This window comes from Alligator mississippiensis, chromosome 3 (genome assembly GCF_030867095.1).
Source record: "Alligator mississippiensis isolate rAllMis1 chromosome 3, rAllMis1, whole genome shotgun sequence".
Taxonomy (NCBI): Eukaryota; Metazoa; Chordata; order Crocodylia; family Alligatoridae; genus Alligator; species Alligator mississippiensis.
The window spans coordinates 229,940,145-230,516,860 of NC_081826.1; the positions used below are offsets into that span (position 1 = coordinate 229,940,145).

At 43.1% G+C, this 576,716-nt stretch overlaps 1 protein-coding gene and 3 long non-coding RNA genes across 9 annotated transcripts; 1 reads left to right on the forward strand and 3 right to left on the reverse strand.

The window, feature by feature from the left end:
• Nucleotides 1–25,203: 25,203 nt before the first annotated feature.
• Nucleotides 25,204–388,609, reverse strand: FER (FER tyrosine kinase). 6 transcript variants are annotated; one of them, XM_059724955.1, is made up of 21 exons: nucleotides 388,535–388,607; nucleotides 369,972–370,092; nucleotides 364,404–364,526; nucleotides 361,496–361,758; nucleotides 353,064–353,237; nucleotides 345,221–345,320; nucleotides 313,379–313,562; nucleotides 310,241–310,378; nucleotides 308,159–308,278; nucleotides 295,794–295,916; nucleotides 290,194–290,383; nucleotides 255,406–255,498; nucleotides 243,548–243,751; nucleotides 237,243–237,365; nucleotides 185,838–185,894; nucleotides 164,316–164,431; nucleotides 162,191–162,285; nucleotides 117,434–117,557; nucleotides 45,682–45,836; nucleotides 40,035–40,157; nucleotides 25,204–36,320 (listed from the first exon to the last, which is right to left on the reverse strand). In XM_059724955.1, the coding sequence occupies exons 4-21, from the start codon at nucleotides 361,700–361,702 to the stop codon at nucleotides 36,178–36,180; spliced, it is 2,469 nt and encodes an 822-aa protein (XP_059580938.1). In that variant the 5' UTR covers nucleotides 361,703–361,758; nucleotides 364,404–364,526; nucleotides 369,972–370,092; nucleotides 388,535–388,607; the 3' UTR covers nucleotides 25,204–36,177. The 6 variants fall into 6 exon arrangements, 5 of the variants coding, with proteins under 5 accessions (XP_059580938.1, XP_019339811.1, XP_059580939.1 ...); XM_019484266.2 differs by lacking the exon at nucleotides 364,404–364,526; XM_059724956.1 differs by lacking the exons at nucleotides 364,404–364,526; nucleotides 369,972–370,092; nucleotides 388,535–388,607 and adding an exon at nucleotides 369,163–369,541.
• Nucleotides 388,610–388,896: 287 nt separating this feature from the next.
• Nucleotides 388,897–389,552, forward strand: LOC132249573 (uncharacterized). Its single transcript, XR_009461069.1, has 2 exons — nucleotides 388,897–389,223; nucleotides 389,320–389,552. It is a non-coding gene; the product is annotated as an uncharacterized LOC132249573 (long non-coding RNA).
• Nucleotides 389,233–390,611, reverse strand: LOC109281836 (uncharacterized). The gene is made up of 2 exons (XR_002088620.2): nucleotides 390,524–390,611; nucleotides 389,233–389,567 (listed from the first exon to the last, which is right to left on the reverse strand). It is a non-coding gene; the product is annotated as an uncharacterized LOC109281836 (long non-coding RNA).
• Nucleotides 390,612–511,007: 120,396 nt separating this feature from the next.
• On the reverse strand, nucleotides 511,008–559,227 carry LOC132249143 (uncharacterized). The gene is made up of 3 exons (XR_009460549.1): nucleotides 559,070–559,227; nucleotides 557,961–558,171; nucleotides 511,008–512,270 (listed from the first exon to the last, which is right to left on the reverse strand). It is a non-coding gene; the product is annotated as an uncharacterized LOC132249143 (long non-coding RNA).
• Between the last annotated feature and the right edge of the window lie 17,489 nt (nucleotides 559,228–576,716).

Below are 576,716 nucleotides of genomic sequence, written 5' to 3' on the forward strand. Positions count from 1 at the left end.
TCTCAAGAAGTCTACAGGCCAACAAGAGGTAAGGCACTTATGGATATGGTAATGGCCAAAGGGGATGATATAGTGCAGCATTTCCCAACTGTTCTGCCGTGCGACACTGGTGTGCCCTCAGGCATGTCCAGGTGTGCCGTGGCATTTTGGGCTGGAGCCACACCTCCTGCCATGCCCCCAGTCAGCCAGATGGGGAGCATGGCTCCAGCCAGTGATTCAAGTGCTGTGCTGCCCGCTCCCCACCTCTCTGTAATTGGTCACTCACCACCCCCACCTCCCACTCTGCATTCATCCGCTTGCCACTCCTCCCTCTCCCCCTGCCCACTCTGCATTTGGCCGGTGTGTTGTGGGTGGGAGAGACCATGTAAGTGTGCCATGTGGTGAAAAAGGTTGGGAAACGCTGATGTAGTGAGTGACCTGAGAATCAAAGGGAACCTGGGAAACAGTGATCATGAGCAAGGCTGGCAAATCAGTCAGCAATGCAGAAATCCTTGATTTTTAGGAAAGCCAACTTTCGTAAGCTCAGGAGGCTGGTTACTGAGAAACCATGATCTGATAGAAAGGGGAGTCCATGATGAGTGGTTGCTCCGGAATGACATGATTCTTGAAGCACAAAGGAAATCCCACAGGAAGGGTAGCAAAAGCCTGGATGACACCTGTGGCTAAATGCGGGACTTGTGGACCTCCTGTATCTGAAAAGACAAGCCTATAAGGGATGGAAGTCTGGTAACATCACCAAGGAGGAGTATTCAGTACTGGCCCACACCTGTAGGGAGCAAACTAAGAAAGCCAAGGCCAAAACTGAATTCTAACTGGCTATAGGAATCAAGGACAACAAAAAATCCTTCTTCAGATGCATGGGTAGTTGGAAGAAAAACAAGGGCAACATTGGACCCTTGCTAAACCAAATGGGGCAGCTAACAACCGACACCCAGGAAAAAGATAATCTCCTTAACAGTTACTGTGCATTGGTCTTCCACCAGCTCAAGGGGATCACCCTGCCAAACAAGATGCAGGATTGCCAGGGTATGGGCGAGCACATGCCCATCATTGTCAAAGAACTCGTGAGAGAACACCTCGAGAGGCTGGACATCCACAAGTCAGCTGGCCGGTATGGATGGAATGCACCCAAGAATGCTGACATCATAGCGTGACCAACGGTGAGGATATTTGAGAACTTGTGGTGCTTGGGAGAAGTTCCTGAAGATTGGAAGAGGGCCAATGTGATGCCTATTTTCAAGAAAGGAAGGAAGGAAGATTCAGGGAACTACATACAGGCCAATCAGTTTGACCTTAATCCCTGGTAAGATACTGGAAAAAAATCATCAAAGAAGCCATTAACAACAGGCTAATGGAATGCAACATTCTGAGAGAGAGCCAACGTGGCTTCATTGCAGGTAGGTCTTGCCTGATCAACCTCCTTTCCTTCTATGACCAGGTGAAGCATTGCCTGGACAAAGGAGAAGAAGTTGATATAATTTATTTGGACATCAAAAAAGCCTTTGACTTGGTCTCCCATGAAGTCTTCATGGTAAAACTTGGGAACTGTGGCCTCAAAAATCTTATAGTCTGATGGCTGGGGAACTGGCTCTGTGGTTGGACCCAGAGAGTAACAGATGATAGAAGAACTATGTCAACATGGCACATGGTGACCAGTGGTGTCCCTTGGAGCACCATAATTGGACCAGTATTCTTTTATATTTATAAATGATCTGGATTCAGGTATCAGAAGTGGACTGGCTAAATTCACTGATGATACCAAATTATGTGGGAGTGTGATCACAATAGAGGATAGGCTGGTGATTCAGGCTGACCTGGGCAGGCTTGCAAGGTGAGCAGATCAAAACCTGATGGCATTCAACATGGAGAAATGCAAGGTGCTCCAGCTCAGGGGTGGGGGGCGGAATCCACATTATGCTTACAGGCTTGGCGGTGCTACACTCTTCAGTGTGGAGAAGCAAAGGCTCAGGGAGGACTTGGTGGCAGCCTATATCAGGGCCATGGTGCAAGCACCTACTCTGGACACTTTTAAGAAACAGTTGGATTCCTATCTTGCTGGGATCATTTGACCCTAGCTGACTTCCTACCCTTTGGGCAGGGGGCTGGACCTGATGATCTTGTGAGGTCCCTTCCAGCCCTAGTGTCTATGAAATCTATTAAATGAATTTTCTAGTCAAGCCTGTAAATAGATCTTGAAGAACAGAAGTGGAATGTGCACCTCAGTTTAAACTCTAATCTTCATGCATAGAGAGGTTCATAAAGAAGAGGCTTTTTTTTTCTTTGCTCTATTTTGTTTCTTCAGTAATATATGAAATAATTTGTAAATGAATGATGAAACGAATTCTGTTTGTTAAATGGAATTTTTTTCCTTCCTGTGACTTGGGACATCTCTTTTTTTCAGTGACTTCTGGCACGTGGTGCTCTTTAGCAGCCTCATTTTATTCTATCTCATATGAGCTAGATGCAGCAGAGAATCTGCCTTTAACATTTCATTAGTACCGGATGAGACAGGCTTATGGGGAGCTGGTTGTGGCTTCCTAGTTTTCTGACCCAGCCAAGATTTAGCAGCAGCCTACTCTAAATTACATTAGCTAATTATGGTTGGCTGGGGACATTTGTCAAACAGGGATAGCAGGCACGCTCTCAAGCAACTACTCTCTCCATCCTAGACAACTGAAGTTTTGAAGGGAGGAAATCTAGGATCCTGTTTTAAACCTCTTTCATCTGGGGGTATTCCCAACGTGGGACTTAAAGGAAGACTTTTGATCCTTTGTATTACCTGACTACCACAAATGGAACCAGTAGTAAGTAGATTCTCATATCGGATTGTCAGAGCAACAGCCCATGTCTTCCTTGAAGTTCAGCCATAGACCACTGGTAAGAGCAATGTTGCTAGTTTGAACCAAGGGACTACTTTGACCTTTCAGTAATCCAGAGGCAAAAAACAGCTACAACTACCCATAATACCCTCCTTCATTTCTGCTATGTCACAGACTATTTTCCCTTACCCAAAGTATGGCTGAAGCATAGTCCAATTGTCTATGTTCTACTTAAGATGTATCCCTCCTTTAATACCTTCCTGTCCAAACCATAGCTGTTTTATTTTTCTCTTTGGTAATTTGCCTGTTTTTTATTTTTCAAATTGGATATAGAGCAGGCTGACAGCAGTGCTCTCTGTAAATGGAATTTCTCCCAAATAGAAGTAATAAACTGTCACGGAACACCAAGCGCTGTAAGGAAAAACTCAAACAGGAACCACAGGAAAAAATATGCTTCTATAACAAAACAACCAATCAGCCCAGCAATTGGAGTGAAATTTCTTTGCGAGTGAGAGGCAGTGTCTGTGTCACGGGAGAGGAACGGTAGACAAGCAGTGTTTTATCTTACACTTTTTGAACAGTACCTTTTTGTTGTGTATGTATATAACGCATCAACGCAAAAAGTGAAAAAATTATAACCAGTTGAAACACGAGCCTGGAGGGGCTATACTAGGCAGGGTTTTGCACCAATGTGGAATTTGGCCCAAATTAATTCCCACTCATTTAAAAAGAAAATTGATCCCATTGAAACTTTAAAGCAGGGAAATTAGAGTCAGGAGAGACTGGTTACTTTCTCTACCTTGCCAGAACTGTTTTGTGACTATAGGTAGGCAACTGCTCTCTGTCTCTGTCTTCTCATGTAAAACTGTACCCTAGAGACCTTCACTTGGAAAGGATCCCATAGTTGCAGGTTATTTTCAAAGACTCAAGTTCATGTCTCCTGTAACTGGCATCCCTACCCTTATGAAGCCCTAAACACCCCAGTTTATACCTTGGATAGTGGCTTTAGAAGTGCAGAGTAGAACCAGGTGGCTCAACCAGTGGTATGGCCACAGGTATATTCATTAGGGGGAAAATGTTTAAAACAAACTCTTGGCTACGTTAGGGCATGTAGTTGGTTCTATGCTGGTGTCGTAAGCATTGCTTGTCTCCCACTGGGGTGTCCTCATTCATCTCTTCTTACAAACCTCCAGAAGAGTTCAGCTTCAGGGGGCACTTTGTTGTTGTGATGACCGCCCTCTATTAAACTTAATTGCTGGCTTTTTTACTCTCCGCTGTTATCAACTTTGGCCAAGAACTAGACATAAAAGGCCTTGAAAATATCTTTTAATAGCTATCAATAATTGCATCCATCAGTCTGCATTAAAAATCATAGGAAATCTTGGAATGAAAAAAAAAATTAGCTGCGAAGTGGGGAGAAAACCCGCCAGCTTTACTAGACAACAGCCTTTCCCTCAGAAGAGATGTGCCTGATTGCACTGTGTTTGGACACGGACACCAACTGTTTGTAAACCCCCCAGGCAGCATAGTTTAGAATGCAATTTGTCAAGTATATCTCTCTTGATTATAGTTCTAACAAGAACTGTACTGGCTTTTTTTATTATCAAGAAAAATTACATTCTCTTGTGCTTGCCCTCTGTTTGAAGACTGATTGCAAAGATTGCATTGAATTGTGGAATAATCTTTGCTAATGCATAATTAATACACACTGATTTAATTTGACAGTCAGCCCTATTTTTTTATTTTTTTGGTGAGCAAAGAATATACATTTATATTAGAAAAGTAAAGACACAAAGAAGAAACTCCTGCAGAATCCAGTTACCTTTCCTTGTTTCATTTCCTTCAACCGCATAGTTTGGTCATTTGTTTATTTTTATTATTTTTAAAGAAACCAACAAACACAAATTGCCATCAGGCAGGTCAAGAAGAGAATTGCTTTTTACAGTTGGTCAGAGCTTTTGCTGATTTGTGTAGAAATTAAGTGAGGAAACAGAGTTGATCATAAATGAGAGCATACATTTGAACTGAGAAGACCTAAATATTGATAGATGCCTTTTGCATCTTATTTTGAAGAACCAAGGTCAGCTGTGTCCAGTCATCATTGCAATACCCTAACTGCGCACTCTCTTCAAACACTGCCAGAATGCATTTTCTCCGTCTTCTAACCTAAGCATTTATTGCATAGCCTTGCTAACTCTTGGTCTATTCTCAGCATACTGCTTATCTCCAGTATTAGAATATAGATAAGTCTATGAAGGCACAGAGGTTTTCAGTGTACTGCATACTTTATATTACACAGGTTTTCCTAGTCTTTGCTGTATTTGTCTAACTGCACCAATCCATGCTCCTTGATCACCCTTATAAAGACACCAACGTTTTCTTTCAGCTGCTGCTGACTCCTAAGTCTGTTTGTGAACCTCTCTTTATGCCATAGTGCTTCTTTCATAAGCAAGTCACTGGTACATTATTAGATTTGCATGGCATGTCACATGAACTTCTCATTATTTTTTCATTTGACATTTATAGCGTGTTGTCTATTTTCAGAAACAACAGCAAAAGAATAAGACTTTCAAATGTGTTTACAGAAATATAAATTGGGCTTCCCTGGAAAATAATCTCACTTCCTTTCAAAAAGAAGGATGCAAATAATTGTCTGCTTGCCGCATATTGAGTGTCAGTGCCATGTAAATAACATAATGCTCTCTTCAAGCCAAGATTATGTAGCCTTTCTTCAGAGGCTCAGCATAAAACATGACAAGATCAGGCTCATTCCCAGTGAGACTGGTATTACTTTTTGGGGAAAAAGAGATTAAGAAGCTAAAAAAAAAAAATCTTAAAGCCTTAGCAGTGAATATAAATTAAAAAAAAAAGCATGGTTGCAGACAAGAATCTATTTTAAGAATGATTGCCCGGTAGGCAAAGAGACAGAGAACTTATTTGAGAATTTGTAAAAGGTACTTTGAGAGGGTTTGACAAATCTTTTTGTGAAACCAAGATATTAATAATTTTTAAGTAATCGGAGAAGTGAAGACAGGCAAGATGAAAAGCAAAAGGTTACAGATGGAGTAGGCGGTAGAGCAAGCTAAACAAAGCAAATACTCTGGTACAAGCTTTCTTACAGTTTTTCAGTGTATTTCAATTACTGCTCCTCTGGGGAAATCTTGGGCTGAGGCTGCTTTCTGTGTTATCCCCTACACACCCACCCATTTTTTTTTTTTTTAAAGCAATAAATAGCATAGTTGCAAATGGATACAAAGACATTTTTATTTCCTGATGTTGAGTATAGGTAAATAGCTAAGCATCTAGAAAATACAGCAAATGTCTAGAGTTGGTCTCTGGAAAGACCACTATCTTGGCTCCCTCAGCCCTAAATTTTTTTTTGGCTTCATGCCTAGGGATGAAACATTCAATCAGCACTCTCAACCTCTAGGCACTAGTGTCTGGCTGATCACCTGAGTTGGTGCTGTTGCTATTTGGTAGGTGTTAGAGCAGTCACAAACTGTTGTTCCTTTCTGCATGTATTGGGGACAGTAGTTCTTAACTGGCTATGAGGACCTAATTGGTGACCTCTCCTGCCTCATACTAGCTCCCATCCTCTTGCTACTATCAGCGGGTCCCAGATCCTGCAGAAAACTTCAGTGGCTGCAGTGGTAAAAGCCACACTGTTGTTACATTTAAAGTATTATCTATCATAAAGGACACATCTCTATTTCCAGCAGCATTTTTCCTGCTTATGCCTTTCCTTACCTGATAACACACAAGTGGCAGGGAGATCTGAAAAGGCTAATGCATTTCTGCTATGTTTTGAGGTCGATGCCCAGTCTCTTCTTGGTGAAAAAAGTCCCTATCTGGATTGGCTCCCTTTTTGACTAACACATGTTGCCCTGTGGGGTCAGGCCAACTCTCAGGATCTCAGTATTGCGGTGTTAGACAGGAGGGTGTGACACAATTGCACATATACAAACACACAAATCAATTAGGTGCATACACACACACTACCAGCTTAGGCACATACACATCCAAACCAGCCTAGGTACATGCATACCTGTCACCAATTCAAGCACATACACTATACACCCCAAAAGTTAGACACCGATCACTAATTTGAATATCATGCACACAATGACATATATACACACACTCACCAGTTCACACACATACAACCCACCTACACATACACACAGGTAAGTTCCTAACTTGGATGGTACAGTGTGTATGTGTGTGCTTGGGGTACCTGGGATACTTGGGGGAAGGTTCAAGTGAGAGAGAGAGAGAGTTAAAGTGTAGAGAGTGAAAGTTGCCAGAACTGGAATTAGAACCAGTAGACTACAGAGAAGCTAGCTGAGGCTTGGGTTTACTTAAAGTAGACTGGGGCTGGAAACTGAGGCAGACAGCTGAGATATTGCTGGGGGGGGGCAGATAAGTGGTGGCAAGGAGGAGACAGCCAGGAAAGAAACTGAGGCAGAAACCTGATTGCTCAGGGGAAAAGGAAAAGGCAGTGGGGATAAGACAGTTGCAAAGAAACAGGGGGTTTGGAGGCAGAGAGGAGCTCAGGACAGGTGTTGGAGATGGCAGTGAGCCAGAAGCAGGGGAGGGAGAAATGAGACAGAAGTTAGAGGGGCAAAGAGCAGAGATTGGAGCAGGGCCAAACCATAGTAAAGCAAAACCCAACTTAGGGGTCCAAATAACAGTTTTATTAAACAGACAACACACTACACAGCCCCATGAAGTTATTGGTTCTCACACACACATGCACGCGTGTGCGCGCACACACACACACACACACACACACACACTGGCAGCAGGAGAAAGAGACTTGGAAGGGCTGGAGTCCAGGTGGGGAAGAGAAGCAGAGTCCAAGTTCTTGGTTGAAGATGGGGTGGGGGGTGATAGCTACCTATCCAGGCTGGAAAGGGGTCCTTGTCCAGTAGGTGTTAGCCAGCGGGGGGTTGCCAACAGGGCCTCTGGGTGGATAGGCAGTGTGGCATGGTGCTGGTCCAGATGGAGAGGGCATCCCACTGAGTCTGTCTTCGCTGCCCCTTTTTATAGGGGCAGACCTTGTGTGACCTAGTGACAGGAGGCATGCCCAGGCAAGGGTCAGCCCCTGGCGTACTGAGCATGTGTGCTCCATGCAGGGATGTGCAGTTTCGGGTGTCTGTAATGGTGGGGTACAATGGTAGAGTTGCTGGTTCTGCAGGGTCTTTTGTCTTTCAAATGCTGGTCTTGTCTCTGTTCCTGGGTAAGGTCCATGGTTCCTGGATGAATCAATGCGAGGTGATGGCCTGGTCATTACAGGCCATTCAGTAGAGGCCTGCTACTATTGTATTTCAGTCATTCCCAATCACTTTCATTCATCTGGGAACCAATTTACATGGGAGGGGTACATGACTCATACAGTTGCAACACAGGGGATGCCCGGGCAGAGGACACAAGATGGAGGCTTGACATACAAAATAGAAACTTGACATGACTTATGCTAACTTACATATATAGGCTTAAAACAGTAATCACACAATATAAAAGTAGTACAAACATAATAATTATCACTTATAAAACAGTGGGTATCGATATCAAAATAGCAGGGAACTTATTTGCAAAGAGTGGAGAGAAAAATAAAACTTACTACCTAAAATAAAATGTTAAAGCTTATCCTACATCTTAGTTTACTTATACTTATCTGTAGGGAATAGAGAGGGAAAGAATTCAGAAATGGTTGGGGAAGGGGAGGGAATGTATTTTAAAAGAAAAAACAAAAAGAAAAATTGGGGGTTTTGCTACATCGGGGGTTTTGCTACACACAGGAACAAGATATACCCAGTCTCTTTACTGGCTTTGCTACATCCCAGGCAGCATGGAAAACTGTGTTTTTCTGTACCATCGTTCATTTGCTAGAGCTATTGGCTGCTGGCTTTAATTTTGGTTCTCTCTAATTTTAGACACGTAATGTTCAGAGACAGATTCTAGGGTTTCAGTTAAGCTTTATGCAAAGAGCTGTTTATTTCATTGTACTCTTAAAAAAAAAATAAAAAAAAAATGAAGTGACCCAGCAGGCCTCCAGTAACATCATTAGGTTTGGGGCTCTGTGCTGGATTTCTGCTCTGTGCCCTGCAGCATGCTGTCTGAGCCTGGAGCCTAATGGTGTTACTGCATACACCCTCCTGAGCACTTCTCATCAGCTAGCTATTTCCAGTCACTGCCGTTGTACACAGCCCATGCAGCACAACCCCTGTCACTACTGCTATGACTAGCTCATAAAAGCATCTGGCACCTATCATAAAAGCAAACATCTCAGTTCTTTTCTCTGTCAGCTCTCCATGGTGCTCCTACTTCACACCCTCCTTAGCCTTCATCTTTTATGCCTATTTTCTAAATATTTTCCCAGTAATAAGGCACTGAGATGTGAATGCCACTGCAATTTGAACAGGATTCCCTAGTTATTTATCAACTGAAAAATGCTTTTTGTGGAGGAGATTTGATAATTATGGTAGCTTCCGAATAATACTAAAAAAACATTACTTCAATGCTCCAGTTCAGACATACGGGGGGAAGTGTGCTATTACCCCCTTTTCCCCACCCCTGTGTTTTTTTTTCTCAGTTCCTCCTTCTGTCCCTTTTAAAGCCACAATAAGAAATATGGTCGTGACGTATACTTTCCCACTTACAGCCCTGCAGTGCCCTTTCTGACCTTGAAAGATCTGTAAAAGAGCAGGTTTCCCTTGAGGATATGTAATTGATGGGTTATTCTCAATGGAAAGATAAAAGTCAAAAATCATTTCCACACAGAAACCTCAGAAATTGTATTATAGACTGAAAGGGCAATGGAAAGTCAACAATATGCTTCTGGGCCTGAGGAGAGTTTTATTCTGGATCACAGAGATCACCGAGTCTGAAAGAAACAAATGGCACTGATACTTGGCTGCTCTCAGCCAGACCAGATGGATTTCTTTGGTGTTGAGCTCAGTATTTTGATACAGGGGCAGGGCAGCAAAGCAGTGGGCCAGAAAAGGACATAACTTCAGCCTGTGATTTATTTGTAACTGTCACCTCTGAAGAGTATGGTAGTGTAAGAGTGATGCTGTAGCTGTGATCCTTATTGATGCTAACTGCACCGGCATAGAAGCACTGATTTCTTCCACATCAGTTGTGGTGGACAGGACATTGTGTGTGAATGCCTGATGTACGCTTACCAAAACAACTGCTATACTCCCAACTTGGCCAAAGACAAAGGACACGTGGGGACCAGAAAAAATGCTTCGAGGACACCCTCAAGGTCAAGTGTGGCATTGACATCACAAATTGGGGGGGAAAAACTAGCTTCCTTTGGTACCTCCAGGTATGTAGAAAAAACATTTAAAGCTTGTCTATGGCCGAATCACTGATTCTCTGAATCAGCATCGAATCTTCGGATTCAGCTGAATTGAACTGGGGACAGTGATCCGAATCAATGAATCAAATCACTGTCCCTCGTTCGGGCCGAATCCAAATTGAATACAGCCCATTTTGCACACCCCTAGTAATTTGGATAAACTTAGACAAGCTTTTGAATGTAAGACATACTTCTTCAGGTCTCATTGAAGAGTGGCAACTAGCTCAAGTTGTTCTGGATTCAGACAGACTTCAGTCCATGACTTGGCTGAATGAATTGTTACTTTTACTGTTTGATGATGTCAGTTCTGGACATCTGCAATATGTTCATATCTCTGCTGCATCTGAAGATTTGGTGCAATTTGAAGTTGAGTATATTGGATAATCATCAGGCTGTGTTTTCTAATAGGGAAAGCCAGAAAACTCATTCATTCCAAATTGATTCTAAGACAAATGTCCAGTTCTTCTTTTCATGTATAGATAGTATATGCATACTCTTATTTTAATGACTTATGTAGTGGAGTGTATCTTATTGTGTGGACCAGATGCCCATTTATAAAATTGATTACCTATTCTATAAAGCCATCTCTAGGGGAACGCATAAATTGGAACTGCTGCGACAAGGAATTTTAACAGCCCTGTTGTCAGGGTACACTAAAGCTAGACAAGAGTTAAATGCATCTTGTAGCATGCCCTAGTTTTGGCACTTGTCAGATTCTGGCTCTATTAGATTGTCCCTGAAAGTTTTAGGGAGGTATCCCTAGGGAAATTTTAGGGATGTATCCACTAATAAAGTTCTGCCAAGTTCTGGAAAGGTCATCCCTTAGAACCATAGTAAGAAGAGTCAAATAATTCTTTCTATTTGTTGGCAATGTATAGGGTGAGGGGGACTGTTCATTGCAAAGTTGATTTATTTTTAAACATAATAAAAATGGTAACAATTTTGCTGCTCTCATAAACCACCTAGTTTGAAGGACAATGCACAATTGCTTGGACGTAGCGCAGAGCTAAGCAGCAGAGCACAACAAAGCAAAATGGAACATTAGCTCTTTCTCTGCTGACACCCACACAGATTAAGGGGTGTCATTGCTGAGTGTTTCAGTGCCTGTTTTACATTCCTTGCTGCTAATCAAAATTGCAACCCTGGAGTTAGGTTCCTAGGCCTCCTCTAAAATGCAAGGGGGACTTAGGTGCATCAGAAGGATCTAGAGAAGTCAACAAGCTAAGGTTGACTGTGGGAAAACATCAATCTTAGAGATGTGTCTTAATCCAGGGATTTAGGTGTAATTTTCGGCATTGTAGGGAGGCAGTTCCCTTCGTTTGGGATTTTCAGCCCTGAACAGTCTCCTTGAGCTAGGTACAGTAAAAGCTGTGTTATCTGGCACTTCATTAACTGACATGCTCTATTAACTGGCATGCCAGTCGACGTGGCAAAAACGAAACCGGAAGTCCCACTTTTGGTTTTACCAAATCCCTCGTTGAGCCACGGCAAATTTATTGATAAATGAATAGTTTATTTGTAATCCAATGTATCCAATATGTACAGGGGAGGGGCCATGTGGTGCCTGTTCCCCAGCACACTGATGCACTGGATGCGGCGGGAGGCAGGCAAAGATGTCTCTTGGGTAACCAGCATATTTGGTTATCTGGCACCCCGCATTCCCCGTGGGTGCTGGATAACAGAGCTTTTGCTGTACTTCTGGTAGCCCCTTCTCACAGATAAGGGGAGCCCTCTCTTGCCAAAACTTCAGTGGTATGGGCACCTTCTCAAGATGTAGGAGACCCAGGTTCAACTTCCTTCTCTGCTCAAGGGAATTTGAATGTGAATGTTCAAAACACCAGCCTATAAAATACATAAACTGGAGCTCAGTCTGTCCTTTTGAAGCTGTTCCACTTTAAATATTCACTAGGAAAGAGTGAGCATGACTCTAGCCTCTGAGGGCACTTCTCTCAAAGACAGGAGACGTGGATTCTGGTCTGTACACTTGAAATTAGGTCATGCAGATGAGATGGGTATGCCTTTTTTGAATACTTGTAAAGGCTTAATAGTGAGGTAGGCCCCTTGTTGCTAAGTAGAGCTGCCTTTGGGCCAGCCAAGAATTCCCTGACCTTCAGGAATCTAGGAAACTTTATTGGTGAAAACAAATATTTGGGCAACTGCAAAATTAATTGGCAGCTGAGCAGGGTTTTGAGGATCTATATTTTGAAGCATGTGGGGTGGGATTCAGAGTTCGTGTCCATTTTTGGAGCTAAGACTAACAACCAAAGGGTGAATTACAACAATGGAACAATGGTCAGAGGCCCTTGGTTAGAGGCCCTAATTCAAAGCCTGGAGAAGTCCGCGGGTCTTTGATTTCATCAGGCTTTAGATTACACTCTTAGAGGCATCTTATTTTCTTGTGGTACAAAAATAATACAACTTCTAACTGAAGAAATTCTGAACAAGCATATAGGAGACCATGGCTTCCTTTTCCTCCTGCCTTCTGAACCAATTAAAATGTACTCTGGATGTTGTTTGGTTTGAAGAAATAACATTTAATTTGAGACTACTTATCCAGTATTTGTATTGATTTTTCCCCCTCCCCCACCCACCCGTCTTACTATCATAACGTGTTTCTGCCCAGCAATCCCTTATATGTTGTTTATAATAGACTATAATAGCAGCAGCTAGGATGTAATCGATGCTTTGTTATTTCTCCCAACCACATCCTTTGCCTAATGTTGTAGTGTTGGGTGTAACTGTGTATATGAGCCTGCACTTTTGGCTTTTCTGCAAAAAAAAAAAAAAAAAGTGTGTGACCTGGGTTTTAATGTGATCCTTGTCCTTATTGAACTCCATATAAAAGTTTCTATAGGCTCTTCTATGTTAATTTCACAGTCAAGGGCACAGATGTAACCTATAAACAGGTTGAGAATATATGTATGTTGCAGAAGTCTAGTTAAATGAAAAATCTCTTGTACCTCACCAGTTTTGCATTGGCTGTGGGTTGCAAGGCTTAACTAATCTTGTAATTAGAAGAGCCCTGACAATGAACCTTGTACTCTTTACATGATTGAGTGACAAACATAAATAATGCATGTTCTTGCTGATGTTTTATGTTGCCTCTGAATTGTAGAGGCTTTCGGAGTACTACTTTCAAGGTTATCCGTCTGTCAATTCAGACCAGAGAGCAGGCCTTATCTGAAAGAGGACATAGACACATTACTCAGTATAGGCACATGTAGAGTGCCCAAGGCATCCCCAAGACTGCCTCCATCTTGGCAGAGCTGAGAAGCTTTGTGGCCATCTTGGGCCTTAACCCAATTTGAATCCTTAAATTAGGTGTTACTCTGTATAGCTCCCCTGAGGGGCCTGATCCAGCAGCCATGCCCATAGTTTACCTAACCTAACCACACAGCTGTACAGAAAGCCAGAACATCTGTCACATCTGTTCAAACTCTCAGGAGGGGAAGGCAGATGCATAACTGGGGGCTTGAGTGCCCTGCGTAGCATCTACACACTGGGGGGACAGAGTTGGTAAGGAGGGCTCCTCTTTCTCAATAGTGTACTGTTTCAAGCAATCCAGTCCAGGGGTGGGGCTTGTGTTCAAGCACATCTCCCTGGAGAGTGACCTAACCCCATGGTTATCAGCTGTTCTGGTGCGGGAATGTTCTCCACCCCTCTGGCTGCAGATCTTCAAATGTGCAGAAAAAAAGCAGATCGATAGGATCATGTGGGGGGAGAGTGCAAAGATGACTATGGCCTGGCAATTGGGGGGCTCCATAGGTTCCATCTTGGTTCCAATTTAGGTTTTCTGCATTTTATCTTAAAGTGGTACAAGATAAAATACCTGAACAGACCTTGGAGCAGGGACCAGGCCCCAGAACGCCCCTTGTAGGGGTAGGTTTCCTCTCTGATCCAGTGAACCTGAAGTTGTTCCACTGCACATAGAAGAATTGCAGCTAAAAGTTCATTGAGCTAAAGAGAGAGAGAAGGAGGCTGTTGTGTATCCCATTCTGTGCTGCCTAATTCATTCCATGTAATTGTAGATGGAGCAAGAGAGCCAAACCCCAGGTTGTGGACTCCATTGGTGGGGTCAAGGCTTCTAGTCTTTAGATGTACATGTTTACCAAGCATCAAAACAACTTTTAATCCCCTGGTGGACTGAGGCAACTGTCTTTTTTTTTTTTTTTTAGAAGACAGCCCCACTCCCTACAGGAATGCTGGTTTAGACTTGCTTAATTTGGGCTTGGTGAGTGATTTACATAAGATGGCAGCTTGCATTGCTGGGTCTAGGTTCCTCTGCGTGTTCTGTGAGGTTCTTTACCAGCACAGATTCTGCATAGTATTATTCTAACTTCTGGGAATGTGAGTTGATGGCTTCAGTACAGTTCTGTGTATCGTTCTGCACAGTAATGCCAGTTCAGGAAACCTGGTAATTGGCTTCCTTGGTATATGGAATGCTTGTCAGAATGCATTTGTTGTCCCTGGAGCCTCATCTAAATAGCTTTATAAAGAGTGAATCTGACTAGATCCAGGGGTGAGGTGCATAGCAGAAGTTCAATGGAATGTATTTTCTCTCCTAGAAAGCAAGCCCGATCTCTTTTCTTTTAAAGGAAAGGTGGAAATGAAACACCTCAGCTTGTACAAATTACAATTCAAACTGATTGTTCAAATCTATTAAAAGCACCTCGTCTGTCTCAAATTCCAGCTATCGTAACCGTGTGAGAAAAGGAAACTATGACTGACAGACTTCAAAGGAGGCCATCTGCTTCTAATAGCATTATTTTCCCATAGAGTTTTCCTTTTCAAGCATGATTGCTGATACAAATTCTCAGCCTGCAAGAACTATGTCTGTTGAGTATGAGGGAGAGTTGGCTGAAGTGAAACTGGGGCAGGAGTCCTGCTGCATGTACTGTAGCATGGCAGCAAAAACAGTTATTTCTTATACCAAGGTAGACATTGTGCCAGAAGAGCCCTGGCACAAGATAGGAAAAGCAGGGAGCTCCCTTCAGAACAAGGGAAGCCCAGATCCCTCCAATTCAACCTCTGCTGCTTGCATTCCCCGGACCAGATGCTGTATCTAATAAGCAGCAACTTTATTTTTCTGCACCCCCAGTAGGGTGGCCACTGGTCCTGTTTTATACCAGACCACCCTGTTTTTAAACATGTTGTCCCCTGTCCATTTCTGAATGAGGAACAGACTGTAAAGAAGTCCTGTTTTTTTCAGTTCATTTGTGGAAACGCATGTCAATCATTTGTCCTTTTGATTCTATTGGCTGTGCCTAGAGGTATGGTGGTGCACAGCCAGATGGGGAGGGGTTCTGAGACAACCAGGTAATGAAGGAGGGAGGTAATGGCCCCACCCCTTGCTGCTGATTGGCCCGGGGGGGGCTGGTGACCCTACCCCTTGCTGCTGATTGGCTGAGGTGGCAGCCCCACCCTTAAGTGCTGATTAGCCAAGAGGGCCTGCCCCTCACCAAGGGGCTGTCGTGTATTCTGGGGATGTCAGTAGCCACCCTAATCCCTGGGTAATTGTGTAAGAGAGCACATGCTGTGCATGTTTGGAAGAGCTTGTGATCTCACAAAAAAAATGTAGTCACATATTTGCAATCGGGGTGACTGCTGCTTCCTGAGTCGGGGGGGGGGGCACAATTTTGTGGGCAGGCCTGGGGGTGGGCCAAAAGCCCCACATCCACTCCTATACTTCTGTGCCATGGCTTAGTGCCCCCCCCCCGGCATCATGCCGCCAGCCTGCGTGGCAAAAAAACTGCCCTGTCCTGAGTGGTGCTGAGTCGGGGACATGTGCACCTCCCCCACCGTGCTCCCCCCTACCAGTTGCCTGTGTTTGTAATGTACCACTGTCAATACCTTTCTATTAAGCTTACCTTTTTAATTTGCTTTTAAATTAACTACTGACTTCCCTTCATGCTAATCTCATTTCTATGTAATGGCCCCATTTTCTAAAAGGAAAAAATTAAATCCAGGGCACATTGAATAACTAATTGTCCTGCGACAGGTGTTTCAGACAAAACCATAACCATTGTAGTGTGCAAGTCAAACAAGATACAGTCATGGTTACCATGTTTCACCCATGGCACCTATTCTGTAGGGAATTAAACAGTTACCCTGATTTTAAATCTGGCTGGAACTCTTGACCATACCCCAAGCTGTCAGGAATGTATTTACTATGGGTGAATGTTACACTTCGACCATACTAAAGGTACTTTAAAATACGATCATCTGCAGGTTAAAGCTCATTAACTCCCGCTAAGTGCCCTCTTAACTTCTCAATCCTTGCCTGATGTGGCATAACTTTAACTCTGGGACATGCTTGCTATCTCATATTTTCCACAGAGATAAACATGAGCAATTTGCAGTCTTCCAGCATTCCCGGATGCAGACCCCCCCCCAGCCCACCCCACCCAGAGCAGGGATAGAGCCCAGATGTCCTGGCTCCTAGCAATGCCCCTGCTCACTAGGCCTCTGGGGGCAAGTCACTTGTGCAGGCAAGAAATGGTATTAATACTTGATGTGCACAGTACGTTGTAACTTTAACACTGCTTAACATTCCACTGACTTAGTATGGTCTAAGAGTAACGTGTAACTTCACCCTAAATTGGTTTCAAACCCTATGGTTTTAGAAGTCTGTGCGATTTTTAGCACATTGCTTAAGTGCCTTCATTAACTGGGGCCGAAGCAGTGGAATAATATTATCATACTCTTTACTTGTAATTTTTTAAGGATGCTATAAATGCCTATTGCTCACACCATTATTGGGAATTATGTAACCTGATAGACAAGACTATACACTTTATGTGTTTTTCCTCTGTTTGAAAAAGAGTGCATAGAAATACAACTTATGCTACATTTTATAAATATTATTGCTACAGGAGCATAAGAGACATTGAAGAGTGTAATCTATTCAGTTGGTAATCTCTAGTGTCAAGGCTACTGGTTTATTGTACACTTTTTCACTGTCAGGTTATTACAAGAAATACACTTTAAAAGAAAAAATCTTTTTGGAACTGGTATCATAATTTGTCACCCAGAAAAGTGTCAGGATTACCATCAAGGTGATGGGTAATTTACTTTAAATATAGTTTTAGAAAGCAACAGAACCTTGAATCTAGGGAAGAAAATTATATTATCTTTTTTCACTGCAAGACAAAACAATCCTGGCCTTTGTTATGTTTTGACTTGAAGTCTAATTCCTGACAGTGACACTTGTCAGTGAAGAAAGGATTACTTTAAGAAAATCAGTAATTCGGGTTCAAAAGAAGATGAGCCTTCTGGCTTCATTGATGGTGAGCTTGGCTTGTCACCACTGTACCCCATGCTCCCTCTGGACTCTGTACTACCCCTGCCTCCAGTGGACCTTGTGCTTTGTCTCCCAGATCCTGCACTACCCCCACTCCTGCTGCCATCAGACCCTGCACCACTCCCACCCTCCATTGGGCCCCATGCTCCTGCTACTGTTGGACCCTGCGGTGTCCCCTTCCCCACCATTGTGGGACCCCACCCCGCTGCCACAGCTGTCTTGGCTATTGTGGCAGCACTTGGCTGGGTTGGATATGGCTTATGGCCCCAAGCAAATTGCACACCCCTTCCCTAAGGAAAAGTCCCGACCACCTGGCCCAAGGAATATTTCATTATTTGGTGACTATCTGTATGTGATTATATCCAGTAGCCCCATGCTTGAGACATTCATGTAAGAGACTGTTTTTAAAGCCCCACTGTACCTTGTAGCGCTGTACCTTGAAACCCCGGAAACATGCCCTAGAGTCAGAATCACAGAATCATCGAAAATTAGGGTTGGAAGGGATGTCAGGAGGTCATCAAGTCCAACCCCCTACTCAAAGCAGGACCATCCCCAACTAGATCATCCCAGCCAAGGCTTTGTCTGGCTTAATGCCTCCCAGGATAAAGATTTTTGTAACCTTTCTGGGTAACCTGTTCCAGTACTTTACTACCCTCCTGGTAGGAGAATTTTTCCCAATATCTAACCTAAACTTCCCTTGCTGGAACTTGAGACCATTGCTCCTTGTTCTGTCGTCTGCCGCCACCAAGAGCAGTCCAACTCCATGCTCTTTGGAACCACCCTTCAGGTAGTTGAATGCTGCTCTCAAATCCTCCCTCAGTCTTCTCTTCTTCGTACTAAACAAACCCAATTCCCTCAGCCTCTCCTCAGAAGTAATGTTCCCAGCCCCCTAACAATGTTCATCTTCCTTGGCTGGACTCTCCAATTTGTCTTCATCCTTTCTGTAGTGGGGGGCCCAAACCAAATACAGTATCTGGAAATGTGGCCTTAGCAGAATAGAGGGGAATAATCACTTCCCTCAGTCTGCTGGTAATGCTCCTATTAATGTAACCCAGTATGCCATTAGCTTTCTTTGCAACAAGAGCACATTTGTAGCTCACATTCAGCTTATTGTCTGCTGTAACCCCCAGAGACAGGGATGAAGGCCCTGGAAGCATAATGTGCAAAGAAAGTGCACTGCGAAGGTGTCTCTCGCCCTTCTCCCATTGCAACAAGCAATCGTGTGGGCAGTGTGTGTCATGGAGTGGAAAATGTTCTGTGAATTGTAGTTTTGTAGAGTGGCAGTGGAGTTCTTTTCTGCTGGTGGGAACTTTCATCCCATTTTTGCCATTGAATCCCATCTCTGGGAGGTAAAAAAAAAAATGCTGATTTTTTTTGGTGCTAAAAAATGGGGTCAGTTTTGCCCTGAACAGCTGTGAACTCCACTGCTGCTCTATAGAACTATGATTCCCAGAATGCCTTGTGTTCTGTGACGCACCGCCTGTGCTGCTGCTTCCTGTAGCTGGAAAGTGCAGACAGGGTTGGGGGTGGGAGGATGAGGCACTCCTTCCTCCCAGCCTTCTGGCATCCCTCCCCTTAGTGCCCAGTGCATGTGCTCCACTTGGCTACCCCAGGTTACACTACTGGAGGTCAGTCATGTATAGTGGTTACAACCTTGACTGGAGTTGGGAGCTATGAGATGAGCCAAAGAACAGGCTGGAATCAGGAGCCAGGGTCTAAAATAGTCCAGGGGTCAGGAGCTGAGAGTCCTAGTCAGGGGCCAGACCTATTGGGAGCCAGAAGGACAGGGGACCTTGAGTAAAGGCAATGAAATGGGATCAGTACAAGCTCCACAACAGAGGAAGCTCACCACTTCTGCTTTGCTGGTCTTAAGGCTGTGTTGGGGCAGAATCAGAATTGGACACAGTTTCTAGAGGCACTGTTTAGTGCACTATTGTCCCTATATATGTCCGGTAGTTCTAAACCTGACATGCAGGTCTTCCACCAACCAGATGGCTCCCCAACCTGTATGCAAGTAGTGTTCAACCTCCAGCCTGTGGGCCAGGTCTGGCCCGTGGAGCCATGTCATCCGACCTGTGGGGACCGTCAGTGGTTCATAAATTTAGCAGCGAGGATCAGTGGCAATTAACATTACCACCACTCCCCCACCATCAAATTTCCAAGCCAGAAGCATGATAGGGCACAGGGCCCAAGCCAGAGTGCAGGGCTGAGGCCATATGCTGGGCCCAATCCAGCATGCCACATGGATCAGGCCCTGGCCTTGCCCCCCTGCTACAGGTCAAGCCCATGGACCAGGTATGGCTCATGGACTCACTCTGCACTTCTCATCTGGCCCAAAAGGTTGGGCACCACTGCTCTAGTCCATGGCCTCGCTCCCTGCATTGTACTGGGAGCCTAGACACCAGATTCAAAGTTCTGGATTCCAGGCAAGGCAAAATTAGGTCATGTAACACTGAATACTGAGAAGGATAGATCCTTTGGTGAATGTGACTGGTAAGCACCTAAAGGGGCTGATGGGGGCTAAGAAATCTTATTGCCAGTCAATTGCTATGTGGATCTCTCTCTATATATGTGCTAATTGAATTACATGGTTTGATTTTTTTTTTTTTTTCCACGCCTCCCTCGTGCTTTAATTTATTTATTTGCAGGTAGCATAATAGGATGGGTATTCTTAGCTGGTGCTTGTACTTCCTAATATTAGCTGTCAGGCTAGCCTTTTTGCCTTCTGTGCATTATCCCTCAAGCTATCAGATATTACCTTCATCTGATAAAATGCAGTATACTTTTTCTTTTCATCTCTCAGAAGTACAGGCAAGCTCATAAATTCTGTAAAACAACAGGAGCTATACTCTAGGCAATTGACAGGAGACCAGTGGATCCTGAGCCCAAAACTGTCCGCACTAGAATATTGTGTCCCTGCAAGAGTACAGAGCCAGCACTTATCTGTTCTTTGAGGTTTCAAGATTGTTGCCAGTCAATATTAGACACTCCCACCATTTTTAGAGAGAAATGTGTTGGCAGAACATGGGCTATTAAACCTGCAGCTGCTTTGCTATTGGGAAAAGTAGCACACAAGCCTGTGATGACTTATTTTTTCAGCATATAATGCCCTCTCTAGTTTAGTCACATTTCAGAGGGAAATAGTTAACAGCCGCACTTCTGGAATAACAAGCTTGCAGAGAACTGAAGGGGGGTGCTAATGGTGAGATAATATATATGAAAACAAGCAGTAGGCTGCAGTTTCCATGGTGTCTGTATGAAACTCAAAGAACTATGCTACCTTGGGGCTGACTGCATTATTTTCTCTGGGACAGGAAATCTACCGTTCCCAGATTAGAGCGCACTGGTGTTGTGTGTACATCTCTTTTATATGTTTAGAAAATGACTGGAAAATAGCAATGTGCTTCTCTGCAGAGGGCTTCCTAATAAGCACATGCAGTGATACCCATACCGTCTTTTTACCTAACAGATCACTGCACCCCTCCCAAGTCTGATTGTATTAAAACTTTAATTAGAACATCAATTTGTTTTAAACTTCCAGTCCCAAATGTCTTCAGGACCTTCTGTCCCCTCTGCATGTTTATAGGCACCCAGTCTCCACGAGGAGGACTGGGTGCTAAAACGTAAGAGTCACAGAGCAAACTGAGCAGGGCCCCACCTCCCTGTAGGTAGTTGGAGATGCTAGTAAACTCCTTATCTGACAGGTAGGTGGGTAAGACTCAAGGGACTTTGGTTGGGATTCTCAGTCCTCTTCTGGAATTAGGCATCTAAGCCAGTCTATCCGTTTCCATGGAAGAACACAGGTACTCTGTTTCCCCCAACCCTTCCCTGGAGGTAGGAGCCCTAGATTCAAGTCCTTTGTTCAGGTCAGGTGCAAAGGATATTTGGACTGAGGTCTCCCATCTCCCAGGCATGTGCCCTTGGCTCTAATGCTTTTAATGGAAAGAAGTGATCTGAGTGAGATGCTCTCCTCCTGGGTTTTTGGGAAGAATAGGAGGGACAGGCACAGACCTAGCCAGCCAGTACCAACAAGTCTTGTTCCCACCACTGTTCTGTGCAAAGTCTGATCTAATAGGTATGTCCGGACAGAGTGAGACTTGCAGGCCAGATAGGCAGAGGGAATCCTGCTAGGACTTGAGCACCTTGGCAGCAGCAGGACTGAGGTAGTTCTGTTGCATCCATTCACAGAAACCTGGGCCCCAGCCAGAACTCGGGTGGTGATTTTACGGTCATATAGAGTTAGGAGCCTGCTGAGTGAAGGTTTATTTTTTTCCTCTCGGTAGTGCTTAAAGGTTCCTTCCTGGACCTGATCCTTGGGATCTCATGAGAGGTTTGTAAATGTAAATCCTTCCTGTAATGTTGTAGTTGTACCAAATAATCCTCCTGCAGTATGTATGAGGTATGGTAAAATTTTGAAGTCCCTGCTTGCTTATCAGTTTCCTTCCTTCCATGGCCTGCCTGCTAATTAGCTGGAGTGGGGCTTCAGATCAGAAGGCAGTGCTGTTAACCCTGTTCTGCTCAGCAGTTTGGCAGTAGCAGATTTTCAAAGAATAGCTCTGTCTTCATTCTTCTGAGGCCTGGCACGACTGCACAGATGAGCAGGACAAGACAGAGCTGGCTGCAGCTGCAGATTCTTTTAAAATTCCCTTTCCGATAATTAGAGAACATCTTAGTGGAATGAACTGTTGGGGATATTTTAGCAGAGCTCTTTGCTGATATACGGGCTCAGACTTCCTTTCCAGTGCAGTCAGTGCCCTGCTCTTAATGGTTAAAGCCCTCATTAGGTCAGGGCATATTTTGTTCAGAGGCCACCTCTCCCATGTGTGACCCTCAGAGACAGTTATGACCCTTCTCTCTCTGCTCAGTTCATTCCTGAGTGCTTTCCTGAAGAAATAGCTACCAGATGGGAGAAGACTGGGGTTAGTCAGTTTTGAAAGGGGACAGGGAGGTCTTAGGTGTCCAAATACTTGGTGGACATTTTGGGTAGCTACATCCAAACCCCTACTCCACTGCTGCCTCACCATGAGGGTGCTTAAACTTTGTAAGCATTTATGTTTTTGACATTAAAAGCCCCTAGATGCTTGAAATTTTGCTTCTCAGCATGCATGGAAGAATCCCCAGTCCTGACAGCACTGATCATCCTGATACTTCCCTTGTAGTTAACACCTCTTGGGATTTACAATGTAGGCTGTCCCCTGCCCCCCTTCCCTGCAGGTCTCAGTGCAGTAGCCATGCTCTGAGAATACTTATCAGATTGGGCTCTGCACGAAGCATGGCCAAGCAGTAGGCAGTGGGGGTGCTCCTGTTTTAGTTGAGATTCCACAGGTTAGATAGCTCCTCCACATGTCCTTTGTTCTACCTGAAGAGACTCTTCTCTCCCAGGAGAGTGCCCCAATCTATCAGCTATAGTCATTATCACCCTTTTGTTGGTCCAATGGCTGTTTAATTTATTCCATGCTAAATAGAATAGCTTCAATAGATGGTCTTGAAAGAGCCATGTCTATAAATAAGTCTGGAAAGGGGAAGTCACACATGCCAAGTGCCAGAGGTGCAGCCTTGGAGCATAGTGTTATGAGGTTAAGGCTGAGATTCACAAGACACTTAGGACCCCCCACTGCACCGCTTTTAACCAGTGGCCTAGCATTGGCGCACACAGGTAGAAGAAAGCATTCCTGGAGGGGTTCTGAAGCTCCATTTCCTGCCTAATCTTTGTAGATGTTTTTTGAGCTTCAGAAGGGATGTGAGACATGACCTCTGTCTCCTGTACAGAGGGTGGTGACTGTGTAAGAGCAAAATGACAGCCCTTGTTGCTTTTCTAAGCAAATGAAATCCGTGGGAACTAGGTCATGCTGTAAAGGGAGGAAGCTGAAGCCTGGAAATGGGAATGGGGGTCTTCAAGGCACCCCAGAAAAGGAAGGCACCATCAAGAGGCTAGAAAGATGTCTAACACCCATCATACCCATCATGCGCTCTCAGGTGAGAGACTATAAACTGTGGCTGTCCATCTGAGAGCACCTAAGGAGTTAATTCACAGCCCTGGGCTCCCAGAATAGGCGCTGCTTGCTCAATTCCTTCTGCTGATGCCACCAGAGGCTCTAGGCTCCCCCTCCCTTCTCCAACATCTGTTTCCTGTTTCCATCTCTGGGAAGACTGGGGACCCAGTGCAGTTCAGCAGAGTCACCTGCCACTGTTCAGTGCAGGTGGGGCTAGAGGGTACATGGCATGGTATAAGGATGCTGGCACAATGCAGTGGGAAGGGGCCAGATGGCCTCAGACCACTGAGTAGGTGTACAGCTGTGCTTTAAATGAAACTTAGCAAGCTTTTCATGCATAATAGCTTAGGGTTGTGGAGAGTTTCGCCTTCACACATTGAAATGACGCTCACATCACCACATAATGGCACTTTTTTGGCACTCATACAGAGTTTGGATTCTATTTGCAACTGTGTTGCAAAAATTTCTGCATATGCATGGCTAGATCCCTTGTGACAGGAGGGGTATGAACCTGCTATCTTGATTCCCGGCAGAGTGCTGTAATGACCAGGTGATGGGCTAGGCATTGCCTAAAGTATTTTCTAGCCCCACCTCATGAAGCTAGCCCATGCATCTTGCACTTGTAGTTATTGTATAAATGGATAAATAACACTGGGATAGTTTCTGCACCATTGAGAACAGGTCCCAGTCCAGAACCTGGGCCCCCTTTCTTCTAGGGCACCGTCTCATCTCACTGAAACACCCCCCATTTGCGGCTTCTGCTTCAGTCATCCCTCTTCAGTTATTCTACTGGGTCCAAACACTTTATTCTAGTGCGCATGTACCATGTTGGGGACTTCCAACACAGAACTATTATCTATTTACTGGGCATTAAAAATCTGATATCCCTTCCCTTAAAAATCGGGGAGTACTTTAGTACATTTACCACATTTTCCCTGTTGCCTGCACATGTGCAGTGAACTGACAGGTTTCTGCTCTTCCGCCCAGAGATGGATACACTCCAAAATCACATGGACGTAACTTTGTAATAAAAGGAGGAAGATGCATGAAGGCAAAAACCTTTAATATGATAAACTGTGTAAAGCAAATGTAACCACCCTTTGGCTTGGCCACTCTTGTGGAAAAAAAAAAAACCTCACTTTGGTGTAATGTAGAGGTAACAAGTTTGAAGGAGGTTACAGGCATGCTGTTTTAGAGGCGAGGATGGGTGCTGGGTATCTCTGTAAATAATAGTGGAAAAATCCTTGTTTTAGGAAGATTATTGATCTGTTGAAAGATGATTAAAATGGACATCAGTTAAGAGAAATATCTCTTCTAACAATTGCTCAAATTTATTCAGGTGCAATATTTCAGCTTCAAAGCCAAACCTTAACTCTGTGCCTGTTTTCGCTGTGTTATATAATATACAAGGTGCTCATAATAAAAAAAATAAATTATGCCTAGATGCCATACAGTAAAATGTGAAACATGGTTGTTAACAGGAAGTGTCCAAGGCAGTGCAGTGGTTATTGGATTTATGGGAAGCAAACTCAGATGTTGCCATAAGAAGTCATATCAACTTAATGACTGAAGTGGATATTATGCATTGTACTATCTCTATGATGGATATTCCTTTAGAGATAATCCTCCCTCATTTTCATTTATATTTATCTAAAAGAGCAAAAGAAGAAATATAAACATTTAGATATCAAACAAGAGAGAGAGAGAGAGACGCACACAACCTGCTACAAATATTCTACATTTATTGGAAGAATACAGTAAAAAAGAGAACTGCAGACTCATTAGTGGTAATTGGTCCATCAGAAAAGACAGGAGACTATTAAAAACCAGCCTGCAGTTTACAAGAGCAGTCAACTCCCATTTTGTAATAGAAAAAAAATTAAAAAACAATGTTAGCTTAAGTCCAAAGGTGTTATTTTCATGTATATTAAAATGGGCAAATAAATAAGAGTTAAAATGCAGACCTATAATAATAAAATTATAAAGGATAGACAATTAAACTGTGTTATGGATCTGCCATTTTCAGACTCGTTAAACAGCCAGAAATACCTACAAAAGGCTTCCCCCCCATTTTTGTTTCTTAACACATGCACTTTTGGGAAGAAGCACCCATTTCCAGTGTTATGCATTATCTATTTTACAAATATATTATTTTTAAAGAACAAAGAGCATAGAAAGTGCTTAACCTGATATTAAACTTGCTGGTACATACTTTGGCACTAAACAAAAAAAGTTCTAAATACATTTAATGGTTGAAAATTACATCAGTACCCTACTCAAGGCTACAGGTGTCAAAAGTCTAGCATACTGCCATATACTGTATGTCAGTGAATCTTCCTTTCCATGTCCCATCCTTCCCTCACCCCCAGCTCCTCACTCAGGTATACAGAAGAAAAATTAGCAAACATAATTGGAAAAATAGTGCTCCCAACAACTGTCAGTTGATGCATCTTTTTTAGATGCCTCTTCTAGACTTTTCTGTGCAATTGCTTTATTAGCAGGGATGGTGACTCACTAACTAAAAGACATAATATGTGTTGTGGCTTTCCTAGATGTTTTTAGAATAAATAAGAATCAGGCTGCTTCTTTTCAGACTCTCTTACTTTCTGGGTTATGCCTTTGTGACAACACAATGTCGAAGCAGAAACCCCCGAGTCCTCCTCTATTAGATTTCTTTACTCCTAAGCCATCTTCCTAGCTGAAGTCCATTATTGTGTGGGGAACGCACTGGAGGATATGGGTTATTTAGCCATTATTACAGCTAATATCATACAGAACAAATTCCCATTGAAGGTATTTTCTCTAGTTGGTGTTTCTCTGGAGGAACCACTGGAGACTGTGGCACAGCAGAGTCCAAGGTAAAGGGAAGGGGCCTTCTGCATCTCATTCCTTGTGTATCTGTATAAGATGCAGGCAAAATGCTGTCACTAATACCCCTGAGCACATGCAGTGGTCTAGCGCTGTAAGCGGGCATGGAATAGGGCCCTGTCCAGGTTCTGTAGTGGGTGGTATGCACATCCCTAGTGGATGCAGGGAATTCAATAGAGGGATCCCACCAGAAACGCTGAGACATCCTGAGCTCCCCACGTCCGAATGTCGCACAGGACCTTGATTTGGCTTCTCTAGCATTCCAGAGGAGCAAGGGTGCTGTTTTACCCAACAAAGAAGCATCAAAGGTTACTCAAATTAATAATATCAGTGACTGTCAAGAAAATCCCACTTACCCGTTAATGCAAATTTGGGTGCAAGAAACAGTGACGTACTTGAAATAAAATCTTGTTAATTAGATTTAATTCCACTTAATCAAATGCTATGTAATGCTTTTAATCAAAACTGTTACAGATCAGTATTTGCCTGCTGGTATTTGGTCCACCTGCTGAGGTAAATCTATAAAGCCTTGTTCCAAGTGTTCAAAAAAAAAAAATCAGTCAGTTAGCGAAGGATGGACTAAAATGCCACACATCTAAGCTTGCAAGCCTTGGAATATGAGAAGAAAACTATAGTGTTGGAAAAGTGAAAGGTTATGCTGTGTGATGTAAGGAAACCTGGCCTCTTAAAATAAAGTGGAGGAAAACAATGATTCAGGAATATTAGGATGTTTTGGAGAGTTCTGAGAAGCATTAACTAAAGAGCAGGTTTTCTCACTGAGGTTCAATAGAAAAATTTGAAAGTTAATCAGCTGGAATTGGTCTGTCGGCTGCGACTGAAGCGAAGTGATTCCCTGGGCGGGCAGGCGCTGGTAGTTACACACTGGTCCCTAAGGATAAAGAATAGACTGATCTATGTTGTAATGACAAACTTGGACAGGCATATTTCATCTACCTAGGACACCTTTTCCACATTAAAGCCAGTTATCTTGAAGCCTTTAGTCAGATCATATAGTAATCACAGAGCCTGGACTATGTGTTCAGTTGGACTGTCTAGTCTCTTTGAGGATGTGATTTATACTTGCAGTGTTATCTTTGGGACTTCTGAATATTTTGGGCCAAATGAAACCAAAGATGAACTCAGCCTTTGTTTTTGAGGAACAGTTCTCCAAGAAGCATACGAGGATTGTGGAGAGAGGTTCTGAAGAAGGTGGAAGGGGCCGAAGTTACTTCTGGAAATCTTACAAACAAATTCTGTTGGCATGTTATAGTGGTCCACCCTGCTGTTGGCCATGGGGCTGCACTACATTAACATAAGAACAGAATTTGCCCCAAATCTTTTTTTTTTTTTTGATGTCCCAAGCATGTAGTTTATATATCCCTAATCTTGAGTTTTGTTCTGCTTCTGCATTTATCTGCATGCATACAGGTAAAATGGTTCCTCCTTCCCTTTGTCTTGACAATTTGAGCAAGACTGAGCTGACATGTCTGAGCTGGCTGTTCTAAGATGGCTCTCTTCCTGTGCTATGGAGAATCCCGCTCTGTATATAGTAATAATCCAACAGCGATCTTTTTCTCTCTTTCTTGTCCATCATCTTTTTTTCCTTTTCACAAGCCTCCTTGGCTTGAACTGCTGGTGGTTTTTAATGTGGAAGCGTGCTTTTCTGTCTCTTCTTGCATGGCTCAAGTTCAGTAAAATGGGACAGCCTGTATATTTTACAGCCACTTCTAAAATTGTATCAGAGCTGTAAACAGCACAATGGCAGTCATTTAAAAATATTGCTCCAAGCACCACATGCCAGCAGCAGTTCATGTTTCATGAAGCCAGGTGAGCTTAATGTGCCTGATGCCCTCCTGCAGGCATTTTCAGAATGGGAACTCATCTCCTGAGCTCAGCTGTATGTAAAGCTGTCCAATTGAGCTTATGATTTGAAATGGTTTGCAAACTGTTTGCTTTTACAGGTGCAATGTGGCACATAGTTTGGGGGGGTGGAGGGGAGGAGTATGTAAAACGATGATCTGAGCCACAAGTTTTTTCCACCTGATCAGTGTACTGGTTTTAGCCTGCTTCCTACCAGTCTTTTTATTCATATTACTAAATTGTTGCATATTTTAGCATGATAGACACTCGCTGATCAAGAGAGAAAAACACAGGGGTAGCAAGAGATCTGCAAATCAAAAGTGAAATACTCTGACAGTGAGCAAAAGCTTCAAAGCAACTGCCTGCATCCCCTCTCTGCTGCCTAGCCAGCATTCTGAATTAGTTCTCCAGTTCCATTTGCAAAACTCTTTTAAAACCACTAACAAAAGTGCTCCCTTTATTAGAAAGTTCCAAAGGCTCTGCCTTAGTGATGTGATACTACATTTGAAGAACAGCCTTCAAAACATGGCCAATAATAAGAAATCTCCAGAAAAAGAAGTGAAAGAAGTCAAAACTGGAGAGGCAATTCTCCAGTCTCTGTCTCTACACACAATTCCTTCCAGAGTATTTCAATGGGATCACAATACACAGAAGGACAACAGGATGTTACCAAGACGACAACTGCTGCATTTACCTGTAAATGGAATTTCCCCTTAATACACAATTTGAAATACTGAGTTGTCCCCAAATGCTCATAATCTCAAATGACAAGTGAACTTAATATACATATAACGATTGTGTTTGTTCCTTTTTAAACAATTGGTTGAACAGAACGTAATCAAAGTTGATTTTTGTAGTATCAGAGCTCCTCAGGGAATTAAAGAACAGACTACCTTGAATTAGACAACAGTTACAGATGAAATCTTGAGCCTTCATTTGCTCTCCCAGCTCCTATAGTAGTTAAAGACTACGTCCTGTGATCTCAAGCATCTTCTAGCCAAGACTTGTTTCTTCACGTCGCGGAAAAAGCACATCTACCTACTGAGCAATACTTAATATTTTACAGAATCTGGAACAATTTAGCAAAGGAGCTCAATGGGATTCTGGAAGTAATGGATCTGGCAGTTTCTGTGAGACTAAAGGGAGCAAAGATAAGTGGAATTTAAACAGAATTGTAGACTCTTATCATGAAAATTTAAAGAATGTGAACTTTCTGCTAAAGTGCACTGATGATCTGAAATCACATCGGCCCTTGAGAGAGATCTCTTAGACTGGTGAGAGGTTCATCATGTGCAGAGAAAGGAGAGCAAAGCTAACTCGAGGGATTCTGCTGCCCCAGACAGGCTGGTAATTATGCACCTCTCTGAGTCCCAGAAGCACTGTGAGACCATGCTACCATGAGCGACCACAAGTTCTGTCCACATGGTATAGCCAATGGGGCAGGGGTGGGTTGGGATGGGGACTTTTCAGTAGCAGGGCACACACTGGGGAAAAAACCATACCCACATTTTTGGGTTTTTTTCCTCCACTATCCATCTTCCTTCCCCCACATGTTTTCAGCACCTAAGTTGATTAGATGCCAGGACAGACAACTATTTTTGTGCAATTCCTGTTTGTTTTTTTAATCTTTATCGTCCTCTTTTTCTCTTTTCAAAAGAAGTGTTGCTACTGCATACAGCACTCTTGTTGTCATGCTTACAAGCTGTTTCTGAGCCATCCCCTGCACAAACATGCTGCCAGCATGAAGGGGAGTGAGAGGACTGTAACGGCATGTGAGCAGAGGGATCTGCAGTGTGACCTTCTGCTGATTTTTCTGCTTCTTTGAGACCACAAGGTGAGAAACCAGGAGAAGAAAATACCACGTGTCTAGCTTCAACCTGGGCAGGCTATGTCCTAGGCTTTTAAAAACCAGGAGATTAGAGACCACACAGGGAAAGGAGTTCAGAACTGAGATGGAGGGGGAATTGGACCACAGTAGCTGTTAGGGCTAAAAGCAAAAACAAAGCAGAAGAGGCAGCTCTTTATGAATGAAACACTGGCAAAACCTAAAATCAAAGACAAAAACAGGGTACTTCAGAGTGCCACACTATTTGGAGGGTTAAAAGTGATAGGTCTGTTTCAGTTGATGCTTAACGCATTGGATTAACGTTGTAGTTCCCAAAAGGCCAATCATGAAATGCCCCACAGGGTGATAAACACAATCAACACAATTATTGAACCTAGCATTTAAATCTGGTTTTGGGTTTCAAGGTAGAGATTAGTATGCTGTGCTGTCTTGTCATTTAAAAAAGAAAAACTGTCCTGCTTTTCTCTCTTTCAAATCAAGGAAGAAAATGATTTTCTTTAATATTGCACTACTTCATTGTACTAAAGAGAGAGCATTCGGCTGGAGACTACATGTCTTGCACTTCCAAAAAAAGATATCTGCACTATTTCAATGGTAGAAAAAGGGCTTCAGAAGACTAGCAGGTAGAGGGACTTTTCTTTTTATTCTTCCTGCTTGCTGGGAAATTCAATCTCCTAGCTCAAAATCCTTAACATGTGACTTCTGAGTTATGCAAATAATAAAAGACTTTATTGAAATGATCATTTTTGACCTATCCAGTGGAAAACTAGGAATAGTTAGCAGAAATGTTTATACCTATATTTATTAGGTTCATATAGCTTAAACTGACAAGACAAAGCAATGAGAAAAAAGGTCATCAAACCTTTATTAGGCAACCAGAGGCTTAGTCACCAGTGTCTCTAATCCTTCTCTCTCAGTACAAATGGCTGGGGAGGTCTAGAGCCAAAAGATTATCAATCCCATTCAAGCCATAGTTGAGCTAGGAGTCGCATGATGCCATTATACTTTAAGAGCTCTTTTTCTAGAGTAGAGATCTGCAAAGGTCTCCTTGTAATGGAAACTCTGGGATTTTTCCTTGTACAGACCTTGAACTTAGGTAAAGGACTTTAATACTGCAGACCTGAAGGATCCTTCCTCACTCCCTCATCTGTAAGGTATGCAAGGACTGCATGAGTATGCAAAGGGAAGGGGCTCTGCTAGGTGGCTGCATGCGACAAGGGGACAGCACACGCTGCATCCTAGATTGCTATACATTTTCTTAAAGACATCCTGGCTAAATCAACAGGACTGCTTCCAAGGAATCTTCCCCACAGAACTGCCCCTCTGCCAGCCGTGGCTTACGCCACAGTGTAGCTCTCAGACTGTGTACTGTAATCACAAAACGGGTTAAACCTGTTTAATAAAAGAGGCCTCCTGTGCTTTATGAAATTGTAATGACTCCGACCTCTTTAAGCATGAACCGCTTGCCTTTAAAATAGCCGAAAGAGTAATAAAAACGTGACAAATCCATTTACATAACTGTTCCAGTACTAATGCATAAGACTGACTAAAAAGGAAGAATCTTCTTTCTATTAAAATAATTTCCTTTTTTCCTGATGCTTTACCCTGTGTGCTGTTACTGCCTGTGACAGCCATCCATTCTCACCAGTTGCCCAGCATGTCACAGAAGATTGTGGCCACTTAACAGCCAGAGGGCTGGTATACCTGACACTTTATTTACACCAGCCTTTCTTCTAAAGCGCTTTCCAGCTACGTATTCCCTACGGACAGTGCTAGCTTTGACCAGTGTGTCAGACAGGCCTGCTCAGAGTACATCCAGGGAATATGGTATATGAATGTTAGCAGACAGCCTGTGTGAACACTGCCACAATTGCTATTACTGCCAACTGCACCAGTGGGAAACATCTCAGAAAAAAGGCCAGAATAAAGAAGGCTAAAATGTCATATAGTGTCAGCCTGAGTATGCTTCCCATGAATCAGCAGACAGACCGAATACCTCTGAGCCTTGGATCCTGCTAGAAATGTGATCAAGGCTTCTCTCTGCACCTCATTTTGAGAACAGACACTCCTATTTACCAATATGTTTGATAGCTCTGCAATAGAAAAAATGCCATCAATTGTAATTTTACAGTAATTTGTTTCCATAATGTATTTGAAGTATCTGATGAATAAGCACAGAAGTTTATCAGAGAGAGAGTCAGAAGGCTGAAAAATGAAGGAAAAATCAGTGAGGTACAGTAATCTAGCATTTCTTTATGACTATTTTCTGTCCAAACAAATGTGAGGTTTATTTTATAAACAGCACCGTTTGCCAAGCAATGTTCTGTTGCTGTACTTCCCGAGGCAGCCTATGAAGTGGTGTTAAAGCATATAAAGCAACACAGATGCAGATTTTGTGAAACGGTTGGAAGATGCACATCAGGTTTTTAAACAAAAATGCTAAATGAGTGCAGTTGCTGAAAAGGAGCCTTTGCTTTTTTATTATGTATTTAAAAACCTGAAAATCAATATTGTGAAATGCAGTTTGTACAGAAAGAGCGCACATCTGCTGAAGGCAGAGGTCTCCATCGTGTTTTCAAACATGCCATTTTTCAGTACTGCACTTGCTAAACAACTCCATACACTTGGGACTTCTTAATATCCAGGATGATCATTTCAAAACTAAGCATTAAGACTCATTGTAAATGCTCAATTGCCATTGTAAACAATTTAAATTTCACATGCGTTGCTGACCTTTGACAGGCTTTTAAAAAAAAAAATCTACTTTTAAAGGCTAGGAATGAAATGTGATACTGGTACCTTTCCTTTATAAGTGCTTGAAAAGGAAGAAAATATTAGTCACGCCTGGATAAACCATTCCACCTCACAGTATTTTTAGAGGATTTGATTTTTTTGGGTTTGCAGTGTTAATTTTGAAAGACTGGAAATATTTGGATTGTTAACCAGGGAATGCCAGTAACCCCACTAGAGTCCCTTAAGTTGGGACCATGCAGATGTGAAAACTTATTATACTATATTTCCAAAGGGGACACTCCTAACTTGGCAGTAACAAAATATAGAAAGAACTATGTACAAAAGTAAAACAATTCAGTATTGGGTTAATTCATTTAAAAGGCGAGATACCAACCCTCTTTTTTCCAAAAAACATCAAGACTACACAGAAAGCAGACAACTGAAGCTTTGGTTCTTGTTCTTCAGTGCTACACCTGCTTTTCCATACATTAAATTGCCATGTTTTCTTTTTTCTGGTGTAAGTTTTTGTAGTCTCTACCACCATAAGTGGACAAAGTATAAACAGAATTTGCAGGCATATATTTGGCATGGATTTCACTTCCTAATAATACATCATTCCAATAATTACACATGACAGACAGGACAAATAAATTAAGCCACAAACACAACTGAATTGATAAGAAAACCATTTACGTAAGCTTTTGTGAAAAATACATGTGCCTACATTAAAAGTTATACCAATGAATTCATCCTGAAAGTTTCCCAAAAGGTTATTCATTTTGAACCAATTACTGTCTGCATTGGAAAAGAATATACAGGTTTCGGGTGTCCCAAGTTGTGAAAAAAAGGCTATTCAATTTCTGCAGAAGTCCAACATGAATTCCAAATTGTTAGCAGTTAGAAAAGTAAAATATGAATACAGTTTTTATCCTTTACATTTGTGCACAAGGATCAGAACTGTGTGCCTTGTTAATTTAATTAAGACAAGATAGCCATTCTATTGCTGAAAGGTTGGGTACAGGTAGAGTTCTTTAAGAAATAATATATTTTCTTTCATAGAAAAAGAATATTAACCTTTAGGAGAAATGTTACAAATGCTGTCTGTAAAAGAGAATACATTCTTGTCCTTACTTGTAGACATGAGTGAGTGCATAGATTGGGTCCTGCAGTTCCGTGAATCACAAATTTGAGTCTTGGATTCCTCCTCAAAGGGGGGTGTTGCACTTTTCTTAATATTTATGCACTTGCATTTGCACAAGCATACCAATGACTTAAGGCACACTGTTCGTATAACATTTAGAAACATGCTAACTGTCCAAAGACTGTTTATTCCTTGTAGTTAGGATGATACCTTTTGGCCAAGTTTGACTGCAGTGCTAATGAAATGTGCCCTGCATTAAAAAAAAAAAATTATAACAATAAATGTGTGCCACTCGTATTTCCTTATTTTTGATCTACTCTTTTTTCCTCTGTGCATTGCTTTCCTTTGCCCCCAGAACAAACCCATTTTAGAAAGGCAGGAAGCATTCCTCATTACCTGAATTAGATTGCTAACAATTCCACCTAAAATGAAGGGAGTGTTGTCTAGCATGCTGATACCCTGTTTTATTTGGACGCTAAATTTAATGCAATAGATATGGACAGAAACTCTCCTAGACTACAAATATTTCAGCCACACAAAGCCCCTTCAAAATTACCACTCAGTACTACCACAAATTCACGCTGAAGAGCAGAAATTGTGCTCTGGCCAACAGAAAAGTCACCATAATAGAAATAAAATATAATGCAGCCACAGACTACATCTTAGTCCCACTGTACAAATGGAATAGGGCTAATGACAGCCCCAAATGAGGTTTCATTTGTTCTGCTAATTGCTTAATTATTAGAGATGGACCTACATCAAAATCTTAGGCATGTCAGATTAGGGCACAGTGGCTTAGGCCCATTTCTGCAGAGGCTCAAAAAAGATTCTCTGTTATCTATAACTTCAGAAGCAAACCATTTGTGCCTTTTCCCTACAGACTTCTTTGTCTTTTGCTGTTATAGGAATGTTATTTTTTTTGTCCTTAATAGTGTGAATATAAAAATCTTCCACTTCCAACATAACAAAGAAAGAGTTCTATAGACTGTTTCTACCTATGTTTTGTTCAGCCTGCCAGAGGCTGAAAAAAGGTGACATTTCCTTGTTTTGGTTTCATTCGGGGAAAAAAAAATTCTGATATTGAGCAGTGGCCTTTTTCTTTGGACAGTATGCATGGAATGTACTTACTTTCCTCTTTTTTTTTTTATACACATCCTTTTACTGACTGCCTGCATACAGAAAAGGAACATCAGTTGTTTGAAATTTCAGAAACACATCAAAAAACCTCTGAAAGCTAATCTGGCAGTTCACTTTCCTTTACTCATTTAAAAAAACCAATGCTACTGGTTACTATCATTATGTGCCACTGTTGTTCTCAAACCTGCTCCTTGCTGACAGCATTTCTACACATGCACATTCAAAAACAACTATGTCTGCTGCTACCTGTATTTCAGAAGGCAGAAGATTTGCCATATTTCCTGACAGATACATATTACTCAGGCTGGTTGTTAGCCTTGTAGAAAAAAGCTGGCCCATTGCAAAGGTGATCTGTGCAGATTGATTCCTGATAAACTGCTGTTTTTTCCATGACAAAATTAAGTAATGTCCAAAGTTAAAAATATTTCCCATGACTTGGAAGCAACAGTAACCTAAATGTAACAGTAATCTAAGGATGCCCTTGTAATTGATGTGAACAGTATACTACACACAGTTTTGGATTTCATTGTTTAAACAGAATATGTGCATATCCAGAATCTTCAGATATTCCCTCTGAAAGCAGTATATCATTTGAAAATACCAGTCGCAGAAAGAATTTTACAAATATAAAGTTCCTAACTGAAATACTACAAAAAAGCTGTGCCTTCAGATTTAAGGCTTTCAGACACATGGCACAGCCACCAAGTTTTTAGCGCCACTGGCGCCGATATCTGTGACAGGGATAGCAGATTGAGACTATAGTGTGAAGTAGAAAAGGTTTGAGAAATGTCACTAGCAGTTAATGACTGTAAAATAGAGGAGCCACAGTCCCATAAATCTATAATATGGGCTTTTCTATTTACACAAATCCTACATGACACTATTAATGTGACTGGATACATAGTGCTTGGCAAAATCATCTACGGCTTTAACGTAGGCTTAAGACATTTTCCAAGATGGCACATTACATATATATAAAACACAGTTAATTTTAAAAAGTAACCCAGAAGAATATTGCAAGTAATGTGGTAGAAACGCAAAGTGTTTATGAGGGAAAAATATTACTTTGCTGGAAAATAAAGTCCTGTAAGTCGAGTTTGGCACTACTTAATCACTATGTCACTTTTTTTTTGATTGCAGACAGCTCTTTCTGAATCTCATTGAATTTTGGTCGGTTTTCGGGTTTGTAGTCCCAGCATCTCTGCATTATTTTATATATTTCCTCTGGGCACTTCTGAGGTGCTGACATTCGATATCCTGACACACAAAGATAAAAGGGAAAAAAACCAGTACTGCAAAAGTAGTATAAATTGAACAAATAAAAAAAAAAGAAATACGGGGATCCATAATTTAAAATGAGGAAGGCGAGTTCCCTAAGGTCACTACATACAGAATTTACATACTGTCTATGAATAAACTGGACACATTATGGAGACATTTCGTACTATGTTTAGTTTCTTGGCCAGCAAACTAAACCGCAGATACCAACAGTGGCTGAATTTCTGTTATAGGCCTCGCACCACCTACAGCTATAATTTATCTGAAGCTTTGCTCCCCCATTTCCTAGGAAAATTCCTGCCAGCTTCTCTTTGTTTGAGTTTCTATTTTGGGAAGTCATTAATAAATTAAAATAAACTTACCATAAAAAAATATGAATTTCCCTGTTGCCCTTTTCTGATGCTTTTAATTTTTTTCCTACCCTTACATCTCCTCCTGTCATTTTTCTCCTTTATTTCCTCTTGACATTCCTCATTTCTTCTTTTTTATTTTGGAGAGAGAAATACCCTTTCAACTGCCTCTTATTTTACTGTAGTCTCTCTCTTACATCTTTACTCTGTTCTTTTTTCACGGCCCTTTCCCGTTTCTACTATTTGCCATCTTCCACTATATTTTCACTATGTTCGCTCATTAGTCAAAGACCGACTGTAGTCTAAGGCATGGACAATATAAGCTATGTGCTGTAGCTCATGGAGAAAGGACAGCTCTTTAACTGCTGATGCTTGTCCTCGCTAATGTATAGTTTTTCAGCATGAGCAGCAGGATGAGCTGCATGGCAAGTTAATTCGAGTGTCTACATGGCAGGTCCAACCCTGTACATCTAGGCATTGCTACCAATTTATTTGTTTTCTTGTTTTAAAACAGAACATAGCTATGTAGGTACAGCAAGTCGGGAATTTGAGGTTTATTTTCCTTTTATTTTATTGTAAAGATGTTGCAGACTGTAGATTAAAACTAGTTGTATAGCTTCTACTCTCCAATACTTACTCAAAAGATATTATATATACTCAAATATAAGATAAGCCCCAGCCCCCCCCCCCCCCATGAGCATGGGTAAAAAAGCCTCCCATCTCATATTCACATATGAAGCAGAGGGGGGAGGTGGCAGTGGCGGCTGCTACTGCAGCTCTGACTCCGACCATGATCCTGGGTCAGAGTCAGACGCACAGCAGCCCCACCTCCCCCCGCAGCTTTAGTGTCAGGCCCAGCTCGGCTCTGGCTTGGGCTCTGGTCTCTCCCAGGCAGGAGCACATGGAAACTCCTTCCTCTGTCTTGCCAATAAGAAGCACTGACACTGTTGCTTGGCTGGACAAGGGCTGTGCTCTGGGACGGAGCAGCCCGAGCAGTGCCTGATGATCACAAGGGGGTGGGAGGGAAGAAGCAGATACTGGAGGGAGTGGAAGGAGGGGCAGAGGCTGTGGAGAGCTGGGGTTGGGGGGTGCAGGTGGGGGGGGGGGAAGAAGGCTGCAGGGAGAAGAAATAGGTGGGGCAGAGGGCAAGGGGGCTGCCCGACTCCTCCCCCTGGCACTACTTTCCTTGCTGTTGCAGTGTGTGCACATGTGTGTGTGTTGGGGGGAGAGAGATTCAAGACAACCCTCCAATACTTAGATTCTATATCTGGAAAATTATAACAAATCTGTAAATTTTTCATATATAGAATCTAATAATGTGGGGTGGGGCACATCCCACATTCAGGTAAATATGGTAATCTCTTTTTGAGTCTGGCAAGCCTATGTTTCAGAGCTTTTGCTGGGGGGACAGGAAGGAATGATTTTTCCGTCATGAATGTTACTCAACAGTTAAGAAAGGGAGCGTGAGGGGTTGACTGAGGTCATTCATTTGCCTGTATTAAAAAAAACTCACTGGCTAGACAGTCTTGCTTTTTGACTAGGGTCACAAATCACCAGAATTTGCATGGAACGGGCGAGGGAGGCTGAGCAGTTACTTTCCACTGTAGCATAGGGACCAGTTCTCTCCCTGGGATCTTCTAGGCATATATTAATCAATGGTTTCTCTGTCCCCACAGTGGCAGTGGATTGGCCGTGTCCTCATCTCCTCTGCTCTTACTTACAGCATGTACAGGGTTTTTGGGGGTATTGTGCTTTATAATTGGGTGTGAAGTTTAAAGCAGTCATGTTGAGGAATCCTTGGGTAAATTTTGCCTGTGAACACAAGGGACTGGATTCAAGAGACCCTTCCAGTCTTATGTTCCTATAATCAAAGGGGCTTAAGAAATAGCTTCAGTAAGGTCTTATCCAGCCCAAAGCAGTTTCCCCAGTTGACAGCCCTTCAAGATTGAGCGCTGTTCCCTGTCTAGAACAACACCTCTCCCCTTAAGAGTAATCATAGATACTTCTGTGGTCACAAGTGTACTTTTCCCAGCTTCTAAAAGCTTTGTTCATGCAATGTAAACTTTTATGGGAGTTAAAAACCTAAAGCAGGCTCCCAGTGGTGGAGCTATAAATGGGGAGAGTCAGCTAGGGACCAAGAAATCTCCCTAGATCTTCCCCCTCACTACTTCCAAAATAAAACCCTGTATCTGGTGGGATGAGGGAAACACCCCTGGTGCAGAGCAGTGACCCTTTTTAAAAAAAGCCCATGAATAGGGTTGTTGAACAGCCAAGAATATTTTACTGCCACAGATAACATCTATATCTTTTCTGCTGGGCCTGTTGTCAGTCACTTCCATATTTCTGGATGTAAACACGGATGAATCTCAAGACTTAGCAGTTATACCTGACAGGAAGCAGGGCTTTTTTTTTTTTATAAGTTCTCTGCTTAAGCAATTTTGTGACACTGATATGCAGCAGTGATATTTTTGGTTTTGCTGTACCTCTAGCCTTTGCCTGTCATAACACAGCATCTCATGTGGCTGTGGATCTTTTTCACTCAATCAGGTCTTCAGTCAGCAATCAACTCACATTCTAGGTCAAATGATAGTTTTAAAAACTTGGAACCATATAAAGTCTATGTTTATGAAAATAACACCCAATTATGTCAATACAGGTCGCATGGTAAAGTACAATGTGATGGAGGAAAATGTTTAACAATGTCACCAGGAAAGAGGAACTCAGGGACCAAATATTCTAGACAAAAGTGTTTATGTTTGTAATAAGAGGCTTTTAATCACTTTATAAAATAAAAAACTAAGGACTCGCTATTTGGGCCAATTTGACTGGAGCGTCTCTGGGCCATTTTTTATATAAAATTTTGGCCAAATGCAAAAGTTTTACTAAAAGAAGATGTGGACAACAGGAGTCTCCACGTTTTGAAACTGACACCAGCTTTTTTGATAAGAGTGTGTTCAACTAACCCCTTTATGTATTCCTTTCATTCTCATCATTTCCCTGATGCTCTGATACTTGGAGCCCCTCCCTGACTAAATCAACCAGGCCTTTACCTTCTCTTCCTAGTACTACTCAATTCACTGTTTTACAAGAAGCCCATAAGCCCCAGGTCTCACCGGAGGTTCCTAATAAATTAGATGGCTAAACATCCAATAATGAAAACAAAATCAGACAACACTATTTTGGAACTAACATGACATTTGCTAATGTTACTTAATCAGTCTGTCACTACTTCCCATTCTCCATTCAGATGTTGTCTATTTGGATTAGAGACATGGTCTTCCTACAGATCTATAAAGTACCCAGCATAAGATGGCATCCTATAAATAACAGCCACAACAATTACCTTTCTCCACTTGTTCTCGTGCTTGCTGATTAGTCATTCCAGGGTATGGACACACTCCTAGACTGAAGGTCTCCCACAGAAGGATCCCAAAGCTCCACACATCACTCTCAGAAGTGTATCTCCCTAAAGGAAGGAAAAATGGGTAATATAAAGAGATTATACATTTCTTGCATGGCTAACATTACCCATTTTGTGAGATTAAGTGTAATAACTGAACTGTAGCTTTTAATGAACACACGTTCTCAGATTTCAAGTGATTAGCAGCCAATTAATTGAAGACCAAATATTTAGAAACCATATACAAGTTCTAGGATTTGATGGACAGCTCTGTTATTAGATATAGAGATTTATGCAGGGCACACGGCTAAGAAAATGCAAATGATTGGATTCCTGCTATTTTGTTTTCCTGATGAATCAAGATCTCCTTTTCCCTAATGTCCAGTAACCTTTGAAAGGAAAGAAGGGAAAAGATTAAACTCTCAGTGTTTCTGAACTCTGTGAATACTTTGTTTTTTTAACCAACTAACCTTTTTCAATTCCCAATGGAACATGACAATCAGTAATTTAATGAGCAATTAAATGGAATGCAGCACATAAATCAAATAAATACATAAAATAAAATTAGTGTTCAGAAAGAAGTTAAAATTGGCATAGCTGTTATTAAGATCTTCTAAATGTGACAAAGCATGCTGTCAGGCCAAAGTGTTTTTTTTTTTTTTTTATGAATCAGCACTACACTAAACAGCTCTTGGAATAGGGTTTTTGTAGTGTCTGAGAGTGGCTTTTTACTGTGACAAAGCCACCAATCCACACATGCCTTCTTTTGGACAGTGGGTACTTTATCATTGAGAAAAATGAAAGCAACCTCTCTTATCACCCTTGAAATTTGAAATTTAAAGATCCATTAAACCATATCAAGTATAGAGAAGCAGTTTTCCCCACAGTTGCCTGTTTATAAAATAAAAAGGCCAACATTTTCAGAAGTGCTTTTGAGTGTCTCTCCTAAAGTAACCTAAAATAAGGGACCTATTTGTCAAAACTGGTAAAAAACCATCCTATGAAAATAGGGCATTTTCCCAGTGTTTGAACTACATTAAACTGAATTAAAACACTCCAAAATCACTAATCATTTTTGAAAATTTTGGCCTACAATTTTTACTAATGAAACTTAAATTGTGCTTTAAATACAATAATAGTTTTGTTCCTGAAGCCCCAGGTTAAAGAAAGGCTGTGGTTAGACTTCTGATGCTCTGTGGAGAAAGAGACAGCTCTTGGGAGCTTAGAGACAGTGTCATTACAGTGGTCAAAGGCTGTAATGCCTCTGTTTTCCCTGTGTGGATTCCCATCTAAAAAGCAAGCTTGAGCAAGGAAGTGAATACAGAAATATGACAATTATGACATCATAAAACAAACAATATATTTACAAGAGTCTCTTAAAAATGCACATATGGGTCTAGTACTAAGAGCACTACTACACAATAAAATGTTTGGGGTCTTTTGCCACAGGAAAATCTGCATATACTTGTGCACTGGTAATCAGCTCTTGACATTTTAACACACCATTTCTTTTTTTTGTGTGCATCTTGCTCCTCACTCCTGCTCTGCCCCATTTTCAGGACTGCTGTGTCTTGCCGATGCATACAGATTATTATTTTAAACCTAGGATATGTTTTTCTTTTTACAGCTCAAATGAAGTACATGTAAATGATAGTGACAGTTGGGGCTGTGTTAACTGTTCTGACGTCAGGAAGTTTGGTTTGCACTTAAACTAAATATCATTTCCAGCTGTGTTAAATTAGCTTGCCTGCCTAGTAGGCAGTAATTATGGACATTCACTGTGCTGCTGGTGGTAAGATTAGTTTTCTTGTCTGTATATCAACTCTCTTCAGAGTTTGGCATCCAGTAATTTAACACTTTTCATTAAAGTCATTCAGTGGATACAAGTTACAAGTAATTAGTTTCTTAAGAAAGTACAAGTTTAGAAGAGTCAATTACTTTCTCAGTATGATGATATCTGGGCAGAGAAAGGGCATGCTGTTTATATATATGATTATTTATTAGCTGTATAAAGAAGTGAAAAGAATTATAGTGGATGATCACATTAAACAAATATATATGGTATGCATTTTTTTTTAAGAGCACCAACATTGTAAGTGTAGAAGGAACACACTTTTGCCTGTGTGTATAATTTTACTGGATGCTTTTCAGAGTATTTCTTTTAAACGCTGAACACTGATTTTAGTCACACAACCCCAGATGAAAACAATGGGGGGAAAATCCTAGTCCTATTGAAGTTAGTGACAACTCTAGCTAAATTCAGTAGTAATGGGGTTTAACTCTAGGAACTTCCTGACTAATCTCGGAATATACAATTTTTAAGCTATTTAAAAAAAAGCTTTTCTCCATTTCCATAGAAACTTTACATGGTATATTATTGCTGCCCCTCTTCCCACAGTAAAAATGTGATAAACATGTTGACTGACACACAAAGATGTGGATCCTTGTTAATTTTTGCTCCATTTTTTCTTCCTGATGCCTAAAAAAACCCCTGCATATACTTGCAGTCATTTAAACACATCTTATATGCAATTTTCAACTAAACAGCAAGCTGTGCACCTTTGTATCGCGTATTTGAACAATGCTGAAAGGAGTGAGAACATCTTTGATAGTTTTGTAATGTTGGATACCTGGCTGATAAGCAACTTTTGTGACTTTATCAAAAGTCTGAAAAGCCAAATATGTTTGGAAACAATCCAAATTACATTTTTAAAATATAAATATTGCTAAGTAAGTAAGTTCACTTCAAACTAATTTGGAATGTATTTACTCACTGTCTTCCAAATACTAATCTGTTAAGTGGAATAAAGCTCTGTGTTCTACTCTACTGAAAGGCAGGGAGAGTAGCAAATGCGAGCAGAAGAGCAACAAAATAATGGAAGTCTCCCATTCATCCTAACACTGAAGAAGCATGTTCAGAAATAGGGTATTACTGGGATAAGCTTGTGATTTCTTTGCAAGATCGCATGCCTTAAACTAATGTATTTTTTGGACTAACCTTAATGCTGTTAAAAAGCTATGCTAGTACATATGCACAAATGGCCTGATAATCAGAGGTGTTGCGCCAATAATTTTTACTGAATACAGTGGAAATTGCAAGCTCATCTGTAAATCAGTCCATATTTCATTCATTTCATATTTCACTGAATACACAAAGACTTGTCAATCATTTCCTTTCTGTATTTCAGCAGTGTTTCACCATAAAATGAGATCAATTGAAGAGACCAAGCTTAGTTCCAGTAACAATATGACATTTGTACTTGTCCAAAATCTATTTATTAGTTGGTAGCAGGTTGTATCCCTATTCTCTACTTTTTATGTACCTGACAAGCTGCCAGGTCTCTCCCTTTTTGCAGCAGCATAGTAATGATTTTATGTTTTACTGTCTACTGAATAAATGTAAATACTTCATAAAATTAAAACAAACAGAAAGACCTACATTTCCACACTGAATGAATGCACAAAACAGTAACAGTTCTGCAACCTGAGCAGCAGCAACAAAAAAGCATCTCTCAGTACATACAATAACCAAGGGTAGATGCCCTTTAAACAGCATGTTAATGATTTTCCAGAGGGAAAACTTCTATCCTCATGCTGCTAAATTCAGTGCTGTACAGGACGTAGTGCAAGGACTGCTTATACCTTACTTGGACCCTATTTTGTGGGTTAAATGGCATTCAAGCATGATGAACAGGTCATAAGATGGCTCTTTACAAATGGGTGAATTTTACTCATAGGAGCCATACTGTGAATCAAAGAATTATGGCTCGCAATACAGCTTATTACTCAAAAACAGTTTATAAATGGCCAAGGATCCAGATTTTCCATTTGCCACAGAAAAAACTCAGTAAAACCCAGATTTTTTTCATTTTAAGGAGAAAAATCTGGATTTTCTCATTTAGAGGAGAAAAACAGGAAATGGTGGGTTTCCCCTTGCAGACTGACAGAGTTTCAGTCTGCAAGGGGCAGGGGGGAGCAGGAGGAGGGCGACCAGGCAGGGGTGCTATAGGCATGCACGTGGCCACCAGGCAGCCTAGACAGTAGCTCCCAACAGGTAAGTCTGGTGGTCAGGGAGGGGGAATTGAGCCCCCCATAGTGTAGTGAGGGATGGAGTTGGCAGGGTTGGGGGTGCTGCCCAGCGAAGGCAGTGCATGGGGCTCCAGGCTTGAGGCCTGGAGCTGGAATGCATGATTGCAGGGCCCCGGCAGGGAGCGGGATGCGGGTGGGGAGTGAAGGGCACCAGCAGGGCCCAGGGGGCTATTTGTGGGAAGTAAGGGGCACCAGTGGGGGGGTGGGGGGGAGAGCTGTGGGTAGGGAGTGAGGGGCACCAGCAGGTCCTAGGCGGCTATGGGTGGGGGGTAAGGGGCATCAGCAGGGGTGTGGGAGTGGGGTGGGGAGTGAGAGGCACCAACAGAAGTGAGGAGGTTGTGGGTCAGGAGTAAGGGGAAATGGCATGGGCAGTGCATCAGCATATTAGGGCTGCTCGGCACGACAAAGCCAGTGCTGTAGCTGGACCTGAGTCCTGGTGAGTGAAGAGGGCAGTGGGAGCTCTGATTTTCCATGATAAAAAACCCAAAATCAAACACCAAAATTTATATGTATTTAGAATGTATTTTATTATAGTGTTTGAGGCACTGGCAGGCTTCCACATTGCTTTAAAATTATAAATATATCAATAAAACATTGTGTTCACCTATTACATACAGAGAGAGAGATTTCATTTTAATCATGGAAAAACATGGATTTTGGCAGCAGGGGGTTGGGGTGGGGGGGGGGAGTTTAATCAGAGAATTTGTGATTTTTGATCAGAGAAAACCAGGATCCCTGTGCATGACACACATACAAGCCAAGCACCAACTTCCAGCTCACATACTACTTAACTGCCTTTTTCCTAATTAGAACATATTTTCTAATTTCACTTAAAAAAGAGCCCAATCTGGCTTTTTCTATTTTTGTTCTCAAGCTATTACCCATCATGTTATGGGCCATTTCCCTCCACCCACAAATAGCACCATTTTATTTATTTTCAAGACAACACCAGAATGATGCATATAATTGCAGGTTAAAACTACAAGTTTTAAAATACATAAAATCAGTTACAAACCTCTTCTTCCAGGATTTATGTAATTGAGTTTTTAGGGTGTTAAAATTATCTCCAGTTTTCTGAATAAAGCTAAAACAATCACCACCATAATTCTGAGGAACCTCATGCTCATGTTGCTAATGATTATTTTTGGATGAAAGACTTGGTAGCCAACTGCAATGATTTAGCTGCTTGCTAAGCATTATTAATTACACAGGCATAATAATTGTTAAATCAGTAGCATTTTAGTACTCTGACTTTTGCTTTGTGGATGGGAAAATGTTTATTGCAAGGAAAAGGAAATCTTACCTCTGGAAGTATAATACATAGCCGTAATTGGACTGACACAACTTTATTTACACTGACAAGTTTTAACTGTTTGTTCCTTTAAATGGGACAAAGAAAAAAACTGCATTTTTATTCAGACCATGGTATGCTCCCTCTATACCTTTTTGTTTTAGGCAGGGCTCATTCGACAATAAATGGTTTAGGATGATATCTGCTTACCATAGTTGAGAGCCTCTGGAGCAGTCCACTTAATGGGAATCTGCTTCAAGCCTGAAGATGAATATACTCCATCATCCTCTTGACGAGACATTCCAAAGTCACTGATTTTCAGGACATTATTTTCACCTACCAGGCAGTTTCTTGCAGCAAGGTCCCTGAGTAAGAATAAGATATAGAAAACATCCTTTTACAACTTGAAAACATTGTGCTATTACATTTGCAATGCATTTATAATAGATGTGAAGAAAGATACTTTAAACATTTCCCATACCTTTTCTGTCACAGCTAACTAACTGTACCCACCAGTAGGTGTGCCTGCTTCACAATACATATACAATTCCTTGGGACCAAGTATATGGACACTGCCCATCCCTACAGACAAACAGATCAGGTTTGATGCAGAATGTAACAAGGGAAATTAAAACTAGAAGGTTTGTTCCTGTAACCACATAAGAAATCAGAGAAGCCAGGGAACTATTTCTACCATGTCTAGGTCAGAACAAGACTTTCCACTGAAAAAGAAAAAACTATTCAGTAGCAGCAACAGGTCTTTGGGTCAGTAATGAAAACAAATCGAGCAAACTCAGTGTTCAGAAAATGACTCGTAACCAGATTATATTTTTAGTCCCAAAGCAACATTTTTAAAGAAAAATATAATTTTAGAAAACTTTGAAATAAATATTTACTTTTGAGACTCCTTTCTATGGCATTGGCAATAACTCCTGAGAAACCAACAGTTGTTTGTTTTCAGCCTGGATAGCTAGTATGCTAACAAACAGGTTGCTATACATAAGTAATCAAGAAAACCTGAAAATAATTAATACTATAAATTATAATTTGCTTTTAAATGTGTAGCTAAGCTATTCATACGCAGCTGGTCAGCCAGTAGGAGGACTGAAACAGCTGTGCATCCCCACATCTGATCCTGCTGAAGTCACACTAATGTATGATGAAGTCAATTAAGTTACTCCACTTTAAGAGAGGCATGAGATCAGAATAAGGCTCCAGCTCAGCAAATATGTAATTCTTTACAAATTATTAAATTAATATGAATGAGAGGCACATTTAGTTGTCTAAGCCCTCTCTACACATGCACATAAATTCAGGAGGTGTGACTGTGGAATTGCACATTAAATCCAATCATACCTTATTACTGGAGTAAGGGGAACTTGCTCCTTGGCTCCCCTTGCATTGGCAAGAAGCAGGCTCCTACAGCTGGGAACCCCTTTTGCTGAGGCAGTTTCCAGCTGTGAGGGCCATGTGCAGCTGGCACAGAGTCCTGTGCCTCATGGGGCTCTTGGTCCTAGCTGTGTGTGTGGTGCAGCAGGGACCAAAAGCCCCATTAGATGCAAGACTCTCAGTCCTGACTGTGCTACATAGGGAGCTGGGACCGAGACCCCTGTCTCAGGTACAGGCCTCAGCCTCTGCAGCCATGTGCAGCCATGTGCAAGCAAATTAAAGCTGGATAGAAACCAGCTATCAAGTTATTACACACTTTCAAGCAATAGCTTTATAGTTGGCTGGACTTTTAAAGTCGTAGTTAATTTGCACACATAGCCCATCTATGTTTATTGCACAGTTACCAAGGTAATTGCACAATAGATGTAACATGGAGAGAGGGCCTGAGTGTGTGTACAACGGTTAGCTGCACCTGGTCTATGTCGACATGGTTTACTTTAAGCTGCATGACAAGACTAGGAGGAGTGTGTACAGCCATTTGCTGGTGTTAGGAGCTGTGCAGGGCATCTGGTGCAAGTAACTCCAGGTGGGGAGAAAGAGGAGGTGGGATGGGGGGTGGAGGCTCTGTGGGAGGTAGGGTGGTAGTGGGTCCACGGGGGAGTTGTCTGTCCAGTCAGGGTTGGGCGGGAAGGATGGGGGAAGGAAGAACAGAGCCCTAGGGCTGCGCTCCAAATGCGTACAGGCATTTTATAGATTCGTGAAGCAGATCCAGACCCTGGGATGGCTGTGATGCCCCCTGGTGACCAAGCAATTCCTCTTCTACTCCAGCTCCTTGGGGACCCTCCCTTCTTACCTTGCCTGTTGTGCCTTGATGAAACTTGTATAATGTCTAGGGAGGCTGCCCCAGGGTCCCAGAGTACACCTCAGTTTTTAGCCGGCTGGTACTTCCCATACCCAGCTGGCCCCAGCCTTGCCCCCTCAGGCATCAAGCTATGGCCCTCTTGGCCCTATCAGCGCATCAAGGCACCAGCTGCTTTATGGGCTATATTCTTGGCCTCTGTCCTCCCCTACAGCCACGCCCATGCCGTACTATATTAATTTGGAGGGGGGCCCATGGCTCCAGTGCAGCTTTTGGCCTTCAGACTGTGTAGCTTTGCCCAGGCTTTAGTTTTCCCAGCCGTGCCCCTTCTATTCTGGCTGAGCCCCTCAGCCCAGGTCCACTGCCCCAGGCCTTGGCTCCTGGGCCTCAGCTCTGTCTCACACTCACAGGCTCCAAGGCCCTGGCCCTGTTCTGCACTCGTGCTGCAGACCTCTGACCCCAAGCCAGGCTCCTTTTACTCTGTATGGCCTTGGCCCTCCCAGCCTTTGTTTAACTCACCTAGCCCTCAGCCCTTGGAGTCCCAGACCCCAGGCTAGGCTACAGAGTGCCCCACTAGGCAACCCTCCATGGTGTCTTTCCTACCCTACAGCCACAAGCCAGACCTCCAGTACCAAACTTAAATGCAATGCAACACAAATACAAGCAGCCACTTCCAAACTAGAAGTCTTCCCCACTTTGGGTCAATGTCACTGTGTAAGCCATATTTCCCATGGAGCCTACTCCTCCCAGCTCTCCTGGGTAGCTTGAATGCCTGGTAGTCAGTTTCCCACAGCTCTCCCAGGAGCAGCATGCAGGGCCAAACTACCTCCCTGGTTTCAGGCACTGGGCTTATGAAGACCCAAATCACTGTCCCTTCCAGTCATATGACCCCATAGCCACACGTACAAGTTTCTTCCCCTTTTGCCTAATGGCCAGCCTGCCCTTCCCTACTGCAGCCTAACTCAGCTGCTTGCAGTGTTCACTCTCCAGCTGCATGGCCACCTGTCCCACAGAACAAGCTTTAGCAGAACTAGCTTTTGCTCAGCTGTCAGCCCATCCAGCAAGGTTGGCCCACTGCACTTTCCCCTTAAGGTAACAAGAGCCTCTAGCTTCCTGTTACAACTGGGTTAACCCATTCCCAATTTAAATTAGATCACCTCCTCAGGTGAACTAACTTAGATCGGGCCTGCCATTTTTTTAAGTCCTCTAAATGCCTTCACATATAGGCAATGAGATGACCTAACTCTAGCTAGCCATTGATGTAACAGTGGAGATACCCTAGGAGTACATTCCTATGACTGAAAGAGGTAAGAGAACTGTAAAATAGAATCAGGAGGTTTTAGTGCCTCTACTCATATAAAAGGTGCCCCAAATGGCTCCAAGGGCTAGGGGTGAAATCAGCTACACTGGAGTCAACAATGGAGTTTTGCCATTGCCTTCAATAGAGCCAGGATTTCACTTCAGGTGTGTACAGGGTCTGAAATAGAAATCAATAGGGCTAGTCTCTAAAACCATGTGAAAAGGCTGATTAAAATCACAGCATTTTTCCTTAGCTGAATCAGACATGAATTTTAAAAATGTTTTTGGTTTCATCTGAAAAAAAAATGTCTATAAAGTGAGCTGATGCTTTTTCCTTGATGCTTAGTCTACTTAGAAACTCATAAAATATATTTGAAATAGGTCCTGATTACAATATTTAATAGTCCCTTACAATCAGGGCACATAATCTGCATGTTTCTATATGCTAATTTTCTTTTAAGTAATGTAATGGAACCAGTGTTTATCTCAACTAAGAGTCCAAAAGTCTATTTTTATGAATATCAAGTTGTTACTGAGTATATTTGAAGAAGTTGAGCACAAATGCTATATTTTTGCTAGAGGCAAGAATTATTGTGTCTTATGTCTTCTAATCTAGTGGACCAACTGCATAGTTGGGAGGGACTTTAAAGCTGTTTACAGTTAGGTCCACTAAAATACTTCACCCACAAAAAAGTCCTAGTCTCTTGCATTTTTCCTGGACCACCATGGCTCATCCCAACACCGCCACATTTTTTAGATGTTTTCCACAGAACCATTATTCTAAAGACCAACCACAAAAAGATTTTACTTTGCAAAAGTAAAATTTTAACCATTAACCAACATAGGCCTGGAACTTGGGAGACCAGGCTCAGTTGCCAGCTCCACCAGAGATTATCCTGGCCAACTTTAGACAAATCATTTGATCCCTTTGGACTTCAGTTCTCCACCTATGAAACAGCAGAAATAATACAACACCCTTGTGAGATAGCGAGGTGAGGAAAGAACCTAGGAAGATTGCGAGGCACTCGGCTAACTATAAATAGTTATAGTTACAAGGCATGGGCAGAAAGGGATGTGTGATTGCAATAGGGTTAAATGCCCCATTAGGGTTAAAAGCAGGTTAAACCAGTGATTCTCAACCAGGGTGCCAGGGAGCCTTAGGGTGCTGCAGGAACCTTAGACAGGTGTCACAGGAAGTGTGAGACGATAAGCAGCTAAGGGCAGGCACAGGCTCTCCTCTCCCTGCACTGCTGCTTCCTGGGCCCCAGTGTCTGGCCCCTTTGCAAAGATAAAAGCACTGTAGCAAAGGAGTTAGTTTTCAAAATGAGGGCTTCTCAGTTCACAAAGGTTACAGAGGTGCCTTGTATCGAAAAAAGGCTGAGAACCACCGGGTTAGGCTATACAAAGTTCTAAGCCTCTTGAAAAGCCTATTTTGTTCTCTTTGAATACAACCTGCTTTTTTTCCATCTCTAAATTGCCTTTTTCCTTGTTTTCTGCATTAGGTATGCCCGTTGTCTGCTCTTTCCTTTGGGCTTTTTTTTGGCAGAACCTCTTGGCCACCCCCTCATTGTTAATTTTAGGCATAGACTTTTCTAATTTGATGTTTTTTAAAGCTGTTTTGTTGAACCTCATTACACTGAAATTTATATCCTCATATTTCCTGAATTGCACAAGTTTTCCTGAGATGAATACCGATTTCTTCACTGTTTCATGCTGACCCTTCTGATCGGCCTGATGGCAAAGGTAACTCAGCAGCTTAATCTTCAGTAGTAAAAACTCTTGTTAAGTCCTGATGCAACATGGCTTGTACTTTGGCCACACTGACTCCTACGCAAATTTAGCATCAGCATCTTACAAAAAAGGGAATTTATAGAAATATTACTTTATTGCTTTTGAAAATGGACACGTGTTTTAATTTTCCTGTAGCTTCCACAGCTTTAAAAAGCATTTTTTTTAAACTTTCACTGCTCTTGTGGAGATAATTCTCTTCCTCTCTGTTGCTGTGGGAAATGGCTTATTTGGTATAGTGATCTTGTTCTGAGCCTGCAGCCTTATTTCACAGTGAAGGTTACTCATTTAGGAATATATTTTTCTCTATGCCCATCTCTTTGGTATTTGCTTAGTTTACATCAGGCTGCTTAGCTGTTCTTTAACATATTCCTGTTCTTCCCAGACAGCAACTTCTGAAGGCTGAGAAATCCAAATATTTCATCTTTCCCTATGCAGGAGTCTCACCACGACTATGACATGTTGTAATGCAGTAGGGGAGCACAAAGGCCAAGGGATGGTGTGGTAGAGAACCAGAACTAAGCCTGTATGGATTAGTAGTAGGTGGCCTCCAGCCCATCATCTCTATACTACTCAGCCATATAAAATCCACTCAGCAAGCTGTAATTCAAATGGAGCCCCCAAAACTTAATATAGTATGATGGCTGCCTTTTAGAAAATCAGCTGTAATGGGGAGGAATGGGTAAAATGCAAAACAGCTGCTTTCAGTATGTAATATTTGGATAAAATGGATGGAACTCACAGTAGATTCTAAGGAGAGAAGATAAGTCTTGTCTTCGCTTATTCTGTGGCCTGAATTTAGCCTAACATTGCACCAGAAGTTTGAAATTCTGCTCCTGCACATTTTAAGAACTGCAACAGGGGTCAGCAACCCCTTGCACATGTGCTACAGCAAGGCACGTGAAGTCATTTTGCTTGGCATGCCACAGCCAGCCTGGGCTATGGGCAACTGCTGTTGGCCATGGAGCCCAGGCTTCTCGCAGCAGGCGGCGGGGAGGCTGCAAGCCCTGCTGTGAGTAGCCCGGCAGGCAGCATCTGGCCAGAGCCTCGGCTGGATGTGGCAGGCAGCCAGGACACTGCAAACACCTGCGCTGGGCTCCGGAGACCTGGCCAGGCTCCATGGCAGCAGCAGCTGCAGGCGCATCTTGTGGTGGACACTGAAGGAGGAGCTGAGGTTGCGCTGCCCCAGGCCCCTTCCCAGCTGTGTGCCCCGAGGCGTGTGTGCAGCTGCCACTGCCATGGAGCCCAGCACAGCTGCTTGCAGCCTCCTGGCTGCCTTCCACAGCCCACCCAGGCTCCAGAGTGGCTGGCAGGCTGCAAACAGCTGCACAAGGATCAGGCCCCTCGCAGCTCCCCTGCCGTCTGCCTCTGGCACACCAAATCAGGTCATGGGTTGCGTTGGGATGTTTTTGGCACTCCAGCCAAAAACACTGCTGATCCCTGTATTATAATCACAGAAACTAAATCACAGATCCCATTTGATGTCTTCAGGTTTCTATTATCTCCTGCATCATGCAACTGATGATTAAATGGAGCTTCTATCTTCATTTATAGCACTATTTCTCAAATAGTGCCATTATTCTCCAATCCCCAACAAAATTAAATATTACAACTTAGACTTTACTGTAGAGTGTAAAATGCCTTGCTTCTGACCACAGGATTATAATTCCACTTCCAAAGCAATCTAAATCAGATCTAGCTGCAAATCTTACAAACATTATCACTGTAAATTGTTAGTGCAGTTTCAATTACTTTTACAAAATACCATTTTAACTCAAATTTAACGAGGTTTTCTTTCCTATTTGGCATGGTGAGGAAAACCCCTTCATCTGAGATTCGAGTACAGGCCAAGCCGCTGTTGTGGCTCCAGATGGGGCAGGGTGGCTCATACAGCAGGTGAGGGGTACATGGAGCGGAAGGAGCACAGGGAGAATGTGAGGCAAGGGAGCACGTGGTGCTGAGGGAAACACAGGGAAGGGGCATATGATGTGGGGCAAGTATGGGAAAGGGATGTGCAAAGCAAGGATAGTGAAGGGAAGGGACATAGCTAAGGGGGCATGCAGTGCAGGAGGAAGTGCTGTGGCCCCAGCCCTGAGCTTGGCCTGGGGTGGAGGCAGGAGCCAGAGCCACTGGCTGAAACAGCTGGGTGTTCCGTACCCCAGTGGAGACGGAGCCAGAGCAGCTTCAAAGATGGGGGAGGGGATGGGGGAGCAGGCATTGAAGCGGGAAAAATGGCAGGAGTGGAGAAACTGGAAGGGTAGGTGGCAAGGGGCAGGCATGGGGTGGAGTAAGTGGTAGGCGGGGGAACAAAGGGCATAGGCAGGGCAGGCTGCCTGGCCCAGGCTCTGCTTCCCCTGTAGCAGTTATGGGGGGGATGTTATAATAGAAATGAGAACAATTAAAATTTTTTTCATGTCTAGAATCAAATAACAGGGGGGTCGTCTTAAATTCAGAGCCATCTTGGACTTGGGGCAATACATGGGATACAACTCAGAGAACACAGAGCAAATGGGGGTCCAGGAGGGTTGGAGGTATCTCAAGGGAGTGATCCTTGGGGCTCAAAAGGAGTCTATCCCATTATGTAGGAAGGGAGGTAAGGGGGCAAAAAAGCCCCCTTGGCTGGACAGGGAACTCCAGGAGAGTCTGGGGGCAAAGAAAGAGATGTATAGGCAATGGAAGCAGGGAGCAGCCACCAAGGAGGAATATATCTCCCTGGCGTGATATTGCAGGGAATCAGTTAGACAGGCCAAGGCGGGGCTTGAGCTCAGACTGGCTTCAACAATCAAGGACAATAAAAAGTCCTTCTTCAGATATATAGCGGGCAAAAGGAAAGCTCAGAACAACATAGGGCCCCTGCAGGACAAATCAGGACAGTTGGTGGTTGACGCGAGGAAAAAAGCAGAGCTCTTCAATGAGTTCTTCACTTCAGTATTTCTATGTACTGACCAAGCCAATTCCCCCACCTTGATCACTGACAGATGTCCACATGGCACCAGTCTGCCTACGGTTAGTTGTGAAATAGTTAAGGAGCTCCTGGAGGAGCTGGATGGGTACAAGTCAGCAGGCCCGGATGACTTCCATCCACGGCTGTTGAAATAATTGGTCAGTGTAATAGCTGAGCCACTGGTACAGCGGTTCGAGCACTTGTGGTGCTCCGGCCAGGTCACTGAGGACTGGAGAAGGGCCAATGGTGCCCATTTTCAAGAAAGGGAGAAGGGATGAGCCAGGTAACTTTAGACCAGGCAGTCTTACCTCTGTTTCTGGGAAAATACTAGAGAAAATAATCAAAGAACACATTTGTGCAGGCCCAGCAGGGGAAACGATGCTGAGGGGAAACCAGCACGGGTTTGTCACAGGTAGATCCTGCCTGACAAACCTTGTAGGTCTTCTATGACCAGGTCACACACTGCCTAGACGCCGAGGCTGATGTCATCTTCCTGGACTTTAGGAAAGCCTTCAACACAGTTTCGTACCCTATCCTCATTGGGAAGCTAGCAGACTGTGGAGTGGATGCCTACATGGTCAGGTGGGTGGCCAACTGGCTTAGGGACTGCACCCAGAGAGTGGTGGTGGATGGTTCCTTCTCAGCCTGGAAGGAGGTGGGCAGTGGGGTCCTGCAGGGTTCGGTCCTCGGACTGATATTATTCAATATCTTCATCAGCGATTTGGATGAGGATGTGGAGAGCACCCTCTCCAAGTTTGCTGATGATACCAAGTTATGGGGCAAAGTTAGTACACCGGAGGGCAGGGAGAAGATTCAGGCCGACTTGGACAGGTTGGATCAATGGGCAGAGAGAAAAAGAATGCAATTTAATAAAGATAAATGTAAGGTACTCCACCTGGGAAGGAGGAACCCCCAGCACACTTATACGTTGGGGAGTGTCCTTCTCGGCAGCTCAGAGGCAGAGAGGGATCTTGGAGTCATAATTGACTCCAAGATGAACATGAGCCGGCAGTGTAACAAGGCCATCAACAAGGCCAATTGCACCTTGTCGTGCATTAGCAAGTGCATGACTAGTAGAACAAAGGAGGTGATGCTCCCCCTCTATGCGGCACCAGTCAGGCCGCAGTTGGAGTACTGTGTCCAGTTTTGGGCGCCGCACTTCAAGACAGACGTGGGGAATCTCGGGAGGGTTCAGAGGAGGGCCGCTCGAATGATTAGTGGCCTTCATGATAGACCCTACGGGGGGAGGTTGAGAGAGCTGAATCTCTTCAGCCTTCACAAGAGACGGCTGAGGGGAGATCTTGTGGCCGCCTATAAATTTATTAGGGGAGGTCAACGGGGAACAGGGGAAACGCTGTTTACTAAGGTGCCCCAGGGAGATACTAGAAATAATGGTGTAAACTAGTTGAGAGTGGATTTAGGTTAGATATTAGGAAGAAATTTTTCGAAGTAAGGGTGGCCAGGATCTGGAATGGGCTTCCAAGAGAGGTGGTGCTATCAGCTAGCTTGGAAGTCTTCAAGAAGAGGCTAGATAGTCACCTGGCTGGGGTCATCTGAACTCGGTCCTCTTTCCTGCCAGGGGCAGGGGGTCAGACACAATAATCCACTGTGGTCCCTTCCGACTTTACAATCTATGAATCTATGTGCTGCAACACGATGTTGCTTTACAACACTATATTAGGAAATTAACCGTTTTTGATATGCTGCATACATGATTACACTATACAGAAAGCATACATATATGTATTATCTCTGTAAGTTACAGTTACTGTATCTGTAAACCAAACACAGATGGATTTTATGATTGCCTGTACTAGCTACATGTTCATTAATTTTTGTTTACCTGTCCATTAGGTCACTTAGAGGCCTAAGACAGTTCTGTGGTCCTACTCTATGACTATTTATGTTCTTAACGGGCACAGTAATGATGTCATCTGAATTCTTTATACCTTACAAGACAGAAGAATATGTATTTTTATTGAAGAGCCTATGAGCACTCCAGAGTGGCAATGGGCTAAACTAATTTGAAATTTTACTCCTAACACTATAGTTCTGGCCTACCAATAATGGTGAATAAGTAGGTGCTCACATATCTCTATTGTTCCTTGAAATGATAACCCTGGATAATCAGAGTGGGAATAAGTAAGAGACAGATAAGATCAATAAACCTCCTTTCCTCTGGGCCCTCCTCTGACTGGAAGCTGTAATTAGATAACATACAATGTTTTGCCATCGATAGTTGACAAATGCACTTTCATAATATGTTAAAAATTCACAAACAGCTCTTTAACGCGTCCTTTAAAATTACTTGTATTCCAAAATTACTTTAGCGGGATTTTTTTTGGCTCAGCAGAAGGAAGATGCTTTTATTTCTGGCAACATACTCTCTCCCAAATGCTTTGGCTAGATGGATGAATGGGTGAATATCTGAAGGTGTAAGTGAAAATATAAAATAAATTATAAATAGACAGCGCTGTCAACAGAAAAGTAAAGTGTGAGCCTCTAAATCATACAAGAACTGAAGAGATGCTTTTGTAAGTGTTTGGAGCATCTCACCATACTTTTAAGTTGATATGCCTAAAAACAAATGCCATTTTGCATCTTCTGTCTTAATTTTCCCCCTGAAATTCTTGCTCTCTTTCTGTATGCTGTTTCTGTATTACTACAAATGCCCTAATGAACCACAGAAACAATTGTCTGGGATTTCTATTACTTGCTGCAATGATCTTATAGTTAGTATTTATCTTTTACACAGAAAAGTAATAAATAATAATTACTTTGCTGCTATGAAAGCTACCTAGGTCAGACATAAATTAGACTGAGCCACAATACAGCAACTGCACTGGGAGGAAAGAAATCATATAATCTTAACTTACATGTTTAAGAAAAATACTCCTCCCACTATCAAGGAGGTGACATGCAAGATTAGGAGGAAATTTTAATTATTTTCACCATACCTTAAAACAGGGTATTGATTTCCCATCATTAACACACAGATTACTGGAGCTCTGATAGGTCTCAGAAAAATCCCTGGCTGAATAAACTGAACAACAGTTTGGGGATATTTCTCTGCTGAAAAAGTTCATTCAGCCTCTGAATTCATCTTTGCTAGGAGGGACTTGAGCTCACAAATGCTAAGTACAGATGCTCAGGGAGATTAGGGGAAGTTAGATTGCGTTAAAAATGGCCAAGGTAATCTAACTTGATTTGCCCAGGAGTGCACCCTCCACTTGGAACCCTAGTTAGGTCGATCTAAGTGTGAATTGTACAGAAATTCCAGGAAGGTTAGATTGGTCTAAAAATGGCTGACTCAATCCAAGTTAACCCTTCTCTGAGACAGGCTCTCTTACATTGAGTTGTCTATTTTTAGACTCATCTAACTTTCCCAAACTTTTCTACAATTCACAGCGTAGCTCCAGGGCTGGGAAAAGCCCAGCTTCTGGCCTCAGTCCCAGGGCTGTGCTTTTCCTACCTGCTCCCTGGATCCTCTCCCCTGCAGCAGTGAGTGCCCCCCTCCCCAACACCCCCCACCCCACAAGTTGCTCATGATGTTGGTTTTATTAGCATATGCCAATGCCAGGAGCTAAGGAAGTAAGTCCCAGTGTGTGGGGGGGAGGTAGGTTTGCAGGGGGGCTGGAAATCAGGGGGCTACAAATAGCCTTTGGTGTCCCCAAGCCCTCCCCCACAGACCCCATGAGCCCCCCTGATCCCACCAAACCCTCCTGGATCCCATCATTCCCCCATGGACCCCACCTGCTCCCCGATCTCCCCGCAGATCCTGTTTGTCTCCCTGATCACTCCTGTAGATCCTGTCTGCCCCCCCCCGCCCAATCCTCCCACGGGCGCTGTCTGCCCCCTGGATCCCTCCCACGGGCTCCACCTTCCCCACTGATCCTCCTGTGGACCCCCCCGGTCCCTACCAAGCTTGTTTACCCCTCTCTCCCAATCCTCTCATTCCGATTTACCTTAGATTGGGTGACTATTTTTAATTTGATCTAACCTCCCCGAATGTCTGTGTACTCAGCCAAAAAACCTGGAAGGATTCCACCCATTAAAATGACACCAACTGAAGAACAACCTACTATTAGTATATGCTGCCTCACTGAGGAAATTAGTCATGGGTTAGAGAACTCCAAAATGCACCAACATTTACTTTCCCTGGAACAAACAATAAAAGTCCAAAACTATTGTACCGAACAAGTAAGCAGTAAACATGAAAGCATATAGGATTATTATACCTCTTGTCTCTGTTTAATTTGAATGAAATGGTCTCTGACCCAGTCATAAAGAAAGGGCCGGAAGGTCATCCAATAAAACTGTTGTGTATAGGGGGATTACTGCTAATAGGGTATGCACATTTTCTCTGTGCAACAGTTATTGGCAATTTCCAAAGCAGTGCTACTTAATGAAATCAAAACACTCCTATACCAGATATCTCCTGCTGTTTGCCTGCTGCTGCTCTATCTGCAGAACTCATCACATGGTAGTTGTTTACTAGGAATAGTTTGGAAAAATTAATATTAGATTCCAAAGTACAGTTTCTTTGCTAGTGGTCTCCTTTCACTCCCTTCCCTTGTATTTTAGGGTTACACCTTCCTTCACAGTTTGAAAGTCACCAGAGAACGGATGCTAATGAGAACATACTGATGACAACTCCTGGTCAGTTCTATTTCTAAGTAATTTAGTAAGGTAACTCTTCACAAAGAGCCATCTGTAGAGCTGGGAATGTCGCTAATCCAGGAGAACAAGGAAGCTCACTGGACTCTGGCCACCATTTTATAAAACCCTTTGCAGCAGTGAGGTATGCATCAGAGCTCAGATAACCCTAGCAGCATTATCTGCATATAAATCTTTCTACTCTCTGACGCTGGTAGACACGGCACACGTGGCATGTGCTTCCTATGTATATCTGAACAGTTGTTTTCATGTTGTTTTGATGAAATTTTCATCAAACCCATTTCAATCTATAACGTAGTTTTCTTCGTTTGTATATACATTCAGTAATATCCCTCTTGACTTTATAATAAATTTTCCTGGGCTTTTATGATTGCTTTCAATATACTGAAACAAAATATGAGACTAAGTTATGAATACAGGTCTTTTTTCCTATAATTCATTTATATCTTGAAACAAGGGCCTGCAATTCAATTTCTTTTCTGTCTCTACCTATTTCCTTTCTTTAGACAGGAAAGCTTGCCTTATCATTGTCCAATTTCAATAATTCAGCAGTGTGTTTGATAAGACTTTATTTCCTACAGTATTATATTAAGACCAGATCTCATATATATAGCTGTTTTTTCTTTCTGCAGTGATGCAAGTTGAAAATTTTTGTTTACTTGATAAGTTCAGCACTAAACTCCCTACATACCAATACTTATCCCTTTCACTGCATCATATAAACCATATCATCCACATTTTGTACCTATAGAAAATCAGTTCATGCATCAAATTATGATTATACATCTAATAAAGTAGTAGTTTTCCATGCATGCCTGAATTTTCAGAGCCCAGTCTCATTAAACAAATAATAAAGCAAACAACCACTCCCCATAACCCCCCCCACCAAAAAACCCAAACCAAAACACAACAAAAACATCCTTTCAGTACTAGCAATAATAAAAAAACTTATTTTTCTCCTTGTATCCTGAAGGAAACATAGAACCATACAACTTGAGTTGAAGCCAGGCCACACAGCCTTCCCCCTACAAAACTACATCCCTTTCCCCCCCAACAGCTAGATTGGGGCCAGGCCATGCCCCCTCCTTGCCCCTATAGGGCTGGATCAAGTCCCTTTCTCCCTTGGGGCCAGGCTACACCTAACTCCCCTCCATACAGCTGGATGGGGCCTGCTATGCCCGCTCTGGGCACCAGATAAGGACCACCGGCTGGATCTAACCCGTGAATAGACTGGGCACTGTCGATCTGGCCTGCTGGGCAAAAAGGCTGAACACCACTGGTCTATACCATTGCCTTCTATGTAAAGAAAGGGATATGTTATATGGAAATTATATTGTTCCATCACATGTTCCTGGTTCATTCTTAGTTTTGGATGAAGCAGTGTGGGCAGCCCTGGGTGCGTATTCATGAGTTGAAGAGGAATTCCACAGAGGCCAGGGCAACTACAAAAAGGGACAGCTGTCACATGGTGGTTCTAAAACCCACCTTTTTTGGCAGCATGACACACTCAGGTACCATCCTGCCACTAGCTTATCCCTTAACTGTCCTCCCAACTCATGGCAGTCAAAGGTACAGAGTGAAGGTCATTGCTAGAACTGTCAACATGCTCGCTCATTGGAATCCTCAAAATTACTTCTATATTTTTGCTACTGAACAGCTCTTCTAGACTTTTTCCCAGCTCTTTCTCCACCCTCTAATCAACCAGACTGGGCTAGATTTTGAGACTTACATCCTCTCTTGTGCCTAGCAATAAATAAAGTGATCTGACTCTCTATAAACTGCTTCATCCAACACTGAAATGCAATCATATCTAGGCATCTAGACTATACTCAAAACAAAAGTACAGAACAGCTTAATGCATGAAGAAGTGTATCATATCCAATGAAATGGGTTTTGGTGATCATGAGTTTGTGTGAAGTCCACAGCTCTACTCTCCATAAACCCTTCCTTCCACCCCCAATATTTGATAATATTACTACAGGAACAGTAACTGGCTACTACAGTCACTGTCTTTGCCCTTTTAGATAACAGACTTATAAACTTTTCATTTCACTTTCCCAAGTGGATGATTTAAGTTTTAATTAGGGTTTTGTGTTCTTTGTTTACTTAGCTCTGCAGCATGCTGAAAGATCTGTCACAGCATCATTGATTTCTGTAAAGATTCATTAAAAACTTGTTTAACATTGTTCACAGACCTGATAACACTTGAACAGGTAGTCTACCTCAATGATAACAAAGACATTCACTCAGCCATTTTAAATTAATGATGCGCAAGCCTGGATGTTGGATTTAAAAGACGATGCTAATGGGGAAAACACATTTTAACGTGCTGACTTTTTACTGGTTATTACAGGATTTTTCCTTTAAAGGTGAATTAAAGCACTTTTATATTCCTGTTTTCATACCAATACAAACCAACAGATTAGGAGATTCAAATCCGCAGGGAAGGTGCGGATGAAGTACACTGGAAAAACTTTAAGAGGAGCTCAAGGTTTTCATAGCATAATCATAATGCCAGTTGGTGTTCTGTCCTTTCTACTCCCACCCAAACCTCAAACATTACATCGAGCAGAGAATGCAAAAAGACTAAAATACTGCAGTTTTCATCTGAAAATGGTGACCTCCCTTCTCTCTCATTAGTAAAAAAAATCGCTTTGTGGCTAGAATGTTTCTAACCCTGTTACAGTAGCTAAGATTTTTGGGGAGGGAAACAGTCTCATTGTTCTCCCCACATCTAATTCTCTGCTGCCCAGAACAATGAGCTCCAAAAGAATTTCTATTCATTTCCCCTCTGCTACAAAGATGATGGTAGGTGTGCAGGCCTTGAGAATGAAATGGATAAATAGCAACAAGCAAACCTCAAGCCAGAATTATGTTATCAGATCAGACCCACAGTTCATGTAGTTCATTCCTGTTTCTGACAAGTCACTGCCAGCTACTTCAGGGATTCAAAAAACCCTTAATGGGCAATTATGGAATAACTAGCCCATAAGGATCACATGCATAAGCATGAAAAGTATTCAAGAAAAACAGTAAATTGAGCTGCTTTGGTAGTACACAAATGCTTGCAGCAGTTCAAGTATGGGGCACGGGTTCAGTCTATTTTTTTCCCCTTGAACTAGGAGGAACAAGGAGAATAATATATTTTGGCATTATTCTACTGTACTCAAGAAACTGCCTACAGACAATACACATTGTGTTTAACCACAGAAATATAACTATTGTCTTTGAACATTTTCACAGAGATACTTTAGCACTGAGGGTGAGGAAGGAAAATAGAAGGCTTATATTAGAGCACTCATTTCAGTGGACTTTGGAGCTTAAGGTAGAGCAAATTTAGATGATTTTCCATGCATGTGACTAGACTGTGAGCTGTACTGCCAAATTACAAACAGGCCCCTATAAATTAGATGGTCTTTAAATAATAAGAGAATCTGTATCTTCCCTGGGGAGGCAAGGGATACTCTTGTCAGGCTTCCAATTAAGCTTATCTTAATTTTCAGACAGGAGCCGAGCAATTACCACCACCAGTACCACACATTATTGAGGAGTCAAGATAGGCAATAAACAATGACAAATCCATGTCCACAGACCATTTTTAGAATTGGAGATTTTGCTTAATTAAAGACACCTGACATAACTAAAGATATCTGAAGCACTTCCAGTTCGGGTAAAAAGATGGAAATACTATAAAACAAGATTCCAAGAAGGAATATTCATTTACTTAAGGCTTATGAATGCATTCAAGAATTTAAGGGCACTATGTATAAAGTATTCTGATATTAAAGAAGGCATGTGGCATGACTGACAGTGTAGCATAATTGCATAACTAAAACCTAGTAGGAGGTGGATCAAATCTACAATTACAACATGAGGGGTAGGAAGGATAGAAAAGTAGGAAGAGGCATTGGGGTGTTACTTTAAAATAAGCCTGGAACAAGCACTGAAGAGTTTGAAATCACAAGAGTTTATGGTTACACTCTGTGGACCCATCAAAGACAGTCCCAAGTGATATGAAGCAGAGGACATCTGTCAAAATAAGGAAGCAGAGAATTCAAAAAGAGGAGAAAATCATTCTAAATGTAGTTCCATTTCTACCAATAAAGAAGTACCAAAAGAATATGAAGGCCATGAGGCAATGATGGTGTTCATGTCTACATATTTGTAAGTAAATAGGTGGTGGATTTCAAGACAGTTTAGTTATGGTAGTTAAGAAAGTTAATAAAATGATAAAAATGGAAGAATCCTGGAGAATCTGTACACGTAAAAGACTTAAATATCTTTCAAGTCACTAAAACAAAAATGCAAAAGACTACAGTTTCAGAGAAAAAGAAAAATCCAAGGAACAAGAAATGGCCTAACAAAGGATTGTTTAATGGTGAAAGGGTATAAAAGTACCAGCACTGAAAATGGAGATGTAGAGAAGAGAGCAAATTAATCATGCTTGTTAACAGCCTACAGGGAAAAGAGAGGGCAGCAAAGAAGCAGAATGAACTAATGCTACCCAGAGGGGTTATGTTCTGACCTTAACTTCAAGAATCTATAAATAAGAAGTACTTAAAAATATTCCAGGGGAAAAAGAAATGGAGAAAAGTAAGTCAGTCCTTAAACAAAGAGGAAGACAGAATCAACAGTAATTTGAAATGCCTGAATTCCTAATTTTCTTTTAATGTGTTATTTAGTCAGACAAATAATGTAAAGGGAATGGATGACTGAGGGGTAAATTAGACCAGGTCAACATAGCTGTCAATGAAACCCAGGTAAGGATGTACAGTATGACTTCAATAATCAACACATCAGATAATTTATAAACAAAATCTGGTCATCTCTACTTTTCATTACAGGCTTATCAGCATGCTCTAGTGAGATTTGGTAAATTAAAATATTATGGTATCTTTGTAATAATTTTGTAAATGTAATTAATTAATATCACTTAAAGCTAACTGCAGCACAGGCAATTAATAACTTACTATTTACTGTGGAAAACTAAATAAGATTTGAAGTTAGATAATCTGAATATAGATTGTACTTCCCCTGGTATGTAGTGCATAGGGAAGAGACACCGTAGAGAGTGTAATGACCATATCTATTTACTTTTAGGGGGGAAACGGCTAATTTACCAGTATCACATTACACTTATTAAACAAAGGACAAGATAGATTTGAAATGCCATATCTCTGGCATTAAAAAAGAAATAAGTCAGTGGTTCTCAAAACTTTTTAGACTCAAGGCACCATCAGAAAAATGCCAGCTCTCAGTTTTTACTCATTTTTTGACTATGGACAAATCATAGAGAAATTATTTTGCAAAGAACTCAAAAAGACCACAACAGGTCAGAATGCTTTTGGCACCATGGATTCCTATTTGAAATCTCTGGGTTTATCTTGTGAATCATGAGTAGGTGTTTGCACAACTAACATCTATTACATGTGACCCCACAGTAACCTTAAAAGGATTCCATGGCACCCATGGTGCTGTGGCACATGCTGAGAATCATAGTTTATATACTTGGTAATTAATACTGGCATAAATGAAATAACTGGATTTCCTAGTAATTAACATGAACTAGCTAAATTATTTCTTCTTGGGGGGAAAAAGGAGATGCCCAGAATATGATTGGTGATTTCTTTTTATTTTGGGTCATAGAGGCGCAAAAGGAAGGCTCAAGGTTTTTGATATTTTCTGTTGGAGTCCTGACCCAAGAAGATATGGAAGAAATGTGGAGTTTGGTATGCAGAATGGTCTCAAAGTAGAGTGATGGGGTGTGTCCACACATGCAGGCACGCGCACTTGCAGCAGTTCAAATAGCAGCAGCATAAATCTGTGCCAGAGATTTGTGCCTCAACACATGTGTCCGAACGTGAGCTTTAGTGTAAGGCAAATTGTACCACCTGGGGCAAACTGATCCTGCCCAGCTCCTCCCAGATCTTCAGTCAGGGGGAGCTAGAGGCTGGGGCCAGCACCTATGCTAGCCTCAGCAGTATAAAAAGCTTCTGAGGCCCAGCCACTTTGTATCTGGGGACACTAGCCCCTTGTGTCAGCTGGACTGTTGAAGCAGCCCGAAATTAGAGTGGCCCCTGGACTCTCTAACCACTGCAGCACTCTGGCAGTGGGTCTGCTGCCTAGCTGTGACCTGTTGCCACCTGTGACAGCATCCACCGCCTTGGACCTGCGGCCCCATGGCTGCATGCCTACCAGACCAAGAGGGAGATTGCACAGACACCTGGGAGTGGTATGGGTACTTCAGCAGAGCCTCCTACACCTCTGGGCCAGCTGCCAATGGGCCACATCTGCACAGGTGGCCTTCGTATGGCACTGCTATAATGTCTTCTGGTGCCCCCGCCCTGCCATCTGGGCAGCTATCATCCAGAAGCTGTGCTCATTGCAGTGGCCCACTTTGAACTGTCAAAGCATATCCTCCTGGCCCCAAATGACCAAGACATCGGCAACCTCATCTGTCCTCCAGCTGGGTCCCTGGTGCTGGCTCTGGGCAGACTCCTCTGTCCAGGTCCCACCACTTGCCTCATTAGCAGGGATCCTGATGTTCCCTGTTTAAAAATGGCAAATTCTCGGATAAAAAAAACCCCAAATTCTTTCATTAAAATACCCAAAATCTGTATTCTTCCACAATTAAAATGAAATGCCACGATACATAGAGAGATGAGTTAGGCAAAGTTTTATTGATATATTTACAATTTTAAAGCAAATTTGGAAGCCTACCAGTGCCTCTATTATCATCATAAAATGAATTCTAAATCTCTATACACTTTGCTGTTTGCTTTTGGTTTTTTTATCATAGAAAAAAAACAGAGCTGCTCTTGCCGCCCCCTTTGTTCACCAGGATGTGAGGTGTTGAGCAGCACTGATATGTCGGTGCCCTGCCCTTTCCCCTCGCTCCCAACCCACAACCCCGCCAGTGCTCCTCACTCCTGATCCACAGCCCCTGCCTGTCCCCTCTAGCTCCCTCCCAGCAGCAGCTCCATCCCAGCACCAGGACATGAGTCCAGCTGCAGCTCTTCCACCTGCTCCTTTGTGGCTCTGAGCAGTGCCAGCCCTTGCTATTCTGCTCCTGCGCCTGTACCCAGAACCCAGTGATCCTCCACCATGCCGTTCCTGGGAAGCCCTAGACTGGGGTTCAGGGATTGGGCTGGGCAAGTCCCTTCCTTTCCAGGCCAGCCTCCTCTGCACAGGCTGCTCTAGGGGAGCAGGGGGGCTCTAAAACCAGCTCTGGCAGGTGCTCCTACCCAGAGCACTCACCAACCCCTGACCCCCATCTCTCTCTCTCTCACACTCCTGCTGCCACCTCCACCTCTCCCCCCAGCACATCACACCCCTCAAGTTTTCGTGGGACCAGGAGCCCCCACAGGCCAGGGCTGCATGTCTCAGCACTGGTGTGGGCATGGGGCAGGGCTGCAGTGTGGCAGTTGCCCCTGCAGCTGCAGCTCCCACCAGCAGGTCCTGTCCTATCTTGTCTGGTGACTGGGCATGCAGGGTTTGAGATTTGTGGGGGGATGTGTGGTTCTCGGGTTTGTGGGTGAGTTGGGAGGGTTTGTGAGTGGGTGTAGGGTAGATGGGGGGGAGGGGGGCTGCTTGGGAGGGGTGGGTTCCTTGCCAGGCCCCACAAACAGTGCACAGCCCCCACTGTAGCAGCGGCGGTGGCCATTGGGTCACTGATGTCCGCTTCTGCTGCCATCAGGTCACTCTGACCCCCAGTGGCGCGGTGCCACCTCAGATTGGTGGCTGCGCATGGTGCTGGCCTGGCCCACGTGCCCTTGGGCAGGACCAGGACAGGACCAAGACAGCTCCTGCAGTAAGAAGCCATGTGTCCTTGGGTTGGGTTGGGTTCTGCCTCCATACGTGGCTGGGTCCTGCAGTGTAGGAAGCCCTGGGTGACAGCAGGAGCCAGCCTGGTTCTACCTGAGGGCATGCCATTGGCAGCTGCTAGTCTGAGGCGGTGCTGCACTGCTGGGGATCTCTGCCAGGAGCAGGCATTAGCACCCTGATGGCTGCTGCTGGTGCGAGGGAGCTGTGCACCATGTGGGGAGTGGGCGGGGGACCCACTCCTCCCAAGCAGTCACTCCCACCGCTACACAGTCCCCACCCCCCCACACACAGTCCCCCCATACCCCTACTTAGCTGCAGCCTTGCCCCACTCCTAACTGCCCCAGCACACTGAGCATGCTGAAGCAGCAGGAACATATGGCAGCCATAAAGATGTTCCGACCACATCTAAAGCATCTCTCTTGAAGGACCCAGTCTCCGGTTGCTTTTTTCCAGCATGTTATTCTTTGCTACCAGAATTTTTTGGTATCAAATTTAGAGTCCACACTGCAAATATTCAGCACGGGGAACATTTTTTCATTCTTAGCGTGCCTCTTGCGGCATCTCACACTGCTTTGAGATGCTGCAACAGGCATGTGCTCGCTTGTCTGGACATGGCTATGGTGAGTATCACACTGTAGTATTTCTTTCTAGCATAACTGATATGATGTGCAACAAATTTTGGATGCTGGGAGGGGTCATGTGTACAGGATGTGTATGTAGAAGGATCTGACAGTTAGGAAGAGTTGAGGAGTGCACATTTATGATCATCTAGGTTATACATTCATCTCTTTCTGACATCTTATTCCCCTTTTTTCCTGACTACAAGAACACTGCACAATTTTTCCCAGCCATTTTGCACTAGGCCCCGTCTCCAGTTACGTGCTACGTAAACATAATCTTTTTTTTTTTTTTTAGTTATATTATAAATGTCTAAACTCCTGTAAAGCATTTCACTATCTCATAAAACCTCTTTCAAGATAAATTAATTCTAACAGGTACTGCCACATTCTTTGAGAAAAGGTTTAGCTCATAAAAAGGGTAATCATAAAGTAAAAGGTACCAAATTGAAGTGGGGCATGCAGGTATTATCTGTTTTGGGCCCATTTTTGTTAAAGAACTTTATTAATTATTTGGAGGAAGATGTAAATAGTGTATTAAATTCACATACTAAATTAGGAGATACTGGGTATCCTATGTCATATCATATGTCATCGTGGCGATGAGCTACAGCACCGCAGCATTGGTGGGCACTAACCTTGATGCTACCACTACTGCCCAGTAGCAACAAGCTACTGCACAATAGGGTCGAAAACGATCCGTGCACCACTGGGACTGTGTAATACCAACTGCATACTCAGAGGCACGTGTAGATGCACCCACTGCAAATACCAGTGAGGGTACAGCAATAATACCAAGTAATCAAAGGGGGCAGGAATGTAGGTATAAAACAACCTGAGATTCAACCTGAAACAATAAAAGCCAATGTGTCTGCAGAAAATAAACCTAAATAAAATGGGAGAAAAGTACTTGAAAAGCAGTCAGGTTGAAAGAAAAGTATTCCAAAGGGAAACAAAAATTAATTAAGGAGCTGAAGGGACTATGTATAAATAGAAATAATGGGATGAAATTGAGCATAGGGAAATAAAGGCTGATTCTCTATTAGGTTTTGAAAGAGTCTTCCTAGAGAAGAGGCAAAACTCTATTTCTTAGGTCATTTAAAAATAAAACTGGGAAAAAAGACTATTTTGTAGGATAAAGTGTTCAGGGGCAGGAAGATGAACAAAATAAGCCTTTCTATCCTTGATTTTCCAAGAACCTTGGTAAAGATCATTCACATTTGTACTGTAGTACCATTGTACTATTTATATACCACGCAGTAAAAGCCATTATTGAAATCAGGTATGCCCCAAGAACCATTTTCATTTTCTGAAGGGTTCATTAATTCATTTTACTCTACATGAGCAGATAAGCTTGTCAGCCAGTCACATATGCATATTCTAAACAGAATCCAGTTGGTATCTCAAATAAAGATCTGAAAGTATAATTATTGTTACTTAGGATAAGAATTCCCAACACTATACAACAAAACAATCCTAACATTTACACACTGATTTCAATTTTAAGTAGAATGTATTAAATGGACTGTCTTGACAAAATTAAATTGCAGTTTGTGTGTGTAAAAAATTATAAAATAAATTGGATTATAATTGGTTCTGTGATACCCAAAACAGAGAAAAATAGTTATTCACCAAACTGTAAACATACGATGCTGCAATTACATTTTTCTAGAAATGTCTTTAAATTGAATACTAACAGTGCAGTTTTATAGAGAAACAACAAATAAGTGTAAATGCCAGTGGAAATTTGCAGATTGTTTTGTTCATTTACAAAAGATAAATTTACACACTACCAACCATATGCAAGGAAGCACCTACAAAATAAGATGTACCTCAATTAAAACTCAAATCTGTATGTATTGTTTTTTAATAAAAGCTGCATCTACTGAACAAGGCCCATGTAAACAGGCAGTACCAACGGAGTCGACCTGCAGACCTTTGGAGATAGGGATGATGAAACTTTCGCTTACAACCTGAAATCAAGTCTGTAGTTGTTGCTTTTGCTTAGTACACTCTGTTGATACATATTATTTGCCATTGAATTCACAGTTTCATAGTTTCATAGTTGGTAGGGTCGGAAGGGACCTGAGCAGATCATCAAGTCTGACCCCCTGCCATGGGCAGGAAAGAGTACTGGGGTCAAATAACCCTGACTAGATGATTATCTAGCCTCCTTTTGAAGACCCCCCAGGGTAGGAGCGAGCACCACTTCCCTTGGAAGTTGGTTCCAGATCCTAGCCGCCCTGACTATGAAGTAGTGCCTCCTGATATCTAGCCTGAATCTACTCTTAGTCAACTTATGACCATTATTCCTTGTTACTCCTGGTAGTGCTCGGGGGAATAGCGACTCTCCCATTGCCTGCTGGTCCCGCTTGGCCAGTTTATAGATGGCCACCAGATCCCCTCTCAGCCTTCTCTTGTGAAGGCTGAACAGGTTCAGGTCCCTTAGCCTCTCCTCATAGGGCCTGCCCTGCTGACCCCTGATCATGCAGGTGGCCCTCCTTTGGACCCTCTCCATGCTGTCCACATCCCTCCTGAAGTGCGGCGCCCAAAACAGGATGCAGTACTCCAACTGCAGCCTGACCAGTGTTGCATAGAGGGGGAGGATCACCTCCTTGGACCTGCTCATGATGCATCTGTGGATGCATGACACGGTGCGGTTAGCTTTACTGACCGCGTCTCCACATTGGCGGCCCATGTTCATCTTGGAATCAATAATGACTCCAAGATCCTTTTCTGCCTCTGTGCTGATGAGAAGGGAGTTCCCCAGCTTGTAGGTATGCTGCTGGTTCTTCCTCCCCAAGTACAGTACCTTGCACTTGTCAGTATTGAATCCAATCCTGTTCTCATCCGCCCACCGCTGTAACCTGTCCAGATCTAGTTGCAGCCTGTCCCTCTCCTCTAGTGTGCCCACTTTCCCCCACATCTTAGTGTCATCCGCGAATTTGAACAAGATGCTTTTCACCCCCTTGTTCAAGTCACTGATGAAGATGTTGAACAGTGCAGGCCCAAGGACCGAGCCCTGGGGGACCCCACTGCCCACATCCCTCCAGGTCAAAAATGACCCGTCCACCACCACTCTCTGGGTGCAGACCTCTAGCCAATTTGCGACCCATCTCACTGTATAGGCATCGATGCCATAGTTGCCTAATTTTTTAATGAGAATGGGGTGAGTGACAGCGTCAAAGACCTTCCTAAAGTCCAGAAAGACTACATCCACCACGACACCTGCGTCCAAGGATTTTGTGACCTGGTCGTAGGATCCACTATTCTGTTCAGACCACCTTTGCTTTTCACCAACAGAGCCACACAGTTTTTAAAAGCTGGATTTTAGTTATACTCAAAGTAAGTATACTTATGCAAATTATACCATTACCATCATTTGCATGCATGCCATTTATGAAGCTATGCACCACAACTTTTTGCGATGTGCTGTCATCAAGTGCACCCACAGAGCATAGTACATGAAGCAGCAGTGTAGCAATGCAGCCAGGTATCCAGGCCACAGGTGACTTCCAGTTGCCCAGTTACTGCTATACTACCAACGCAACTGCTTGGCTGCTGGCAGTAGCTGGGTTTGTTGTCCCCTCCCAAGTGCCCCAAAGTTGGCGACCTCCAGGATCGCATCTGGGCTGGCTACTCCAAGCACTGTGCTCTTCTTATGCATTGACATGAGGGACTAAGTCATCCTGCACAGCTGCTCTATCATCATTCTGGCATGGCTGGAGAGCAAGTAGGTGAAATGGGGACTGGAAAAGATGGGTTGTCACTTGTGATGATGATTTTGGATAGGGTGAACATCTTTATATCTACTTTTTTAAAAGCACTACTATTCTTTCTGGAAGGGCCACATTTGAAAGGTCATTGCTATCACAGAGCATGAAAACTACCCTAACATTCTGTTAACATAGAGACTTGCAGCTGCCCTTCTTTTTTCCCTGTGTCTCAATACAGGTGAATTCACATAAGAGAAGTTAAGCACTAATTCTTTTTTTCCTGTCCCCTAACTTAACCCTCAGGAGTAATCTTTCAACCCATTTTAAGTGACCTCCAATGCTGCATACAAAATAGATTTGGCCTCCTGACACACGCATCACATAATCTGAATGCAACTCTTAGAGGATGAGATTGTGCTTTTATATTTTGTCCTGTTTAAGTGGCATTGTGCTGAGGCAAAAGTGAAAGATAATCTCCAAAACACAATTTCCTGTCAGCTGCTTCTTGTTCCAGGAAGGTAGTAAATTAAATTAGGGTGACCATCCATTCCTAATTGGGCGGGACAGTCCCAAAATGTAAAGCTCAAGTTCCAGTCCTGGGCTGAATGACCCCGGGACAGCATTTGTTCTGCCTTCTCCTTGACACAGTCAAACCATAGCAACTATAATCCCAGTATCAGGTGCAGGGATCTGGGTTTTCCGTTCACTGCTTGGGCTGGGGGTAGCGAGACGGAGGGTGGGGCATGTGCATGTGTGTGTATGCACACATGTATGTTGCCAGCAATACAGCCAGGCAGTGTTGGAGAGCAGTTTTCCCCAGCTGCCTGCAGGTAAGTCTATGGAGGGGAGAGTAGCATAGGTGATTCCAGGGAGGGGCAGGGTTGGCGGCTGGGGCTAGGGGTGCTGCCCAGCTAGGGTGGTGCATGGGGGCTGGGGTGAGAATGCACAGCCACAGGGCCCAGCCAGAGAGTGGGATGGAGTCACGGGTAGCTTGTCCAGGGAGCAGCAGGGAAGGGCAGGGCTGTTTCCCCACTGCTGTGCACACTCTCTTGGAAGGAGGACATGGGGGAGGGGCACGTGCCCTCCCAGTTTGTGCAGAGGGCGGGGATGGGGGTGGGGGTGGACGTGGGCTGCTTGCTGTGGACTTGGGGATCCCTGCCCTGCTGCCCTCCCACTGGGGCCTCTGCGGCCCAGCAGGCAGGACCTGGTACGGGAAGGCGGAGCGGGGAAGCTTTGTGTCCTGCTTTTGCATTTTGAAAAGGTGGTCACCCTATAGTAAATTCTTCCATATTAGTAGCAAATTATTTTCTTTTTTTCTACATTAATTAGTTTACATAGGCCTTTTTCTTCTCCACTGAAAAAAGATACCAGGGATCTACCCCTCTGTTCAAACAAACTATGCTAGAATATAAAGAGGTATTTGTCTTCCCTCATATGTCTACACATACTTACAGTCCAAGCTACACTCTACTTTATAGGTTAGCATCTGACAAAGTAGGCTGTTACCTATGAAAGCTTGTACCTCTCTGAACCAATTAGTCTCTAAGTGCCGCCCAGCCCTACCTTCTGCCTAACACAGCTCTCTGCCCATTGGATGGTGTGATATTGCACACCTGTGATACAGGAATGTAATTTAAAATGAAGTGCTGTTGCCTAAAGTTCTGTGCATCTTGCACAGAGTTTTGGGCATCTCACAACAAAAAAACACTTATAAATTAGAAAAAAAGCACAAAATGTGATAACATGACTGCGGGCTTAGTCCAGAGAGACAGATTAAGGGAAATAAATAAATAAATAAATACAGTTTCATGTCTTTAAAGCCAGGATATGATAATCAGGCAAATATCTGCAAGGCACAGAAAACAAGAGGAGAAAGGACTTATTTAAAATTATTAAGAATTAATGGTGACTACTGGCTAGAATTTAGAAAGAACTAGCAGCCTAAAGTTTTCAATGGTGAAGTCAGCTATGCTATAAGAGCATGCATAAAAAAACAGGTACCCAATCTATGGGCTTAAGAGTAAAGTAGAAGAAAACTAGTTTTAAGGAAGAAATCATATGGTATTAGTGCAGGAGGACAGCATAGATAATCTAGGAGGTATATGCAGCAATCTTGTCATTTATGATTTTTTTCACTGTTTATTTCCTTTGTGGTCTGGAGACTAATGTCAATGTCAGATGACAATGTAAAATGACTTAGTAGGCAAGGCATACTTCTAGAACTACCTCGGGAAGATCATTTTAGTTGGAAAGCATATGACTAAATTTTAATATCTAATTTTTATGTAGTGCATTTTAAGAGTAAATATGAATGACAGATAATGTATAAAAAAGTATAAGCAAAGATAGTCACTGTTAGCAGACATTTTCTGGTCTCATTTGTTTTTTAGAATGTGGAAAAAAATCACACATAGAGCCTTATTTATCATAAAAATCAGTAAAAATAGTTCATTTGGCCATCTATGGAATGCATGGGAAGAGCATAAAGTTACTACAACTGAATATCAGCAAAAGTGCAATGAGAGCCAAAGTTAAGACAGTGATGATAAAACTCTGGGTATAAAATTTGATGAAAACAAGGTAGGTACATAAAGGTGAATAAATATTTCTTGACATTGTTTGTCCTTACACTGGATTTCTATCAAGTTATTAGCAGTACAACAAATATAAGACAAGGCACATGGAGGTAGAAGAGAACTCCTGGAAATAATTCACTTTCCCCTTATCTACCACAAAAAAAAGCTCACTGCCAATGACCTATTCTGTGTACTCTAAAAACAGAAAATAAATGATTAACCAAAATTTTAGTCAAGTCCTACCACATGGAATACAATTTAGAACAAAAAAACCCCAAACTACAGCTTTTTCTTGTTCTAAATATAGTAGTAAACTCTGTATTTTAAAAAGTTTAACATAGATGTTGTTGTAAGAAAATTGCTAGCTTAAATTTCTGGAATTTGCAATAGCTAATAAAGATCATATTAAAACCAACTGCATCTATTTCTTTTTTATAGGCAATGAAAAAAATGGAGAATTTGAGGCACTGGAAATGGGAGATAGCATCACAAGTCACAGCTTGTGTGCCAAATTAAGTCAGGAGTGACCAGGAAAATTACTAGAGTATATAATGCCATTTTAGAGGCCTATGTCAAAATGACTTACAGAGAGGTCAAGTACTGAATGCACTCTGGAGGTGAAGTACTCTCGCAATTAAAAGTTATCCCTTTGGCTTAGAGTTTAGGCTCAGAGAAGGAAAATCTTTCCCGCCTGATTACCTACAAGAAGTCTCTGTGGCTGCACCTATACAAGACATTTACTGTGCAGTACACTAATTAGCTGTGCAGTAAACAATGCACGTCTACATGTGTACCCCTATTAAACTGAAGTAAACTAATTTACTCTGCAGCAGGGTAATACCTGTAAAGTACTGTTCTGCTGTGGAGTTTTTTACTCTGCAGCAGCACATGTGTAAACACTGACCTGGCTGGCTGGTGCACAAGGGTGCTTCAGTGCGGAAGCTGCTTGCCAGCTAGCCCCATGCCGAAGCTCTCTCCTGCCCCAGCCAGCCATTGCACAGAATTCCCTAAGGACTCTGACAGCTGGGGCTGCTCCGACTTGGCTCAACATGCTGTGGTCCCAGGTGCACGTGCAAATGGCACCAAGATTTATTGCTCCACAGCTAAAATATGATATCTGGAAGCACGCACCACGTATTTTAGCTGCTTTTGGAAAAATAAACTTCATTGATAAACAAGAAAGAAATATTTCTGTATCTCCCTGCCTGCTTCTGATATCTGACACCTTCAAGGAAGATCAGCCTTACCTGCACGCCAAAGAGCAACTCACACAAAGAAACTCTCAGGGACCCAGAGCAATATATGTCCAGCCTCAGCTTCCTCTGTGCAAAATGAAGTTTATTTTCTACCTAACAGGATTTTTACAATCTTTGATTTCTCCTCAGCCTGAAGAAGGACGCGTGTGCTTGGAAGACTGCAAAGAATGATTTTAGTTGTTGCTATTTTTAGTTGGTCTAATAAAAGGTATCACCTCTGAACCAAGAGTTTTAGAGTTCTGTATTTCTTAGGTGCAATCAGTAATTTATGTTGAAGTGACTGTACCTTCTGAAACAGAGTTTTTGACTGACTGAAGTTCAAGGCATGAGCAGAAGTGATGTGGGTGGTTTTTAAGAGTGGATTAAAAATATACTGGAAAATAAACCTAAAAACAATCATATTTGGCCGAGTGCTCATTCTTTTATCTCCTATGAAGACTCTGAAGGAAGAGGCTGAAGTACTTCAATATGATCTGTCTGCTTTCTGATAAAACACTACATGTTAAGACTTTTTAAAATATCCTTTGTTGCTTACTGAATAGGCTTTTATTTGAAAAAAAAAACTTTCAGAACTTAAAAATACTTCTAAGAGCTCCCTCTGCCTGCCTCTTTCTGAAATGAACAAAATGCTGTCATGGTGGGAAAGATAATGATTTCATTAGAAAACAAACAATGTGATGAAAGAATCAATTTCAATCACAAACAAAAGTCCAACTCCACTGTAGAGGGGAAGGCAGTGGAGGTCATGGCTGCATACCGGGAGGTTAATCAAAAAAATATAGTAGAATGGTAGAATATAACAGAAGAAGAGTAAGCAACCCAAATCAACAACAATATTTGAACCATGGCAGTGTTATTTCATAACCACAAATTCAACCTGAATCAGGCACTATTAACTGGCAGATTCTACAGTCTTTGTTTTGAAGAGAATTTACTTGCCTGTGGCCCACAGAGCCTGTATGGGCACATGGTATTGGCTGCTCATTTAAGTTATAATATATTACATACTTAATTAAAGTTACTTTTTCATGGAAACAATTATTTTAGCTGTCACCTGAATTTCTGGGGAATGCATACGGGAAATGAGGTGCTATGAACAACAGGAAATAGGAAGAAGGAAGTGGGTTCATGACATCATAAACCTTCTGATGTGGTTACAATTAGAATGAAGGGAGTTCATTCAGGCATCTAGCCATGGGAAAAGGAGATTGGTCTGCACCATCACTAATTGGAAATGAAGAGTGCCCTTCATGACAAGGAACAGGACTGAAGGCTAGTATGACAATAGCAAATAGGAGGAAAAGTTAGATCATCCAAAAGTGAATGTGCGAGGTGTCATGGACACAATCCAGTTATTAAGATGCATAGGCAGCAGAAGGTCTGGGCTAACTGGACTAAGCCCCCGCAAACTGGGCTGGCAACGGTGCCATTGTCGCCGCAGCACTGCACCTAGCACCCCCGGCTGCATGCTCCTCCACCGCCACACGCTCAGCGCTAGTATGCACCAACTCCAAAATGGCTCTGTGGGAGGGAAGGTCAGGGTCAGGTGGGCACGTTCCACACCACCTAGCCCCCTCCCCCCACAAATAATATTTTGTAGGGCTACTTATGTTAAAATGTGATTCAAAATATGGAAAAGTTAAAGAATGTTTGCTTTGGGCATTTCTAAATTGGTTTATGCCGGTCCCCAAGTACATCCCTAAATATTACTTCTATTGAAAAAAAGCCCCATGAGCCTTTGTGGCTAACTATTCCTACTTAGTTTTCAATCTGACTTACTCTATAGTTTTTTCCAGTGGGATTGGCCCTTGCTTTATTTATTGAAAGATTTTAATCCTAGAACCCACAGGGATTCATAGCTTCTGACATCCAGCTTTGCTAGGTAAAAGTTTCTGATCCTGTCAGGCCTAGCTAAACGTAGATCTGTGAACAACAAAATATGTACCAGTGATGCTGCTGTGTACTTTGCCATCTGTATCAATCTCCCATATCAGCTAACATGATAATAAAATAAAGCATTTTCACTGACTGCAGCCTTGCATAAAGGAATCTAAGAACATCTGATACATAATGGGCTGTCTTTCAATCATTACTCAGAAATGATGTAATAAATAATAAACATACCCAACCAAAATCTGAGAAGAGAAGCAGATACTGCCAATGGTTTAATCTCTTTGCCAAGGACAGAAAGAGCAGAGGGATGTGTTGGTTGGGACCACTCCACTTGTATTACTAAGAGGGAGGGCAGAGGGGAGAATGAGGGTGGAGGTGCAAGGACACCCAGATCATAGATATTGCTGACATGTATGTAAGAAGTGTGGACAAGCACATAGAAAATTTCTCTTCTGATTCCACACCTGCTGCCATCTCAAATTAATTGTTTTTTCATTTGCTTATTCCAAATTCATGCCACTACCTATAGCATAAAACCTCTCTAGCACACCTTTAAGTTAAATTAATTTGGAATATGTCTATAAGGGGTTGAGAAGGACTCTAGTTAACCCTTTATACCAGTAGGTTGCAGGGAGTGTGGCCACAGGGAAAGAAGAGGAGAGAGGCAACACAAAATTTAGGATGACCTGTTAAAGTCTAATGCTGCTTTTTCTGTTCTATTTTAATTTTTTCTTTAGTTGTGTCCTACAGTAGTTTGACTTATGCCTTGTGTAATTATACCACTTGGAATATAACTTATTAAGCAAAATTTATAGAATAAATAGGAAATACCTTAAGTGAATTATTTCAGTTTCTAGAGTCTCTTAGAATACATCCTCTCTTTTCTTCCATATAAAGTTCAGTCCCATATTAAAAGTTTCTTCTTTCCCTATCCCTAACCCTGACATATAGCAGACATGAGCTTTGAAGAAGACTAGAATAGTCTAGAATAGTCTATTAGCAAATGACATATCTTTCAGTTATCTGATTTGAAAGTCTGTTCTGTATCCCCCACTAACTACACTGAAATAGTATAGATGACAGAATAAGAAGACTCAATGTCATTATCTGAAGATAATGTGAAAAAGTTCTTATTGGCATTCCTTGTTTTTCTTTTTATTCCCAAGTTTCAGAAGACCTAATGCAGATTTTTCTTAACATGTTAATTGCATTGTAAAAGCACATTTCCCCTTTGCAAAATAAACAATAGGTAAATTAATGGGAGGTGTACAAAATATTGACAGCCTGATACCTTATAAATATCTCCCTCAAACAAAATCCAAGAAAGATTTTTTACTAATTATCACAGACACGCAGTCTTGTTTCACAGTAATTTAACTAGTTTCCTGTCTGATACAGTTAGGGCAGGCTGCTTCATGGACCTTAACAGATCACTATAAGAATACCAATGAAATATAAATCAAACATACGTCTTAGTATTAGATGTATTCTTTTTATGACAAAAAAGAAACTAGAACTTTGTTACAAGAAAAAAAAATCAGATAAAAGGCTCCATTCTAAAGAAGAAAAGGTAATCCAGTATACATAACAGCATGGCTTGGGTTTTTCCTAATGAACACTGACACATTCACTTACTTTCTGGCCTGTTTCCTGTGGTCAGAGTCTTGTCTTTAATTTCTGAGCAGATTTGCTAAGATCTTTGGCAGTTAGCTGATATTTAATTAATTTTAACTGTCGGGCGCTAGTAGGATGCTCCGATTCGGGAGGGGTTGCCCCGCCTCCTGACCAGCCCAGGAGGAAATTGATAACACAGTGCTTTCCACCACTAACTTAAGTGTTTATCAGCCCATTAAGAAAACAACAGAGGGACATTACCAACTACCCACTGTTTCTGGCTTTGTCCTGTCACAGCAAGGACCATAGACAGCATGTGGTCTGCTAGCTAATGCTGAGAGGTATCTGTGTAAGGCAGAGGGGATGGGGGAATAATCCCTGATTAGCAGGGAGTGGGGAAGGGAAGGGGGGAGACCAGGGGGAAGCTAGCAGACACCTGCAGTTTCTGCTGAGCTCCAGCCAGGGTGCAGAGGGGAAGGGACAGCTCTACTGTGGAACAGAAACCACCGCTCAGCCCCAAGAACATGTTGGGATGCTGGGGGAGTCTGGTTTAACTTAAACAAGCAAGGGGTCTGGGACAGACATCGCATCTGTTTGACCCAAATCAGTTAAGTCTGATACTACATTCAACCAGGTTCATCTCAAACCAGTGTCAGCCATTTTCAAAATGGTTTATGTGCACTGAACATCTGTTCTGTTACAGGTTTAAACCAGTTTCTGATCACTTAAGCTGGTTTATGTGTAATGCCTGTCCCTAGCCCTTAAGACCAGCTACACATGCAAAGTAGCTATCATGCCATAAAAAATTCCAACCAGCTATAACATTAGACCTCAAAAATGTGTGCTAACTTTATAGCTGGTTGATATCAACCTTTAAATTCCATTTATAGCAGGGTCACCCCTATGGCTGGGAGCCCCATCTCCTGCCATGCCCTGTGTGGCACAGCAGAAAGCAAAACTGTGTGGATCACACATTAGATCCCATCATACCTTTACCTGCATGTGTAGAGGGGCTATCCAAGATGGACATTGGCTGTCCATCTTCCCCAGTAATACTTACTTCACCCACTGTGATATTGGAAACTTTCAATCAATCCTCACTCCCGGTTCAATTTCTCAAAAACATAGCTAAAGAATCCTTTGAAAGCACTACCAATGCCATAATCAGAAAGAAATCATGCATTCTCACATCCGCATTCCATACCAATTGAACAATTGAGGGTTTATTTTCATATGATGGCGTTTTTACCTTTTACTGTATTGATATAATAGGAAACTTTGAACTGCTGTTTATATTAGGCAAGAACTATTGCCATAAGTTTAATAGAAATATATGTAACAAGTTACACCCTGCTTCCTAGGTTAAGCATAACAGATAACCATACTTCTCCTAACTGGATGTAGGCCTGGGTCCTTAAGTCGCTTACAGTCTATGGACTTCAGTGGTGTCAGAGTCGATTTTAAAACACTGAGCCCATTTTAAAAGACCTCTTGCAACACAATTTTAGATTTTGCTATTTAATTACTTGTTGGAAGAACCTGTCTTCATTAAATTTTTCATTAAAATTTCATGGTTTAAAAATTTCACCACCAGGATGTCAGCAACAGCATTGTGACAGCTTAAGCTATAAAAATATCCAATTTGAAACACAGCTTCATGATCAACTGGTCACAAAAATTTTGTGTTTTTACTACGTATTAAGGTTTCATTTGAGGGCATGCCACTTGGTCAGATGTATGAAGATTTCATTTGAATAATGGCTCTCCTTTTGTAATGTACTATCTGAACTCCTTTAAGATTCACACCTTATCATTTTCCCCAACTTACATCCTTAAAGCTAGAATGCTCTCCAGACCCTGCTTTCATATAAATTAGATCTCTAAGAACAAAGGTTTGGGTAAAACCCCTCCAACCCACCCCCTCAAAAAATAGATTTTTTTTCCAAAATAGATGGTATGGTAGATAATGGAGCTATCCATGAGCAATGAGCAGGGATAGCTATAAAGTGGTTACATTTGTCATCATTAGGGAAAAAAAATCTCTCTATGAAAGAAACTGAAGAACTTGTAAAACAATGGATATCTTTTACCTGGGCAAATCAATCTCTATAATCCAGCAAAGTTTGCAAGGTTAACTTAAAATGACATACTGGAATTGAACATTTTGCCTCATAATGGTAAAACTTACAGTGATTTTTTTAAAACTTACAGTTGAAGTCAATGACCTATGTGGACCCTAAGCATTGCTAAAATGTGCTCCCATTAATTTACTTCAATCTGAATGCTGTTCTCTGTTGTAAATTCTGTAAATACTATGGTTCATAAAGAGCCAAGATTTTATTGGTGTCCATATATAATTTTAACTACAATGTAATTTTCACTGTGGTTTCAGATGCAATTATTATTTACCTCATGACAATGAAAAAAATTTCCTTCAATTCTGTTGTGTGTAGTTTTAGCTTCTTTTCTTGATATATTTATTTTTACTTAAGAATTAGTTTTCTATTTCCCCTAAACTGTGAACAACTTTATTAATTCTTACTTTAGATTTTTCTTCCTTGTTGCAGACTACACTGGCAACCAAAGAGGGTGAAATGAAGAGAGATGAAAAAGTAAGAAGGGGGCATCGATAGCAAGGACAGAAAGGTCTGAATTACAGATAACAAAGCAAGTCTACACCACATATATTTTATACAAAAACTGAAAAGAAAATGCATCTAACATTATATGGTAGCACTTACTTATGAACAGGTACTGTAACATACCTATACCTGTGAATCAGATGTTATTTCTAATATAGGAGAATTAAAAATTCTAAAAAATAATGACTACAGTTGAGTTGGATAAAATCATCCTTTAGAAAAACACATACCATGTGTCAATGAAAGACTCTTTCAGATGGGAATATTATTAGCAGTAACAGCACACTTCTGTTCTTGTTCTAATGTATTGATATTATCAAGACTAGGCTGTATTGCAAAGAAGAAAAAAAAATGAACAGTATTGATTCTGGTGTAAAAAAATGATTATCAGATGAAGCTTTCCCATATCTGGACTTCTAGAATGGCATCTGTATTTAGACAGCTATTGAATTTCAACAGGTAGAAATAATCCATTTTCAGTATAAAATGCATAATTTAGCTCGGAGACAAGGAATGAAAAATGTATTTATGTTTCTGCAGGGAACAAAAGGCACCAGAATATAGACCTATCCTATAACACCCTTCCCTACTACAGTACAAGCCAAGGAAATGGAATGGGGTAGTTCCTCAACCAGGCGAGTTGGGGCTTCAGAAAACTTTCAAACACCGGCATCTCCGCATCATAATACACATTTTTGTTATCTCCTTGTCTTTAGTGGTTAGGTAAATTTAATGGCCTTGTAGAACTGTTTCCATCAGAATGAGAAATCAATTATACACGTCAGAAATATCCTTGGTATAATCCTATTTATTTACAAATATTTCCACATAATGTTCTGTTTCTCTGAGCAAGAAGAAAAAACAAACAAGAAGCACTTTCTTGCTCAGAAATCCCCAAAACTTGGCAGAGCAATTAGTTGTCTCTCACATTCACCGTTCCTCAAAGCTCCTCTCTTTTCAGTTCACCCAGGTTGCAATCATATCTCCTGGCTTTTGTGTTTGTAACCAGGGAAGCCATTCAATCTGCACAGCTTAGCTCTCACTTGTACTGCTGCCCACTCGTTGGGCATGGGCTCCATTGCTTGCAGTTGTCTTCAATACAAAAAGAGGCCTGACTGCTCTTTCTTTTGGGCTGAAAGAGGATGGCTGGCACACTCATTGGGTTTAATGAGGTCTGTGATTGTTTTGGACACAAGATTCCAACCTTGGTTGACAGACATTAGCAAATATCAATAAACAGCTCTAACTGGTGAGTTAGGGGGAAATAAAGTGCCCATAAAGCCAAGTATTTTCTTTTTAAAGAGCAAGTATTTTTTAAAATATACAAAAACGAATTATGTCTGCAAGATATAACTGAATGGAGCAATACAATGCATTTCCCCTTCCAACACTTGCTGGAAACTAGACTAAAAAAATCTTTCTTGACTAGTAACGTCCATTTAGAATTTATTTTATGCCACAAGAAAGTAAGGGGAATTTGAATTGAGAGTGAATGTGGATACTATGTTAATATTTGTTTTATTAATGCATTTTTATAGTTTGCATTTTGATTAACTGACGTTGGCTTTTTCAAAACAAGGTGCACTAAATCCTTGCATTTATTTGCAAACCACAGAGCTGTGCCTAGGAGACTTTCCCTGCTCATTCACACAAAGGGAGATCCCCTAACTGTAAACGTTCCAAAGACATCAAAACTTGGATTAATAACATAATTTTTCCAGGAAACAAGCATCTTAAGATGTAAAATTAGCACTTATTAGGGGACTTCACTGCTATCCATAGTCACTGTAGTGCACCCATTACTAGCCCCTCTAAGTAGGGTTAAAAAGATATATATACCACACTCTAGCAGATATATAATGCTCATCGTAGAAGTTAGGTTTGACACATCTTATTTCCACTTCCTACATGAAAACTCCACACACTGCTTTGAAATCACTGACAACCTCGGCCCAAGAAGCCAAGAAATGCAAAGGGCTGGAGTATCTGAACTATACTTGTAGTCCCTTCCCAAAAAAGACTGAGGCATAATTGCAAGGCAATGTACAGGAGAAGCTCGCCAGGCTACTATCTTGCAGACCAGCGGGGGCCAACCATTTCAGCAGGCATGTCACAAATTAGCCCTCCACCTTCCTGAAGTGCCACTCTGAACCCTTTACCCTGTCCGATTTGCTGCTAGGCTTTTTGCTTTCTGCCCTGGTCTCCCTGTGCTGTCTGCCATTGTCAACATGTCCCCTCCCTGATCTGCCATGCCACATGCAGAGGCTGCCTGTTCCACTTGTGGTACATGTACCATAGGTCGGCTACCCTTGCTGTAGACAAAGGACTTCACCCAAGCTCTCAATCACACACACTAAATCCATGTAATTTTAAGATAGATTTAGGGCTACCTAGAAATGATCTATATACATGCAAAATAACAGTTCCACAAAACCTGGCAGCTATGCCTCTGAAGTAGTGTAGATAAATACCACCATTCTCCTAATTTACAGATGGGCAAGCTGAGGTCAAAAGGTCACATTGCAGAGTTGGTAACAGAACCTAGAATACCTCCCAGTCTCTTGTAAAGCTAGGCCATGCTGTTGGACTGAGGCTTTTGAAGTACTGACAGAGAAGGCAGAAGTAAAATTTGTCATTGACTTCTGACTATTAAGAATACGTATGCAGATAGAAGATTTCTCAGCACTACTTACACCATCAAAACTGCCTGTGTTTTACTGCCCTAGACGTTGAATTCACAGTTCCATGGAACAGGCACAGGCACCACTACAGCAGTGCACTTGAAAAAAATCACTTCTCTGTGAAAGATATTTTTCAAGCAGTAATTCTGATTTACTGGAATAAATAGTACTGGCATCTTAGAGGTCAGAAATAAAGGGTGTGCTCTTTACTTCTGAAACAATCAAACAGTGTTATTTGACACTAAAAAGGCAACATTCAGACATGGATCAACAGCAAGAAAAATGTTTATCATGCTGTAAACATCAAACTAACCCAAACTTGTCTTTTAATAGACTGTTTATAACATGAATGGAAAGGACACACTTTTATCAAACAACCTAATCATATACTGTACACACTGGCTATGTAGAGATGTTCAGTTTCTATTGGGAGAATCCCCATTCTCCTGGTAGAAACCAAACATGTACAGACACTCAAGCTTTTTCTCATGGGACAAAAATGGCTGTTCCAGGAGAAAAATAATCCTGGAACAACCAGGGTTAAATCACTCCCAGATTCATCTCTACACTAGGTCCAGCTTAACCCTTCCTGGGATCCAGATGGAGTAGACCTAGGGGAAAGGCTCCTGTGACTTCCTAAAACTGGGGTTTGCTGGTTTGGAGAAGGCATGGGGGGTGAGGGGCAGCTGTTCCCTACCTCTTCCATAGACCAGGAGGGGAGGGGAGGAGCAGACACCGGCTCCTGATGTGAGAAGTGGGGAGGGGTTTTGCCTCTCTGCTTCCTCTGCTCAGCTCCTAATGCCTGTCAGCAGAGTGCAGGGAGCAGTGCAGCCCCCGCCTGCTTCTCACAGACTGCCCAGAATGAGAGGTGGGCAGGGGGTTTGCCTCACTGCTCCCTCCTCTCCCTCCCACCTCCCAAAGACCAGGAGTAGAGTGGAATAGAGGAGGCAGCTTCCACTGCTTGCCAGACCCCAGTCTGGGGTAGGTGCCGGGAGTCTTTCCCTGCTGCTCTACTACCCCCAGGACCGGCAGTGAATCACTCCAGTCTGGGGAAGGCATGGAGAGTAGGGGGAGAGGGGTTAAGTGTAGACTGAACTTCTGTACTGCTCCCTCTCCCAGAATGATTTTTACCAGTGGAAATTTCTCAGAAATTTCAGAAATGAATATGTGTTTGCAGCCACTGTGCATACATTATGTACTACATAAGACCTATTGGTAGCTTTTACTGAACAGAATGAAGTGGTAGGTATCTGTTTTTAGACAGTGAGCCAAAAACTAGAATAGGAAACTTTAACTTTCTTTCATTTTAGATATGAATTTTCAGTTTGCTGGTCCAGGCTCTTGGATATAACAGAACATCCTATGCTAAACTGGCCTCAGGATGCGTATTCTTGCTAACGCTAGCCTCAGAAAGACTACAGTTCCATTATACTCTGCATTGTCACTTATTGATAGATACCTTGATAATTTATTTAACTAGCAGAGTGGTAAACACCAAAGATGACTGATGCTGGAAAACCCCAACAGCAAACAAGATTATTCCCTGCTCATTATGATCTTGAATAACTGCTAAAGAACACTATGGCATATTTAAAAGAAAGATTAATGCACCTTTAATTCTCCCACCAGTATAACATATTGATGGGCACACAAACTAGTTACTGCAAGGTAAAAGAAGGCAGGAATTGACTGCACATCAGCTGCTTCTTGATAACTGATCACATGCACACTTTTTCCCTGTAGTAAATGGAAGTTGAACTGTGACTACTTGACAAGAAGCAGCTGATGCCTGTTCCCATTTGCTTCACGGTAGCCAGTTTCTTCTACCAGTGAACATACCCATACAACAAAAGAGTTGATATATCATCTATTTAGATAACAATAAGTCCTGGTAAGTCACCAAAAAGGTTTCTACAAATTAATGAAGTAACTGCTAACAATTCTGAGTCTGTTTTATTAATACTGCAATCTCAAGAGCTTCCAATGAGGGTTAGAGCCCCACTTTACTAAGCATTACATAAACAGAGGGGAAAACAGTCCCAATGATTTAAGAAAGATGCAAAAATACGAGAGACAATCAAAATGTATTCATAATTTTTTTTTTTTAAACACAGAACTGTCCCTTCCAAGCCCGTGTGCATGTTATTTTAACCACGGCATTTTCGGGATTGCATCTACCTCTGTGACAAACACTAAATCATCCCTCCTTTACTTTTAATGAAAGGGGTGAAGGGAGGGGGAAAGAAGTTTGAATAAAGCACACAAGGGAAAGCAACAGATCCAAAAAGGAAACAATACGCTTTTCCTCGTTAGACCTTTCATACAATTCAGCTGTGAACAAATTTTAAGACGATCAATAACTTACGGAAACCAACAATATTAGATCTTAAGTAAACATATTTATATTCATAAGTAGTACTTGATTCTAGGTCAAATCCACTTGTACTACATTAAATTCAGACCTGGAAAAGACACTGAGTACTGACATGGAACTCATCGCCGACTATCTCTACAAGTGGTGCTTAAAGTCAAGTATCAATAAATCAGTATCTTCTCTCTGTCACCTGAACAATTGTCGAGCCACGAGCATGCTGAATATCAGAGTAGGCAACCACATCCTTTGCCGTGAACGTACCCCAACCTACCTAGGAGTAACATTAGACTCCTCCCTCACCTACAAACTTCCCATTCAGAAGGTCAGCAGTAAAGTCTCTGCGCAGGTGGCTGCAAGGGCTAGAGACAGAAGTTACACATAGACCAGTTTAATTTATTAGAAACCGGTTTAAACCTATAACAGAACAGAAGCTCAGTGCACATAAACCAGTTTCAAAATGGCTGAAACTGGTTTAAGATAAATCTGGTTGAATGTAGTATCAGACTTAACCGATTTGGGTTAAACCAGTTTATGAAACTTCTGTCCCAGACCCCTTCCTGGTTCAAGTTAAATTACAGTCCCCCATCATCCCAGCAGGCTTTGGGCTGGGTTGGGCTGTCTGCTCCAGAGAGTTGGGCTGGCCTTGCCCCTCTCCCTAGCTGGAGCAGTGAGGGCTGGCTGACAAAGGGGGGGGGGGGCGCAAGCCTGGCTGGGGATGCAGCACAGTCTGCGGGGGGAGACCCTGGCTGGGTTCTGGGGCCAGGGAGGGGGTTAAACACCCCTTCCTCCACTTAAACTTACTGCTGGCTGTGACTGTGGACTAGAAATCCCAGAGGCATCTGGAAGCAGGAAAAAGTAGTGATGAGCAACCCTGCAGAGTCATGCTGCTATAATTCTGGCCTGCAAATCCCAGAGACCTTGGGGGGGCAGCAGGAAGTGAACACACAGCCCATGCTGGCTACATGCCAGAGAGCTGTACTCTAGTGTCCCTCAGCTTCTGGCCTGAGCCACTACAGGCATGTAACTGCATTTCCTGAATCAAAGGTAAATGTCTGTTAGCTTCTGTTTCAATTTAATCTCTGCAGCTTAAACTAACCTACAAAGACTGAATCGATTTAGCCTCGGGCTTTTTGACTGCCTGTACTTAGCCAAGATGTTTAGCCAGCACAACATATGGCACCAACTTAAAAGTTTTCAGAAACATTGCACTTGCAGTGGTATATGCCCCAAGAGAATACTGTGCTCCTGTATGGTCCAGAAATTGTTGCACTAAAAAGCTTGACACTGTACTTAGGGCACTGAGACTCATAATAGGCTGCACAATTTACACACAAACAGATGTACTTCCTGTACTCTCGGGCATTAGATCAAGTGATATAAGAAGACAGACCCTAAAATCATTACTGGCAATAGAGGCAGGAGATGACAAAAATCATCTGCTCCATCAACTGTTAACTGAAGACCCGAACAGATGGAGGCTTAAGAGGCTTAAAAGTCACATACCATTTGTACATGAAGCCCACAAGCTTCTGAAAGAGATTGAGGATGCTAAACCAAACCTATGGGCAGCCATGGAGTGGGCCAACTGCTGGAAAAGGTCAGATCTATTCCTATAGCATTTTATAACAACACCAAATGAGCCCCCCATTGGACATGACTTTGACAGAGAAGCATGGATCAAGCTAAGCAGACTGAGATATGTATACAGATGCTTTAAAACAACACTTCAGAAGATGAACATCTTGGACAGCATCCCTGCAGCATCCCTGCAGCATCCAACAAATAGCACAGCACTTCATTGAAAGTTCCAGACTTTATAAATGCCCAGATGGGGTAGATGGAATCCACAAATTAAGCGATAATACCAGACAGTGGCTCATAGATTTAGAAGTTGATATCTGACACCATATGAAAGAAGAAAGAAGAAGAATTCAGCAACATCTGTCATTTAGTATCTTGGGTGTGTGAGGCATAATTAAGCAACATATATAAAATTCTTTGATTTTAATTTAATTCAGCAGGTTTGTGTGTCCACATCCCACTATGTTACTTTCAGATAGGCATCTTATATACTCACCGGAAGTAAAACATAGAGACAAGAATAATTTATGTTGCTAAACTAAGCTTTCAAACAATCAAGATAGCAATGCAGCTCTGATGTTACTTTAATTGCAAGTGGATGTACACCTTGTTTGCTAATGTGGGAGAGGAGAATGTAGACTACAAAAGGAACACATTAAGATATTTCATTTATTTCTACCTATTTTAGCCTGAATTCAGCTTTAATACTTTGTTGTAGTATACAGCAAAACAAAACACAAAAAATAAAACAACCCAATGCTATATTATGTTATCTTTGAGGGTTTTTAGGGAACCAAGAAGTTTTCAACAACTTATTCTTTTAGTGATTTTTCTTCTTTGAAATGTAGTAAAAATAACTGTTTACATGTTTAAGTAACGGTTCAGAAAATCAGAAAGCCAAGGCAGGTATAGTTGAGATCAGAAACACTACCAGTGTTTCACATTCTCTTGTGACCCAGATGCCTCTGCAGCATATGGCAAAGCAAAAACAATTCTTTAGTGCATTTCACATTGTAATGCTGCTTCTGTAACTTGTACCATATTGTCTCTAATTTGTCATTATGATTAATCTTACAAAAATTCATTCACCAATTTCCTTCTGGCATTATTGAGAAAACAACAGTAATAAAAATAACAACTTGGAATAATAAGACATGTTTCTATTCCACATCCTTTCTGTACTTAAAAGAAATAAATTATAGGACCACAGGATTCTAATTTCTCTTCTTTTGCAACAAGACAAAAATATTAGGTGATATGTTTATTTGTAGAAAGGTTGAATCACTCTGATAAGATGTTCAGCATTCACATAACTTTCATTTTTTTTCTTTTGTTCTTTTAAGAAATAAATATAAGTGTTCATGAAAACTCTTGGACTGAACTGTGGAAATGAACACCAGCATTTCATAAACATAGGATGCAGAATGTACATCCCTCTGCTCATGTGCCTCAATCAGCTATTGAAGAATCGGAGGCTTGTTTAACTAAATTCTTGGCATTTTTTCTGAATAGTTAACAAGGGTGTTAATTAAAAAGAGGCACGATGGTGACTTTTGTATCTATCCACTAGTAAATGAGATCACAAGCCAAAAGTAGCTGGTCATTTTACATATGCAACCCAACAACTCTTACATAGCAATGGCTTTCACTTCTTCACTGGCTGGCCAGATTGTATTAAATTGCAGAGCCACGGACCCATAAATAATACATCTCTTTCCAGATGGACCTCCATATCCCAAAGTTAAAGCAATGTTCTGTTATACATATACATTTAGTGATAAAAAAAATTGTAGTAAGATGGCAAAATCAAGCACTCAAGAGTTAGTGTGCTGGAAAATAAGGTTGTGTGTGTAATCTTAACTTTGCCCTTTTACATATGCTTTATAGTACCATCACCAGATCTATAAGCACATAACATTTTTCCACAGGGGCCCTACTTAACGCAGTGTCCCAAAAGCATGGTGCATGTTTCATGAGACACTATTCAATATTTTACTCACCTCCGTTGTTCATTAAGTGCCCATGTTCTTTTTACTCCATGTTACCCAAACCCTGATTTGGAGAGAGAATATTTCTTTCCTTCATGGACTGGCCCTTAACACTAAAGCATCCAAGTGCTTCATGAACGTTAATTTATCTCCATAGCACCCTTATATTATCCACATTTTAAAAATGGAAAACAGAGCTGCACTTTTGCACATTTCCATTATTTTTAGATGCCCTTTTTGAGAAACCGAAGGCCTGATTTTTCAGACTTCTTATTACATATTGCTTTATGTGTTAAAAGCACATCTCTCATTGACTACAGTTGTAGCTGTGGGCGCTCAGCATTTCTGCAAGTGAAACCCCAGGGTGCCAAGTTAGACACCTAATGAATGGGGAGCATATTAGTAGTGACTATCTATGAAAAATCTGATACAAATGACCTACATGGTATTGCAGAGGAACTCTGTAACAGAGGTTGGGACAGAATCCAATTCTCCAGAACAGTATTCAGCTGCTCTAAACATAAGACTCACTTTTCTCTTCCTGAAGTATCTGGCCTCTTTCATTGCCTACTTTTCAATTTTTGCAAAAAACCCCCAATATCCTACAGAAAACACACTTCTGTCCTACAAAACACTGATTCATCCTCAGAGCAGGTAAATCCAGTGCACTGAATAAGGCAAGGTCCTCTGGAACAATGATAGATGTTCATATAACAGTTGGCGTTAATGCATGTATATAAATTAAGGCTGCATAACCAACCTGAATTCTGGCATCACCTAATTTTTGAGTACTTGATTTTGCAATATTGACAGGTTCTTTTAACAGTGTTTTAATGCAGTTCTGTGCTTGTAATTTCCTAGTTGTTTTAAAGCAAACTGTTCCTCCTCCTGCCCCCCAGAAACATGGCATTATATTGACACCCCCATTAGTTATCAGCAGGTTTTGAAGGTTTAGATCCACTAAACAGAGCTCTGCTACTTGTGCTAATGGACTAAAACAACAGCAGTTGTGTGGAATACAATGGCAAAGGAGGTTTCACAGATATTTGCTGCCAAAAGAAGAACAGTGGGACTCAGGAATCTTGGATTTTATTCCATGCTTTGAGGGCAGAATGCTCTAGAGCAGGGGTTGGCAACCTCTGGCCTGAGGGCTGTGCGGGCCGCGCCCCGATCCCACCTTTGTCGCCATGTGCGGCGGCGATTCCAATCTCATTCCTGTCACCATGTGCGAGCCGGGGGTGAGCCGGCCCATCTTCGTTGCACACGGGCTGTGGTCGGCAGCCCGGGCACGCGGGGCTGGAGAGAACTGCGGGGCGGTTTAGCGCACACGAGTTAGAATTAGTTACGGAGGCGTAATGGTTGATTGAAAAGATTGTTTACTTACACCCAAAGATGGTATTGGTGTAGGCTGGACAGGTTTCCAGGCACAGCACCCGCTTAGATCCTCGCTAGAGGAACACGACAAATTGATTGCTCCCACGGAGTTGTTCAGGCTCCGCGGGTCCAGTTCAGTTAGGTTCGAAAAGTTTCCCTGGAGTTACTTAGGCTCCGCGGGTCCGAAGTTACAGGAAAGGGATACGTCTAGGATTGCGCTTAGCAACGGCGAGAGGCGAGAAGCTAAAGCTCCGTAGACTCGGTTCTATTGCCTCTATTGCCTGCTTAGGGGAGGCGCGTTGGGTCCGCGAGGGTCTGCAGCGCTTGGAGATCTTCACACAGAATCTCTCTCATCCTCCCTCCTCCGGCTTGGGCGGAAACTACCCAAGCCTTTTGTATGGCTAGCAAGCCAATCGCTAGCCGCCACATGTGCCTACATTAGGAATTGGCCAATAATGTGGCGCAAATCGTAATACAAATGGTGGGAACTCCTTTGCAGCGTGTATCACTATGATGCAAAAGAAATGCACCCTGCAAAGAAGCTGTAATTTGGCGGGAAATCCCCGTTGCACCAGAGTTCTCTCTTGCAGCAGAGAACTCTACTGTGCAAAGAAAGCGACAAATAGCAGGAAAATAATTTACCGGTGCCGAAGCACGCACACAAACAAAAAATCACACCTTTGGATTGTGACAAGGGCTAGATCCAGATCATGGAACTACTGGATCTGGCTTGTGGATGTGGGGATTCAATGGTGTTGGTGGTGGGCACTCTCCTCATGCTGCCATGGGGGCAAATGCTGTCTATGGATGCTTTCCCTGAGCCACTGTGGGGAGAAGCAATGGTGGACAGGGGCGAATCCAAGATTTCCCAAAGCAGGATGCAAGAACAACAACACATGCTGCAGGGGTGGCTGCAAACCCTCTGCTCCCAGCTTCCTTCTTCCACCGCCACTGTGGGTAGACCATGCTATGGGAGCATCTGGGGACTTTTAAAAGACCCTAAAGCAGGTGAAAATCCCTGCTCTTTTTCCCTTCTTGCTCAGAGGCACAGCACACCCCTCTCCCCTTGTCCTTTCCTCTGCCTTTTGCTTCCCTCCTCTCCTCCCTCACCTGCCATTACTGCCTTCTCCACTGTTCAAGGTGAGGAAGCTCCAGAGCAAGCTGGACTGAGATGGGGCTGGGATCAGCTGCAGAGGGGACAGCAGCAACAGGGTACCTGGAGAGTAGTTCTCCCCAACCCTGCCATTGCTGGAGCAGGCATACTGCTATTGCTGGTGTCTCCAGCCTAGTCCAGCCCCCATGCAGAGGCAAGGAATGGCTCTGGTGCTTATCTGCTCCAGGGACAGTGAGGAAAGGCAGGCAGAGGGTGTGGGAGTGGGTAGAGGGCATGTCTTTGAGCAGGAAGGGAAAGGGAGGGAGATTTTTTCACCTGCTTTAGGAACTTTAAAAGGTCCTTTGGTGTGTTCCAAAAAAATACAAAAAAAAAGGGTCCACTGCAGCACTGCTGGATCCAGCCCTGGTGGCAGTGGCTTGGTCTTAGCACCTACCCACCCCACTCTGACCTGAAATAGCATGCTTAGTGCTTACTGAATTTTGTTGATATTTCATCTTCTTTATTTGAAGGTGTCTTTACAAATCATGGACATGGGTGGACTCCGATTCTTCAGAGCTGCTAACCTGTTCACATTTGAGTGGATTATCATAGTAAACGGTACAGTCCCGTCCCCCCCCCCCCCCCCCCCAAAAAAAAAGCAGTCCCAGGAAAATAACTCCATGGGCAACATGGGCAAAATATTTTTTCCTAGTTTTGTTCTTGGAAACAACAGAATTCCTTAACTGATTGTTTTTCTTTTTAAATTAGAAGCAGACACATGAGAATTCCAAGCTGAACAGTTAAAGATAAAACCCAACTTAAAACAGTCCCTTAAAATGGTGTTGGGTGAGACCTTAATCAGACAGTGGCACATACATAATTCATTTTTCTTAGGCATGGATCACACACGGATAGCCAAGATATCCAGTACTGCAGAACTTGCTGTTTGGTTCAATCTTATATAAACTCTTTATTTATGATCTAGAAGAAGTAGCAAATTCTATTTTGTTTTAATTTCAAGTAAAGATCAATGACAAAATATGTTCTTTCAGAGGAGAAATATTGACAGTTTTAGCTTGTCTTTTTTCTGTCCAAGGTAAAGAATTTCTGTTGTACACAACAGGAGGAGCTTCAACATGCAACAAAACAGAACAAACATCTGATAGGTATTCCATTTAGAAAGACAATTCATATCTAAACTGCTGCAATTACTAAAATACCTCCAGTGCCCTTTGCATGTTTATAAATAGATCATAGTTCACCATTTCAAAAATAACCTGATAATATAATGTACAAGACCATTTTTGTTTGCAAGATCAGGAAGGAGAAACTTTGTGGAAGAATGAACTTATATATTACTCTACTAAGCCTAATCTACAGTAGGAAATCAAAGTATTGCTGAAAACGTTTCTTCCACACTGAAATCCCTGAACCAGTACTGAAAATGGTTTAGAGGAGGTACCATCAATAATAAAAGCAGTTGTCTGATTTATTTTTTGAACTATTATTAATAGTTACATCTAAAATTTCTATCACTGATAAAAAATTCTCTCTGTTTCTAGTTTGCTTACTTTGTACATTTAACAATTCCTTCTTTGATCAAAAGCTGTTCAAATAACAAAATGGAGGAGAAAACCAGCTAAAAATATGAAAATATTATTTAAAAACAGAAATGTTGGCAGAGGAATTTAAGGGTGGCTGTCGTATGCATACACTGGTTTCAAGATGAGAGTATCCTTCCTTTTAAATACTGGTCGAGAGCAAATAATACTGTGTTCAATATCTATGAATAATGCTTGATTAAGACTTGGAACGAGGGAGATTTTGAACAAACACAAGAAAGGGTGATTATGGGTAGGAGACAGTAATCTACAAGGGGTTCATTTGGGGTGGGGGGTGAAAGGCACTGGTCTGCAAAAAGCAGGGTACAGTTCCTAGAAAGAAGGACTAAATAAAACACTGGTGTTTAATGGAGAACCGTGCATTTTCCCATTTGTCTTCAATGTATTTTTCAACAAAAAAATTCAGAAATTCAGCTTTTAGAATGACTAAATCTATTACATCAATAAAGCAGACAAATAAACAACTGGAACAATTAAAATTATATTCAAGGTAAGAAACAAAAAGTTACTTAAAAGTAAATCAAGTTCTTCAAGACGTGTTATCCATATGCACATTCCACTATAGATTCACATATAATTCAAGCACTCAAGCTCAGACTTCTTGCCCTATCAGAATCCAAAGAGCACACAACCATCCTGTATCTACTTGTACTCTGCTCCGAGGACATAAAGGGTAGATCATGGCTCCTGTTTTGCAGTTTTCTCTCAACCAGGGAATCCAAAAATGCTAGGGACTATGAAGAAGAGGAAGTATAGGTTGCATATCTTCAAGTTACTTTTCCCTTTCTCTTTTGAGGGTTTGTCCATATCCATATTCCATGCCAAAGCAGTGCTCAGATGACCCAGAGGCTAGTCTTGGAGTCCTAGGAAACAGTGATGGCAGGGATGCCTTACCAAACACAGCATCTGCTCTTTGAGGCTTCCTTGATGATAAGAGTTCTTTGTGAGGAGGTAGACGGAATTCAAGATAGCTGTCTTGTAGAAGTCAGGATGAGAAATATTCCACAAGGAAGCCTCTAACATCACTTGAGTCCAGCTCTGACCAAGGCTAGCAGGTTCACCATAGCAATATTGTAGAAAATGTTAGCATATTCTGGGATCTAATTAGATTGTTTCTGGGTCAAAATCATTTTGCCTTTAATTGTTTTGGCTCTGAAAATAATAGCCAAGGGGATTCTTGGAAAGGCTTAGTCCTATGTACGTTAACAGACAAGGCTCTCTTTGCATTGTAGTACACACAGTGACAGTTCAGCTTTCTGAGAGAGGTTTTAGGAGAAATAAAAGGACTGGTGCAATTCTGTGAAAATCCTACGTAGGAACTTCAGGGGCATTCACAAGACCACCTTCCCAAGGTGAAGGGAGCTGCGGCCTGCCCACCTGCCCCACTATCTCAGTGTTCATGAGCTGCGCCTGGTACCTTCAGGTACGTAGAAAAAACATTTAAAGCTGTGTCTATGGCCAAACTGCTGATTCTCTGAATCAGCATCGAATCTTCATATTCGGATTTGGCCGAATTGAATCAGGACAGTGATCCAAATCAACGAATCAAATCACTGTCCCCCGAATTGAACCAAATCCAAATCGAATATGGCCCACTTTGCACACCCCTAGTGCTTATTAATGTGCTTTCTAGGCAACACAGAAGTGGGCTCTTGAGACCTGAGCATTGGTGCCAGGATATTTGTGCTGGGATGCTACTGAGCACGAACAGGATCTGCATGGGCTACAAAGTCTCAGAACAAAAGGAGTGAGGAGGACATGAAGAGGATCTCAGGAGGTGACGAATAGTGCTGGTGTTGATCATGAGGAGGACCTTTTCATTAACGAACATGGTCTTGGGGGTTCTGCACCATGCCAAGTCCTGCACTCTGAGATCAGACCCCATGGATTTATCCAGGAGGTAAACATGAAACCTGATCTCACTCTTCTGGCCTGGGACACAAATAATCTATACAGTATTTGGGGGGGAGTATGACTCTCCCTCCAAACAAGGAAGGTACTTAATGGAACTATGCAGTAGGCATTGTCTCACTGCAGGAAGAACACAGCTTGAATCTGGACAACCTGAAAGATGTCAAAAGGTGAAGAGGAGGCCTTGTCAAAGTGAGGGGAATGTGTGCTTTGTGTGATATACTACGGCAGTCTTGGATCTTACTAGAAAAAAAGGAAGAACCTAGTTTCTGGAAATGTTAGTAGGCCTATTATAATCTAGGCCATAGAGCAGAAACTCTGTTCTGAGCCAAGGCTATTGGAATGGAATTATCAAGCCATATGTCATTTGTTATGGCCTTAATGTGGAGTTCAAGCAGTGGCAGGAAGCAGGAGTAGAGTACGAGTACTGCTAGTGCAAAAAATGTATAGGCTTAATTGCTTGAGGTGCATGTGCACTCACAAATGCATGTAGATAAGCAGTTGAAAGATAAATTTTGTTGCCATCAGAAGTACTGGGCAAACAAGGGGAAAGACCCAAGAACTGAGCAAGAGGTAGGCATAGAATGCCTTCCACTCATCACAATTTTATCGTAAATGAATTTTGGGTTGCATTGGTAAGATTGTGATGGGTTTGATGCACCCTCTTTGGGAATAAACCAAAATACAGTGCCAAGCTAAGTGTCTTAAAATGAAGACAAAGTTTGTATAAAAGATGAGTATAAAATAAAAAGGTATGGACAAACCATCCTATAATAGATTCTGTTCCATGAGCCCTGACATTTATAATGACGCAAGCAAGTAAATCTTTCATCACAAACCTAGGGATTTCATCTATCTTCTGTTCTCTGACCTTTTTTAAAACATGATTATATATAAATGTATTTCTTATTACTCCTTTCAATTTAGTTGGTTCTCTAACTGATGAATATTTTAACAAAAAAAAAGAAATAAAAAATAATAATATCCTCAGATGTACCATTTGTCTCTATTGAAACTATGAGTTTGTCTTTACTCAAAGAAATGATCATCCCAAAGGCAAAATGTAATGCAAATTTGTTCATGTATAAGTAGTCATACTGCATCTGTAACAATTATACTGAAATATGGTGGTACTCTACATTCAAGGACATCAGTCTGAGCAGAGAATATACAATGCCCATTTGTTTTCTTTATATAAGACAAAACATCAACATATTTGATCAAGGAATCAGAAATCAATCCTTAGTCAAATAAACATTCTACTTTATTTATATCTGAAAGATTAAGGTTTTCTTCTGTTCTGAAGATAAAAAAATCTCCTGGATTTGTGTAGTCTGTATCTGATATCCCCTCCCCCCCCACATTATAACAAAATAGCTCTTGAGATAGGTGCGCGCACATTTCCTGAGAATCCCTAATAAGGACTAGCAAAATATCCTCCTTAACCAATGCCATGTCACATGGTTCAGTGGTCAGACAAATAAGACTTGCCAAAAGTACCAAAACAATCATTCTTGTAACTTTCATCCAACATCAAGGATAATAAACTGGGCTCAATGCTTTAAAAGTGCTTCCTTAGCAAATATAAGGGAGGACTCCGTGACTTCAAGGAGTAAAAAAAAAATCAAGATCCATTCTCCTGTTTTTTCCTCGGTAACATTCTAGCATGCATTACGCTTACTCAAGCCAACAAAGAACTTTACTGTAGCTTGCAGATGGCTTTCAGGAATAAAGTTGATATGTTTCTTCAATTTGTAAATTCCTTAGGGAAGAGATCTTATCCTCCTGCTTGTTAACAGAGGGCACATCTACATCATGTCAGGTTGCATGAGGGAGTGTTACAGTAAAACACAATATGTCTAGGAACAATGGATTCAAACTACAGCAGAGGAAATTTAAATTGGAGATTAGGAGGAACTTTCAGATTCTCAAGAGCAGGTTGGACAGACACTTGGCTGGGATGGTTTAGTTGGGCTGATCCTGCCTTAAGCAAGGGGCTGGACTATATGATCTTGTCAGGTCCCTTCCAGTGCTACTTTCCTGTGACTCTTATGTTTGCTCTGCACATGCTAAAACTGGAAATGTAATATAGCTCTTAGAGCTGCTGTGAATGTGCCAATGAACACAGGTGAGACAGAGCGTCCTGTTGCTTGCTCAATGCTAATCTATGTTACAGCCATTTCTGGGTTTAGCATGTGCAGAGTGGGCATGCCATGCTTCATTGTGGCACTCTGTCATGTGGACTAGGGGTTGGATAGATATGCCCAATGCCAGCAGCTCTCTGAATTACATAAAGATATCAATGTAAAGACATCAAAAATAAGTTTAGAGAATGTAAAGGTTGCAGGTCAGGTACTCAAAGGCTATGAAAAGAAAGAATTAAGGGTATATCTGCTCAACCTTAATTCAGCCTTCTTTTACATATGTATGATGAGTCTTTAATTAGACTGAACACTACATTTATCACAAGATCCCCAACTTACTTTGACTAATATTTCAATATTTCTTTTTATCCTCCAATTCAGTGTATTGTTTGACCCCTATTTAATAATGTGCATCAATTAAACACTGAAATAGAAACAAAAATAACCTCCTCAACAGCATTTCTATGATTCTATCAACATATATTTGAGTACTTCACCCAGATTAATAAATTAATCATTACTGTAGTCTGTAGATGGCTTTCAGGAGTCTTTGGCTACTCCCTTGATATGAGGATGATATCTGCTGGGGGAGTGAGTTTTAAGTTGGCTGAAAAGTCCCATCTATGCTCTGCTGGTTTTTCCACAGATATGGCAGGTGGTACCAGTGGGGAGGGTCAGGGGGTACAGAGCTGTTGGCCAGGATGTTGTGTGCTTTCTTTCCTCTTCTGCCATTTCTTGGCTTCCTGAGCAAGGTGGGTCTCTGTAGCGCTTCCTCTGTCCTCTGCGGGTCCTCTTGCCATGAGTGAGTTGAGAGAAGAGGACTTGCTCTGGGAGAAAAGTGTTAGCCATCCGCACACCTTGGCCAGGCCAGTGGAGTTGATGTTTCATGATCTTTGCCTCAATGTGGGTTATGTTAGCTGCACAGAGGATTCTGGCATTGGTGCAGTGGTCTTTCCATCTAATGCAAAGGATCTTCCTAAGGCAACGCTGATGGAACCATTCCAGGTGCTTAAGATGTCTTTGATATGTCACCCATGTCTCACACCCATACAAGAGTGTGGGGATAGCCACTGCATTGTAGACCAGGATCTTATTTTGGTAATTTGTGGGGGGAGGAGGGCAGCTTGTGCTGGGGCAGGTTGATAGGGCACTTTGGTCTTCCCAATATTAAGGGAGAGTCCCAGGCTACGATAGGCACCTGAGAAAAGGAGTAAAGTTGATGTGTTTCTCCAATTTGAGAAACCTGTAAGATTGGATAAGATTATTATCCCCATTTTGCAACTATTAAACCGAAGCACTGAGACACCAAATCCAAAATTCCTATTTTGTGTCACTTAATTTTGGATGTGCAATACCTAGGGCTTTTTTTCTGCCCCCAGAGTACCTGGTATTTTTATAGCACTTTACATTTCACCCAGAGACTTAGGAACACAGTTAGTAGTCAACTGTGAAATCTGTGGGTAGGTGTATTGACAGATAGGAATTCTGTGGCAAAGGCAGAGATAATATCCAGCTTTCCAAGATGACATGCAAAGCCAAGATTGGGGATGACAAAAGTAAAGCACGATCCTGGTCAATTTAGAAACAGAACAAGCAACAAAAGCCTCCTTGCCTTACTACTGTCTAAATCTCCAGAAACACTTGGGATTTGAATAAAATCACTAGACTGTAAAATCTTAATCATATTTACATATAATTAATACTTATATTTTTAAGAACAAGGGAAGAACTTTCAATTCTGAAGTCATTTATCTATATCCAAGCTGGGTGAGCAGTGCTAATGGAAGTTGTTATGACAGACCTGGATGGAAGTTTGATGGATTTTCCTGTTGTTTCTCAATCCACGGCCTATCAGATGAATGTATGTCATGCCTACAATTATTACTCTTGTAGCAGTGACCAAGTTTTCTTGGTATGTGTGCCACAGTTTGACCTCCCCTGCCGTAAGTCAGTACTGTCGAAAAATGAATCAGTGCCATGGAAACTGAAGAACCCAGGATCACTGATATGATACTTGAGGTTATCCAGAACCTGTTCCTGGTTCAGGATAGCATGAGCACTCATGGAATTTCTCCTGAGATTTTAGGTAATTTTTATATTTGAGGGTTGTGAAATTTTATGGGTAGTATATGATGGAATAATGGACGTTGGGAAGAAGAACTTTTATCTTTTCTCTCTTCTGATATCATGTTCTTTCCTACCTCTTGCTAGAATGTTCAATGGAGACATGAGGACCCTTTAGGGTGCACAGGCTGCTCTGACAAGGACTGCTGACCAAAAATCTTCTGCTCACATGCACAACACATGGACATCCAGAATCAATCTATCTATCTATCTATCTATCTATCTATCTATCTATCTATCTATCTATCTATCTATCTATAAAAAAGAAAAGCATTCAAAGAAAAATTCAAGTTTCCATTACTGAAGAATCAAAAGGGTCATGACAGAAATCCACAAACTGAGTTAAAGGGAGACATTTACACAGTACAAAATAGTGGTTTTAGTCAGTGATGTGGAATCAGAAAAAATATATGCCTTAAACTTTGATTATTTTAGTTATAAGATGACATAACCGCTTTGTGTAGAATTGCTGGCTCGGTACAGTAGAACAGATAAGGGCAAGTGTTTGTTCTTTGTAACTCTTCTGCAAATGCTTCGCTCACCACGGCCTTGAAGGTAGAAAAAAAAAGTATGTACAAAGTAGATTTCCAGGTGCAAGAAGGAGGTTTGTGAACTAACCCCACCTCCCCCATAATTCCCATCCTGATAACAGCAAAGAAATAATGAAGTAATATTATAGCCGCTTTTCAGGCTAATTTCACTATATGATCACGTGAGTTGTAAGCGACTGTTAAAAAGTATATAAGCCTCCTGATTTTGCTCTTGGGGGGGGACCCCTTCCAAGTGCTTGGGAAATCCATGTCACTTTGGAACTCCCCCTACAGCTGTAGTTTCTTTTGAATAAAAGCTTCTGCTGACCTGACCCAAAAGTACTCTGTGTGTGTTTCCACGACAGTGATTATGAGTTTTACTTTCATTTGAGCTAATTTAATGTAACATCTAATTAAACAATGCAACTTAGTACTATAATACGGACCCATTTAGTAAACATAACACTTTCTCTTCATTTTATAAGCATTGAATATATTTCAGAGTTTCCAATGCATTTTAAAGATTCATGTCACTACATAATGTATGACACTGGGTAAAATGTTCATAAGATATTTATGTACCAAACACATTTTTATTCAGTCACAGAGCTGCTTTATGGCACTATGCTGCCCAAAGGTTTTTAAATGTTTCAAATGGCAGATATGATAATAGCAATTTTGCTGTTCATATAATTTATAGAAGAAACAAGTCTCCATATTCTAGGCAACATTTAGAGCTGAAAGGGCAAAAATTTTACATGAGGAGATTGAAATAATTAATGATCAAGAATTATCCTATTTACTTGGTATCTTAAATGATGAAGAACTAAATACCCAAGAATTGTATTAATAGAAGCACAATTCAATTGTATATTGTTTACATAACTGAAGGAGAGCAAAAAGACAAGGGCATTGGAGAGAAGGAGGGGGTGGGAAAGAGAGAGACACTAAATGAAATGTTTAGTTTATTGAGGAGTTCTCTAAGCAGTAAAACAAATGTTTACCACCAAAGTTATTTTTAACCACCTTAAAAATTAATCATTTCTGGCAAGTTATTATAAGTACAGCTATTTTTTTAAGGCTTGAAGCATAGTCTGTGATATGCCAATGTCAGTGTAACAAATAACTACTGTTATATGACAAATTGAATGAAACAAGATAACATTCACCTGTCTGTGACCCTTACTGGATGACAGCAGTCTGAGCAGAGCACCACGTTAGTCATTTCTGTGCCAGTAATATCACAGTTTAAGGAACAGGTGGCAGCCTGAAAACTAACAATTAAAAAAAAAATTCCTTGCAGCATTAACAAAGGACTGCCACACTCGCACAGGCTAGTTCTGCTTGAAACACATGCTAAGGGCCAGACGGTGGCTTTTACCAGCCACTGCTCCATTAAGAATGTATGCAGAGAGACACTACATCAGCTGCAATGGCTGGAGGCATTCTGCCTTCAGAGAACACAGGCAGGGTGCGGGAGGCACTCAGGGGTAGCAGAAGCAGAAATATGTTCCTCTCTCAGCACTAGTATCAGACTACCACCTGGTGTGGAAAGCTAAGAAGTGTCAACTCTTCATTGGTTTGTTCAGTGTCACTAGCAGTGCAAACAGCTGCTTGAGAGACCCTTTCACTAAGGGAGGGTAAGAAGAAAGATCCCATACTGATAGGAAAAGAAAGGATCCCAAAGCCCTGTACCCCACTGCAAAGCAATTTTGTGTCTTTTCTTTATTTACAGACTGTATGTGTGTCTCGGGTAGTTCTATATACATAAGCCAATTACATTAAAATCAATAACCAATATCCTCTATTAAAACCTGCAAGGCTTTAATTATACTATATCTGATCATCTTAAAAAGAATCCATGGAAAGCCTTTTTGAACCCAAGCAAAACAAATTTTAGAAAGGAGAATATGTGTGTTAAGAAATAAATGCTCACACACACATTGTACTCTAGTTTTAAAAAAAAATCAGGCTCAATATTGTATTCAAGAAGGCAATTTTAAGAACATGACCGTGCAGGAATATTTCTTCTTTTTACAACAAAAGTGCTAAGTAAGTATCAAAAAAAGAGCAGTTCTCTAATTAAGCTATTTTAATAGAAGGGAAATTATTTTAATATTCTGAAAAGAAAGGCTATTGTGCTTTAAAATATATCACTTTATTTTAGAAACATACTTCATCTTATTAAAAAATAAAGTTTAAAATGTATGACAATTCATCCTTTTCCTTTGATATTTCAGTTCTATTGATAACAATTCTTCAAAGAGAGACCCTGTTTACTGATATAAGATCAGCTGGTACAAAACAACAGGACAGAACTATTTGCTTTAGTAAACTATTAAAATATTTTCTATCCATGGAGTAAGAGGCCACAAGAAAAGAATTATGCAAACTCAAAATTTTACACAAATAGATTTGAACCTGCTGGAAGAAGTTAGTTAGCAGCTGAACTGTATACTGAAGTACCAAAAGCAAAGAAAGAGAAAAATTTTCTAAATAGATATGCATAAGTTAATGGAAGTAATACATCTCCAAATGAAGTAACAAAAAATAAAAAGTAAATAAATGAGGCCCTAAGATTGATATTCATTCCAGGGTCAAAAGAGTGCAATGCTTTCTTTTCTTTTCTAACAGAAATAAGAGTCCCCGTAGATTTTCTTGGGAATTTTTGCAAATCATAGGGCACGTCTACATGTGCCAATTTAAGGTGCATTAGTCATTTTTAAGGTGCATTAAAGGCACGGGTCTACATGTTCATGGCCTTAATGTGCCTTCAAAATGGTGATTTTAGGCTATTCGCACCTAAATTTGCTACATGCAAAAGCAGGTATCAAATTTATGCACGAATAGCTAAAGCGCCTTAACACACATGTAAATTTGCTAAGGTGCATTAATGTTATGTATGTTGACTGACTTGGGACTAACTTTGGTCCCAAGGTAGTCTGTACACCATATTAATGTGCCTTAGCACATGCACGTGTAAACGCATGCCTAAATTGCCTTAATGCGCATTAGCCAAATTTGCATTGCATTTAGACATGTGTAAAAGCATGTGTAGACACGCCCATATTGTCCAAAGTGCTAAAAATGGAGAACAGCATGTAAACAAAGCCAAAATGTAATTTAAGAAACCAGAAAAAGCAGTTTAAATTCTTTTAAAGATATTCTACTGAGGAAGAAGAGAAAGCAAGCAATGAGAGTTATATCCATGTTATTAAATTTCTTAGAATGAATAAAAAGGAGCTTATTATTTGTAAATTAACAGGATAAGGAGGCTAAGACATCTGCTGTCATCATCTAATGAATGGCAGATGATCTGTAATGGTCATACCTTACTATTCATTTTTATATAAATGAAAACTGGTTTAACTAAATAGACTATATATATGATCCATTATATTGTAAATCATTTTGGAGTGTTTATTTACGCAGAATATTTGACTAATTAGTAAGTCCAGAATGTAAGTTACTAAACAGTTCCAAAATAATTACAAGTAGATTTATTGTAGTGGGCAGGGCCATCCCTGGGGGAGTCGAATCAGGATGACCGCTCCAGACCCCATGCTTTGGGGGCCCCTCAGGGCTGGGTACAGCGGCCGCGGCAATACTGCACTGCCACCGGCTTCATGTCCAGCTGCTTGGCACCCCCGCCCCACCACCAAATCTGGTGCGGCCGGCTGCTCGGCACACCCCCACTGCCCCCTGCCGCTGGCTTCCTCCTGTCCAGGAATCTTGTATTCCTTTCAGCACAGTGGCACAGCTTCAAGAAGAGAGAGGGAGACTGCTTCTGCTAACTTGGCATAACCTATAGTTCGATGATCACAACACTCTCTGAGGACATGGGAGGTGTTAGTTTGTACGCCTTCAATCTGAGGAGTGCTATAATCATTAGGCTATCATATAAAAGGTGACTCCTCTCCTGGTCTCACTTGAAAAATAAGTAACACTACATTTTGTGAGGGGCTTATACAGTATCATAGTATCATAGTAGCTAGGGTCAGGAGGGACCTGAACAGACCATCTAGCCTGACCCCCTTCCACAGGCAGGAATTAATGCTGGGTTCACAAGACCCCAGACAAGTGATCATCCAACCTCCTCTTGAATATGCCCAAGGTAGGGGCGAGGACCACCTCCCTGGGAAGTTGGTTCCAGATTTTGGCCACCTTAACTGTAAAATATTGCCTTCTGATCTCTAACCTAAACCTGTTCTCCATCAGCTTATGACCATTGTTCCTTGTCACCCCAGGTGGTGCTGGGGAGAAAAGGGCTCTGCCTATTTGCTGTTGATCCCCCCTGATGAGCTTGTAGACAGCCACCAGGTCCCCCCTCAGCCTCCTCTTGCTGAGGCCGAACAGGTTCAGGTCCTTCAGTCTCTCCTCATAGGGCCTGTCCTGCTGCCCTCTCACCAAGCGGGTGGCTCTCCTCTGCACCCTCTCCAGGCTGGCCACATCCCTTTTGAAGTGTGGCGCCCAGTACTGGACGCAGTACTCCAACTGTGGCCTGACCAAAGTCACATAGAGGGGGAGTATCACCTCTCTAGACCAACTTGAGATGCACCTTTGGATGCATGACAAGGTATGGCTGGCCTTGCTGGCTACGGTCTGGCATTGGCGGCTCATGTTCATCTTGGAGTCAATAATGACTCCAAGATCCCTTTCCGCCTCTGTGCTTTCAAGAAGGGAACTCCCCAGCTTGTATGTATGCTGTGGATTCCTTCTCCCAAGGTGCAAGTTAAGTATGCTTTGAACCTGAGTTGGGGGACTTTGGTACTGCTCTACCTCAATCTTGGATCCCAGTTGGGCTTAAAAGGGAAACATACACTTACCTACTCAGTTCCAGATATGCACAAAAAATAGACTCCAAGCAACCGCTGAACTTTGAGCTCAAAAAGGGAGTAGCTCAGTGAGTTCTGATACTTCTATGCTTCGACGGCTGTTGCATGGCAATTTTCAGATCACAACTGTGGACTTAAGTCACTAAAACAAGACTAAGGCAAACTTCTGACCCCTTATTTTTCTGGCACATTAGGTAGGCCAAAAATATTCAAAATATGCCAAATGTCATTCAGCTACATGTTATACGAGTGTCAATCTTGCAAATTATACCTTTAAGGGTTAGTTTAATATGTCCTCTGATTTCAGAGGTGATGCTTCTTTGTCTCAGTGTGGCTACTTTTCCCTTAATCTTGTTTGACTTGCCTTTTACCACACTAGGGCCACAGGGGTTTACTTCTCCCTAAATTGAAGTGGTGGGTTTTTAAAAATACCGCTTCAATCTATGGTGAAATAAACCCCTGTGGTGTATATACAAGGATTGGGCCCGATCCTTACTTGCCTCTCCAGTGGCAGGGCGGGGCGGGGGGGGGCAGAGGGCAAGTTGCCCAGGCCAAGTGGTCCCTGAGCTTTTGGGGGGGGGGCAGTGCTTCCCTCCACAGCGGTGGTGACACCCCCCAGGTAGCACCTGACCGCAGGCACCTGGCCCGAGTGGTCTCAGGGGGCACCGCAGCCGCAGAGGGAAGTACCAGCCCCCCACAGCTGTGGAGGGAAGTACTGGCCACCTCGCAGCTGTGGAGGGAAGCACTGGGCCCCTGTACAGCTTAGGCAGGCAGGCAGGCTCCAGGGAGGGGAAAAAAAATCAGGCTCACAGCTTTTTTATTTTTCCTTCAGTGGAGCCTGCCTGCATGGGCTGCCACTGGGCTGCCTGCACAGGCCCTGAGCTGCATGGGGCCCGGTGCTTCCCTCCACAGCTGTAAGGTAGCAAACTAAAACACTTCAGACATGTTTTATTTTGCTGCATCCCAAAGTCATCTAATGCGCAATGTGCCACTGACAGTGTACACAGCCGCACCATTAAAGTGCATTACACAACCGACAATGTAAACAGTCACACCATTAAAGCAGTGGAAAAGGGCATTTAAGCCACTTAAAAGACAACTTTTGTGGCATGTACAAAGGCCCTAGGAAACTTTCTTGCTGGATGTCAACATCATGAACACACACAATAAAGGGGGGGAGGTCGGCAGGCAAGGTTGTTTGAGTGATATCTTTTAAGAGACCAACTGAGTAATTGGAAAAAATGTTTTAGGCAAGCTTTTGGGCACAGTCACCTTTCTTCAGGCATAGGGAACTGCTGCTGGTCTGGGACTCCAAGGAATGAGAAAAGCTAAAAGTGTAACAGGAAGTCAGTGAAAGTGCAAATAGATAGAAATTAGAAAGACAAAAGGTAACACAGGTTATGGAGGGGGAAGCAGACAGGAGAAAAAAAGGCCAAAGGGAGGTTAGCATTTTAAATTAATTTATACAAAACAAATACATATGTTTATTTTTTAGTTATGTTGTCTCAAAACATATGCTCACATGCTATGTAGGAAAATCCAAGTTCCTCTGAAATCAATAGGAGTTTTGCTGTTGATTTCTAAGAGGCCAGAGTTTCATACAGTGGCCTTAGGTCAGGCACTTTTGAACTTTAGAGTGTGGACAAGTGTTTGGGTGAGATTAAACATTACAATTAGACCATGTTAAGAGCGCTTAAAACTTGAATGATCACACATTAAGGCTCATTAACAAATGCTAAGTGCCCTCTAGTTCGTCTAGTTGGTTTAATAAAATATATCATTTCTGCCATACAGCTACAACCTATATATCTGAAAGATGGCAAATATTGAATGTTAGTCAGTTTTTAAAATGAAAACATCATAATTTTACAAGAAGGAAGTAAAATTTACCACCTGGAAACCTGAAAGCTGACACCCTGCTCCTGCCTGTTGTTCAAGTTAATTTACATTCTCACAGATCTCAGAGGCACCTTAACACGAAAGAAATTCCTGCCCAGAATAGCATTCCATATTCCTACTCTTCTGTGAAATATGAAACATCATAACCAGAAGGAAACACGATTCTACATCCTGGTTGCCACCAGACAACTCTGATGTAAAAATACTGTTCCAACTTTTATCTGAGCCTAATTTGCACAAAATGACCTATTCCAACCAGGAGATTTTACAACACATTCAGCTCTCATGTGAAATATGAATTTTCATTTCCACCTAGGAGAAATTTTCCAGTCTTTGCATTCTCCTATGCCTGAGAAAGGGTGAGCATGACTGAAGGTTTGCAAATAAAGACATTTTTTTCTGCAAATAACTAGTTGGTCTAATAAAAGATATCACCTCTGCCACAAGCTCTGATTCCAGATGCCCTCTAGGCATTTTACAGTTGTACTGCTTTGGGTGAGAGCCGTCTTTGAGCTGGGCTACCCAGCTTGACTAGGTTAACTTCTGGGTGTTCACCTGAGATAAAACAACCAATTTGCCATCCCCCCTAGTATCCCAGGAGGCCCTATACCCAGGTGAACTAGCTTTCATCCAGGACTCTACAGCCCTTGACTGCCAGCTAGGAACAGCTGGGCAACCAGTATTCAGGATGGGATGGGTAGAGATGGATAGAAAAGGGGTGAAAGAGGACAGGGGACTCAGGGGAAGAAGATGCAGGACTGGAGAGAGGGGAAGAGGGAGAGGTGAGGAGGAGCAGGTGTGTGGAGAGCTGCTGGGCTGCTGCCTGTCTGCCCTACAAACTGCTCCTCCAACCTCCATATCATCCCCTCTGCCCTCAGAGTGGTCCCCTGGCACTCCTATTGCCCTCTTGGCCCCCCCAACATCCTCTCCGCCCCCAGATCACTGCCCTGCTGCCCTGATCAGCCCAAGAGCAGTAGAGACACCAGTGGGGGGAGGGGTTCCCCCTCCCTGCCTGCTCCTGGGGTCCCTGAAGCCCACACCAATCCTTTTTGCCCAAATCCAGCCCTACTGAACCTACAAATGAAAGAGGAGCAAGAGGAAGAGGGCAAGGAGCTGCTGGAATGCTGCAAGTCCCAGTAGGGGCTGGATGTAGGTGCATGGGGGTGATATGGGCTGTAGGGATCCTGGGAGCAGCCAGAGGGGGAAATCCCCATTCCCACCCCACTGCTACTGCTGCTCTCAGGATGACTGGGGTGGCAGGGCAGAGATCTGGAGGGGGGGGTGATTTGGGGTAGAGGGACCAATTGGGGAGGGGTGCATGGAGGGCAGAGGGGTGATTTGGTAGGCAATTCAAACACCCTTTACCCCCTTCATACTCAACTTATACTCTCGCTAGGGAGCTGGTGAACTGGAAAGACATGGAGTAGACTTGCAGCCCCTGGCCACATCCCTGCTCACTAGCCCTCTAGTGGCAGGTCTGAGCAGTGGACATTAGAGAGGGTATTAACCTCAAACATGTGACTGATCACTAGCATGTGTTAAATTGAACAAAGACTGACATTACTTAGAATTAGTATTTGCTAACTCAGATGGGTAATCTCACCCTTTGTACAAGCTGAAAGGATAGCATTTACACACACAGTATTTGCACTTAAAGCCCAAAAGAGCCCCCAAAGATAACCTAGGTTTGACACACATTTTATACTAAATATCATAGATGCACAGTTCAAGGTTTATATGATAATTTTAAGGAATACTGCTATCTGAATTAATTAAAAAAAAATGCTAGCTTCTGACATAGCACACTCCAAATACAACACAGATTCATATATTGTAAGGGCTGGAAGAGACTTCAAAAGATCGTCAGGTCTAGTCCCCCTCCAATAGGCAGGAAAGACAACTGGGGTAAAGTGAAACCAGCAAGATGACTGTCCAGTTTCCTCTTGAAGATTTTCAGGGTAGGTGACTGCAACACCTCTGGAGGAAGCTTATTCCACAGTCTGGACACCCTGACTGTGAAGAAGTTTTTCCTAATGGTGCACCTGAAATGGTCTTGCAGGAGTTTGTGGCCATTACTCCAGGTTTTCCCCAAGGGTGCCTTGGTGAACAGTTGTTCGTTGAGCTTTTGATGTATTCCCCTGATGTAGTGCTAAGCTACTACCAAGCCCCCTCTCAGGTTTCTGAAGAGGCTCAAGTCCCTCAGCCTTTCCTCATATGGCTTGCCTTGCAAGTCTCTGATCATATGGGTGGCTCTTTTCTGAACTCTCTCAAGGTTTTCCACTTCCTTGTTGAAGTGCAGCTCCCAGAACTGGACACAGTACTCCAGCTGCGGTCTCACCAATGCTGAGTGAAGTGGAAGAATCACTTCCTTAGTTTTGCATGAGATACATCGGTTGATCCATGCCAGAGTGTTGTTTGCCCTGCCCTGCTGGCTACAGCATCGCACTGACAGTTTCTGTTCATACTATGGTCTATTACTACCCCTAAGTCCCTTTCAGTCATGGTGTTAGTCAGCTAGGCGCCACTAAGCCTGTAAGTATGTTGGGGATTGTTTGTCCCAAGATGGAGAACTCTGCACTTCTCAATGTTGAACCTTATCTAGTTCCGATCTGCCCAACTTGCTAGCCTGTCTAGGTCCACCTGTATCTGCAGCCTATCTTCAGGCATCACCACGCTCCCCCATAACTTGGTGTTATCCACACACTTGACTAGTGAGATCTTAAAGCTTTTAAAATTCCTTTAAAAATATTTCTATTCCTATGCTGTTGGTAAAGGTCAAGGGAGAAGCCAATTTATCAGACAGAACATTGAAATCCATACTGACAAAATTCTGTCAAATAAACAATGTAAAAGAGAGAGAGAGAGACAGAGAGACAGAAAAGTCTTCTATGTAGTCTTATTATGTATTGTTTGTAGCAATAATTGGTACACAAATTTCAGATAGATATATGATTTTTAAGTTCAAAATAGATAAAGGTTATACTACACCATCAGTGATGAGCAAGAAGGAAGAAATCCAAAGGATATTAGTTTAAATCAATGTTGAAATTTAATTTATCTAAGTCAAGTTCTACTAATCATAGCTCCTGTTATCCATCACTGGAAGAAAAGGAGTAGAGGAAGTGGAGAGGGAGACAGCACAAAAATACATACAATAGAGGCAAATTCTCTGAACCATATACTGGCACATCTCTCTTGTACTGCAGCAAGACTGGTTTGGAAGCTAAAAATAAAATTACAGCTAAATGTATTCAACAAATGCAATCAAATATTGGAAAAGAAAATCAGTCAGAAATGCTTATCCAACCAACTGAGATTATCACATCTCTATGCTAATCTTGTGTTTCTAATTAACAGATAAAATGGAAAAATCTAAACAATAGCATGTGGTAAAAACTGAAAAGCAAGAAACAATTCTTCAAGCTCAATTTAATTAAATGGATATGCAGTGGCTTTGTACTGCTGTATTCATGCAACCACTATTCATATTTTTATTTAACAACAGCTCTTCATGCAAAAATGTTTTTTATATTTCAAGCCACTGACTTCTGCTCTATCTTTAGTTCCAGTACCAGATTAAAGAACTAGAATCTTTGGAATTTAGATGAGAACATGGATTAAAAGATCTTCACATACTAAGATGAAGCATTAATCACTTCAAACCTACTATAGTTGAAGTACTTACATACACCTGCCTCAAGAGATACTAGAGCATAATATGAACACATGAAACAATGGAAAACATTGCTGCTACCTTGGCCCAACTGTTGAAAGTCTCAGCAAAAGTGAGACTCAAGGAGTGAGTTTAAAACAAGATGACAGGTTGACTTTGACTTTAAATGTAAGATACCAAAGGCCAAATTCCAAACCAAGGTAATACAGCTACTACTAAAAAGTAGTTTGATACATGGGAGTAGAATTAGATGATAAACAATCTTCAGTATCTTGATAAAGGAAAGTCAAATGCATGCACTCTTAAATAATGGAAAAAGAAGTAACTTAAAATGTACACTGTGACTTTGAATGGATCCTTAGCATAATAAACAGAGAAAAACAGTACTGCAGAAAAAGTACAGTATGGGAAAAGAAAATGTTCCTTTTATTTTTGGCAACCTACATAAAAGAAACAATTTCTAATGATACATTATTTAGGATATGATATTTTTTCTTGCATGGCTAAAGTCTACGTCGGGGTAGGCAACGTTTTTTGGTCGGAGTGCTGAAAACCCCCATAATGCCTACCTTGGAAGGTGCCGGAGTGCTGGCATGCCAGAAAAACAAAATGAGGGCAGGATGCCCTGCGTGTGCTCCTTTCCCCCACCCAAAGCCCCTTCCCACCAGCCCTGCTGCCCCTTGCCCCCACCCAAAGCCCCTGCCTCCCAGCCCTGCTGCCCTGTGCCCCACACCCAAAGCCCCTGCCCCCAGCCCTGCTGCCCTGTGCCTCCCAGCCTGGGCTCTGTGGCTGGCAGCAGCTAACCAGAGCTGGGGCTGGCTGCAGCTGGGAGGCTCCAAACAGCTGTGCCAGGCTCCAGAGCCCAGACATCAGCTCTGTACTGGAGTGTGCACCCGTGTATTGGAGCAGGCGGTGGGGGAGGGGCCTGAGGTAGAGCAGCCCTGGTCTCTCCCCAGCTCCCAGCACAGTGCAGCCTGCCCCAAGGTGCCTGTGCAGTCGTCACCAGCATGGACCTGATGCCGGATCTGTGGAGCCTGGCACAGCTGTTTTCAGCCTGCCCGCTGCTTGCTGCAGGTGCCCAGAGCCCAGGCTGGCCACAAACAGCTGTGCTGGGCTCCAGAGCCCAGTCACCAGCTTTGTGCCGGGAGCTGAGATGCTGCAAGCCCTGCTGGGAGCAGCCCGGGCTCCGTTGCTCGCAGCTGCTACCCAGAACCGAGGCTGGCCATGGCATGCTGAGCAAAATGGCCTCATGTGCCATGCTCGGCAAGCGTGCTGGGGGCTGCTGACCCTTGGTCTACATAGTATTTTAAAATATTCTGTTGCCAAGTCAGTTTTTATCTCCAGTTAATTATTTCCCCAATTTTTAAATAAATATTTTCTTAACATGGAAGATTAATTTTCAAACCCAGGTATTTTCTCAACTGTTTGTTATTTTTCATAATAGTAAAGCCCATTGTTTCATTTAATGTAGTTGCTCTATCATCATAGAAATCTCTTCAACATCAAGTTATCATAGGGCATGTTTACACATGCAAATAATATGCCTGAATTTTCTGCACAGAAAATTCAGGCTCATTAAAGCACTCCCTGGCGCACATCTACAGATGCGCCTGCATTGGGAGCAAATTATGCCTGACAGGAGCAACCCAGCCCAGGGCTGCTCCTGCCCTGCTCTGCCCCATGCAGCAGAGAGGGGGAGCTCCAGGGCCAGCTCCCTCCTAGCCACAGAGAGACTGGGGCTGGCCCTGAACCCTGGGGGGCAGGGAGAGCTGTCCTGGCTCTGGGAGCCACCCCCTTCCAGCTTCAGCGAGATTACAGCTGGTCTCCTGGGGCTCAAGCCCAGTCATGCTCTTCCCACAGCTGGAAGGGTGTGGCCCTTGGAGCCAGGACAGCTCCCCCTGCCCTCTGGAGCTTAAGGCTTAGTCAGGCAGCAGTTGTGGCAATTTGGCAATTTGCTCCTGTTCAGCATCTATGTGTACTACTGTGCATTAGTTAATGCACTATTTTTCTGGTACCCATAAGTATTGGTACTAGCAAACGGTGCATTCAATTAATTTAATGTGTAGTAATTGCAATGCACATACAGACGGTGATGCTTTACTGTGTGTTAATTAGTCTAATGAGCAGTAAAGTGTCTCGTTTCATGTAGATGCACCCATAGAGTAGTGGAAGACACTTCAGGAAGTCATTAAGCACAACTCCCTTCTCATTTAGCTATTCAAAAATTAAGCCCATCTTATTTCCCCATTTCATAAGAATGTGGACACCCACAATCCTTGCACAACCCATATAAAAGCATTACTGCATCCCCTGTGTTCCAGAGAATCATAAGAATGGGAGCCCTGGGAGTCACTGTCTACATGTCTAGAGAGCTGACAGCTGGCAAGGATGAATGTATATATTTATACATATATGCGCATGTTCATTCACTGTTATGATGTACCCTCACAAATAGTGTTGCAAATCATTCCACTGTAACTGCAGCTCAACTAGGGATTGCTCTACATCTTCCAATATAACAACATACTACTAAACCACCCTATATCTGAATGACATTTAGTCACTTAATCTTTGGTACAAAATTCTGATTAGCTGACTTTCAATCAGAGTAAGCCATAATCAGCTACTTTAACATGGAGAAAAACAGGAGGTACACAATGCTTATAAACCTACATTAAAACCATTAAACATAGCTATTTTAGGACTCATCCGCAACTAATTACCTGTCAACTTACAGACTTTATAAATGTATATTATATGCTACCATTTAATTATCAAAATCTCAAAGAACACAAAAGGTATAGCATAAAGCAGTCCAACTGGCAACCAGTCCCTGAGGAGGCTCCTCGGCTCCTGGTCTGGGTGTTGCTCCCCCTGAACACGCATTGCTTTTTTGCTGCTGCTGCTGCCACCACTGAAGTCTCAGGACAGGATGGCCTGGAAGGCCAAGGGAGCTCAGGGGACCTGGGAAGCTCAGCATGGTACAGTGAGACAAGGCTCACTGCATGGTGCAGTAAAGAATGGATAAGCCCATGTGGGATTGTGATGTGCAGGGCATAGCACCACTGGTGCAGTGTCGTGGGGCACCTGCTACATGGCATGGGGCCCAGGGGGCCTGCAGCTCCTGGCCACTCAGAAATAAGACAGCCCTGGCATAAACTACAATGATAACTAAAATAGAGATTTTGATATACTAACCTACATGTTTAATAACACTATGTATTATTGCTGAATATCTAATTTAGGTCCTTGATTAAATTTTAAAACTAGTTATTTTCTTCAACAAGACACTATTTCCTTTATTAAACATTGTCTTTGTCACAGTCAATCATCATTACAGGAATTCTTAAGGTTAAAAAGGGAGCAATAAAAAATAGGAAGTGCATGCATTAACCCTCTTAAGTATACCACCTGCTGTATTTGGTTATAAGCAGGACAGATTCCTACATTTCACAAACTACCCTAATTATTGTCTAAATTGCCTTTATTTTGAACTTGTGGATATTATAAAGCTCCACTAATGCTAACAAATCATTGTTTCCATAGTTACTCAAGTGGAAAAAGCAAAGAGAAACTATAAATAGTGCAAGGTCTGACGAGTCTATGGCATCAACAAAATGTGAGTTATGCAATACGTTAAAGTGTTGAAAAGAACTACTTAACTCATTTTCAACTTTGCCATCCTTGATTAATATACTCTTCTCTCAAGCACAGCAATTAGAATCTTTGTACCATCTCAAACAATTGGGCATTTTTTCTATACATAATGTATATCTTATACCAAAATATACATTTTATACCTTTCAAAAAACTCACTAAAATATAGGATGGAAAAAACAAAACAATAACCCTCCCCTCGTTCCACAAGAACAACAAAAACCCATGACAAACTTACTATATGTTGCAAATCTTCATATTAAGACCAACCAAAATCAACCATAAAACCATTTGGCTGAAATTTTTGGAAGATAACTGAGCCTACAGGCTTTAGAACCTTATTGAGGCGAAATTACTGCAAAAATACTATTTCCAATTTACATTATGATTGTTAGAAAAGTCCAGAGTCTCCTTTACAGATACAGAAGGGCAACCCTCAAGTGTTCAGTAAACACAGCAGTACCTCCAATTAAGCTGAAGAACTGAGGAATTTTTCTTCCAGAGTTTGAAGAAAAGCACTGAGTAGCTCTCCAAAAGGAAATCATGCTTATATCTGCAGCTGTCATATTTTTATGTAATGAAAACTTCCCATGCTCTTTTTGTTCCCAGTAATTACAATGACAAGACTAAACAAAATGCTACAGATCCCAATATATCAAATATACTCCAAATATTAAATTATTTCTTTTTGCTTTTAGTGTCCCTTCAGCTCCATACCTCCTCTTCCAGAAATTGCTGAAAAGCTGAACAGGCATTTTTGATCTACCTTTCAGTCTAGTTAGGGACCAAATTAAATGTCAAAAAATTATAAGGACATTTGAAAGCAAGTTATGTTTGTATTTCTCCCCTCATTTATTTTGTGGTAATATTTTCTCCCATTCTAACATTGCAGAAAGAACCTACCATTCTACCATTACAGAACTGTAATTCTGGGTTTTGAATCCTATTTTCATATTATTTGTGATACTTTGCTAGAATTTTCAAAACTGTACATTTTACATTCTTCATTTAGCATGTAATCCTTTTTGGTTTCTGTTTATTTTATAACACAAAACTGTTTTGTTAGTTTGTAAACCAGCCTTATTGATAATGTCTTGGGTACAGAATCTGAGAGCTCATTTATTTGTACTTTTCTGAGATGAATGCATAACAAAGCTCAAAACAACATAAACCATGTCTACAAAAAATATGAAGAATGCCTTACATTCAAAAGCTTGTCTAACTCCAGTCCCACTATGCAGCTGGTGTAATAAAAGCAAGAATCCTCAGGCTAGGCTTGGGGAGGTTGGGGAAGGTTAGATCATGTGAAAAATGGCCACCCAAACTAAATCAGATCACCCAGGTGAAGATCTTACACTTAGATCCCTACTTAGGTTGATCTAAGTGTGAACTGTACAAAAATTCAGGAAGTTTAAATTGGTCTAAAAATGGCCAACCTGATCCAAGTTAATTCAACACTGGATTAAGTCTAACTTAGACTGGATCCTGTGAGACTGATTTAATCTGTACATTTCCTAGTGTAGCCCTAGGACTGGAAAAGCCCAATTGCTGGCCCCAGCCCTGGGTTCTTCCTACCTTACCACCACAGACTGGCTGTTTTTAGCCCCCTTGTCCCTTGGCCCTGCTCCTACACAGACAACCCACACAACCAATGGACCACCCACCTTCTCCCCGGAGCCCATCAAACCCCTCCATCCTGCAAGCTGCTCCCAGAGCTGGTTTTACCAGCATTTGCCAATGCTGGGAACTGACAGAACTTGGGGGAAGGAAGGGGTGGGCAGCTCAAGGGGCTTAATTCACTAGGGGGTGCTTGTTCATCTGGGGGTGGTGGGTATCAGGAGGCTACAATAGCTCCTGGCCCTGGAGGGGGGCAGGGAAGAGAGAGGCCCCCCCCCCCAACTCCCCTGCAGAGCCACCAGCTTCCCCCCACCCCAACTTACTTCCATCAGGCTCTCAGGGCAAGTGAACACTGATAAAACCATCCCTGGGAGCAGTTTGTGGAATTGCGGGAAATTTAGCAGCACTGGGGAGGCTGGAGGGGTCCAGGGTTGGGAGGGGCCTTTGGCAGAATCGTAGAGCCTCTCTGACTGCCAATCCCCCTATCCCCCCCAACCTCTCTGCAGACCCTGCCACCCCCTGGATCACTCCCCCAATTTCCTGAAGACCTGCTTGCTCCCCTGATTTCCCAACCTCCTCACAGACCCTGTCAACACTCTGATCCTCCCCATGTACCCTGCTTGCTCCCTGATCCTCTCCAAGTTCCCTGTGGATTCTGCTTGGCCACCTGATCTCCCCACCCTGACATGGACTCCAATTGCCCCCTTAGAATTCTCTGCCAATTCCCCCATCCTGACTTACCTTAGATTGGGTGGCCATGTTTAACACAATCTAACATCCCCCTAACCTCCCTGAATGTTTTCCCCTAACCTCACCAACTATTGTAATGTTTTCTAAATTCTATTCAGAACTTGTAGAACCCTCCCTGGACCAGATAAATATAAATCCTTTACTTGATCTATCTGATACACAAGAAATTCATGCCTGGCTAAGTACATGAAATATTTCCAGTCTACTTAAGTGGAGTTACAATAGGTATGAAATTAGTTGATGGCCCAGAACATAGGTACAAATTTTTTATATTACAGTTAAGAGCCTGGTCATATTTGTAAATGACACTTTCCCCATAAAGGAATCATCATCATGCTTTTGATGTTTTGCCCCCTAGAAGTGAGTCATATGTGCCATGGTAGAAAGTTAAACATTTAGGATGAAAAAGTGGGTGCAGATCTTTTATTGCCTTACAGATACTGATTACAGGAAGCTCTAGAGGGTTGGAAAAAAAGCAAGTGTATTGCTATAAAGTGAAAGGCTGCCTATCTGAAATACTGTGGGGAAAGCTGTCAACAGTAAATAGTTGATATACTAAAGTACAGGATTCCTGATTCTATCCTATTATCATGTTTTTACATATCAGTGAGTTTCCCCTAAGACAGAAAATGCAAACATACTAGAAATTCTTTTTAGGTTATGCATGTATATTCATTTAAGAGATTAATCTAAGTGGCTAGTTAGTTTCTTTAATTGTGACATGAACTCTTGTCACCATAAAAACCAAGTTCATAATTTAAAAACATTTTTCAGAGAGCAATTCTTATTGGCAATGAAATAGGCAAACTGAAAGCAGTAGTTACCGTTACTCAACTGAATAACAGAAAAGCCTGAAACTAAAGTTAGTAATTATTACCTTCACAACACAGAATTACTGTTATTAAAAAATGTAGCTTCTCTTCTAGTTTCCCATAAGCACTTGAATATATTTAATGTTTTAGCTAGGCCTTCAAGTAGGCAGAATAGCAGCACAGAAAATAAATATTTTCCTTACCTGTGTATACAGTTATTAGATTCGAGATATGCCATACCAGAAGCAGCATCTAATGAAAATTTCACTAACTGTTTGATTTTTAGCTCATCTTTCTTCTTTCTTAAAAAGGAAAGGAAATCACCTCCTAGAAAAATAGACAGATGGACAATAAGACATGACAGCAATGATACCCACATCTCTCTCATTAGGAATGCTTCACTGAACAAAAAGTATTACACTATCAGCTATACTTTTCAACTAATTTGTCTAAGGCTAGGATAAAAAAAAATAGAATACATTCCCATCAGTGTGAGGTCTCCTTTAGCTACCCTAAATACTGATCGAAGTGCCCCTAAGTGAAAACTGCACAAAGCATGACAAGATTTAATCAAGACCATATTTTTATTACACGGTACATCAGATTTTCCTCTGTTTGTATTCAATATATACTTGAACAACAGTGAATTATGGACTAAAACAGCTTATTTGAACAGGATGAGATAAGAAGAAGCTTTAAGTTCTTCATGTTAGCTGCAATGGTTTATTGAAAACTGTAAATATGCAAAAGGTGATTTGAAGATTTAAGATCCTTAAGAAATTATTCTTACTGGTGATTTAGAATAAAGTAACCAAGAGGAAATCCAAGTCCTAACAGACTTCTATAGGCTGCATTAGAACTTGAATTAAAGATCCCTTTCTAGAGGGAGACTCACTGAGACAGACAATGTCAGCAATTACAATACTGTATTTACTCAAATATAAGAGGACCCTGAATACAAGATCCCCCCAATAATTATAATCTATACATGAAAAATGTATACTTTTGTTATAATTTTCCAGGTATAGAAGCTAATTATTGGAGGTTTGCCTTCAATTTGCTCTCCTCCCACTGCTACAGCAGGGAAAATAAATTGGGAGGGAGGGGGTCAGGTAGTCCCCCTGTCCTTCACTTGTTCCCCCTGCAGCCCTTTCCCCTGTTCCTTGCTGCCAGAACCTGCTTTCTCTGAGCATATGGAAGTGAAGGGCAAATTTGAAAACAATGACCTTGAAATACATATGCCTGTTGTAATTTGCATAAAATTACTACAGGTACACACAGACTTGGTTCATCCAGAATTCATGCAATTTGCCTTTTTTGACACTGCTGCCAGTTTTAGAACAGGTATTCCTTAAGCAGTACTTTTGTCCCTACTTTTATATAATACAGACTAGGGTTGTGTGAAATAGCTGTGTTTCGATTTGATTTCAGATTCAGCCGTTTTGAAGGACAGCAATTCATTTTTGTGTTTTGGATCACTGTCCTGTTTCATTTTGGATAAATCTGTTTTGGAGACTTGGCTCCACCGTATCTCCTATGAATCTGTTTCAAATGGACTGCAAGGCAAGCTTCGCACACGCCTACCCAACAAGGTGGGGCTTGGGGTCCTAGCGGGAAGCAGGACAGAGCCATGGGTGGCTCATCCGGGGGGGAGGGCTGCTGCCCTCCACAGGTGAGGAGACCCCTGCGCAGATCTCTAATCCCTGTCACATTGGGTCGCAGGCCAGAGAAGCAGCACAGAGTGGCGAGCAAACCTGCTGGTCTCTGCTGCGTGACTAAGCTCCGCAGGGAGCAGAGATCCACACCACGGGTCTCCTTGCTGCCATTGCCTGCCCTGTGCTGTCTTTGATCTCTGCTCCCTAAGGAGCCAAGTCATGCGGCAGGGACCAGCATTACCCTGCCACATGATCTGGCTCCGCACAGATCCACACCAGGATATCCTCACTGCCACTGCCCTGGATCTCTGCTCCCTGTAGAGCCAGGTCACGTAGCAGGGACCAGCACTGCCCTGCCACATGCTTTGACTCCACAGGAAGCAGAGATCTGCACTGGCGGCGGGGGGGGGGGGTGTCTCCTTACTGCTGCTGCCCACCCCATGCAGCCCCACGCTGCAAGGGGCAGCGTGGGGTGGGAAGCAGCAGCAAGGAGACCCCCGGCATAGATCTCTGCTCCCTGTGGAGTCAAGTCACACGGCAGGGCAGCAGCATACAGCTGTTCCCCTGCAAGCCCGGCTCTGGAACTCCAAAATTTTTCAAAACACTTCCGAAATGTTTCAGATGCCTCGTTTCATTTCTGAGTATGTGTGTATACTCTTCACACTCCTGCAAAGGGTCCATGTGCTATTTAGCTCCCCAACTCAGTGTTCTTGTCATGAGTCTTGGGATGCTGCAAAAACGTATATGCAGATGAAGTGCAGGACAACCCAGCGTGCTCCAACTCATGGTGAGCAAGGCCACACTAACCATATGAAACAGGCTGAGAGATGGGGTGACAGAGCAACTCTGGGTGAACTGCTTGGGGCCCTGTGAAGTGATGTTTGCCAGATATTTAAGGCTAGTGAAGAATCAGGAATCACTGGAAATGGGAAAGGCAGGCACAGGTCAGATATGGGAGTGAAGAGGAACTCAAAACGTATTCAATGTAGTGGGTCACCATTACTCAAAAAAAATCAGTACTGAAGGGGACCAAGTACAATGGGCACTACCATATATCTTACTCAGATAGCCTGCACTAACCTATCCTTGTGGTAGGTTCCCATCAATGTTTCCCCAATATGGGCCTGGCAGGGGAAATACCATGACTAGCAAGGTGGTTTTCCTAATGGCAGGGGAAAACCCCAAATGTGGCAGAGGGTAATACCCTGACTGAGGTAATGCATAGTTAGCCTCCCACTTTCACTTCCAGTGGGAAGATCTCAGCTACATGCTGACTTTATGGAAATGAGAGACTCCTCCCTAGCTTGCTCCTGAGAGCATACGGCTGAGGGCAAGCAAAACTCGGGGGCATCTGCATCCTAAGCCTTTGGGTTTGGGCCTGCATGTAGGATGCCAGCCAAAGGATTTGGAAGTATTTTAAGCCCCAGGTGGGGGTGGAGAATGTTTGCCCATAGCAGGGCCACGTACGGTTCTTGAAGGACTCACACAGATTTGGAATCGATTTGGCTGATCTGACTTGGGACACAACATTTTTTCCTAAAAAGGTTCCCATCAATATGTTTATCCATTATGGCCATGGGTTTTATAGTCACACTTAAGTTGGCTGCATTTAATCAGCTTCATAGTTGGTTTTCATTGCTGAGCACATGCTGCTTTTGGCATCAGTTTAATGATGGATAATGTATTTAGTGAGGTTTTTGTGGATGCAAATGTAAGATGAGGAGCTTTTTTTTTCCATGCTGACTTGGAGGAAAAACCTTATATTTGGGTAAATACAGTATGTTTTTTCATAAGATTTATATGCTGTTGTATGAAGAACTTCCAGCCTTTGTTTGCTTTTATTCAGAATGTAACTGATTCAAGTGATCCTTTTTCTTAAGTAAAACATAATCTCTCTTAGCAAAGGAAAGAGACATTAGCATATGCTAAATGTTTCAGCTGGGATTTTCTTAGCAGGATATATCCATTTATTTCACATTATAAGAGGTAAAGAGGTTATTAGAGAAAGGCCTTATTAACTGCAGACTCTCTCGCCTACTAGCTTGAAGTCCTCAAATAGTAAGATAGAGTGTTTGTGAGAGGGATTAGGGACTTAATTGCAAACTGCTACACTTTTCTCTCACTTTGCCAAGGATCTGGGCTTCTTTTGACACAAAGATGCTGGAGGTGAAGGCTTAATGGGTTGTTCCTAAATGAAAACTCCCAGAAGGTAAATACCTGCTTAACCGCCAATAAAGGTCTGATGTCCCCCCCCCCCCTTTTCTTGTTTGCCCTTAGCATTGTAACAGCTCAGGCACTTCAGAAACAAATGTACTGACCTAGTGCTTTAAATTCTGACTGACTTTTGCATATCAGGTAAACATATTGGGATCAGGTAAATAATTTCACTAATGTGCCCTTTATCAGTGACAAGCCCCAGATGAATAATTTTTTATTTTATTTTATTTGTTTACAGTAAGATACCCAATAAACACATAGATATATACACTTCTGAGGGGGGAGGGGAGGGTGTTCTTGTGTATACATATGTACAAATGTAATATGGAATACTGACATTTTTTACATGATACATAAATATATGCTTTACATAGATTACATACCAATCTACATATATGTTATATGTTTGCGTGTGCATGTTTATAGTACATAGTAGAGATGCATATATTTCCATAAAGGTTACAGGGAGGAAAGTTCTTTTGCAGTGTTCAGTAACTGATTTCTCCTCTCAGGCTAGTCCAGTGATTCTCAACCAAGGTGCCATGGCACCCTGGGGTGCCTTGAGATCCTTTCAAGGGTGCTGCAAGTGCCATACAATATTAGCGCCCTAAGATGTTCAATACAATTCACAAGATAAACCCAGAGACTTACTCTAGGATTCCCAAGTGTTAAAAGCATCTTACAATCTTAACGAAGATAACCAGAGTTAAAGTTCAAAACACAAAAATGGTTCAAGAATTTATTTTATATAGGCAAAATGGAACAAGCCTAGAAAAAAAACTTTTGGCTCAACATTAGCAAAATTCTGACAATAAACTCCAAGGTGATATGAAATAGTCTCCCAAGTAAAATGGTTCAAGCCTCCTTTTTTGGCTACATTGGAAGACAATAATCTTCTACATGAAAAATAGAGAACAATCCTGCTTTTGCACAAAGCAAAATGGTCAGCGCCCCTGGCAAATGCTAAAGCAATGCTGCAACTGGAATCAAAGGAATTTTATGCCCTGTCCCAAACCCTCGCACCTTCTGTCATGCCAGATGTGCATAGCAGGAGGTATTATGTTTTGGATGGGGCATAAAATTTCCCTATCATGCCACTGTAGAGCTTCCCCCAGTCTGGGGGAATCAAGCAAGGGATGGATCAGGCAAGGGGTAGCTCTGTTCCAGACCAAAGGCTGCCCCCAGTCCTGAGCTAACCATTCCTCAATACAGTCCATCTTTCCCATATTTCAACATATTCTTTCTAGTTATAGTATACTTGTAAATCATTTTCAAAGAATAAAAATAGCAGCATAATTACAATGTAACCTAAACATTTGTTATATACCAAACATTCATTGCTCAAGCATAAAGAGGCATTTAAAAATATATAAGAATGTAAACTTACGGAATGTACTTATACTTATGGAAACCATGGGCTCCCTTTAGCTGCTGATATATTTATGGAACTATCTGCACATAGTAATTCAAAGCACTACACAAGACAGACAAAAATGCAATAAAACTTTGAAGTAAATGCCAAGTGAAAAGTTATCTTCAGTCTACAAGATTTAGCATGCCGAATAACCAACTGCAGAAAGTAAAGGAAAACAAAGGAACTGAGTTTCTGGAAGAGAAAGAAGTCTCTGCTCTAAGGGAGATATTGAAAATGAAGGAACAAGCCCAAAATAAAAAGGATCTACCCACATGGATACCCTAAAGCTATTAGCAGGAATGTAAAATCAGTCAAAGACATTACAGAAAACCAGCTTAGAGTCTATAAAATAACAGTGTCATCTGGACTGATGTGAAACCTCAGCTGCTGAACTTCACAAGAAGATAGCAGCCACTCACAGTTCAAAAGGAAGTCCCAAAACAGCCTCCTAGCCTTCAAAATTAAGACTAGCAGCTCTTGGAATTAAATTTATTCAAAAAAAGGAGAAAAGATCATACTCTGGTAATATTCCTAAAATGGTCAAAAAGGTAATATTTTTATCCTGATTCAACACAGTTACCAGAGAATTCATGCAGTTGGAGAAAGAAACATACAGAGTGAACCAGTCAAGATGCAAAATTATGAACGGTAGGAAGTGTAGCACTGATACGGGGAATTTCAGTTTTATCTGTTTCATTTTTTGCGGGTCCTTTGACCCTTATAAATTCAAAAGTGGAAGACACCAGAAGATGTTCTGCTAATGAAAGCAAAGACTCAAATGTGTTTCATGTAACAACATTAAGATGCAATTAAACCTTGAGACCATGTCAGCCAGAGTGTAAACAGGAGAAAAGGAGCAGTAAACCTTTGAGAGCACTGAATCTCAGTATGACCTATTATTGATTCAACGAAATAAATTCTAGTTAGAATAAGAGAATGTAAACTTTTCAAAAACAGTGCCTAATAGTTCCACGTAGAGGAGCTCTTCTACCAAAGCAACAAAATTCTTTAAAATATTTATAGAACTGGCTACACAAAGATTTCAAAGTATAATAAATGTGAATAATGAGAAAAATTTACAACAAGATGACAAATATTACAGACTTTGGTCACAGTTGGTATTTCAATTCTAATAATTATCTCATTTTTATAATTTCCGTCATCTCTTTTCCTCTATTCTCCCCCCTACTGCTGGCTGCTCTTATTCATTGAACCATCTCTAAAATTACATTGTAAACCTTTCAAGCAGTGATTGTGACTCTTGTTGGTTCTGTAAAATGTCAGTTACACATGTGGGTACTGTTCATAGACAAAATAATAAAAATCAACGGTGCTTTAGAGCTCCTTGGAGAATTCTGTAGATCTGAAACCGGTTTACAGAAATACAAATTTTCCATTCCTGACTTCAGTAGAGGAGAAAATTTCATCCACCAGTACGCCAGAGTTCCTAGCCAAATTCTTGAGTATGAATGCATATCACTGAACTTTATAGTTATACATAAATTATTATATTGATAATAGAGGTGATATTTTATAGTCATTATTACATATTGTTTCCTTTGTAAAGATGGAATAACTTCAACCTTCTGGAATTCCTTTGTATCCCTCCTTGTTTCTATAGCTGTCTAAATACATAAGATTTTCAGAAAGAAATTGGTTTATAATCAACAAAATTATGTGGAGGGAACTTTTTAGAAAACTTGCACATTTCTGAAATTGTCTCAAAAAGAAACAAGATAACCAAGAAATCAGTTCAGAGTTTTGGTAATATGAACAACAAAAACTGGTAAACACGAGCAAATGAGTTATGCAGGCCAAGAACAAAACATTTAAGAGAAAATCTAAAACAGGCATGGAAGGAAGACTTGTTCTCAGGTTAGAGAATGTGGCTAAAAGCTTTGAACAGTCTTCCCAATTGGAGTCAAAAGAGGAAGCTGTAATCATATGTTGCTTCATTACTGATGTAGAATGAAGTTTAAGAAAGTGAGAGTAAGTCACCACTGCTTTGCAAGAGAATTGAAAACCTGTTCCTTCAAAGTATGCGTATTTTCTTGCTATGAAAAATTAACTCAAGATAAAGTAGAAAACACATCACAATCGGGTTCTTTTATATTGCTCAAAATGAATTTTCAAGCTCAAATTTGTTTTTAATGGGACCCCCTTGTATATGCCTGTCCAAAGAATCTTGTTAAGAAACAACATGCCTTTATCTATTTGAAGTGAAGAACTCAGTGTCTGCTACTTTAACCATCACTCTGACTGGGTCTAATAAACAGCAGGGCCTTAACTTGATTATGGCACAGATCATGCAAAAAGACAAAGCAACATGAGAAAAAAGAAACAAAGTCCAATAAAAGAAAGATTTAATAAGAGAAGTTTTGAAAATGACAATACCAAAGGAGAAGGAAAAGATTTCTTAGGGTGATATTTTTTTATTGGAGCAACTGCAGAGATGGGATAGAACTAGACAAGCGTTCAAATGCAAAACATTTTTCAAGTCTGAGGAGTAAAAGCCAACACAGGATAGTAAAAAACAGTTAAAACAGTGGAGAGAGAAATTCCCTGGGGTAGAAGATCAAGGCCTATCAAAAGGGAGGAGGATCATTATCACCTTTTATGTGTGGGAAGAATTCAGGAATCAGGTAGGTTATATTATGTCATAAAGCCAACATCAGTGTTAAGTCTTTGATTCCTACTATCCAGTAGGCCTATGCAAATAGAGAAGTATTCAATTCGGATTTGGATTCAGGTGATTCGGAGGACAGTGATTCCATTTGGAGATTTGGATCACAGTCTTGAATCGATTTGGCCAAATCAGCTTCGGAAGATTCGGCGCTGATTTGCAGAGATTTCACGATTCAGATCAGCAGGGGAGAGGCAGGCACAGCCAGGTGGCTGCAGATTCTCTCGCAGCTCCTCCAGCAGTGCCTGCCTCTCCCTGGGCGAGGGGAGCCATGGGAGAAGCCTCCATGGCTGCCCTGCCTGGCCACAGCCAACTCCTGACACTTATAAAAAAAACAAACAAAAAAACAAAAAACCACCTAAAAAACAAACAAACCCCACACCCACCAGCTGCAGCAGCGGTGATTGGGGTCTCTGGGCGCTCATGGCAGAGCCCCCCACACAGTGTGGGGCAGCAGGAGGCAGCAGGGATTGCCCCCCCCACCTGGCACCTGCACGGTAGTTGCCCCATGGCCCAGGTGCAGCACGGCTCTGCAGAGTGCTGTGCGCCGCCTGGGAGCTGGGGCTGAGGCTGTGGGGTGCTGGGCTCTGGCTGACACATGGAGCTACACCAGCTCCCAGGTGAATCAAACTGCCGCTCGCTGGGGGGCATGGGATGCAGATGTGACAGTGCTCGGAGTGGGGGCTATGACCTGCTGCAACTTGCCCCTTTCTACCTGTAGTGAGCCATGCCTGCATCCCACCCCCCTGCCTTCCCCGGTCCCAGCTGGGCAAGAGGTAGCAGGGCAGAGCCCCTGCTCCCAGTGCTGCCATGCCCACATGCTGCACCCCTGCCCTGGCTGGGCAGCTTGTCCCAGCCCCAATACCTCCCCCTCCCCTGCCCTCTTTCCCTCCCCCAACCCCAACAGACTTACCAGCTGGAGGCAGCTGTCAGCTACCTGTTTAATCTATGGCCGAATCTCTGAATCGGATGAATTTTTTCTGAATCAATTTGGAGCTTTTACTTGGTCTCCGGATTCGAATCAGACATTCGGTCCTCAAATTGGCCGAATCTCCTCCGAATTGAATCAGTTACCGAAACTTCACACAGCCCTACTATCCAGCCAGCTTATGAATGTTTGTTCCCATGTTCTCCATTTAAAAGTGTTAGGTAGATTTCCCTTCAGCATGAGGATAGTGAGGTCAGAAAGGGAGTGGTTGTTCTACAAAAAATGTACTACTGATGGTGTAAGTGCATGTCTGTCCTTTATATTTTTCCTTTGAGAGTTCATTTTGGTGCATAGTTGCTGTTTAGTTTCACCCACATATTTGTCATGAGGACAATTGGTGCATTGGATCAGATACATCATGTTTTGAGAACTGCATGGATTCTGATGGTTTTATTATGTTTGGGGTTGTTAATTGTAGTAGCAGTGGAGATGTGCTGACAGGTTAAATATTTCTTGCCAAGGCAAGAAAATATCCCACTTGATATCTGCTGGGTAGTGGGGACTAGGCTCCTGATGATAAGTTGGACAAGGTTCAGGGTTTGCTTGAAACCCAGGACCAGAGAGGGGTTGGGAATATTTCTCTCAAGGCATGATCTTTGTTGAGTACACAATGTCATTGTTTGATGATTCTACTGATAGGTTCCAGTGTGGAGTGGCAGGTGATCACCAGAAGTGTACATTCAGTCACAGGGAGGTTTTTTTTTTTTTATATTCTAGGAAGTGTCCAAGGTATTGGACAACTTTTTCAAATGTATGGTTTATTTCTCTGCTGGAATGGCCCACTTAGCCAATCTAAAATCTTCCTTTACACAACAAGGATACTCCAGCAGTGAAATAGACCATACATTTGAAAACACTACCCAAATACTTATACTGTGCATCTCAGGTTCACCTTCAGCTCCCTGGCTGGTACACTGACCTTTCCCTTGAGGTAGAAGCAAGAAGAGCCAGCTGTAGGAGGGAGCTGGTGCCTGGATCCTCCAATTACTTTTGCAGCCAGAGGGCTGTGAGAAGTGGTGGCTAAGCAGGAGCCTGGAGACTATAATTAAATTCCTCACAGGCTGCATGCAGCCCCTGGACTGTCAGTTGGACTGCTGTGCTTTACAAATAAGAATTAAAAAAGTCTTCTCCCTCCAGGAACAAGTTATGAGGTCTTAAAGGTCTTAAATAGAAATTTTTCCTGGGTGTTAGGAAGAGCTCTCACTATGAGGTAGTTATACACTGAAACAGATTATGTAGATCCACCCATGGATGTTTTTAAGTGTGGGCTAGACAAACACTTATCTAAGATGGTTTACATCATGGTGATCCTGCACTAAGCAGAAGGTCAAACTAGATGACCTTCTGAGGTTCTTTTCAGCTTTATTTTTTGAGTCTACGATTCCAGTGTTAGATATAAAAGATGTCAACAGCAACAAGATGTGCATGTAAAGTAAAAGAAAACATAGCCATAACTATACAAAAACTAGAAAGAATGGTTCAAAGCTTCAGCCTCTCTCTTTCCAAACCAGCTACTGGGCCTAAACATTAAGTTACATTTTACTACACAACTGCCCCAAACATTGCTAACAATGTAAATAAGATACAACGTCATTGTTTCAGGATGCTGCTTATTTTACAGATCTGAAAAACCCTGCCTCAGTGCCAGAGCTTCCTGGATTAGGTAAAGCAATGCCAGAGCTCTTTACTTTTTCTGATGTCCACTCTCACAGCTGATCAGTGATTAGTGACAACCATTCTCAATGTCCAGAGGGTACAGTATAGAATATGAATATGAATATATGATAGTAACTGCAGTGGGCAGCACCAGAACTGGACTAAATTGAAACTATGTTTCTAAGATTTTTTCATTCAGGGCAAAGAAATCTGACTGGCCTGGCAGCAACTGTCCTGACTTAATTCATGATGGAGACAATCTGATCTTAAAAACTGGCAATTCACCACAACAATCCCAGGAAAAGCAAACCAAAAGAAATCTGAAATATTTAAAAAGAAAACTAAATAAGTAAAAAAGTCTATGCTCATTTTTGCTCCAGGTAAAATGAATTGATGCTATTACAGACCAAAGTTGCACTTGAACCAGCTCTTTGTCATGCAAAAAATCAATATTAAAACATGCATTTGAAAATAAAAATTAAGTATAAAAAATGAAGAGCAAGAGCTCTTGATCAGTAAGGGCCCATTAACGGCAACTAACTCCCCAACGTCCTGCTTTTTTAACAGAAAGACAATGCATTTCTGTAATGTTTAAGCAGTGTTTTTTGTACTGTTTCAGGATGTAAAGTTTTGACATGACACAATTTCTATTTGATGAGAAAAATCCTAGTGGTGGCTAAACTTAGTAATGTCAGTGACACTATAGCTAGGGACAGACATTCAAAAAGCCTGAGCCTAAACTGATTCAAAATTTGCAGGTTACTCTAACCTGCAAAGCTTGGATCGATTTGGAGGTTGATAATCATTCCCTTTTCATTCTAGAACTGCAGGCACATGCCTGCACTGGCTCAGGCTAGAAGCTGGGGGGTGCTAGAGCAGCCCTCCCTTTCCTTGCACAGAGCTGAGCTGAGGCGGACATGGCCAGGTCCTAGCAGGATGCTAAAATTTCCTCTCCCCATCAATCAAAGTAAAATTTATTTTTAAATTCTGCAAGAAAATGGGTTAATCCTCCACACTTAGCATGACACTCAAGAAATCTCAGAATTACAAGTGAATTAAACATCATACAGTTGAAATTATACAATAATCTTTGTCTTAACTTTTGCCTACATATCTACATTTGAAAAAATGTGAAACAAAGTTTCTTATATGAACTGAACAGTTTTAGTAATCTATAAATGTTGAGTTTTAATATATAATATGTTGGGTTTATAAACATTTTGACTTCTTTCAAAATAATAAATGTTGGTACACAAAACAAACTAAATAATTTAAAATCTCATTCTTTTTTTAGTATATCTAGGCAGCCAGACCAAGATAACCATTTTCATTAATTCATATTTAAACAGAATGTAAATTTGTTTAGTCTCTTACATTATTCTCACATGCTGCCAGTTTCACACATTCTGTTACATTTCAGCAAAAAAGAATATGAGGCTTAAAACTGGAGGCTTAAAATTGCCAATACATTTTCAGTGCTTGGCTTGAACTGCTTATGATTATATGAACTTTCAGGTGCCTGAGTGAAAGGGACCTGGTGTCCATTTCATAGCTATTATTAACAATATATAAAAGCTATATTTATACCTTAAAAGTCAAGACAGAACAAAGATATCTCTTACTTTTTCTGGGATATATTTTTTTAATCAAGGCTTTGGGAAATGTTTGTTACTTATTCCATTCAGCCTTGATTGGGAAGCATTATCTCCTGCACAAGAGGAAAAAACCCCACCTAGAGCAATTTACATCTGTAAAGCATTCTGTACAAAATACTGTATGCCATTTCATATTAGATCCTGATTATTTTCATCACTGTGACATGAATACGGGCTTAATTGTCTATCCTTTAACAAACAGAGGATTATTCTACTGGCAAATACAGAGTTTTACAATCCATTGTAGTAAATGTTCTAGCTATTCATCTCCACAAGAAACAGCCTGTATGAATATCATCAAAGCTTAGTTAAGAGGATTTTATTGCAGTTCTTTCAATTTAGAACTCTAGTTGTGTGATTTCTTTACTTATTTCTTTAAAAAGTTTTAATATAAAAGATAATAATATAGTATTTGGGCTACATGTTGTGAAAACATCATCTACAAAATATAAGTTGGTAGAAATGAAATAAAGAGACCACATAGGTAGGATATGAAACTACAGTATAACTGAAATAAAATTAAATAATTTGATTGCAGGAAAATAATACAATCTCTTATATAAGTAATGTCATGGTTTGTATTTTACATGGCTAACTGTTATTTCAGTTAATGGGACACAACACAACAAAAAGATGAGTTCTGCTCCAACTACTGTAAGTGCTACAGAAATAATTGAACGATTATACTGCCATTACCAAAAAGAAATTAATTACTTGGTTTCTGTTTCCAAACATGGAGAAATAATAGGGCTATCGGGACTGCACAAAACAGTACAACTATTTTATTAACAAGTAGTTGCCAACTTGCAATACAACTATCAGGAACTCCATTACAGAAGTCCTTGTTATAATCTAAAACTCTATCTAAAACTATCCTTTTATATATTCCTCTGTGATATATGCTCTTTTTATATTATAGATATGGAGATATTAACAGAGCAATAACAGCACAATGCCTCAACACTTAATAGGATGCGAGTAAAATTATAAGGCTATGAAACACTATGCTTTTGCCAAATAAAAGGAAATCATGGTCTTTAAAAATAGCAACCACAATTCTGCGAAAGAGAAGAAATAGTAACAAGTAGCAGTTAAATATGGTAAAGCAGTTGCAGTCTAGTTTTATAAACTATATCAATACACTGATCTCTGGAGGAATTCAGCTATTTAATCTATGAAAAGGACACTGTTAGTGATACCTTTTTCATAAAAGTAATAGAATCTGTCTCCCTTTTGTCAGGCAATGGGAGCTAACTTCTTCCTGGTTTGCAATTTTTTTGTTGAGTCTTGGCAGCATGTTGCCAAATGCTCAAAGGCTCCAAGTTTCAAGCTTATAACATTTCCATTTCCATATAGAACATAAAAGGAGAAAAATATTTACTATTTGCAATTATACACGTTCTTAAGGCATTGATTCAGCAAAACAATTTGTAAGTAGTTTACTAGAAGCATGCAATTAAGTCCTATCAACTTTAACAAGACTTACAGTATGGATAATAGTACATTTGTAGTGCCTTCAAAAGAGGAGGGAGAACTGATGTTCCAGACAAAAGTATATACTGGTAGCTCAGACACAGTACCAGGATACTTTTGTTACTGCCCCTAAAGTGGGCACCAAGCACTGAGATAATTTTTGGTCCAACATTTCTTATGTGATACGTAAAACACACATGCCAGAAATACTACAAAAATGCTCACATTAAATGTTCACGGCATGAGCACCATTATAATTTAAAGGGTTATAGTGGCCGAGTTTTTACTGTCTAAAGGAAGCCTAATACATTATATCACATTCTATTCTTCATTGCTTCCCACAAGCCCTATATTCATTACTGATCCATAGTGTAGGTTTATCAGTTATCTTAAAGTCTATACTTATTTAAAAACTTTTTTACAATGTTGAAAATGCATGTTGTAATGCTAGGAAAATATAATTTTTAAGATACTTAGAATCAAACAGCTATCTGGCAAATAATACTCAAAAATCCAAGGTTGAGAGGTCAAGAGATGGTTTTCTTCAAAGCAGCATATTGATTTATTGAGTAGTGTATAGCAGGTTGTAATGCAATACTACATCCACTAATATTATGTTTGTTTAAGTATAAAGAAGTAAAAAGTCAACTCTGTCAACTGGAATTGCTCAGGTTTCTCTTATACCTATGAAGATAACAAACAACAGTACTGCTGTTGGAATACCCAGTTTCTAGAAGTTTTTTCCTACGAAGAAAATCAAAGAAAAAAGTACTGTAATTAGATTATATTAAGACTAACAAAACAAAGAGATTTTGGATAAAACTGTACAAGACTATCCATGCAGAAAGACAGCTTATGGACTTTTCACTCACCTTGTCTATATGACAACAATGAAATTGTTTCCTTAAATAGCAACAGTTATTAAGAAATCAGAAATAATTTTTTAGTTTAGAAAAGGTTCTGAATGAATTATACAAAACAAAATCCAATAATATGAAGGCTAGCACGGCAGAGAATGAAAATAAACATAACATATACAAAAGTATTTCAGAAGCCAGATGGCTTCTTCTGAAGGAATAATTTAGCGGAGATATTTTGTCTGTACCATTTTATTCATCTGGTTCCATATAGATGGAAGTGCTTTTTTCTGTTTACAATTGACTGATTATAGCTGATGGATGAAGCATACAGTAAATTTTGTACAGCCTTGATAGAAAATGAAATATCATCAATGCATAGAATATTTTGAGAGAGAAAAACTACATTCGAATCTTAAGATTAACAATAATAGAAAAGATTTGTGCCACCTATGGAACTTTATAATCTTTCTCCTGTCCCCACATGGTGAAACAGTACATCTAACAAACTCAAGAGAAAACTGGCTGCTAAACTATATTTGCAGTTCTTTGAGATACATATCTACACTCCTGAGTTTGTAGTTACATTTCGTGTCTATGCAAGTCATATCTCTCTAGAAAGCTAGGGCCACATACCACCTTTCTTGCAGTAACAAATGTTTCGATCCAAAGTGTTAGAAGGAGCTATGCACATATCCCACATTTTAATTTTTTCCACTTCCTCAAAGTCTAGGATACACTATAAAGAAGTGAGTTGTGAGGGCGGGGGGTTGGTAGTATGGATGCAGGCAGTTATCTCAAAACGTACCAGTTTGGGGTAAATAACCTGCTTTTCTTCCTTGAGTTTTTTAGACCCACAATCCTTGGATGAGAACTGTCCTTCAGTGACATATGGAACATCTGTTTCTAGCTTTCAGGCATGTCAAGTCAGTCTGATATTCAAGACAGAAAAGAATTGTGATCTCTCACTTCTGCATTTAGCTCGGGTGATGATTCCTGGTGCTAAACTAATACGTGATGGAACTTTTGTCATTTTGGGCTAGAGACATTTCTAGATCTGGTCTCTAATGGCTTTGTCACAGGTCACCTGGTTAATGTCAGAAATTTGTGGAATGTTGTGATGTCATAAAATTATGGCACTTTTAGAGCAGTTTCAAGTGAAGGCTTCATGTTGTTTCAGACCTGCATGAGTCAGACTTGCCACTAGAGGGCTAGTGAGCAGGAGCGTGGACAGGATCTAGGATTCTTCCTCTCTTGGGGGGTGGGGTGGGGTGGGGTGGGGGGGCATGTAGCTTAGAGGTCAAGAAACCAGCATGGGGGCTGTGGCTTCCTTCCCTTCACTGTCAACAGGAGGAGTCCAGCCAGAACAGAGGGTGAGAGGGGAGAAATATTGAAAAACTGTGTGAGGTGAGGTGAGGTGAGGTGAGGGGGAGTAAAGAGAAATGAGTGAAAAAAGGTTTTTAAAAAAAATTAAAGGACTAAAATCTTGCATGTTGCTTAGTGAACTGGGATTGGGTTGGAGGGGAGGGAGTTGGGTCAGGGCAGCAGGGGTTATACTGGCTGGCATGGGGGAGCTGTCCTGGCCTGGGAAACTGGGGGAGGGGAGGAATAGCCAGGGCACAAGGCTGAGAACCAACAGGCTCCTTCCGTGGCACACAACATACATCAGGGCAGAACTGAGAACCAGCATGCTTGCTGCATGGCACAGAACACACATCACAGCAGAACTGGGAAACAGAGGGTTTGAAACCAGGGAAACTGAGGCACAATGAAGCTTTCCCTGCCATGTGGCTTCCAGTTAATTGAGGCCCCACAGCTCCCTGTGAAGCCCTAGGGAAGGAGACCATGAGTTTTGGACAAGCAAGCTTTCCTCCGCTGCACCATCTCCCTTGATGAGAACACTAATGGCTCCATGCTGAGCACTGTTGTCCCCAGGCAGTGAGACCATGCAACTGGGTTACATGACCTTTCTGCAATTAAAAGCTGAGGGGGCTGTTCTGAGCATGGAAGTGGCAAGTGCAGGGAGATCACTAGAGATTTGATGGGTGGGAAGAGGTAGAGTGGTTGGAACCTGTCCATCCTGGGGTGCTGGAGGAATGAAGGAAGAAGTTTTATTTTCTCAGAGCATAGATTCATAGATTGTAGAGTCGGAAGGGACCCCAAAGGATCATCGTGTCCGACCCCCTGCCCCAAGCAGGAAAAGGACCGAGGTCAGACGACCCCAGTCAGGTGCCTATCTAGCCTCCTCTTGAATACCTCCAAGTTAGGTGATAGTACCACCTCTCTTGGCAGCCTGTTCCAGATTCTGGCCAGCCTTACTGTGAAAAATTTCTTCCTAATGTCTAACCTGAATCTACTCTCCACTAGTTTCTACCCATTATTCCTAGTTATTCCTAGGGGCTCCCTAGTAAATAGCACATCTCCAACTCTCTTTTGTCCTCCCTTGATAAACTTATAGGCTGCTATAAGGTCTCCCCTCAGATGTCTCTTGTGAAGGCTGAAGAGATCCAGATCTCTCAACCTCCCCTCGTAGGGTTTTGTACGGAGGCCACTAATCATATGAGTGGCCCTCCTCTGGACCCTCTCGAGATTCTCCGTGTCCCTCTTGAAGTGTGGTGCCCAGAACTGGACATAGTACTCTAACAGCAGCCTGACTAGTGCTGCGTAGAGGGGGAGCATCACCTCCCTCTATCTGTTGGTCATGCATCTGCTAATGCACGATAAGGTATGATTGGCTTTATTGATGGCTTCGTTACACTGTTGGCTCACGTTCATCTTGGAGTCAGCTATGACTCTAAGATCCCTCTTGGCCCCTGAGCTGCTGAGGAGGTCATCCCTTAACCTATAGGTGTGCTGTGGATTCCTCCTCCCTACGTGGAGTACCTTGCATTTGTATTTGTTGAATTGCATCCTGTTTCGTTTTGCCCATTGACCCAACCTGTCCAGATTGGCCCGAATCTACTCCCTGCCCTCCAGTGTGTTAACTTTGCCCCATAACTTGGTGTCATCTGCAAACTTGGACAGGGTGCTCTCCACGCCCACCTCTTTCCAGGTCGAAAATGATCCATCCACCACCACTCTCTGGGTGCAGTCCCTAAGCCGGTTTGCCACTCATCTGACTGTGTAAGCATCCACTCCACAGCCTGCTAGCTTCCTTATGAGAATAGGAAACAAAACAGTATCGAAGGCCTTCTTAAGTCCAAGTAGATGACATGTGCTTCAGCTCTAGTGTGAAGACAGTGTGTTACCTGGTCGTAAAAGGCTATAAGGTTTGTCAGGCAGGATCTACCTGTGACAAACCCATGCTGGTTACCTTTCAGCATCATTTCCCCTGCTGGGCCTTCACAAATGTGCTCTTTAATGATTTTTTCCAGTGTTTTCCCAAGGATAGAGGTAAGACTGACTGGCCTAAAGTTACCCGGCTCATCCATCCCTTCTCCCCTTCTTAAAAATGGACACCACATTGGCACTTTTACAGTCCTCAGGGACCTGGCCGGAGCACCATGAGTGCTCAAACAGCCATACCAGTGGCTCAGCTATGACACTGGCCAATTCCTTCAGCACCCATGGATGGAGGTCATCCAGGCCTGCTGACTTGTACCCACTTAGCCCCCCCTTAACTAAGTCAGCACTAACCATTGGTGGTCTAGTGCTTCCATACAATATCCTGGAATGTTCCGGGCAAAACTAAATCAAAGATAAACTTCATCAGCTGTCATGGCATAAACTTTGGAACATTTAGAGGGTACTTATGATGGTTTAACACCTTGTCACCAATTATTGCTCTTGTTTTAAGTGCCTTAATGACATTTTGAACTGTGGCAAGGCCCTAACTTTGCCTTTACCAAATAAGAAAGACCTGGGGCCAGGTTTTGTGTGAATTCATTCCAAGATGCTCTAAAAGCCTGTTTCTTGAATAACTAAAAGAATTTGGATTCCTCCTTCTCTTCTGAAAGCATGTCTACAAGGTGGCAGCAGAATTAATCAAAGGTATGAATGTAAGAAGTATCAGTAAGAGAATTAAGTCCCTATTTAGAACTTGTATCCAGAAGCAAATGTGCTTTAGTGTCATAGATCACAGCCCCTTCAGGGGAAGCTCCCCCATAGAAGAAACCTTGTCTGGTGTCCCTTTGTAGGACACCCTGAAGCCAACCCTGCTGTGGCTTCATAAGGGGCAAGCCTCAGACTCAAGACCCAGGCTCTTTTTTGTCTCTGGCTTCCCCACTGAACCACAGCACCCTCACTTAAGAGAGCAACTTGTCTACTCAACTCTTGAGAGAAGCAGTGTTTTCTTCTTCAAAAGGGAGGAAGGGAGGGAGGGAGTTCACAGTGCCAGCACCCTAGACCACTCTGCTCCAAACAGTCTTTATTGTGCCATTGCAGTTCCCTCTGCCCTTCTTCAGACTCCACTCTGTCCTTCCTGGGACTACTTTTTTTCTCTGCTCTGTCCTCCCTGGTCCACCCTTGCTCTCCCCAGCTCTCTTGGAACTTTACACTTTTTATTCCCTGGCCCAGGCAGCCACACTTGCAATAAAACTGTTATAAAACTATAGTTTACCCCAGAGACTAATATTACAGGAAATCAATCAGGGAAAAGCTTTTGCAGGCTGCAGGCTGCTGCCAGTTTTTGCAGCCTGCTGTCCTCCTTATGAAACTATTTACAGCCAAGTGTGCTCACATTGTTCCCTACAAAATGCTCCCCACAGTAACTGCAGGCCAGAATGCAGCTCACTTGGTTTCTCTGATGTTTAGATTAAAATTGTATATATACAATTATGCTGGGAGATAGAAAGAATGCTCCACCGTGACATGGACCAAACAATATATGGGGTTTATCATGAGTTGTTCAGTATTACATCATCTGAAGTTGGGTTAGTTACCTTTTGGCCATTGTCTACTGTATATTCTTTCAAACTGCATGCCCCCAAATAAAACATGTACCTTGACTTTGGAAGGCAAACTCTAGGAAAAAAGAAGTTATGGCTGTGTGACAGAGTCAGTCTTATTGGATACACAAAGTGTCCAAGACGTGTGACATCCCAGGTAACAGTTGGGGTGAGGCAGCATAAACAGTAGGACAGCAATAAGACTAGACTCTGAATCCTGTTACTTATTTACTTCAATTAGTTCTTTATATCAGTTTCTGTCAATTAAAGCATTGCTTCCATACTCCAAGGCTCATCAAGATACTACAAAATGCATGCAGCAGCTCACTTGCCCTCAGCCAGCTGAGTGCCTCTTCAAGCCAAAGTGGCTGTGAGAGGGTTAACACTGGATGTCACCCATGATGTTTGCAGCCCTAGGGAGAAATGGCAGCCATTTTGACAGCCATCAGTCACAATTTTTGGTTGCTCTATTCTACCCTTTTTCTAATCCAGTGAAGAAAAATCAGCTTCCCCATGTAAGATACACATCAGAACCTTGGCAGGCTGATTTTGGGAAAAAAAAGGTATGCATGGCATGTGAGTAAATATGGTAGTACCAAGGGGAAGCATCTGTGGCTTCATGAACAATCAACAATAAAAATGTGTTAAAAAGGGTGGACAATCTTCATAAACTTATGATGATGATAAAATGTGTCACCACATTCATATGTTGGAAGCATGAGGGCCAGAAAGCCAGCAACAGGTAGAATGGTAAATGTCAATATGACCTTGGGCGCCCAAAGAAGCGCCGTAGGGGCATTTGTAGATTATGTGGTTGGCCATCTGAGCTTGAGAACCACAGCTGCAGCCAGCATCACTAGAGAGGCCCCAAGAGTGCATGCTTGCCTTAAACCCCCCAACACCCTTTCTGAGATGTTAAGAGCAGTCCAGGTCTGGTGGGGCAGCTGCCATCCTGAGGGGCACAAGCTGGTGTTGGGGATGAAGTTTTTTAACTGCGGTTCTTGTGCAGCATGTTTTCTGCTCCACTGATGGGAGGGCCATGCTGTAGATGACATGCCATCTGCAGATTTGATGAGCTTACTGGCCTGAGTTGGGAACAGGTTCCGAGACTTCAAGCGATAGTTAGTTTTCTGGCTTGCAGCTACTAGGCTGGGGTGCAAAGAATGGTCTGGATCTTGGGCTTTGAGGTCTAGGGCCAGGGTAGCAGCTTGTCTCTGGACGTCAGGGGTGGGGAGGAGGGAATGCCTGAGAGAACTGGTAAGCAGTCAACTAGGGTTGGCGTAAGGCAGCTTGCAATGCTCTACATGACACTGTTAAGGCTGGAATCCACTAACTTAGTGTGCAGGCTCCGGCCCCATACTGGTGCACAGTACTCAGCAAGAGCATATGTAAGTGCCAAAGCGGAGGTGCAAAGTGTTTGAAAACTTGCACGCCAGGTGGTGCCATCAAGGTGATGGATAAGAGCTATTAACCTAACTTTGAACCCCTCCAGCATATTTCTAAGATATAGCTACACTACTGTAGTCCAAGCTGGTTGCACCACTTATGATTAAAAATTTCCTAACACTTCTCATTATATGACCCTGCTTTTTGCTATTAATAGTTTAGCCAAAATTCGACATTTGGGGCTGAAATTTCCCATGTTGGATGCCTGCCTGTCTCTGGCTGAATTTTTTTTTTTTTTGGGGGGGGGGGGGGACGGGGGACCTCAGGTAACACACTTCAAGTGTTTCCAGGAAGATGATTAAGAAAAAAAATATACACCTTATATGTATTTTGTAGAGAAGCTCTAGCCCTCTGGGTGATTGCAGATGTAGAAAGAAACCCGCCCCCCCCAGCATTTTACTTTAAATTGGGTGTGCTCCTGAGCTCAGCCCAGTGCATACCCAGAAGAGCCATCGTGTTCATTCTGCTTGGCAATGTCTGTACAGATTTGGTGCTTCAGTGGGGCTTTTTGTTGCTTCTATCTAACAGCAGATTGAATCAGCTTGAGGTAAAAGTGCCAAAAAGTGCTGCTGAAATGAAATTGGGAGAGAAGAGTGATCTGGTGACAGGGACATACCTTTTGCTTACTGTGGGAAAACCTGGCCAAATTTAGCCAAGTTATAAGCCACTAAAACTGCTCAGCTGCAGCTGTTGAATATAAACTTATTACTGTATGTCAGACACATTTGCTGAATACTACACCTAAGCATGAATTAAACCCAAGGGTGCAGTGATTGGACAGGGATTTCTCAGCAACTGCTGCTCCTCACTACTGCAAGCCTCTGTGGTGCCGTATACCAGGAGCTTGGATGGGGCCACAAAAAGGGGACAGGTGTATTAACTGGAACTGGTAGCTGTAGGGATGGGAAGAAGCAAAGGGAAAGGAGTTGTGATGTGGGAGGTTAGACAGGAAGAAATAGGGGAGGGAAACAGAAAATTGGGTAGGAGTGAGGTTGAAGCATTCAGAGGCATGCAAAAAGTTGCATAAAACCAAAGTGCATGTAGTGAAAAGAGCTTGGGTGAGGGCAGAAGGGGCAAAGATGTATTCAGTCTTGACTGAACCATGGTTAAAATCATCCTGTTAAAATTTTGCATCTCATTTCTAATTTGAATTTGTCTGGCCTTAGGTTCCATTCACTGGTTCTTGTTACACTGACTCTTGATTGCATGTACTTTCCATGGAACAAAGTAATGAGATGTAACTGGATGGGGTTCTAAATTTTCTAGAAAATCTGTACTGGGAATGATACACACTGGGACCAATGCCACAGATAAAGAGAAAGTATGCCAGGATTATTAAGGGATATCAAAAAAGACTTGACAAAAAACAAAGTCCAAGTGATCAACAGAGATCTTTCTGATCACCCAAGTGAGAGAGGGAAGAGACAAAAAAAGAAATGAACTACTGGATATATGATTGGTAGGAAGCCAAAAAGTTGGATTTTCTGGAACACTGAGCCACACTCCAGTGGCATGAATGGGATGGCTTGCATTTCAGAAGTAACTAGGATATGTCTATAATGCAATCACAGCAGTGACTGAAATGTAGAACAGAGATAACTGAGCTAGCTGCAAATGTAATTGGTTTGGTTACCATATCAATTTAACCCTGGCACACTAAGTTCAATACAGATTCATTTATCCCACTTCTCAGGTAGATTTTGCAGCACTTGCAGAGATCTGAGTTTAAAACTAGATGAGATCTCAGTAACCACGACGTAGACATGCCCTTTGAGCTGTTTCCTTTTCCTTGGTGTCAGTAAAACCTGCTGACACCAAGTTCACAAGATCCTATCATAAGTCTACTTAGCATTTTTATAGCACTTTATATATTCAAAGCACAGTTCACATTGACTGAAGTTGAAGTTCTGAGTGCTTGGCAAGTCTTCAAAACTGGCCCCAGGTATCTCATGATGAGCACTCAGAAAATGAGGAACACAAAATTAGTGGCCAACTGTGAACATTTTGTTTTGAAAGCTTTGTTTAGCATCACACAGAAACTAATTCTGTGGCAACAGCAGAGATAGAATCCAGTTCTCCAAAACAATGTTTGTGAAGTACTCGGATACTATGGTGACAGCATGATAGAAATACCATGATGAAATCAATGCTTTTTGTATTTACTGTAGGATTTGGACAGTATGAATTAAATAAGATCTGGGGCCACAAAATCACTGTAGAAAGAAATAAAGATTGAATAACAACTCTTCACTGAATGAAGCAGGGATCCCATGGGGAAGAAATAACCAAGTAATTAAAGGTTGTATCATAATCTGGCAACCTTAATTCTGATATTGCCCATTTTTTGCATTCATTATTTTAAAAACTAGCCTTTTAACAGTTTTTGGGGTATAATTCTTCCTATAATAATAATAATAATAATAATAATAAACCCTATAAAAGCACTTGGCTACAAGAAAACTCTAAGCAACAGAAAAAGCTTGCAGAGAAATTTAATTGTGCTTAGAAACTGGCAGCTATAAGAAAATAAGGGGTAGGAGTATAGCTTCTACACTCTTGGACCTGAACCTTTGGTGTCACAAGTGAATATACATACAAGTCCTTCTACAGGGAAGAGATAAATTGTTGAAGCCTAAATATACACACCTCTGCAGGCAATACTTGTAAAAGAATATGCAATTCCTCCAATAATTTTACAGCCACTTGTACCGGAGCTTCCAGAAGACTGCATAGCTAACTGATCAAAAGAAGCGTTTGTATAATATATAATTTAGTGGAACATAACAGTTTCCAAGTATATATTCTTACTGCTACCAAAGACTCAGTTTCACCAAAGACCAAAGACATTTCAGTTTCCTCAGTGAATAAATGTGAGTAGTGCCCTAGTAAACAAAAGTGATTTATAGTAGTTTGGTTTTTTTCTAGCTACCACATATAACCTTCTATTTGAAACAAAGAATAACATCCTACAAAATGATCTGAAGTCATGTCTTCATGTACTTCCTGACCAATATCTTGTTCTGTGTTTTTCAAAGATGTTCTGTGTTTCTCAAAGATGTCACTCAGATGGATTACACATTTGTCTTCAGATAGAAATATGCTGCTTGGTACTCCATAGGTGGTTAATTGAAATTTAATTATATACTTAACAGGTAAAACAATGAAAGCATTTTGTCTCTTTTGTCTTATTTTGCTGGCAGTGTTGATTTTTAAATGATTACCTGACATTTGAAAAATGTTTAAGTCAAGTGATTTATGATCACGACACTCAATACTGCCATTTTATGGCAATTTTATTAGAGTTGGTCTAAAAAGATCAGATCTGGTCTAAAAGATATCAGATTTAACCAAAGAACCTTGTCTGCCTACATCCTTAGACCAACATGGCTACAAACTACACCCCTGAATCAATACTGCAAATGAACCAGGGCAAAATTTCCAAAGCTTGGTGTTTTGTTATCTTCTGCTGCCTGAAAAATATAAGTAGATTCTCTTTGATAAATATACATACAGAGATACACAGATAACAGTGGCGATGCGTAGGGGGTACACAACAGTGCACATTTACCCCCTGACAGGCTGTGCTCACTGCTTAGGCAACAGGCAGGGGGGTGTAGCAGGGCATTAAGGTGCCTGCTACTGGAAGAGCTGGGATAACCCCTCAGGTGCTGGTTGCTGAGGCAACTAGTGGGAAATAATGACCCACACCTGCCTAGCCAGCTGAAGGAAGGGGCAGGGCCTGGCATCTATATAAAGCACAGGCAGGAGGCCAGAGGGAGTTCCCTACCAGCAGCCAAGGAGGAGGGAGCTCTCAGCCATGTTACAGAGGAGAAGCCTGATGCAGGAATAATGTTTTACTCTGCTGCAGGATGAAGAAACCCTGGTAGGCTTGAGCGTGATTATAGCCAGGCGACTTCTGTTTGTATTATAGCCCAGGGGCTTGTGCTTGCTATTTGTTACACCGGTGGTTTGGGTGAGGCTATCAGGGGATGGAGGAAGCCTCATAGGGGACTCACAGCAGTGTGGGGACCCCAGCACCAGTGAGGGCGCAGCATTTGGGGTACACAGACCCCAGCCCCCAGAGAGGGGGCATTGCTGATAAGCCCCAGTGCGAGCGTGGTGAGCTGTGGAGAAGGGGGCGGCATTACTGAGGAGGCCCTGGAGAGAGGGCACTGAGAGAGAGACAGGGTTGCTGAGAGCCCGAGTGCCAGAGAGGGAGTGGAGATGGAGAGAGACAGAACAAAGTCCATTACATTTGCGAGGCTTGGGGAGTGGTATGGGGGTGGTAAGAGCCACGCATAGCCCATAAGGCTAGAGTGCAGAGGAACTGGGGATAATCGGATAACTGCGGAACAGAAGACGAAAGCCAGCCTCCCTATAATATATCTATATAAGATCAAAGTTGTAATGGGTGAGAATTGGAGGGTGCCAGTCGGCAACGTGACACGGTAAAGGAGGCGGCAGGGGAGTACACAGCAACCCTGACCGCCCTCCTGTTACAGGGGGGTAGGCGGGAGCACCAGTGCCCCTGCTGCAAGTACCGGCCAGACAGTGGGAGCGCCCCCACCGGTGAGGTTGGTCACACAGGGACCCCCACCCCAGTTGCTGACTGGTCTCTGGTGGGGCACATGCCCCCCTGACTAAGGTGGCACCAGTTGCCCATGACAGATAAGACTATTGTCTACAAATGTCAATGTGTCTATAGTTTGGATGATGTAATTTTTTGGAGAAACAAAGATTCAGGCCCAAGTTACTATCAGACTCCAGTATCACTTCAAGGTAGATGACATTCAATGATACAGCTCTACTGACTTGCTCTACGACTCTCTATCTTAATTCAGCCAGCTCTGGGATGCTTCATTATTTACTTCAACTGAAGGCTTTAAAGACTGAAGTCTTCCTTGTGAGGAAACAGTTGTCTTTGTTCAAAACTTCTACATATACCACCATTCTTCCTAAATCATATATTCATTTTGCTCACAAAGTTGCCTGTCTTTAATCCCATTTTTTTTCTTTCAATGCAGGAAGCCAATAAGATTATCTTGTTAGAGCCTGAATCCAATATGTCTGTTTGTCTGCATTTAAGAAAAATATAAAGCCTAACACCATTAACTTCTGTGGCTGCCTAAGTGTTACTCACTATCATTGGCTGCTCTGATGTATATAAACAGCCTTTAGGTATATCTTCTAATTAACATTTATATTCCAGCAGGCCTCTTTCTTCTTGCAGTTGGCCTATAGTAGCTGAGCCAATTGTTTAGTTTATCATATGTACTCTGGAGAACAACAGCCTCTCTGCTGACAGAACTTTTAGTGGGATTTGCTGTGCTTCAGACCCTAGAGGTTTCTGTACAGTTGTCAGCAAGCAACATTTGGTCCTGCAGCATATTAGCTGTAACTAGCAAGGGAGGAAAACAACAAAATCAGAAAATGAAGGCTTCTGAGGCAGTTCCAGTTGTGCTCTTAAAAGAAAGACAGGAGAACTATCTGAACATGTTCCCTGCTGATTCCAGATGTTAAAGTCCCTGTAGAGGTGAGCTGCAAGCATCAGAATGAGAAGACAGAAAGCCAGGAATACAGGCTTCTTTAAAAGTTTGCTTGATTAACTGCACATACTTCCTGCTGCTTCTACTGCTGGCTCTTCTTGCCTGGCAACAAGTAGAAAACTTACAGAAAATAAACATGCTAATATAATTTGGGTAAAACATCTAATGTAGCTGTAACTCTTCTTCTATTTATTTCTAAAATTACAATGGAGAATTTCTAAGCAGGGCAGGATGTTTCTGAACAGCAAGGAATGGGACTAAGGAGGTTCTTCTGAGCCTGGTGTGGTTGGGCACATCCACACATGCAGGCACGTGTGCTTGCTGGAGCTCAAATAGCAGCAGCACAAATTTGTGCCTTGGCACACGTGCCTGAACATGCAGTTTGGTATGGGGCAAATTGGGCCACTTGGGGCAAACTGACCTAGCACAGCTTCTCTTGGATATTCAGCCAGGTGGAGCTAGGGGCTGGGGCCAGCACCTGTGCTGGCTACACCAGCATAAAGAGCTGTCAGAGCTATTTCCCCTCAGGAGCTTCTGAGGCCCAGCCAGTTGGTATCTGGAGACACTAGCCCCTTGTGCCAGCTAGACTGCTGAAGCAGCCCTAACCTAAAGTGGCCCCTGTACCCTCTACCAATTGCAGCAATCTGGTAGTGGGGGTTGCTGCCTGGCTGTGACCTGCTGCCACCTGCAACCGCATCTGCCCTCTTTTACCTGTGCCCCCATGGCTCTGCACCTACCAGGTCTAGACGGGGAACACACAGCTGCCTGGGCTGTAATACAGGCACTGCAGCAGAGCATCCTGCACCTCTGGGCCAGCTGCTACCGGGCCATGGCTGCACAGTTGGCCTTCAGATGGCACTGCTGTCATGCCTTCTCGTGGTTCCTCTCTGCCATCTGGGCAGGTATTGCCCAGATGTGCTCCTTGTAGTAGCCCACTTTGAACTGTCGAAGTAAGTCCTCCTGGCCCCAAAGGACAGGGAGGTCAGCAACCTTGTCTGTCCTTTAGCTGAATCCCCTGGGCAGGCTCCTCCCTCCGAGTCCCACCACTTGCCTCACTAGCAGAGATTCTTGTGTTCCCTGTTTAAAAGTGCAAATTCTCTGATAACCACCCCCCGCCCCAAATTCTCATTAAAAAACCTAGAATCCATGTTCCTCCACAATTAAAATGAAAGGCCACTATATATATACAAAGGTAAGTTGGGCAATGTTTTATGGTATATTTACAATTTTGGAAGCCTGCCAGTACTTCTATCATCATCATAAAACAAATCCTAAATATCTATGCACTTTAGCATTTGCTCTTTTTTTTTTTTTATCATAAAAAAACATCAAAGCTGCTTCTGCCCCTTCACTCACCAGGATGTGGGGCACTGAGCAGCACTCATATGCCAGTACCCTGCCCCTGGCCTTGCCCCTTACTCCCAGCCCACAGCACCCCTCGCCTGCAACCCCTACCTGCCTCCACTAGCACCAGGACATGAGCCCAGCTGCAATTGTTCCATCCACTGCTTTGTGGCTCTGAGCAGTGCTGGCCCTTGCTGTTTTGCTTCCTGTGCCCAGGCCCCAGTGACTCCCCCACCATGCCATTCCTGGGAAGCCCTTGATTGGGGCTCAAGGACTGGACTGGGTCAGCCCCTTCCCTTCCAAACTGCCCTCCCCCTGTAGGGCTGCTCAAGAGGAGGCGGGGGGGGGGGCGCTCTAAACCCAATTCTGGCAGACACTCCTACCTGGAGCACTCTCCCATCCCTGCCCCCCATCTCTGTCTGTCTGTCACACACTCCTGCTGCCATCTCCACCCCTTCCCCCCCAGCCCACTGCACACCCAAGTGTTTCCTGGGACCAGGAGCTGCCCCCTGCTGGTCAGGACCCAGCACCAGTGTGGGCATGGGGCAGGGCTGCAGAATGGCAGTTGCCCCTGCAGCTGTGGCTCCCACAAACAGGTCTTGTCCCATCCCATCTGGGCACATAGGGTGTGAGATTTGTGGGGGAATGTGGGGTTGTGAGGGGGGGAAGGGTTATAGAGCAGGTGTTCCCAACCCCTGGGGCTGTGAAGGGTTGGCTGTCAGTCTGCAGAAGGGCTGGCTACCAGACCAGAAGGGAGTGCAAACTGGAAAACCATGGACCAGGAAACCACAGACTAGAAATGACCAGTGTACTGTGGACTGGCAGTTGGCTACCTGCCTGCAGTATTATGGTCATTGCTGGCCCACGGCTTGCTGGTCCTCAGCATAAAAAGGTTGGGAAACCCTAGTGTACACAGTAGGAGTGGGGTTTGGCAGGGTTTGTTTAGGGTTTGTGGGAATGAGGTTTGTGGGGACAGTGTGGGGTTTGTGGGTGGACTGTAGGGGAGTTTGAGTGGGGAGGGGGACTGCTCTGGCAGGGCAGATCCCCTTCCCACCACCCTGCATGGCACATAGGCCCCCTCTGCAGCAACAGCGGCCCTCAGGGCACTCTTGGCCTGCTCCTGGCAGAGACCCCGGGTGGTGTGGTGCCACCTCAGACTCAGGATGCCTGTACATGCCTCACAGCGCCAGCCCAGCCCCCTGGCTAGTGCTTTTTGGCAGAACTGGGTCAGCTTTTGCTGTCACCCAGAGTTCTGGCACCACACACACAAGTCACATATCCTCGGGCCAGGCCAGGTCCTACCTCCATGTGCCCTCAGGCTGGGCTAGCTCCATGGACGCAGGACCCAGCCCAGCCCAAGGGCATGTGGCCCCTGCATGTGGTGCTGGCAGGCTGGGTGACAGCAAAAGCAGCCTAGTTGTGTTTGTGGGCTCATGCCTGCAGACCTGGCCTGCACCATGTGCAGCCCCCAGGTCTGAGGTGGCCTGCAGCAGGCCATGAGCACCCTGATGGCCACTGCTGGCTGCTATGGGTAGGAGATGTGCCAGGTGTGGGGGCGGGCAGGCAAGTGGGGGGGGAACCCACCCCATAGGCAGTGTGCTGGAGGAGCAGGGGCATGGGGCAGTCAGAGACACAGGCACATGCTCACCCATCTGGATGTAGGCATTGAATGCAAGCAAAAGTTGAATCAAAGGGTCATGAAGCTTTGGGAAAAGAGCATCTCAGTAAAATGGGCAGCCTGGTGTAGGGCTAAGAACAAGGTTGATAGGGTTCTCTCCTTTCTTAGCTTTTATTGTGAAGTATCCAGTTTCCTTCTGAAATAAGAAGAGGCTGAGTAAAGGAAGAAGGTGCTGTGTTTTCTCTCCTACTTTCCCAGCAATTCTTCATGTCCTCCAACAAAACATTTCCCAGTAACCCTATCCCATTTATCACTTTGAAAGTGTGCTCTTCCTATGAAAAATTGCTGGTAGGGCATTCATACTTGTGTTTCTGTCACTGCTATCTTGAACCTCAATGAAAATTCCCTACTGAGTTGACTTTAAGGTGAATGGCATGTCATCAGAAATAGAAAACTCTCGAAAAAAAGAAAGGACAAAAATGAGTGGAAAAGGTATGCTAGAAAATGGGGGGAAATGGCTACTGTTCCAGCTGTATGTGGCATCTTAGCAAAAAATTAAGTTACACTGTACTTATAGGTATATTTATGTATTAGAATGTTTGTATAGTAATAATAGTTTTACTGTACGCTGAAGTTTCATTATTTTCCCCACTTTTATCCAGTCTGCAAAATAAACTCATAGTGAAATTGCCACACTGTGTTATGATACGAATTTATAGTGCACTAGCTACTCTGCATGAGCCCCTCATGTGGATACTCTTAAAGTGTAATAAAAGTACCTTTCTGGAGATAGCATACACTCCACTTTGAAAATGGAATATATCCAAAAAATTGTTCACATGAAGAGGTTGGTCACAGCAGCTAATGCATTGCAAATTCATACTCTTTCACACTATGCATTCACCATGTAGAAAAGCTTCCCTGATCCCACAGCTTGGAAAGCACGCCACGGAGAAAAGTGCATCACTTCCCTGACCCCTCTAACCTGCCTCCAAGATTCAGAAGTCTCATGCCTGAAGTAACAGTCACTAGCACAGCTGATACCAGGAGATCAAGAACAATGCTTATAACAGGAGCCTCTACTCTGTGGCAGGTATGAATGCTGCAGCATCTGGAAAAGTGAGTCTCAAGCAAATAAACAATGTATTCCTTCTATATTGGTAAGTGGATGCAATTAGCCCAACTTTCCCATAGCTGGTGGAAATTAATAAAACATGATTTTAATTGTATTCAAGCAAGCCAAACAACTAGGCTGTTACTGGGTAAGACGGGAATGGCATAAATTTGAAAGATCTTCTGTCACTAAATTAATATATAGCATATTACGCAAACCTCTCTCATTACTGGTGTTCCAAGGACAGAGGAAACTATGTTTTTAAGCATTTATTCACAATGGGCTAAACCAGGGGGTTCTCAAACTTTGTGATACTGCAACCCCAAGAGCTGGATGGTGGTGGCAGGGGACAGGGAGCTCTCGCACAGCGGCAGTCAGCACCGCCATGCAACAATTGGCACTGCTGCCGTGTGCTGCTTCCTCACGCTGCTGAGCATACCCTCTAGGAAGTTTGTGGCCCCCTTTTAAGTTTCTGCAGGAACTGCGATTTCGGGTGTGCTCCGCAAAAAAACACAGGCTCTGTGCTTTTGGTGACCTTGGTAAAAAAAACCAACCAACAAACCAAACAACTTACCAAAAATAAAATGCTGGCTCCCTCTGGGGAGCCTGCATCCTGGCTGCATAGCCCACTAGGAGAGGGAGGGAAGGGGGGCCTGTCAACACAGGTAAGATGCCTGCACCTCTGCCCCTTGCCACTGATATACAGACAGCCTTTGCAGCCATACAGCAAGGGGCAGGGCTGCACAATGGACAGCCTTTGCAGTCAATCAGCAGCAAGGGTACAGAGCCATTGGGGCCCTCGGCCAATCAAGTGTGGGGGGGAGGGTCGCCATGCTTGGCCCACAACAATAGCTGCTAGCTCAGGGATCTATCCATGAAATCTGCCAGCTGCTGCCTTGAGTCCAGTAAACCCCTACTCATAGCATACCTTCACAAATGGGGAAGCCCTCAAGCAGGCACTCTTGGGGTTTTGGGGGTCCCTAAATGCAGAGGCATAGATTCCCTGGTTGCATGCATCACACTGCCATGGCCTGACAGAGGCTGGGAGTCTCCAGGGTTCCCCCATTTGCAGAGGTGTGCCACACATCTGCTTGCAGCTGTCCCACAAAATAAGGCCCTGAAAGTGGTAGGGGTCAAATCTTGTGGGACAACAGGTGATGTTTGCTGCCCAGTGAAGTAGATCACCTAGGCTAGGACACATCCTGGCACAGCTGATTGTGCTCCAAGGACATCTGTTTATAGCCAGTGATGACAAGTTATGAGAGACTGGAAAGCCTAAGGACTAAGGGTCTTGGGTACTGGGGTGAAAGCTTAGAATAAGGAAGCGAGCTGAAGGCTAGGAGCTGAAGTCGGGGATCCAGAGAAGCCAAGGAACTTGGAACAGCAGTTTATGTTGCCCAAGTGCTGTGGTTAGGTGTTACTTTATATACCTGGGAGTTGCTAGTACCTTAGTAGCTTCTAAGACTTTAGAATGATGAATTCTATAATTATCCCAAGCACAACTACAAAGACTAGTTCATCTAACTAATGTTTCATTTGCTCCAGCTGGGGCAGACCTCGTTAGCTGTCTGCTAAGCCTTGAGACCTGACAGTTACTTTATGATCCAGAATTTTTTAAAAGCACAAGAATTTGATAAATCTATATATTAACTGAAATTGTGTTCTATGCTGTTAATGAATAAGCTTTATAAGTATTTGAGTATTAGCAATGATCAAGATATTTTTAAAAAGGGGGCATCACAAAAGAGGAGGAGCTTGGAATAGAGAAGCCAATAGATACTGTTTAAAAAATAAGGGATTGTCAAGTTTTAGAGTGGTCCCACAACTCTGCCTTTAAAAAATGTGTGAAGATTTATACCTGATGTCTAATTTCTCAAACAAATGATTTTATTTTCTTTATATCAGTAAGTGAGATCTATTTTTAAGAGATTTGTTTTCTGGATGTGCTAAAAGTTGTCTTTTATCATCAATCATCTCAATAAACTGTATTTATTTTAGAAGTTTTTATCAGATGAATATGTGAGACTGAAATTTCCCTAGAAACCAAGCCATGCAGTGTACCAGAGGACAAACAATAATGCATCTGGAAATAGGGCTAACCTAAACATCTTTTAGAGAAGACTTCATACGGCTTCCAATTAAGTCAGCTCATTAAATTTACAGCAGTTTCTCCTTATGAGTACGTGAACCTTGAAACAATACAGAACTCCTTTTTTTACTATGGACTGAGAAGCTGTTAATTTCTTACATCAAATATTTTTAGCCAGTAAGTTTTAAGGTGTGTATTTGCTTTCCTTAGAAAAGCGGACATTATTTTAATTATTTGATTTTTTTTTTCAGTTTTATATCTTCAAAGATCCACCAAATAAATGTATTTACAATTTTCATGTAGTAATGTTGAATTTCTAGAAGAAATTAGAGCTCAGACTATGCCAGAATGATTTATACAAAACAGTATGTGAAAGAAGTAATGATACCTAGCAAATATAAACCTGGAAGAATATGGGAAAGGAAGTGATGGAAGGATCCTCAAAAGTATTGTGTTAATCATTTCAAGGGAAAGGCGCAAGCTTCTACTCTAAAACTTTTTTTTTTTAAATTCTGAAGAGAAAATATCTGCATGGTTCCCATCTGGGAGATGCTCCAAAATCATTTCATTAAGAGACGGAAGGAAAAGCAGATATTCTTCCACTGAGTACAATTTGATGTTTACTATGCTATAAGTCTACCTCAAGTATGTCATTGTTCCCAGTCAAGAGTTGCTTCTATACAAATTTTGATTAATTTTTGTTTCATCTTATAGCTGTGCCTGATTCCCAACCTATGACCTAAGGAATTTATCCTTCAACATCTTTAAAAAAAAAAAAATGCAACAAAACAAAATGTGCATATTATCCTTTGATAATGAATTATGGGGTCTGGGCACAGACTATCCAATCTTTACTGTCACGTACAAAAGTGCTATAAGAACATCATTAATGCAAATATTTTAATCAATGAAATCGCAATATCTTTTTTCTATGCCCTCCTGTTTCTAGCTCCTAAATTTTAACACAGTACATTATTTGGGTGCTTAAAACTTTGCTTATATTTTTTAACCTGATGGTAATAGTTTCCCTTATTGCAACAGCACATGGTCAAACACTTGCTTAATTTCCAACTCTGGTTACCTAATCAATAGGCTTCTAAATCAACATGTATGTACCTAAATAAATAAAAAGATTCAGGTTTTCAGAGATGCAGAATAATCACTAATCCCAAAGAAGAAACAGGAGTTGCAGTTGCTCAGTATCTTTGGAAATCAGTAAACATTTAAGGGTTAAACTATTTAAGAGCATGATTTTGGGGTCCTAGGTTTGAAAGTTTTGACTACATGATTTACATCCATTTTTGGTTTGTTTGTTTTTTTCAGGAGGAGATAGTCAAGAAGTAGATACCAATATTATCCCCTACTCTAAGTTAAGTTTGCAGCATATTATTTGCAAATGAAGATAAAGATGAGTTGTAGTAATCACTCTTCCTGCTAAGAGATTATCTTTCAGAGAAATATTAGTATCTGAGGGGAAAACACACCTTATATTTTCCTTCAGGTTGTAGTATACAGTTACCTCTCTCTTTCTGGCACTCATTTTAAGATGGAGAATTCCATCATCCATCTCTCTTAAGGTGTAAACAGATGTTACATTTCTCCTACAAGAAAGTCTTTTGTCCTGGGATCCTACAGAGGAATCAGGCCTGTTTTACATATCTGTAAAGTATTACAAATAAAGTGTACTAATGCTTTCTCTCCAAGGACTCTATTGTGTTCATGTGTAAGGCCCCTGATAGACATTACACTTAACTTTGTGGCTTATTCCTCATTTTATCATGACATTAATTATTACACAAAGTATGTGTAATAACCTTGTGACCATTTCCTATCAGACCTTTAAGTGAACATGCAGCCACTGCTCTCAGCCTCTGAAGCACACTGGAGCTCTTCAAGACTCGTGTGTGCTCCAGAGGGAGGGAGCACCCTTCAACGTATTATGGCTCAATGTAAAGGAGGCACACCATGCCTTTGGCTCACGTGCACTCCCCAGCTGGGGGTCCCCACCTAATGACAGGCACTCCTAGTTAGAGAATCACATCAGAGCCAAGGGCTCCCTTGCACCCCACCCTGGCCAGGGGCCCAGGTCACCTGACCAGGGCTCCCAGCCAAGGGAGGTGAGAGTCAGTCTTGCTACTTGCTGGTACAGGGGGAGCCTGGGAGCATGATAATTGGCATAGATCTTATTGGGGAGCACCTACAGAGGCTAAATATCTACAAGTCAGCAGGACCAGATGAACTACACCCAAGGGTGCTAAAAAACTGGCCGATGTCATCGTGCAACCGATGGCAAAGTTCTTTGAAGACCCATGATGCTTCTGTGAGGTCCCAGAAGGTTGGAAGAAGGCCAGTGTGGTGCCTATCTTTAAGAAAGGGTGAAAGGAGGACTTAGGAAATTACAGGCCAATTAGTTTGACTTCAATTCCTGGTAAAATCCTGGGGAAAAGTGTCAAAGAATCCATTACAGACACATTAGCAGAAGGCAGTATTCTGAAGGATAGTCAACACGACTTCATCACAGGCAGGTCATGCCAGGCAAAACTCATTTCCTTCTATGATCAGGTTACTCACCACCTGGATGGGGAAAGTGAGGTGGATGTCACATATGTAGACTTAACCTGGTCTCCCACTGAGTTCTGATGAAAAAATTGGGAAAATGCAGCCTCGACTACTTTATGGTCTGGTGGCTATGTAACTGGCTCCATGGTAGCACCCAGAGAGTACTGATTGACAGAAATGAATCATCATGGTGGAGGGTAACCAGTAGCATCCCTTGGGATTTAGTGCTTGGACCAGTGCTTTTCAACATGTTCACCAATTATTTGGATTTGGGTATTAAAGCAAACTATGGTGGAGTGTGGTCACACTCAAAGACAGGCTGACAGTATAGGCCGACCTGGACAGGCTTGAAAGGTGGGCGGACCTCAACCTGATGTTGTTTAATATGGAGAAATGTAAAGGGCTCCATCTGGGGAGAAATAATCCACAACACACTTACAGGCTCAGCAGTGATACGCTTGTTAGCACCACATCGGAACAAGACCTGGGTGTTGTAATAGACAACAAAATGAACTTGAACTACCAAGGTGATGCTGTAGCTGGAAGAGGGGAGCCCGGGAGCATAATCGATTAAACACTGGCATGCATCTACCAAGGCATTTCAAGCAAGGCTAAGGATGTCAACCTCCCTCTACTCAGCCTTGGTTAGACCACAGCTGGAGTTCTGCATCTAGTTCTGGGCACCGCATTTCAGGAAGGATGTGGAGAAGCTTGAGAGAGTCCAAAGGAGGGCCACACACAGGATTAGGGGTCTAGAGACTAGGTCATATGAGGAGAGGCTGAAAGACTTGGGACTGTTCAGCCTGGAAAAGAGAAGACTCAGAGGGGACTTGGTGGCAGCCTATATATGTATTAGGGGCATATATCAGAGCCTGGGGGAGCATTTGTTCACCAAGAAATAATGGGCACAAGCTGATTGAGGATTGCTTCAAGCTAGATGCAAGGAAAAATTTCTTTATAAGTCCAGTACCAAGGGTTTGGAACAGGCTCCCTTGAGAAGGTGGTACAGTCATCCACCCTGGCAATCTTCAAAAGATGTCTTGATGCCTATCTTGCTGCGGTCATCTGATCCCAGCAGTCCTTCCTGCCCAAGTGTAGTGGGGGCTGGACCCAATAATCTGTAAGACCCTTTCCAGGCTCCCCCTGCACTGGCAATATGATGCTAAGGGATTAAATGCTTGATCCCACACTCATGGCTCCTACCATACATAGTAGGAACACCATGGCATAGTAGGAAGCATGACTGTTGGGATCACACATCAGATCCCATCATAACTTTAATTTAATGTCTGTCAGGTACCTAAATTAATCACAGGCCATTCAAATTAACACTCAATCATTCCAAGAACAAGCCTGACAGGTTGTGTGCTCTCCCCAGCCACCTACTGGCACAAGAGCAGCTGTGTAACTTGGAATGGTACATGTATAAAAGCCTTTGACTTGAATCAATCAGAACCATCTCAAATGAGTGGGCTCACAGCTGAGGGTACTTTTACAGTTCCCATTACCCATAATATCTGAGGTGCTATAACAAAAGTCACTAGTAAAATCCAATTATTTGTAGAGGTTCCCTATAGCTGTAAACATTAAAGCTGGGCCAGGAACAGTTTACCTATGGAAAAGGTAAAACACGCAGAAATCAACTTACTATAACCTAAGTCTAGGACTTGCTTATTTTACAGTGGGGCAAATAAAATTAAACAATTAAAACAGTGACCACAAGACTTGTGCCCAGCTGTGTTAACATGCTACCAAACTGTGCACATTGATTGAACTTGATGAACCTTGAGGTTGGTAAAATATACATGAAAAATATACCAATGGTTTATGAACACAGCAGATAATGGTTCACTGCTCATTAAGGTTTCATATAAAATACTTGTTTCATATAAAAACTGTTGATTTGTTTTGGGATATTAGGCATCTAATGAAACAGTAGAGTGACCAAAAAGAGCAACCTGCTGTATTATAAAATATCACTTTAAAGTAGTGGTTTTCAACCTGCAGTCTGTGGACCCCTGGGGGACCACAGCTTATGTCAAAGGGGTCCGTGAAAGATGACTATTATCAATCAAAAGTATACAAATACCCACACTTATAAGTCAAAGGGGTCTGTGCCTCCATTCCAAATTTTTTAAGGGTCCAAAAATGAAAAAGGTTGAAAACCACTACTTTAAAGCATTCACGACTACCAAATGTTGCTTCAGAACTATTTTCTTGGATAAAATCAAGACAGCAAATGTTAATATATTACAGGAATAAATATTCTAACCAGCATGATTTCAGTAGCTTAGGATTTACTGGTTAGCACCAAAAAACAAGTAATCATAAATTAGCTTGGAATTTAATCCATCAATGTATATGAGAAACAGGTATGTTTAATAGCAGCAGCTAACTGAGAGTTAGACTCTGCTTACCCTAGGCTGAGGAATATTATACAGTTCTACTTTCCAAGGAGCAATATCAGAAGACAAACACATTTCTTCTGTATTACCTTCTCTGAGGAAGGAAGTATTATATGAATCCACTGAAAAGTAGCTTCTTATTGTCACGTGCCTAGTCACCTTTGCTGGATGAAATAAAAATGAGGCTTTTCTCTGCTCATTTCCTCTCTTAGGACAGCATACAGAATACAGCTCCTACAGGACACACAAATTTGGATCCAAGATCTAGTAGTTCTAATGTGATCATCTTAGAGCTAGTCATAACAGTCTAGTCCTAAATAGTGAGATAAACATTGCTTGGAAGTACATTTAATTCAAAATGATTTCTAACAAACAGTTTAGATGATATGGATTTCTATTAATTTATAATAAAATAAATACCAACAAAATAGATACAATGAAGCTGCATAACTAGAAGTCAGCTTTTTTTTTATACAGTCAAACTAATACGTAAAATTATATAATGATGTAATGGTAGACATGAAAAATTGTGTCTTATCCTTGTCTTCCCCCTTTCTCTACTTTTCGCTTATAAGCTGAGCCAAGGCACGTTACATGTAATATTCATTAGGTAAAATGAATGGTAAACAGTGCAGCAGAGTAGTTTCTGTCCCACTGGACACAAGCATCCAGGCTGGAGCCCAGGGCCCCTTCCCATCCATGGAAACATTCATCTCACTGATTCTTTAGCTTGTTCTTTTCCTCCTTGCCCCTATCTCCCCTTCTTGGCTGCGTGTATGCATGTACAGACCCACCCACGTACCAGACCAGCCAGAGCACAGCCTACTGAGTAGATTAAACAACATTGTAATATTTCTATTTTATTTTTCTCATATTAAAATATTTTTTATATTTCAAGTTACTAAAAAATAGAGTTGACACAGGGATGGAAAAGATTTGGGAATAGCAGATAAGAAAATGAAATGAGCCATGAGAAGACTCCATTTTAACAGTTGGTTCACAACCTAAAAGGCTTTGAGAACTACAGATATATCTTTCTTTTTCAAATTGTTCTGTATTTTTATTCTCAGCTCTTCATTTTACTCTTGGAAAGACATTACATGCTAGCTACTGTTATGGTACAATTGTAGTATTTATTACAGAAAAAATTAGGAAAATCTGATTCAGGCCCTTGCTGCAAAGCTATTACTGACACCTTGAAAGAATCTGCAGGGCACTTTCCTATCAACTTATTTGCTTTTACCGTTTATCTAGTTGTGACATTATTGTTCCATTGCAGTTTAAGCAGTACAAGACAAATTCAGTCTTTGTGATACTACTTTAAGGGTTCTTTACTTTAGGCATTATACGAGTGAAAATCTTTTAAACCTTCTACTTCACTTAATCTCTCTTTCACAGCAAGTAAACTAGCAGGAACATATAATTCAAATGAGAGTATTTCAAACTTTCTATAATACTCTGTTCACTTATCTACAACACAATGTGCATACAGTCAAGAGATTATGGAAAAGTGGCTTGTTTCTTGGGGAGATGATTTCCTGGGTTTTTTCAACATCTTGAATTTTTCATTCTCACTTTATATTTGTGAATGGATTGCATAATTTCTGATCTCTTTTATATGTAAAATTCTTTTGTATATCTAAAGGATATAGTTTATACAGTGTTCTTCTTAAATTTTGTTTAGAAATGTCATACATTTGGCAACTACTGGATTTGGGTTTTTTTCATTAATAGTTTATGAATCTTGATTTAGAAGAAAAAACTGACGTAGTAACATGATCAAATATAAATCGTTTTACTATAAATAATAACATGAACTAAATAAATTGCTAAACATGTTACTTTACAAATAGAAACCTATGCTTCTAAAAATAATGCTCAACTGAACCATACTTTTTTTTGAGACATTTATTTATGTCTGGTTAATATAAGAAATACGAAGCAGCTGCCAGAATCTTTTGGTTTTTTTTTTTATTTTAAGACCTAATTACTACTGCTGCTTCATTATGGAATGCTGCTAATAGCTTGACTGGAAAGTAACAGAACACACCTTTTCTTAAAAAGTGACTTCAGAGACCTTTATTATGCTAAGTTAAAACTTTATTTTTAGAGGCATATGGCTGCATTGTAGGTGCTTTTCAAAAATGCAATGGAGAAATAGGCTTGCTTTTGAAATGTATGTGTCTTTTACTAAAATGATTCTGTTCACAAATTAAATTATAGTTTGGATACTAGAAATCAGCTTTAACCTGTTAGACAAATACAGAAAATACTAAAATACTATAACTATATGAAGCTCTTGCTGTGAGTTATTCCAAAGGTACTTTTAAAAAAACTGTAAACATTTTATTTGGTTTGGATTTAAAAAAAGTAAAATACCATTTCTCTTGAAATTGTCAATCCCTCAAACAACAACAATAACAACAAAAAGTTAATCATTAAAAAGTATGTAGATATACATGATTATTTTAAAATATTTTAGCAATTAAACCAATTTATCTAGTCATGGGCCAGTTGGATTCTTTAGGATATTTCAGTTCTTCGTATCATATCTTCCTTAGTTGATTCACTAGATTGTCACTCTGCTTGTTATGGAGTAAGAATCTTCTATAACCTATATTTTAAATTTATATCTCTTCCTTAAGGGGTTAGGGTGAGCAAGCCCCCAAGCCTCTCTCTCTCTCTCTCTCTCTCTGTATATCTATCTCTGTCCTAATATTATTAAAGCTTTAGTCTGTTTGTCTGTCAGTCTGTAACGCTTTATGTGCACTCTGATCGGTTGTCTGAAACAACCAATCAGAATGTTCTAAGAGCATTCTGGACAGGAGGCAGCAGAGGCATGCCAACATGACAGCAGGGTTGGAGCAGTCAGAGTGGGGGTTGGTGAGGCCAGCGCCATTGGCCTCACCCCTGCTCCCTGTCAGCAGTGGCAACACAGGATGCTGGCAAAGGGGACAGAGGGGACAGTGGGACACAAGGTTCCCCGCTACCCCTGCTCCTGGGACATGGCAGCGGTGTGGGGTGGTGGGTGGTAGCGCTCCGTCCTCGCCCGCCCTCCCCCTGTCATTCCTGGTGAGCAATTGGCTAGTCTATCTATAGTGTTTAAGTCTCCTCCTCAGTGACCCTCTCCTTTCTCTAGCTATTTTCAGACAGATATCCCCCTGCATTATCTAAGAACAAAGTGGACAGTAGAAGTGCTTCAAATAGCACTTAACTGTGGGAAACCAGGGAAGCTGTATACTCTCTCCCCTTGAAAAAAAAGTGGCATTTTGGGAATGATCGTTCCTTTTTTCTCTTATAACAGGAATGACAGCGGGAAGTACCTATGCTGCCTTTACTTCCAGTGAGCTTGGACACTTTAGCAAGTGAATTGTCCTCTCATGAAAACTTTTAAAATGGCAATAAGACTGCTAAAGTGGCAATAAGAAATTGGAACAATTAGTAAAGGATGGTCTGAAATATTCATACCATCATAGGAAGAGAGGGAAGAATAAACTGTGCTTGTAAGATTTCCTCACTGTGCTTCCCCGCAAAAGATCCAGCCCAGGGAAACCATTAAACCAAAAGAAGGAAGCCGTAGGCAGCAGTGGCTGGGCAATAATTGTTTTTTTTAACCACGGGATCTCTAAGCAAATATAGAATGTATGCACCTAACCCTTCTCCCTACACAAAAATAGATTTAGATTTCTCATTGCTGTATAGGTTTTCTCGAAATTCCTTTTCATTGTGACCCTCTCTGAGGGAGGAGTGTCACTTGTCATCTTGTTTAAAAAAAGGGGTTCCACCTCAAAGATGTTTGTCTTTTAAATATGCTATATCCTGTGACTGTTTGTTCAGCAACATGTAGTTTGTTTCTGAAGCAATGATTGCATGGTTGCTTAACCAAGTCTGACATCTTTCTTTTGATTCTTATCATGGACTACTCAGTCTTGAGATTTATTTCTTTTCCAGCTTCCTAAATATATATGGGGAAAAAAGCACCTGATTCTGCGAGCAATAAGATAGACCAGTGCCTGGGAGTGACAATTACCATTGAAAAAATAAAGATGCTTCACCAGCCTGCTCCATGACAATCAGCTCCCCACGCAAAGATCCTCATTGGTGGACAGGAGCTGGAGAATGTTGAATACTTTGCATACCTTGGCAGCCATCTGTCAAAGAAGACTGATATTGATGAGGAGATCCAGTACAGGATCTGATGTGCCAGCTCTGCCTTCAGAAGACTGATTCATCACATCAGGCCTCAAACAAAGCTTCTACTGTATATAACTGTGGTAATCCCAACTCTTCTCTACAGCTGTGAAGCTTGGGTGGCCTAAAGGGACCACCTGAAATGCCTGGAACACCATTACCAGTACTACCTCCTGAAGATCCTTAGCATAAAGTGGGAGGATCAACGCACAAACGAGTGCCCTCACAGATGTTAATACCATCACTATGGAAGCATTAATTATTTAATATCAGTTGCACTGGACAGGGCATTGTGTGTGCATGCCTGATGCATGTATACCAAAAGAACTACTATACTCCCACCTCAGCCTAGGACAAAGGAGATGCAGAGGCCAAAGGAAATGCTTCAAGGACACCCTCAAGGCAAACACTGACGTCACAAATTGGTAAAGTAGCCTGGGACAGGGCTACATGGTGACACCTTATGAGAGAAAGCATAGCTTTGAAGAAAACTTGCCCTGGAGGCAGAAAAAGGACAGAACGGAAGGAAAGGAAACAAGACCGAGAAATGCCCTGTTAGACCCTCCCTTTAACCACCACCTGTGGCATTTGCCAGAGAATCTGTGGCTTGAGGAGTGGCCTTCTTAGCCATCAACAGACTCATCTACAACCCTTTACTTGACCCGTGTGAGTGATCATCCTCAACCGTGAGGGATTGCTGCCGCTGCCAAAGAGCACTTCTCATGATCAGGCCCAAAGTTCTCGAAGAGAATGGAGAAAGATTTCAACAACTGAAAATTCAGTAAAACTAACTGAATCTAAAACAGCAACTAGAGAGCCATAAATAAAAGCAATGAAATTCATATCAAAGCAACCTCAAAAGAAAAAATAAATATCATAGTCCACAAATGGCACATATAAAGGGAATAAAAAAAATATAAAGAATAAGGTTCTCTAGCAAAGGGCAAACTATATGCAGAAACTCAGCAAATATACCTATGATATTATACTACAATCTGAGGCCAACTGGTATTGCTATATACCTGAAGAGACTATAATATAGTTACAAGCCACAGACTTTTACAGTTGTGCATTTTATAGGATGATGCAATTTCACGACAACATTTTCCATATCCAGCTATTTTTTTTAAACTGAATTTCAGGGTAACATAACTTCAAGCATATCCACATTTACTATGTTATTTGAAGATAAACTGTATAAAAAGATAAAAAAAAAAAAAAAAAAAGAAAACACCCTGGTCAACATGCTGCAGTCAGTGATTGTACTAGTACTTTATCCCAAGATCAAAGCTCAAATAAGATCACAGGTGCATGGGAAGCAGTACTTGGGGGTGGGGAGAGGAGCAGCGGGAAAGACTCCCAAGGCTTTACCCAGACTAGGGTCTGGAGAACAGGTGGGAAGCAGTCTCCTCCACTCTGCTGATCATCTCCAGGAGCAGAGTAGAGTGACCAGTGAGGCAAAGTCTCCAGCTGCTTACAAAGCTGGGCAGTGCCCAGGTAGAGGAAGAGGCAGGGAGCAGAGAGCAGCTGCTCCTCCATTCTGTTCTAGGCCTCAAGCAGCAGAATAGAGAAAGCAACAGAGCAAAGTCCCTTGCCTGCTTTTCTCTTTGGGGACTCTGGACTGAGAAGCCGGCAGGGCGAAGCTCAGGTCTCAGGCAGGGGAAGGACCAGCTGCCCTCCTATGCCTTCTCCAGATCAGGTTCATCCTGGTTTCTGGAAGGCATGGGGGTTTTTCTTTGTGGATCTACTCCTTATGGTACCAAGGAGGAGTTAAGCCACAGGAAAGCATGCAGAAATTCATTCTCTTGGCAGAAACTGTCATGGGGGGAATTTTATCTGTTTGTAGCCAAGTTATTTTTTTCCCCAAATTGGCCTTTTGTCATCCGAGAGAAAAAGTGGGAATATCTGTACACTTCCAGTTTCTACCAGGAAAGCAGCAAGTCTCCTGGTGGACACTTAATGCGTGTACATAATATGTAAGGGCACAAGGCAGATCAGGGCTAGTATTAGGAAGTTTTTAGAGGAGGAAACTTTTGGGAGGGATCAGGAATAGAATCTATGTAGAATGGGGTCCCATTTGCTAACACTCTACAGATCGTTCTATCAGATACCTTCCTTCAACCGCTTGCTCTAAGCCCTGTAAATCCTGGACCAGAATGGTAGAGATTTTAGAAATTAGGATTTAGGTTCTCTGGCAGAGATAATTAAAGCTTGCATAAAACATGCCCATAATATTGCAATTACACCCAGACTACATTTTCCTAAACAACAGAAGTAGCTAGAAAGAGAAAAAATAATCTGTTTGGAAAAACTCAGTCACAAAACGATGAACATACTAACATTTCACTGTGAAATGTGTGCATCTCTTAGTACTCAATAATGATACAAAATAAACTGTATAAAAACATTCTATACACATATGGTCTGGTTCTTTCTGAACAGGATGTTTCTTGTTACAGATAAGAATATAATGTTGAAGAATTTTCACTTTATCACTTGTACTAACTTTTTGCATACTAATGAGCACCAGTGGTTACAGATGCCTGCTGCAGACAGATTCAAAGTGGAATTAAAGCATGCAAATGATTATCATCTTAATGTAGAACGGTGTCTCCCTGCTGACAAAATATATGAGCCTACCAGCCCAAGAGTGGTACAAAGATTTTATAGAAACTGTACAATGTTCTTAACATATTTTCATACTACTTTAATTGAAAATACACACATAAATGACAGAAATTATTCAGTGAATAGGGCAACCTATAATTACTGCTCCTAGATACCAAAGATGTTATATCAACTGAATAACTAAATTTAAATTCAATTAACTCATCAGTCATTAATTTTTTAAAATATGCATGAGTCACTGAATCACAATAAAGCCAACTCATTGAAACTGCACTGGCATAAGGAGAAACAATAAACTTGTTCTTCCATTAAACAAATGGAAGTGGCATTTTCTTATAGTTTTTGATGTCTTGATTGGCTGTATGGAAACTCACAATAGACTTATTCAGCTCATTTCATCAAGGCTACTATTAACAAAGCTCTTTGCATGGTTTGCAACATATAGAGTTAAGGTCAGTCAAAACACAAAAAATTAAGAAAATGAAAAGGTAACATATTTTCACACAAACAGGTTATAAAAATGAAAAGAACATTACCTGGAACAAGTTCCATAACTATATAAATAGGCTGCCTTTGAGTGCAAACTCCTATAAGCTTCACAATATTGGGATGATCATATTGCTTGAGTATTCTGGATATGGTGCAAAAAAGGTGGATTAATGTTACTATGCAAACTGATTAAAATAAATTAAAATATCAACAGATAATATCTTAAACTCTTAACATTGTTTCCAAATAGCCAGTGCCACTGCAATATCATCCAAAATAAAACAAGATGTCTTTCAATCTATCAAATGACCCCCCTTTGCAGAACTGTAGCCATACGACACTGTTGAGAAAATTAAAAACTAGTGCATAGATTAACTAATTTTCAAGTCAAGTACTATGGCTATATATTTTCATAGTAATCCCACCATTTGCCCATATCACAGAAATATATAATTTGGCGTATCGATGCAGTCATAGCTCAAGAGGCTAAACAGCACATCAGAAGTGAGGATCCAGACAAAAAGCTTTCAGAGCAAATGCTTCTGTCTGCATTTTGCTTCTGTATAGATTAAGTCCAAATTCAGCTTCTCAGACACAATATCTATTAAAGAATATTAAATTAGCAAAAGAAAAAAAACTATTCTAAACTGAACTTGCATCTTGTATAAAACTTGCATCTGCTGAAGCAAGATTATGATGAGTCTGAGTAATATGCACCATGATTTATAAATGAAAACAAGGATTGGGGTGAATTGTTGAGGGACATTATAGTTGTAGAAAGTTGCAGCCTTGCCCGTCATTAACTTGAAGTGCCTCTTGTAAAAGAAAAAGGAAACTTGTAGGGTGCTTAAATATAATTTCAGTAAAGAACAATGTGTTCCACTGTCCTTTCAATGTAAAACCATTTCTTGAGTTGGAGGCTGCTTAGCAAATCAAGTTACTCCCTGGTAGCCAACTAAGCTACTAACATAACTTTTTATAGGGATTTATATAGGTGTAATGTTCTACAAAAGATTTCGGTATAAAGTTAATGTTTCTTTATTCCTCTTCAAAATCTGTTATTTACCTAAACAAGAAACTATGTCCAACTGTAAAAAAAACAGGGCAGTAACTTTTTTTTCAAATATTTTTTTTACATTCCCTTAGCTGGAGAACTAAAAGGACAAATACTATTATATATACGTATCAGTTACTTCTTAGGCTTTCCATCACCATTTCGTAATTGTTGCCTGACATGGCACAAGAGAGCCCTTCCAGAGAGGATATGTTCCTTCCCAACAAATGATCAATTAATGGGGTCTAACTTCCACATGAGTTTGGTGAGGTCTGTACTGGTTCAGGTATGTCAGTCAAGAGTATGAAAACATGTTATTCCTGACTGGGATAAGCATAACTTCTCCAGAGGCCTTTTATTAACACAGGTATGTCAGGCAACCGTGTCAGCAGAAGTTCACAATGTAGACTGCTGTGTGGCCAAGAATGTGCTTTTACTGGTATCGCTTATTTTGCTTGTAGGCAATGGTTTCCCTTTTACCAGTGCTAAATCCAATTGTGCCCACAGAGCTTCATTCGAAGTAGGAGTCTTTTTCCAGTACAGTATACCAATAATCCTAAAATGGTAGATTGCTCTTAATATAGGCACAATTTCAATACTAATGTTTAGCCATCAGCGATTGATCTAATTTATTTGTTTGAGCCTGTGATAAAATCACCCACTCAAACAAAATACTGGGATGACTAAGAGTATTAGGCCCCTAGCACAAATGCATGGTAGGAGGCATGATTTTGGGATCAGATCACAATTAGACTCTTTCTACTTGCTAATACAGAGGGAGCCTGAAATAAGCTGAAAGCAGGATGACCACAGGTCCAGGGCTGGGAATGAAGATCAGTTGACTGGTGAACCTATATGCAGAATATTTTTATGGCTGGCTTGCCATTTTATTGCACTTTAAATTGCGTACATGGGTAGCACACTTGCTAATTATGCCATGATTAACATGTTAATTGTGGCAAAATATAATGTGTAGAGGAAGCCTTAGGTGAACCGTTTTTTGTGATTAGTTCACCTACCATGTATAGTACAGATAGCTTTAAAAGCCATGTAATAATCAAACCTGAAAAAAATACATGTCATGCAATCACATATGGTAACTGTTCACAAGAACTCACCTGGCTTCTGATAAAAATTTTATTTTCAGTTCCTGAGGAAGATCTTCTTTGCAAGTTTTTACAGCAATAGGAGTTTTATCTTTTAACATTCCCTTATACACTTCACCAAAATTACCCTGAAAATACAAATATACATTCATTGCTCAGAACAGATGACATGGCTTACAAGGAAAGCACAAGACATACAAGGAAAGGTTAGAAGAACTGGAGAAGAGAAGACTGGTGGGGAGGGCAGAAGATATTCACTAAAAGTCTTCAAATATAACAAAGCTGTTATAAACAGAATGGTGATCAATTATTGTCTGTACCTGCAGTGGACAGGCCAAAAAATAAGAGACTTAAATTGCAACAAGGGAGATTTAAGTTGGATATCAGAAAGAATTTTCTAAGTTTGAGGGTGGTTAAATACTGAAACAGACAACTTTGTGGAATCTCCATCAGTGAAAGTTTTAAGATCAGGGTAAACAAATACTTAGCTGGGATGCAGTGGCATAACCAGGAGAGGGAGTGCCCAATAGGGGCAACTTCCCCAGACACTAACATGAGGAGGGGCAGGGGGGGAGGGCTAAAGAAAGTGGTTGCTGTTGGCAGCTGCATGTTCATGTTTATGATCGTGAATAGGAAATTGCAGTTTCCACTTCGCCCTGGGTGCTCAGCTGCATCCCTACATTACTGCTGGGATGGTTTAGACAGGACATTATTCTGAAAAGCCTTTACAAAAGTAAAGAGCTAATCATTCAGAAGAAACAGATAATTAATGTCAGAAAGTATTAACTGCATCAATTTAAAGATGCTCTAATTAAAGAAGAAATGCTTTGCTCTAATGCACTTTTAGTAGAAAGTATGCTTATAGTTTATTATAACTTAAATAGAGAATATGATGAAGAAATTCTACTTTAACTTTCCTGAAAACATTCTCTAAATGTACTAATTAGATTTTTCTTTAAATACACTGTTATTCTTCTAAAAACTAAGAGACACGTTGAAAACAACGTTTCCCTATTTTCTCTTCACTAACCCACAGGCGGTAGCGGCAGCGTGGAGGCAGGGAGCTCCTGCAGGCGGCCATGGCGGTGTCGGCTGCAAGGGAGAGTGGCGAGCACCAACTGGAGATCAGCAACTACCTGTAAACGCTGCCGGCAGTGTTGGTGGTGAAGCGGAAGGGGGGGGGGTGGCGAGTGGCAACCACCCAATGTTGCCGCAGCGTCGGTGACACTTCTCTTAGGGGGTGCACCACCAATCTCAGGGGGTGCATGTGTACCCCCTGTGTGTCACCAATGATTTATGATATAAGCAACTCTTGGTATGGATATTGTAATCTGTTTTGTTAAATATTCTCTCTCTGTCTTGATACACATGCACACAATTATGAATAAAATTAGAGTGAAAAGAGAGTGCAAAGTTTCTCTATCTATGCAAGGTTTTCACAGATTTTCAGAATGTACAAAGAGGAGGGTATGAGGCCACGTTTTACCAAGAACTGGTTTTAAAAGCAATTCTTTCTATATACAGATTCCAAGCAAGAACTTTGCAGTGATGATACTTTTATTAGTCTTTATAGCAGGATAACATGAAAAAATTAGGCAGGAGAGTAGAATGAACTCAACTTAAAGGGAATTTAAGCATGACAAAATTCTCAGTTACTTATGCAATGGCAAAGATCAAGATACAGAAATCAATTACGACAAAGACCAAAGGAGCAGCAAATCAAGAAAAGCTTGGCAGGCTCAAGCATGTTGTTCTGATTTCTGCTCTTTTACTACTTCACCTTAAGAAGCTATAAAATGTTGTACCAGTGCAAAGCATATAAAGGAGAGCAAAATTGGAGATCATATTTCTGTTTCAAGCTTCTCTTTTCTGTAAAAGTACATACGGCTAAACTTAAAAATTCTCTCTGGTTATCTTCCCACAGATCTCTCTCTCTGTCTGCCTCTATCTGGAAGTATAGGTAAATTCACTAAACAGTTGGAATCTCCAGGAAGTGCTTTCTGTTTTTCAGAAAGGGCAATGTTTCTTAAATCAGTATTAGCATGTGTATCTGAATAAAGCTACACATACTACTGGAAGAAGCAGAAAAGATAGGAGAGGTAGAAAAGGTAAAAAAAAAGAGATACAACTTATAGAAGGATGACAGCAATATTATTTACAATTACCAAGCGCTTCTATTTTAAACCTCTGTTTACAAACAGATAGTGAACAATGGATAAGTTAAAAATACAGGAGTATAAAAATAAAATCTCTTAACAAATACCAATTATACGTGTTTATAATATTTATATAATATTTACCCTTTTGAAACACTGCACTGAGAGAGAAAGGATTTCATATTGATAGCATCATGTACATAAATATACACAGAAAAAGTCTGGTTCAGAGTTGAGAATGATCTTTCCTTTTTTCCCTAGATTTTCCACCCTCATTTATCTCAGGTCTCTTCTATGTGTTAGTCTAAATTAGGCTAATATGAGTAATTTAAAAACTTGTTTGCTAACATATCCAACATACTTAAAAACTTTCTAAAATACTAATTAAGGGAAGGCAAGTAAATTTAACACTTACTATTTGGTTGAGGAAAAGCAGGGTTCATTAAACAAAACACACTTCTTACCATAGTCTAGACAAGCTTGCTCTTGGGGCCAACTGTAAAACCCTTTGAAGTTAATTGGCAGACAAGGTTCTTTGGGCATCGATGCCTACATAGTCAGATGGGTCACAAATTGGTTGGAGGGCCGCACCCAGAGAGTGGTGGAGAATGGGTCACTTTCAATCTGAAGGGATGTGGGCAGTGGGGTTCAGCAGGGCTCGGTCCTCGGGCCTGCACCATTTAACATCTTCATCAGCGACTTGGACGAGGGGGTGAAAAGCACCTTGTTCAAGTTCGCGGATGACACTAAGATGTGGGGAGAAGTGGGCACGTTAGAAGGGAGGGACAGACTACAACTAGATCTGGACAGGTTACAAGGGTGGGAAGATGAGAATAGGATGGGTTTCGATACTAACAAGTGCAAGGCACTGCACCTGGGGAGGAAGAATCAGCAGCATACCTACAGGCTGGGGAACTCCCTTCTCATCAGCACAGAGGCAGAAAAGGATCTTGGAGTCATTATTAATTCCAAGATGAACATGGGCCGCCAATGTGAGGACGCGGTCAGTAAAGCTAACCGAACTTTGTCATGCATCCACAGATGCATCACGAGCAGGTCCAAGGAGGTGATCCTCCCCCTCTATGTGACATTGGTCAGGCCGCAGTTGGAGCACTGCATCCAGTTCTGGGCACCGCACTTCAGGAGGGATGTGGAAAGCACTGAGAGGGTTCAGAGGAAGGCCACTCGAATGATCAGGGGGCAGAAGGGCAGGCCCTACGAGGAGAGGCTACAGGACCTGAACCAGTTCAGCTTCCACAAGAGAAGGCTGAGAGGTGATCTGGTGGCTGTCTATAAACTTTCCAAGGGGTACCAGCGGGGAATGGGAGAGACCCTGTTCCCCCGAGCACTACCAGGAGTAACTAGGAATAACGGCCATAAGTTGACTCAGAGTAGGTTCAGGCTAGATGTCAGGAAGCACTACTTAACAGTCAGGGCAGCTTGGATCTGGAACCAATTTCCAAGGGAAGTGGTAATCGCTCCTACCCTGAGGGTCTTCAAAAGGAGGCTAGATAAGCACCTTGCCAGGGTCATTTGACCCCAGCGTTCTTTCCTGCCCATGGCAAGGGGTCAGACTTGATGATCTGTTCAGGTTCCTTCTGACCCTACCAACTATTAAACTATGAATTAGCACCATAATTATGTCAGCAAGCAAGAGGGCAGAGTGACTAGGTTCTCTTTGCGACTGGTTCTCAAAGTTTTAGTAGAAACCCCCCACTACAATCCACGCAGGAAGTTTTCTAAGCCAGTCTGACAGTCCTTTCAGCAACAGCTAGCTTACACAGGTAGGGATATCAGTTAAGCCTAGGTTCCATTTTCACTTGGGTTGCAACCCTGTTTCATTTGCTCTAAGGATTCACAAAATCTCTCTCTAAATGTTGACCGACTTTCAATGTTATTCCCTTAATTCCTCTGAAGTCCTTCCATAATTAGAATGCCATGATAAAGAACTTACGATCCATCCTCAGATATATGTATGCACTTTTCCCCAAGGGGAAAAATGAAAGCAACGGCTACTAAAGTCTTCTGTCACCAAATGACCCACAAGATGTAGGTTGCTGACCTCTGCCCTAGATTAACTGGAAGTGAAGTCATAACCTACAAGCTAAGCATGCTGGTTCTACACTGCTCACTAACATCAGTCAAGGAAAAAAGTGAATGTCATCACCTTAGAGCTACTGGTACACCCTATATATGGATCACTCCAGCTCACAGCCTAAAAGGTTGCTGACTTCTAATTTATGTGTGCGTATGCGCGTGTATGTATGTATATAGATTAGATATCTATAGATATACATAGAAAGCCTTTATACTGAAAAAAATATGAGAGGGGAAGATAAATCAAGGAAAAATCAGAGTACAGTAGACCCCCATTTTATCCGTATTCGACTTACCCGAGTCTCGCATTTACGCGAATATTAACACCCTAGCAGAAAAATACACCCCGAGATGCACATTCGTGTATATAAGTGAATGCCTTGCGAGATGTGCAGACTGAGTCAAATGGAGTTATGCGCAGTCTGGGTTCCCAAGCAGGATTCTGGAAGTTCGCTCAGTTTCAGTGTTGCCATTGTGGTAGCAGCATATGTTTACAATATGTTTTTGTGAAACATAATAAATAAAGTATTGGTTGAAAAAGGTTTTATTTTGGTACCTTTCGTGTAATAAATGTGAGGTCTAAGGAATGCTACCCCTCACTTCATTATTATTTCCTATGGGAAAATTCACCTCGAGTTGTGTGAATTCGACACATGCAAGGTTTCTCAGGAACGCAATATACGCTTAAGTCGGGGTTCTACTGTAGATCACTTTAATTAAAGTGTTTTAAGTAAGGCACTGAAAAACTTAAATCATGATTTATTTTAAAACAAGCAAAAAATTATTTTAATAAATATTTCATTTTTTGCACTTCTGTACTTTTTAGTTATTGTTACTATTATTACTAAATTTAGTTTTACCTTTTAGTTATTCTCCTGTAGAAAAGAAATATTATCTCGATAGTCAGCATCATTTGCTGCTATTTTTGGTTAGCCAGGAGGTTACACTACATACAACGTTACACTTATTTAGGCAGTTACAGAGCTTCAAAAAAAATATGTTTATTCAGGTTTTTCTTTTTTATATTTTTAAATTAACGTTGGTGAATGAGGCACTGAAACTCCCTAACCTCATTACCAGAAGCAAACTTCCTACGGCCCAGAACATACTGAATAGATCCAGACCATGCTGGGACAAGAAATGTAAAACCTGCCAACACATCTCCACCACTCCCAAAATTACTACACCCCACAACAGAACCATCAACATTCCTAGATCTTATACCTGCACCCCAAGAAATGTAATACATCTCATCCAGTGCACCAAATACCCTGATGGAAAATACATAGGAGAAACCAAACAACAACTGTGCACTGGAATGAATGCACACCAGAATTCTATCAAAAACAAGAATACACAATTACTGTGGGGGCACATTTCTCACAAGAAAACCACTTTCTCTTCTCTCTCAGTTCTATTACAAAATACCTTCCACAGACAAGCCTATGAACTTCACTTCATTAATCTCCTGGATACAAAAAATCATGGACTAAATACAGACATTGGATTTATGACACATTATAACCTGCCTAACATCCAACTCCCCAGGTAAACTGTCCACTTGTTGCCAGTTATTCTCATTCCTCCCCCCCGCCCTCCCCCTCCCCCCCCCCCGGTCCCTCATCCTTTAAATACAGCTACATTCATTCCCCCTTCCCCACCCGTCTCTCACCTAGTGACCACCTCAATTTACATTTTAACCAGCTGGTTTCTTGCAAAGGTCTCTGGTTGCTTGACCACTCCACCCAGCAAGAACGCAGACCATTTGTAGATGTTTCCTCAGCCTGACGAAGGGTGTTTGTACCTGAAAACTTGCTAGGAAGAATTTTCACAACTATCTGAGTTGGTCTAATAGAAGATATCGCATTTACCCAAAGAACCTTGTCTGCCTACATCCTTAGACCAACACAGCTACAACTTACACACCTGAAACACTGGTGAATGATACATTTATTTGCTACCTAAGTAATTTGGGGTTTTTTTGTGATCTATGATCCAAGATGCATTTGGATGAAAATTTGGAATTCAATTAAAAAGGAAATAATTTGGCATTTTTACATTGTCCTTTAAATAAATAATTACGCTGAATGCACTGGACATATGAAAAATGTAAGTTTACCAAAATATGATTTGCACTCAAAAAACTGATTTATAATACAAAAGAAACACCTATAATGAATTTTAGGGATTGTTTCTGGCCATTTCGGTTTCCACTGAGATGGTCAGAAAGAATCTTTAAGAATTCCTCAGTATAAACTGAAGTAAGACTATGAGCTGAACTAAGCACTCTGGCAGGGCAACAAGACTGGGAACCAGCAGGGTGAAAGGAAGGAAGAAGAGGACTGTGAGAAAAGAAACATTCAACAAAGTTTGGACTGGGACTGGTGGGCAAATAAGACAGGACAAGGAGCTGGAGAAGGTGAAGATACTGACACTGAATGACAAGTTCCAGGAGGGAGAGGCAGGGAGTATAGGTGGGCAGATGACTGCTGGGAGGGAGAGTGGCCAATTTAACACAGCAGGTACTGGGAATGGCTGGGGAAACAAGCTGGAACCCTAGTTTAGAGAAGTGAATTAAGTAACCAGTGGGCACCGAGATCAGAAATCTTAAAAAAAGGAGACAAACTGGAAAGGCAAGAAGAACAAGATAAGGTTAAGATGCAGACATGGGAACAGAGAACAAGACCTGAAGGGAGTAGATGGGTCAATCTTGGGATAGGGGATTGAGCGTAAGGCTTTGTGCCCATTACAGCAAACTCCCATTCAGAGTCTACACAGAGGTGAGCAATTATTTTGGCTGGATGGCCACTTAATGAATTCTGGTGTCAAGGGCCACACTTTGCCCTCCCTACATCTGCATGCTGGCCAGAGCTGCAGCAAGCCCCTATTCCCACCCTGCCTGGAGCACACCCTAATGCCCACCCTACCCAGAACCTGCCAGCTGCATCCACAGCTTATACCAACACATGCCCAGAGTGGCAGAAACAGCCCCGGGCAAGTACAGGTACTCCTCACTTAACGACCTACCTGTTTAACGACTGCACGGACTTATGACCAGCGAGAACTGGTCGTAAGTACGAGAACTTTGGTCGTGGAAACGGCAGCGTGGCGTCTCAAGCCAAGGCACGCAGTATCAAGGGGCAGCTCCTCGCTTATCGACCAATTCGCTTAACGACCTAGTCACAGGAACGGAACCTGGTCGTTAAGTGAGGAGTGCCTGTAATAGCATCAGCTGTGAACACAGCCAGCAGATTTGGGGGGGACATCTGCCCGGGTCCACAGCTGATGCTGCAGTGTAAGCAATGGGTGGAAGCAGTCCTGCCTGCCCAACCAGTGCAGCAGAAAAAGCCCCACCCACCCAGCACCACACAGCAGCTGAAGCCACAGGCTGGATCCCATGAGTTCACAGCCACCCATCCATGAGCCAGATACAATCATTTGGCAGAGCAGATCTGGCTTGAGGGCCATATTTTGTCCATTCTGGTCTACAAGGAAATTCAAGATCCTTGTCTCTCAATGTGCCTGAGAAGTCCGTAAATATCTCTGAAAGGCACTGGCAAAGTGACCCATTATACTTGACTGTTCTTCCCTCTGTTACTCCTACTGGTTCCCCTACTGCTTGGCTAAAAAGTTTGAGAAGTTAATCTTCTAAATCAGTATGAGGTCATATGTTGAAATTACTGGTTTATTTCCTTTTGTATTTTTCAAATCTTAAGAAATGAAATAAACAAATGTTAGAAGACAGACCATTTTCAATCAAAAGTTAAGAAATGTTAAAATTAAGATGGTCTATTCAACTTTAATTTTGCCCTCTTGTACACACATTCGGCCTTTAAAAAAAAAATCATTTAGTTAACAGAACCCCTCCTGTATTCAGTTCATGGGATGGATCTGATCTACAATTAATCAGGGCTATGCAGTAAAAGTGGCAGTTGTCTATAGGAACTTTGCTTCATTGTTGAAAGTGCCAAGAATAAGAAGGAGTTGTAAATCCTGTCAAGGAGAATTAGATTCTATTCTTGTTGCTACCTCTCTGTTCCTCTTCGATGCTAGTCAAGTTGCACCTAATTTTTCCTAGGCAGTCACGAACTGAGTGTTCCTCATTTTGTGCTGCCTGATTTCAGACTTTGGGTCTGACTGCAGAAGTCCTGAACTGTTGCTCCTGCCCAATAGGAGCTGTGCTTTAAACATATAAAAATGTTTTCTTGCATACCACACCCCCCAAATAAGATGCACCTTGCCTTGGGAAGGAAAAATGAAGAAAAAACAGGTTTTCCAGAGCCATGTCTGAATTCTAGCTTCAGCCATGCAGCATTCAGCTACACATCCTACCCAGCACTGCTCAGGCAAGAGCTATAGTTTTAACACTCTTTACAGCTCTGCCAAATTGGTAGTAGCTTTTGGCTGCTCAGCCAAAAGTCACTGCCAATTTGGCAGCATCTGTGAATGGCTTAAAGCTAATGGTGACATGCACTCTGCCCCTCCCTCTCCAGCTGGAAAAGGGTAATTTCAGTAGCCATTACAGTTTGCTTTGCAGCCACTGCATACTTCAATTCTGGGGCAGAAAATCAGCTTCCCTGCTAAAGACATATGTGCTGATTTTGGAAGGATTTTTCTTGGGGAACAGGTATGTGTAGTATGCAAGTACATATAGGATATAATGTCAATTATTTTAAGAACTCTGTTCCAAGGTGTCTCAAATGGGGCACCTAAAACAGTGGATATTTTCTACTTTAATACGCCTAAGCCTCAGTTTACCATGCAATAATAATGTCTCGTTGCACACTGGTGTCTTGTGCAAATAAATTCATTATTGTTTGTGATCAGTACACTGCAGAGCACTGTAGAAAAGCTCAGCCGACAGAGAAGGATTTTAAAAGTATACAGTAAATAATGTATAGGACCAGATATTGAAAAATAACCTGTTTAGCGAGTGCTGTCTGTCCTGGGCACTGAAAGAGACAAGTTCTGTAGAAGATGCAGTATACAATCATGTTGTCACTAGCAGTCCCTTGATATAAAGATGACAGCCTTCCATTATATAGGGAAGCCATTGGTGAGTCTATAGAGGACATTAAAGGCCAATCCAAGATCTGCACATTCAATTGCAGATGTGTCAAATAGTTACAGGGGAAGGAGTAGATCCTGGTGATGTTGAGTCACAGCTCTTTCCCTTTGTCACTCTTGCCTATCAGCCTCCATAGTAAGGTTAGTTTGCTCAAAAAGATTGATGCCTTGTACATGATGGCACCAATGGACCACAATTCGGGCCCTACTGAATTTACAGAAGAAGTGGGCTGCACGGTAGCTGCTTTAATTTTAAGGTTCCCTCCTGCACCCCTCTCCCCCCCACCGCTTGCTCCTGGCAGGAAGGCAAAAACCAGGGCTTTAAAAGTGACACCATTTTTGCCTCCTGGCCAGTCAGCAGCAAGCAGCAGGGCCACCAGGGACTACCAGCCAATCAGCAATGGGAGAGGGGGAGCACATGGGAAAACCAGCAAGATTAAAAGAGCTGTTGCACAGCCCACTTCTGCTGTGAATTCAGTAGGGCCCTAGCCATGTTACGTCACGTACTGCAGTGCATCCTTTGCAATGATGGCACTGTAATGGCATGCTCATGTACTAAAAGACCATTATCATGCTAGATATGTAAAGTAAGACCTAAGAAGATTGCCCATTCTAACATTTCCTAACTTTAGAATGTTACATTTTATGACACTCTCAAACACTTTTATCCAATGTTGTTTACAGTAACTTCTGTGTTTGTTTTTTTAAAAAAACAAACTTAAAACACATGCATTATAACACATATGGCAATTTACTAACATCAGTGTGACTAAGCAACAGATTTGAACCTTTAGGTCCACTGCACAGACCTCTAGCCCCCTGAGCTAATGAAATAATTATAATAGTAACAACTTATCATTCTCTATGTAGACATGCACTAGAGCTGGATGAGACGCACTTGATAGTGGATTTTCACAGATATTCCCTTATGACAGGGAAATGCTGATTTTCCTAGCTTCTTGCAGAAACTCTGTCAGAAGTAGGGACAGAAACTTTTTCTTCAAGGCAACATTCATCTGCCTCTTTTCTCTTCCTGAAATCTCCTGTTTCATTCATGTCACACTTTCCACTTCTGAAGCAAGTGAGGCAGGGGTCCTATAGAAAACAAGCTCCTTTGCTCTCAAGTTAACATCAGAGCAAGGTCATCCCGACATGGAGTGAAGAAGAGGCAATATGTTCACATAATGAAACACACTCATTTTTATTTACCCACACCCACACAGGGAGACCAAAAAAGGTTGGACAAATTAGTTTTGATATTTCTTAACGTCCAAGTGATTGGCATCTTACAATTCTTTAACTTTTTGTGCAATGTATAAATGCATACAGTAGGTGTTTTTCCAGTCAGAACCATTCCTTTTAGATATTTGTGCAGAAATTCTAACAGCGTCAATGGTAGTTCTACATAGGCTTGGCAAGTCGGTCAACTGATCGGTCAAATATTGTCAACTGACAGGTCAATTGACTGTATATTTTTTGACTGGTCAAACTTTATAACAATTTTACAAAAAACTATATTTTTGTAGTTTTCTTGACACGAATATGATTTTTTATTTGTTTTTGGACATTTCTTAAAGAAAAAAAAATCTATGCTTTTTCCGTGTATTATTTGGATCTACTGGCAACTTTTTTTTAACCAATATTTGACCAATTAATTGACCAAACTTTATTTGACTGGTCAAACAACCAACCCTAGTTTCACATGAAAAATAAGGGTAGATTCTAACTAAGACTATTTTCAGTTACATATTTTTCAGAAATATTTTGATTTTAAAACCATTTTAATGCTTCTTCTGAAGTTTGAAATTCATATTTAATTTTGCAACAAATTTATCTCCACAACTCCACCTAGAATTTCTAATTTGATAAAAGAGGCAGAAGTGGAACCACAGAGCAGCAGCTTTCTCCTGAAGTTTAACAGGCATTTTACTTCTAGCAGAGTCCTAAAACCATCTCACTTTGTATCTTTCCAGGCCCACACAGTGGTAAACATGCAGTGTGGGCTCTTCACAGCATCACTTTTATGGAGCACCAGAAACTTCTGCACTTATTTACAATTATCTGGAATTGCCAAGATTCATATTAATGCAATTACATTTAAAAGCATCTGGGTAACGTATAACATTGCAGATCTAAACAACCTAACAATATACTTGGTGACTGCATATTTTAGTCAGGTTATTATTATGGAACCTTTTGGTTCTTTAGCCATAGATTTTTTTCCCTCTTAAAGCAGTAGCTTGTATTTTGAAATCCATCTCTGATCCATAAAATAATTCCCAAAGAGCAGGTGCAGCTGATGCTCCTATGTTCTTGACACAGGAAATGGGGCACAGAAATATTTAATTTGACTATACACTATTGCTCAGCAAAAGGGCCTTAAGTAATTGAAGAAGGGCAACACCTACCTATTCGAAGGGGGTCAGGGGCAGACATCACCTGCCTAATTATTTGCCATCTATCAAACAACCTGTAGGTAAGCTTTATATATCTGGATCTATTGGGATGGAAGCTGTATTGTCTACGTGAGTGGGTTGGTGGTTGAATTGCTCTATTCATCATTAAGAAGAAAATTCTAAACAGCATTCAATTCTGAACAACCAGCACCTTTCACCTTCTCTTCATTAATTTTAGACTAATCACAGCACACTTTTAAAGTACCTTGCCAAGGTAAATTATAGCAACTGGTTAATAGACTCAGACTAGAAAACCATTAAACCATCCAGTCTGACCATCTCTTCATCACAGGCCGTTACATTTCAACCAGTTACTCTTGCATAGAAACCAATAATTCTGCCTAAACAATATTTTTCAAAATGGTATCTAGCCTCGAGGTGACAATTCCAAGATAAGAAGATCTACTGCTTCCCACTATGGTGTATTTCAATGGTTGATCAATCTCATTGTAAAATTGGATACCTAACATTTAATTTGAAATTGTATGGCTTTAACATCCAGTCATTGATTCCTGTTCTACCTTTCTCTGCTTGATCAACAGCCCTTATTCCCTTATTTTCTCTTATGTGTCATAACCCAGTGATTTTGGTGCCTCGGCACTATGGAATTTTCTTGTCACATGAGAGCCTCTTGCACAGCGAGGGTTTTTGCTGCATGAAGAACCCGCGTGCAGGAGAGAGTTCCCGCCAATTTGCAGCTGTCTTTGCAGGATGCATTTTCCCTTTGCAGCACAGAAATGCAGGGTGCAAAGAGTTCCCGCTATTCGAATGCAAATTTGTGTCCCGCTATTGGCTAGTGCTAAATTATTCACACGCGGCGGCCGGTAATTGGCTTGCTGGCCATTTAAAAATTAGCGCGACTTCTGTCCAAGTCAAAGAGCTTTGAGCACGCTGCAGAGTGCCTCTAAAGAGATCCAACTTGCGGCTAGCTGGTCGATAGACTGATCACCTATCGATCCTTCTTCCCATCGCTGAGTGCAATCCCAGACATACCCTTTTCACGCCGGCTTGAGTTACGAACGGATTTGCTGGCTTTGGCCTCGCCAGCTGGAGCAACTTGCATTGTTGTTCAGACGACCAGACCATTTCTGTCGCAACCACCCGCGACATAAGTAAAGTTTTTTACAACCATTAAACCTCGTCTGCCTCTCCATTCACCAGCCCGCCCTGACGAACGAGCAATTTCTAAATCACCTCGAGTCGGCTCTGGCCGTCCGAGACATGGCGACAAGGATGGGATCAAAGGGCACGGTGATGGAGAAGAACCTGATCGGGTGCTGCCCCTGGCGCACCGGGAACCGCCACATAGAGAATGCTAACGATCTATGGGCGCATATCGCTTACCACCAGGCGGTAGAAGGGGAGGAAAGAAGTATTGATGGTTACTTCTCCGTAAAAAGAGAAGAAGCCGTAGTGAAAGAATGGAGAACAAAGCTATCCCTTGGGGAGTTCGGATGCATAATGGGGAGTGACTGGGTTTATTCTCGGCCCCTGGAGGAAACATCAACCATATCCCTAGCCGGGGTGAAGGTGCAGAAAGCAGAAAAGCTAAGCCCCGCTCAGGAGTTCGCCCAATGCACCCGGTACTTAAAGGAGGGGGGGAACCCACCCCCGCGGACTGGTTCAACTGTCCGGATTTGGTGCCTGAGTCGCAGGGCCATGAGCTCCTCGTTCAGCTATGGGAGGATTTGGAAACTAAGGGCCGTCACAAGCTGAAGTGGTGTCTAATTAAATGGAAAAAGGGAAAGATGATAAATGTGCTGTTCCGTGCAGTAACGGGCCTACTTTGCGAATACGCGAATTTGGAGGCTCAGATGCATACTGCGGGTAAGGAGTCGCTGGAGCGGACAGCAAAGGGCTCCGGAGCAGCGTTTATTAACAGTGCTAGCTGCATGATGCTGTTAGTAGAAAATGACGGCGAAAGAAGCGCGAGCCATCTGGGGAACCCGGAAAAGAGGGGCCGAGTTTCAGAAGACCCGGCGGGGATCCGCCTAGTGACTCCACCCCCTGAGGTGACGTCATTCCCAACGGCCACGCCTCCTTACCACGGGGAGGGGGCAATGGGAGGAGGGATATACCCAACGCTCCCTGTTACAGAATTTAACCCTCTCTCTGCCGCAGCTCACCCGATAGCTGTGACGAAGCATGTTGAGGATGAAGATGGTGCTACACATACCACTATTATCTCACACACAAGCACCAGACCAGAGATTCAAGAGCTTTGCGAAGAATCTAAAATAAGGCCGGGAGAAACCTTGGCCATGTGGTTAGGAAGACTGATAGTGGAATTTGGGTCCGACACTCTGGATAAGGAAGAAGCGAGTGCCCTGACACGACAAGCAGCGTGGATCGGAGGGCGCGCTACTGATTTGAATGTGGTCATGGACAGTGCCCACTGGGCCCATCCCACTCCCGGCGCTTGTGGTAGGACAGGTAACCCACAAATTTCACACCTGGCACGAGGGTTGCCCGCAGAAGGCTACTGCAGAACAACTTCTCCTGGCTATAGTTGGAGTGTCGTATCTCTCATGGAACCCAAGAACAAATCCAATGGGACTAACAGCAGTCCAGCGTAAGGAGAGATGGGCTCATCGTCACCTATCGGACCCCGGGGCAATTCCAATGCCCTTGGAAGCTACGGATGCCTGCGTGGAGGTATACGGAGGAGCAAATGCTATTACACTCCGACTCTTCTTGAACCCGATGGCAGGTCAACCAGTGGGAAATCTTTTAGGCCATCTCCCACGATTGCAGGCACTCATGAAGCAAGGTGAGGAAGCTTCTAATGACATAGGGGATTGACCTTCAGCGTACCTAGCTGCAACATTGAGGCCTAGGCGTCAAGGGTATACCCCTTGGCGAGAGCCATGGGGGTCACCTCCAAGGACCCCAAAAGAAAGAACCTCAAAAGGAAAGAACTCTGAAGGAAAGAACTATGTTCAGATTTCTTCTCACTTACTCCAGACTAACAAAGGCTCAATTGAGACTTTTGGGAGACAAGGCCCAGGCCAGTATGGCTGAAGCATTGGGATTTAATTTCGAGGACTCGCCAAAAAACGAGTAACGGCCGTCGGCTCCGCTGGCGGCCTTCACCAATTCAAACCCGATCCTACTGATTCTCGTCCATACACTGAACTCACTGTTTACAACCCTACCGATCCGGATGACCAACAACAGGTATTCTTCCTTCTCAATACTGGCGCTCAGACCAATGTGATTACCTCAATGATACCTCATCAAAAGACCACCAAGACGATCAAGGTACAAGGGCTTAACACTATCGCCGTCACAATGAAGGTCAAGTTTTGGGTTCAGGATCACCGATATCCCCTAGAGGCTGTTCTAGGGGGCATCAACATTTTAGGAATCCCGGGGATAAAAGCGCTTGACCTTAAAGAACAAGTGCTATGGGCATTACCCATCATTATCCCAGAACAGGACTGGCATCGACCAACGCTTCATAACACTTCCACCTGGTGATATCAGCCAATCCCAACTAAGGATTCTCTAAAACAGTCCCTTACTGACCTTCTGCAGCGACTCGAGCGACGAGGCTGTATTAAGACCGTAACAGCCAGTACCTACCTATCATCAGGATGGGGAGTTGCGAAACCTGGGAAGCCTAATGAAGCCCGGTTGGTTGTGGACTATAGAGAAGTCAACAAAAGGTGTCAGGTACTTCAACAACCTAATCCATCTACGCTGCCACAGTGTATGTTTGAGATGGCACAGTTGCAGCAAAGTCAGTGGGTCGGAGTCACATTGGATCTGAAAAATATGTTCTTTTCCATCCCAATAACTGACCCGGAAGGAATACTAAATATGTGTATTGATGGCATCATGTACAGGTGGACAGTTTGTCCGCAAGGATATCGCAACGCTCCATCATTAGCCACTGGTGCCATGAATAACACCCTGAAGAATTTTCGAGCATTGCACTCTCTTCCCCCAGAAAAAGAATTAAAAATTTGGAGTTATGTTGATGATATTGCCATCATGGGTCGTGATAGTTCTGTGGTTGCCAGTGTAGTAAACCAACTAGTTGCTCACCTTCAAAGTGAGGGATGGACAATCAACAAGGAAAAGTCAAACCTACATCCTGTAGATGACATTATGTTCCTTGGCACTCGATACACCGGTTCCATCCGCCACGGAGTCTCGCATGAGGGTCCTAACATCGATCCACTAAAAGCATTCCACCCTGTCACTAAAAGGCATTTTCAACAGCTTTTGGGTCACTTAAATTGGTATCGACATTATGTTGAACCCAGCGATTTGGCACTCCTCACTAAATTACAGCAACAAATTCGTGACAAGTCCCGAAAGTCCACGCCTTGGACGGAAAAGGATCAGCAGAGTCTGCTTCGCCTGCTAAACACGGTTAAAGGTACACAACTCCATGCCATCGATCTAGGTGAGTCACTAACCATAACCCTTGGATTCACCACCAACCATGTGTGGGCTGTCGTGCACAATCCCCGCGATGAGCTAGTATATACGGCCCATAAGACGCTTCAAGCAGCACAACATCAATATGGAGCTGTAGGAAAGATTCTCCTAGCCAAACAACTGGTGGAGTGGTTAGCAAGGGGGCATGGGACGTTATGCGCTCCTGGTGCCACACTGTTACCCTTGCTGGACGCGGGAAGAATCAACCCACATTTTCAAGGGGAGTCTAAGACCTGGAATACACTAGTACTTACCCACCATTATAATTGGCATTGTTGGAGGTTGGAAGACACGGTACCTGATCCAAGCCCAGAAGATGAGGAAAAGGTTCCTACATCGTATAGAACTTCAGCCCCAGCATGGATGGCCTCGGATGGAACCTCCCGACATGAAGGAGGCTATGGGTACTACTGTAAAGCTTGTCACAATGGGGAAATATTCCAAGCCGACCCAGATGATAATTTGTCCCAAAAATGTGAATTATTAGGATTCCTAAAGGTACTAGAGCATTGTCTGACACATCATGATGATACACTCCCCGTTCCAATTATAGCCATTGATTCGCAGTATATCTATAAAATTCTTACTGTTATAGCTTTTCCCACCGAAAACTTGGATGATTGGCAAAACATCTGGAGGACGTTAACTAGATTTGTACGCCTTCCGTTAGTTAGGCACACTAAGTCTCACCGTCTGGATACTGATCCAGTACATGAGGTTATTGATAAGCTCTTGGAAGATCCACTCCGAACCGACGTGGTTTTGCCTGTCACATCTACTTCCGGTCCTGAAGTAAATCCATTCCTCACATGGCTTCACAAAAATTGGGGTCACCCAGGACCACGGGCTTGTCATCAATGTTGGTGCCGAACCATTACAAAGCCGGCCTCATATGGAGCCCGGCGGGATTGGGAAAAGGTAGCTCAGGCCTGTGAGACATGTGCTAAAGAGAAGTGTCATAAAACCAAACATCAGATCGGAGCTTTCGACTCTTCACAGTTTCAGGCAGGAAAAGTTCGGCAGGTAGACCTGCTGGGACCCCTCCCAGGGTCTAAACCGCCAAATAAAGGATTATTATATATATATTGGTTGTGAAGGCTTTGCCAAGTCAGTGAATACTCTAATAAAGATGCCGTATGATGTGCTCATGTGTCGAAAATTCCAGTTGTGCCGTCGGCAAGGGGGCATGTCATAACCCAGTGATTTTGGTGCCTCAGCACTATGGAATTTTCTTGTCACATGAGAGCCTCTTGCACAGCGAGGGTTTTTGCTGCATAAAGAACCCGCGTGCAGGAGAGAGTTCCCGCCAATTTGCAGCTGTCTCTGCAGGATGCATTTTCCCTTTGCAGCACAGAAATGCAGGGTGCAAAGAGTTCCCGCTATTCGAATGCAAATTTGTGTCCCGCTATTGGCTAGTGCTAAATTATTCACACGTGGCGGCCGGTAATTGGCTTGCTGGTCGTTTAAAAATTAGCGCGACTTCTGCCCAAGTTGAAGAGCTTTGAGCACGCTGCAGAGTGCCTCTAAAGAGATCTGACTTGCGGTTAGCTGGTCGATAGACTGATCGCCTATCGATCTTTCTTCCCGTCGCTGAGTGCAATCCCAGACAAACCCTTTTCATGCCGGCTTGAGTTACGAACGGATTTGCTGGCTTTGGCCTCGCCAGCTGGAGCAACTTGCATTGTTGTTCAGACGACCGGACCGTTTCTGTCGCAACCACCCGCGACATAAGTAAAGTTTTTTACAACCATTAAACCTCTTCTGCCTCTCCATTCACCAGCCTGCCCTGACGAACGAGCAATTTCTAAATCACCTCAAGTCGGCTCCGGCCGTCCGAGACATTATGAAGATACTTGTATATCACAACCAAGACTCCTTTTGATTCAGATTGAGGTATTTTTGTAAGACATTCTTCCAGTCTTCACAATTTGGGGCCGGGGGAGGAGGGGGGGGGGATACGAAGAGAGTTTTCTCAGCACCTTTGCCAACTTTCCATCATTCTTAAAATGTAAAAAGCCAGAAAAGGATGCAGTATTTCAGGTTCACCAATGCCACTTACAGAAGTAAAAAATCCACTTTACTCCTATTCATTTCTCCTTTAGTAATACATTCAAAGTATAAATTAGCTCTCTTTTGCTATAGCATTACATTAGGAAGTCATGATGAAACTTCCATTTCCTCCATCCCCAAGATCTATGGCAGTGTCCCTGTTTTAAAGAATAATATCCCCACGCTGCAGATCTGGTCCACACTCATTGTTTTCAGAGGTATGACCTTGCATTTGGCTGCATTAAAATACAATTTTGTGTGAGCCCACCAGGAATATAGATTCCTTTTTATAACTGCCTTACCCTCATCACTATGTATCACTATATGGCATATGCATATTTTATCAACAATAATTTTGTACTTATTTCCAGAGAATTGAAAAAAGTGGCAAAACAGTTGGCCCCAGAAACAATGAATACAATACCCACATTCAAGAGGTTGGATAGTTCTCAGTCCATTTAATGTGTGCTTCCACTGATACTACATGGTGCTTTGTACAATTATGTTATGGGATACAAGTTAAGTTAAAATTCCTTACGAATATCTAAATGTATTGCATCTATGAAATTAGTTTTACCAAATAAGTTTATAATCTCACAAAAAAGATTTGTTTGACAAGATCTAGTTTCCATAAAACTATGTTGACTGACGTACTTCTTTATTGACTGAATCCCATTATCACCTCTTCCATTAAGTTTCACGCAGGACTGATATCAGGCTAACCAACTTCTAACTGCTCAGACCCTCTCAGTTGACCCCTTGGAAATTTGACAGAACATAGTATTTTCTTAGTCTTCTAAAATTTCTCCCATAATTCAAGAGAGATTAAAAATGTACATCAGGAGATCAGAGACTTTTGCAGTCAATCCTGTAAGTCTTTTGGGTTTAAGCTATCAAGGACTGCAAATTCAAAAATGTTCACCCCAGGCAGACGTTATTTAACATATTTCTTAGTAAATAATGTGTTTGAAAGCAGTTCACCATTCTTACATACAGAAATGAATCGCCTTGTATTCCAAATGCAGGAATATGCACCTTTTCAGTATGAGGACAGTCTTGGACTCTCTCTCATATAGAACAAGAACATCCACATACAACTGAGACAACTTTATTTCACAAATAGTAATTTGACTAGTTACTGAATATTCTCTATACCTTTACGTCTAAAACAGGTCACAAAATAGTCATAATTCATTTTTTCAAAATCAGTTTCTTACACAGCCACTTAACACTTACTCAGTTTTCTGATATTGCTATTATTCAGTCATTTGTTTTGTTAGTCTCTACAAGAGTCAGTTAATGTGCTTGCTTATTTTTAAGGTGAAAAACCTTATTTCATGTGACCAGTGTACTGACTTTTTCCATCTGGCTTTTTCTATCAAAGAATATAAAGCCAGAATTACATCTGCATGGTATCTTAAGTGGACATAATTATCTGTACATCTAATAGCAGTTTGTGGTTTTGTTTCCTTCGGCTATCAGAGATTTTATCCCAAGAAGCTGAATGCTTTGATAGTATTTCCTTCTCTGGTTCTTTGAAGTTAGTTAACTCTTGCAGCAAACGAATATTTCCAATAAACACTAAACCCAGCTGCTTGATTTTGTTTGGGTACTTTTGTTTTAAATCCACTTTTCAGGTTTTGATGCATATTTTAGAGAATTGAAGGCAGTATAGTCTAGTGAATTAAACACAGGTCTGAGAGTTAGGGAATCTTTTAATATTCATTTCAGTGCTTGCACTATCTGCATGCAGTCTAAGTTACACGAAATATAGAATAAGGTGCAGAGATAATTACTTACCTAGCTCATTGGTGTGTTGTATAGTTTCATGTTTGTAAAAGACTGATATTAGAAGCCACTGTACAAGTGCTCAGGTATTATTTTGAGTATTATTGTGAGATTATTGTATGTTATTTTGAGGTTATCTGGATATTAGTGTTTGCTTTCTAACACTGAGCAAGTCATTCAGGCTAGTCACAGAAGTTATACATAAGCCAGTATAAGTAATCAGAAACCAGTTTAAACCCATAGCTGACCAGAAATATAATGAACATAAACCAGTTTCAAAATGGCCAAACCCAGTTTAAGATAAACCTGGATAGATATAGTATCAGACTTAACTGATTTAGGTTAAACCAGTTCATGGAACTTCTGTCCCAGATGCCCTCCTGACTCAAGTTATGTCCCAGTCCCACAGCATCCTAGGAGACATTGGGACCCCCCCTCCAGCCAACTCCCCTCACAGGGCAGGTGGCCTAGCCTCAGCTCTGTTGTCTGCTCCAGCTGAGCTTGGCCAGCCCCACCCCACAGCTATTACAGAGTTAAAGCAGCAATGCCTTTGCTCCCCAGCCTAGCCCTGCCTTCACCTGTCAGCCCTGCAGGGCAGGGGGAGAGGGGGACACGGGTGAATAAACCCTCAAAACCCAGCCCCGATCTGTGAGGGTTGCCCCCCTCCCCCCCGCCCCCGATAGCCCGGCATGAGTCACTGACCAGCTGGGGGGGGGGCAGGAAGGGGGGAAAGGACTCCCCTCTCCTGGCCAGCCCCTGAGCCCAGCACCACCTCTGGGGATTCCCCTATCCAGCTAAGAATCCTTCCAGCTCTGGTATTCCCAGCTGTGGGGGGTATTTCCCTCCCCCCGAGTCAGGAGGAGTCACTGATGTGCAGCAGGTGGGGTGAGGGGGGAATGAAACCCTCCCCCCATCCCAGCATAAACCAAGTGTCTGAGACAGAAGCAATCGGTAGAGGGCACAATTGGGTCATGCCACCTGGCACAAGCCCCCTGAGCTGTCAACCATATCTTGACAGCTGCTGGGCTCTGATGGGAAACACCGGGCAGCCCGAGGGGTTTGTGCTAGGTGGCAGGGATGGAATTTCTCCACAGAGGGAAAGATCAGACCCTGCCACTCAGTGCAAGCCCCCCTGAGCCGCCTGGCATACCCCGTCAGAGCCCAGCACCAGCAGCAACTGGGAACATGAGCTAGGCAGCCCCAGGGGCTTTTGCCAGACATTGGGGCCCTATCCTTCTTTCTATGGAGTTGGCCCGGCTGGGCAGGAAGGAAGGAAATCCACCCAGGGCCCAGCTCCCCCACCTGGGAAGGTCCCAGCTTGGAGGCTGAGACCAGGCCAGGGGGGTTCATTCATGCCCACCCACATCAGTGACTCGTGCCAGCTTAGCCATGCAGGGTGACTTCACAATTTATACATAGTCTGAACTCATACACTCAGATTCTTTTTTTTTTTAGCTCAGTTGATCACTTACTTTGCCAAGCAATTCTCCCAGTGTGACATCTTCATGATTGAGAACCCATTTCTTATCCTACAGCAAGAAAAAAAAAGCTGCTTAGTCTATGCAAGAGTACATTTCCCATAAGATGCATTTCAGCCAGCAGACATAGACCTAAAGGGATATTTCATTCAGACCATTCAATCAACAACATGCTAAGTTATAACTTCAAAAGGCAGTAAAAGCAGTTTTAAGAAATATTGCTACACAATAAGATACTGAAATCTATAAATCTATATTATAACAAATTTATATTGGAAGATTAAGCCTTCTGCATAATACTATACCTATAAATAGAACACAGTGTGCATTTTTTCATAAAGCTCAGGTCATAATTTCTGCTATTGCTCATTTCAAAAACGAGTTTAGTCAAAATCAGATAAGAAAACTTAATTTTACAATACAAACACTACTGCTAATTCTGACTCGATCCAATAATATATTTTTTCCCTAGAACACTGGAATAAGAATCATTTTTCTACAGATGATCTGGCCTTGTGTTAGCAGTTGTTAAACCTATCATATGTAGTTTCATATCTTTCACAAATAATATCGTGCAGTGTAATAAAACAAGAAACATCAATTATACTGTCAGTACAATACTGAAGACCAGTTATGGAACCATTCTATTAAAGAACATCACGTGTATGAAATGTGTTCAGCAAATTTCTGGCTGCACTAGGACTTATTCTCTCTAATATAAATATATTTTGTTAAAAGATTTTAAGAACTGTGTTTAAATCTAATGATACAAACAAGCATAAGCATTATTTTTTTCTATTTACACCTCTAGATTCTTCCAGCACTTGATATTCCAGGCTTCTCAAAAACACTATTGCCAATTATAAATTATACATTATTATATATTAAGATCATTATCTTACATAAATCTATAATTATTAAACAAAACAAAATCTAAAGCAATCTGTTTTCATCCCTCTGTGAAAGAGTTTGTGACTTCTGTTCTACAAACATAATGGGCTGTGTTGAAGACCAACTGAAATTTTTGGATAGAGTACCCCCATCTTTATGTATGGTTACACACACACACACACACCCCTCCTGATAGTCTGTTACACAGAACACTAATTCATGAATGACTTTTGGTATTCTAGCTCATTAGACCTACTTTGCAACATAAATGTGACCCCTTTTGTGAAAGGAGGAAAGATCCTACTACATATTAAAGAAATCAAGCACAAATTCATGCTCAAGAATGGTTAATTGTAAGATATAACCATAGCTTTGTTGACAACAATCTGTCTTCTCTAAAGGCCGGTGAAATATTTTGTATTCCATGCTATTTGTTCCCTCACTCATCTAGTTTCACCTGGAGCTGCTGTCACTAAGAACTGGCTACTCTAAAAAAATAGAAGACTGAATAGGAGATAAAGGTACCCTATTCACTTTCGCTACAACCTTGGACAAGTGAAAAAAAAAATCTCTACCTATTTCTAATTGCCAAAAGCAAATGTATGCTGGTACAGGTATTGCCCTAAAGTCTTGGTGTTTATGAAAAAGAAAAGGCTCCTACAGAACGTGTCTGATACAGAGATACAGACAAGTAGTGTGACTGCTTTTACAAGCGATCCATTTTTTGTGGTGAACGTGTTTTGTGCTATTATTCCAGAATCATGTATTACTTGTGATTCATGCATTACCATGTGCTTATTTTTACAGCACTCTTTAGAAGAACAGAAGTAAGGTCAGTTTTTACCTGAATAAAGCTAATTTTGGTAAAGTTGAAACTTTTCATATTAAAGTGAATTTTAGACAATACATATACAGCTACTTTAGCAAACAATAAGAAATGACATCCAAGTTTTGCATAAACATGCATCCCCTTTTTCCTCTCCTCCACCTCAAGATTTTCATATCACCAACTGCTAGAATACACTGAACAGCAACTAGGATAAATAATCAAGTAATAAACATGCAATGACAGTGAAAGGCAGTGAATGAGGAAATATCTTTAATTAGCTAGTCCAGCAGTTAAATACAGAAATTTCTTGAGAAGAGTAGGAAGTACTGCACACACATTAGACAAGTGACATGGAGAAATATCTAAACATACATACAATGTGCTTTTGCTGTTATAATCATAATTATTTTATCTAGGGGACAAAATAAAAAGCATGAATCTCAGAACACAAGACCTAAATTCTCTTATGGGGCTATGACCTACAGATGCCCTGCAAAGACTTCCTAGGAGCTGGTGTCAGCATTGCCTCTATGCTAGCACTGCTAAATGTTGAACCCTGGTGCACGTGTGGGAGAGAATAAATATTGCTTCCAACTATATTCTTATTCATATACAATGCCAATATAACAACAGCAATAATCATACACTGTCAAAAATGTATTATTAATCCCACAAATACATTTCATGAAACATGAAAATCTGAGCACTTCTGTAGATTATCAAAATAACATAAACAGAAAATGAAAATATAAAAAGATGGGGGAAAGAGACAGACTAACACTGTAATTAGGCCACTTTTCACTGTGTCAGGTTTCAGGCCAAACCATTTAATACAAGGACACAAGCAGTGAAGAGTACTGTCATACAAGGGTCTTTGCATAAAAAAGACAATTCCTGAAGGAGAGCTAATAAAATTAAAAACAACTAAGAAGGCTGAAACTGAATATTTATTCACTCTACCAATGCTTATTTTCTAAACCTACTTTACAATCTTTGAAATATAATACACATGCAGGTGCAAACTCTTAGTATATGAAAAGTCCTACTCCTTCTGATAGTAAAAAACAAAATCACAAATGACATGTTGGTAGTTCATAAGGGCTAGGGACAGAAGTTACACATGAACTGGTATAAGTGATCAGAAGCTGTTTTAAATCCGTAACAGAAGTTCAGTGCACAAAATGGCTGAAACTCATTTAAGATAAACCTGGTTGAATATAGTATCAGACTTAACTGATTTGGGTCAAACTGTTTATGAAACTTCTGTCCCAGACACCTTCCTGGTTCAAGTTAAATCAGAGTGCACCAGCATCCCAGCATGTTTGTAGACCTGAGCTGTGTTTGCTGTGCTGTCTGCTCTAGAGAGCCAGGCTGGCCCCACCCCTCTGCTCCCTAACTGGACCAGTAAGGGCTGGCTCACTGGCCGGCTCACTGCCCAACTAGGTAAACCCTGGCTGGAGTCTGGGGCCAGGAATGGGGGTTAAACTCACCTTTTCCTGAGTACAGAGCTGCCCTGCCCTGCCCTGCTGGTTTAATGCTGGCTGTGACTGTGGACTATAAATCTCAGAGACACCAGGAAGAGGAAGTGATGCGCAACCCTGCACAGTCCTGCTGCTCTGATTCTGGACTGCAAATCCCAGAGACCTCGGGGGCAGGAGGAAGAGTAAGCAAACACACAGCTCATGCTGCATTTATAGTTCCTCAGTTAATAGTTTTTCACAGAAAAAAAACTATTCTTATTCAAGCTTTTATGAATCCAATGCCATTACCTTCCCCCACCCTCCACCTCCACCCCCCTGTCCAGGCAGAGCATGGACTAGGGCCTGGCCATCCCCCCTCCAATCCAGCAGGGTGGGGGGAAAAGTCGCATAGGGCTTCTGTCTTCCCTCCCTTTTGGCAGTGGCTGGCAGGAGTGCTCTAGCACCGCGCCCCCACTCCTCCTCCTGCCCCTCCCACCCGGCTTCTGGTTTGAGCCACTGCAGGCATGTGTCTGCATTTCCTGAATCAAAAGTGAAAGTGTATTCATTTGATTATTAGTTCAACTTCTGTAGCTTAGACTAATCCGCAGAAACTAAATCAATTCAGTCTCAGGCTAAGTACAGATGGTCAAAAAACCCATGTCACCCACCACCTTTAGTCTGTTGGGCTTAGTGTTCTATACATGATGAGTTCAAACTTCAAAATATTCTGTAGAGCAGGGCTATCCAACTTCCAAGTGGCAAGGAGCCACAATATCAGGGATCACACAATGCATGGGCCACAGCCCCCATGGGCCGCATGACATATGAGCACCCCTTCCACTGAACTGTGCCATATGGGCAACCTGGCCTCTACCACAAGCTTTTGTCATGGGCTTTTCTGCTGCACTATACTCCACTGGTGACCCTGGCTCTCATCACACTCCTGGGGTGGAGACAGAAAGCATAAGTTGGGTGTGTGGGGGGACTGGGGAATGAGCCTGGAGACCCTAGTTGCTGTTGCAGCCAGAGCAACGGGGATCAGCAGCTGAGTGGTAACTTGCAGGTTGCAAGTTGGACACCTCTGCTATACAGACTATTACAGATTTCAGCTGTAAATTTCTACAAAAATGGAATTTCAACATAAAATGGAAGCAACTCACATTTTTCACCCTTTTGCTTCTAGGCATCATTAAGATATGGTATATATTTATAAAGCCCATAGAATAAATTAAGAACCCATGAAATAAATAAAAAATAAATGACTATTATTAACTATAAAATGATCATTTTCAAAGTGTAATGGTACCTCTGATGTATAGGAAATTGTCAGATCTGGGAAAAATACACAATACTCAAATTCTGTGCCTGTGTAAACCTAACACCTTAACTTCTGTGATATGAAATTAATGTTGTTAAGATTTTCCCACTAAACTGAAGCAAGTTACGTTGAAGCCTGCAAATAGCCTTGGAAAATCATAAATTAAATAAATCAGTTATAACCTGTCAAAATGTCCTTGTATAATTGCTTGGTGTCCCATCTCCCCAACAGATGATTTAAGGAAAAAAGGGAGGAGGGTATTATTGGGGGTGGGGTTCATCTTTTGCCCAACTCTGGTTATATTTCACTACTAAGTATATGTTTGGAAAAATTACTTCTAGGAGTTGATGTCAAACACTGTATGCCATGCATAATAGAAGCTGGCATATACAGTATGTACTTGACTTATGCTGTAGCTTCAGTATTCACAAAGTAGATCTGGATGACCATTAGGTATAAGGAAGTACATACGACAAGGTAATGAAAAGTGGTATCAAAGAACGTCTGTGACAGTGCATTCATTTTTTTCACATCTGAATAAAAGTTCAAGCAAATTTGTACAAAAATAAAATAAGATTACCAATTTAAAAATAGCCATTGAATTATGCACACATTTATTCCACTTACGCACAGTATTTTTACTGGACCTGTTACAATTTTACAGTGTTTCCTGGAAAAAAATCAGGGTTTAAATCACAAGATCAGAAAAGAGATTCTCTCCATCTGAATATCACCACATTGAAAGTTACAGTAAGTTTTTGAAAAACTAAATAACCAACATAGCTTGCATCTTCTGTCAAAGAATACATTTGATTCGCATCACATTGCTTCATTTTATCAAATTAAAAAAAACAACAACCCTTTTTTTGCTTGTTTCATCAAACAAAATGTCCATAATTGGAAACTAAGCTCTTAGACACTGGCACTGTATCAGTTTTGATAATTGCAACAAGTATTGATCAATACTACTCTCTTCAAAACTAGTCATTATATAAGGTTTATAAAAATATAAATATATGCAAGAGAAAAAGAATATAAGTGTATTTCTCAGTTACGGTAATACTCTACTCAATATGCTGACTGTGCCTTCAGGTAAAGGAAATGGATGATTACTTTAGTTGAAATAAGAAACTCAGGAGTTTATGTTATGTGAGAAATACACAGGGAAATACCCATTAAAAATTAAACATTAAAGAAAACAGCACTAAAAAATCCCCTCTGGATGCATCTACATGTGTGCTTTATTGCATGGTAGACTTAATTTACTGCACCATACAGCGTCACTATCTACATGTACATGGCAACTAGGCCTGTGTAGACTAATTTATTGTGCCATCCGATAGTCCTGTCAGATACAAGTTCTATCTGAGGGCATGTGTAGATGGTGTTGGGGACGGCTGGGGCACAAACGTGCTTCAGTGTGGGGGGCTAGCCAGCAGGCTGACCATGTGCTGAACACCCTCACGCCCCAGTCAGCCATTCCACAGTACACGGAGTCCCATCAGAGCAGGACCTCAGCCAGCCCCTCTGCAGCACATGGAGCCCCCACAGCCTTGGGGCTACACATGCTGTGGAATGGCTAGCTGGGGCATGAGGATGCTTCAGTGCAGGGGCTGCCTGCTGGCTAACCCCATACTGAAACACCCTTGTGCCCCAGCCAGTCCCTCTGCAGCACATGGAGTCCAATCAGAGTAGCTTTGGGCTAGCAGGCTGATCCCCTGGGTCACCTCCCAACCCAGGCTGCTCCCACTGGGGCCCATGTGCTACACATGAATAAATTCCAGAGCTAATTATTCTGGAGTATTTTGCTCCCAGGTGTAAATTCAAATGGTGCACCCAGAGGCAAAAACTCCAGAGTACTAATTGCATGCATAGACACCCTCCGTTGAGTTTACCTTCAGTCATTGACATTTTGGGGGGAAGATTTTGCTATTGTGGCAAAATAACAACTGAATTTGATGATCCTACCAGCTATCCCTGAACCTGTAATAAAATGTCAGTGGACATAGGCAGATTCCTTTAAGTCCTTGTAGCAGCACATCCTCTCCCTCCCTCCACTCCTCTGCCCATCATTGTCCCCGCTATCCTTGGCAAATCTGGGGGTGGAAAGGGCTCCAGAGTTGCTCCTAGGCCACTGTAGTTGGGATGCACAGAGAGCCAGGCTCAGCCAAGGATATCATCATCAGCAGGAGGTGGGTTCCATTTCCCTGAGCCAGTTTCTAGGCTGACATGTGGAGGAGTCAAGCAGGGAGGAGAACCTGCTTGCTGTCATCCCTGTCACTGTCCTGGGTTGATCCTGGCTCCCGGTGCTGTCAGCCAGAGCAGAGCAGAAGCAGCTCTGGAGCACTCTCTTCTCCCAGCTGACCCCGGGGGCAGCAGCAGGCATAAAAGGGGTAGGGATGGGAAGGGAGGGCATGTGATGCTGAGCACAGGGGGAAGCGGGTGCAGGGAATTAGGTAAGAATACGTAATTCACGGATTTAAAAAAAGTTGCTGGCTGGTGCTCCCATGGTGTGGTCCAAAAGGAGAGGCATGCCCATGCCACTGTATCCCTTTTAGTGGACTATTTCCCATTCTGGGGACAGTTGAGAAGTTCATCCAACTCCCTAAAGGAAAAAAGGGCTTGACCAGCTTTCTTATAAATAGATATAAAATCCAGGGGCCTATCCTCTACTTGACTGAGAAGACAACCATTGTTTGCTGCCAGATAATGCAGTTCTTTGGTTTGACTAATAGAAATTTGTTCAGCAACTAAACAATTCAGGGAGCTTCAGTGGGGGTTAGATACCTACACAGTTGCCTAGGCACCATACAGAACTGGGCCAAAATGCAAAAGTTTTTTGGGGGGGGTTTTGCACTAAAAATGAAACAACTAGAATTATAAAAAAAACCCAAAATGGAATGTTCAAATGTATGAACTGATCTAATACAAAAATATTAGTTTTTCCTTCCACAAGTATGAAAGAATTTGATTTACTGTTATTCATGTATGCATGCATGTGGGATAGGGCATGCTATTTATTGTTTCAGATATTTACGTGGTTTCTGGAAACCATGAAATGCTTATGATCCTGTAAATTTTTGTAATTTTAGAAGACCTGATTACTTCCTGAAAAGTTGTATTCATTACACTGACAGAGCTGTGCCATGCATACAATTGTATTACGTTCATGCTGTGACTGATTGTAATCAGTTACACTAGTGATGCTTTCATGATCATGCATTTTTCTGAAACCTAGAGTTCTTAACTATTTTATGGATTAGTTTAGAGGCAAAGATTTCTTAGGGCGATATCTTTTATTGGACCAACTGTTTAGTTGGAATAGAATTAGACTAGCTTTCAAAGTCAAAAAATTCTTAGGCACTTACAAATTGATATGTTCTCAAACAGTTCTGTTTGCTACAAAATAACCTAATTTTCATCCAGGATTGTGCCCCAATTACAGATAAACAACAAGTGCTTGTTTAATATTTGTTCAAACCTATAGCAAAGTAAAATAATTTTGCTAAAACTTTAACATGCCTTTAGAACTCAAATATTAGGATTAGTTAAAATACTACAGGAGTTTTAATCTTCAAAGTCAATCCTAGATGATGATTATTTTTATGAAAAAAATGACCTTTACAAGGAATTAGACACTCCATCCCTCACAGTTTAAATACATTGTTCTAATCAAATGCATTTCATGCAGACCAATTATATAACCTACTACTACACTATGGAGTAATCGATTTCCTCTGTTATTTCAATTACTTTATGGAGAAATCTATTCTCTGTGCAATACCAGCCTCTGTACAAGGCATGGGTTCATTGCTCAGCTCCTGAAGAAAAATAGCTGTTTAGATTTTTTTAAATATGAATTTCCATTATGTTCTAAATAAAAAGCCAGAAGTCTCATCAAAGATAGAACACTCAAAACTAGCTTTTTTAGGAATGTGTTACAGATTTATTGAGACAAAACTTGAGAACGCTCTTGCAATTTCCATTAAATCCTGTAATTCAGGGGTTGGCAACCTATGACCCATAGGCTGGATCCACCCTGCAAAGAGGTCTGATCTGGCCTGTGGAGGTGTGAACTGGCATAGGGGATTGGTTTCACAGAGAGGTGCTGTGTGTCCCTGCTGCATCCCAGAGCTCCCCTTCACTGCAAAGCCCGTTACTCTGCAGCATCTGAGCTTAACCTGTTGCAAAGGGGCTGGGAATCTAGCAGCCAGCTGCTCAGGAAGGGAAGGATGGAAACTTCTAGCCTGCAGTAACGACTGGGGCATTTTGTAACAGCAACTATCATCTTCATCACTGATATTATTACTTATAATAATAAAAATATTATATATAATTTATAACAATATAACATATAACATTAATATTTTGCATAGAGTATAATGATAACAGTAACAACAACACTACTACTAATAATAATGATAATTATGTTTTTCATATAGAGGGTGCTCAGTAACATCTATGATTTGGACCTTAATCAACACTGAAAACAGCAATGTAGCTCACTTGTTACAAATACAATGTGAATGGACTCTTTCAAATCGTCATAAGTTTTAATCTTTTTTTTCTACATAAAACTCCTATAGGAAGTATGGTTATTTATGTCATTAATTTTGGAGTCCCACAAGGCCCATTCACATAAGATTTCACAGCTTTCAATAATACTTGAACCTAATTAATCTGAAAGTTTAAAAGCGATAATTGCTCCTCCTGTAAAGGGGAAAATTCTTCGCTTACGAGAATGACACAGGTAACAGATAAACGGGATAGGTTCTCCTGGAGTCAAGACGATGAAAAAAAATGTTCTAGCCATCTCAGCTGAATCTTGGATAACTACTGATAGATCAGCTAGATGGGGAGCTAGACCCCAAACCTTCCAGAAATAAAAAAGCTGCAGATCATTTCCAGTGAAGAGACCCTACAAATTATTTCTTCTATAATACGTTTTTCCCTCTCTTCAAATGTCGGGGCTGAAATACTGGCTGTCTATCACCCAGAGAATCTGAGTCTGAGTGCTCTCTTCCTTCCGTTGCCATGTAGCCAGAGAGTTCTATTGTCAAGCACAAGAGGCCTGGTTCTAGCTATATTTTATCCCTTTTCTGGCAGGTTGCTTGTCAGAGTGGGGGTTGAAATCAACAGTAGACTCCAGCAATCTCCTGGATAACCATTAAAACTAGAAAGAATGCAGGCTGTATATGCTGTGATGGACAGGAAGGAAAAGAGGGAGAGGGGGAAGGGAGAAAACGGAGGCCTCCTTACTTTCTCCTTTCCTGCCACCTGGCCACAAAAGTACTGAGTTTGCAGAGGCCTTCTCTACAAGCTGTCATTTGTCCCTCAAACCATAGCCTCTCATTCTTCCTACTATATTCTTCCAATAATGTCAGCCCTGCATTTTAAACTGATCCCATATTTTCCGAGTCAATTTTGGGAAACGCAGCTTTCCCCCTGAATATAAGTTAATAACTACAGAAAAGATCCTGAAAATGGAATGCCGCTCATAGGAAATGCCAAAGGAAAATCCACCATGGAAAAAGACCTAAAGGGCTAAGTGCATTAAAAATTCTAAAATTAATAAACATTATCTGTACCAAAGGTAAGGTTACTCAACTTGCCACATGGCTTTCAATTCAAAATTCTACATCAATACATATCATGACAAATATATTTAGTTAAAATCTAACCCCCCTCACAGATTTAAACAAAGACAGGACCTTACAAAAAGGGCAAATTCAAATTTCCAATACATAAAAACCCAAAACCATGGATCCAAATAATCCTAGGTTTAGAAATTTGAAATTCAAATGTTCTTAGTATCTGAGAGGCATGGAGAAAGAGAAAGCAGTTGTGTATCCACCATTGTTATGTTCAAGTGTCAGTTCAGATTTGGCCTCTCCCAAAATGTGCAAGGAAAGCACATGCAGCTAATTTGGGTTTTTTGGAAGAATGAAATATATTGATACTTTTACATATTTTAAACATATTTTTAGTTCAGGGCTCAAATTTTCAGGCTCACTGGTCTTTTCCAAATAATATACATGCTCCACTGTAAAACAAAAAACAACCAAACAACCCCCCCCCCCCCGCCCTCCCCATAATAATCAAAACCTGTTTTAATAATTTAAATGTGAACATTTCTGGAGAGTATTCACTTCGTCACGATTTCCTACCATTCACTGCCTGGACTGTTTCCTGGTTTTGTGGCTCCAGGGCTGACCTGCAACATGAACTACCCCAGAGCTGAGGACTCAAGTCTTCCCAGTTCCATCCTCCCTGAAGTACAGCACTGGGTGTAGAAGCCTCAACTTATCACAAGGCTCTCAGGGCTTCTAGGCAACTACCTTCATGATAGAGAGTTAATGCATCCCTTCTCACACTGGAGGAGTAGACCCAGGAGATCACAGGAATTGTAGGGTGCTCCCCATCTGGGTCACAAAATGACTTTGATCTTTCCCCTTGAGCTGAACCTGCCACTCCACTGCTATCATACCAGCAGAGATGACCTTATGCAGAGCTCTGAAGGGCCAGCCAGTGTTGGGTCATCTGCAAAGCTGCCTTTAAGAATGCTGTACAAAGCTTTTTCACTCCAGTAAGGTGGTGGTGAGACAGACTCTGTACAACAGCTTAAGAGCAGCAGACCAGATGATCCCACAACAATTAGTTCTGAAGATCTCAATCACTGAGCTCCAGCATGCTGATGATATTGTAGTCTGGGCACATTCAGAAGCAGATCTCGCTGCAATTGTTGACATTTTTATTGAGGCATACAAGAAAATGGGACTGAGGCTTATCATTCAGAAGACTAAGGTCCTTCATCAACAAGCTCTTAATGAGCAGTCCCCAGCTCTGGTAATTGAGATTCAGAGTGAGAGTCTGGAGAACGTTGAGTATTTCCCATACCTCGAAGCCATCTCTCGCAGAAGCCTAACATTGATGAAGAAATCCAACATCACCTCAGAAATGCAAGTGAAGCCTTCAGATGCCTCAGGAAATGGGTGTTCAAAGATCGCAACACCAGATACAAAACCAAGCTCACGATTTATCAAGCAGCTGTGATCTCCACCTTACTGTATGGAGCTGAGACATGGACAACATATGGGACACATATCAAGTCGTTGGAGAAGTACCATCAACAGTGCCTGCAGAAGATCCTTCGAATCCAATGGGAAGATAGCCGCATCAACATTAGTGTCCTCTCACAAGCAAAACCATGAGCATCAAGGGGATAATCATCCAACATCAACTTTGCTGGGCCAGCCACAACATCCGGATGTCTGACTCCAGACTCTCAAAGCAAGTTTTATTCTCCCAGCTCAGTCAAGTGTGGGCAGAGAAAGGACTTCAAAGATATCCTTGAGGCCAACTTGAAAAAAGTGCAATATTGACATCAACTTGTGGGAGACTATTGCTCAGGACCATCCCAAATGGAGGAAGAGTCTGTTGAAAGGACCTCAATACTTTGAAACCTTACAATGACAACAGGAGACAGAAAAGTGGGAGTGGCAGAAACAGCACATTGCAGATCGAATCAAGAATCTGGAGCCACCCGCCCCACATGGAAACATGTGCCCAAATTGCAACAGAATCTGTCAGTTCTGGATCAGCCTCATCAGCTGTTTTCAAACCCATAGATAAGACAATCATGGAACGCAATAATCCTTGCCTGAGGGATTGCCAAAGAAGAGTCCTCAAGGGGGTAGAGTGATACCATATTAACCCTAATAAAGGATGACTGTGATTTTTATAGTATTTTTTGAAGGGAAAAAAGGGCTAAATGTTCAGAACAATACGGCATCACTCCCTTTTCATTCAGGGTGTATTGACCTTATTTGATGGAAAAAGCATAACTAAGATGGAGAGGTGGGATGTTGGAAAAATGTTAATGGCTACCATCAATTAATTCATTTAGACAAAAGAAGAGGTTGGAACTGTTGGCTCTACTAATCATAAGTCCTACAATTCCCTCTTTTATTTTTCTTATTTTCAGGGAATTGATTACGTTTTTTGTTCTTTAAGACCTAAAACATACCTAGAAATTTTGAAAATGATCAGATGCAGTGTTCTAAAGTTACAAATTAAATACAGATAATAGGGGGATGCCATTAAGTTGACTGTAGGGTTTTGCTTTGCTCAGTCAGCAAATCTAAACCAGAAAAGGAAGACAGGATAGTTTCTTCATTGTGAGGAACATTTTTAAATTGATTTCATAAACTATGGGCAGATCCAGGATTTTGTAAAAAGGGTGCAGGAGAAGTGACCAGTGCTTCGAGAGCGGCTGCACATCTGGTTCCATCTCTCTTCAGAATGGGCCGATCATGCTCTGGGACATTTTTAAGTCCCTGCATCAGCCACAGCCAGTAGCAGCAGCAATGGATGGGTTCCCTCTCTATGAGTCTGCTCCCAGACTGGCAAAAACACCTGCGGGGGATTGGGCAGGGAGGAAAAACCCACCCACTGCCACCACTGCTGCTGTCTCAGACTGAACTCCACTCCTACATGGCCTGGCTGAAGCAGAGGAAGAGAGGCTCTAGAACCATCCCCTGCCCATGGGTAGGTCAGGGACAGGAGCAGTGGCAGATGGGAGAGAAGTAAAATGAGTGGGGAGGGGACATGCTGCTGAACACCGAGGGGACGGGGAGGTGGAATTCTTACCTGATTTGAGGACTCAAAGTCCCTAGCTACTGCTCCTGCAGCACAGTCTGAAAGGGAAGTGGCTATGCCATTGCACCCCCTCTCAAACCACCCCTGTCATGAACTATATAACCTTGATGATATTCTACATTAAAATAAACATTATAAAGGCAAAAAAGATACTAAAATTAAAGTTAATAGATCTTTTTACCTCTTATATTCCCAAGACTCAGTCCTTCAATGAATGACTTTTTCAAAATATTGACAACATGACATTTCAAAGGCTTGTTTATGAAGAACAAATCTGATGTATAATCCTTCAAAGGAATAATTAAACAAAATGGCACTATAAACTGCAATCAAATGATCTGTCAGAGGATGTATTACACTATTTATGTTACAGCATTAATCACTACCTGTAGTTTTCTTTTTTTATGCAAGCCTTCAATCATTCCTGCTTTATTATAACAGCTTAACACATTCATTCCACTCAAAATCTCAGTTCTAGCAGATTTTCAGAGCCAAAGGATTATTCAAAATTCGATCAGCTTTGTCAGTGAAGTTCTCATGTAGCTTCAGGAAAAAATCTTTATTGACAAGTATATGCAAATTGTCATGCCTTGTTAGTATTTGTTTCACAAACCATGAGTAACTGAACACTTGTTTAAATGGTTTACAAATTAATCCTAGAGTTATCTTGAATAAGATGATGCTTATTTATGAAGGACCTGGTTTACTGGCACAGGTATATTTCATTACAAGTACATAAACTATTATTTAGTCTTATGATGCCTTCTACAGAAAACATTGTCTGTATTCTTTACTGCAAGTCCTGCTCTACACAATTTTGTAATAATTTCCTTTCCTTGTCTATAACGACAATCAATTTAGGGAAAAGGTCTTCAAAAATAACTGATCACTTATGTACAAAAAGAAGGCTTGAGGGTACTTATCTGTTAACAGTTTCACTCCTTCTTCTCTGTTAAATCATGACTGGGGGTGTTATTTTAATTATAAGCAAACTAGACTAACCCAGTTCCAAAAAAGGAAATCTATGACAGCTTCTTATTTTAAGAAAAAGTTACCATGGGGCAGTTGTCAGGTTATGACAGTTCACGCATTTTGCAAGATTCCAACATTGCCTCCTCCCAGTGGCACTTTCATAGATATATGACAACTGGTGGCACATACATGTCATAAATATGGGGCAATATGGCTATGAAATAAAGGCATAAATGAAAGGACCTAGCTTAGGATGTTTTTTTTTTAAATTTTCATCTACATATTCAAGTACAAAGTCCTAGTGGATGGGGATTCTGTTTTACTAGGATTTAAAATTCAAAAGAGGATTAGTAATTTAACTCCATGAGAAGGGGCTTCATTCCCTATTATTAATTTTATTACTTAAAATGCTCAGCTACTATAGAAAAAAATGCTAATTACTAAAAGAAATTATGGCTATACCCAAACTGCATCTAATGAGTATTAAAAAGATGTAAATTCCAATTAAAATGTCACAGAATTATTGGGCTCCTATAGATGTGCAGCAAGGCTGCTCCAATGTGCTGTAAATCCAGTGCATTGGAGCAGACTCAATTAATCAAGTTTGCTCCAGCAACCTCCAGCACCACATGTATCAGTGTCCCACCCTGAAGAATGATGGCAGGGAGCTTTAAACTAAAGCTTGGTCAATGAGTTTTAGTTCAAAGAGCCCTGCCGCCATTTTTCAGTGCAGGAATGCTGATACTCATGACACTCGGGTGCTTTTAATTAGCACGGCTCATGAATTAAAGGGATCCCCCTACTCCATCATGTTTATAAACAGCCATTGTATTTGTACATCATAATCAGAAATACGGAGTTGGGAAGAAGAACAATACCTTAAGTGTATCCCCTCAAATTAAGGAAGGAATGAACCCATGTCCCTCAAAGCCTGGGTGCGAGTGTGTGTGGATTTAAAAAAAACCAAAAAACTAACAAAAAAAAAACCAAAATAAAAACTTAATAGTACTAGGACCTATACCTACATTAAAAAAGAAAGACCAGATCCTTCCTAGGTTTTTTTGGCAGAAAGAGCTTAGGCTTCTAATGCCAGGACAGGGTTCAGGACTGTGACTTCCAAATGGATGAAGGCACCACAGCACAGAATAATGCACCTGAACACTGGAGAGAAGTGAGATATAAGAACAGCCTTTTTCTTCAGCATTTCTTTTTGGCTGCCCTAAGCTTTGTCCCTGTCACATTCTACTGTCAAGGTCAAATACATTTTTTTCCTGTGATGCTCAAAATTCACTTTAAAAACGTATTTGTCTGAGGAAGACAGCTTTGTACCCCTATAATGAAATTGTCTTAAGTGCCCTTTGAATAATGTTCAAGAATTACTAAGAATTACTCTACTGGGAATCCACCATTCTATAGCTACAGAGCCAAAATCAAAACATTATGCTTGCCTGCCTACTTAGCATTCCCTGCAACGTATGGCAGACAAAGAGGCTAACACATGAAGGAACACATATACTTATATACTATAACTCTGGCATGAAAGAACTTGAAGTTCAATTTTCTAAATTATGTTAAAAAAATTCCACTGCTATATTTTGAAACGTAAGTTCACACTGGAGCATCTCTGGTATAAATAGTCACCTTTAGAGTATATACTATAATACAAACTGAATTCAAGATGAACAGCAACATGGGTCAGTCCATTTATGCTTCCATTGCAAGTACCCTCACTATTATTCAATTCACAGTAATTTGAATCAAGTATGTGATTGGTTATACCTTTATTCTGACAACATTCCTGCACACCTGCCAACAATTAGATACATTTATTAAACCCACGAAGGCATTAGCATAAAATGAATGTAAGATAGAAACAAACCATTTGTCTTTTCTTGTATTTGATCATGAATTGCATAATTTTGTATGTGTGCACACTTATGATTATGAACAGAATACAAAAGAAGTTATTTATATTCGATAAATAATTCCATTCTATGTATAATAAATGTACCACATACAAAAGGTAACACATTAAAACAAAATGACAATAAAGTTACAAAATAAGAGCCTTGGCCTTATTGGCTAGGGACAGAAATTACACAAACTGGTATAGGTGATCAGAAACCGGTTCAAATCTGTAACACAACAGAAGCTCAGCAAACGTAAAACATTTCCAAAATGGCCAAAACTGGTTGACTATAAACCTGGATGGATGTATCATCAGACTTAATTGATTTAGGGTAAATCACTTTATTGAACTTCTGTGCCACATCCCCTCCAGATTTAACTAACAGTCCCCCAGCATCCCAGGATGCTTTGCACCTCCCCCACAAACCTCCTTTTGCGGGCAGGCTAGCCTTGGACCAAGCTGTCTACTCCAGATGAGCAGGGAGGCGTGCTCTAACACCTGCTGACTTCTGGCCTAAGCCAATCCAGGCACCTGTCTGTATTTCCGGAGTCAAAAGCGAATGTCTGTTCACTTGCTTATCATTTCAATCTACACAGTTTAGACCAACCTGCAAAAACTGAACTGATTCAGCCTCTGGCTTTTGGACCGTCTGTACGTATCAACTATAGTTAAATAAATAACAATTCCCCTCATTCTAACTAGTCAAAAAATTATCATTTTGTCACAATTGCTCCTAAATCAAACAGAACAAACTCCGTGTGTCCCAATATCTAATTATACCTTAATCAAAACTGGAAAGGTCAGGTATCTTGAGATCTTCAAGTCTTATGATCTGCCCCAGGAAAACAAAACCAAACCAAACCCATAGCTGCAGGATGACTCTTTGCTCGACAACATTACAATAAATCTCTTCTAAGCTTCTTTATCTTGTACCCATTTCAAATTTTTGATTGCATGTACAGAAATCGCATAGACAAAGCTAAATACAGAAACTGACATCAGGATGCAAGTGATGGTTATCACATGATATATCATTCCCACCCATTCAAGCCACATGTCTGAAAGAAAGATATCCATAAGCCTATTTAAATAACCCAGACACTTAATCATGTGCTGAACATTATCTCCCGAGGTGGACACAGTCAACAAGTTAAGTAGTATTTGAAGGGAGTCAAAATTGAGTTACATGAATGATCTGTTTTCCACTACTGCTTTAACAAACTTATTTGACTGACACCTTATCACATATTTCAGCCCTTCCCTACAGAATACTGCTATGGAGCAGAAATGCTCCATACTTTGCAAATACTGAAAGTAAAACTAAAGGCTTGCATTTGATTTTGGGAATTTTATTTGGACTTCGAGTCTCAGACTTTGTAATTGTGTGCGTCATGTAACCACATGACACACACTCAGAATAATTTGACTTTAGGGTAAAACTGAGTAGACAAAAATACAGCCTTATACCAAAATAAAAGCCTCTACAGTACAGGGCAGATACTCTTCACCTTTTATGAAGGGTAACTCTTATGTCAGCATAAGTTCCACCACTTCATTGTATATACACACTCAAGGTCTATAACCATTTCATCCCAGGGCAGTAAATGCAGTGTGACTGGTTTTCCCATCACCTAATGGCAGTGGCCCATAATCACTCTTACTATAGACAGTTAACATACTATAGAAAACTGATTGTATGTCTCCTTCTAGACACTGGTAGAATTTAGCATAGAATCCATGTAAAATTTCCCCTGGGGTGAACATGCTCTGTATCTATATCCTATGAACAAAAGTGAATATAATGCTTCTTTATAAGATCAACTGGGTTTCTATTCTTCATATCAGCTCTTAGTAATTTATAGCCTAAACTGATAAAACATCGGATGTGTGCAATTTGTTGTCCCCCAGCATCCTGGCGTGCTCTCTGGGCTGGGTGGGGCGCTCTGCTCCAGAGAGCTAGGCTGGTCCCTCCTCTCTGCTCCCTGGCTGCAGCTATGGCAGAGGCTGCAGGCATCTGCCTGGCTTCCCCCTGCTCCCCTCACCTCGCCTCTAAGCAGGGATTCTGTTGTCCCCTCCACCTTACACAGATACAGTGTAGGACTGTGCCTGTTTACAGTCCTACAGTAGATACAGATCTATAGTCCATGCTGTGGCAGACAGGACAAAGGCAGAATAAACAGGCAGATGGTAAAGTCCCTCTGTTGTCTTCTTAATGGGGTGATAAACTTTGTATTCTCAATTCCCTACTGGGCTGGTTGGGGGTGAGCTCTCTAATCAGAGCATCCTGCCAAAGCCTGGCCACACCCGCCTCAACTCAGCAGTATGGAAGGGAATGGAGGGCTGATCTAGCATCCCCTGGCTTCTAGCCTTAGCCAGTGCAGGCATGTGCCACCATTTTTTCAGTCCAGAAGAGATGGCTGTATGGTTACAAAACAGTTCAGCCTACCCAAGTTAGATTAACCTGCAAAGAGTGAATCAAATCATGCTCAGGCTTTCTGAATGTCTGTCCCTAGTCCAAGGAGCCATCCTGCCTTGACTTCTGACTGAAGTCAATAGGATTTTCTACAGATTTACAGTAAGATTCCAATGCAAATTCTGTACAGTGTTTGTCATCCTATTGTGACGGCCCCAATTCTAATCATATTCTACTGGGTATAAATAATTCTATATTTCTGTGGCTGTTTATTCAATCATCTCGCATCTTTCATGTGCCTAATTATTTTCCCTAATTCAGGGATGTCAAAATCATTTGGCCCTCAAGGTCCAGATGAGGAGTGTGGAACTGGTCTGCTGGCCAGATCAGGACTACAGACTAGCCCCATGTCCTAGATCCAGCAAGCTGGGCTGGTCCAGTGCAAGTGCCACACGCAGTGTGTGCCCTGGACCAGCCCACATTCTGCTGCTGCTTGGCAGAGCAGCCCTGCATGCTGGATCACTAGTCTATAGGCCCAATCTGGACTGGTCCCAGATCCATCATACAGGAGCAGCATGGCACAGGTGCCACAGGCAGAGCACACCCCAGACTGGCCCTGTGTGCAGCATGCATGCTAACTCCAGGCCCTGCACCATGTGCAGCCAGCACTAGACAGGCACCACACACCATGTGCAGCATGTGGGGCCAGGGCCAGCTTGTACTGCACACAGTATGGTGGTCTACAACCTGCAGTCCTCACCATGGGCCAGTTAAGGCCCTGTAGGTAGGATACAGCCCACAGGTCATATTTTTCACACCCTTGCCCAAGTTACATCACAACAAAGCAGATCTATGGATCTTAACACAGAAACTGCATTATATTTAGGATCCAGACCTAAACTTTGATTTTGGCCCTTATCTTGAAGATAAGCCAAACCAAAGACCCACTGCAAAAAAACCTCCAAATCTAGAAAAGTTAAGATGACTCAGCAAGTAAAACAAAAACCAGAACTTTTCAATTGAAGAGCATGCAAGTTCAGCATAAACAAAATAACTCATCATAAATAAATTAAACAAAACAAAAACATTCTCCCACCCAGAGATTCTTCTGAATTTAACACTTGGACATTTACCATAGACCTTTATCTCCTGCTTTCCCCAGCAACATTTTGGATTGTGCTCTTCCCTAAATCACCTTAACTATTAGAAAGGAAATTGAAGCGAGAATTAACCTTTTCAGCACTAGGTGTCATATAATGTTTCAGCATCCCATCATTAGAAAGTACAAGCCTATATGAAGTACCTTTTCTAATTATCTTTTGCAAATTGCTCCTTCTTCTTCTTCAAGTGCTAATGCAAAAAAAGCCTCAGAGGAATACTTCTAAAACAGGAGTCAGCAACTTTTTGCTACTGTGGGCTGCTACTACCAGCTGCTGCTACAGGCCACAAATCTCTGCACCTGCCAGCAGTGATCACCAGATGCTGTGAAGGAATCTGATGGAAAAAGGCAAATGGCAGGACCCTGGGGATGCCTCCCTCTAATGCACCAGAGGAAATGAACTGAACACAGCAGGCAATAGGACTCCGGAGATATGTTTCCTCTGCTGTTCTGGCTTAAGTGTCCTCCGCCTGGATTATGCAAGCTGCCACCGGCTGTACTGAATCACTTAATGGGCAGGATCCAGCCTGCAGGCCGTAGGTCAGTGGTCACCAACCAGTGGATCTCGATCCACTGGTAGATCTCTGAGCCTCTTGCAATAGATCTTGGAGTCTCTTGGAGTTGATCTGAGGCTGAGGTGGGGGACTGAGTCCCCACGTGCATGCATGCACGCACATGCCCTAGCCCAGCAGGTCAGTCTGTGGGGAAAGGAAGGGGGGGGGGACTAGATTGAGGCCCCTGCGGTGAGGGACAGTGTCGCAGAGGCAGGAGCAGGGGGTAAGTTGAGTGGGGCCCCGGCCACATGGGACTTACCTGATAGAGAGAATAATTTTTTTCTCCCTCTGCCTTGATCTGCACCCCTCTTCCCTCTGCTGGGAAAGGGTGGGCGGGAGGTGATGCACAGTAGATCTTGGGTTGTTTTTAAATGCCAAAGGTGATCTCCTACTTAAAAAGGTTGGAAACCACTGCTGTAGGTTGTCAACCACTGTTCTCTTTCCTCCCCCAAAATGGAAAAAAAAGCAATAGTATAAACTACTTCAAGACAAAAGCAATTTTTTTTATAAATACAGAAAAGAAAGGTCAATCTTTGATTTTCAGTATTAGAGACAATTACAGCTAAATTCATTTTTATTGGTATCAAAATCATCATTGCACACCATTTTTCATCAAAAGTGGGTATTCAAATATCATTTGTCAAAAATTGCTGAAGCAGAGAAAGAAACGAAGGTGCATAACAGATGTGTACCTGTTGATAGTCTGCCACTGTAGAAATGAGAAATTATCTTATTAGGGGAACTATTTTTTTAAGCTACCTACAGTAGTACATCTAATGTGCATATGAATTTCATGAATCATAAACTGCATCTCAGGTCCTTCAGATGAAGTGCAGAAATAAAGGTAGCTAGTGGAAAAGATTTTTCATGAAAATGGGTCTGCTTATGAGGAGGGTTTAAAAAATATCTGACTTTTCCTGAAAAAGTGGTTTCAGAATAAAGATTCATGAACTGAATAAACTGTTGTAGAAGCAGTTTTGTATTATTACCACCATCAAGCCAATTTAGAATATATTCGTGAGACCAGTAACAAATCTGAGCATGAGAAAATAAGAATGGAAAGAATATACACATTACGGATGGGCAAGTTGTTTTGTTGTTTTTTTTCAAATTGTTACTGATCTGTAAAAACTACTATGAACTGCTATGATCTCAAACATTTTCCTGAATCAATTGAAATGGTAAGTGCACCATTTCTACAAAACTGGATTAGAAGATTCACAGAGACTTACAAGAACTACAACTTCATATTCACAATAACAATGGCAGCTTGTAGTAATAGCTATAGAGCTTGTTCCTTCCTCAACCAGCACAGAGGTCACTAAAGAAAATCTGTCTTCTTGAACTTTTTTGGATGATGTGGATCCAAAACTGAATTTTAAGACTTCAACAAAATCTTTTATTTTCTAATATCAGTCTAATGACAAAGAGAATCCTGAAAAGGACAGGGATACTCCCTGCTCAACATATTCTGGCTCAACTACAGTGAAAGGAGGAACTCTTGATTGCATTCATCAATTTATGATCATGCTCCAAGGTTGACAGAAGATTCAGACATGGTACCTTTTCAAACCACATAGCTGAAGAACAGGCATATTAAAACATAAGAACCTAATTTTTAATACAGGAAGAAAGGGTCAACAACACTATATATTTCAATACATATGGTGACTACCTTCTAATACATCCTTTTCTACTGGATTATTTGTTTTTCATTAGGTTTGTCATCCAAAAGTGGACTCTCATTCAAGTAGCAAAGAGAATCATTTAAAAGAATGGTGTGGGGAAAACAGTGTTAATTGTTATAATTTTAGTATTCAACTAATGGGCCAAACTACTCATGCCCTGGTCCCTTGCAGTTGGAGTAGCCCACTATACTGACAACAGTGTCCACTTAACAGGGACCTCGTGGCATCAAGCAAGCCAAAGGATAGCAGAGGACAACCTATAATATCACTGAAGTGGTACCAGTGATTGATAAGGCTAGGTACAGACATTCAAAAAGCCTGAGGTGGAATCAATCTAAGTTATGTGGCTTTCTGCATGTGGCATAATTTAGATCAGTAGTGAACAGAATATACATTCACCCTTTGGTGGGGGGAAAGGGGGACAAATCTTAGACTGGGTTCCACCATTTTTTAACCAGTCTGTGTGTGCTGAACTTCTGTTTTGTTATGGGTATAGACTGGTTTCCGATCACTTATACCAGTAAAAGTATAATGTCTGTACCAGGCCTAAATGTCAAATGAAGGATCTGTTGCTGGAAACAGATGTCAAGATACAAAAAACTAAAGTATTGAGGAAGAATGCTGATAAACAAATATCTATATAGGCAACCATGGTCCTGACGCCATTTAAACCAAAAAACAAGCTGCCACAAGGCAGCAGTCTGGTGAATAATGATGCAGATCTAAAGAGGATGATGAACTAGAAAATTATCTTATGGTCTCCTGAGTCTGATAAATCTACACATCCTGGTTCCCTTCTATCTGGGCACACAGTAGAGGCAGAATCCATCCATCCTCATTTCCACCACTGCAGCCCTACAGTATTCAACAGTCTAAGCCCTCCAGGAACAAAGTACCGATAGGCAACCCTCAGCCAACAACTGGGTCAGAAGCCTATGGTCCCACTGCTGGTCAAGTTCAGAGGCAACTGTCAATAGGTTTGAAGGCTTCTGAATTAGTGTTATAGACTATTCTTACTGATACTCAACTATAGGCTAACAGATAAAAGTCAATCTAGTTATCAGCCTGTTAACTGGGAGCCATACCCCAACTACTTGGGAACCACAATCTTCTACTAAACCTATTATATAGATAATATTGGTCATCTCCAAAAAACATATTTACTTACATATAAGTTGACCCTGATTATACAATGACATCTCCAATAATTAGATTCAGTATATGGAAACATTATAAATTTGTAATAATTTTCCAGGTACAGAATCTAATTATTCTAGGTTTCCCTTGAACGTGTCCCCTTCTCACTGCTACAAGGAAACTAAATTGGGGGGGGGGGGGGGGGGGGGGAGGATCATCTAGCCCTCTTACCCTCTACTTTCCTTCAATTTCTTTGCCCTGCATCTCTTTCCCCCTCTCCTTACTGTCTGACCCTGCTCTCTGCGTGCATGAAGGTGAAGAGGAAATTTGAAAATAATGACTTTGAAATTAAACATACCTGTAGTAATTTGCATCTGGTACCCATAGACTTAATTCATCCAGAATTGATGGATGTTACCTTTTTTCTGAAACTACTCTAAGTTTTATCTTAGGTACTCAATAAATACACTTTTAAGCAGCACTTTGGCATCTACTTATATGTAGTATATATATGTACTATGCGTGATATTAGTCCAAGGCCAAAAAGCTTGTGATTTACCATACAATTCATTGGGCTGGGCCCCATGAAAATCAACATTATTTAAAGCTATGGTGACCAACTCAGCGCCGCTCAGTACCCCTCTCAAAGGATCCGTGTGATAATTGGGTTAATTACCTTGATTAAAACCAGGGAAGCCATTAATCTATGCATTATTAAGCATGGATTAATGGTTTCCCTGGACTTAATCAGGGCAGGTCAGTCACAGTGTCAGGCCATCCCCAAGTGGAGAAGCTACACAAGCAGTTGCACCAGGGTCCCAGGTCACCTGTGGCCATCTGCTGGGAGGCTGCACTGGGGTCTATGGAGCCCTGGCCCAGCCAGCCTGGGACCCCGGTGCAGCTGCTTATGTAGCATCTCAACCTCCTGCTGTGAGCAGCCTCCCACTGCGCCTTGTGCTCGCAGCAAGCCTGCCAAAATGGAGGAGCCCACCATTTTTCATGGAACTGGCCCAATTTTGCATTTTCCACAAAAATTGTGCAATCACAAATTTGCTAGGTCCCTATAGATCAGAACCCACTGATCCAACCTGGGAAACCCTGTCGGAACCCACTCCAACAGAAACCTAAGGAAAGGTTACATCCCATCACATAAGGAAGCCTAGGGCTTCCCATGGCAGACTCAACTGCCTGCACACAAATGCCAGCTGGCCCTTCTCCTGACCGATAATGCTTATGACCTCATAAGGATAATCCCACCTGGTGGGACTCCTCTTCTGACTGGTCGGTAGGTATAGAAGGCTATACCTTTACAGGATAGATCGTGTTGGGAAGAGAGGTGGGGGTGTAGCTCTCTGTCAAAGAGCAGTACACTTCCCTTCAAACTGAATTCATTAACCATGAAGAGCGTCTTGAGACCCTCTGGGTTAAAATACAGAGGGAACATGGGGAAGGGGATGTACGCATAGGAGTCTATTACAGACCTCCTAACCAAGAAGGACTGGATCTTGAATTCAATAAGGAACTGGCCGAGGCTGCATGTTCCCGATGTGCGATTGTCATGGGAGACTTCAACCTCCCTGACATCTTGTGGGATGAGCACATGGCCAGGTCTGACCAGTTCCATAACTTCCTTGCCTGCATTGATGACCTGTACCTAACTCAAGAGGTCTATGAGCCAACTAGGGGAGAGGTACTGCTGGATCTTGTTCTGGCCAAAGGGGATGATCTGGTGAGCAATCTGAGGATCGAGGGCAAGCTTGCTGACAGCAACCATGATCTGATTACTTTCTCTGTCCAACACAGGGTGGGCAAATCCCTCAATAAAAGAGAAATCCTCAACTTTGAGAAGACGGATTTCTACAAACTCAAGATACTGGTCAGTCAGGCACTAAGGGACCATGGCCCCTGTCGCAGGGAGAAACAAAAGGGAGGACCCCAAAGGGCAAGGGGGGAACCCCGGGAACAGGAATCTGGGAAAAACAGGGAGGAAAAAGCAAAAGTAAAAGGGATCACTCACCTGCAGCGGGACCCGCGGCAAAGCCAGAACACTGGGAGAAGCCCGTGCGAATCATCAGCCGCGCCTTCATACAGCTGCAGCCGGCCGGTGACATCAGCAATGATCACTGGTTGGTGGAAACAAAGCGGGCTGCCAGCAAAGAGGCAGGGGGACGGACACTGGAAGAAGCCCCAGCAGGAGGGGTCTCCCTCAAACTCTTAATGGAGCAAAGGGGGCTGGAAGAGGTGTTCCCAGGAGGAGGAGGATCTGGCTGCGCTTGCTGCAAGCCAGAGGCTGCCGGCTGCGGCAAAGACGACACTGAACGGGGAGCAGGGGCTCCCATTTGAAGACCAGAAGGACAGGACAAGAAAGCCCAGAAGGACTCTGATTCCAGCAGCCACTGTGGAGGAGGGGAGGTGCTGACCCACTACCCAGCACCCGACCAGGTGGGACGGTGGAGGGCCCTGGGGCAGCCGGAGAGATGCGCCTAGCAGAAGATGTGAGGGCAGGGCAGCACAAAACGCTGTGGAGCACAGACTGTGGTGGTGTATCATCGATACCATGGGTAACTGGTGGACTCAGGTTCACCGGAGGGTTTCAGGAGGCCCGAAGATATAGGAGCCAGAGTGGCGAGGGAGAGGAAGTCTGTCGAAGGCCACAGGATCCCATGACCGTGTGGAGAGCCTAGGATCACCCCATAAAAGTCCAGGGGAGCAGGTTGGGTGCGATTTGGCCTTGGGGGTCAGACGGGGGTATGGAGGGGTCCCTCAGGGTGTGTCAGGAAGGTTCTTTTCTTTTGAGTTTTCTTTTTTGTGATCCAGTTTGCATTTCCCGCTTTTTGGAGGGGTTGAGCATCAGGGCACAGGGCGGGCCTGATTGCTGTGCGAGTCTCAGGATCGGGGTTAGCATTAAGGAAAGTCAGCGGGCACGATAACCAGGGAGGAAACAGAGGCCCGGCGTTCAGGAGTTGGCCACAAGAACAGCAGTGACCCACCACGGCTTGGTATAAGGGCGAGGTAGAGGGGAGGTGGAGCCTCGCAGAAGACTGTCAAAGAGACGTCTTGCCCTTGAGGGAATCCGAGTGGTACCACCCCCCACTGTATTAGATTCAAAGTTGTGGCAGGTGAGATTGGGGAGTACCACGCCGGGAGCGAACATCTACTCGAAGGGCCACCCGGAGTAACTAGGCAGACACAATTGTATATCCAGACCAAAGCCACCCGGGACAGGATGTTCGAGGCCAGGAGGGCACAGCCCCCTAGGAAGGGGAGTCCATGAGGAATGGTTGTTCCTAAAGAACTAAATCCTCAAAGTGCAAGGGATATCCATCCTGTCCCACAGGAAATGCGGTCAGAGGGAAAGGAAACCCCCTTGGCTCAACAGGGAACTTCTGGGTCTCCTGAAACAAAGAAGAGAAGCCTACACCAGATGGAAAAATGGAATCATCACCAAGGAAGACTACTCAGCACTAGCCCGTACCTGGGAGCGGTTCAGAAAAGACAAGGCAGCAACCAAACTCAGGCTAGCCACTGGAATCAAGGATAACAAAAAGTCATTCTTTAGACATGTGGGAAGTCAGAGGAAGAACAAAAGCAACACTGGCCCCCTGCGAGATCAAATGGGACAGCTGATGTCTGACAACCAAGAGCAGGCCAATCTCCTAAACGATTACTTTGCGTCAGTTTTCCACCCACCCAAGGGGGTCACGCTGTCAGATAGGACGCAAAGAAACCAGAGCTCAAGAGATGGGCCCACCATTGATGTAGATCAAATGAGAGAACACCTTGAGAGGCTTGACATCTATAAGTCCGTGGGCCCAGGCAATTACACCCAAGAGTCTTAAAAGAGCTGGCTGACATCATAGCATGCCCTATGGCTAAGATATCTGAAAGCTCATGGCACTTGGGGGATGTACCAGAAGACTGGAAAAGAGCCAATGTGGTCCCAATCTTCAAGAAAGTGAACAAAGAAGATCCAGGGAATTACAGACCTATTAGTCTGACATCCATCCCTGGAAAGATCTTGGAGAAAATTATCAAGGGATTAATCTGCAATGGGCTAACGGAAGGCAACCTACTGAATGTCAACCAACATGGTTTTATTACTGGAAGGTCGTGCCTAACCAACCTCATCTTCTATGACCAGGTGACGTGTTGCCTGGTCAAGGGAGACGAAGTTGCTCAGGCCAGTACTCTTCAATATCTTCATTAATGGCCTTGATTTGGGCATCAACTGCGGGCTGGCAAAGTTCGAGGACTACGCTAAACTATGGGGGAAGGCGGTCACGCTGGAGGACAGGCTTGGGATACAGGCTGACCTAGACATGTTTGCAAAGTGGGCAGACCTAAATCTGATGGCATTCAACATAGAGAAATGAAGGGTACTCCACCTTGGGAGAAAAAAACAGCATCATACTTATAGGCTCGACAGCGCTACGCTCACTAGCACTTACTGAAAGGGACTTGTGGGTCTTGATTGACCACAAGATGAACAGGAGCCCCCATTGTGATGCCGTGGCTGGCAGAGCAAACCAAACTCTGGCATGCAGTCAACCAATGCATCTCAAGCAAAACCATGGACGTCATTCTCCCACTTTACTTAGCCTTAGAGAGGCCGCAGCTGGAGTATTGTGTTCAGTTTTGGGCCCTCCACTTCAGCAAGGATATGGATAAGCTCAAGACTCCAGAGGAGAGCCATCAAAGGCCAAGAGAGCAAGCTTTATGAGGAGAGGCTGATGGACATGGGACTCTTCAGCCTGAAGAAGAGAAGGCTCAGGGGGGACTTGGTGGCTGCCTATAAGTATATAAGTGGGGTGCATCAGGATCTGGGAGAAAAGTCAATAAAAGTTAATTTAACAGTTATTCACCAGGGCTCCCCAAGGGATAACTAGGTCTAACAGCCACAAACTTCCAGAAGGCCAATTCAGACTCGATATAAGGCAAAACTTCTTTACAGTCCAAGTGGGCAAGGTCTGGAACAAGTTCCCCCCAAAGGTGGTACAAGCACCTACTCTGAATTCATTCAAAAAGCGTTTTGACGTTAATCTTCCTGGGATCATCTGACCCCTGCAGACTTCCTGCCTCTGGCAGGGGGGCTAGACTCAATCTCACAAGGTCCCTTCCAGCCCCTAATGTCTATGAAATCTATGAAAATACAGCCCATGGGCTGATACAGCTAATTTATGAATATATATATTTTTAAAGCAAATAAAAAGTAGCTATTGTATTTTGGAAAACAGCTAATGTGCATTTCCTTTAAACTATGTTAGTTTGAAGGAAATGCACATTAGCTGTTTTCCAGAACGAAATAGCTACTTCAAAAAAAAGATTTGCTTTAAAAAAAATGCAACTGGAGAAAATGTCTGTGTTATTATCTAAGAGCAAAATCCTCCACCCCACTTTACAGGAGGGCTGTGCAGTGCAACTTGGGAAAAGAAAACTTTCTTCCTAACAAGCCCTTTGCAAAAACAGACCTTTTTCTCTACATCTTAAATGGAGTCACACAGATTACTATAACCCTACAGCTGCTGGAAGAGCCTGCATTGCATCTTCCAAAAGACTAGTGATGAAGAAGAGTGAGTAGAGATAAAGGCTATGAACCAATTAATTATAACAAAACAAAAAAAAAATGTTGCTCTATTATTACCATTTGGGGCTGAGCATTTTCCAAGATGTAATATGGGGGAAAGACGTATGTCGATTTCTACCCTCCAAACCGTTCCATGATTCCATAAAATCTATGCTACCTCACAAACAAGTGAGGTATAGTGACCTTGACACAGAACTGCAGGGAAGTTAATTAGAGAGGAAGAGCTGATTAGGTTGCCAGAGCACAACAGTAAGGTGGTGTGCACAAAGCACTCTCAGGGATTTCTACACAGTGCTACCTTGTGTTAATACAGGCAGCACTGTGCAGTTACCTAAGACTGCTCTCTGTGCATTCTGCCTTTCAAATGGGAAGCAGTAGAGCAATATGCAAAGAAGGTAAGATTTGGTCTACACAACAGATGCAGTACATGACTTGGGAATGGGAATGTAACTCCCAATAATGTTTAGAGAACACAGTATATGATGCATGTGCATATGAGCAATCACACTTTAACTTCTTAAAATGAAACAACTTGACTCTACTTTAAAACGTTGCAATCTCCTAAAACTGGGGTTATAACAGAAATAAGCAAATTATCTTTCTTGATAAGCAAACTACAATGTTATCATTATAACCACCACTGTGCATCTCACTGCTATTCTTCAGTCACTAAACATTGAAAATAGCAACAATAAATGCTAAAATTCTAATATAGGACATTCAAAAGTACAAGTCTCATTTGACTGTAATATTCATCTTTACTCTTCTGGTTCTAGTTACTACCTTAAGGAGTTTGTGTGATGGTGCGATAAGTGACATCTTTTCATTTAAGTTAGTTGTTTTGGAATTGTTAAATGATAATATTTTAACCAGGGAGGAGCCTCATTTTCTTTTCTACATATGTGTACACACTTACAACTCTAACCCGCTTATTTCTCCCATCCATTTCTCTCATATTTCCGAAAGTAAAGAAAACTTCTAAAACCATATTTCAATAATCTGTTTCATCTCCTATTATTATTGGCTAGTGTGATTTACAGAAGAAAAAAAAAACATATTTCCAAAAAAATCAAATACATCAGTCTTAAACTGAGTTATAGATTGATACATTTATGAATTTTTAAATCTAGACATTTACCAATTTTTTTTTAAGTTACATTATCACAAACATATTGGTAAACATCTTTAATAAAAAGGCATATAGGCAACTTAAACAGGAAATAGTAACAGATCTTTCTGGTATTCTGGAACATAAAAATACCAGTGAACTAAGAGCTACATTTTCAGAATGAAAGGGAAACAGAAACAGATTCTGTTGTATATGGAAAGAGAAGTAGCACATACCCAAATACAGTGTCAGAAGTGTCCGAATTGTATTCACTACATGGGATACTGACAGTTCTAACAGAATCTACCTACTGTAAATGTCCATTCAGGAATTTATATATTATGTTACAGACTCTATTTAACAAGGGAAGAGTCAGATACAAGTTAGAAGAGGGGTCACAAAAATCACTAGATACCAGAGTAGTTTTGGAAGTCTACCACATAAACAATAATATTGGCAATTTCTTGTATTCGGGGAAATCTCGGCCTAAATTTTAGGAAATATAACAACATAAAATAAGAATTAGAAACACAGTGACAGCAAAAAGCTAACAAACCCATGTCTTTTGGTTTTAGATAAATGCTGATAAAACCCTACAGGCCAAGACTAGGCTTTTCATTTAACTGCAAAAAAACAAAACAAAAAAATACCCAAGAATTATCCTGTTTAAAAATTCTTCCAAGTTTTAAAGTTTTTGCTTGCTCATGCTGCATTCATTATCTAAAGAAAGGAAAATTCTCAAGAGATTAATTTTTTAACAGAGGGGGCAATTTTTTTTTAAGTTTGAAAGACAAAACAAAATTTCTACTGCTAACATTAATCTGATTTGCTTAAACACATCACAAATGATAAACCTAAATCTTATAAATAAAGGTGGAACAGAACACTTAATTATTTTTCCCCCTCAACAAATGAAGTTTTTTCTCTTCATTAGGTTATCTGAGCCTTTTCTCATTCAGTCTCCAATGACAAGGCATCATCACAATTCTTGGAAGGATATTCCACAAGTTAGATAGAATTCATTTTTTGGAAATAGTTTCTGACTGCAAAAGATCAAGGGCTCTAACTTAGCAATTCTACTGAATACTAAAACTGATAAAGGATATTGCTTTACTAGTCTCTATTAAAAGCTTTTAGAGCAGGGAAAAATCAGTTTAAAAAATGCACAAACCAGATTAGAATTATTAGAAAATAATTACAACAAAAATACTTGCATTTTCTAGAGTTTTCCAATGGAATTACTAGGAAGTTTTACACCAGTTAATGCCATTAAGCCTTAGAATAACCTCCAGGAAGTTTTCAACAGAAGCATCTTATCCTAAAATACTTGATATACTGCAAACAGATTAAATGACCAATTCTGTATCATGCATGAAATATGCAGTGAAGTTTGCCATAGCACTCCCTCCTTTAATTAGAAAATGAGTCCTTCTCCTCCTATGATCCATCTAGTTCTTTTAAGCAAGTTATATAAATAAACTGATGTTCCACTTCAAATTTTATAGCAAAATAAAACCCCAAATTAAAACAGATTATTGTCAAAATGGCATACAAAGAATACTGTACACATCACTCAGTATTTTTATGTTTATACAGTATTTTTATACAACTAGGTTTTTATAGACTGATGTTTTCCATGGTTAACCATCACCATATCTCAGTCCCTACTTCTGAAATGATTAAATAATGGTCATGTCATGTTTATGACACTTGCTTCCAATACAGAAACAATTAGCCCTGTCCATTTATTGCATTCTCATGTACCAAAGCTCAGAAACTTAGGCAATATAAAGAGCTTGGCTAAAGAGCCTTGAGCATGATTGGATTTGATACACCAGACAGGAAATGAGTGGGTAGGGCTTATTTTCTTAGTAGAAGTCCTAGTGTCAGCAGGGAAACAGTAGGGATATGACCTACAGGGCTTCACTGGTCTTCTTCAAGAAGAACCTGCAATGATAAAACCCACTAAACCAATTTTATATACAGAGAGAGAGAGAGAGAGAGAATGTGGAACAAAAAATGTCTTATTTCAGTGATAATCTGCATGCTCTAAAATTTACAGACTTGATTACCCATCTCATTATTTTACTTTGAATGATTCCAAATAATAATGGTCATTAAATTCATCTGGCTTTGCCTACAGGTTTGGGAGTGGGGGACGGTGGATTAAAGGTAGCATTAGATTAATCAAAATATTAGGGATGCAAAAGTAGAAGAAGAATAAGGAATCTGAATATGTAGGAAGTCAGGAAAGGGCAATCAGAGAAAGATGGAGAAAGGACATGACCAACTATTCCTCTCCTCTTCTACTCTCAGCCCCAAGAGGAAATAAAAAGGCATGTAAGGTAGAATAAAACACATACACATAGAAAGTTGCTAGTATTAGAAGCAACCCAGGAAATTTGCCAGAGGAGTACAAGCAATCCAGAACTAAAAGGGTTAAGTAAAGAAATAAGTTCTAATAGCCAAATGTTTAAAAGAACAGCATCTAGAGAACTGCTCTGTAATGTGAACATGTTCTGTTCAATTACTTCCAACAGCCACCTCTGGAAAAAAAAAAAAAAAATCAAAGAAAATGAAAAGGTATCTTCAAATAAGCACTCCTGCTTATGGCTTAATGATGCTCAAAAACAAACTGCACTTGAAAGTGCTTCCTCACAACAAAATAAAGATTATGTCAATTTAAATAAAATTAATCTGTGAACACACGAAATTGTATTGATCAGATTAATAGAACTATATGTGTTTACACAAAGATTTAACATGTCTTGGAAGATCATACTGACTTTTCTTGAAATCTATATTTTTCTCAAGGTATTCCAATTTATGATAGAAAAGCCAACGTATCTCATTGTTCAGCCTTGTTGCAAAATCAATTTGAGTGTAACAGGCTAATAATGGTGATCCCAGAAAAGATTAGGAAAGAAAAAGAGGACAACTTTCAATGAAAAATCAAAAGCTCACACTACAGTTGTTTGCCTCCATTTTTTTCTGCACAATATCGATTACCTGTATATAAGCTATACAAGGTAGGATTTGCCCAGAACTTTTTACAAAAATATTTTACTTGCTTAAATTCTGAAAGTACCATACTTAGTCAAATCCCAAGGAGGGAACTCTGATCAGCTGATGAGTCTCCCAGCCACAGAGGCCCCTGGCTACACATTCAATTAATGGCATGATAGGAAGCAGCTACAAAGTTATAACACATACTTTGTGAAATAACTTTGTAGTTTATTCCTCTTTTTATCATGCCATTGATTGAATGCGTAGCTGGGTGATCACTTGAACTGTGACTAATTGGTTAATCACATCTTAAGCGTAACATGTAGATGGGGCTGTAGAAGCAAAGCCCCCAAATCAAGAAAAATACAAAAATGTGCTACAAAGTCACTCCCTTTATCATAATCAGTTCCTTTTTCTTGTAATGTTCTTTTTGGGGAAAAATTCCAAATAAAAAATTAGCTTAAAATAAATTGCTCAGTTTACTTTTAAATCAGCTATTTCAATAATTTCTGTCCTTCATAGTAATCTTATCTTCACTGTGAGCACATCTACATGTCACACTACAGCAACGTAGCAATGCGCTACGTTGCTGTACGGCACACAGCATGGAGGCAGGGAACCCTTCTGGGCTCCTTGGCCAAGTGCCTAGCCAACCCTTTCCAGGCTTTCAGAGAGCTGAGACAGCCAAGCCTCTGCTCCCCAGCCCTGTGTCCTGCCTGTCCCTGCCAGCGGCAGCACCATCAGGGGCGTGGGGGAGCAGAGACCCCATGCCATGCTGCTCTCCCCCCATTTGTGTTTGCTCAGGTCTGAGAGGACAAAGGCCAGGCTGTGGGGTGGGGATCTGCACTCTCCCCTATGCTCCGGGCGCTGCCTGGTTTGGCCGACAACCTCCCCCCAGCTCTCAGCCCTGCGTAGTGACAGGGGATTCATAGATTCTACGGTCGGAAGGGACCTCAATAGATCATCAAGTCTGACCCCCTGCATAGGCAGGAAAGAGTGCTGGGTCTAGATGACCCCAGCTAGATGCCTATCTAACCTCCACTTGAAGACCCCCAGGGTAGGGGAGAGCACCACCTCCCTTGGGAGCCCGTTTCAGACCCTGGCCACTCGAACTGTGAAGAAGTTCTTCCTAATGTCCAATCTAAATCTGCTCTCTGCTAGCTTGTGGCCATTATTTCTTGAAACCCCCGGGGACGACTTGGTGAATAAAACCTCACCAATTCCCTTCTGTGCCCCCGTGACGAACTTATAGGAAGCCACCAGGTTGCCTCTCAACCTTCTCTTGTGGAGGCTGAAGAGGTCCAGGTGCCCCAGTCTCTCCTCATAGGGCTTGGCCTGCAAGCCCCTAACCATATGAGTGGTCCTTCTCTGGACCCTCTCCAGGTTATCCACATCTCTCTTGAAGTGTGGCGCCCAAAATTGAACACAGTATTCCAACTGCAGCCTGACCAGCACCCGATAGAGGGGAAGCATCACCTCCTTGGATCTATTCGTCATGCATCTGCTGATGCACGATAAAGTGCCATTAGCTTTTCTGATAACTTCATCACACTGACGACTCATGTTCCTCTTGGAGTCCACTAGGACTCCAAGATCCCTTTCCGCTTCTGTGCCACCAAGCAGGTCATTTCCTAGGCTGTAGGTATGCTGGACATTTTTCCTCCCTAGGTGCAGCACTTTGCATTTCTCCTTGTTGAATTGCATTCTGTTGTTTTCTACCCATTTGTCCAACCTGTCCAGGTCTGCTTGTAGTTGTTCCCTGCCCTCCGGCGTGTCTACTTCTCCCCACATTTTTGTGTCATCCGCAAACCTGGACAGAGTACACTTCACTCCCTCATCCAAGTCGCTGATGAAGACATTGAAGAGTATCGGTCCTAGGACCAAGCCCTGCGGGACTCCACTGCCCACACCCTTCCAGGTCGATACCGACCCATCCACTACGACTCTCTGGGTGCAACCCTCTAGCCAATTCGCCACCCACCGGACTGTGTAGTCATCCAAGTCACAGCCTCTTAACTTGTTCACCAGTATGGGGTGGGATACCGTATCGAAGGCCTTCCTGAAGTCTAAGTATACGACATCAACCCCTACTTCTGCGTCCAAGCGTTTTGTAACCTGGTCATAAAAAGAGACTAGATTAGTCAGGCATGATCTACCTGCTATGAACCCGTGCTGGTTTCCCCTCAGCATAATTTTTCCTGCCGGGCTCTCGCAAATGCGAGCCTTGATAATTTTTTCAAAGACTTTGCCAAGGATGGATGCGAGACTGACTGGCCTATAGTTGCCTGGGTCCTCCTTCCTCCCCTTCTTGAAAATAGGAACCACATTGGCCCTTTTCCAGTCCTCCGGGACCTGGCCTGTGCGCCACGAGTGTTTAAATATTCCCGCCAAAGGCTGTGCAATGATGTCAGCCAGTGCCTTCAGTACCCTCGGATGGAGCTCATCCGGGCCTGCCGACTTAAATGCATCCAGTTCCTCCAACGGACTCTGCACCATCTCAGGGTCTACGCGTGGTAGTCTGGCGCCCTGCTGCTGCCTCTCCACAATCCCAGTGAGAGACTTGTCGTGCCCCTCGCTTAGGAACACTGAGGCAAAGAACTCATTGAGGAGTTCAGCTTTGTCCCCCCTGTCCGTCACCAATTGCTTATGCCCATCTAGTAGGGGTCCTATTCCTCCCTGGGCCTTCCTTTTACTCCCTATATATCTAAAAAACAATTTCTTGTTATCCTTAACTTGGGATGCCATCCTCAGCTCCATGATAGCTTTGGCCCGTCTAACTGCCTCCCTACAAGCACGAGCAGAGGAGGTATACTCCTCTTTGGTAATCTCTCCCTGTTTCCACTTTTTATATGCTCTCCTTTTGGCCCGTAGGCTGCTCTGGATTTCTCTGGTCAGCCAGGGAAGCTTCCTGGCCCCTTTCCCTCTTTTTCCTCACATTGGGATCGTCTCCCTCTGTGCCCGAAGGATCATTTCCTTAAGGTACATCCACCCTTCCTGAGCTCCCATCTCTTCAAAACTCCTACTCTGCAGTGCGTCCTTGACTAATCGCCTGAGTTCATTGAAATCAGCTTTCCTAAAGTCTAGCACTTTCATCCTACTAGTTACCTTACCCACTCGATGTCTTATGATGAATTCTATTATTTGGTGATCACTGTCCCCCAGGTGATCACCGATCTGTAGGTCCCCTACCATGTTATCCCCCATTGCCAATACCAGGTCCAGTAAGGCATTCCCCCTAGTGGCACCATGTACCTCCTGCGTCAGGTAGAGGTCCTGTACACAGGATAGGAACCTGCGTGAATGGTGGGACTTTGCTGTCTGCGTCTCCCAGCAGATGTCTGGGTAGTTTAGGTCCCCCATGACTACCGCCGCCTCAGTTTTATGGTCTCTGAGAGCTGCCTCTAAAATCTAGCTCTTCCCCTTGGTGTGGGGGTCTGTAGCAGACCCCTACCACCAAATTCCTTTCTCCTTGACCCCTAATGTAACCTAATGGCAGGGTGGGAACTGTGGGAGAACAGAAGCCCCACTCTAGACCTAGCCTGAGCCCCCCCCAGAGGTGAGCAAACAGTTCAGTGGGGCTTTGCTCCCACTCCTACCCCCAGCTACTGCATGGTTTCAATAATACATACAGCCAGGAGTTAGCACTGAGAGCAAACACAGCCTGTCCTCCCCCCTGCTGCCACTGACAACTGCTGCTGGCTGGGGTGGAGGGCTGGGGAGAGAGGTCATGCTAGGTGTGCAGGAGTGCCTCCACCTTATGAACTGAGCCTATGCAGGTACTTGCATGCCCCCCTCTACCCAAGAGCGAACGTGCATTCTGTTCACTCCTGACCCAATCTACATAGCTTAGAGAAACCTGCGTAGGTTGGATTGAATCTACCTCGGGCTTTTTGAATGTCTGCACCCAGCCAGAGACATAGGCTTGGACTTCCAGTTGAAAACCTAGCTAGGCTGCTTGCTTTCATGTTAAAGGTCTGGGAGAGGCATCACAGAAAATGTTGATTGATCAGTCTTGAAAGCAAGTGTGTAAGATGACAACAATGGAAAGGACAATGGAAAAGGTAGAGAACCTTGTTCTAAAGGCACGTACTACATACAAGGCTTAGCAAGTAAGGAAGAAAAAGATCAACTTAGTAGATCAATTGGGGGGGTGGTTTGAAGGGTTTTGCAAGGTCTTCAAAACAGAACAGAAACAACCACTTGCATTGGTCAGCATTCACAGATAAACGTCCTAAGAAGAATCTTACAATGGGTGAAGGGCTTTCTTAGGAACCAGGAAATAATAGTGTTGAACTGAGAGCACTCCCAGGAATAGGCCAGTTGTTAAAATAACTTGCTGCACACAAGCGGTAAAAAGCAGTTAAAGAAGTTGCTGGGTAGAAAGACTACTTAAATATTTCTATATCAAAATTACTTAATTTTTAAAAAGTAATAATAAATAGCCATTAATAAAAGTAATGGAATATTTCTAATGATCTGAAATACAACCATTCTACTCCTTGCTCTGCTAAAATATAAACATGATGATCAACATTACTGTTTTACAAGGTGCTTACTTTCCGCTTATTGTGATAGTAACTTTAAAACTGGTTAACATAAGTATCTGCAAATTTATATTACAAAATTATATCAAATATAATTCCTGCCAAAACAAACTAAACCACCCCCACATTCCAAATGTGGACCTACTTCAAAGGAGATTATATTTTCCTAAATTTATGTACTTATGTATTGTTAAATACTAAGATGAAGCAATCTATCTGACAAAACATTTTGTAAGGACAGCAAGTACTAAGTGTTATGACTGTCTGCCAAGTAACAGAGGAATTATAAAAGACACATGTACCATTCTATAACAGCTTTTTGACAATATCCCCTTTAGAGATGTTAACTTTTCCTTATAACTGCATGTCCATTTTAAACAGAAAAAAAGAAAAGAATTTTGAACTTGCTTAACATGTTTTATGTCATCAACTGACTTATAGAAAGAGTGTATACATGTTTTGATGTTTAGGATGTAAAACCTTTTCTACCCTCCTACCAATACTCCTCCTATTTTATTTATTTTTTAAATAACAAATGGCTTCTTCCCTTCCATACTTGGAAAAAAAAAAAAATCTATACAGTGGTCTGCGTCAAAAAAATGCTTCCAATTCACTATGCCTAACTGTGCATCATGACAACATGTTCAATTATATAACAATCCAAAATAAAGGTCAATATAAAAATAATAATGATGAATATGTATGTCCTACATAAATCCTAGATAACTAATCAGGCAATCATGGTTAAGTATGAAATATTTTAAATTTTAGCTATTTTTATTCCCTCTAAATCTTTCTACCATGAAATGTTTTGACAGAGTTCTAAAAGATTTATTTGTCATTACTATAAAACATATGGTAGGTTCAACTTTGCTTCTTGAGTTGTAACTGATGGCCAACATATGTTTCTTCTCTCAGGCTCTCTGTTATATCATTCCACTCCCTAATTATAAGAAAATACTGGCCAAACCTATTCACTAGAGGAGCGCTGCAGAATACTTCATAATCAGTCATGATTTATAGCTGCAATGCTACAAAATAATCTGGGAACACCGCCTCTTATTTCTATTTTATTTCTGCATTTGTGGATCACTGAGACTCTACTTGGGCACTGGGGTCCACAGTTAAGGATAATAAGCAATGACTAAAAATAAACATGAAATATTCCAAGTTACATCATTTGTATCCCATAAATTGCATGGGTTAGTATAGCAAGAACAAGAATAAAGGACATAGTGAGCTGGTTTCGAGGAATATCACTGAGGACAGGAAACTTGCAATGCAGGATCTGATTTTTCAAATGATTACAGATAATGAGGATGCTAACGCTAGGGAGAGATGGAGTCTGTAAAGAATTAGAGCAACAACAGAAAAACAAGAAGTTTTACTTGTAAAAACCCACTTGTATATTCTGTATATTCCAGCTCTGGATAATCATACATATACAGTCTGCACTAAAATTACTCAGAGCCCCACATGCAGAACATTTATTAGAATAGCTATGCCACTGTTGTCATCTGAAGGGCTGGACTGATAGACATTCAGAGTGGAAGCTCCAATTCTATACTTCACCAGGTTCAGCCCTTTCATCTTTATGTATATACAGGACATATTGTACTTAAAATCATGTGGCAGATTTAACTGCTCTTTGCTGAAGGCTATTTTTTTCATTGCAAAAAAGTTATTTTGCTTTAAGTTTTTCATTCATGATTTTCTCCATACTGGTATATTTTTTTTTTTTTTTATCTTTGATTTAGCAGTTTTTCACTTTTATTTAATAGTTTTATTGAATAGTTTAGTTAACAGTTTATCACTTAATGATTTTCCTTCTAACTAAAAAAGTCTGAATTTCATATCTCTTCAGAAACTTACCTCATCTCTCCTACATTCAACATTATTTTTAAAAGAAGAAGATCAATTAGAACATATGTAACGTTATTTTCTATTTTCAGGTTGAAGATACTTTATTCATTTTTAACATACATCAATGTGGCATCCCTCCTGTGTTTATGACCCAGTTTCTGAACATTCACTATATATAATTCATAGGTGCCTTTCTAATATTTCTAAAGCAAACATTCTTCATTGACAGGTCCCTCAAGAACAATATAAAATTTGTTTTCTACAATGAAAAATACCTAGTTCTACTTGTTCATAATATTCCATAATGCTTGAAAGTTGATTTTGAAACCCTCTAAGAATGATACCTTAACTTTCATTATAAAAGTGATAGAAATCTATAACGGTAAAGATGGGATAACAAAGTCCAATGTAGGGACACTCAAGTCCTGGGCTGCAGGCCAGATCTGGCCAGCAGGCTCTCCAAGGGTCTGGAAATTTGGTGGCAGTGCAGCAGTGAAAGTTTTAATTGGTGCTTCCCTGCTGTCAAATTTCAGGACTTGAGGGAGGCACTGTGAGCCAGATAATATGGCCCTATGTGGCAGATTGTGTCAGCCTATGGCCAGATTCAGACGCGGATGACTAAACTGGTAAAGGATCATGGGAGCACAAGGCAGGATTGGGGCAGCGTGAGGTCGAAAATGTGCACAGATATAATATCATGCTAATATGTATAAAAATCCCTGGCCACAAAGTAATCGATGTAATACTTTGTTGTTCATTATTAACATTTTAAACTGTCCTTATTACTACTGCTGCATTTCCAAGGACTCAGAAGAGAAATCTCCATATTTTTTTTTAAATAAGACAGAAGCTAAAGGTGTCTGAATTTCATGCAACTTAATAGTGCATGGTATTGTTGTTGTATATGGCCAAAACACAGCTGTTCTTTCCCTTTACTCTATTAAAACACAATAAATTAAAAAAACTCTCTGACCCATCATCATTTAGGGAAATTTATCTTACTACCTAAAGACACTGCTACAATTAATCACTGTTATATCTCCTGATCAAGAAAAACTAGAACCTGAATACTGTCTGGGTGCGTGAAAATTGGGATCCTGATATGCAGTTCAAACACATCTCTATCTAAGAGCACTGTTGCTCATGAAAGTTTATCCATCTCTGATTCAGTTAGTTTTTAAAGTAAAACTCTGCTGTACCTTGCATCTGACTTCAGACTAGCATGGCTAAATTACCCTTCTACCAAGAAAACAAATAGTATATTCTATTTTAATTTCCTTAGTGATTTTATTTTCTGTATGTCAAATTTAAAACATATCCAGAATGTCATGCAGATCTATTATTTGTCCACAAAATTTATCCTAGCAAATTAAAAAAAAAAAAATCAATATGAAGTCAAAGATTTTAAAAACCTAAAACACATTAAGTATGGTTAAAAAATATTTTCATTATAAACCCCTTAGGTACATATTTTCTGAAGATATTCTGAAGCCTTTTACATACTTCAGTTGCTGCATCAATAATAAATTGAAGAACAAAGTGCAGTTTTCTCAAAGATTATAAATAAATATAAATGAGAAGGTTTTCCATTTTTAAAAAATCATTTGCAGATATCTTTTTAATGCCCTTGGTCTTCCTAATTTAAATTCTATTATTTCTATGTCATTAAAATTCCTAGCATGCAGATTTAGACTACATAAATGGGAAGTGGGACAGGCCTTTTGTGGCACAATTAAAATTGTTCCCTTCAAGGACAATCTAACAGAAGGTGAACACTAATTTAGCTAATATGGTAAAGGAGGAAAAATGATTGCATGTTTTATATATATAAAATAAAATAAAATATATTATAAAATTTTATTTTGTGATGTTTTTACCTTGTATTCAACTTTTACTTTCTCAATGGGTTATTACAGGGCCATCATTTGCATAAAAAGATTAAAGATTACATGAATGTCAAAGACTGCTTTGCTGCTCTCAGGGGAAGATGGGAGAGGAATCCTGTGAAAATGTCAAATTAAATGATCAAAAGTAGTTTTCAGAGGGTGCATAATGAAGAGTATATTCTCCAACCTTATGAGTCAGAGTATTCAAAGTGTTTCCAAAAATAAGAATGCTTGAACTTCTGCACTACTATATAATGGCATGGAAGCCAGGTCACAACTCCAAAATTATTCAACAGGAAGGCAGAGTACACAAAAGCTGCTTTGCAGCAACTTTATTTTCCTTTATAATTTTTTTTTTTTAACATAACAGGTTTTGATCTTGCAACTACACTTTTATTAGACTCAAGAAACAAAAAAGCTAACACAAGCCAATAAGTCTGCAATGATTTTTAAAAAGTTAATTAAATTGTTTGAATAAATATTACTGATAATTAACCATTTTAAAGGAGAAATCAAATTTAGAACCCATCTGATGGCTTGTAGAGCCACAATTTTTTACGTAACCCTTATTTTCCTAAAATGTTCTTCCAACTATGAACTGTTAAATCCTGGAAAAAGGCCTTCTGATCTTATCCCTCTCATTAGGGATTAGGGAGGATCAAATGAAATCCTGACTGGTATTCTGCCTTTTGTTTTCTACAAATTACTAGACAATGAAAATAGGAGAGAATTAAAGATGGTTTAGAACTATTCAGAAGAGCTTACATGTTCTTCTCTCTATTTAGGATATAATCCACTGATAATTTTACTGGCTTTATCCAAGTGTCATACACTTTGAGGACACCAAAAAAAACATTAAAATGATACCTAAGAATTCTGTGACAGTTAGCTAGCCACATTAGTCTGAAGTAAGAGATATTGGTTCTTTAGGACATAAATAAATGTCCCATTTCTTCTGGGAGAAAGCCTTTGCATGTCCCGGGATCCCACAGAGCTACCAGCCCATTGATACACCTTAAGTACCTATGAAATACCAGAGACAAATTGTCCTAACATTTTTTCCAGGGGACAGCTGTAAGATAATCCTGAGAGTGTGAACAGATGTGACACTTGGAACATTCTAAATACTCTTTAAACCACAAGATGAATCGAGTCTGCTCCAACATGCCGGATCTCTGGCACATCCACCTCAAAGGAGGAGTATTCTGCACTGGTCCAGACCTGTAGAGAACGAACCAGGAAAGCCAAGGCTGCGACTGAACTCCAACTGGCTACATGTATCAAGGACAATAAAACATCCTTTTTTAGTTATGTGGGGAGCCAGAGGAAAAGCAAAGGTAACGTTGGACTCCTGCTAAACCATATGGGACAACTGACAACCAACACCCAAGAAAAAGCCAACCTGCTTAATGGGTATTTTGCGTCGGTTTTTCAGCAGCCCCAAGGGACGGCCCTGATCAATACAGCACAGGATGGCCAGGACAAAGGAGAATTGATCAACAATGATGAAGGGTGGCATGTGTAGGAACACCTTGAGAGGCTGGACACCGTCAAGTCAGCCAGCCTAGACAGTTTATACCCTAGGGTATTCAAGGAGCTGGCAAGCATCATACCTCACTGGTACTGGCATGGATCTTAGAGAACTCATGGCGCTCAGGCGAAGTACCCAAAGATTGGAAGAAGGCCAATGTGGTGCCTATCTTTAAGAAAAGGAGGAAAGTACATCTGGGGAACTACAGGCCCATCAGCCTGACCTCTATCCCAGAGAAGATCTTGGAAAAAATTCTCAAAGAGACCATTCTCGACAAACTGGCTGATGGTAACATCCTGAGGGACAGCCAGCATGGGTTTGTTGCAGGTAGGGTCTTGCCTGACCAATCTCATCTCCTTCTATGACCAAGTGACATATCACCTGGATAAGGGAGAAGAGATTGACGTCATATATCTTGATTTTAAAAAAGCCTTCGATCTGGTATCTCACGAGTACCTCATAGAAAAACTGACCAACTGTGGCCTGGACTACATCACAGTCTGCTGGCTGGGGAACTGGCTCCGAGGTCGGACCCAGAGAATGGTAGTTGATGTAAGTCAATCATCATGGTTCGCCATGACCAGTGGGGTCCCCCAAGGTTCCATCCTTGGGCCTATACTCTTTTACATCATCATTGATGATGTAGACATAGGTATCAGAAGCAGACTGGCCAAGTTTGCCAATGACACCAAACTTTGGGGTAAAGCGTCCACACCTGAGGAGGGGATGGTGATCCAGGCTGACCTTGACAGGCTCAGAAAATGGGTGAATGAAAACCTGATGGCGCTCAACACCGAAAAATGCAAGGTACTCCACCTTAGAAAGAAAAACCTGCAGCATGCTTACAGGCTCGGCAGTGCTACACTTCCTAGCACCACAGCCAAAAGGGACTTGGGGGTCATAATTGAGAACAAGATGAATATGAGCCACCAATGTGATGTTGCAGCTGGGAAAGCAAGCAAAACTCTGGCTTGCCTCCACAGATGCTTTTCAAGCAAATCCCAGGATGTCATCCTCTCACTGTACTTGGCCTTGGTGAGGCTGTAGCTGGAGCACTGCATCCAATACTGGGCTCCACAATTTAAAAAGGATATGGACAAGCTTGAGAGAGTCCACAGGAGAGCCACACGCATGATCAGAGGGCAGGAAAATAGATCTTATGATGAGAGGGTGAGAGCTATGGGACTCTTCAGCCTGGAAAAACCCAGGCTCAGGGGGACCTGGTGGCTGCCCATAAGTATATGTACATCAGGATCTGGGGGAATGCCTGTTCACCCAAGCACCCCAAGGCAAGACAAAGTCTAATAGTCACAAACTCCTCCAAGACTGTTTCAGGCTAGACATAAGGAAGGACTTCTTTACTGTTCAAGCCCGCAAGGCCTGGAACTGACTGCCGCCAGAGGTGGTGCAGGCACCTACTCTGGACTCATTTAAGAGACATTTGGACGTTTATCTTGCTTCGATCCTTTGACCTCAGCTGACTTCCTGCCCCGGGGGCAGGGGGCTGGACTTGATGATCTCCTGAGGTCCCTTCCAGCCCTAATGTCTATGAAATCTATGAAACATCCAAACAGACAAACATACGTGTATAAATGCCCATCATGTACAGGCCACTTTAGACTGGTTTAAACTTCCTGGAACATTTCAAACACACACCAGGAAAAATCAACTACTATTTCAAGCCAGTCCCCCTTAAATGGGTTCAATGTTATGTGTGGACACAGAGCACTCAATGCCTGGTACCTGGTCAGTCTTCCAGACAGCTCAAACTGCACTGCTCCTCACCCCTGTAAACACATGCAGGTCAGTGGGCCTGCTCTGGGATGAAGGCAAGACTCTACTGCCCAAAGATTTACTGACTACACAGGGGTGTCAAATATATAGCCTGTAGGCTGGATTTGCCCTACTAAGTCTTATAATCCAAGCTTAATGTCCCTTTACCTGAATTTTTCCTTTGTACTTAAATTCCTCTCTATTTTAAACCCTTTTTTCTCTAAGTCTATTCATAACATTTGAGCACACAGGCTATCACATGTGAAAGCTCATGCATCTCTGAACCAGTTAGATTCTACATGGTTGCACCCTCCCCTACCTTCTGCCAGGGAGTCATGAACACACTTTTGAACAAGTATGGTTTACCAAATGTCCACAAATCTTTTCTCCACAATGAAAGCTTTGGCCTAGCATGATCCAAAGCTAGCACTGACTGGACTTCAGAAAATATTTTTTCCTAGTTTATTCATGGACAGAAGGACTAAAACAACCTGAATGTTTTTGTTTTTAATTTCTTCAGAAACTTAGCTTGTGTAATTCCTAATGAATTTTCTAGCTTTCGGTATATATGGGCCCAGATCCTAAGCTACATTTAAGATGTTTAAAACTTTGGGGCAGGTAGCTCAAAAAATATACATCTTATCTTGGAAGTATGATCCTATTTCACAAAAGAAGGCACACAGTCTTCCCTCTCCCCCATCATGCTACCTTCACAGACGCCAAATATATTCTGCCTTGTGAAGCCACATAGTTTTCTCCCATTCTTTCAATAGACATACTTATGCATTTCTACCACATCAGGTTTTAGCTGGCGCAGAGGGAAGCAAACTGACAGCAAAACTGACTACAGCATAAAGTAAAACAAAGAATGAGGAACCTTTGGACCAATGGCCTACTGGTTAGAGCAGTTGCCCAAAAAATGGGAGACCTAGGTTCTAGGTCCCTGCAGTTCCAGCTTCCAGGAAAGCACCCTAAACAACAGGGCAGTTTCCTGGCAGCATGAAGCAGGCAGCACTTTTTGATTCCTTTCCATCTGACTTAAACAGGATGTCATGAGTAATGGGGTGAGGAGGAGAGCATGTTAAAAAAAAATATTTAATATATTTAAAATGTATCAACTGCATTTGGAGCAGAGACCATAACCTAGGTTTTCTGTCTCGCACTGGGCTCCTGAGACTCCATTTTGTAAGCTCTCATGGGTGACTGGTGCGGCCTTAGTTGGGGGGGCACATGCCTCCCCTGTGACCAGTCCCGTCGATCAGAGGAGGTCCCCCTGCAGCCAATCCCATTGACCAGGGGGACCCTGCAATGGGGAGCAGCTGCAGCAATTGGCTGACGCTTGCAGGGGGTGCACCAGCACTCTCAGGGGGTGCACATGTACCCTCCATGTACCTTCTACGCATCGCCACTGTACACTCTCCTTCTGCCCCACAACTTTGACATTCCTTTCTATCAAGAACCCCAATTTCATGAGGAAGGAGGAAAATGCTTTAAGTCTTGCCTAGCCCATAGGCTGATGATTAAGGTATTTTCCTGGGAAGCAGAATCTGTGTTCAACCTCTCTCTGATAGAGAGGAAGAACCCAGACTTCTCATTTCCTGGGTGAGTTCTCTAATCGCTAGGCTGTTGGACAAAAGATGCATAGATCCTTCTCTTCCTACATTATCAAGCTCCACACAGGATCCCAACTTCAATGAGTTCAGTAGGATTTTACAAGTGAATCAGGGGCTCATGCAGAGTGAATGTGCTTCCCAGATAGAACTGGCTTACAGCAGAACTCATGTGGCGTTAAACATGTAGGGGGTTGCTCTGGATCATTTCTGAGTTTGCTGAGAGCCCAAGTTTAGTCAAAAGCGATCTTTCCAGGCCAAAATGAAGGTACATAAGGAACTTAGATACCTTAATTATTTTGTGACTGACACCTAAAAGCCATGCGTGTGCCACTTAAATATCTTACAGGCGGAACAGGATTTCAGTCAGTCTCCAACATCTAAGATAGGTAATTGCTAGTTTCTAACACTTGAGGAATATGGTCAGTGCTGTAGAGAAGGTAGAGAGGAAGGACTTTATATAGGTAGTGCCTGTCACTGGTACAAAACCAAAGATACCGCCAGTTAGTTTGTTATTGTTGAGTACTGCAGAGTAGACTAGTGCTGGCTGACCTTAGTCTTCTCAGTAGCCTCATTAAACCATCAAAAAAGTTGGACGTAATAGATGTACAAAGAAGCAATGATATCCATGATGAAGTTTCCTGTTTCTGCCTTCCTGGTGACAACAGGTACATATGCTTAGGTCAGACGCATCTTTCTATCAGGGCAAAACAGGGTTTAGTAAGATTACTGTTACCTCTTTGATCCCCAACTACCAAGAGATAGAATGTCTTTTCCTGAACTGTGGCAGTCACTGGATTCTGCTATCTTGAAACCATGTGTTATAGTAACATGCTGATGTCACAGCAGAAGACAGTGTATCTTCCCCAACAGTAGCAGCACAATGATTGACATTGCCCTATGCCTCATCCCCACCTATCTCAGACAAACTATCCGGATGTTATTCAAAAGTGAAGGAAGATGAACAATTCAAGATTTAGTGAGAAACTGGCAAGAATTAGCAAAGAACTAAACTGAAGGAAATGTGCAGAGAACTTGAATTGTCTTCAAAGTAAAGAGAGCCTTAAAGAATCCTATGCATTAGGATTAATCAAAGTACTAGGAATACTGCTACAACCAAGTAATGCATAGTCATGACAATTAACCATTGTCAAACAAATACCAGGATAAAGACCTCTGTTTGTTAATCTATCATAGCTGGGGAAGTTACATATTACACTTAGACCATACTAAATCTGTGGAATGTTAAATGATGTTAAAGTCAGAACGTACTGTGAGCAGTCACACATTAAGGGTTAATACCATTTCTTGCTTGCAATGCTTTTACTTCCCACTGGAGAGCTGGTGAGCAGGGTCATGGCTAGGAGCCAGGACAGCTGGACTCTATTCCTAATCTGGATTGGCAGGAGGAGGGGTGGGGTGGAAGAGGGCTCTAGGAGCAGTGCAACCTGGGAATCTGGAGAGCTATGAATTGTTAATTTTATCTCTGTGGATCAAACTGAAATTTAGGCTAACAAGCTAGGTCATGCTGACCAAAATTAACCCTCGCCTGAAATGACATAACTTTGAGCTGCTCAGAAGGCACCTAGCATGGGTTAATAAGCTTCAACATATGGACACTTGCCTTTCAAGCACCCTTAGTACAAATTAAGTGTATGTGTAACTTCACCCTGTTGAGTAAAACCATCAATATGAGTGAGGCAAATGTGATCTCCCTGGATATATCAGGTAAGGTAAGGGATTATTAATACCTTTGCTCAAGGTATTATTGGTAGGACCTTATCTAGATACTATTGACAATTCTGGTGACCCCTATTCAAGAGAGATGACTTCCTGCTGGAACAGGTTAAGAAAATAGCTATTAGGATGACAGCAGAATAGGATAGCATAGTTCCATTTTTAAGAGAAAACTAAAAAAGCATAGTTTGTTTGCCTTCACAAAAAATGGGTGATAAGGGACACAACTGCTCTTCAAATACATGGCAGATAAAAAAAAAAAAAAGTAGGCATGGAAAAAACTATTTAAGCTCAGGATAATCTTTGAAATAAGAACAAATGGGTTTTAAGCTGATCATGAATACATTTATGATGGAAATTAGAAGAAAGCTGCTAAGCATCAAAGCAGTAAGGTCCTGGAACAGCATACACAGATGAATATAAAGTAGTGGAGGCAAACAGTTTATGCAGTATTACAATGAAGCGTGATCAGTTTCTGAGGGGGATTATGAAATATGTTTCTCGGAGCCAGCATGGGACTAGATTTCATGATCCAAAAGGTCTCTTCCAGTCCTGTGTTCCAAAGTGTAAATGTTTATTTGGGCCTCAGGTATAACATGTTCAACATGCTGAATAATGATTTGAAGAATGGCTACTGCCAAGCTACATTAAACAATATATATGTGCATTCACCTCCAGGAAGGCTGAAGGGCATAAGATATACTGTTTAAATTGTTTCTCCCCACACTAATCTTTTGAGATCCAGATCAGATGTGACAACTCAAAAATTAGTAGGAACTGATTTGGGGATGCAACTGGGTACAAGTGTGGAAACTAGGCAAAACTACCAGCAATGGATTAATCTCACCAAACACCAATAATGCTAGCACTACTAAAAACTAATACTAAATTGGTTAAAAAACAATCCTAGATTTCAGGTACTGAAAGAAGTCCCTTATGCACACAGCTAGCCCCAAGAAAAGGAAACACTGAGTTAGTGTGGACTACACAGCCCTTTATCACATCAAAGAATACCTTAAATTAGCTTTCAGTATGCACTCATACACTGTAACAAAAGCCTGTCCCAGGGGTGGCCATGACACCTCTGGGGCATGTTTAGATAAGCATACAAGTCTGTGTCTCCAGGAACAAATAGTAGTGACACACAGTTGTGACACAGCTACTTGTTCCTGGGGAGTGCACCTGCACGCTTACCTGGGGCCCTGGGGAAATTAAGTTTTTGGAAGAGGCAGTGATCTGGGTGTGCAGAGCCTGGCCAGTAGCCAAGGTGTGGCTCTCACCAGTCAAGCTCTGGTTTCAGGTGGTACATACTGAAACCACATGCACTGCCCCTATTTGTTTTTGGAGCTTCCCCTACGGTATCTAGTTTTGGCTCTGCACTGTAAATATGAAGCGCGGAGAATCGTATGACATGTGCTGCATGCGTTTTACAGCACCTCCAAAGACTCTGAGGTGCCACAAAGCACACGTGTGCACTTGTCTGGACATGCCCCTAGTAGCTACTTAGCCTTTGCTTTACCTTGATCCTCCCATTCTGTTCTCCTGCCATGCCTTGATGTACTTCTACCTTTAAGAAAAGGGAGGCTGCCCCAGGGATTCCTGAGCAAGCTCTCATCCATTCCTGTCCTACTCCCAGGTCTGAGTTTGTTCTGGTTCTGTCCCTGAGCCCACCCTGACTCGCATCTTCACATTATTCCCGGGTACCTATTTTCTCCTGGGCATAAGAACTTTGTGGTCCCGCTCAGGCACCAGACCTGCTCTGGTCCTATCTCTGTTCCAATTCAAAACACCCAGACTCACCGTGGTCTTTTCCCCACCCTTCACCCATGCTCTAGCCCTGCTCCCTGCCCTACAGGTCCTCCACCTCCTCTTAGTCCCTCCCAAACCTCCAGATGTTACCACAGGCTGTAATCTCCTTGGTATTATTTAGGAGCTGCAGCCATTCTGCCCAGATGATGTTGTCCCAGCAGTCTCCAGGGCCAGACTGCCTGCCTAGCCTTTGTCTAGGTCGTGAGTTTATATACTCTAAGCCCAACCTTCTTCTAGGTTGTGTGGTTCCTGTCTCCTGCCACCTGTTTCACATGCAGCCTCCCTGCTCTTACAGTAGCAGGAGCACCAGGCCTTCTGCTACAAATACTACAATGGGTTTTTTAATGTAGATTATTAAAGATGATTCGAACTGCTGGCTTAGCCTTTTAAAAATTCAAATCCTCTTAGACACTGAAATAAAGAATATTGTAGAAAGTCAGAGAAAGATAAAAACTTGGTACAGCATTAGACATTTAAAACAAATACATACGGAAAACAGGGACTTCCCAAACAGTTGAATAATTTAAATTTAGGACTCTTCAACCTTGAAAATGTTCCCTTAAACCAGACTGTTTATCTCAGAACACATTTATTTATTTACACGTCTAAAAAAAATAGAAAAATCCTAAACTCTGTCATGTTCTATTTGGATACCAGTACTTTATGTACAACATATAAGATGCCTCAATTTTGTAAATGTTACAAAGAATAACCTAGAACATTTGGTAGTGTTCGCTTTCTACTTACATCAGCATCTTCCAAAACTTTTATTCCTAAATTTCAAGAACTATATAAAGCAGGGCAAAGAAGTATGTCAACTAGAGGTGGAAGGGTTGTCCATCTAGATATCAAGTTCAATAAATGTTAAAATTATTTACAGACTAAGCAGAACAAACACAGTTTAATTCAAATGTACAACTGAGTTCTAGTATAATTTTAACCACACAGTTAAAGGAGAGGACAACTTACAGTAATATAAGCTTCTGTCTTGAACTGTGCCTTTTCTTTTATGTCATTCAAAATGTAAAAGTTTGTGTAGATGGCTATCTTTTATTTATGATATGACCTAGGTCTGTCATATTAATTTATAATTGCTTAAAGGCATCACGCCTTCATAACAAAAAATAAAAAAGTCAAGTGTTCCAGACAGGATATATATAGCAATCTGTATTAAGACAGCAAGCTATGATAGGGCATCTCAGCCACAAAACTGAATCCCTCCCTCTCTTTTTTCACTACACCAAGACAATACATCCCTATTCTACATATTAGTATGGAAAAAGATCTAGGATTATAGTAAAGAAGGGTGACTACTGTTCTGCTTGCTTACATTTTGTAAAATGACTTCAAAGTTACTTTAGAAATATCTGAAGGCTTTTCTGACTAAATACACATGGAAAAAGAAAGATTTAGTTCTGAATTATGCAGGGCTGGTTGACACATGAGATACTGTCAAAAAAGGTACCAATGTCTGAAGACTTAACTACTGGAAGAAAATTGAGAAACATTAAGCTCTTCCAAATCATGATGCTTCTGAAAATTTAGATAAAGCATTGTATAAGGTTTCTTGTATACTTTTGTTCAATATCAGTTTCAAGCTCCCAGTTTCACTTCTATGTGCTCATGTAAACCTTTAAAAGTAAGAAGGGATTTTTGAAGAGAATTTTCAGAACTCAAAAAGGAATTAAAAACCAGAAAAGGAAATTGCAGAACAAACAACAAAAAAACAACATATGAAGGACTTTGAGAGCAAAAATAATGTTATAATGTAATAATGTTAATAGAACTGAACTGTCTGAAGAAATCAGCGACTGACTAGTTCTGATTAAATTATTGCACCGAAACACATTCCACAAACTGCTTATTATTTTCACTTTTAATTTCAAGAGCCATATAGTTTATATCATGAGATGAAACACAGAAAACATTCCACTGAATAAAACACTTGACACACACGTACCTTAACAACAGGATTGAGGAGAACTACCCCTGATTTCTTTGTAATGACTTGTTTTGTTGTGTAATGATGGTCTATAAGTTGAGGAATAGTGGGAAATCCAGTTCCTTCAAATCTATACTGATTCTGTAAGGGGAAAAAAAAATTCAGTCTGAGAAAAGAGAAAGTTTCACAGAAAAAAACATAAAACAAAGAATTAGCAATCATCACCCTTTAATAACTAGAGAAAAAACAGTTTAATCTCACAGGAAAAAATCCTGGTCTCACTCAAATCAGTAGTAAAGTGTCTACTGACGTCAATGGAACCCTAATCTGAAGCATAATAATCTATAAAAACATCTTATAAAATTGGCATAATTAAATAATCATAGACATTAACTCTTTAAAGAAAGCTAAACTCTGATGGGATAAGACATGAATCTGAGTATATGACACTTTGAATATGATAAAAAGGATATGCAACAAATATACTACTTATTTAAAAAAATGGACAGTATTTATTTTCAGATAACATTTTATCATAAAACTACATAAAATAGACTTGAACTGGGGAAAAAAGTCCTCTGCAGATTCCTAAAATGGGTAAATAAAACTTTTCTCACTTGGAAAGAAAGATCAAAACTGATTAGATGAAATCATAGTTCACTATGTAATACAATCTCTACATAAGTCGTTGACACCCAGAGAATAAAATCTATATAGAGTCTTTAATAAAAGTGAAATCAACATAGTCCCCAAGAGCATCTAGGGCAGGAGCGAGCAAAATATGGCCCACAAGCTGTATCCAGCCCACTAGCCTGAGGAGGGAGGTCTGTGGCCTGCTCCACTCTGCTCTGCTGCAGCACGGCCGGACAGGGCCACGCAGTGCACTGACTCCTCCAACCCACTGCATCCATCCCCTATCCCTTCATGGGCTTCCTGTTGGCACTGTGGCCACCAGCAGCCAGACCCACGAAGGACAGGGCCTGTGGAGGCAGGACCTGGCCCGGCATGACACGCAGTCCCTGCGAGTTGCACCAGGCCCCGGGTGACAGGCCAAGCGGCCCAGGGCTGCCTGAAGGCATACAACCCCGGGCCGAGCTGGGCTGGACCCATGACGAGCAGCACAGGTGGTGCCGGGTCTGAGGCAACTGGAGCCACGCCACACTGCAGGGGGCTCTGGCAGCAGCGGGCCCTGAGAGTCCAATGGCTGCTGCTGCTGACGAGGGGGGTGGGGGTAGTCTGTGAGCAAAGGGGATAGGGGCAGCTCTGATTTTTCTATGACAAAAAACCCCAAAAGCAAATGCCAAAGTGTACAGATATTTAAAATTTGGTTTATTATGATGAGAGGCACTGGTATGCTTCCAAATTGCTTTAAACTTGTAAATATATCAATAAAACATTTCCCAACTGATCCCTCTCTATTTAGTAATGTTTCATTTTAATAGCAGAAGAACACTCTTTGGGGTATTTTAATGAGAGAATTTGGGTTTCTTATCGGAGAATTTGCAATTTTTAAGCAGGGAACACCAGGATCTCTGCTTGCAAGACAACTGACAAGACTTGGGTAGAGGAGACTATCCAGAGCCAGCACTAGTGACCCAGCTGGAGGGCAGACAAGGTAGCTGACCTCTTGCCATCTGCGGCCAAGAGAATATGCTCTGACAGTTCAAAGCAGGCAACCTCAAGGAGCACATCTTCTGGGTGACAGCTACCCAGACAGCAGAGCAGGGGCACCCCATCCTGGTCTGGCAGGCATGCAGCCATGGAGCCGCAGGTCCAATGGGACGGTGCTGTTGCAGGTAGCAGCAGGTCACAGCCAGGCAGCAGCTCCCACTGCCAGAGTGCTGCAGTGGGTAGAGAGTGCAGGGGCCACTCCAGGTTAGGGCAGCTTCAGCAGTCCAGCTGGTACAATAGTGTCCCCACATACCAACTGGCTGGGCCTCAGAAGCCCCCCAAGCTGCTTGCCAGGGCAGCTCTTTATACTGCTGGGGCTACCACCTGTGCTGGCCGCAAGCTCTAGCTCCTCCTGGCTGCAAATAAGGGAGAAGTTGGGAAGGGGCATTTTGCCCCAAGTGGTACAACTTGCCCCACACCAGAGTGCACATCCAGGCACATGTGCTGAGGCAAAAACCTCTGGCACAAATTTGTACCGCTCGTATTTGAGCTGCTGCGAGCATACGTGCCTGTATGTGTGGACGTGCCCAGTCTGGCCTTTGAATTCTGTCTCAGAGGCCTAAGGAGGTGGAAGGTCTGGACAGCCTCCACTCCTCCAAAGACTCCTGTCTAGGCATATGTATCGAAGGTCTGGGTGACCTTTTACACATACGCCATGATCTGGTAGGATCAATGTTTGCCAAAATACATGTTAAGAAAAATACTGCTATTGCTAGAGCAGCTTTCGTGTCATCACACTGAATCATAAAGTGTTTTAGGATCCATACTTGCTATCACAGACTGTCATGAAAAGTTGTGTGTACAGGTGCTGAGAAAAAAAATGCAAGTGACATATGGTGGTAGTGATAAGAGATTCAGAAAAATTCTTTCAGGGGAAAAAATCGTGCTGCTCAATTCAGATCCTGAAAGTGATCAATTATGTCAGGGGTTTCAATGACAGAGAGAGAACAAGTTACTAAGCCCCTGTAATAAGAACCCATTTCACCTATTTTATTGTTAAATCTAACACTTTGTGAAGTGTGTTATATTAGAGCTTTAATGGAATAACAGAAGTATAAACAGTATTAGTGAGGCTTAGGATAATCATTACCAGTCATGACTTCTTGACTATGCTGCCCTTCTCTTTGTTTACCTCCACTGGCTTCCCTTTCTCTATTGCATCAACTATAAGCTGCTTGTCTTCACTTTTAAGGACCTTTTCATGGTCATCTCCCTCCCCAACTGCCCCTCACACACAGTTAACAACTCTGAGTCACTAATGAGAAGCCCAGTATTGCTTCCAATTGGCTAATACCAGTAACAACCAATTTCACGCGAGCATCTTTGTGCTTTCCCCCATGCTGCCTGTCATACTTAGGAAGAGCTCAAAATTAATATCAATTGAGCTACCTTATTATTTTCTTTCAAGGCCTTCCTTTGTTCTAATGCCCATAAAACCAAAATTAGGCTACTAATAACTACCAAATATGTTGACTAATACTGTCTCACTGTTTCTTGCACCTTTGCCTCCCATCAGTCTCTAACCATGTGTAACTCATTGCGGCAGGGACTATGTTTTTGAATAGTGGTCTGCACAGTGGGTTCCTGGTCCATGATTAAGGCCACTAGGCATATAGTATCATAAATAAGAATTTGAAAATAAAGTAGCATTGAATGAAAGCAATGAACTCAGATTATTAAGCATGGTAATTCTTATACACACTCAATTAAACTTACTTAACAGTAAAGAAGGAATTATTTATTAAGATTTAACAGAAAAAAAGCTTTGATTTCCTTTTTGCTTATCCTATGAACAAGCAAAAATATCCTATAAAATCTGTTACAACAGGGTGTCACATATAGGTTTAATTCATTTCTTATAAATAATTAATAAAGTAGTACTCCCAGCACCTTCCAGAATCAGGAAACTTCATTATTTATTATTTTTATATTAGTAGCTTCTAGGAGCTTTTTCATGGACTGATATCCCTGTAAAAGCACAATGAAAAAGGTTGCTACCCCAAAGGCTAAGTACAAACAGTAAAAAAGCTCCAGGCTGAATCGATTCAATCTTTGCAGGTTGAATCTACACTGCACTGACTGAACCGATAAGCAAGTGAACAGACATTCACTTTTGATTCCAAAAAAATGCAGCCACATGCCTGCAGTGGCCCGGGCCAGAAGCCAGAGGAGGACGATAGAGAACACCTCCCTGCTCAGTTGAAGCAGGCAGCTTGGGCCAAGGCTAGCCTACCCACCCTGCAGAGGGAGGAGTGGGAAAGTTTGCAGGAGAGATGCAAAGCATCCTGGGATCCTGGGAGACCAAGTTAACTTGAGCCTGGAGGGAATCTAGGACAGAAATTCAATAAACTGATTTAAATCAGTTAAGTCTTGATACTACATCCATCCAGGTTTATCCTAAACTGGTTTCAGCCATTTTGAAAGCAGCTTGTGTACACTAAACTTCAGTTGTGTTATAGGTTTGAACCAGTTTCTGATGAATTATACTGGCTACTGTTTATGTGTAATTTCTGTTCCTAGACACAGCTGTTATAACTTTTGTTAGTTTCTTTAGTGGAATAAGAGTGATAACTTTCAGACACCCAAGCTAAAATTTGAGCCATAAGATAATACCATGAAAGAAAGGGGTTCCTTTTCAAAAGAGGTGATGCCACACAAATAAACTGATTTCAAACATGGTACACATTCACTCAACTGAGAAGACTACATTGATTTTCTAGTGAGATTTTCTAGTGATTTTCTCTTTATTCTATACATTTTAAATATATACATATATTTTTGGAATATTTCCTTAGAGGCCTTAGAAAAAAAATCAATTTATTAAAAATAACCTGAACTTTTAGGAAATGTGTAAGTTAAAAATAAATAATTTGTAATTCTGATATGGATTTTCTGGCAAACTGTTTTAAAATGTTGGTCATATTAGAAAGTTAGAAAGAACAGTTAAAGCAGTATTAACTGGATCACTGGGAACAGCCATATACTATACTTTTGCATGTTATACTGCTACTCTTGAGTCTTAGATTCAGAGACAAATTCAGAATAGTGGAGACCAGGCTTGCTACTGATGCAGGGCTATAGTGGAATTGGTTACAATGTAGAATGCACTTTTATTCATGTGCACTCCCAGTTGAGGGAGCATATAGATCAAAACTGACAACTGTCCCTAAAAAAGATGCACGTTATCCCTTTTCAATGCAGGGAAGACACTACACAAAAATGACTATTCTAGCTGAGAATGGAAGGTGAAATTGGAGTTAAACTGTAAGAATAAACCAATCCACAAATAAAGGAGTAGGTAATAGCTTAGATCTCTGGGGACTGCACACACAAAACTGCAAGAGGCATGTAGTATATTGAATTGGTACCGTGCTGAAAATGTCTTGCACTTATTCTTTGATCTATTATGTTATAGGCAAATTACAAGAGCAGCACAAAAACACTGTTATGCTCATTTGTAGGTCTGTTTTTCACAAAAAAGTATAAGAATTGACATAAAAGTATAACACACACTAATACACAAATACATCTCTTCCCATTAGTCTTAAGCATTTGAGAAAACTTGCCAGGGACCAATACAAGTGTCCAGGGAAAAGCGATATTGTAAAAGTGGCAATGCCAAGATTTTGATCACAAATCAAAAGAAACAATGTTTTTCTCATTTATGTCACCATCAGTAATTCCTTCCTCTATTCTGTAATATACTAAAACTTGCTTCTGTCATTTGGGTGTTATTCTGTGGTCAAGAATAGGTTGGTGGGGAGAGAATGAGAAATTAAAGACAGTTCTACACCAGAAAGTTATCCTAGGAAAACTTCTTGGCAGCATGCCACTCCTGACATTGCTGTGTTGGTACAGCATATATGCACATGGCTACTTTTGTCACTGATGTGGTGCTTTACCATAACAGACCCTGGGTAAAATCACAGAGTGTGTCAGGGTTAGGCATCTCAGTAGCCCTCATACCATCCTGTGTATACTGCTCTGTGGGGCACTCTGAAGTGCACCATGACATAAGGATCTCTGCACTCAGGGAATTATAAGAATTCAAGGTCAAGTGCCAGACTTCCTACCGGGTGTATGTTCATACCTCTAAAACTAACATAAAAAGAGAACAGGATTCAGGTGGATTTCTGGATCTCAATTCACAACAGCATAGAGAAGACAGCACAAACTCTTGCTGTGTAAGCTTTCCCATTTTGGGTGGGAAGGAAGCACTAGAAACGGCCAACAGTACGAAATCTCAAGAATGCTGTCAAACCTCTACTATAAGAGGGTGAAATATAAGAGAAAGGTACATGCATTAAACATTAAAATTATTAGCAACAACTGTGATAAATGCAATAAATTGCAAATTGTTTTGTCTTCTACTAGGGAAAACAATTCAAAGAACGTCAACCATAAACAGCTTTTTCTTAGAAATATCTGACCAACTTTTCTTTTTTTTTAATTTGAACACCCAACTCTATACGGGACAACAAAAATTGCCAATCTTCCCAATTACTTCATATGAAGATAAGAAAACTGAAAATGTACTGTAGACTAAATCCTCCCACACAGTTATCCATGATAAAACTATTCTTATTGTGAATTACTTATCTGAAATAATTGCCTGTTTGATATTAAAAAAATTAATACTGCATCAGACGTACATCAGCATATTGTATGATAAAGTGTCTCCGTTGTCCATCTGAAAACACAGAAAGGACATATTCACCAGGTTTTCCATGGCTTTCTCGCACTAAGAAGTCTCCTTGCTGTTTTAATAACTCCTGGGCTTCTATTCTTGGAATTGCACCATGATACCAGTCTTGCTCTGCCAACGGCTTCTCGCTGGTTGATATTACATCGAAGAACTTGAAAAAATATTAAAGAAACAAGTTATCATAATGTAAGCCATTTTCCATTATTTATCTTTTTTCATGAAAACATTACAGATACTGATAAATAATTTCACATTGCTTTTTCTAAATTTGGCACTGCTATTAATTACAGTCCAGGTGATATACAAATTTGTTCAGTAAAGGATTTATTAGTGTATTTAAAGAAAATTATACCATTCTCTCTGATGATCATATTGTCTTCCTCATTACTACTATTTCATTTTCAGAACCAGTTAAATACCACCAAGATTAAAGATAAATTCCACAAGTTAATTTAATTCAAAATGGCTAACTTGCAGTAGAAATGCAAAACTCTAAATTCAGAGATTATACCTTTTATTAGACCAAGAAATCACAACAAAAATATATATTAATAAATAAACTTCATTTTCTATCTACAGGAACTTTTTACCATCTTTAATTTTCCCTGAGCCTGAGGAAGGGTGTGTGTGATTTTTTTTGTTGGTCTAATAAAAGGTATCATCTCTGAACCTAGAGTTCTAGAGGTTTGCATTTCTTTTTGTCTCAGACCAACATGGCTACCAAATACATCCCTGTAACACAAAGTAAGCTTTTCAAATTACTAATAAAAAGAATGGGCTTTTTTAACAGGTTAAAGAAGTTTAATGTTTGATATTAAACTTAATGATAGTCTAGCAGACTGAGCCCATAAATAGCCACTGCATTTTTTCCAGGTAATAAGTATACTTGCATTCAAGTAGTTTGTGGCAGAAGAAAGCTAGTGCTTAGACTGCAAACTGCTAGCTCCTTCTAAGAACAACTTTTCTGTTCCAGAAAGTTTTCTAATACCACATGTAATGTCCCAACACTTACACCCAGGATCCCAAAGTGCCTGGCTCTTCCTCTCCACATCCAAGGTGAAGGGGCGGGTAGTGAGGAAGAGTGGTTGGCTCCCTGTTAGCTCCCCTAGCAGCAACCTGTTGGGGCACCTGACACTGCTGCTCACTTCCTGATCCCAAATCTGGGGACCAGGCAAGAAGTGGCTTGGGAACTGCCCCTTCTCTGCTCCCACTGATCAGCTGATCTGCAAGACTAAGCAGGGGGATGGCTGAGTGAGGACCAAGGGACTGTTCTTTCCTGGTCCTGTTGATCTGCAGAAACAGGCAGGAAAGGTGATGACCCTGCCATGAGACCAGGAGAGTTCCAGAAATTCCTAGAAATTGCAGCTCTGGAACTGAATGCCTATCTCTATCCTGAAATCTCACTACATATTCACAGAACAGCTTTGCAATACTGTCAAGGCAACAAAATCTTTCCCTTATTATCTTGTTTCTACTCTGCAGAGCACCTCTGTAAAGGAAAAATGACAGCTTGGTTTCCAAATATATTAACTCTTGGTCTTTCTACTAAAACCAGTCAGCTGTGATGGTCACTACACTGTGGATATTATCCACTATGAAACAATAAGACAGACTAAGATGCACAATTAATCTTACAGATCACACACACGTTAGCTAACAGACAACACTTGCTCACTTCAAAACTAAATGAAATCTGAACAACTGTCCATGACTGTATCATTATGTCTATGTTTAGACACTGCAAACACTGGTATTGAAAACATAATACCACAGTGAAGTTGGTCTTTTTCTGTTTGTTTGTTTGCTTAATATTTAGATCGGGGTAGGCAGATCAGCCCAGCTTCACAGACCCCTGCGCCCTGCTCTGGGCCCCACTGGTGCTGGCTCTGGGACATTGGTCCCAAGACAGTGGCCAGGAGACGGGGCGTCTGTCAAGGGGTGGGGCTACCCATGTGGCCCTTGATAGCTTGCCAAAACTGGGTAAGTGGCCCTCTGCCCAAAATAATTGCCAGCCCCTGATTTAGATGGAAAAACTCTAGTTAAAGCAGAAACTTATTGGATAGACTTTATTATTATTTCTTTAATGTCACAGTGTGCGTTACTGTACATTTCATAAAAAAAATTATTTGATATATTTTGCGTGCTGACATTTTTAGTAACTGAGTCTTTATAAATTACCTCATTTATTCAAATATAAGACAACCCTAAATATAAGATGACCCCCCAATAATTAAATTATATATATGGAAAATGTATACATTTATTATAATTTTCCAGGTACAGAATATAAGTACTGGAGGACTGTTTTGAATCTCCTTCTGCTCCACTGCTACAGCAGGGAAAGCAGTGGCTGAAGGGGACGAGTGGGGGAAAGAGGTAGGTGGCTACCTTGCTCTCTGCCCTGCCCACTTGGCCCCCCTGCCACCTGAACTCCCCCACCCCCTGCTCCCTGCAGCCTCTGCCCCTCTGTCTTGGTCTCTTCCCTCCCTGCTTCCCCAGTCTCTGCCCCTTCCTGGCCCCCCATATTGCCCCTCACTGTCAGACACTGTTGGGGATGCTCCGTCCAGAAGCACAGCACATGAAAGCCCAGCCCTTGCCTGGCCTTGCGGCAGTGTTGGCAGTGCTAACTGGCTGGACAGGCAATGTAGGAGTGTTGGCACTGCTGATTAGCCAGACAGGGGAAGCAGTTTCCATGTGCTCTGTGCCCACGAGAGACCCCAGCCTGAGCTCCAGCTGAGCTGTGCTTGATAGTAAGTAGAGAGGAACATGACAGGTGGGAGGCAGAAGCTGCAGAGGGAAAGAGGAAGTGGGGTTCAGGAGGCTGTTGTGAGTCTAACTCTTAACCTGACCCAGGCTCAGGGCCAGAGTCAGAGCCACAGCAGCTGCCTATTCCCCCCTCTCCTTCATATGCAGATACAAGACGAAGGACATTTTTCCCCATTGTGTTTGGGGGCGGGGGGAGCTCATCTTATATTTTAATAAATATGGTATTTAAATTGTACTGTTTTCTCCTGAACCACGTTTTTCATTCTTTTAACAGGCTTACTGTACATGTTTATTACGCAGAATACTAATTTAAATATTTTAAAGAACTATTAGATAAATCAGTATGTTCTTCAAAACAGCTATTTAGGGGATCATGGTTACAGCAAAGAAAGTTTGTTGCTTAAGAAGGATTTATAATCATTTTAACATGGATTTCAAAATATTTCTCACTTCAATTAGAAAAAACAGTAATAGTTACTCCTTTTCATAGCTGGAATTAATTCTGGCAGGATTTAATGGAAGCAGTTTTAACACAAAATTGCTTTTTTAATGAATTTTACAATTCTCATGAGTTTTTCTTAAACATTGTTCCATGTAAATATGTTTAAGAAACATTCAACTGCTTAATAAAACAAATTAGATACTATAAAAAGCAAACAATTTTTTCTATTTCTTTTTAATTCAATGTATGCACCTGTTTTGAATTTCCCCTTTCTACCCTTCAAAGATTTCTGTGGTTTTGCATACCTTATCCTAGGATTTTTGGGGGGTGAGCCTCAATTCCCTCATTCTGCACTGGATTTTTACAAAGGTCACCACCTGTCCCTAATTGGGCAGGACAGTTCTGAAATGTGAACATCAAGTCCTAGTCCCAGGCTGAATGACTCCAGGACAGAATTTCTCAGATTCCAAGTATCATGTGTAGGGATCCGGGTTTTCTGTTAACCATGGAAAAAACACAGGAAACGGGAGGGTTTTCCCTTGCAGGTTGGCAGAGTTCCAGCCTGCAAGAGGCTGTTTGCGGCTGGGGGGAACAGGATGCAGGGGGCATGCACACAAATACACAGGGCCAGGAATATAGCCCTAGGCAGCAATGGAGAACAGCTCCCTGCAGGCAATTCTAGGGGGGAGGAGGATGCATAGTAGCAGGCCGGGGGGGGGGGGGAGGGAGAACAGACTGAAGCCTCCCAATGGTGAGGGAAGGAGGGAGAGAGTGGGCAGGACCTTGGGCACTGCCCAGCTGCGACAGTGCATGGGGCCTAGGGGAAACAGCTATAAGTGGCTCGTCGGGGGTGGGGGGGAAGGAGGGGCAGGCTCCCTATCACTATGTGCATTCCCAGAGAGGGGGGCATGAGGGGCACAGGCTGCCAGCCAAGCAGAGGGCATCTTGCTATGGTGGCCAAATCGGTGTGAGGCTCCTGGAGGTAAGACAGTAGGGTGGGGAGCCCCAAGACCATAGCGGATAGCCCATATCCTCCCCCACCCCCACAGGCTCTGCTTGGCTCTGCTCTGGCAGTGCTATAGGAAGGAAGGAGGGGGGGAAGGGGGCAAGAAGGAAGGCAGGCATGTGTCCTGCCTTTCCATTTTGAAAAGGTGGTCACTCTTAAGTCTTGCTTTTGTGCTGCCTCCTTCCCCACCCATTAAGCTTTTCCCTCTCTTCCATTTTTTTACAGGTCTTAACAGAGAACTGAAAGAGCACCTTTATTCAGAAAGCAGTAATTGAATGGGCTCTCAAACAGAAGCCCTCATCAACTTGAAAAAGGTGCATAAGGGATGGCCCAAAAGTTTCTGACTATTTTTTTGGAAGACAGAAATCCTCTACCCAAGTACCCTAAAACAATGCGGTGTCTCTAAAAACACACTGAAAGTTGTGGAGTTTAATATTAACAACAGTTAAAGATGTTCATAAATAAGGGTGCTATAATAAACAGTGCCTCCACCTCCCACTTCACTACCCTGTCCCCATCATTAACCTCTCCTCCTTCCAGCCTCATGCTGCCACCCCACCAATCCAGCTCTCCAAACCCATTCCCAACTAGAGCAGGAATAGAAGCCTGTCCTGGTTCACCAGATCTCTAATGGCAACTCACAGCTGTGCAGGTTGGGGACAGTCAGAGAAGGTTTTTAGCCTGAATGTATAATTACTCTGAACTTGAGCTAACACTAACACTGATCAACACTTGAGAAGCTTAAATAATGTGCAAAAAAGCTTGAGACTCATCTCAGCCTAATTCTTTAGTTCTTATGTGTGTCAGCATACAATATGCAATCAAGAGCAAGTTCAGCATGAGGGAAGCATAACCACAAAGACTGTAGGGGGTGTATATTTAAAAACAATAAAGCAAAAGACCACAAAACCTCAGTCAAGAGTCATCACAAAAAATATTATTCTATTAACCTAAAAGCTGAATTTGGTAAGGATAACCATGGAAGGTTATTGCCAAATTCCTTTAATGGTAGGAACACAAGGAACCACTGAATACAGTGACTGTTATCAAAAGTCTGAGAGACATGTGACAACTGTCTTAGAGGAAAAAAGGAATAGGTTGCATTTGAGGGCAGCAAGGACAATTTCAAGGTTCAATTCATTCACATACTGATCAACACAGGAAGCATCCTACCATCAACAAAAATATAAATTGAAACTATAAGTAAAAGCATCTCCCAATTTGAGGGTGGGATTTGAGTACCTTTATCTCAGGTGATTAGCTTTTTTACTACTAATCTTCCATTTACAGATGCCTGACTTGGATTTTTGTCTGAAAAAAAGATGCTGATAATGGTGGCATATATTTCCTTTATCTACTGTTGAATCACTAACCTCTTTGGTTTTCCATTTTCTCCTACTCTGCTACTCCTCCTCTCTAGTCACCTTTCACCCTCTCTCCACTCTCCCTGCCCCGCCATCTTTTCCGTCTCATAACTAATCTTCCCTCAACCCTTTATTCTCCATTTTCCAAAGGCTCCTATAGCTTTATATCAGACATTGCCAAATTGAACTGCAAACCACTAATCACACAGCCTTGACTTGTCCTGGAAACTGGATGCTTATCTTGCTGGGATCCTATGACCCCAGCTGACTTCCTGCCCTTTGGGCGGGGGGCTGGACTCGATGATCTTCCGAGGTCCCTTCCAGCCCTAATGTCTATGAAATCTATGAATCCTTCCAGCTGCTAAATTCCCTTATAACCAGGGATCTGGGTTTTCTGCTTCCTGCAGAAAAATGCAGATTCTTCCCTTTAAAGGAGAAAAACCTAGATTTTCCCCTTTGAAGTGGGAAACCATGGGTTTCCCCTTGCAGGCCTGCAGAGTTCCAGCCTGCAAGGAGTTGCTTGGGGCTGAGGGGAGAGCAATTGGAGGCAGGGAGTGTCACATGCATATGCATGCACGTAAACACCCCCCCCCCCCCCCCCCCCCCAAGTAATATAGCCAGGCAGGATGTGGGAACATCCCCAGCAGCTGAATACAAGTAAGTCTACAGGACGGGGGAAGGAGGGGAGGGGGAAAGCTGAAGGGTCAGGGCATGCATGTGTGGCAGCGGTGTGTGAAAGGGATGTGAGATGTGTGTGGGGGAGGGTGATGGTGTGTGGGGGGGGCGTCATGGAGGTCTGTACATACATGCTCGTGATGTAGCGTGGGCACCTACTGGCACTGGGGGAAGGTGTCCAGGCACTCAGGCTGTGGTGGGGTAGGGGGTTTGAGGCATGGCTTGGTGCCACCGGCAAGCCTAGCTTGATGGTGTTGCCAGTAGGGCTTGGCCAGAGGAACCTGCCCTTCCAGGAGAGAAGGGGGCAGCAGGATCCTTTGCAGGAGGCAGGGAGATGCATGGCTGGGCTGGTGGTATTACGGGCCAGTGCCTGTGCTCTCAGGGGTGGGATGGGAGGTATGGCCAGGCCACCTGGTACAGCGTGGGCTGCCCAGGGTGGGGCGATGCCACAAGCATCCCCTCCTACTCCCTCTAGCCCATACTGGAGCCAGACTCACTCTATCACTGCCTGCATGAGCCAGAGCCATTGCAGCCACTGCTGCCTCTACTGGGCTGGAAGGGGTGCCTCGCCTTGGCAACCATGACAGCAAAGCTGGTACAGGGCTCCTGGCAGCAGCAGCACTGGTTATCTACACTCCACTCTGCCCTCCCATACCGTGTCCAGCCTGCTGGGCCACAGAGGAGGCTCCTGCCCAATGCCGGTCCAGTCAGACAGCAGCCCCATGTTCCAAACCCCACTATCAGCATAGAAATCTGGGGGGGAGGGGGGGGGCACATACCACCCCACATCTCCCCATTGCCAATGGCTTTGCTTATGCCCACACACCCCCTGCCCCATACACACCCCCTCCCCTCTTCCCCACAAACCAGGGGTCTGGGACCTGGGGGTGGAGAACAGCTGGGGGGCCTTCCAGCAGGTCTGGGGTGGGCAGAGGGAAATGTGGCTTGGGAGTGAGGACAACAGCATGGACAGAGCACCAGCATATCAGGGCTGCTTAGCAAATCAAAGCAGCTGGGGAGACAACCACAGTTGGACCCACATCCTGGTGAGCGAAAGGGGCAGGAGGAGCTCTGATTTTCCATGATGAAAAATACCAAAATCAAATGCCAAAGCTTAAACGTATTTATAATTTATTTTAATAAAATGATTGAGGCACTGGTAGATTTCCATATTGCTTTAAAATTGTAACTATATCAATAAAACTTTGTGTTCAGCTGATACATTTTTATTTATACACACACACACACATTCCATTTATATACACATACATAGATACACAATGTGTGTGTAGTATGCGTGTGTCTGTGTATATAAATACACCCCCCATCCATGTTTTCCCATGATTAAAATAAAAGTGTGTGTGTGTGTGTGTGTGTGTGTGTGTATACACACACACACACACACACACACACACACACACACACACTAGGCCCATGCAAAGAGGCCAGTATTCGCTTTGGATTCAGAATTGGCTGATTCAGGGGACAGTGATTGGATTCAGTGATTTAAATCACTGTCCTGAATCAGCTGAATCTCCAAATCATGCAGGCCCATCCCCCGCCCACTCTCCCAGCCCCAGCAATGGCTGCCCTGCCCACCCCAGCTCCCAGCACTTTGAAAAAAAAGCCCCCACTCCCCCTGTGCAATCCCCGCTGCCCCCCACTGCATGGGAGGCTCTACTCAAGCCCCCTGACCCACCCCCCCCAGCCCCCAGCCCTTTAAAGGAAAGAAAAAACAACACCCCCCCCCCGCATTCACTGGTTCTTGCCCAGTGGGGGGAGATCCCTGGTGCCTCCCACTGCCCCATGCCACATGGGGGCTCTTCCATGAGCCCCCAAAGCCACGAGGCAACTGTGGGAGCCAGTGAACCCAGGGTGGCGGGGGAGGTGGTTAGGGTTGGTTTTTTTTCTTAAAGGGCTGAAGCTGGGGTGGGTGGGGCAGCCAGGGGGGGCAGGCCAGTGGGGTTTGTCAAAGAACCCCCCCATGTAGCGTGGGGCAGTGGGGGGCAGCAGGGATCACCCCCCTGCCAGGTAGCACCCAGTGAGTGGGGGCTTTCTTTTAAAGCACCAGGAGCTGGGGTGGGCAGCTGAGGGAGCAGGCAGGGGATGTGGCCTAGCAGGGGTCCCCCCATGGTCCGATCCCCACCTCTTCCAGTCTCCTCTCCCCCACCCACTACTTACCAGCTCCGAGTCCGGCTCCAGCTCCCTGCTGCAGTGGGCACGGACTGTCCGAATCACTGAAGCTCTCCAAATCTTTTCCGAATCGATTCAGAGAGTACTTCAAATCAATTCAGACCCTTTTATTGGCCCCCTGATTCGATTCGGATTTGGGAATTCGGCCACCAAATTGGGACAAATCTCCTCTAAATCAAATCAGCACCCAAAGCTTTGCACAGCCCTAATACACCCACACCCACTTTTATTTTAATCATGGAGAAACATGGATTTGGGGTTATGTAATCAGCTCATTTTGATTTTTTTTAAGCAGAGAACTTGGAATTTTTCAACAGAGAAAATCATGATCCCTGCTTATAACTGAAACCACTACCTGCTCAATACTGAAGAAACTTATTATTCATGATTTTCAGGGGGGTCAAACTGAACAGATGGCCTATATTATTGTGAAGAGGAAGGGAGTTATATATAGGACAGACAGCAGTCCACACCATGAAAATGTAGGAACCTCTAGTCTAAGCAGACCTAGGACTGAATGTTGAAGTAGCATCCAAAAAGTGATTTATGGCTCCTTTAAACTGGGCCTAACTTTCAACTGTCCTTACATAATTTAGAGAAGCACTCAAGCTGTTCTGAAGTGCAAACTTATGATCGTCTCCAAGAACCTACTCCATTGGCTAAATCTGAAGTAATATGAAATTATCTACAAGAGACTAAAATGACCCCCTCAACACTGTACTGCAAGGCCAAAACAGCTGCGTTAGGAAAGGGTAGCATAAGATGTTAATACCATCTCTAAACTAGCCAAGAATTTCTCTATGCCATGAGAATTGTCAGATGTCTACTTGGCAGTTTTCTGGTTCTTTTGCTGTATACCCATACTGACAATGTATACTGATCTAGTCTCACTTCAGTAATATAATTTAACTGTTGATAACAGAATGAATAGCAATTCCCATTACGTCAGTGTATTAGTGGAGAAAAAAATGCACCTAATCAGATGGGGATTGCACAACTAGATCATACTGGATATTAATATCTTTCCTGATTTTTTTTCCCCAAGACCAGCAACAGTCAATGGAAAAGAGTTTCTTTCATTCACTAAATTATCAGTGGTGAAATTATAAAAAAAAGTCATGTCCTGGCACAAAAGCAACCCAGAATGTCCTAAAGCTTCATGTATGCTGGCTCTGGTCTGGGTAACATAGGAAAGGGGTTTTTTTTAATCTTCTACTGTCTACTTTCTTTGTCTCTTATGGCCAGGCAAATAATATGGATGAAGACCGTAAGAATAATAAGATATCTAAAAATTAACAAATGCATAATAGTTAACCTGAGCTTTACTAAACTCCTGGGTGTTTGAGGAAGTACAAGGTTCCTCTGATACATTCTCCGGAAGGCACTAAAAGAAAATAAAATGTTTCCTTCAGTTATCCATAGAAATAACTATATTTCTCTTGCACTAACTTGGATATTTATTCTTACAATAAGATAGCACTTAAACCAAGATATATTTATACATCACAACTGTGAATATATTGAAAAAATATACTTCAAAAGTGAACAATTAAAATGATTTTTTTATTCAAGTAATAATCTCTTGTAATCAGCACTATTCTTTTTTCTACTTCACTTCTACATTCTATTTTTCAGTTCCAGACTATAATTTGTTACTTGGATAGATTTTTTAAAGTTATTTTTAATGGTATATTGCACTGGTTTTATAAAACAAATATTATAACCTTGTATTGTAAAACAAATCTTGATATATGCCATAAAATACTCTATGGCCGCAAAATCCACCTGGTACTTTGGGCAAAATTTTTATTTGAAGTAACATTCTGTAATCGCCATGGACTTGGGTTTTCTGTTTGTCATGGAAAAAAACACAAATTTTCTCCTTTAAAGGAGAAAAACACAGGAAATGGTGGGCTTCCCCTTGCAGGCTGGCAGTTCCTATTCCCGGTGGCTGCACTCAGGCTGGGTGGGACAGGGCGGGAGGTGGCACTGGGAGAGGGTCTACAGGGGGGGCAACAGCCACCCCAAAATTCTCTGTAGCCTTCTCACAGCCATCCTCTCAATGCCACCGCCACCCACCCTGCCCAAGCACAGCCACCAGAAAGACATTGGTGCTAGCCCTGAGTATGCAACAGGCAACCTGCCCTTGCCTCATGCACAGATCAAGAGGCACATGCCCCACATGCCTTCCCTGGGGATGCAGGCAGTGCACATGCCCCCCAGGCAAGCTGCTGGCTCAGTCCTGCACCCTGTCTCTCCCCAGTTCGGCAGTGCCTGCCCTTGCCCCATCCCTACTCTCTCCTTCACCATAGGGGCCTTGATCTGAACACCCCTGACTTACCAGCAGGATGCTGTTTCCCATGCTCCTGGGCTGCACTCCTGGCTGTGTGCATGCTGCGGCTGTGTGCATGCACACATCATTTATTGGTGACATTATCAGCCACGTCAGCCAAAAAAAGGCAACTGCCGATTATGTCAATTTTCCTTTCATCAATGCCGACATGATATGGACTGATGCATCAGTGCACTTCTAAATACGTCTTATATATACAAAGTTAAAATACAGAAATTTCAGTATTGCTGCTTAATTCAAGCTTGAGTAGGACTTATGCATATCACTTCTTGCTGACGGGCTAGCTCATAATTCAGCATCTCTCAAAACATTCAGCATATTAATATCCCTTCAGGGAAAGGGGGAAAGAAAAAGGGAAGCTGCTTACTAAATTGATTACAAACAATAACAGTTATGCTTAATTGTTCACAGGGTTGCCTCTAAGGTTTTCTGTCAATTGTTACTGAACTGTCAATGACTATAACCTCACCAGTCTTCTGGTTATGCTGAGGTAAAAAAAGATAAAAAGATCTCTTTGCAGGCCACTTACAAATGCTTCAGAAGCTACAGACCACGCTTGGAAACCTGAGACTAAAAATGTCCTGATAGCCAACATATTAAAGGCAAGAGAGTCTTGATGTATCAAATAACTTTAATTGTATCTGGGGAATATAATGAATTGAGGTGCTCTATGAAAAATAAATCAGACCAGCAGATCCACCAAGAAAAGCAAGTAATCCATAGAGATGTCAATCATATAATAATTGAATGCCTGCAGAAAATGAATTTTTCATGCTTACGCACTGTCCCTGGATACATTTATATAATTGTGTAGTGTATAACAGGAGCTCTGACTCAATACTGAGACACAATATTATCATGTCTATGACTAGTCAGAACACAGAATTTCCTCTTACCATTTCAATGCATTTTCCAGCTAGGTAGAAGTTTACGGCCATATGGGAAAGAATTCTAATTTAAAAGATAGAACAACATAGCAGAAAACTGTGTTCTCAGTGTTACTTACCGAAGAAGAGCCCAACATGGATTTTGGAGATCTTATAATCCCAGCTATGGAGTGACGAATAGTATCAAACCTAGATACCTTATCCTTCTTATCCTAAGGAAGAAAAAACAAAAGCTTCACTGAAAATGCACCATACTATGAGGATATGGCTTTAAGAAGTAATTATCTGACATGCACCTTTTCTTTTGTTTTGTTTTGATAAAATGTTTGTCCAGGTCCTCAACTGATATAAACAAGCATGGCTGAACCAATTTCAATAGAGTCATGTCACTGTACACCAGTTGAAGAGCTAGTTCAAATTCTGTAATGCCAAACATACAAGTTATACACAATTATCAAAAATAGAACTGTCATCCAAGAAACAGACCTAAACTCTGCTATGGTAGCCAGGAAGACTTACCTTCTTTATTGTTTTGCATACAAACCTTTTGAAAAGAGCAATTGTTTAAACGATATCCACGAAATATCTAATTCTGCCGCTGCCTCTAACACAAATGGTCTTTATTCTACTTTCTTCTTTCATCATGCCTTTCTGCTCTATTTATAGGCCACTGAGTGCAGCATGATATGCACACAGGTATATGTTAAAGATGGGAAGAATATAGGGGGAAAATTAGGAAGTGGACGAGGACTGTCCATTCTACACCATAAATGAAGCCTATATGCTGCAGGTCAGGTGGAATGCCAACAACAAACGATAACATAATTATAATACATATGCAGAAGAACTGCACTAAGTTTGCATGGAGTATTTTATTCCACTCATCTGTAGCTTTGAGTGAAAAACTTTTCAACCCTAGTAGTCTTTTAACATAGTTTTGTATGAAACGTCCTAGATTTTTAAAAAGAAACCTAAAAAAACCCAAACCTTTTGATACTATATTGCTCACAAGCAATACAAACAGGAACCTGAAATCTCCCAGTCCTCCACCCACCACTTGAGCTAAATAAGTGTTGGGTTCTTTAGCACCACTTGAGCTAAAAAAGTAAAGATAATGAAATTAAGTCATCATCCACTTTATGCACCAGCTAATAGAGATGGATGTGGTGCACACCAGTTAACAACATACACAGCTATTTACTAAACTGGAATCCTGGATTCTATTCCTGGTTCTGGATCTGAGTGGCATCTAGCAGTTACAAAAAGTCTGAAGCTTTGTCTATTTACTCTCAAAGGCAGTACAACCACAGATGAACAATACAGCCACAGATCTGTCACATAGAAACTGGAGTTTAGTTCCTTGTGAAAACTTTCAGTTACTTCGTAGCTGGAGGTTGCTACAAACCAGGATGAAATGATACCTCCTCACCTCCTAAGGTGAGACCTTACTCAATAGTAATTTCTTTAAAGTGTATATAAATATTCACACTTGGGAGTACAGGTGTTGGCATTAGATTTCATTGCCTTCTTCTAGCCCGTTCCATAAGCCAAAGAGGGCAGCTGCAGTTGCTATGTCTTGTCTAGAACTAAAGCTCTGCAGACCCAGGGAGCATGTTCCATGTGGATTAAGCATTCAGCAAGACTTTATAAAGAATTTACAGCATATGAAACTGACTAATTCCACATGTGCTAAATTAGCTAAATCTGAATTAATTTCTACAAGGACCACAGAGAGCACCTTCAAATTACAGAACAAATCTATAGGCCACTTCAAATATTTGGAAACAATATGTATCCTCAAAAATCCAATTTTTTTTTTATATTCAAATTGCAGTTTCCCCACCTATTTGTGCTCTCAGAAACAGCTGAGACATTTTGCTGAATCTTTCTGAAGGAATTCAACCTGAAGCGCAGAGCAAAAATGGAACATTTCATCCCAAGATTATATGTTTGGAAAACTTACAGGCAACTAAGAAGAGGCTTATAATAAAAAAAAGTGCTAGGAATTAACTATGCCACATCTACCAGTTCCAAACGATTGTTGTAATACTTCAAATTTGTTAGCCTTCAAGGTATAGTTCATGATCTGTCATTTTTCCCATTCCGCTTAAGGAAACAGGCTGAATTGAGTAGCAGCATGCATGCAACTCTGATGGCAATTCTTTGGAGGGATTTATATTGAGTTTTACTATAATAATGCTGTTTCTTCAATTTGATCTTGAAGAAACAAAGAATTTTATTAGTGTTTTTGAAAGATTGTCTCAGAACTTTGGATGGACAATCTCACTGCAGACATCTGAAGTTGAAATATTCAATTATTTTGGTTTGTTTAAGTACATAAATATTTATGCAACATCAGCTTTTGCCCAGTCTTCTAAATAGTAAACCAAATAGCAAACTACTGCCTATAAAATATACCCATGGTTGAAATAATATTCTATCACCATGGTTGAAATAATATCCTATCACCATTCAGCCAGGAGGCGATTTCTATTTGCTAGTTAAAATAACCTCTCACTTCTTTAACAACAACATTTCACAGTGCTTCTACAGTTGCTTCATTATGCAAAAATTAAAAGGGGAAAAAAGAAAAAGAACAGGTAATGAACGGTTTAGCTGTTTATACTTGAATAATCACACGGCAGAGAAACAGCTTATACAACACTGGAACTAACAACTGCTCATCATGAGAAGTTACACACAAATAAAATGCTTGACTCTTATAACACCTACATGTGTGCATAATATTTCATGTCAATTTTAAATTATGATCTGTCTGATGATAAAATTGGCTGCTCTGATTCTAATGGCAGGTCGATTTTATATCAATGGATTAAGCAGCTATTTAAAAAGCTTCTCACTGTATTACCATGGATACAGTGCTTAATTTTGCTTGCAATCTTGCCTGGCCTTGGGATGATCAGCTCATTTCACGCACCTCAGGTAATGACAAGATAGAGACTCTTCTCCTGACAAATGACTCATGGAAATTAGCAATGGCTAAAAGACTGCTTCTTATGTCACAGGGAGAAAAACATTACAGAAAACAATGAGTGCATTCTGATTAGCTTCTCCAAAATTCTCTCATATATACTTAATTCTATACAAAAGATTTTTCTAAAGATGATTACAGCTAAAAAATCCCTGGAAACATCGAACAAGTACAGTAATACATCTCATCAGTTGTCTTCTCTTTGCTTCAAGATCTCTCTGACAGGAAGATCGCATGGTGCTTGATATATCTTGTGTCCAGAGAGCATACAAAGACAATGATCATAATACAAAAAAAATCAAAAGGATACAGAAGGCTTAAAGGATTCCTTGTTTATCTCACTCCTGTCAGTGACTCTGCCATTACGACTCCAGCAACTGACATCACTAAAGAACTTAAACAAGAAACACAGACTGGAACAATGCACTTCAGAAAATGACATTTCTAGTACATTAAAAGCTCTGTTATCCGGCTTTCCCCAGGAATGGGGGATGCCGGTTAATCAAAAATTCCGCTTAATCAAATGTGTACCGCCTGGTGCACTCCGCAGAGTCAGTGTACCAGGGGACAGGGAGGGGGACCCCCGCACAGGCTGCTTTGCTCTGGGCCGTGGGCCGAAAAAGTAGCGAAGAAAAACTCAGCGGTACTTCCGGTTTTGCTTTTGCCACATTGCTCAGATGCCAGCTAATAGAGTTTTCCAGCTAATAAAGTGGTGGTTAACACAGCTTTTACTGCACTTAAGACAGGCTTTTTACAATGGAGGTTTAAGTAGTTTGTTTTTGTTCAGCTCAGAAAGTGCCTGCCCTAATGGTAAACCTAATTCAATCCTTTTTACATGGAGAGCAAAATAAATAAATAAATACATAATATGACTTTGTATTTTAATAACACCCCTAATCCAAGAGCCATTTATGAATGAAGTTTCACAATTATCTCTGAAAGGGAGATATTTTTATGCCCATTTTGCCCATGAAGAAGCAGATATAAATGCACCCTGTACTTAGAGTTTATTTGATAATTTTGGAACTTTATTTGCAAGTAATAAAAGGGAATCTCGTGGAGAGTGAGTTGAAGACTTATTAGCTAGTCTTTGTGCAAACCATGCATGATAGTCCATGAGGTTCATCTACAGGAACAAAGTCTTCATCTGTACATAAGGATTTTCTCCAGCCTCTCAAGTAACAGATATAAAACCTGATCTCTCAACTGGCATACAAGCACAATCTAAAAAGGTCATCGAATTCTTCATTTTACTGTAGATACTGTTTATTTTGTTAATTTTTTAAAGAAAAAACGGCATTTATTTGTAGTGTATTTTTCTCACTAGTGTATAGAATAAACCTCCTAAAATACTAAATGATTCCATTTTACAATTATATTACAGATGAAAATAATTCATTTTAAAGATATATACAAGATAGTAACAATTTGTCATTTAGTTTATTAATTTGTATATTTCTATAATAAGTAAGTCTCATTAAAAGAAAAGGTGATTTGGAGAGGCAACTAGGATCAAGAAAATACTTTTTTTCCTGTAAACTGTAAAGAAGATGCTAAAGTAGTAATTTATGGGATGGGGTCCTGAAAGTCAATACATTATGAGACTCTTTTTCTTTTGCATCTGGAAAAAAATGTAAACACCCCACCCTATACTGAATGAATGGGTCAGCCTCATCTTCTGAAGGAAATTAAGTTTTCCCCTTAAAAGTTGCAGTTCTGCAATAAGTATTGTGGGAGAGACTGATAACCTAATCTCAAAAGGAGCCTATCCACTACAAAGGCAAGAGCTCATTAGAATTCCAAGTCCCTATATATATATATATATATTTTTTTTTTATTTTTTTTTTTTTACAGTTTTACAAATTTCAAATTGGATATTAAATCCAAAGCTATGCTTTTAAACAGGCATGGAAGTTCTTTATAAGCAGTTAACACTCAAAGAAAACACACATGTCGAAAAGGTTTGTAATTAGTTGCATTTTCTCACCTTTAGCTGAAAAAAAAATAGAATAATATTTTGAACCCAGGTTTAAAGTCTCTTGATAGAAAAAATCGCAATCTTTCTATTTAATAGCGTTATAAACCACATAGCAACTTAGCATAATATGATATGCTGAATAAAAAAGAATCACAAAGGAAATGCTCAAGACGTAGGTGAAAAAATCCAAAGTCACAAAAAACCCCAAACGGTACTTGATTGATCAATTCCACTGTGTCATGTCCCACACAACTCCACAGAGAAATGAAATCAGGAGAAAAAAATAACACAGTTTCAAAGACATTTTTCTACCCCAATCAATGTAGGACTAGGATGTAACCAGAATCCAAGACAACTTCAACACAACAGCCTTGACACAGCCCAAACTTTCATCACCTCCGTTGTCTCTTGACTTTCCACGTCCCTGGAAGCACAGCTCTGCACCTGACTGAACGTTTCCCCGTCCTTATATGCCTACCTTGAACACTCTCCCTCCTAAACCCTCAAAATCCCCTGTCCACATTGGAGATGACCACATGGGAACATGAATTCAGCTGTTTTTAAAATCAGGTACATGACATCATTCTATAATTCACTGTTCTGACCATCAGCCTGGAGTATGGATAAGCAGTCAGACCTCATACTTTGCACATGCACCATCAAGCTACTAGCTTCTGTTTGCAAATTCTCTGGCATGCCATCTGGAAGAGACGGGGGCTACTCTACCTCATCTAGCAAGGGCTTGGGCACAGCCTTCCCCTTGGCCTCACAGATGTAATGGAGCATGCATGCAAAGACCGGAACATGTTGAGCTTGATGGCTTCTGTGCATGTTCTCAGACACATCCAGTGAACCTTGAAACACCCAAAACACACTCTGCAGCTGCTGAGCTGGTCATTAAAAGTTCATTCCAGGCATCTAGCCACTAAGTGAAAGGATTCATCAACCAGGGTGCAGTGAGGATAGGCAGGGTACCCATTAGTAGCAGAGGCACATCAATCCCTCAACCTGGATGTCAGGCACACCAAAGAGAAAACTCTCTCCACTCCAGCAGTTCAGGCAGGAGGGAACTCCTGAAGATCTTGGCACTGTGCACCCTGCCTGACCAGCCAGCATTTGCATATGTTAAATAGCCATGGTGGTCCACAACTGCCCAAAGAACAATTGTAAAGTAGCCCTTCTGGTTGATGACTTCATGGACACAGGGCACAGGAGAACAGATGGCAATGTGTGTACTGTCAATAGCCTCAATGCAGTTAGGGAACCCCAGGCTGTTAAACCCATCCATAACCTCCTGTGAGTCAGCAAGGGATATGATACACAAGGTCATCACCTTTTGGTTTGCCAGACATACCTCCCATGTTGCCTCTCCAGCTGTCAACTTGCCAACACTGAAATGGTTTGCCCTGAACCAGAGCTGTACAGTGTCATGAGCTTCCACACAGCAGTGCCAACATGTTTCTCCACAGGCAAGAGCACCCACATTGCCACTGTCTGCTGCTATATGTATGGGGCAAGCTCAGCAAAAATCTCTATGGAAGGTGCCCTTGGACAGCTGTAGGTATGGACCATCCATTGTTTGGTAGCCAGCACATGCATCAGCTTTTCTACCCCAAGCACTGCTCCCTCACTGTTGGCACAAATGTAAGCAGTCACGGCAGTCATCAGAGCCTGACAACAGTCTTTTCCACTCAAGCTCACTTAAAAGTTCATGATGCTGGGCCAGCAAGATCTGCAAAGCAATGACCACATAAAAATCCATAACAGTGGTAGAAGATCCAGATCACAGTCAGTAGTAGCAGCATAAATGCAGCAGAAGTACAAGTGGGAGGTCAGGGGCACAAGCTGAGCAGTGAATCACACCAAAATCCCTCCCACGAAAATTTGGCCATTCAATTTGCACATCCAAAAGTGAGTACTTTGCTTGGTGCTGGCAGAGTTGGGGAATCTACGGACACTTGACCAGCAGGAAGGCACACTGGCATGGGTGCTCTCTTTGGCTACCCACTGGCTGAGTTTCTCCATTCAAGGACAAATCACAACATAACCAGCCCTGTGATGAATGCAGCATCTGTTTACAGCCAAAGTAAGCAGGGACAGGGAGCTCTACAGATACTGACCACTGACTCAAATGGAAGGGATGCAGAAGAAACATAGTGGTGCCGAATAAAAACTGAAAAAACTTTTCAGGAATTCATTCCAAATAAATGGCATCATGATTCCTTGCTTGTAGAAGGACAAATATTTTTTCTCCATTACTCCAACCCTGTAGACCATTGAGCTACATGCTTATTTGAAGAGCCTTTTCTGCAGCTTGTATGGCCTACAGGATTGGATTGATGGGGGTAGGTGGGTAGTCTCCTTGCTTCAAACAAGGCATCATAATTATTTTGGATCTAAATCCTGATAAGATTTTACAGTTCCTATTTAGCCAAATTGCTACAGACCATAGCAAAAGTGTGTTCCCAAAATAAAAATCATAATAAAAAGTGAGAGAGGACTTCAGAATTTTACCCCTCACTAAACTTTTTCTAACTGTCATCACCATATCAGTTATAGAGATAATGTACTATATTTGTTATTTTAATTAAAATATCAAAAGGCCAATTTTTCAAGCTGATGTTAAATGTCAACAAAATATCACCTTTAACTTTGAAATGATTATGGAAAAACTCAAGCCAGTCTCCCAAATTAGGGACTGGAATCATTTTCCCCCACTTCTAGATCCCAGCTCCTAATTACTGTTTATATCATCCAATGCCCATTTAATGCAAATGGAATAGAAACCCAGATCATCTTCTTCCTTGAAGAGTGCTTGTCCTTGTTTAAATGTCTCTTACATGCTGCAGATCTTGCATTCTTGGCTGTACAGTGGCATAGCTTCAAAAACAGGGTGTGAAAAGTCCTCCCCACTCCAAGAAGCCTATAGCCATGTTTATGAACGACAGTGACTATAGCTTTCGTACTCTGTGCTGAACCCAGTACCACCAGTGAATACACTCTGGCAGGTTATGAATGGTCTGAGCATGCCTACTAGATTGGTCCCTCAGGGGACATGTTTTTGAGTCCCAAACAGCCTTCATAGGGAAATAGGTGCTGGATGTTCAGCTGTGACAGAATGACACCACCTCTGAGAAGTCACATGGTAAATAACTTTAGTAGAAAAAATTTAGAAGCCTACAGATTCTCAGGCCCTGAAGCAGTTAAGTGACACATTAATGGAGCACTCGCTTGGACTTAGGGACCCAAATTCCATCTAAGTTGACCACTAGGTGCCTAAGGGCTTATCTGGATCTTGCCCTCATGCTTTCCTCTTACCCAGCTGAGAAAACATCTGTTAACTCAGATCCCAGAATGTAATAGGATTAGCAGTTATTTACTTGCAAGCCAATTGAATTTAATAAGGAAACCAGGGAAACTTAAATCAGTATGACCCAGGTAGGCAATTATTTTTAAAGGTCGTTTTTGGGGTAGGATGACACTTTAAGATTATGTAATTGGGCATCCAAAAGTCAAGGTATCTGTAAGAATGAACTCAACATTCAGGATACTCAATAACTGCACTGTTGGGCACAAAGGACAGTATGAGGGTGCTCAACCCCCAGCCCACAGGCCAGAGCTGGCTTGCAGAGCTCTGTTACCTGGCCCACAGGCTCCCTGCAGGTCCAAAGGTTTGGCGGGGGGTACAGGCGGAAGAGGGGGCCAGGCTCCGCACTTCATTGAAGCCAAGCATCCACTGGGTCCTGTAGCCCTGGTAGCCAGGGGCCAGCTACCAGGGTCCAAAGGTTGAGCAACACGGATCTAACACAAGGGCAAAGCTTATTTCAGATACTAAGGTATCTTAAGGCCTGCACTAAGTCCATGGAATCAACATCCATTATAGCTAACATCAGAACCAAACTTCATCTTACATTCTAAGCATGAGTCACTTTTTTATATACTTGTCTTCATTTACATTAAACAGCAAACGTTTAAAAAAAAAAATCAGTAATAATTGTTTTAACATTCTACATGCAAGTTTTCTCTGGGGAAAAGACAGGCAGACAGAAAGAAAGCAAGCATACAACAGCAGACCATCATGTCACAATGTGCCAACGAATCAGAAAGGTTCAAAATTGCAAGGTACTGGACGAACCGCATTATAAGTGGATTGCAGCAGCATAAAGTTCAGATCGCTCAAATGTTCCAAATCCAAATCATTCTAACAAACTAAAGAAAAAGTTTCAAGTTCCTTTGAAAACAATGAACTTATTTTATTCAAACATGCCTTCAGTTTTAAAAGATCAATAAAATATACAAAATAAGCTGATTGTAAAGAAAATAAAAGCTTTGCTTTTAATTTCTATGCAGTAAAATTTATCAGACTACCTCTGAAAACCTTACACTTTGAAGGTACATGAACTAGATCTATTGCACACTTAAATACTTACCTATTGCTTAAGGCAGGTGTGTCAAACTCACTTGGGGCCCTGGGTCAGATCTGGACCATGGGGCTCCTTGCAGGATGCATTGGCACAGGTCATGGGGCAGCAGGTGCAGCCACTGCAGCAGCAGCAGTTGTAGCCACCATGGCAAGAGTGGGGCAAGCAACAAGGCAACCATTTTCTGTGGTAAAGCCGCACAAGTGACAGTGGGCTAAGTGGCTACAGGGCAACTGAGGGCTATGGTGCCAGCCCTTGCTCATACACCTGCTGCCAAGGGCCCCAAATTCCATAGCAAGCCACACCCACTGCTGACCACTTCCAGTGGCCTGCTGGGCCAGATGGAACAGCATTGCAGGTGGGACCCATCCTGCAAGGCATATGTTTGATGCCCCTGGCTTAAGGGTCATCATATGCCTTCTGTGTGATTAATTCTTATAACTCCATCAGCCAATCAGAAATGCCTACCAGGTTTCATGGTTATTTCATCAAAAAAACTTACAAAGGTTTATGAGTTTATCTATATTACCCAGCACTTCCATTAATACATTATGTTAATCAACGTGAAAAAACATTAAAAGAATAGCTTTATTGTTTTACTCTGTACAAACATCCAGGTTTAGTAATTATCATAATTTTAAATTGCCCTGTTTAGCTGGTTGAATGATCTACTTCAATAAGGCATTAAACAACTCCTTTTGTAATCGCCCACAAATGTGGTTGAAAATGCATGACAAGCATATAAAAAAAAGAAAGGTAAATGATTCCATCATAGTTTTAAGAACTAAAATACCTATTACAACACACATCTAAGTTTTATACATGTGTCTATGTGTTCTTTAGCAGTAAATAAAATATATGCTATGTAACATAGAGAATCTGGTGACTGGTTCATCAAATTGTAGATTATGAATTATGTTTAAAATATGAGTATTGTCACTTCCATTGCAAATGCTAAAGGGAAAGGTACTACCACACAGAATAATTTTAAATGTATTTTGTTTGTTGCTTTATATTTATATTTTGCAGTTTTTCTTGCGTTTTATTTCTCCGATTGGGGAATATTCTTTAAAAAAGGCACTAATGCATTATTCTAGCTATAAAATGTCAATAAATACAAGAAAGAGTAGGTAAGGAGAGTAGAAAGATGCATCCATCCGTATGCATGTACAATCCTAGAATCATTGTCAAACCCAGTGGTGTAGTTGTCACTTTAACAGCTGAACTCTTCATTTTGGAATACCATTCAGAATAGACAAATTTTATTCACATTGATCTAGCCCTTTCCCTCTCTCCATCCTCTACTAATCTAGAAATAAAATTCTTGATAATGTACCGGAAGAAATTAAGATGCATGTATGTAAGCCACTCCAGACTCCCTATGCCTGAAGAAGGGCGATTGTGCCTGAAAGCTTGCAAAGAACTTTTTTCCAACTAGTTAGTTGGCCTAATTAATAAAAGATTATCTCACATCTACCCAGAGAACTTTGCCTGCCATAAGCCCAAAAAAGAACCTACAGTAAAAAAAGGCCCATATGTACCAACCTTTTGACATACTGCACTGAATTTCCTACATAGAGCACAAAGGGAGAGTTCCAGAAATGCAGCTTAGACTCCTCTAATTTAGGCATGACAAAACATAAAATTTAGGTGACTAGTACCAAGAAGACAATCTAAAGAAATAGAGCTAAACATGCAGGCTCCTGTACAGTCAATGGGGAGAATCCAGTATCTCTAAATGGTAACCTACATGCTGACTGAGAGCTGCTTTAAGCTAGCCCATAGAAAATCTTGACCACAGAAACGTGCCTAATGACCAACACTCCTTGGAGCTTCGGTACTCAAGTCACCACTGTAAATTCAGTGTCTGAACCTACTTGACTCAGAGCCAGGAGTTCTCTTCAGATACATCCTGCTTTCACCAGGACAGTCCCTTTTTAAACACTTGCCCTACGCACCCCATCAGTTTAATCAAATTATCACTTTTGCGCAATCTGTAGTGGAATGATCAGGAGGTTATTTAAAATGGGACTGCTCTCCAGTGTTTTCCACTGCCTTTGCACTCTTCAGAGTGCTCAACTGAGACTGGAGTTCAAAGCATGCCAGAGAGCCTCCTCTGCAAATATGGCCATTCTGTCTTCTGAGAATAGCTATGTGATTGAATGGAGTTCATTTGTTTTAAAACACAGCTACAGAACAAGATAGTAATGACAATGGTGTATTTAACTGCCTCCTTGTTAGAGCATCTGACCCAGAAATGCAAGTGCCCCCTACCACCCAGCCAGAGGGTAAAGGTAGGGGAGAGGGAGGTCTAATCCATATGGCTCACTTCCTAAAACTTCATAACCACCAGGCTGTAGAATCAACTGGGTGGAGGTTGTGGTGGACCAGTAGGGGACACTCCTGCGCAGTCACCCACCTCACTGCACCCAACCACCTACCAACCTCTGAGTGCCTCCCTGGGTCCTGGCTGACCACCTTCATGGAGCACACCCACAAGCCTGGGGTCACTGCTGTCACCACCCAGGGGTTCTGGTCTGTCTTTGGCCCTGTGCCCCCAGGGTACACAGGCATTGTAGACCTTGCGGGTGCCTGACCCACTGTGAGACCTTGGGGTTCTTCCTTTAGCCTGAAGCACAAGAAGTAGCCTCCCCTTAGTCAGCCGGACCAAGGGGTTGTGGGGGCCTGCCCCTCTCCCTTTCCCAGCCAGGTCACCATGCTTAGTACAATAGAGAGCTTTATTTATTACAGAGAGTAGGCTTGGGGAAGGGTACAGGATAGAGAAATATCAATATCGCAGAATACCTTAGAGCAAACAGTGTGGCTGGATAGATAGCCTTTGATCACACATCTGCATTTCTGCAAGCTATATATCTAGAGAGTTTCTAAGTAGTTTACTCACAAGTATCATCCAGAGGCTGAATGAGCTTTCCTCTGGAGGCAAGCAGTTCATGGTGTGCCCATGAGTTTCAAAAAAGAGACAGAGCCAGAGCCCAAGATGGAAGCCCCTTAAATACCCTGTTTGATCTCACCCTCTACACTCAATCAGGGTAGGTGTTGCTGGCTGCTAGCCAATCAATTTTTAAAACATCATTAGTTACTTGGTGGAGTGACAAGGGCTTCCACTCCTACCCCCATGACATGAGGTCACTGCTTAGGACCACAGAGAGCTCTCCACTCTCATCAGTAATGTAGGCACAGCTGGTTGCTTAGCAACCAGAGTGACAGACACCCGAAATTGAGGGAGGGGGGACACAGACTAGCCCCAGCGTGAGGAGGAGACTGGAATGGGATTTTATCACCCTGCTGTTGAAGCTTGAATACTGCACAGCCAATAATGGAGACGTCATGATGCCTGAAAGAAAACAAGCCAGAGGGAGCCTGACAGGAGTCCTAGTGGTTAGAGCATTCAGCTGAGAGGGATACAGACATGGATCCAAATCCATTCTCCTTTATTTTATTTATACCTTTTCAATAAAACAGTGACTTTCCTACACAGTTGCGACTCTTCTGCACTTAAAGCACCACAATTTTTTTTTTTTAAAAACATGCTCTGGAGGAAGGAGGAACTGGTACATTTGTTAGCACCTGAAGAAACAAATGAAAAACTGCCAGCTTTTCAGGGGTGGAGCTACACTCCCCTGTCATTGACTGACAAGTTTGATCTGCTTCGAAGTCTGTACTGGGAAGTGATCAAAGCTATGTTTACACTGTCCAGGGCCTGCAGTAGGGAGCACTGCAGTGAAGCAGAGCAAAGCCACTCTGTTCAGGCTACAAACAAATATAACTTAGCTGCCATAAAGCAGCCCTGGGCTTGTGTCAGTAAACATAATGCAAAAAGCAAGATTATTTGCATGTGCCCAGGACTAGGAGCAGCTACAATGAACCATTTCAAGATCTAGCACACACTAGAGTAAGTATGCAGTTGACAGGTAGTGTACACATGCCCCACATGTCAGAGCTGTGGTAATCATATTTAAATGAAATTTGGTAATTATCTTTAAATAATCATAGATACAGGGTGGTTTTTTAACATATGGATATTGGACAGCAGTAAACAGCATGTAGTGTTTTAGATGCAATTACTTCTGGATATCTGAGATGTAATTAGTCACCAGATGGATTCCTGAATTCTCAGTGATGTTACTGTATGTACCAAATTGTTCAAGATAAAACACCTAACATACCTAAAATGTTAAAAAAAAACCCAACTAAAAATCACTAAAAAAAACCTTTTGTCCTCTCTTTATATGTAACAACAAATACCAGTAAAGCTTTAAAAAAAAATCTCCTATGCCTGATGAAGAGTGCCTGCATCAAAAGCTTGCAAATATATTTTCAAATATCTGCTTGATCCAGTACAAGAGATCACGTCTGCCACAAGTTTGGATTCCTTTGCCTTTAGACCAATATGGCTACAACCTGGATACCTCCCCCTTTTAACATAACTGAGGCAGCAAAGTATTATTTTTCCTACCAGCAAAAAGAACTCTGTTTGTACACATACTGAAGAATCTCTAAGAGCAGTGAAGAACTGAAAGAATCGATTTGCATGGTGATGAAATTCTCTAGAAAACATTTAAATTAGTATGAGCTGCACAAAGGTCTAGAACCTATAGTTGAGGCTTTAAAATGATGAAACATGTTAACATATGGCTTCTAACATGATGAAATGTAATGATTTTCTTGCTACAGAAGTTATATTTAGTATAAATATAAATATCTACCCCAAGCTATTTTAAAAAAGCACAGATATTGTCCAAAGCTATTTAGCAATTGATTCAAATTTAGAGACATCTCTTTATAAACATAAATTAAGGCAGCTGAGCTACTGCTTGAAATCAGAGAAAGAAAGATTCCCAACCACAGGAACAATCTCATTAGTGTCTTCAGTGCTAGCCTGTATGGTAGCTTCTTTGCTGTAGCAAGATCTTTTCAAGTGCTAATGTTACAGCTAAAATCCTGAGATTGTATAGGGAGCTTTTCAGGGGCTGAAAATAAAGAGAAAGAAAAGTTGGGTCCTGTCCATCTGTTTTCTTTTTAAGAAAACTTGAATAAATGTCATCTAAAACATGTAAAAAATATACACAGTTTAGCTCATTTTTAAGAAAATATTTACAATTATCTTTAAAAAACAAGGATTTTTGTGGGTGATATATTTTATTGGACCCAATGCAGAGTTGGGAGAGGCTTAAACAACTCAAGCTCTTCAGGTCTCAGAATACATTACATTAAAAAGAGCTTGTAGCTGATCCCCTACAAGGTATCATCCACAAAAATCCTTACCTCTTGTATTTTTCTTAGACCATCACAGCTACATTTAATACATGGCTCAAATACTACTTTAAATATCCAAGACATTTTAATACACAGCAGGATGTCGGTGACAGTAATTTTTATCACAAACTCTGAAATAAATACATTTTAATGTTAAAAAAACCCAGCAGCCTAGCAGCCCAAGATGTGAGGTTTCTGGCTCTGCTAAAGCTCTCGAGATTCTTAGTTTCCTTATTAGGCTGAGAGCTACAACTTTCCTGGGATCCTCACAGTTGGAGATTTTTGTGGCCACAATGTGGAGCACACAAATCCTGAGAACCCTGTAAAATTCCAGAATTCCCAAGCAGAAAAGGATTTCATGGATTCTAGACTCTCTTGCAAAACCTGGACATCACAAGGTTTGTAAGCTCCTGGACTAGCCCTGGGAGCCTTAGGCTGTTTACACAGTAAACTTACCATATCCAAAAGCAATGCCACCAAGAACACTGTGCTCTTGGTAGTCTGCCTCCTAAACCAGAAGCAGCATAGCCATAGCTACACAGTACAGCAAACAGGTTGCTAGGTCTAGTTGCTCTGCAGTGTTAATTACTCCATTCAAAATATTACGAAAATACTAATACACTGCATCAGGTTTAGGAAATAACCCATTCAGAGGGCAGCATAATTGAGGGTGCTACTGCCAGAATTAGCAAGGTACAGTATTAACAAGCTACTGCCAGAATTACTATGTAGATAAGACCTTACAGCACTGGAAGTTCTAGGCCCCTGGCTTTTCCAACAGTATAACATGAGAACTGGCAAGAACCGTGTCTGCATTTCTTTGAAACTGTTTTCTACAAAACGTTTTGTTTTTTGATTCACTAGCATTTCCTTGTGAAGATCTGTTTCATCAGAAAATTCCTGACCAGTTGAAATTCTCTGGGAAACTCTTAATCTTTAAGCTACTTAGAATACTATTATAATGACCAGAGAGCTTTTAACTCCTCAACTTTCTTGTTGAACAAGGTTATTAAAAATATTACACATGAACAACTGGCTACTGTACCTTAGAAGCTCATTGGGAGAAACACTGCAGATTCTTTATCACAGTAAAGCAGAAGCCAGATGGCATTAACCCTGATCAACTTTAGTGAGATAGGGGAGAAAATATGTTCTTAACCAGTTTAGCTTTTACATTACTTATATTAAAGGATAAAGCTGGCATTTTCATAAACTGAGACAGAAAGAGATAAGGAATCTGACTAGATTAAAACTTATTGCATATTTGTATCTGACAGGCAGTGAAGTCAGAATTATATATCTGGCTCTGGCTGCAACAGGTCTTTGCTAGTTTATTAACAGTCAAACTATATACAGTATTCATGTAAGATACTGTGATTTCATGGACACTGCAACATATATAGTTCCCTTATCAAAGTATGTGAGCCAATCTTACAGGAAGATCCTGTGTTCAATCCTATTCATAAGCAAATCAATTGTTAATTACCATATTTATTCAAATCCCAGATTAGGGTTTTTTTCCCCCAAACAGCATGGGGGAAAAATCCTCTTCTTACTACTGAGAAAGATCCAGGGAAGGTGGCAGTTCAGCTCTGGCTTCAGCCCTGGGCTCAGAGCTGAAGTTGGAGCTGAGTCACTGCCTACCCCGGGTCAGGTAGTTTGTGTGCCAGAGAAGAGGCATGCAGCTGGGGGAGTGTGGGGGAGACTGCAGAGGAAAAAGAGAGAGACCTGATTGTGCCTTGGGGGAAGACTCTGCTGCCTGCCTTCAATCCAGTGCCTGCACATCCCCACTTCCCCACCAAGCCTGCCTTCACCCCCTTCCCAGTTTCCTTCTGCTCCAGCTCTGGCCCTTGCAGCACCAATAAATAAAAGCTACTGCTACTCCTACCTGGCCTTCTACCTGGTCTGCTACTTGCCCTGGAGCTAGGGTTACTATACGTCTGAATTTTTCCGGACATGTCCTCTTTTTGAGGCCTTCAATCTCTGTCCAGGCAGTTTTCAGAAATCTGAAAAAATGTCCAGGATTTTGCTCTGTTCCACTGGCGGGAGCAACAGGAGGGTGACTGGAGTCAGAGAGCACCACGTGTGCGCACGCACGCATGGTCGGCATGCAGCTGGGAAGGGTGGTAAGAGCAGCTTTGGCAGCTGGATGCAGGTAAATCTATGGGAAGCAGGGTGGAGGACCAGGGCTTGGGGACTGTTCGGGGGGTGTGCATCTGTGCGTGTGCATGTGGAGGGGATGGGTGTGAGGAGGGGGTGTATGCCTGCTGGCACTGGGGGAAGCTGCCAGGGAACTGGGACTGCAGCAGGACAGGGGGAAGCACCTGCACCTCTGGGAGTGGGGGGGCACCTTCGAAGGCAGCAGAGAGCTGCGTGGCCAAGCCAGCAGCACTGGGGCCAGTGCCCATGCTCATGGGAACCGGGCAGGCCCCGGAGATGCTGTCTGGGGGTGGGGACACGGCCAGACCAGGATAGCAGGTGCCACAGGCATCCTTCTCCTCTTCCCTCCAGCCTGTGCTGGGGCTTGACTCATTCTCCAGTCGCCTGCACAAATCAGAGCCACCGTGCTCAGGCCCAGTAGGGATGGGAGCAGTTGGGGGCCCCCTCTGGCAGGGCTTGGGGGAGCAGAGGACAGGGGCTGTGGGTCAGGAGTGAGAGGCACCAGCATGCCCGGAGGGGGGGTGATGCAGGTTGGGACAGAGGGGCACTTACAGAGCCAGACGGCTGTGGGTTGGAAGTGAGGTGGATCCCCCCCGAGAGACATTTTTTTTGGAAATGGAAATATGGTAACCCTACCTGAAGCTGAAGTAGAGCACAGTAGAGCAGAAGGCAGGTGGTGGGTAAAAGGAGGAGGAGGGCCAGGCAGGGGTGGTAGGGGAGAGAAGCAGGCAGCAGGACAGGAAGACAAGGGGTGGGGGTCTGGCCCCTTTCCCTCTGCCACAGCAGTGGGGGGAACAAATTGAGATAATGTAACACTAATTAGATTCTACACATGGAAATACGATTTTTCACAACACAAATTTACTATTTTCAATGTATATAGTCTAATTATTGTTGGGGTTGCCTTCAAAATTTGAAGTCTTTTTGGATATGAGTAAACACTGTAACATTATTTCTGCAGTTGTGTGTTAAGATTAGATTTAAGGTGTTTGAGAGCATACTAATATTTTAATTTTTCCAAATATTAGGAAAAAAGGTAATAATTAATGTGTTATTACAAATTAAGTACTTAATCAAATGAGCTAGTCTTTCCAAAGAAACATAAATTATATACAGCAAAGAGATAATTCATATAGGCATGCAATAAGGAGGTGGATTTTTTAACATGTGTACACACACTGCATGTATAACATTCAATTCACCATACATCTCAGGTTTGTGTTTTACTTTTAAATCAGATTTAAAGCAAAGCAGCCTAAGATTTCTTTCCAAACTTAGAGAGCCAAGGAGACTCCTCAGAAAGGCATGGTAGTACCTGACAGCTTATCCATCTCCCTCTCAGTAATACAATTGGCCCACTAAAACATGTCACTCACAAATACTCTTGCCTCTTGCATTTTTCCTGGACCATCAAAGCTACATCACTCCAACACTTTTCAAATGTAATTGTTCATAAAATAGATTTGTCCATGGGACTGAACTAGAGTGCATAAAAATGACATGCACAACACCTCAAATCCCAGTGAATGAGAACCAAAATTACTTTCTCTAATTTTACAAGCATGAAAGGATGCAAGTCTCTTTATCAGCTCTTCCAAGGGAGCTCCAAAAGAACATCAGTGGAGCCAAGTGGACCCTCTCTGGGAATCTGGTCAATCATAGATGAAGTTTGCACTACTCAGCCATGTGCAGTTTCTCACACCAGTTCAGTACAATGCCTGCAGCAGTTCAGCTGCTATTTGGTCTCTCTTAAGACTCAAGACATTCATGTTTAGGTAGGTCTGCTCCGGCAAAGGTCAAAGACCAGTGTTATACAAAAAGTCTATATTATGGCCTAGAACGGTCCAAATTCTCAGGCCTGCTGGCCGTACACCAGGTAAGCTGCATGCCTCCTGGGCTGCTTGCCATAAGTCGCACACCATACCATGCAGCTTGCCCCCCTCCCGCCCCCTGACTGCTGAGCTGCAGGGCAACTACACCATGCCAATGCCCCCGTGCCCTGCACACTTTGTTGCGTGCCTCCTCCCACATGCACACCTGTGCTACATGAGGTCTCCAGGTCTCCCAAGCCTCATAGTCACAGGCTCCCTCAGCCCGCAGACTAAATTGCCCTGCTTTGTCCTCAGGGGCTGGGGCAAGCAGCAGAAACTGGAGAAAGGAGGAAGAGGCCAAAGAGTCTCATGGCAGCAACAGGAGTGCAGTGAAAGGGCGATGCCCAGACCAGAAGCCCAAGGGACTACAACTTAACCCCTTGGAAGCCCCACATGGCGCATGTGCTGCCAGTTGGACAACCATATAACATATACTGCAGCATCCCTCTTGAAGAGAAATTTGAGATATGATGGCACAATTTAGGAAGCAGATAGACTTTTCTGTGGGTATGACATTAGCCAGTAAGTTTGGGGGCTGATCACTAAACTGTTCTTGTACACATTTTTTGGAGTTTTAATGGTCTTAATCACCTGTGCAAAGCTCCAAAAAATGTGTACAAGAACAGTTTAGTAATAAGCTCCTAATCCCCTGCTGTCCCCCTGCACGGAAGGGAACAGGCCCTTATTCTTGTGCCAGGAGCCTGCCCATGCAGGGGGAACAGACAGCCCCTCAACACTGGGATGAAGACTGTTCCCCGCTTCCATCTGTGGGCATGGAGCTGGCCAAACAGCAGCTGGGCCATGTGGGGAGGAAATCCCCCAGCCTTCTGCAGAAGGGGAGACCACCCTAGGTGGCTGGGGGACAACCCCTAAGGCAGCTCCCTCAATGTGGGCAGCCCCTCTGGAAGCAAACTAGACTGTACAGGGGAGGGGATGGGGAAAATCCCCAAGACTCCCATGGCAGGGAAAACCACTCTGGGCAGCTCAGGAGAAGACCCGTGAGGCAGCTCCCTCCCACGTGGGCAGCCCTCTGGCACCAGGATGAGGCTGCTTCCCACCTCCCACCTGAAGGAGTGGGCCGAGCGCAGGGGAGGGGATGGGCAGAGCAGGGCTTGGGAATGGGCCTGGGAGACTCTGTTCCTCCTCTCCCCCCCGCCCCTCTGCTGGGATAATAAGCACATGCAGGACACAGACTGCAGAGACTTTGCTGCTTCAGCTCTGTGACAGCCTGGAGCAGTGCGCAGCCAAGCCTAACTCGCCTGCCCTGCAACAGACAGAATAGCAAGATATCCTGGTATGCTGGAGGACTGAGACCTAACTTGAATTGGGAGGGGACCTGGGACAGAAGTTTGATAAAGGAGTTCAACCTAAATCAGTTAAGTCTGATACTATATCCGTCCACGTTTATCTTTAAACCAGGTTCAGCCATTTTGAAAATGGTTTTTGTGAACTGAACTTCTGTTCTGTTACAGGTTTAAACCAGTTTCCGATCACTAAAACCAGTTTGTGTGCAACGTCTGTCCCTAGCCTGCATGTGCTAGATCCAGAACTAGAAACAGTATAGCCACACAGCACAGTGCTGTCCCCAAGCTAATTAGCTCCACTAGTATAACTACCCTCTGCTTCCAGTTCTGAAGCTGGTATGAGCAGGGTAGCTTGGGGTATATCTGTATAGTCCTGACTTGCCTCAAACATACATACTCAAAATTTCACCTAGTTACTGCTATGTAGAGCCCAGTACCCTGCAATTGTGATAATTTGTTCAGGCAGTTATCTTCAATAGTAAAACTTTATGCCTCATTACCAATCTTTCCTGGAGTTAACTTTCAAATACAGATTATTATTATTATTTTCTCTGGTAGGTTTAACAAGCCTTTAGTACCCAGTATTTTCTATCTGTGAAGGTAACTATACGCTGTGATCAAAGTAATCTTTCAATCACCTTTCTGATAGGCTAAACAGCTTGAAAGGAGTATGATGGTAGAACAGTTGAGAAAATTTACTACAGATATAAATCACAGTTCACACCTCACTCCAGACTCATGATGAAAGACACTTTCAGTCAAACCAGCTGGTCATTCAAGCTAGGGAATCAAAGGTGCTAAAGAAATTGGTATGCCTTAACCACAAGAAGGGCCAGCTGGACTCAAAGTTCTACTTAAAAATGGTCAAATGTCTGAGTCTGTCACCATATATGGCTGTCCAAGTAGCAGCACGTGGGCCATGTGGGGCTTCCAAGGGGTTAAGTGAGAATATTCTCCAGCCCTTGAATTATTTTTGTGGTTTTCTTCTGCCCCCTTCCCTAATTTCCCCTTTCCCCCTCCCCCACCCTTTTAAAAATATGGATATTTACTATTCTCCACCTTGGGAAAGTAGCAGATTTGCAGTTTAACTAGAAAGGTAAAATACTGACCAAAATGGATCATTTTGTAGTGACCCTAACTCAGTTTATGTATTACTTTTTATACCAGAAGGAATATTTTCAGAGTTGAAACTCACATTTGTTTCCAAGATACTACACAGTAATTTAAAATTCTGATTTTGTGATAAATTAATAAAACATTCATAATCTCTTGTAGTACAAAGGTGTCAATGAGCTCAGTTTAACACCAGTTCAGTCAAATATATCAGAGAACAATATCAGAGCATGGGTTTGTTGCGGGTAGGTCTTGCTTGACCAATCTCATTTCCTTCTACGACCACGTGACCTATCACCTGGACAAGGGAGGAGAGATTGATGTCATATATCTTGACTTCAAAAAAGCCTTTGACCTGGTTTCCCATAATCACCTCTTAGAGAAACTGGCCAATTGTTGCCTTGGGTCCTTCACGATCCACTGGCTGGAAAACTGGCTCCGGGGTCGGACCCAGAGGGTAGTAATTGATGGAAGTCACTCATCGTTGTGTCCTGTGACCAGTGGGGTCCTCCAAGGCTCTGTCCTTGGACCCATACTGTTCAACATCTTCATTAATGATGTGGACACTGGAGTCAGAAGCGGACTGGCCAAGTCTGCTGATGACACCAAACTTTGGGGAAAAGCATCCACACCAGAAGACAGGCGGGTGATCCAGGCTGACCTGGACAGGCTCAGCAAGTGGGCGGATGAGAATCTGATGGTGTTCAATGCCGATAAATGCAAGGTTCTCCACCTTGGGAAGAAAAACCTGCAGCATCCTTATAGGCTCGGCAGTGCTATGTCGGCTAGCACTATGCAAGAAAGAGACTTGGGGGTCATCATTGACCACAAGATGAACATGAGCCTGCAGTGCGATGCTGCGGCTAGTAAAGCGACCAAAATGCTGGCTTGCATCCATAGATGCTTCTCAAGCAAATCCCGGGACATCATTCTCCCCGTGTACTCGGCCTTAGTGAGGCTGCAGCTGGAGTACTGCGTCCAGTTTTGGGCTCCACAATTCAAAAAGGATGTGGAGAAGCCTGAGAGAGTCCAGAGAAGAGCCACGCACATGATCAGAGGTCAGGGAAGCAGACCCTACGATGACAGGCTGAGAGCCCTGGGGCTCTTTAGCCTGGAAAAGCGCAGGCTCAGGGGTGATCTGATGGCCACCTATAAGTTTACCAGGGGTGACCACCAGTATCTGAGGGAACATTTGTTCACCAGAGCGCCCCAAGGGATGACGACTAGGTCGAATGGTCATAAACTACTACAAGACCGTTTCAGGCTGGACATAAGGAAGAATTTCTTTACTGTCCGAGCCCCCAAGGTCTGGAACAGCTTTCCACTGGAGGTGGTTCAAGCGCCTACATTGAACACCTTCAAGAGCAAACTGGATGCTCATCTTGCTGGGATCCTATGAACCCAACTGACTTCCTGCCCTTTGGGCAGGGGGCCGGACTCGATGATCTTCCGAGGTCCCTTCCAGCCCTAACGTCTATGAAATCTATGAAATCCCTCATTATGACTTACTTGCTTCCCATTATACAGTAAAGAGGTTAAACTAGACTAGTTAGCCAGTGGCATAAATGGAAGCTGAAATTAGCAGGATACCAAAAAACATTCTAAGAATATTGGCCCAGACAAACACTAACATCAGATTTTTCAAGGGATCTACCCCGCTAAATAACTAGAAATTAGATCCGGCTAGTAAATGTATATTACCTCCTTCTAAATATATCTACATTCTTAAGAACCTTTTATTTTATCCCTGACTGAAATATTAAACCTAAGTGTCATATGCCTGTGGAGCCCTATGATCTGGCCCGCGGGTCTTGGATTGACCCCATGAGCTGCAGACATGGTACAGAACTAGTCTGGTGTGGGCTGGATCCAGTGCCATGGGCACTGCACCCAGCACAGGAGTTGATCCAAGGCATGCCCTGTACGTGTGGCTGCATGAGTTTGACAGCCCTGGACCAAAGAATAGCTACAGCAGCATCCACTAAAAAGACAGTTCTGAAGAAAGATTCTATTAGTACAGGGGTGTCAAACCCATCCAGCCCTGCAGGCCAGATGAGTCTCTGGGCCAGTCTGCAAGCCATATCTGGCCACACCAGCCATTGGGCAGGGTGCCACATGCAGCACACTTCCAGTGCTGGTCCCCTGTACCACACAGGCAGTTTGCTGACCCTGCTCTGGATTTTGTGCTGCAAGAGGTGCACAGCTTGGACCTGGTGCAACAAGCACTGCCCATGACCTACTGTGAGCTCTAGGGCCAGTCAGGATTCAGCCGCAAGCCATCTGTGCATGCCAAAGCCAGCATGTAGGGCTGCCCCGGGGATTGTCACGAAGTACACCAGCCCAGCCCACATACCATAGGCAGCACAAGCCCCAGAACAGGGCCAGTGCATGGTGCACAAGCTAGACCCAGTGCCATGGGCGCTGCTTCTAGCACACAGGGCCAGCACAGGGCACACACTGCATGTGGTGCCCCGCCAGATAGCCTTGTATGCTGGCTTCGGCACGGCCTAATCCAGACTGGCCTCAGAGTACTGCATGCAGCTTTCACCCTGCCCTTGTGTTTCAAGTGCTGGGTCCAGCCTGGGAACCAGGTCAGTTCTGCATGAGACATGCAGTGTCAGTGTGAGATCCATGGGCCAGATCCTGTAGCTCCATGGACATGCCATTTGCTTGACACTCCTGTCTTTAACTAGAATAGTAGTTAGTACACTTGTCCACTCATATGCTCATCATCATTCCTTCCCACAAATGAGGTGCCAGCACATCCACATAGTAGAAACAGATGAGGAGAAATATGAAGCAAAATAGTTAAGGAGGAAAACAAAGCAACAGGCTTAAGGAAGGGTCAGATAAGCAGGGAATGTGAAGACAAAAGTCGTTGGTGGCAATCCCTCAATTCAAGGATGTTCTCTACTACAGCTCGTTGATGAAAAGACAGATGTAACAGCAGTAGCAAGAAAAGTTGGGGTGGTTTAAGTGAAGGAGGAAACTTTGAAAAAAGACAAAAGCTCAGAGAGGAAGACTGAATAACAAGAGAATACATAAAAAGGGAAAAAAAAGATAAAAATGACAGAATCACAAATAAAAATATAGGAGAAGAGGGATTAAAGGAGACAAGTACTATATTAAGTGTTCTGTACTTCTGCAGCAACACAATTACACTGAAAACCCATGTTTAGATGAGAGCAACCAAAATGTGTACTATAACAACTAAAATCTTTTGGAACAAAGGGATAGAATGCAAATTTAAAATAAAATAAAATGTCCAGGGAACATTTCTGAGAGCTGTCCATGTTCTCTCTATTAGCTGTTATGCATCTCCCAATTCAGACACTGAGGTTGTTTATTTTCACTTTCACCTAAAATTCTGACAAGAATACACACTGCTTCATATCCCTACTTCATAAGCTACAGTGAAAAGCAGAAAGAAATCCACTCAATTATACTGCTACAGTCCTCTATCCCCACAATTAAATCTGCCTGACTATGTTTTGAAGTGTGGAAGATTTGGGTTAGATTGCTGTTGCTGATTCCTCACTAGTTGGAAAGATGGAATCTAGGAGAAATCAACTCAAGTAATCCCAATCTGGCAGGGCAAAACAGAAACCAGAGGACGAGACACAGGAAAGTGCCAGAAATATGGGATTTAATTAATAAAACTACACATTTTTGAGTTTATAAACTAAGATTTTGCCAATTCCATGAGAGGGCTGAAGTAAAAAAAATGCATCAAATTTTATTAATTCTGATATATAATTCAATATGGCATCAAGTGGAAAGGAGTTGTTTTTAAAAAGGCTGCTTCAAAAATCAGATATTTCCCCAAACCATGCTTAAACAATTGCTTGAGAGTAATGTGTTTTTAAATGGTTCTCAGGAATTTTTTTTTTGACTGAAACAGTGGCTTTGTGACAGATTCATAGATTCACAGATGTTAGGATCGGAAGGGACCTCAATAGATCATCGAGTCCGACCCTCTGCATAAGCAGGAAAGAGTGCTGGGTCTAGATGATCCCAGCTAGATGGTTTTGTCTTTTTTTAAAGAGAATTTTTAAAGCTCTTGAAATGCTTTTTGGCAGCGGAGGTAAAAAAAATCCACATTCTTCTCATGAATCTTATATGTTATTTCTAAATTGGAAAATGCTTAAAGTGCTCCTACCTGCTCTGATCTAGTCGCTTCCCAAAGTTACTACACCTGGTATATGATTTGGGTTCAGGCACTGTATTTTTGTTTTTCTATTGATATCCACTGGTTTAATTATGAAGCAACTGGCATTAGGAAGTTCAGAGTATCTCTAACGCTGCATCTATTAAAGTATCTTAAAAAATGCAAGGCCATTTTCACCACTGGAGGAGACTATAGTCTTCTGTGATCCCTTATAAATTCGAAATTTGTTTCATGGAACAACACTTAAGTTAGGGTAAGGCATGATCAGGCGTCTCAGATTCTTACCTTATCATCTTTTGTGGACTCTCTTTCCCTTGATGCAAGTCCAGTAGGCAAGGTGGATTTTGAAGAAGGAGAGACAGAGGCCAGATAATACTCACTCTTACTACAGGCATTGCAGAGCTCATTCTCTGTATTTGCTGGATGCAGCTGACATTTAGAGCATATTTGCTCCATGATGTATGTTTAAGTTCACTGCCAGCAAACAAGTCCCAGCCTTTGAGTACAGAAAGTAGCCCCAAAGCAAGAGATCACTTGCAGGAACTTTTGCTGCCTGGGAATCCCACCGATACAACTGTTCTGTGAATTCTTTGAAATCTTTTAAAAATGGATATGTACAGTGATAACACTGGCACTGTTTTGCCTGCTGGAGCAAAAAAAGGATGGAGGATAAGCCTCCAGTACTGCACAGGCCAGGTCCTTTCTTTGTCCCCCAGTATCAGCAGAGTTTACAATGCAGGCTTAGCTCAAGGAAATCTTATGGGGAGTCCCAGTCATTTGCTTCATATGACTGTGCTACATGCACTCATATAATGAGGATAATATATAGAGTATATAGATCAAGAACCAAAAGTTAGCAGTTTTTTTAAATTCCAGAGACAGAAAAACAAAAGAACCCTTTGATAATATATCATAAAGCACTAAAATGCTTCATTTTTTTCCAAATAACCAAGAAAAGATCACTAGTTATTTTAATCTCTACCCTTACACTTTCAGTTACCCCCGTAACAGAATGTACCAGGAGCTGGCAGTTTCCCTGCGTCTCCCTTCAAATGCGAGAGTTCTAAGCATGCGGCAACGTTGGAAAAGAGAGGGCTTGGGGCACTGCTATGTCTTCTTCTCTAGTGTGATCCACTTTAATGTTTCGAGGGCCATTAAATGGAAAAAAACATGCATAAGATGGAAGGATAAGCCTCCAGCACTGCGCAGGAAGGAAAGTGTTTTTATTGCAGACATCACCAATCTTGTTGTTTTTATGTACTCTAAAAGTTATACACGCACACACATATATATACACATACATACATATACACACACACAAAAATATACATATATATACATACATGCACCAAGTTTTTAAATGTTTCATGAGCCTACATACATGCAAAGTAAACAGCTCAATCAATTTTGTTGAGAACTATGAGAACTTCCAACTTAAAATCTGAGCTACATGGGAAAATGGGAACAGTGACTCAAGAATTAATGGTTTGTTAGTCACACTATTATAAAGAGAAAGCAGTCAAGGAGCTGGAATGAGACTAAACAGCTAAAATGTCAAGGATGAGATAACAGTTTAAAGTAATTTACAGATATGTACAATATCCGTCACATATTTTATGGGTCGGAACTTCAAAATAAAGGAAAGATTAAGAAATCAAAATTGGAATTTTTCCCTACCTAAAGTTATTATTAGTACTTATTGGTACTTTTCTCTCTCCATGGCTGTTGCATACCATTTTTGGTAAAACTTAACATAACAAAACACGAGCCATGAATATTTGACTTACTTAGCCAACTGCTTTTGCAACTGGCTATGTTTCTTCTTCAACCTGTAAATACAGTTGTTTTATAAATTTATACCAATTTGTACTAACTACTTAGTAATTTCTCTTAGAAAAAACAAATGTTTCAGGAATTACAAAGTTTAATATCTAACTTGAAGATATGTTCCCTTACTTCATGCAGTTCAAATAATTCTACTGAATGCAGCCCTTGAGGCCCAGGATCCAGTACTCTCGGCTGTTATCTGGCCTTTCCTCAGGCCTTCATATTATAGCTACTATTTAATGCCACACTTTTTTTGGCATTTGCATGTGATGCCAGAAATCGCTAGATTCACAAAGCAGAGATTCTACTTTTTACAGCCCTGTATCTCAACATATGCAAGCTACACAAGACACCTATTTACGGAGTGAATATAGAATAAACATTGACTTTGTGCTGCTTGTCCCAAATTTAACTCCTGTTGTACACCTCCTATGTACAGCTTACAGGTGTTGACAGGCCTTGTTCTGGTCCCCTTTTTTATATGCAAATTTCATGCTACCCATACACAGCAAAGAAAGCCTCTGGATGTTGAATGCCCTAGATGTTAGAAAATGAGAACATACTGTTCTTCTGAACAGTACATATCTGTACCTTATGATTAGCAATCTTTGCTCTAAAAGCATATGGTGGTAATGAATCTTGATCATTCGGTAATACTGTTTGTCTGACACTGAGCTCCACCTGCTGGCAACTTCTTCAAGTATTACAGATTTCTCTCTACCAAAAGCCAATTTATCAGAGCCTCCACTATAGAAGATAATCCTCCATCAGTCAGGATCTGTGCTGAGATAACTGCACAATGAGTATTCTACAGAGATCTTGTTATTGCTATACATGTCATTAAATATCCTGTTTTGTTTTAAAACATGAAAATATTAAAGTAAATAAGCGTTTTCAAAATAATATTTTTAGGACATGTTTGAATATGATAAAAAAAAGAATCAAAGGCATTTTCAACTCACTTCTGATTTTAATAAAACCTCTATTCAAATTTAATTCTAATCACTGCACTATAATAAGACTTATCACTGGCAAACTAATTTATCAGTTGACATGCTGTTGTAGCACCTGTCAGGTTACTTTTCTTAAACAGCAAGGTTTGTCTAGTTCTTGTAATCCTTTAAGTATTTTTTATAAAATGCAAAATATTAAGCTTTTCCGAGGCTTTAAAAGTTTTTGTTTGTAGGGCAGAATCAGGCTCCCAGACTCTCCCTAAAATGATTCACTTTATAACTAATTATTAGAACCACAGACAACATAGTACAATATAAGAAATGGTTGTTCTAACTTATGCAGACTGGAATTGGCACCAATGGGTCTGAGCTGACATCACATTTGAAGATTTCAAACACCTCTGAAGCACTTCCAAAGAAAGCACTTTTCATCATGTATGGACACTCTATGGCAGAGGTGGGCACAATGGCCAATCCAGCCAGTGTCTGGACTCCTTTTCTTAGAAGCCAGAGCCTGCATCAGTGTGGCCAGTGTCCATGGAGACCCCAACAGTGGCACCACCCTGACAGTGCAGAGCCAGGGTTTCCATGGAGACTGGCCCCAGCAGCACTGGCTGGGTGGAGAACTGCTCTGAGGCTGGGGCTGGGATCTTGTAGTGGTGATAGTGTGGTCCAGAACCAGTCCACTGCCTGCACACCCCTGCTCAAGAGGAATCTCTAGAGAAAAATTCTACTAGAACTTTACCAACTCGTACTGCTCCACCAAACTGACTCTGAAATACTTCACCCAACATGTTACATTCTTGCATACCACTGCAAAAGTCTGCGATGGCTGCATAACCACCACATTTTATCAGAAACTGATAGTTACAGCCACCAGATTTTATCATAAGCACATCACTAAATTCATCATCTACAGCCATGCTCCATATTACATTCATATCTACTCTCATGCCACCAACATGGATGCACACCTTAGGGATCTAGATCAGAGATTCCAGACTTATGACAATCCCCAAATTGTCACCACTCAAATCAACAGAATCCCTTGTGCTGTTTTCATCAACCCCCAGGTTAACACATCGGACACATTATGAATGATCTCCAACTATGAATGACCTCCTGGAAAACACCAAACATCTCAAAGCAGCCTGGGGGAACAGGCTGTCCCCACAATTTCAAACAATGTCTTTCCAGAAACAGACTACCTAACTCCTATTTTCACCATGGCACTGGCCTTGCAAGGGACCCAAGATGTCAGCTGTGTCCACTCATTGAAACAGGCCACATCATCACTAGACCAAACAACAGGGATTATAAACATCTAGGGTTCATTCACTACATGCTCCTCTACCAACCTTATTTACACTATTACCTGCTTAGAGTACTGCTCTGTTGTCTACCCTGGACAGAAAGGGTGGTTCCTATATAAAAGAATAAATGGAGTCAATCTGGCATCAATTCCAAAAAGACACAAAAGCCTGTGGCAGAACACTTGAACCTCCCTTAAAATTACATCTGACCTCAGAGTAGCTGTTCTTAAACAACATAACTTTAAAAACTAACGTGTGTACAAAATTGGAGGACAAGAAATCATCTAGAATAGATGGTTTTAAGTATGTTCTGTATAGAAACTGTAGATTCTCTAGCCTTTATAACCATTATGGTTTTACTTTTTTGTTTATTGCCTTTAAATTTGACACTGAAGGAGAATATAGTAGAAGCAGATATGAATCATCCGCTTTTAATTAGACACCTACATATTTAAAGGTCAGATCAAGCTACTGATTACTCAGATTTCCTTTTCAGTTTTAAAAGATCCCACAGAACTAGATATGGTACATCAACTTTGGATATATATATATTCAAAATAAAGGAAATAGTAAGAAATCAAAATTGGATTTTTTCCCTACCTAAAAAGTTAGTACTTTTCTCTTTTCATGGCTGTTGCGTACCAGTTTTGGTAAAACTTACCATGACAAAACACCAGCCATAAATATTTGGTTTACTTGGACACAACTGCTTATGGTTCTTCTTCAACCTGTAAATACAGTATTAATTCTTAATCCATTCAAAAGGGAATGCCAAATATTGAAGGCTCACTGCATTCATGGCTACAGGAATAGTATTTTTTCTTTAAAAATGCCTAATACCCTCTATATAAATATATATCAAAATATATTGATCTATATATCTATATAGATATCTATATCTAGAGAGAGAGGGAGAGACAGAGAATTAGGGATTTTTTTAAAGAAAAAAATACTACAGGAAACCCTCGCTATTCACAGATTTGCGGTTTCGAATATTCGCGGTGCCTATTATCGATACAGTACAGTATTCATGGACTTCCCCATTAGTGGGGATCTCTAGAACGTGTTCCCCATGAATGGCAAGGGTCTCCTGTATTTCACTAACCATCTCTAAATAATACTTGCTATATTTCAATGATTTTGATTTAATTAATTTGATTTGATTTAAATTAATGAATGCATATTATAAATCTTATGGCTATAAAAGTACAATTTGCCAACTATACAACTATCCTATAAGCAATACTTCTGAATCAATATTTTAATGTTGGAAAATGCTACAATTTCAAACATATATGTAATTTCCTCAATTAATTTTAAAGTAAAATTCAGGAATTAACTCCTAAAAACAGATGAAATACAAAAATTCTCACATTATACCCTAGGAAGAACAAAATGGATTTCAAAAAGTCTATTCAAATTTTATCTTGCCATGAAACCTAGAATGAACTTGATAGAATTATCTAGCAATTTCCTTTTTCTATAAAACACCTGCACTGGAGACAAACAGACAATGACTATTTTATGAGCATTGAAGTAGGCTGGTACAGCTCACAACATCAAAAAGTAAAGACACTTGCAACAATGAAACATGAAGGCATATTAAGAGAACCTTGTAACACTCAATAAAACCACACAGAGATGTAGACAAATTAATAAATTTACACGAAGATGTATAATTAACATAAGCTATACCAGAAAAACATTTCCTAAACTCCACCTTTTAACTAGTAGCTAATGAAATATTCATTCTCATATTACAAATGACAGAAAAAACAAAATCTGCGCTATTTTTAACTGATTGATAGACTTATAGAATGAGGCTCTATGAAGACATTTCAAATAAAAAGCATACAGTTTTATGAAGAAATACATCTGTTTTTCCTATTTTTCAAATCATGCTGAAAGCTACTCTATATGCAAGGATAAATGCTTGCATACAATGCAAGCCAATAAAAATGAGGTTGTTCTTACGACAACTTGTAAAAGAAATGCATACAATTAATTTTACAAGGCATAAATAGCTAAATTAAAAATATTTGGGATAACAACGTGCTTTAAACTGAAGACGACAGACCTAAATGGGTTTATAATTAAAGAAATAATGATTCTCTTTAACGATTAATACAGATGATATGCCAAGGCATTTAAAAATGGCAGGAAGGCCTACAGCAGTGAGAAAATTCCTTTATTGATTATTCAACACCTACATAATTTAAAGGCATTTCATCACAGAAATCCTATAAATATGACAGTTTGTCTATTTATCTAAAATAAACATTCTGTCTAATCTCTTTCCTCCTCTTCCTAGATTGACTAAATTTCGCCCTCTCAATATGCAGGCTAATAACAGTATCTTAGATTAAGTTGGATCACAACAGACAAACTTTTCTACCAACGCCCATTTTAGCAGTTCTATTAGCACAGTCTTTATGACTCAGGTTCAGCAAAACTCAGCTCAGTATGGCTTTAACGCCATCATTATTCAGCAGAATACATCAGCACATTACCCCAAGCACTCAGAGCAGATATCAGGATATTTTAATAACATCTTTAAACATATTCTAACTAGAAGATATATTTTAGTAACCCAGATGGGGAGGGAAGGCGGATGTCTCTCTGCCACACAGTTTCCACCACTCACGTCAGCTACTTTATTAAAAGACTTATTTACTATATTGTTATATTACAAAAGAACTATCAAGACTGATGGTTTCAAAAAGAATACCTCCCATATTTCATTAACGGTACCCTGGTCCTTCTATTTTTGTCCCCCTCATCTCTGGTTGGTATACAATGTTTTAGTATTGTTTTATTTTCTGGTCATTCTTTGCGAAGCTACATCAAGTTCACATGTAAGCTACTTAGGATAGGCAATTATGTTTTATTTTGTCTCCAAAAGTGTCATACAGATTTCTGGTGCCTTACAAATAATAAACAATAGTGACAGAAGCATGAATGGATAATAGAAGGGAAGAGATCTGGTACTGGAAGTGGACTAAGAAAACAGCAGCATACAGAAAAAGTATATTAATGTAATTTTATTGTGCTGTTGCCACCTTCTGTGGGACAACAGAAATTTGGGGTAAACCATTAAAAAACAAAAAAATTAAAATTAAAACAAAAACAAAAGAAACCCTTATATGCATCTTCCCAAATGCAGTATTTTCTTGCATACCCCATGCACCGTTTCCCCCCCTGAAAATCAGATGCTGGAAACAGGGAGGGGGAGGAGGCAAGTTTTGCATGGAAATACAGCCAAGCCTCAACACATCCTCAAGCTGCTACTGAGTCAGAGACTTCTGCTGAGCCAAGAGAAGCTTCTACAGCAACAGCCTCCCCTGGGAAAACGGAAAGTAACCCTCCACATGCTTCAAAGGGGGCAACACAGTGAATATGCAGGGTTCCATAGCTGTTGGCTGTGAATAGAAGGCATGCTCACTGCACCTTCTCCTGTGCAGCATGCACAGGGTTACTTTTCCTCAGGCAAACACACCTGCAACAAAAACTGCTGCTGACTTAAAAGAAGCCACTGCCCCAGCAGCCTGAAGGAGCCCTGGAACTCAGCCCCTTTGTATTTCTTCACTTGTCAGCAGCATAAACATGGACAACTGCAGTAAGAGAGAGCAACAACCTATGGCTGCTTTGATAACCCTGTAGCTGCTGTGGACAATCCCTCCCTTAGCAGCCAGGTTTGCCCCAGCAGCAGCAACAGATGCCCAGGTACACTATGCACACAGTACAAACTATTACTCTTCAGCAGAAGATACTTTGCAATAAGCACAATTTATTAAAAGTCACATTGGGGGTATGCAAACCACTGCAGGTCTTTAGCACCAACTAACAATAACTTCCTGTCACAGTGCTTATGAGTATTACCCAATACAAGGATTCAAAATCAAGAATCAGACCTCAACATTTCAAGAATTTTTTTTAGCCCTTTAAAAAAGGTTACATTCTGTTTTGATGTCTGCCTTGATTTTTTTTGCTTCCTTTGGGCCCAGTACGTATATGCGCAACAGTAAAATATCACCAACTCCACCAAATGTATAAACTAAGACAATTCTCAGCCCTGATGTGAGAGCTTTAACCACTGCACAGGCTAATTCTTCCCATCTTCAGAATCAGTCAAACCCCTCCAATCTCACTTCTGCTCTTCTAGCAGTCCCAAAAGTTCTTTAGTTCCTTTGTCAGGTCTGGGTGGTAATAGAAACTGGTTTGTTGTTTTTTTTCTAGCATGGGAAAGAAGTAGATTCTAACAGTTCTGTTCCTCTCCCTCCTTGCTTCACTTGCTGGGTATTGCAGGAAAGGACAGGGGTTAGAGAAAGGAGCAGAGAAAACCACTATCCACTGCTCAGAGACAGCAGGGAAAAAAACAGTGATGTTTACAGGGTCTTCCCTGATGAAAGAATGGTGTCAGCTTCCATGGGGAACAACAGACAGATTTGCCCTGACTCCTACAATGGCCCTGCAGGTACAGAAGTGGGAAAGAACACCCAATCAGAAGAGGGTTTCCCCCCAAGCAGAAGCGAAAGTTATGGGAGGGTGGAACATTTTGGCCAGGTACAGACATTAAGCTGTTGCCAGTGTAATTGATCAGAAACTGGTCAATAAACAGAAGTTCAGCACACAAAACCAGTCTACACCTGTAAAAAAACAGAAGTCTGGCATACAGACTGGTTTGAAATGGTAGAACCAGTCTAAGACTTGCCCCACCTCCACCCCACCAAAGGGTGAATGTATGTTCTGTTGGCTACCAATCTAAACTATGCCACTTACAAAAAAACTGCAAACAGACTGATTCTGCCTTGGGCTATCTGAATGTCTGTACCCAGCCCTTGTATCATTGCAAAGGTAGCTGCAGCCCCAGCTGAAATCATGCAACTTGCAAACAAAATTGCACAAGTCACCAACACTGGTTTATGGATAGTAACTGCAGCAGGACAAGAAATTGTATTTATAGTCACTAACTTGCTTATGTTCTAACAAAATATTCTGTGAGGCTCAAAAAGTAGGTATTTTAGCATTCCCTGAAAATGTCAGAAGTAGAGAAATGACCAGGCAATCAGAGTGGCAAACAGCATCCCACTCAGGCCATGGGATGGCAAAAACTGATGGGGCTGCCAGCAGCAGTAACTGTTTATTGGATGTGATCAGTGGTGGCCACAACAGGGGCTGATGCCAGCACATAGGCAGCCTCACTGACCGACTGACTCATTAACAGGCTTCTGTGGAGGCAGGGGGAACAAAGGTGAATTCCTGTATCTCCTCTTGGCAAAAGAGCTTGTCTTTGAGGTGACTGTCACTTTCTAGCCATGGGACTTAAAACACCTATAGGTTACCACAGCCCTAAATTTTGGTGCTGAGACACTTTGTAGCGGTAAGAATGAATGCCTGTCCATACCCTCAATTAGCTGTTTCAGTTTCCTACAGTAGAGTATCCTCTGCTGAAGAGTAACATCTGACCTAAAGATGTATAGTGCAACAGCAAGCAGGCTGCATTATCTAGTGAAATAAGAATAGGGCATACCATAGAAGTGACCGATCTGGCATCCTCTTCATAATTTACTACGGGAGGTGGCTCTTTCCCATCGTTCTCTTGCACCTTTTGTTCCAAGAGCTCTTTCTGTGCTGCAAATTTTGCCTCAGTGCATCTTAACTGCTGAACTGTTTGTTTGAGTTCTTCCAGTGCTTGCTTCTGGCTCAGCAAAAGCACAATGCTGAAGAAAAAAAAAAGGACAAACCAAACACTTCAATACAAATTACCTTCTAAAGTTTTTCCTTACTAGTAATGAGAGACTACCTAATGCATTATGAAGGAGTAGTGCCTCCAGCAATCAGAAGTCATATTAAGTCATGGGTCTGACTTATCTCCTGGTTTATCCACTGTTCAATGAATTTAAACAATACTGCTTATGAGCCAGCAATCCCAACACAGCATTATGGGAAGCTAATGATACCTATCTGTGATGAGGTCATTTAAACTGTTATGGAGGATGAAAAGAATGGAAAACAAAACAAGTACAAACATAACTTTATCAACTGTTATAACTTCAGGTTAGAAGTAGATATTAAAAAAGCAATATAATCAAAGATGGAAAGTGACTGATAATTCCATTAATCATGCATAAAAAGTCTAAATATTTTAATGACTATCTTATTCTATTGGTATTATGGCTAGTACCCATTAGTCTCTCGCTTACATTATTTACTGTTTAGTAGTACAATATTGTGTAAAATACTCAGTAAATTACTTCTGAATTCAAAAATGAAAATAAAGCGGCTTGAGTAGAGAACATAACTGGACACAACCTGTAAACCCAGGAGTAGTTCCAGGAGTGTGGCTTAGTAAACCCCTCCATGATGAGATCCATTAAACGGGGGATAGTCTGGACCGAGTTCTGCTGCCCTCCCCTCTAATGACAGTCAGGGGATCCATTCACAGGCTCTCTTAACAGTAAGATATCATCCTTAAAGTGACAAAAGCTGCTCATCGTCTTATTTTTTATTAATATAAAATTTGTTGGCAAACCTTTTTTTTCCAGTTACAGGCAGTCCTTGGACTTACGACACAATTGGTTTCTGAAAACCATGTCTTAAGTCAAAACGTTGCAACTCAAAACTGATTTTCCCATAGGAAAAAATGTTATAAATGGGGGATTGGTTCCTGAACCAAGGCTCAACACCCTATTTTCACCAAAAATAACCCAATTTGGTACAGTACTCAATCAATTATATAAAATAAATCATTGTAGCTATATTACTTGTCTATATGTATTTACATTGTAAATAGCAAACATTTATTTGGAAGGACTTATTTGAGGTGACTTTGCTGGACTTTTTGAAGGGCTCCTGGTTGAACTTCTTGAAGGGGTCTTAGGCAGACAAGGTTCCTTGAGTGAATTAGATATCTTTTATTAGACCAACCCAAATGGTTGGAGAATAGTTATTAAGCAAGCTTTCAGGTTCAAAAATCCTTCGTCAGGCTAAGGAAGCTTCAGTCGTTGGTGTGTGCTCTTCCTGGATGGAATGAAAAGTAAACAAGCCAGGGGCTGGGCTGGGCTCGGCTGGGGAGTCAGTTGCCAGATTATAATGTATCAAAAATCCAATGTCTATGTTTAGTCCATGATTTCTAGTATCCAGCAGGTTGATGAAATGGAGCTCATAGGCTCATCTCTGGGAAGTGTTGTGTAAGTTTCCCTTGAGGATCAGGGCTGAGAGATTGGAGAAAGAGTGGCCCTCCTGTGAGAATTGAGTGTTTCTGTCTTTGATGGATTTCCAGTGTGCATTCATTCTGGTGCACAGTTGTTGTTTGGTCTCTCCTACATATCTTCCATCAGGGCATTTGGTGCATTGGATGAGGTATATTACATTTTTGGAGGTGCAGCTGTAAGATCCAGGCTCTGTTGTGGGGTGTAGTAATAGTGAAGGTGGTGGAGATGTGGGGGCAGGTTTTGCATTTCTTGTCCTGGCACGGTCTGGATCCTTTTGGTGTGTTCTGGGGTTTAGGAAGTTTGCTTCTGGTGATGAGGTTGGCGAGGTTCGGTGCTTGTCTGAAGGTTAGGACGGGTGGCTCTGGGAAGATCTTTTTAAGAATAGGGTCTTTTTCTAATATGGGTTGCAATTTTTTGAGGATTTTCCGTATAGGTTCAAGAGATGGGTGATAGGTCATAACCAGCGGTGTGCGATTTGTGGGTGTTTTTCTTCTGTACTGCAGTTCTTCACATGGTATCCAGGTGGCTCTTTCAAATGTGCGATCTACCTCTCTGGAGGAGTGTCCTTGCTGGGTAAAAGCCTTTTTAAGATTGGTGAGGTGGCAATCCCGGGTGTTCTCTTCAGTACAAATGCAGTGGTATCTGAGGGCTTGACTGTATATCACAGCTTTTTTGGTGTGTTTAGGGTGATTCTTGGTTCTGTGCAGATATGTATGTTGGTCTGTGGGTTTCTTGTATACTGTGGTCTGTATTTTACCCTTCTGGATACTGATCACTGTGTCTAAAAAGGAGATGTTGGTGCTGGAGTATTCTAAAGAAAATCAGATGCAGGGATGGTTACTGTTGAATTTCTGATGGAACTCAATCAGAGATTGCAGGTTCTCAGTCCAAATGACGAAGATATCATCGATGTATCTTAAGTACAGCAAGGGTTTGATGGTGCAGTTCTTAAGGAAGTCTTCTTCCAGGTGGCTCATCAAAAGGTTGGCATACTGTGGGGCCATTTTAGTGCCCATAGCTGTTCCCATCATTTGGAGGAAGTGTTGATTATTAAAAGTGAAATTGTTGTGTGTGAGGATAAAGTGTATAAGCTCAGTAATATCTTTGGGTCTGTATTCTGGGTTGTAATCTTGTTCCTGTAGATATTTAAGGCAGGCTTGGATGCCATCCTGGTGTGGGATATTGGTATATAGGCTGGTAACGTCCACGGTGGCTAGGAGTGTGTTGCTGGGAAGGTGGTCTATGTTTTTAAGTTTCCGTAGAAAGTCTGTAGTGTCTTGGACAAAACTTGCTCTGTGGGTGACAAGCGGTTTTAGGATTGATTCAACAAAACCTGGTATTTCCTCAGTTAGGGTCCCATGGTTGGATATGATAGGTCTGCCAGGGTTCCCTTGTTTGTGGATTTTAGGGAGCATGTAAAAAGTCCCCCGGATAGGTAGCGGGGGGGATCAAGGTCTGTAGTTTTTCTTGTAGTCTTGATAGAAATGATTTGATGGTATTGTTGAGTGTTTTGGTGAAAAGGGGAGTAGGATCTTCTTGTAGTTCTTTGTAGTAGGTGGTGTCAGAGAGCTGTCTCTTGGCTTCCTTTATGTAATCCTCACGGTTTAGGATGACTATGGCTCCTCCTTTATCTGCTGGTTTTATTACTATTTGGTGGTTAGATCTTAGAGATTCTATGGCCTTTTTCTCTGGTACAGAGAGGTTATTATGGTGGCGTGTGTTGCTGATTATTTCATTGTTCATTCTTTCCCTGAAGCAGTCAATGTAGTGGTCAAGGTTAGGGTTTTGTCCACTGCGAAGTGTCCAATCTGATGTTTTTTTGGGCTTTTTGGCACTGATCCTTTCCTGAACATTGTCAGAGGATGAGTTGTTGTTGGGAGTGGGTTCAAGTTTGGTTGTGGAAATATTGAGGCGCAGGCGTCGGAAGAATTCTTCTAGTTCTCCACATTGAAGTATTTTATTAGGGTGTTCTTCTGGACAGAAATTTAGGCCTTTAGAAAGGACAGATTTTTCAGTTTTGGTAAGCGTGTGTGTGGAGAGATCGATAATATTTGTGGGTTGGTTGCTGCTTTCAGTTTCATCGAGTCTGAGGTTGGAAGGTCGTAAGGTGTTGGTGTTGTTCCTCTGATGGTTGTTTTGTGGCTGGGGAGCTTGTTCTTGGAGTAATTTGTTCCATTTCTTCTTTTTATGTAGGATGAATGCTGTAGAAAGTTTTTCGTAGTCTCTTTGTATCCACTGCATATTGTCAGGGAACATGCATGGATTTCTATCTTTTAAGTTGGCGATTTCCTTCCTGAGTTGGTCTCTTTTGGAGTAGAGTAGGTGAAGTAGAAGATTTCTAATTTTCTCTGAAGTTCTTCTGCATAGCCGTGAAGCATATTTGGAGTTGTGTGTAGTAGTCAGGGGATTGTAGATGTTCAGTCCTCGGGGAATGATGTTGCGTTTCTTGCAAAGGCTTAAAAAATGTATGTCGCTGTTGAGTTTGGCTTCTTTCTTTTTCATGTTGTACAGTTTCCATTTCAGACAGCTGAATTCGATATCTTCCATGCTGCAGGGGTTTGGGTTGTAGCCGTGTTGGTCTAAGGACATAGGCAGACAAGGTTCCTTGGGTGAATCTGATATCTTTTATTAGACCAACCAAATGGTTGGAGAATAGTTGAAGGGGTCTTGGCTGAAGTATTCTCAGGAGCCTTGGCTTCAGTTTTTTCTGGAGTCTTGTCTGCTTTTTTAAAGAAAGTGTCCAAGAAGCTTCTTAAAGGAGCTGCCCCACAAATGGCTCCCAAACAGCAGCACCCTGCTGTTCTAGCCATGTATCCGGAAGGGTGGAGGGGGTGCTGTGTGCCCCCAGGTCTGCTTCGACTACAGCCTGCTCCACCCCAATCAGATCCAGGATCACAAGTTCCTCCCGGCCCCATGACAAGCGGTGAGAGCTACCAGATGAGCCGTGGCTTTTTCCACGGCCACCCAGCTCTGCCTGCTTCTCCCCAGAGGGACAGCCTGAGGAACAGCTGGACGAGCTTTGGGAGAAGCCAAGGCTGCTTGACTGCTCCCCCACCTGGTCCTGCCGGAGCAAGGCAGAGCCAGGGGGCCACAGCTTCTCCCAAGGCTCATCCGGCTCTGTCTGCCTCACCCCAGCAGGGGCAGCCGGAGGAGCAGCCAGAGACCTGCAGCTTCTCTCGCAGCCACCCAGCTACGCCTGCTTCTCCCTGGTGGGGGCAGCCAAAAAACAGCTGGACGAGACGCAGGAGAAGCTGTGGCCACCTGGCTGCCCCCGCCAGGGAGAGGCAGGCAGAGCCAGGTGGCCACAACTTCTCCCACGGCTCATCCGGCTGCCCCCACCGGGGCGAGGCAGGCAGAGCCAGGCGGCCACAGCTTCTCCCACAGGTTGTCTGGCTCTGCCTGCCTCGCCTGCATGGGGGCAGCTTGAGGAGCAGCCAGATGAGCTACGGCTTCTCCCACAGCCACCCAGCTCTGCCTGCCTCTCCCTGGTGGGGGAAAACAGGGAAGCAGCCTGACGAGTCATGGCTTCTCCTGTTGCTCACAGCCTCTGGTTGCAGAACACAGCAGCCCCGGCTAGGCAGCATTTGCCCGAGCCCCTCCCTCACCACAGGGGCCCTGATCTGCGCCCCAATGACCCTTCCCTTCCCCCTCCCCTTCCACTGACAAACCTGTCTCTGGCATCTAGCATTGTAAGTTTGAAACCTGGGTGTCAATTTACAAACATCGGAACTGCAGTTCGTTGCAATTCTAACCATCTTAAGTCGAGGACTGCCTGTATAATATACCAATATTTTCCTACTAAAAATAAGCAAATCTATTTTACATAAATTTCATGTGCTAGCTCTTTGGAACCATATTACAATAATTACTTTTTCCTTTAAACTTTTTTACTTCTTGATACCTCTGTCATACTTACTCAGATTTCTTTTCACAGGTCTTAGAAGATTCTTCTAACTTCTTCTCTAATTCCAAGACTTGCTCTTCTTTATTCAGAAGTGTCTGCTGTGTCTGAATCAGTTCTTCTATTACTGTTTTCAGCCTAGAATGCGTTAGTTTAAAAAAATTAACAAAAACATTCATTTGTGACACATGACAGTTTGTGCATATTTGCACATTTTTCTCTATATAATTAAATATGGTAGAAGAGCTAAAACTGGAAGCAGCATTCCTCAAACTGCATTCTAGTTTGTCAGTTTCCCCTTCTTGGCAATATGTTTCTTAATCTGTTTATTTTATTTATATTGTTTCTCTTTGCATCCACTGTAGAATATGTAGTCATACGCAGTAAAACGAATAATCTGAGTTTCTTAAAGGTTCTTTTAGCATAGATACAGAAAACATGGTAAATGGACCTTGGCTTCACTAAGATACTATAAATTAACGTGAAGCTATCCAAAATATAGAAATCTTCCAGACTGTTGAAGGGCACTTTAGAGAAATATTTACAATCAGTAGTAATGACATTCATGCATAAAAGTAATAAAAGCCGAGCCAATAGGTCTTGCACTACAAATTAAAACACTCCATTTGAGCACAGTAGAGGGATCCGTAGTACTCTTCTTTATAATTAATCATATTTTTTTAAAATCTAGTCTTTGGTAACAGTGTTAACCTGACAGCAATAAAAGTAAATTTGTACCATAATACTCTATTAACTGAAGCATTATTGCACATTAAACACATTTATTGTTACTCTGTAAGCATACTTACAAAAGATTCAAGGGTCAGAAGTGTTGCCTAATATAAACCAATTAATACAACGACACTGTACATAGTAGATAAAGGATTCATTCTCTGATACAGGAATATGCATATTTATTTCATACGTGTTTTAATTCATATTAAGATTGAAGCAGTTCTTATACCACAAGAATACCAAGTAATATGCAAGAGAATCTATTCCTTCCCTAAATATATCCAGTTATATTCCACTCTCTCTTTGCCAATCATGTTATTTCTAATATACAGTTATCAATATACATATTCCAGCAACAATGGTACAATTCCAATCTTTTTTTTTTTTTTTTTAAACTGTGCTATTTTCTTTCCACAAATACTACTGCTACACTGTGGGGCAGCCTGTTTCATCTTGAAAAACAGTAGGCTTTAGCTTTCTGGAAACAGTACTCCATATTTCATAACTCAAAAACAGTTTCACTGGATTTGACTATAAATATGATATTCCCTGTTTCCCATTACATTTTATTCAGTTGTGATTTACTTCCCAAAGAATTTAATTTAGGGTTCTGAAATCAGATTTAAGCTTACAAACCTTTAATTACCAAAACACACGTAAATGGGGCTCAGGAGGACATAGTTTCTAGAAATACAAAAATATGTATATGTTTATGTTTAAATAAGGTCTATACTAATCCCTAAACTTCAAACAACTTAAATCTCTATACCTAGTAAAAAAGTATCATATGACAGCCGCATTTTTACCAAACATCTTTATTTGCATTGAAAGTAACTAAATGGATTACTAATGATAATAATGATATGGGTCATAATATTATGATGAAAACACAGCAGTAATCTCTTATATATGCACTATGACAGAAACTTTGTATTGATATTAAATTTGAAATGAATTCAATTATCTTCATTTTAAAACACTGTTTAAAAATATTTAGTTGCTGACCATATATCTGACTTTAAATACAGTTCTTTCAACATTTTTCTTTCGACACAGTACAGTCTTTCAATCTAAAAATCAACTTATGCAAATTCAGCACTCTATCTAATGATCAAGCATTAAAATATGGAAGTTAACCCAAATTAACATTTATTGTCATCTCAAAAATGCATTTTTTCAATGAGTTTCTGAACAGCAAATTGCAATATCACATTGCTGTTGATCTTCCCAACACCTCTGAAATCTGTAAGTAAGTTTGGACTTATCTTTAAAAAAAAATAACTAACTTATTTTCTCTTACTCAATCTTTCTTTTTGTTTTAAATACCCATCTGTAGTTTGGACACCATTTAGGACTGGGTACAGCTGGTATCTCAGACTATCTTGTATCATCACCCTGGTTAATTTGTCACAGGATATTTCACCATGGCCTTGAATCTGTCTTCCAGATGAAACTGGTTCAGAAAAAGACTATTATTACTAACTTGTCAGTCACTTTTATCATTGTTAACTTTAATAAAAACAATTCTAATTCTTCATCTTTAAAATTAACATGGAAATATTAGAAATCTATGAAACATTCTACCTCATGCTGGGTATACAAATTAACGTCCACACAAAACATCTTTCATATTCTTCTGGATCACTGACATCACACAGCATCAAATATTAACAAATATAGATCAAAATGATATAAAACAGCTTTTTGGAAGATTATTTTAGGTCATCTGGGAATGGTTTGATTCATGTTTCCCTTCTGACTTTTACTAGCTCATTAAGCAGTTTTATTATTCTATGGCAGTTTATTACTTGCTCTTTGTATACATACGAAAATCCTCTAATGACAATATTTTATCCTAGTATTATATTTTCAAAGAACTACTATGTTAACCTATGCTAACTATTCCCTGCAGATAATACAGTCTGCCTCTGTGTTGCATTGTACTGCTAATGCACCATTATTTTTTATTCTACAATTTACTTTCCCTTATAAATTCATAAATATAAAACTATTTGAAAATGTGGAACTGAGATAATTTTCTACGTCATTTATTTTGTAAGTGGGGGTAAATGTTCAATTACACTTCGCCCAATAATGCATATATAGGACTGTCATTTTCCTTGAACTCCAAAATACATTTAATTGTTTTTGCTAAGGTTACTGATTTGGGGAATTTATCTTCATTTTCCACTTAGTCTGAAATAACTAAATATAAAAACTTACATCTGTTTGGTTCATTGGGATTCAAATATAACATTTTGTAATCTCCTAGGATATGATCCAGCTTTCATGAATTCAGGCTCATGAAATCATGAATCATGATCCAGCCACATTTTCACTGACTTGAGCAGTGAAGAATCAAACCCCAAAAGGTAATTACCTACACACACAATTAATACAACATATTGATCTTTGTGCAGACTTTCCTATTGATGAATGATAAACTAACCAATGCATCCTGTTCTCTAATTGCATACAACAAGCCTAATTACATTAAAATGTTAAACATCTTAATGTGAATTATCCACAGAGAGGGATATTTTAAAAGTTTAAGAATTTTTTAAATGACCTCTGACACTTATACCTTTAGAATTTTCATCACAACTTAAAATAATTGTCCATGTCCTTGTTGAAGTGTGGTGCCCAGAACTGCATGCAGTACTCTAGCTGCGGTCTCACCAGTGCTAAGTAGAGCAGGAGAATCACCTCCTTGGCTTTGCTGGAGATGCATCGATTAATGCATGCCAGAGTATTATTTGCCCTACTGGCTACAGCATCGCACCGACGTCTCATATTCATACTGTGGCCTATTATTACCCCCACATCCCTTTCATTCATGGTGCTATACTGTATTAACCGGAATTTCCAGCCAGCCAGACACACGGGACTGGGGGGGAAAGGTTGCATACAGCGGCTGCCGCTGCCACCCACCACCCTGTGCTACCACCACTCCACGTCCAGCCAAAACGTCCACCCTGCACTGCCGCCATTCTGTGTCACCCCCATCAACTCTTCCTCCACCCCCACCCCCCACTCTGTGTCCAGCCAAAACCCACCACCCTCAGGTAACCGGAATATTTAGATACCCAGCACCCCATTCCCCACTCGTGCCAGATAACAGGGCTATGCAATTCATAACCCTCCTGGGCAACCATAAGTCAATGGATGGATTGAACTTGCCCATTGAGAACATTTACTTTTCGCCATCTGTCGTCATGTTAATAGTGATCACATTCTTTGATAGAGAAATCCAAGTATGAAAAGTTGTCCATATACTAGTTTAAAATATTCTTTTATCTCAGAACTTCTCCTATTTGCTCTGTTTAGCAACTCAAGCTACTGCTCAGATTGACAGATTATGTTTTAGCTGTACAATAGCTAAATCAATTTCACACCGCTCTACACGTTACAGGTATCACTCAATTAACCGATAAATTCAGCAATTACCTTTAGGCCAGCTACATGTGCAAAGTACTTATCACATGATAAATTCTCCAACCAGCTATGAAGTTAAGACACCAAAAATGTATACTACTTTATAGCTTGTGGATATCAAGCTTTAATTTACACATGTAAATTACTTTGCAACTGGGTGCCCTGTCAGCTGATGGGGATCCCAGCCATAGGGGTGCACCATGCCCAGCTGGGGCTGTGAGTTCTGCAACCAAGGGGACTCTTAGCTCCAGCAGCTGTGGACTCTGGGTCCCAGCAACATGTCTCCTGGTACCAGGACCCAGCTGGGTCCTGGCAAGCACCAGACAACTGTGATCTCTCAGCCCCAAGGGTGCGTGGAGCCCCTGAGGCTGGGAGATCATGGCTGCTGCTCACTCCCAGCCCTGGAGATGTGTGAAACCTTTGAGGGCTGGGAGATCACAGCAGCTGCATCTCCCTGCCCCAGGGCTTCCAAAGACTATGGTGTAGTATTGTAGTGACTATAATTGCTCTGATTGCTTATATTGCTAGTTTTCTTTTTATATAATGAAATATTTAACCATTAAGATAAAGTTAATCTGGTTATGATTTACTTTTTATATTAACTAATCAGTCATCATTAGTATTCTGGAATTAACCATATATTTTAAATTTCCTATTGCTTAGCATAAATGTATTCGACCTATTAGTCTCATGATTTGAAAACTTAAATTTAGTATACAGAAAATGCTTATGCAAGGTTTGTGGCATGTCTAGAGTATGTGGAAAGAGGTAACGAGAGAGTGAATGATGTATGTATGTGACAACGTAAAGGAAAGCAGTCCTCTTGCAGCAGGTGAAAATAGCTTTCTGTGGTTTAATGGTTAAAGGCTGCAGCAACATCTAGTCAGCAGTTAAGGATTACAAAATACTAGATCATGCTTCAGCCTGGAGAATGCAGACCACAAAGCTAGAAAATCATGTCCTACCAATCCCAGCCTGCCAACAGGACAAGGAGGATGACCTTCCTGTCTGACTCAGCAGAATCCATAGTCTTGTATGCACAGCGATCACTATAAAGAATGAACACAAAGACAAGGCTTTGGGTCTTTTCCACCTGCAAGGAGGAGTTTTCAGCATGTCCAACAAAACCTGACTCCATCTCTCGTGGTCAGTCTGGCCGGCCACCAGACTAACCTGAGCAACTTTAGAACTTGGTAACACCTTAACCTTTGCAGGACTGTCTAACTCTGTGTGTGTGTGTGCGTGCGCTTGTTTCTTTGTATGAATGAATGAATGAATGAATACATACACATGGGAATGAGTGAAGCAAATAACCTTACTGTCCTTTATTCTTTTTATGTTTTATATTCCAATAAATGTGGCGTTCTGCCTTATCTCTAGATAAGATTCCTGCTTGTTTTTAATTCACACTGTATGCCCTGTGTGCACAGCAATGGCAGGAGGTACAATTGTGTGGATTGCATATTATACCCCATCACAGATGTACCTACATATGTAGAAGGGCCCTCAGAGCTTTTACTGTGTAAATGGTTATACATTTTGGAGAACTCGTGTAAACTGATGAGGCTCTTCAAGAATTATATTGCAATTCAGTTTGTAAACATTTCCCTTATGTAAAATAAACATTTTCCACTTACGGTGTTTCATATTATTTAACAATTCCAAGACAGCATTTGTCAAAACACCAGAAAATGAAAATCACAAACATAATCTGACAGATTGCAACACTGCACAGTACGTAGCATGTGGCCTCTCAGTCAAAGGTATGTCAAACGGCCCTTGCAGAAATGTCATGTCATTGCCAAATATATTATACATTTCACTTTGCTAATATGCATGCCAAGTACAATCCACAAAGTTATCCTACAAGGTGGGATTTTTTTAGATTAACCTTTTGAAAACATGCATGATCCAAGAAAAGATTAACCTACTATCATATTATTTGGATTTATTGCAAGAGCTATTTTTTTTTTTTATAAACAGAAATATTCTATCACTGGATATGCAAGATATTTCAGAAATATGAGGAAAGTAGTGAAAAAAAATATGAGTACACAATAAAATGAGGATGCAATTTTAAGCTACCTTTATTTTATTGCATATATGTCATACCACACTTCTAATCTATTTGTAATTGTTGAGATAGACAAGGAGTATATGGAGAGAGGAAGGGAAATGGATACACAATGATCCCCAGTTTCTTCATGGCATGAAATGAAACAGATTGTTCTAAAAATGCATCTAACAGGTATTTCAAAAGCAGATTAAGCATCTAACTCCATAGATTTTAAAAAAACCCATCTACCATATGATTTTATTTTAAAAATCTCATTTAGTATCCATCTGGATCTAAATGTCAAAATACTTTTGCAAATCTAACACATAGTGATCAGAAACACTTGGGCAATTCACATGACGATTAGTCTCAATCCCTACTCCTACCCCCTGTCCTTTTTTTTTTCCTTTAAAGAAAGAGTTTTAAAAGTAGCCCATGTTTAGAATATTTCTTTCACATATTCATCACATTTAGAGCAGTTCTATTTAACTCTAAAAAAATACTTTTAATCTGCTACTTTGGTGTATTCTTGATTGAACCTCAATTTTCTCCTAAATCCAGTTTGACAAAAATTCAAAGATACAAATTTTCTAGTATATATAAATGCATCATTTCCCAACATAATAAAAAATAAAAATTAGAATCTGAATATACTAATAAGATATAGAACTATTTAAAATACTTGGAGGTCCATGTAGCACATGCTTCTGATTAGCAAAACAATGCAAATCTACACATTTTAACAGTTATACCAACCAATGAGAATGAACCTTTCTTTAAGAAAATACATTGTGAAGTACAAATGTAAAACAAGATTAAAAATCAATTATTTAATCAAGATGTCCTACCTGCTAATTTAAATAATAATTAAAAACAGTGATTTGAATCACTTTGATTATAATTAGTGATTTCAATCAACTTAAAACAAATGGATTTCAGTACTTTTCCAAGCAGAAGGAGAAAGGAAACCATCATAGAAATATTTGCAAAAGGAGATGAAAGAAAAGATAGCAAGGCTGAGATTCATAATGGATCATAAGATGCTAGTAAGACAAACAAGAAAATGGTAAGGTATGCAGTCAGGAGTTCAGTGAAGAAGGCCTTGTGGGCAAGAAGGAAGTGCAAGCTTAATTCACAGGAACACTGAGGGAGACAGGGTTTCCAAGAGCACAGTGACCAATAGATTTTGACTAGTGAGTTTCGGAGACTTAGCCCTGGCTCTAGACTAGGGGTGGGCAAAATAAAGTCTGCAGGCCACATCCAGCCTGCCAGGCAATTTTATCGGGCCTGCAAGCAGGTCTCCTGCTCACTCCTGCGGGGGTGGCAGGCACTGTGCTCCCACTTTCACCTGCAGGATGGCCCTAGCCCCAGCCCCACAGGTAGAGAAGTGGCAATAGATAAGGGAAGGGTGGTGGTGGGCAAAGGGAAGATAAGGAAGTGTCAGAAGAAGGGCAGCAGTGGTAAAGGAAGTGGTGATGGTGGTAGCAGTGGCGGTGGGGGGTGGGAGTGGTGGTAGCAGTGGCAGTGGGAGGGATGGGTGGATGGGCAAAGGGAGGAGTGGCAGCAGCGGCGTGAGGGAGCAAAGCAGAAGCTGGGCGGGAGTACAGGGGCCACGCCCGTGAGCCAGGGCCAGGGCTGGCAGGGACCCAGGGCAGGCCAGCAGAAGCGTGAGGTCTGCTTGGCTCTATCACACAGGGCTCGCATGCAGTTCCCAGGCTCTAAGCCCAAGCCACGTGCTTCTGGAGGGAGCCACGTGTGATGGAGCAGGCAGCCCAGCTGCACTCACTGCTAGGTGCAGGTCATGGAAAATGGCAGGGAGCTCCGCACTATGGAGCCGAGTCAGCTCCACCCACTTCTCTGCCACAATGGCCCAGATCCGTGACCAGTACTACCAGTTTCATAGAGCAGGGCTCCCCGCAGTGGCACAAAGTCCAGGCATGAGCCTCATGCAATGGAGTTGCTGACCCAGCCACATGGAGTCCTGGGGCTCCCAGGACTGCGCACCATCTGGGAGTTCTGCCTGCCACTACCACTGGCTGCAGGGGCTGTGCGCAATGGGAGGGCATGTTTGTAGGACTGGCCCCCACACACACAGCCCACTATACATACACACACCCATACACCCCCATTCCTTCCCCCCTCAAGACACCCCACAGGCCCCCCACATATCCACAGTTCCCCACAAACCAGATACCCACACCCCACACCTCTATCGCCCCACATCCACACACCCCCAACACCCACAGCCCCCCCCAAACCCCATACCCCCAACACAATATACATTAGTAAGACTATTTTTGTGCTATTATGCAATCACCTCTATCTAATCAGGACAAAAATATTTTTGAAATAGAATTAAAATATATGAAGGCTCAGATCAAGTATATAATTTGTCTGTTTTTTTCTGGCTCCAAGAGGCCAAACCCCACTTCCCAAAAGAAGCACTTGTGGGAACAAGAGGAGGGACTTCCTGTGGCAAATGTCAGGGGCCAGGGGTAGGACTTCCAGTCCCAAGATGGCAGCCAGCAGGCATGGCAACTGTCAAGGGGTGGGGCTACCTTGATAGCTCACCAAAACCCATTAAGTGGGCCTCCAGCTGAAATAATTGCCTACCCATGCTCTAGACAATGCCAATATCTTTAACTCTTCTCAGACTTCAGGCAATGTCATTGTTGATGGATCTTTTCACCAGGCAAGAGTGACATATTCATATTATTGGACTTCAACCAGCACTGGCAACTGCTGATAATGGAATTTTGCTATCAGACCTTAAGAATTAAGCAGGATTATGCCAAGGTAACTTCAGTTATACACCAGCAAACTCCAACTCACTTAGACTGTATCTATAGAGCTCTCCAATTTTGGTGTCCTGTACAAAACTATCCTCTCTCCCCATGTTCTTCAGTAATATACACATGTAGCTACTTGGCTAAACCATGAAACAGGTCAGAGTAAAACATCAGCAAGCCATAAAAAAGTGCCACACAACTGCCTGTCACCATGGCATCAAAGACAAAAGGCACTATTGCTCAGCTATCCAATGGCTTTGGTGAAATCAGTAACTGATTGAAGAGTTGAAACTAAACATTAGAAAGGTGTCTGTAAAAATGGTGAAGAAAACGGAAAAATTCAGTGCCTCTACAGCACAACCTAGAGATTCTCAAGACCAGTGGTCCAAATCATCTAGTCCTTCAGGCCACATGAGTAGTGCAGGACCAATCCACAGGCCAGATCCAGAGGACGGGGTCAGTCCATGGCCTGAATGTGGCATGCAATGCCATTTCATCTGGCCTGCAGGGCTAGAATTTGATGCTGCTGTTCTCAGAGCTGCAACAGCTGCCACTTGTCTCACCATCAAATTTCCAGCTCAGTGGGAAGGCCAGCAGGCTAAATGAAACAGTTCCTCACTCTAGATCTGGCCTATAGAGCTCCCTAGAGGTCTGGAAATTTGACAGACAGACAGCCAGCCAGCAGCCGTCTTAATTGCTCCAGCCCTGGGCAACTGCTAGATTACACATGGTTCTGCGGGCCAGATCCATCCTGTGGGCCATAACGTGATCCCTCCTGGTTAAGACAATCCGTAGTACTACTATTCACATGTCAAAGCTGCTTAACACATGCAAGTAAGTACAGCTGTGAAAGATACCTTTTCCAGCTATAAATGACAAGAAAACTGAACTTGTTATATTGCATGAAGACTTCTGCAATAATATTCTAATATTATAAAAGCCTAAGTCTGTCTGTCTGTCAATCTGTAACGCTTTATTTGCACTCTGATTGGCTGATGGAAACCGAAAATCAGAGTGCTCCAAGCGTAGGGGAGCACTGCCATGATTCTGAAGCCTCACCGAGGACCAGGCAGGGGATGGGGGAGCCAAGGCTAGCAGTGCTCCCTGCAAGAGGCAAAACAGCGGCAGCATGGGGCGTTAGGTGGCGGCACTCCATCCCAGGCCCCGCTCTCCCACCCCATCATTCTTGACAGGTATTTGGCTAGTATATACATAATGTCCAGGCTTGATTGTTATAATTTTCCTACATCTAATAAGACACTTCTCACCTTGTAAATGTATTCATGTTTTCCCAGAGCACAAAGAGCCAGTTCCCTCAGTAACACATGGTGAGAAAAACGCATTAACAGAGTGTATTTCTCTCTTCATCGGCTGTTTTTGGAATTTAAGTCAAAACCATACTTTCATTCTTGGTCTGCAAAGCCTTATATGAGATCAAGCCAAGCAGATGACTCCCCCATTCAGTATAATTCCACTCTATCACAACAGCTATAGATCTCTTTCTGGGATCTTATTTAAAGTCTTTGGTCAGGAGAAATCCAGCAGCATGTTCTTTTCCTTCAGATCCAGAGAGGTGCAGCCACCTCCCCACAACTTCCAAATCCAGAACTCTTGGTCCTGGCTATACGTGGCCCCCATGGCTGGAAGCCCCCTCAGTGAAGGGAGAACCCAGCAACAGAAGCCTGGTTCTTGCCAATGCAGGGGAAACCCAAGATCAGGCTCCCCCTACACCCACAATAAGGCACGATTATATCTAATGCACAATCCCAACAACACATCAACATTTAGTTTCCATAGGTAAAAAAAAAAGTGATAATTCATGTGACTGAATTGCTCTCTGTTAGGTATCACCTATATATATAGTCAGAAAAAAATCAGAACTGAAAAAGGCCTCGAGTATTAAACCATAGTCTTTAAAATATTCCTTACTTTTTTTACTCAATAATATAATTCACACTTAATGTTTCTAATGAAATTGAGGTCCCAGAGATTCCAGGTTCCGAGTCCATTACCTAAATACACTTTACATGAGTTTATGAGAAACTATTTGATCCTCATAACAGTATTTAACAAACAAATTGTTTGTTACAATAAAAGTATTCATGATGCAGTCTTATAACCACTGGGTCTGATTCTAAAATCCTGGTTTGAATTCCGAAATATCAAATTAAGAAACATCTCTCTCAAAAAGCAATTGGGTATTAATCGTTTACACTGTAGTAACATAATGGGGTGAAGAAAAACATCGACTCTCCCATAAGCTCTTTTCTAACAAGCCACTCATTTTTCTTCTTTCTGATAAAAAGCCCATTCTTGTGCAGCTAGAATCTACCTCTCCCACTTCAAATCCTTTTTCAAAAAACAGTTGCAGTTCTTGCTTCCCACTTTTGACTTTGCTTTGCTCCCTACATGTATTATCTTACTCTAAAACTCAGTCTCTCCAAAGTAATCAGATTCCAAACTATTAATGGTTCTGTTTTATATATAGCACAACCCATAAAAGCATTTTTATTATTTTTCCTTTTCATCCCTCCTTTCACTGTAATGTTATTATCTGTTACTTTTATGTTATATAACATTCCAAACTAGATTTTATGCTATTTTGGGATGCCACAGCCGTATTTTAGCAACTAAAAGGTTGTCTCTTTCTTTGTAGTATGACATCGAAAAGCTCACTAAGAATAATTAAAACTATAAGAAATAATTACTCTATCTTTTCAATGACTTATCACTTCCTTCAAATTTTAATTTAAATAAGTTGATGAATTGCATTAAACAAATGAAGGAAGCACAAGCACATAGGGACTTAAGGATGAAGAAAGACTTCTAAACAGTTTATTTTGCTGTTCTTTTTGCTAAATCTCAAGCTTTGTGTTAAGTACATTATGCAATACATGATTCTCTTACAAACTGCATGCTGGAAGCTTTCATGCCTAAGCAAAATAGAAAAAAGAGAATACAATATATCTCCTAACATTTGTAATTAAGAACTATTTTTCTCCTAATCTCCAGTGACTGGACACTTTATTTTTCCATTTTTAGTCTTCTTCTTGATTCTTCTACGTTGGTGGTTGACTACAACAAATTTGTAGGGCCCTGAGAAAAATCACAATTTCGCAGACTGTGTGGATACCATGAAATTAGCCCCACACTGCAATTTTTAAGGGTCATGAGCCTGTGCCAGGAAAAAAAGGAACAATAAAAAAATACCAGTATGTATGAGTTCTGAAGTAAAGCTAAAGTCTTACTTTTTAAATTAGGTCTTATAACATTTGAGAAACTGATGACATGGAATTGTGCAATGAGCTGAGTATGTGAACTCAAACATATGACAGCAATCCAAAAAGATGTTTTTAAGTACTTACATGGCTTGCAAGCTTTCTGCTGTTAAATTATTCCACATAATCTCATTGGCTTGAAGATTTTCATTTTCTTCCAGTAAAGAGGTATCAAATTCTATTTCTTGTTCTACAACCTCTGGTGACCTGTTAAGTAACCAAAATAACCAAGATGTGAAATAGCAGTACCAATAAAAAAAGTTTCTGTTTCAAACAGGAACTTCTCTGTTGCATTACACTGTGTAGTGCACATGCAAGGAGTACACAGTTATATGTAGTACTTACAGGGGTTCTTTCAAACCCCCAGCATCCCAGACAAATCTGCTCTCCCTCCTCCTCTCCAACAGGTGGAGGTTGGGAGAGTGGCTGACTCCTTGACAGCCTGTAACAAGCAAAGATGCAACTACAGAAGCTGTGACAGAGCTGCTACCACCCTGCTCCACCAAAATACTGTTCAGCAAACAGGGTGGCAGCAGCAGCAGCTTTAAGGGAGGGAACAAACACCTTATTTATGCCACGATAATTTTTTTTCATGGTAGCACAAAAATCAGAGGCATGACAAAAGGTGGTAGCAGACTCTGCCACTATATTGCAGCAGATGTCTATCACTTCTGTAGCATTTTCTCTGTGCAGCCAGACCCATGCCTTGCGTCTGGCTGGGCACCAAAAAGCCCTGCTTCCCCCACTCAACCAGACCCAGGTTCCCCTGCTCAGCCAAACCTCCTTCCTCAGGTCTGAATGGGCAGGGGAAAGCCCCACTTTCTCTGCTCTGTCAGCCCTGTGCCTTGGGTCTGGTTGGGCTGGGAATGTGGAGAGACAACATCACCCCTTGTCCCACATGAAGTTTGGGACAAGGGGCAATATGCATTTTGCCCAGTAAAGCAGATTAGCTGTGCCACAACACACTGCAGCAAAGCTAATCTAGTTCATTAAGTGGCATCTATTTCTATCCTAAGTGCTGAGCCATTTTGTAATCCTACAAAAGTAATGCACGTCCAAAACTTTACAAAGTTATGAAGGGTAAAGAAGATTTGAAATTGGATACATTTGCTCGTCTTTGAAATAAGAGTGCAGTCTTAAAAAGCATACTAGAAAACAAAAGCTAAGACAACTCCTTGGATTAAGTTCACTATCTAATTAAGAATCTGAAAGGGTATTCATCTGGGTGTATCAGTTCACACCAAGCGATTCGGTTGCAAGACTGCATATAAATAATTGGACCCAACTAGCTTAGTAAGACTATTTCTCTTAGTGAGACTATTTACCTGAAACAGGAGACTGATCAATCACAGGCAAGTAAAATTAATTCTTAAGACAAAGCTGGCTTGAAAGAGCACAGCATATAGGTAACAGTGGGCATGCCTACACTTCAGTCACAGATAAGTAGCTATAACTAGGGACCTACCTAAATCATGGTGGAATTTGAAGCACAGCAGTGCCTTTAATCATGTTCTTTTCACCATGCGCCCCCCACCGACAGCCACTCAGTGGCCAAGAGGCAATTAATGCTGCAGCTTGGGTCTGTCAGCCACTTAGCAGTGGGGAGGACATGCAGTGAACAGAAACTAAAGGTGCCATTGCACTGTGAACATCCGCCACAATTTACGTAGGTCCCTAGCTCTCTCTCACACTGCCAAGAAGAAAGGTAAATTACTTGGCAGAGCTGTGCTACCATAGTTTAGATCACTACTTGTACTCAAGGTAACTAGTTTAAAACTAGCCAAAGTACTACTAATCTCTACTCTACACTGCACTCACAGATGCACGCCATTTTTTGTGGTAAATTTCTCTAACAAAATTTCTACCTCCAAAAATTGTCTAGTTGCATTTTTTTTTAAACAGATATTACTTGTAATACCTTTTTTTTTTTAAACTGGTAACTTGGTGTCAGATTCCTTTACCTATAAAACAAGTCCTTGCACAGTTTAAATGCGTGGGGACATGCAACTCAGACAATGTAATAAACTATAATAAAATCATGACAGACAAGGAGCAATTTTAGAAAAACCAATTGAAAGAAAATGAAGCATCATTTCTGCAGTGTGAAGAGGCAATACAGAATATGGTTTTCTTTTGTCAGGGAAAATGGATGAAAGTGAAAAAATATACCTATGAGTTTCTATGAAGCCACTGTACTCTGTGTTTGGGTCAATCTGTTCAACGGAAGTCTGAATCTCTTTATGGACATTCACTATTTCTTCTGTTACAAGACTGGTGATTTGACTGTATTCATCAAGGATTCCTTTTCTAAAGAGAAAAAAAATCCACATGTACAACACAGTAGACTTTCATGAATATTTGGAAACCACCTTAATTTACAAACTAAAAGAAAGCATTTAAAGAAGCAGGAAATTACTTAAATTTTAATCTTTTGTGTGAATATTCCTAATGTTTGGTGTTCTATAATATATACAAACACTCAACTTGGTAAGAATTTTGACCCTAAACCTAACAAAACAATATTTTAGTTCTTGTTTTGGTAGCACTGTAGTTAAGTTGCAACCATCATGGGCCCAGAATTACATGAGGCAAGGATTTGTCAGCGACAAAAATATCCTTTATTGGACCATCTGCATTTGGGATGAACTTGGATAAGCTTATGAATGTGAAGCTTTCTTCTTCAGGTCTGAGGAAAGAAGCAGGTACAGTGACAGTTAAAAACCAACCTGGAGGCCTGTCAAACTAGAGAAGGGAGAAGTAAAGGACACAGACACACAAACTCCAGTAGTAGCACACTTTTTACACAACACCCCACCCCCCCGACTTTCTGACCTCACATCATAGATCATAGACAGGTGGCATCAGCAGCAGAATCACAGAGTGCCTATTTGAACTACCTGAAGCTAGGGCTAAGGTTTCAGCATACAAGCAGTTAAAAGGAGGGCTGCAGAACTATTCCACAAAAGGAGGTGTAACCATGGGAAAGGCAAAGAAAGGCCAGGTAATCAGACTCGTTGTAATGAACAGTTGAGCACAGGACCCCAGACTGGCTAGAAAACTGGTGCTAGGATGGCAGCTCAGCCTGCAAGCATGGAAGGACAGTACTGTTGTTGACCACAATGGTTAGAGCAGCCAGCCTTCATCATAATGCTTTCCCACAACTGGAGCAATAGAGCTGAGCAATAGAGATTGATCTTAAGGGAAAGTGAACTACAGCTGGAGGGGCTACAAAAAAAGGTAGAGTATGAAGATTGCCAGCAAAAGAGAGAATTGGAGCTGGAGACAGAGAGACAGAGCAGTTCCAGGACTCCTAAAACAATACGTCCAAGAACTCCAGAGGAACAAAGATCCTAGTCCCAGGTCATACTTGTGGTCACTACAGACTTGGGGGACAAGAAATCAGGGAAGGTCCTCACTAAGTATGTTCAATCCAACTTCAGTCCAAGTTCCTCCAGAGAAAATGGAACATGCTAAGGCAGCTAACAGTGATGGCAAGGTATGTTTGGAGTGAATGTATGCTGAATCCCAGGTCTCTGAGGTCTGGGAAGGGACAGGCAAAGAGGAGGTTTGTGTCTCTGGAAAAAACTAACAGCACTAGCTACTACCTGTAACTAGTGCTTTGCTGGATAGGGAATATACCAAAATCACCTTAGGAGTGGGGATTGACATAGACCAAGCACCTCAGATTAGGGGTGTACAAACCCAGGCCCACAGGCCAGATCCAGCCTCCAGCAAGGATTTTTTAATAACTTTTATTGGACCAACTGTATAAATGGGAAAGCAGTTTGAGGAAGGACACTTGGGACACCTACACGTGTGTCCGACACCTGCTCCAACATATGCTGTGGTAGGTCAGTAAGGGGCGCTCCTGTGTTGAGCCACCTGCCTCACTGTACCCAACCAAAAATCAAGCCTTGAGTGCCTCCCCTGGGGCGTCTACATCTGGCCAACCCCCTTCCTGCAGCACATCCGCAAGCCTGGGGTAACCGCTGCCACCACCCGGGGTCTGGTCTTTGTCCAGGTTCTGTGCCCCCCCGGGTACACAGGCCTTGCAGGCCTTAAGGGTACTTAACCCACCATAAGATCTTAGGATGCTTTCTTTAGCCTGAAGCACAGAAAGTAGCTTCCCTTAGTCAGCCTAGCAAAGGGAGCAAAAAGGCTTGCCCAATCCCTCTCAAATATTTATTGCCAGGCTTGCTATGATAGATAGCTTTACTGATTTGAGAGGGAGGGCATAGGGAAAGAATACAAACCAAAAGGGATTTTGAAATAAAACAGCCTTGAGCAAAACAGTATAAGGGACTTGTTGACTCTTTCAGTATGCATCTAGAACACTTAGGTCTAAGTTGCTGGCTACAATTCAGATAAATTACTCACAGCAGCATCCACAGGATTCTGGAGATACATAGCTTGATTCCGTGACCAGAAGATGTCTCTCTGACCCCCAAGATGGAAGGGACCCTATTTAAAACCTTTCTGATCTCACCACCTGGACCCAACCAACATCAGGTATTTTCTGAGCATCACTGATGCTGACCAGTGAGTTTGAGTAAGGTCAGACCTCACCTTGAGGAAGGACCACTGCCTTAGAGCTGCTATCCTAGGTCAAAGGTGGGAAGCTTAACAATAGCCTGGCCATAGGGAGAGGAAATCCTCCCCTCCCTAGGGGACCCCCTAGGCAACCAGGTGGTTGCCTAGCAACTGGGCTGATAGGCACATGGGTAGAAAGAGAGAGAGAAGGGGAAAACAAACAATCCAAAAAGATGCGGCTGGGATGAAGCTTTTTTTCACACATGCTAATTAGCACATGTCAGAGCAGACCTGGTTAACCGAGTCTGTTGGAGCATGCTAATTAGCATGCTCCAGCAGCCTTGGCATCTCCTATATTCAGCATCCCCAAACTTCAAAATGGTAAAAAATGAGCTTTAGTTAAAACACTCCCACCACCATTTTGAAGCAAAGAATGCTGAATGCACAAGACACTGTGGGTGCTTAAATCAGAGTGGCTCCCAAGAGCCACCCTAACTATAGCACCCCTCCCTCCCCCACACCCCAGAGCACATGTAAAGACACCCTTGATATCCAAAAAGCTTGTCCAACAGCTCTCCTAATTATGCACTGGTACAATAAAAGATACCACAAAAAATCCTTTCCTCTCATACGCTTCCTGGACCATCACAGCCACAACAACACTGTAAACCTACTACATTTGTTTCTAATAATGTTCAACTCGGTATTACCGGGAACATTAAATAAAACTATTAAAAAACAGGATAAATTAAAAGCACAAGAAAAGATAGATCTTACAATGCTTTAATCATTTCTTCTTGCATCTTCTGTAGTGAATCAAGTAGCAGGGGGAGAGTAGTGTCATAATATTGGTGCTGATATAACTGTGCTCCTTTCAGTGCCAGTACATATTGATTATGTAATGTGTGTAGTTTCATGTTGGCTTTATCATAACGGTCTTTGGCTTTATCAGTCTCCTTTCCTAAGGAAAAGAAAAAGGGAATGAGTTTAAAGGGATTAACAAGATTCTTGTGCTTGAATGATACCAGAAATGTGTACTACTTCTATATCAAGTTCACCTCTTTTTGGACCTCTAATGTCTTTTTCAACAATTTGCCATAGATAATCTGAGAATATACAGGTTTTATATACTGGACCAAATTTTGCAGTCATTACTCAAGACTAAACTCTGGTAACAACTCCCAATGTGTTCAGCAAGGTTTGTAATGAATATACCTTTAAGAAGAACTACATTACATATATTTACAAAAAGTGTGTGAAAGTTTAGCACCTACTGTCTTCTCACTGGTGAGAAGAAAGCATAATACTCAGAAGTTATATCACAAACATTGACAAAGATGCCTCCCAAAATACACATACAGTATTTTGTCTGCTTCTGTTTCGTACTATAATATAAATTACTAAATGTTTCTCAAAATACATTTACTCCATAGAATTTTGATACTGCAGAATGACCCACTCCTTTATGCTATGAAGTCCAACTGAAGATTATGTAACTGGAAATTCAGATTCACAACCCTGAACAATTTACTGAAATGTCCCTTTAAGACCCACTTTTTGTAGACTCCTAATATGCAATTTTTTAATGGTTAACTAGGTTAGGCTATATCCTGTACCTTATTAAGTACCTTATTTATTTATATCCTATTCCAGTACCTTACTCATCTTTTAGACTCTGATCATGCTTTAGGCAGGCAGAAAAGTCCACCTGTACAGAGCTGACTGCAAAATCAGAGTCTTGGGCTGTAACCTTCTCAGGTTAGCCACCATTTGACATATGCGACTGTTTCATTATTTTCAACATCTTGTACCAATGAAACCACACTGTCAGCATTCAGATTTAAAAAAAAAAAAAAAAATCTTTCCTTGTTCACTGGACCTTAACCACTAAAGCCACTAAACAGAAAGTATAAAAATGATACAGCAGAAAAGTTTGGATTTCTATTACTGTAAAGTAACAATCGTCTCATTTTTCTGAAACCTATTTTATTAGTTAAAGCTTAATGGTCATTGTTAGTATAATACATGTAAAAACAAAAAAAGTTATCTTATGAATGAATAAAACTTGTAGGCGAACGCTGTCTCCAACGTTTCAAGAAAAAATTTAAACTTTGGAACCATGTACCTGAGCTCCAAAATGATAGCAAGAGACAGCATGATCTACAGAGCTCAACATTCATACAAGCACTTTCAACATCATTTTGTGTAGTATTCTGTGGGTGAATATTTTTAAGTCCAGGGATTACATTTGCAGGTTCAGCATTCGTGGTTTTAAATATGCGCGAATGCCAAACCTGCATCTTAAATACACTTAAAGGAGCTCCTTGGGAGCTCCACACTTGCCGCCACCGCACTCCTGCTGCCACCAAAGCAGCCGTGCCACCCACCCCCCTGGCCGCCGGCAGCACTGCATTTATGAATGCAGAGCCTTATTCACAGATTTCACTATTCGCGGGGGATACGAGAATATATCTCCCGCGAATGGCGAGGGTCTCCTATACTACCATTTCTGCATGCCAAATTTAGATGCACAAATACATACATGCATTAATTAATCAGCATTTCTAATCTGAGTACCTGCTTTTCTAAAAATCTAGCCCTGTAAATTCAAGTAGTAAATGTCCTGTACTTTTACACAAAAAGAAAAACACAAAAAAAAAAAAACTACAAAAAGTAGTTGTACACAAAAAGTACACAAAAAGAAAAACTAGCAAAGCAAATGTTTTCGAAAGGTTTTCAGGGAATATCTTCGTATTTTTGTGCACCAAACAAAAACATACCCATCTCAAGAGCTTCATTAATCAAAACTTCTCATCTTATACACCTACACTAGTAAATCCACCTTTAAGTCAAGATCCACTGACATAATAAACCCCAAAAGATTTAATTTTTCCTGCTACACTGGGTCAATTCCTACTTTGCTGAGTCAACATTATTAACTGAAGATCTCTACAGGACTTTTCTCAGGGGCACAATCCTTTGATGTTATGTTTGCTTGAAGCAACAACATTTCTACTTCACCCAGAGAATGACTGTATTCTATTACCGGAAACATAAAACCAATATGCTTTTCAGTTCGATACTCAATGTGCATTTCTTAGAAAAGTGTAGAGTGAATTCTGCAGATCCTACAAGTTAGAACCAACTTAAATTTCTTCCAAAACATTGCACACACAGAACTACTGCAATCAATATTTTCATTTATATTTTAATTAATAATTTTCATTTGGATAAAGAAAAAAAGTCAGCTTAAATTAAATCATCATCTTGCAAATTAATCTTGACTGCTCTATATTAAAAAGGTCTCTTCACTGACCCCACAAGAAAGCTAAAATAAATATTTATTTTAACAGTATACAACACCACTTTCTAATTACCTACGAAAGCAAACAAGAAATAAAACTTTAAAATAACTTAATTTCTAAAGCTGATGGCCAGCAATTAAAATGAGGCACAAAGAAAAACAATTAAAAGGAAAATATTCATTAGACAGCAAACATAATGTGACCCTGATTAATATGGCATTTGGAGACTATTAGAATCTAAAAGTTGACATCTCACCTGCAAAGATAGTTAAGCGCACACAATTTACCTATCCGCCAAACTGAAAATCTAAGGCTGCAGGATACAGTATGGTATATGCACGTTTAAGTGAGCTCAAGTGCTGGAGGCAAAAAACTAGCTCATTGTGGTTAAAGTGGCCTGCACTCAGCTCTGGGCTATCATGGCAAGTAGCCAAGCTAGCCCATTCAAATTTTAGCTAGTTCTATCATTGTACTGCAAAAAGCAGTGCACACATACCTTAACTAAATTTTCCAGTCCTCTTTGAACGCATATATGACTTCTTTGCTTACCACCCATCTTTTGGGTCCTACAAAATATTCTCTCTCTTTACACATAATTGTTCTCATGTCCTTCTACTACTCACCTTCCTACACTGCTCTGAAAGCTCTAAAACAAAAGAAAAAAACAACATTATTTATCTCCCTTTTCCCACCATGTCTTGTATATTCAGTTAAACTGCCCTTTACTTTGGAAAAAAGCTGCAATCTCTTAACCCTCCTACCTTGCTCTTTTCCCTATTTTTTCCCAAATATAACAATTTGAAATATTCTTTATATTGCCGTTTCAGGTTTTATAAGATGTTTTGACACTATCTGTAAAGCACTGTATACATTTATATTAAATAATAACTACAGTACCCCACTAAATTCTTTTACAGGAAGAAGACAGAGAACAGTAGCAGTCAGTATGCTTTCTAAGTTATGCTTACGGAAAAAGTGCTTCACCTGTGTATGTATACATCTCCATAGGCAGATCCAAGTGGGGAGGCGTTGTGCAGAAGCAGCAACCAGTGCTGCATGTGGTATGCCCCACCCCCAGCTTCACCCACCCCAGCCACTGGAGCAGGCTGACCACCCCAGAGGAGCAGCAGTTGGGGACTTTAAGTCGCTTTATCAGATAAGGATTCCCACCACTCTGCTCTGGGCACCCCTTCCCTTCCACTCTGCTCAGTGGCATGACTCTCCCCTCCCATCTCATTCCCTACCTTGCCCTCTCTATTTACTCCTTTGAGCACAGGCAGACCCACTGGCCACCACCATTGTCCCAGCTTCTCCTGGTCCACAACAGCTGAGGCTGTAGAGAGCAGAAAGGATCCCAGTTTACCTGAAGGCCATAGCAACATGGGTTGGGTTCCTCCTCCCTGCCTACTCCCAGGCTGGCAGGGAACACCCAGGAGAACTGGGCAGGTGAGGAGGAATCCATTTGTCACTGCTGCTGACCCTGTCAGCTGAACCCACAGACTGGCTGGACTGGGCAGAAGTAGCTCTGGCTACCGCCCACCTTCAGGTCAGCAATAGCAGTGGGCAGGAGAGGAGGGGAATGGGAGGAGAAAGGAGGGAAAATGCCTCTGAGCAAGGAGGAAAAAGTAGGAGGTCCTAAGCGAAATGGATTCTTACCTGCTCTGCAGACTTGAAATCATCCCTAGCTGCTACTCCCACAGAGCGGTCCAAAAAGGGGGATGCAACTGCACCACTGCACTCCCACTGGACTCACCCTTGTTCACATGTATGTACCATTATGAACAAATTAACAGTTAAACTAAGCTCAACATATTCATGCTGACTACAAATCACAACTGAAGTGCTGCTATGATTGCTAGTATTGCACCACCCTTTAAAATGGAACAAACAAAAAAATATTTATCGACTTCCAAGATACCCAAGATGCTTTCCACCCCTACCCCCAATTATTTCTTAAATGGAACACCACAAATCATTTAAGAATGAGCTGCACCATTATTATTCACTCTCAACTTTTAAATAACAGCTTTTGGACTTATAATTAAGAAAGAACACATCTAATAGTATTCTATCTGTATTGCAGTTGGCTTTTTTTTTTTAGCAATAGAATGCGGTGAAGCAGGGTACACAGTTGTTTTACTTGTCAATTAACAGGGAGGAAAACATCCAATTTCTCTTTATCTGCATAATGAATTTCATAAGCAGCTCTAATTATAATTCTATTGCCATCATTTGTTGACAAATCTGTTTAATGTTTATAGTGATAGACTGTGCATACAATATGTCATGCCATAAACACTATTATGAAGCTGGCAAAATTCAATTATCTAAGTTTGACATTTGCAAGAAAAGCTAGAATGCTTGCTAAGCTATTCTAGGAAGTCAGAGTATTCTATTTTTAAAATAAACTTTTGCCTATGGACATTTTTACTCCATGCAGCATAATATAGTTGTCTACTAATACTTTAAGTATTTCTTTAAAAACAATAAAACTCAAGTGGTTCTGTTTTACTCTTCAGTCTTTCTACCTGCATAGTTTGAACCCATAATTTCCCCTGGAATGAACTGCAGAAACTCAATTAGTACACTTTGCAGCCATGAATAATTTAAGTTCAAAGAATGAGTTGAATGTCTTACATCATCACTAAACTGCAGAGTAAATAGCTCTAAGAAACTGTTCCAAAAAATAAACTTTGAAAAGTTCCTTTTCCCTGTATTTGCAGAAATATTGCATCAATAAGTGTGGGTCACTATACAAATTTGGGATCACATTCTCTTCTCTTTTGATTTAACTTTTTTAATGCTTCTTCAAAAACTAGAAATTAAGGCTCAAAAATTCTATCAGATGCTTATCACCTCTAATCATAGGCTTCTAAACTGTGCTCAAAAACTCTCCAAATCTGTCTTAAAGTTTACACGAGAAAAAGAGAGAGAGAGAGAGAGAGAGAGAGTGATTAGCCTTGCTCGTCTGAAGTCAGGTAGAAGACAAGGCAACTCATTCAAAATGCAACTTACAAAATAGGCCATAGTCTACAGAAGCTTTTGGCACTCTGAATGAGTTACTCTATGTTAACACAGAGCTGGCTGAAATAATGAAGTCTGTGGCTAAACTCCTACCGACTTCAGCAGGGAAAGGTATTCAGCCATGTGCCCTACCGCTATTTGTAATAAAACATTAAAATATACAAAGCATGAAAAATGCTTAGTCACTCTTATTTTCAATTCAGCTCCATAACTGGATTAAAAATTGAGATTTATACTCCCTGCTTTTGCAAAGTCCAATTCCAGTTAAGCAGCTTTCAGTGGCGACATTCGTTCTTCAGCTAAATATTCCTATGCACTATCATGCAACAATGAATAACTCCACAAAAACAGAGAGAGCCTTACCATTCATAAGTCATTTGAATAAAACTGAGTATACACTAGTATCTTTAATCTGACCACTGTGCATTACAATCTTGAAAACTTTGATCTGAAGTAAGTATTGCAAGAACTAAATTTTGGACTGAAATATGTTGAGTATACTAAAGATGCAGAAGGATCGTGGGAATCACAGGAAAGCAGGGCTGGAAGAGACCTCATGAGATCATCTAGTTCAGGCTCCTGCTCAGCCTCGACTAAACCATCCTAGCCAGGTGTCTGTCTAACTTGCTTTTGAAAATTTCCAGGGATGCAGATTCCACAATTTTTCTAGGTAGCTTGACTACCCTCGGTTAGAAAGTCCCTCCTAAACGCCAACCTAAATTTCCCTTATTGAAGCTTGATGCTGCTTGTCCTAGTCCTGTTCCCTACAGCCACAGAAAAAAGCCCATGTTCATCCTCTGTGTTAATCGTCCTTCAGGTACTTGAAGACTGTTTCAGTCTTCTCTTCTCCAGACAAAATAACAATAGTTCTTTCATCCTTTCTTCATAAGTCTTGTTTCCCAGGCCCCTAATATTTTTGTGTTGATCTGCACCTGACTCATTTCCAACTGTCTACATGCTTCTTGAAGTGTGGGGCCTAAAACTGGGCACAGTTCTCCTGTTGTGGTCTCATCAGTACTGAATAGACCAGAAGAATCATTTCCCTTGATTTGCAAGGGATGTTCCTGCTAATATAACTCAGTATGATGTTAGCTTTTTTCTGCAACAAGAGCACACAGTTGGTTCACAGCCGCTGGTCTACTAACCCCCAGGTCCTTCTCTGCAGTACTGCATCCAATTGTACTTAAAATTCTGACTGGGACTTTGGGATTGCTAAAGTACTCCAGTTATTCTCTGATGCTGGGTTTCAAAGAGCACTTTTCTAATCACCTGGGCAGGACTGCTGGTAAGCGGCTCATCTTTAATTCAGCATCTACTGCAAAATACACGGGTTGGGAATCACCCAGATATGGAAGGAAGGAGTTTCTTCAAGTCTGTACTGCAGACACACAGACCTCTACTTAAAAAATAAAAAGCATAATATTGTGCTATAGTGGGCAGCTCTACCATAGGCACTGAACTTTTATCCCCCAGAAAGTAATTTGAAGTATTTCAACTCAAGAGAGAACTTGCCCTACATAAAGATGATATTTTTATTTTTATTTTATTAATACATTGCAAATGTGGTACCAAATAGTGGCCCAAGTAAAGCTATTAGAACTTTTGCCATTCTGATTTTCTTAAGTAATCTGGTTTTGGTTTCATTGTTTTGTTTGTATTTCTGGATGGCACCTGCTGACAAACAGAGCTCTAACACATCACGTAAAGCCAGTGTACAAGGATAGACATTCCCATTATAACGAACAACAAATCAGCATCAGAGCAGCTTGTCACTCCCCCCCTGCAATAATCCTTCAGGTTCCAACTTTTTAAAACACAAATTTTATTCTTCAAAAATACCATGCAAAGCTCGTTATTCCTCTGACAATTGCATCATTGTTCTCACTCTTAACTGTTGTCTCTTACAAATTTAAAACTTCAACGTATTTGACAAGAATGCACCCATTTTACAATTTTCAAAATTAAAATTCCAGTAAAGTGTTTGGGTGACTTTTCACAGAATCCCCCACAATCCTGTGAGCTTGGATCCGAGACATTATGGCTGCTTGCACATGTGGGAGGAAAAAAAAAAAGTGCTTTACGGAAGCAGCAGCGTGTTAATTTGACCTGGCTCTGCAGCATCTATATAGATTGGGTGCTTCAGCAGGGCTTTTTGGTGTTTTATCTAATAGCTGATTCAATCAGCTAAGCTTGGCACAGGAACGTGCCGAGTTTAAAGTAAAGTATTTTTTCCCCCATCTGCAAGCAGCCAATGAGAAGACTGAGTCAGATTATCTGGCCCTCTAACAACTGCCACAGGTTGCTCATCGGAAGTACTCATAGTACTGGGGATACTCATAGTATATTTTGCAAGGTGTGATCCCCAACTGATCAGAAGTGATTACAAGGACCTAGGAACAGGAGTGAAGGACTCTCTTGATCAAGAGCAAAGGCTCAATCCAAAACAGATGGATGCAGCTGCAGATGTCGACAGGATAGCTTTCACTTCCTTGAATAGGAAGGAGGGAGTGTTCCATGACAAAAACATCTTCCAGGAAGAAATAGGGTCCCTCTGACAAATCATGTGAAGACCACCTTAAAACACTGACATACCAACCTAGTGAAGATGACTTTAGAGTAGATTCAACAGGAAGCCACTGACAAGCCCAGAGGTGATTAAAAATGGAGACCTAGTTACTGAGCTAAAAAGTGGGGACAAGAAATGCAATAGAATCATAGGAGACACAAAAATACTAAAGCAGTCTGAACATCTTGGATGTTTATAAACTAACACTGGAAAGATTGAAAATAAATGAGAACAAAAAAAGCCTTACTACACAAAAAAAGCCATAACAGAACATATGACAGTGTTTGGAGCAGGATCAGCTGTGCTGGGATGCGTCCAGGCACAGTTGACCTGCTTCATTGGCTTCTATAGACAGAATCGCTGCCACTCCAAGGGCTTCAGAGCCCAAACCTTAAGGACAACAGCCACAAATAGCATACCCTGACTTGGGGCATGGCAATATGATATACAGACCATAGGAATCCCCTGCAGAGGGCAAGCCTGGAAGGAAAAATAGGGGGGAAAATGCCATAAAGAAACATTCAAAGGACCTGCTAGTGCTGGCAAGCTACAGATATCTGTTGGGAAAGCAAGGTGGAAGACAGCAAACTGTTCCAATGCAGAATAAAAAATAAAATATGCTTGTTGGTTGTTCAAGAGTTTTTAATGACCAGGGGAAATATAAAAAGTGGAAAAGGAATACCTGACTAAGAATTAATATGAAAAACATCAAAAGCATAATAGCGATAAAGAAAACAGAGATTAAGAGGCAGAGTCACTGGCAATTATCTTTGAAAACACATGGTGACTAGGAGGGATCCCAGATGATTGGAAAAAAGTAGATGTAGTGCCCACCTTTAAGAAATAGAAGGTGGAAGATGCTGGAACTACAAACCAGTCAGCCTCACCTCAATCTCTGGAAAAAATTATGGAGCAGGTCCTCAGGCAATTCATCGCTAAGCACATTGAGGAGAAGGTGATTAGAAACAGTCAGCATGGATTCACCAAGGCATGGGCAACTGGTGCCTCCTAAGTCTGGGGGGGCACCAGATTGCCAAGCCAGCAGCGAAACTGCAAGTGTACTTCCAATTTCGTGGCTGGCGCTTCCAGGGAGTGCATGGCCTCTCTCAAGGGGTGCATGTGTACTTGCATGCACCCTCTACATGTCGTTAATGCACCAAGGGCAAGACATGCCTGACCAAACTTCCCTTGCTGCAACTTGAGACCATTGCCCCTTGTTCTGTCATCTGGTACCACTGAGAACAGTCTAGTTCCATCCTCTTTGGAACCCCCCTAAAGGTAATTGAAAGCTGCTATTAAATCCCCTTCTCAAGTCTTCTTTGCTCCAAACTATATAAGCCCAGTTCCCGTAGCCATTCCTCAGAAGTCATCTGCCCCAGCACCCTCAACATTTTTGTTGCCCTCTGCTAGATTCCAACTAGATTCACAGAGCCAGTCATCTCATCACAGAAGGCTGCTGCCAGCAGATGGAGGAAAGGGATTCTTCCCCTTTACTCAGAACTGGTGAGGCCTCATTTGGAGTATTGTGTCTAGTTTTGGGCCCCCCACTACAGACAGGATGTGGACAAGGTGGAATCCAGCAGAGGGCAACAAAAATGGTGAGGGTGCTGGGGCACATGACTTCTTAGGAAGTGGCTAAGGGAAGTGCCTTATTTAGTCTGGAGAAAACTTGAGAGGGGATTTCATAGCAGCTTTCAACTACCTTTAGGGGGGTTCTAAAGAGGATGGAGCTAAACTGTTCTCGGTGGTGGCAGATGACAGAACAAGGAGCAATGGTCTCAAGTTGCAGCAAGGGAAGTTTAGGATAGATATTAGGAAAAACTCTTTCACTAGGAGAGCAGTAAAGCACTAGAACAAGTTATTCAGAGAAGCTGTGGAACCATGGAGGTTTCTAAGACCTGGCTAGACAAAACCTTGGCTGGAATGATATAATTGGGGATGGCCCTGCTTTGAGTAGGTGGTTGGACTAAATAACCTCTTGGTGTCCCTTCCCACCCTAATTTTCAATGATTGTATGAAAATAAATTAGAACTAGTAAAGGACGTAAAAGACAAAGATTTAAAGGTTCTATAGATACATTAAAAGTAAAATAAAGATAAAAAAATATATAGGTCCATTACTAAAAACAGGAAGGAGAACATTAACACCACAGAGAAAGCCTTAGCCTATTAACAACCATTTTTTATTCAGTCTTCAGGAAAAAAAAAAGTTTAATCATGACCAGATGCTTAATACATTTTTAATCAACAAGACAACAGAAAGCTACATCCAATACGAAAAGAACTTTTGGTTAAAAAATAATCATCATGATCCAAACAGATTAGCAAATTTTATGGATTAAAGATGGCAGGGCTGGATGAAATTCACAATAGACTTCTTAGGAAACTTCCCAAAGCACTCCCGGTAGCAGTACTGAGTTATTATCAGAGCATTACAGAAGTTATCTTCAAGAACAAATAGAGTGCAAGGAAAAGGTCCCCGGAGACTGAAGTAGGACAAGTGCAGTACCTATCTTTATGTAAGGTAAAAAAAGGATCATATAGATCAGTCAGCTCAAATTCGATATCCAGAAGATACCAGAACAAATTACCAAATAATCCATTACTGGTAAGCATTTTGAGGATAATAAAATAGTAAGAGCCAATATGAATCTGTAGAGAGCAAATCAATCTCTATTTCCTTTTTTGACAGAGTAACTAGTCTACAAGCTGGGGAAAACACTAGCTGTTGCATATCTTGACTTTAATAAACCCTTTCATACTGTTCAACATGATGGTCTCCCATGCAAATTAAGAGAATATAATCTACATAAAATTACCATGGTAGAACACAGATTCTAAAACGGGTTAGATTCCTTACCTACTGAAAAAAGTGAGAGTTTGGAAGTAGCTGGAGGCATATATAACCACAAGACAAAGTTGTTTTGGATTGCTGAGTCACTCAAGCTTTGTTTCAAAGAGCACTACTTCTCTGATCACTTGGGCAGGACTGCTAATAAGTGGCTCATCTTGAATTCAACAACCTACTACAACAAAATATATGGGTTGGGAATCACCCAGATGTGAAGCCCCATGCAGAGCTGGCCTTTGGGGTGGGAAGTATGGGCAACTGCCCAGGGTGCCATGGTCAGAAGGCACCACATACACACACATAACCTGCCCCACGACTCATGCCAGGCAGAAACCATCAGGGGACTCTGATGGAAACTAATCCACAGGGTTGGGCAGTGAGGCCTGCCACCACCCCCACTCCCCCAGCTGTACCCAGAGTCAACTGGAGCTGGCCAGGGCAGTGCAATAAAAAGCCCCAGGGTGATAGCAGCAGCAGGTGCTCCCAGGCAGCATGATGGGCCAGGAAGAGAGTGTCACAGACTGGGCCAAAGGCAAGGTGGTAGTGCCCAGTGAGAAGGCAGCATGGCTGGGCAGCCCTGGTTTCCATGCCAAGGGCTTCACCATCACCAGCCTGCTGGGGCTCGAGGCTGAGCTGCAGCACCCCACTGCCCAGCCACCACAACCACTCCCAAGGAAGAGGGCACAAGCAGCCAGCGACAATGCCCTGCCCCTGGGGCTGACTTTCTGTGCAGGCAGCTCTGCCTGCTGCCCATCCACAAGCCCTTCCTGTTGCCCCACGCTGAGCCCCCACTGCCCCACCACTCAGCAACAAGCCAGCATCTCAAGTGAGTGGACACATGCTGTCCTGCAATAGCTCATGGGATCCCCAGCCACGCACAGCCACTGGGTCACTGTGGCAGGCGCACACCCCACTCACCCCACTGCCAGCATCACATGGTCAGAAGAGGGACCACAGATCAGCTCCTCAAAGCTCCCATGATAAGAGGAGCTCGCTGGTTGCGTCCAGGGGGAGAGGAAAGGAGGCGGTATCAGGCGTGCCTCCAAAAGCCTTCCCCACCCTGGAGACAGACCCAGTGCAATGCCAGCAGTGCAGGTCACTGGGCAGCACAGGCATTAAGACAGCAGAAGGAAAAACCTTGTGGCATCTGAGCACTTACTCACGTGCATCAGAGCCAAAGACTTGCCCTGGGGCAGGGAACTCCGGTAAGCCAGAGGACACCACAAACAACCAGATGCCAGGGAGAGAGGACCCAGATATCTGCGAGGGAGCAGCCACAGAGGAACCAAGGGGTAAGGATCTAGTCATGCCCCCACCTGCGCAGAGCCTCACCAACAGGTACACCCAGGGCCACCAAGACAGGACCTGGGCAACCCAACAGACATCGGTGGGACCCATCTCAGGGAAGCGCCCACCTTGAGAGCCCACTGACTCGGGCCACTGCATTTGAGCCACTGCGGGCCCAAAATTCCTCATCAGGCAAGCATCAGGACCCCAAGGGTCACCAGGCCATGAGAAAACAGCCCTCAGGATGTTATAGGATGTGGCCAGGTGCCAGTCAACCCAGAGAATCAACCCCATGGGGCCAACCCACAACCAGGGATCACACAGGGGTCCAACAAGTCAGACCACATGTGGTACAGAGTGCTGATGAAAAGTACCCGGCACAGTGAGCATCATTGCACTGCTCACCTATGCCATCTGTGTGATTTCAGTTTGAGTTTAGTTATCAGTTTGCTGGTCAGGCATGCCATAACCACATTCCTGTCAAAAAGTAAAGGCAGGCCTTCTGTGGGAGTAGACTGTGCCTGTGATAGCATCAAAACCGAGCCAGACTACACTGAGTGAAAAGGAGTGAGATGGAAAGGAGGATTAGCCTCACAGAAGCAGCACCAGCCAAGACACCCAGGGTCACAGAAAAATACTGGACAACACCTTCTGGTAGAAACTCAGGTAACATCAAGTCATGGCAGGAAAGTTAACCCTGGTGCAGCACACCCAAGCAGGCAGGGCACTCTAGTGGTAGCACTGCAAGCATGGGCCTGCCAGAGTCACACATGCCCCTCGTGCATGCACACCTCCTCCACACACACCCCATCCGCACACACAGCACCAGTGTCTTGGGTAGGCAGGTGCCGGGGAATGCCAAAATACAAGTGTACTCAAGGTGCCATTTTCCCAACATCTGGCTCTGGGTACATGCTATCAACATCAAAGGGTTCATTTAGTGAGGGCCTTTCATAGGTGTGGAATTCAGTAGTTTCTTCAAAAAACTGGATCATGGAATAATAATTGTAATTGTAAAAATTAGCAGATGACAACAAGCTGGAGAAATGATTTCAAATTAACAGGACTGAGTTCAGAAAAGTGCAAAGTACTATACTGTGGAAGAAAAAAAAAAAAATCAAACAGAACCTGGAAAATAAATGGCTAAGTAGCAGTTTTTCAGAAAAAGATACGAAAATTATAAGGAACCATGAACTGAATAAATTAACACCAGTGCTGTTGCAAAAATGGCAAATGCCATGTGTATTAATTTATCTATCTCAGAATCTCATTCATACTTTAGTTCAACAGGACTGTTGAACATAAAAGACAAAGAAGTAATCAGGCCACTCTCCTTGGCACAGGTAAGACCTCAGATGGAGTACTGCATCCAGATCTAGACATCATATTTTTAAGATATAAAGTAAAGCAAACTACACAGTCCAGAAGAAATCAACATGAAAATAGCTTTAGAAAATATGGCTTAAAAAGAAAGGGTGAAAGAAATTAGTTCAATCCACAAAAGAGAAGACAGCAAAGAAGGAAACGAGATCAAAATGTAAGACACATTTTGTGTAATAATTTTGTGGTTTATTCCCTGCTTTACTGTGCCATTAATGACACGAACACCTGGCCAGGTTACTACTTAAGATATTATTAACTGGCTAGCTACACTTGACCTTATACTCCTCAAAACTCTTCAAAGTGATACAACGCCGCTCTCCCAGGTCTTCAATCTTATCTATTTTTACTATAGAATTTATATGTTGAACTGCATAAAATACTTCCCCCTTCTTTCAGTTGTTTCTTTAATAATTCAAATAATGACAAAACATTACAAAATCATTTTAAGACAAGCAGAACAGCCTCATCCTATTTAACTAAAGTTTGTGTAACTGCGTCCCTTGCTTAAACATATACACCTTGGGTGCATGCAGACATTAAAACAAAAAAACCCAAAATGCTTTATTTTCAACTTGGCACATTCCCATTCCAAGTCCCGCACGTGGCCAGAAGAGGCAGTGCATTACTTCATCCTGGCTCACCCAACGTGTGTAAGGACTGGGTACTTTAGCGCTGCTTTCTTTGCGCTTTTATCTAATAGCTGATTGAATCGGCTTTAGCTAAAAGAACCAAAAAGCCCTGCTGAAGTACCCAATCCTTACAGACACTGCAGAGCTGGGTTGAAGTAACACACTACTTCTTTTGGTAAGATGCTGTTTTCCAGGGGGGGCGGCAGGTCTTGGGGGTTAATGTCTGCAAGCAGCCCTTAGGTTCTGGCATTCTCTATGATGCCATATATAAAACTATGGGATTTATACCAACACAGGTATTAAGTATATATTCTGAAGTATTCATTTTCATAAACTACAAGGATCAGAACAGGATTTTTTTTCCTATAGGTGAACATTGCACAGATTTCTATGTATATTACAGTTATTTTCACCTTCCTGTGAATCACCACATAATGGCCATTGCCAGAAAACAGAATCCAGCCTAGGGAAATCTATTTCAAGCATTTTTGGGTTCCTGGGATTTCACAGATATGCATGAAGAGATAAAAATAGAGACTTGGGAAAGATTTTTTTCTTTAATACTGATTTATTTCCTTCTTCTGTTTTGTCATACAAGTACATTCAAAGTTAATCAAATAGTTATTTTCTGTAGAAATTAGTAATACAGAAGACCACTTAAAAACCATAAGCTCAAGTGATAAATTTTAAGTCCTATTTTTAATAAAAGTTATCTACTATATTAATATTACACACTTATGCAAAATCCAATACAAACTTTACTAATGTTAGTTTGTTTTCAGATAACTGAAAACAAATATTTCACATTTAAGCAGCTAACCTGGCAAGATATGTTTAAGACCAGTCTGTAAAAACAGCATTAAAAAAAAAAAAAACAAGCCTGAAATAATGCAGATAAAGAAAAGTTTTTTCTTACACCACCACATCCTTATTTTGACTACCTGTTTAAAGGAATAGTGAAAATAAATTCTCAACATCCACTGAAAGCATATTACTAACTTCTGAACTGAATTTCAAATAGCAACAGCAACAACAGTAATATTTGAGGAAACGGCAAAAATTAGAATCAGATCAGTATTTTCATCCAATCAACTATGATTCAAACTGTAGTCAGATGACATACCACACTTAATATCAACAAACCTTGTATGTTTTTCAGTTTTTGCTTTTCTCCACCATTTATAACATCCACTTTAGGAAACTTGGAAAAAAAACACCCCCCCCCCCCCAAAAAAAAAAACCTTGCCAAATTCATCATCTATTACTTAGCAAACGTTATTTTGATGAGTTTTTGAAGAAATCATAAGCCAACTTGTCCCTATTGATTGTACTTGTCTTTATTTATTCTGCTACTCAGCAGCATCAGTGCCAGCACATCAAGCCTCTGTACAGTTCTAAAAACTTCAGTTTTCGTTTTATTACTGCTTCAGAGTAGTAAGGGAGTTTACTTTTTCCCCCCTCGATACTTCATATAAAAAAGATGTTCAGGGTATTTTTGTATAACTCTTCTTTCCCTGGAAGGAGTGCTATGGAAAATCTGCCAAGTCACAGGCTTACTCTGACTCGGCTGTGTCATATTGAATGAAATAGTTTGAATGTTTGTAATGGTTGCCCATTAGCCAGTTTCAGGAAGAAGATAAGATTTATCTCCTTATCTAGTTCATTGTTTTGGGGACTACGTGCAAAAGGTCCTGACTTTGCTTAAAGTCTTAATTTAAATTTCATCTTTTAGAAATCTTTTACAAAGAGAGCAAATATCCTGAATTCCAAGAGATCAAACCCTGGGGCCTTTTGACCAGGTTGGTAAGAAAAGGGCATTTGCAGTGATATGGAAGTTTCCCAAAGGTAATTTAAAATGCTCAACAAAGGTAAAAGAATCTGTTGAGTAAGATCCGAGCCCAAATTTGGGAGCAGTAACATATTGAGTAGGAGGAGCCCGCTGACGGCAGCTCGCTCAATAAAAACTGTAACTTACTGTCCCAATTTGGAGGTGACTATACTTGTAGAACAACGAAGGAAAAATCGCAAGTATAGCCCGGGTCCAGACTGATCACCTGAACCACCCTCTCCGTGAACACGAATCTCTTAGTTCACGCTGAAGCCGCGGAGCACCTGAAAGGGACTGAAGGAAGGGGACTTAGTCCTATCACTGCTGAAGCCAGCCTATTTAATTGTATTGCTGAGCCCATTTCATTGAACCGTACTATTGAGGCCAACCCATTAAATCGTACTACTGAGGAATGAAACCATATTTTGGTATTTGGCTTCTTGGAATTCTAGGATTGTAAGTATAATATGAAAAATAATAGTATTGATTCAAATTTAACTTTTAGTTGTAATTGTAGTTGTTTTTGTAACACTAATTCTTATAGTATTGTTTGGGAAGGAAGTGCATTCGGAGCATTGTTTCTGATATATGTAATTATTGTGTTTTTAATGTTTGTGGTGTTTCTTAAAGCTAAGCAGTGTTATATACGTAGCAAAGAGTTTTAAAATAAAATTGTGTTGTATAAATTAAGTGTGTAATCATTGTGAAATCGTGCAATCAGTTAACTACTCCCCCAGCCAGTGCATCAAAACGAATCAGTAAATTGTGTGGGATTTTCTCTATTCCATAACCCACTAGAGACAGGCTGCTTCTTCCCAGGCTGGGAAAGCAGAGCCAGGAATCAAAAAGAAAAATAAGAAAGGTGAGGGTAAAAAATGGAAAGGTTTTAGAAAAAAAAAAAGCTTCCTTGAGGCACTAAGGTTAGTATGTGAAACAGCGGCAAAATGCATAGTCTTCAGGCAGGCAGCTAAAACGAATTGAGAAGCAGGAAGATATGCTGTCCCTTTATCTCCTCAATATTACTGGCACAAGGGGTGGGCATGCTATACAGCACACTTCACTGCTCAGGCAAAATGTCTCTGATCAAGTTTTAGGGACATAAATACCCACAATGAGACAGTCCGTGCAGGAAATTACTTTAAGAAGAAGCAGTAATTTTATATTTTCTACTGAAATTTTTTTAAAAGTTTTGGGTCAATACCTGCAGGAGGAAAGTACTTACACCTTACTGGTGAGGATTCCTCATTTAATATTATATTTAAAGATTATTACTGACAAACATGATAGACATACTTTTGAATCCCACTCCAATGCAAAGAATTTCAAATTTCAAATTCACAGATTTTATAGACATTAGGTGCTAGAAGGAACCTCATGAGATCATTGAGTCCAGACACCCAGCCATGGGCAGGAAGTTAGCTGGGATCAAGTGACCCCAGCAAGAAATAAATCCAACTGTTTTTTGAAGGAGTCCAGAGTAGGTACTTGCACCATCCCTGGGGGGAGCTTGTTCCAGACCCTAGGTCAAAGGCTTTCTTGAAATCCAGATATACCACATCCACATCATCTCCCTTGACCAGGACACACATTATCTGGTCATAGAAGATGAGGTTGGTCAAGCAAGACCTGCCAGTCACAAAGCCATGTCTGCTGGCATTCAGATGCTTGCCTTCTGTTAGTCTGGTGTTGATGGATCCCTTGACAATTTTCACCAAGATTTTTCCAGGGATGGACGTCAGACTGATTAGTCTATAATTCCCCAGGTCATCCCTCCTCCATTTCTTGAAGACAGGGAGCACACCAGCTCTTTTCCAGTCTTCCAGGACCTCGCCTGAGCACCATGAATTTTCAAATATCTCCGCCAAGGGGAACGCAATGATGTCTGCCAGCTCCTTCAAGACGCTTGGATGCATTGTGTCCTGGCTCGCAGACTTGTGAATATCTAGTTTCTCAAGGTGTTCTCTCACCTGATCCACAATTTTGGGCTTGTCCCCCACTCCCAGAATGGTTTGTGTCCTTCCTGACAATGTGATCCTCCTGGGAAGATGAAAAACCGATGCATAAAAGTCATTTTGGAGATTGGGCATCGGATGTTAGTTGCCCCATTGGATCTCGCAGGGACCCAATGCTATCCTTGTTTTTTTAATGTTTAATAATTATTTGAATGTTTAATCTTTGTTATTTTCAATGTTCTTTTAATGTTTCAGCACCATTCACGTACACAGGTCCCTCTCATCTGAAGCACTTCAAAATGGCTCTGAAATAATACTGTGGAAATACTCTGAAGCTAGGAGGTTAAAGGGCAGAGTTCCTAGCATGCCTTTTGGGCCCAAGTCTCTGGAGCACTACTAAGTGCAGGGAGCCCACTGGATGTGAGCTCAACCATTCCCCAACCTTCTGCGGAGTGCCTACTGGTACTACAAGCCTGGTCAATTTAATCTCAAGAGGGCTCCTATACAGGAGTGACACTGTCATCCCTGGGAGCCCAGAATGGATATCTACCATCTCTTTGCCCTGAATTCCCTCCAAGAAGGTCCTCCTGTCTGTCTCAAGGTGGAGAATCATACCTACCAGGGCATGCTTTGTGTCTTCTTTGGCTAGGGACAGACATTACATATAAACTGGTTTAAGTGATCAGAAACCGGTTTAAACCTGTAAAAGAATAGACATTCAGTGCACATAAACCAGTTTCAAAACGGCCAAAACCAGTTTGAGATAAACTTGGTTGAATGCAGTATCAGACTTAACTGATTTGGCTCAAACCAGTTTATGCAACGTCTGTCCCAGACCCTTTGCTGGTTTAAGATAAACCAGACATCCCAGAATGCTCTCTGGGCTAGGCGAGGGTCTCTGCTCCACAGCAGAGCTGGCCCCTCCCCTCTGCTCTCTAGCCAGAGCAGGAGCCAGCCCTAGTGGAGACATTGGCTGGCATGGCCCCATCAAGGCAAAGTGGGAAGGAAGAGGCTTAATTCTTTCCTCCTTCCCCACCGCAGCACCGCAGCGGGGTCAGCCTGTCTACCAAAGAACAGAGGGGAGTGGGGTTGCCAGACCCCAGCTGCAGGGAAGGTAAAAAGGGAAGAATTAATCCTTCCCCCTGCCCCCTTCACCTTAACGGGGCCATGCTGGGCTGGTTGTCCAGCAGGGTTAGGAGGGGGTCTCTGTTCCATGCTGGGGGGGAGGGGGAGACTCTTCCCCTTCTCCCCTTCCACCCCAGGGCTGTGGGGGGTGCACTCCATATGATGCTGCCCAGCCCCAGAGTGGGGGCACAGGACAGGAAGAAGCTCTGTGCTGAGGGGAACTCTTCCCCCTCCTCCTCCTCCCCCCCACCACAGAGGGGCAGCAGGAGCACAGAGCCCAGCTGAGCAGGGTGTGGGTGTCTACGGTACAAAGGAGGGTGGGGGGTATAGGGGCCCCCATACACTCCCCCCATGGTGTGCAGACCCCACTGCCTGGCAGCAGCTGCAGCAGGCAGGGATGCCAGGGCATTAATGCCCAGCACAGGCACAGCTCCAGCCAGTGATTCAGAGGAGGGAGCAGAGCCTGCCTTACCCCAAGGCTCTGCTCCCCACACCTGTAGTTCCAGCCCTGGCAGCAGGGGAAGCCCCACACTGAAGCCTGCTGTCTCCACTGCTCCGAACTGCACAGTCCTCATACTCTGCCAGAAGTAGAGGGAGCCCTGCCCCTGCTTCCTTGCGCAGTCCAGTGCAGGGCTCCCCACTGTGAGCGTGGAGCTGCAAGCACACAGCACGGAGCCTGGGGGACAGAAGCAGTCAGGCAGCTGCCTCTATCCCCCGGGCTCCATGTCTGCAGGTCCACACTCACAGCAGGGAAGCCCTGCGCTGGACTGCATGGGGAAGCAAGGGGTGGGGCTCCCCTCCACTCCTGGCAGAGTGCAGAGACTTCCCAGGCAGGAGCAGGCAAGACAGCAGGCTCCAGTGTGGGGCTTCCCCCACTGCAGGGCTGCAGCTACAGGTGTGGACAGCAGAGCCTTGGGGATAAGGCAGGCTCCACTCCCTCCTCTGTGTAGTGCTGGCCAGAGCTGCACCAGTGTCAGGCATGAGCATCCTGATGTTCCCACCTGCTGCTGCTGCTGCCGCCAGGAAGCGGGGGCTGCACACCAGGGGGAGGGGGTTGGGTGGGGGGGGTCCCTACACCCTGCCCAGCTGAGCTCTGCACTCCCATTAACCCTCTGGTGGGAGGAGGAGGAAAGGGAAGCGATCCACCCCAGCATGGAACAGAGCCTCCCCCTGCCCTAGTGTAAAGTCCCCACCTCTGGGGCTGGGAAGCATCCCATAGAGCCCCCCAGTCCCCACCCTGCAGCAATGGGGAAGAGTCCCTCTCTGGAGCCAGGCAGCCTCACAGAGCCCCCTCCCCACCATACGGTAGTGGCAGGGGAGGAGAAGAGTTTCTCCCCCCCCCCGAAGCACTGAATAGCCCCCCTCCTGGCCTTGTGGCAGTGGGGGAGAGGGAGGATGGGTAAGAGTTCTCCTCCAGGGTGGAGCAGCACTGTGTGCCGGGATTGGTCCTGGCTCTGAGGGAGCCGCTGGGGCAGGCCTGCCAGGGCCTGGCCATGCCCCACCTCCTCAGCTCAACTTCCCTGTGGAAAGAAGAGAGGGCTGCTCTAGTGCCCTCAGTCTTCTGGTATGAGCCAATGCAGGCATGTGCTAAACATCTATTCACTTGCAAACCAGTTCATTATCTGCAGGTTAGACTAACCTACAAAGATTGAATCAGTTCAGACTCGACCTTTTTGAATGTCTGTCCATAGCCTGCAGTCTTCATCTGCCAGCTGGTAGGCAACACCATGGCACTGCAGAGCACCATGACCAAAGCCCTGGAAGGCAGCTCCTCAAGATGTGATAGCCATTCTGTACTGCTGATACCATCTTGCTCAAGTATGACACCAAAAGGGCTGCCAAGAGGCAGACAGACACTCCCCAGGTGGCTCCTGTTGTCTGCATGAGACTGGTTGCCCGCTGCCTAAGTGTCCTCATCTGGGTCCCATTAAAGGGCTTGGTTGTGTAATATCTATCCTTGGATGTTTTTAAGAGCTGGCTAGACAAAGCCTTGGCTGGGATGATATAGTTGGGCATGGTCTTGCTTTGAGCAGGGGATTGAACTAGATGACCTCCTGAGGTCCCTTCCAGTCCTAATTTTCTAGGATTCTATGATTCTACAGGATCACCGAGCATACCTTTGGACCCACCAAAGCAGAAGGGTACTGGGGGTGCATATGGAAGCCACTAGGTAGAACCTGCCCCACACATAGTTATCTTGACCTGCATCCTGCACAACATCTGCAAGGCCAAGAGGGAAGACATTCCAGAGCAATGGACAGAAACTTGATGGCTTGGGACAGAAGCCAAGCTTCTAGAGCACAACCACCACCAGTGTGTTCTCATTAGGGATGCGATGACAAAACATTTTCAGTACTGCCAGGCCACAGAGTTGAAGGAAGGTATGACTGAGCAAAGACTGAACAAGGCAGGAGGACACATTATGGTTACTCTGTGAATGGAAAAACACTTTTTTTTTTTATTAAACAGTGGAAACAGTCAAAAACTTCTGTGCTTTCTTAACTCAATAAGAAAGTACTTTACTAACGGAGGGGAGGGGAAGGAATGAGGCATGGTTTGTCAACTGCAGTGTTGAGAAGAGAAGGTAGGTGGATGCCCAGAACTGAAACCCACTGAATGGGTGCTTGACAGGACATCCTTTGGCATGGGGTGGCACAGCACTCTGTCTGCCTGTCAAGGGTAGGTATAGGTGAGTCTATTGTATGTCTCTTAAGCTGCAGAATCTGCCTAGCTATAACCACTGTCTCACTGGTGATCTTGACATTTCTCCTACCCTGAAACACAGTCATGTGCTTTGCCTGAGAGATTCCATGCCTTAGCAGTTCAGTACACCACTTCTGTGAAACTACATCCTAGCTGGCCTCCCATTCCTCTGCAGCAGCATCCCTCCTTTCTGATGATGCACGAGGTCAGCCAGCCAGCATCTTTGCTTCTGGGACCTCTTCTCCTTTTCCTGTGTGCTGGGAAACCTTTTGAGTGGAAGTATCGGGCTGTGGCCTTTGTACCCTCTACACCTACTGCTAGGGAAGCTCCATTTGCAGCAGGTGTTGATCCTGAAATGACAAACACTTCTATTAAACTTCTGCAACATTAAGATAAAGTGATGTACTTCCCAACATGCCTCCACATTCCATCTCGCCTCTTTATTCCACATCCAGGTACTTGGAGACAGGAAGAAAGTGGGCCACTCCCCAAAACCCCATCCCCACAAAGCCTGGGCCATGGTATGATTTCTGCGGTCCCAATAGCTTTGCATTTTATTGAGGCCCTCTCCACAGGATTATCCATTTACAGGTCTCTCCCCAGGTGATGAGGGTGGTTGCTGCCCCCACCCCAGTCAGGTCCTTAAATCAAGGATTCCCTCCAATGCCTACCATACATTTACAGAACTTTTTAGTCTATGAAGGTGTTCCCCTGCTTCATGTAACAGTTTGTCATAGACAGGAGCTGTTTAGGATAACCAAGTGCAGCCCCTTCCTATACAGTCTTCTGGGGCTGAAGAAAATGCTCCTGTCAAACAACCTAGTCTCCCAGACAGGTCAAACCTGCTTTGTTGCTTCTTAGGAAAGAAAAGGGATACTTTTCAACATGGGGTAGTCCCTGTCAAAATATCCACTGTAGAAGCACCAGCTCCTGGTACATAGACAGATACCAGCATACACAGGTCCTGGAGGGTTATCTATGGTTTTACCATATCACTTTATACATTCTTGCCTATGCAACTTCCAAGCCTGTGACCCTGGGGAGGTACAGTTGGGAATGCGTCAACTGGGGAGTGGGCAGTTTGTAAGTATGCTCTCCTACAAACGCATGACATGGCCTCTGACCATCCATAAGCCCCTAATCTCACCAGTGGTTCGAGACAAAAAAACCCCAAAGTAACCAACCTGCCACCCTTCCAAACCTTGTCTCCACAGGGACAAACACTGAGGGTCACCCAAGCCCCTATGAAGTCACATGCCTCCTAGACAGCTTAATGATATTGGGCAGAGCCACTGATACTGTCACCAGGCTGAAGCACTGAAACTTACCCAGCGTTTGGGGTAGTCCATGCTATCTGCATCTCCAGTGGCTTGGAACTGGGCAAAGAAGCAAGTCTGGCTTGTTGCATACAGCTTTTGGGGGATGCCCATCAGCAATGGCAAGAGAACAGTTGGCAGGAAGGGCAGTCAGCAGGAATATGGAAGAGAGTTAATCACAAGAACAAGAAAACAGAAGCGAGTGATGGTGAAGGGCCAGTTTGGTTTGAGGGTAAAGGGACAAGACCCAAATGGCATCTTGGATCTTCTTATACCTCTCCTTCAGCACTTTGGCCTTGGTGTGACACCAGTGTCAAATGGAGCTGTACCCCTAATCAGCCAATTCAGACTTGATATGCTCAAAGATGGCCTCGTTTCAGTACGTTGTCTGGAGTGAGCACTGGGTGTTCACATCACCCCAGATGGCAAGCAGGTCCATTTCCTCTGTCTGTTTTCATTTGGTTGACTGCCTTGGGGACACAGCAGAGGACTGTGGCATTAACATCCTGGGAGCAGTCCACAGTTGATATACTCCAAAGGGGCCTCAACACTGTTCTGTTATAGTGGAGACCCAGTCCTCGGGGTAGATCCAGCAAAATGAGGGTATGGTGTGCCTTCACACCTGGCCACAAATAGTAGAGGTCATATGCAAAGCAGGTCACGTAACCCTGGAACAATGAAGTCTGGCATGAGTCACAGAGGTGGCTACTCATGGCAGAATGAAGAAACAGAAGGAAGCAGAGGGCTGTGGGATGCCAACACATCACAATGAAACACTTCAAAGATACTCCCGTTTTTTCCAAGGTCACTTTTCAAACAGGATGGTGCTTTAAGCACTTCATCAGCTGCTTACATCTGTAAGCAAACTTTCTGGAGAGCATTAAAGACACTTAGAGCAGTTCAAGTGTTGTATCAGTTCATACCCATAACCAATTTTTAAGCCATGTCATGTGCCCTATCAATTTTGTACTAAGCCTTTTGTTTTCTAAATGAAAACGTCGCATCATATAGGAGTCCAGAAATACTATACCAGTGTAGTTAGGAACCAAAATTACTGCATCCACATTCAGTGACAACACACTATCCAGTAGCATAAGGAAGGGATATTTTGACATCAGAATTGAAGAGCTACTTTTACCAGTGTTATGGGTTCTTTAATATCCACAAATAATAAATCATCTAAGTCAACTAAAAGAACGATACAAAAGTTAAGCAAGTAGAACTCACTTTATCTTGGAAAGAATCGTAGAAAATCAGGGTTGGAGGGGGCCTCAGGAGATAATCTAGTCCAACCCCCTGCTCAAAGCAAAACCATGCCCAACTATATCATCCTAGCCAAGGCTTTGTCTAGCCGGCTCTTAAATACATCCAAGGATAGAGATTCCACAACCTCTCTGGCTAATCTGTTCCAGTGTTTTACTACTCTCCTAGTGAGAAAATACTTCCTAATAGCTAACCTAAACTTCCCTGGCTGCAACTTAAGACCACTGCTCCTTGTTCCGTCATCTGCCACCACTGAGAATAGTTTAGCTCCATCCTCTTTTGAACCCCACTTCAGGTAGTTGAAGGCTGCTATCAAATCCCCTCTCAGACTTCTCTTCTCTAGACTAAACGAGTCCAGTTCCCTCAGCCTTTCCTCAGGAGTTAAGTGTCTCAACCCCATCATCATTTTGTTGCCCTCTGCTGGACCTCAATTTGTCTACATCCTTTCTGTAGTGGGAGGCTCAAAACTGGCATAGTACTCTAGATGTGGCCTCACCAGTGCTGAGTAGAGGGGAAGAATCACTTCTCTTGATCTGCTGGCAACAATCCTACTGATGCAGGTCAGTATGCTGTTATCCTTCTTGGCAACAAAGGCACTCGGTTGGCTTGTATTCAGTTTATTCTCCACTGTAACCCTCAGGTCCTTTTCTGCAAATCTGCCCAGCCAGTCAGCCTCCGGCCTGTACTGGTGCATGGGACTGTTCCATCTGAAGTGCAGTGCTTTGTTGAACCTCATGACATTTTTAATCTAATCTTCCAATTTGTCGAGGTCTCTCTGAATTCTATCCTAACCCTACCCCCAGCATATCTATTACTCTCCCCACCTTACTGTCATTTGCAAACTTGATGAGGGTGCTCCAGGTCACTGATGAAGATGACTGGAAAAAAAACAAAAAACAAACAAAACAAAAAACAAAAAACCAGCCCCAGGACTGACCCTCAGAGCACTTCACTTGATACTGGCTGCCAAGAAAGTGGGAGGAGAGAGGGAAGGGGCAAGAAATGATACCACCCCACTTGATACCAGCCAAGAAGGGATGGGTTGAGTAAATATACTGTATTTATTCAAATACAAGACAAGGTTTTTCCCCTCATTCAGAATAGGGAAAAAAGCCCCTTGTCTTCCATTTGCACAAAAAGAAACATTGTCTATTGTTACACTGCTGCCAAAAGCAGCATGTCAACCAACACTGAGAATAACTATAAAACACTTGGCCCATATTGGGAAAACAGTGATGGGAATGCACACACGTGCATCCCTTAAAAAAAAAAAAAAAAAATGGGTGGCTGTTCCCTCCACACGAAATTGGCACTGGGCCTGGAGATTGGGAAGGCTAGAGCCAGTCCTGACACCCTCCCTGTGGTGCCAAAAACATTGAAGTTCAAGATGACAAAGTTTTGGGACATAAGGAAATACAGACCTGAGCGAGGGGCTACATGGTAGATGGTGGCGGTAGGGGTGTAAACGCAACTAAGTTGGATATGAAAACGGAGCCAACTAAGTCCATGCACAAGGGGGTAGGAGGGGGGCACAGAGCTTACATAGCAAAGAACATACAAGAGACCCAACACAACAACACCACATTCAAGTAGGGAGGTGGTTTGTAGGCGCACAGAGTTACAAATAGAGAGATGTAGCGCACAAGATCCACCACAACTGTATCCCACACCTGATTTAAGCCAAAAATCCCAAGATGTTGATGAGAACATTACCACAAGTACAGGTTAGTGAAGCCTAAGATAGATGGTAGTGCCCATTAAATGCAATGCCCCTCGGCACCAACTATTTTTCAAGTCATGGTGAACCACAATACTGCATGTATGTAGACTTCCTCTTCATTCCCATAGCTGAGCTGTGCCTTTTTTTCCCATTTTCAATGATGCCCGTCTCTTCACCAGCCTTAAATGTCTAGCAAACCTCAAACGGGGCCTCAAACAGTTTACCCAGAATCTCTCCGTCACCCCTCTTTCAGCCTGTTGCACGTTGCCCTAGGCCTCATCTTCATATAAATTTTTGGGAGGATCCCAGGACATGACAAGAACACACCTGGTTCCAGTTACATGTTGCGGGGGGGCTACTATACACATTGATCTTTTGTGGGGGGAGGTATCTGGAGTACATACGTATACACATACTGAGCTCTGGGGTCATCAGGGATTGAAACGAACTCTGTGGTAAATCAAGAGCCTTTTGACTTTGAACTAATATCATGCATAGTCTGTACTATTTATAAGCAAGTACGAAAGTGATGCTTAGAAGCGTGCTTATGGCATACATGAGCTAAAACATGCAGCAGTTTCAAAAAAAGCAAAATGTTATCAATTCTGGATAAACCAAGTCTATGGGAATCTATAGTAATTTTATGCAAATTACTACAGGTATGCTTATTTCAAGATCAGTGTTTTAAAATTTGCCCTCACTTCCACATGCTCACAGAAAGCAGGGTCTGACAGTTAGGAGGAGGGGAGGAAGGGAAGGACTACAGGAACAAATTGGGGGGGGGGGAGGGGAAGGGGTAGGCAGCAAGGGAGATACTGGACAACCCCCCGCCTCCCCCCCAGCCCGATTTATTTTTCCCTGCTATGGCAGTGGGAGACAGATAAAGTTAAGTCAAACCTCCAACAATTATATTCTATACTTGGAAATGTATAACATTTATAATTTTCAATATACAGAATCTAATTATTGGGGGGAATTGTCTTGTATTCAGGATAATTTAATATTTGACTAAATGCAGTAGATAAAATAATTGGGATAACGTTTTTAAAACTAGGTGTTTCTCTCACAATATTTAGCCATCCGTCTAGCAATATAATTATAAGTTTGAAACTGAAGCTGTGGAAGACCAGTTATGTTTAATGTGTCAGTCCCTTTTTCTAAATCTTGCAATAAAGAAAATATGTAGTCAGAACCTGTACACTTCATACCATATTACAAAAACAGTAATTATCTTCCAATTGTACATTTTAAAAATACAAATTCTTTAAGTTATTAATACAATTATATCTGTTTAATGTTAACTTTAAGGTTTAATAATGTTCGCTAGAATGAAAATATAGTTTTAACTATTAACATAACTACAGTCTTCATAAAATAAGCAGCAAATAATATTACAGAGCATCTCTGGGCACTATGGAGGGGAGCAGATCGTCAGATGTTTCCTTTCCCCAATTTATTACTATTATGTTGATGCTCATTTCTGCATGGTTGTAGGATTCATGCGTTTTCATTCCTGCACTCACTCTTTCCTTCCACTCCTCCCTCCCACAACTTTTCTTTAAATAAGTGTTTCCACCTATTAAATAGAGGGAGTAGTGCCTTTAATTACTTCTCCTAGCAATTCTCATATTGCTTTTAAGCTGCTGCTTTAATCTTTCTAATGGTAAAAAATATACTCATTTTACTGAGCCTGGAAATCCTTCTGAACACAGTACTTCCCATAATGTTTAAGGAAGGCATTTTTTTTTAAGTAATATTATGTAAGTAAAAGAAAATAGAGGCAGCCTGTAGTAATAACTGTGCAAAGGAATCATAACTTACCACAAGAAGACATAAATCAAATAGAAGTACAAGGTATGGAAAGTTGAACAATTTGCTGTGGTGAAAGAGGTCTGGGCTTTACTACATGTTAGCTACTCAGCAGGAACTGCCCACATGTACACATTCACTCCACAGTAAGTAGAAATTAAATTCTTAGTAAAAGAAGAGAAAGATCCTGCATGCAGGCAATTACTAGGGAACTGGTAATGCACAATGAAGACTCACAACCCTTACCTCAGTCCAGAAATCTTAGTGATTTATATTTAGTCTATCTCAAGATTTAAAACTGCTCAAAGCACCCATGGTTGAAATGTTGATACTGAAATTTTCTTTGTATTAAGCAAGTAATATGATATACAAGCATACAAAACATATTTTAAATTTCTAGAAAACAAAAACTTCTCTCTCTGCGATCACAATACATCACTGACCCAATCAACTTTAGAAGAGCCACTGACAACAGTGATCGGCCAACACAATTGACTTCTTAGGGAAAAGTCAAGAACTCTTTCTAATTTACCAAATATTGTGCTATACCTGAGTCAAAGGCAGTTGTTCCTAAATTTTTAATGCATCTCGTTTGATCCATGAATCACATAAATTTCAATATTCTGAACATAGAAAGGATACCTCCACTAATTCTTGGAATAATAAGACACCACAATTTAGAAATCCTCCAATTATTTCTTCTCATATTCCTGCTGGACAGTTTTGGAGACTCATATTTTATTTATATTATGATTGTAAACACCGGACCCGATTCAGCACATCTGCAGCTTCCTAACCTGCCTACAATTACAGCTCCAGAGGACATACTCTGCCGGTCAAACAGAAACCTAAGACGCTGTTGGTTTCTCTCTCTCTCATTTTGTATGTAAATAATTATTCACAATGCGAGTCTCATTAGGAGATAAGGCAACAGGCATTTTCTACTCCTTGCAAAATAAACACAACAAAACTGAGATATACCTTTCCATACTTACGAGGTAAAGCAGACTAGATAGAGTGCCTTCACTCAAAGCCACATCGGTGTTTACTTCTCTATTCCCAGTTTGGTTACATTGTTCATAAATATAAAAAAGTTATTCCTCTCTTTCTTACACAGAGTGAGATCATAGTATATTCATCTATTGCAGGAGGCACGTTTAATTCATTAACTTAAATTGGTTGCTCATATAAATTATGAAAATTATGTACTGATTTTCCAAATGTTGTAACAGAACTTTTCTTGTTTGCAAAAATAAATCTTCATAGTTTACATTCTGCAGCCCTTATGGAAAACCCTGTCAAATCTCTTCTGAGTGTTACAAATCAGACACTGGAAACACTGTTTTACATTAACTATTAATTCAATAAGAATAAGCTATTAGTAAGAGAAGGCAAATGAAAGTGAAGCTCAAGAAAAACAGTAGCAGGATACAGTAAACAGTCCATACAAAAACAGCTCTTTTTTATGATAGCTCTGAGAACACTGGCAAAAGACTAATTTCACTTGCACAGAGTAGCAGCAAAACATCAACCCCAATTTTGCAATAGCAGAGGATCCAAACCTGTCACTGATTCTCAACAAGTGCACACAAATTCAGAATAAGACCACAGTGAGCAAAAGAGGAAGGAATACTGCTTTTTGAGATCACAGAACTTGTTCCATTCCCTAAGGATGTAGAGATAACATGACTATTTAAAGATAGACTATCATAGTTAAGTAATTTGTAGGTGACAGCTTTAAGAATCAGAAGGAATGATAACCAGGTATCCTGGTTTTCCGTTTCCCATGGAAAAAGAGAGAAAAAAAAAAATCACAGATTTCTCCTTTTAAAAGAGAAACCCACAGATTCCCTGCTTTTGCAAAGAGCTCTGCAGGCTGGCTGAGCTCCAGCCTGCAAGAGCTATTTGCAAAAAGGGCAGGAAACCCCCAGACCTGCCCGAAGGCAGAGAGGGAAGGGCGGGGCCTGAGGCTCTGTCAGCCACAGCTCTGCTCAGCTCAGCTTCACTCCTGGTGTCTATCAGTGGGGCTTGCAAGGGTCTGGGGGTCCCTCTGGCAGGGCTGGGGGGTTGTGGGTCACGGCTGGGGGGAGCCAGGAGCTGGCCCCACCCCCATCCGAGCAGTCAGAGCAGTGGGGGAGCTGGCTCTATGATGCTGCTGCTGCAGCTGTCTGCTGTTGGGGGGTGGGGCAGACAGCTGCAGACTTGTGTCCCTTGCCCCATAGCCCTGACAGCTGGAGGCTCCAATGTGGGGGCAGTGAGGGGCACCAGCAGGGCTAGGGGTAGCTGCAGGGGCTTTTTAATTTTAATAATGCATTATCAGAGAATTTGTGATTTTTTAAATCAGAGAAAACCAGGATCCATGATGATAACAAACAGATTAATTTAGATTGTTTTACACCTGAAAACCAGTAAGACCATAATAGCTCAGCTGTGCTAGTAGTAATTGTTACATCATTTTTAACTCATTTTTACCCTGATATTTGTTGCATCCATCTACTGGTTGTCTGAAATCTAAGGAGGCAAGGTAAGAACTCTTTTCTTTGTTAGTGAAAGAGTAGTGCCTAAGCACAATGCTCCCCAGTTCTCTGAGAAGTACTATAGGCACTACTATGTTATAAACAGTTAAATATGAAACAGTAATTATATTCACACTCCACTGTTCATTTAATTTCAATTAATATAATGTACAAAGGGTAAAAATAATTTTCAAAAGAAGGAAAAAAAATTATGATTCCAAATCTCTCTCTCTGACACACACAAGCTTTAAAGCACAGAGACTTTCAAAGAACCCCAACAAATTAAGACACTCAGCACTTCCAAATTTCAGCTTGGTCACCTAACTTCTTTTGCCTCCTTAAAAATATCCCAGACTACAGATGAGCAGATGCTGGGGGGGTTTTCCCCCAATTTAGCATTAAGACACAAGGTCTGTGTATGCATGTGTTTATTTTATGTTCCAAATCAGTCAATTAAAGAGAAAAAGGAAAATCCCAAACAAAATGATTCACATCTCAGGAATCTTTTAGATAACTGTATCAAGAAGAAACATTTATATATAAAACGAAGATTATGACAGAGTCCTCCTCTACACATTACAAGTATTGCACAATTAACTAGTTAAATACACAATTACCTTAAGACCGGCTACACATGCAGGGCAGCTATCACACAATGAAAAGCTCTAATCAGCTATAAAGTCAGACCTCAAAAACATGTACTAACTTTATAGGTAGTTGCTATTAAACTTTAATTTGCACATGTAGTGTCTTCCCTGAAGCTGGGAGCCCCATGAGCTGTGGGACAACTCCTGGCAACTCTCAGCCCCCGCAGCTGCAGACTCTGGGTCCTGGCAGCACCCTATGGTTGAGTCCCAGGAGACACAGGACACAGCTATGATATCCCAGGCCCACGGGCCCATGAAACCCCTCAGGCAGGAAGATCACCAGAGCCACAATCTCCAAGCCTCAGAGGCATGTGAAACCCACGGAATGGGGAGATCACCACAGCTGCCATCAGCTGAGGAGACTCCCAGCCATGAAAGCTTGCTTCTTGCCCATGCAGAGGGAGCCCAGTATCAGGCTCCCCCCCTGTACTGGCAATAAGGTGCAATGAGATCTAATATGCAATCCCACAATCGCACTTCCTGCCAGGCACATGGGCCTGGCAAGAGGCATGATTATGTGAATTGCATTTTAGATCCCAGTGCGCCTTTACCTCCATGTGTAGTAGCGGCCTTGTTCTGTCTCACTCAATAGAACAGAAATATCATTGTTTTATTGCAAAAAAATTTTAGTACAAGGCAATATTAAAAAAAGAGCTACAGCTGCCAGTAATACTGTATCAGGCAGTAACAACATACCTTTAGCCACAGCTTCTTTATACTTCTCTTTGGCAGAATTTACTTCTTTTATTAATTGTCTATAACTAGCTTTTAATTTTTCCAATTCTGTCTTTGTAACCTATTAAGAAAGCAGAAATGGGAAAGGTATTAGAGCCATTATCTTCAGCAGTTAAAGACTTCTTTGCTTTAGAATAAGGCAATTACAGAACGTAATTTCCAAGACATTAAGAACGTATGCTTTTTCTCCCCCACTGGTTCAAAAAAAACACTTCAGTATGCTAGCACATATTGCAACTAAAACATACAAACAAGCCAGAAAACCCCACACACAAACAGCGGAGACAGAACAGAGAAGAACAGATGTTTGACAGGCTTGACTCCAACACTAGGGCTGGCCAAAACCAGGGTCTCTGGGAAAAATCTTTCTGATTAAGACGGTCCCCCCTCTTTCATCATAATGTCCTACATCAAAGCAAAATATATTTATGCCATCCAAGTTGATATTAATATTAACCAAACATTACATTCCAATAAGAGAATTCAAATGAAATTTATTAAAAATATTTCTGGATCATAATTAGATATTCTGAACACTTATTAGATCTCTCCCAACAATAAAATCAGATTTTTTCCAGTGACTAACATAAAAATCTGAGAAAAAATACTGCATTTTAAAATAGTCTCAGAAGCCATGAAACGTGCTTACATAGCATTATTTCTCAAGGACCGTGAAATCTAAATGTCTTTAAGGGGAAAGAAATACAACCTGGAGCTAGTGATAGAAGGGCCTCTCTCTCCTAAACAGCTGCACTGTCTCCATGAACCAGAATATTTTTGGTAAGAGCCAGATTCATGTTGATACGAGTAATGGATAATGAGCAATATGAGTGCAGGAACATACCATCACAATGTGCAGGAAGACTAGCAAATATAACAGAAGACCAGCTTGACTTAGCATGGAACTCTTCAGTAAACTAAATCACAAAAAGGAAGCTTATAAGAAGTGAAAACTTGGATAAACAACTAGGGAAGAATATAAGAGCACTGCTCAGGCATGAAGGGATTAAGAGAGGAAAGCCAAAGTACAACTGGAGTTGCAGCTAGCAAGAGATGTGTAGGGTAACAAGAAGGGTTTCTAAAAGTATATCAGTAGCAAGAGGAGGATCAGGGAACGTGGGTCCCTTACTGAATGGGGGAGGCATCCTTGTGACAAAGGATGCAGAAAAGGTTGAAGTGCTCAATGCCTTTTTGACCACAGTCTTCACAGGCAAGGTCAGCTCCCAGACTACTGTGCTGGGCAGCACAGTTTGGGGAAGAGGTGAGTAGCCCTCAGTGCTGAAAGAACAGGTTAGGGACTATTTAGAAAAACCGGACGTGTACAAGTCCATGGGGCCAGATGGGATGCACTCAAAAGTGTTGAGGAAGTTGGCTGATGTAATTGCAGAGCCATTGACCATTATCTTTGGAAACCCATGGCAATCAAGAAAGGTTCCAGATGATTGGAAAAAGGCAAACATAGTGCCCATATTTAAGAAAGGGAAAGAGGAGGATCCAGGAAACTACAGACCAGTCAGCCTTACCTCAGTCGCTGGAAAAATCATGGAGCAGATCCTCAAGGAATCCATTTCTAAGCACTTGGAGGAGAAAACGGTGATTAGGAATAGTCAGCACGGATTCACCAGGGGCACATCATGCCTGATCAACCTGACTTCTGTGATGAGGTAACTGTGGATGCAGGGAGACCAGCAGATGTGATGTACCCTGATTTTAGCAAGGCTTTTGATACCGTCTCCTACAACATGCTCACAGGCAAGCTAAGAAAGTATAGGCTGGATGAGTGGACTGTACGATAGACAGAAAACTGGCTGGAGCATCAGGCTCAAAGAGTAGCAATCAATGGTTCGATGTCTAGGTGGCAGCTGGTATCAAGTAGAGTACCCCAGGAGTCAGTCCTAGGGCCGGTTTTGTTCAATGTCTTCATCAATGACCTGCATAAAGTGTATCCTCAGCAAGTTTGCAGATGACACCTATCTGGGGGGAGCAGTAGATACACTGGAGAGTAGGGTTAGGATCCAGAGTGACTGTAGCAAAGTGGGCTCCTGTCGGGCCAGCTGTCACCGGCCTCCCACCTGCCTCCAGGCATGCCGCCTGCCATGACTTGCTGAAAAATTAATAAGCTGTTAAATAACGCGGGGGACTGCCCATTTTTTTGCCCTGATGCCAGGGGCACTATCTGCAGCTCCTATCCTCCCCTACACCACAGCCCAAGCCTCGCAGATGGCATCCAGATGTTACAAGCACACCAGCCCCACACTAGGCTCCAGAATCCTCCCCATAGGACCCTCCTTTGGTTCCCCCCGCTCCAGTGGCCTACGTCGCCTTCATCCGGGCTGCTGAGCTCCACATAGCTGGCTCCCCTCTCAGGCATAGTCCCTACTCAGGATCTTCGGCCCTATGCAGGCCCTAGCCTCACCTCAAAAGCCAGGCGGGCTCCCCAGGCCCATGACTCTGGGTGCCCTTCACGGTGGACCCCTGGCCCTTTTGATCTTCTTGGTCCTGGCCCCAGCATGGACCAGTCGAGGGGGCACTCTACCTCCGACCTCACTAGCCAATACTCTCTCTGGGTCCCCCTTCCTGAACGTGGGGAGCTGGGGTACCTCACACCACAACTGGTGCCCCAGGGTCTCACAGGGGACTCTCACTTCCCCCCTGGGGCAGCAGGTCATGGTGCTACTTCGGATGTTACTTTCAACTCGCTCTGTCTCCCAGCAGTGGAGGACTTATTGCAGTCAGGATTCACTTCTCTCGCTCTGGGGTTGAGGCCCCCTGTTCACTAGGCCTCAGGCATCCGGAGACTTACCTGGGCCTGCTCCCCTTGCTTGGGGTTCCACATCACCCCCTCACTGGGGCTTCGGATCTCTGCCCCTTACTAGGGGCTACCCCCTCACAGAGGCTCCATTACTCTGCTCCTCCCTTGGAGCTAGCACACCGCCCCTCACTGGGGCTACAGATCTTGGCCCCCTTTGCTGGGGCTACCCCCTCACTGGGGCTATTAGGGGAGGGGGGGAGAGGGGGCTGCTCCCTGTTGGGCTCAGGTGGCCATAGCCGTGCCTGGCCCCAACTCTCCCTCTCGGGGTCTTGCACCCCCACAGGGCTCAAGCAGCCTCAGCCATACCTGGCCCCACTCTCCCCCTCAGGGTCTCAAACCCCCGCAGGGCTCAGGTGGCCACAGCTGTATTTGGCCCTAACTCTCCTTCTCAGGGCTTGCACCCCACAGGGCTCAGGCAGCCTCGGCTGTACTTGGCCCCCACTCTCCTCATTGGGGCTTGCACCCCTGCAACTACTTCCAATGGAACACAAACCCACCCGAAGGTGAGAGCTAGGGTTAAGGCGCCCTGACCCACCTTTCACCAGGGTGATAACTGGCCTGGCATTTCCTGGGGACTCCCGTGCCACTGAGAGTCCCACCAGGCCACCCACTCCCAGCAGAGTACAGTTTTAGGTCATACCCAAGACCAGGACCCTCCTGACCATCTCCTACAGCTCCTCCCTTACCTCCAGATGATACCAGCAGCCCTACGGCCAGGAGATGTTGTTGCCTGGCCTCCAGCAGCAAAACTGCCCTGTTTATATGGGCAGCCCTAGGTCCAAAATGGCTGCCCTCATCAGGCACCTGCTGGCTGCCAGCGTCAGGCCCTTAAAGTGGCAGGCACCTACAGTGCCCTGCCACAGTGACCTAGACAAATTGGAGAATTGGGTCAAAAGGAATCTCATGAGGTTCAACAAGGACAAGTGCAAAGTCCTGCACTTAGCTCAAAACAATCCCATATACCAGTACAGGCTGGGGACTAGTCAGTCCTGAGTGGCACTAGTCAGGCTGAGTGGACTAGTCAGTGGCTGAGCACCACCTCTGCAAGTTACAGTGGACAATAAAATGGATATGAGTCAGCAGTGTGCCCTTGTTGCCAAGAAGGCTAACAGCATACTGGGGTACATTGGTATGTGTGTTGCCAGTAGGTCAAGAGAAGTGATTATTCCCCTCTGTTCAACACTGGTGAGGCCACATCTGGAGTACTACGTTCAGTTTTGAGCACCCCGCTAAAGAAAGGATGTGGACAAATTGGAGAGAGTCCAGAGGAGGGCAACAAATATGGTGAGGGGGCTGGGGCACTTGGCTTCTAAGGAAAGGCTGAGGGAACTGGGCTTCTTTAGTCTAGAGAAGAGAAGTCTAAGAGAAGATATGATAGCAGTCTTCAACTACCTGAAGCAGAGTTTGAAAGAAGATGGAGCTAGACTGTTCTCAGTGGTGGCAGATGACAGAAAAAGGAGCAAAGGTCTCAAGGTGCACCCAAGGAAGTTTAGGTTAGATATTAGGAAGAATTTTCTCACTACGAGAGTAGTAAAACACTGGAACAGGTTAGCCAGAGAGATTGTGGAATCTCTATCCTTGGATGTTTTTAAGAGCCAGCTAAACAAAGCCTTGGTGGGGATGATATAGCTGGGCATGGTCTTGCTTTGAATGAGTAGTTGGACTAGATGACCTCCTAAAGTCCCTTCCAACCCTGATTTTCTATGACTTGCTGAAGGGGGCCTGTTAAATAACCAGTTTTATTGTTCATATTCTAACTGAGCTCAGCTTCTACAGTGGCTGTACTTTTCAGCTCAAATCTCTACCACAAGTGGGTAAGAAGGAAAGACATGGACAGACAAGATAAAAGGGAGAGAGATTTTATCACAAATCAACTGCTCCACTGTAACTGTCCATGTGACCTTACCCTGCAGTAGAATAAAGCTAAACTGTAACAGCTCAGGTTTAGTGCTGCTTAACTTACTCTCACTGTGGGCCAGAAGAATGACACAGGGTCAATCCACAAGCTAAATCCCATGGACAGGGTCAGCCCACGGGCCAGATCAAGCATGGGGTTGGTGCACAAGTGTAATCCAGCATAATCAGCCCAGCCTCACACATCAGATGCAGCCATGGGGCAATCCCACATACCAGCCCAGGTCAATACACTGGGTTGAACCTTGCAGTCTGCAGGGCTCCTCACAGGTCTGGAAATTTGGCAGTGGGAAAGCAGTGACAGTGTTAATTACCACAGCTTCCAGAGCCACTTCCAGAGCAGCAGGAATTAAAACTGCCACCATTCCCTTGGTGCCAAACTTTCAGACCCATGAGGAATCCCACAGACTGCATGAAAGAGCTCTATGGGCCAGAATCTGCCCATGGGCCAGAAGTTGAGCACAACTGGCTTAGTCCATTTCACTGAGGATTTCATCTACTTAAAAATGGGGAAAATGCAGAGAGAATATTCCTCCTTCTTTCTAGTAACACTGTGAGCTTTGGGATAAAGGTTCATAGTTGACGCTTAGAATCAAGATACAAATATGAATAACCATTAATGAATAATGAGTAACAGGCCCTCTTCTGCAAAAGAACCCATTTTATTATCCATATTCTAATTGAGCTCAGCACTTCCTTATCATGGAATAACACTTCTATGAATGATATTACTACAACATCAATACTTCTTCAATGAGCATTTAAAAGCCCTATTTATTTTATAATTAAAAAATACATTGGGGTAACTGTCCTACCCAGGACTTTGATTTACATGGATTTATCATTCTTTCATCCTGAAGTTCTGATATCTTTCAGAGTCTTTCTTCTAGCTATTGCTACATTTGTAATTCAGTTTCTTCCTTGGCTGAACTATTCAACTGAAGTACCAGTAGCTCCAGTACAATGTTTTCTGTTAGCCTTTTCATCTGCTCATTGAGATCTTACAAAACTCACAGTAGTTTCAACAGCTCCTAGGATACAGAAATGCCCTGACCTGGCTCTCTAGAGTAGATAAAGCCAGCAATACAACAGACTACAGCTCTCTCTACTATATGATATCATATTTAATATCAGTTCCAGCCAAAACAATTCTACACTTCCCATAATCTCTGCAGACAGGAATCAGAGCTGAGAGGGCAATTCAGGTGAAGTCAGATATTCACAAATTCCAGGCCATCAAATCCTACTCTATTTGCCAGGAATTATGCCTGCTCAGTTGTTTTGTATCCTGACCCAAGATACTCTCCTAGACTTTTCCACTGTTACAATTTGCAACAGTTTCTTCTGTGAATCATTACTTGTCTAAATAGATCAGCTAAACAAAACTGAGAAGAAAAATATTTGGACCCCAGAAGGTTCTACAGGTGCTTAGAATATTTTTGTTATTGGAAAACAACTGCCTTATTGAGTCCAAACAATTATGTACAAACTTCCTGAAAGCATAAGTTAAGGTCCAACGAAACTCCATCTGGACTCCTGTCCTAGGCCTGGGAAATCCTACAATTCCAGGAGTAACTTCCTTTAGACAATCTGTTTTGTAGCTCTGTCTTGGAGCTAGGGATCCTAGAAGACACTTGAAGTTTCCTAATGAAAGCAACATTTTTGTAATGGAAAATTCTGAAAATTTGGGGGTTTGGTCTGATACAGAAGTCAAGCCTATATAAGAGCTGCTCTTCTCTGTAGTGTCTCCTCTGGACTATTCCTACAACAGATGCAAGTCTGGCTGACCAGAGGGAAATGCTTGTGGGGTGCAGGATTTCATAGAAAATTATCTTGCTTTAAGTTAAACCTTCATGTGAACGATCTGGAATTAACAATTGTACAAAAGTACCCCTTCTTCCTTTGTGAGAAATTCTGTCCAAACACTAGTTTTGCTTAAAAAAATGTATTAATTAATTAATAAACAAGCATCACTTGCAGCCTATTTAAACTAGGAAGGAAGAACCATGAGCCCCAGTCTCCTCTGTGGGTTGATATTCCTCATGATGCAGAAAAATGCCTTAAGAGTAATTCATTTAGTGAAAAAACAAAAAAACAAAATATTTTCTCCCTCCCAGATTAACTGAGGAAAAGATAAATTCTGGCAGAAGAATAACCTCTCCTTCCCATAATTTTCTATTCTAAGGTAAGTATTTACAGTTCCCTTAATAAACAGATCTCCAGGTTCTGCCTCTGGAGAATGTTTTCTGAATCCCACAATCCATGGGTCTTATTGCTCAGTTCAGGCTGCCATTCAGATTTCTGCCAAATACAAAAAGGCACAGATCTATTCTTCCAGTCCCTACTTTTTAGTGCTCATCTTCAGTGAGCTCCAGTATCCATCTATCTTTGCTGTTGTTCAAAACCAATCTTAGAGCACTGGAATAGAATTCTGATTCTTGCCTGTTTCACTCCTGCTCATGCTGTTCTCAAGAACTGCAGCTAAACTGACAAAACCAATCACTTTTCACTCCAGCTGAAACTTTGGAAAGCTTTGAGTGACAGAAGCAGTCCCCAAGCAATCTGTCTACCAACTTAGGAGACAGAGATGCATCACATTTGGACAGCTCTCAAAAGGGTAAATTGTTTTTAGCACATACTTAGATTCTGCCGAAACTAAGAAGGCTCACCACAATTTTTTTTCCACTTATCCCTGGTAAACTCATAAATTTTGACTAGTAGATTTTTTACCCCAACCTGATGATGACTAGAGGGGAACAGAAGGAAGAGGGTTCATGTGGAGTCACCTTTTCCTAAAAGAAGACTGTTTCCCAAGCTGTCTACCGAATTAAATCAAGGACAGTTTCTTTTCTTTCTGTCTTTTCAACTAGTAATGCATACATAATGGAAGGAATTGACTGAAATAAGAATACAATTCAGCACACTTATTTTAAATTTGTACAGCAGAGTGAAGCAGCACAGTGGCATCTGGCTTGTTCACCTCAAAGATTACATGTAAAAGCCAGTAAACTATGTGTAATAAATATTAATCTTTAATAAATTATGTTAAAATCTTCATAATATAATAGAGTGAAATACCTTGTACATCTCTGCCTCAATTTGCTGGTGAACTCCCACATAGCTCTTCTTTACTTGCTGCTTATCTTTAATCATCATTGTAAGCCTATGTAATGGCCCAGAATTAAGGTCCTCTGCGTGAGTCTTCATGATTCGGCTGAGTTGTTCTGTCTGCTGAACCATAAGCAGCCAAGACTAGAAGAAAACGAAAGAAGAGAACTTATTCTTACTGGCTTAGACACAACTGCACCATGGAAAGGAAATGTAAGTCCATCATTAATTTAAATTTAAAAAAATCTTTTTAAAAACTTTGCTTTCTTTAAACCAATGGTTCTCAACCATTTTTGTACTAGGACTCATTTGTAAACATCAGTGGCCAGTCCTGACCCAGTGCCCCTCACTCCCAACCTACTGCTCCGTGCCCCCAGGCCACAGCCCCTCAGTATGTGGGGAGCAGGGGGAGGTGTGGGGGACATGGAGGGCCCTAACCAGCCTGCAAGGGAAAAGCCGTGTTTTCCCAAATTTTTCTCCTTTGAAGGAAAATCTATTTTTACAGTTTGTTAATCCATTTTTTCAAATTTGTTCACGACCCTTCATATATTCTTGTGACCCACACATTGAGAAACAGTGCTTTAGATTACAATATAACCTTGCCTTTTTAATTCACTCATAGAATCATAGAAAATTATGGGTTGGAAGGGACCTCAGGAGGTCATCTAATCCAAACCCTGCTCAAAAGATATGAATGATCTAGTTGGGGACAGTCCATAAGTATAAACTATAGTAGGCCTTAAGTTGCTTAATGGTGCTTGCTTTCACATGACCAAAGTTTTGGTAAGAGGAAGCAAAGGAAAAAGGAGAACAAAAAGTGTGAACTGTTTTACAAAACTCAGGGAATATGGAATGCAAAAAGCTAGGTTAGAAGTCTTGCTGAAGTCTGTGTAAAGTACATTTAGTGGCTAGACAAGGCTAATTTTAGACAAGATATAGTTTACATAAGGGATAAGAATAGGAGTATGAATATTAATTTGAATAACACCAATTAGGAACACTGTATTTTAACCTTATTTAGTAAGCTTTTTTATATTTTAGCCAAACCACAGAGTATAAAGTTTTGGGCTTATCTCAGAATCTTTGCTCTTCATTGCTAAATAGCCCATCTACAGAAACTAAAATAAAAACTCTTTTATAACTTAATTTGAATCTTAGGTGAAAAGTTCTTTTCCCCACAACAGGCTGTTCACCTGTGAGAGGCTTTTTAGACTTGAGGGCTTTAAGACATTTTACATTTTCTCAGCTGTTAATGAGATTATTAATTATTATTTCTTTAAATGAATGTGCACTTTATAAAATTTTAATCATTTGTTTGATATGCCTTATCTGTATAGTAAGTCATTTGTATCATTTCGGTATTTCATTATTTTACCTACATTTATAATTGAGTATTTAACTTTGGTGGGACTGGCTGTTTGAACATTTCTTGTTTCTCAGAATATCTTGGGGTCAACACAAGGGAGTTACAAGATATCAATCCAAAAGTTTGGGTCTGTCAAGAAAATTACTCAGCCTTATTTGAACTCTCTTCCAAATTCCTTTGGGACACATGCCTGTGTCCTTTCTTCCTACCTTCCCAGCACATGCTACCCACTGCCCTAGGCAATTTTTGCTCTTACTTAAATTCATCTCAGTTATGTTACTAATTCACTTAGCTACGCCGTCTGCATTTTGTTAGAGGAGAAAAAAAGAGCTTTTCATTTCATTAACATACAAGGCCAGAATGTACAGTGTACTTGTACTCAGTTCCAGACTTGAACCTCAAAAGATAAACTTTTATAAATATCAAATAAAGGTATGTCAGGGAGTCCTGTCTAATTTTAATAAGAATATAGGGGGGTAAGAATTTGACTTAAACAGGATAATTTTCTAAATTCAGCATCGTGGATACTGTACCCCAATTAAAATTAAAGGATGTGGGTAGTTATAATAATCAGCAATGGGATTTAGCCAAAATACTGTGACTAAAAGTTCTCACTTTCACTGTATCTTTAGTGACCAAAGTTGAGAAACTCTATTTTACAACCCATCTAAAAAAGCACCCCCACCATTACATGTCTCTTAAACCTAGGATCCAGTCTAGTATTAACACTGACTTTAATTTAAGAAAATTACCAATTAAATCATCTTTATTTCTTGTACGTCATACATGTCCTTTGGACCTTGCTCATCAAGGCAGTATACTAGCAGCTACAAGATTCACAGCCCAAGGTGACGTGCCTAAAACTTACACCTTTTCCTTAGAGAAAAATCAAAAGTCATTAATCAAAATCAGATTTGCAAGATATATTGCAAACTGCATACAAAAAAAAACTAATGACAAAGGACCAGATTTAGCAGTAGTCATGCTCTAATTGTTATGGGCGAGACGGAAGCCATGAAAATTCTGTGTTCTATTTTAGTGTGACCCACTAACTTCAGCAAAACAACTTATCACAAGCTTGTGTTTCAACAAACTCTAAAAGTATCAAAAAATCCATGGTGTCACCAAAGCACAGATAATACAGTTAAAAAGTTCTGGGATAATTTTATTTGCCCAAACAAAACCCAGGTAAGACATAAGACTAATAAACAATAATAATAGCATACTATTTGCATGCTGTGCTAATACTGATTTAACAATATGTTATTATTTTAAAAAGAAATGCCAAGATAGTCATATACCAAAAAATTACAGCATGGAGGGCAGAAGTAGGGAAAGCTTTTCTGAATTAAGATTTGCAAAGCCTACAGAAACAGCTTGTGGGGGGCACAGAGTTCCTTCCTGCCTGCTTTGAGAGGAAAAGAAATAGCATGAGGAACAAGAAAAGAAAACACTGATCAGTTTAAAAGTAACATGTTTATTTTAAACATGCACAATAACCATATTTACTGGAAGACCTTTTAAGAATAAAATATTGCTTATCTAGCAACTTCTTTGTAACAGCTACTGTGCCTCCCAGGGAACATACTACCTCTTTTTTAGAACTCACATTATCATTTGCATTCCAATTATCAACTCTTGGGGGTTTTTTTGTTATGAGACAGAACTAGAAATCAAATACAGAAATGTAATTTTTCCAAGGGTAAGGAAAAAGTAATTTTTCTAAATGCATTGACAATAATTATTTCTGCATTATTACACTGCCCTGAAGGTGACAAGCAAGATCTTGTGAAAAAGCAAGTAAAATCAGACTAACTTGGAAAAAAAAATGAACAAATGAAAGATTCTGAGAATTCAGTTCTCTCAAATTGTCTAAAACGTTTGACAGTATTTGAAGAAATAGCTTAAGCATCTAGCTTTTCCCAAAAATCGATAGGAATTTTTAAAGTTAAAATAAAGATTTAAAAAAAAAAAAAAAAACTGTTAACATATTCAATTATTTGTTAAAAAGACAATACATGTGACAGAATCAATAGTGTCCTTTGCAAATCTGGGTATGACAACCTACAGGACAGCAAAGCTACTTTTGCCAAGGATAACCACAGACAAAACATTTCTTTTGAACAAATACTGCAAGTAACGATCTACATTTTGCCTTTTGACCTTTTTCAAATACCAGATTGCAATTATTTCTAATTTAGGCTTACACTTGGAGCCTTGCCAACTAAGGCTGTGATATCAAACATTAAACATAAGTAAGGTTTGTCAGCATTTGACTGAAGCCTTGTCCACAGTAAAAATTCCACTGGTATAGCTAGCTAAACTGGCAGAGTTAAGTATAGACAAGTACAGTAAAATGGTAGCAGCAGAGCTACCATTATTAGCGCTACAGTACCAGCAAATCTTCCTAGTATAAAAGATGCTTCATTCAAACAAATCTTTTTCTAGTAGTTTCAGCTGGCCCCCAAAGTCATACTAGTAAAAGCTTTTCTTGCCAGTATAACTACGTACCCTGAGGTTTTTGCAAGAAGGGGGGAAAACATACATATAACCTGCTGCCCAACACAGCTATGTAATAAATTGGTACAACTGGCAGTCTATGAGGAATTAAATAGTGGCCCCCAGGATCCTGGCCAGTTGCTGCTCCTACACTGCTGAACAATGGGGGCAAGGCATTGCTGCAACATGGAGAATTGTGTGTCCTGGGCTCACCACAATACAACAAGGGGTGGGAGGGTCAGAGGCATGAAGCCCAGCAGTCAGGCATCTACACAGTGTAGAAGTGTGGGGACATGGATGTACAGTGCAGAAGTGGGGGAAACTGAGACACTGCAGGTGCACGGTCAGGGGAATAAGTGTTTGCAGCCTGGAAAGGCAGTGGCTCACTTTGTTGGGGCATGCAGCTTCCAATAGGTGCCTCCTGGCTACATGGAAGTTGGAACAGCCCTGCAATTAGACAAATTTGAATCTAGATCAAGCCTAAAAGACTTGCTGAAAGGAAAATCCAGCCTGAACAACAAAAAGAGGTTCTTAAGACAAGAGGAGGTTCTATAAGTATGCAACCAGAAAAAGAAGACCGAGGAAGCAGTGAGTCCACTGTTAACTAGCCAGGAAGAACTTCTAACACAAAATTCAAAGACAGAGCTGCTCAACAGCTACTTTTCTTCTGTCTTCACAAAAAAATTAAGCTGCACCTAATAAAAAATATTCAGATAAGGAAGGGGACAAGCCAAGGGAAGAAATAACGAGAGACAGTCAGAGAGCTTCTGATGGGTCTGAATTAATTCAAGTCAGCAGGGCTTGATAAACTTCATCCTCTGCCAGTTCCTTCATCCACAGTACTGAAGGAACTGGCAGAGGAGGGTTTGATCCCTTGGCAATGATATTCATGAAATCATGGAAGACAGGAGAGGTACCAGAGGACTAGTCAAGAGTCAGCTTAGTGCCTCTCTTTAAAAAAGGAGAATCCAGAGAACTACAGACTAGTTAGCCTTAAGACCTACTCCAATAACTTCCCAGGTATGGAGGTGAGGCTATTTGCCACCAACTGTGGGAGGAAAGGCTTATCATAGGCAACCAGCATAGATTTACTAAGAACAAATCACGCCAAACAAACTAACTAACTATCTCCTTTGACCAAATAACTACTTGTGTGGATGAAAGAAGTGCTATGGATACAGCATATTTGGACTTCAACAAGGTTTTTGGCAAGGTCCTGTATGACCTTCTCATAAACAAATTGCAGAAACATGGGCTAGACAAAACTTTCATAAGGCAGGGAGACAACTGGGACACCAGCCACAAGCAAAGGATAATCATAAAAGGATCCACGTCAGAAGGGCAAGAGATTTCAAGTGGAGTCCCGCAGGAATCCGTTCAGGGCCCAGTGCTGTTCAACTTGTTATTAATGATTTCAATACTGAAATAGAAAGCTTCGTGAGTGAGTTCACAGATGACCAATCTGGGAAGGACTGTTAACACATTGGAGGATAGGAGCACAATTTAGAAAGATCTCAACAGACTGAAAAGCTGGGCGGGAGCCAGCAGGATGAAGTTTAATGCTGACAAATGCAAGGTGCTACCCTTTGGGAACAATGATCAAAAACAAAATGGGCAACACCTGGCTAGATGGCAACACTACAGAGAAGGATCTGAAAGTCTTGGTACATCACAGGCTCGATACGAGTTTGCGGTGTGATGCAGCTGCACAAAAGATAAATGCATGTTTGGGATACATCAACAGAAGTATTAGATGCAAAATTGGGTGATAGTGCCTCTCTACTCAGCACTGGTTAGGTTTCATCTCGAATACCATGTAGAGTTTTGGGCTCCACACTTTAAAAATGACATACAGGGACAGTGTCCAGAAGCAGATGACAAAAAAAAAAGCAAAGCACTTGAAATGCAAATCATACAAGGAGAGGCTGAAGAAGCTAAGCAGGTTCAATTTGTGGAAGAGGTTCTGAAGAGAGAACATTACAGGAACTTTCCAGTACCTGAAGAGCTGCCATAAAGAAGGAAAACACCTTTTCTTCTCTCTTGCTGCAGAGTAGGACATGGACCAATGGCTTGAAGTTGCAGCAAAGCAGGTTTAGACTGGATAGCAGGAAAAGCTCTTCATTGTTAAAACAGCAAGATATCACAATAGACCTACTCTAGGGACCTTGTAAAATCTCCATATCACTGGAGGTGTTCAATAAGTAGCTGGAGAGCCACTGTGTGGGCATGATCTAGGCAGAACTATGTCTATGTTCCACTACAGGCATCTCCCATGCTCTTGGGCTTTTCCAATTACTGTGTGGGGCTGTCAGGGAATTCCCACAACCCCTCCTGCTACATGTTGTCAAGGGAGGGCAGGGGGGAGGGGGTTGTTTGTTCATCTTTAAGTCTTCCTTAGAGTCACTAAGTGTTGGCTCCATTGGATACTGCATATTTTGATTGGGATCAATGCTTCTGCTGGGACAAACCTAGAGGTTCCTACCTAGAGGGCCTTGTCCCACTCAGGATCAAACCTATGGCCATACTTGGGATCAGGAAGGAATTTTACCCCACGGTCAGACTGGTATGGACTGTGGGGATTTTTGCCTTCCTCTGTGGGACGGTGCAGGGCCCTCTTCCTGGGATCTCTTGAGCACATGTTAACAAACTTTACAGCAGCAGGAAGTTGGCAGTCATCATCCACCTTCTTTACCTGTGGCAGATTAGGGTGTTACGTCTTGAGTTGTCAGGGTTGACCCATGCAGCTTTGTTAGGTGTTAGATAATAGATTTGTACAGAATAGTTTAGATAGGGAGGATCCTGCCTCAGGCAGGGGGTTGGACTAAATGACCCCTGGAGGTCCCTTCCAGCCTTACTTCACTCCAATTCTATGCCAGAAATGTTGCTGATCATGGATTTGGCTTTACCTTCCACTTCTAATAAGCCTTAAAATAACACCTTAGCAGAACACTAAAGTTCACTGTCATGTAAATATGCATTTTTTTCAGCTAAATGGTAAAATTAGGGCACTGACTACTTAGTCATAAAATAAGAAGTACTTATTCAATTTCTTGTGGTATATGAAAATGGTGCAGATCTCAAAAACAGTATAGCAACACCTAGATCATCCATGACCAATGGCTTTCCAGGCACTTAATGAACACCTCCAATGAGAGTCCACAATTTCCCTGGAGTAGGGCTTAGAATTTAAGTGCCTAAGCACAACACAGTAGTCTATGCCACTTCCATTCAAAGACATGACTATAATAGGAGGCATCTATATTGCAGGAAAAGGTGGGAGTACCTTTAACCCGTAATTGAGTATTTATAGCATTCACCCAGGATACCCATAGCTTATGGGCCTGCCTCTGCTTGAGGATGGAGGAAACAAACAGAATCCCCAAGGCAGTGTTCTAATTACCAAGCTATAGGCACTTTACAAGAAACACCTCATCATTTCTCGAGGCTGTGCTACTACACAGCACTGAAATCAAGATTCAAGGTTGACAGCAATTGAAAACTGGTACATAACAATTATTTGGTGACCAGCATGAGTGGGTAAGGTGTCCTAGTCCAGCTTTTCTCAGAAGAGGGCAAGGATCAAATGATCCTTTAAGACATTACTGTCCTCTCTCTACCAGATCAGGCACAGTTGGAGCTTAGTTGCAAGTGATGTGAATTTGCTTTGCCACTACCTTTGCTGTACCTGATCTTGATCTATTTAGTAAACAAAGTTTGTGGATTTTTTAAACTTTTCAAAGGAGTCAAGATTTTTTGGTACTGTAAACTGTATACACAAAGCAATCCCTTTAAACAATATTACAACAATGAGAAAAAAAGTCTGATATTCTGTGACATGACTTAAAAAAAGCCAGGAAATTCAGAACTGAGGCTGACATTCTGACCATTATTCACACCATGGTATGCAGTTGAAAAAAAATACAAAGCATTAATACAGTTTATTATATTAAAAAGTACATTATATAAACAAGAGTTTCTTTTTAACTGTAAAAAAAAAAAAAGAAAATTCTCACTGCAACACAGCATACTTTCAAAAAAGCACTAGACAAAGCAGCTGGGTTACCCTGGGAGTCTACAATACCAGAGCACCAAATTAGGGATTCTAGTTTAGTTCGTTGTTCTCAGCTCTTCAGGGGAGCTTGAATGCCATTCACTCCACCTCGAGCATTTACTACAACTCCAAACTTTTACTAATCCTAAAAAAAAAAAAAAAAAAAAAAAAAATGCATTGGTAGGAAACTATTGGCCACATTACTGTGGCATAAACCAACTAACATTTCGCTTGAAGTAAAATGGAGAAGACTGGAGAATAAAGAAGAAGGAAAACAGGGCCGAGAATAGCTCAGTGAAATCAATCTCAAAGTGATAACATACTACAGGGAACATTTATTCTGACACACTTCTAAATAGTCCATCATCTCCGAGTCAACAAAAACAACTGTTCTTTCATAATAGCTATAAAAATAACTCAATGTAAGTTATCTATGCATTTTTAAAAGAAAAATTACTCTATTTTCAATTGATAATATTCTCTTACCTTGGACACATTGCTAATATAATCCAACTGGAAAGTACTCTCTTTATCCACCTGGTTACAAAGATTCTGTAAAGTGGATGCATATTCTTTGTCACTTTTTACTCGCATGGCCATGAATTTCTTCACTGCTTCCAGTAGTTGTAGCTCCCAGTCTTGCAATTTCAACAAAGCATCATGAGAATATTTCAGGTCACTCCCAAACCCCATCGTTAAGACACTATGTACTATACAGGCCACAAGACTGATTCTTTTAGTCACCACATCTGCAGACAGAATAAAAATTATGAAAATATATTGGAAAAGGAACCTGCAGTGCTTTAATATCACAGAAAATGATGACACAGATATAAATATTTAGAGCAAGCACAGCTAATCTTTGAATTAAAATTAAGCAAGCCACAATTTTCAACTGCAAAACTAGGTACACCATCTTGTATAGTAACCATCCAGAACTAAACAACTGAAGTGAAACTGGCTAATTAAAAGCACTAATCTATGACTTACAGAAGGGTAGAAAAAGAAGTCCCCTTTGTGTCACCATAAAAAAAAATGTTATGGCAGCACAAAGGCCAAGCAAACCACACCCCTTGCAGTGCCACTAATGCCCCAAAATTGTGGTCATGATAAAGGTGACAACAGCTTTGCCACTTTATGGGACAGTGTGGGCAGCCCAGAACTGCCTGCACTCTCCAAATGCCTCGGTCTGATCCTGTGCACCCCAGGAATTCCCAGGACTGGGGCCCTTGTGACTCTGGAGCCAGCTTTCCTCTCCTAGAGAGAGGTGCCTCAGACAATCTCCAGGGTGTACATCTGCAAACAGGAAACCCTGGCTTTTCCCACTTACAGAGACTTGCCCTGGGAAATCTCAGAGGCACGTCTCTAAAAGCAGGGAATATATCATGTATTGTCCTACAGGATCAGACCCCCTACTCAATGTGGAAAAGCAGGCAATGTATGTTTCATTCAATGAAGCAGATCAGCCGTGCTTAATTTGGCAACACCTGTTTATATTCTAAGTTCAGTTTCTTATTCCATCACAAACTCCTGATACGAACGAAGGTAAAAAGCTCAGACTCTGTCCATGCTTCTATAAAATACAGTACATCTTTACCTACTTCACAGTGGCATTGAGGGGACTATAAGAAGTACATAAGATATCTAGAACTTCTAAACTAAACAGACAACTTTATTGCCAAACAAGAATTCTTGGTTGTTTTGCCCAACTCCTAGGGCATTTATACACATACTGGGGGTGAAGGGGAGGCAGCACCTTATTTACAGCAGCTCCAAGAGTTGCTCTAATTAAAGCACCCAGAGTGTCTTGTGTATCAGTGTCCCCATGCTTAAAAATGGTGGTGGGGGTGCTTTTAACTAAGGCTCCTTAAACGAACTTTAGTTAGTTAAAAGGACTCCCACTGCCATTTTTAAATGCAGTGACGCTGATACACAAGACAGCGGAGTCTTCTGGAGCATGGTCATTACCACTCTCTAGTAAACTCGATTAATTGAGCCTGCTCTAACGTGCTGCAGCCTCACTGCCCATACATAGGTGCCCTAATGACTTGACAACTTCCCTTTTTTGCACTGTGATGCTTCCTCAAAGAGCAAACTCTTAGTAATTATTCAAACATCAAGCATAATCTCTGAGAGAATCAGTTCTCAGATGTTATCTCTTAGGGAATCAGCTTCCAGGAGGATAACATAATTTAAACATAGTATTTTACAATATAAACTATGTTAAATATTGAAAAGTCAAACACTTAAAAATTAGAAAATACTATCTTACTTTGGACACTTCTGTGCATATGTAATGGCCAGTCTAATTACATGACAGGGTTTTGTGGTGGGAGAAACAGCACATTCTCAATCTGTGCACAAAAAAGCATTCACTAAATTCAATGTGTACATGCAAGTATTATAGCTATTCTGTGGCTATATCAACCCTGCAACCCAAAAGTGTGACTGCAACCTGGGTAGACATATGCGAGTTCACTTTAAACTGGCTAGCCTGGGAACTAGTAAGAGTGAACCGATGGCAGCAAAGAACTCAGCCCAAGTATTTATCCAAGAACACATGTAGGTTTTGCAGCCTGCACTCCCAGGATAGCTAGGCTGAAACTGATTAGGGTATTAAAGATGTTAGCTGCAATTACTCCTCTGGATTGCAGCACAGATGTACCCTATTGTGTGGCCTTCTCATTATTACTGCACACCACAAGACCTCTGCACTGAATACAGAGTTAAGCAGTTTGCTGGCTTTTCTATGGTGCACATATCTTAAGAATGACCATACAAGGAGAAGTAATGCAATATTAGATTGGGAGAACTCAGACATTAAATGTCAAAACTGGCAAAAATATCAACTAACTTTGGGTGCCCAACGTGAGATGCTTTTTAGAGTGCTTAGCATTTATAGCTAGGGATTTACCTAAATCACAGTGCACGTTTGCGGCGCAGTGATGCCTTTAATCTTGCTTTTTAAAAGTCAGGCTCCCCCCATGACTACTGAGTGGGTCTAGAGGCAAAAACTGTAGCATTAATTGCCTCTTAGCCAGTAGTGTGTTTGGGGGGGGACACGGACAGCAAAAAGAGCAGGATTAAAGGCAACACTGCACAATGAACTTCCGCTGTGATTTAGGTAGGTCCCTATTATTAGCACATTAAATGCTCACAGCAGACTCTCATTGGCCTCACTTACCACTCAGTGTTTCTGCAAGTTAACCCTAAGGCATCCCCACTTGGGCAATCAGAAAATGAAATGGGAGCTACCACAATGGGATTTTTTTCATTTACAAATTCCCCTGCATCACACAGGGACACGATGACAAAAGGAGGGATACACACTTCTCCAGGGCAGCATTCAACTGCCTTTACCCATGAGACCATGGGCAAAATTAAAAGGTCCTACCTCATTCTCTTCTTCCTACTTCTCCAACAAATGAGATAACAATCCTAAAAAAAATGGCCTCATTCTTCATCTAACTAATAGATCCACAGACCACAGTCCTTTACACTGAAAGAAGCAAGGATTCTATGGAGAAAAAAAGATAGTATGTGATCATAAAGTTATGCACATGCATAAGGGAGATGAATTAAGGCTACATGAACAATCTTAATTCTGGATTTTCCCAATTTGTGAGTAATTAACTCTACATCCTTAATATTCTTTTATCACAGAAGCAACAGTTCCAGTACATTTTCCCAAAGACCAATTCCAATTTCATCCCTAGTAGCACGTTGACGTCTCATTTGAATCATCTGCACATCTAGGATCTTTAGATACAGAACAGACACTGGATAGTAGATGGACTAATAGAAGACGGCTTCTGTGTAACATGGCTAATTTTGCCAGCAGATTTCATAGCTTTTTAAATAGACACAAAAGGAAACACTGCGATTCAAAGACTAGGACACAACTGCAGATTCTGGAGGGGAGTGTTCTGTAACAATTAAAGATCCTTCTGCCCTTAAACCATTGGTCTTAATAACACAATTGCCACTAGCATTTCCTCCCAAACTCCTAACGCTGTCCCTCCCCCTTTTCTTTATCCTATCATCTGCTCCTGACCCTGTACCCTACTCAATTCTAACTTCCCACCTTGGCTACTATCCCTGTTCCCTATTCCATGCTTGCTCTTGTCCTCCACACCCTTCCTGCTCTCCATTCACCAACTGCTTCTACCCCCATCAAATCCTGCCTTATTCTCCACCCCTTCCCTAGCTTCTGCATCTCCCATCTCCATTCTTCTTCCACAACTCCAGCCTACATTCCCTTCCCGCATTCCTACCTTTTCTCCACCCCAAGCCATGGCTCCTGACTCCTATATTCCTTTCCCTCTCTGTTCATGTCCTATCCTACCCTCCTTTTTCTATTTTCCAGTTCCTATTCCTTCTCCTCCCTGAACTGTTGTTCCTGTCACCCTAAACTGGAATCTGTTATCCATTTCTCTCTCTGCTGAGCAACAATTTCTTCACCCATCTGCAGTCTAGCGCAAGCTGCCATGTTACTTTCTCCTTCACTCCTCCACACCTCTCTGGGTAGAAATCATCACCATGGTGGTCCACTGTAGCCAAGAGAAAGAAAGACTGCACAGAAGCCTCTCTCAGCAATGACATCACACCTGTATTGGAGCAGGCAGTCACAATATGGGTATAACACACCATCTGATCAGTATGCAGAAGCCACAGGAGATGAAGCATGGGAAAACTGAGAATTTTCAAAAGCCCATCTGGCAAATTATCACAAAGACAGCAAAAGAATATTCCAGATACCTGTGCACACTCCTTGCCAAATTTCAGTATGGAAGCACAAGAAACTTCTCATAAAACATTTAGGTCTAAGAATTGTTTTTTCTAATCAGATTCTTGGAAACAGCTGCACTTTTCCAACTCATTTTAGCCTCAGACACATGCCACCATGAAAAGCTTCTGCTCAGATAATTTAAGTCTGACAAAGATACAAGCAATTGAAAACCACTTCTTATAATGGAAATCAGCTGACAGCTCTAAGTATTTAAAGCAATTTCCACCACCTGTAATTATTAAGCATAATGTTTTACCTAGCATTGCATATAATCTTGTTTCATGAAATTTAAGACAGATATTCCTAAGAGGGCAATGTCCTGACACTTAACCTCCATGTCTGCCCCCCTGCCACCTGTCTTCCCACTGCTTCCCTCCCCATCCCCACATCAGTGAAGGGAGATGAATTGAAGACAACCGTGCAATAACTAGATTCTTTACCTGGAAAACTGCAAGTAATTTACAATTTACAATTATAGATTACTTCTAATTTTCCATGCATAGATTCAAATTTTGGGGGAATCATCTTAAAAGAAGTATTCACATAAATACAGCATTTAATAGCACAGGAAAATGTCTATGATCACACTGTTATTAGGGGTGTACCAATATATCGGTTGGCTATTGGATTGGTACAGATAAAAGGAGAAACAACATTATTGGCTATCAGCTTTTTTTGGTTGTTGTAGCTGATAATAACAGCCGCATGCCCGGAGCACCCTGGTGAGCATAGCTCAATCCCCATGCCCCACCGCTGACCCAAATCTGCAGCAGACTACAGGTTCTGGTGAGCAGCGGGAAGGGGCACTGGGAAGCGGTCACGGGGTGCCACGCTCAGCAAAGGTACTAGTTACCAGCTCCTGCTACAATGCTGTGCATGCAGCAGAAGCCTGTCTCTGCGGCAGGCCCAGTGCTCATCAGTCTGCGCGCAGGCAGAGTAAGGCACTGGTGCAAAGGATATTCTGCTCCTCCAGGCACTGGGCGCCTTTGCAAAAGTGGCTTTCCCCCAGCAGCCAAGGGAGCTCAGCTGCACAGGGCCCACTGGTGCAGAGGCAGCAGCATGCTCTGGAGCTCCAAATGCACCCAGCGACATGGTCTGCAAGAAGATCCACCCCACCCACCCAGGACAGCAACACAGGCTATGTGGGAGTGGGGCTGCAAGTGCAAGGCATTTTAAAATGCCTTGCATTATTACTAAAGATCAGTTAGTGGATCGGTATTGGCCAATATGGTTGGTTAATCATCAGTTATCAGTATCCACCAAGAAAATCTTTATTAGTACACTCCTAGCTGCTGTTTTTCCAGTATGATTTCCAAAAAAACGTTTCTAGACTAGCACTGAACTACCTTCGTCTTACAGGTTACAGGCTTGAAAAAGCAAGCCTTAATTTCAGGGGTGGAAAAAAAACAAACCTAGAAACAATGAAAATGCGATAAAAGTGCCATTAGACACACGGAGATTAAAGTCAAACTAAATTCCAGATACCTTGGTCTCATAACAGTTCAGAGAAATTAAACTGTGCTTTTGTAGCCAATGAGAAAAAGCACTACTGGGGGGGCTCTCTGGGACATAAAGAAGCTACTAGACAACTATAATGCCTTCAATAAAATTATTAAAACTATCCAACCCACTCTGCAATACCGTATTTTCTCACACACCGCACACCCCTGGATGCAATAGACATCTTGTTTTTGAAGGACAGCCTGAATGAAAGAGAAGTTCTTATTGAGAAACCTGCTCCTGTGACTGATGCCAAACCACATGCCAGATGAGACCCACAGGCAAACCCAGCAAGCCAGGTCTGGGGCTGCTGCCATCTGAACTCTCTCCTGCTAATGGTTCTTGCTGTTTTACATTGTGGCAAGACACTAAACACTTCTCTCATCCCAGAGTGGTGCCTTGGCAGCAGCTTGCCCAGGAGCCAGGTAGCAGGTACTAGGCCAGACCTGAGTGCCTACCCCTGCTCTGGAAACCATGGTCTTCTCAACCTACAGCAGAGAGACTCTGGAGGAGGTGGCCCAGGCTGAGGGGCACCTCCACTAGGAAATCTGCCCAGGGGCATAGAAGTAACTTGGCAGAACTCCCAAACCCAGCTCGCAGTACTACAGGGTACAACTGGTGTCTGCTCCATGGTAGAAAGCAAAGTGCTTCCCACCCATCCAGCAGGGCCAAGGTATTCACCAGCCCCACCCAGCAGCAAGCTCAGGGGCAGCTCAACCCACAGGGATTCAGGCTGCAAGAGTTAACACTCCCTTCTCCCCACCTCTGCCCATTCCCTGCAGCCTGGCTCTGGAGGTCTGCCCCAGCATGAGGGTCCACACCCACTGCATGAGGGCTGCCCTGGACCTGGTGCACAACCCTAGGCTCCACACAGAGACATGTTATCCATTCCATAGGGCTCCCCCACAGGTCTGGAAATTTGGCAGCAGGGAAACAGCAGCAATGTTAATTGCTGCTGCTGGGAGCAGTGACAATTAATGCTGCCACCACTCCCCTGCAAATTTTCTGGTATTTAATGCACACCTCAATTCCCACCAACAACATATGGTGACTGTGTGACACATGAGCCCCCACTTTAACTGATTATAAACAAATGTTCCTTATGCAAAGGAACAATGGCTGCAGAGCTGAATTAGGCCAAGTCCCCTTGCTAGCAATCACAGCAGAAGCTCAGTATTTTTTTTTCTATATCACTCTGTTGCTAAGCCCTAGGATAAAAAATAAAATCCAAGTGAAAACATGATTCATTCATATGCATCATGGTTCCTCGGACTCAACAGCTCTAACTTTTTGATCAGTGGAGCAAAGTGCTCAAAAGTAAAGGATAAAGTATAAAACAGAAAGAAGCTAGACTCACAGATTTCAGCACAGGCTTATAGTAGCAGCAGAGTATTCCAATATACTGAACATGCAAAATGAAGCAAATTTTCCACCAAACATGTAGTCAGTGACCATAAATGAGCAGTTGGCAACAATTTCTGCTGGAAAGTCTTAATGACTCAGCTCAGGTCCAGGGCTTGCTGACTCCAGGACCTAACGCCCACCACTATTCTCTGCTGCCCATCAGAGGCACAATGCAGGCAAAGCTGCCCACCTCAATGACAAATGCCACAAAAGTCCCCCCATTCTGCAAACGAGGCCATCAGTCATCAACCTCTGCCATAAACTAGAGATGGAAATTGAGAATCAGAGCGAAGTAAAGCCAAAGGAAGGAACTAGTCTATAGCCTATGAGCTAGAGAAAAGAATGGAAAAGGTTAGGATAAAAAGTATTTTTCTGCCTCAATGAGCAAACTACAAAGAAATTCTAGAAAGAACATTTTTTCCAGTTATTAGAAATCACAATGAGACAGCAAAAAGCCTACCTGACTTAAAATCCTAAAAAGCTGGACTGTAAGGGACCTCCAGAAGTCATCTAGTCCAACCCCCTATTAAGGACTGGGTCATAGGTGGTCTGACCTAATGGTTAGGCCACTGAGAGAAGGCAGGGGTGAGGGGCTGGGTCAGAGTTTGAGAGCCAAGTTGGCAGGTCTGGAGGGAAATCCAGGGACAGAGTCCAAAACACAGTCTAGAAACAGGGCCTGGGACAGAGAAGAAATCCAATGCTGAGTCACCAAGTCCAATGAATAATCCATGGGTCAAAGCCTGAGAAGTGAGTCAAACCAGTATCAGGAGCCAGGAAAGCCAGAAAGCATAGGAGCCAATTGGCTTGCCAAAGTAGACCAGGGCCAGAACTGGTGACTGGCCGGAGAGTCTGCTGCCACAGCTGGTATTACATCGATAGGCAATGATCCCAGCAGCAAATCAAGAAGCCAGTCAGTGAACTGGAAAAGAGCTGGTCAGCCAGAGACTCAAGGCAGGTGTGGCTGCCTAAGCAATTAATCCAGGCTGGGCTGCCTGATCAGGTTCCCTGACACCCCCTGCCTGAGGCAGAATCAACCCCATCCAAACCATCCCATACAAATTCCTGTATAACCTATTACTAAAACTAGAGTCAACCCTCTCACACAGACTACAAGGCATAGCACCCGGCTTGCCACAGGTAAAGCAGGGCACTTACTGCTGTTGTTCCCCTGCTGCTGCAAGGATTGTTAAAATATGCTCGAGATGGAAGAAGAGGCCCATGACCATTTCAGATCAGGCTCTCTAACAAAAAGTAAAGAAGTTCACATACCTTTTAAATGTTTTTGATCCACAAAGATCTTTACTGTACTCCCCCTTGCTCCAGCACTCAGATATGTTACTCTTTCCCTCTTTGTTTTCCTTTAAACATCCTTTAGTCCTCTAGGAACTCTCTGTAAAAACAAAGTATAGTTATTCTCTTATCTAATTAAGTGTAACATTTGTGCTTTATAGTAGCTAATTTCTAGCAGAGACTGTATTTTCAGACTAACTATTGAAGACATAAAACAAAGGGACTGAAGGAAACAAAAAGGAACACAGATTTCTCTAACAAGTAAGATCAATATTCTACCACTAATATACAGACTTTGCAGTGAAGAAAATAATTTTGGACCACATATATATTTAAATAAAACAGCCAGTGGATTTTTTTTTTTAATTTATTGGAATGAGAATGGCTTTATTTTCATTTTGCATGGCAGTAGGTACTGTCAACAGGAAAATAAACAAATTCATTTACTACAGCTTATTTTACAAAAACATAGCTCTCTTAAAAAATAAAAAAAAGATGAATGAACCAAGTTTAGCATAACAGAAATTATGTTGTTGTTCTTATGTTCTTGTTCTAAAGCATGAGATGAACCAGTCCTTACTCCAACCTAAATAATGCAGAAAGGCTCCATTCCTTTGCATTTTCCTGCTGGTTTCGCCTTATGGTAACTCATTAGCAGCACCAAATATACTTTAGCCTAAATCTTATCGTCAAGACTGGGGTTTATTTACATAATATCTTGTCTTAGTTCCCTCAGATGAAAAAGAGAAAAGAAAACTCTATATCCTTTATTTCTAATGAGACTTAATTGGGATAACTCACCAGTAACTTCTGAATATTTATGCAGAACTTTAGTCGTTCAGAAAAAAAACAACATTACTACACTGGGTCTAAGAATCTATGTAACCTGCTACCTTGTTACAGCCAGACCACCTATGTAGCAACCTTTTGTAACACTATAACATGTGTGCATATAGATTTGTATAATACTTACCAATGGGCTAAAACAAGGAATTATTCCATTATAACTTGTCATAAATATGCAGTAAATGTTTTGAGTATTGTGCAACATCATAATTACACCCAGAACTAAGATAAACATCTGGACTAGGATTTTCAAAGAAGCCAAAGCTTGTTAAGTATCCAACTGCAAAGCCCTCTTGGCAACCCCAATAGTACATTGTTAGTTCAGGTTCAGGGAAAAGATCAGGGCCCCATTCATTAAGCACTGTACATACCATTGGTAGGACTCTAGAGTCTGGGTTACAACAAGATGTTAAAGCCAAATGATACAAACAAATGGCAGGAAGAGAAAGAAAGATAACAACATAAATGCTCTCATGCCCTAATCGCCATCAGAGGTAGTGTTTTGTAGACATTGGGGCAGAGAAGAAACTTAAGAAGGAATAAGGAGGACATGATAGCAGTTCTGTGGATCATCTCAGGTGTTCTGTCTACCAATAAATAAAGGCAGAGAAGTACCTTAAATAAAGAGAAAAGGCAAGCTATTCTCAAAGCTTACCTTTCAAAACATTCCTCATTTTATTATCCTGAAGTTATATCTGTTCTATAGAAGTTGTGTCCTCTTACTTTTCTTTGCAAATTGTTTACAGGCATAATAAAGCAGCATGAAACTGAGCAAAAATATTTTCAGTAAAAGAATAAAACCCACATCATTTCCAGCTCTAATCTAAACAATCTTTTTTTGCTGCTGGATTCTGGGGCTCTCATGCTTTGCAGTTCACATTAAGGCCTTGACCAGTAAGACTGGCAAGATGAAACTGCAATAAAGACAGACACCAGATAGACAAGCCTGTGCTAAGACACAAAAGTTAACTCACAAGTAAAAACAACAACTCTGTGCCTGATGCAGTGAAAAAGGAAAAACCAGGGGAGAGGCAAAAAGGAGAATGATATAATGATCAAAGAGTGCATCCACACATGCAAGCACGTGCAATTGCAGCAGCTCAAACAGAAGCAGTAGAAATTTGAGCCAGGGCTTTTTGCCTCAGCGAACATGCTCGGACATGCACTTTGTTGTGGAGCAAACTGTGCCACTTGGGGCAAAATAACCCTTCCTGGCTCCTCCCAGATCTGCAGCCAGGGGGAGCTAAAGCCCGGAGCCAGCACCTGTGCTGTCCTCAGCAGTATAAAAAGCTGCCCTGTAGTCCTGGCCCCAACCGTACAAAAAGCTGTCCTGGCAAGCAGCTCAGGGCTACTCGCTCTCAGGAGCTTCTGGGGCCTGGCTACTTGGTACCTAGGGACACTACCCCTTGTGCAAGCTGGACTGCTGCAGCAGCATCTCAAATCCATTTTTAAAAATACCCCAAAACCCATGTTATTCCACAATAAAAAACAAAAGATCACTCCACACACACACACACACACACACACACACACACACACACACACACACACACCCTCTAGAGAAAGAGAGAGCCATCAGTTGGGCAATGCTTTATTGGTATATTTACAATATTAAAGCAAAGTGGAAGCCTACCAGTGCCTCTATCATCATGATAAAATAAATTCTAAATCCCTATACATGTTGATGTGTACTTTTGTTTTTCTTTGCACATGATGGGTGTGATGGGGGGATGTGGTGTTTGCAGGAAGGGGGTGGGAAGGGGCGTGGGAGAAGGCAGGCGGGCGGGTGTGTGTGGAGGGATGTGGGTTGGTGTGTGGGTAGGTGTGGGGCGATCGCTAGGGGGATTGTGGGTGAGGGGGCTGCTTAGGAGGGGTGGGTCCCCTGGCCCCCACAGGGTGCAGCCCCCCCACACAGCACATGGAATGCCCCCCTGCCCAGGGCCCTAGCTCCCCGTTGGAGGGCCACAGCCCCTATCCCCCACAGGGCCCCAGCCCTCCCGCCCAGGGTCCCAGGCACCCTGGAGGGCCACAGCCCGCCTGCCCAGGGCCCATAACTAATCTTTAGCAGCAGCAGCAGTGGAAGTGGGGCGCTCTGAGCCATGGCAGCAGGACCCGGCGCACGCTGGGCCCAGCCAGGTCCTGCCAGCCCTGGGGCCTCTCCGCCACCCGGCTGGGCTAGGTCATGGTGGCAGGACCCAGCGCAGCACACAGGGACCACGTGCCGGGCCCAGCTGGCCCTGGGGACTGTCTGTTGCCCAGCTGGGCTGGGCCCTTAGTAGCAGGACCTGGCACAGCACATGGGGACCGCATGCCAGTCCCAGCCAGATCCTGGGGCCTCTCTGCCGCCCAGCCGGGCAGCAGGAGCAGCCCCAGGGCTGGCAGGACCCAGCGGGCATGGCATGCAGTCCCCGCACAGCACGCCGGGTCTTCCACCAAAGGCCCGGCCGGGCAACAGACAGTCCCCAGGGCTGGCAGGACCTTGCTGGGCCCAGCACGTGGTCTCTGTGTGCTGCACCGGGTCCTGCCACCATGACCCAGACCAGCCGGGTGGTAGAGAGGAACAAATAGTGGTAGCACACTAACCCTAAAGAAAACAAGTAAAAATGGCTGAAATATTGGTTTCTATCTCTGTCACGGCAGGGTCCTCCAGGAGGGCCGTGATCTCCTTAAGGCCCCCTCTCCATGCCAAGTCGGCCCAAGGGCACCCTCTATTCTTTCCTTCCACGTCTTTGATCTGAAGTTCAGTTGGGAGGCTGCCTTATGCCCTCTTGGACACATAGACTCCTGGACCCCTCGTGGGTCTTGTCCAGCACCAATGGGTGCTTCGGGGCACCCTAGCCTTATGGGCTATGCGTGGCTCCAACCACCCCTGATACCACGTCCCAAGCCTCGCAGATGGGATGGACGTTGGTCTGTCTCTCTGTACGTACACTGCCCGTCTCTCAGGCATCCTCTATGCACTCGCCCACTCTCTGGGGCCTCCTGTGTACTCTCGCCCGCTCTCTGGGGCCTCCTCTGTTGTGCTGCCCCCTCTTGGGCTCTCCGAGCCCACTCGGGGCCTCCCTGTAATGTCGCCCTTCTCTGGGGCCTTCCCTGTAACGTCGCCCCTCTGTCTGGGACCCTCTGCGCCCACGCTTAGGCTTCTCAACGTTGCTCCCTTCCTGGGGCCTTCCGCGCCCACTCTGGGGACTTCTCGGCTACACCCCCTGACTCTCAGGCCCGCCGCACTGCTACCCCTTTCTCCCAGGGCTCACCGCAACACTACCCCCTCTCGCCGGGGTTCACTGCAGCACTTCACCCTTTTCCCAAGTTTCCTGCAGTGCTAAGCCCTTCTTCAGAGGCTCACCACACCCGCACTGGGCTGCTCAGTAGTTCCCTTTCTCTGGAGCTTTATGTTCCCATGCTGGGCTTCCTAATAATACTGCCCCCTCCCTAGGACTTGCTGTGCCCACACTGGGCTTCCGAATAATACTGCGCCCTCACTGGCGCCGGGGTCTCCACGCCACTGTGGGTCCCTTTATGAGTATGCTGCGCCCTCCCTGGCGCCAGGGTTCCCACACCGCTGGGGGTTCCCCCTGAGAATACTGCGCCCTCACTGGCGCTAGGGCCCCACACCCGTGGGTCCCTACGAGGCCTCCTCCAACCCCTAATAACCTCGCCCAAACCACCGGTGTAATAAATAACAACACCAAAGCAAAACCACAAGCCCCTAGGCTGTAACACAAATTGAAGCCGCCTGGCTATAACTTAACACCACGGCTCAAGCCTCCAGAGCTGCCTTCTTTAACTCTGCTCAAGCAGTACTTGCGATTCTCACTGCTTCTAGTGTCATGGCTGAGAGAGCTCCTGCCTCTCTGGCTGCTGGCAGAGAACTGCCAGCCTGGCCTCAGCCCTGGGCTTTATGAGGGCCAGGCCCTGCCCCTTCTGGTCAGCTGATTTCCTGGTTGCCCCAGGCAACCCGCAGCTGTGCTCCTTATGTCCTGCCAGGGCTCTCTCCCTGGCAGTTTCCACTCTCTAGGAGCAGGGCACCAAGGTGCCCTGAGACAATCTCATGAACGTGGACAGTGATGGCCACACAGCTTCCTTGCAAATTTCTTTCCCTGGTGTAATGTCTTCTCTACTATTTCAGTGACCTGCTGTGAAAAACTTTAGTTCTATTCAAGGTACCATTTACCTAATACTTTACATTCCTACATCTATTTCACTAAAATAGGTATTTTCCACATTTTTCTCCTTGGCTTTCGAGTAAAATGAAACACAAAGCATTGCTCTTGATTTGTTGCATTTTATGGAACCTACAGTGCAAACTTTTTCGTGACTTGTGCTAAAGCACAAAAAAACCCACAAAACATGAGACTTCTCAAAGGAAGCGTCTATAACTGAAAACTCTGATACTGTTTTAAGAACCATCTTATCATCACAAAACACAATGCAGACTCTTCCGTAACAAGAGTAAGTTCTGAAACATAAATAGATGTCACTGTAACCAGAAAAGAAGTCTTGAGAATGAAAACAAGACCAGTAACAGGAATTGCAGATTAAGCCTAACATTCAGTTGAGATATGAAATCCCTTTTTTTTTTTAAACAAGAGTTGTATTTGAATGACTCCCTAGTTAGCCAGCCTCAGTTAGAATTTTACTATCAACTCTCCAAGCAATCAGATTTAGAGAACTGGCAACAAGATAGAAATGGTGTCTTTACAACAAGAAGAATGAATACCTGAACAAACACAGGCTTTTTGCATTACAAATAATTCTTGGAAAAGGATGTTAAGCACTTTTGGCCCCTTTAAACTGAAGGCCATACATCAGTTCAAAGAGCACTCTGTTTAGTTAACTGACTCACTACTTAACCAGTTTTCTTGTGGTTAGTTGTTCTTTGATGTACAATATTACAGAGACCAGGAGAGATTTTTCTTTCCCATGATGAAAATAACACCCTCACTGGTGGCCAGGAAACTAAAATGCTGTGCTGTTTGGTAATGGAGATCACTATAGCGTGTTGGGATACCCAGCAGACTTCCATCCGTTGTGTTTGTTTATTTTTTCTGGATAGGAAAGAATTGCCACTAATTGTCTGGACCTCCTGGGTCATCACTGGAGAGGAGGAATGTACTAGGGACTTGCACCTCCTTGAACACCACTTTTAGAGAACAAATCCAGAAATTTAACAAATCTCAGTATCTGATGCACAAATGTGCCCAAGCTGATATTACAATGCATGAAGCCCATGAGAAGTTGAAATCAAAACAAACCTAACCACTCTTGCTCTGAACATCTGGTCAATTTTGTTTAAACTTGTCAATGTTTTAAACTACCAGGAATACTTTTGCCCATCAAGTGTTATTTCTCCTTCCTGAAGTCAGACATTGTTGAGCACAGAGACTTCTAGTTCAAACTCACAGTTACGTTATGCACTTACAGATTCTTGAGAGCTTTACTTAACATTTCTCAGCTTCCTGGAATGATGCTATCCACGTGCCCATTAAAAGGCAAATATGGGCCCTGCATTCATACCATTAACATGCAAGTTAATAATACTTTGTTGGTCTTCGGATTCTTATTTAGATCTGGTTACACCCTCGGATAAAAGATAAGAATAAAGCAGAATTAATGCTTCATTTTAGAGGGTAAGGATTTCCCATTCTTTTGATCCGTAATCACTTAAAATAGATCATCTGAAGCTATGAGAAGGAAAATGGCTAACTTCACTTGCATCCAACCTGCTTAACTTATTATGCATAGTACCTAGCATGTTCCCGCTCAGTTTCCAGTACTTTACTTTTCACAAGAAACACAATGGGCTCATCTACACGTGCATTTAAGCACAACTAAATTGATGCATATCAAGCGATTTTTGGCAGATGTCTACATGTGCAGGGACTTGGCACTAAAGTTAGCCTCAAGTCCCTGGAGCCCTGCCAAGTACCCCTGTGGCCACTGGGGGAGGGAGCTCCAGCCACATGGCTGCTAGCACTTGGCAGCCATGTTGAAACCAGAGCCAGCTGCCAACACGTAGCAGCCATCTGGGAAACTCTAATCCTTGGCCAGTCCCTTACCTGCTCAGAAGCCATGTGCCCAGCACAGGGGCAGCATGCAGCAGCTCCCTCCTTGCCCACCCTACCTCCCTGCACCAGGGCTGTTCCAGCCCCTGCCAGCGATGGCACCCAGCACTCCGCGCTCCTGCTGGCCCTGGTGCTAGCCCTGGCTTGCCCTAGCAAGCCCCCCCACACCCAGGCCCCAGGAGAGCCGCACACCCACCAGCAGGGGCCAGGGCACTGACTGTGGGAGGCCATGCCTGACCCCCTCCCCTGTACTCCCCACTTCAGTCCACCTGCCCCACCACTCACACATCCCCTTACCCCTTTCCCACCCACAGCACCACTCTCAGGACACACACATGGGTGGAACACCCACCCCCATTCCTCCCCCCTCAACAAAAAGAGCCCGCCTTCCCCCTCCCCAACAACCAACAGAGCTCCTCCACCACCCTCCCCACGTACCAACAATAAAATACCTGCTTACAAGGAGAAAACTATATACAAGGGGAAAACTACATACAATATTATGGGTCTTCAAGCCCAGAATGGGGACTGTGGAGGGGGGGGCTAGGGGGCAGGGCCCCAGGGCAGGTGCTCAGCACTCCGAGCCCTGGATATTCCCTGGGGCTGAGTTTGGCTGCCCCCCTAGTGGCAGGGCAGACCTGGCACTAAATTTAGTGCCGGGTTGCATCTGTGTATGCATTCATGTGCATTAACTAATTGCACCTAAATTTGATGCCTGCTTCTGCAGGTATGAAATTTAGGCACAATTAGCCTAAGTTGATGCGCATAAAGGGCACACGTGTAGATGCATACCCATAGTGCACATTATTTGTCTCACGTAGATGCACCCAATGAGGAAGAAAAATGTTTTCCATTTTTCTTGGTTCTTTGGCTTTTACGTTTAAACTAGAGGAGGGAAAGATGGGAAAAGGAAGAAAGAGACTTGGTATCAAATTAAGATTTTTTCCTCATCTACAGAACTTTTTTACATTTTGTACCTGTGGCTTTTTTGTTTGAGAAGCTGAAGTAGCCACATCATCTAAATTAGTAAAGAGGAACATATACTTTAGGGAAAGAGAATAGAAAATGCTTTCCCTTGGGACATGAAATACTATGAACAAATTTCTAAATATAGCCAGTGCATTTTTCTCTTAACAAAAATAGCCTTATAAATCATGGAAGCACACAAACCTATACACATTTTTTCAAAATAGGATTCCAAAAAGCATTCCAGACATGTTATTTAAATAGCGCTCTGAGAAACATTATTTAACAAATCTTAATAAAATCAGATTGAAAGCATCATATTAGGAAGTGTTATTAAAGCCAATATATTTTGTTACCTATGTTTTTTGCTTCCTTTGTTCAAGTCAAAACACACTTTTACTTTATTATAGTCCATTTCTCTTACACTACATGCATGGGAAATTAAATGTACAGGGCATTATGTGTTTTTAAAAACCCATTTTTATTATTTTCTAATACAAATATTTCTACTAAACACTCTGGTACAACTAGAAGGATGCCTAGAGAAATATCCAAAATCATATTTTTTTCAACAGTTATGTTTCATGCCGAACATGACCTAAATTTAATCATCACCAAACATTATTATAACAAAAATCAGTAGTGCTGCCAAAGTTACACCAGATGTTGGCAGTAACAGCAAGACAGCATATCTCCCTCATGGAGTCAATGCTTTCCCTGCTAGCACTCAGGCAGCCAAGAAAAGGAAACTATCTGACTCAAAAGTAAAATGGACAAGAAACCAGAACCATGGACTGATACTGAAGGAAGGCACAGGGCTACCCCATTCTTCTTTCCACAGGTGGTCCTCCCAGCATCTTGTGGGAGGACCACCTGAGGAAAGATGCTGGGAGGACCACTGGAGGAAAGAAAAATGGGGCAGATGGCAGACTGACAAGGGGACAGTATGGTAGACAAGTTGGACTAAGCATATAAAGAGACCGATACAGATTCCTGAGTCTTCCTATTCGCTGCTGGTAAACACATAAAAACAAGAGGCAAGCTGTGTCTCAACCTTCTCTAGTTCTAGTCTATATACAGTACAGGTGTCACACATTTGGCACCACAGGCAGTATCCAGCTCAGGGCTCCTCGCCACAGCTGCCAAAGCAGCTGTGTGGGCACCAGCAGCCAAACCTCAACCCCCACCACTGCAGCTGCTGGGGCCACTACACTGACATGGTGACTCTTACCTTTGTGCTGATGGAGGTTAAATGACCAAAAGATATAACACTGCTCTGGTGGCAATGACATAGAAACTCCCTTGCTGCTGGCAGCTGCAAGAAGCCCCACAGGTAGAATGAACCACTTCCCCAGCCCGTGAACCATATGTTTAACACCCCTGGTACACAGCGGTGGAAGTCAACCTTTTTGATAGGCATAGCACAAATTAAGCCCTGTGCCCTTCTCCAGTGCTAGTCCAATCCCCTTCCCCTGCTCGATCTACTGCTTTGCTTTCTACTCCCTGCCCAACCACTGATGTGCTTTCTGCCCTGTCTGCAGCTGTGTTCCCTGCTCCCTCCCCAATCTGCTGTGTGCCATTCAGAGGCTGCCAGGGCCACTTGCAGCACATGCCAGTCTGGCAGCCCTAGTATAGAGGATGACAATCTTCTAGTGCTCTCAGTTCCTCACTTAGTTCAAGCAGCAGACATCTGCATACTAATTTAAAAATTTCCAATGCTGCAGATGAGGCATGTGGGTGTCAATGATGTCACATTATGGAATTTTGTTTTTCCAGTTTCCCTTTTTAAAAACCTACAGAAGTAGATACAAAAAGGAGTTAGAAGAACACTAGGTAAGTTGCAAGAACAAGCATCCCATTTAAAAAATACTGAATCAAGGTTGCCTGTACAAACTTACTTCATCTTACTGGGGTACACTTTATAGCAGGGCTGTCCAACTTCTGCATGACACACAGACTGCAGATCCAGGGGCCAGACAGGCAGGCTGCTCTCCTGCTGCGTGGGAAGCCACACCCACCTTCTGTCTACAGGTGCAGACTGAGCAGTCCAACCCCTTCACCACATACGCAGTGCAAGCTGCTCTTCTTCTCCCATCACCACCACACAGGCAGCCTGGCCCCCTTCCCACTGCTCCAGCCCCAAAGGAGCAAGGGCAGAAAGCAGAAACCAGAGGAAGCAGAGGGAGTCCAGAGACCCTGGCTGCCACTGTATTAACAGCAGTAAAAGGAGCAATGTGGGGAGTACTGGTTGGGAAGAAGTCTGGGGGCCACACAATTCCTCATGGGCCACATGTTGAACAAACAAGCAGGACCCACATAATTAAAGACAGTATTATCTTATCCCCCCTGAACCAAGTACTCTGCCTATTGCACAGGATGGATCTGCTCTAGGAATGAAAAAAACACTGTGTAGTAAAATAACTGATGTCCACAGAAGCAAGTCCTACTGTAACTGCAGCAAACTTAGATGAATAGTAAATATGGCAGGGGATTGCAGGAAAAAAAACAACAGACTCATATTTTGAAGCAATCAAATGCTACCCTGAAGACTTGGATTCTATCCCTGGCACCATCTGTGTCCCTATGTAATGCTAATCAAATCACTTAAACAAGTGGTCACTAGTTGCATGTTCCTCATTTTCTGGGTGCCCAGTTTGTGACATTGGGATGTGATCTGAAAAACTGAAGAGGGCTTACAGCTGCAACTGTATACAATAGGAGCTGTGCTTTGAACAAATAAAGTTCCATCTATGCCAAGTACTCTGAAAACTCAAGTGTAGGTTATCCAATATAACAAACATTATCTTATTCCGGGACTTGGTTTCCCACCTATAAAATATGAATAATACTCCTCTCTCACCTCACAGGCATGTTGAAAAAAGAAAATATTTAAAGAATATATACTAGGATGAAGAAAACCATGAAATAATATTCAGTCTTCAGTGAATAAGTCAGAGAAGCCCATGAAATAAAGCATACAGCACATTTAATATCAAGGATAAATAAAACAGCTACTAAAAGCGAGCACTGTCCAGCCTGCGCACTATCCTGTGGAAAAATAGTATATGATCATGTAAAGACTACATTGTAATACATATGCATAAAATGGGGATTTAACATTGCACAGGCAACCTTATTTCTGACTTTCGCCAACTACTGAGCACTAAACAGTGGATGGTATGATCTCTGCTATCACTATCATGTATTTCACTACATTTGGCATAACTGGTATCAATCTTAACAGCACAAAGAAGTAGCAAGGATCACACAAGAATATCCTAAGGTACCTATACAAGGCAATAGTACAGGCTGGTACGCACAAAAGCAACTGCCCCCATAATTAAGCTCTGAAAAGTTTAGATTAATACATTTCAAGGCCAAAAAGAGGTATTATTATAATGCAATTCATGGATGCCAAAGATACAGCCCATGGCTGGATCTGGCCCGCAGGAAGCCCCATAGGGCTGGAAATTTGGCAGTGAGATGAGCAGTGGCAGCATTAACTGCCATGTCTCCTGTAGCTGTAGCAATTAACACTGCTGTTACATACCACACCGCCAAATTTCCAGCCCCTTGGGAAGCCACACAGGCTGGATCTGAAACTGTGCTATCTGGTCCATGCGGCTGCCCACGGGGCCAAAAATTTGGTAGCAGGTGGAGCAACGGCAGCCATGACTCCTGGTGCCACAGCAATTAACACTGTTGCCATCAATTTCCAGCCCCATGGGCAAGGCTACAGGCCAGGTGACACAGCCCTATGCTAAAGATCCACAAAGCATACAATAACTATATTGCCAAAATGATATAAAAACTACCTTGGAGATTTTGTTTTGAACAACTTTTTAAGCATCCAGGTCAGCTACAGCATAGGCAGCAATCCCCAAGTTGAAACATGGAGAAAATATCATTTTTGTAAATCACCAGGAAAGCACAAAGTTGGCTGGAGAACAATATCTTGCTCCAAAGGGGCGCTGTAAGCTCCTCAGGTGCAGCTAAACCAAACTTTAATCTATGAATTAGCATAAACTAATAAAAAACAATAGAGTGCACTGCCTTCTTGAATTTGCTGATGAAAAGGAAACACATTGCATGATGAAGCAACACAAGAAAGGAAAGAGATTATAAAATGGGGGGAAAATGTGTCTGTTACTCTGAGGAAAAATTAGAAAGAGTGAGGATCCTCAGGAAGCTTTCTTTAAAATCTTTTCTGTACGTCATGCACTGCAACAGTTGCATGACATTCAAAGAAACAAAAATTATCTTGAACTAAAGAAAAGCACCAAAGCTAATATCTTTAAGCTGTTAGTAACAGATCTATATTCATTTGATATTAAGGTTTCCCTCCTCAAAGAAGTCAGAAAAAATTAAAAACAATTTTATTATGTTAATACTAATGAATTCTTTGAAACAGAATCATTCCACAGCAACATTTTAGCATGCTACTGAAAAATTAATTTCTGTACAGCAGAAACTTGTGATGTAGCATTTCCATTTACCTATGCTATTTTTTAAATCCTCTTACTGCTTAGAAATACATCTTAAACACCAAGATAACACAAAAGCTTTCAATGCTGATTTCAGATGGTAAATGCTGTCACAATTCTAACTTTCAAAATACATTCTGACCCAATTAAAAATCTCTCCATCTGTAAGAACAACATAAGTACAACTTATTTTGTAAATAAATCTCTAATACAAGTATATCAAAACAGCTTTTTAGTGTTAAATGTAAGTGTTCTTTTGTTCTAAAGTGGAAAATATTGCATGTTCACTCTGAAGCAAAATAAACTGTGCAAGCTTTCTCCCTATTCTGCTCCTCCTTCCCTGGTGAAAAGTATCCCCCTTTTCCTTCCCTAGACCCACTTCCCACACACTGGAAGACTCCTCCCTGTAAGCTGATGACCTCATGCAGCTCGCCTGCCTCCCTGTATGGAGCAGCTCTGGGCTTTAGGCCAGTTTCTCCCTGCCCCCATCCTGACTAGACAACATACCTTACTTCATCCTGCTGGTTCCCAGCTAAAAAGACTAAGTCAGAAACTGACAGCAAGTGGAAAAAGGCAATGCAGAGAGAATAAAGGAGTCTCTTAGCACAGAAGAAATGTACAGCCACTTGAGATTGACCCCAGGCAAGAGTCCCATTTCAGCACAACTTCAAACTTGTAAGACAACCTCTCGCCTCTCTTCTTGCTACAAAATATGAGTTGATGATAGAGAGGTACTGAGAAAAGTCTATAGAGAGTACAGAAGGGCAATTTCAAAATGAGTAAAAGGCCAGTAAAGTCTGTACTAGCTACTTCTGTTGCAATTTGGTTGTCTGGCTTTCTCTTGTCCAATTCACATTCATAGATTTCATAGACATTCGGGCTGGACGGGACCACAGAGGATTGAGTCCAGGCCCCTGCCCCAGGAAGTCAGCAGGGATCATAGGATCCCAGCAATATAAACATCCAAAAGTGTCTTGAAGGTGTTCAAAGTAGGTGCTTGAACCACCTCCGGCAGCAGTCTATTCCAAGCCTTGGGGGCTCGGACAGTAAAGAATTTCTTCCTTATGTCCAGCCTGAAATAGTCGCAGAGGAGTTTGTGACCATTTGATCTTGTCATCCCTTGGGGCACTCTGGTGAACAGACTTCAAAACTTCTGCCCTGTATCTTTTATTAGACCAACTCAAATAGTTGGAAAAACTTTTCTTTGCCAGCTTTCGGGTATAAATACCCTTCATCAGACTGAGAAAGCATCTGCCTGATGAAGGGTATTTATACCCGAAAGCTGGGAAAGAAGATTTTTTCCAACTATTTTAGTTGGTCTAATAAAAAATATCACATTTACCCAAAGAACCTTGTCTGACTATGCCTTTAGACCAACATGGCTACAACCTATACAGGAAACGCTTGCCATTCGCAGGGTATACATTCTAGGGATCTCTGAAAATGGGGAAATCCATGAATACGTTCATGAACAGCGGCGGGAGCGCAGTGGTGGCGAGCGCAGAGCTCCCACGGACGCTGCCAGCACTGTCAGCAGTGGGGTGTTAGGGGGTGGAAGCATGGCTAGAGCATGCAGGGAGAGAACGTGTATGGGGAGAGATCATGGGTTCGAATATCTGTGGTACGAATATTTGAAACTGCAAATGGCAAGGGTTTCCTGTACCCCTGTAACCTCTCATCCTTATATTTCAGACAATGTACAATTTTACCTCCATCTCTCATTCTCCACACCTCCTGCAAAAATTCCACTAAGAACTACCCCCTACATCCTCATCTAATGTTTTAAATTCCTCCTTATCTCCCTTTTCAACAAATTATTTTTTCCGCTTTCAAATCCTTCATTAAATTTCTGCTACAATGTAAACAATAAACAGCAGCATTGAAAAAAAGATTTTGGGGTCTTAGCAGACCTCAGTATGAACCTGCAATGTGATTCAGCTGTAAAAACAGAAAATGCAGCATGAGGTTTCATCAACAGGAGCATTTAGGTATAAGACACAGGAGATGACAGTGCTGCTCTACTCAAAGCTGGTTAGGCTTCATCTAAAGTACAGTGTGCAGTTTTGGGCTCTGCACTTTAAAAAGGATGCAGAGAAGTTAGAGAGGATCCAGAGACTGGCAACAAAAAAGATTAAGGGTTTGGAAGGCAAGCCATATGAGGAGAGGCTGGAAGAAGTCGGCATGTTCAGCTTGCAGTAAAGGCAATGAAGAGCGCAAATTACAGAAGTCTTCAGAAGAGGGAGAAACCTTTTCTCCATTGCTGCACAGAGCATGACAACACAGAGCACTGGTTTGAAACTGCAGCAAAGTAGATTTAGATTGGATATCAGGAAAAAAAATTTCACTGCTAAAATAGTGAAACAGTGTACAAAGCAGACTAGGGAGGTTGTGGACTCTCCATCATAGCAGGTTTTCAAGAAGAGGATGCATAAATATTGGTTAGGGATCTAGGAGTAGCAATGAAAAAAAAAGTTGCCCAAACCACCAATGTCACTTCCACTATTCAAGTTCAAGTAAGATATTTTGGTAGGGGAAGCAATAGGCAAGGAAACTAGAACTAACACAGAACTTGAATAAAGTCAGTCACTGCATTCTTCACAGGCTGTTAACTTCTACTCCTCATTCCTTCCTCCTCCTTTTTAGAGGTAAATCGTCTTCCCTTTTTACGTGGGAATCTCTCTGACGATTTACCAGAAACTTCTAGTGCAACATTCCTTGTAGGGGTAACTAGGAACAATGGTCACAAACTGACAGAGAGCAGATTTAAGCTAGACATCAGGAAGAACCTCACGGTAAGGGTGGCCAGAATTTAGAATGGGATTCCAAGGGAGATGGTGCTCTCCCCTACCTTGGGGGTCTTCAAGAGAAGGCTGGATAGGCATCTGGCTGGGGTCATCTGATCCCAGCACTCTTTCCTGCCCAGGGCAGGGGTTCCAACTCGAAGATCTGCTGAGGTCCCTTCTGACCCTAACATCTATGAATCTATGAACATGAGGTCATCAAAACATAGAAAAAGAACCACCTATATTAACTGTCCAACAGGAATCGGAGACTAGGTAGATGACCTGTGCTCTGATGAAGCCTGCATTCTTTATTTTTCTATTTTAAAGAAAGATAACCTTCAAAATGTGCATCTACCTAGTCTTGTAACCGCTTGGTTTTTTTAAGTGTTCCCTTCATTCTCTACATCCCCCTCCCCCCCGGCGCCTCTTTCCTTCCACTATTTCTTATGCTTTCTCCATCATTTTAGATGGTAAATTCAGAGCACAACCTTGACTTCTGAAGTTTATATAGCATGTTTTCACATCAGCACTTTAATTTCTGATTAGGATTCTGGGACACTAGCAAGATAGAAATAAAAAGAAGAGGTCAGTTCAAACTACTGATTAGTTCTGGAAACTCTGGCTTCACAAGAAGCAATTTATATAATATTAGGTTACATTTAAATTAATCTAACTGGCAGGGCTTGGGAGATTTTGTGCTGACTTTAGTAGTCCTGCCTGCCTGTACTATAATAATTCTTGAACATCACACATGATCAATTCCAAAATTTGAAGCCATGTTCTTGAAAGCAAGGATCACAACCCTACTAAGTTTGGCAAATGTCAAAGCACTGAAAGGGGGAATGCATGGAGCCAGCCATCTACTTCATACAGCCACCTCTGCAATTATCTGTGGACCTGGCTGATGGTACCCATTAACTTCATCCAGTATAACTCCCAATTATGTTGTCCTTTGTCTCAAAGTTCAAGATTTTGATGCCTTTAAACTTTTGTCTCTCTAACAAGAATGTGAGAGAGGGACATGAACACAACCCATTGCATGCAGAAGAATAGAGCACAGGGCACACAAAACTATGCAGGGAAAGGTGGGAGGGGAAACATTGCTGAAATACAAGGTGTGGGAAGGTGACAGGCTTCAGCTGAAGAATAGGAAGAATGTAAAGACCTACACAGGCAGTACATTCTGTTGACAGAAACCTTCAAACCCTAGTGCTGTTAGCCTCCTTCCAAATGCATCGTTGCCTGAACCCATACATAAACAAATTTGCTATTTTAGTTCCAAAAATATATTTTCATAAAAGCTCAATGCTTTCAGTTTTGCATTCAAGCAATATCTTTTAATCCTCTATTCATTACTGTATTTCCAAATTGTTACACTACATGAAAAGGGAAGAATTTGTAAAAATGCAGATGGTCTAAGCTGTGCTTACCATTCACTATTTTAACCCACCCTCCCACCCCTTTGTTTATCACCGCTTGCTTTAAGTATAAATCATTTAAGCCAGGGACCCAATTCATTTTTAAAACCATTGCATACTAGAAGTCCACCAACATATCTGTTGCCTATTGGACCAGCATCGATAAAAGGGAAATTTACATTATTGGCTATTGGCTTTTTTGGCCATTGTAGCGAATGTTCTCCGATAATTATGCCTTTAGGCCAGGGCCTCCGAATGCCTGGGTTCCCCCCCCCCACTGGTAGGGCCAGGGCCCTCAGACACCTGGGCTCCCTCCCACAAGCTGGGGCAACCCCAGATACACCCCCAACCCCTCACCAGCAGGCCAGGCTAGGCTGGAGCAGAGCAGCTGCTGCAGTGTCCCGGGCATTGCTGTGGACTGGGGCAGGCACTGTAAAAGGCGCCAAATGCCACGGATGTGACTGGGGTTGGGAGGGACAGACAGAACTGAGCTGCCCAGCCCAGCTCAGCTCAGCTCAGCTCAGCGTGACTCAACCCGCAGTTAATATCTGTTGTTAGATCGGTATCAGCCGATACAGCTGATTAATAACAGGCTATCAGTATCAGCCACGAAAATCTTTATCACTGCACCCCTACTACATATACTTTCATCAGTCTCTGGAAGGCATACCTTTATTTCTCATTAAAAGTCTGTGAATATTTTTAATTCAAACATTTATTCACTGTTTAAATCGATGTCCATTGGTAGTTAGAAAGAGCATCTGCTCAACTTCCTCTGACTCTCATTAAAACAGAAAGGAGTGGTATGCTTAGCTGTGTTATGCTGCAGCAAGGTAGAGGGCAGGGCAGGGGGGGACCTTAGAAAACTACCTTGTTCAGAAGCACATGAGCTTGTGCATTTCTGAAAGAGCTAGTCTGTAGGATGCCACCTGCTCTGTCTTCTGTCATAAGGAAAGAGTTCCTCATTGGTTCACTACAGTGCATTTTGTTTTGATCATGCTTAACTGTAACATCAGAAAACGTCTAGAAGACTTGGGGTCGATATGTTCTGCCAAGTGGAAAAAGGGAAGAGATGGATCCACCAGAACAAACCCAACTGTTGCTGAAATGGCCGGACTGCGCAAACAGAATAAAGATCCAATCTATTTGCTTATGATGACAACGAAAATAAAGACACCAACATTGCTTGGACCCGTGTCCTGAACCTTCCTCATTTTCGGTCTCAACCTCCACACAGGACAAGGAAAAACAGGAAAGCATTGACTCAGACAAAGTCAGACCTTGAGGCATCCCTAGCTTAGAGCACCATGGCATCCACCGCGCACACGCTAGGCTGCGTCACGGGGCAACACTAAAAGCTGGAGATGGAACAACCAAATTCGGGAGAAATAAAGAGACAACAGGGAAGGGAGCAAGGGCCACAGGTTCATACCAAGGGGTGTGGAAGGATTGGCCTGCCAGTCTGATGGAGCGGGCGGGCGCCCCCAAGGAAGCTCTGGCTGGAGGTAAGAGAAGAATGGACAGGAAAACAGCCCCACACTGGCCGGGGCCGGGTGATGGGCAGCTTGGCCAGAGCAGGGGGGAGGCCTCGGGGCAGGCCCAGGTCAACCTGACCGGGCTCTTCAGCCGCTGCCCAGCCCGGACCCGCAGCGCTCGGCACCTGCCCGGCCACACAGACAGGGGCTGTGGCGGCTCCCCTACTTATTCCTGCCCCACGGCGGAGCAGGGGCCACCTCCCGCGCCTGCGCTGTGAGGGGCCGCACGCGGCAGCCGGCCCGGTCTCGCCGGCCGGGAGCGGCGGCGCCAGGTCCCGCAGCGGGAGCCGCCCCCTCCCCGCGGGGCCTACCCGCCCGCCCGGGCTGTGGGGGGAGGGGCGCGGCCGGGGCAACTGGCGCCGCTCGCGCCGCCGGCGCCGGCACGCGGGAAAGCGGGCGGGCGGGAGCCGCGCGGGCACGTCCAAGGCGTGCGGCACTTTCCTACCTGACAAGCCGAGCGCCTCCGCCGCAACCAAGCGTCACGGCCCCCCCCCAGATCACGTGAGCGCCGCCACAGCCAATCCACGCCGGCCCCTCGATCCCCGGCGGCCAATCCGCGCCGGCCCCGGCTCTCTCGTGACGTTTACCAGCCAGCGACCAATGGGGAGAGAGGAAGGAACTGTTGGTCTCACCCCCGGGCCGGAGGGCAGCGAAGCGATTGGCCGGCGAGGTCAGGGGGCGGGGCGGGGCGGGGCGGAAAGGAGGGAGGGCGGTTTGGGGTTGTCATGTCAGGGCGTAGTTGGAGGGGGGGGTGGTGTTAAGCCACTTCCTCCAGCTCGGACCCGGCCCTCTCAGTGACGTCATGCTGGGGGAGGGACTCTCGGGAGCCTGGCTGTGAGGGGGCCGCTCGCCGGGGCGGAGGCGGTGCCGGGCTGGACACAGGATCTTGCCGTTCTATGCCCACCCGTTTCAGACGTCACTTCCGCGCTGGAAGGGGCGCGGGGTGGGCGGTGGAGCTGAAGGTCTGCGAGGGCCGCCGGCCCTGGGCCTTCAGGGTGGGTTTGCGGCCCCTGCGTACTTTCTGTTGCTCAGCCTCTGCTTTGGCGGCGTTGCCAGGTCTTAAATACGGAATTCTCATATTGGAAGCTCAAATGATCGAATTATGCGAAAAACTCACACACGCGAAAAAAAAAAGTATGCAAATAAGCCTTATGTACTTTATGATGCTCACTGTCAACCTCCTGCAAGTGAGACCCCGGGTTATTCAAGTTGAAACATTTCTTAATTTAGAGGCAAGCACGGTGCTGAGAGTGAGCTTCTGCCTCCTGTGGGCTCAGATCAAGTGGGGACATCCGCATCCCAAGACCTCTCAGCTCACGCCTGCACGTAGGACACCTGCCGATGGATTTGGGAGTATCTGCAGCCCCAGGGCAAGAGCCTGGTCCGAAGGATGCTTGCGGGTTGTAGCGCTGTACGTGGTGTTTAGAATGACCGAGTTCTGCCTGCCCAATGGGTGTCATTTCTAGAACGACTGAGTTCTGCTCCATTGATGTGATTTGGAACATGAAAGATATAAAAAAAATACGTGTGTGAAAGTTGGTTAAGACTCCCTGAGAGTGACTTGGATTTTGCATATGCTGCATCAGTTAACAGCCTCCAAAATATCATAAATTGTGAACACTTTTAGTATTGTCTATTGTACAAGGGTTGAAATTATTGTACGAAGTCAATAATGATCGTACATCTGGTAACGCTGGCTGGTGGGGTTAGGGTTAAGGTCCCTGTCCTGAAAAGGAGCCTGGGTGGGGTGGGGTGGGGTGGGGGCTGCCCAAACATAGCAGGCACCAACCTTACTTCTCTTTGGGTTGCTGATTATAAGAAGGAAGGGACCTCACCGGGTTGCCTGCTCAAAGCAGGAGCATCCCTAAGCTGTCCCAACCATGTGCTAGTTCAACCTGGTCTTGAAAATTTCCAAGGATGAGGACTCCGCAGTTTCTCCAGGAAGCCTGTTCCAATGCTCGACCACCCTCCTACTCAGACATCCTCCTCCTCTCCAGCCTAAATTTCCCCTGTTACAGTTTCAGGCCACTGCTCCTAGTCCTGCCCTGTACAGCCATCTCCATCCTCTCTATGATCACCCTTCAGGTATTTGAAGATTTTTATCAAATCCCCCTTCAGATTTCTCTTCTCCAGGCTAGATAACCCAAGTTCTTTCAGGTTTTCCTCATAAGTGTTGTCTTCCATGCCCCTGATAATTTTTGTTGCTGTGTGGTGCAGGACTCTGATGTAACACAACAGCATGGCTTGAGCTACCTAAACAGCCCACCCAGAAAGAGAAAGCCTTTAAACCTTCCCTCTCTATTAAGTATAACAAACAAAAAGGAAGCCTTCCAAAATTGCAATAAAGTTCAGATACATTTCCTTTCCACTGCTAAACTTCTTTCCAAGAAGATTCAGAGTACTCAAGCACAAGTACGATACACCCCTTACTTACATCAGCTCTCTCCTCTATTAGACTCACTGTTCGTTTCTTTTGCTGCTAGATATAAGCAGCTGAACTTGACATGTTTTTCAATCCAGCTGCATGTTTTCTACACCCACCCCCAGTCTAGAACAGAAGCTTTGTAATGATTTATAGCAAAATCAGTGTTTTCTAACCAGATGAACAGACCAGAATAAATGAGTAACAATGATCAGAACCTCAGAGGCTAATAGCAAACAGGGAGGGCATAATTTTTCAAGATAATGAAGAACTGTTTGTGCCTTTCTGTGTTCTATTATGAGTCCAGTTGCTAAACAGAAGAAAAGTCTGAAAAATCACCCTATGCTGAATAGGTACATATTAACCTGTCTACGGGACAGACATCTCTAAAAATCTACCACTCAAAATATATCAGCCGAACATACCATAACACATTTTAAATATTAAAATATAAGAACTTTCTGATTCAGTAGTGTTTAACATCTTTAATCACATTTGAAATTCTCAAGCAAATATTTTTATTATTCGTAATATCAGAGTTGACAAGCAAACACACAGCTACAGTCAAAAGTTATAGGGAACAAAAAAGTGGAAGGCTAGGCAAATAAACTTTAACACATAAAATTACTATAATTAGAAATATCAGATACAGTGTTCTACTTTTACTTGGTATGTAAACACATGAGTATAACTTTTACATGTCACTTTGTATGATATTGTAATAAAATAGGTGTAAAGTACAGTGGTGAGTGAGGAAAATAACACATCCATATAGTTTCTAGACAAATAGGAAAAAGTCAGGAGGTATGGACTTCCACATCAATGGTCAATAAAATAACCAATAAAAGGTGTGGTTATTATTTTGTCACTAATCTGACTATTAAAACACTGCATGCGTATTTGATATCTGACACTTTTTTACAGACTCTGTTATGCATGTAAACAACTTGTATCAATAATTCTGTTAATTTTAATTAAAACCTAATAACAAATAAAGAATTTTTTTGCAAACATTTAGTTGGTCTAATAAAAGATATCGCCTCTACCATGAGTTCTGATTCCTTTTGCCTCTAGACCAATACGGCTACAACATGGATATCTGATACAAAAGGTTAATTAAGTAATCTGGTGGATTAATAATCTATAGAGCAGACTATAAGGTCTGATATTATAAACTGTACTTACATGATTAGTCCTTGCCCAAGAGTGATTGCTGAGATAAATAAGAACTACCCGTGTGAGCAAAAAACAGTTCACAGGATTATTTCTATGGTTTGATAATTTAATCCAACCGTGCTCAACCTCTAGCCTGCAGACCAAATGGGGCCCATGGAGCCATGGCATCTAGCCCATGGGGCTCCCCACTGGCTTGGAAATTTGGTGGCAAGGGAGCAAACACCATTAATACTGCCAGCCTCCCCTGCTGCCAAATTCCCATGTTCCCTTCTCTCTACATGAGCAGATTGGGGGCAGGCCATACCCACTTCTCTCCAAATAGCCAGATCGGGCCAAGCTGCTCCCTGTCCCCATCCACATGTTAGGGTGGGGCTTTGCCCCCCTTCCCCAAGGCACCAGATTGGGGCTACTGACCAGCCCACAGGCAGACTGGATACTGCCTATCTGGGCCATCAGGGAAAAAGATTGAAACACCACTGATCTAATCAACCACGCTACTGTAGAACCGGTGGAATCACATAGAAGCTGCTGTACAGCTCATATAGTATCTCTTTCTTCATCATTGTGGAAGAAATTTAAAACAATATAGTAAAAACTGATTTTTAAGTTTAAAAATGTCTAATCAGTTATTTTTATTGTGACTGCTGCTATAGCAGGCTCTTTTACAAGTCTTGTTTACATTTATGAAATGGAGATAAAAGTATGTGTTTACACAGCTGTCACTGCAGTGAAGACTAGATATACACAACCTAGCTTTAAATGAGGTGGCTTGAGCACCAGTAGTAATCCAGATATGGCAGCATGGAATCCTGCATGGATTGAAAAATTGTCTGAATAGCTAAGTAAATCACACTCTACTCCATGCCGCTGAAGCTTTTTGCTAGTTCCCATGCTAATTAGTTTAAAGCTAGCTCCAGTATGCATATACTTCACTACAATGATGGTCTTGGTTGCATTAACTACACCCCAAAAAGTAAGCAATCTGAATTTTTTGTACTGGTTTGTCTTCTCTAAGGACAGCTACTTCTTTAATACCTGATAGTTTATCTTTTTGCAAGATTTCTACCTATCAATCAAGCTCCAACCTCTGTATCATGTTCTGTTTGTCTGCCCCTGTGGCCCTAGAAATCTCACATGATTTGTTTCTTTCATGGTAGGTACCTTGTCATCTTCAGTTAAGCTCTAGGTACGCAGAATTCCTTCCTTTTTGCTCTTCTGCCTGCTGCTGTCTCTTCTGGTTCATTGTCAGACTCATAATTCAGTCAGCAGTTTTTCTTAATTTTGAATCATTCCTTTCCACCTTTATCTCATTTCTTCTGCTTTCCAGTTCATTGTCTTAAATTCCCAGATGCAACCTGCAATGTCTAATTTTTATGCTGAGAAACCTTATAGTTGTTCTTAGGGGACAGACACTGCTTTGCATTCCATTATTGGAAAGAACAGTTAGGAGAACAATATCAACTTTTAAATGAAATTATACGCCTGGAAGGGAAGTATAAATGTAAGGAAGAGAGCTACTCATCACTCCTCCAAGCTGCTAAGGTAAAATACAAGTCACTGCAAATTCTAACATCACAAAATCTCTTGAATGCTAAAGAATGCTATTGCAAAGTAGTAATATGGGAAAGTTATTAGAGAGGGGTATTAGAATGAAAGATGGCAAAGGCAGATTTCTGTGAGGGATAAAAAATAATAAGGTCGTTAATAAATATCCTAAAATAGTCACTCTCAGTCTTCTATACAGAAATTGCATTCCTTGAGGTACAGTTAGGGAATATCAACTCCTTTCTAGTTGACTTAGGTATGCTACGGCTCTTTGCTGAGCCATGCATGAAAGTATTTATAATGTACTGTATATTATTGGATAGCTTGGCAGCTGGCAATGATACTTACACAGGATGCTCCCTCTTCCCCCTACCCCACAACTCTTTTTACTGCATTGGAAAAATATGGCCAAAAGAGTTAAGTTACCCCCAACCACTTATAAAAGCATTTGAGTTTTTATACCAAGCACAGAATATTAATGTTATTGCTCTGTGAGGTATAGCATAGATTCATAGATGTTAGGGTCGGAAGGGACCTCAATAAATCATCGAGTCCGACCCCCTGCATAAGCAGGAAAGAGTGCTGGGTTCAGATGACCCCAGCCAGATGCCTATCTAAACTCCTCTTGAAGACCCCAAGGGTAGGGAAGAACACCACCTCCCTTGGGAGCACATTCCAGATTTTGGCCACTCTAACTGTAAAGAAGTTCTTCCTAGTGCCAGTCTAAATCTGCTCTCTGCTAGTTTATGGCCATTATTTCTTGTAACCCCCAGGGGCGCCTTGGTGAGTAGAGCTTCACCCATTCCCTTCTGCGCCCCCATGATGAATTTATAGGCAGCCACAAGGTCGCCTCTCAACCTTCTCTTGCGGAGGCTGAACAGGTCCAGGTGCCCTAGTCTCTCTTCGTAGGGCTTGGCCTGCAGGCCCTTAACCATACGAGTGGCCCTTCTCTGGACCCTCTCCAGGTTATCCACATCCCTCTTGAAGTGTGGTGCCCAAAACTGCATGCAGTATTCTAACTGCAGTCTGACCAGAGCCCAATAGAGGGGAAGTATCACCTCCTTGGTTCTGTTTGTCATGCATCTGCTGATGCTTGATAAAGTGCAGTTAGCTTTTCTAATGACTTTTTTGTCACACTGATGACTCATGTTTATCTTGGAGTCCATAGTTTCATAGTAGCTAGGGTCAGGAGGGACCTGAACAGATCATCTAGCCTGACCCCCTGCCACAGGCAGGAATGAATGCTGGGTTCACAAGACCCCAGACAGGTGATCATCCAACCTCCTCTTGAATTTGCCCAAGGTAGGGGTGAGGACCACTTCTCTGGGAAGTTGCTTCCAGATTTTGGCCACCCTAACTGTAAAATATTGCCTTCTGATCTTTAACCTAAACCTATTCTCCATCAGCTTATGACCATTGTTCCTTGTCACCCCAGGTGGTGCTGGGGAGAAAAGGGCTCTACCTATTTGCCGTTGATCCCCCCTGATGAGCTTGTAGGCAGCCACCAGGTCCCCCCTCAACCTCCTGTTGCTGAGGCTGAACAGGTTCAGGTCCTTCAGTCTCTCCTCGTAGGGCCTGTCCTGCTGCCCTCTCACCAAGCAAGTGGCCCTCCTCTGCACCCTCTCCAGGCTGGCCACATCCCTTTTGAAGTGCAGCACCCAGTACTAGATGCAGTACTCCAACTGCGGCCTGACCAAAGTCGCATAGAGGGGGAGTATCACCTCTCTGGACCAGCTTGAGATGCACCTTTGGATGCATGACAAGGTATGGCTGGCCTTGCTGGCTGTGGTCTGGTATTGGCGGCTCATGTTCATCTTGGAGTTAATAATGACGCCAAGATCCCTTTCTGCTTCTGTGCTTTCAAGAAGGGAACTCCCCAGCCTGTATGTATGCTGTGGATTCCTTCTCCCAAGGTCAAAGGCCTTCTTAAAGTCTAGAAAGACTACGTCCACAGCGACACCATCATCCAAGGATTTAGTTACTTGGTCATAAAAGGCAATCAAGTTGGTCAGGCAGGACTTGCCTTTGGTGAAGCCATGCTGATTGCCCCTGAGCATGATCTCCCCTGCAGTCCCCCCACAAATATGCTTCTTGATGATTCTCTCCAAGATCTTCCTGAGCACTGAGGTGAGGCTTACAGGCCTATAATTACTTGGGTCCTCCTTTCTCCCCTTCTTAAATATAGGGACCACATTAGCCAGTTTCCAATCCCCCAGAACCTGGCCAGATGACCACAAATGTTCATATAGCTGGGCCAAGGGCTCCGCGATGACCCTTGCCAGCTCCCTTAACACCCTTGGGTGGAGGGCATCTGGACCTGCAGATTTAAAAATGTCTGGCCCTTCCAGAAGATCCCTAACTACATCTGCACTGACTGAAGGCTTGATAGAGCTATCCCCAAGATTGTCCCTACCTCTGGGAGGTGGGATATCCTGGTCCCTGTTCAGGAAAACAGAGTCAAAGAAACTGTTAAAAATATCAGCTTTCTTGTCTGGCGTGGCCACCAGATTACCGTTTGTGTCTTGCAGGGGCCCTACATTGCCTGGTGCCGTCTTCTTGCTCCCAATGTACTTAAAAAAGGACTTTTTGTTGTCCTTAATCCTGGACGCTAGCCTGAGTTCCATCTCTGCCTTCGCCTTCCTAATAGCCCTCCTACACTCCTCGGCCAAGGAGGAGTACTCCTCCTTGGTGATAGTTCCTCCCTTCCACTGGTTGTACGCCTTCCTTTTAGTCCTCAGGCATTGCTGAATGCCCTTGCTGAGCCAAGGGGGTTTCTGAGCACTCTTACCCGCCTTGCTTCTCTCAGGGACTGTTATCCTTTGGGCCTGGAGGATCGCCCCCTTAAGGTACAACCATCTCTTGTGGACTCCCATCTCCTCTACCTTCTGGGCCCTTAGTGCCTCCCCCACTAGTTTCCTAAGCTCATTGAAGTTGGCCCTTCTGAAGTCAAGGGCTTTAGCCTTGGTGTGAGCCCTAGATGCCCTGCAGTGGATAATGAAATCCAGCAGGTGATGATCACTATTGCCCAGGTGGTCAAGGACATGCAGTCCCCTCACCAGGTCATCCTCCGTGGCCAGGACCAGGTCCAGCAAGGCGTTACCCCTAGTGGGGCTGTGCACTTCATGGATAAGGTGAAGGTCCTATAATACAGCCAGGAACCTACGCAAGCAGTCAGACCTGGCTGTCTGCTCCTCCCAGCAAATGTCTGGGTAGTTTAGGGGTGTAGGTTGTAGCCGTGTTAGTCTAAGGACATAGGCAGACAAGGTTCCTTGGGTGAATCTGATATCTTTTATTAGACCAACCCAAATAGTTGGAAAATAATTATTAAGCAAGCTTTCGGGTTCAAAAACCCTTCATCAGGCTAAGGAAGTTTCAGCAGTTGGTATGTGCTCTTCCAGGATGGAATGAAAAGTCAAGTTTTTGAACCCAAAAGCTTGCTTAATAATTATTTTCCAACTATGTGGGTTGGTCTAATAAAAGATATCAGATTCACCCAAGGAACCTTGTCTGGGTAGTTTAGGTCACCCATGACAATAACATCCCTTGACCTAACCGCCTCCATAAGCTGACTGGAGAAGTCCTGCTCTAGCTCTTCCCCCTGGTTGGGTGGTCTGTAGTAGACACCCACCGTAAGGTCCTTTTCGTCACGCCCCCCTTGTAGTTTGACCCATAGTGTCTCTGCCTGACCCTCTTCCAACCCAAAGCTAATCCTTGATGATGTGAGCTGCTCTTTGACATAAAACGCAACCCCCCCACCTTTGCTCTCTGTCCTGTCTCTTCTATATAGGGTGTACCCCCGAATGCCCACCGCCTAGTCATAGGTAGGGTCCCACCAGGTTTCTGTGAGCCCTACTAAGTCTGGGTTCTGTCACAACCCAAAGTTGTGATTTGTTGTTTGCGTGTGCTTCGGCAATGCTAAATTATGTTCCTGTTAAAATTACAGTTTCCTTGCATGGTAGAGTTCTCTGCTGCGGGAGAGAACTCTGGTGCAACGGGGGATTTCCCACCAATTTGCAGCTTCTTTGCATGGTGCATTTCTTTTGCATCTCAGAGATGCACGGTGCAAAGGAGTTCCCGCCATTTGTATTTAGATTCGCGCCACATTATTGGCCAGTTCTAAGTGTAGGCATACGTGGCGGCTAGCTATTGGCTTGCTAGCCGTACAAAAGGCTTGGGTAGCTTCCGCCCAAGCCGGAGAGAGAGGAAAACTGGAGAGATACAGAACTTGCCAGGAGGAGGAGACTTCGCGCTGTGTGAAGATCTCCAAGCGATGTGGACCCTTGCGGACCCAACGCACCTTTCTTAAGCTGGCAACACAGGTCTAAACAGCCTCTAGCCTCTCCCCGTTGCCGAGTGCAATCCTAGACTTATCCCTATCCTATATGCCCAATTTTCGAACCCACAGAGTCTTAACAGCTCCGGGGGACCTGGGAACCGAACAAAACCCACGGAGATTCAGCCACTCCGTGAGGAAAGAATTGCCGAACCCGCGGAGCCTAAACCACTCCGGGGCCAAAGAACCGAGTTTGTCAGAGTCCTCCAACGAGGATTTAAGCGGAGCTGCACCTGGAAAACTGTCCAGCCTACAGCGCGACCATCTTGGGTGTAAGTAAATAATCTTTTCAATCAACCACTACGCCTCCGTAACTAATTCTAGCTCACGCGTACCTTACCGCCCCGCGGTTTTCTCTGGCCCCGCGTGCCCAGGTTGCTGGCCACAGTCCGCGTGCGCAAAGATGGGCCCGGCTCGCCCCCGGCCCGCACATGGCGACGAGGATGGGATCAGGAGAAGACACGCTAGAGCTAGAATTGGTTAAGAATTGCCCTTGGTGCGATAACCAACGCCAAGTGAAAAACTTTGAGGAACTGGAAGCGCATATCGCTTACCACCAGGTGGGCGGAACGGGTGAAAGATTTGTCAGCAGACGCCTGTTGCTGAAGGGAGAAGAGGGAGTCTCCGAAGACGGAGCCCCGAGAGAGAGGGAAGTGTTTTTGATCCCCGCGGCGTTCGGGTGTATAATGAGAGATGAGCGGGTCCTGTTCAGGCCCCTCGATACTGTGTCCCTCGCCGGACCCAACCCGGCGGGCGAAACGAACCCGACTTTCACCCGGGAGTGTGCCCGATGCCTACGATATGCTCGGGAGAGTGAAGAGCCGGAGTCGATCTGCCGGTTCCCTCCTCTCATGGCGGCTAGATTAAGGGGTTGCGAGCTACCATCTGAGCTCTGCGAAGACATGGAGAAGGAACGAGCCGCAGATGAGAGGGTGGCCCCGTGGTACAACAAGGGGGGAGAATGTAGTGCAACTTTTCGTACTATAATGAATCTAATGCACAAGAACTTAAGTTTGAAAGCCCAGCTGCAGATGGCGATCCGAGCGGTCAAAGAAGCGGCTGAGAAAAAAGAGCCTGAAACGCCAGTCCAAGATGGCACTGAGCAAGAGGGAGACCGCGTGGAAGAACCGGAAAAAAAGGGTGGAGCTTCTGAAGAACCCGTGAGAGTTCGGTCAGCGACTCCGCCCATTGACGCAGCATCGTCGCCAGCAACCCCGCCTAGCAACGTAGCGACGTCTCTGCCGACCGTGCCTCCCTGCCGACAAAGGAGAGAGTCAAGCGAAGGAGTGCATCTGCCCCTCCTGCCTGAAGCAGTAACAGCAGCAGTGAACCCCGCGGCAGCAGTTTAGCCTATAACAACATCAACTCCCGAAAGAGCGGCTTACCCTACAGCCACGGTCAATCAAGCAACTGATGAGCGAGATGTCGTCACCAGTCGCATTCGTGCTTGGACAGAATTACAACAGCTATATAAAGAATCTGAGATGGAATCTGATGAAGCTATAATTTCATGGCTAGATCTTATGGCCATGGAATTTAAACGTGATTAAAAGTAATCTTCTTTGTCAGTTGCCACGACTGCGTATCCTGATGGAGCCAAATTTGTCTCTTGATCAGGACTGTCGACACCCGACCGGACCTCAAGGCACCAGACGTCGTGGATCCGATCTTCCACCACTGCCACCGAGAACCCTAGAGGAGCGATACATGTTTGGATTTCTCCTACAGCGTTCCAGACTCAATAAGCGGCAGCTTCGGATTTTAGGAGACGCAGGCCAATGGCAATTGGCTTATGAGTTAGGTTTTTGTTATTTAGAAGAGCCAGATGATGGATCCTCAACGAATTCATCCAATTGAGCCATAGAAATTGTTTAAGTTTGTTGAATAAGATCATTAATCTATTTTTTGAGAGTTTTCTGTTTACAGATCCGAGATTCAGAGCGCGTGGCGAGAAGGAGCCCTGAGAAGGATGACATCACCGAAAGAAGTGAGGGCCTGACGCGCGACTTCGCCATGACGCCCACTGAAGCCCTGATCGTGCAATTTTGTTATGAATCAGATTATGTGTTTGTGTTGATTATTGTTTTTTGATTGTTATGTAACTTAATCCCAGGGCAGCGAATTTTATGTTTGTTTATTTGTTTGTTTGCTTGTCTGCTCATTTGACGACTCACGACAAGGTTCTAGAGTGAAGAGCATAGCATAATTTAGCTATGCTCTCAGCAAGGGGGGATGTCACAACCCAGAGTTGTGATTTGTTGTTTGTGTGTGCTTCGGCAACGCTAAATTATGTTCCTGTTAAAATTACAGTTTCCTTGCATGGTAGAGTTCTCTGCTGCGGGAGAGAACTCTGGTGCAACGGGGGACTTCCTGCCAATTTGCAGCTTCTTTGCATGGTGCATTTCTTTTGCATCTCGGAGATGCACGGTGCAAAGGAGTTCCCGCCATTTGTATTTAGATTCGCGCCACATTATTGGCCGGTTCTAAATGTAGGCATACGTGGCGGCTAGCTATTGGCTTGCTAGCCGTACAAAAGGCTTGGGTAGCTTCCGCCCAAGCCGGAGAGAGAGGAAAACTGGAGAGATACAGAACTTGCCAGGAGGAGGAGACTTCGCGCTGTGTGAAGATCTCCAAGCGATGTGGACCCTTGCGGACCCAACGCGCCTTTCTTAAGCAGGCAACACAGGTCTAAACAGCCTCTAGCCTCTCCCCGTCACCGAGTGCAATCCTAGATGTATCCCTATCCTATATGCCCAATTTTCGAACCCACGGAGTCTTAACAGCTCCGGGGGGACCTGGGAACCGAACAAAACCCATGGAGATTCAGCCACTCCATGAGGAAAGAATTGCCGAACCCGCGGAGCCTAAACCACTCCGGGGCCAAAGAACCGAGTTTGTCAGAGTCCTCCAACAAGGATTTAAGCGGAGCTGCACCTGGAAAACTGTCCAGCCTACAGCGCGACCATCTTGGGTGTAAGTAAATAATCTTTTCAATCAACCACTACGCCTCCGTAACTAATTCTAGCTCACGCGTACCTTACCGCCCCGCGGTTTTCTCCGGCCCCGCGTGCCCAGGTTGCTGGCCACAGTCCGCGTGTGCAAAGACGGGCCCGGCTCACCCCCGGCCCGCACAGGTTCTTACTTGCAATCAGGAGGCATAGTTCCTTCTGCTTACACCCCATACTATGAGCATTAGTGTAGAGGCTCCTGAGGGTGCTCGTGCCTTCCTCCCACTCCCAGGACAGTTGTGGCCCCCTGCTCCTTGGATGTTGATGCTTACGTGTGCTTCCTTTTCTCTTGTCACCCTGCATGCTGGTGAAGCATCCTCTCCACTCAAAGTGGCCCCTTCCCCCGGCGAACCTAATTTAAAGCCTGCCGTACAAGATCAGCCAACCTAGAGGAAAAGATACGTCTGCCATTAGGGGAGAGGTGAAGCCCATCCCACCCCAGCATGCCTTCCTTACAAAAACTTAGGTCATTGTCAAAAAATCCAAAGCCTGCCCCGTGGCACCAGCTCTGAAACTGCCAGTTAACCACGTCAATGCAGGCCTCATGACGCCTACCCCATCCACTTACCGGGAGAATGGAGGAAAATACCACCTGAGCTCCCATTTTCTTCAGTTGGGGTCCCAAGGCCTTATAGTCCTCCATGATGTTATCTGGCTTGCCCTTGGATGCATCATTTGTACCAGTAGGACTCCAAGATCCCTTTCCGCTTCCGTGCTACCGAGCACGTCATTTCCTAAGCAGTAAGTGTGCTGGACATTTTTCCTCCCTAGGTGCAGCACTTTGCATTTCTCCTTGTTAAATTGCATTCTATTGTTTTCTGCCCATTTGTCCAACCTGTCCAGGTCTGCCTGGAGTTGTTCCCTGCCCTCTGGTGTGTCCACTTCTCCCCACAGTTTTGTATCATCCGCAAACTTGGACAGAGAACACTTCACTCCCTCGTCCAAGTCACTAATGAAGATATTGAAAAGTATCGGTCCAGACCGAGCCTTGTGGGACCCCACTGCCCACGTCCTTCCAGGTTGATACCGACCCATCCACAACCACTCTCTGGGTACAACCCCCTAGCCAATTTGCCACCCACAGGACTGTGTAATCATTCAAGTCACAGCCTCTTAACTTGTTTACCTATATGGGATGGGATACTGTATCGAAGGCCTTCCTGAAGTCTAAGTAAACGATGTCAACCCCTACTCCTACATCCAGGTGTTTTGTAACCCGGTCATAAAAAGAGACTAGATTAGTCAGGCATGATCTACCCGCTACGAATCCATGCTGGTTTCCCCTCAGCATAATTTTTCCTGCTGGGCTCTCACATATATGAGCCTTTATAATCTTTTCAAAGACTTTGCCAAGGATGGAGGTGAGACTAACTGGAGTATAGTTGCCTGGATCCTTGGGTTACTTGGGTTCTTCAGTGAATATGTATTATAAAATGCAGATTTTCTCTGGGACTTTAAGTCATCCTCTGTGTGCCTCAATTTCTATAAAATGAGAATGGTAATACATTCTGCTTGCTACCTCAAGTGTATCATTAACATTTGGAAGGCACTGTAAGATCTTCTGATAGAAAATGCTATAAAGACCATTATTATTACCATTTGTTGAATAAGTACATTTTAACTATTTCTGTTGTGGTACCCCATAATGTAATTTTTAAATTCATTTACATGTACAACATATAGATTTATATGAGAGCTTGATACATTTCTCTGTGAATTTTTTTAGCCTCCCCCCTTTTCCCACCCTCATTTTGTACTTTGTACTTTGAATTTCAATATCTGTTACCATGACAACATCATAAGCTTACTGGTGCTGCCTTCTGAGTGTTTTCCAGTCTATGCTGTGCTATTTAAACCTACAGATTTTCTGTTAAAGGTGCCTGGAGACTTCCTCAGAATAATCTGACAGGGTTTTCCCTATCAGAAGCTCTGCAGCAAATGTACATTCCTGGTTCCTACCATCTACCATTGATTCCTATCCACAGAATAAATCACTTTGATGAATTGCCTTCTGAGGCCAATGTGGCCAGAGACTCCCTGTTACTTTAAGGGAGAAATAGCAGCCAGGAGATCCCTAGGTAGGGAAGCTGCTCATTATGGGCTGCAGAAGAAAAAGTGGCCAAAGTCTTATAGGCTGGGAGGGGATATTACAGAGATATCTGCTATGCAGTAGTACCCTAGGACAGAGACTGCTTGGCACAGCAGGGTGCCTATTACATAGATAGCTGCTCTGTAGTAGTACCAGGGAGCAGGACCTTGCTTGAGTCACTGGGGCACAGCTATAGCTCCTAGCCCAACAGCTGTAAGCTGCTCTGGGGGCCAGCCAGCTAGTTTAATTAGAAGCACCTGGGCCTGAGCCAGGGCAGAGTCTGACCCTGGAGGCTACCAGGAAGGAGCTCTGCACCAAAATGGCTCTAGCAGAGCAACAGACTGAGATTCTGGTACAATAAGGACTGAATGCAAGGAACTGAGGGATTGCCAGGAGCTAAACCCCAGGATGAGAAAGGGGTTTGGGATGCAACTAGTGTGCTCAGAGTTTTAGTTATAGCCTGGGGGCTTAGATTCTTTTTTGTTACAGTTTATACTGGTGGTCTGAATTTGGACTAGAAGGGAAGGTACACGATCCCAGTAATGTCCAAGGGGCACATGATTGTTTTGAGCCCTGCCAGGAGTTGGGCTTAAGGTGCTAATAGGTGACAACCATAAAGGGGTGAAGTTCAGCACCCTAGAGAGGGCAAGACAGGGCCAGAGGACTCAGTGCCTGAGAGGGGCAAAGATAGGGCCAGGGGTCCACAGTTCTAGAGGGTTGAGAGCAGAGCCCTGGAGGGAAGAGATCAGGGTCAGGGGCCCACAGCCCTAGAGGGGTAAGACCAGGGCCAGAGGCCCAAAGCTGAGAAGGACAAGACAAGGATTGGAGCCCAATAAGCTAAGGTCTGGTGAAGTGGGCCAAGGCAAAGAGGCCAGCAAGAGCAGACAGGCAGAGGCTGAGAAGGCTGAAGCCCCAACAAAGGAAAGTGATGGAAGGGTAACCTGTGAGGCATGCACATGGCTGTAAGGGAGGTTGGAGGCCACAAAATTACCCCATAAGGCAATTAATACAGTAGGGAATGCACAGGCTGGGGAGACACACCTAATGCCTAAGGGCAGGACGGGGATCAGCCAGGTCTAAAAAACCCCATAGGCTAGCTGTAGATAAAGACCCTGAGGCAGCCTCCCTTTCTCCCAAATAACATAATAACAGCAAGGCATGGCAGGAAAGAGAGAAAAGGGGAGGATAGCTGCAGAGCCAGAGCAAGGCAGGAGTCGCAAGGCCACCAGGGGATGTCACAGCCACCCCTGGGACTCTGTCCTGCTACATCTGCACACTGTGTACCTAGACACACCACCACCTACAAGTAATATATAGAAAAATGCTCTATATACAATATTCCAGAGACAGTGGCCTCAACATCCACCACAGACAAGACACTCAGCAACAACTGCTACTATCAAGTGCCAGAGATGGAGGGGAAGGAGACAAGCTCCCCTAATCTCTACAAGCCATGTTTAGGGAGTCAACAAAGTCCATTTACAAAAAGGTAGGTCTTGGAGACACATGGCCCAGGATAGGACACCTTTATTTTTGTCAAAGGCTACGATAATATCAGTAGCTGTTATGTAAGCTTGGGAGACAGTTGGATGGGACAGATATAAGTAACTGTAGGTAAAAGCTAGGCAGGGTTGCCAACTGTCTGTAAATTGACATGCAGCCTATAAAAATAGGGAAAAAAACACTTGTCTGTAAAAAAAACCCAACAAGGATGGTCTCTAAAAAAAAACAACCAAGCAACAAGGAGCTGGAGGACAGATGGAGCATAGAAGTGCCACCTGGTGTCTAAGTGGGCGTGCAGTACCCTGCAGGGATTTCTTCTTAAGGGCTTTATGGCTTATAGGAGCCTGCATAGCTCCCTCCCTTCTGTTGAGACGTGCTGCTACTGCATTCGTTTGGCAAATTTACCAAGTGTGACAGCCCTACTCAAACAGAGATGACTGTGTTGGCTGGGCCATCTGAGCAGATTGGAAGATGGATGTATACCCAAGGACATGTTATACGGGGAACTATCAGAGGGAACAAGAACAGAGGGATGTCCCAAACTTCAGAGGGATGTCCTAAACTTCACCACAAAAATGCATGCAAGCAAGATATGAAGGCATTTGGGATTGATCCTGGCCAATGGGAAACCTTGGCAAGCAATCAGAACAAGTAGTGTCACCATCACTACCAGGGCATTAATCTCCATGACAGAAATTGGCTCCAACAGCTTGAAGAGAAAAGAGTCTACAGGAAGCAAGCAGCTCCCGAACCACCCAACACATACGCTTGCAACCATTTCCACAGATCATGCAAATCTCGGATTGAACTACTCAGTCACTTGAGACACTGAAAATCATCTATGCCATAGCCTGCAATATCCACCATCTCTCACAGATGAAAGGATGCCAAATTGCATTATTTTGGCTGTCCCCTGTTCAGGGAGGGTGCAATATAGCCAAGACAGAGCTCAGGTTGGGAAAGGGAGATGCAGGGGTGAGGGGCCTATGCTGGGATGGGTGGAGTGTGGGTAAGGCTGGGAGATGGGCTGGAGTGAGAACAGTACAGTGTAAAACCATTGCTACAGTCCAGCAGGTTTGCCAACCCAATATTTTTACTTATAATCTGAAAACATGTTACTGACAACCAAAAGTTTTTAGTACGTTTGTTATTAAACCCCTGAATTTTAACCCTGACCTTGTCCCTGCTATCCAGGGCCTGGCATAAGGGTTACATTTACATTATGTAGAACATATGTCAGTAAAAAACATTGGCTGTCAGTAAAAAGTTTGCAGATTGGCCATTAAAAACAAAATTTTGGGGTTGGCAACCCTGAAGTCATACTAGAAGACATCTTCAGGTATCATCAGAGCAGTGACATGAGAGCATCTGCTCCATAATGGAAAAGTGTATTTTCTGATTTCTTGTACCTGACAGTTTCAGGGTCTACTCTCTGGCCTCTGGATAAGATCACTAATAACAAGGGGGCTGATATAAGGCTGAGGTCTACATAGAAAAGGAATGTGAGGGAGAGGGTGCTTCAGTACAAATGCAGGAATTTGACTCATCATATGACAGTTTGATTTTTAAAAGGAACTACTAGAGTATGGAAAGGTCTGTATAGAAACCAAGCACATTCTGGTGGTATCAGTAACCATCCATCCTTAAGGTTCAGGAATTCGAATCTCACCTCTCCGAACAGAAGGCAATGGGGGAAGAGCTACTGAGCACTTGCCCAATTTAAAGTAAGTGGATTGCTTATGCAAGGTCATTTAATGCAAAGCACCCAATTCCCTAACATGACAAACCCCAATCTTATCTTAGGCATCAAAAAATGGCAAATCCAGCTTCTATTATTCTTTTTCTAGCCACCAGAAACCAGTCCTCCCCCAGAGCCAGCATTTCTTATCACCATTATTCTGTTGATTTCTAATAAAAAGTTGTATAACCTACTCTGAAATGTTTCAACTGTCCCTCACTGGGTTCTTGTGGGACTGAAAAGGAGCTAGTTGTTATTCCTGAATCTCTGGTTGAAGAGCATCAGCTAAAAATCTGACTCTCAAGAGATTCAAACTGTATTGCTGATCTTTTTTGGGGGGCAGGGTGGGGGGGTAAAGAGGAGAGAGAGGGAAGGCAAGCTATGGTTGCTTGCAATTTCCACAGTAAAAAAGACACTGTAAAAGTTAGCAGTGTTCAGAGATGTGCAGCAGAAAAATTTGTGGAAAAATTTCCAGTGTTTTATTTTTCCATGGCAAATTTTCCATTTCTAAAAATTAATTGTTTCATAAAATTCATTAGTAACAATGAATGGATGCCAATACAATATTAGGCAAGTTTGGCAGTTTCAAAGTTGTAATTAGTGCTTTTCAGGTGATTGTCCCTAGGAAGTGTGTGAGAGAGTACATATATGTTTTATTGATTTGTAAACAGGAGGGTAAATACAATCACATAATAATCCAAACCAAAAATCAAGTTATGAATTCACCTAATTGGCTGTGCAGGTCAAATCAAAACCAAAGCTAAAATTCTCATTTAATCTCAGACTGCAAGTGAAAGCAAAACCAAAGCTAAAGCTGTGATTAATGTTTGTTTCACTTTCAGTTCAGCAAACACACAGAGCTGTGTCTCATTTCTTTTCTTGAGTTGGGGAGTTGGAAGTGTTTGCATAAGATCTGTTAATTTTATTAGTGCTTTTGGTTTGAAGTAGTCATAAGAATGCCTAATCAGAAAAAAAACTAGTGTGTGACATCGTTAGAGTGAAGTTCAAGCCACCGAAGGAAGGAAGAAAATAGGTAGATGTAAATATTGCAGGCAGGAGTATGCTAACAATGCAACAAGAATGACGAAACGTTTAATAACATGTAGAAACTGTCTTGAAAGAATACAAGCCATATACAGAAAGCTAATGCAACCAAGTGATGGAACAACATCATCTGAGAAAAGTCTACTTTGGGACTCCTATGTAAGTAAAAACAATTAATATGTTAAACAGCACGCAGTATAGACTAGCATCTATATTGTTTTAAAACATTATAAATTTTAAAAGGTGTTAATGCACCTCTGGACTATTATTTATTTAAAATATTTGTGTCCTGCTTTTCTGATTGCTTAATGGCTTAGGCTTAACAATATATATTTTTTAAATTACATAATAGATAAAGTTAACAATTTCAACCCAGCAAAGTGAGCTTAGTCCTCTGGCCAATGGCAGTGGCCAGACTAGACTTCCCTTGGGCTCTGCAGTCCCAGGGCAACTGAGCAGCAAGTTAAGCAGCAGACAGTTCTTTCTGGCAGGGAGGAGGGAAGCAAACTACCTGCCACTTCTCCTTCTGATGGATGAGGCCAGACTAGAATAGGCTAAAGTAAAAATATTTTCCCCCTTTTCCTGCAGGAACTTGGTAGCTCAAGTGAAATAGCAGATTTGCAAAAAATGGAAAATGAAAATGTTGAGGTGCCAGGTCTGGGGGAAGAAGAAGCAAGAACCTTGTTTTAAAGATCACTGTCACCAGAGATGCAATCCACCATGAGTAGCTGTTCAAGGCAGTCCAGCTTTTTATCAAGCTTTGTGGACAAAATATCGAAAGAAGATCAAGAAAAAGCAGATGAGACATTAGCTCAAGCTATATTTGCAAGTGGTACACCTCTTTCCATAACTGAAAATCAATACTAAGAGGAACATTATAAACTAATTCGCCCATCGTATAAGTTACTGTCGTGTTATCACTTATCATATTCTCTCTTGGATAGAGAGTATGACAAAGTTCAAACAATGGTTATTCAAAGGATTGGTCAAGCAGAATCACTGACTCTGATGTCAGATGGATGGACTGATATACAAGGACATCCTTTATTGAACATTATGTTAGCAACACCTGAACCAATATTCCTGAAAGCAATTGCTACCACATGTTCTCATCATACAGGTGAATACATAGCCAAATTACTGAGTGAAGAGATTGAAAGTGCAGGTCCCTCCAGGGTACAAGCCCTTGTAACTGATAATGTGAGTAACATGAAAGCTGCATGGCAAATATTAAAGGCAAAGTATCCTCATTTAATAGTATTTGGCTGTTTTGCTCATGGGTTAAATCTTCTGGCAAAGGACATAGTAAGCATGAATACAATGAAGACAATATTGGCAAACTGCAAAGTGATTGTGAAGGTATTCAGCAGTCATCATGTTGCTAATAAGACTTTGAAGAAATCACAGAAAGAGAAGCAGGGGAAGTTAAGTGCACTTTTATTGCCAGGAGGAACTAGCTGGGGCTTGGCTACAAAGTGTTTGCATAGTTTTCTGCACACAAAGAACTGTTTGCAGTGTGCTTCAATAGATGACACGGTATCCCAGATTATTCCTGTGAACATTCAGAAGCAGATTCACAACAACGATGTGTTCTGGGTTTGAGCTTAAGGAGCATTCAGTTTGTTACTACCAGTTTCTGTGGCTATCCAGAAACTTGAAGGAGATGCACCAAGACTTTCAGATATTCCAGAGATATTCAGACAACTGAACTAAAATCTAATTGAGCTTTTGCCTTCTTCACTTCTATCTAAAGAAGATGAAGTAAAACAAATGTTTACTAGAGATCTGAGTTTTGCTCTCATCCTGTTCACCTGGCAGCAAACCTTTTGGATCCTCAACACAGAGGACACCATTTATCAGAAGATGAATTATTTACTGCTCTTGATACATTTATGGAAGTAGCTAAGAATGTCCCGAACATCGTTGAAATAGCTGTGATGACAGACGTTGCTGGGTACCACGCAAAAGAAAAACTTTGCAGCAAAGACATTTGGCGGGCAGCAGAGAATATGTCTCCTCTCACATGGTGGAAGGGATACTGTAACACCCAACTGTTGTCCAGGATTGCTCTAAGGATCCTAAGTATTCCACCAACACCAGCTTCTTGTGAACTGGAAGACTTTGAGCTCAATTAAGACAAAAAAAGAGGAATAGACTAACAAATGAACACACCGCTAAGCACCACTGTTTCTGTTTCTCAAAATCGCTTGCTTCTGGAGAATCAGTCAGAAGCACAATTAGTGAAGAAGATGCAGTGCGATGATAAATTACCCTTGCCCATAGACTCATTGGTAAAACCATCCTTTAGCGAAAGAGAATGTGATTCAAGTGGTTCTGAATCAGATTTGCCTCAATCTGATTCTGAAATAGAACTAATACGTAGTACAAGTGATTCTACAGATAGTGACAGTGAAACTGGAGGTTCTGCAATGACCTCAGTGGAAGAGAGTTAAACTCTGTTGAAGTAGATGAGTGGACAAGCACGGCATATAATGCACAGTTCTTTGGGTGTGCTCAAATTAGTGTGTCAACAGTTTTCAGGGCTTTCATTTTTTTCTTAAATTTAAGCAAGCAATGTAAGGGAAATACATGCTATTTGTATTGTCTTTACATTGTTACAAGTATTCCAATAAGAATAATTTATTTCCACTTAAAGCTTTGAATTTGCTTGAATATAACATTTAAATCACATAAAGTGTGCTGTATTTAATTTTTTTCCTAATAAAATATTTCAATTCAAATAGTTGTGGCTATTGGGACATAAAATTAACACGGGGGTACTTTTTTTAGTTTTGTTTACTAAATATAAGTCAAATAAAAATGCTAAATCAGATCATACTCTATTTAGAGCATTGGAAAATTTTCCAGAAAATTTCAGAGCAGGGCGGGCAGCGGAGCGGGGGCCATAGAGGGCTGCACCCACCCTAAAATTCGCCGTATCCCCCCTATAGCCCCCGCTGCCCACCTGGAATGCAGCCCAGTACACCCCGGCCCTGCCCACCCCGCCCCGATCCAGGGGCACATGGTCCCCCATGCCCTACTGCCTCTCGCCCAGCCAGAGTGAGGTAGCAGGGTCCTGGATGAAGCTGCTGCTCATCTGGGAGGCGTGGGGAGTCTGGGGCAGCTCCCGCTGCTGCGTGCTGCTTGTCTAGAGGCAGAGCAGCAGCTCTGCCCTGCCCTGGCTAGGAGAGCAGCTAGAAGGCATAGCCCCCACTCCCAGCGCCTTCCACCACCCAACCAGCACAGCCCCAGCCCCACCCTCCCCGCACAGATCCGGGGTCACATGGTCCCACATGCCCTCCCGGACTGGTGGTAGGAACAGCAGCAAGAGCCACCGAATGAGCCGCTCCTGGACCAGTGATGTGCAACAGCGGGAGCTGCCCCATCCCTTCCCCATGCACCCCCTCCCCACACACCCAGCCCAGGCTGAGCATCTTTTGCCCCAGCCTCTGCCTGAGCCCCAGCCCCATTCCCTCCCTCACTGCAGGGCATTGATTTGCCCCCCCATACCTCTTCCCTCTCCCCCACCACAACAGGCTTACCAGCTGGAGGCAGCTGTGTTGAGCATCACACACTAACCAATCCCCCTTTTATAACACTGTTCCTATGGGAAAATTGCTTCCAACTTATGATGTTTTGACTTAAGATGCAATTTTCAGGAATCCATTGTATCGTAAGTCTGAGGACTGCCTGTATGCAATTTTTGTAGAATAGCTCCAAGGAAACTGTGACAAGGAGCATGCTTGGGGCTGCTTCTCATGCCATTCCACCCACCTGTCTCTATGGGACAGTTGGCCCAGTCTCTCCTGCCATGACTTTATTGTTTCCATAAACTTGTGGTAAATGCAAGAGGCTGCCCATTACATGCCCCGATGCCAGGGGGCACTATCTGCAGCTCTGACCTCCCCTGCACCACAGCCCATGCCTCACAGATGGCATCCACATAATGTAATCATAACCTACACCGTGACTGGTGCTCCATGGTCTCACAGGGACTGTCCCTCCCTCCCTGGAGCAGCAGGTCACTGTGCTTGTCCTTTAGGTCTTTCTTTCATCCCACTCTTGGCCTCCTTACCATGGAGGACTTACCCAGGTCAGGACTCACCCCTAACTCTCTGGCTGAGACCCCTACTCAGCCTCTGGCCCAAACTATGGCCTCAGGCATCCACGACCATGCCTTGGCCTTTTCCCCACACCTGGGATTCCTACTACTTCCTCTCTAGGGCCTCTACACCATGCCCCACCCTGGGGTCTTATCTTCATGCTCAACTACTCACGGGGCTGTCCCATGCGTTGCCCTTCAGGTTTACTTCCAGTTTGGCCCTACTCCACGTCCCCCTGGGACTGCCCTTCAGGCCTCCTCCCATTCAGCCCTACTCATCCCCCCTCATGCACAGCCATTCAGGCCTACTCCCATTGTAGTCTGCAGGTTTGTCATTACCCTAAAATAGAATAGTTTTCTGAAAGCATACTGTTAGGTTTACAATAATTTGGATTTTTAAGAAGTATTAGCTTTACAGCTGAATACAAGGCATGACCTGTGGCCTAGTAATGCAGCTGACCACAAGGCAGAATGATAGCTAGGCCTTTGCTTGTGTCAAGTAATCATTTTAACTGCAACAAGCATTTTCTGAGTTAAAAAGTGAATCTGTGTCTGTGTGCTAAAAAAAAAATCAGCTACAGCAAGAAGTAAGATAAGACAGAGAAACCATTGTTTGAGCTTACTGGTTGTGTCCTTGAGAAGTATCTTCTACTGTGTAAGGTTTTGCTAACATAATGTTACTGTTACTTAACTTTTAGCTTTTAAAAAAGTGCTAGTTCAGCTTAATAGAAATATGCTGTTACAAAGATTTGTAGAGCACCGCCCCAAGTATTGCTTTTTGTTAACCATATAGTCTTGCTTTGTTGTAAGAAGTATAAAAGATCGCCTCACCCTTGAGGGGGGGCCATTTTGCCTTTTGCTGGCTTTATGGTCTTTGCTCGAGCAAATAAACAGCTGTCTTTCTTTACCCGCGTTGTCTGTCAATCAAATTACAGCTAGACAACGGACCTTAGGGAGGTTTCTCCCACCACACCATTTAGCCCTACTCTGTCTGAAGCCATGCCCTACACTGCCCATGCTACACCCTCTGGGGTCTCCAGGATCTCACATCCCTGCTGGGCTCAGGTGGCACTCTGCTGCCATGCCTAGCCCCACTACTCCCACAACTCCCTCCAAAGCCCACCTGAAGATGGGGCCTTGGGTTATGGTGCCCCTCCTCACCTTTTGCCAGGGAGGTAACTGTCCTGGCATTTCCTGGGGGCTCCCACACCATTAGAAACCCCACCAGGCCACCCTTTCCTGGCAGGGTGCAGTTTTAGGTCATGCCCAGGACCATGAGCCTCCTGCTCTTACCTTCTAGATGATCTTGCTGCAGTTCATCCAGGCAATGTTTCTGCCTGGCCTGGCAGCAACAAACTGCAGCCTTTATATCTCATGCTCTCAAAATGGGTGCCATCATCAGGCACCTGGTAGCTGCCTGACTCTGTCTTTAAAGTGGAAGTCACCCAAAGGTGCCCTGCCACAGAAATCCATGTGGTGCTTTAAGGATAAGTACATATGCACATTCCCCCTTATGAATCTATTAATCCGTCTGGTCACTAAGTCACACTAGCAGCAATAACACGTGTTTGACATTTCTTCTTAACAAGAATTTTGTACTTCAATATCTAGTGCACATAACCAGCTCTGCAAACTGCTGCTCACCCACACATTAAAGAGAATGGAATGTCAGTGTTCAACACCCAGCAGTACACATTGAGTACCTTGCAGTTAGCAACCAGTGAGCAACAAGGACATATCCATCATCCAGCTTTAAACGCCTGCAGGTGAAGCTGTAATAAACTGATTAGTGGCTTTTGTTTTTTTTAATCACCTCTGTAATCAGCTACAGTAAATCAACTGTGCCCTCTAGAATCCGAAGTAGTTAGTACACAAGGCATGCCTTCTGAATTAGCTGCTTTAACTTTGTTATTTGAAGCCAAAAATCATCAAAAAAAAAAAAAGAAAAAAAAAGGAAGAGGAAATGTTTTCCTTCTTGCAAATATAATTGATCAATAAATACCGTTTTCTCTTCATCTCTGTTTTAGTTCTGATTAAGTCAAAATTATAATTGCAAACTGTTTTCCTTAAAAATGAGAATCAATATTTTTTAAATAAAAGATTCTTTTATAACAATTGTTCCAAGGGTATTTTGACGTGATTTTAATGAAAACAAATAAAAACATAGGTAACGTACAGGTAGTAGTTACTGTTTGTATTTCATTTCTATAGGCACTCTTTACCATATGGATTAATATTAAATTATAGATGTTTTTGGATAGCTTTCATTAACTATCTGACTCTTGGGACAATATTTGTGCATATGTACAAAGGTTTTTTTGTTTTGTTTTGTTTTGTTTTTTGCAAAAATACCTTAACATTTGTAGAAAATGTTGATTCAATCTGTGCTAATATTCCTCAAGAATAATCAGGCTAGCAATTCTAAAAGCACATTCTGTTTGTTTATGTCCCTTTAATAATAGTGAAGCAGTAGCACTGACAGTAGCACTGCTGGTACTACATTGCCACAGTAATCCTCTCATTTAGGAGTACTTAGTAAAATGTAATTGAGTTTTTGTAACTAATACACATTTCCATTGGCAAGCTGTCTATAGATTATCACAATAAGTAATTACAGTTAGATATTGTATAGCCCATATTAATGGCTTAGTGACAAAGACAGCAATATTACTGTGGCAGACTTACCAATTCAGCCTGGTTTGAATGGGCTTGGAAAATCTTTGTTTTGATTGGTGGAGCCTGTCCACCAATCAGGTAAGGAATGGTTGGGGCCAGCCCCACCCCCTGCATGGGGGGCGGGCACGAAGAACCTCCAAAGTGGTGTCTGTGTTCTGCAGGTCCAGCAAGAGTCTGGGGTCGGAGTCTCCAAAGTGAATAAAAGGAGCTGCATGTCCAGCACAAGGGAGGTGCATCGGGGGCAACGAAGGGAGCGGGGCAGACGAAGAGCTGGGGAGAGCTGGCTCAATGGCCTGATCCAGTGCCCAGAAGAGCCCCAAAGACTCCCCATGCCACGCTGACACTCCAGACCCAGTGGTGTGCAGTGCAGTGCACAGGGCCCAGACTCTGGGAGCTGCTCAAGGTGGCTTGGGTCTGCAATCCCAGCAGACATCCAGGAGTGTGGTGCACAGCTCAGTGCACAGAGCCAGGGCCCTGGGAGCCATTCAAGGTAGCTCAGGTCCCAACCTCTGGCCTGAGGCCAGGCCCCCCGTCCATGAGCAATGCACCATGTGGACTGGGACCCTGAGAGATGAACTCAGCTCAGGTCCCTCATTTCCTGGCAAGCAGCCAGGCTTTTTCAGTGCATGTATGGTGCATGGTGAATTAGAGGCCCTGGGAGCTGTTTGAGGTGGCTTGGGCCTACAGCCCTGGCACAGAGCCAGTGGCTTGATTCAGATAACACTGCACAGAGGGTCTGGGAGCAGACCCATCCCTGGTACCACATGATGCAGCCTGGGCCTTCAGCCCCCCACAGAAGGCAGGGCCCTCTGTGCATGCTATGGTGCACAGGGTGTCAGCAGGTAGTAGGCCTGAGGAGCTATTGGCCCCAGAGGCCTTGATAGAGAGGAGCAGCGGGAATGAGGAGACACGAATCATCCATGTGATTTCGCCCGGAGCATGAGTTACCCAGAAAGACAGGATCTCTCACAGGGGTTGGAACACCCAGGTTGGGCCTCCCAGGTAGGCTGTTTGGAAGGCAACCTGCCTAAGCCATCGGGCAAGAACCCCAGGGAAGTTCCCCTTTGTTACTGGTTGCAGGAGTGCTGCTAATGCACCAGGACCAGTCTGAGCACTGGGGGGTTAAAGGGTTATGTTTAATCTAAGGCTGACATGCCTTATATTTTGTGGAAGTGCCTTATATTTTGTTATTCATAGTGTGATTTGTTGTTCAAGGTTATTATTATATGTATGTAAATGTATAGTTGGGATAGCGACCTTGGTTGATACCTTCCCTGGGGTCTACCGGTATTTACCTGTACTTATCCAGATTCATCTGCACCTATTGATTATTTGTAATTTATATGGGTTAGTCTGTATCGATTGATTGCTTACCTCTATTTTACCTGACTTATGTGTTGTTCACCTGTACTCACCTGTGGTTTACCAGTTGTATATCAGCTGCTCACCTGTGAAGGGTTCATTGCCATTGGAGGTAGTGTAACTTTGGGTCTCCATTTATAGAGAGTATAGTATTGTATAAAGATTGTACACTGTATGACTCACTTGTGCTTACTTGGCTTAGATCAGTTATTTACTTGTGTTGGGTTCGAAGCCATTGGTGGTAGTATAATTTCTTAGTCGCCATTTATATAGTTTTACATGTAAAGTATATGTTGTATATATATTTATTAATATAATGTGTGTGTGTGTGTGTGTGTGTGTGTGTGTGTGTGTGTGTGTGTGTGTGTGTGTGTGAACAAACCTGTAAATAGTTAAGATATACTTTGTCCTGGCTTGTCTCTATAGGGGACATAGGGAACTGGTTGATAATTACAGTTCCCTCTCTCAACACTCTGGCGTAGCCACTTATCCTTTCTATTTGGAGAGGGAGTACATACCTGTATACACCTGGGTTACATTACATTTACCTTATTATGAACATTGTACTTGATAACAATTAGAAGAGCCATGGATTTGATTAGTGGGGGCCTATCTTTTTGGTGGGAGTGCCACATATTAAGCCCCAGTCCCTCCCCAAGTGCTACTCTGATACCCTTTCCCTGCCTGCTCTGCTCCTGTGCTTTCTGCTCCCAGCATTGTGTTCCCTGCCTGATCTGCTGCTCCACTTTCTGCTCCTTGGCCTACCGGCTGCTCTGTTGCCAATCTCCTCCCCAGTTTGCTGTGTGCCACAGAGACTTGTGGCATGTGTGCTGCATGTTGGCCATCCCTAGACTAAATCACTAGCTATGCATCACATCATAGGATACATCACCATGCCTACCTTTTAGGTATGTGGCCCCCCCCAGATTGGAATACAGAGCCTGAGTTAAGCTATGCAACGCATGGGGAGAGCTAGGTACTTCAAAATTGGATTTGCAACAGCACATATAAGCACAGGAATGTGCTAGCTAATGGGAGGCAAGGTTCTTTGGTGATATTAGGTGGCAAGGTTCTTTATGTGATATCTTTTATTAGACCAACTAAAATCCAGTGGGAAATGCTCAAGAGTGAGGTGGGCACCATTGAGTTCTGCACTGTAGTAGCACACGAAAAAACATGCTACCTGCTGTTGCAGCTTGTAGTCTAAGTAAAATGGAGAAAGATAGGTAAATATAGACAGACACCAACAGGAGAGTAGCAGAAGGCAGTGTACATGTAAATCTGTGGTCTTTGCACAGTGGGAGCCTTGTCAAATTGTTGGTAGACATCATGGCCTTAGGGAGGGATTTGAAGTAGAAACATTAAACAACCCTGGATCCTGAAAGAAAGGAGCGAGGTACTTGTTTGAAAATATAAAAGTGAGTAGTGGCATCATGGGCCAATCAAAGGCAGAAATACAAGTGTCAAATGACAGATTGAAATGAAAGGCCCTGAAAGTGAAGAAGAGTAGCTTGTGTTAGATGCTACATAGTAAAGTGCCTCAGTAGAGGGATGTGTGCCCGCCTGACTTCGTGGAGCCTTTACTTTGTGGCCCTAGAGTGTGTGCCAGGGGTCTGCCATGCGGGTGGCTCCGTTTGTCATGGCACAGTGTCATGTTCTCCATGGGGGATACCCTGGTACTCACCTGCCACATCTTGGGTGTTCTGTTTAGTAGTAGGGTTTCCTTCCATTGTGGGGAATGTACTGGGCATCATCACTAGCAGGCTTTCCTGGGGCTCCACCTCCCCTGCACCTCAGCCGTGCACCAGCCTGTTAGTGCCACCGAACAACGGATGATTCAATCCCAACTTGATGTGGTTTCCTCCTCCTTCTCTGCCCCTCTGGCCCTCAGGGCTTGCAACAGACTTTCTTCCCACGGCCCAGGTTTGCCCAGGATAGGATGATGGATTTACTGGCGGGTCTAGCCTCTCTGTGTTGGGCTCTTGTAAGTGGCCCGGCCTGCTTGCCCTTGGTGTCTGCCCTATGACCTCCCCTCTGACTCTGGAGGGGGTTTTCGGGGTAACTAAAGTTTAACTAAAGAACCAAAATTCCAGGGAGGGGCCTCTGCCGACTCCCCACTCAAGTGTCCTGCATCTACCGGTTTTGCCGCCCCTCAGCATCCTCCCCCTGGCTGACTCCCTTGCCGTCCAGGGTGGTGTGGCCCCTTTAAATCTGGCCTTATACCCTCCAGCTGGGTCCCTCTTTGGCCCCGCCTTGGAAGTGTCCAGGGCCTCTGTCCATCCAGGTGGGCCAGTCTTGCAGCTGCCCCCGTGCTACATTCTTCCCTGCTGCCTTTCTGCCATCGGCTTTTATCCCTGCAAGTTGGCATTCCCCAAAAACGTCATTAGTGTGCGCCTGAACCAGCCACAGAGAAAAGCGGATGGTGAACTGAGTGGGTGCTCCGTCCCTCCAGGGCTTATCTGGCCCAGCCGTGCCTGCAGGTAAGTTTGCCTTGTTCTCAGGGCTTTTCTTCTCAGCATCACGGCAGATTGCCTCTGTCGTGACCCTCATTGGGGGAGGGGTCTCTCGCCCCCTTGTTATCATCCCCCTGGGACAGGATGTAAAGAGACAGGTGACATGGTAAAAGTGAGGGACTAGGAAAATGATCCTTTCAACACCATTTTGGATGGCTGTCAGAAAGCAAAGATTGCATTAGTCAAGATCATAGAAAAAAATGTAGCAATAATCAAGATGGGAAATTTTGAGAGCTTGCATAAGTTTCAGCTATTTAGAAAGCTAAGAAAGACCATATTTCAAAGATGCTACATAGAAAGAATACACAAGATAAGGAGTTAGCTTGGACATGACAACTCAGGATGCAATTCAAATCAAAGATAATACTCAGATTACAAGCCAGAGTGTGAGAGGGGCAGTGAAAGCCCCTCTAAGGGGTCCTGGACTCCCACCCCATGTGCCCCGGTACTTAACACAGGGATCCTGATAAGCGGCAGCCAGGAGGAATTGCGGGCACCAGCCCTACAGTTCCAGAGCTGCCTGCAGCTGCGGATCGGTGAGGGACATAGGTGGAGCCTCCAAGAACCACGGGCTGCTCAAATAGCAGCTGGGAAAACAGCTGGGGAGACGCTGGTGGTGGGAGAAAAGGACACCAATCCAGAGACACCGGCGGCGGAAGAAGAGGACGCCAACCTGGAGACATCAGCGGTGAGGAGGAAGATTGCCCAGCTAAAGGCAAGAGAGGGGGAGTAGAGGGCTCTGACACAGCAGGAAGGAAGCTCTACCCAGGGGAGACAGGCATCTCCCAGGAACGACATCGCAGTTGCTTCAGGGAATCAAGGTACGGTGGTGGGAGGCACTGGCATGGAGCAGTTACCCCACACGGGCATGGCAGGGAGGCACAAGCACCCCGTCATGGGAACCATGCACCCTTCCAAGACAGGGAAGATGGGGAGCGACTCCACGTCGGCTGGGGGCCCGAGCTGGCCAAACTGAGGAGCCGGACCAGGGTGGGACATGGGACAGTGGCCCACCCCCATAGTCACCCGGGGCTCAGGAACAAGTGGGTCCCTCATCCTTTCCTTCAGTTTTCTTTATTTCTTTGAGCTATAAAAGGGGCACTGGGAGACGAGATCCCAGGGGGCCCTTCGTCAGAGGTTCGGATGTTGGTTTCAGTTGAGTTCATCAGAAGCCCTAGCTAGCCTGATGACAGGGCAGGCTTATATGCCATAGCTGTCCTGAAGTCAAGGAACCGGCTACAGTGAAGGGTGAACTGACTGGAAGGCCCAACCTATTCTGAAGTGGGTGAGCCGGAAAAAGAGAAAAAATAGTCCAAGGGGAGGCCTGCAGAGTGTAGTGTTCATCCAGGCCGTTGAAGTGGTAAGGGTGAGATAAAGGGGAGGTTTGGAGCCCCACAAAGAAAGAATAGGGATTGAGGCATCTTCATCCTTGGGGGCCACCTGAAGGGAACTGCCTCCCCAACAAAAAAAACATCAAAGTCGTGGGAGGCAAGTAAGGGCAGCACCCATACCACCCAGGTGGCACCCGAGCTTAAGCCTCACCCTGATGTCTCTTGGGGGCAAGGCGCCCAGCAAGAGGAGGCCAAAGCCTTACAACACCTACCAGCGACACAGAGCTACAAAAAGATGTTGGTTTTGTCAACAGTGATTTGGACACGAGGATGTGGGAATTGCTTAGGGAGAAGAGAAATTCTCCCTTTACCAACATTGAGCTTGAGCTGATGGCTAGACATCCATGAGGAGATGTCAGAGGCAGCTGAGATTTTAGTTTAGATAGAAAGAAACAGGTGTGAAGCAGGTGAAGCTGTCCAAATTGAGATAACAGATATGTTTGTAGATGAGATTATCCAGTGATAATATACAGAGGGAGAAGAGAAAGTTTGTGTAGCAGGGCATTGGGGTGTGCTTGCTCCTTTGAGGGAACAAGCACCTAGAGGGGCAGCCTACAGGTGGAGAAGGGGGGTTAATTAGGGACTCACTTGACCAGCATCAGGCCTGGCTGGAGCTAGATGAGTCCTGGGCCTGATCCCGTCAGGCAGTCCATCCATGGGAGCCATCAGTAAGGAGCTCCTAGCAGCAGAGCTCTTGAATACTGAAAGAAAGCAACTCTGCAATGCAGGGAACAAGGGAAGGTATCTGGTGGCCCTGGTTTAGGTTAAGCCCAGTGCAGGCTTGAGAGCTTGCCAGGGGATGCAGATGCTTAGTAAGTTGTACTGGCAGTTTAGCCTTAAGCCCTATTGAGGGCAGGCTCAAGGCCAATTTAGAGAACCAGTAGCTCAAGAGGGGCTGAGAGTGGGGCCTGCCCTCCCCTCCTCCCCCCCCCGCCCCCGAGAGAGGGTGGATATCAGAAGATCCATGAACCCAGACCCCAGATAGGGGCTGGGAAAGAGATTAGAGGACCCAGGAACCCAGAGCAGGGCTGAAAGAGAGCAGGACCAAAGAAGGCCCAAAGCCACAGAGTGACAGAGAATTGGACTAAGGGATCCACCAGCCCAGCAAGGGGCTGATAGTCGGATTAGAGGGTACACAAGTCCAAGAGGCACTACGATGTAGAGCTCCTATGTGATGTTAAGCAAATCACTTACATCAAAGTTTTCATAATTTTATACAGGGAACTTTAATTCCAGTATTTCTTATCTCTTGGGTGCTTGAACCTCAATATTATTCTTTTAGATAGATTTTGGATATGTAATTGCACTGTTTTTTTTTCTCTTTTCAGTATGTTTACTGAAGCTCAGAAACCAGGTGCAATACCTCTCCAAATCCAGAATATAACAATTGTGTCCTTCCCAGTTTTTCATTGTTCACCTTTTATAAAAATATAGAGATCTCTGAAAATCTTTTCCCACATTTATCATCAAATACTGTATGCATATTTAACTGTCCAGTCTCAAATCTGCATGAGGCCAGCTGTCACAAGATGGCACTACAGGGAATACAGTATAATTTTGGTACAAGCTGCAAAGTCACAGCCATCCATAAATCTAAATTCACTTGATAACTTACAAGGGACATAGTTATTATCAGATCTGGGAATAAATCCATCATCACTTTCATCTTGAATCTCATCATTTACTTGGTTTAAATTATCTTCATTAGATAATGGATGTTGAGTCTCATCAGTGAGCCAATTGTAAAGTACATTCTCTGTTGCAGAACTCTGTGAAAATTTTCTCAAAGATCTTAGATATTTTATATCCCATTTCTTGGGGTTTTTCTTCTTTTAATACTTTGCAGTCCCTGAAAGATACTGGTGAACAGTCATGTCTGATATGCTTTATCAAACAATCCTGTCTAATCAGTTATAAGTGTGCTGCCCAACTGTAACCAAACAAATTCAGTGTAAGTATACATTAAATTTGCAATAAGGTGTAAAGTGATCACTGGTGCAGATAGCTATCTAAATTTGACTGTTCACTTACTAAATTACTTCTGCTGATTTACTTGGTAATTATTCTTTTATTTTTCACATAAATTCTACAATTGTATTGGGGAAAAAGGCAGAAGGTGAAATTTAACTTGGAATCAGACTCTTGATTTAGTAGAATAAATGTCTCATGCTGACAGTGTGTTCAATCTTGGACCTTTTTTAACAAACTCTCAGGCAATAACTATGAATTCTGGCATAACTTTTTGATTAAAGCTGTCTAAATCATGCAATGCTTTCTAAGTTATTTTTAAGAATGGGGTACCTAATAATAAAATCTTCTACACATATATGGTGTTATTAATCCCAGAGGATCCAAAAGCACTTTACAAATTGTACATCTGGTCTGACAGTTGAGACCACACTAATGGAAACTGGATCTTTGGGAGTAGCCACTCATGGCTAGCCCCAAAGGTCATGTTTTTAAAGTTCCTTGGACCTCAAGCTATCAGGCTCTGGGATAATCCTAAAAGAACAAATTTTAGAGCACCCTTAGGGCACCTGCAGTACTGCCCAAGAGCTGTTTCAAGAGCCAGTAATGACTGAGGTACAGCAGTACACTGGCTGAATTTCTCTTTCTTGGCTGTATTACTCTATGTTGGGGTACTGACCAGTGGGAAAGTAGAGTAGCACTTCAGATTAAAGCAATTTGAAAGAAGCCTTATGCCACTAGATTAGCACAAAACAGCTGTAGCAGAAACAAGGACCTGACTCTGTAAATTTGTTCTATGATTGCTCTATATTTAAGAACTTCACCCATACCTGTGTACAGTTGCTTCTCAAACAGAACAGATTAGCTACGTTAGCAGAAACATTGCAGGGCAGGAATTGAACAGGAATATATTATCCATTTGAAATTATAAAGGAAATTCATATTAGGTAGCCTGTTGTTTTCTAAATTGGAAGTTGGCTAGCACGCACAGGGTTAATAGTCCTATCTGTTGTGAAAAGTATCATGGGCCCTTTAATGACCTCAAGCAGTCAGACCAATGGCTTATGTTTCATTTAAAGGATCGTACCTGGACCTTCCTTTCCCTCCAAACACAATGTGAAGTATTAGATCAATAATGACAAATAAAAAATAAATGGTTGTAGCCGTCATTGCCCAAGCTTGTGAAAAGACCTAAAGAGCACTTTATGTCCAAAAGCTCATCTAACACCTCTCCCAACTATATATTTGGTCCAGTAAAAGATATCCCCAAAAAGCCTTGCTTCTCAGAAAAAATAACATCACTTACAGAATTTCTTCCCCCCACACCCCCACCATTTCATTCCACACTTATTTCATTTTTCTTATCCAAAGAATGAATAGACTTCGTCTTTCTTAATTCTCCCAGCCGCAGGACAGACTGTGCACTGGGGATATTGCTGTAGAATAGTGACAGGATATTTTATTATGATACCTTTAAGGGCAAGGAAGAAATTCCCAGCAAAGCCAAGGAAGATCAGAAAATGACATATATACAGCACTGACACCAGCTTCACTGATGTGTGTGTCCTGCTATGCTATGCTTCATCTGTTATTCTTTCACAGAGCTATGTCACCTGGCTTTTGCTTTTGTAATTTTTCTGAGCATCTGTCAGTTCATGCCAGTTCTCTCACCCATTGTTCTGGATATCTGAAACTTTCTTCTCTTGCTCAATTTTGTACTGTATTGGAAGTTTTGTACTTCTTTACTTCTTTTAATCCTAATTATCTTTGTACTACATTCCTGCTGATTTTCTTTGACCTCTAGCTATATTTTTGGCTCACAGTCCTCTTTATAAGTAGTAATATGTTATGGTTCCCCAGGGTTTTAGATTTACCTTTATACCTGCTGCTCTTTAGAAAAGTGCTTTTTTGACCAATGTTGTCACATTTATGAGTCTTCACAGTTATTCTTCTTGATATGGATGTGTCAGAAGATGTTTTTCCTATGATTGATAGATTTAGGAAAGAATTCATGTTCTTACATCTCAGTAATCAAGTTAGCAAATCCTTCCTTGGACATCAGCTGTTCTCTGACAGATATATATGCGTGTGGTGGTTATTGCTAGAATGAGAGGCATCCTCCAGCAGTATATGACTTGTCTGCTGGTCCACAGAATCATCCTGAGAAAGAAATGCTGATACTTATGATAGTCTTTGTAAGCATAAAAAACATCAATAAGAAATTCTGCTCCATGAAATAAATTCTGTCTGTTCTGCTTCGCTGGCTGTACAACAGCAACATTCCTGTAACTTGCCGCAAAAGCAAGCCGCTCAGCATACATGGATTCATATCACACTGTTTTGCAGACATCTCAAAATGATTTATTTGTAAAACAATTGGAGAGTAAAGCAGCTGCAAGTTTCACACTATTAGACCCAGTACAGTGTCTATTAGAATGAATTGGAAATGTAAGTCATTTTGGACCATATCAAAAAGATATATCTGTCTTTAAGGATATGTAATAAATCTTAAATCATTTTAAAATCATTTTTAAATGGTTTTAACTTTTCTGGATAATTTTAATTTCATCCAGACCAGACAGACCAGAGAGTAATGACTAAATCTGCTGCTTATTTATTATTGAGTCATCATTTTAGAGAGTTGTTAATGAGGTGATTATTATGTGAAGAAAGTGAGGGATATCCCAGTCCTTGATGCCTGTTGTCTGTACACTTTAAAAAATTCACCTGTATTCCTTCCTTAATTTTCCCAGCCATACTGTCACAGTGGACGCACCTTCACAAGATGCTATATTGTGCAGGAGTGTAGTTTACTGCACAATAAGCACATGCATCTACATGTGCACATGCTTACTGTGCAGTAAATGATGCTAATCATAAGTAAATTTGCTACCTGAATTTGCAGGTAGCAAATTTACTTGAGATTAGTTACTGTGCACTAACGAATGTAGATGGCAACTGGAAGCAAATCTGCTTCTGGTCAGCCCTGCCACTAGGGGGCTGGCCTGACAGCCATTCTTGCACCCTGGGACCCAGACTGCAGCCATACTACCCACAGCAACATGGGAGGCCTGCCTGAGCCTCTGCCCCAGCCTGGGCACCCAGGGTGACACATCACTCGGTGAGAGCCCCTCGGGCCTGCAGCAACTCATCCCACCAAGCTCCTTGCCTGAAGCCTCTACCAGCAGCTTCAGGAGACAGGGCGAGCGCCTGCTTCGACAGCTGTGCAGCCTCAGCCCCAGCCACGAGGCGTGGCTGGCCATGTCACTGCCAGCTACCAGCAGTGCCAGCTCTTCTCCAGAGGGTCCCCAGCCAGACTCGCACACACCACAGCCCACCATCCTAGGACACTGCCTGGAGCTATGCACCATCACTGCCAGCCAGGACTGAGCGGAGCCACTGTTATGCACCCATGGCACTAAAGGATCACTAAAGCATAATGAGCCCAGTGTGAACACAGAATATGCCTCACACAAGTCAACTTAACTAAAATCTAACTTTATTAATTCATTAAATGCATTAATAGTTTCTACACAGAGAGATAGAAAAACACTTATTTCAACTGTCTTACCCAATCCCAGATATTACCCCACTTCAAAGAAAAGGTGACCATTCAGTTCCTGAAAGTAGAGGTTAGTCATCTGTAGGTAGTCTTTTTGGCTGGCACAATCTAGGCATGTTGTTTGTTGGACAGTTGATGACACACACCCAACTTCCTTGTTGCCCCCCTTGTATGGTTTTTCTTTAACTTTACTCCTGTAATGACTCTTCATTTCTAGGTACTGTTTCATAGATTTCATAAACATAAGGGCTGGAAGGGACCTCGGAAGATCATCGACTCCAGCCCCCTGCCCAAAGGGCAGGAAGTCAACTGGGGTCATAGGATCCCAGCAAGATAAGCATCCAGTTTGCTCTTGAAGGTGTTCAATGTAGGAGCTTGAACCACCTCCAGTGGAAAGCTGTTCCAGACCTTGGGGGCTTGGACAGTAAAGAAATTCTTCCTTATGTCCAGCCTGAAACGGTCTTGTAGTAGTTTATGACCATTCGACCTAGTCGTCATCCCTTGGGGCGCTCTGGTGAACAAACGTTCCCCCAGATACTGGTGGTCACCCCTGGTAAACTTATAGGTGGCCATCAGATCACCCCTGAGCCTGCGCTTTTCCAGGCTAAAGAGCCCCAGGGCTCTCAGCCTGTCATCGTAGGGTCTGCTTCCCTGACCTCTGATCATGCGCGTGGCTCTTCTCTGGACTCTCTCAAGCTTCTCCACATCCTTTTTGAATTGTGGAGCCCAAAACTGGACGCAGTACTCCAGCTGCGGCCTCACCAAGGCCGAGTACAAGGGGAGAATGACGTCCCGTGTCATGCTTCTTTTCCTGGCATGGAGGCAGTGTAGACATACCCTTAGTCAGTGGTTCTCAACCTTCTGGACTCAAAGCACCCCTGAGAAAATGCCAACTCTTAGCTTTCCCTTGTTTCCTACCTAGGAAAAAAATTAATAGAGCAACTCTTCTATTGCAAAGAACTCAGGGAGACCAAAATAGGTCAGAATATTTTTGACACTATGGATTACCATTTGAAATCTCTGGGTTTATCTTGTGAATCATGTACAGGTGTTTTGCACACTATTAGAAAATCTGTTGACTGGTTTCCCTGTAATCATCATACTGTTTATGTTTTATCCAGTAAGCATGTTCCTTTGTTCCAACAGACCCATCACAAGCACACCTCTTAATTTGGTCTTTTACTGGTGTCTTAATATGGGCATGCCTGGGCCTTTGAATTTGGTCTATCCACCAACACTGGAAAGCCAAGGGCTCTGCAATTGGGCATTGTCCCATTGATCCCCTCTTAGTCAGTTAGTGCCAAGTTCAGTTAATTTGAGCTAGTTACAAGGCCTACATTTCACATGCCTATGTTGATCATAGTGGAACATAAGCTGCCTCTGAAAGCGAGCTCTAGGCTACCTGATAGCGCAGACATAAAATGCAAAAGAACAGTTCAAATAATAGTGAGGATATACAAAAACTTAAGCAATGGTTAAATAAGGCTTAATCTAAAAGAAAAGTTTAAATAATACTATAATTCACCACTCAAGCAGGTGCAACTAAAGCTAAATGGACAAGCTATCCTAACACCGCCAGCCACGTAAGCCCCAGCCACCTAGTAAGCCCCACACTGCCCCCACCCCCCGTCCCTGCCTCAGCCGCCTGCACTCCCCTGGCCCTGTATTGCCCACCCACAGCATACAGGGAGGCATTTAGGTGTGTCTCCCACTGCATCTTCATTGTCTTTCGCAATCAGTTCTTGTTCAGGTACAGGGGGGTGGGGGTGGAAATCTTTGTGAGTCAGACAGTCTGCTTCCTGTGTCAGGGTTCCCCAAGAACACAGAGCTGAGAGTTAACACTAGGCCTGGCAGGCAGAGGATGTCACCTGCGAGGATATGTAGGACTGACACAAGGAGGCTCAGGATCGATGCAAGGAGGCATGGGACCAGGAGTTCTGGGCACAGTTTCTAACCCTGGAGCATGAGCAGGTGGAGGTGCTGTGGGAGCAGAATACTATTGTGGCCTGGGCAGTGCAGGCCTCACACAATGACTGCTGGGTGCTGGACCACTGGGTGCTGGACAAGGTGGTTGCCTTGATGCCACTCATTGCTCAGCCCCTGACCCTAGCCCCGCTTGGCCCTGGCACTGCCCGGCAGCAGACCCACCTCCTGGGAGGAGGTCCTATACCATCTTCAGCAACCAGAAGCCCCTGGTCTGGCCCTCGCCCCAGGTCACCCACCATCCAGCCCCCCTGCCTGGGTCCAGGGCCGCTGCTCATCCTGCCTCTACATGAATGTGGAGCTGAAGCTGCCTGCAGCCCGGCCAGGACTGCACACCAGCCCTGCTGGTCCTGGACACCAGCTGCCAAAAGGGCAGCCACCCGTGGAGGGGGAGCATTGGCCTCCATTGCCCCTGGGTGAGCGCCCCCCCCCCCACCAGGCTCACCATGGCATATGCACCCATGATAGAACAACCAGAGAGCAGGGTGCTGGCCACCAGTCCCCGGGCTCTGCCCCCTAAGTGCCGTCATTCCATGGCCCTTCACCCTGGGACGGCACATGCAAAGCACATTTTGTAAATAGTTTACAAAGGGAAGACGGTGTTTTATTGTTGGTGGGTGGTAGACGGGCTCTGTTTGTTGGGGAGGGTGAGGGAGTCTGTTTGAAGTGAGGGGAATAAAAACTTGTTTTTGTGAGATGTGTCTTTAGTGAACATGGAGGGTCATTGGTCAGTGGTCCAGGCTGTCCACTGCAGGGAGTGGACAAGGTGGTCAGCCAGCACCTCTTGCACCCAGTGACCTGGCCCCCACTAGCTGGTGTGCAGCTTGCCTGGGGCTTTGGCAGGGGGCTACAATGATTACCTAGGGGAGGTTGTCCTTTTGTCCTTGGCAAACTTGAGACAGGCAACAAGTATGTGCCAGCACCCCTTCAGGCACTCGAAGGCTCACTCCACCAAGGTGCAGGTCTAGCTCAGGCAGCAGTTAAAGTGGGCCTGGCAGGGGCCCAGCTGGCCAGTGTAGGGCCACATGATCCAGGGCAAGAGTGGGTAAGCGGGGTCCCTGATGAGGAGAGGTGGGACCACCATGGTGCCAAGCTCCAGGTCTGGCACCCCTGGCATGAAGTGCCCACTCTGCACCAAGTCTGGCAGGGCAGAGTTTTGGAACACGTGGGCGTCTTGGGCACCACACGCCCAGCCAGCATTCACATGTGTGAAGGTGTCACAGTGGTCCACAATGTATAAAATCCCTCCAGCACCACGTGCCCCAAGATGTCCTGAAGGTTGCCACATACCTCCAGGATGGCCTCCCCAGCAGTGGCCTTGCCCACCCCAAAGAGATGGCCCACATAGCAAAGGCTGGCATGTGTGGCCAGCTTCAACAGGACAAGGGCTAGGCAGGTGTCTGTGGGGAGGGGCAGTTGCATAGCAGCATCCTGCTGCTCCAGATGTGACCAGAGCTGTTCAGGAGGCCTTGGAAGGTAGCCTGGGTCATTCTGAATGTCTGCAGCCACTGCACATTATCTCAGGTGTGCTGGATGACATGCAGCCAGCAGTCCTGGCTGACCTGGTGAGCCCAGGGGCATTAGGGCTGGAAGCCCAGGAAGGCGAGGGCAGCTCTGGTGGTAGCATCCAGCAGCACGTTGTCAGCATCCCTGCTGGGGTCCAGCCAGGTCGATGGGGTCCAGGTGGCAGTTGTGTGGCTGCAGCAGCCCTGGGATGGTGTGCTGCAGCTCAGCAGGTGGTCATTGTGCATGGGGGAGCTGGGCAGGCCCAGACAGCCATGGGCCACTTGGCAGTCTATGTGATGAGCCAGCAGAGCCTTCATGGTGCCTGGGGTGCTGGTCATTGCTGCCAGGGGCAGGGACTGGAGCAGGCATGGTGTGGGGAGGCAGAGTTGGAGAGGAGAGAGCTGCCATGTGCTGTGCACACTGCTCCTGGCCAGGGAAGTGGCTAGTCAGGGAGCAGAGCCGGGCTGGCTTTTCAAGAGGGCTCCTGGCAGCCAGAGCCGGAGCATGGAGCTCCCCCTCGTGGTGGCAGGGGCCCATTGTAGGGCTGCAGGAAGTGGTACCAGTTTGGTGCTAAGCGCAGTAAATATGCTGCCAAGTCCCTGCACATGTAGATGTCTGCCCAGGAGTGTTTACTCACAAGTAGTTTTCTTGCAAGCAAACTGATCTTGGATCAAATGCATGTGTTGATGTGCCCAGTGTGTAGTGGAGTCACAGGAGCAATGCCATGAGTAGCCTTTCAAACACTGCTGCCCTATATTGTATGTGGCCACAGAACCTTTAAGGAGCAGGGACATCTATGGCAAGATATAGATATATTGATGAGAACCCTTGACACAGGCCCAATTTTTCTCATGGAACTGATATTATAACTAACAGGATTATTGCATGCAAATTACAACAGCAGTGACTGACTGAGTTGCTTTAATAGCAATGGCCTTAATTAAGAGTTATCTGAGTATCAAGTATCTCTACTTGTACTGCACATATATATAGTTATAACAATTAGTAAAAACAATCAGTCGTTTAGCTTAATTACAATTTAATGTCTTCAGATATAGCTTATGCATAAAACTTTAGTTAATTTTAACTATAAGAAATGTTTAAATACTATGTTATTCATTTTTATGATCCTTTGGGACAAAGAAAAGACTGATACAGATGATACATTTGTAAAGGACTTGGCTTTAAATTAATTTTAACCAAGACTAATTAATTTATTTATTTGTAAATTCTCAGACAATTCATTCCAGACTCAGAAAGTAACCACTGAAAACTTAGATAGCGATATTATATTTTTCCTACATAAATGAGAGGTTAGACCATTTTTTAAAATACAAAATGGAAGTCAGTCTTAACTATGTCATCATGAGTAGCACTTTCATACTAAGTTCCTTTCTGCAAGGGTCATCATAAGGCATGAAAATACAACAACATTTATTTTAAGCATGCCAAAAGTTGAGGGAATTCAGGGTGTTGAAAATCCACTTACACAAACCTTCAGCTTTTCTGTTTATATATAGTCTATATCAATGGAGAACTATTTATGGGTCAAATTCTCAGTGAATTGTGTGGTCTCACTGATTGACACTACAGTTATCCATATCAGGTAAACCCCATTTGTCACTGGCAGCTTCTTTGACTATCTCAGCAGAGAGTCTAAGGGCTGACTGCATATAGAAACTGCAACCTATTTCATCTCCAGGGGAGGTACCTACAGGCCAGTTTTAGACATATTGGCTAAACAAAATGAGTGATACTGGACTTCTGTTTGCTATTCTTTGTAACAAGGAGCCTAGGGCTCATGTTACTGTAAGGGATAAACAGTGGCAGGGAGACTTTCAGGTGGGTTGCAGGAGGAGAAGGACCCAGGGATTTATAGGTGCAGAGTGCCTATGACAGCAAGCTGTGCAGCACTAGTACAATAAAACAGAGCCTGCACATGCAGCAAAGTGCCTATTTCAGGGCTAGCTGCTCAGTATTCATGGCAGAAGTGCAAGGCAGAATCCAGCATAGGAGATAAGTAGGGACCTCCAAATTCATGGCAGAAGTGGGGTGCACTGTGGCTCCTCTAATCTTGTGGGTTCCCCCACAGCTCCCCTTTCCCCTCAATGATTGGTGGAGGGACCCCGCTTGTGGCTCAGTCTTGATTAGCAGGGAGGCAAACACTGTATTTTTAAATATGGTGCCATCTTTGCCTTCCGCATCTGATTAGCTGAGGGGCCCCAGATTGCCCTGCTGTTTGTTGCTGACTGGTGGGAAGGCAAAAACAGTGCCATGTTTAAAACTGAAGTTTTAGCTTTCCTGCTGATCAGGAGGAAACGACAGGGCCCTCTGCTAATCAGCAGTGGGGGAGGGGGGGGGCAGCGAGGGGTGAGGTTCATGCAGGGTAACATGCAAGATTATAGGAGCCACCTTATACTTCACTTCTGCAAATTCGGTAGGTCCCTACAGATAAGGCAATGCCACAGCGGCTAAGCCAGCAGCAGCAGGCTACCCTTGGGAGCAGTAAGCAAGCCTAATCAGGGAATACCTACAGCTGACTCAGGGAAGTTACCTAACTGAAAAGAGGCCTGGGAAATATAAGGCAGGGCATGCGCCAGGGCAGTCAGTCTGGCCATAGAGGCCAATGGGAAAGGAGTTCTGCTGCAGATAGCTATTGCTGGATGACTGCCTGAAACCCTACCAAACCAGAGACTAGCAAATAAGGAGCTGAGTACTGTAACATGGAGTAGAGAGATTTTAGTAGGCAGCCAGTGTGCTTGGAGCTAAGTTACAGCTAGAGAGCTTATGTTTCTGTTTGAGTTTTCACTGGTGGTTTGGATGGGACTAGAAAGGGTTGAGGAGATTCCAGACTGACAAGGAGGCATGTGAGACTGGAGATTGCCAGAGCAGAGTGCAAGCTTTAGTTTAGCCCAAGAGGGGCAGAGACAGGGCTAGAGATCCTACATCCCAGAGAGGAGCAAAGCTTGAGGCCAGGGGCCCACAGCCCAAGACAGGTAAAGATAAAAACCTGAGAGAGGCAAAGCAAGGGTTGAGGACCTATAGTTCAAGAAGGTAGAGACAGAGCTAGAGGGCTTGAGAGAGGGGCAGAGCTTAGGGCCAGGGGCCACACAACCCAAGAGGGTGAGATAAAGGCTGGAAGCCTGGTCCAATACAGTGGATCTGAGCTAGAGGGCCCAGCAAGAGGAAGGGTTCAGAGGCTGAGAAGGCCAAGGTCTCAACAAGGAGTGAAGGCACAATAACAGCTGCAAGGCATGGGCATGGCTGTAGAAGAGGTCAGAGGTTGTGAATAGTCCATGAAGCAATGGCAGCCTGGGGTCATGTATGGGCCAGGAGGGTCCCCCTAACAAAAAAGAGGGTTTGGGATCAGTGGAGTCTGAGAGAAAGGAAATCCACTGGCAGGAATAGACCAGGGCTCACTCTAAGACCCATGGGCAGCTTCCCAAGGTATGGCAAGTGAAAAGCAATGGGAAAGTATCTTAAGAACTGAGCTGAGCAGGAACTGTATAGCCACCAGGGAGTATCACAGCCACCCTGGGGTGTGAGTCTGTTATACCTTTTAGTAGCTTAATATGAGATTTTCAGTACCTTCCAGTTACTTTTTTGAAAATACTATATATATGTGATATTATTGAATAAAAGTTTTACAAATATTTAAATATAACCAGGGATCCGTGTTTTCCATTTTCTGTGAAAAAAAACATGAATTTTCTTACTTAAAGGAGAAAAAAACATTTTTTTGTTTTCTTTTTAAAGGAGGAAGCTGCAGCATTCCAGTCTACAGGGAGCTGCTTGGGGCTGGGGGGAGCAGAAGGAGGGTAATTGAGGGTGCCAGCCTTGCAGGGTGGTGGGAACAGCCCTGGAAGCTGCATATAGGTAAGTCTATGGGGGGCAAGGGTTGGAGGGGTTGGAGGACCAGGGCTTGGGGCCTGTCTGGGGAGCTGTGTATGTGTGTGTGGCAAGGGTATGTGGAGGGGATGGGTATGTGAGGGCAGTGGGTGCCTGCCAGTGGTGGGGGAAGATGTCTGGGTGCTGGGGCTGTAGCTGGGCCTGGGGGTCTGAGGCGGTGTTTGGTGCCACCAGAGCGCCCAGCTCTGCACTGCTGTCAGTGGGGCCCAGATAGGGGTGTCTGAACCTGCCAACTAATAGAGCATGCCAGTTTGTAAGGTGCCAGATAATGCGGCTTTTAGAGTGTGTGTGTGTGTGTGTGTGTGTGTGTGTGTGTGTGTGTGACACACAAAATCTGTGTTTTTCCACAATTAAAATGAAACACCACTATATAGATATCTATATCATAGGGTTTTTTTCATTTTAATTGTAGAAAAACACAGATTTTGAGTGTTTTTAATCAGAGAATTTGCAGTTTTTAAACAGAGAAAACCAGTATCCCTGAATATAACAGCAAACTAGTTTTCAAAAAAGTATGAACACTTATAGATTTCTTTCCCTTACGAAGTAGAATTTTTCTACTCTAAAATTTAAAGTGTTTAAGGGACTACAGGTTTCCCTCAATTTATGCAGGCTCTATTTATGCGAATTTGCTTTTATACAATGACCTTTCATATACTCAAAATTTGTTATATGAGAGGTAAATTTGCTCCTGTGCGATCAGCATAGGTGTGCTGCCCCTATAGGCGTGGGACAGGTAAGTTTTGTGAGGGGAGGGGACAGGGCCATGAGTGGAGGGAAAGGAAAATGGGGTGAGGCAAGGGGAAAGGGCCGTTGGGCCAGAGCCCCACTCACCCCAGGCCTTGCTGCAGTGCCCCCAGGAGTGGTCAAAGCTAGCTACCTGCAACCACTGGGCTGCACCATACCCCAAGTTCTACTTGCCCCATGGCACCATGGCTCAAGCCCCTCAGGGCTCCGCTTGCCCCAGGGCACCATGCCCCAAACCCTGTGGTGTAGCACAGCCCAGCAACTGCAAATAGGTGACATGTGCTGTTCCTGGGGCTGCACCAGGGGTGGGTGGCAGCTTGCAGCGGGATGAGAGCAGGCTGAGGCCAGTGGCTGCTGCAGACTGGGGCCAGAAGCAGCACCAAACTCTTCCCGGCACCTGGGGCAGGCCGTAGTAATGGGAGGGGCGCTGCTGGCACCCCAAAATTCACTGTAGTCTCCCCAGTGCCACTGCCAAGTGCCAGGAAGAGCCCCAGGCTGCAGCGGCCGCCGGCCCCAGCCTGCTCTCATCCCACTGCAAGCTGCCACTTGCCCCTGCTGCAGCCCCAGGCGCAGCAGATGCTGCCAGCTTGCAACTTCTGGGCTGCACCGTGCCAGGGGCGTTGGGGCATGGTGCCCTGGGTAAGAAGAGCCCAGGGGGTTTGGGACATAGTGCAACCCAGTGGCTGCAGGCAGCTGGCATCAGCCTCTCTTAGGGCTGCTGCAGCAGGGGCTGCAGTGAGTGAGGAGAACTGAAGCAGTGCATTGAGTGGGGAGAAGTGGGGCGAGTGGGGCTGCTGCCCACCCTGAGTGCTGGGAAGAGCCCAGTGCTGCCCCTGCTGCAGCCCCAGGAACAGCAGACGCTGCCTACTTGCAACCACTGGGCTGCCCCATGCACCTCTTCCCCACCCATTCCCTAGCCCCAGCCTCACTCCCTCCCTCCCTATCTGTTCCACTGTAAACTGGTTTTATTTTATGCAAATTTGATTTATTCACCGTTCTCTGGGAACACATCTACCGCATAAATTGAGGGAAACCTGTACATGTAAAACTATATTATGGGTGAAAAGTATTATAACTTGTTTTAAAGGGCCTAATCCTGCACTGGGATCAATTAGCACAGGTCAAATTCTGTATAGGAAGTCAGGCAGCAAATCTTTGATCTGGAATCAATTTTTCACACTTTACAAGTATTTGAGAAGCTGGGAACTGCAATAGTATCTGCTAGTGCTTCTGGTAAAGGATGCATGGCTACATTGTGCCTCCACAGAATCTGCATGCCAAATACATAACAGCCTGGAGAAGTTTCAGGTTCTTCCTGTTCTAAGACTGTAAATAAAAGGATACTGAGATATTTAGGGGGGAAAAGTCTCAGGAGAGAAACTCCCTGAGACAGAAATCAGGGGCACTCAGTTCGTTCTGAGAAAATAGGGCAAGGAGAACATAAACACTATGGCTAGGGACAAACATTACACACAAACTGGTTTAAGTGATCAGAAACTGGTTTAAACCTGTAATAAAACAGATGTTCAGTGCACATAAATCAGTCTGAAAATGGCTGAAACCAGTTTAAGATAAACCTGGTTGAGTATAGTATCAGACTTAACTGATTTGGTTCAAACCAGTTTATGCAATGCAAAGACCCCTTGCTGGTTTAAGATAAACAAGACACCCCCAGCATGCTCTCTGGGCTGGGCAGGGCTCTCTGCTCCACAGAAGGGCTGGTCTCGCCCCTCTGCTCCCGGCCTGCAGGTTGGCAGAGACTTGTAGGCACAGCAGTGTATGCTTAGCTTCTCCTTGCTAAGCAGGGATTATTTCCCTCTCCCCCCTGCCTTATGAAGACACTTCAGCATTAGCTAGCAGACCACATGCTGGCCACAGTCTGTGCTGTGGGAGACAACCAAGGCAGACAGGCTTTTTGGAGCTAATCAACAGGTAGTTTAATGTCCATCCTTGGAGAAGCTGTATAATAAGAGCTGTTTGCTCCCCCCTCCCACTCAGCACTCCCTGCTAAGCTGGAATTCCTCCCTCCCCTCTGCCCAGCCAAGAGGTGTCTGTGTATTAGCTAGCAGAGCACATGCTGGCTACGGTCCATGCTGAATCAACACGTAGAATCAACAGATAGCTGGTAATGTCCCTCTGTTTTCTTAAAGGGGTGATAAACACTGAGTTAGGAGGTAATAAACACTGTTATCAATTCCCTGCTGAGCTAATCAGAGTGTCCTGCCAGAGCCTGACTACGTCTGCTCCCCACCCCCCGGCCCTCAGCTCACTACTGTACAAGGGAAGGGAGGGCTGCTCTAGCACTCCTTAGCTTCTAGCCTGAGCCACTGCAAGCATGTGCCTGCATGTCTGGGATGCCAGTACATTTATGAAATGATTTAACTTAGCCAGGTTAGACTAACCTGCAAAGATTGAACCATTTCAGACTCTGGCTTTTTGAGTGTTTGTCCCTAGCCTTTGGCCCAGGTGCAGTTTTGCCTCTGAGCTCCCTGACTTAGCTGTTGCTTGTCCCAAGCTACCACAGGTAGGCTCAAATAAGCCACAAAGTTATTCCACAAAATATATGCAATAATTTTGTGGCTGATTTCCACCTTAAAATAAACATGTGGCAAGGTCCTCACCGTGCAACCTGATGCCAGCTGCCTGGCTGGTCTCTGGGACTGGTGTGAGTCCAGTGCCATGCCAGCCTGGGGACGGTAGTCAGTTCTATTGTGGCTGGGATTGCCTGTTGCTCCCTGCTAGGATACATCCTGGCACAGCTGATCCTACTCCAAACATAATGTCTGTTTATTGCCTTAAATACCCAAAGACTACTTAAGTAGCACTTAGATATCTTATGGACAAAATAAGAGTTTGTATTTTTACTTCATTGATTTTTAGAAACATATACTGTATGATTTCTAGAGCCTCTGAGCATGCAGGGTGTGTACAGTCCTACATGGAGAAGTGCTTGTTTAGCCACAGAAAATGTACAGCAAGGAGCCTGATGCCACATTCTGTTCTAAGTATTGAGCGAGACCACCCTATGAAATGAGTGACAGGGCTGTATAGCCTGTGACTATTCAATCCTTTCCCTCTCTGCTAAAATGGTCAGCTGGACTGCCAGCTATTGTCTTTTTGTTTGAGGCCTTGTCATGCATATAGTTGTCTAATAGAAACCAAACCGTTTTACATTAGTCACTGATTAGTTGCCAAACAGCCCTCAAATGCAAAATCTTTTAATTATTAGATGCTTGAACTGTATTTGAAACATTAGAATCTAAAGAGATTATTTGTAGAAGTTGAATTCCTGCTGAGAAACATAGCAAATGAAGTCTCCTCATAATTAAGACAACTAGGGGTGCATTGTGGGTTTTTTTCTTTTTGTTGTTCAAGAGTGATTCAGCTGCAACTATGTGAATCATTCAACTTTCCAGTAAAATAGAATACTTCTGTTATTAAACCCTCCCAGGAGATGTAATCCTCTTATGTTTTTGGACCGGACTGAAGGTGATTTAGCTGGGGACTGTGTAGAACTTTCTTTAATGTACTTACCAACGCTCTTTTAAACTCCCACATACTATTCCTTTCACTTGAAGCCCACCTTAGTGTTGTTGAATATGCTGTTTAAAATTATGAGTCTTCCTCTGTTTGGTAGCCTTACAAAAATAACATTGTTAATTCAGCAAAATTGGCACAGACTTGCATAGCTCTACTTTTATCTATATTTACACTATTTATAACATCTGGTAGGATTTTGACATCTGTAATTCTGTTCTTCCAAGGTTATATCCATATGTTGTCTTTGCAAGAATCCAGTCAACATGGGACAAACATGCAGATGGAACAGATGAATGCCAGCAACCACCAAATGCCAACTGCAGGGAGTGTTGGTTCATTATGACTAATGACTATTAATATTCATGCAATCTAACTAGATTTAATTTTGTTTTCAGTAATTAATTGACATTGCTCTTTTTTACACCATAATTACCTTATAAATACTTATATGTTTAGCTTTTAAATAAATCCTAAGTGGAAATAAGCCAAAAATGTATTATAACATCCTTTATTGATATAATTTAGCCTGATTTGCATTATAAATGTTGTTTTATCCACTCAGTTCCATGGCAATAAAAGCATCATGAACATTATAAAATTATTTTTTATTCAAAATGCTAATAATTTCAAGCAGTACAACAATACCTTTTGTTTTAAAGGGCTTTAAGAAAGTAACATGAGAATTTACTTAGGTTCTGATTACTTTTTACTACTGACTGGTTAGCCCCAAAAATGTTATTTTTATAAAACTGAAGTCTAACAGAAATTAACTTGCAAGAAAAATAGATTATTTTTATCATTGCTGTTATGGATGTTATTTTATTTTAATTAAATTATTATTATAACTAACTAGTATTTGATTATTGGATTATTGTTACTTTACTCCAATAACAACCCTAAGTATAACACTAATATTTTTAAAGCAAATGCATGCCTTCTTGCAATATTCACTTTTCATCAAGTTTTCTGGCCAGTCCTCTCTTGACCATACCAGTTTTTATAGTGTGGGGAAAGGAAAAGAAAAAACAATTCTGCACACTGTAGCCCAAATTACCCCATAATAAACCAGGACAAATATTGGTCCATTTTTCTGTTTTTACACTTTTGTGAAACACGTGAACACTGTAGTGAGACGCAGAGTGTAACTGGCCAGTATTGTGTCTTGGGCAGTACTACACCCACTGCACTTTTCCTTCAGTGGCTCCAGCTCCAACAGCAGGAAGCGCAGAGCAGCAGCGGTGGTGCAGGATCAACATGCATGTTGAGTAGCCAAAAAACCCCACCAGCTTTCAATAGCAAAAAAAAGAGATCTCCCCCACCAGCAACAAACCATTGGCTACTGTTTTTGCAGCATGTGCCTTTGCCCTCCCCACTACTGCAGCCAGAGCAGTTGCAGGAAAGGTACAGGGTTCAGAGGCAGAATGGGGGGCAGAGAGTGGGAGGATGAGGTCCATTGCAGTATTCTCCACTTAGGCCGTTCCTGCGGTTTGTGCTCTACTTTCCTACCCATTGTCATACTACTGGTGAGAGACGCAATAGAAAAATCTGAATAAATTGATTGATCTATAAGGTAAGGATGGAGGGTTTGATTCAGAGGAATGTGAGGACAAACTGTAGATTTAGAAAGATGTTCTTTTGGAGGCAAAACTGGAATAATGCATCTTTGATGGCTAGGATTTTATTTCTTTTGTCAATACCTCACTACAAAATTGGACCAATATTTCTTTATATATTTAAACAGGAGACTTCCTAAACTTAATAGATCTGAAAAAAGATGTGAAATAAGATATCAAATGTATACTTCCATTAATATATTGGATTAGAATGAAAGAGCAACGTGTTCTTACAATTTCAGTGTCAGCAGTTCTTTTTACTAAGAATATAAAAATGCTTAAGGACCTCAAGGGAAAAGTAAAGTTTAAAATACCCAATTAAATAAAAGACTTTAGTCAAAATAATCTTTATTCAGTATTGCAGAATTCATTTCTAGTTTTTCAATAGCAATGCTGGAAAGATGACAGATGACAAGATTGTATATTTGTCAACTAATTAGCTGATTTTTAGTAATAATACTTTGCGCTCCTAGAAGCATTTATCATTTATGGATTTCAAAGCTCTTTGAGGCCATTAATAAAATTATCCTCACAGCATCCAGATAGGTTATCATTAACTCCAATTAACAATGGATAAATCTATGCCAAATGCTGCTAAAAATATTTCCTCAAAGTCGTAGAAAAACTCTGTGGCCAAGCCAAAGATAGAGAGAGCGTGGTCCTCCTGCTTTACAGCTCTAAAACATTCTATTTTTCCTTGCTTTCAAACTGGATGCCAGTTGATTTATTTTAGTTTAAGAGTAAAGAGTTATTGTTTGCAAATATGATCTGTTACTAAACCATCAAACAGGTAGCTATGTCTTCCTTCTGAATCTAACCCCATATACTCCAAAAGAGGATTGATATGATTTGAGAGAGACCAGGAAGAGAGTATAGCAAATCTATTGAACCAGATGGTTGAAATCTAACAGGGAAAACTAGCATGGGAAATACTAGCTGAACGTTGAACTGGAAAGGATCCTATAAGGTAACATAAGCTGAAAAAATCTAGTGGGCACTTCTACACAAGATGCTAAAGGCACAATAGACTAATTCTACCACATATTAGCACGGCAGGCAAAACTTGTGCAAATGTGCTAACGTGCAGTAGATTTAGTCTACTGCACATTAGTGTCATAAAAAGCATGCACTGGCATTAAGGTGCAGAAACTCCAATTATGCTGCATTAAGTTAGTACCTGTAATTACAGATACTAAACTTAATGCACTGTAATTATAGCGCAGGGGTCAGCGACCCCTGGCAAGTGTGCCGAGCATGGCACGCAAGGCCATTTTGCTCAACACACCACTGCCAGCCCAGGCTCTAAGCAGCTGCTGCCAGCCACGGAGCTCAGGCTGCTCCCAGAAGGCAGCTGGGAGGCTGTAAGGCCTGCTGCAAGCAGATTGGGCTCCATGGGCTGGCTGCAGCCAGGAGGCTGCAAACAGCTGCTTCGGGCTCCTATGTTGGCACTCTGGCACCTGCCAAGATAGACACTGTGGTTTTTTCGGCACTCTGACCAAAAAACGTTAGCTACCCCTGTTATAGTGCATTAATGAATGTGTAGACGTGCTCAATGAATTCTGTTATATGGCATATTATTGACACTTGGTTCATCTGGAACCACTACACCCAACAACACAGATCTCTGCTACTTGAGCTAAGAGAGGAGCTAATAGCCATAGTATGTGATCATGTTTTCCATGTAACAGCTTAGGACAGCAGTGAAACACATTGGCCAGTGGATTTCAGAGATACTTGTTAGCATCAGAGGAAAGGTCAGACTCAGGAATCTTAGGTGTCTGAAGGGGTGTATACTTTTGTGGGGAAAGACTTTTCCATCATTTTCCTAGCTTGACTTCCTCAAGCACTTCCTCTCCAGTCTGTCCCTGAAGCAGTCTTGCAACTGTCTTCTCATTTTGACTTCTGGTCCTAGCCTCCATCGCACGGCCCAGGCATCCATCCTTGTTCAGCTACCTGTGCAAACTCCAGTCTAAATAGTGAAATTGTTTGCAAAATGCCTATTTTTACATTGTACTTGGGTTATACATTTTAAATGAACTTTTGTAAGTTCACAAGTCTCTTTGTTTTATTTCCATTATAATTTAAATAAATAATTCCCATTTTTATTAATCATTATTCTTTGTATTGGTAAATATACAGAATATGCAATTGGATTACTCACTGAAATAAATATTATTTGAGTCTGCCACAAATTCCTTGTGTGAACTGGACATGCCACATAATCATCTCTGTGTGTTATCTCTTCTGCTACAAAATATTTCCTAGATTTCATAGATATTAGGGCTGGAAGGGACCACGGAAGATCATTGAGTCCAGCCCCCTGCCCAAAGGGCAGGAAGTCAGCTGGGGTCATAGGATCCCAGCAAGATAAGCATCCAGTTTCGTCTTGAAGGTGTTCAATGAAGGTGCTTTGAACCACCTCCGGTGACAGGCTGTTCCAGACCTTGGGGGCTCAGACAGTAAAGAAATTCTTCCTTATGTCCTAATATGGGCAGTAATATTTCCTTTCTTCCTTCTATCGCCAGTCTAGTCAGGCACCAATCCTGCAAATATAATGGACTGCTTACAGAGGTTAAAAAAAAAAGTGCATTACCATAAACAGCAGCACATTAGTTCAACCTGGCTCCACAGCATCTGTATAGATTGGGTGCATCAGAAGGGCTTTTTGGTGCTTTCAGCTAAAGCTGATTCAATTAGTTATTACATTAAAGAGCCAAAAATGCCCCACTAAACCACTGGATCTATACTGACGTCAGGCAATCTGGGTCCAACTGATGCACTGCCTCTTCTGGGTATGTGCTGGGCTCCGCACAAGAGCATATGGAATTAAAAGCACCATTTGTCTGGGGTTTTTTGATGTCTGCAAGCAACCTATATGTTTAACTTTACTACTGATTAGTTCTACAGATCTGTAGGATGGGGACACTAGATTATTACCTCTTCAAAGCAAGGACTGACTATGCTTCTTTTCAGTACCAAGCAAAAGAACTGTGATCTCAGATGAGACGAGACCTCAGGTATCATCAAAATCCAGATAAACAACAATAGTAGCAGCAATACTTATAGAGCATTTTAAATGCACATCATATTTCAAAATAAAATATTCCCTCTCCTGAAGGCTCTGATGACACAATACAGAAGTGGCATGATGGTGGACCATCTTAACTGCAATGAATTGTGAAGTGGATTTTAGGAAATTATTTTTATTTCTATTTAGAAGAGAAAGGGAGATATATTTTTTTTTAATTTTCCCCCCCCCCCCCCCCACAAAGTAGCTGTAAGGAATATCCATTGATCTTGTCCTTCATCACCATAGCAACTGAACACTTGACATTATGAAAAAAGGTACAAAATAAGAGTGTTCAAAGACAATAAAAGGAAGTGATGCTCCAGCAAAGTGGAGGTAGATGATGGCAGATAAATAGATTAGAGTTGAAATAGTAAAGCAGCAGCTTGAATTTAATTTGAAAGAAAAGAGGAAGTCTAATGCTTTGTGATTTAAGAAACAGGGAATATGGTCAATATACTGCATATTGTATTACATAGATGTGTTTTAACTATGCAATTAAAATGATGACTATTGATATTTTAAAACTCAATAAGAAAACTTACTATCACCATAGGAATATTGCTTATTTGGAGCAATATGCTTCAATTTCAAAACAAAAATACTTTTAGCTAGCAAGGGGCATAGCCACAACAACAAGGTAAGGCACAAAATTCATCATTTAGAATAAGGGAAGTAGAGGAAAATGTGTGAAAGAAGGAATATCAGGGTTGCTGACTGTCAGTAAATTTACGGATGATCCATAAAAAAAAAAACCAGCCTAAAATGCCTATCTGTGAAGTCCTTAAAAATGAGCCTTCCATAAAAACTAAGAAACACTGAGCCTGTTTTAAGATCCGTCTTGGGAATGAAGCTAGAGTCAAGTGTTAGTGCTGCAGAGAGAGAGAGCAGAGCAGCACCACCTGTTGTCTAATCAGGAGCACTGTTCAGCACCACGCTTTCTGGCCCACGGGAGATTCTCTAGCCCCTTTGCCCCCACTCTTTCTGTTGCTGCTGTGTGTGCCAGCTGTTGTCTGCCTCTAACAACTGCTCAGTACTCATCTCAAAGGTAGGGAGGGCCACATGGCCCTGGGCATTACAGGGGGGGAGGTCAAAGCCACAGGACTGGGAGAGAGGGAAGAGGAAGCAAGTGGGGGTCCATGCTGGAAGGGTGGGGCCACTGGAGATAAAGCTTGGGAGATGGGGTTGAGGGAGAAGCATGATGTGAGGTGCAGTCAGGGGCATTAGGATGCAGGATGACTAGGGGACCTCTGGACTAGGGGGGCTCCTCTTTACCCTGCACACCTGCACCCCCTACCCATTCCACACCATATGTTGTTGACTTTGAGATATCATGCTCAACTGCGGGACCATCAAGTGGATGCGAAACTGGTTGTGGGGTAGGACACAGAGTCCAAATGAATGGATCAGTGTCATCCAGGCAAGATGTAGGCAATGGCATACCCCAGGGGTCAGTACTTGGCCCAGCGCTGTTCAACATCTTCATCAACGACCTGGATGAGGGGGTGAAAAGCCCATTGGCCAAGTTCACGGATGACACCAAGACATGTTGTGCAGCCACACCCGCAGATAGGCTGCAGATACAAGCACCTAGACAGGCTGGCATGTTGGGCAGAATGGAACCAGATGAGATTCAACGTAGAGAAATGCAAAGTGCTGCATCTGGGAAGGAAGAACCCCCAGCACACCTACAGGCTGGGCAACGCTAACCTGACCAGCACTACAAATGAAAGGTATCTGCGGGTAACAATAGAAGGAAAAATAAAAATATATATAATTTCTTCATCTCTTTATGGCATCAGTTGCCTTAATGTACTACTCCTGGTTGGAGTTCAAGTCCATCATTCTCTGGAGCTAATCCCTAACCAACTAGGGTAGCTATCTGGTTATTTTTGATCCAAAAGAAAAGAAAACAATGCCCAAGCAATTCTGACTTGGCCCAGGTCCTGTAGTACGCAGGCTTCCTGAGTGGCTTTTAAAGCCTCATAAATTCCTTGAAGAAAAAAAAAAAAATACACACACTCCAGAAGCCAGCTGGGACTTCCCACAGTGCAAATACTAGAGCCTACAGCAGGCCTCAAAGTGCAGCCCCTCAATACTTTCAGGATATGCATGCCCTGACAGACTCTTCAAAGCTTCATTGAATCCCCCGTTCAAACTGTTGAGGCATTCCACATAAAGAAGAAAAAGAAAAAAAAATAGCCACTTCACTCACTCAGAGATGTGTAGATAGCATGTGGATCTGTCATCCTTCCTCTCTCCAAATTTCTTCTCGGGAGTGGAGTCAGAGAATCTTAGCTCCTCATGCACCCCTTGAGCTGCAGGATCAGGCTGGCTTGTGGATCAGCCTTGCTCTGGCTGTCCTTCTCACGGGGAGCTTCCTCGCTGGCCAGCAGTTTTCCCCTTAAGGCTGTATCTGCCGGGTCTTCTGTCTCCTGGCCTGCCCCCTTCTCTGAGCCAACTGATCTCACCAGATCAGCTGCTTCTGATCCTGGCTGTCTCCCCGAGCCTTCCAGCTATAAGGCTCTCTCCCCTTCCTGAGCATCTGCAGTCAGGGTTTTAAATGCTTGAGCCAGGGTGCTTCCTCCAATCTGGAGGGAGTACGGGTGAGGTAAACATCGCTCCACCACTGCTTCTGGTCTTGAAGGAACAGTAGTGTCTGGGGAGTCTCTTGGCTCTCTGCTTTGCCTGCTGGCTCCAGCTGGTCCTCTACTACCTCACACCGCTGTTCTTGTGCAGTCCCAGCAGTGCATGCATTGTTTCTGACCCTACTGCACAGCAGCAATGAGCTAGCATCAGCATCACGGTTTGTGCCCGCTGATGCTATGTCACCATAGCTCATTAATACAGCAATGGAGCATCTCATGTCAATGTGCCCTGTAAAAAGTTTGCAGTTTATCAGTAAAAAAAAATCTTGGATTGGCAACACTGGGGAACATGCTGAGGAAACATACCACATACTAGCACTTCTTTTTCTCCATTTATACATTTGTTTTGATACTGGCTTTCTTATGCTTTTGTGCAGAAGGAAGAGGGTTGATTATATACTTCACAGTTAAATCCCACTGGAAAACATGGATGATGCTTCTAGAGCCTGACAAGCAAAGGAATTCTTTATCACCACTGACTGCGTGGGCCTGGCGTTTCTTCCAATGTAATTAGTTAAACTCAATAATCCTTTTACTATACTAAAAGAGTGTATAATGAGCAACCAAAGGAGAAGCAGCTCAAACTATGCTTGACTCTGAGTTTTAAACACACAACATTCTTTAAAATTCTCAATTACTTGGAGACCTAGTGGCCCTGCATAGGAGATTTTTTTATTATTAAAAATGTAATTGAATAATCGTTAAATTCATTGTTGCTGTTTACCCTCAAGGCTGTCTCCTGAGATTCCAGCATATCACATTAAGTGTACAGTAATTAGAAAAGTTAAAGTTAGTGAGACAATACCAATAGAAATGTTTGCAATACAGTGATGACCCTCAGCTTTGTGTTTCCATTTCAACCCACTCAGGACATGTGATGAAGAATCTCGTTAAGGGTATATGTCACATAGAGACACCTGAATGAGTTTAAACTAGCTAGCTTGGGTACTAGAAGAAGTATGATCACACTAAGAGGATAGACAAACATAACAATTACATTACTATACAATAATACAGATACAAGCTGTTATGATCTAACAGTTGTGTCCATGTGATTCTGTAGTAATACAAATGTAGCAACCTCCCCATTGAAGATGACCAACAGGACAGCCATGAGGGAAAAACTTCTGGGAAGAGAGCCTGACTCTGAGACTCAGTGAGGTGGGCACAGTCTTAGAAAGAGGTCTGTGTGGTGGCACAGTATGGGGTGCTACCATGCAGAGCCACCTGCCTCAGTGTGCCAGAACCAAAAACCTCACTTTGGGACTTTCCCATGGGGTGCCTACCACCAGCTGTCCTGCTTCCTGGAAAACACCTGCAAGCCTGGGGTAACACTACTACCACTTGGGCACTGGTCTCTGTTAGTGTACACAGACCCTGCAAGCCTTGGGGGCTCTGTGCCCACTGGTAATATTTCTGGGTGCCTCTTTCAGCCCAAAGCCTCTCAGGATAACCTCAGGTAGGACTGAAGGAACATAAACAGACAAGCTCTGCTGGCCCGGCCAGGAGCAAAAAGGTTGTCTCTCCTTCACAGTGAAACAGCCAGGCACGCTGTAATGCAATACCTTTATTGATCAGGGGAGTGGGGAGGGGCTGTAGAACAAGAAAGTCAGAATACCCTTTGAGCAAACATAATCAATCAGAGTCTTACACAGTTTTGGATGGAATAGTCCTTTTAAAATGCATCTGCCTCAACATAAATCCTAACTCCTGGCTAATTTCCAAGTTTTTACTTACAGGAATTCATCCAGTGCCTCCAGGTTGCAGCCTGAGGGCACTTTGCTTGTGGCTTTTCAAAATGCCCACCAAAGGAAGAGAAAGCTTTCTCCTTCCATCAGGAATTTATTTGACCCAGTCACCTGGTTGAACAGCCTGAACTAAAAAGAAAGCAAGCTAGAGAGAGAGGAGTACCTCTGGAATGACCTAAGGGATGGGGAGAGAGAGGGAGATTTCTTCACAGTGTGCTTTGGATGCATCTGCCTTTGCTTCCAAAGCTATTCCTACATTTCAGCCAATGGCCTCAGACATCTAAATATAACACAATAGAAGAAGATTGTTGCATGGATGAGAGCAAAATTAAAGTTTAGAGTGGATAATACAAAGCTCATGAAACCAAGTTAAAGGAGGCAATCAGAGAATATGGAAAAGATTACGTGAAACTTTTTGATTGAGAATGTTCATCTATCATCTGTAACTTGCTGAGAGAGAATCTTATTAGATTCCCTACTCCTGGTCTGAAGTAGCCCCAAATTATGGTTTTTTAGGGCATACCAAAGACCCATTTATTTGACTGGGTTAGGCTGACCTGAGAGTTTTAGTGGGTATATTTTGTTATTTATTAGGCACTGGCTTTGTTCAGCGGTGGGTGGGATTGCTTCATGATTTGCCATTCTTGCATTTTGTCATGGGTATTTCGCAATACCTTTTAGGCCTTTTTACACTGAAATAAAAACATACAAAAATAGAGCATCTAATTTGCAAAGTCTAGCAACATAGCTTTTAAACATTCATCAGCCCAAGTCATTTCACAATACAGAAAAGAGAATTTCCATGAAAATACTCAAAACATTAGAACAATAATTTGAATAAAATGAAATTATTTTATTTCGAAGTGTTAAAGTTATCTTTTTTCTGATGGTCCAGGAAATATGCAATAGGCAAGAATTCTGGAGGGTGATATCTTTTATTGGATGAGCTGCATGGTTGGGGTAGACACAGATGAGCTTTGGGGTACAATAGTACCCTTCCTTAGGCTTTTGGGAGTGAAATAGAAGCAGCAGAGCTGCCATGATGACATGACAGCAGACCTAAATAGCAGATCATACACAAGCTTGTATAAAACTCCATATGTAGCCAGAGGAACCCAGATGGGGACTATGTCCCCCTGCCCTGGCAGCAGGGAGCTCCTGCCAACCAGGACTGCTCCAACCTAGCTCAACATGTTGCATTCCCAGGTGCAAGTGTAAACACAGTGCCCAGGAGCAATAAACTCAAGAGAGAACTGTACTGGCTTTGCATTAATTGCACATGTAGATGCACCCACTGTTGATTACTTTTTACAGTATATGGCTTATTTATTTTACACCCCATTGTTATAACACTGGAGTGGAATTTTCTTTATCTTGACTGGCAAACATTTTTCTTATATATTAAGCAGATCACAGGCAAGCATATAGAAATAAATATTTTAAATTACTTTGCAGTTTATTTAGTGGTTGTGAAAGTCATTCTGCATCCTTAGCTCTTAGGTCTTGACCTTTCTTCTGTGACTGCTTATGGGCTAGAGACTGGACCAAAAATAGCTGGGGGAAGGTTTTGAAGGGTTACAGAAATGTTCATCAGCAAGGAGTGAGTTAAAGCTTTCTTACTGTGTTTCAAAAACTGGGGGAAGAGAGCAGATCCTTGTTAGAGGAGGAAGGAGGGTTCAGTACAGAAACTCTTCTGCAAGGCAAGAGGGTTTAATACAGTGTCACGGCGGGGTCCTTGCGGAGGGCCGTGATCTCCTTGAGGTCCTCTCACCGCGCTACTCCAGCCCGAGGGCACCCTCCATTCTCGCCCGCCACGTCTTGATGTAATATGTAATAGGGAGGCTGCCTTGTGTTTCCTTGGGCCTGTCAGCTCCTGGACCCCTCGTGGGTCTCCCCGTACAATGGCGCTACCTAAGCGCCCCAGCCTTATGGGCTATGCGTGGCTCCTACCTCCCCTGATACCACGCCCCAAGCCTCGCAGATGTAATGGACGTTGTTTGGTCTATATGCCCGCTTGGCGGGCCTCCTCTCTCATGTGGCCCACTCTGGGCTCTCTCTCTCGTGCCCCGCCTCTTGCTGGGACTCCCGTCTAGCCCACTCTGGGCCTCCCCTGCCGGTGTGGTTCCGCTTCGGGACTTTCTAGCTGGCCTCTGGTCCTATGGGCCAACCGCACGGACACCCTCCCTGACTCTGGCTCCCTGCGCTGCTACTCCCTGTCCTCTCAGGGGCAACCGCAGCGCCCTGCCTTGGTCTGAGGGGGATTGCCGTCCTAGCCTGTGGGAGGGCTCGCTATGCCCGTGCGCCCACACTAGGCTACTCAATAATACACAAGGGCGTTCCCCCTCTCTGGGGGCTCGCCGTGCCCCCACTGGGCTACTCAATAATACACAAGGGCGTTCCCCCTCTCTGGGGCTCGCCGCGCCCACACTGGGCTCCTCAGTAATACCGCCCCTTTCCTGGGGCCGGGGGCTATGTTCCCCCACACGCAATCCGGGGTCTCGGTCCCCGTTCACAACCTACGGGCTGTGCCCGCGACCCACCGGCCGCGCTCCTCGCCGCCCGCTGCTCGCACAGTGGCGTGCGAGCTGCGCCTTCCCTGGCGCTATACAGGGGCTATGTTCCCCCACACGCAATCCGGGGTCTAGGTCCCCGTCTGCAACCTACGGGTTGTGCCCGCGACCTACTGGCCGCGCTCCTCGCCGCCAGTTGCTCATACACTGGCGTGCGAGCTGTGCCTTCCCTGGCGCTATGTAGATAATGCACCCTCTTGGCGCTAGGGCACCCCACACTCTCTGGGGTCCCTATGATTGAGGCCTCCTCCAACCCCTACAGCCTCACCCAAGCCTCCGGGTGTAATAATACAATGCAAAACCACAAGCCCCTAGGCTGTAACACAAATGCAAGCCGCATGGCCATAACTCATCATCATAGCTCAAGCCTCCAGGGCTATCATGAGCTGTACTTGCTACTTAGGCTCCTTCCCATCTCTCGGCCAAGGGAGCTCCTGCCTCTCCGGCTGCTGGCAGAGAACTGCCAGCCTGGCCTCAGCCCTGAGCTTTATAAGGGCCAGGCCCTGCCCCCTACAGGCAGCTGGCTCCGCTTAGTTGCTCCGGCAACCCGCAGCTGTGCTCACTTGGTTCTGCCAGGGCTCTCTCCCTGGCAGTTTCTCCTTTCTTAGGAGCAGGCACCGGGGTGCCCTGCGACATACAGAAAAAGCTTTATATTAACCTCAGTATTTGTGGTTCACTGAAGATGAGCCTGCACTGTTTAAAAGGTTATAGCTGATGATGTCACTAAATAGATCTCATATTCTTGCAAACCCCCAAATTATCCATTGCGTTCATAATGCATGCTGTTTAGTTTGGCAGTTTTCCATTTTGATGCACTGTTCTCTTTCTAAAAGAAGAAGGAAAAATTTGTGCTATTCTGAGATCTCTTTGCACTGGTTGTCATTTAAATGAAGAGGTTAATATTTTAATATCTAGTGTTTTGTGAATTAAAGTGACCTTTCTAACATGCTGTGTTTTCGCCACCTAGCCACCCCTCTTTGTTGGGCTTTGGGATGGCAGCCAAAGCAGGTTCAGAATACTGAAAAGATCAATATAGTTTAGCACATTACCATAATCCAGGGACTGGAACATGCTGTTCCCTCATTCTAGTGACAGAGTCCAAACGTTAAATGTAGTAGCAGATTCATTCACCCAGGTGCATAACATTTCAAAAAGCATCAAAATGAGTTATAAGATAAGTCTCAGTTTCAAAAAAGACTGGCATGTAGTCCTACATTTTCAAAAGCAGTAAGTGTATAAAGATATGCATAGGCACCTAATGATATTTTCAAAAGTGCCTATGCAGGTTGGGTGTGCAAGTCTCTTGGATTTCAATGTAGTACTGAAACCCAGTGGGAAGATTCATGTGATTGAAATTCTAAAATCAATGGTTATAACCTACTTAAGAAGTATTGAGTAGCCAAAAGGGAATGAGAAGTGGCACTGTATGTCAAAAATAGCTTCCAAGTCACTGATAATTTGGAAGCAAATTATCCTGAATGCCTGCAAATCATCGTCCTAAAAAAAGCCATATATCATACTAAAGAACAGGACAACCAGCTCATTAAGCACCAATCTATGATGTGTAGGAACAAAAAGCTGCTTTGTCATTGAGGACGTCAGTCTGAGTAGAGGTCTCCTCTGCTAGTACTAAAACATCTTCAGGATTTTTAAAAATTATAGATGACAATTCCTTAACTCAAAAAATGCTGCAACACTTGGGAAAACTCTGCATTAAACCTCATCTTGACAGGTAAATAGGAATTAATCACAGAACTAAACTTAACAGTTAGTTAGGTACAAGTGATCGCTGCTTATTTAAGAGGACATTTTTAGCGCTTAAATGCCCAAAGGAATTCTATTCTCACAGAGCCTGTACATGCAGACAACTATGTCAGTGGCCAGAATGGGAGAGAGAGACCATAACATCCCATCTTTTCCCTGCAAGAGTGAGTGGCTAGGGGAACTCGCTGAGAAGCAGAGAACCTGGATTCTAGGACCCCTGCCCCTTCACCCAAAGAGGGATTGAACCTAGTTTTCTCAGCATAGCTTTGTAACCACCATGCCACAGATCAGCCTTATGCAGTTCTTTCTCCATTGTTCTTTCTGGTGCTGACCCCCTGGATAGCTACAAAAGGAAGGTGTGTGGGAGATACGTAGGCCAGGAGGAAAAAAAGCAAATCAAAGGGAATGTGGCTCAGTAAGATGGCTGCTGTCCCAGTAGAGTGGGGGACTTTGGGCTGAGGCTGAGGCTATTGCTTCCCTCCACTGCCTGACAAACTTTTTCTCCAGTGATGATATTAGGCTACAAATGGATGTCACATTTGTTCTGAGATAAACCATTTTATCCCAAAACAACAGCATGCAATCATTCAGATGTCCATGTCCATTATCCCAGGATGAATCCTAAAAAAAGATCATGGGATAAGAAGTTCTAACAGTTTATCTCAAGACATTGCAAAGCCCATCTAAATGGTTATCCTGGGATTGCATCATTGAAATAATGTCAGAAATTGGCAGTGAATTCAGCGGCTTGCTAAATCCTAATTAAAAGGGCAATGTCTATACACATCAATCCTGTAATATTTCTGTTTTGGGACAAACAGGTGTACAACTGGTCCAGAGACAAATGCACTGACTGTTCCTAGCTTTAGTAGCTCAGCTTGAAAAGGATCTATACAAAAACAGGTTGTTTTATTAATGTATTTGTGTGTGCAATATATATGTGTGAATTATAATTATGCACATGTATATACATATAAATTTAGGGCAACCTCTGTACAGGGATACAGGTGCACTTCCCACTCCATGCTACATTATATTTAAAAGCAATGTGAATAATCTGAACAAAGGTAGTTGCCCACTTTGGGCATGTGCACTTGCAGCAGCTCAAATAAAAGCAGTGCAAATTTGAGCCAGGCCTTTTTGCCACTGCAAGGGCAATGGTGGGGGAAGGCAAGGGGCCCATAAGCTGCAACACCTGGATCTATAGGCGGGCCCGCAGTCTCATAAACGCCCTCTATACTTATGGGAGGATGCGGTGCGAGCCAACAAACCCCACACCGGGAGTTGAGATGTGCAAGGCCCCTGCTGAACTGTCTACTCCACCCCCGCAACCATGAGTTTATTTAAGATTGTGACCCTCAATGTCTATGGCTGCAGGAAAGTTTTACAGAAATGCCAGGTGCTCTCCTTCCTTCAGGAGGGGGGTTACCCCATGGTATTCTTGTAGGAGACCCTGATGACTCTGGCTGATGAGTCTAATTAGTGGCTGGAGTGGGGAGGCAGGGTCTTTTTAGTCACCTCTTGACCACCTCTTGTGGTGTGGCCACCCGGTTCTCCCCAGGCCTGCAGCCGGAGGTTCTCCAGGACACTGAGGTGGTGCCAGGCTGCCTGCTGCACCTCCAGGTCCAAGTGCAGGGGCTGATCCTGAACCTTCTGAATGTGTACGCTCCTGCGAAGGACCCAGAGTTGGCAGATTTTTTCCACCAGGAGGCCACTTACATCGGCACCCTCAACCCTCAAGAGTGCCTGGTCCTTGGTGGGGACTTTAACATCACCCTAGATGCGCAAGACTGGTTTGGCAGGGAGTGGAACCAGACCATCATGGGTGTCCTCAGGGAGATCCTGATAGACTGCTTCATGGTGGATGTCTGGCATGCCTGTCACCCTACCAACCCCCCTGCCTTAACCTATGTGAGGGTGGGGGAAGAGCAGGCATGCTACTCTCAGTTCAACCAGGTTTATATCTCTCTGCTGAACTTTGCCTGGGCCCATTCCTCTGGCATCTGGCTGACCCCTTTCAGCAATCACCACCTTGTCTGGGCCTAGGCCACACTAGGGCCTAGGCATTTGGGGTCGACCTACTGGCATTTCAATGCCAGTCTGCTGGAGGATGTGGGCTTCGCAGAGACCTTCCAGGAGTTCTAGGTGGCCTGGCAGGAGCAACTGGCAGCTTTCCCCTTGACTCAGAGATGGTGGGACATGGGGAAGATGCGCATCTGGCTTTTTTGCTGCAACTACACTTGGGGGCACACCCAGCAGAGGGAAGTGGTCTGGGAGCAGCTTGAGTGGGAAGTGCTAAAGCTGGAGAGGTGCCTGGCCACCAACCTGTCTCTTTGTGAAGAGTGTTGGGAGAAGGAGGAAGATTTCCATACTCTGGACGACCGCTGTGCCCATGGTGCAATTGTCCGCTCGCTCATCCAGCTCCTTCGGGAGATGGACCACAGCTCCCACTTCTTCTATGCCCTGGAGAGGAGGCAGGGGGCCAAGAAGTACATCACCTGCCTTCTGGCAGGTGATGGCACCCCCTTATGGATCTAGGTGAGAAGCCTGTCAGACCCTATGAAAGGGACTCCTACAGGTCAGCGTGGGTGACCGGGACTGGCTGGAGGCTCCTCTCACTCTGGCTGAGTTTTCAGCTGCCCTCCACCTGATGCCCGGTAACAAGGCACTGGGCATCAACAGGCTGACTGCAGAGTTCTACCGGGAACTCCCCCTGTCATGCCGGAGGGCCATGCTGAAGCTCCTGCCAAAAAAGGGAGATCTCCATGATCTGAGGAACTGGTGTCCCATGTCCCTCCTCTACACGGACTACAAGGTGGCAGTGAAGGCCATCTTCCTGTGCCTGTAGTCCATGCTGACAGATGTGATCTATCCCGACCAGATGTACACGGTGCCCGGATGTTCCATCGTCGACATCTGTACCTGGTTCGGGACCTCCCAGAGCTAGCATGCCGGGAGGGCCTGTCTTTTGCCCTCCTACCGCTGGGCCAGGAGAAGGCATTTGACAGGGTGGATCATGGGTACCTCACAGACATGCTGTGGGCTGTTGGCTTTGGGCTTCACTTCATGCAAGCTCTCCAGGTGCTGTACACCTCTTCAGAGTGTTTGGTCAAGCTCAACTGAACCCTGACAGAGCCCATCCCGTTGGGGCGGGGTGTATCAAGGCTGCCCGCTTTCAGACCAGCTGTATGCCTTGACCCTGGAGCCCTCCCTCATTCTCCTTTGGAGGCGAGTGGTAGGGTTGATGCTCCAGGAGCCAGTGGTGCAACTGGTCCTATCAGCATATGCTGATGATGTACTCCTCATGGTCCAGGACTTAGGTGACCTAGCACAGGTGGAGGCTTGCCAGGCATTGTAATTGGTGGCCTCCTCTGCCTGGGTCAACTGGGTCAAGAGTTTTGGCCTGGAGGTGGGTGATTGGTGGCAGGTGGGCTTACTCCCACCCGTGCTCCGTGAGATCCACTGGAGTGCAGGCTCACTACTCTACTTTGGGGTCTACCTGTCCCTCATAGACCCCTCCCTGCTGGAGAACTGGCACCAGCTGGAGGCAAAGGTGGTGGAGCAGCTCTTGGCATAGGCCGGGTTCCTAAGGTGTCTCCCATGGGAGAGTGCTGGTGCTGAACTAGCTGGTCCTGTCCATGCTCTGGTACCACTTACACATCCTGCTTGTGCCCATGAGGTCCTGGTAGGGCTTCAGAGGTGGGCGTTGGAGTTTTTCTGGCCAGGATGGCACTGGGTCGCTGCAGAGGTCCTGAGCCTCCCCTTGCAGGAGGGTAGCCAGGGCCTGGTTTGCCTCCGCAGTCATGTCCTGACGTTCCACCTTCAGGCCCTGCAGCAACTGCTATACGGTGTTGGTAGCCATGCAGCAAGGGGCCACCTGTGGTGCCCCTTCCTCAGCCACTTCTGGGGGCTCCGATATGACTGACAGCTCCAGGGCTTCTCCCTGCAGGACCTGCCAGGGCTGCCAGTGTTCTACAAGGACCTCCTCCAGGCCTGGAGGCTGGTCTCCACCTCCAAGTCCCCTGCAACACTCGCCCAGGGCACTGACCTGCTCATCAAGCCTCTCCTCTGGAACCCCCAGCTGGAGGACCTGACAGCAGAGGTGCCCTGGTTGTGACAGAGGTTGATCCTGGCTGGTGTCACCCATATAAGAGACCTCCTGGACTATGATAGGCAGGAGTGGGTGGACCCCACTGTGCTGGTTTGGTGCAATGCTCTATCCATGATGTGTGTGACCTGCCATCTGGTCCAGGAGGTGAAATCTGCCTTACCTCCTGACACCCTTCCCCTTGTTGACCAGGTCCTGCACAGTGGCAGTCTTCACCCAACCATGTCCTCCAGCCCACTGGAGTTTGTTGTGGGACCAGCACCTCACCCTGCCTCACGGCACTCCCTGCTCCACCACCTGAGCCAGCTGGAGGACATCAAACTGGTCTGCTTTTCCACTGTTCATTGCTGCCACCTCTTCACGCTTGTGTGCCACATGATCCATCAGACACCAAGTGGCCGGACCTGCTCAGTGAGGGCATGTCCGGGGCACCCCCATGGCTGAGTCTGTACTCCACCCTCATCCCACAAGCCACTGGGGACCTCAGCTGGCAGCTTCTCCATGGAACTGTTGCCATGGATATGTATGTGGCGAGCTTCACAGACACCCCAGTCTCCTGCCCTTTCTGTGGGCAGAGGGAGACCCTGGCACAAATGACTTTTGAGTGCACCAGGCTGCAGCCTCTCCAACTCCATCTCCAGAGCCTCCTCTTGAGGTTCTGGTTGAATTTCACCCCTCACTTTTTTGTTTTTGGTCACCCTATCCATGGCCCCACCAAGTCCCAGGGCCTCCTGGTTAACCTCTTCCTGGCCCTGGCCCTGGCCCTGGCCAAGTGGACCCTGTACTTGACCAGGAAGGAGGCTTTGGCCAGGAAGGTGCCCAAAGACTGTGGAGCTGCTTTCCTCTCACTTGTCTGTGCATGTTTCCAGGCAGAGCACCAGGGGACAGCATCCACCATCTCCTTGGATGCCTTTGAGGACTGGTGTGTGCAGCCCAGTGGCTCTGTTCAGTGTCCCCCTCAAGCACACTCATTTTCATGTTTTGACCCTTTGACACTCACTTCACTCCTGTCCTGTTTTTTGCCTTTGTATTTTGTTGTAGCCCAGTATTTTGCCAAGTATTTTGTTGTAGCATTCACCCATTAGTCCCCATAGGGGTTACTAGTTAGCCAGGTGGGCCTTAGGTCCCCAGGTATCTGAATGTTAGAAACAGACAGGAGCTTCTGGGGCCTGGCCAACTGGTATCTGGGGACACTACCCATTGTGCCAGCTGGACTGCTGCAGCAGCATCCCAAATCCATTTTTTAAAATACCCCAGAATCCATGTTCTTCCACAATTAGAACAAAAGACCACTCTCTCTATATATAAAAACACTTTATATATTCCAAACTGTGTTGGAAACCAAAAGAAAAAAAAGGCCAAAATTAAGTTACATCTACAAATGCCTAATGGAGCTACCCATATGTATAAGAGGTAGTACCAGGGTGCTCAACCTTCAGCCTGTGGGCCAGATCTCGTCCATGAAGCCATGTGATCTGGTATCCACAGGGGTCTCCATGGGTCTGAAATTTTGGTGGTGGGGGAGAAGTGGCAGCAATTGCCGCTCCCCTAAAACATTTCTGGACCTGTGGGGAGCCCATAGGCCAGACAGCACACTAGATTAGGACACTGCCTGGGGCCTGATCTGAGCACACAAGGGCTGGTTGGAGGTGATGCAGGACGTGATCCTGTAGTGCAGGACTTTGGGGAGGCCGCATGGGGCTCTGATCCAACAACACTGAGCTGGTGGAGGCAGCATGAGGCCCCAGTACAGTGGCATGGAAGCAATCCTGGTGCACAGGAGCCAGTCTCTAACACAGACAGGCCCTGTGCCACTGATCTGGCCCACAGCCCCAAATGCTGAGCATTATTGGTATAGTAGATGCATAACTTTTTGTAATATCAGGATTCAAACATTTTATGTAAAACATTCATTCATTAAAGTGCTAGAAGTTGTTTCTTAAAATGCTTCCCTCTTTCAGTATAGTGATTTAATTTGGTTGGAAACCAGAAATTCTGCTCCACAGGATATTCAGACAATTAAAAAAATTAGTTGTAAATCAAAAGAAAAACAGAACATTCAAGATTTCACATAAAACAAAACAAAAAATTCAGCCCATCAAACATTGTATTTTTATATTAAATAGCAGTATGACTTTAAAAAAAAAACCAATATGAATGAAGTCAAACAAGCTTTAGTTCAAGCACCCCTGCCACCATTTTTAAGTGTGGGGATATAGATACAGGAGATGCAGCAGTGTTTTAATTAGAGCAACTATCAGGGCCACTCTAAGTAAAGAGCTGTCCCCTCCCCAGCCATGACATATGTAAAAGTGGCCATACCTATGCATGCTGCTGCTGAACTATGAATCAATATTCCCGTTTGTATATGAAAGCAACATATAAACCAGGAGGAGGAAAATACAGCCCACAGGAGAGATCTGGCCCACCAGGCCATTCTATCTGGCTCATAGGGTCCCTGAACATTTTGAAAATTAATATTTATCTGCCCTTCGCTGCCTGTCAAAGATGATAGGAACCAGGGGTAGTAGGACCCAGGGGAAGCTACCAGCTGGATTAAGGCACTGCAGAAGCAAGGTCAGCCCCACCCCCCCAATCCTCCCCACCCCCAGTCAGAAGCCCATGCCTGGCAGAGGCTTTTGGCCTGTGCCCCTGGGGCTGTTCCAGCCTCCCTCCACCAGAAAGGGAAATTCAGATAAGAAGGGGAGGAGGGAGGCAGGGGAGGACCACGGGTGGTCACCCCAGTCCTCAGTGTGAGGCTGGGCGGGGCCAGCTCCTGCAGTCCCGGCACTGCAGCCAGGAAGCACATGGTGCCGAAGTGACTGGCAGGGATGTGGAGGGGAGTGGCAGCAGCCACAGGCAGGAAAGCTGAGAAATGGCTGTGGCAGGCAGGGGAGAATGGGCAGAAAGCGGGCATGTGGAGCATGGGGTCCGTGCTGGTACACCGGGGCCAGAGCCAGTGGAGGCCCAGGGTGGGGTGGCAGGAATGTGGGGCCCAGGCTGGCTTCCCCCAGTCCCTGCTGGTGTAACCTAGCCTGGCTCTATAGAGTTCCTGCCAGCCCATGCCCCACACTCCTGCCACCCCACTCTGGGGCCCTGCCAGCACTGGCTCCAGTACACCAGTGAGGGCCCTGTGCTCCCACCCAGCTATAACTGCACTCTGCATGTCTGCTTAGGTCCTGGGCACACAGTAGGGCTGCAATAGCTCTACAGCAGGACTGCCTTTCTAGGCAGACTAGGCCATGGCAGCTGCTTTGCTGCTGCCACTGGCCTCAACCCCATGGTACAGGCAAAGACCAGGGTGCACAGCCCTGACCCCACACCAACTCTGGACTCCCCATATGGGCTCAGCAACAACAGCACTGGACAAACTGCTGCTCAGTGCAGGAGGAAAAGTGTCCCTCCCCCTCGCCAGTGCTTCCTGGTTCAGCTGCCCAGAGCCCATGTGGAACTGTCTTGCATCTCCACTGCCTCTGGGCTAGCCTGCAGGGTATTGCTAACAGTGCAGCCCAGAGGTGGTGGTGATGGAGCCACACCACAGCCTGGTGCGGGCTCTGGGCAACTGCGCCAAAAACTGCCAAGAAGCAGCAAGGGAGAGAGACTGCTTTGCCCCAAGCTGAGCAACACTTTTTGCCCAGTGCCACCGCCACTGCTGCTCAGCGTGGATAGGCAAGCCTGCAGCTGGCACAGCGGGCACGGAGCCGGGGCTGCACACCTTGGTCCCCATCGCTACTGCAGGGCTGGGGGCAGCAGCAGCAGCCAGAAGGAGCACCCCCCATGTCCACTGCATACCCAAGGGTGACAGGACATACCAGCCATAGCTGGGCAGTGTGGACCGGGCATGCTGGGGCTATGCACCGTTGGCAGTGGTGGGGGGGGCACTGCAGGGCAGGCAGGTTCCAGGCTGTTGCGGGGTGGGGATGGGTGCTGACTGGCTCAGGGGGTGTGCACATGGGTGCACACCCCACATACCATCCCCCCGCAAGCCCCACAATCACTCACACACACACACACACACACACACACAATCACACACCCCACAAATACTGTATACACAAATACTGGTGCACCTCTGGGGGGAGCCCTGTTCACGGCTTCACACACCCCAACACACAAATGCACCCATACACATGCCCCCAGCCACCCTCCCCCTCCACACACCCCACAGCCTCCCACAAACTCCATATCCCCACACACATCCCCACAAACCCCCCATACCCATCCACCCATAGCTCCCCACAAACCCCACACCCACCCACTCATACCACCCGACATCCTTCCATACCCCAAGCAATATACAAGAGTAAGACTTTATTTTGAGCTATTATGCAATCACTTCTATATATACAGCACAAACACACAAATCAGGACAAATATATATAGATTTAAATTAAAATATATTATTATGGATGTCTGATTTTTAGTATATAATTGAGGGTGGGGGGGGGGTCCAATTCTAAGATGGCAAACCCTCTTCCCAAAAGGAGTATCTCCAGGGGCAAGGGGAGGGACTTCTGGTGGCAAAGGTCAGAGGTTAGGGGGCAGAACTTTCAGTCCCAAGATGGCAACTAGGGGGTGTGGCACTTGCCAATAGGTGGGGTTACCCTTGCAGCCCTTGACAGCTCACCAAAACCCATTAAGAGGCCCTTGAGCTGAAATAATTGCCCTTCCCTGATATAAACCATTCATGACACAACATGTCTCAATACTTAGGAAACAAGAGCTATTCAACATAGAACCACATTTAAACTTCCCATTTAAAAGTTCACCGGTCTTGGTAAAATCTGCATTTTTTCGTTGTTCATTGCAGTCATCTCAGAATATCTTACTGTATCATCACCGACTGTGTGACCAAACTCAGTAGCGCTGATTCAGCACCATACTTACTGGGTTCAATAGGAGCTCTGTTGAATTAAGGATTGCAGAATGTGTCCCATCAGCTGCAATTAAACTTCTCATATCACAGTATAAGCCTATCTAGGATAATTATCTTCAAGTAACCAGGAAGGTCCAACTGGTCTTCAGAGAAAAAGTGAAACATTTTTAGTAAAAGCATTAAAAAGTATTTATTTTTCATGTCCCACCTCCTACAAAGCTTCATAAGGATTAGTGACAGCATTTTAGCATAAAAAGCTACGATTATCTCAAATTTTATTATTACTTTGCAGTTCACCTTTAAAAAAAAACTGGATTTATTCTGTATAGCGCAACAAACTGAAAGTTAATAAACTGAGATTCGATGCCCAGTAGGAATAAGTGGGAATGTATTTAAAATGAAAGGTTTTAATTATAAATGGCATTTCTGAGTGTGCAACATCTGCTAGCCATCCTTCTGAAAAATTACCTTGTTTATAACACTGACCTGAGTTTCTTATTTTTTCTAAGCTTGTATATTAGTCTTCAACCTGCTTTCATATCAGTTTAACAACTACTCTGAGCTTCTATCCTCAAACATTGAAAAGTGGCTTTTTTCCCAAGTAAATGTTAAAGATAGAAAGTCTCCTTATGAACTGTTAAACCAGTATGAAAACAGGCAGAAACTGACACTGAAATCTTGTTTTGCCATTGTCAGAAATTACACTTTATAGGCAGGCAGCTGTCTGCCAGGATTAGGATGAGAAATGCCAATTGTAATTGTAAGAAAAATGCTTTATTTAAGCAATCATAACCTCTGGGTCGGGATTTCCTGGCTGTTACTGACAAGCTGGAGTTGTTTAGTTTGCCTTGAACCTTTAACCCAGCATTAACTGCTAGGAAATGCTCTTCCAGTTATTCACTATGCCTGTTATAAGCCATGAAAACAAAGAAAAACCCTGAGGTTTAAAAAAAAAAGTTAAAATGCATTTCTGTTGAAAATGTAAATGTTGTCATAGACATGTTCAATTACAATACCAGTCCTAGATTCTCTTCCAGCCAAGACTGGCTCAATGAAAGGTTGTGAGGGGAAGGAACCATTCCCCTGTCCATGACAACCTGTTTCAGAAGCTAGCCCAGCTTCAGTCCTTACATAAAAGCAGGCTTGGAAAACTCAAACTTCTCTGAGCTAAATGTTGTACCTGAATGAGGGGGAAAATTCTGGGCTGCATCCTATCATGTAATTTATCATAGGAAACAAACACACACCAATATGTTATTTGAATGTTGAAACCCTTGGATATCAATCTTGCTCAAAATTGTATTAAAGAGTCTTTTATTTGGTATTGCACAGATACAGTACTTGAAACAACATTAAACAAATTGAAACTTCTAAATAGTTTTCCATCATCAGTCCCAGGTAGAATGTATTGCAGCCTGTTGATTTGGAAGTTACAACGTACTGTTTCCTGAATGATAAGACATTTTAAACAAGTTCAGCTTCCTCTGTGTCTGGACAGTATTTAGTAGATTGTGAGCAATAGGGCTATACATATAAAGATGGGGATAATTGTGGGGAACTCTGTACCTTAAAGTTCTTACCTTCTCCACCAGATCTGTTGATCTAGTGAGCAATCTGCTACCCTCAGCAGGCTGTGTTGGCTTGCCTTACACTCAGGTTCACAGATAGCCTTCTTGCCTCACTTTCCATGACTTGATCTTACTATGGTAATCAGGGACTTAGAGAACACCTCAAGTGCCTTTCTCCACACTTCTTGTCACTAGACTGTCTCTAGTTTTGTCTAACCAATGTAACCATCTGAGAATTTGCTAGCTCTTCCCAGAGTGCCCCCTCTCTCACTATCAAGTCCCTCCAGGGTTGCCTTTCTTTCAGGTCCCCTCCCCACAACAAGCTCTTCCTACTTCAGTCCTCCCAAGCTTACTCATTGGCCACAAACAAATATTCAGTTTCTCCTGGAAGAGTCACTGCTCTCACAGGAGAAACCAAAAGTGTACAGATGTTCATAATTTTTCTCCCAGAGAAAAATGATTCCTCCAGGAGGAAACTAATCTGGGAAAAACCAAGGTTAAATCACTCCTGGGAGAGTTTATTTATTTCTCAAAGAGAAATAGAGAATTTATTTCTCCAAATGGCTAAGAAGAGATGGAATACTGGTCCAAAGGGAGTCCCCTACAAGTCAAGTCCTAGTTTCTCACTATCACACAAAAATACATGACTATACAAATACTGCAAAGGGTTTCACAAATTCCTGGAATATATACTTACTTAATGGAGAGTTTACTGCTGCTGAAAATATAAATTTATCACAGTCATATTTAAAAATGACATATAAGGTTAAACATAAAATCATATAAAGGTTGATCATTTTTTAACTATCTATGTTTTCAGACTTGCCTTGTATATTTACGGTCTGGTCCCCAGGAGGGTTTTGAAGTGTGGGAACAAATGTTATCAAAATTCCTTGAATATGAGAACAAAGACTTGAGATTTAAGATTTTCTCTCTCCTTCATAACATACCTCAATATGCTGCTTTTGAATACTGATGTACTTGATCAAAATTATGTTTTGTAAATCAGTCATTCTTATCATTACCAAGTTAGAAGTGTATCATTAACAGAAAGGATTTCATTCTTGTAAATTCTGTTCTATAAAAATATGAATTTCAACAAAAACACACTTGAATCTCTGGATCTTCATGTTGATTGTTTAGCTTAATATTCTAATTAGACTTTTTACTAAGGCATTAATAAAAGGGTAAAACAGATACTAAGCAAGTAAACTCTAAAGAAAGTTCCTTTTTAATCTCTGCCTCTGTCAGTATAAGAGGTTACTCAGTAGTTTTGATATGAGACATGAAATGAATGCATGTAAATTATTTCACACTGTTACGCCTCAGCTCTGTGTTCTTGGGCAACCCTGGCACAGGATGCAGTCTGTCTGACTCACAAAGGACTCACCCCCACTCCCTCCCCTCCTCTACCTAAATGAAACTGATTAAGATGCAGTGAGAGACGCACCTAAGACCCTCACCAGATAAGGGTGATAAGAGTGAACCAACTGCCCTAGGTCTCATTTACATCCGAGATGGAACCAGATGACCATTCATTTACATGAGAGATGGAGAAAAGAAAGCCTGAAGCAAAGACTGCAGTGAATTCTGGGACCAGAGAAACAGGAGAGCACTGCATGATGGGGAATCTGTGCTTCAAATGTTAATCAACCCATGTTCACACACACCCAGCTCAGCATTTATCAGACCAGTACTAATCTGGATTTACTAAGGACTTCCCCCCCCCCACCCCCCTGACACACACACACAGCTCTAAGTTTAATAGGCATCTCGGGCCGTACATTCCCCGGTCCCACTATGGGAGGCCTATTTAAACTTGATTGACTAAAACTTGGTTGCCGGGTTAGGGAATGCTGAGGCAAGAGACCGAGTCAGAGGGGGTATGGGCAACATTTGAACAATGGTTAAGGGTTCATCACAGCATCCAGCCTGCTGGAGCCCTAATCCCATGTGTTGTCATATCTTTCCCAAGATGACTGGTGGAAGTCCTCTCCACAAAAGGTTATGAGCACCCCAATAATTGCTTTAAGTCTGTTAAAAGACTATAGTAAGATCTGGAAAGTCATGCTAAGCTGAGGCTTGTGCACAACAAGTAAAAATCCAAAATCCTGATGCTGCAAGCTATCTATTGTTCCTGAAGAAACCATGAGATATCCCATCAGTATATCTGCCATCCATAGGAATCTCAAGCTGGCTCCCAAGTATTTGGGTTGCTCCCTAATCTTAAGTGTTTCCTGATTATCAATCAGTTTCCTGAGATGGTCCAAACCAGATAACCCCTTGTCAATAGAAAAGACAATGATTTACACTACTGAGGGTGCTTTGAAGCAGCTGAACTGAGGGTATAAAAATCTGTAAGTGTGTGTGCTTAGAAGAAAGAAAAAAGAAGTAGAAGCAGGAGGAAAGAAGAAGAAGAAAGAAGAAGAAAACCCCTGTCCTGACACCATCCCCTGTTGTTCTTGGGACGCTGGAAGAATAGATCATCTCTCTCTTCAAGGATTGTGCTACGGACTGTGCCTGTCAGCTTTGCAGCCTGAGTACTGTGGACTAGGTGAGATCCCAGCGTTCTCTCTCTTCTTTCTAGGCATAAACTTCTGAACCTGAACTGTATCAGATAAGCTTGAGCTAAGTTTCCCCAAATACTTAGTGAAACCAGGGTAGTATTGTCATTGTTGGTGTTTGTTTTTCTTTTGCATGTCTATTACTACTAGTACTATTATATATTTCATATGCTTAGCAATAAATAACTTTTATAGTCAAACTGGTAGTAATTGGGTATATTTTTCCTTCTCTGCTTCTCTTTCCTCCCGTGCTCTGCAGCAACGCTTCTTTTACCTATGCTAAAGATCCCTGTGAAGCCCAAATTATTGTGGGGTCTGCTCATCAAGAGGCCAAAGATTGGGACGTGCTGAGTTTGAAACACATAAGGGGATCAGCTTGTACAGGCTGATTGACCCAGTTTGACTCAGACGTGCCCTTATGAACTGAATGCTGGCCCATGAGGGTGTCAGCTGGACACCCAGCCGGATTCAGAGGGATTCTGTTTACCTGTGTGCTTGTGTCTGACTGCAGTTTATTGTTGTTCTTATGAACTGATTCTTGGCATATGAGAGTGTCAGCCTGTCCAGGCTGATCAGCCTGGCCAGGTCAGGCATGTCACGTTAATTTGTGTGTGTTTGTGTGTATGATTGATTTGGTGACTGGAGGAACCCAATCCCACTGAAACCGAGTCCTGCAAGATAGCTCCACTGGGGGTGAGGGCTTGCAGAAGGGAGAAATACAGCTCTGTATAGTAACACAAGCAGCACATTGACAGAATCACCAAGACCCTAGAAACTATCCCTAATAAATGAGCACACTCCAAAGTAATGGGCAAATTTGGTAACAACACCAAACCATAAACTGACTTTTGCAAATATTTTGAATAGGCATAGTGCTCAGCCCTCCCCTACTATTCCTACTAGGAACTCTCTGATCTATATATACTTGGGAATTTTACAGAACACCTTATATACAAGGGGTTCAGATGTTCAAGTTGAGATTCTATATTTTGGCGACTTCCCTCCCTCACTGTTGGCTATGGATTTAGAACCCAGAGACCTTGTTTGGGGGATGGAGGAAGGTGGGACCCAGGGACCCAGGGACCCACCCGCAGACCGACCACAACCTTTCCATTCAATAATAGGCAAATTTCTTGATACACAGTGTTAACAGAAAAGAAGCAATACAAACAATCAAGCAATTCTATATATCTACTAAATCCTAGGGCTGTCATCATAGTTAAAGTACATCTGGCTAGGCAGCAATCTTCACTCTGAGGCTGTTTTTTAGGTGTCAGGTGTCAGCAGCATAGAGGTGGGATGCTGAGGCCCACACTCCCCCTCCAGTGGGATGGATGAAATGGGCTGGTCATATGCCCTCCATGGTGGCCTTGAGAACTCTTCCCAGGGATGGGGATGGGAAACCTCTCGTAGAGGAGGAGGAAAGATGGGGAAGGACCCTTCGTAACTCTCAGCTCTTTACTTTTGTATTCTCCTTCCTTCCTGAGCACCCCAAGGCGCCTTCCCTCCAGAGTGCCCCAAGGGATGACAAGATCAAACGGTCACAAACTCTGCTGAGACCAATTCAGGCTGGACATAAGGAAGAACTTCTTTACTATCTGAGCCCCCAAGGTTTGGAATAGACTGCCAATGGAGGTGGTTCAAGCACCCATTTTGACCGCCTTCAAGATACATTCGGATGTTTATCTTGCTGGGATCCTATGATCCTTGCTGACTTTCTGCCCCTGGGGCAGGGGGCTAGACTCGATGATCCTTCGGGGTCCCGTCCAGCCCAAATGTCTATGAATCTATGAGTCTATGATGACTCTTGATGATTCTTCATCCATGGCCATCTCTAGTTGGTTGTCTCTCTGTGGTCACATGTCCATGTCAACACATTCTAAGCCCATCACATGCACGCCAACTAATTTGGTCTTTCCAGGCCTTCTAATTTGGTCTGTTCCCCCAAAACAGGGACTCAGTCTCCACCCCCCACCCCTGCCTCGCTGCTTTGGGGCCTTGCAGCTGGTGTCACTTTATCTCATGTTATGGGACAGTATGGCATATGCTCCCAGTTCCCAGACTGTTTTCTAGACTATATGTCCTTGTTGTGTTAGACATCCTGTCTGCTTTGAAGGCTGTGATCTCATGTGACTGTGAGACCCAAGCTCTTTAGAAATCAATTAACCCCTGCTGTCCATCTTAAAACATTATAATATATATATCTGTACCTATAAGCCAATTCCCAAAAATTAAACCTTTAAATACCATTTCTAAGCCAACACTCAGCTCACAAAAACAATTCAAGTTTTGCAAACTGTCTTCAGGAAAATGTGGTTTGCTTTTCAAGATGCCAGTACTCTTCTATCACAATATCTTTAATATAAATGTCAGGCTCATGCACAAACTGTGATACAATATAGCATCAGTGCTGACTAACATGTAAAGAATTTGCCATCTGTTATTGGATTGGATACAGGTGCCAATTCATTTGAGAGGGCAACCAATCTGAATTGTTCACAGCAGATCCAAGCAAGAAACCTAGTGTGTGCACATTACAGAATGTCAACCATAGTGATTCAGTAGATATCCAGTTATCTTTGTCTAACTTAGAACATCTGATCATTACAAATTAAACCTGTGCTTGTTGCAACTTTTTTATTTTGCCAACCCAATAAATGCAAGTGGAGAGTGCCTTCTGGCATTGAAAGGAGCTTCGGGGTTTGTGATCAGAGGAAAGTAAAATATGCATGCAAAAACCATTAATAACCTAGTCTATATTTATTCTATTCCTGCCCTATAACTATAAACCCTGTACCCCATTGATGGCTACCTGTTCCACCATAGAACAGTGTATAGTTTTCTGACCTAACTTCTCTGCGTCCAGGCCATCTTACTTTTTGGATAGTGACAATGTTCATTTTATACTGTTCCACCTCTGCTAATAGACACTTTAAAGCTCCAGGTGAATACAAACTTCTAACAGTCTAAGTTCAAAATTTCATATTTGTCTAAGTTACAGAGCACTTGAGAGCAGGGACTCTGGGTAGACAGCCAGTGAACTCAAAGCGCATAGCCACATAGCACATGCAGAGCTCTCAGCAGGATCTCCGCTCATATCCTGTTGAGCTCTGAGAACTCATTGCACATGTGGCCACTGGCTCAAGTATATATTTCTATGAAAACTGCACATCTTTTGCCATTGTTTGCATGGTCATGGAGATCTTCCTGCATCCATGCTTCCCAGGTTGGCAGACAGATTTTTAAAACTACAGTTATTGATTGTAATAATTATGTCAAGCCCCCTAAAGTGATGTTCTGCCTTGTTCCAACTCTGTGACACCATCTTGGACATGAGTGAACACAGAATCCAGCATGAGGCAGCTTTTTGGATTAAAGAATCCTCTTGGCGGCTTATGCTAATAACTTTTGATACACTTTGTCATTATTTCATTGTTCATCAATCCTCTTTCATAAACTGGCACATAAACATCTTTTGGCAGAGTTTCATGAGACATCATTTTACGTTTGAAAATGAGCATGGGCTTGACCTATTTTCCACTAGCAAAGTAACATGACTCATCCATGAAGTCAGTACTCTCATACATATCAGACAGTAGAAATGGTGATGTTTTTGCATCTCTTTTGTCAGCTGCTCTTGTCACTAACACATCAAAGCTCAAAGAAGCTTCACCCAAGTTGAATTAATTTCACAAATGAATTCCTGAAACTTTTAGGTTTGGTAATGTGTTTGTGACAAATGAGTAGAAGTTTGCCACATTTTCTAACAGGCACTAAGCAACTGCTGGCCTAAGGTTGTATCAGCATGCATGGACAACTTCTGCTTCATATTCCACCAACTTGAGTCAATTCTGAAGTTCTTGATTGCATTTCTTTTGCCATTTCCTGGAAGTTCATCAGTATCAGTATGGTCGATATAGCTCAACTTGCTTGCCCTTATGACAAACACACACCTTTTCTGGTTAGTCTCCAGCTGAAGCACTTTAACAGTAACTCTTTGGCAAACATGTCTTCCCAACTGTCGCTTCTGCCAATCACAAATCTTTTGCCTATACCAGTGCTCAACCTTTTAAGTAGCAAGTACTCCCTAGCATTCTGAAAAATGTTAATAAGTACCCCAACACTCCATTTTCCAGGCGATTTTATATTTATAGAATAATGTGTGCCATATGTTGGAAGAAGGGCTGTGTATATAAGGCCGTAATAGATGTCTGATCTGGTGTGGGTAGGGTTGTCACCTTTTATACCAGGGGTGCACAACTCAAGTATGTACCTGGGCTACAGATGATGTTGGCCAAAACTAGGAGGTTTGGACCAAATTTTTGCCATAGTTTTGAGAAGAGGAAGGGGCAAGAGAGACAGGGAAAGAAGGTGAGAGAAAGAGACAGACAAGGAGGCAGCTGGTGCCACCCATGGAGTCCAGGCTGTTCCCAGCAGGTGGCTGGGAGGCTGCAAGCCCTGCTGCAAGCAGCCTGGGCTCTGTGGCTGGCAGCAGCTACCCAGAGCCAGGGCTGGCTGAAGCCAGGAGACTGCAAAGAGCTGCTCCAGGTTCCAGCATCATTTCCATATCGTTGGGTGCATGTGCACCTCAGAGCAGACGGTGGGGTGGGCCCTGAGGCAGCGCAGCCCGGAAAAGCCTGGTGCCGCTGCTGGCCCCCACCTGTAGTCAGCCTGGGCTCTGGGCAGTTGCAGCAGGCAGGCTGCAAACAGCTGCACTGGGCTCCGCAGTCCCGGCATCCGCTCCATACTGGATTCTGTGCACGTGCCTAAGAGCAGAGTGGGGAGGGTTGCGCTGTCTCAGACCCTATCCCTGCTCTCTGCTCTGAGGTGCATGTGCAGTCACTGCTGGCACAGAGCTGATGCTGGGCTCTGGAGCCTGGTGTAGCCATTTATAGCCCAGCCTGACCTCTGGGCAGCTGCAGCAGGTTGCAAACAGCTTCACTGGGCTCCACAGCCCTGTCATTATCTCCATGACGGTGGTGACTGCATGCACGCCTCAGAGCAGAGAGTGGGGATAGGGTCTGAGGCAGTGCAACCCTCCCTTGCTCTCTGCTCTGAGGCGTGTGTGCAGTCACCGGTATGGAGCAGATGCCAGGTCTGCGAAGCCCAGTGCAGCTGTTTGCAGCCTGGCTACAGGTGGGGGCCAGCAGCAGTACCGGGCTTTTCCAGGCATTCGGCAGTGGCGCTGGGGGGGAAGTAGGGGTGGGCTGCGGTGAATATTGGGATAGCAGCATCATCCCACCCACCACTGCAGCCCACCCTGAGTGCCAGGAAGAACCCAGTGCCACCACCAGCCCCAGCTTACAGCGGCAGCCTGCTCCCTCCTGAAGCCCCTTTTTTTTTTTGCTGGCTCCGGGCTGGGTCCTTTAAGCCCTGTGCTGGGGGTGGTCCACACTGCATCGGCGGGGAAGGGGCGGCATGGTCTGGTCCGGTCCGGTCTGGTCCGGTGTGGGGATGAGCACGCAAGCGTGAAACATGGCTGCCCGGCTATCGACAGGGCTGTGTCCCCGGGCGGGACGCTGAGGAGCCCGTGCAGGGGTGCCACACGCGTATGTGCACTCATGAGGATTAAGCACAAGGTCACACTCACGCCTTCCTCTTCCTCCTCCTCCTCCTCCATGGGAGCCGGGGGCGAGGAGGGAGCGGGCTGCGTGCGCATAGCCATGTGTGAAGACTGGGCTCCTCATCCCTGATGGAGCCGGGCAGCATTCTGAGGCGCTGCTTCTCCTCCTCCTCCTCCTCCTCACTGCTGGTGCTGGAGGCCAACAGCCGGCTGCTTCTCCATGGCTTCCTCTACCTGGTGCTGTACGCCCAGGTGTTCCAGGGCAAGCCTGCATTATTCTTCCTTCATTCATTGAGAAGTGAGTAGAAGCGAAAGTGTTTATTTTAGTCAAGTGTTTGGTATTATTTCATTGTTGCTTTTATATTGTTTTTATTTTGGATTTTAAACCACATTTCCAGACCCATTTCATTGTCACTTCCTGCAGCTTCATTGGTGTCAAAGGTCACATGACATCACTTCCTGATGTGATACCACTTCCTGCGAGGTCTTTGAATATGGCTCACCAGCACACAGCGTGATAAAAAGTTTGTGATCTGGCCCCACATTCAAAAAGGTTGGACACCCCTGTGTTAGGATATGTTTCAGTAACTTTTCAGGTATTGAGGAGAGGCTAACCAGTCTGTAGCTCCCCAGGTCCTCCTTCTTGCCTTTTTTATTTAGAGGGATACCACATTGGCCCTTTTCCAGTCTTCTGATACCTGGTTCATCTCCCACAACTTCATGAAGATTATTGCCAAGGGCTCCAAGATCTTCTTGGCCAGTTCCTGCAGGACCTGGGGAGGAATCTCATTAACACAGTTGGCTTGAATTCATTCAGACCCATCAAAAACTCTCTCTCTCTCTCTCTCTCTTTTGTTATCTCTTCCCTCAGCTTGCCCCCTTCCTTATCCAAATAATTTCTATTGGGCATCTGGCCAGAACTTAAAAATTTTGTGAAGACTAAAGCCAAGTAGATGTTGAATAGCTTTGCCTTTTTTGCATCTTCAGTTAGGAGTTCCCATTGGCTTGTTAACAGAGGACCCACAGCTTCCTTGGTCCTTCTTTTCTGGCTGAAATACTTACAGAACCTCTTCTTGTTGTCCTTAACTTCCTTTGACAGGTGCAACTTGTTCTTTATTTTAGCAAGAACCTATAGGTATATAATCAGGAAGGCAATTTCCTGATATGCATCTTAATGACCTGCACATTCTCCCATTACCTGTATGCTTTCCTTTTGTATTCAAGACATTTTAGAAACTCCTTAATGCAGCCACATTGGTTTCTTGCTATTCTTCTTGTGCTTCCATCATGTTGGGACAGTTTCTTGTTGGGCTTCCAATACTGTGCCCTTTAGAAGCTCCCAGCCCTCCTGGGTGCCTTTATCCTTCAATCTGTCCTCCCATGACACCATGCCTATTAGCTCCTTGAGTCAGACAAAAATCTGCCTTTTTGAAATCTAGCATCTTAATTTTGCTAACCTCATGTTTTCCATCTCAGGATCTGGAATTCTCACATATTGTGATTGTGTCTTCCCAAGTTACGTATCACCTTCACATCCTCTACCCATTCTTCCTTGTTAGTCAAGACAAGTTCCAAAACAGAAGGTTGTCCATAACACAAGTTAGGAACTGGCTTGACATTTTATGTTTGGCTGCATTGTTCTTCCAGCAGATGTCCAGAAAACTGAAGTCTCCCATCAGTAGCATCCCATAGCTTTTGGATAGATTTGTCACCTGCTTGAAGAGTGCCTCATCCACCTTCTCTTTCTGATTAGGCCTGTAATAAATCCCCACCATTATATTGGTACTGCATCTTTCACCTTGCATCTTCAATCAAATGCATTCTGCTTTGCTGTCTTCTTCCTCCTAAACCAGGGAACCAGTGTATGCATTTTTGACATACAAAGAAGTATCACCACCTTTTCTCCCAACCCTGTCCTCCCAAAATAGAGTATAAACCTCCATGTTGACATTCCACTTATAAGAGTTGTCCCACCAGGTCTTGATGATGCCAATCTGGCCATCGTTCTTTTCACAGGCTGCAGCTTCCAGCTAATCTTGTTTATTCCCCATACTTTGCACATTTGTATATGTGCATCTACATCAGATGTATTTTGCATTTTGACCTCCTCACTTCCCTTTAGTGCCATTTGTTCTAGTTCTATAGCTCTTTGCCTCTTTCCCAGAGTTGAATTGCTTCGACTCCTTTACCTTCCAGACTGTGCTCTGTCACTGAAGGGCTTTGATCACCATCCCACGTGGAACCTAATTTAAAGCCTTCCTTACTAGGTTGTCCAGAAGATGCCCAAAGATGTTCTTTCCCATTCTCATCAGATGGATCCCATCTTTTGATAGCAGCCTTCCTCCCAAAAATACCTGCCCACTTTCAAAAAAAGTCAAAGATTTCACTAGACTCCATGCGTTCACTTTCAGGATATGACGGTCATGGAATAGATTTGGGCCAGCCAAAAACATTTTTCAGTGAATAAACCATAGTCTAAAAACAATTCTCTGCTTTGAATATTTACAGGTACAGAAAATAAGGCAAGTTCAAACCCTACTATGCTTTTCAGGAATGGGGCCAAGTAGTCTCTAGCTCCCCACCAAAATACTTTGTACTTAGGCATCATTAGTTGAGTAGGCAAAATGTTTCCCTCTGAAAAATCCCAATCCTAAATCCTTGTTACTAACAAGGATCCTAAAGATCCTAAATCTTAAATCCCACAGCTGCGGACACTGCATCCCTGCAACGTGCCTCCAGGTGCTGGGAACCAGTTGGGTCCTGTCAGCTGCAAAACACAGCTATGAACACAATTCTGTGAATCATGCATTAGGTCCCATTCAGCCTTTGTCTGCATGTGTTGAGGGGCATAAGTGTATAGGATGGTGACATCCATGGTTGCAAGTATGGCTTTTGCATGGAGATGGTTAATGTTCCAGATCTTGCTGAGAAAGTCTGTTGTGTCTTGTAGAAATTTCACTCTTTGAGTGACAAGTGGTTTTAGGGTTGCTCCTATGAATCCTGATAGTTCTTTAGTAAAGTGTACCCGCCTCCGCTCTACCAGGTGTTCCCGTGCCGCCTTTGCCTGGGCCCAAGGTTTTGTGCGCCCTGGCTTCGTGAGTGTACCCTGGAGGTTACCCCTGCTGGTATCACCCCTGAACTCGCCTGCCACAACTTTGATGGTACCTTCAGTGGGGGGTCCTCCCTTGGGGTATCCACCGGTGTCGGCGCGTTCCTCAGCGGATAACCTCAGGGCTCCGTCCTCCCCTACACCCCGGGGGCCTTCCGGCGTCCCAGCTCCCCTGGGACACAACCCCCACCCCCGCAAGATGCCTTGGGGCGCTCCTATTTTACCTTTCCGAGTTATACCGGATGAGTTGTCTGCCTTGTCCGTCCGGGGTTCCATTTGCTCGCTCGAGTTCTTGCTGTCACGCCTAGACAGGAAATCTGCCACGGTGTTTGATTTTTCTGGCCTGAACATGATCTGGAATTTGTAAGGCTGTAGGGCCAATGCCCATCGGGTGATCCGGGCATTATCGGTCCTAGCAGTGCTTAGTCATCGGAGAGGGGCATGGTCCGTCACTAGCTTAAACTCCCGGCCCATTAAATAATACCGGAAATGGTCCATGGCCCATTGAATGGCCAAACACTCCTGCTCTATTGTGGCATACCTCCTCTCTGCTGATGACAGCTTGCGGCTGGCATACGCTATTGGCCTCTCAACCCCTTCCTCCTCCTGCGTGAGGACGGCCTCCACTGCCGTTTCAGATGCGTCTGTCTGTAAAATGAAAGTTTTCCCAAAGTTAGGACTGTGCATTATTACGTCCTAGCAGAGGGCCCATTTTAACTTCCCAAAACATTGCTTCATCTGCTCCGTCCACTTTACCGCCCCGTTCCTCCTCCCCTTCAATGCCTCTGTCAAGGGGGCTGTCAGTTCCGAAAAGTGGGGCATGAATCTCCGGTAATAGTTGGTCAGCCCTAGAAATGACCGGAGCTGACGACAATTTTGGGTGGCTGGGAAATTCTGCACCGTCTCCACTTTGTCGGCCAGGGGTCTGATAGTGCCCCTGCCCACCAGGAATCCTAAATACTTAGTCTCCCTTTTTGCTAAGGCGCATTTCTGCGGGTTCGCTGTGAGACTGACCTGCCTTATCTCTGACAATACAGCCCGGAGGGCCTGCTTATGGTGCGTCCAGGTTGGTGAGTATATAATAATATCGTCGATGTAGGCTGCCGCGTACCCGGCATGGGGGGCCAGCAGTCGATCCATTAACTGTTGGAAAGTCGCAGCTGCCCCATGTAGCCCGAAGTGCATTCTTACAAATTCATAGAGACCCCAGGGCATGCTGAAGGCCATCTTCGGCTGATCTGCTGGGGCCACTGGGATTTGCCAGTATCCCTTGGCCAGATCCAGCATCGATATATACTGGGCTTCTCCGATTCTTTGTATTAACTCATCTACCTGGGGCATGGGAAACGCATTGAAGACTGCCAGTGCGTTCAATCTTCTGTAATCGACGCATAGCCTCAGCGACCCATCCGGCTTTTGTACGGGAACCAGCGGGCTTCTCCAAGGGCTTTGGGATGGTCTTACCACTCCCAGCCGCAACATGGAGTTCGCCTCCTCATGCACGGCATCTAGCAAGTGGTATGGAATGGGCCTCCACTTCTCCCTTACTATAGCCCCTGGTGGTGTTTTAATGGTATGAGTCATGCCCCGGACCCATCCCGGCTCTTTACAGAACACATCTTGGAATTCGTGAATTAACTTCCGTGTCTCCTGTTTCTGTGGTTCAGACAAGTCTTCCCCCACTCTGATTAGTTGCTCTATCTCGCTAGACGGTGCCACATCTTGTCTGGACCCTTGGGGCCCCAAATCCTCTTCCTCATTTTCTATGAAGGTCACCCAGCCCACCGGTTCCTTCCACTCCCGCAGCAGATTCACGTGGAAGATTTGCTTCTCTCGGAGATGGCTCGGCCGGTGTACTTCATAGTCTATGGGCCCAACCCATTGAAGAATCTTGAAGGGGCCTTGCCATTGTGTAAGAAACCTGCTCGTGGATGTGGGTAGTAGCACCAGCACTCGCTGCTCTGGTTCGAAGGCCCGTTCCTTAGCATTGCCGTCGTATCTCTCCTTCTGCCGAGCCTGGGCGTCTCTCAAATTCTCGCGAGCTATGTTCTGGGCCGTTCGTATCCTTTTTTGGAATGCCTGGCGATACCCCGCCGGGTCCTGTAGCACTCCATTGTCCTGCTCCCATTCCTCTCGGAGGACCTGCAGCCATCCTTGGGGTCGGTGCCCAAGAACCAGCTCAAATGGAGAAAATCTCATGGAGTCCTGCGGGGTATCTCTAAGAGTGAATAGGACCAACGGCAAAAGTAAATCCCACTTCCGAGGGTCTCCCTGGATGCACCGCTTCAACACCCTTTTGATGGTGCCATTTAGGCATTCCACCAGCCCATTGGTTTGGGGGTGGTACACCGAGGTACGTATCTGCCGTATCTGCAGGGTTCGACACACCACCTTCATGACGCCGGACATGAAATTTCTGCCCTGATCGGTCAATATCTCTTTTGGGACTCCCATTCTTGTGACCCATTTTATCAATTCTTCCGCCACCCGGGGAGCTGTGGCTGTTCGCAATGGGACGGCCTCCAGATAACGTGTCGCGTAGTCTACCATAACTAAAATATACTGGTGGCCTGAGCTGCTACGGGGTAAAGGTTCCACGATGTCTAGGACCACCCTCGCAAAGGGGGTATCTATGATCGGCATTGGTTGTAATGGGGCCCTGGCAGGGCGCTCGGTCCGAGTCTTCTGGCACTCTGGGCAGGCTGCACATTGGCGGGCCACCTCTTCTCCCATCCTGGGCCAAAAGAACCACCGGCCTACCTTTGCCAGGGTTTTATCTCACCCTAAATGGCCCCCCACTGGGCTCGCATGGGCCAATTGCCAGACCGCCTGGCGGAACTGGCTCGGGACCACCAGCTGCGCCTCTACGGGACCCTCCCGCCTGGGCCCTGGTACGCAGTAGAGGAGGTGGTTCCTTACCTCGAAATGGGGTTGCTCTTCTATTGGCGATGCAGCCTTGCCCCTGGCCTCGTGGATTTGTCTCCAAAGGGTTTCGAGCTCCGGGTCCTCGCTCTGTGCCTCCCAAAACTGTCTGCTGCTAGCGATATTGCCTAGGTCGAGGCTTATGGGTTCCTCAGCATCGGCAGGATCTTCCTCTACCTCCCCTAACCATCCTTTACTAGCTCCCATCTTCTTACGAGCTAGCTCCACATCCCTCACTCGCTCCAGCACGTCGTAGAGGGGTGTCCAATCCCGGCCTAGCAGCATCTCACACGCCAGTTTAGGCACCACCCCTACCAGGAGTTCCCCCTGGTGTTCCATGATGCGCACTGGATCCATTGCCGTCCCACGTGTTCGATTTCACCATGGAGGCAGGCCACCGTTACCAGTGGGACCCTCCTTCCGGCTTGCCGGCGGACCATATCAGCCCTCACCATGGATTGCGTGCACCCTGAGGTGAGAGTGGCCTGCATGGGGTGGCTGTCCACCCAGGCCTTAACCGTTGGGCGGCTCCATATTGCATTCCCTTCACAGCTGGCATAGCTGCAATCCATAGATTCGCCCACCTCTGGGCTGCGACGCCGGTCAGGGAAACCTCGGGGTTTGTTGGCTGGAATCCACCGTGCAACGGGCTGCGTAGGGCATTCTCGTGAGAGGTTCCCACTCTGCCCACAGCGGAAACATACTGTATCCCTGCCAGCCCCCCGGGTAGGGGACCGCCGCTGTTCCGCTTCCTTCGGCAGCACCGACACTGGCCCCGGGCTTCTCCTTTCCCTCGGATAACTCGCCTACGCAAAAGCTTCTGCCAGCTTTAACGCCTCTTCACAATTCCGGGGGGAGTGTTGACGCACCCAGTGCTGCGTTCTCTCCTCCAGGTCATACTGGAATTGCTCCAGGACGACCTGATCTGCCAGGTCCTCGCGATCAGACCCCACCAGGTTCACCCATTTGTCGAGAAGGTCCCGCAGCAGCTGTAATAGTACCCAGGGCCGTCTCTCATCGGGTCTTTTCCTGGCCCGGAACAGGCGTTGATAATGGTTGGGGCTGATCTCCAGCCGATAAAGTATTGCTTCCTTCACCTGTTCATAGTCCCGGGCCTCCTCTCTCGGGATGGCCCGATAGGCCGCCTGTGCCACCCCAACTACCAGGGCCCCCAACTGGCTGGCCCAGTAATCCTGGGGAAGGCCAGTCATCAAGGCATGATGCTCGAAGGCCTCTATGTACGCCTCAGGGTCATCGTCCTTCATCATTTTTGGCATTTTAAAGGATACCTGGCTACGCCTAAGCCATTCCTGCTGGCGGTCAAACATCTGCTGCTGGGAGTCAACAATCTGAGTGAGGGCCTGCAGGTTCTGTCCCAGGACGTCAACCGCTGTCATAGGCATGGGTTGGGCATTGGCATAGGCCGCCATGTCTGGGTCTTCCATATTCCCGGCCAATGCACCACTTTGTACCCGCCTCCGCTCTACCAGGTGTTCTCGCGCCACCTTTGCCCGGGCCCAAGGTTTCGTGCACCCTGGCTTCGTGAGTGCACCCTGGAGGTTACCCCTGCTGGTATCAGGGGGACCCCTGAACTCGCCTGCCACGACTTTGATGGTACCTTCAGTGGGGGGTCCTCCCTTGGGGTATCCACCAGTGTTGGCGCGTTCCTTGGCGGGTAACCTCAGGGCTCCGTCCTCCCCTACACCCCGGCCACTCGCCACCTTAGGTTCTTCCTCCTATGGCCTCAACGTCACTCCTGGCTTGCCACCCTCTCGCCTCAATATGCCGGCCATCAACAATGGTCTTCGGGCTGGGCATACTGCCTATAGGGATGCCAGCCCGGTCCCTCTGGCCTGGTACCTGCGTTCCTCCGGGGGTCCGCGAGGTCACCGTATCTACAGCCGGCTCTCCTCTGTATGGGGCACCCGGTTACCTCACCGATACCCCCTTTCTCGATGCAGCTGGCCTCTCTGCCACTCCTGCTGCTCATGCCGCAGCTGCCTTCGCTATCAGCTCTGCAGTCTGGGATCCAGCTAGCTCCTCCCCTGGCCCTCTTGCCGGTGCAGCAGCTGGTTCCTTCCCCAGCTAGGCTGCCTGGGGCCCTCTTTGCCCTTTCTCCGGCTCTATCACCGGCATTGCCGCTGGCTCCTTTCCTGGCTACGCTGATTAGGGTCCTGCCAGCTCCTCCTCCAGTCCTGCTACCGGCGCTGCCGCCGGTTTCCCCACTGGCTAAGCCGATAATCAGTGCTGGCTTCTCCACCAGCACTGCTGCCAGCTGCTCCGCTCCGTCTCTTGGAGCTGGGTCTGGCTCCGCCTCCTTCCTTCCCGCACTCTGCAGGTGGCGGCTGACTCCCCGCTCGCTGAGGCTTCTCGTTCCAGCTTCCTCCGCTCAGCCGCCCCGTTGCCTCGGTGAGGCTGCCTTTTGTTCCTCCCGGAAGGTGTCCCCCGCCCCCGCTGCTTTGCCACAACTGGATAAATGCCCAGCTGACAACCCACGCCGGTGTTCTTGGCGCATGGGCCTCCCTCAGCTCTTCCGGCCCTGCAGGAGGTAAGCGGGACCCTTTGCTGCCCTGGGGGCCTTCTGGCGTCCCAGCTCCCCTGGGACATAAAGGTACCACAGTTGGATCTGATGGGTCTAATTGGGGTTACCTTCTTTGTGAATCTTTGAGAGCATATAAAACACACCTGAGATAGAAGAATGGGGGTATTGGTGGAAGTAATTTTTCCTGAAGCTGGCATGAAAAGGATTTGATATTTTCCAGTTTCAGAGTGAATACTGGTATGGGGTCCTCTTCAAGTTCTTTATAGTGCTGGTGCCTGAGAGTTAATTAATAAATAATTAAATGGCAGTTTAATTATTTAATCTTAGTTGAATTTATTATTGAAAATAGTTTAATCTATTATTAAATCTATTTAAAAACTCTCATAATGCAGTTATTTTTATAATAGAATGAGATTTTTTTGGCATTGTATTTCATATATTAGAACTATTTTTACAGTCCTATAAAATACTCTGTAACATGAACAATATATTACATCCCAGTATTTAATTTGATCATAAAAAGAGTGCTTCTTTAGAGCCCAATTAAGTGTTCAAACACATTGAACTACAAAACCAAATAATTAAACATTTTTAATGTCTCCCCACATTTCTTTATCACACTCTACAGTTAAGATACCATATTCATGTATATTAACAGAATATTAGTTAAAATGTATTCCTTCCAAAACATACCTCTTATGGTAGAGAAAGATATCACACTGATATTTACTATGATCATAGATCTATCCTGTCCCTCAGGATTAGAAGCTATGAATTAATATCTTTGACTTGGTAATCAGACTGGGAGGTAACTATTTAAAATCCAACTTGTGCACAGTCTTGCTCAGTCAAGGTCACATATAAATCAAATGGATGTAATTTCATAAACATCCCTTAACAACTGTATTCCATTATCTAAATGGGAAGCTGAGCTGCTAATGGGTATCTAAAGGCTGAAATCAATTTAGCTTACAGGCACTCAGCTGTTGGAACAGTTGTGAACATGCCCAAATGTTAATAAACACTGATTAACATTAATATCATACTAGTTTTGAAATGTGGCTAGCATGAAATTTTCAAGGCAATAAATAGTAGGGCTTGCTGATGACAATTACATTTTCTTTTTTTCCTCCTTCAGAGTAATCATTTCTGTTTTTGTGTACCACCAACTTTTTGATAGAGCACAAGCAGTACCAGGTTTTGAAGACTTTCTCCCAGAGGCCTCCCATTTGCTATGATGCTGCTCTGAAAGTACAGATTAGCTGATCTGTTATGTGCAAGCAATACACAGTACTTCACAGTGCACTGTAAAAGCTTCCATGGGAGATGGGATCTGTAGCCATGAAATGGACATATAAGCATACTGTCATGGGATGGGGTCCCTAAGGATGGCCATGATCTCCTAAGGCCCCTCAACTGTGCCAATTTGGCCTGATGGGCACCCTCTTTTCTCGCCCACCACGTCTTGATGTAAAATGTAATGTAGGGAGGCTGCCTTCACATCCTGTTGGACATGGTCCTGATGGATTTCCTTGAACCCCATGGGTTCTCAGACCCCTTGTGGATCCCATTTCAAAATAAATGTCACGGGACACCCCAGCCTTATGGGCTATATGCGTGGCTCCAATTGCCCCTTTACCATGCCCCAAGCCTCGCAGATGGCATTGACATTTTCCTGCCTAGGCCTTGCTGTGATTTGGACCCCTTGTCCTCTCTGGGCTCTCTGCAGCCCTGTCTCTGCACCTCCCTGGCACCGGGATGTGTTCACCCCTTGAACGCTGCACCCTCTGGTGCCGGGGTCTGTTCACCCCAAATACTGCACCCCTCTGGCACCAGGGTCTGTTCACCCCAAATGCCATGCCCTCTCTGTTGCCAGGGTCTCTGCACCCCAAATGCTGTGCCCTCTCTGGCTCTGGGGTCTCTGCACCCAAATGCCGTGCCTTCTCTGGTGCCCCAAATGTCGCACCCTCTCTGGCGCTGGGGTCTCCACACTGCAGTGGGCCTCCAATGAGGCCTCCTCCTTCCCCAAATAGCCTCACCCAAACCACCGGTCTTATAAAACAACAACCAAACATAAGCCCCTGGGCTATATGTCACGGGAAGGGGTCCTGCAGGAGGGCCATGATCTCCTCAAGGCCCCCTTCCCATGCCAAGTTGGCCCAAGGGCACCCTCAAATGCTCTCCTGCCATGTCTTTGATGACACCCTATATTTGGGAAGCTGCCTTTTACGCCCTCTCGGTCATGTCTTGATGGACACTAAGACCCCATGGTTTCCTGGACCCCTTGTGGGTCCCGCTCTGCAATGGGTGCTTCAGGGGCACCCTAGCCTTATGGGTTATGCGTGGCTCTAACCACCCCTGTACCACATCCCAAGCTTCACAGATGGAATAGACGTTATTAGGTCTTGGCCTTGCTGTAATCTGGCCCCTTGTCTTCTCTGGGCCCTACCTCTTTTGATCTGCGCCCTCTCCAGCACTAGGGCTCTCCACGGCCCTGTCTCACTATGCCCCCTTCTCTGGGGCTTCTCCATAATGCTGCCCCCTTCTCTGGGGCTTCTCCACACCCGCACTGGGGCTTCTCAGCAATGACCCCTTTCTGGGGCTTCTCAACTGCCCCTCTCTGGGGCTGGGATCAGTGCACCCTGAATGCTGCACCCTTGCTGGTGCTGGGGTTCCCACACTGCTGTGGGTCCCCTATGAGGCCTCCTCCAACCCTTAGTAGCCTCACCCAAACCACCGGTGACAAACAGCAACACAAATGCAAGCCCCTTGGCTATAACATAAACTGAAGCTGCCCGGCTATAACCACGTTCAAGCCTACCAGGAAATACTCCATCCCTCAGCTGTGTCAGACACTGCTCCTTCAGTTAGGCTGCTCCTCCCTTCCATGAGAGAGCTCCTTCCTCCTTGGCTGCTGGCAGGGAACTCCTCTGGCTTCAGCCCCTAGGGTTTATAAGGGAGCCAGGCCCTGCCCCTTTCAGTCAGCTGACCACTGGCAGGTGTGATCGCTTGCTAGCTCCAGTTGCCATGGCAACCAACAGCTGGGCTCCTTATTCACTGCTAGGGGTTCTTTCCCTAGCAGTGTCCCCTCTTTAGGAGCAGGGCACCTCAGTGCTCTGTGACACTATAACATAACACAAACTGCAGAAGGTGTGTTCTGCCCTTTTACATTACTAGGAGCAGAACTTAGTCAGGTCTCTTCCCTTCACTCACTCTAGGAGGGCTCCTTCCCCTTGGGCTTCCGGCAGAGAACTGAACTCCCTAGTCCATGTCCTGGGGTTTATATGGGCCCAGGGCCCTGCCCCTTCCAGCCAGCTGACCAGGTAGGTGCAGGCTAATTTCCTCATCAGCTGGTTGCCATGGCTGAGTGCCTGTCTGGCTCTTTGGGCTTTCCACAGGCAGTTTCTGCTCTTCTAGGAGTAGGCACCTAAGTGCCCTGTGACACATACGATTACATATGTGCAGTGATGCAGGCATTTTGGAATGGTGTTTTAAAGTTGCCTAATTATATATCTAAACCGCCTGAATTTTTAGGCAAGCTATGTTTTCCCTGTTAAAATTTTCCTAATGTGGTAATATAGTGGGAGGGGAGAATTTAGTTGCAAGCTAGAGAAGAAGCAGAAACAGCAACTGCAAACAGAACAAAATAATCATTTTGCTCTCCTAAACAAAGAAGAACTTTGTCTGCTCCACTCTACAGGAGTAATCATAAAATGGAAAGTAGTAAGGGGAAATCATACATCTTAAATTTAGCTATCCTCAGAAATCTGAGAAGCAGTGCAATGCCTTGGATCATCTTGCTGCTCTGAAACACCTGCTGAAAAGAACAGGGACTCTGAAAATGTTTAACAAAATTAGGCTCCCCAGACGAAAATAAAATATTTTTGAAAGTCTGTCTCAAAAGGACAGAAAGCTGAATCCATCACTAGGAAGCTGTCAGCTTCACATTCAAGAGTTTCCAGTTATAGTATAGAATCAGAGCTTGAATCAGCCAAAAATAAAAACAACAAAAAACCCAAATCCCAACTATTGCCTAAAAGTCCAAACTCACAAAATGCTTATAAAAATAGGAAATGGTTTCAGAGGGGAGTAGAAGAGTCAAACACCACTCAGGGACAAAACATGACTTGGGCAGCGATGACCCCAGTTGGGGGAGGATTGTAAGCCAAGCATGGTAGTCATTATTGTCAGGGCCGAGGGGCTGTGGCCAGCAGCCCGGGCACGTGGGCCGGGGAAAGTCGGCACGGCAAACTAGAATTAGGCACTGACACGTGGAGGTTGATTAAAGATTATTTTACTTACACCGTAGATGGTCGCGGTGCAGGCAGGAAAACTTGTTTGGTTACAGTTGTAGACAGAAGAAAAGAAGAAAAGAAGAAAAACTCGAACGCTGAGAGCTCTTTAAACTGATACGAGAGTCTGTGTTGTGACTCTCAACGAGCGCGCAGGGCAGGGGTACGTCAAGGATCGTCTGGTGATGGGGAGAGACTCTTGATGGGTGATCAAACCACCGGTCGGCTCCGAGACACGCGCAGAGTTTGCTAGGCTCTACCACGTGGCCCAGAGTTCTCCACGAGATGGATGCGGAGTCCTCCAACTTGAGGTCCTCCCCGGAGATCTCCGACTTGGGTGGAAACTGCTCAAGCCTCTTATTCGGCTAGCAAGCCAATCGCTAGCCGCCACGTGGGAATAATTTAGAAACAGCCAATAGTGGGACACAAATTTGCATGTGAGCGGAGGGAACTCCTTTGCACCGGGGTTTTCTCTCTGCAGCTGAGAATCGCACCGTGCAAAGAAAGCTCCATGTGGCGGGAAATAATTCTGCAGTGCCGAAGCGCACACACAATCATTGGGTAATGACAATTCTCAAGTAAAGCTGACAGAGGTGGGACAGAACCCATACTGTCAACCTACCCATACTGTTAAACACTACTGGTGCCCAGAGACTTTGATTTCTCATGGTGAGAATTATAGCTAAGGGACCCAGGACTTCATAGATGGATCCACAAGAGGCTGTCCTGGAGCAGAACTCCAGAAAGTGGGAAATTTATGAAAGAAGACTCACCCCTTTCTTTAAGTAATTGGGTTTTTTGCTTTACAATAATTATAAGTGGAGAGAAGATTCAAGGGCTGGCAATTATCCTCAACAGGGTGCCTGAGTTTAGAGGGTAAACATCACAGGCCCTAACAAAGGACTCTGTTAGCTGACCAGTGCTGTTGAGACCTGAAGGTGGAGATGGACACGGTATAGCAAGGTGGAGCTGTGTGTGTGTGTGTGTGTGTGTGTGTGTGTGTGTGTGTGCATACATACTCAACAACACATCAAGGAGGCGTGGCAGACAAGAGAGAGACAGGCTGCCAAGAAGAAGAACACGTTACTCCTGTGACAGTGATGGACAGTGATTCTTAAGACAGCTAAGCCAATAAAAGGAACTTTTCTAGAGTGTGTTATTCTTCCCTGACCTAAACCATGTCACGCAGTTTCACTCAATAGAGTTGGAACCCCTTAAAAAGCTTGTACAAAAATGTCAGGATTGGAAACATCTACATTATTCCAAACAAAATTCAAGTTTATCTCCTGAGGCACCTAAAGATATATGAAGATCTGGGCTGCACCATCTGTCTTTCCCTGGAGTATTTTTTTCTTCTTCTGTTATGATGAGATGTAGTTGTATTCTGATGGCAGCGCATACACAAGGAAAGTCATCACAGCCCTTTTTGTGGGCACTAGTAAGACAATACATTTTCAGAAAGTTTAATTCAGTATTCACTAACTGCTTTGTTAAAAATAACCAGCTTATTCAATTAGAGAGCCACAATTAAGTACCTAAATAAAACATCTTTCCTGTATTGGGAATACTCAGGATAATAGGCAGTGATTATGGGGTGGGAAAATCTTCCTATGACTTCCGGAAGTATCAAAGGAAAATCTCCCAGCTCTTCTGCTTACAGATCAGGCAGTAAGATTAAATGTAATCCATCTCTACCTAGCAGACAGCTCAGGGGTTTATGAACCTGTCTATATTTATTGTTCAGTCAATCACCTGATAGAGCTATATTTGATTATGTAATACTGGTGCATTGTAAAAGTGCTTGTCTTTCATATGACAAAGAAAGAAGGGTCTGTTTGTTTGTTTTTGAATGTATAATATTCATTTAGGCCCAGAGCACCTGAACATGTGGAGAGCCTATCAGATCTCTGTGTACAGAGCTAGACAGAAAGAAACACACCGAGAGGCTGGAGATGCACACGATGCAGTGATGTTGACTTTTGCATTTTTGCAAAGAACTATTGCTGTTGTTCATTTTCACATGATAGAATTTGGGTGAAATATGTACCTATTAAATATAATCAATAATTTATTGGAGTAGAAAGAGTTAATAGAGCTATTGATTAAAAAACTGATGTTGGTATGGGTTATTCTAGCTCACCAACAGACCTGCACCTTTACCATTACTGTACTTACAGTAGAATTTGGTGTTTGTCTTTAAACATTAAGTAAGCTTTATTATTTCCAAGAACTGAAATATTTAGAAGGGTGCTACATGTGGAACAATATGACAAAAGCTGCCAGCAGGCTATCATAAAGCTTAGAGATAAGAAAAAACCCTAAAATTTAGGACAGAAAGAAGAAACAGCACAAAGAGGAGATAAAAAATTCAAAGAAAATAATATAAAATGTAGGGGAGAGCAAAAGATAGGAAAGGAAATGGTACATCATTCATTGAAAGAAAAAGCAGCCTCAAACTGTTGGTAGCAGCAAAGAAAACTTAAATAACCTGATCCATGCATTATATTGAAATAATATTTTTAAAGGCTAGAAACTAAAAAGGAGAAGGGGCAGGAGCCTCATCTCTTTAGGCATTAAGCTACTTTCAAGTAGAATTTTGAAGCATTTTTTAAGTATTCATGCAGTGGACCCTTCAGCTCATTCTCCCGTTGAGATTCAAAACCATTAGCAAATTCTGCCTCATGCCCTAGCATTTTTATTAAGGCATAATAGTAAAGATTGAAAATTTGCCAGGGTGGTAGGAATCTCTGCAGTGTGTCTGAAGTTTTTATAATCTTTGATCTACTCTAGTTATAGTTTAATTTGATTTCTTTTTAAAAACGCAGGTGAAATGTTCATAAATTCATCTGATTAGTTAGCTAGAGAAATATTCACATAGATTGTCAACTGCAGGGCTTATACATACAAATTATTGACCATGGCAGGGTAGAAGTACACCTTATAGATCAACTGAATCAGAGATGTGTAAACTTTCATGAGCAACAGCAAATCCTTACACTTCTCTGATTCAGTTAGTCCAGGGGTGGGCAAAATATGGCCCACAGGCCAGATCTGGCCCACGAGGCCATTCTATCTGGCCCACAGGGCTCCTAAAAATTTAGAGAATTAATATTTATCTGTCTTTGGTTCCTGTAAAAAATGACAGAAACCAGGGGACAGGAGGACCCAGGGGAAGCCCGGTGGGCTCTCACAACAGTAGGGCCTGCCCGGCCCCACCCCCCCATCCAGAAGCCCCAGCAGGGGCTTCTGGCATGGGACCATGTGGCTCCTTGGCTGCACCAATGCAGGAAACTCAGGTAAGGGTAGGGGGAAGGACAGGGGAGGACCACAGGCAGGGAAGTAGCCGGGGGAAAAAAATGGCCCAGGGAAAAGCACCCTGTCCCTATGGCTGGTGCTCCCTGCTGCACTCTCTCACTGCCTGCATTGGGCTGTCCTGAGCAGGCACAGACAGCCCCACGCGGGCTGTGAGCAGCTGTAGCGTGGGGTGCTGGCCATGGGGCAGGTGAGGGGCTGCTTTCCCGTGCTCAGCACCAGCTTGTAACCCACCCCCACTGCCAGCCTGGGCCCTGCACAGCTCCAGGCTCTCCCATCAGGGCTGCACAAGGTGGCAGCAACTGTGGCCCCCCTGCTTGTCATGCTGGGCAGTGTTTGCTGTTGCTGCCTGCCCAGAGCTCACACACTGGGCAGCCCAGAGGTAGTGGTGGCAAACACTGCCCAGAGTGGCAAGTAGGAAGACCACAGCTGCTGCAGCCATGCGCAGCCCCGATGGGCAAGCCTGGAGCTAGGGCAGAGCCCAGGCTGGCAGCATGGGCGGGTTACAAGCTGGTGCTGAGTGCAGGGGGGGTGAAAAAGCTGCCTTCCCCCACCCTGTGGCCAGCGCCCTACACTGAAGCCACTCACAGCCCGTGTGGGGCTGCCATACCTACTCAGGACAGCCCTGCATGGGCAGCAGGGAGCACCGGCCATGGAGTGGGGGAAGGGCCACTTTTCCCAGCGCTCACCACCAGCTCATTCCCTGCCAGGGAGCAGGGGGTCAGGGCTGCATGCTGCCCCCTGTTTGTACCATGGGGTTGGGGAGGCATTGGGAGTGAGTGGGTGCACAGGGCCCACACCAGTATCCCAGGGCTAGCACTGGCAGGGCCCAGAGCAGGGCGGCAGGAGTACAGGGTCCCGGCCAGCAGGGGCTCTATAAAGTCAGTGCATCTCCCCGCTCTCCCTGCTGGTGCAGCCCAGTCTGGCTCCACAGACCCCTGCCAGCCTGTGCTCCTCTCTGGGCCTCACTGGCGCTGGCCCTGGGACATTGGTCCCAAGACATTGGGACATTGGTCCCAAGATGGTGCCCAGGGGGCAGGGCACCTGTCAAGGGGCAGGGCACCTGTCAAGGGGTGGGGCTACCCATGCGGCCCTCGACAGCTTGTTAAAACTGGGTAAGCTGCCCTCCACCCAAAATATTTGCCCGCCCCTGAGTTAGTGTAAAACAGAAGTGAGCAGCTACAGCACTTGGGCTGGATTTGGCCCATGGAACAGTTAGATCTGGCCCTGTGGAATTGTGGCTTTGGTGACATAAAACAGCAGGGGGTTCTACACTGTGCTGCAGCTAAGCACTGTGGGCTTTGGCGGGGTGAGGGGAAGTTCTCCCTACATAGCATTGTCAGGCAGCACTGGTTTCAGCAGCGGGAGACGCTACAGTGAAGTGGTAGGGAGAAGTGGCAGAGGCAGCCACATCCCTCTTCAGACCTCAGCCGGGTCTTTCTGGCCCCCTGCTGGGAAAAATTGCTGATTCTTGGTCTACAAGGTGTGCCTGAACCCTGCCTTCTGCTTCACTTCAGTTTAACATGGCTAACTACCTCCCTCTACATTATTTACCATGAGATTGGTGTTTTTTTCTAGCTTGTTTTTAAATAAACGAATATATTAATTGTTATCAAAGATTTAATTTTTATACTTTTCTCTTTCTCTTTTATAGGTATAAAAGAATAAAGTAAAGTAGCATATCATATTTCTGGAGGAAGGGGGGTTGTTTTTATAAATTCAAACTTGTAGTGCTCCTTCCTGCAAAGCTATTTCTATAGTACACTGCTGGTATAATGCTTTTGAATAAAGCATAAATAACAGATCTTAAAGCTGGAATTAATACATATTATTTTATAAGAACAGCTAATAATATGGCCTTACAGAATTTATGGTTTGTCTATTTTACTTATTCTATTTTAATAAATATAACAAACAAACAAACAAGTAATTCTGATCTAACCATATCTCTTTTACTAGTATGTCTGATGCTATCAGAGGAATAAGTTTTCAGCTGTTATTTGAGGAATGAAATAACCATTGACTGGCTAGGTCATTATTTCTTTAGTTTTTCAAATGTTTTATTTTACTGTATCTCTTTTATACATGAAGGTATTACAGTTAGGTTAAAGTTATTGCATATGTTATATCTCTGAAATTTTGCTGTCATTTCAAAGCAACAGAGTCCATTCCTAGATGTTTCTGTTTTATTTACTCTACATAATGTTGACTGCTTAGGCCGCAGAGGAAAAAAAAGAATAGAAATTTGGAGGAACCACTCTTTCCTCACCTTAAAGGCTTTTAACTCTAAGGGAGATTGAATTGTGCCATCAGTTGGCTAGAAGACTAAAGAAAGGCTTGATGAGGCTGGGGCGCCACATAAGGCCAACCTTTTTCTGACTATCACCCAGCCTCATCCATCTCTCTAAGGATATTTGATAGTAGTCAGACCGAGTAGAATTTAATAGTTGAAAAAGTAAGTATTAATTTCATAGGCATATTTGCAGTTGTTTTACAAAAATATGATGTGACACTGGGCTGCTGTTCCACGGACCCAGTCATCCGCCCATCTGTCCCTTTCTACCCAAACATTGGGCCCATCAGCTGCACAGAACTCAAAGAATTTACACACGCTCTGAGGAAGCAAAATCATATTACTTTCTAAGAGGGCATTTCAGGATAGCACTGGTATTTTGAGAAACAGCCTATTGTACCCTTCACATGTAAAAGCAAACAGAAGTTTGTAAAAAATTTTGGAATCTTATGTGTAAAAAGAGGCAATATACAAAAAAAGTGGCAATATACAAAAAAGTCATTTTAGGTCCCATCAATTGTCATAAATGACACAGATGATTATCATTCTCAGGACAACAGAGTGGTTTGTATTTTGTAATTTTTTTTTTTTTGTCCTTGAGAAAATTCTTAATATTTTTCAAGAAATTAACATAATAAAATAAATGTAATCCTTCCTCTTTATTTTTGTGTTTCCAAACGCAAATATGCTAGCATGTTTGTAACAACTAGGATGACCAGTATTCATCATTCAGTATGAACATCTCTAATCCCTTTTGGGCATGGACATCTGGATGTTAACATTTACATTGTACCTAAGAGCCACAATATAAAAAAAAGACACGTGAATAAAGACTGAGTGTTCGTTATGCCCTTGAGCAGCACATCATTAACAAAACTTTGTACAATTACTTGATGCTGTGGAACAAAATTTGACTATACTTTTTAATTCTGCAGAGAAGAAACCAGTTTAAACCTGCCATAAGTTTCAAGCTGGTATCTCCGAGGGTTTCTAAGTTTCATGCATCAAAAATCTGGCCTGTTGTGCCATGCCCTAAAGCAACACAGCAGTGTTGAAACCGTGTCTAATTAACTGCCTGCTAAACCTGAAATGTCAGGAAGGAATATCACCAAACCTAAAAGCTTTAATACAGTATATTGGATAGAACTAGTTACTCTACATTTTTGCACTGAAAGTTGACAGAACAGTAATGGATAGCTACTTTGCATTGAAAAGCTGAGACTTAGCCAAAAGGGAAATTTAAGGTCTATCTTCTATATTTTCCGTCTATGTTTGCAATGGTAAGACTAGTGCATGAAATTACATTTGGTTTCATGTGTGTTTTGTTCTGTTTTTAACTAAGGTTTGCTTAAAATCAAATTATTTTTCAACTGCAGAACTTTTATCATTGTCTAAAATGCACAGTACAATTCTGATTCATATTAATATGCTAAGGAGAACTCACTGATTTTGTTTAGCACTTCTAGTTTTACTCACCTGTTTTGAATTCTTGAAACATACAAGTTATACCTGGATATTTTTCAGAAATTTATTAAGAAATATTTCCCATTTATTCTAGTACATTTGAATTTTAAAAATCTTAGAAATTAAAAGTATCCTCAGTGGATCTATGTTACCTGAGCAAATATCAAAACCACCACATTACATTGCACATATGCATCAGAAGATAGAGAGCATAAACGCCAATATTTTAATTGTTTGTACTCAAATGTATATAGCCATGTGTTGGAGAAATGATCATGCATCATTAACATGAGTTTTTTTGGTCAGAATCCAATTCCTCTGTGAACACAGAGAAGCATGTGTTTTCAATAGCTGGAATAAAGGTTTTATATTATACTATTTATGAATTGCTAAAACGTTCGTGCTAGAATGTTTTTGGTTGTGGGATAGTGGTAGCATGGAGAGAGTCTTCTTTATCTTCACATTTAAAGAATTTATCCTCCCTGGATAAGTTTTACTATTGGGATTGAAGATTAATTTAAGTTAATGTAAATTTGGCAAAATCTCAGCATTACTCAAACCTTTTTTACAAGCAGTAGATTCCCACACTCTTAAAGAAAAAACTGGAGATAGTTTCCTTTATGTTTCCCCGTGTACCTGCTCTGGCTTTCCCACACTTCCACAAATAACAGAATTCTAGTTTAAGAAATTATTAAAGGATTTTGCTATGCTTCATTAGGGGTCAATTAACTGTACTTCCCTAAGGTACTCTTGAATTCTGGTATTTACCCTCAAAGCTCAGGTTATTGGCTTAGTAAACAGGGTTGCCTTTTGGGGATATCACAGGGCAAACAGATAGAACTTTGGAGCACTGTGTAGAAAGTACAAAAAAAAATTAAATTACAAAAGAGACCTGAACATCTATCGGTGTTTTTTTGGTCTCTACACTACCTGACCGTGGCACACTTGATAGTGCCAGGCAAACACAACCTGGCTACCTACTCCTGTTCTCCTTTACTGAACTCAGAAATGAGGTGGCAAAGCCACACTGATAACACTTCCCCTTCACTGCACACTAGACAGAGACTTTGGGATTGAGAGCAGATGATGCTCCCAAAGTGGCAACACTACCTCATTCCTGGGTTTGGCATGTTTATTCCCCAGTGCTGGCCTGCTGCTTGGAGAAGTTGATTCCTTTTATTCCTCCCAAACTTTTTATTCTCCATTAGTTATTATTCCATACTCATTGCCTTTGGATTAGAGCAGGGGTGGGAAAATATGGCCTGCGGGCTGGACCTGACCTATAGAGAAGCTTTATCTGGCCAGCAGCGGGTTCCCTTGGTTCCACTTGTCACTGCCCAGCCATGGCACGTCCTACTACCCCTTGGGCACACAGTGGGGCTGAGGCAGCTCCTTCTGGCTGCTGCTGCCACTGGCCCAAGGCCCCTGGTACTGGCAGGGATCCACATGTACAGCCCCAACCTGGCGTGCCCTTTTGTACCTGCCCCAGAGTGCCACACACCTGCTTTGGACTCATCTGTCTGGGTTGAGCAGCAGCAGCTGCTGGGCAGAAACTGTTGCTTGGAGTGGAGGAAAAGCAGTCCCTTTCCCTCACCACTGTGGGGTGGTTCTCACTACAGCCACTTGGAGCCTGCACCGTGCCAGGCTGCCCTGAGACACTGCTGCCATTGCTGTTGCCTCTGGCTTGCCCAATAGGGGAGCAATGAGTGCTGAGCACCAGCAGGGCATCCAAGAGACAGCGATGATGGAGAAGCAGGGCAGCCCAGTGTGGCAAGGGATCTGGGTAGCTTCAGCAAGAACTGCCCAGCAGCAGTGAGGGGAAGGGGCCACTTTTCCCCTATGCTAAGTGTAACAGCACCGCAGCTGCGACACAGTTACTAAAAGAGGGGGAACAGCTGCCGGGGAGGAAGACAATGAGGAAATTGATGAATAACCCGGGCAGCCAATACGAAGCCGGAAGGGGATAATAAAAGAGAGGAGGAGACTTACCAAAGATGCCTTTGGGCATGCATTCACGGAGAGGAATCAGGAGAAATACTCCAAGACGGAAATAAGAGATTTTGAGAGAAATTGAGATGTCCTTCCCCTGCCCATGTCCTGCGGCGATAGAAGACAGCCTCAATGGTGAGTTATCCATGGAACGGCAGCACGGGAACCAACCGCGGCTCCGAGGAGGCTTAGCATGGGAATTCCCCGAGCGAGGGGGGGAAAAGAGAAAAGAGGAGACAGAGAGAAAAGGGTGGAGAAGCCCTGACAGGGTCCTGTAGCCCCAGTAACTCCAGGCTGTCCTCGGAGAAAAAGGGGAAACAGAGACTGTGGAAAGTGTAAGAAAGAAGAAAAAAAAAAAGCGAAATTGACGAAGCCAGGCTTTAGAAGCCGGCACAAGCCACGGCGGGAGGGGGAATCCCGGTATCAGTGTCAAGCAGCTGTTAATTGACTTGTTAACTGCTGATCAGTGCATGAGAGGAAATTGACAAAGCCGGGCTTAGAAGCCAGCACAAACTGCAGCTCAGAGGAGAATCCCTGTGCCCGCGGCCAACGGACATTAATTAGCCTTGTTGAGGATGGGTTATTATGTATCAAGCCAACCAGTAACCCTACATCACTCCAAGAGCGCAGACTGTGTGAATTGCGGCAAGACAGAGCAATCCCAGTACAAGGGAGGGAGAAGAAAGTCTGATTTACTTTAATAAAGCACCTACATTGAAGATCTGACCCGCGTGGTTATTATCAGGGTACCGGGATCTAACAACTAATACTCCCCCCTTCACAAATCTCATTTAGATCAAGTCATGGCAGGCGGGAATTGGGGCGAAGTTATCTGATTACCGGATACCCAGGACGGGCACTCGCTCACACTGAGCAACAGTTTCTGCCTGGCAGCCACTGCTGCTGCTGCTCAGCCCAGACAGGTGAGTCCAGAGCAGGCATGGGGCATGCTGGGTCAAGGCTGTACATGCGGGTCCCCATAGGTACTGTGGGGCTGGGGCCAGTGGTGTTGGCAGCCAGAAGGAGCTGCCTCAGCCTTGCTGCATTCCCAAGAGGTGGAAGGACATGCCATGGCTGGGCAGTGCAGAGCAGGCACAGGGTGTGCTGGGGCTGCATGCTGTTGGCAGTGGTGGGGATGCGCTGCAGGGCATGCAGGCTCCAGTCTGTTGTGAGGCAGGGGCAGGTACTGACTGGCTTAAGAGGGCATGTCTGGGGGTGTTCCCCATGCACACCCTACCAAACCCTCCCCCACAAACCCCACAACCACACCCTCCCCCACACACAATCATACACCCCACAAACAGTGCACCCAACCACACCCTCCCTCCCACCCCCTGCAACTGCACCCCACACACACACGTGCCTCTGGGAGGAGCCCCTCTCACTGATATGCGCACACACCTCACCACACACACACACCTACACACAACCCCAGCCAACCACCTTCCCTCTCCACACATCCCACAAACCCCCCATATCCGCCCACATCCACATATACCCCTGCACCCTTCCCCACACCCTAAATACACACACATACCCACCCACCCATACCCCCCACTATACAAGAGTAAGAGTTCATTTTGAGTTATTATGCAATCACCTCTATATACACAAGGCAAACATACACAAATAAGGACAAAAATATTTTTTTTAAATAAAATTAAAATGTGTTATTGTGAATGTTTGATTTTTAGTATATAATTTGTTTTTCTTTTCTGGTTCCAAGATGGCAAACCCCCCTTCCCAGAACAAGTACTTCCAGGGGCAATGGGTGAGACTTCCAGTGGCAAAGGTCAGGGGTTAGGATTTCTGGTCCCAAGATGGCAACCAGGGGGTGAGGCATTTGTCATGAGGCAGCCCACCCTTGTGGCCCTTGGCAGCTCACCAAAACTCAAGAAGTGGCCCTCCAGCCAAAATAATTGACCAGCCTTGAATTAGAGCCTTCTAGTCCAGCATAAGAAGATAATTCATAGATTTCATAGACATTAGGGCTGGAAGGGACCTCGGAAGATCATCGAGTCCAGCCCCCTGCCCAAAGGGCAGGAAGTCAGCTGGGGTCATAGGATCCCAACAAGATAAGCATCCAGTTTGTTCTTGAAGGTGTTAAATGTAGGCGCTTGAACCACCTCCGGTGGCAGGCTGTTCCAGACCTTGGGAGCTCGGACAGTAAAGAAATTCTTCCTTATGTCCAATTCTTCCTAATACCAATATCCATCACATTGCTTTCTCTCTTATCCTTCTCCTAGAGGTAAAAGTGCAATAGAGTGTCTTATTTTAGTAAGGATTTTAAATACACACACACACACACACACACACACACACACACACACATGACATAAGGCCAGGTCACAGGAATAAGCATCACATTTGGAGTAGAAAATGATGTGGTTTGTCTATTTAGATTTCATGTTCTTCAAGGCAGCAAATGCCTTTCATTATGTTTGTACAAGTTATAGCAGAATGGGTCCCTACTATTATTTGGGACACTTTGGTTCTACTGTAATACTGTTACTAATAATATGTTTAATTTAGTCACATACAGACATTATTGTAAAATCCTCCTGATTCAATTTAGGCTCTATCTAATAAAATTTATTTGTCTCTTGGTTCATCTCATTTTAATCTTTAACTCAGTTCCTGCAGTAAGTAAAAAGTTATTGTTTTCTATGCATCAGAAGATTTCAACTCATTTTCTTGTAAAAGAGTCACAAGTATGCCATAAGATGTAGCAGTTAACACATGCTGTGTTACTTTCTATTATCTGCATTGGCTCCAGATGCAAGATAAGTCCCACTGAATCTCTCTCTTCCTCCTCCTCCCCATATTACAAAAAATAAATCATCTCTCTGGTTTCATATCAGAACAGTTATCTGATTTAGGATGTTTGGTTGTATCCCAATTAAAAATATAAAACATCATACATTAAGCCAGTAGCTTATCATTCATTGTATTACATGTATTATTATCATTACATTATATTACCAGGAGGAATTCTGGATCAGGTTCTCAGTGTGGTTCCTCACTAGTTGAGAAGGGGTTGGCAGGAGCACAAAGTTAGGATAATCCTCAGGGTGGCACAGCAGGATAGAGGCGGAATTCTTTCTCCATTTTGACTAAATGGAAGTCTGGTAATCATTTAGTCCAGAAAGAAACAATATATAGTATTGCTGCAAAAGAGGGAATATTTTTGTCACACTAGGCATGTCTACATGTTCATTAATGCGCATTAAAATTTAGCACCTCCATTGTGAGGTACTAGAAAAGACTCATTGGCCTATTTTAATGTGTATTAGCTAAAGAGCTCATTTTTGTGATGCTTTAATGAGCATTAAAATAGGCTAATGTGCATTAAAGTGCACATGTAGATGCACCTATCATGACATTTGTAGGAGGATTAATATAAAATAAAGGAGAAGAGGGAGGATTTTGGAGTTAGGTTAAAAATAGGAGGACAAAGAGCATGGAACCAATTGTGCCTTTAAGATGTATATAGAAAGGAGATCATTCACATATAGATCATACACATTCTGCATGAAAAGAGGGGAAAGGAAATAGCCATGTCAACAACAACATTTACTTTCTTCCCCAGTTCCTGTGAAGTCAGAAGAGGATGAAGAGAAGAAATGGCAAAGGTGTAGTGGGCATGTTCCCTCTAGTACTCTATGGAGTTTTTTGTGAAGAATAATACATATGTAGGTGGTCCCCAGAAGCCTATTATGCCTCATGTAGTCTCCACTTTATCATGATGAAACTGGACAAGTCCCAACACCACACGTGAATTCACCTAAAGCTGGTAGGTTGGACTTTACTTTTACCTATTGCGATGTCATACACGAAACAGTACTTCTGTGCTCACCAGAGGTGACACACAGCTCAGTGTTCCAGTAAACGAATAGAATGGAATACAAAATGCACATCATGTGCAGTACTCACTGGGTTAATTTCTACAAATTGGGTAAGGGCTGGCAGATGTTCCCCCAAAGTTTTGAAATATTTTTATGAATCATGTAGCATCTTTTAGAACCCCCAGCTCTGTCGTAAAAGTCACAAAAGCAGGCCAGCTGGCTGTGCAAGTCATCTGAAGAAAGAACAGGAGAGGGAAACACCAAGGGCATTGCAACTTAAAAGGTCTTTAAAGCCTAGCTGAAACTAGCATTTCCTTGTCAAAGTTTATACTGTACAGCTGATTTAACAAGTTTATTTTCCTTTAATCTCCCTCTGCTTCCAGAGTATCATTTTCATCTACTCCCCATGAAGTTAAACAGCTACTTATTTTGCAGTCTGATTTTTGTCTTCAGCCTAGAGCATGATGATGAAATATAGTGAAAAGAATCACAAAAGTTTAATGAATGCATATTTCTCTGCGAGATTCCCCCTAGAAAGTTTGTCTATGCTAGTTTCTGCTAGACACCATTCATTCTAGTAAGGACTGAAGGTGCTAGGTAGGATATGAAATTATTTTCTGTTCTCTAGCCTAATCAAGTAAAATTAAGAGATACAAAAACAAAGTAACAGTGAAATATGGTACTGAAAGAGTCTGCCCATTAGGGGTGTAGATGGGGCCAAATAAACTCCCAGTAAAACATCTAGCAATCATTACTTCCTTTTCATTAACAATTTAAGAACTTTTTGCAACTAATACTACAATGATATCTGCTAAGAGAGTATTATCTTTCATTTTCCCCAGCTCATGTTCTTATAGTTCATGAGGTAAGAATCACTTTTCACCATAATAACAATAGGAAATATCATTAAAAATGTGTTTTCAAAAGCATTTGGCATTTTTGAGCTCATGTTGGTCAGTCACAATTTGCTGAAAGATACCTTTCTGACAATGGTAGTGTTGGAGCGATGTTGTATCTGTTACAGTCTAGGAATTATGAGAGAAGCAAGATTTTTTTCTGGAGTGATAGCTTTTATTTGACTGACTATATGTTGGAATAAACCTGTCTAACTTTATTTCCACCATACAGTTGATTCAGTAAAAGATATTACCACCCCCAAAAATCTTGCTTTTCTGACAATGGTAATAACCATCAAAAGCTATAGTGCTTTACTCTTCAGTACAGCAAAGCACTCAAGTACATTCCTGACTCCAGTCACAAGTGTTTGCTTTATTTGAAATGCAATGTTAGGAATGGAAGTTGTCACCAACATCAGTTGCTAATCCCAGCTTTTTACTGGTCTGACAGTATGGTAATTCTGTCACTCCATCCTTCCATATCTCCCCATCTTTGTACTATACTTTCCTCCTAGAAACCACCTATTATAATGTTCTGTACTTCATACTCTCAACTTTTCTGGGGCCTTTACCTTAGACCTCTTGCCTCCAGTATGCATTTCAGCATTCCATGTAGTATCTTGTCCTCATGCTTTCTCTTCACATACTCAAACTACATCAATCTTTATTTTTCAAGTTGGGACTTCCAGCTCCCCCAGTTTAACTTGGTGCTTATGCAATCATTCCTTACTTAATTTCCAACAATTACCTTACAAAATCCATTTCTGTAGCTTTCAAACAGCCGCAGTTTCTCTCATTAAAGCCCAAATATCTGACTCATACAAGCAATTCAGGAAGAAATAAGCCCTGTAAATTACTAACTTTGCTTTTCTATAGACTTTTTGTCCAGTACCAAACCTTTAATGCTTCTATAAAAGCTTCCTACAAACTGCAATCCTCTTTAATCCTTCCATCACTCATGCACTAATAGTGAGATTACACATTACATTTAGAGCATGTTAAGAGCACTTAAAACTTGAATGATCACACATTAAGGCTCAATAACTAGTGCTAATTGCCCTTTGGGCATTTTAGAATTATGCCACTTTGGGCAAGGATTATCTTTGAGCTGCACTACCTAGCTTGAGTTACATTAACTTCTTGGTATTCACCTGAGATAAACCCACCAATTTGAAATCCTCCAGCATCTAAGGGACTGTTTCCAGGTGGACTAGCTATCACCTAGGGGCATGTGTACACATGCTTGTGCTGCAGTGCTGGGAGCTTTTAAAAGCCTCCAGTGCTGTAGCACATGCAGTTGTATAAGCAGTGAAATGCACATCAGCACTGAGAAATTGGCCGCGCACCACATTTCAAAAGCACACCGCCACCATTTTCTGTGTGTTGATGCACATTTCACTGCTTATACAACTGCATGCGATGCAGCACAGTGCGCATCAGCTCACGTACAAAGCAGACTCAATTAATGGAATCTGCTCCAACGTGCCAGATCTCCACTGTGTCTGGGAACAGCTGGGCAACAGATGGGTGGGGATGGAGGGAGGGATGGAAAAGCAGTGATTAGGGGCAGGGGAGCCAGGGGGAGGAGGGCATGGGCAAAGGGAGAAGGAGGCAGGACTGGAGGTCAGGATAGGTGGGGAACTGACAGACTGCTGCCCCTCTGCCCCCCAGATTATCCCTGACTCCTAAATAGCCCCCTCCACTCCCAAATTACTTTGCTGCTACACTATTGCCTCCTCTGCCCTTCATGAGCTTCTCTACCTTACATCATTGCTCTGATCAGCCCAAGAGTGGCGGAGCTGCTGGTTAAGGTGTTCCCTGCCCCTGCCTGCTACTGGGTTCTCTGCGCATCATGCCACCCCTATGAACCCAGATCCATCCCCTGCCAGGCTGAAGGTGAGGAAGTGGGGAGGGGAATAGACAGAAACAAGGAGTTTCCAGGCAGCTGCAGGGCCTGATGGGGGCTGGATCCACATGTAAGGGCCAAGATGAGCTACAGAGAGCCTGGGAACAGGCAGGGACAAGGAACCCACTCCTCTGCTGCTACCACTGCTGCTGCTCTTAGGCTAACTGGGGTGGCAGGGTACCAATCTAGAAGTGAAGGGGCCAATTGGGTATCAGAGAAGTATGACCACTTTCCAGTTATTTAAAAATAATAATAGGAGAGAAGTTCTTCAACATTCTTATGTCTTCTTATCAGCAACATCCTAGCTCTATCTGATTTCTGATTGAAGCCTCTATTTTTCAGATGATTTCTGAAGGAAACTGAGAAAATTTGGAAGTGGGGCTGCTTCTATGTGAGATGGGTTTAATTATTCTGCTCTGAGGGATTCAAGCCCTATATGCCCCTGACAGAATGACTGGCCACTAGCCTACTGTATAAAAACATGTACAGATACTCTTCTCATAGAAGAAAGTGGTGGGTAACACTTCATGTTGTGCAGAGCCCAATCCACTAGGTATGTGATAGGCATTTTCACACTTTATTGCACTGGGCCTCTGAGAAGAGCTAGGGAGAGGAACTAGTAAGCTTATGGATTCCAGTGAGGGGTAGGCATGAGGCAAGTGCTAAGTGAGGTACTTCTTGGCATGAGCAAGAACAAAACTTTTGGCTCCTGGAGAACTTGATGGTTTGTCTACCCTGCTTTCCTGGTGCTCCTGGGGTTGCCCACTTGCACCCATTCTGCATATACCGAATTTATAAATAAAACTTCATTGAGGGCCCCAGTGCCACTACTTGTGAGATTATCTTTGGCTCAAGACCAGTTACTTGGCTGAGCATTCAGCACTATGAGCATGTCTTTATTTACTCCCAAATAAAGAGTATTTATGACATTGCTTTTATCTAGAGCAATAAAAAGGGACCCTAGTTGCTCCTTCTGGGGAGTCAAGGCCAGCTAGACATGATGCTGGAAACATCATTCCTTTTCTGTGCTACTACACAAACTGGCATGCCTTAACTATAGTAACCAGCATGGCTAAGGCAGATCTTGGACCTTTTTAGTTTGTAAGGACTCTCTGCATTGTGATCTGCCTCCTTTTACCTTCAGCTTTTTCCTGTTTAATTGGGGTCTTTCACGATCACTTGATATTTATGTAAGTTGGTGTAGCAGGTTAGGGAACTGCTCACTCAAACAGTCTTTAAGTGTTCATTTACAGTCTTTTGCCACCATCTTTATTCCTCCAGGGCAAACTCCCACCCAGCAACCCATAAACAAGATGCCTAAATAGCACAGGGTCTTCTCCCAGACCTGAAGAGAGTCCTCAGACATGGTTTTGCCACCACTTACCCAGTCTCCTTTTTGTTGGCACTGGATTTATGACCTTGTTCTGGGCAGACCCAAACCGTCAGACTGACTACAACCTTTCCATTTGATAACAGGCAAATTTTATTGATACATAGCGATAGCTGGTAAGACTAATACAAGCAATTCTATATCTACCACTCCCAGGGCTGTCATCAGAGTTATGGTATGTCTGGCCAGGATTTGAGCTTTACTCTGAGGTTCTCTCTTGAATATCAGATGTCAGCAGCTTGGAGGTTGGGGGCTGGGGGCTGAGGACCCCCCCACCCCGTGGGGCAGATGAGATGGGCTGGTGGTATGCCCTCTGTCCATGCTGCCTTGGGTTCCCCTCTCGGGATTGCTCCAAAATCCCTTCTTTTGTACTCTTTTCCCCTCCTGATGACTCTTTATCCATGAGCACTGCTGATTGATCTTTCTGTGGTCATCATACTGTCCACATTCTGTACTGTCAGTATCTTCCTTTGTTTCAGAAGCCCATCACATGCACACATCCTAATTTGGGCATTACCAGTGTCCTCCTAATTTGGTCTGTTCCACCAAACAGAAAAGCCTGAGGGTTCTCAGCTGGGCACTATGACCTCAGGCCACCTTATCTCATGTTATGGTACAGTGCAGTACATGCCTACAACTTCCCAGCCTGTGCGTCTATCCCAGTCTGCCTTGAAGGCTGTGAAACTGTGACAACCAGGATTTTAGGAGTCAGTTAACCTTTGGCATTGCCCTGGACCATTGTTTTAACACATATTTACTTTACCTATGAACCAGGTCCCAGAAGCAAACCTCTAAATGCCATTTTCTAGCCATCACCTTGTCCCTCCCATCCCTTAAGAAACAGTCACTCCACTGCACTCACAGGCTTAGTCACAATCTCTCTGCTGCACTCTACACCCTCCAGAAGAAAAGCACTCCTAGCATGATCCTCAGGACCTGCTGGCTCTATCCTTCTCAACTTTCCATTCTAGCTTTCAATTTTCAGCTTTTTTGTCTTGGCTCCCAGCTTCCTGCTCTCTAAGAGCACTCCCTTGAGCTTCAGCTCTCAATTCCCAAGATTCCTCTGACCCCCTAGCCCCCTTCATTGGGAGCCTTCATCTTCCTGTGGCCAGCTAATTATTTTCCTCAGCTGGCCGAGGACTCCTGGGTAGCCTGACTGCTTGTGGCTGGGTTGTAGCTCCCACAAGCCAGCAGATTGTTACAGCCTCATGTGTGCAGGCAGTTCCCCACCTCCTGGTGTTAGCAAGTTGCTACAGTTGGCTTTAGGTAAGTTAAGGTCAAATTGAAACAACAAGTTCCAGGAAATTATTTAGAAATATAAGAGTAGAAAAGACCTCTTGTTTTAGAAGACAACTGTATTATACAATCCCTTCTGTAAACTGCTCAAGCTCCTTCTTAGAATTATTACCCTTGTCCATCCTGTTGGAAGTTTGTTTCAAAACCTCACTCCTTAAAGGTTAGAAACTTTCTTCTATTTCCATCATAATTTTACTCATAGCTGTTAGACTTGTTTGTTCTTGTGACAGCATTGTCTTTTGCTTTAATAGCTCTTCTCTTCCCCTTGTATTTATGCCTGGTGTATTTATAAAGAGCATTTATATCCCCTCTCAGTATTAGTTTTGCTAAAATAAACAGATCTCCTCTCATAAGAAATGTTGTCCATTCCCTTAGTAACCTTTTTGTGTACCTGATCCTGTGTCAGTTCATCTTTGTTGGGTAAGCAGAATCATAGCTAATATTTCAGGTGAAGTCCTGCAAGGCATAAATGTCTTGTGGAATGGTGTTAATGTCATTTATATTTAATATTTAACATCCTGTTGACAAGGTCCATGACAAATTCCTGTTTGTTGTCTGTAAAGTTTGCTAATACAAACCCCAAACAAATGCTTCATTTTTTTCCCAGATTTTTGGCTCCCCTGGAGAAACATACCTTATCATGAAATAAGTTTTGAAATATGCCCAGGATATGGCAATTACCCCTTTATGTATTTTGAGGTGCCGAACACTTTAGGAACCAAGCACATTTGATCATCTTCTAGTTGTTATTAAGGTATACAGACACAGTAACCACAAATATCTGACAACTGTTCTTATGGGAGAAAAGCCCTATTGACCCATAGCAAGGGAATTGCTGCCTTGGGGATATCTAAGTACAGCTCAAAAATACTGGAGAGCTTGGGCCAGTCTGTGTATGTAAAACAGATGTATTTCTCATTTGTTCAGCTTCTTTTTGATTTTCAAATGTTAAAGTAAACTCAAATCAATGTATTTTTTCTATTTCTTTTTGATTGACCTTTTCTTGAGAAAGGGTTCTCTCTTTCATACAAGAGATCTGGTCTTCAGCTAGTAAAATAAAACGTGTTAGCACTCTTAGTAACTTCTAGCAGCACAGCACTTCTTTCTAGTTAGGGGAATAGATATTTAGGCACACGTATATTTTTATTCTTTCCTGCTTGGAAGTATAAAAAGACATTTCCTGTTTTGTTTTTTTTTAATGCTGGCTTGTATTACCAATAGTTATGGCATCTATTAAGATTATCTGGGGATTCAGCCCAGTAAGCATTTTTTTTACTATTGCTTTGATTCTGAGGTCATATTTTTAGGATTTTTTTCAAAAAAGTAACCATAGTTTAGGGTTTAGTCTTGAGTATTGCCATACATAAATGACCAGGGATGGGGCTGAAGTGCCATGGGTAATAAAATCCTGCTGTATACAATGCTGCCTTATATGTCTGCAGCCTCTAAATTTACCTCACAGGATACTGTGAGAGTAACTAGTGATCAGCAAGAGCAATTGTCAATTCTACAAAACTTGCAGGATATCTGGTATCAGTCTATAAATACAAAAAGGCAGACAGTAGTCTTGCTTAGTAACACTGATCTACTTTAATGCTGTATAGAAATTCTAGTTCCTTGCAGAAGACTACAAATCCTGTGTAGATTATAATGGGAATAAAAACAAAGTAAAATTGGATCTTAAAGGAAGACAAGTATTTGATACAGTAGTAAAATAAAAATCAGGTATATGAGTTATTGCCATGGAGGTACAAGAAAACTGTATGAGGTAAAATTCACTAAGTGTCCTTGGATTTCCTCTGAAATCCTCAGAGGAAAGCTCGGGAAATTAAATTTCTTATATGGAATTGAGATAATGGCCCAAATTCAACCTGGGTGAAATACAAGTGTATGAAGAATATGTCTACATGAAAAATTCAGAACTTAAGCCTTATGTGAAGTTTTAGGGGTGAACTTACCTACCTAGTATAAGTAGGTAAGTTGCAATGCACTTAATTTAAAGATTATAATCTATATTGCTGCAAACACATTTTAGATTTAATAAGAGGGAAGCATGGAGCTTTTAGGATTTAATTTACAGACAATACCTAAAAATCATACGAAGCCAACTGTTCTTGTCCTTTGCTAAACAAAGTTACCCTGACTTTCCATCACAGAGGAAAGATGAAATAATATGCAATAATTTGAATTCAGTTCCATTGTTTAATGGTTTGTAGATTTGGATATGTGATTTCTTCACATCTGCTTGGCAATTGTTTTGTATCATCTGCATTGCTGAGCATTTACCCCAAACGCATATCACACTACTGGCAGTTGTTTCCATTCTTGCTCCTTTAGCTACTACATGAGAGAGGAATATCACCCTTCCATCCCATGGCTGTTTATAAGAACATAACAGCATTTATTTAGGACAAAATTTCAACCAGCTTTTAATATAAGGATGCAATTTTGTCCCTGCAAATAATTGCAGTTAGCTATTTGGCTATGTGATTTTTCAGGTCTAGATAGGTAGCTCAGGGGTGGCAGAAAAAGTAACAGAACAAAAATGGCAAGCATAGTTCAGAGAGGCCTTTTCTGTCAAACTGTAATAAATAACCATACTTGGTCATCAAAAATAGCACCTGGCTGGCTGGGTCTCAAGCAATCATCCAACTGCTTTCTCAGCAGGCACATAAAAGTGAGCTCTCTTAAAACCTAAGCATGTTTCACCCTTAGAAGTGTTCTCAAACCTCATGTCCATTTGTCTTGCTAGTAAGAAAAGCTCAGAGTAAAACTTCAGAAGTAATCCTTCAGCTCAGAACATTCTCTAAAAAAATAGGCTAAGTCTTATACATTTTTCCCTCTTATGAGGAATTAAACAGTATAATTCTGCAAGCAGGTCTTTGGGATTTGAAATCATATTCCATTTTCCATATTCCATTTTCAGATCCTGATAATTTAAAAATATATTTTCTTGAAAAGGATAAGTTGATGTCAATTTACGTTGGTACTTCCTTTTTAAATTCCTGGGCTTCTGGTTGATATAATACTTTTCCAGTGTCTATACACACATGTTTTTATACACACACACACACACACACGTAGAGGATCCCAGAAATTAAGTTGCTAGTGGGCTGGGTTCAAGTTATGAATTTTTTTTTTTTTTTAAGAAAAAACAACTTTATTTCATTTGGCAAAGAATGACACTTTAAAGAAGCCAATTGGTCACAAATAGAATGTGCAGTGCATGAGATGTGATAACCTTAAGGTGCTGTTAGCTGCTTCTGCTTCTAAATCCTGTTTTGGATCTAATGTCTCCTGCCAATAGATTTCTTTTACTGAAACGTGCCTTTTCAAAGCATAGGCTATAAAAGCACCAAAATGTGCTTGATGAAACAGTAAAATAGGCAAGCCAGGTCTTCACCACTGATCTATGTCCTCAGCTTTCTGTCACCTTTATGTTATCAAAGAGCAATCTTAAACAGACATCTGAGAATATTCTTTATATCCCTGAGTGATCCTAACTAGAGATGATCCACTCCTGGTCCCTTGTGGTGATAAATGATTTCCAAAGGCTTAAAAGCCTCTTGCAATTACTTGCAATGGGATCTGCATTGACCCCTAGTTGCTTCAAGGAAAGATTGTCGGTCTCTGCTGCCTCTCTTGTGCCAAGCTCCAGCATACATGAACGGCACTTGTACACGTGATGATGTTACCATGTACAGATGATGAAAATTTCCTTTTATGTGGCTTAAAGGCACCACACTTTACACGTACATGAGTTTGGGGTGGTTTAAATTAGTTTTTATTATCATTAACTTAGTTTTTATTCTCATAAACTAAGCCACATCCTGATGTAGTTTAGTTTACAACATTGCAACTTGGAATATCGTAGCCATTTTTCTGTCATCTTGCCCCTCCTGCCTCACCATAGGAGAGGTGGACAGGCTCTGCTGAAACAAAAGGATTGGGCCTCTCACCGCTTCTGCCTTCAGCAGGCTCCTGCAGCTGGCAGGATGCCTGGGGCCTCTCAGGAATAGGCTGGCTTTCCACTAGGGCAGCATGGAGAGGCAGCAGAAGAGTGGCTAGGTATGCTGATGGTCAGAGAAGGTGGCAGGGATGGTGCATGGGGTGCTGGAAGCCCAGGCAGGCTCAGGGAAGAGTTGGATCAGGTGCTGTTGAGCTGGAGCAGCACCCAGCCCACTAGCAGCCCCCCTGAGTGGCCCTGCGCCCTGTGCACTGTTCCTGTCACCTTCTGGGCCCACCAGCACACCCAGATGCCCTCCTGCCACCTCCTCTTGCTGCCCCAGGAGTAAGCCAGCCCATTCCCGAGCAACCCCAGGTGTCCTGCTGGCCACAGGACTGTGTTGAAGGCAGAAGTGACAAGGGGCTTGATCCTTTTCTTTCCAGCAGAGCCTTCCCTCTTCTCCTGTGGCCAGGGGATGAACTGATTGATTAATGGCACAGATTAATGCCCCCCTGGCCATGGGAGAGGCAGGTAGGCCCTGCCAAAAAAAAAAGAAGGAGAAAGAATTGGGCCCTTGCTACTTCTGCCTTCAGCAAGCACCTATGGCAACCAGGACAATAATGTATATACAGTGATGGAAAAATAAAACTCACTGTTTCAATTAAACTCACTGTTTCAATTTAGGGGGCATAGAATGCAACCTTGAAGGACTAAACCCCTGTCATGTGTACAAGAATCCCAGGGCCCCAGTATTCACTTTCATGTTTCAAAGGCAGTTTTGTGAAGATTGGGTTTCATGTTTAAGACAGAATTAAAAGAGAACATTCTGTCTGTTGTACCTGACACAGAGAAGGTAGGAATCTGCTACTGGCAAGCAGGCAGTAATGAGGTGATTTTTTTTAAAAGTAGAAAACCTATTTATCTCATCTAGGGATAGAATATAGTATTCAGCTAAGGATAGTAGGATAATTCATAAAGACACTTTCAAATTCCCCACAGATTTGGAGAATTGTCCTCTGAGAGAGGTTTTTTTCCCAGAGAATGGGAAATTCCAGGACAAATAGGTACATTTCATTATGTCTCAAGTTTACTTTACAAATATTCATTCAAACATCTCCTTGTCTCCAGTAGCCAAAAACTCTTTCAGCTCCTCAGTAATCTTTGTCCACTGTAAAAATAAATCTTTGAAAAATAAATGACATTCATCAATGATTTTATAGTTATTACAGTTTCTTGGAGAATGACAAAAGTCTTACTAGTTTATTAGGATCATAGAAAAGTAGAGTGAAAGGGATCTCACAAGGTCATCTAATCCAGCCCCTATATTAGAAGCTTTTTAAGTCTATACAATGAGAAGTGGGAATAATAGAAAAAAAATAAGTTTTTATCAGTAAAATAACTGGTGGGATGAGCAGGGAACCTAGCCTGGGAGCCAACTGAGAGGAGATGCCAGAACACCCTGTTGTATTGCAGTAGCTATAATTGCTGTCATTGCTTTATATTGCTATTTTTATAATGAATCCTGTTATGATTTATTTTTCATAATATTTTAATCAGTCATTATTATTCTATCAAATATTAAATAACCATGGAATTAACCATCTACTTTAAATTCCCTATTGTTTAGCATAAATATATCTGACCTGTTGGTCTCATGATTTTAGAACTTAAATTTAGTATAAGAAAAATGTTTATGTAAGGTCTGTGGTATGTCTGGCATTTTTGAAAAAGAGATAATGAAAGATGTGATGTATGTATGTGACAATGTGAAGGAAGATGGAACTCTCACAGCAGGTGAAAATAGCCTTCTGTGGTTTAACAGTTAAAGGTTGCAGTGATGTCGAGTCAGCAGTTAAGGATTACCAAATACTAAATCATGCCTTCACTCTGACGGCTGAAGACTACAAGCAATGTCCCCCACTCCCCGCACCCAAAGATTGTAGACTGCAAAGCCAGAAGATCATGTCCTATCTATCCCAGCCTGCCAATGGGACAAGGAGGATGACCTTCCCGTCTGACTCAGCGGCATCCATAACCTTGTATGGACAGCGATCACTATAAAGAATGAACACAAAGAAAAGGCTTTGAGTCTGTCCACCTGCGAGGAGCAGTTTTGGGTGCATCCAACAAGACCTGACTCCATTCCTCGTGCTCAGTCTGGCTGGCCACTAGACTGACCCGAGCATCTGTAGAACTAGGTAATACCTTAACCTTTGCAGGACTGTCTAACTATCTGTGTGTGTGTGCTTGTTTCTTTGTATGAATGAATGAATGGGAATAAGTAAAGCAAATAACCTTACTGTTCTTCATTCCTTTTATGTTTTATGTTCCCATAAATGCGGCGTTGTGCCTTATCCCCTGATAAGATTCTCACTTGTTTTTAATTCACGCTGTACGCCCTGTGCGTACAACATTTAATAGGTGGAGAATGTGAAAGGGGGATGATAGATGCTATGGTTATTGATGTCTGTTATTAATATCATGGTCACCAACATCTGTCTGTTGATATTTGGTGTGCACACCCCTCTGCCATAGATGTGTGAGGAATATGAGAAAAATGTTAAGCTTTTTCTCTGATACTAGTACAGGAAAAGCTTGACTCGGTCCAGGACTGGTAAGCTCATAGGTGAAAAGTTTGATGCAGTCAAGGACCGAAGGGTTTCAAGGCTCAGAACAGCTTGGCACAGTGAGGGACCGGCAAGCTTAGAAGCCAAATATAGCGCTTGGTTGTAGCCTGTTCTTACCTCGGTCCTGGGGAAGCTTTTTGAGAAAATTATCCTGATGCATGTCTACAAGGGGCTAGCAGGGGAGACTGTGCTTAGGGGCAACCAACATGGGATCATTAGAGGCAGGTCCTGTCAGACCTGCCAACCTGGTGGCCTTCTATGACCAGGTCACCAAATCCCTGGATGCAGGTGTCGTGGTGGATATAGTCTTTCTGGACTTTAGGAAGGCCTTCGACATGGTCTCTCACCCCATTCTCATTAAAAAACTAGGAGACTGCGGTGTCGATGCCTACACAGTCAGATGGGTCACTAACTGGCTGGAGAGCCGCACCCAGAGAGTGGTGGTGGACGGGTCATTTTCGACCTGGAGGGATGTGGGCAGTGGGGTCCCCCAGGGCTTGCTCCTCGGGCCTGCACTGTTCAACATTTTCATCAGCGACCTGGACAAAGGGGTAAAATGCACCCTGTTCAAACTCACAGATGACACTAAGATGTGGGGAGAAGTGGACATGCTAGAAGGGAGGAATAGGCTGCAATCAGACCTAGACAGATTACAGAGGTGGGTGCATGAGAACAGGATGGGTTTCAACATTGATAAGTGCAGGGTACTGCACCTGGGGAGGAAGAACCAGCAGCATACCTACACATTGGAGAACTCCCTTCTCATCAGTGCAGAGGCAGAGAAGAATCTTGGAGTCATTATTGAGGCCAGTATGAACATGGGCCAACAGTGTGGGGATGCGGTCAGGAAGGCCAACCACACCTTGTCATGCATCCACAGATGCATCTCAAGCAGGTCCAAGGAGGTGATCCTCCCCCTCTATGTGACACTGGTCAGGATGCAGTTGGAGTGCTGCATCCAGTTCTGGGCGCCACACTTCAGGAGGGATGTGGACAACATGGAGAGGGTCCAAAGGAGGGCCACCCACATGATCAGGGGTCAGCAGGGCAGGCCCTATGAGGATAGGTTAAGGGACCTGAATCTGTTCCGCCTCCACAAGAGAAGGCTGAGGGGGGATCTAGTGCCCATTTAAAAACTAGTCAAGGGGGACCAGCAGGTATTGGGAGAGTCCCTGTTCCCCCAAGCACTCCCAAGAGTGACAAGAAATAATGGTCACAAGCTGGCAGAGGGTAGATTCAAGCTAGATATCAGGAGGCGCTACTTCACTGTCAGGGTGGCTAGGATCTGGAACCAACGTCCAAGAGAAGTGGTGCCGGCTCCTACCCTGGGGGTCTTTAAAAGGAGGCTGGACGAACACCTTGCCAGGATCGTTTGACCCCAGTACTCTTTCCTGCTATGGCAGGGGGTCAGACTTGATGATCTGCTCAGGTCCCTTTCAACCCTACCAACTATGAAACTAAGTGATAGGCTTAATGTGGGGAAGTTTGTGTGGTTTTGTGACCAGTTGTGTGGTTTAGACCAGGAAAGTTCAAAGTCCAGTCTTAGTGACAAGCTTAGTTTGGGGAAGCTTTGTGCAGTTTGTGACCAACAAGCCTACAAATAGGAACTTGGTGCGGGTAAAAATTGGTGAGCTCGGGGGAGGTTGAATTTGATAAGTTATCAGAAGGGAGAGAGAGTTGTGTGGCTTAAGGCCAACAGATTTTAAGAGTAGAAGTGGATGTTTTATGACTAAGAGGCTTTATGGAGTATAGAGACCAAACCTTGGTAGAAAAATAGGCTCTATTAAAAAAAAAAAGTGGGGGGGAAGAGATGGGGTACCTGTCCCTAGAGTCTGAGTGCCTTTCAGGGACATGACAGCTTAAAGCAGGCTTATACGGTATTTAAAGTTTTGTTTACTAACACCAAACCGAAAGTAACTAAGAAGAAAAAGAAAACAGAAACCGTTTTAATTTTCTGGAAGGCTGCAAAGTACTATACAAATTTAGTTAAGAATCAGAAAAAAGAGAAATAAAATATATATATTTAGAAAAAGAAGTAATTTAAGAAAACAGGTTGATAAATATAAAGTACAGTTCTCTGGTGTAGCTGCAAAAGCAATACAGACTGCTACAGCCTTATGAGGCACAGTGACAGTAAATCTACCAAGAAAAAGAAATATTGTAGGTAATTTGATTAATTCGTGTAAAAATGTATGAATCCAAAAGATTTTGCAGCACTTCCCCCTAATGTAAAGAGTAGGCGAGTGAGAGACGGTGTTAAAACTGAACCTGTTTTTTCCCCAGAAAAGTGCCATTTAAAAAAAACCCCAGAAAAATGAAAACAGTAAGGCATCTATTATACAAAAAGAGATGTTAAAAGTGTTTAAAACAAAACGGCAGTAAAGAAATTATCAATTTAAATACAAGAGGGGGCAGAAGAAGGAAAAGTAAAAATGGAACTGAAAAAAAATAAACTGCTCTAAGTTGTAACCTGATTTCAGCATACCTGAGATCATACTGTGGTCTGTTTAGGTTAAGTATAATACCTTCTATTGCTGGTTTGATAGAAGGTCAGTAGCAGAAAAGACTAAGCTCTGTACAAAAAATGATGTAAATGTTTATAACAAAAAGACTAAAAAAGATGTGGGCTGCATTACAGAAATTATTAAGCTATTTACGTAAAAAAAAAAAGAGTGTAAACAGTGTTATGTGTTCATTCTGTGCCTAGATTATAAGGCAGAGACTGTCAAAAAGTCTCTATACATGCACTCTCATTGGTATGGGGTAAGATAGACCTAAAAATAGTGTGGGCATAGTATAAATATTCTCAAAAAAAAAAGTGTTAGCAGCTATTAAAGTTTTTGCTGTGATGGAGTAATTAATAAAGTTAACCAAAACAATTAAATAAAGAAATTTCCTAAACTCTGGCAGAGAAAGAGTTAAAATACAACAGGATACCAGCATGTGTTTTAAATAAGACATTAAACTTCCCCCCCACAAAAGTAGTGTAAAATTCACTATGCGCTAAAATAAAATTAGAATTCATAATAGATCATTTAAGTTAAAGAATAATAATATAAATGTTTAATATATATATAAAACTCTTTAATTTTGGTCCATTTTAAGAACAAACAAAAACCTAGAAAATAATAATGAACTTCAAAGCTTTGTACGCAGTAATATGGGCTGTCCCTAGGGGCTGCACTTTGGGGGGCCCCGCAGAGTGGCGACTCCATGCTGCTGCTGGCTTCATGTCCAGCTGCTTGGCACCCCCCTGCTGCCGAATCTGCTGCATCACACCCCCCTCCATGGAATCTGCTGCCAGCTTCCTCTCGTCCGGGGGCAGGGCCCTGCACAAGCTGATTTGCCCCAGACCCCCCAACACCCTGCTCGGGCCACCTCTGGCAGTAATAACTGTTATAGCTCCTGGTATAGCAAAATACCCTAAAATTCCAGCAGGTATAGCAGAAGGGGTAAAATGATTTTTAGTATTAATTTGGCTAATATAGTTTTTTGGTTATTTCCTTGGCACAAAAGTGCTGGTGTAATTTTGAATTTATATTTAAAAAAATGGTTGTTTTATCCTCATTTAATATGTAAAATTGCATACGCGTGTTTTTAATTCACACTGTGCGCCCTGTGCATACAACAACCCCTCCCCCCCACTTCTGTCCCCCTTCTCTCTCCCCACCAATAAGTCTTTGTTCTGCAGGTACAGCCTCTGGTAGCCCTGTGCCCCATAGTGTGTGTGTTGGGGGGAGATAATAAGCCCTCTGGATTCTTGCACCCTCCCTAGATATGCCACTGGCTTAGAACAAGGTGCCAGGGACAGCCTCCAGGGAGCCTGCATTGCAGGGCTGTTGCAGTTGACAGGCAGGATTGCTGCACACCAGCTGCAGGACCCCAACACTGGAATTCCTGCAGCCTAGTAATAGTCTATCTGCTGGTGCGCAACGAGCTGGTTCCTCTACAGCAGCCTGTGCCCATGCTACTACAGCAGTAACAGCAGCTGCAGTTGCCACCAGAGTGTGGAGAGAGCAGGGGAAGTTAAGACACCCCCAACCCCAACCCAACCCTGTTCTCTTCAGCTGTCAGTACTCTGCCCACGATGCCACAGGAGTTTATGAATTTATGCCTAGGGTGCTGTGGTGTTTATGAATTTAAGACAAAGTGCTGTCTGCCTTTACATCAGCAACAGAGCAACTTTGACCTATACAGACACCACCCTTGTGATGGTATTCTTCAACCAATGAGGAAGGACCAGGAACTCTTTCCATTTATCAGAATCCACTACATGAAGATAATATTTCAGAGGTGAAGTATCACCTGTGAAATACAGGTACTGCATAACTGACTAGTCAAGTCAATGCAGTGTTTGCCTTTGTAGCTCATCTAGTTTGGTAACAGGGCTTGCAGGGTGTTACAACATTACTAAATTAGACATCATAGCCTAGGACTCTGTTGGTCACTACAGAAAAGGCAGGGTTGTCAAAATGTTACAAGTCCCAAAATGTTTGAGAATTCAAATTATCCTCCGTTTCCCTTTTGCCCAGGCCTCTACACCACAGCTGATATGCAACATCTTGCTGCTTTAATTTGATTGGCAGAAGTCACTGGAAAAGTGTCCAGAAAGGAAGCAAAGCAATTCAATCCTAATTGCTCCAGTGTGAGGCAACAGAGCTTAAAAGTAAAAAATGAACTGCACAATTAAAATGCAAACTGAGTTAGTTCAAGAAGCACGTGCTGTGTGGTGCTGTGTGGATGCACATGCCTTGTCTTTTTATCTCCTTTGTAAAGTGACTAGCATGTTGTTGACTAATTAATAAAAATGTACATGAGCTGAGAATAAGACTACTAGAACATTTTATTCACCTCAATACTGAGGACCAACACAAGATCCCATGTTCTGTTTAACATTTTGATGTGTAGCTTAAGTGATGCAAAGAGCGTTGTGGGATCTCTGCCCAGGGGCATACTTCAAATGTCTCACAAATGCACTCATAAGCCTAGTACCTTAACATTTTATAATAATTTTTTAAAAAACAGTCTCCAGTCACCTCTCCCTGAAGCAAGCACTCCAAAGTGTTCCATGTCTATAATTAAAGATATCATACAAAAAGAGCTAGATTAAGGCTTGGTTTTCAGTGTGCTTTAGTGCTGAACACATGTTTTAGTAATTAAATATTAGAAAATACTACAGGAGGTTTTCAGTGGATTTTTTCACTTAGCTATTTCCCATCTCTTCTAATCAATAATTAGAATCCAAGATACTATTCAGAAATTAACAATCCCCCATTCTAGAATGCTATACAGTGTTTAATGGAATCCATTGTCCTTTGAGTCCTTGGCCTCTATTCACTTAGTCTTAATAAACCAAATCGTTATCTAGTGTAATTCCACAGAACAAAATAGAGTTACACTGGGGAAAAATTCAGAGAGTCATAAATGAGCATATTTTCTAATTATTGCATGTCAGTGATTATTCAGCGATTTAGGACATTCACAACCCAAGCAGAAGTGATATTTCAATTCTCACTGTGTTACACAGTAATTGTTGACATAACTCCCTAAGCAACCAAAAAAAAAAAAAGGCACATTCAATGTTAGGCTGAAAAAGGAAACTATCCCCTCCCTCTACTTTTGTTGAAAATGCTACTGAATGCCAGGCTGACCTGAAGTGCTAACAAAAGATATAGTTTAAAGCAGTCTTTCTTTTTTAGAGAACCCCACATCCCCTGCCCATTCTTGGTTCCTGAGCTACTTTCTTTTTTTGTTTACCAAGGAAATAGAATAGTGAGAAAACAATTTATTGCTATAGATTTATTCCCAATTTGCCCCTCATAGCAGGACCAGAAAGGAAGGTAGCTTTGATCTGGTTGCTCCCCAGTTTACCTCCAGCACTTTGGGGGTTCATCCTTGCTTTTGGAACCTATTAATAAAAAAGATGGCTCTTGTTGAAATACTGGTACCAATGTTTTATTGGTTCTGTTTGTCCTGAGTTGGAATCTTGCTATTTTCCATGTTCAATGATGATTATTCAGTTACACTCCACACTGAAGGGAAATGGAGAAAGATACTGTTCCAGTGTTGATTGAGATGCTGATAGCTCTGTGTTGGGGCCTTCTTTCTTCCAGCTCAGGTTAGAACATTTTTGTAATAATGCATTTCTAGGTACAGAAAAAAATACAGATCAGATGCTGTTCCACCTACTGGGCATCTAAATGGATTTAGGCAACTACGTGCAATTCTATTCCACCCTGTTCAAGGCTTTGAAAATTCATTAATGAATCTACTTTGTAACTAGACCACAACCTTAAGGGTAAGGTTGAGTCACACAAAATCAGTGAGGGGGAGAAGGATTCACTCACCTCTACCATTATTTTTTTTTCAAGGACTTGAGCAGGATGTAATAAAATCACACCTACAGGTCCAAATCCACTTATCCTCCTAATACATGTAACAGAATTTAACCCTACCTGTTTTCTAGGTGGCAGGTAACTTGGACAAACCTGAAAACTGAAGGCTTAATTGGCCATTTAGTATTCTGATTGCTCAGAGGACTGAGTAAGCTTCATATAAAAGAAGGCGGGGGTGGGAAGGTGGAGGAAGGGGCTGCAGGGAGAAGAAGCTGGGGCAAGTAAAAGGCAAGGGGGCTACCTGACTCCCCAGATTTATTTTCCCTGTTGTAGCAGTGGGAGAGGGACAAATAAAGGCAAACTTCCAATAATTAGATTCTATGTCTGGAAAGTTATAACAGATTTATAATTTTTTCATATATAAATTCTAATTATTGACAGGTCATCTTATGATCAGAGTCATCTTATATTCTAGTACATAGAGCAGACACCATTTATGAATTAGGGGTGTCATCTGCAGTCTCATGGTTTTATACTTGAATATGGCATGGAAACTGCTATAGCCTTGCTGGATGTTTTTGAAAGTCCATACTAATTCTTTTTGATTTGTCAGCACTCCTTGATACAATTGACCTGAGGTTTTGTTGACCTGCCCATTGAACTTAGTCCTGGTAAATGGTAGGTCTCTGGAGGGGTTCAGCTGTTTCCTTCCTAAAAAGTCAAAAGGATGCTTTTGGATACTTGCTCATCCTTTGCGGGATCTCTTATGCAGCTTTCTCAAGTCTCAGTTTTGTAATTCTTCATGTTAAATGTGTGTGAACCTACTGAGGGTTCTCTTCTATATGAAAGTCATTGTATGAGCTTTGCATCATGTTCACTGCACCTGGATGGGGAGGCATCTACTGGTATTTTCCAAATGCCTGTTTGTGAAAGTTGGATACGCCTGTAGTAGTCATTTTAAGATCGTGCCAGATAAGAGTGATACTAGTCAGGAGCACAGGCTATAGGGGATATTAAGGTGCTCCAGGGCATTTTTACTTGTGCTGTGGGGGTGGGGGAGGTGCTTTAATTAAAGTGCCTTCAGCATCTCGTGTATCAGCATTTCCACGCTTCAAAATGGTGACCGGCGTGCTTTAACTAAAGTTCGTTGAGGGAGCTTTAGTTAAAGTGCCCCCCACTGCCATTTTTAAGCAAGGGGACATTGATACATGAGACATGGAGGCTGGCTAGAGTGTGCTATTTAGCACTTGGTTAATCAAGTCTTCTCTGCATTTTAATTACAGCGCATCGGAGCAGCCTCCCTGCACATCTACAGGCATGCCCTGTTCTTAAGTAGGTTTACGTACCTGTTTTACTCAAGAAGTTTGCAAGCTGGAAGTGTCAGACACATCTTTCCTATCTTAAAGACCTTTTAATGCAGATTTAGTTCTCACCACTTCCCTTCGAGAGTATTAGATAGAATTTCTGAATTACCTGGCGTTATACTTAAGAATAGCTCAGTAACTACAACTAATTCAGAATGCAGCTGCTTGACATTCAGGTTGTGGTAACCAAAAGGAAGATCTTATGCATACACTGACTTCACGGAACAATTGAATATGTTGCCTTTCATTTCAAAGGCTGAAGGAGAGAGTAGAGAAGAAGTAAAGGCCATATTTTCCATTGCTGATGTTATGATTTGAGATGGAAGAAAGGAAGAAAAGCAAAACTATCTTTGTCAGTGGACCCAAGTACTGAAGACCTTGAGTTAAAGATCAGGAAAAATGAGAGTGAAGCAATGACTGTAACAGAGAAAAGGAATCCCAGATATAGAGTATATATATGGATTTATAGAGAAGAACCTATGAGAGTTTGCGAAGCACAGAGTGTACTAAACTAATCTAATCACTTTTTATTCTTGGAGAATAAAGGAAATACAATTTATCTGTATTTTAATAAGGTTTCTCATTAAATATTGCAAAGAAAACAAATTGAAAGCTGATAAAATGTTGTCTGGCTCATAACAGAGTATGAAGGGAAATTAATATTTTTTTCTATTTAAATAACATTGGGTTAAATGTAAACTGATCTGCCAAGGCTCCTGTTTTTCCATGTAAATACGAGATTTTGTCTGCAGGAAACCATGTAATCCACTGGTCCTTCTGATGCCAGAGTAAAGGCTCAGTGAAAAAAGATTTCGTATGAAATCAGTGATTTGCATGTAAATAGCCCTGGGTTATATTATTTCAAGACTAGACATTCTTCCTTGACTTGTCTCACAATTTATTATTGAATTATAGAGATGCTTGACTCTATCACAAGAAGGAGCTGTTATTTAAAAAATGTATTCACTTCTCAAATTTCTCATTTTAAATTTCTCAGTTTAAATTTAAACATGTTGAGGTTACTAATAGAATTTGTTGTTCTAAGATCAGAGCAAATACCTTAGCATTTTTTTTATTTCTGATGGTTTTTTGATTAGATTAACTTAAAATATCAGTACCAGTATTTATAAGAACCCCAGGGAAGAGTTATGTTGATAGCTCAGCTTTCTGCATTGGCTTCTGACATTGCAGTCCTTCTTATAATTAACTTTATCTACTTATTGCTTGCAAAACTGGAAGTGTAGTATGAATATTTTTTTTATACTTATTTAGTGTATTTAAATATGGCACCTCTCAAGCACTATACAATCCAACAAATGATGCCTTTGTAACGGGGTTTTTACAGCATAATTTTTAATAAGATAGTCAAGTGTATGCCTTTAACAAGTTGTGCCTGAATTTTTACAAATATATGGACACTTGATGACAGCTTGCAGATCTACTACTTTTTTGTCTTTAAGATGTTAGCAGGTATGTATCAAAAGGCTTATGTCTGGCAGAAGGAATAATTAACCAAAGATTATATTTATAATTTTCATGCACTCGCGTACGCGCGCGCGCACACACACACACACACACACACACACACACACACACACATTCTAATATAATAAGTCTGTCTGTCTGTCCATAATGCTCTTGGAGCACTCTGATTGGTTAGCGAAACAACCAATCGGAGTGAGGAGCACTGCCATGATGGTAGGTTTGGAGGAGGTGGAGTGGGAATGGTGGGGCCAGCAATGCTGGAGGCAGTTAGGGTGCAGGGTGCAGGTGGAGGGGGACAGAGGGGACAGCAGGGCAAGCTTCCCCCTCCCTGCTCCTGGGAGGCAGCAGCAGCATGGGGTGGTGGGTGGCAGTACTCCATCCCTGCCCAACCCCCTCCCCACCGATGGGCAGTTCACGTGTGTATACACACACACACACACACACACACCCTCCCCCCCACGAACATTATTTAGAAATTGGTTATGGAAAAAGATGTAACGGGGCACGTGGAGCTACCCTGTTCTGAGCCAATAATCCCTTTAAAAATAAGGGTCAGATGATTACCTGATGAGCACTAGACTCTATAAAGACTGTAAGATGTTGGTGTGAGCAGTTATGGGAAGAGGGTTGTTTTTTGTTGTAGCACTAAGAGATGTGATTGACTGCCAAGCAAATAATGTGTACGGCAGGGGAAGAACTTGTTGCCAAGTGTAGGGAGACTTTGCAAAGGAATGTTTAAATCAGAAGAAACAAGTTGGCTTAAGTGTTTGACTGACTTTGAACTCTTTATTAATTTATTTGTCCTTTTTGCCTGTTGTACCAACAAATGAAACCATGATGAAAAGGGGGTCCTTTAGATTCTGGATATGTTTTTAATTCCTCCGGTGCTGGAGAGAGACAGCAGCCTGAAATTGAGAACTAGGTGAGATGAAAGCTCACAGCCAAGGAACATGAAAAAAAGATTTTCTGTTTTGAGATGTATGTAGTACATAGAGGGCGCACTGTTGGGTGTATTGGCAAGTGCATACCTGTGGACACAAGTTTAATGGTAATAGCTGAAGGACAAGTTCAGTTTGGAAACTAAGAAGACCTTTTTGATGATATTGAGAACAACCAGAGAGCAGAACAGTTTGCTTGAATGAGGATTGGAACAAGCTAAAATAATTAACTCAAAATTAGATAACATTATGTAAAGTATTTAGCTGCACCTTTCTTTCTCGGCAAAGGTGTTTACAGCCCTGTTCTTGGATCTTCTACAAGTCTTTTTATCTTAAATGAAATTGTGACAAATCGTGTTCCTTGTTTGCATGCTTTTCTTATCCATAGCAGTCAAAGATTTAAACAACCATTTTAAGCATCTTGTCAAAGCAGTGCTGAGAATAAATCCATAGATGACTAAATGCAATAAAAAGCACATCTGTGTTTCAATAACATATGTCAGAAGTGTGTTCATCCATTAGAAAATATATCAGGATTAACATATTTATCGGTTTCTATACTCTTCCAAAAAATTCACTAAAAAAATCTTCATTGAAGTCCTTCACAAAGTACTGTATGTATGTGTCCCGCATGTTTGGAAAAACCACCTATCTTAGAAGGAATTAATTTGACTTTTCTGGCTATAGAGGTTAATTACAGACAGTCAAAAAGCCTGAGGCTGAATCAATTCAATCTTTGCAGACTAGTTTAGGCTGCATAGATTGAACCCGTAAGCAAGTGAATACACATTCACTTTTGATTCTGGAAATGCAGCCACATGCCTGCAGTGGCCCAGGCCAGAGGCCAGGGAGCACTAGAACACACCTCCCTGCTCTGCTAGAGCAAACAGCTTGGGCCAAGGCTAGCCCACCCACCCTGTGAGGGCGGGTTTGCGGGGGAGTTACAAAGCACCTTGGGATGCTGGGGGACTGTGAGTTAACTTGAATCTGGAGGGCATCTGGGACAGAAGTTCAATAAACCTATTTAACCTAAATCAGTTAAGTCTGATACTACATCCATCCACATTGTTGCACAAATTACTAATCTGCTCAAATGACAAAAGAAACTTCATGAGAGGGTTAAGGCAAGATGCCGTGTTTATTGATTAGAATATTCAAAAGAGTGCTCTCTCTCACTCACACTCACACAAATACTCTGCAAATGTTACAGTTACCAAAGTCCGTTGCTCAGTACTGCACTAGGTGGCCAAACTAGGAGTACAAGATAAGGAGTGGGGCCTCACCCAGATGTATGTCTGTGCTCCAGTGAAGTTTGCAGATGTTACTCATCCTCTTGCTACTAAGTCTCTCTCCTTTATAGGAGTTATCAAGTTGGTGTTGGGTGACTGTTCTGCCTTCCCTAATTCTGTGGCTTCTTTGTCTGAAATCTCAGTACTTTTCCATCCTAACAGTGGTTAGGCTCATGCATCTTTGTCTTAGGTGTTGCTCTTCAGTCACTCTGTTTACAACATTCTTCCATTATCGATGGTATAGACTGTGTCTGGCACAAAGGGAATCTTTTAGTTTTGAGATGTTGCAGACCTTGGCTTTAATCTTGTCTTTTCTACTTATCTTTATTTTTTGCCTCTACAGACTGGCTTCAGCCTCTTCTTAGCATAGCACGCCATTTGGTAACTTGTTTGTTAACACACAGTTCACCCTGCTTTTACCAATCACTCTACACTCGTTCATCCATACATTCAAGTATCATAAAAAAGAATACAAAAAAATGATTCTCTTTTGATATATAAAGATACGACAAGATATAAAAGTACAATAACAAGTTTAATTCATAATAGAAAACTTAAAATTGCTACAATCTTTACCTTTAAACCAATTTCAGCAATTTTCGAAAGTGGTTTATGTGCACTGAACTTCAGCTGTGTTAAAGTTTTGAACTGGTTTCCAATCACTTACACTAGTTTGTGTTATTTCTGTTCCTAGACAAAGTGATATGTCTATTTTAAACCTATCTGGCCTAAAAACTCATCCATAGAGTAAGATGATGTGATATTTCCCAAGTACAGCCAACTGGAGCATATTAAAAGTTATAGAAACTCAGGGAATTCCTTACCTGGCGTAATAAAAAATCACTTCTCAAAATAGCCTTTGTTTAACTCTTATAGGATGGACTTCTATTTCCCTTTGTGTCTCTAAATGGCAGTTTTCTATATACATACTTGGACAATTTTGGTCATCCCTATATGCGTTGGATATGTAAATACATTAATGTACTTTAAGAATGCATGGTTGGCTATGCGTTTCTGTGACAGAGCGCAGGGTTTACCAGTCACTTTAAGAGGCAGAGGCTGCCATGGAAGCATCCTGTGCATGGTGAAGGGGGCTAGTGAAGACATCTCCTGACTGGGAAAGGGTTGGGCTATAAGCCCATTGCCAGAACTGCTCAAGGAGTCTAAGTCCCGGGACCAAAAAGCAGAGGAGCTCCTGGTGGCAGGCCTTCAGCAGGGCTCCTGTCTGAATCTAAGAGCTGGGGGTATGCTTTGGAGAGAGAGAGAGAGAGAGACCTAAAGGGTGTGATAGCCAAGAAAGGCCAATGAGTGTGTGGGAGAGTCCAGGGCCTGGGAGGACCAGAAGGGTCTGGTGCCTAGAGGGGGACTAGTGTGTGGGACCAGAGAGAGTCCAGGAGCTTGGGAAGGGCTGAGTGAGAACTGGTGAACATCAGGAGTGATAACACCTGTGAAGCATGGGGTGTGGTGTAAGGATGGATTGGAGTCACGGACTTAGCCCTTAAGGCAAGAACCACAGACACCTGGTGGTTATGCGAGATCAGATTGGGAAGCCCTGGGGCATCCTCCTTTATAAACAGCAACACATCATGGTGTGGCAGGTGATGTGAAGGGGCAGCTGCCCAATGAGAAAAAAGTGAGCCAATACTGCAGGAACTCCATGGGCTCCACAGCCACCCCTAGAGATGGTACCACATAACAGCTGGCTGGATGTATGTATGCATAAGTGAACATAAGTCCAGGAAAAAGTACTGGAGGGGCAAGGGAAGGATGACCCTCCCATGTTTTAACCACAATAGCTGAGTGGTTAGGGCACTCAACCAGGAAGCAAGACAGCTGCCATTTGGGCATCTGTCATTATGTAAGGCATTTGAACTTATCTTTTTTGACTTTCAGCTAGGCTTGGCATTATCCAGTCTCCCCTCCAGCACTCCCTTTGAATCTGAATCACTGTACCTTGCATTTAACAGTCATTAGATTAAATGGATGAGAGACAGTTTTTTGTCCCATGGAGAGCAAGGGCCCAGGCTAGAAACCAAGGCTTGCTCACTTCTGGTGCAGCAGCTGTCACTAAGGTAGACAGACATCTTGGCCCTGGATCTTCCTCCCACTTGGCTGCCCAAGGGCCTAGTCTCAGACTAGGAAAACCAGGTCTAGAGAAAAACCAGAAAAACGTTTAATCTGTGGTTTAGGGGTTTAAATCCTAAACTAAGAAATTAGTGTGATCCAGGTTCTAAATCTCCTCTGGGTAAACCTTAATCTTCTACTTCTTAAGCAAGTGCCATAACCAGCTAGCTATTGAGATTAAATATAGGATGGCCACTTTCTTTTCCATGTAGCACCTGTTAATCATGGATTTATGGCTGGCTGCATATTTGCAACTCAGACTCACGTATGACTCCACAGTGGGTGGATGTACATTGCTACATGGGCAGTGTGTAGCCTATGTATCTATACTTAGCCATCCACACTGCAGAAGGAATAGAATTGCTGCCTGCACGTAAGTGCTAAAAATGCCACTTAGACAACTAGAAAACAGCCATTTAGGTGCACAGAGAAAAATGGAATTTTACTCAGAGTATTTTGCTTTTAAGCCTTGTTGCTGTTGTAAGTTATGAAAATATGTTAAGCTTTTCAAACCCATCCATTAACCCCTGTACATCCTCCAATCAATGATTCTTCTTGCAAAAACCATGCGAGACACAAAAACTAGTAAAGTAGAAGATGAAAACTATTGGTTGGAGAAAAATCAATTATTTCACTCGAAAAAAGCATCCTTTAGGGGATAGGTAATAAAAGTGGTAAATAGTCAGCACTTCTGTCTAATGGGAAGCAGCACTGAACTGACAAGGTAAGAAGTAGGCATTCAGCCAAAGGTGCCAAATAACTTGCTGTAGTCCAGCAGTTTTTTTTCCTTTTGGGACTTTGTCCATTAGTACTGCTGATATGCGAGAATAGAAGTTAGTGCTTAACCTACGATCTTCAAAATACAAAGTGTACTAAATGAGACAAAATATTCTACTTGGGGTTTTTAATCTCTTAGAAAATATGACATATAGGTTATATATATATATATTGCATTCCTAAAAAAGACTTTTTAATAAAATGTGTAAAAGACCCCAATAAATAGGCAATTTGCTAAAAAGCGGCACACAACAAATATATCAGATACTGACTTCCTGCTTTATCTTCTTGCAAATCAGATTTTTTTTCAATTGATTAAAAAAGAAATACAAGGGTTTTTTTGTTGCTGAAGATTAGAGATCATTTTAATATAATAAAGGGCTTTTAGTCCGTCTGTTTGTCTGTATGTAATGCTCTTGGAGCACGCTGATTGGTTACTAAAAAAAACAATCAGAGCGCTCCAAGAACATTCTGGACAGGAGGCAGCAGCGGTGCAGCGAAGTGCTGCCATGACAGTAGGGACGGAGTGAGGAGGTGAGGCCAGCACAGTTGGCCTCTCCACTGGCCCTGCTCCCTGGAGGTGGCGGCGGTGGCACATTCCCACCCTCCACTCCTGGGAGGTGGCAGCGATGCGGGGTGGTGTATGGTGGTGCTCTGGCCCCACCCACCTGCCCCCACCTCCCCTGCCATTCCTGATGGACAATTGGCTAGTTACATTATACCATCTCTCTGATTCCTCCTTTCTTCCTCCCTTGCAATTATTTAAATAACTTTGTGTATTTCTTTTAATATTATGAATAACACATTTTATTCTGATGACCTCCAAGACTTTGGGGTTAGGTTCAAAAGGAAAAACCATGGGCTGACATTGAACATTTAATTACTACTGCTGTTCACAAAACCTCCAGCTGCCATATAGAGCTGTACATCTCTAAGTTTCTGTTGATTTGGAAATTTGGATATCCCATGCCAAGTGAGTGCTCTACCCCTGGGCTACTTGTTCCCTGTACAATCTTCAGGTGCCATCCTGCCAGTTCCTCCCTCAATGCAGAGATGGAACAAAGCAGCTGGACACTTGGGACAGCTGTGACACAGGGGCAGTGGCAACTTCTGATTGCTGTCGTCTTGGGTTTTTTCTGACCCTCTCCTATCTCTCCCCCCCCACTCCCTGCTGGCCTCAAATCAGTGCCCCTACTCTAGTTACACAACTGGATAAACCACCAACTTTTACGAGACTCACCTCAAGGGAAAGGCTACAAGTCATAGTTGAACAAGCAATAAATTGCTGAAGGTTCTGCTTATATTATTTTACTCCTGGTTTTGCCTGGGCACTTGTGGCAGGAAGGTATGGCAGCAGTTGGTCTTTCCTGTCCAAATCCATGGAGCTGAGGTCCCACAGATCATTTTACAGAAGGAATATAATCTGCCGGCTAGTATCTACATGCTTATGGCTGCCCTCATAAACTCTTCAAGAAAGAGAATATGAATATTTCACTTTGTTTTCTGCAAAGAACCATGCAAATTTATGGCATGATATAATATTAAATAATATTCCTGAGGCAGCAACCAGTCAGAGCAGATGGATTTACATAATCACTGTATGGCTATAACTGTGAAGTTATTATGTAAATCCTTCTACTTTGACTAACAATGGCTCTCAGACGGTCAGAATACAGCAGCTACAATACTACGTATTCCATGTGACAGTTACTGAGAAATAATTGTATAAATAACTTCCTGTCAAGTCTTGCCACATGATGAGACTTGTTCTCATAGACTGAGAAGTGATTTTCGACCAGGGTGCCATGGCATCCTGGGGTGCCTTGAGATCCTTTCAAAGGTGCCATGAGGTGCCACACAACGTTAGCACAGTGTTAGGTACGCCACACAATGTTAGGTGTACAAACAAGAGTCACAAAAGAAACCCAGAGATTCCAAATAGAAATTCATACTGTTAAAAACATACTGACTCACTGTGGTTTTCTGAGCAGTTTGCAACAGAAGAATTTCTCTATTATTTTTCCATAGTCAAAAAACAAGAGAAAACTAAAAGCTGGCATTTTCTGAGGGGTTCCTTGAGTTTAGCAAGTGGTATCTTGAGTCTAAAGGGGTTGTGAACCACTGTTTTGGAATCTAAACAGAATGCAAATGCCACCTGAACTCCTCGAATATGGCTCTCCTTTTTTTTTCCAAGTGGTAGATCTATGAATCCTACAGTACTATTTTTAGTTCCTTGAAAGCTGATGTAGTTGAGTTATGTAGAAGCTTTAGGATTCCCACAGAATGCTGGTGGTCTGAAAATGATCTTCAGAGTCCCACAGCTGTCCTGTGAGACACCTACTCAACATTACCACCTGAAACCTGGGGCTGACCCCTAGAGCCTGCTGCCAGCCTGGGGCTGCTCTGCCCCAGTTCAAAGTGCTGCTGTCCTGGGCGCAAACTGTGCTGGAGTTAACTGCTAAATGTGTGACTAAATACCCCGTGTGCACAGGAAGATTTGTTCACAGAGAGTTATTCTGAATAGGTATGCCTTCTTGCACTCTGCTGGACTAAGAAAATTTTTTCTTTATGTGCTTTTCTTATATTTGGATGATTCAATATTATGAAGTGGCACTCTTACCTAACCGCATATATTATTGCTTCTATAACTAGGGTACCATAAATATGACCTATTGGCAAATGAGATTATTTCATGTTGGAACAAAAGCTGGCCTATCTTTAAAAGATATAGGTCCTGATCCCGGCTTTGGCTAAAGAAGACAGTAAAATTCAGGAAACGTTGATAATCCAAAGGCAGACTTTTTGCTCTTCCGGTCCATTTTTGGGTGCCAGGCGAAAAGCTGAAGTATTCTTGGAATTATGTTGGCTATCAGTGGGTCTACAGATCAGTCAGGTATGCCAAAGCCTTCAGTCATACCCTATACATTGATATTATGGAGGGAAAGTAGCTAGATGCTAGCATAATCCAGAATGATCTGCCTTATTCTGGTTCAAAAGCTGGGATGCACCTGTATGTGCTTAGATTTCTTAATCTGATTAAAACTCACCATCATCATAATTTAATTTGAACCATTTGATGTTGGTTAGAGTTTCATGCTCTTCAGGGACCAATTATTTCTGAACTCTGTAATGCTGATTAGTATACATGAGCAGTTTCTTAACATTTTCCCATTAACACTTCCTGTACTAACTGAAATGTCAAATGTTATTTTATTTGCATGAGTAAAGCTACTGTTGCCTGTTCTTTCAGAATGGTAGCTACTATGTGTACAGAACAACAGTAGTTGTTTCAAGATCGTGTGAAACCTTCTTCGTGTGAAAGATTCATGCTCCATGTTGCTTGAAAGGAAAGAGGGAAGAATTTCAGGTTCAGTAGATGAACATTCCCATGGTTCAGTGTAACACATTCCCTTCAGTCCCCATTACAGGGAAGAAGGAACAGGGATCTTTAATAAAGAAACAGGCAGGCTAGAGTCTACACTGCGAACAGCAGTCTAAAGCAAGGGGCCAAGCAGCAAGGAAAGGATGGAGAGTGGCTGTGGCTGTGGACAAGGCAGGAGCTCTGGCTGGAGCAGAAAGAGAAGCAACCCAGGAGAACTGGCTGGGGGGAAGCATGGGGAAAACAGAGAAGCCTGATATGCCATGAAGGCAGCCAGATGGATGCTGAGTCTATTCCAAAAAAGGCTTAAGTGGGAAGAGGCTTGCATAGGGAAGAAGAACCCAGGGCATTTACTGGGGTTGGAGAATAGCAAAGCTATGAATACAGTATACCAGAAGGACCAGCAAAGTGACCAGCTCCCTGCATACTAAGCTCATCTACAAGAGATGCTTTACCATACAGTAGTGTAGTTTACTGCACAGTAAGTTTACATACTACACATGCACATGCTTTCTGCACAGTAAAAATCACTACTTGCAAGTAAATTTGCTACCTACAAATGCAAGTAGCAAATTTACTGGCAAGTAGTTACTGGGCAGTAACACACATGTAAACACCAACTGGAAGCCAATTTGCTCCTGGTCAACCCTACCACTAGGGGGCCAGCCTGAGGCTATGCTCAGGGCTGGGACCCTCTCCTGCCCCAGGGCTGGGCTGGCTCTCTGGCAGCCCCCACCTTGGACCCTTAAAAGCCTGCAGGTACTCAGAGCCCTGCGGCCCATTCAGGGAGCCTGAGGCCATACCAGGCCACAAAGTCCTCCTGCACAGGCTGTTGGCCAGCTGTGCCAGCCTACCTGCACCCTCGTGCCATTGCCTGGCACCATAGTGCTGCACGGCTTCCAGGGCCACACCATCCAGGCCTGCAGGGTGCTGCAGGCTCTTGCCAGGCCTGCCAGCACCTAGGCCTAGCTGCAGGCAGCTCCTGGCCATTGGGTCCAGCTTGGGGATCCTGGGACAGCACCTACTCTGACAGCTCCACAGCCTCAGCCCCAGCCACAAGGCACAGCCAGCCATGACACCACCGGCTGCCACCAGCTCCAGCTCCTCCCTGAGGATGCTCCTCCATGGGCACCCACATACCATGTCCCACCATCTGATTAGTGTACCCAGACCTGCATGCCATTGCTGCCAGCTGGGACCAACCAGAGCCACTGGGCACACCAGCCCCAGCCACATGGTAAGCCTAGGGCTGGGGGGGAGGCCCCTCCCTACCCTGACCCCTGCCTCTGCCCCATCCTCCCTGCCCAGCCCTGACCCCCAGGTTCCACCATCACAGCACGCAGGGATGCAGGAGGCAGTGCACAACTTTACTGAGCAGCCTGTACCCCTGCAGCTATGTGGGCATGGCCCTTCACATGCTGAGGAACATGTTGATGCCAACGGCGATGTGTTCCTTGGCTTCACGGGGCAGGGACATATAGTGCAGCCACAGGTAGTCCTCCAGGCAGTGGCAGAGGTTTCAGGGAAGCCCAGGCTTGCTCCCTGCACCATCAAAGTTCAGAGTCCTATGCCAGGTGTGCAGGTGTGCCTTAGGCACCATGGCAATCAGCAGCAGCAGGGCATAGTGAATCAGGGACCCCTCAGTCTGCACAAACAGCTCCACATGCAGTTCCTGGGACTTGTGCACTGGGGTGCAGCACCAGCATGGGAGGCCTGACCATAGGGCCTCCCCGTGGGGAGGGCAGAGATGCAGGTAGCTCCTCATCCCAGTTATCTGGAAGCCCCACACCTCCTGAGGCTGCAGAAGGAGAACAGGGGTCAACATGGTTGAAGGCTACAGGCTATACAGGCAAGATAGATCAGGGGGAAAAGGGGGAGGGCATTGCTCTATATATTAGGAAATATTATACATCCTCTGTAATAAAGACGGGGACAGAAGATGGGCAAATCAAAGCCCTATGGGTCAGACTGCAAGGGGGTAGGTGTGAAAGGGACTTGGTAGTGGGGGTCTACTACAGATTCCCACACCAGGGGGAGGAGTTAGACCTACAATTCTCAAAACAGCTCTCAAAGGCAGCACGCTCAAAACACCTAGTTGTCGTGGGTGTCCTAAATTACCCAGACATCTGCTGGGAGGAGCAGTCGGCCAGGTCTGCCCATTCACGTAGGTTCTTAACTTGCATATAGGACCTGCATCTAACATGGGAGGTATGCAGTCCCACTAGGAAGGATGCCTTACTTGACTTGGTGCTGGCCACAGGGGAGGACTTGGTGGGGGGTCTACAGGTACAAGGTAACCTAGGGGATAGCAACCACCAGTTGATAAGATTCACTATCCGGCGTAAGGTGGGGAAGACAAATAGTAGGGCAGTAGTGCTAGACTTCCGGAGGGCCAACTTCAATGAGCTCAGGAGATTGGTTGGGGGGGACTGAGGGGTAATCACATCAGTGAGATGGGAGTCCAAGAAGGGTGGGAGTTCCTCAAGGGACTGATCCTACAGGCACAGGGGGACACCATCCCAGTACATGCAAAGGGAGACAAAAGAGCCAAAAAACCTTCTTGGCTGAGTAGAGAAATTCAGGAGAGCCTTCAGAGGAAAAACAGAGGCCTACAGGCTGTGGAAGCAGGGGGCAGCCACCAAAGAGGAGTATACCTGCTTGGCTTGCACTTTCAGGGAAGCAGTGAGAAAGACCAGAGCAGATACAGAACTCAAGTTGGCAACAAAGATTAAGGTAACAGAAAGTCCTTCTTTAAGTACACAGGGAGCAGGAAGAAGGCACAAGGTAACATAGGGCCACTACAGAATGGACTAGGGCAACTCATAACTGATGGGATGGAAAAAGTGGAGCTCTTAAATAATTTCTTTGCTTCTGTGTTCCTGGACATGGATACAAATGCACCTCCCAATGAGTCTTTAGTCTGGAGTGAGAGTATCTTCAAGAAGGAGAGGAAGGAAGACCCTGATAATTATAGACCAGTTAGTCTCTCCTCTATTCTTGGCAAGACCTTAGAAAAAATCATAAAAGATCACATTTGCAGGGGGCCAGTGGGTAACACAATGTTAAGGGGCAACCAGCATGGGTTTATAACAGGCAGATCCTGCCTGACTAACCTGGTCTCTTTATGACCAGGTCACAAAGTGCTTAGATGCAGGGGAGGAAGTAGATATTATTTACTTGGATTTTACAAAGGCTTTTGACAGTGTCGCACCCAATTCTTGTGAGCAAACTGAGTAGCTGTGATGTGGATTTTTTTCACAGTAAGGTGGATGAAAAACTGGCTTATTGGATGCACCCAGAGAGTGGTGGTGGATGGGTCGGTTTCTCCCTGGAGGTATGTGGGCATTGGTGTCCCCCAAGGCTCTGTCCTTGGACCAGTAGGGCACGTCCAGATGAGCGTGCATGTACCAATTGCTCTATCTCAAACCCCTTTGAGGTGGGGCAAGAGTCACATGCAGGAATGAAAAGATGTTCCCCATGCTGCAAACTTGCAGCGCAGGGAGAAAATTAGACCCCTGAATATCTAGGGGTCAAACAAAAACCTGGGGGAAAAAAACAGGTCAGGGCCTGGTCCCAGACTGTGCCCTGAGGCAACTGGAGGCTCAGTCCTCCAGAGACGCTCTGGCAGAGTGCCAGAGCATCTCTATGATTGGCCTTTTTCCTGCTCCTGAAGCATGCTGCCTGCCCAAGGCTGGAGAAAAGCAGGGGAAGGAGCAGGAGGTTGGAGACAGCCCCAGAGACATTCCCCTGCTATCCCCTGCTCTCCTGAGGCTGGAGACAAGCAGGGGAAGAAGCAGGAGGCTAGAGACAGCAGAAAAATGTCTCCATGGCTGTCTCCAGCCCCCTGCTCCTTCCCTTGCTGTCTCCAGCCTTGGGAGAGCAGGGGACAGCAGGGGAATGTCTCGGGAGGCTGGAGACAGCAGGGGAAGGAGCACGGGGCTGGAGACAGCAGGGGAAAGTCTCCAGGGGCAGTCTCAGCCTCCTGCTCCCTCCTAAGGCTAGAGACAAGCAGGGAAAGGAGCAGGGGGCTAGAGATGAGCAGGAGGCTGGAGACAAGCCCCTGGGGATAAGCTGGAGAATTCCCCTGCTCTCTCCAGCCTCCTGCTTGTTCTCTGCTACTGCTAGTGAGTGGAGGGGGGGCGGGGGCTGGAAGAGCAAGCAGAGAGCTGGGAGAATGAACAGAGGGTGGGGGGAATGAACAGGGGGCAGCGAGGATGAATGGAGAGCTGGGGGAAACAATGGGGGTGGGGGGAATGAGCCTTCTGTTCATTCTTCTATTCTCTCCAGCCTCTTGCTTGTTCTCCTGCTCATCTCCAGCCTCCTCAAAAAAAGGTGCCACTGACACTGTCGGTGGTGCCCGTAGGCGGTCGCCGCTTGCCATCCCCCACTACCACTACCAGTGGTGCCTACAGGCAGTCAGAGATTGCTGCTGGCCACCGCTGTTGCTGTCAGTGGTGTCTGTGGGTGCTTGCCACTCACCACCCCTCCCCCCACTTCCAACAGTGCTGGCAGCATCTGCGGGAACTCCACACTTACCACTGCCACCATGCTCCCACCTCCGTCAGCGCCACCATGCCCCACCAGCCGCTGGGGGCATGTGGCAGTCATGACAGAAACCCACCACTCCTAAGCAGCCCCCACACCTACAGTCTACCCATACAATGACTCGCATCCCTCCACACCCACCCACCCTGCTTCCCACCCCGTCCTGCAAACCCCACATCCTCCCCATCACACACCTACCATGTGATAAGGAAACCCAAAGCAAACATTAAAACATATAGATATTTAGGATTTATTTTATTATGATGCTAGAGACACTGATAGGCTTCCAAATTTCTTTAACATTGTAAATATAACAATAAAACATTGCCCATCTGATCAATTCCCCCTTTCTCTCTCTCTTTCTAATTGTGGAAGAATGTGGATTTTAGGGTATTTTAAAAAGTGAATTTGGGATGCTGCCTCATCAGTCTAGCTGATACAAGGAGCTAGTGTCCCCAGATACCAATTGCCTAGGCCCCAGAAGCTCCTGAGGTCAAGTAGCCCTGAGCTGCTGGCCAGGGCAGGTTTTTGTACTGCTGGGTCCAGGACAGGGCAGCTTTTTATATTGCTGGGGACAGCACAGGTGCTGGCCCTGGGCTCTAGCTCCCCCTGGCTGCAGATTCAGGAAGAGCCAGGCAGGGTTATTTTGCCCCAAGTGGCACAATTTGCTCCATAACAAAGTACATGCCTGAGCATGTGCGCTGAGGCAAAAAGCCCTGGCTCAAATTTGCACTACTTCTATTTGAGCTGCTGCAAGCGCATGTGCTTGCATATGTGGATGTGCCTGTACTGTTTAATATCTTCATCAGCAATTTGGATGAACGTGTTGAAAGCACCTTGTCCAAATTCTCAGATGACACTAAACTATGGGGCATAGTAAACACACTGGAGGGCAGGAAGCCAATTCAGGCAGATTTGGACAGAGTGGGGAAATGGGCAGATCAGAATAGGATGCAATTCAACAAGGATAAGTGCAAGGTGCTGCACCTGGGGAGAAAGTATCTCCAACACACCTATAGACTGGGAGGTACCATTCTGAGCACCACAACAGTGGAAAGAGTTCTCAGAGTCTTGGTTGACACAAAAATGAACATGAGTCACCAGTGCGAAGAAGTAAAAAGCAAGGCTAACTGCACTGTTTCTTGCATCAACAGGAGCATCATGAGCAGGTCTAGGGAAGTGATAATTCCCCTCTATGCGGCATTGGTGAGGCTAGAGATGGAGTACTGCATCCAGTTTTGGGCATCGCACTTCAAAAGGGATGTGGATAACCTTGAGGGAGTTCAGAGGAGGGCTACTTGTATGGTTGAGGCCCTGCAGGTAAGACCCTATGAAGACAGACTGAGGGATCTGAATCTTTTCAGCCTCCGCAAGAGAAGGCTGAGAGGCGATCTTGTGGCTGCCTACATACTCATCAGGGTGACTCAGCAGGGAATAGGGGACACTCTGTTTACCAGGTGGACCTAGAGTTTTGTGTGCAGCTCCTGCCTCTGGAATGAGAGCAGGTGGAGGCCCTGCAGGTGCAGTCTGCTCATGGCCAGAACAGGGGAGGCCACTGAAGACTACCACTGGGTGCTGAACACTGTGCTGGTCCTGGCAGTTGCCTTCATGCCACCCACTGCCTTGTCCCTGACCATGCAGGCCAGCAGCAAGCCCTTGCATGGGCCCAAGGGGAGGTCCAGCACCACCTCCACTAGCTGGAAGCTCCTGCCCCAGCCCCTACCCAGGCCCCTGACACTAAGTCCCTCCATCTGGGCCCAGGCCCACTGCTCACTCTGGCTCTACACACATGCAGAGCTGGAGATGCCTATAGTGCGGTCAGGACTGTGTGCCAGCCCTGTTGGTCCTGGACACTGGCTGCTGGATGGGGAGCTGCCCAGGACAGGGAACCACCAGTTGCTGTTACCCCTGGGTGAGCCCCCTGTCCACTAGGCTCACCATGGCATGTGCACCCATGGGGGAATAACCATAGGCTGGGGTGCTGGCCACCTGTCCCTGGGCTCTACCCCTTAGGTGCTCCTACCCCAAAGCTGCCCAACCCTGGGAGGACACACACACAACCACAGCAGTTTATTTATTGTACATAGTTTGCATGGGGAAGAGGTTGTTTTGTTGATGGAGGGTGGGTGGTGGAGGGGCTCTGGTGTTGGGGAGGGAGGAGGAATGGGCTCTGGTTTGGGGAGGGGGTTCTGTTTCTTGTGAGGGCAATAAAGTTTCTTTCTGAGAACTGTCTGCTGTGAGCATGGTGCTGGGGGTGGGCAGTGGGGCAGGGAATCCACGGGTAGCTGTCCAGGCAGGGTACAGTGGGGAGTGCAGAAAGAAGTGGTTGGCCAGCACCTCTTGCATCCAGTGCCCTGGGCCCCTCTGGCAGGTGTGTGGCTCGCCCAGGGCCTTGGTGGCAGGGGCCTGCTGGGACCAGCAGGGCCAGCACCATGGCCAGCAGGAGCCTGGGGCACTGGATGTTGCTGCCAGAGGCAGGAGCTGGAGCAGCCATGGTGTGGGGAATGAGAGGCTGCAGCAAGAGAGCCGTCACATGCTGGCCTTGGCCTCTACACACTGCTCCTGGACAAAAAAGTATCTGACTTCTAAAAATGGCTGCCAGCTAGTGGCAGCTGTGGCCCATTGCAGGCCTGCAGGAAGTGGCAGCAGTTTGCTGCTATGAGCAGCAAATCTCCCAGGTCCCTACATGTGTAGATGTGTGCCCAGGAGCATTTACTTGTGAATAGTTTACTCATAAGTAAACTAATCCTGTTTCAAATTCATGTGTAGATGTGCCTGCTGAGTAAAATAAAGATGTGGCAGGTGAGATTAACAGGGACACATGGGAAGAAGAGCTACCTAGGATGGAGCAGGGAATTAAGGTAATCGTGACCTGGAACCAAAGGAAGGTGCAAAATGTTAGATTTCCTTTTTTGAAAAGTAGCTGTTGACAGGTTATGCTGTTATAGAATCATAGAATAGTTGTTTCTCCTATGAGAATTCACCTTGATCATGGAAAATTAACCTAAAAGGGTGTTATTCAAATTAGTTAGATTTGTATTTTAATCCATAATAGTTCTGCAATATATCAGTATAAATGATCTTTTCATCCTTGAGTCTGTGGATTGTAAACCATTGTAAACCAATTTGGCCCAGGTGCTGTTTTCATTCCCATTATAAACTATTTTTCATGGATTAACATAAACAGTCATTTTAAATTTTCATCAATGTGTACAGTAATTTCCCAGATACCTAGAAGCAATTGGTCTATATTTTCAATTGGTCCAATAAAAGATGGCACCAAAAAATCCCTTGTTTCTTGCATATTTCCTGGACTATCATAGCTGCAACAACACTTCAATCCAAGGAGTTATTTTTCATATTACAGTAGTAGAAAAGAGTTCTGGCAATTTAAGATTTCTTGCTATGATCCTGTCTCTGTCTCTTTCTGTCTTTTAAAATCCCAGAGAGCCTAACGACTTTGTTTTAAAATAATGACAAGGTGTGATTATATCCTAGGAATAGGATGCCTGGCAGTCCTGTCCTGGGAATTTTACATTTAATGTTTCTTTATATAAAAGCAGTTTCATCCATAAAAATCAACCCAGCCAAGTACCATAACTATAAATCATGTTTCAGACTCCAGGTACCCCTCCAAAACTTTTCAACATTCAGCAATACCCCATTTATAAAACTAATATAAATATATTTTGAATATAAGTTAAGCATTATAATACTGTTACTAATTAAAAAGTATTAATTGATTAGATAATTATACTATATTCACCCCACTGACAATGCAGCCAGGTGAAACTATACCATGCACTACTTACAGAGCCAGATAGAGAAGCAGCTGTGGCAGGAGCATGCATTCTTGCCATAGCCCTTCCTGGTGTGACCCTGTATGGTGTCATCCAGAAAGAGGCACAGGGAGGGGCGCAAATGGAATCGTCTTGCATGCCTATTTTCAGGAGACGTCAGAGCTGAACTGAGAAATTGCTACAGGGAAAAGCTGCACCGGCCCATTTTACATTTTGCGGGTAGATGTGTCACTTAAGTGGCAGTTCTTCCCAGTTCCTTTCCAATGTATCTCTTGAAAACAGAGGCATGCAGGGCAGATCTACCTGGTAGTACCGGCATCTAACTCCAGGCTGTCACTGCTCTGGAGTGAAACTGCCCCACATGCCTCCATTTTCAGGAGCCCTGTTGTAGCCAAACTGGTAAGAGCTACGCCCAAAGTGGTATGGCTGCTTGTATCATGTAATGCAGGCAGCTGCAGCTTTTCCTTGCAACTACTTCTCAGTTCAGCTCCAGCATGCCTCCTGAAAACAGGCCTGTGGGACAGTTTCAATCTGAGGTGGCAGTGGAAGGCTGCCAACACTCTGGCATCCCTGGCAGGTTCTTGCAGCTGCCTCGGTTCAGAACCACTGTTGTCTGTGTGGGTCAGACTGTGGGCTTAACCTTGCGCTCTTTGGACATGTCCAGATGAGCCGCACGTGCCTCTTGCAGTGTCTGAAACCCCTTTGAGATGCTGTATGAGGCACGTGCAGGAACAGGAAAAGGTTCCCCCGCTGCAGGTTTGCAGTGTTGGGGCAAAATTAGACCCCTGGATATCCAAGGGTCAAGAAAAAATGGAGCTAAAAAAAGTGAGGCAACCAGAGGCTGGGTCTTCCACAGAGACACTCTGGCTGCCAGGGCATCTCTGTGATTGGCCCTTGCCTTGGTGCTGAAGCATGCTGCCTGCCTGTGCAGGGCAGGCAACATGCCAGCAGCAGGGCTCCAGTGCCAGTAAGTAAGAGGCCAGGGGGGCTGGAGGAGGGGGAAGGGACTATGGGGGGGACTCCCACTGGCCCCACCTGCTCCTCCAGCCTCCCCAATCTCTGCCCAACCTCACACCCTGCCTGTCCCTCAGCACCCCCTCCCCCTCAGCCTCCCCACAATAAACAAACACAAAAACCGGGCACTTACCAGCAGTACAGCTGCTGTCTGGGTCAATGGGGCCCCACCTGCACAGCGCGGGGCAGGGTGACAGTCCCAATGGTCCCAGCCCAGGCCCTGCTGCCCCCCACAACCCTGTGCTGCTTGGGTGGGCTCTGCCAGGAGGCCCTGGAGCCCCCACATCCCCTGCTTCTAGGGTGAGTAGAGGCTTTCTTTTTTCTTCCTTTTCTTTAAGTGCCGGTGCCTGGGGTCGGGCGGGTAGCCAGGGGGTCTGGGGGTGCAAGTGGGGGATGGGGTCGGGTGGGGAAGCCATTTGGGTGCCTGGGAGAGTGGGGGGGTAGGGCTGGGTGGGGCAGCCATCAGGGGGCTGCAGCAGCCAGCGGGTGATGGGGCCAGGTGGGGCAGCAACTGGGGGCTGCGGTGGGGCATGTGGGCCTTGCAGGGGAAGTAGCCCCTGTGGGGGCCATTTGGCCCCTGTTGCGGGGGCTGTAACTCCTGTGGGGGAGGCATAGTCCCTGAGAGGGGGCCATGGCCCCTGTGGGGGGGCTGTGACCCATGGGGAGGTCATAGCCCCTGAGGGGCATGCAGCCCCTAGTGGGTGTGTAGCCTCTGTTGTAAGGCAGCAAAATATATATTCATTTATTCATGAATTCATGAAACATGTATATAGAGTTCACTTTATTATTATGATAGACACTAGTAGTCTTCCAAATGGTTTTAACACTGTAGATATATCAATAATACATTGCCCATCAGATTGCTGTCTCTCTGTCTCTCTCTCTCTCTAGTGGTCTTTTGTTTTAATTGTGGATAAATAATTTTCAGTTTTAACTAAAAATAAAATGTTTCCAGCTCTCTCATAGCTTTTCAAGCTGTTTTAAAAAAACGTACCTGAGTTTAACCAATGCAACCCAAGTGTAGCCAATGCAATCATGTACTGTTAAAGACCCCTACCCCCACCCTCCAGCCCCACTTGAACAGGCCAAATTGTTCTTTAATCTTCTGTGCACAAAAGGTAGGCAGAAAAACTATTAATGTAAGCTCCAGAGGAGCAGGGAGATGCTTGGTGGATATCTCATGCAGCTAGTAATAAAAACTTTAGAATTTCTTTAAATTATAGATAAGCATGATTTAGCCTAAAGAGTCCTTCATCCAACATGTTAATTCAGTACTGAATCCTATTTGTACTGAAAAAAAAAGTTAATAGCTAACCAAAAAAAAATCTAGCCCCCCTTTAGAAATTAGTATTTGCATGGGTATGAATGATGATTATATGATTACATTTATTGTGCACAAACAAAAAAAAAGGTAATAAAGCAGTAATTTTTAATTCAGGAACTTTGAAAGAGTCAGTTCTCCATCTCTTAGAACGACTATCAGCATAACTGCTGCGACTTAGATCAAAAAGAAGATATGTTCAGTGTTAGATTTGGGAGTGGGAAAACACCATGCCACCCAGGTGATGATCTCACATGGTGCAAGTTTTATTTCTCAGCTTGAGGTTACAGGGTTGCATTCACCTCGCTAATTACCTCATTAGCGAGGGAGCATTGGCTTAGCTGATAAGGGAATGCGGGGATCCCAAGCGTTCTGGATATCTTATGTTACACTATATCTATGGGTTCTTCCCCGCTAATTGATTCATTAGTGGGGTGCACTCTTCCGCACTTCCACGGGTCCTGAACCAGGAGCTGCCTCTGGTGTCCCTCTCAATTGAGGGTAAGACCCGGCTCTGCTCGTCATCACCCCGGAGGGGCGGATATCTCCTGGCTGCTTTTGCCACTCATGCTCCAGTCCGGGAGCTTTCTCCCTCCAAGTTCCCTGCAGCGGCAGTTCCCCAGCTCTTCCCCAGATTCACTAGCTGCGGCTCTCCAGTAAGTACCCTGCCAGTTTGGAGGCCAGCTGTACGTTCTGCAATCCATAGTCCTGGGCACCCTTTGAGGCTGCCGGCTGGCGTATCTTTTTCTTCCTCCTCTTCTCCTTGTTGTTTGTTCTCTGTCTTCTCATACCCAAAGGCAAAACATGTTCACTCACCACCTGGTTTATACCAGCCACGGCGGGCTGATTACCCTGAACATCCCTTGGTGAGTCATCCCTTCTACCTGTGCAAGGAGTTTCCCTAGTTACCTGTCCCTAAAGCTATCTCAGTAACCGGGCTCCTTCCTGAGCCCCTGTTACAATTACCAATGAAATTGCAAGTTAAAAAATGTGGTTGACTGACTGGGGAGACTAAAGTCATCAGTTGGTGTGTCTACACATTGCCATATGGTGACATTGTTACTGTACTGCATTTTAGTATTTCCTTTTGGAAGTATTAAAACAAGCTGCAGTAACTATCCATGCAGCACTGTATAGGTGGTACACATGAAGATTGCCCCATTACATCACTATAGTGGTGCTATATGAGCAGGGAGTAGTTAGCGATTACATGCAGACTCATGTGATCGCTACTTCACTGTAGTGCACCATACGGTGATGTAGCGCATCACTACTTTGCCATAGGGCAATGTGTAGACACACCCAGTGACACAAATGGGTTAGGACTATTTTTAACATATTAACTATGTTTCTCACACCCCAGGCTATTGTTGGATGTAGATGGTTGTGGCTGGGCACTGGTGGTGCTGCCACTTTAAGGACTGGGCCAGGGAGGGGCAGGTGCCTGATTAGGGTGGCCATTTTAAGGCCCAGCTCCCTGAGCTGAGGGCAGTTTGTGATCAGCCAGCAGAGGAGAAACACCTCTCTGCTGAGCTCTACCAAGAACACTGCAGAGGACAGAGTGAGGCTATTGGGATGGACGAGGCCTCATTTGTCCTGGGTAAGACATGACACTACACCCTGCTGGGCAAGGTGGGATCTGGTGGGGCTCCCTGTGGTGGGGGAGTCCCCAAAAAATGCCAGGCCAATCACCTTCCCAGTGAGAGGCAAGTGTGGGGTACCTTATAACCCCAGCCCCCACATCCCTGATGGGTTCAACCAGTTCAGGGAGAGACCAGGCTCATGGGAGTCCTAAGGCAAGGCCCAGGTTGGCAGAGGGATCTGGAGCAGTGCTCAGGCTCTTCATGGGTCCTGTGGCTGCAGGGACCCTGAGAGGGGGCCAGGCACAGCTACGGCTACCTGAGCCTCACAGGGTGTAGTACCCAAGGGCAGAGGGCCAGGCAGGCTACAGCCACCTGAGCTGGACAGGGCAACAGACCCCAGTGAGCCCCAGTAAGGGGGCGGTGTGTGGAGCCCCGATGAGGGAGCTGAGAGCATGGAGCCCAGTATGTGTTTGTTTGTCTGTTTGTGTGTATGTTTTATGAAATACCCAGTGCAAATCACTGGTGGATACCAACTGTGAGGCCTGGGCCACAGTGTAGGGGTGGAACAGAGCTGCAGGTATCCCCCTAACATCGGGATTCAAAATGGGCAGCCTCCCACCTGATTAACATCCTAATACTATTACATCAAGGTGTGGCAGGAAAGTGAGGTGGGTGGCTAGCCCATAGACAGGAGGTGGGCCAGTGCTTGCACCAGGTATGAAAGCTTGCCTCTGTCACAATGGTAAAATTATAAATGGTAATGGAAGAAAGGAAGAAATGTTCTGTACTTGGATTGAATATTTCTTGTTTTGTATTTGGCTCAAAGCAGGAAGATATATCCATTCCATATGATGTGGACAGAATAGAAAATTTACCATCTGTAATGAAGGAGGATGTGAAGCAGCATCTGCTAAAATTATACCTCAGCGGCTTTGGGCAATTTATTCCCAGGAGTCTTAAAAGGAACTAGTCAAAGTCTCTGAACCTTTAATATTAATTTTTTTTTTAATTGAAAAAATGAGGAAATTGTAAAGGGCTGGAGAACTGCCAATGTCATCCCATTTTTTAAAAAGGAATAAACCCTCGAATTATAGATCTGTCACAGGTAAAATAATGAATTTGTTAATTTGAGACTCCATCAAAGAATTAGAGACTCTATTTTTGACAGGATGACAAGTTTATTTGGTAAAGATAACTGTGTTATTAAAGAACTCTTGGACTTCTCTCAGGTATTTGCCTTGGTACAATGGGAATTTTGGAATAAAACTCATTAATTTTGGAATTAATATGGTACACATTAGATTAGATTAAAAACTGGATCACTGACAGATCATAATATAGGTTGATATCAATGAGCAGGACACATACTTTTAGACGAGTACTGGAGAGTCCAATTCTTGGCCCAACACTTTGACGCTTTTATCAGAGATTTTATTTAATCCAGATAAAGTTTGCAGATGATTTAGGATTGTGGGATAGGCAATAATGGCAAGTCACAGTTACAATTAGATCTAAATGGCATAAATAAATGCTCAGAGGGTGTGTCTACACATGCAAATACTCAGGAGCTGGCAGGGAGCATGGGGCCAGGAGACAGCCATGGGGCCAGGAGACATTGCTTTCTCTGCCTGATAGCTGCCTGCTGCTAGGGTGGGCTCTGCCACCAGAGCCCAGGCAGGGACACTGTTCCCCTGTCCTGGCAGCAGGGAGCTCCCAGCCCCTGCTTCTTAACTGCAGGGATGGGGATGGGAGATAAGAATCTCCCAGCCTCCGTTCCCCAATTGCGATTGCAAAGTGGGGCTGGGGGTGCCCTGCTGCTGGGGCAGGGGGACGTTGTCCCCACCTAAGGTCCAGTGGTAGAACCCACTCCGACAGCAGGCAGCTCCTGGGGGGTAGGGAGCAATCTCTCACCCGCAGCTGACCAGGAGCATATTTGTTCCCAGCTGGCCCTCTACATGTGCCATATGCACAGTAAGTAAGTGGGAGTAAATTTGCTACTTGTATTTACAGTAGCAAATTTACTTGTGATTAGACCAAATTCCTGCTCAGTAAGAATCTGCATATGTAGACAGTGATGCTTACTGTGCAGTAATTAGCTCTTAACTCAAATAAAGCGTCTCATGTAAACATGGCTAGAGTCCAACATAATTCATGTGGATTCCTTGCTGGTGTAACATGCTTAGGTTCAAATTGATGATCAGATTTGAAATTGATAGTTTTGTTTTGTTTTGTTTTTGTCAAAAATAGCAGAGGTTTGGGAGATTTTTGTCTTCCTTTGCAATAGTCAGTATAATTCCTTGCAATACACTCCTTTGTAGTATGGAGGGTGAATCACCTGTTACAATCATTTGAGCACCTCATGTAATCAATTTGCTGCCAACACATGAGACTTTGCAATGTTGGCACCTTAGTCTGTTTGTTTTGCTTGTGGCATAAAGCACGTTAGTCTTCTTGGGGAATTAAATTCCTATGGAATCACTGGGCTCAGTGGATGAAAATATGGATATAATGTAATGGCTTGTGGTAGACAGGAAGTCACACGATCACATCTGAGTTATTTCTGGGTTTAAATTCTCAGAAATCTGACTGCCTGAGTTTGTACAGAATCTGAAACAACAACTCTGAATGAAGTATGAATATTGATCAAATATTTACTATACCCAAAAGTATTGGGAGGCCCACCATAGCGAAATGCTTCACATAAACAGAAGAGAAGAGCTCAACCCACCCACACAAATGCATATAGCTTAGCTGCACAAGTAAATAGTGGTCACATCTACATGTGATGCTACTTTGCTGTAGCAATGCACTATGGTGATGTAGTGTCCATGGGCAAAAACCTTGATACTGCAGCTATGTCACCATAGCTATGCGCTCCCCCAGTATAGTGCATTGCTATGGGGACATAGCAGCTAAAAATAATGCCCTGCACGCACATCACAGTACGGGCTGTTACTTGGTCATCATTTAGTACTTCCTTTTGGAAGTACTAAATGACGGCGCAGTAACAATGGGACATTGCTATATGAGCATGTGTAGATGCGCCCACTGGGAACCTCACTGCTATACCACTGCCCCATTAGAGGGAGAAGATTTGGGACCCTCTGCTGTGCAAGCAGGCTGTAGGAATCAAGTTCAGGGGATCTCATATTGCCCTGTAGTGCCTTTATCTACTCTTTACCAGGGCCTTAAAGAGGTCTTAGGTTGTTTCTCCCATTTTCTTCCTGCTGTCCAAAACACAGATAATAAAGTCTTCCTCTTTTACCGTAGCTTTTAAAAATCTGTAATCTATGATAAAGCAACCAAAAAATGTTTAATTTGTTGTGTTATGTCTGGATATAGCAACACATAAGAATATTACCTCGGGTTGTTTTCCATAAACTTCCATGAACTGGACAATTATACATAAAAAGATTAAGATGTTATGGTCAGTGATATTCAGCTAATTTATCCAAAGGGAGCCCTAGTAATAAGCTGTTTTTGAGTGAGCAAAATAAACTTAGAAAATAGGCTACAGTTATCTGTGAAGATGAACTAAACAAAGAATACTGGAGTGTTTCTAAAAAAAAAAGACCCAATAAGAACAACAATAGAAAAAAATAGTGTTGTGATATAGCCACAAACAAACACTTAAAAGGAAAGCACAATAGCCAGTAGTGTGAATAGCTGTGAGTTTTTGCAACAACTCCTTCCAGCTACTGCCGCCAGTTTCTGCCACCGTCGTTGGACCCAGCCATGCTGCCCAGGCACCCCGGCCCTTCTGCCCCACACCCAGCACCGGGGGTGCCAGACATAGCAGGCAGGCAGGATCTCCATAGAGACCTGCTGGGACCCTGTGGGCAGGGTATGCTCAGCCAGGCAGATCGGATGGGGCCATAGGTGGGTAAAGGAGTGGCATTTGGGAGTGGGACAAGTGTGCAGGGCTGGGGCCAGGGCCTGGATCATGAGCTGGTGACAGCACAGGACTGCATTGGGAGGATAGTACAGCTCTGCTTCGAGTTGCAGCCCTGCTATGTCATTACCCCACAGTCCCAGCTCCAGCCATGTGTCCTACTTCCAAATACCGCCCCCTACCTCTGGCTCCATGCCATCCCATCTGCCTAGCCAAGCACACCCTGCCTACTGGAGTCCCAAATTGGTCTCCATGGAGACCCTGCCTACCTGCTCCAGTAACTTACTAATTAGAGGGTTTTGGTGAGCTCTTCTGAGTTGGGGGGAAGAAGGAGGGGAGCTGGTCCAGTCCACAACAGCTCACCAAAACTCCCAAAGTGACCCCAAATAATTGCCAACCCCTGAAACAGACCCATTCCCAAGTAGCAGTTATAAAAGGATACCTATTGTCAGGGGCAGATGCAGGATTTCCCAAAGTGGGATGCAAGAGCAACAGCCAGCACTGCAGAGGTGGCCGCACCCCCACTACCAGTCTCCTCCATCTCTGCCAGTATGGGCAGGCCACCTAGCTCTTTCTTTTAGATATGGTATATGATAAACTATTGGCAAGAACCACTTATCTTTAAACAGCTAAAGTATATTTTTTAACAATAGGCAAGGCAGATCCAGAGCAGGTGGATGGCCATGGCTGCACCCTCATTTTTGGATTGAACCATGCCACAGGAGCCTCCAGGAACTTTTTAAAGACCCTAAAGCAGGTGAAAATCCACACACACCTTCCCCTTCATGCTCAGAGGCATGCCCCCTCTTCTCCTCCTTTTCCCTCACTGCCTCCACTGCCTGCTGTTGCTTTTCCTGCTGTCCTATGGGCAGGAAGCACCAGTCAGACAAGCTGTGCAGGGGCTGAGCTCAGCTGGGAACAGGGACAATGGCAAGAGCATGGGGGAAGAGTAGAGTAGTCTCTCAACTCCCCTACCCAGTCCTCCTGGGAACAGGCACAGGGAAGGGGAACCTCTCCCCTCCATCCCTGCTGCTGCTTTCCCCATGGCACATGCGGGAGAGAGGAAGGAAAGTAGAGCCAGCATGCCTATGAGCAAGAAGGGGAAGGGAAGGGGATTTTCACCTACATTTAAGACTTTAAAAAGTTTTTGAAGGCTCCTGTGGTATGATCCATTCCAAAAATGAGGGTGCAGCCATGGTGATGCACCCCTCTGGATCTGCCTTTCCTATTGCTGAAAATTATATTTTAGTTGTTTAAAAATAAGTGGTTCTTGCCAATAGTGTATCATATAGCATATCTAAAAGAAAGAGCTGTCTTTTCATAATCGAAAGCAAATAGATAAAATGCATCCCTAGTGGCTTATTACAACATACAGAATTTGTTCTCCAATATCCAATCCATATTTTAATAACATTTTTCTTTAGTTACACCTATATACTCTAATGTTATGAGTATTGGATTTAGTAACTATTGAAATGGGTTGTCAAATCAAAAACAGTAGAAATAAGAAAAGAGGACATTTTCAGTTTCCTATATGAATACTAATTAATACACCATTTTCTTATATTATGGAGCTTTTCATGCTGATAGATAGCATAGGTATATAGCATGAAATAAAAGAAAATTGCCTAAAGACTCCAGATAAAGCACTTCAAATTGGAAACTGTGCACTTTTCATCTTCAAAGGTGAAAATTATTTTGCACACTTTCCATCATGAACTCTTCAGAACATTTAATCCTCATGAAGTTGAATCATTTTATACCACTTACAGTACTCCAAAGTTCTATAATTTGTCTGGAATATAGTTGTATTCAGGGACCAAAATGGTACTGAATGGACCAAAATGGTTACTTTTATTTTCCCCGCCTTGCAGTGGAGCCTGTATTTAGAAATATGACAGAGTGTGCTTCCTGACTTCGTGGGGAAGGAAACTGTTATAGTGAGACTATAAAAAAAATTGGGGAAAACAACAGTTTTACATTCTATTTCCAGTTTTGCCATAAGTTTCCTATAGGAACTTGGGCACAACTTTTAACTTCTCTGTATCTAACTTTCTCCAGCTGTACATACAAGTATTTTACCTCTTAGAAGTAATGAAAAGCCTAATTCATTAAACTTTGCAGAGCATTTTCTTATGTAGAAGGTAAATCTGATATCTACAACTGCAGCACCAAAGACAGTGGCTCCATATTCCATTTTGTCTACATTTTTGCAGCCAGTGCTACCTAACTGCTCCTTTGCTATTACTTTTAAGCCAATGTGGACAGTAGACCCCTATGCTTGTATTGCTTTCTTGCTCTTACCCATGAGTTCTATCCAATGTGTTCAAATGTGTGCAATTTTGGATGGCAATCTAATGTGCCATCCAAAATTTTGTGAAATCACTCCTTGTGACTACAAAGTCACACATACAGCCTTAAAACCACCTCACTGAGAGCTATGGCTGGGAAGAAGGGGAAGAGGTGTCTAGAGAATTTCAAATCTATTATGACCTAGGACATGACATTCCTGCGAAGTTCACTGATAACATCAGCCAAAAGTGTACCACTCTCAGCAGTGACACTTCTGGAAATTAAACATGCTATTCATTCACATGCCTTAGTTTGGAAGCAAACCAGGCACATTATTAATAATCACCTATAGTTGTTAAGATTCTCAAAATAATCCTGCTTGTAAGAGATCATAACCATAATGCCAGAGTGTCAAGCCACTGTATCCAATTTGTTGGGCTCCTGGCAAGTCAGGAAATTTGTGATGAGAGGCAGGGCCTACTGTGGGAATCTGGGGCCTTTTTGGACAGGAACAATGGTGGCAGGGGGAGGAGAGACAACTGTGCAGACACATCCCCATCCGCCCTATGGCTGCTTGGCCCACTGCTATTCATTTCATGGCTACTAGGCCCATAGCTGCTTGCCCCACTGCTACTGCCACTTGTGCCACATCTGCTACTGGCCCTACTGCTTAGCTCACAACAGCTGGCACCACCACAGCTGCTGCTTGACCTGCCACTTCTGCCTCTGCTGCTGCAGCTACTTCCACAGCTGCTGGGTCTCACTGCCTCTGCCACTTGCCCTGAGAATCTGGCCCATGAGAAGCCCTGTGCTTTGATTATGGCCTGGGGCATGTGGTGGGTGACATACCCCTGCCATGTAAAATAATGTATTGGGCTCAAGTGGTATATTCTGCTGTAATAAATATGTGTACCCTGAATTCATAGATTCATAGATGTTAGGGTTGGAAGGGACCTCAATAGATCATCGAGTCCAACCCCCTGCATAGGCAGGAAAGAGTGCTGGGTCTAGATGACCCCATCTAGATGCTTATCTAACCTCCTCTTGAAGACCCCCAGGGTAGGGGAGAGCACCACCTCCCTTGGGAGCCCGTTCCAGACCTTGGCCACTCTAACTGTGAAGAAGTTCTTCCTAATGTTGTATGTCTTTCACATTGCTTACTTTCATCCTGTATTATATGGCACCCAATTTTAGCTCTAAAGATTTCAACATTCTAAAGACACTCTCTAAAGATAACAAAAAGAAGGCACAATAACATCATAATAATACTACATGTTTATATAAGCATTATAAGTTACATAATAACTTTGAGATATTGTCCACATGAATTCCTTTCACAGCATGCATATGCTTCAGCTAAATAAGATCAGATTTTCTAGACATCAATATTCACTTTTGGACAGCATATCCTACATCTGGGTGCTTTCCTATTCCATTCCAACACCTGAGGTATTGAACTGTTAGGTCAACAACAAGAGGAAAATCAGGGAAAGTGTGGGTCCCTTACTAAATGGGGGAGGCAACCTAGTGACAGATGATGCTGAAAAAGCAGAAATGCTCAATGCTTTTTTCACTTCAGTCTTCCCAGGCAAGGTCAGCTCCCAGACTACTGCACCTGGCAGAATAGAATGGGGAGGAGGTGAGCAGCCAACAGTGGAGAAAGTTCCTAAACTGTTCTATTTCGAAAAGTTGGATGTGTACAAGTCCATAGGGCCAGATGCGATGCACCCCAGGGTGCTGAGGGAGCTGGCTGATGTGATGGCAAAGCTGCTAATCATTATCTTTTAGAACTCATGGAGATTAGGAGAGGTCCTGGAAGACTAGGAAAGAGCAAATATAGTACCCATCTTTAAGAAAGTAAAGAAGAAGGATCTGGGGAACTACAGACCAGTCAGCCTCATCTCAATCCCTGGAAAAATCATGGATCAAGTCTTCAAGCAATCCATTTCTAAGCACTTGGAGGAGAAAGTGATCAGGAACAGTCAGCATGGATATCACCAATACCTAACAAACCTGATTGCCTTCTATGATCAGATGACTGGCTTTGTGGATGCAGGGAGAGCAGTAGGCATGACATATCTTGACTTTAACAAGGCTTTTGATATGGTCTCCCATGACATTCTCACAAGCTAGCTAAGGAAGTATGGGTTGGATGAATGGGCTGTAAGGTGGACAGAAAATTGGCTGGATCATTAGGGTCAAAGGATAGTAATTAATGGCTCAATGTCTAGCTAGAAACTGGTATCAAATGGAGTGTCCCAGGGGCTAGTCCTGGAGTCAGTTTTGTTCAATATCTTGATCAATCATCTGGAACATGGAATGGAGTGCACCCTCAGCAACTTTGCAGATGACACCGAGCTGTGGGGAGTAGTAGATATTTTGGAACGTAGGGCTAGGATTTAGAGAAACCTAGACAAATTGAAGAACTGGACAAAAAGAAATCTCATGAGGCTCAATAAGGACAAGTGCAAAGTCCTGCACTTAGGACAGGACAATCCCATGCACCAGTACAGGCTGAGGACTGACTGGTTAAGCAGCAGCTCTGCAGATAAGGGCTTGGATGGCTACAGTGGACAATAAGGTGAGTATGAGCCAACGGTGTGCCTTTGTTGTGCAGAAGGCTAACAGTATAGTGGGTTGCATTTGTAGAAGTGTTGCCAGGATATCGAGGGGACAGTGATTTTCCCCCTCTACTTGGCACTGATGAGGCCACATCTGAAGTACTGTGTCCAGTTTTGGGCCCGCACTACAGAAAGGATGTGGACAAATTGGAGAGAATCCAGTGGAGGCAACGAAAATGGTTAGGGGTCTAGGGTACATGACTTATGAGGAGAGGCCAAGGGTACTGGGGTTATTTAGTCTGTGGAAGAGAAGACTGAATGGGGATTTAATTGGCAGCCTTCAACTACTTGAAGGGAAGTTCCAAAGAGGATGGAGTTAGACTGTTTTCAGTGGTGGCAGGTAACAGAACAAGAAGGTCAATGGTCTCAAGTTGCAGCAAGGGAAGTTAGGTTAGATAATTAGGAAAAACTTTCTCATGAGGAGAATAGTAAAGCACTGGAACAGATTACCCTGAGAGGTTGAGGAATCTTTGTCCTTGGAGGCTTTTCAGACCTGGTTAGACAGAGCCTTTGCTGGGATGATTTAGTTGGGGATGGTCCTGCTTTGAGCAGAGGGTTGGACTACATGACCTTCTGAGGTCCTTTCCGACCCTAATTTTCTACAATTCTATGATTTTATGACTGGGCCTAACTGTTGCTGAGTTCCTTCACCAGTACAGATTTCAGTAGAAAAGAACTTCATGATCATGTATTCCATGACCCAATCTCCTTCCCTATGTGGACAATACAGCTTGTAGAAAAACAGTTACTTCATGGTAAGTAACTATCCTCTGTTTTTAAAGTAATCATTCATACATATTACTCTCGGTAAGTAATTATCTATTGTTGCTGCTCTGTTTCCAGGTTGGACAGGAAGGGCTGTAGCAAACTGGGCACTCCTGCCTTCCTTAGGCTTATCAGAGTACCGTAATGCAGGCAGATGTGCACATTCTCGCTGCACCCTTCCTGGCTCTGCACAAGTTATACAAAACTGTTTCATCTAACTGCTGTGTGGCATCCCTTCAAAAGCTCTTATGGCACCCTGGTTGAGAGTCACTGGCTCAGAGTAAAGTAATAGGGGTCTACTAAAATAAGGTCCTACTATAACAACCCTACATTCAAGTCTGGAAGCATCTTTTGTTCATTAAGTTTGGGCATTTAGCAGCACTTATGCACTAGGATCCCACTGTGCTATGCGCTATGTGAACACAGAACAGAAAAGATTCCAAGAAGCTTATAGTCTAAGTGTAAAGCAGAAAACAACAGGCGTATACAGACAGAGTGCAAGGACACAAGAAAATGATATTGGCTTGCATATCAGCAACCTAATCATGGTAAATTTTGTTTTAGTTTTTGTAGACAAGGGAGAATTGTAAAGATAATTATGAAGTAGCTTTGTGGATGTTTGCAGGGGGAGCTTCTCTCAAGTGTAAATAGCAGCTGGAAGAAAGCACAGAGATACTTATTTAAAAATGTAAACAAATATCAGTCAGTGACCAGAGACGACAGACTAGGTGAGAATAGGGTGCTGAACGTTAAGGCAAGTAGCTTGTCTGTGATAGAGGAAGGGGAGTGAAGCTAAGGAAGCTAACATGGTCTAAGCAACTTGTCAGAGATATAATTTTTGCAGTAGTATTCTGGGTAGATATGATAAGCCAAGACTTTGTTCAAGGCAGAGAAAAGAATATTTTGGTAATCAAGATATGATATGAAAGAACAGATGAGGAACTGAGCATAGTGCCTGGACAGGAAGCACTCTTTCAGCAGACCAGCTAAAATATAATCTGCAAGGTTTAGATAAAGCCTGGATATCAGAAGCTAGAGAGAAGTCTAGGTCAAAGATAAGATGTGGGTAACGGGATGATAGTAAGATCTACTTATTTAAGAGGCAACTGGTTACAGGTAAGGCTGGGCCTGAATCCATTTAAAGGGCCAAAAACCTTGTGATTGAGGAGTTAGGTAGATCATTCAATGGAAGAGAGGGCAAAAAGTTAAAAGGTAGGAGGGTGAAGCATAAAAATAATTACCAGTTATCTCAATGAATGAGAGGGCAGGGAGGAAAGAGAAATTAACAATGAAGGACTAGGGAAGGTTAAGAGAAAGGAAACGAGATGCTGATGGATAATGTTGAAAGACACCAGGTTGGAACTGGAAAGGGAAAATTCATCAAGAGAGAAATCAGTGTGCGATGAACATCATGATCAGGGAATGGCCCTTCTGGGGATCAGGATATTTGAACCAGGGCAAATGAGACATGAGAGCTAGGAGAAATGCAGGGAAGGAGTGGGTTGGACCATCGGCACAGAACTGAAAGCATGGAGGATGAGTGTGAGGAATGGAAAATAAAGGAAGAAAGGTCAATGCAGGGAAGTTTTATGGTGAGTAGATGACAGTAACATGGCACGAGTTTAGATGCTGTCTTCTCATGGAGTAGGTGGGAGAGGGAAAACTACTTTGCATTTGAATAATTGGTTGAAGCAGGGGTCTGGATTGCAGGGCTTTGTCAGTATATAGCTCAGGCTATATAACAAGGGAAATATTTGGTCCTGCAACAAGCTGCTTGCTGTGATGTATATGTGGCAACAGAGAGCACCAGACAGGAAGAGGCAATTCTTATGTGCTAAGGGCCTTGTTTCACATTAATTTTAAGGGGCTCCTGGAATTCTTAACCCCTGGATTGTCTACATATTAGCACCTGAAACTAGTTTTAAGAACATTTTAGGTGGCTTACAGTTATGTCACTCCAAGACAGGTTTATCTCTGATCTGTGTTACCCAGCTCTTGTTCCATTAATTTGTGGCCACTTCCAAAAAATAAGCCACCCAAGTTGCAGACCTGCAGTATCCCAGGATGCAGTGTTCCCTCCCCAACCCTCTGTTCTGTGTGAACAAACTTTCCACCCCCTGAGCTAAACTGCCTGTCAGGGGGCAGTTCTGCCACAAATCCAACTTCCCTTTCTGCCCCCACAGGTGTGGCCGTCCCACCCACAGGGTGCAACCCTACAGAAACAACCTGTAGAGCCATGCCAGCTAGCCAGGGGCAATAGCTTCTCCAAAAGCACCTTCCTTCACCACTCTCAGCTCCCAGCCACCCTAGGAAGCATGACCAGCACCCCACACACCTCAATCCCAATCACAATTTATTAACTCATGAGAACTTCTTTAATTTACTTCCCCTTTATTTCTTGTCAAATCCTTCTTTTTTTTTTTTTTTTACTTCTTTTTATTTTAAAAAGTGACTGACTTCCTTCATTTCACACCCCACCCCTATTTCCTTTCTACCTCCCATTTCATTACCCACCGCATCCCACTAACTCTCTGCCTCCCAGATTCATGTTCCTGCCCCCACAACCCTTCTCTCACACCCTCTACAGAGAGCAGGGACAGATAGATGCCTGTCTTGGCTCACCAGCTCTCTAGTGGCAACTCACAGCTACAGCTCCTAGTCCATGCCCTGCTCCCCAGGCCTCTAGTAGCAAGTCACAGCTGTGTACGTGGGGGACAATCAGAGAAGGTTTCTAGCCTTAAGGTGGTACGACTGCTCCAAGCTCAAGCTAGCACTAACACTGATCAACATTTGAACAGCTCAAAGCATAACATGCAGCAAGGCCCTAATGCCTTCTATATTGCTAATGGCTTAGAAGTTTGGGAGATCACCGTTCTGCTATAAAACTGCACCTGTTATGTCTGATGTCTTCCAATAGTGCTGTTGGCAATCACATGCTTCAAACATTTAAAAATGCTCCCCATTTTACTACAACAAACTTAACAGGCAGAAGAGGAACAGTTTGAAAGTATGTAGCCTAAGAAAAAGTGCACTGGGTACAACACCGGTCTCCTGAGTCCCAGTTTCCAACTCTGCCACTGGCCTTCTGGGTGACATTGTATAAATAACTTCCTCTGGGCCTCAGTTTCCCCAGCTCAAAAAAGGGAATAACAATATTTGCCTTCATTGCAAAGTGCCTTGACTCCACTGATGGAAAAATCTTATAAGAGTTATTACTTAGCTACAGTAATTTGTCAACTGCAAAGCAATTTGATTGATTGTATCAGCCATGGACTCCTACAAGAAACACTTCTTTCTGTTGAGAAAGTGAGGAAATTAACAAAAAAAACCTTTTTTCATACAGAATTAAGGTTGTCTGGTGGCATTTCCAGCACTTCCAAAATACTGAGTTCTATGACTTTTAAGCCTCTGAAAACCAGGCAGTAGAGTGATAAAATACACTTAATTCTGCCTTCTTTGATTGCACATATAATGACACCCTGCTTTTGCAGCGCATGCCACTCAGGGAATAGGGTGCAGGGTTATTTCAGGATAGATCTAACAGCTTTCTGTTGTTAAGGTAAGATTTGTATTTAGGTGAGCTGACAAGAGCAGAAGCTACCTACTCCTGTTCTTCACTCAAAATCACTATAAATACTCTTACCTGGTGCAGTTTTACAAACTTTCACTTTTAATCATAGAATTCTATCACACACTATATTTCCACTTCATCAACTATAAACAAACAGACATTCCCATATACCAACTGACAATCCCCATGACAATCCCCTGCCCACCTCACAGTTCAGCACCGGAAAGAGGCATCTGGGATCCCTCAGAGATATACAAGCCCTTCTTTCTTTCTGTCTCCCATGACTTGGACCTGCCTGAAGGGAGAAGCACTACACCAGGCCTCCTTATGTCATAACTGTAGCTCCACCAGCTGCCCAAATTAATCCTTCCACTATTCCGTACAGCTAGACTAATCATAGTTAATACAGATAATTTCCAGTGGCTATTGCCAGCTCTGAGAGGGTTGTGTTGCTAGATTCTGTTACTTCCTATTTTCCAGTTGTCAAATATGTAAATGTCACTGAACAAAATGTTCTGGAGGGCCATGAGACCACACAGGACAACTGTGTGTTAATGAGGTTTTGTAAGGGGTCTTTAATTTGCTTTAAATAGCAACATTATGAACAAATCATTAAATCATTTGAGTTAACTAGTTTCTGTTTCAAGGCCTGGCAAACAGTGTGAGCAATTCTACTCCATTCAAAATCATGCCATTACATAAAGATAAGAATTGGACCAAGAATGTAGCATCAGAATATTCCACAAGAGCCTGTAATTAAGCACTGTCAGGTACCACTACTGCTCATCTTAATGGCAGCTGAAGAACACATTTATCAGACAATAGAAAGTTTATTTTATGTGGCACAGTTTGTATAGTTAGAGATTTATTAAATACGTCTTCTTTGTAACAATAAGGTTTACAGGTTGGTTTGGAGAAAGATGATATCACGTAAAAATTAGCATTAAGGAAATGTTATGCCATTCTACTGGGACAGAAACGGTATGCTTCAGTTCTTGCACCCACTGAAGTGAACAGGAGTGTGGCTTTGACTTCCTGAAAGCAGAATCAAGCCCCTAGTGTTTGCTACATACTAACGGCTCCACGCCAACCACTGTTGTTTATTCTCCTAATCTAATTCAATAGAGGTGTTGTAGAATTTAATACAGAACCTTTACTTATATGCATATTACATCCTTTACATACATGTAGGTAAAGATTGCAGTGTCAAGTCCATCTATCTGGTAATATAAATAATGTATATTTACTTGGATAGTTTGATTAATGTTTCTCTATTTCTTTTCTTTTTCTTTTCTTTTCTATTTATGTATTTATTTTTGCACCAATGTGGTTATAAATTCATGATGTCTAATTTACATAGAAGGAAATCCACTAATAATGAAATGTATGAAATACAGGTTATATGTTTTAACATATCATATTCAACCATATATGTTGTCACTGTAGCTCTTGCAAATCTTCCAGCTTTGTTCTAATTCTCAAGTGTTACATACAACTTCACTGTAGAGATGCACAGTGAGCACGAATGTTTAACTTGGATGCTCTTCAGGACTTGAAAAATTCAATTTCAAGTGATAATGAGAGCTTCAGCTTCTCTGAAATGTGTTTTCTACAGGTATGGCCTTCACCTAAAGGACTAAGCTTCCCAGACATGTATGCCAACAGCAGGTACTGTAAAGACCACATCCTTTTCACAGGATCGTTGCAGTGACTTGGCAGTGCCCAAAAGGTCACCACAAAAATATACAATATTTTCCAGTACAGGATTCTGCCATTTTTTTTTAATTTTGACCTTTGCATAGATTTGAGTGTCAAGAGTTAGGCTCCAGTTTGGGTGAATAGTATACATACAGCAAAATGAGTATGGATGGGAACATCCTGCTTTGTTTTAAGACATTCCAGCATACAGTTTCTTTGAAAAAGAAATGGAATTTTTGTAATAAAGTATGATTTTTGGTGTTGCTGAACTTCACCAAAATATATAATTAGCATTAAGTACTTTTTGTACAGCCATGTTGCACTTCAGTAGTTTCACTTGTTTCTTTCAAAACCTCCAAAAGTCCCTGGTAAGACTTATCCTTGGGACAGTTTTAATGACTAGTTCAGTAGGTAGAAACATGGACAACCTCATTCTTTGCCTGGTTGGACCAATATGTCCTCCTGCCTGTTAGTAACTGTGCTTTTGTCATGATTTCCTGGAGAGAGTTCACTGGTTACAAATCCTTTCCATCTCCTTGTAGCATTTTAAGTTACTGCGACTTGTTTAAAATAAACCCTTCCCAAGATCACTCTCCAAAGCAGATTAAACTGAAGATAACCTGCTTACTTAGAAAATGACCATCTTGAATGAAGTATCCTTCCCCCTTACTCTCACAGTTTTTGGGCATTGTCTGAATGTAAGTTTTCCTCCAACTCTGGGCTGTCAAATTCATCAGGTCCCATGTGGCCAGTTCATGAGCCACAAGAACAGTACATGGCTGGTCTATAGGCCAAACTAGGCTCACAGACTTACCCATCTCTTCCCATCCCATCTCCCCGCAGTGCACACAGTGCTCACTTCAGCCAGTCCTGGACTGCACCCACGCAGAGCCAGTGCAGGACATGTGTCATATGCAGCACTATCTCCAGATCATCTAGACTCCATGCTACAAGCAGCACCTTCCCAAGGGTGCAGCCAGGGTGGCACTGTGTATAACGCACATTTTGAAATAGGGAGAGTGGATGTACCAGCAGCTTGATAACAGGGTTCTGCAGGCCAGATTTGGCCTTTGGGCCATACCTTTGGCCCTACTATAACTCATCAGGGCAATCTCTCCCCCAAAAAACAGCACTCCCAGGAAGTGCAGGCAGGAAGTCAACAGACACTCTAAGGACAAGGGATGAGAAAAACAAACTATGGTTAATGCCTTTTTCACTAATGGAATGACTTTAGTTGACTACTATGGACTTTCAGTTAGATCCATGGAAAGAGAGAACATAACTGAACTTAGTTCTAAAAAGTGTCATAAGTACATTTGCTCCAATTTTCCACTACAAAACGCTAGCTGGCCACAGGGAGATAGTTGCGACTTATCTTTAGCCACCACACTGTTAAAGGAGTTGCATCATTTGAATGCCTACTCTAATTTCCACCACTAGGTCCACAACAGTCTGTGGAAAGTCAGTCTCAGCAGAGCTGTACTCCTGTGGTTTTGTCCTTGGAATGGTGTCCTCCTTCTCCCTCCTGCTGAAGTTGGAGGGGCAGCTAGTGCTTGAACAAGCATAGGGCTCTCCTACATAAGACCGATTCCTCACACTAGCTGTCTCAGGGCATTTTAAGAACACGATCAAATTTATGGACTGAATAATCCACCCCTCCTGTACAATTTTTTGGTCTCATTTTTTCTCAGAAATTGAAATCAGCATATAATGTGTCAGAATACATATTAATTGTGTTGTGCTTATTAAATATTACTTGAGTTATAGTGACACCCAAAATTTATTAGACTCAACATTGACACTGAGCTCGATCTGGTCTTTGTCTTCAATGAAGCCATTGTTATGCTGGAAGTTGAGGTAACATTACTGAAGGTGATGGGCATGAACATCATCCTTCATTCAAGAAGAAGGAAAGAAAGAGTCAAGTTACTTTATGGAATAAATAATAGCACCAGTTATGGGAGTGGATGGATTTCACTAATGGTGCTTAGATGTGTGTGCATGTGGGAGTGCGTACAACAGAGAAGAAGGAACACCACAGGATGTAAAGGCAGAAAGACAGCATCGGTCTCAGAAATACTGGCAATGGCATTATGAGAAAAAACTAAGAGCGCCCGCTTGGAGGCAAAGTGCTGGCAAGTAAAGGGCTTGGAGCTGAGCAAATAAACAGTCTTCTGGAGTTTGGTTCCTAATGTGTTCAGGGAGAGAAGACCTTACATACCTTCCTTGAAGAAAACAAAACAAGCAAACAAAAAACACCCTGTTTGCATCAAAGAAATACCTATCATTAATTTCTCACACCACCGGAAACAACCCACACGACTATATTTTGAACACCCACTCGGGTTACACCATAGAAGCAAAACAATGCAAGTTAAGCTCTATAGGTAAAATCCTTAGTCTACTGAAAGGAATGGTAACACTTTAATTTTGCACTATAGAATACATGTTTGGGTTACACAAGAAAACATCTGGACAGCTGTGAGCACAAAGGTGGAATTTCTTTGGAAAAAGGGTTTATTTTCATCTTACTTAAAAGCTGAAGGAAGCAACATTTAGCCAGATTTTTACAATGTGCTGGAAAAAATGCACTTTCATGTATAAAAGATAAAATGGTGCAGGCAAAACAGCATACTTTAAGATGCATTGTTTGGCTTTAACATTGAATCTCCTGGATTATGTCTGGTTAAGAAAATGTTGTGTCTAATTTTAATGGTTTGTACATGTCAATTTATTTTATTTGTCTTATGGAAACCTCTTTTAAAGAACATGTGATGATTTCTGTTGGACCTCTCCACAGTTCATTTGAAGAAATCTGTACTGAAACATTAATAAATCCTAGTGGGGTATTTTTTAAAGTAGTAGGTTCTTTAAAGCTATATGTTAATCTATTTTAAAATTCCATGCTTTGAGCTGATTTCTAATTCAAAATTATTTTCACAGATCTTTTTAAATGTCCAGATACAAATTTGTATCTAGTATTGAAATTTGATGTATTCTGGCTCAAAAAAGAGATGCAAGTTTTTCTGTGAGGTGAGGAAAAATGTAAGCTAGAGCAGTACTGAGATCATTAGCACCATAGTTTAATATAAAATGAAGATTTATTGACAAACAACATAAGCAACCTGTAAAATTATTTTTTCCTTAACCCTCCCTGCCCAAAAAGCCCCCCCCAAACCCCAAACCCTAGACGGCAGACATGTAACTACAGCAGTGTTACCAGAGACTGGAATACAGCTGCTTGGTAATCACTGTAAATATGTTGTTATTGCAGTCTCAATTATAGAAGCTCTTTACTGACAGTGATTTTGAAAAAAAATATGGCAGGTCAGAAGATTGTAAAACGTGTGCCACCTCTTCTTTCATCCGCCCTCCTGTTATTGACAGTCTGTCATTTAGATGCTATAGCACAGCAAATAGAAAACCAGGACTTGAGCTGTCATCCCTAAATGTTTCCTAAGCAAAATGCTGCCACCTTGAGGCAAAAAATAGAAAACATAATATTCGGTAGATTTCAGGGTCTTTAATATACGTGGAATTTTTTAAAACTACTGAACAGATCTTCAGTACAAAAGCCACTCACTAGTTTTATAGATCCCACCCCCCCACCCCAGCAATTAAGAGAACTATTACATCCTTAGGCCCAGCCCATAAAGACTTATGCAAATGCTTAGTTTTATGTATTGCTTAATATATTAAGCACCTGTGCAAGTCCTTGAAAGCTGATGAACCAGGTATTGAGGTAAAATTTTATGTCCCCAAACAATAAAAATCAAAGATGGCCCTCATGACATCATATAAATGTAATAGATTACAAAACGTAATTTATTTCAACAAGCATTTTAAATTGCCGCCACTAATGAGACTACCCAGTCATTCAACACAAAAATTAAAATAACTTTTCCTTTCTTACTTCACACTAAAATTATACAGGCCATCTGTGTTTAGCAAAGAAATGCTATAACGTACCTACAGCCTTAGTGGAGGGAAGAGAAGATCTGTAAAGATTCACAAGTGTCAATCTTTGTTCACCAGAGCACCCCAAGGGATGACAAGTTCAAATGGTCACAAACTCCTTCATGACCATTTCAGGCTGGACATAACGAAGAACTTCTTTACTGTCTGAGCCCCCAAGGTCTGGAATAGACTGCTGCCGGAGGTGCTTCAAGCACCTACTTTGAACACCTTCAAGAGAAATTTGGATGTTTATCTTGCTGGGATCCTATGACCCCAGCTGACTTCCTGCCTATGGGGCAGGGGGCTGGACTCAATGATCTTCTGAGGTCCCTTCCAGCCCTGATGTCTATGAAATCTATGAAGCTTTTTCTTTTAAACTCTAAGGCAGACATTGTTTCTTTTTATTCCTAAATACCCCAATGATAGAAGATATTAACACACAAATTTATAAATGTCCATTTTTCCAAATATTTTTATGTGGTCCACAGAAGCAATCACACTGCGTATTTAGCATATGCAAATCCTATCTAATCCTATGAGTACCACTATAAATAGATCTGGATTCAGTTTTTTTTTTTTAAATCAGCACCAGCCTGGTCCTGAATATATTTTTCTACAAATTCAAATGCAGCTAATTAAATTTAAAAAAATAAGTTGAAATTGTATACATTAAGGGAAATTCTAAATTGTGCTTTCGCAATTCTACTCAGCCACATTACATTTTTCTGTGCTCTTATTTTCTGACACTGATTTCTATGTTAAATATATGCTTTTTTTGTATTATAGTCCACCTGACATGAGAACATCTCATGATAAGACACATTATGTTATTGCTCTGGAAGATCCTCATATGGTCTTTTCAACAGTCTTTTGTACTAGAGCCCAGTCTACCAAGTTTCTCTGGAATCCCACCCCTTTCAGGTGGAATGCTGGGCTTAGAAATCTTAAATTAATAGCTGTTGTGAATGGCAACCATATGTACTGCCTTCAACTATCTTCTGCCCCTTCAAGAATTTCTCCACTAAGCAGTGACAAACACAAAGACATTTCCCTAAAGCAGTCCTACCTGGTAACAGGGAGCCAGAGGCTCTTGTTAGTTTAAGAGGGAAGTGCAGCAGGTCAACCTTGCTGCTTAGGGACGTAGCTGAGCAGGAACTAGCTACACTGCAACAAGATGGCAGTAGGGGGCAAATTCCAGGCAGCCTATGAGTAAATGCTGCAAGAAGCTTACTTAAGCTACAGCATGAAAGGGCAAGCTAACCATTAAGCTCTGTGCTTAATTAGGGAGTTACCTGACCAGAAGGGGCAGTGCTGCAGGGTATATAAACCTTATAAACCCAGCCCAAATACCAGAAGCAATGCAGTCAGTCTGGCCTCCTGGGGGAGAGGGGCTGCAGGAGGTAGCCTGGCAGGACCCTAGCCATCCATGAGAGCTGGGAGGTGATAGCCTAAAGCCATGTAGGGCTTGCAGAATTGTTAAGAATGGTTGCTTGTATTTGTGTTGTGTTTAATTTGAAACCAGAGGACTGGCTTGTGGCTACAGGGGTGGTATGGAGGCCACAGGGATGCCTGAGAGGTACCCCACAGAAAGCATTGTAGAGGCCAGGGACCATAAGGGGGCTGAGCAGCACCCAAACTGCCTGACCTGTGTTGGGGACCCAAGAAGCTGAGGGTCAGCAGCCTTGCATGAGTCAGGGACACCAGGGGGCTGAGAGGTAAAAAGAGCAGCCTTGCTTGGGTCTGGGACTCCAAGGGGCCCCAGAGCCTGAGAAGGACATGACCAGAGGCCGGGGCAGCCAGAGCCCAACATATGTGAAAGGGCTAAGGCTGAGAAAGCCAGGCTGGACTAAGTGGGTCATGGGTTGGAGGCTGTCAGCAAGAATCATGTTGGGCTAAAGCCAAGAGGGCAGAGGCCCCTACAGGAAGGTCCAGGACATTGTCTGAATAACACCTGTGAGGCATGGATGTGGCTGCAGGGGAGAATGAAGGCCACGATTATTGCTACTAAGGTGACTTGTCCTCTAAGGCAGTGGTTCTCAACCTTTTTTGTACCAGGAACATTTGTAAACTTCAATGGCCAGTCCTGACCCAGTGTCCCTCATTCCTGACCCACTACCCCCAGTTCCCAGTCCCCCCAGTGTGTGAGGCAGGGGGTGGGTGTGTGGGACAGGGTGGGGTATGTATGGGGCACGGGGGGCCCCAAGCACCCCTTTGCAGGCTGGAACTCTGCCAGCCTGCAAGGGAAAAGCCACAGCTTCCTACATTTTTCTCCTTTAAAGGAGAATCCATTTTTTAAAGTTTGTTGATCTACTTCTAAAATTTGTTCTTGACCCTTTCATATATTCTTGCAACCCAGTTTAGGGTCACAACCCATGTGTTGAGAAACTCTGCTCTAAGGCACAGATAGGTCCAAGGGGCCACAACTCTGGAGCAAGGAGTCACAGGAGCAAGATGGGTGACAGCCAGGCACTTGAGACAACAGAAAGCTGAGGGATTGAGGCTCACATTAGGGCCCTGGGGCAGCCTCCCTAAGTATCATCAGTTACATCAAGGTCAGCAAGCAAGGTAAAAGGGAGGGTTCCTGAAGGAGCTAAAGTGGGGCAGGAAAAGCTTAGCTATAAGGGGTGCCATGGCTACCCTTGGGGCCTCAGTCCTGCTACATACCTACTCTAAGGGTTTTCAGGTTGTGGCAGTTTTCGGTCTGTGGGTTTTCAGGCTGTGACAAGTAATTTGGAATTTAAGTACTTGATTTCTGGAGCTAAAAGATACCACTGTCTATTGTTTGACTTCCTCAAGAAACAGAAGCAAGAATCCCAAGAGCACTGCTGAGTCTGTCCCTTCATGTAGTATAACATACCTCTTCTGGATCCCTAGCTTAGTAATGCAATTTAATTTTGCTTTTTTTGGATTCATTTGGGGGGGGAGGGGGGAAGAGGGGGTTCTACCATAAAACAAATCTAGTGGGGATATACAGTTTATGTTCAGTTATAAAGAAGAAGAGGAAGGGATAAGCTTATAGTCTTTTGGGTTACTTCTCCCTTTCCTATATGTCAACTATGATAACAATAGCTATAAACAGACCTTACCTTTGGTAAAGGATCAGCTGTGCTGGGACATCTGGTCTTGTCCGAAGTCAGGGCATGGCAGTGCGATATGCATCCCTGGTGAATCCCCTGCTGAGGCATTCCTGGGGTACATCTCTGTAAGTGGGGGAACCTGTGCAAGCCCAGGGTTTCAGGGGCCTGATCCTGAGGGGAAATTCCTGTGCTGCCTCACCATGAGACAATCGGATGTTCACTGCAAAAAAGTGGCACATACCTATACAACCTATTGTTGCAGCCACAATTTTGGACATTTGTGGTGCAACAAGTGGCATGCACATCTGTTTGCTTTGGCTTTGTGCCACCATAAACATTTTTAAGGTGGCATGAAAGCCATATCTAGCCAATGAGGGAGTGGTTTTTGTGAGATATATTTTAAAGATTGTGAGGTACAGATACCACATAATGAAGGCCATATAAGTATAATAGATAAACACTTATTAAATAAATGAATAAAACCTTTTACTAATCAACAGCAATTTTCATTACGACTTTAAACAGGGAAAATTCCTTGGCTAAAACTATGCATGTGTAAAATCAGTTGCTGTTTATTTAATCATTCTCTTATAAAATACAATGCAGCCAGTTAGTTGGAATTAAGATAACTGAAATATGAAAATGGATTAAATATCCTTTAATTCAATTATAACACTAAATGAAATGACATATACCTGTATATGTCCTGTACTGGTATATCACTGGACTACTTTTTAAAATAGTACAAGGTCATTGAGTGAAGTATGCATAATGTGTGTGTGTCCAAATACAATTGCCATAAATGTGTGTAAAATTAGCAAATTAGGTGACTAGTCATTTGCAAGCACAGTCTCTGCAATTTCATGCGCATATGTAGGTGTATGATTTCTTATGCATTTTATAGATAGACTCTGTGCCACTGTCTAAAGCAGTTTGTTGGCTTTATACATGTATACTGAAAAACCCAGTACAGAATACACTTAAGTTATAGTTAAGCCATTCTGTTCTCAGAAGCCTTGCATAACTCAACAGTCACTTACTACTCTAGATTTGTAAAGGTAACTTAAAGCAGAATTTAACTCCTGTACTTTACTAAGAAGAAGTTTGCTTGGCCTTACCTGTTTTCACTCTGTGCAGGACAGCTGAAAAGGAAGCTTCTCTCTCTTCCTTACTGTGCCTTCTGATAGCTGCTGACTCAGTGCTTTGCTAGATGATCTCTTCTTGAGCCAGTCCCAATTCAGTTCAACTGGCACAAGACCCTGCAAGACCAGTAATCTTTTCAACCCAGGTGCCCTAGAGACCAGACCTCCTCTATGATTAAATCACGAACAGGTGTATAGTCACAAAACAGAAGTGGTGAGGGGAAGGCTCAACAAGGGATACATGTGGGATGGAAGAGCTTGCTGATGTTGTTAGCAGCACTTTTGATGCCTCTCCTCCAACACAGGCTCTATGTTCAATGTGAAAAGGTGGTGTTGCCAATGTGATTCTGGCCCCTGCTGCAGGCAGTCTTGTAAATTTGTGAAAAGCTGCAGCCTTAGAATAATAGAAAATTAGGGTTGGAAGGGACCTCAGGAGGTCATCTAGTCCAACCCCCTGCTCAAAGGAGGACTATTCCCAACTATATCATTCCAGCCAAGGCTTTGTCTAGCCAAGTCTTAAAAACCTCCAAGGATGGAAATTCCACAGCCTCTCTGGGTAACCTGTTTCAGGGCTTTACTACCCTCCTCTTGAAAGAGTTTTTCCTAATATCTAATGTAAACTTCTGTTGCTGCAATTCGAGGCCACTCAAACTCTTTGTTCTGTCATCTGCCACCACTGAGAACTGTCTAGCTCCGTCCTCTTTATAATCACCCTTCAGGAAGTTGAAGGCTGCTATTAAATCCCCCTCAGTCTTCTTGGGTGTGTACACATGTACTAAGTTGACTGAAAATAAGTCGACTTAAGTAAAGCCATGTCAGAGTGTATACACATACACCTCCTTGACATGGTAACCATCTTGGGAGCTAAGTCAACTTGACTAATGCAACTCAAGATAATACACCTCGGAGGTGTATTATCTTGTGTTGCATTTAAGCTGACTTTGCTCCACATATGTGTTTGCACTCTAACAGTTAAGCTGACTTTCTGACAATTAAGCCGACTTAATTTTTTTAAAGTTAGTATGTGTGTGTGTACCCCTCTTTTCTAAACTAAATAAGACCCTCAGCCTTTCCTCCTAAATCATTTGCCCCCACCCCCTAACTATTTTTGTTGCCCTCTGCTGGACTCTCTCCAATTGTCCATATCCTTTCTGTAATGGGGAGCCCAAAACTGGGCCTTTGAATTTTTTTTTCTTTTGGATAAATAACAGAGATAGACACAAATATCCTCCTCCTGCAGCCTTGCAAAAGGCTTAACAAATACAAGTTTTAGTCCCAGGTCTTCCCCTAACTTCTGCTAGTATTTCTGTACACTTTAAACCCTTACTATGAGACAAGGTTTTATATCTTATATATGATAACTCAGATAAACAGCGGGTCAGCTTCAAGACTAAAGAGCAGTCTGAACAATGCTAAGCATGTGGCCTGGTGGTTAGAGCACTTTGCTAGGAAGTAGAATACATTCAAATCCCTTCTGGGTAAGGGAATCCCAGAACCTAGTTCTCCTACTCCCTGGGCAAGTGCCATAACTACTAAGCTATTGGACTAAAAGACAGGAAGGACCTCTTCCTCCCTATGCCTTGAACATAGCAGGGAACCAGAACTGCATGGCCTCACTGTAAAATTATGAAAATTGGTTGCATTGCAACGTCAGATCCTCGCATGGAGGTGGGAGCGGGGAGTGTTTAAAGAAAATCAAACAAGTAAACTAAAATATAATTTAATCTTGATGAAATTGTCAGGTATTCCAGAAATGTTTTATGGAATTAATCTAGTAAGTCTGTAGCAGCTTAAACGAAATGAAATAATTCTGCCAGTGTCCAGGTACTCAATTTCTTGGATAGTTAAAAGTTAAGACTTGTCATATCTTCTTGCTTAAATTAAAGTAGTTAAGACTTCACAGTTGATAGCATTGCTTGATTGCTTAATCATGTAACATTTCTGTCTCATTGGGCTGCTATATCAAACCTTTATATGCTGTTCTCTTTACATGAAGCAATAGTGACATCCAGTGACTAAACAGATAAATTAATCACAAGTTTATATGCCCATAGACTGCTATTTCTCTCTCTGAAAAAGAATTTCACAAAATGACAGTAAGCGAGTCTGCTTTTTGGAAAGCTGGACCCATGTGGCAATGGCTGTTTAAAGTAGCTGTTAAAATGCCATATAAAATTTCAAAATATTAGATTATAACAATTAAATGCTGAAGCATCACATATGATATAGATCTGTAGAAACCAAGGCAACAATGTAAGGATATAAAAAACTTAAGAGCAATTCAGAGGCTTGAATTCATTGATCTAATTAAAGATGATAGCATTACAAAGATTGTTAAACTTGAGAGAGAGAATCTCACAGATTTTCTGCATAATCTGTAGTCTTTTCAGCTGCAACAGGAGCAAATGTTAAAAGTGATAACGCTTATCACAGTTATATTTTACTGTAGCAAATATATCAATTTACAACAAAGGTTACAGTCCTGGAATTTTGCAGGGCGTTCCTGAGGCTGAGTTTTGACTTCAGGTTTTAGAATGACTAGGATAAAAAAGTGATTAGTGATTTGAGAATCTCTGCAGTTCTCAACAAGGGAGCTTATGTGATGTTGTGCAGCCTGGAAAGGCTGTTGCAGGTCAAAATAGCCCTCAGTTTAGTGCCTGCCAATGCAACACGCAATGGTGCCTACAGACTGCCTTTAGAAAACCTTGCTCTCTCCTATTTACTACAAATATCTCTCTTTCAGTCTGCATGATTCAACCTTTTTGTCATTTTACCTCTTTTCCTTACACCTGCATCTTCTATTACAAAAGTCCTCCTTCAAATGTCTCCTTAAGGTACATTTCTTTAAATCCTGTTGTCCCCATGATAGAGTGTAAAAAAGTTTCGATTACAATAGAATTTTTAATTGATGTTACACACACACACACACACACACACTTGCTTATTTACACTGTTACATACCTTCTGTTCTTTTCCTTGCTCTTATATTGCCTACATAGAATGAAGGCTCCATGGGAGGAGGAAATGTCTTTTTATAAGCCTGCAAAGTGTATATGAAAGAGGAGAATGAGCAGGGGAAATGTTCAAAGGGTGTGTCTACATGTGTGCCAGACTACACAGTCATTTAGTACTTGCTTAAGCAGAAGAGCTTGCTGGGCAGAAGAGCATTCCATCCTTTTACTCTTTGTAGCAGGGGCTGGGAAGCAGGACACAGCAGGGGCATAGACTCCACGGGAGGGGCTATGCTGGGGAAAACTGCACCCAGGAGGACACAGACGAGCAGTGTTGTCCTGGCCCGCTGGCTGCAAGCCCTAAGCCTGAAACTCACCCAGCAAGGTCTGGGAAAGCCCCACTGCCTGACACATTAAGGGAGGATGCCAGGAGGCATGGGACTCACCTAGCAGGGGCTGGACAGATTGCATGGCTGGGGAAGCATCGGGGGAGGGAGATTCACCTGGCAGAGTCCCAAGCAGGCGGTGCTTCCCCAGCACACTTGAGCTCCAGGGGAGGGAATGAGGGCCGTGCACCTGGCCCCAGGAGCACATGACCCGAAGGCCTGTGCTGACTGATCCTGGGAAAGCCCAGGAAGCTTAAAGAGGGAACGCCAAGAGAAGCTCAGCATTCAGCATGGAGGAAAGGAGGAGACGCTGCAGCCAGATGGAGAGAAGGACTCTGAGGCAGCCAGGATCCAATCAGCTGAACCTTGTGGGATGCCAGGGAGACTGTGTAACTTAAAAGTGCTCAAATTAAGAATGAGATCTTAAAAAGGGGATAAGGCAAAATGCCGTGTTTATTGGTTACATGGAGCAGATACATAAACTTGGACACACCAGTCATACAAACAGACATACACAAGCATACATAGACAGACCTACAGAAAAAAACACTCCAGTAAGATTTTATAGTTACCAGCAGATATTACTCAATATTAGCACTGGGTGGCCGGGTCCAGGCTTATTGAGGGTGATAGGAGCAGGGGAAGAAGTGACATGCATGCCTGTGCTCCATGAGGTTGCAGAGAGTGGATTCCCCACCTTGGCTTGTCTGCATCCCACTTTTATAGGGATTTCAAGTCTTTGTTCAGCATTGGGGTTTTTCCATGCTCAGTCTTTAATGAGAGGTTTATCAGTTCAATAGTATTATCATTTACACATAATAAATAAAGCAAAAATTCATACTACAACTGCTACCCCGCGTAAGAAGCCAACACTACCAATGGACCAGATAAGTACAGCCAGATGACAGGGGACTTATGGGTATACCCATCGGTTAAGGAACTGGGGACACAGGGAGGAAGAGTACCCTAGTGAAAGAGTGTTAAGCCCTCAGGAGAGGGGGCAGGAGGGGATACCAGAGGCAGTGAGCCTTGGAATGTCCTAGATTCCTGGGCAAAGGAGTGATTTGCCTGGAGGAACTGAACCAAAGAGCCCACAGGCTTGAGGCAGCTACCAACAGTAGAACTGGAGCCTAGAACAGGCTCAGAAGTTTTTTCTTTTGTTGTATAGTTCCATAATCCCAGGTTAGGGAAACATTTTGGGGAAAGACAGATCCCCTGCACACCTGAGTTCAAATATATCAAATCAGCGAGTCAACATCTGAGACTCAGTGAGGCGTCTGAGTGTGAACCCCTGGGACTGGCAGGCAGAGAACCCAGTTCCCAGATATTCACTGATCCCAGAGAGAAAGAAGAATACCACAAGCTGAGTTTTAACACCCAAGAAGAAGAGGCCCACCTAGAGAGCATGGCCATCAACCTCTTGTGAAGACCAAAGCTGATACAGGCCAGAGGGGACCTGAGAACCAGTGACTTGCACTCCATGCCAGTGGGAAAAGATGACTTATCACCCAAGTTGAAAGGGGCAGGGTGTAGGGGTGGTGGAGCTCTGTGGAAGAATGACCTTGTCTATATGATCGTCACCCGAGAGACCATCTGTACTCCTGAGAATAACCTGACATCAAAGACATGGCAGACAAGAGGGAGAGAAGATGAGGTAGAGGTCCCCATGATTCCAGTGTGGTGAAGAGTAGCAGGTAAGGCCGCCCACTCACACTCTTCTATGAAATATGAAACATTATAACCAGAAGGAAATATGACTACATCCTGCTTGCCACCAAACAACTTTGAGGACAATGGACTATTCCATTTTCTCTGAGCCTAACTGGCATAAAATGAACTGTTCCTAACAAAAGATTTTACCACACCTTTAACTTTCCTATAAAATACGAACTTTAATTTCAACCTAGGAGAACTTTTACAATCTTCTCTCCTATGCCTGAAGAAGGGTGCTTGTGCCCAAAAGTTTGCAACTAAAGAATTTTTTTTGCAAAAATCTAGTTGGTCTAATGAAAGACATCACCTCTACCATGACTTCTGATTCTGAATAACTAATGTAACATTTACCATGAAGTAAATAAGTGCACAAAGGGAAAAGGAAAGTACACAAATCCACAGGAAGTCAAACTAGTTTCTGAAAAATCAACCTGACAACACTTTATATGCTACAGAATGATTGATTCTCATTTGTTAAGCTATCATAATTAAATCAATTCAAAAGAAATCAATATAAACTTGTATGTTTTGATAGACATTCATTGTAAAAGTTCAGTGGATTTAGAAACTCTGGGGAAGATTGGTTTTGGAGCTTAAAGGGTTAAAGCCTAATTTGTTATTGTGATATAGCCACTTAGATTAGAGGAGCTTGGTATCATACAGGATCAATCTGCAGGTGAGCAATTTAGAAGGCTGATTTAATGTTGAGTAGTAGTAGGCAACTGTCAATCCTCTGGATCATGGTGTACACATGAGAGGTTTAGTCAGATTCCTGATTAATCCATCTGTGGCTGACATGCCAAATTTGAGTGACACAAGTTGTTAAAAATTTCACAGATCCATGGATTGTCTGAGTTGGAATCCAAGTTTACAGCATGCTGCTTCCTTCTTTTTTTGTTTTGCTTCTATCCTCTGGATCAGAGCCAGTTCATGTTGAGCTGCACCCAGTGCCAGATTTTCTCTCCAGATTGGTTAGGATTCTGTGCCATCCTCCCAGCTTTATACGTTGATGTTGAATGACTTCATATAATACATAACAATGTATAATACATAACAACAGCAGAGTCTCCCTATGCCTGACAAAGGGTGTTTGTGCCCAAAATCTTGCAAAGAACTTTTTCCCAACTACTTAGTTGGTCTAATAAAAATATCACATCTACCCAAAGAACTTTGCCTGCCTATGTTCTTAGACCAACATGGCTACAATGAGCAAACCCTTCATACAATTTCTGCACACAACGTAATACCACCATAGAGGGTGACCCTGCTTTCTAGAGCCATCAGAAAGCTCACTGTGCAAATTATTCTTGGGTATAGGGTCTTCTTCCATTCTCCTAACATGGTTCATCTATCACAACCTCCTCTTCTTGGTGTGTTCTAAGTGTGTCAGTCCTGTTTACTTCAGTACCTCTGTATTTGGTATAATTTCTTCTCACCTTATTTTCAGAATCTTATGCAGACATCTCATTTGGAAGCTGTTCAGTCTCTTGATATGCCTAGCATATGTAGTCCATGTTTCTGAACCATAAAGCAAGGATGGTAGCACACAGGTCTTGTAGATTCTAGCTGATAGTTTGCTGTTATTCCATGCATGTTTCTGTAATAGCCCAACATTCTTAGCTGAATAGATGCTTAAGAAAATACATTCTTGGAAAGTGGCAGTTGTTGAGAGTTTGGGAAGCTGGTAGGCTGAAATAAATGTATCATAATACCTATTCTGTTGTGTTTTCATGACGAGATGACGTCATTTGGCTGGTGCCTAGAGCATTCGCTGCATCGGAAACTGGCACATCTGGTAAAGTGTCAATTAACAAGCCCCTGTAAGAGGAGCTAGACTTGATTAATGATTTCCCTGGAAGGGGAGAGGAGCCGGAGCCAAGAGACAGCTGCAACGACAGAGCCAGTTTCCTATGTGGAGGCATGGGAGTGATGCAGGCAGTATGCCCAAAGGCAAACAGAAGCCAGGCAGCCTGTTACACTGGTAGTGAACCTCACTGAAAACTCTGCAGGACCAGGTACTTCTGCTTAACTGGAGACTTTGTTGCTAGACATTGGGATTGAACATTTTTGTGGACTGATTACATTACCTGACCAGGCTGGAAGCTGGATCTCTCCACGAGGAGAGAAAGAGCAAATTAAAAAGCCTGCAGCTGGCCAATTAACAATTTGATTTGCAGTTTGTTTATCTCTGCTTTCTGAGAGAGAGAGCAGAGGGGGGAAGAAGGAAACACCAAGTGTTGAGTAAGGACCTAAGCCTTCCCCAAAAATGGTTTCAATGCATAAGGGTGTTACCTCTGGGGAGGTGGTTTGCTGTCTTCCCCAGCTGCAGTAGTATCAAGGAAAGAGTGAGCATTACTCTGGGCATTAGTTAAAAATCAGAGGCTACCCACCTGTGAGTACTAACTTTAACTCCCATCAAAGTCGTGGCAGACAAGAAAAACGCAAGGGGAAGGCTCTGCCAAAATGCACTGTCTTTCTGACTTGATTTGAGACACCTGCTCACACTGGTGATTGTTATAGATTTGTGTGACCTTTTTTGACACTGTGTCTGAAAGTTTAAAGAGAGAATCTGGAACAGAATCAAAATATTTTGATTTGGTAATATAAATAAAGATTATATTGAAAGTTTCTTAACTGTCTGTTCAGTAATGTCCAAGCCAAAGTTTCTCTGCTTATACTATTTATCTTTATTATAATGAAAATAATAAATTCTTTCATAACAATTAATTAAATGTTGTTTTTATGAAAGACCAGCGGAAGAATTCAATACAATTGTATGGGTCTGATTTTTTTTCTTTCTGGTTCTTTGCTTTTTTTCTAGTCTTATCCAGTTAGTAAGTGTGCAGGGATAATGAAATTGTAATATGCTTCCATCATAGTATTTAGCAACAATGAGAATAGTACATTGCAAGAGCACAAATATTTAGAATTTTTGAAGAATATATTAAGTGACCAGAAAGTGAGATTCTACAATCAAGAAAGAGGAGATCTTTGACTACAAGTCTGTCCTAATTTAGTAGTGAAGTGGAGGCAGTAATTAGAAATTAAATATCAACATGTTAAATAGGAGGGGGTGGGGGAAAGAATGAAAGAGCAATCAATATAACTAGATGCAATCAGTGTAAATTTATGTAAATTCTGGTTCCTGGAGAAACTGGATCCAGCCTGAAGCAGCTCAGGAAAGCAGCACCAAACTGAAGCTAAGGCAGTAGAGGCAGCTTCCCGTGTCCCACAACCTGCATCATTCTGTTTTAACTCTAAAACATGTGCTGACCACCGGGAGTCTGGACTTGCAGCCTGCAGTAGAGAGGTGAGTCACAAACAGTAGCAAAACAATCCCTGCTTTAGAAAAGTCAGGCACACTTATGCAGTTATCTTTATCAAATGTGTAATATTACTAAAGAATAAAATCAAGTTTGTCTGATCAGTCTTATTTTCCATAAAATAATGTTGATAAACATCAATTAGATTACTTTCCTTTTATTCTTTAGTAATTGAATCTTGTATCAGTGTTTCCATTATTTCACATGGGACTGAGATCAGGCTAACTAGACTATTGTTATCTGAGGGCCCTCATATTTGAGGACTATTTGAGGACTATTGTTATCTACATGTACCTCTACAGCGCTGTTGTTACTGTGCTGTCATTTAGTAACAGCCCATACTGCCCTGTTTATGTGGTGCATGTTTTTTTTTAGCTGCTACATTGCTGTAGTGACATGCTATAGCAAGGGAGCATGCCACTATGGCGACGTAGTTGTGGCATCACAGTTTTTATTCGCTGATGCTATGATGCTGTAGCGTGTTGCTACTATGAAGTAGCATCATGTGTAGACGTGTCTTGAGTCACTTATCGATTGAGTACCCTTCAATACTCCTTTAGTCTTCTAAAATATCATTTGGGGAATTCCACGCTCCATTAAAAATGAACACCAGTAGACCAGAAACCTAATTTCCCAGCTTTTCAAAGATTCTGATGATATATTTATACTAGAGAGTAGCACTATATAGATATCTCAGCTACCTCTTCACATTAGCTGTAGAAGCAGACACATTATTATTATGTTAGTAGGGCACTGCACTTAGCTAATTAGCTCAATTGAGGAGCTGGCTTATTAGCCTGACTATCACACTAATACAAATTTATCAAAGCTAATGTGTAGAGTGCCAACCTGGGTATCTTTGTGTAGCATTGCTTTGGGTCAAGTAGACTGGCACATGAGATTGCATGTTCAGTTGTGTCTAAAGGTATCTCTGCATTGCACTACATTGTGTTGTACAGACATAATTTTTAAGAATAAATTACCTTTAAAATGTCTATCTTCAATAGATAATGTTTTGTTGGGTGGAGACTTTGAAAGCCAATCTGAAACACTCACTTAGTCTAATTAATTCCAAAAACTCCAAGTAAGGGATGGGTGCAATCGTCACACTCGAGGTATTCACAGATCTGTCACTGTGCTGCCTCAAGCCAATTAACAGATTTGCATAAATTAAACATTGAAACCTTAATACAAGTGAAATTGAATGTAGAGTTTATTGAAACAAAACTAACAACACACTAGAACTAGAACCACTCTATACAAATGCTACATCTAAATATTTACAGATGGAGTGTTTAAGGCCTAATCTATCCACAATCCCTCACCTGGGGTTGGGTGATACTTGCACAGAGGCTAGCAGCCACTCACACCAAGAGGGACTGGTTCTCGGGAGCTGACTGACTTCAGCGCTCTATTTGAGGCAATGGAAACTCTGAGGAAGGGTCACACAGCTTGGCTCTTCTTCAATCTCCACAAGGGCTGAATCACAGAATCCACAACTCCACACACTAAGATTCACAACCTATAACCACACCTTACAACCCACAGACCAACACCCACACTGCTACAAACCCTCAAACTCACATGGCGCCCCTCACACACTCTCCATTTATAACCCCCATACACAAAGGTTCCAGAAGTCACCGGTGATTGACATCTCACTCGTACATACTCCCTAGCACATTCTCTCACTTTCTTCTTAGTCATGCACATGCATTCACACCAGTGGTCAATAGTTCAGAGGTTCTGGAGTTTACTAGGCCCACTGAGCCTGCGCCAGTGACCCTCATACAGCAGAGGGGTCATACAGCAGGCAGCATACATATAGCATACATCACATCTATTCACAATCATATTTAAGTTACCATACGCAAGTAGCGTACTTTAATGTAACTGAAATGAAGGCAAGGCAGGGGATACCAGACTCCAGCTTATAGTTCAACATCTTCCTGGCTACTAATAGACTGGAAAACACTTCATCAACCTATGTGACACAGGCACTACGTATATATTTCAAATTTATGAGTTAATATTCATATGCTATAAGGCCTGCACATGCAAATATGCATCTGAAACATATCTTAATTTTGTCCTTTCATATATACTAACTAAAAATGCATGCAAACATTTTTGAATGGTTATTAATACACACATATTTATACTGTTTGCTGAGTGCATTTCTAGGAATGCAGTTGCTTCCTCAGCCTGATGAAGGGTGTTTGTGCCAAAGGCTTGCTAAGAAGAATTTTTCCAAATCTTTGAGTTGGTCTAATAAAAGATATCATATTTACTCAAAGAACCTTGTCTGCCTTTCTAGGAATGAATGTGGTAGCCATGTTGGTCTGAGACAAAGAAATGCAAAAACCTAGAACTCTTGGTTCCAAAATTATGCCTTTTATTAAACCAACTGAGAAATTGCAAAAAAAAAAAATTATTTCTCTGCAAACTTTCGGGCTCATGTGTCCTTCCATGAACCTGATGAAGGGCGCATGAGCCCGAAAGTTTGCAGAAAAAGATTTTAATTTTTTTTGCAATTTCTCAGTTGGTCTGATAAAAGGTATCCTTTTGTAACCAAACGTTCTAGATTTTTGCATTTCTAGGAATGATATATTTTAATATGAAAATATTCTTTTAGCATATCTACATCTCTGATTCTGCAGTTTCTTAAGCCTGATCTACATACAGGCTGTTCTCAACATTATCTTGTGTTCCTCCAATGATTGTTTAATGAAAAATATATAAAAAAGTCCAGGGAGCAGGGACTGAAGCACAACATCCCACCCTATAAAGCCTGGGCTCAAGTGGGCAGGCTCCCTTACTCGCTCCTTCCAACTCTAGGAATCTTGCATTCTTTGCTATCTAGTGGCTTAGCTTCAAAAAGAGGAGCAGCAAGCATCCCCACCTAGAGTAGTCTATAGCTACTGATTAGGGCCCTTTCCTGGGAGGGAGAAGGATTAGGGAAATGGGACATGTGAGTTTCAATATTTTCAGACTAAGGGAAATCTTTAATCCAGGTCTTACTTCTCCAGTGAGTGAGCTAACTGCTCGGCTCTTATGCAAAAATTGCCACTGCCGCTTTTTTTGTTTGTTTTAAAATAAGTGACTGGTTGCTGAATTCTGTGTTGAATTCAGTGAAAAGTTACCTTAGTTGAAGATCTGTGCAGGGAAATTTCCCAAAGTTAATGACATGGCATCTTGAGGGTCATGTCTATACAAAAAGGATAGATTAGGTTGTAGAAACTGGGAAGTGGCACTAAAAGATTCTGTGGGAACAAGATGAATGCTGGTGACAGATGTGAAAAAACAGACAAACTTCACTTGATGGGAAGAGGCAGTGCGTTAGTTTAATCCAGTTTAGCAGTGTCTGTATAGATTGGCACTTCAGCAGAGATTTTTGGTGCTTTTATCTAATAGCTGATTCAATCAGCTATTAAACATGCTAAAAAAGCCCCGCTGAAGCACCCAATTTATACAGATGTTGGGCAAGCCGGGTCAAACTAATGTGATGCCTCCTTTGGGCATGTGCTGGGGGTTGGCACAGGGGTGTGCCAAGTGTAAAATAAAACACTTTTTGGGGTTTGTTTGTTTTTTTTACATCTGTAAGCAGCCCAAATGTTTAGAGGAAAGGACCTACAGCAATATTTTTCCTGATATAAATCCCAAGGCATGGCATACTAATGGACTCCTGGTTAGGAAAAGGACTGAGCACACCATTGTGAAGAAGCTCATAGATTACTAAATGAAATACAACAGCAACACATAGTGTATAATCTTGTCCTATGTCATATGAAGAATGGATTTATAGAAGCATTTTTTCTAAATAGCTGAGTAGTTACAACAGATAATTCTAAAGCAGTGGGAGCTAACTTTTTTGGCAAGTGGGCTACAAATTAAGCCTGAACCCACTCCAAGTGACACTCGGATCCCCTTCCTCTGCTTCCTGCCTGATCCAGTGTACACACTGAGGCTGCCCATGCTACCTGTAGTACATCTGCTATAGGTTGGCTAATCCTATTCTAGAGCATGCAAAAGAAAAGCTTTATTGGTAAATCAGGTAGCACTCACAGGAGAAACTTCCAACTAAGTTTTCTTCCTGAATTTGACTGATGCTAGAGTTCTCTGCTGATTTTTCTTGATCCTATCCTTAACTCTTTCTGACTGGATAATCAAAGTCTGCTTTTTAACATCCTGTTGGAACAAACAAGGCACACTTAACACAATGAGTTAGCAGAACGTACTCAGATTTATGCAGATTTTAACTCCTAATAGTAAAATAAGCCAATAGAAAGAACTGATCAGATGGGTCAGCTATCCTAAGTATTCTTAAGAAATAGAAAATTAAAAGAGTAAATACATGATCTATTTCCATAAAGCCCTAAGAGCAGTGCCCCAGTTACGAAATGCAAAAAACCTAGTGGCTAAAGTATAAATTAGTGAGCAGAAAACTGGATGATAATAAAAGAAGGCAAAATTTAAAAAAGACAAAATTATTAGGATAGTCAAGGAACTCCAAACAAAGTGGATGATTGATGATGTCCAATGAAATTCCATGTTGAAGCACATTTTCACCTGTAATCTGGTCCTTTAATCCAGAACAGGCTAACTGGTGTCTCATGGGCCACATGTGACCTACAAAGGGTTAAGTTGAATCCCTAAACTGTCTGGCCACCACTCCCCATATTGCTCTGTATGCAACAGCAGCCAGAGTCTCCAGGCTCCTATTCTTGACTCTGTTTTCTGAGCCCGTCCCAGGGGGTCGTCCAGCATGGCACAGCACAGGGCAGGGAGCTCAGGATGATGCCATGGCCACATGGTGTGCAGTGCAGTGCAGTGGTGCAGGAGGGCACTCACACTGCAGCGATGGGGGAGGCACCCATGTGGGGTGGTTGCAGGGACAGGGGAATGACTGCAAGGTCACATGCTACAATGGGAGTGGGGTATAGGTACACAGTGCAACAGGTAGGGGAGCCGTCCATGCAGTATACAGCTCAGAGTCCTGTGACCCTTGCTGGTTCAGCCTGTGGGGCACGTAGCCCCTGCTAGTGCAGCTTTTGAGCAGAGATCTGGGTTTTCCGTTTGCTGTGGAAAAATGCAGATTTTCTTCTTTATGAGAGAAAAACACAAATTTTCTCCTTTAAAACAGAAAATAATGGATTTCCTCCTTTTAAGGAAAAAAAAAAGTGGGAAATCAGAGTTTTCCCTTGCATACTGGCAGAGTTCCAGCCTTCAAGGGGCTGCTTGGGACTGGGGGGAGCAGAATGAAGCTCCCTCCAGGGGTGAGGGGGAGGGAGCACATGCCCCCACCAGATTTCTTCTCCCACAGAAGGGAGCGGGGCTGCAGTGGGGAAGGACCAGCTCCGGAGGAGTTGCCTTGCAGCCCAGCAGGAGGGACCTGGCACATGTGCCCGGCAGCAGTGCGGGGCACAACTGCTGCTGCCACTGCCGCACCTCACCATGGCAGTGCAGCACTCCCTCCTGCACCGGGTGTTACCAGATTTGCCCATTACTTTGGGGTGTGCTCATTTATTAGGGATAGTTACTAGGGTCTTGGTGATTCTGTCAATGTGCTGCTTGTGTTATTATACGGAGCTGTATCTCTCCCTTCTGCAAGCCCTCACCCCCAGTGGAGCTATCTTGCAGGACTCAATCTCAATGGGACTGGGTTCCTCCAGTCACCAAATCAGTCATACACACAAACACACACAAATTAACGTGACACGCCTGACCTGGCCGGGCTGATCAGCATGGACAGGCTGACACCCTCATATGCCAAGAATCAGTTCATAAGAACAACAATAAACTGCAGTCAGACACAAGCACACAGGTAAACAGAATCCCTCTGAATCCGGCTGGGTGTCCAGCTGACACCCTCATGGGCCAGCATTCAGTTCATAAGGGCACGTCTGAGTCAAACTGGGTCAATCAGCCTGTACAAGCTGATCCCCTTATGTGTTTCAAACTCAGCACGTCCCAATCTTTGGCCTCTTGATGAGCAGACCCCACAATATTTTTGGGCTTCACAGGGATCTTTAGCTTAGGTAAAAGAAGCGTTGCTGCAGAGCACGGAAGGAAAGAGAAGCAGAGAAGGAAAAATATACCCAGTTACTACCTGTTTGACTATAAAAGTTATTTATTGCTAAGCATATGAAATATATAATGGTACTAGTAGTAATAGATATGCAAAAGAAAAACAAACACAAACAATTACAGTACTACCCTGGTTTCACTAAGTATTTTGGGAAACTTAGCTCAAGCTTAACTGATACAGTTCAGGTTCAGAAGTTTATGCCTAGAGAGAAAAGAGAGAGAGAGCACTGGGATCTCACCAGTCTGAGGCACTCAGGCTGCAGAGCTGACAGGCACAGTCCTTGAAGGGAGATGATCTGTTCTTCCAGCGTCCCAAGAACAACAGGGGATGGTGTCAGCACAGGAGTTTCCTTCCTTTCTTCCTTCTTCTTCTTCTTGAAGCACACACACTTTTTACAGATTTTTATACCCTCAGTTCAGCTGCTTCGAAGCATCCTTAATTGTGTAAATCATTGTCTTTTCTATTGACAAGGGGTTATCTGGTTTGGAACATCTCAAGAAACTGATTGATAATCAGGAAACACTTAAGATTAGGGAGTAACCAAATACTTGGGAGCCAGCTTGAGATTCCTATGGATGGCAGATATACTGATGGGATATCTCATGGTTTCTTCAGAAACAATAGATAGCTTGCAGCATCAGGATTTTGGATTTTTACTTGTTGTGCACAAGCCTCAGCTTAGCATGACTTTTCCAGATTTTACTATAGTCTTTTAACAGACTTAAAGCAATTATTGGGGTGTTCATAACCTTTTGTGGAGAGGACTCCCACCAGTCGTCTCGGGAAAAGTATGACAACACCTGTGACTAGGGCTCCAGCAGGCTGGATGCTGTGATGAACCCTTAACCATTGTTCAAATGTTGCCCATACCCGCTCTGACTCGGTCTCTTGCCTCAGCATTCCCTAACCCGGCAACCGAGTTTTAGTCAATCAAGTTTAAATAGGCCTCCCATAGTGGGACCGGGGAATGTACGGCCCGAGATGCCTATTAAACTTAGAGGTGTGTGTGTGTCTGGGGGGGCGGAAAGTCCTTAGTAAATCCAGATTAGAACTGGTCTGATAAATGCTGAGCTGGGTGTGTGTGAACATGGGTTGATTAACATTTGGAGCACAGATTCCCCATCATGCAGTGCTCCCCTGCTTCTTTGGTCCCAGAATTCACTGTAGTCTCTGCTTCAGGCTTTCTGTTCTCCATCTCTCATGTAAATGAATGGTCATCTGGTTCCATCTCGGATGTAAATGAGACCTAGGGCAGTTGGTTCACTCTTGTCACCCTTATCTTGAGGGTCTTAGGTGCGTCTCTCACTGCATCTTAATCAGTTTCATTTAGGTAGAGGAGGGACGGGAGGGGGGTGAGTCCTTTGTGAGTCAGACAGACTGCATCCTGTGCCAGGGTTGCCCAAGAACACACAGCTGAGACGTAACACGGGTATCACCTGATGTGTCACGGAGGCAGCTCCTACCTGGAGATGGTCTGGCCTCGCTGTAGCCCCATGTCCTACTGTGGAAGGAGAAATCTTGGGGGGCACGTGCCCACCCCTCCCACTGCATTGCCTGTGACCTCTCCCTGCACCCCCATCTGTCACCGATACCCACACCCCCCTTTCCCACACATCCACTCTCTTCCTCACATGCTGAGGGCAGGGAGCTATGGTTGGGAGTAAGAGGCACCAGCAGGGCGGGGGCTGGTGGCTCTGGGTTGAGAGTGAGGGGCACTGGCAAGGCCAAAGGCATGTGGGTCAGGAATGAGGGGAAACAGCATAAGCAAGGTCCTGGCATATCAGGGCTGTTCAATACCACAAAATAGAGGCAGGGACAACTGCAAGTGGACCTGCATCTTGTTGAGTGAAGTGGGCAGGGGAAGCTCTGATTTTCCATGATAAATAACCCAAAATACCAAAATATTTAGGTATTTAGAATATATTTTAGTGTAATGACTGAGGCACTGGTAAGCCTTTAAAGTTGCTTAAAATTGTAAATATATCAAGAAAACTTTGTGTTCAGATGATACATATAGTGGATACATACATATAGTGGATACATACTGATACATATAGTGATATATAGAGGCTCTTCATTTTAATTCCGGGAAAATGGAGATTTTGGGTTTTTAATCAGAGAATTTGCAGGGGGGTGGGGCTGGGCCAAAGAATTTGCCATTTTAATCACAGGAAAACCAGGATCCCTCCTTATGAGGCATGCTGGCCATAGCTACTTAGAAGTTGGACAGCCCTGCTCTAAGATCACTCATACACTTCACTGGGACTTAAATAAATTGGATCCATTCAAGTTAAGGATCTTAATACTCAGAGTTTAGCACAAATTTGGATTACAGAGAAAAGAAGATAGGACTCCTTAGAGCTTAAGGGAGTCCTTAGATATATGTAACTGACAGTGTTAAACAAGTCTCAATATTTTACTACTTAGATTTGGGGATGAAATAGGAACTCTTCAGAACTCTACATAACTATATCACCATTTTATCCTGCTATACTTTTATATAATCTGACATATAACTATTCTACACCTTATATACTATGTTTAGTTTGACTTGCAAAGTGCACAGTGAGACAGGGGGGTCAAAATATTGCATAAGGGGGAAAAAAGGGGCAGTGGACATCCAGTTCATTCCAAGCAGGAATCTTGTAGAAAATCTAGCATGTCACCATATAAGAAATATGCAGAAAGGGGCTAAATCAAGGTTACACAGACAGCCTTAGTTGTGGTGTAGCTTAGTTGTTGAGTACTTAACTTTTTGTTTTTAATATTGTTCTGCTAGGACTACCTGAAACATGTACTTGAAAAGATAAATGCTATGAGGGGGAACCTCATTAGACTTTGTCAAATTTGCCATAAAGTTATATTTGACTCTTGAATTTGAATGTATTGCAGATTTGATCTGAATCTATTTAAGGTACTCATTTGTTATCAATTACCCAAATTTCTCGAATTGGTGGTTTTATACAATGAAAATATACCTTATCCTATCCTATTAAGGATGGCACTGGAATGATATGCACCAAAGCAAAATAAAGGGGGTGTCATTGATTGTTTAATCCCAACATAATTTCTTTCTGGGCAGAATGCCAAATGCCTGCTCCACCTAGCATGTAATCTCTCTACTTGTACCCTTTTAATTTGTTTTTAGTCACAGCATGCATT

Excerpts from the sequence above, each read along its gene's own strand:
- FER (XM_019484266.2), bottom strand. The coding sequence starts at position 361,702 with ATGGGGTTTGGGAGTGACCTGAAATATTCTCATGATGCTTTGTTGAAA. Across the intron at positions 310,379-313,378 it reads GAAGAAATGATTAAAGCATT|AAAAGGAATCCTTGATGAAT; the intron begins GTAAGATCTATC and ends TTTTCTCTTTAG. Across the intron at positions 40,158-45,681 it reads TCCAGAGGCTCTCAACTATG|GGAGATACACTTCTGAGAGT; the intron begins GTAAGCAGATAT and ends TCCTTCCTTTAG.